General features: G+C 42.0%; 2 protein-coding genes and 1 long non-coding RNA gene across 8 annotated transcripts; 1 reads left to right on the top strand and 2 right to left on the bottom strand.

Annotated features, from left to right (window-relative positions):
• Positions 1 to 2,687: 2,687 nt before the first annotated feature.
• Positions 2,688 to 18,571, bottom strand: LAMP5 (lysosomal associated membrane protein family member 5). Its single transcript, XM_061125638.1, has 6 exons — positions 18,450 to 18,571; positions 17,623 to 17,795; positions 17,114 to 17,245; positions 16,880 to 16,985; positions 15,397 to 15,585; positions 2,688 to 3,472 (listed from the first exon to the last, which is right to left on the bottom strand). Exons 1-6 carry the CDS (start codon positions 18,511 to 18,513, stop codon positions 3,294 to 3,296), a joined length of 843 nt encoding a protein of 280 aa, XP_060981621.1. The 5' UTR covers positions 18,514 to 18,571; the 3' UTR covers positions 2,688 to 3,293.
• Positions 18,572 to 51,063: 32,492 nt separating this feature from the next.
• PLCB4 (phospholipase C beta 4) lies at positions 51,064 to 505,362 on the bottom strand. 6 transcript variants are annotated; one of them, XM_061125931.1, is made up of 41 exons: positions 505,250 to 505,362; positions 423,350 to 423,459; positions 328,910 to 328,968; positions 241,452 to 241,577; positions 231,126 to 231,224; positions 198,512 to 198,592; positions 197,180 to 197,239; positions 195,575 to 195,718; positions 173,517 to 173,596; positions 170,792 to 170,845; positions 164,841 to 164,922; positions 163,740 to 163,840; positions 163,034 to 163,091; positions 154,880 to 154,988; positions 150,863 to 151,073; positions 149,575 to 149,668; positions 145,835 to 145,914; positions 145,233 to 145,317; positions 141,923 to 142,013; positions 140,004 to 140,099; positions 131,020 to 131,120; positions 129,284 to 129,319; positions 126,500 to 126,641; positions 125,803 to 125,887; positions 125,332 to 125,456; positions 123,233 to 123,284; positions 112,718 to 112,820; positions 109,884 to 110,048; positions 107,080 to 107,284; positions 94,190 to 94,278; positions 93,289 to 93,439; positions 87,693 to 87,742; positions 87,502 to 87,567; positions 74,107 to 74,222; positions 72,768 to 72,843; positions 70,830 to 71,005; positions 67,464 to 67,565; positions 58,449 to 58,506; positions 57,926 to 58,012; positions 54,779 to 54,815; positions 51,064 to 52,566 (listed from the first exon to the last, which is right to left on the bottom strand). In XM_061125931.1, the coding sequence occupies exons 5-41, from the start codon at positions 231,207 to 231,209 to the stop codon at positions 52,478 to 52,480; spliced, it is 3,621 nt and encodes a 1,206-aa protein (XP_060981914.1). In that variant the 5' UTR covers positions 231,210 to 231,224; positions 241,452 to 241,577; positions 328,910 to 328,968; positions 423,350 to 423,459; positions 505,250 to 505,362; the 3' UTR covers positions 51,064 to 52,477. The 6 variants fall into 6 exon arrangements, with proteins under 6 accessions (XP_060981914.1, XP_060981913.1, XP_060981908.1 ...); XM_061125930.1 differs by lacking the exon at positions 241,452 to 241,577; XM_061125925.1 differs by lacking the exons at positions 241,452 to 241,577; positions 328,910 to 328,968; positions 423,350 to 423,459; positions 505,250 to 505,362 and adding an exon at positions 303,191 to 303,350.
• Positions 504,775 to 512,743, top strand: LOC133044544 (uncharacterized). Its single transcript, XR_009689982.1, has 3 exons — positions 504,775 to 504,911; positions 512,283 to 512,382; positions 512,709 to 512,743. It is a non-coding gene; the product is annotated as an uncharacterized LOC133044544 (long non-coding RNA).
• Positions 512,744 to 513,330: the final 587 nt, after the last annotated feature.

The following is a 513,330-nucleotide window of genomic DNA, read 5'->3' as shown; positions in this document are numbered from 1 at the left end:
ATTACAATTTAGAGGAATTTCTTAGGCTGGAGAACAGTCTCCCTGGCCCCTGAGGCAGATTCACTTGGAGCTATTTCCCAAGAAGGGTGGAACCTCGCAAAGCACCAGGCTCAGAATTGAAATTAAACTCCCTCTTCTCCTGAGAAACATGCGTATGTTTCATATGGCCTGGCTTTTACAGGCTGGCAGACCAGCAACCAGACATAGCGTTTTGTGCCCGGAGGCATTTGTGTTTAAAACTCCAGTGAAAAAGAAAAATGACGGTTAAAGGGGTAATTGAGCATCTGTGGTTTAGCTGTTGTTTTCTTTCCTGTTTCTGAGCCTAGGAAGCAATGCAGATAGACAAGCCTCCACCCTAGCTTGTTCCTGCCACAGGAGCCTTGGCAAAATGCAGAATGGCAATGGACGTGAGTCATACCTCTGGGCACCTTGCCTTGTCCACCCAGAGACCACCACCCCTGTCCTCATCAGGAGGGCCTCCCTTTATTTTGCTTATCTGATAATGAAGATTTTTAAAGGGCTGAGAAAAATAAGGTGAAGAAATTAGGTTGAACTTGAGACTTAATTTTAGGACTGGAGATAAAGATGCCACAATTAATAACAGTAATAGTCTTGGCTTTTTGTGCAAACTACATATCACTGGCAGAAATAAATCACTCAATTTTGAGAACTAAGAAATTTGGATTCCAGAAAGATTTAATTAGCTTAGACATAAGGATGTAACCATGTGGCAACACTTTGAGAAGTGCTAAGGTACCTTGTTCTGTTTCGAATGATCTGTGTGTACGCACGCTTTCTTGTTAAACCTCCCCCTGTAGAGACTCTCAGTTGTCAAGTTGACTATTGCATACCCAGCATTGAGCCTGCACTCAGTAGGTGCTCAAAAAACATTTGCTGTTTCATATATGATAATATACATGTTTCAGTGCTATTCTCTCAGATCATCCCACCCTCGCCTTCTCCCACAGAGTCCAAAAGTCTGTTCTGTACATCTGTGTCTCTTTTACTGTCTTGCATATAGGGTTATCATTACCATCTTTCTAAATTCTGTATATACGTGTTAGTATATTGTATTGGTGTTTTTCTTTCTGGCTTACTCAACTCTGTATAATAGGCTCCAGTTTCATCCACCTCATTAGAACTGATTCAAATGTATTCTTTTTAATGGCTGAGTAATATTCCATTGTGGATATGTACCCCAGCTTTCTTATCCATTTCTCTGCTGATGGACATCTAGGTGAATGAATGAATTAATTAATGACAATTCCAAAGCTAGTAATGAATCCTATGTTTTGTGAAAGTAAATTTTTTTTGAAAAATACAATTTTACCTTTGTAAAAGTAGATTAAAACAAATTATTTAAATATGGAGTTTTCAGAAATACCACTCAGAAAAGATTTTAAACGTTTTCTAAAGAGGTTCCAGAAAGAAAAGGTCACTCATGGATACATTTAAGTGCCTGTTTTCCCCCAAATCCTTTGATGGTTCCAGATAAAAAGGAAATTTCTTAAAAATACATGAGATGCTGAAAAGAAAAGAGCTTGTCATGTTTGGGGCATGGAGGGTGAGCTAGTCACAGATGGTGGAAAAATGGAGTGAACTGGGGTGGGCAGGTGTCCACCCCATCACAGATGAGGGAGTGGAGTGAACTGGGGCGGGGGCAGGCGTCACCCCATCACAGATGAGGGAGTGGAGTGAACTGGGGTGGGCAGGCGTCACCCCATCACAGATGAGGGAGTGGAGTGAACTGGGGGAGCAGGCGTCACCCCATCACAGATGAGGGAGTGGAGTGAACTGGGGGGGCAGGCGTCCACCAGCACCAGGGGCTTCTCCATTTCTTTGTACAACATGCAGTTTTTATAAGGAATCAGGGCTTGTTCCTCTGGTACTAGGCAGACAGTGAAAAGAGATCATGCAAGGAAAGACTGAGGCTGACAGAGCAGGAAACGAACAGGTCAGGGGACAGCAGCTGATCAATACTTATCAAGATTTGCTGGGATGATGGAATACTAAAGATGTGCTACTGTCAACAGGTGAAGACTTGGGGAGAAAACGCACAAGCTGCCTCTCGTGTGGGGGTGGTTTTTAAGGGGCTTGAGGGATCCCCCCACCCTAACACCAGAGGAAAGGATCTCCCTCTTCTTGCTCAGAACTGAAAAATCATTATTTAGGAGGTGGATGAAATCCAAACTATGTGCCTTTCTCTAAGGAATTTAGTAGGTTACATTTTATCTCAAAACTCAGCCCAAGCTACTATGTTCAGTCCAGCTTTTTAATACAAAATGAAATGCCAGACTCAAGATCAAGAAACATCAGAAACTATATTAGACCAACCATTCAAGAGGTGCCATTATTATCACCTCTCGGCCTTTTAGGTAAGATCAAGTGAAGAGGTGCCATCATTAAAACTACTTATATTTGCCAAAACAAATCCATGTCTTTCACCTGGAAAAGCCAACTCCCCCCGTCCCTGCTATTATTTTCCTGCTCTTTCTTGGCTTTTCCTCTTGCAGGAATGAAAAGCCCATCTTCATCATCCCCCTCTCTCCTGTAGATGCCACACAAGCCATTTTTGGTTTTGTCATCTTGTTTCAAGACAGCAGTCAAACACTAGACAGTAGTGTATTTTAATTCATTTTCAGAGACAAGCTCACATGGATTGATTCTTCAGGCCCCCATACCTGGACCTGACATATTACAAAGTCCAAACCACTCTGCATAGTTACATTAAACAGACTCTTGTGCTGTGAATTCGCTGGGTGCAGGGAGCAGTGAAACATTCCCGAGACAATCACGAGACATGCAGAACGCCAGCCAGAAGCATGGGTCACATTCAGGGGTCTTGCTGCAGGGAGCATGAGGCTGTATTTTGTGTGTGCTGACGATAGTATAGGATAAGCCATCTGTGTTCAAGGGAGCAAAGCATCCAATGTTCCTCTTGAACTTTAAGGGGTGTCTTTCCAAAAGAACTGTGGTTCCAATCCTTACACTTCAGAGCCAGATATTCCTCCGAGTTGTATGTGTTGCTCCTTGGAGAGTCAAAGCCAAGCCACCATGAGCATGAAAGCTGGCTGACCCTACCCTTCCCACTTCTCAGCATGGAAGGGCTACGTCATTCACCCCATGAGTCCAGAAGAACCCCCCATCCCAGGTGTGAGCGTGGATGCAGGCCAAGCAAGCCTTGCGTACCCGAGTCAGTGTGCCTGGAGCTATGTTGGTGTATCCCCCGTGCAGGCGGGAAGTGCCGCTGTTTCCCCGGCTGGATCGGCTGCGGGCTGTCTGCCCAGCGGCCTCTAGCCCATGTGCTTATATTGGGACCGGTCCCTAGGGATCTGGACCTGGTTGGCAGTCATCTTGTGGTGGATGTGGTAAATCACCAGCGTGACCACAATGACGAGGCCCAGGATGAGCCCCAAAATCAGCGGCAAGGTTTCCTCCAACTGCTCCCGCTCATCCACTGGGCATTTATGCTCTGAAATGTGAAAGAAAAAGAAAGGCAATGAGCTCCTACCAAAAGATCCTGAATCATGATTAACTCCTACCAAGATATTCTGAATTATGATTAATTATGATTAATTAAGTCCACTTAACAAAACCAAAAGGCAGATAGAGATGAAAAGACTTCTCAAGAAAAGGGAGGAGATATGTATATACACATAGCTGATTCACACTGTTGTATAACAGAAACTAATGCAACACTGTAATACAATTATATCCACCAATCCCCCTCCCCCCCACCCTCCACCCACCCACCTTGAGAAAAAGATTTCTCAAGGAAACTTCAGGGAGATCTTTTCTTCAGAAACAATATTTCCCAACCAACTCTAAGACTTAATCCCTTAATATTTCTATACAGTGTAAAACAAAAACTTATCAATTAAATAGGACAACATTCAAGTTCTTGGATTCCTAGCCTAGGTTAATAAACCATCCAGGACTTCCCTGGTGGTACAGCGGATAAGGATCCACCTTGCAATGCAAGGAACACTGGTTCAGTCTCTGCTCTGGGAAGATTCCACATCCCTCTGGCAACTAAAGCCTGTGAGCCACAACTAGCGAAGTCTGGATGCCCTAGAGTCTGCGCACTGCAACCACTGAAGCCCCTGCGCCTTGGGCCCCTGCTCCGCAGCGAGAGAAGCTGCTGCCACGAGAAGCCTGTTGCCACAATAAAGAGCAGTCCCCTTCACTGCAGCTAGAGAAAGTCCAAGTGCAGCAACAAAGACCCAGCGCAATCAAAAGTAAAACATTTTTTTAAACATCCAGGTTATTTATGTAAAATTTCAGAGATTTTGCATTAGACACAGCCACCATCATTTTTAGTTTTTATTTAATCTTAAAAATTTTTATTGACCTACACAGAATTACAGACAAATAGGCATCTTTCAGAAAGTCTGAAAATACCAAGTGCTGTCAATGGTAGAGAGCAATTGGAACTCTTATCCACCATCAGTGGGAAATGATACAACCACTTTGTAAAACTATTTAGCAGTTTCTCGTAGACTTAAGTATACACCTACCTTGTACCCCAGCATTCCATTCCTAAGAATTTACCCAAGAACTATGGAAACACACAGACACAAAAAACTTGAACATAGAAGTTTCATTCATAATAGCTGAAAACCAGAAACAACTAAATGTCTATCAAAGTGGAATGGATAAATAAATGCTGGTATATTCCTACAATGGAATGTAAACAATACTAAGGAATGAACTATGGCTACAAAATGGATGAATCTCAAAAACATGATGTTGAGTGAAACTGTCAGACACAAAGGAGTACATGTTGTATGACTCTATTTATACGAAGTTCAAGAATGGATAAAACTAAGTCTATGGTGACTGAAGTCAGAAAAGTGGGGAACAGTATGTCCTGGGGAACAGGACACCAGAGAACTTCAGGCGTGAAAAAAATACTCCAGTGTTGATTTAGGTGCAGGTTGTGTGGTTGCAAGTCTAGGTAAAAACATACTGAGTTAATATTTCAGATCTGTGCATTTTGATATATGTACATTATAGTACCATCTTTTAAAAGTGTAGAGTTTGGTAGATTTACACCCCACAACCCCACACATCAGAACTTGTGTTAGAATTATGGTGCCAAAGGTATTATCCTTAAGGGGATAAGGACTTTGGTATATTTATGGGGAATAATGTCTAATATACCATCCTTAAAGGAAGATGCAAGAGAAAAACATGACATATTTTGGCAAAAAATTATGGTTAAGATAGTTCACTTTTTAAAAAACTTTTTGCTGCCTTAGAAAAAATGACTGAACTAAACATATAACAAGAAGGAGGATATAAAGAGAGTATTAAACTATGGACAAGTCTGGGACTTCTTGTCTGGGCTGGTGGCCAATGGTTAAGACGTTGTCTTCCCTGGTCAGGGAGCAAAGACCCCACATGCCTCATGGCCAAAACAACCCAAACCACAAAACAGAAGCAACACTGTAACAGACTCAATAAAATGGCCCACATCAAAAACAAAAAGTCACTTAAAAAAACAGAAAGAGAAATTAAGGAAACAATACCATTCATCATTGCAACAAAAAGAATAAAATACTTAGGAGTATATCTACCTAAAGAAACAAAAGACCTATACATAGAAAACTATAAAACACTGATGAAAGAAATCAAAGAGGACACAAACAGATGGAGAAACATACCGTGTTCATGGTTTGGAAGAATCAATATTGTCAAAATGGCTATTCTACCCAAAGCAGTCTATAGATTCAATGCAATCCCTATCAAGCTACCAACGGTATTTTTCACAGAACTAGACCAAAGAATTTCACAATTTGTATGGAAATACAAAAAACCTCGAATAGCCAAAGTAATCTTGAGAAAGAAGAATGGAACTGGAGGAATCAACCTGCCTGACTTCAGACTCTACTACAAAGCCACAGTCATCAAGACAGTATGGTACTGGCACAAAGACAGAAATATAGATCAATGGAACAGAATAGAAAGCCCAGAGATAAATCCACGAACCTATGGACACCTTATCTTTGACAAAGGAGGCAAGGATATACAATGGAAAAAAGACAACCTCTTTAACAAGTGGTGCTGGGAAAACTGGTCAACCACTTGTAAAAGAATGAAACTAGAACACTTTCTAACACCATACACAAAAATAAACTCAAAATGGATTAAAGATCTAAATGTAAGACCAGAAACTATAAAACTCCTAGAGGAGAACATAGGCAAAACACTCTCCGACATAAATCACAGCAAGATCCTCTATGACCCACCTCCCAGAATATTGGAAATAAAAGCAAAACTAAACAAATGGGACCTAATGAAACTTAAAAGCTTTTGCACTACAAAGGAAACTATAAGTAAGGTGAAAAGACAGCCCTCAGATTGGGAGAAAATAATAGCAAATGAAGAAACAGACAAAGGATTAATCTCAAAAATATACAAGCAACTCCTGCAGCTCAATTCCAGAAAAATAAATGACCCAATCAAAAAATGGGCCAAAGAACTAAACAGACATTTCTCCAAAGAAGACATACAGATGGCTAACAAACACATGAAAAGATGCTCAACATCACTCATTATTAGAGAAATGCAAATCAAAACCACAATGAGGTACCATTACACGCCAGTCAGGATGGCTGCTATCCAAAAGTCTACAAGCAATAAATGCTGGAGAGGGTGTGGAGAAAAGGGAACCCTCTTACACTGTTGGTGGGAATGCAAACTAGTACAGCCGCTATGGAAAACAGTGTGGAGATTTCTTTAAAAACTGCAAATAGAACTGCCATATGACCCAGCAATCCCACTTCTGGGCATACACACTGAGGAAACCAGATCTGAAAGAGACACGTGCACCCCAATGTTCATCGCAGCACTGTTTATAATAGCCAGGACATGGAAGCAACCTAGATGCCCATCAGCAGATGAATGGATAAGGAAGCTGTGGTACATATACACCATGGAATATTACTCAGCCATCAAAAAGAATTCATTTGAATCAGTTCTAATGAGATGGATGAAGCTGGAGCCCCTTATACAGAGTGAAATAATCCAGAAAGATAAAGAACATTACAGCATACTAACACATATATATGGAATTTAGAAAGATGGTAACGATAACCCTATATGCAAAACAGAAAAAGAGACACAGATGTGCAGAACAGACTTTTGAACTCTGTGGGAGAATGTGAGGGTGGGATGTTTCAAAAGAACAGCATGTATACTATCTATGGTGAAACAGATCACCAGTCCAGGTGGGATGCATGAGACAAGTGCTCCAGCCTGGTGCACTGGGAGGACCCAGAGGAATCGAGTAGAGAGGGAGGTGGGAGGGGGGATCGGGATGGGGAATACGTGTAAATCCATGGCTGATTCATATCAATGTATGACAAAACCCAAAAAAAAAAAAAAAATGTTTAAAAAAAAAAAAAAAAAAACAACCTATGGACAGGTCAAAAGTGGACAAAAACCTATGGACAGGAAGATAAGGGGATGTCAAAAATTATCATGAAAAACAATGAATCCCTATCCTCCCCCACCCTCAATCATTAAGTGGTCAAATAAAGGGGAATTCCTGAGTTCTCTTTCCCTGACTCACCATTCCAAAACTCACAAAGCTCCAGAAACAAGTGCTGTGTATCATTGATTTGACAGAAAAAGCTGGACTGAACTAATGTCAGGCTGCTCTGATTCTTCCTCTCCTTTTTAGCATGAAGATTCATGTGTTTCATTGAAGGGAACAGATTCATTAATATACTTTATTACAGGGGCTGCCATGGCGCTTCTGGATCTTATATAATATACGGATGATGCATTGTATTATCTTCCTAAAGTCCATGTAAGTCAGAAAGAGAAAGACATTAACGCATATATACATGGAATCTAGAAGCATGGTACAGATGAACCTATCTGTGGGGCTGGAATGGGGATGAAGATGTACAGAACTGGCACGCGGACACGAGGGGAGGGCGGGTGATCTGGGAGCTGGGGCCTGACAGACACACACTCCCACGTGTAAAACAGACGGCCCTGGGAAGCCGCTGCGCGGCATAGGCGCTCAGCTCAGGGCTCCGTGGTGACGGAGCCGGCGGGGCGCAAGGCAGGGAGGTGAGAGGGAGGGGTACATGTGTGCACGGAGCTGACCCTCTTCCTTGTAGAGCAGAAGCCAACACAACATTGTAAAGCAACTAGATCCCAATTAAAAACAAGACAAAAACAAAATATTCCAAATTCTGAAAAACATCTGGCCCCAAGGATTTTAGATGAGAGATTGTGAACCCATAAAAGAAAGGCACGTATTCCCCTCTCAGGCTTTAGCCTGCTTTCAAACTTTGCCTTTAGTCCCCAGGAAAAGCAACATTTTACAGCACAACCTAGAACATATGTATACACACATAACTAAAACCAAAGTTTCATAAAACAATGGTTATCTTTACTTTGTGCTTCTAATAAGTTATCCTCCGTTCTATTCTCTTTCATTTAAAACAGTGCTGGCCCCACATAATGATCTTGGGCACTGAGTTTCCATGGGCTGCTCGGAGCAGAAAGGGGACACATATGTGGCTGCACTGTCCCTGCTGGGGGGAGAGCCTGTGTGGTGTGCTCAGTCCTGGGAGGAGACACCACGAGGAGACGTGCACACGGGTTCCCTTCTGATCCAGCTGTGTATCCTTAGCACATCATTGTGGTAAACAGTAGCCGTGAGTACCATTAAAAATAAATAGAATAGTGCTGGTCATGACCCACTGAAGCAGAGCCATCCTCTTTTTGGTATCAGTGTGATGAAACCATCTTCCCTTCTCAGAAAAATGCTTATAAAAGCACAAAATGAAAACATAAGATTACACAGAAAATGGACTACACTGAAATCAGCTATTAAAATATTTTAAAATAATTCAAGGGACAGTTATATATGTATTTATTAGCACACATGTAGGCTGGCTTTGATTGCAAAGCAGTGAGAAGCATAATTGTTACTTTGCAAGATCTGCACAAAATGTGGGCAGAAAATGTCTATGATTTCTACTAGCGACAAAGTCATGGGTGTAACTCATACTACTGTGGGTTGTTACCTTTATTTATAATCCAAGGAAATGTTAAATATTAATTAGAAATCAGTGAAAATAGAGATGCAAATGTTTCCCTTTGAAATTTACAGACCCCCCCCCACCCGCCCCAAACTCTATCCACAAACCCTACGAACACCAGGGTTAAGATCCTGTGCAGTAAACTGATGGGATAACCCACAGGTTATATAAGCACAGAGGATGGTTCCTTGATCCCTGCCTGGGAAAAAAGCATCCCTCGGCTTATCCCAGCTCAGCATCCAGCTTTGGGCGTCCAGAGACCCCTGATTCTCTGTCCGCCTCCACAGGTTTTGGGCTCCCTCATGCCTCTGCCTTGGCTGTGCTCATGGTTCTACAGAAAACAAAACAGAGGCCCAGGGTGGATGGTCTATGACTGGGAAAAAAAAAAAAGCAACCACCAGAGCAGTCATCAGAAAGAACTACAAGTAGTCAGATCAGACAGAAGAGGTGTCACCGGTGGCCGCCAGTGCCCTCAGGTGCCCTCAACCGCAACCTTGGTGCCACCATTGCAATCCTGATGCATCTTAGGGCGTTCTTCCAGATGTGAGATTTATTCTGTTTTGTCTGATGACCAGAGCATTTGAAAGCTGTCCTTACTCCCTGAGATGAGCAAACGTGTAAGAACTCTTCACTGTCTCCAAACGGGCAGCATGGAGATGGGCAAGCCGACTGCTCAGCTCTGCTGGTGCCGCCGGGCCCTCCGGCTGCAGAAAGCAGGCAGCGACGCTGGCTATGCGTGCCCTGCCATCTGATGGGGCAGCGAGAGGAACGGGCTTGCTCCTCTTTTCATATTTTCTCTGGGCTGGCTCGAGACTCCTGTAACTTCAGCAAAATGTATTTTGTGTACTGAGAAAGTGCTAAGATGAGTGGGCTTTGGAGATCTCCGGTTGGAGATAAGCAGAGACTCTCAGCACAACAGTAAATAAGAAAAGCACTAACTGACGGAAGCTGATCTACCAGGTACAGTGTGCATGGGAAGTGCCCATAAACTCCTTCCCACTTCCTATGAGCTCCACCGGACGGGGAGGGTGCCTACACCCCAGAACGGGGCGCAGCACACACCGACAGGGCCTTAGGCCCCTGGCAGTCACCATTCCCACCCATTCCCACGGGCTTTAACTCCAGGGCAGCTTAGACAGCCCGGAGAGCCATCAGAGGCGGACGGCCGTTGGCGGGGTAACTCACACTCTTTCCCAGAGTCTCCATCAGGGTGAGCCCCAGTGCCCACCGGGTACCTGCTCACTTACGCATCTGCACTACCTGCTAGCCTTCCCACCCCACTTTCCCACTCCCCGAGCAGTACTTTTAGAAACACCTAAATAAGCTACCTGCCCTTACATCCTTACGGAGGATTGTTTCTTGGGGAACCCCACCTAAAACGCTAGGCTTCAGGACAGTAGCAAGAACGCAGTTTTCTGTGACTGGCTGGTGACATGGCCCTGCCCTGGGTCTCTGTGTTCCAGCCCTGGACACAGCTCTCTGCAGTGTTAATAACAAGACTGTCTCTCTCTGGATGCTTCCTCAGGAGGCCCTGAGAAGGATGAGTTACCCAGGTAGTATGTTTCCTGGCTGGGAGGTGCCAGGTAAACCACAGGAGTATGCAATGCTCTGGATGGGCATCAGCACACCGTTCCCTGGTTTGCAGCAGGGCAGCCAGCCTCGGGGCACTCTGCTGGGGATGGTGTGCATTCATTTTCAATAGAATACAGATTGTTTTTCTCAGAGTTCTGGGTAAAGTGCAGATCAAGTGGTATCTCCCAATCCCACTGTCAGCAACAATGATGAAGAGCTCAGGAATTCAGGGCACCCGACCACCTTTCTGAAGGTGGCCCCTGCTTTCGCGTGTTTCCCAGCGGGAGCAGCTGAGAAACTTGAAGATGCGAAGAGTTCAGGCTCTGAGACCCAAAGACAGGCTCCGGTCACACTGCTGGCAGCCGCCGGAGCACAGCCCTGGCTGGTCCCTTCACCTCCCTCAGCCTGCTTCTCCACTTAAAAGGGGGTCTCAGCACCCCCTTCACAGGTCTCTCTGTCTGTGTCTCCCCTGGAGAATTAAGAAGGCTCCCGAAATGGCAACCCGCTCCAGTATTCTTGCCTGGGAAATGCCATGGACAGAGGAGCCTGGTGGGCTACCTCCATGGGGTCGCAAAGAGTCAGACACGACTTAGCAGTGTATATGTATATGTGTATATGTGTATACAGTGTATATGTGACTTAAACGCCCATTAAGCCTGAACATTTCACAAAGGGACACAGAGGCACCTTCGTGTTCCATTGCATTTCTTCTGTCATTACGCATGAGAGCTGCCTTTAACTCAAGCCACTGAAATAGTCTGCTCTGTTCCCTCCCGGGGAGGCACCACCCCCATCACAGAAGTCTCCGGAAACTCAAAGGGCCCCACCACCAGGAACAAGCTGGGGAAAGACAAGGGACCCCACACAGCGGGGACAGGCAAGCTGCCCTGAACTGCAGACTGAGCGTCGCCACACCAACTGTATCTTTTATAGAAAGAAGCCTGCCTATACAGATTGGCCCCTTGGTGGTTTATGTTTGCACTGCAGGCTGAGATCAATTAACTCAAAAACCCGCCTGTGCCAAACTCAAATTTTGACACATTCACTTATTTAAAAAACCATCTAAACAAACCATTTAAACAACTAAACATGTAAACATCTGAAAAATGGCCTGAAGATCTGGTCATTTAGGGCCTACCCGCTTTGGACACAAACCCCACCCAGCAGCTGTTCCCCTCTGAAGAGAGAGAAGCCCTGAGCTCTGCGGCCCCCAGAGCTCTGGGCCCCAGGACCCTTCCCCATGCTGTCAGAGGACATCACCCAGACATAAGACCCCTCACACCCTGCTTCCCAACCCCAGGATAGCGGCCCCCAGAGACCTTCTTCTGGAAGGTCCCCACACAACCGCACCCAAGTGCCGCCCAGGAAGCTTGCGCATCACTGCCTCTCACTGTCACATCATTTTCCTTGATCGGCTGGAAATCTCTCAGTCCCCCAGCACCGCCCCCCGACACCCCCCCGCCCCCCGGGTGCCTACAGTTTTCTTTGCACCAGCGTCACCGGGGCGTCCTGGGCCCCGCCTCCAGACCGCGGATAAAAGATCCCCAGAGCTGCGCAGGGTGCAGACGGCGGTTCACCCGGGATGAGGACAGCAGCCAAGTTCAAGGCCCTAAAGGGGTCTGTGTGATCAAGATGTCAGCCCCACTTGAGCGGCTCTGTGAGTGCGGCGTGCGTGTCCACCCTTGCTTTTCTCAGGACCTGTGACCCAGGCAGCTGGGAGACTAGCTCACCTGACGCCCTCATGCGGCGGACCCTGCGCGCACGTGCCAGAAGCCATATACACAGCCCTGCCGGGGTGTCAGACACGTGACCAGACACCACCACCCCACTCCAACGCGGGCAGCCCCCACTCACGCCCGCAAGGCATCGGCCAGACAGCCACGGCCTCTTTCTGTTCTGGGAAGTGGGGTCCAAGTGCCGGGTTCTGAAAGGGCACTCCGAAAGCAATCTTTCAGATTCCACTAAAACAAGTAAAATGACCTCTTACAAAACATGCTGGGGGCAGGTGCTGAGAGGCACAGACGCAAGGAGCCGGCAACAAAAGAAGCCCGGCCACACAAAAGCACACCAGTCCACTGAGTGACTCTGAACGCGGCCTGCCTCCTCCCAGGAACCTCAAGGCGTGAGCCCCAAGGCACCATATAGGAGGCAACATCCTTATTATTATCCAGAAAAGCCTTGGTGAGACAAGTCCAATTTTCCTGTGCTGAATACATCTGCATTTAGGAAGTTACACGTCTTACAAACTCTCTAAGACAGTCCGTTTAGACCCTGGAACTGGACTAAAATTGCTTTTTGTACAAAGAGTTCATTAAGTCTATGCTAAAATAATCACTGATTTTTAGGAAAGTGGCCCCAATCCTTATTTGGTACCCATTTACTCTTATTTTGTACACAACTTTAACATCCGTGAGATTTTATTTCTCCATTCATAAATGACTATAAGCAACAATTTAGAAATAATCCATAGTGGGTTGGGGTGAGATGTAAGGAAATAGTAAAAGCAGCAATTATAGCACCAGTAGTACAAAAAAGTGAAGAAGTGCCTAAAAAGAGCAGACCAGGGAAACACAAAGAGTAATTAGAGACTACTGAAAGTACCCACGTAAACTCAAGAGCGTCTACTGGACGGACTCTGGGGACCCCATGATCCAAAACTTTCAAAGTGAATTTCTGGTCACTAATTAAGTCCAGTTACTTTTAATTATATTTAATATTTTGAGTTTAAGAAAGACATTTCCATTTTATAAATACCTTCATAACCAACAGTATTTTTGAGTGTTAACATCTTGACGTTTAGTTTCAATTTTGTAGGAAACACATTTAGATGGAATAGCGCATAACAGCCCATAACAATGTGAATGTGGAATCACCTCCTCATAACAGGTGAGTACAGCACTGCTGTTCTAAATCTATTAAATTCTGATTTGCTTAGCACTGAAGCATTTGCAGCTCTCTATTAGTTGAGCCTGGGGCTTCCCAGGTGGCACTGGTGTTAAAGAACCTGCCTGCCAAAGCAGGAGACATTAGCGACGCAGGTTCAATCCCTGGGTTGGAAAGCTCCCCTGGAGGAGGGCATGGCAACCCACTCCAGTATTCTTGCCTGGGGAATCCCCATGGACAGAGGAGCCTGGCGGGCTACAGTCCGTGGGGTCGCAAAGAGTCAGCCAGGACTGAGCGACTAAGCACAGCGCATGCACACATTAACCGAGCCCACAGCTTCAGAATGTCAATTCAGCCAAAGTTCACAGGGCAGCTGCAATGTGCCAAGCACCGTATTAGGTGCTAAAAATATGAAGACGAGAAAAAAGCAGGCCTTTCCCTCAAGGAGAGTTTAACTTAGGAATTCCCAAAGGCCTTCTGAATAATCTTGTGTGTACTTTGAGTGAACTTGTGTGAACTTTGAGTGAACTTTGAGTGAACTTGTGTGTACTTGTGTGTGAATAATCTTCTGTGTACTTTGAGAGGGGTAGCTGATGAAAGCTGGATACCTTGGGAATTGTTTAATGATTTGCATGTGACCAGAGCAGGATTCCCTAATATTCTACACATTTAAATGGTGGCATTCACCTGGGGATCCCCAGCCCAAAGGTGAGCATCCATAAAGCAACCAAAATCTCATTTTTTAACCACAAAGAATAAATGAGAATATCAAACTGTCTCTAGAAACCTCCTCTAGACAATTGTTGTTGCTTAGTCACTCAGTCATGTCCAACTCCTTTGTGACCCCATGGACTATCACCCGCCAGGCTCCTCTGTCCATGGAATTTCCCAGGCAATACTGGTAAAGGTTGCCATTTCCTTCTTCAGGGCATCTTCCCAACCGTCTCCTGCATTGGCAGGTGGATTCTTTACCCTGACCGACCTGGGAAGCCCCTTCTAGACAACACAGAGAGAGAAAACAAATGACTAGAGGAATTTGCTTTCCCTATGCTTGTCCAGCGCAAATTGTTGCTAGGTTTGGACAAATTGCAGAATGTGAGCTCCCCTACCTCTGCTGGAATGCAGAAAACCAAGAGAATTGTGGATACTCCACATGCCTCTGCTAGGTCCTGCCCGATCCCCTTTCAGGGCTGTAACAGACTGAGAAGCAGCTTTTTGCACTCCTCAGAGGGAGCAGATCACGGACCCTTCCCTCCTTGGGGCCTCTCTGGTGTCCCTCCCCATAAATATGAACGCTGGACAGAGGCACATCTTCATGAGCCACGCACACACACACACACACACACCCCTATCTCATTTTAATCACACAAAACTTAGATTTTCTACTTAGTGGTAGAACCTAGGGCTGGATGTGTCTAGAGATCATGAAGATACTGAAACCCATATAAGCAAAGACCTTTCTCCAATCCACGGCTCTCTAGATAACTGCTTGGAATTTTCAGCTGCCTTTTCCTTGGGAAACTTGCATCAAAATTGTAGGCTTTTTTCCAGCTGACTGTCTTCCTATCCAGTCTCCTCTTTTGCCAAAGGAGGGGAAAAAGAAAACAATGGAAAAAATAAGGGAAATTGGGAGGAAGGAAAAAGGAACAGAGGGAGAAGGAGAGAGGAAAAGAAGGACATGAAGGAGAAAGAGCAGGAAGAGCCATTTTTTCAGTTGGCTTCCTTTAGTCTTTAAGACGCGTCGCAGAGGGAGGCAGGGCCATGCTACCCTGAGACAGTCCAAGTGAAACAGCCTAGCGCCCTGCAGGTCACCTTCTGTCTCCAGCCTGAGTCAACCTCGGCTTCTTTCCTTCCTCCGGACTCCCCACCCACCTACCTTCACTGAAGACAAAGTCAGAGACGATGTCAAAGGGCTGGATGTGGACTGCGGACAGGATCATGGTGACTGTCTTCTGTGGGTCGCTGGAGGCTAGTGAGATGGTCTGCTGAGCTTGACATTCATAGGACTTCCCGGCTGGGGTGACCAAGGCAGAGAGGTGATGCGAGTTGGCTGTGTGCTTCCCAGCTGCAGGAAGGGTCCAAAGCAATGGTCAGGCTCCTGTGGCTAGCAGAACCCTCTTCATGGTGATCCAGACAGCTGGCTCTTGCCTCTTAGCCCACTCGCTGGCATGCCCTGTTACTCTGTCTGCCTAAGGCTCTGCAAATGTGAATGCCTCTGTCCTTTCATGAGCATGGGCTCCTTAAACAGTAATCTGGAAATTCTTTTTGGAAGCAGAGAGTGATACCTAAACCTCCAATCCTTTTTACTACATAAGATCTAACAGAGATTCCAAAAATATGCAAAGAACAGTGACTTGGTTTTCTACATCTCACACTGCTCTGCAAAAAATAAAATATCTTTCTCAGCAAAGCACAGCGGCTGCTAGTGCTCTGGGCTGATACCCCTGTACAGACACCTAATTTCTGGAAGCCTGCCACCCTCTCTCTTCTCCTTCCCAGGATTAAAATTTTCCTTTTTTCAGTCTAATTAAACTGTGGGAAATATTTGAGTATAAACTTTGATAAAGAGATGAAATTTCCCTTTTTACTGGATGATAAGGGGTGAAATGGAAGAGATGACATATATATCTTTGTATATGTTCAATAAAAATCTTGTCCTAACTCAGGTGCCCAGGTGATGGATGGCTTCATTATTAGTAGATCAGACAGTCTACAAAATAAATATATAAGTTTAAATGTGGTCTTGAACAGTGCCTGAAGATGCCAACATTATTATTTGGAGCTTGGATGTTCCTTGCCAAGATATTTTTGGAGGATCTGGGTGAGCTGATGGAGTGATGGGCATGAAAAAAGTAATAAATTTAGGACACAGTTCAGAATCCACTCTGGGGTGTCTGCAGTCGACTGAAGATGTGGTGAGGCCTGAGCCATGGGCCAAAAGATCTGAAAGGTCATCAAATTCTGACCCAAAATGAAAGTCATACTGCCCCCTTGGAATTTTAGCGCATAAGAAGAAAAAACCGGGGTGCAGAAGGAAATAAAAATACAGCCTTTGTCCTTCTCCGCATTCCTCTAAAGGACAAATCTTGAGAAAACCATCCTGAGGCAGCCACGGCAGATAGGCCCTCAGGAGAAGTCTCATCCCGGTCAGGCTATGGCGAAGGCCTTCAGGCCCTGAGTTTGCTGCGCCTCTCCAAGGCCTTAAGGCCAGAGGACCCAGACGCGCTCTCTTCCTCCATCCCAGAGAGTCAGCCCGGGGCGTTTCCAAAACCCTAAGGCATTCCGCTTCCACACCTGTGATCCCAGCAGCGTCTGCTTTTCCCCAGGGTCCCTCTCCAGACCTGCTGACCTCTACTCACCACTGACCGCGTCTTTAAAGTGGGTCTTCTCTGAGGAGTCGTAGACAAACTGGACTTTGCTCAGCTTCCACGTTGCCTCGGGTCCCTTGGACGTGTTGTGACTTTCCTGCGGAGCGGAAGAGGTGCGCGTGAGCCGCCCGCGCAAAGAGGGCCCGGGAGGCAGAGGGGCGGCCCCTACCCACCCGCACCGCACCCGGAGTCTGCAAGGGCGCCGCCAGCCTCGCTAGCAGTTACCTTTACAAACAGCATTTTGAGTGCGTACGCGCGGTCCACCCAGAACACCTGCAGCTCCGACTCGTCGTGGCCACAGTGGCCCTTCACCTCGGCTCCCCGGGTCAATGAGATATCCGCTTGCTCCGTGATCAGCTGGGAACACAGACGCCCCGCACCCCTCAGCGCGCAGGCCCCCGTGGGGGCTGTAAAGGGCGGCGGGTTCAAACTCCGGGTCTGGCGCGCCTGGGCGCTCCTTCGCGCGCGCTCTCAGGTCCGGGAACATGCGGTTAGATGCTCTGCGTGCAGACCCGGCCGGCCGTTAGGGGAGCGGAGAGAGGGGGGGTTACTTTCCAAGCAGGCGGGGCGAGCAGAAGGCGTTACAAGCCGGAACCCCCATGCAGCATTCAGGAGCAGCCTGCAGGGCTTAGGGGGGAATAGGCGGGCGACCCAGGTCTTCACGGGGTCTTGAGGGAGGGTGCCCTTCGCCCCTGGAGCCCTAGGAACAAGCCGGGAGGGAAAAAGTGCCTTACATCCACGTAATTGCTGGCCCACACATCATAAGGGACAATAAATTTGGCTGCAAACTCTGCCATGAGACACGTCGTCCCATTTTCCCGCACCACAAATATATCTTTTTCAGGGTTAGTGGAAAGGCCTGAGAGATTTTCCACTTCTTGTTCTGCCGTGATTCGAGCCACTGTATCTGCGGAAAAAAACAAATCCTATCTGTTCGGGGCTCAGCGAGCCCACGCGTCTGGGGCTCAAGGTGGAGAGACATCACAGTCCGCAGGCTTCGGGGTGACAAAGTTCCTCGCCGGCTACCACGCGCTCTGCGGGCGTTTCTCTGCCCCAGCGGCAACAAAGTCGACTGCTGCTAACTTATAATAAAATTAAATTAGAAAACATTTAAAGCCTTAATGACTTGTAATCCGACTGGCCTTTTTTCTTCATTTTAGGCTTTTTGTTGTTGTTGCTAAAAAAATTTTTTTCCATTTATTTTTATTAGTTGGAGGCTAATTACTTTACAATATTGTAGTGGTTTTTGCCATACATTGACATGAATCAACCATGGATTTACATGTATTCCCCATCACAAAGGTGTCTCGCCAATGCTCTAAGCCACCAAGCAGGCCCGTGTGAGCACCGTGTCTGGGGTTACCATACTGGTGTGTGGCTCTCTAGGGAATTCCCTGCTACCGAGGGGGGAGGCCCTCCGCAACCCCCCGCTCCCCCAAAGAGAACCGACCCGCAAAACGTGAGGTCCACTTTTTGACCTTAAGCTACCTGCCCTACGGTGCCCGTTTCGTTCTCTGCAAAGAGTGCGCCCTGCTCTGACCGTCCCCAAAACGCTACTCACGGAACAGCATCAGGAGAACTCGAAGCCCATTCACGCCGAGAAGGGCTCTTCTGCGGAGATCCATGCTCCAGGGGCCGCGAATAAGGCCAGCGGGTGCTGCTGCAGAGGCCGCCCGAGAGGGAATCCCTCCAAGTGGCGGCCGGAGGGAGCCGGGCGAGCGAGGGGGCGGGGGCCGCGAGAGGGGGCAGGAGGCGGGCGAGAGCTCGGTGCGCGGGCGGCCGCGGCGCGGACGGTACCCGAGCGGGCTGGTGCGAGTCCGCTCACTGCGGAGGGGAGGATCGCGCGGCGAGGGAGCCGTCCGCGTCTGCTGAAAGAATTCGGTTGTGTTGCAGAAGTGACGGTGGCTGGGTTCGTGCAGAGGTCCAGCGAGACTTGGGAGGGCTCGGATTTTCCCTGAGTCTGTTTCCTCTGCTGCAGTTGCATCCGCAAAGATGATTCTGTCCTGAGAAACTTAATAGCACCTCAGACTTCTTCAATATCCCTACCAGTGATTAGGTGGTGAAGACATCACACCACTGGAGTCCTGGCTTCTGAAAATGCATCCGGTTCCTGAAAGAAAGAGGGAGAGCACCATTTGTTGCTGCTTTGGGGGAGGAGGAGTAGGCAGGAAGAGAGAAGAAAAATGCTATGGCAACAGCGCCTGCATTTTGGAGACATCCCCTTTCTCCCCTGCTTTCAATGAGATCAGGGTTTAAAGTTAAATTAACGCCTCCTCAAAGGAGATCGTCAGTCAGTGCAGTATATCTATTCTGGCTTATTTTCTGTGAGTTCTGTCCTCTGATTGTATGAAGACTTTAGAACGCTGGGGTCAGCCATCCTTGCTCATTATATTGTGGCTACTGTGCCAAGAGGAATGTAAGTGAACTCGAAGTTTGTGAGGGTTATTTAGGTTCTTTTAGGACAATCTCAGTTACATAAACACACACACATAGATATTACTCTCCAGCCTTTAGTGGGACAGAAAAACAAATACTACTGAATTAATTCCTATATTTACATTTTCAGTAGCTTGCTTAATTTTAAATTTTTGCTCTATAAATCAGAATCAGCTCTTTCAGCAATAGATACACTGTCTTAATTGTAGTGATGTCCAAATATTGTATTTCTTAAATGCTATTTCATTATATAAATAATAAGCAAAATAGCAATGTCTTAATAGGGAGCATGTCACAAAGTGTTTTCATGTGCATTGCCAAATTTGATCCTCCCTACAACCTTAGAAGGTAGCCAAGGGAAGATGCACCTTATTATGATTGTACATACCCCAAAATTGAGACTCAGAGAAATTAAATGACCTTCTTCAGTATCATATGGTCAGCAAAATTAAAATAGAAAAGCACATGATTTAACATCACAGGGATCATTTTCATTTTTCCTTATATAATACTTTGACTCCAAAGTATACAATATGTTGATTGCCATTAAAAAATCTTTATTCAATGACCAAATAACAAGCTAAAACCTAAGATCTCTAGCTCATAATCCTGAAAGGTACAGATTGGTGTTTACATATAATAATATTCTGACATTATGCTTGCTACAAATTGTCTACACGATTATTGTTTCAAACCTATTCTTATATCAATAATTAGATCAAGAGCAATTCAAATTATGAAGCAATGTTTAAATTTATACTATATTTTACATCTTTATCTCTGTATTTTGATATTTCATCCAAATATTTCTCAAGAACTTTACATAAGTGAATATATATATATCACTGAGGCAAAATTGTGATTGATACAAAGTCAATTATTGTCAGTTGAGAGTGGAAGTTGTAGAAGTTATATATGCCTAATGATTTATCACATTAGTAACTGTCAGTAAACACCTTTTCCTGCAGTACTGCAAAAATTAGAAAGCAATGAGACTCTCACATAATGAAGCATTTATTTATTCTCTTTCCCTCTCTCCTTCCAGTACTGAAATGAGGAAGGAGATTTTAGTCACTCAGGAGTCAGTATTTATTTTTTATCACCTTATAGAGATTTTAGTGTCCCTTATCTAAAAAATTAGGATAATAGCTCAGGGGTTGTCTATTTAGGCCAAGTGAACATTGATTATAAAAGCATTCAAAACAAAAGACAAATTAATTTAGATTATAAGCATTAACTGAGTACCACTACTTGCACCATACTTGATGCTTTGGAAACCCAAAGATAAACAAATACCATTATACATGTATAAGAGATATCTGTAAAAGTTAGAATCCTTTCTCTCGTGCACATTATTGCAGATATTTTCAGTTACAAGTTGTTAAAAGAGCAATTGAATTAATTGATGAGTATCTGCTTTAATAACACAATCTTAGGTGGGAAGTAGCACTGGTCATTAATCTTAAGTTGCTGTAGCTGATTTACAAGTCAAAACGCAGTCACTTTGGAAAATGTTTTCTTTCCATACCTGACATAAATGATCTCTTTGTTCACCAGTACTTGAATGAGTTAACAGAAAACAGGAAGCAATTTTAATCCCTTTTCTTGGAAGAATCATTTTCAAAACATAATTCATGTAAAATTCTTTTATAGTTGGGGAGTTTGGAACGAACATGTACACAGCGCTATGTTTAAAATGGATGAGCAACAAGGACTTACTGTACAGCACAGGGAACTCTGCTCAATGTTATGTGGCAGCCTGATGGGAGGGGAGTTTAGGGGAGAAGGGATACTATTATATGCATGGCTGAGTCCCTTTGCTGTGCGCCTGAAACTATCACAGCATTGTTAATTGGCTACATCCCAATATAAGATAAAAAGTTAAAAAATAAAATCCCTTTAGGTGTTTAATCTTAAACATAGCTTTACAAATGCCATTAAATTATCCATCTACCTGTAGTGAGTCCTATGTTGCAATAGGAGTTGGATCATTATACCTACAACTTTCACCAACATTAATTACTTTCTAATGATCCTCAAAATCTCTAGTTCTTTAAAACCAGCAAAGAGGTAATAAAGAAGAAAGACTTACTATTTAAGTCATATTTTAAGACAGTAACAAAGATTTTCAGAATCCAGTCCACTCCTCTTTTCTTGAATGGGAGAGGAGATGAGGCTGGCATAAACGTGCACACTCAGGTGGATGCCAGCTGTCCGCTTTCATCAGTGCTGCTGGCAGTCAGCACACGTTCCCCAGGTGCATCGACTACGGAACCTCTCCTAGATCCTCCGAGGCCTCCAGAGGAGTCTCTTCAGGGCGCCTATTTACTTATGGACTCAGTCTTTGTGAACCTCATGCATGTCATTGAGTGACTACTATTTCATAGGTGTGGAAGAAAAGACCCCTGCATGTATGGAACCTTTAGTTGTGATGGAAGAAAATAAGAAACACGAAGATACATGGTTGCCCGGCACAATGTGTGCATAGATGTTTAAGGAAAGAAAAAGTAAGACAGCCATCTCAGGGTGGTCAGTTCTACCAAAGCAGGCCTCTTGAGGAAGGCAGATCTTAAGGAAGTGGACAAATTGATCTAAGGTCAAAGATAAAGAGGGGCAAGGCAGGAAATATGGCAGGAAAATATGTTAAGCATGAGAGTCAGTGCAGAGATGTATTCCATGTTTATCATTTGCAATAAAGAAGAAATTAGGCCCCCAATCCACAATGCTTTAGAGCATTGATATATAACCCTTATTTAACTTCTTTATTTGATAAATTACCCATATGCAAAAGACTGGAGTATGCAAAACATTCTAAATAAAATTAAATATTCAAATTATTAGGTATATCTCTTTGTACTTGGTTGCACAAGCAATTGACTTGTATTTGTAGAATCAAAGAGGAAAGCTAAAGCTTTGTTGCATCTTTGGCTTATGGATGTTTCCGTCTACTCCATAGTGAGATGTGAAAGTGTACTCTGGCTCTGCAGTTCCCACCACCACCAATGCTCTCCTCACACCACACACACACACACACACACACACACACACACACACACACACACACGCAGATAAGGAAGCACACAGGGATAACAGAAGCAGGGGTAATTTAACTAAACTGGACAAGATGCACACAGCTGTTATGCCAAAATTACTAGTTACCAAAACCTTTTTGGTGTTCAACTTATCACTGAACAACTATTTCATTTAATTTGATCACTGCCTTAGAAAACCTTTGAGACCCTCTCTAGGATAACAACGCTTTGGGGATAGGAAGTGAAAAATAGTGTACATAAGAATATTTTGTGCATAAATTGGCAAAGCCTAGAATATGTGGAAAGAATCAGAAAATTAAATTTAGCCCTCGGATGCACTCAGCTTACATGATCTTGGTGAAATTTCCCTCATTCTTTCTGTCATTGGTCTCTCCTGCAGCCACTTTAAAGAAACAAAAGCTATCTCTGCAATGAGGATAACTGGTGCAGAAGACAAGGCACCAGAATAATAGCCTTTTCATTGGGAATGTTCTTAGAAAATGTCCTTTTATGAGTTCATTTAAAATAAATGCCTTCACACATGAGAGAATGAAGGCCACCAAAGTCTCTCTTTAAAAAAAAAACAACCCTGAATAAGCAGATGGTGAGGCCAGGTAACTATTCCTGAAATGTTCAGTGTTCAAGAGCAAAGAAATGATTTTTAACTTTTGAGCCAGTAATTACGTAACTGTTTTTTAAAACTGTTTATGAAGCCACCACTAGCTTCAATGTAAATCTTTAGGCCACTGAGTACAATCAGTCCTCTCTGCTTTGCTGGCAGAGGGGCCTGGGATTTCTCTGTGAAAGACAAGAATCAGCTGAGTAGTTAAAAATCCTTTCAGAAGTCTTTTCTCCAAGAAATATTGATGGCTATCCCGGTAGGCTTAAGGTTAGACAATCTGTGGCTCGTTTACAGCAGTTTGAATTCTGAGATAATGCAGTTCTTTAAAATCTAGTTTATGATGTATCACAGGGGTTTCTTATTCCCACGTAACTACTCCTTAAATTCTCTATTTGAACTTATCTGAGATTCACTTGAAGATGTGTTGGAACGAAGGAAAATTTATATTAACTGCCCTTGTGGAAGAAGGGGAGAGCTGAACTTGGAAGGAAGCTTTGCTGATTCAGAGCTGGTGCCCAGAGTACCCAGGGTGTCCTGAGGCTGTAAGTTTAGGATGTCTCTATGGCTGTTGGTTTGAAACCGTGCAAGATGTTCTGGTAGCCAGCAACGGGAAAGAGGAAAGAGTCTTCAATGTATTGGAAGGCGACTGGCAAGGGAATCTCGGCAGCAAAATGTTAGCTTTGCCTAGATTCCTCCACTAACACTTTCTGGAAGGGATGGCTTCATCTGTCTGTCTCCAACACACCTTTCCAACAGGATCCTTTCAGGGCTGCATGGCTCACTGTTATGAGCGACCTTAGTTGGAAAGGAAAACAAAAACCCGCTGCGGAATTCCATTACTAAAGCTTTTTATCCCAAAGGGGAAGAAGCCGTCGCGGATCTAGACTCAGCCTGCGGCCCGCGGCGTTACCTTTGGGTGGCCTGGAAGCACGCGGGCCCGGTTGCTCCGGGGCTTGCGCGGACTCCGGACCTGGCTCACTCTGCCCGAGCGACCGGACGGCCGCGCGGCCCGGCGCCCAGCAGCCCGCACCCGGATCCGCCGAGACCTCCCCCCGGGGGAGACGCCGGCGCCGGGGGCCCGGGCAGGAATGCACCGACGTTCGCGCAGCAGCTCCTGGTGCAGACGCGGGGGAGAAAGCTTACGAAGGTGGGGTCCACGCGCTCTCCGAAGCCGGGGAGGAAGGATCAACCCCGCGGGTGCGGGGCTTGAGCAGATGAGGGCCTCGGCTGCTGGAGCGAAGCTCCGGGCTTTTTTGTGTCCGGGGTCCAGGGAGTTGGACTAGGAAAGGGAGGAAGGGGGTGCTGGCAGAGGGTTCCCCGGCGCCCGCGCCAGCTTCTCGAGTGTCTCCTCCCGGGGAGCCTAGGCAGACCCCGAGGGGGCGGGGGGGGCGGGTCGCGGCGAACCCCTCGGCGCTCTGCGGCCGCTCGCCTCTCGTGGAAAACCGGGGGCTCGGGGGCGGGGTGGGATGCTACACAGAGGAGGGGAGGAGGCCAGGTCTCAGAGGCTTCGCGTCTCTTCTTTGCTCTTATTTTTTTTCCCCTTTCTAATCCTCCAGGATGGCATCCGCACCGGAGGGCGATGCCCCCGAGGGGCCCAGAGCTCCGGCTTCCAGGGCCAAGTCGGGAGGATGCGGCGCCCCGGGGCCAGGGGCGCTGGGCGATCCTCGCCGCGCGTCGGTCGGTCCTTGGCCCGTTCTGGGGAGTGCGCGGGGTTTTGAGATTCTGCTGAGAGGAGACAGAGGCCTCGGCGGCTGGAAAAGCTCAAGAAGCAGGCACCCAGGGGAAAGCGGCTTCTCTGAGGCGGAGTGGCGGCTTGGGACCCGAGAAGGTGACTAACGGACCGGGGTCCTTCGCTGGGATCCCTGGGCACGAAGCGAGGTTTGGGGCCTGGAGGAGAAGTGGGATGAAACATCCGTCTCCTCCTTCCCGCACCCGTTCCCGGAGCTGCTGGAGGCCCCGCCAGTGAGGTTAGGCTTAGGGTTTTGTTTTCCAGCCTGGGGTGGGGGAGGGCGGGCGGGAGCGGAGGGTATTCACCACCCTAGTTCGCAACTGGGGGGAAAAGTCCAGGGACAAACCGGGCGCCGCCTCTCCTCCGAGGCTCCTTTAGACGCGGAGCCGGGTACCTGCCGGCTGCTCCTCTCCGGTGACGAGCCCAGATGCGGACGCTGGAGGCCCCCACACCTGAAAAACACCATGGGGACCCTCCCCAGATTCCATTTAAGATAAAAATGACATTGAATCCAAAATTCAGATAACACTAAATCCCGAATAGTGCCCTAAAAATAACACTAACATTCGAATTTTTCTCCATGGCGACTCCATGGTTGCTTTGTAAGTCAAAAGCAAACGTGTGGGCGCCCCAGCCCTCCCGCTTGGGGCTCCCCAGGCCTCTGTCTGACAGGTCTTTAGGTCTGTCTCCGGGACTGTGTCCCGGCCCAGCAGCCTCGGTGGCGCCTGCACTTGCCATCTAGGCCCAGATCAACCCCCCGTCCTAAGATGTTCTTTGTATTTCTAATTCTCTCCTCTCCCCTTTTTTTCCTTTTCAGCGAAACATCAGGGTTTACAGAGCTGGTAGCCGCTGCCTCGCCCACAGTCTCTGGAGATACATCCCAAGGCAAACGGGCCTTCGGCCGCTCAAGCCTAGAGCGGCCCCTGAACCCTTGTCAGCCCGAGGCTGGGAGCCCGGGTACCGCCATGGCACGCTTAACCCCGGGTGACTTTGTGGAGGTGGACAGATGGGACACGCCTCGGGCCGGCGCCCTTCGAGCCCGCTGATGGATCGGCTCATTTCCCGACCTGATGGGCCGGAACCTGGGGTGGCCGCAGAGGCGCGCCCATCTGTGTGTGTGTGTGTGTGTGTGTGTGTGTGCGTGTGATGCATATCTTAGAGAAAGGTCTCAAATACTCTCCCTCCCACACGCGAAGCTCTCTCTCCTCCAGTTTTCTGCCTCGCGCACAGGTCGGCCGTCCTGATCCCGAGACCCGCGGGGCGGTGAGCACCGCGCTGGCAGCACCCTTGTCCGCGAGAATGCAGAGAACAGGACTCGGCCTCCAAGTGCCCGGCAACGGCCCTGGCTGGGGGGCACAGGTCAAAGCCGCAGTGTAGCCGGAGTGGAGGAGCCTCCGTTCCCGGCTGTCTAAGCTCCGCTTCTCTGGGAGCCTTGGAGGGAGACCTGAGACTGGGTCTGAGAGTCAGGCAGCAGCGTGAGGAATTCGGTGGAAAGGTGGGTGGGAAAACGAGCACTTCAGTGCTCACTTCTGGGAAGGCTGGACACTCCAGCAACGCCAAAACGCTGCGGGCCCCTGTTGTAGTCCCTTGCCCTCAATTCAGAATGGAGTGGGAAGAAGAGGAGAAACCCACGGGGAGCCGGAGCTCAGGCAAGAAGACCGCTGAACTGAAGGAGGATCCCTCCCCGGGTTCCTGTTTCTAGATCATCACTGTGGATTCCTTTTCAGCTTCCCAGAGTCTCCTGAACTTCCTCCAGGTCTCCTGAATTCCAGCTCTGCTTGCATGCATTCATCCTAGGCTGGACCTTGGAAAGGCCTAAAGGGATCAGGCCTGGGGGCTCAAGGAATCTCCAACCTTCGTGTGCAGCTGGGCAAAATACCCACCTGCTCCTCCAGTGTCTGCTGGGGGAGTAGACACGCTCTAGGGAGTCAGGAATGCCTCACAAGGGCCAGGGTGACTAGACAGTGCACTGCCTGGGACTAAAGTGAGGTCCTCAGGCCAGTAGTATTACCTCCACTCTGCAGTATCACCCTCGCTACTGCAGTATTTCAGGCCCCACCCAGACCTCCTGTATCAGAAGCTGCATTGAAAGGGGTGGTCCAGGGAACTTACACACATCTCAGGTGGAGAAGCCTAACTTAAAGAACCTCAGTTTAACCAACACCTTCCACCTTGTGTCTCCCAGCCGGATTGCCATCATCTGTCAAATGGTGTCCTGCAGAGCTCTTAAAGCACCTACTACAGACCAGTGAATTTAGAGTTTCCAGGTGGTAGAGTCCAGGCAGGAATGTGGTTTTAAGTGTCCCCAGATGATCTGAACAGCAGCCAGGAATAATATCATGGAAATACCCGTTTAACAGACTAGCTAAGGTAGGTCTGAGCTCTGTGCAAGACAGTAAGTAAATGGTTTAAGGCCCCGGGGCTCTGTGTCCTGATTCACTCTATCTCCGGCAGGTGTGGCCTTGAGATAGCTAATTAATCGTACTGTGCCTCAATTTCTTCACTTGTGAAATGGAGTTAAAAATGTCTACCACAAAGGAAGTAGTGTGGTTTTAGAATCACATGTTTAGAGTCATACTCAATGGATGCTCCCTTATAAGGCCAAGTCCCTCAATTTCATTTTAACTCAAAATGGCAGAACGCCCATTTATCTCACTCCTTTTCCCACCTGCCACAAACAGTCCACTTCTATGGCACAGTGGCTTGATTTTGCTTCAATATTCATATCTATTTTCAACATTTTCAACGTGAAAACCTGTATTTTGAATTGCTTAACAACGTAGTAAACCTAACCCTATGCAGACATTGACTTTGCTGGTTCCCGGAATTTTATTCCTATTCCTTTGGCTTTAGAAGCACCAGTGAAGTCTGCTTCTAGCTCTGTATCTGAACAGGACAATCACAGAATTCAGATACCCTGAGAGAAAGGGCCCTGCCCAGAAGTGCTGCGTCTGTAGGCTTGGGAAGCAGCAGAGTAATTATATATCTGACCTGTCCCCAGTCGTGTGGGTGCTTCTGGTCAAAGGGGACCATGCTTTGAGAGTTGCAATAACGGCCTCAGATTATTGTAGAAATCTCAACTGCAGCGCTGTCTGATAGGAATATAAGGCACATCACAACTGTAATTTTAAATATCCTGGTAGCCACATTTTATTTTTGTATATTTATTTTTATTTAAATGTTTTTGACATGGTACAAATTTAAGAGTTACAGCAAGTTAGCTTCATAATTATATATTGTAATGTAATTACTATTGTATTGATAGTTACCTCTATCGTGTCACATAATTATTTTTTGGGAGGGGGTGGGAATAGATAAGATTTTTCTTTGCATGTGATGTTTATAGTACAATATTATATTCTGTTGTTGGTGTTGTTTAGTCACTTAGTCATGTCCGACTCTGTCGTGACCCCATGGACTGTAGTCCCCCCAGATTCTTCTGTCCATGGGATTTCCCAGGGAAGAATACTGAAGTGGGTTGCCATTTCCTTCTCCAGGGGATCTTCTGGACCCAGGGAACCAACCCATGTCTCCTGTGTTGTCAGACAGATTCTTTATCACTGAGCCACCAAGGAAGCCCTTTGTTGTCTATGTTTACTGTATATTCCATTAGCTCTCCAAGATTTATTTACCTAACAATTATAAGTCTGTACCCTTAAAAAATAACTTTCCTATCCCCCAGCCTCTGGTAACACCACTTTACTCTCTGTTTTAATGAGTTTGTTACACATTTTAAAAAGTAAAAGAAGTGGGTCAAATTAATTTTAATAATATATTTTATTAAACCGAGTATATTCAACATACAAATGTTTTAACATTTGGTCAGTAACTAATCAAGATAAACTATCTAACAGTTTGTATTCAGTGCAAGTAGTGCATTTTGTATTTTTGTATTACATCTTTGAAGTGTGGTTTTCTTTGCAAGCTGAGGGTATGTGTGTCTCTCAGCCCAGGGGAGGTGATGGCTAGCAAGGGTGTAAAGGAAATGAGCGGCAGGCACTGTGAGGGGAGGTTTTCTACACAGAAGGAATAGCATCAGGGCTGAGGGTTATGAGTCTGAAAAGTTACTAGAACTGGAGGGTTTTCCCTATGGCTAAAGTCTGTTGGGTCTGAAGCTGTGATTCTCGACACTTGAGTTCTCGAGCGCGCATCAGGATCATCTAGGCAAAGGGGCAGAGGTTCCCATGCAGTCGGTCTGGGCGGCAGCAAGAAAATTTGCCTTTCTATCAGGTACCCAGGTAATCTGATGCTGCAGGTGTGGATGAAGCTGGATGGTTAGAGAGAGGATCAGCGTTTCAGCTTGTGTGCTATGGTATGCTCAGTCTTGGAGAGATGACTTCCGCTGACACAAGGCGTAGAGGTGATTAGGGGCTGGGGAGAGGGCAGTGAGGGGCTTTTAATTTCCTGAACAGAGATTCCTAAGATGTGAATGAAATAGGATATAAGATCTTATATAGCTACATGAGCGCAGGGGAAAGCAAGTGTCTTTTCTATCTACGGCTGCTCTCTCTTTCCTTAGAGGAGTCTGGGGTAGATGAAATGCAGTAGATTTGTTCTCTCAGCCTTGTCCTAGGATGAGGCCAAGAAGGGGTTAAATGTGATTTTGACAAAGGCCAAGGAGTTTTGAAAAGTGAATATTCTGAGAACCAAATGTTTATGCCAAATGAAAGTTAGGGAACTGTTTTAAAGGCTGATTTAGAATCACAGGGTCATGAGAGAATAGCACTGAATCATGTATATTGCCATGTGTGAGACAGATGACCAGTGCAAATTCAATGCATGAAGCAGGGCACCCAAAGCTGGTGCTCTGGGACAACCTCTGAGTGGGGTGGGGAGGGAGGTGGGACACATGTACACCCATGGCTGAGTCATGTCAATGTATGGCAAAAACTACCACAATATTGTAAAATATTGTAAAGCGTTCAATTGAAAAAAAAAAAAAAAAAAAGAATCACATGGTCACATACCTGCAGAGGAGAATATCTCAAATCAAATTGTCGTTCCTGTGAGGAAACTGAGGAATGTAAGGATGAAGTGCTGGGATAAATTCCCCTGCTTTTAGCGTTTATATCCCCATCCACAAAGGTGAAACCGAAGCCCTGGAACTGTTACCAAGTCCCAGCTTGAACTCTCATGAAAAGCCAGTAAATCTGAGAGATGACTTGTTGGGACAAGGAATAGCAACTTTATTTGGAAAACCAAGACTGAGAATATGGTGGACTAGTGTGCCACAGGGCTTCCCTGGGGGCTCAGATGGCAAAGAATCTGCCTGCAGTGTGGGAGACCCAGGTTCGATCCTTGGGATGGGAAGTTCCCCTGGAGAAGGGAATGGCAACCCACTCCAGTGTTCTTGCCTGGAAAATCTCGTAGACAGAGGAAGCTGGTCGGGTACAGTCCATAGGGTGGCAAAGAGTCGGACATGACTGACCAACTAACACTTTCTCTTTCACTGTCCCAGAGAACCATCATATCTGGGTTCAGACGCTAGTTTCTTTTATAGAACAAAGAGAGGGGAATTGAGGAGCTAAAGTAAAAAAGCAAGAAATTGTTGCGATATTTGCTAGTTCTGCCTGGCCTCAGGAAGGGGTGTGTTCATTCTTCTCTCCAGGATCCACTGCGCATGGCTGAGAATTCCAGTTTGTCCTACCTGGTAACCGACTTGCAACTTGGACTTGCCTAGCCAAGCGCTACAATTGCATAAACCAGTTCTTTGCAATAGATCTCTTAATATATATCTCTTACAAGTTTTGCTTCTCTGGTTGAAACTTAACTCATGCTTGGGGTTATTCATAATTTCCAAGTTGCCAAATCCAACAGCAAATTCTTAGGTCTCATCTGCTTTATCAGCAGAATTTGATGCAGTGATCTTTTCCTCATCTTGGAAGCACTTTGTTCACTGGCTTTCCTTGTGACTCTAATGGATCACTGGCTACTTTCCAGTTCCGTTTTGTGCTTCCTCTTCATCTGTCCTTATTCTTTTTTTTTTTTTTTAATTTTAAATCTAGGTAACATTGGTCTAGAACATTATATAACTTTCATGTGTACAATATTATATTTCTGCATCATATTTTTATATATTGTTGTTGATGTTTAGTTGCTAAGTCATGTCCAACTCATTGCAACCCTGTGGATTGTAGCCCACCAGGATCCTCTGTCCATGGAATTTCCCAGGCAAGAATACTGGAGTGGGTTTCCATTTCCTTCTTTGGGGGACCTTCTCAACCCAGGGATTGAACCCACGTCTCCTGCATTGGCAGGTGGATTTTTTATCACTGAGTCACCTGGGAAGCCCACACTTGCTCATCACTAAAAATCTAGTTTCAATCTAGCATCATACAGTTGCTCCCCTTTCCCCACTTTCCCCTTCTCCCTTACTGGTAACCACTGCTGCTGCTGCTAAGTCGCTTCAGTCATGTCCGATTCTGTGCAACCCCATAGACGGCAGCCCACCAGGCTCCCCCATGCCTGGGGTTCTCCAGGCAAGAACACTGGAGTGGGTTGCCATGTCCTTCTCCAATGCATGAAAGGAAAAGTGAAAATGAAGTCACTCAGTCGTGTCCGACTCTTCGAGACCCCGTGGACTACAGCCTACCAGGCTCCTCTGTCCATGGGATTTTCCAGGCGAGAGTACGGGAGTGGGTGCCATCGCCTTCTCCAGGTAACCACTGCTCTGCTCTCTATGTCTGTGTGTTTGTTTGGTTCATTTATTTTGTTTTGTTTGTTTGTTCAATAGTGTTTTGTATGTTTTCCACTTAACGCATGAAATTATATGGTGTTTGTCTTTCTTTGTCTGACTTATTTCATTTAGTCCAGTATCCTCAAGGTCCATCCATATTGTCATAAATGGCAAGATATTATCTTTTTTTAATGTCTGAGTAGTAGTATCCTAACTCATAAAAGTTGGAACGCCCAGTCCTCAAATGTCTTCTCTTCTCTTCCTGCACTCAGCTGGTTAAATCATTCAGTCTTGTTTCCTTAAATCAAATCTATATGTTGATTATCCCAAATGTTTATCTCAAACAATATCTCCACTTATAACATAAAGATATTACATAATATAAAGATATTGCCAACTTAACATGTCTGTGATTGTTAATGTTATGCGTCAACTTGGCTGGGCTATTGGCCCCGATATTTGGTCAAACATCAGGTTCGATGTCACTGTGGAGGCATTTTTAAAATGTGATCAGCATGTACATCAGCAGACTGTGAGTAAAGCAGATCACCATCCACAATGTGGGTGGTCCTCGTCCAATCAGTTGAGGCCCTTGAGAGAAAAGACTGAGGTTCCCCCAGGAAGGACGACTCTGCCCCGAGATGGCCTCCAGACCTGAGCAGCAAAATCAGCTCTCCTTTGGCTCCCCCTCCTGCCAGCCTGCTCTGCAGACTTGCCAGCATCTGTAATTACATGCACCAATTCCTTAAAATAAATCTCCCTCTATACATACTTGCTATTGGTTCTGTTTCTCATTGGGCAACCTTGAGGAGTAATACAATGTCCTAAACCAGAATTCTAATTCCTCCCCTGCCTCTGCCTCCCCAAACCCTGCTTCTTCTCAGCACTTACAGTTAGCAGCAATTTCAGTGGTTTACCCCAAAAGCTTTTGGATGCCCCACTGGCTTCTCCCCCTCCTTCATGACCCACATCTTATTCATCAGAAAAGCCTGCCGTCTCTCTCCTTGAACCAGATCCATGGTGTGACCACGTCACTGAATCTTCACGGCTCCCTCCCTGGCTTTGTTCACCTCGTCTAGCTTAATCACTTCCTAGTTAGTCCTTTGTTTCTGCCTTGGCCCTCCCTTCACGTGGGATCAAGAGTGATGGCACAGTGTGGGAAGGAACACGTCACTCCGTCCTGAAAACTCTGCGGTGGTTTCCTGTTTCCTTCAGATGAAAAAGACAGGCCGGTATGGTTCTCTGTGATGTGGCCACTGTTCCGTCTCCTACAAGCCCTCACCCCCTTCCACCCCGCTCACATTCTGGGCATGCTCCTGTCTCAAAAACTCAGTGCTTGCTGACGCCTCTGCGGGGAATGCTTATTAGTAAGGACTCAGTTTGACTCCAAAAGGTGGAAAACTCCAAATGACTGTGGCTTAAAAAGAGAACAGGTAAAAGGTCTTGAAAAGCCCTGAAGAATTTGTGAATTTTGGGTATGAAGCTGCTACTTTTCAAGAAAGAAAACATATCATAGTGACCAGAGTAAATTCCTTACTTCCAAGTTGTTTACCAGCCCTTCTTGAGACCCTATTAAGTATAAAGCCCCCTTCTGGCACTGAACATGGAAACAAAGGTGGTGGGCTATAAAAAAGGCAATGACAGATAAAAGGCCATTTCTCCCTCAAAACCCTGTCCTATAATTAGAGAGGTATGGAGGTGTGTGTGTGTGAGTGTGTATATACTCTCACATACACATATATATGTGTATATGTATGTTATATATACATATACTATTCTTCTGCCCATCTCCTTCAGCAATAGAACTTCAGCAGGGGCACGGCTTCCCAGAAGAAATACTGCATTTCCCAGGCTCCCTGGTAGCAAGGCAGGACCACTTGATTACATCTTGGATATATATATCCACCATATATATATATATATATATATATATATATTCACCATATATATATATCCTATTAAGTAAAAAGATATATATTTATATACTCTATTAAGTATATACACATGTGTGTATGTGTATATATATATATATATATATATATATGTATATATATATACCCTATTAATTATAAAGCCCACTTCTGATGCTGAACATAACAAAGGTGGTGGGCTATAAAAAAGGTGATGACAGATAAAAATGTTTGGAAAAATATGACCATATCTGTCTACAGTATGTCTAGCTACTTATTCATCATGTGAATACACACACACACACACACACACACACACACACACGAGTAATGCAGTTTCATTCTCACAACAAAGTAGATAGAGTGGTTTCCCTGTTTCTCTGATGAACAAAACTGAGAATGAACATTCCCTGGTGGTCCAGTGGTTAGGACTCAGGGCGTGGGTTCAGCCCGGCTGGAGCACTAAGGTCCTGCAAGCCGTGCAGTGTGGCCAGAGAGGACTGGAGATGAAGGACTACGTCTAGCTGACAAGCTGCCCTCCATATTTTCTGTTTGTCCCTAGATCGTCTCTTCCACCTCTCCACCTTCCCATCCCTAGGAGACTGACCTCTACATCCTACATCACTAGATACTTGCTCACTGGCTTCCAGGTAGATTTGGTCAGAGAAAGGATCTAAGAAGGGTGGGGGGTTGGGGGGTTGGAAGGAAAATACAAAACACCAGTGTATTTCTCTCAAAGAAAGGTCCAAGGGCCACGGGTCCAGGGCTGGTAGGCTGTTGCATGGTCTCAGAGACTCAAGCATCTCCAAATACCTACCAGCCTTCATTCTAGTGACTCCTCATAGTCCAATTTACAAGAAGGAGAAAAGTCACAGGAAGAAATGTCAAGGTCAAAGGAGAAACAACTGTTGTCTTTTAAGAAATTTTACTAAAGCTTCCACCAGACCCCTGAAGTTTCATTGCCCAAGATGTAATCAAGTGGTCCTGCCTTGCTACCTGGGAGCCTGGGAAATGCAGTATTTCTTCTGGGAAGCCGTGCACCTGCTGAAGTTCTATTCCTGAAGAAGATGGGCAGAAGAATATCAATAGAAAGAATGCCGGCAGTCTCTACCTCAGATTCTATTACAAAGATGCCCACTGTGCCATGGGAATACTGAGAAAAGGTAGAGTAGGGGAGACAGTGTGGTCACTCACCCAGAGCCAGACCACGATGGTGTGGCCACTCACCCAGAGCCAGACCACGATGGTGTGATCACTCACTTAGAACCACACGTCCTGGAATGTGAAGTCAAGTGGGCCTTAGGAAGCATCACAACGAACAAAGCTAGTGGAGGTGATGGAATTCCAGTTGAGCTATTTCAAATCCTAAAAGATGATGCTGTGAAAGTTCTGCACTCAATATGCCAGCAAATTTGGAAAGCTCAGTAGAGGCCACAGGACTGGAAAAAGTCAGTTATCATTCCAATCCCAAAGAAAGGCAATGCCAAAGAATGTCCAAACTACAGCACAGTTGCACTCATATCACACGCTAGCAAATTAATGCTCGTAATTCTCCAAGTGAGGCTTCAACAGTACATGAACTTTGAACTACCAGATGTTCAAACTGGATTTAGAAAAGGCAGAGGAACCAGAGATCAAACTGACAACGTCTGCTGGATCATCGAAAAAGCAAGAGAGTTCCAGAAAAATGTCTACTTCTGCTTTATTGACTATACCAAAGCCTTTGACTGTGTGGATCACAATAAATTGTGGAAAATTCTTAAAGAGTTGGGAATACTAGACCACCTGACCTACTTCCTGAGAAATCTGTATGCAGGTCAAGAAGCAGCAGTTAGAACTGGACATGGAACAACAGACTGGTTCCAAATCAGGAAAGGAGTATGTCAAGGCTGTATATTGTCACTCTGCTTATTTAACTTATATGCAAAGTACATCATGCAAAATGTCAGGCTGGATGAAGCACAAGCTGAAATCAAGATTGCCAGGAGAAATATCAATAACCTCAGATATGCAAATGACACCACCCTTATGGCAGAAAGTGAAGAAGAACTAAAGAACCTCTTAATGAAGGTGAAAGAGGAGAGTGAAAAAGTTGGCTTAAAACTCAACATTCATGGCATCCGGTCTTATCACTTCATGGAAAATAGATGGGGAAATAATGGAAACAGTGAGAGACTTTATTTTGGGGGGCTCCAAAATCACTACAGATGGTGACTGCAGTCATGAAATTAAAAGACACTTGCTCCTTGGAAGAAAAGCTATGACCAACCAAGACAGCATATTAAAAAGCAGAGACATTACTTTGCCAACAAAGGTCCATCTAGTCAAAGTTATGGTTTTTCCAGTATCATGTATGGATGTGAGAGTTGGACTATAAAGAAAGTTGAGTGCCGAAGAATTGATGTTTTTGAACTGTGGTGTTGGAGAAGACTCTTGAGAGTCCCTTGGACTGCAGGGAGATCCAACCAGTCCCTCCTAAAGGAAATCAGTCCTGAATATTCACTGGAAGGACTGATGCTGAAGCTGAAACTCCAATACTTTGGACACCTGATGCAAAGAAATGACTCATTTGAGAAGACCCTGATGCTGAGAAAGATTGAAGGCAGGAGAAGGGGATGACAGAGGATGAGATGGTTGAATGGCATCACTGACTCGATGGACATGAGTTTGAGTGAGCTCCAGGAGTTGGTGGTGGACAGGGAGGCCTGGCGTGCTACAGTCCATGGGGTCACAAAGAGTCGGACATGGCTGAGTGACTGAACTGAACTGAGGCGCTATAGGGACACTGGGAAGACCATTTCTAAAGATGGTTGTCAAAAATTCCTCCCATTGTCGAACATTTATATTCTTCTTCCAATCAAGAGGCAGATCTGTCTTCTTCCCCCCTGAGTCTGTGCTACCCTTTTGACTTGCTTTGATTAATGAATGTAATGAAAGTCATGATGTGTGTTTTGGCTTAGGCTTTAAGAATACTGGCAGCTTTGTTTGAAGTTCTCTGAGATTCAGCTGCCACAAAAGAAGTTTGAACTTGGCCACTAGTGTTGAGAGACCATGTGGAGAGGGAGAGGATGAGGCAGGCATCCTGGTTGAGGCCCTAGACTTGTGAACAAAGCATGCTGGACGTTTCAGCCCTAGTTGGTTTCCCAACCAAATGTAGCCATACAAGTGACCCCAGCCAGTACCAAATGGAGCAGAAGAACTGCCCAGCTGTTCACTAAAAATCATGGGAAAGAATACATTGTTGTTGCTTCAAGCATTGTTTTGGGATGGTTTGTTATGCAACCGTAGGTTAGTAGCAGGGAAGGTTTATAGTCTTGAGGAAAACGGTTGTTCTTTATTTTAAGGCAGAGGGAAGAATTAGAGGATTTTACATAGATGAGTTACACAATCTGATTTATACTTCAAGATGGTCACTCTGCTAATTGTGGACAAAGGACTTGGGGCCTCAAGAGTGAATGGAAATGAAACCAGGAGGCTGCGACAGTTGTCAAAATGAGAGGTGGCAGTGGCTACAACCAGGATGATATTCCTGAACCAGTCTCATTCCAGAAACAGCTTGGAGGAAGAGCCAATGCTACTTTTTGATTAGACCAAGGTGATGCGAAAAGAGAGTAGTCATGAATTATTCTCAGAATTTTAACCTGAGCTTGGGGATATGGAAATACCTTTAGTAACTGAAATGTTAAAGAACAGGTTTAAAAAGAGATATGAATTCTGTTTTTTTAATTAATTTATTTATTTTAATTGGAGGTTAATTACTTTACAATATTGCAGTGGTTTTGCCATACATTGCCATGAATCAGCCATGGGTGCACATGTGTCCCCATCCTGAACCCACCTCCCACCCCCTCCGCACCCCATCCCGTTCTTAAGCATCTAAGTTTGAAATGCCTGTTATATACCCAATAACAGCCTTAAGTGGGGATCGATAAGCACTCCTGGGCATGTGAATCTGAGAGTCTGATTACCAGGAATTCTTTTTGCTGCTTCAGTTGTGGGGGGAGGGGGGCTGTGTTGCTTTGCCCCACCCTATGTGCAGGGTCCACTTTCTCATACAAATGCAAAATATTAGTGAACCCAAACTTGAGGCTTTCACACTGAAAAGTAAATTTAGAAAAGCACGTTGTCCTTGAGACGGTCTCGTGGCTTTCCCGGCACCTGGCGTGCCCAAGCCGTGGACCTGGGATGATTAATGGACGAGACTGTTTCTGGCACACTTACGGGCTGTCTCTCCCATTATAAAACCTTTGAAATCTGGAAGACTGGCCAGATTCCATTCCAGCCTTTCACACTGTCATCTTCTGTATTCCTTTAAAATCATAAGACAAAACAACCCCTGCCCCCGACAACCTATCCCTCTAGAGATTTCTTATTACCAAAATACAGTGCTTATTATAGCATCTGTATGTATACCTGTCCTATTTTTTGTCCTATTTTTTTTTTTTTTTTTTAATATTCGAGATGAGATCCAGGGCTGATTAGCTTTCACCGGTTTTGGTTTTGGTGATCAATGTTTATCATTCAAGAATAATGTGTTGTAGGTTATTCATGACTTTCGTGGTTATCATTGTCATTTACATCTCTCAGCAATAGCTTCCATACCAGAATACGGGCAGTGAAAGACAAGAGAGAGAGCAAAACCTTAATGTTTTTTCTTGATTCACTAATCCATAAAGCAAAGGTCAAGACTCATCTTTTTGCATGATGTTGAGGACTTTTTGTCTCAAAGTGAAGTTAGGACACATATATGGGCATGGGCACACTCTGGCAGCTGGAAGTCCCATTTCTTCATTTCTTAAAATGGAAACATGTCTAATCCGAATGCCCTCCTCCAATCTTACAAACACACCAAGGTTTAAGGGTGCCCATTTTTTCTCCTGTGATCCCCTGCAGCTTTAGGACATGGCGGTAGTCATGTTTCCTGCCTCAAGGATCTGTGGCTTTTTCCTGAGGACTTTCTCTGGCCCCTGGAACTTGTTCAGCCTACAAAGGACAGGATGGAAGGGTGAGGAAATACTGCACTTAGGAACTACTCTCCAGGTTCGATGCATGAGACAGGGTGCTCGGGGCTGGTGTACTGGGATGACCCTGAGGGATGGGACGGGGAGGGAGGTGGGAGGGGGGTTCAGGATGGGGACACATGTACACCCAGGGCTGATTCATGTGAATGCATGGCAAAAACCACTACAATGTTGTAAAGTAATTATCTTCCAATTAAAATAAATTAAAAAAAAATAAAAACAAAGGTAGTAAAAACTCAAAAAAAAAAAAGGACTACTCTCACCCAGTAAGCTGAAGGATGACTAGCCCCTGTCTTCACACTGCAGGGACGGTTCTGAGGGAAGCGCTGCACTCTCCGTCACAGAGTCCCTGACTGGGTGGGGCTCCAGGTGCCCACAGCAGTAACAGGGCTGTTATTACAGCCTTACTGTCCTGGCCACCCCCGCCCCAAGCTCTCATCATGTTTCCTGGATCACGTCTCAAATAGAATACTTCACCCAAAGTCTTGTTGGAGGTTCTGCTTTTTTTTTTTAATTTGGCTGCCTCGAGTCTTAGTTGGGTCATGAGGGATCTTTTCTTGTGGTGTTCAGACTCTCTAGCTGTGGGGCCTGGGGGCTGAGTGGTTGTGGTACATCGGCTTAGTTTCTCCGTGGGATGTGGGATCTCAGTTTCCCGACCAGGGATGTAAGCCACGTCCCCTGCATTGCAAGGCAGACTTCTAACCACTGGACCACTAGGGAAGCCCCAGGTCTCCTCTTTGAAGAACACACCACTTAGTTGCCACCTTGGCCTTCTTTCGGATCAAACAGAGACACAGGGAGGGCTGGGGGGCAGGAGAGGCACCCACTGCTCCTCTCTGAGCTCACTGCCGCCGTTGCTGCTGGCCTCGGCCAGCGGGGATCGGGCTCCAGGTCCAAGGCGGTCGTCTCTTGCGGCTGCTCCTTTCTTTCTACAAAGGCTTGGGGAGCAGTCGGGCAGCCCTCTTACCTGAAGTTCTGCTACTGCACGGACCCTGGGTTCCTGAAAGCCTGTTCTTTAAGGCCTCCAAGTGCCCTTTATTTCTTCTCTTCTCCAAAGTCTAGAGAACTTTGTTTTTACCCCTCTGCTCCTCCACTCTGAGGACCTCCATCCTCTTTCCCTTGTTTACTTGGATCAAATAGGGCGAGATCAAGGGCTGGCAAGCTCTCTCTGTCAAGGAGACAGTGGTAACTATTGTACACTTGGATGGGGTATGCAGGTTCGTTTTAGACTGCTGTTGCATGTAGCACAAGAGTGGCCACAGGTCACACAAATTGATAAGTACGGCTGGTTTCCAATACCACTTTATGCAGGGACATGGAGATTTTTCATGTAATTTTTACAAGTCAAAAATTATCTTCTTTCATTTCTTCCCCCTATCCCTTAGAAATGTAAAAGCAGTCTTAGCTTTTATATCCAATTTCAGGGAGCATACTGCATTTGGCCATTGTGGTGTAGTTTTCTGGTTTATAGGTTAGACTTTCAAAGGAAAAATCCTGTTTAGGTTTTTTATGCAGCTAAACTCTTTTTTGATTGGTATTATTTGAATCAAATCTAATTAATGTTAGGAATGCACTGGATTTATTGGATTTATCAAGTTTAGTTTTGATATATTATCAACAAAAATATCCTTCTAGGGCAGGGATGATATCCTTTGCATTTTTCCCATAACACCTCATGTGGTTGCATATATAAATTAATTTATAGTAGCACCAGAACAGAAAGCCTATTATTTGTTTTCTATTGTGCTATATGCACTATGCTGTGGGACTCACTCACTCATTTTCTCATTTGAAGAAAAAAGATGCTAAAACCCACACTAATAGGTTGCCATGACAGTTAAGTGACATTATGTCTGTGACAGTGCTTTGTTAATTGTAATTATAAAATGTCAGGTGGTATTGTGATCATGGCTTTCAGGTATAAAGATGATCTTTGCTTGGGATGGTGGTTCAGTAAGGAAGAGGAATATGGAAAGTGGGAAATAAATGTATTTTATTCCTTAATCTTCCATTGTGTGGCTTTGTGACCCTGGATTCAATAATTTCTCCATCTGTATAATGGTGATAATGTTCCTGATTTGCCTGTAACATATTTTATGAGAAAGATTGTTAAATGCTATAAACATAAGATTCAACTTTACCATTTGGTCTCAGACCCCTTTACACGCTTAAATTTTTAAGAAATTCAAAGAACTTTTATTTATGTGAATTAAATGTCAATATTACAATATTAGAAATGAAAACAGGAAATTAAAAAATAATAAACTCATCATATGTTAAGATATAACTAATATATTATTTAAATATAATATTTTAATAAAAATAACTATATTTTCTAAATCAAGTGGGAAGAGAGACATTGTTTAACATTACAAATCTAATTTGCATTTGGTTTCCTAGAAGTCAAATGAGTTTTGGCATCTTTTTCTTCAATCGGTCCATTGTGATTTGCTGTTTTCATGGAAGTATATGAAGAAAGTTTGGTTTCCAGCAGACGGATTTGACGCAAGATGATCTGACAGACACTCTGAAAGGCTCTTGGGAACACACTGGTCCATAAAGAGGTCCTTGGTGTGCACTTTAAGAACTAGTTCCAGAGACAATTCCCATCATTCCAGAAGGTTCCTATAGAGGGAACTGACCTTCAAGATTAGGATTATCTCTTCTCGACTTTCATATACAAGGAATCAAAAAGTAAGCACTTTTGTATGTTCCATTGAGCATTGGATATGCCATATCTTATTGATCCTTTCTATCACTGTGTATTTGAACTGTTTCTAATGTTTTTACTACTCTTAGTGAAGGACATATTTTTTGGTGAGCACATGCACTCATTTCTCTTGGAGTGGAATCACTGAAACATAAGATGAGCAGGCAGATGTTTACCTAAACAGATTTTCAAGTCATATACAATATTTTTACTTGTTTAATTTTATTTCAGCATATATCATTTAATATACATTAATTTTTCCTATTAAAATATAATTTCCTACTAAAATATAAGACTTGAATCATTGGAAAAGACCTGGGAAAAGACTGGGATGCTGGGAAAGATTGACGGCAAAAGGAGAAGAGGGAAGCAAAGGATGAGATGGTTAGATAGTATCACTGACTCAATGGATGTGAATCTGAGCAAATTCTGGGATACAGTGAAGGACATGGACTCCTGGCATGCTGCAGTCCATGGGGTTGTAAAGAATCTGACAGGACTGACAGAACAACAACATACCTCTATATTTTTCTTTTTAAAATGTTACTTTAAAAATCCATGTAGCTTTCCAATACTATACACTTGCATTGCTGGACTACTAAATAAAAAAGCCTGTTTCTTTAATTTTACATGATTGGACAAAGTGATGTAGTAAAGTAATCCCCCATTTACCTGAATGTTTTCCATTTTTCTGGAAACTTTTGGATCTACAACTCAAACAAAGTAATTAAAAACAGCTAATGAATATTAGTAGCTAAGGCTGTTACATGAAATAATTTTATTTACTAAAGAGCCCAAAGGAAAGAAAAAGGTTTAAAAACAAGCAACAAAAATGAGAAAAGAAAGGCTGTTCTTTTGTGATCTGTCAATCATATCCAACTTTTTTGTGACCTCATGGGCTGTAACCCACTAAGCTCCTCTGTCCATGGAATTTCCCAGGCAAGAATGCTGGTGTGGGTTGCCCTTTCCTTCTCCAGGGGATCTTCCTGACCTCAGGATCAAACATGTGTCTCCTGCTTGGCAGGTGGATTCCTTACTACTGAGCCACCAGGAAAAAACAAAGGGGGAAGTAAAAGAAGAAGAGGTCTATGTCAAATGACAAAGATGAAAGTATCAGCAAACGGACCCTTGGAAGATTACAAAAAAAAAAAAAAAAAAGTGGGCCCTGACACAATGACATGCAAGAGAGAGCAAACATGGCACCCTAGTAGTTGGGATCATTCAATGGAAGAGAAAACTCACACCAGTGATTCCAGTGACTGTTATTTTCATTTTCTTTTTTTTTTATGTGTAGTCTCTGGGGTCCTGGGATGATACTTATCATCGTCATATACTTAAGACTTGGACATATCAACTATTGCCACACAACAAACCAACAGAAAACTTGGTGACTCAAAATAGCACTCATTTATTAGATTGGGTTATTAGGTTGAGAATAGACAGATTTCTGAGTAGCTCAAACAGTAAAGGGTCTGCCTACAATGTGGGAGACCTGGGTTTGATCCCTGGGTTGGGAAGATCCCTGGAGAAGGGCATGGCAACCCACTCCAGGATTCTTGCCTGAGGAATTCTATGGACAGGGGAGCCTGGTGTACTATAGTCTATGGGATCTCAAAGAGTCGCACATGACTGAGCAACTTTCACTTTCACATTAGATTGGGTAAAAACCCTAACGAAATGTTTGGCTAACCTGATGCTATTTCTGATGAGTTTGTAGGTTTGCTGGGTAGTTCTACTGCTTTGGGAGAGTCTTGGCTGGTCACCCATCAGTTGTCAGCTAGTAAGCTGGGAGAGATGACTGAACTTCCCACCACCAGCAGTACTTGTTCTCATGGCAGTGGCAGAGATCCAAAGGAAGAAACAAAAATGTGCCTTTGCTTCATCGAGTTTGCTGCTGTCCCAAAGACAAAGCAAGTTACTTGACCAAGCCTAGAAACGGTGCAGTGGGTGCTACCAAAGGACATGGATACAGGAAGGCATGAAAAATTGGGACCTTTAGAGCATTCCATCCATCTATCATACTGGCACGGCCTAAAACTGCAGTTACAGATAATTAAAAATAATAGTGTATACATTATTAGTTAAAAACTAGGTGAAAGCACAGAGGACTATAGGGGGCTCCTAATAAATACTTGATCAATGAATAGAGTTAGTTCAATGCTGAGGATGTGTCCACTACAACCGTCTATGTGGGAGTCTAGGTATAGATGAATTCATGATATAGTGTTGTTGTCTATAGAGCTCAATATGCTGCATCATGAGCACCACACTCTAGCACAAACACCAAGCTTTTTCTAAGGAAAAACAAAAGGTAGAATGCAAAAATGTGTGAGAAAATTAAATACATAAATTGCATTTTGATGAACCAGAGTAACATTTCATCATTCAAGTGATATGATGTTAAAGTTCACAACCAAGGGTCAATTTTTTTATCTCCCTTGTTAGCCTTTTAATACATTTGACTCACCTAAAGTTATTGGCTCATGTTGTGAGTAAAAGTTTTCCAAATTTTATCTTGGTGGAGACTTCAAAGACTCACAGAAAGTTCCAGGATGAAGTAGCTTGGAGACGATTTATCGCCCCGAATTTCCAAGGAAATAACGGAAGGAGAGCAAGGAAGTGGCATTAATTACTTCATTTACTAAGTAAAGTGCTACCACCTATTTTTTTCTTTTAATGTAAAAGCAATGATGCTGCTATTTTTAACATCTCCCCATTCCCTTCCTAATATATTTGCATTATTCTAACCTATGGAGCAGAACGTTTTACATGGTACATTATTAAAGAAGATGGTTCATAAAAATTCATCCCAGAGGCACTACTGAGGATTTATGATGACATTAAAGATGCAGTTATTAAAGTTGTGCTTGGGATTCTGTTAAATGCTAAGCATCGAGGGAAAGTTGTAGAGAAAAGTGGTCTTCTACTAAACTTTCACATTATGACAAAAGAGAAGCTATTGAGGGCTTGGAATGAGCCATCTCTAAGATAATCAGAGATGCCTCAAAATTAAAATTATTCAGTTTTCCCTTTTCACAATCACACTTTATGGAATCACACTGCCTGTTAGCCATTATGATAGTCCTACTGTTTTGAAAAGATACTAACATTAATAACTGTTTACTTTCTTAGAGTCACTTTTATACATGAATGTAAGCTCTTAACTATGTCTTCTTTTTAATGTGTAATTTCTTTCTGAAATAAAATCATTTGTGAACATTAAAAAAAAAAAGAATTGAGGAAAATTGTTTTTCTTGAAATTGGGAAAGAAATTTATTTTAGCTTTTCAGTCAAAGACACTGCATAAGAGGCCACACAGTTACAAAACCTTCATTCTATGCCACAGAAAAAACTTAAATGGTCATTTGATAATTGACTACTTGTTCTTTGCAAAGCAAATAAACAAAATTATTTGTTTATTCTGAAAAGAAATTAGTCTGAGCTGGTGGAAAAGTCATATGCTTAAATAACTTTTTAAGATATAAATGGATAAATTTAGAAAGGCAGATGAGTTCTTGCTTGGAGGAATGAGGGAAGCTCAAACTACAGCACAATTGCACTCATCTCCCATGCTAGTAAAGTAATGCTCAAAATTTTCCAAGCCAGGCTTCAGCAATACATGAACCATGAACTTCCAGATGTTCAAGCTGGTTTTGGAAAAGGTCGAGGAACCACAGATCAAATTGCCAACATCCGCTGGATCATCCAAAAAGCAAGAGAGTTCCAGAAAAACATCTATTTCTGCTTTATTGACTACACCAAAGCCTTCGATTGTGTGAATCACAATAAACTGTGGAAAATTCTGAAAGAGATGGGAATACCAGACCACCTGACCTGCCTCCTGAGAAATCTGTATGCAGGTCAGGAAGCAACAGTTAGAACTGGACATGGAACAACAGACTGGTTCCCAATAGGAAAAGGAGTACGTCAAGGCTGTATATTGTCAGCCTGCTTATTTAACTTATATACAGAATGCATCATGAGAAATGCTGGGCTGCAGGAAGCACAAGCTGGAATCAAGATTGCTGGGAGAAATATCAATTACCTCAGATATGCAGATGACACCACCCTTATGGCAGAAAGTGAAGAAGAACTAAAGAGCTTCTTGATGAAAGTGAAAGAGGAGAGTGAAAAAGTTGGCTTAAAGCTCAACATTCAAAAAACTAAGATCATGGCATCCAGTCCCATCACTTCATTGCAAATAGATGGGGAAACAGTGGAAACAGTGGCTGATTTTATTTTTCTGGGTTTGAAAATCACTGTAGATGGTGATTGCAGCCATGAAATTAAAAGACACTTACTCCTTGGCAGGAAAGTTATGACCTACCTAGACAGCATATTAAAAAGCAGAGACATTACTTTGTCAACAAAGGTCCGTCTAGTCAAGGCTATGGTTTTTCCAGCAGTCATGTATGGATGTGAGAGTTGGACTGTAAAGAAAGCTGAGCACAGAAGAATTGATGCTTTTGAACTGTGGTGTTGGAGAAGACTCTTGAGAGTCCCTTGGAGTGCAAGGAGATCCAACCAGTCCATCCTAAAGGAAATCAGTCCTGAGTGTTCACTGGAAGGACTGACGTTGAAGCTGAAACTCCAATATTTTGGCCACCTGATGTGAAGAACTGACTCATTTGAAAAGACCCTGATGTTGGGAAAGATTGAAGGCAGGAGGAGAAGGGGACGACAGAGGATGAGATGGTTGGATGGCATCACCGTCTCAATGGACATGAGTTTGTTTAACTCTGGGAGTTGGCAATGGACAGGGAGGCCTGGCATGCTGCAGTTCATGGGGTTGCAAAGAGTTGGACACGACTGAGTGACTGAACTGAACTGAACTCATGCCGATGACACCACCCTTATGGCAGAAAGTGAAGAGGAACTAGAGAGCCTCTTGATTAAAGTGAAAGAGGAGAGTGAAAAAGCTGGCTTAACACTCAACATTCAAATAATTAAGATCATGGTACCTGGTCCCATCACTTCATGGCAAATAGGTGAGGAAACAGTGGAAACAGTGCCAGACTTTAGTGACAGATTTAGGCTCCAAAATCACTGCAGATGGTGACTGCAGTCATGAAATTAAAAGATGCTTGCTCCTTGGAAGAAAAGCTAAGACCAACCTAGACAGCATATTAAAAAGCAGAGACACTACTTTGCCAAAAAAGGTCCATCTAGTCAAAGCTATGGTTTTTCCAGTATCATGTATGGATGTGAGAATTTGACCACAAAGAAGGCTGAGTGCCAAAGAATTGATGTTTTTGAACTGAGGTGTTAGAGAGGACTCCTGAGAGTCCCTTGGACTGTAAGTAGATCAAACAAGTCAATCCTAAAGGAAGTCAGTCCTGAATATTCACTGGAAGGACTGATGCTGAAGCTGAAACTCCAATACTTTGACCACCTGATATGAAGAACTGACTCATTGGAAAAGACCCTGATGCTGGGAAAGATTGACGATAGGACGACAGAGGATGAGATGGTTGGCTGGCATCACCGACTCGATGGACTTGAGTTTGAGCAAGCTCTGGGAGTTGGTGATGGACAGGGAAGCCTGGCAGGCTGCAGTCCATGGGGTTGCAAACAGTCGAACATGACTGAGCGACTGAACAGTAAAGAATGTTATCATGTGACATACTAGAAACAAGGTGTGCTACGTGGAACTTCCCTGGTGGTCTAGTGACTGAGACTCCATGCTTCCAATGCAGAGGTCCTGGGTCACATCCCTGGTCAGGGAACTAGATCCTGTGTGCTGCAACTAAAGTGTTCACATGTCACAAAGAAGACTGAAGATCCTGTGTGCTGCAACTAAGACCTGGCACAGCCAAATACATAAATCATTTTTTTTTGGAAAAAGTAATGCATGCTACATGTGTGAACAGAGAATAGTGATAATTCAGATTGGCTAGGGGAAGAGGCAAACTGTAACCAAAGCTAAATGCTGATATTGATAATTTCAATGATATTTTTTAGGTAATGGATAAGAATTCAGGCTTTACAAACCGAATAGTAACATGACCAGGGCTGCCACTGGGGAGATTAATCTAGATGTAGAAGGGATTTGAGGGGAAAAGAAATTCAATACGAAGTTACTAAAATTCTGAGTGTTGAAATGAGAAGAGTTGTCAGGGAGAAGGGAACTTCCAAGACAAGGTAGAACTCATGGGTTTTATCAACAGATTGCGTGTGGAAGCAAATGGGACGGTGCAGGTCCAAGATGGCCCTGGGTTTTAGCACCTGTTACAGGCTGTTAAACAAGGAGGACAGATGCAGGAAGGGTCTTGATTTTTGATCAATTACATACAACATGCACTTGGGCCATTTGTTTAACTGACAATCTCTTAGAAGTACCAGTGCTTAGGAAAAGTAAGGTCAAGGCTAAAGTTATAGATCTGAGAATTATATAAAGAGAAGTAGAAATTGAAAACATGTGACTAAGTGAAATAGCTAAAGGAAAACACATTCTTTGAACTGATGATGAGCCCAGGAAGCTCAACACTAAATTTCAAACCTAATAGCATGTGTTCCTTATTTTAGGTTTTCTATGTTTCTCTTGTGCTCTGTCATTAAAAATTAGCCCTCCCCCATTAAGACTTGGCATTTTGGTAGCTTCAATGGTATTTTTGAAACACTGTGTATTTCATGGATTTCAAGATGCACATATTTATCCAAATTTTAACATCGCTGAAATTGAGATGTGTCTTATAACCACTGAATGGTGTGTCATAGTTTAACTGGCAACATGCTTTCATTCTTTGTAGTATATAAAATAATGGTGCATATTATAATTAATGGTGTCTTAGAAAGGCAATGCCAAAGAATGCTCAAACTACTACACAATTGTACTCATCTCACAGGCTAGTAATGCTCAAAATTCTCCAAGTCAGGCTTCAACAATAAATGAACTGTGAAATTCCAGATGTTCAAGATGGATTTAGAAAAGGCAGAGGAACCAGAGATCAAATTGACATCCGTTGGATCATTGAAAAAGCAAGAGGGTTCCAGAAAAACATCTATTTCTGCTTCATTGACTATGCCAAAGCCTTTGACTGTGTGGCTCACAATAAACTGTGGAAAATTCTGAAAGAGATGGGAATACCAGACCACCTGACCTGCCTCCTGAGAAATCTGTATGCAGGTCAGGAAGCAACAGTTAGAATAGGACATGGAACGAGACTGGTTCCAAATTGGGAAAAGAGTATGTCAAGGCTGTGTATTGTCACCCTGCTTATTTAACTTATATGCAGAGTACATCATGAGACACGCTGGGCTGGATGAAGCACAAGCTGGATTCAAGACTCCCTGGAGAAATATCAGTAACCTCGTATATGCAAATGACACCACCCTTATGGCAGAAAGTGAAGAACTAAAGAGCCTTTTGATGAAAGTGAAGGAGAGTGAAAAAGTTGGCTTAAAACTCAACATTCACAAAACTATGATCATGGCATCTGGTCCTATCACTTCATGGCAAATAGATGGGGAATCAGTGGAAACAGTGGCTAACTTTATTTTTGGGTCGCTCCAAAATCACTGCAGATGGTGACTTCAGCCATGAAATTGAAAGACGCTTACTACCTGGAAGACAAGTTATGACCAACCTAGACAGCATATTCAAAAGCAGAGACATTCAGTCATTTGTCAACAAAGGTCCATCTAGTCAAGGCTATGGTTTTTCCAGAGTAATGTATGGATGTGAGAGTTGGAAAGAAAGCTGAGCGCAGAACAATTGACGCTTTTGAACTGTGGTGTTGGAGGAGACTCTTGAGAGTCCCTTGGACTGCAAGATCCAACCAGTCCATCCTAAAGGAAATCAGTCCCGAATATTCATTGGAAGGACTGACGCTGAAGCTGAAACTCCAATACTTTGGCCACCTGATGTGAAGAATTGACTCATTTGAAAAGACCCTGATGCTGGGAAAGATTGAAGGTGGGAGGGGAAGGGGATGACAGAGGATGAGATGGTTGGAGGACATCACCGACTCAGTGGACAGGAGTTTGAGTAAGCTCCGGGAGCTGGTGATGGACAGGGAGACCTGGTGTGCTGCAGTCCATGGGGTTGCAAATAGTCGGACACGACTGATCAACTGAACTGAACTGGATTTGATGAAATACTTCACTTACTGACGGGTTTCCCTATCTTGTCAATCTGGTTTATTTTCCATGACGCCTTTCATCCCTTCCCCAAAGGGGAAGAACAGTCTACTTAGGGAAGAAGTACAGTCCAATATGTGGCTTCCCTGGTGGCTCAGATGGTAAAGATTCTGCCTAAAGTGTGTGAGACCTGGGTTCAATACCTGGGTCAAGAGGATCCCCTGGAGAAAGAAATGGCAACCTACTCTAGTGTTGTTGCCTGGAAAATCCCATGGACAGAGAAGCCTGGCATGCTATTTGGGCATTCCAGTCAGTCATCATGTACAGTTGAATATCCTTTCAGGGCTGACAGGAGGGAGCAAGTTAAAAACTGAGGCAAGTGTCTTGATCCCCAGATTGGAATCAACAGTCCTGGGGGTCTGAGAAGCAGGATGTAGTATCTCCACTATAAACTTGCTTCTTGGGGCATAGATTTAGAAAATGGCAAGCCTCCTGAAGAAACCTCTGTGGTACCGGAACAACATGGCACCAGCAGCTAACAGATGGCCAAAGGAGGTATCTGCATGGATGATCTGAGCTATAGCACCTCTGGGCTCCCGCCCATCCACAAATCCAGACTTTCTGTGTATCCCAGGAGAAAACTGGAAAAAAACCGAGTCCAGGGTGAAAACTCTGTTGAGCAGAGACCTTGAGACCCTAGAATGGAAGGATCCACCATGCGAGACTGTGGTCCAGGGCGGTCAGGAGCAAGTAGGGGTAACCGGATGCTCCTCCCCACTGCCGGGAGGGCACAAGGGCTTCCATTTACACCCAGAAGCCATCTGGGAAGAGAAGCAGGGAGACTTCCTTAATGGGGAGGGAACTCTAACTGGGAGACTGACTTTCAAGTAATTGAATATATCTCTGAAATAAGTGTTTGTCTTTTTAAGTTTGAAGAGACTGAGTAACTGTAATTGGCAAGATTTTTTGTCCTTTATAATAAATGAGAACGTAGGATCTGAGTGCAGCGTGAGCTGACAATTGAAAATAAACCCATCTTTTTGTTGTACACTTGAACTGTGTGTACATGTTTAATCCTATTACAGTGGATTCTTCTGGAAGCGCATGTGTGCCTGCTAAGTCGCTTTAGTTGTGTCTGACTCTTGGCAACGCTATGGACTGTAGGTTGCCAGGCTCCTCTGTCCATGGGATTCTCCAGGCAAGAATACTGGAGTGGGCTGCTGTCCCCTCCTCCAAAGGATCTTCCCAATCCAGGGATTGAACCCCCATCTCTTAGGTACATCTCCTGCATTGGCAGTCGGTTCTTTACCACTAGTACCACCTGGGAAGTCCTCATCTGGGAGTAAGATATCTCAAATAATGAAAGTAAACCTGGTTAGAGACAAAATTGGCTCTGGATTTAAGCTGAAGACAGAAATATTTATGGCAGTGTAGGAGGATGAAAAGCCAGAGAAGAAATGATCAGAAAAACGGGAAAAGTAGGAGTACTCTTTCAGGAGCAGAGCAGAGAGGGGTGAATGATGGATTCAGTCAAATGCTACAGAATGGTGAGCTCAGCTGAGTCCTAGGAAGGAGCTATTTGATTTGGTGAGAGAGAGCCATTTGAAATCTTTCAAAACTGGCCATCCAGTTTTACCATTTTAAAAGCCATCAATTTTCATGAGATGTTAGTGTGGAAAAATATGTACTCAAACTCTACTGTCTTACAAGTAAGGAAATCTGTAACCAGAGAATTTAAAAAGAACCCAGTTCAAATGATAAATATGAGAAAAAGGAAAAACAAGTACTTTACATTGGGAGTCAACCAGTCAACCTTATTTTTATGTCAGAAGAAAAATGTGTTGGGTGCAGGCATGAACCCCCCTCTAACAATAATGAAGAGATTATTTAGGAAACAGAAAAAGTACACGGGAAGGCATCCTGAAGAGCAAACACTCTGACAGACGTTGGATGTGTTTTCCTTTTTTTATTAGAGAAGTTGGAAGTTTAATTTCAATATTGATGGTAACATAATTCTCTGTTTTATTCAGAGGAACACACAGAATCAATCTGTACAAGCATATACAACAATCCGGTTGGTGGTCGGGCCCTAAATCAGTAATCTGATTAGTTCTCCAGTACAGTTTCCATGCGCTCCTCTGGGCATTGGGCACAGCTCCATCCCAAGAGGGACTTTTCCATGCACTGTCTGCCACACAACTACAGCAGGCTTAAAGACCATGCAGGTTAACACTGTAGCAAATTGTTTTGATATTTAACAGACATAAAAAGGTTATTTCCTGATATGAAATTCTGAAAATCTGCATAAATATTTTTTGTGTAAAATTAAATTAGTTATGTATTTTTTTTGAAACTAGAACTTGAAGTATCAAGAATGCCCACATAGTTCATATACACATATATATAGACTTTTTCATTATGCTAAAAGTCTTGAGAGTCAAATTATATTCTGTGCCATACAGTTACTTAACCAGTATTTATTTGCATTAGGTTAACTGTGTACGGATTAGTCATAATTGGTGCTTGTGTATCATGCAAACATAGTTCTAGTATTCCTGTTCACTAATCTTGTCATGTGGCAATACTTACATGATTTTGCTCTCTGACAGTGTGAATTAGGAGCATAAATACTTTTTACATGGTCACATTTACAAACGGTTGCCAATAACCACTTCACAATCTTCATGGTGTAAAAGTGAGCTGTAGTAATCTAGGGTCAGCAGAAGCAATTCCTAGGAAGCAATGTCAGATGTCAGCTTCTTAAACGTGCCTGAGAGTTCTCCCTGTGAGCACAGTGGGTTTTGGCACAAGGACTCGGTTCTATTTTTCTGCTGTTCTAAGCATTTCCATGACTTACAGTAAATTAGCTTCGGATGGCATGGTGGAGACATGGCACTTACTGATGAGGTAACTCAGATGTAGAAAAATTCCCCCCCAATTATTTGTCTAGCAGATCATCACTGCTGCTAATAAATTTGTAGAGTTCCGCCCTCCCCACCCCAGTGCATGTGCTTGCTATTACATGGCTAATGCACTACTTTTGCTGCTGCTCAAACATGTCTTAACGCATCACAAAGCAGAGTTTTTAACACCATGCTCATTTACTTGTGATGATATTTTCTAGCAAACATGTTGAAGTGGTATGATCAACGGGTAAACTCTGCCTTACTGGAGTCGCAATTTTGGGGGATTTGTAACTACTTTTGGTTGGCCAAGGAAATTCAGTGTTCAGAATGTTTAAGAGAAGTAAGTCTCTGTGGTTTCAGGTGACACTTTGTCTACGTGAGAAAGAAATGCAGAAGACATCAGCTTTCTTCCCTGGAATCTGTGTTCAGAAGCTGGGGGGTGCTCTTTGACGCGGCAGTTCTGTGGTTTCAGTTTGTGTCCTGGAGTTTCACACAACTGTTGCTGGTCTGCGGTCCATCTCGGCTTCCAATTTCACCATCTGCTGCATCTCCTTCGCCTGTAACATCAGAAACAAGACCTTACATGTTGAAATCCTCTCCTGAAGACATGCAGCAAAACCCCACCTCTCTTTTCCCTTGAATTTGATGCTTGTCACTATGTCCTGGCTACTTAAAAGTGCGGTCCACAGACCAGCACCATCAGCATTGCCTGGGATCTTGTGAGAAATGCAGAATCTTGGACTCCACCCCCACCCTTCTGACCCAGAGTCTGCATTTTAGTAAGATCCCCAGGGAATTTTTATGCATGTTAAATTCTGAGAAGGAATGGTCCACACAGTACCAGGAAAACAACTGGAAAAGAAGCTACACCTGTCACTTGTAGATTATGTCATTTCTAACTGTTTGATTTAGTTTCCACAGACTGACATACCTTGACTGTGTGTAGATAATTTGATCACTTTTAGAATAAGCACTGCTTATGCACAATTTATTCCCCAAATAGCCTGAAATTTAATTAAAAGTTACTGTCTAAGAATCTCATGGATGGAGAAGTTTGGGTGGAAGTCTATCACATTGGTTTGGTTGGAGTATGCTGTGGACAGAATGTTACACACATACGTAGGGCTCCTGGAAGGCTACTGTCCAAAAAAAATCTCCTTACAGGCTTTTACTTCTCTGGAGCAATTCAGCTTTTACAGTCCACCCCAGGAAGTAAGCTACAATGGACTGAATCGAATGAGTTAAGGCTGTCAAGAAGACAACCAGCTGATTTGAGAGGTGGAAAGGCGTCAGATGGCGACAGGTTCTGGTGACAAATCACTGCCTGGCAATATAGGGAAAAATCAATTGGTTCATTTTAAGCTTTACTTTCTGACCATGTGCTTTTTTTCGAACCCAACCCATGTATCTTTTGGAGAAAAAATAAAGCATTCCTGTCCTCTCTCAGTGACAGAACACTTTGAAATAAAAGACATTTTAAAATGGAAACATGGATATATAAAGATATAACTTGGAGGAGGACTCTGATGAGCTCCGATGTTACTATTCGTGTCGACTTAGGTATTCCAACTAAATGGAAGGTCAGTGGGAGGATTGAGTCAACTCTGCAGATCATCCTATGAGCATCAGAATGTCCCAGATGAAGTCCTGCTACGAAATTAGTTTAACCCACAGACCACAGAGTGATCTCCTTCTTATTGTTATTTTTAGATTGTGGCTTTAAATTTCATTTTGGTGAGGATGGATATAAAAACACCAAAGATAATAATTTTCTGCTTACATTTAGGATGGATGGCTCCCACTCCCCAGATTTTTTTTTTTTTTTAATGCCTGAAACCTACTAATGCTCTAATAGAAAAATGAAGAAATGGAGAAAATACACAAACATGAAACTATGACACAAACAGTATCTATAAGAGATGACAGTGAAATATTATCAGTACTGGAAATTAAATGCCTTTATGTTCAGTAAATAGTAATTAAGGATTCCCTCTGCTTCTTTCCCTCTAGCACTAAGGACAACATGGAACATGTTTTAGAGAAAAGGATCATATTAACAGTACAGGAGGATTCCAAGAGCCAGGTTCTCATATGAGTAGGGTGACCATTCATGCTCGTTTATTAGGACAGTTCCAATTCATGCCTACGGTCCTGGCTATTATGAACAACGTCCCCTTTCACTTTCAAAGCTATTCTGTTTGAATGATAAATCAGATGGTCACCGCATTCATAAGGGGTGATTAGGTTCCCTGGCAGACTGGTTCTAACAGAAAGCATGACGACAAGAGTCATTGTACAATGATGCTGTAGAATGTGCTTGCATGCAGACCATAACTGTCTGTTACTAAAAACCACCAATCAGCTTTTACTGATGGTAAAATTAATGGCAGTCATATTAATGTTTGTAAAAGATCTGACTCTGTGACCCAGTTTCAGCTGTGATTGGTCCTTTGGACCACCGTATATTGCTTTTCTCAGTGACTGGGTATGTCTTCATCAGCATGATTTGAGATTCCTAGATCTGCAACTGGAAAGGATGCTAAAACGCCATCAGAAATAATTCTCTGAAGACGCTCTCAATAATTCTCTCAAACTCAAATTTCAGTTTGAATTGTACATCAGAAATCCAAGCATCAAATAGTCAAATTTTCCAATCAAACCCTTGCGATCTTAACTAGTCAAGAGCAGATGAGAATCGTCAAAGCACCGAGATTCGAGCGCAGTTGAGCAGGAAGGCAATATCTTGCTTATCAGAATTTTCAGTCCTACCTTGCGTTTGGGACACTGCGTGACAGGATTTCAAAAGCTGTTTGTACAAAAATAGTAATGTCAAAATTGAGTCATACATACAAAACAAAGAAAATAAATGAATACTGACGTGAATTTGAAAAATGAATGCAAAACCATATACAGAAAAGCAAAAGGCTAAGAATAAAACATGTATAGAACCATCAGCGACAAACTTACCCCAGGTTGATCTCAACAGAAACAAAAGAACAAAAGTGACCAATGCCTCTCAGCCCAGACTGCACCTCTCCTGCGGGGTGAGACCCTCACCTCTCTTCATTAAATGATAGGACTGATGACAAAAACCAACTTTTAAAACTTGGGTATGACAGTAATGGAGCATTCCATGTTTGAAATGGTGCATGTCAAGACAGATGAGCTCATGTATGGCTGTGAGATCTATGGGAAATAGTAGGGAAAAAAAAATCCCCATCTTTTGGAGTTTTAAATGAATAATTGGCCAACCAAGCAGGCAAAGCCATAGAAAGGAGATAGGAGGTTAGGATCCAGAGTCAGGACCCAAATAGATTAAAACTTGAGTTGTTTCTGCCAGTGCCCTCAACACTGTCTAACTAATGAAGTAGATGATTCCAGGCTTTGCTTTGGGGCAACTGGGAATATTTATAGGATAATGGTTACAGGAAACAGTAAGAAACTTTAAAGGGAGATATTACTGCAGGATGTTAAAATTAATTTATTTTTGGCTCAGAAATGAACAAAAAAAAGTCTTGGGGTTTAATGGTAGTTTGGCAGATTGTTATACAAGTTTGGGATTGTCTGGAGACAGGAAACTGTTTTCTGTCAGTGAAATTCTGAACTGAGTTGCTTTAGTCGTGTCTCACTCTTTGTGACCCCATGGACTGTAGCCCACCAGGCTCCTCTGTCATTGGGATTCCCCAGGCAAAAATACTGCAGTGGGTTGCCATGCCCTTCTCCAGGGGATCTTCCTGACCCAGGGATCGAGCCTGGGTCTCCTACATTGCAGGCGGATCCTTAACCACTCAGCCACCAAATAGGTTAGAGGGGGAGCTCTCCAAATGGTTCCAGACCTCGCCTAATATTAGAGAAGAAATAGAGCTGCGGCATCTTTTGCACTGCGCCAAGACAGTGTTGAACCATATGTAGTAACTGAATTGAGAGGTGTTCAATCTTTAAATTCCCCCTCTAAAAGTACACTAGAAAATATCTGGGATTGAATTTGTTACAGAATGGGCCATATTTGTAAAGCAAAGCTTACAACAGAAATTCAAGTCCAAATTCCACACTTGCTGGAAGCATCAATATACCTTGAATTTCTTTTCATGGAATCTCATTAAACCGTCACCAAATCTCAAGCCTTCTTTCCTAAGCTTCTGTGACTCAAAGTATCAGGTGTGGGTGGTAGGCATTACCTGTGACCCCTTGAAAGAAGTCACCATCCTCCCAATAAGATCCAGTCAATACCATTATCATTAATCCAATATCTCAGTGCAAAAACTCTGGTGTGATTTGAGTTAGACATTTATTAGGATAAAAAGCCAAAGTGATTTTTAAATTGTGTACTTTAGCTATGAAACTAAAAACACTAGGTATTCTCTAGCTCTGATATATACCACTATTGTAATGATGAGCAATTTTTAGCACGTTTATATTCTTTAGTCAAACTTGTTGCTAAGCAACACAGGGGTTTCTAAGCGGTTTCTTAATTTAGTTAACTGACACATAGCTGCATCTTACCGTCCTTGTGCCTTCTTCTCAGGCATCCTTACCCCTACCCACTGCTGAGTCACTGAAGTGGATTCTAAAGTTTTGGAAATAGTGGCTATTCCCTTACCCATTCCCCTCACCCTCCAGAAACACTTTCTGAGAAACGGCTTTGAGAGCAAAAACAGTTATGTAACTTGTACTAGAAGGCGCTGTGTCTATGGACTGGTCAAATGAGTGGGACAGTAAACACTTATTGTCCACCTTGGGGATCTGTGGGCTATTCATGAATAGAAGCATTTAGCTGGAAAAGAAATGGGAAACATAACTTAGAAGAATGCTGATGAATAAAACTTCTATCAACCAAAAAGTAAAGGATATGAAATCAGAAGTTGGATTTATTTGTTACTCAATTGCAATACAAACCGCCCCCCCCCCTGATTTTACTGTTTTGTTTTACTTTCTCAAAGGTACTTTTTAGTGTAATTTCCATTTAAGTTTTCTTCAATGGAAGCCATTTACTCTAAAAAAAAAAAAACAAAAAAAAAAAACCCTTAAATAGGATCACTTTATATATGAAAGGAAACAGGAAAGAATAATGCAGTACAAGTACTGATTTCAGCAAAACCTCTTTACTGTTTCCAGATTGAAGTAAATTATCTAGAAATAATAACTTCCAAACCGACTACACATGAAGAGGTGTATTTGAACTGAGATAGACTGAAATTTTAACTGCTACTGAGGGTCATTGTGCCATGGAAGCTAGAGGTATTTCCATCTAATTGAAATGAGACTGTGGATGGCCAGTGGGCTGTAGCCCAACTACCTGAACTCCACGTGAGGCAAATACACATTCATCTTGATGTGTATCCAGCTACTGAATAGCTGGATTTTGGAGAGCTCTTTTTTATCTGTGTATATTCTAATTTAGTGTTTAACACTAAGAGTATGGTACCCACTCACATTCAGTCGTTTGTAGAATTGGTGGTTCATGCGTTTAGGTTTGGCTTGTAAGTCCTGAGAAGGTTTCATAATTTCATTTTTAGATTGAGGTTGAAAATAGATGGTTTCTCATTTGCTTTTAAATACAATGCCATTTGTCTCTAGGGTACAAGTGATATAACTCCACATAAAAATGGAGAAGTAACTTATAATCTGTTTTCTCCTCCTCTCAGGAACGTCCTTTTTAAAATCCCCATCATCTAATCAAATTTTGATTCTTTTTTTCTCCACAGCCACATTCCTCTCCCACTTCAAAAAAAGTACTTTCTGTTCTTGTTGGATGAAAAGGGGAAAGTGCAGTAACGGCACCAGAATTTTCTAGCCACCTTTCTGTGCCACTATGCAGGCCGCTGGCTTTAGCAGAAGGGTGACTGTGGGCCATGGCATTTGCCTCCTGAAGCTGGTTGGCTGCCTACATCTTTTTATGCTTTTTAAGTGAAATACCTGCTCATTCTGTTTCTCTAGGAATTCGAGGTGCTCAAGCTGGACTTTTTTCAACTGATCCATTTCTTTGGACTGCTTCATGGCAAGCTGCAAAGCAAAACAAAACACCTCTGATCAACTTTGGGTTGTAACCTTAAAACTTAGGGATGAGGGTTGTTAGTTTGCAGTTTAAGAGAAGGATATAAAAATAATAAAAAAAGAAGAAAGAAAATAGCCTGAAAACTGGGAGAATTTAAACCCCATAATTTTTACTGGTAAGACAGTTGCTGCCAAAATCTTAGAAAAGAAAAGAGTATTTGTGCATGATTAAAATTTGGCTTCATTTTCTGTATAAAATGGTACCAAACAATTACCTGAAAGATTTTAGTGAGAGATTAGCTTTCAGGGAGAAGAGAAGAGAAGCTAGAATATTTAGCATACAGAAAAATCAAATTAAGCAAATTAGCTAGAAGTCTGAAATCTAAGCATGAGCTACTATTTAGTTTTTTCAAAGAAAAAGTGCTGAGAAAATTATGATACTTACTCGCTTTCTTTCTTCCAGAAACTTTTTTGTGTTGCTGCTGTTTAACTCCCTGACTCTCCTAAAAGCAAAGGTACGAACAAGAGTTGGTATGTCACTGGATGGAATTAATTGATATTAAGTAAGAAAAAGTCATATTTCATTTAATTATTTGGATGAGATTATACTTGCTTTTCCTAATTTTTTGAGGGATTTTGAAATATACAATATACAGAGAAAAAGACACAAAATATCCGTGTATCCATCACTCAGACTAGTCAATATGTTTTTCCACCCTGTCTCATATTTTTTTTTTTATTTTTTTTTTCCTGTCTCATATTTTTAAAGGAAATAAAAGTGCTGCAAATATAAACAAAGCCCCCTTTGTATTTTTCTGGACTCTATTTCCCCTCTTTCTCTCTCTCCAGAGGTAACCACTATTCTGAATTTTGGTGTTCCCATCAATCAAGATAGGTGGAAGAAACATCAACAGCCTCAGATATGCAGATGATACCACTCTAATGGCAAAGCGAAGAGGAACTAAAGAGCCTTTTGATGAGGGTGAAGGAGGAGTGTGAAAGAGCTGGCTTAAAACTAAATATTAAAAAAACTAAGATCATGGCATCCAGCCCCATTACTTCACGGCAAATAGAAGGGGAGATGTTGAAAGTAGTGACAGATTTCCTCTTCTTGGGTTCTAAAATCACTAAGGATGGTGACTGCAGCCATGAAAACACAAGATGACTGCTTCTTGGCAGGAAAGCGATGACAGACCTAGACGGTGTGTTGAAAAGCAGAGACAATACTCTGCTGACAAAGGTCTGTATAGTCAAGGCTATGGTCGTCCCAGTGGTCAGTTACGGTTCTGAGAGCTGGACCATAAAGAAGATAGAACGCCAAAGAACTGATGTCTTCCAACTGTGGTGCTGGAGAAGATTCCTTGGACAGCAAGGAGATCAAAGCAGTCAATCTCATGGGAAATCAACATGAATACTCATTGGAAGGACTGATGCTGAAGCCGAAGCTCCAGTATTTTGGTCACCTGATATGAATTCATTTGAAAAGTCCCTGATGCTGGGAAAGACTGAGGGCAGAAGGAGAAGAGGGCGTCAGAGGATGAGATGGCTGGATGGCATCACCGATGGAATGGAGATGAACTTGGGCAAACTTTGGGAGATGGTGATGGACAGGGAGGCCTGGTGTGCTGCAGTCCATGGGGTCACAAAGAGTAAAACAAGACTGGGTGACTGAACAGCAACAAATCTGTGTTTTAATATTTTTACTACTTATAGATTTATCTGTATGTAATATACACAAATGTGTCTTAAACTTTCATATGCATACAAATCGCCTCTATCATACATGCATATATATATACATATTTGTATCATACATACATACAATAACCTCTATCAAATATACAGGTTGTTGGACCCACTTCTAGAGGGTCTGATTCAGTGGGTCTGGGGTAGGCCTGAGATTCTGCATTTCTAAAAAGCTTCCAGGTGATGTAACTATATATATATGTATATAATTTTGTATGGTTTCCAACTTAACCTGCTAACATATTCTGTGTTTTTTTTGATAACTTGTCACTTAGATTTACGATTTAGAGATATAACTATGTTTCAAATAATTCCATTATTTTCACCAGCTGTATGGATTTTTCCATTTATGGAAAATTTTGACTACGATATTCTCATTTTGTTGTTAATAACAAGTAGGTTTTTATTTGCCAACAATGCACAATGGTCTGGCGCACAGGGTCTTGCAATGCTGGGCACACTGTCTTGGCTAAATAAATGAAGTGTAGGACATATCTTCTTGTGTATATAAGCAAAGCTTTCTCCAGGGGGTAAACCTAGGCTTGCAGGTTGGTAGGGAGTGAACAACCTCATCTTAACTCCAAAGTACTTGTCCCAATTTGCACTCCCATCCACAGTATCTGGGTGCTACCCTTTCTCCATATCTTCGTCCCCTCTTGTCAGACATTTCCTTTTCTGCTGGTTGGTTGGCTTTCTGAAATGGCATCATGCTGTTGCTGTCACTCATGTTTCCTGGATTACTGGTGCGGGAGAGTGTTTTTCAAGCCTGAATAGGCCTATAACTGCTTGAGTTTTTATAATAGTTACAGGTCTATTCAGGTTTTCTCTTTCTTTTACAGCCAGTTTGTGTATTTTAGCTTTTTAAAGCAATTGTCATTTCATCTGAGTTTTCAGATTCATTTGTAGTATTGTTTATAGTCTTGGTTTTCAAAAATATTTACTTCAGTATGTTCAGTTATTTCTCTTTTTATGTCTAATGTTACTAATTAGAGCTTTCTCCTTCTTCTTGATCAGCCTTGCTGGAAGTTCACTTATTTATTCTTTTTCCAAATAACAAGCTTTTGGTGTTACTCTCCACTGATTTTTGTTTTCTATTCCAATACTTTTGCTTCTTAAACTTTCGTTTCTTCCCATCTGAGATCTTTGGGTTCAGTTTATTTCTCTAATTTTATGCCCTCTTTGAGCATTTTGATCTTTAATTTTCATTAAAATATATATATATATATAGCTAGGCTATAATTTTCACTGTAAATACCACTTTAAGATCTATCCTCTTAGCAACTTTGAAGTATGTAATACTGTATTGTGAAAAATAGTCACCATGCTGAAGTTGGATCCCTAAAGCTTATTAATCTTATAACTGCAAGTTTGTAGCTTTTAACTAATATCTCTCCATTTCCCTACCCCTAAACCCTGCTAATCACCAATCTACCCTGTATTTATGAAGTTGGCCTTTTTTAGGGTCCAAAAATAGAGAGCATTTTTCTTTCTCTGCTTTATTTCACTTAGCATAGTGCTCTCAGAGATCCATGTTTTCCCAAATAGCAGTATTTTCTTCTTCTTATGGCTAAATAATATTTCATTGTATATACATCTCAAGCTTTCTTTAACCATTCACTTAGACACTTAGGTTGTCTGCTGTCTTGGCTGTTGTGAATAATCCTGTGATGACCGTGGGGATGCAGACAGCTCTTCCAGATAGTGTTTTCATTTCCTTTGGCTATATACCCAGAAGTGGAATCACTGGATCAAATGGTAGTTCTATTTTTAATTTTTTGAGGAACACCCTCAGTATTACTTCCCATAGTGGCACTGCCAGATTACAATCCCACCAACAGTACACAAGGGTCCCCTTTTCTCCACATCCTTGCCAACACATATTATCTACTGAATTTTTGATAACAGCCATTCTAACAGATGTTAAAGTCATGTCTTATTGTGGTTTTAATTTGCATTCCCTGGTGATTAGTGGAGTTGAGCACCTTTTCACATACATGTTGGCCATTTGCATGTCTTCTTTAGAAAAATGTCTTTTTTTGTTTGTCTTTTGAAAAATGTCTATTTCAGGTCCTCTGCCCACTTAAAAAAATTTTTGTCTCCAAACATTTAAAAAATTTATCTATTTATTTGTGGCGGAGCTGGGTCTTCATTGCTGCATGTGGGTTTTCACTGCTTGCAGCAAGCAGGGGCTACTTTAGCTGCAGCGCACGGGCTTCTTGTTGCGGTGGCTTCTCTTGCAGGGGGCACGGGCTCTAGGGCTCAGGGGCTTCTGTAGTTGAGGAGCACCAGCTTAGCTGCCGTGAAGCATGTGGAATCTACCCAGACCAGCGATCGAACCCACGTCTCCTACACCGGCAGGCAGACTCTTAACCACTGGACAACCAATGAAGTTGCTAAGCCCACTTTTAAAATCAGATTTGTTTTTGCTATTGGTTTATTTGAGTTATTTACATATTGTGAATATTAATCTGTTACCTGACATATGTTTGCAAATATTTTCTCCCATTTGGGAGGCCACCTCTTTATTTTGCTGATTATTTATTTCTCTTTCTGTGTACTTTGGCTACCTCTAACACACTGATAAAGTGCATTGTCATTCAGTTATAAATATAATGTCATTTATGTTGAAATGTCTTCTTAGACACAAGATAGAAGTGTTTTTCAGCTTCTGCATGTCTTTCTTAGCTGTCTGATTATAAATATTTAATTTTATTTCTCAGTGGTTTGATAAGGTGGATACACACAATATATGCTTAAAAAAAGTAACTATTTGGCATAGAGAATACATTTTTTAAAAGCCAGGTCTTTTGTAGATGTTTTAGAATCACCTAACCACTGGATACAGAGTTATAATAAATAAGTATGTAGAGTTGAAATAAGAAAATTAAATAAAATTTTTTCTGGTTATTAATAACTCATAATTTAAGACAATTTGACCTCAACTGGACTGAAGTCCACTTTGCAACATATTTGAAAAAAATAGGACAAAGAGCTATTTAACAATTAGTATATTTTCAGATTGAATTCTATATTTCAACTTTGGACAGTCTAAAACAGTTTAACACGTTTTTTTATCATGGCATGAATATTTTATGTTTATGAGCTAGAGTGGATGATGTCCTTTCCACTAAATTCCTTGTCTGAGAATAATGTCCAGAGGATGGTACTTCATTGGAAATGACATTCAGTTGTGGATGTGTCTGGTGGTGAAAGTAAAGTCTGATGCTATAAAGAACAATATTTCATAGGAACCTAGAATTTTAGGTCCATGAATGAAGGTAAATTGGACACGGTCAAGCAGGATATGGCAAGACTGAACATGTTAGGAATCAGTGAACTAAAATGGATGGGAATGGGTGAATTTAATTTAGATGGCCACTACATCTACTACTGTGGACAAGAATCCCTTAGGAGAAATGGAGTAGCCCTCATAGTCAATAAGAGTCTGAAATGCAGTACTTGTGCGCAATCTCAAAAATGACAGAATAATCTCAGTTCATTTCCAAGGCAAATCATTCAATGTCATAGCAATCCAAGTCTATGCCCCAACCACTAATGTGGAAAAAGCTGAAGTTGACCAATTCCAGAAAGACCTACAAGACTTTCTGGAACTAACACACACACACACACACACACACACACACACACAAACACACACACACACACACAAAGGTGTCCTTTTCATCATAGGGGACTAAAATGCAAAAGTAGGAACTCAAGAGATACCAGGAGTAACAGGCAAGTTTGGCCTTGGAATATAAAATGAAGCAGGGCAAAGGCTAACAGAGTTTGGTCAAGAGAACACACTGATCAGAGCAAATACCCTTTTTCAGCAATGCGGGAGATGACTCTACACATGGACATCATCAAATGATCAAGACCAAAATGAGATTGATTATATTCTTTGCAGCCAAACATGGAAAAGCTCTATACAGTCAGCAAAAACGACCTGGAGCTGACTGTGGCCCAGATTATGAGCTCCTTGTTGCAAAATACAGGCTTAAATGGAAGAAAGGAGGGAAAACCACTTGGCCATTCAGGAATGAGAGTGAAAGTCAAAGTCGCTCAGTCGTGTCCGACTCTTTGTGACCCCATGGACTATATAGCCCATGGAATTCTCTAGGCCAGAATACTGGAGTGGGTGGCCTTTCCCTTCTCCAGGGGATCTTCCCAACCCAGGGATCAAACCCAGGTCTCCCACATTGCAGGCAGATTCTTGACCAGCTGAGCCACAAGGGAAGCCCAAGAAGACTGATGTAGGTAGCCTATCCCTTCTCCAGTGGATGCTCCCGACCCAGGAATCGAACCAGGGTCTCATGCATTGGAGGTGGATTCTTTCCCCACTGAGCTACCAGGGAAGCCAAGATCAGTCAGTCAGTCAGTCAGTCATACATATGCGTATTTCCTCCCTTTCGGGCTTCCTTCCCATTCAGGCCACCGCGGTGCATTGAGCAGAGCTCACCTGCCATACGGCTGCTTGCTTAGCTGCTCAGTCATGTCCGACTCCTGCAATGCTTTGAGCTATAGCCTTCCAGGAGCTGAGCCTAGGTCTCCTGCATTGCAGGTGGATTCTTTACCAACTGAATATTCAGGTGTGTATAAATCAAATCCCTTATGATTGTACAGAGGATGTTGTGAACAGATTCAAGGGATTAGATCTGGTAGAGACTGTCTGAAGACCTGTGGACAGAAGTCCGTAACACTGTACAGAAGAAAATGAAATGTACAGAAGAAATGCAAGAAGGCAAAGTGGCTGTCTGAGGAGGCTTTACAAACAGCTGAGGAAAGAAGAGAAGTGAAAGGCAAAGGAGAAAGGGAAAGACAAACTCAACTGAATGCAGAGTTCCAGAAACAGCAAGGAGAGTTAAGAAGGCCTTCTTAAATGAACAATGCAAAGAAATAGAGAAAAACAACAGAATGGGAAAGACTAGAGATCTCTTCAAGAAAACTGGAGATGTCAAGGGGACATTTCATGCAAAGATTAGCACAGTATAGGACAGAAACAGAAAGGACCTGATAGAAGCATAAGAGACTAACAACAGGTGGCAACAATACACAGAGGAACTACACAAAAGAGGTCTTAATGACCCAGATAACCATGATGGTGTGATCACTCAGCTAGAGCCAGACATCCTGCAGCATGAAGTCAAGTGGGCCTTGGGAAGATCTACTACAAACAAAGCTACTGGAGGTGATGGAATTCCAGCTGAACTATTTCAAATCCTAAATATGCTGTTAAAGTGCTGCACTCAATATGCCAGCAAATTTGGAAAACTCAGCAGTGGCCACAGGACTGGAAAAGATCATTTTTCATTCCAATCCCAAAGAAGCACAGTGTCAAAGAATGTTCAAACTACCGCACAGTTGCACTTATTTCACATGCTAGCAAGGTAATGCTCAAATTCCTTCAGGCTAGGCTTCAGCAGTATGTGAACTGAGAACTTCCAGATGTACAAGCTGCATTTAGAAAAGGCAGAGGACCTGGAGATCAAATTGCCAACATTTCTTGGATCATAGAGAAAGCAAGAGAATTCCAGAAAAACATCTACTTCTGCTTATGCTAAAGCCTTTGACTGTGTGGATAACCACAAACTGTAGAAAATTCTTCAAGAGATGGAATATTGGACCACCTTACTTGCCTCCTGAGAAACCGGTATCTGGATCAAGAAGCAACAGCTAGAACCAGACATGGAAGAAATGACTGGTTCAAAATTGGGAAAGGAGTACATCAAGGCTATATATTGTCACCCTGCTTATTTAACTTCTATGCAGAGTACACCATGCTAAATGCCATGGTGAATGAATCACGAACTGGAATCAAGATTGCTGGGAGAAATATCAACACCCTCAGATATGTAGATGATAACACTCAAATGGCAGAAAATGATGAGCAACTAAAGAGACTCTTGATAAGGGTGAAAGAGAAGAGTAAAAATGCTGGCTTAAAACCCAACATTCAACAAACTAAGATCATGGTATCTGGTCCCATCACTTCATGGCAAATAGAAGGGGAAAAAAAGCAGAAGCAGTGACAGATTTTTTTGCACTCCAAATTCACTGCGGATGGTGATTTTAGCCATGAAATTAAAACATACTTTCTCCTTGGAAGGAAATCTATGACAAATCTGGATAGTGTATTAAAAAGCAGAGATATCACTTTGCTGACAAAGGTCTGTATAGTCAAATCTGTGGTTTTTCCGGTAGTGATGTACAGATGTGAGAGCTGGATCATAAAGAAGGCTGAGTGTCAAAGAACTGATGCTTTCAAATTTGGTGCTGGAGAAGACTCATGAGAGTCTTTTGGACTACAAGGAGATCAAACCAGTCAACCCTAGAGGAAATCAACCCTCCAAATTATTTGGAAGGATTAGTGCTGAAGCTTAAGCTCCAATTCTTTGGCCACATGATGCAAGAGCTGACTCATTGGAAAGACCCATTGGAAAATGGGAAAAATTGAAGCCGAAAGGAGCACCAGAGGATGAGATGGTTAGTTAGCATCACCAACTCCATGGACACGAATTTGAGCAAAATCAGGGAGATAGTGAAGGACAGAGGAAGCTGGTGTGCTGCATTCCATGGAGTTGCAAAGAGTCAGACACCAGTTAGTGACCGAACAATAACAAGTTAACTATGCCAATATGATGGTGTAAAAGAGCACTGAATAAATTGAGTAATAATCTCCTTAAAGAGAAGCAAATGACACTCCATGATTATTGGGAAATTTCTTGTCCAAAGTGTTGAAAAGGTGATTTCTTTCCCGGTTAAATTTCAGTGGAATTCCAATCCCACTGCTGGCCTGTTAATTCCAAACTGTATTTAATCCAACAAAACTTCAGCATAAAAATGCACTGGATGGTAATACGCTTTATATTCTGTCAACTTGAAACGTGGGAAATGCACTGGGTATCAAGTGCTGCTAACTCCCTCTCTCAGGGCCTATGACTAGCGATGCCCTCTTAGGTCCCCTTTACCAGCCTTGGCTAAAGCACTGAACCTTGGATCTTCTCTGGACGTCACACAAGCCTTCTCCAACTCTATGTGGCCAAGGACAGATTAACACAGAAGTACAAGAGCCACGTGCCCACGGCTCAAAGGAGCAGATCGTGGTCATTTACACGCCAGAGCTGGGATTAGGCTGCAGAGGAACTCTAGCTGAGATCCTAGCCTTGCTTAGCAACCCTGCCCTGGCCCCCTCCTGCTTCCTCCTCTCTGCCCTGCTGAAGATCCTTTCCTCAGCAAATCATATGACCCAAAGTCCTATCTTCATCTTTGTTTCTAGAAAACCCATTCTTAGACAAAGACAAACCAGAAAACCTGAGGGAGGTGATTTGAGATGATCCCTAGTGTCAAGGTCAGTACAAGGCCCACAGACTGCAAACGCATTCAGGATGGGCTAAACACCTGAGCAAATAAGATGCTTTCAGGATGACATAAGCATCATGTGGGAAGGATATTTTGCCATAATTTATACAATTTTGTTTATGCCATATTTTATACAATTTTGGAGATGAGCACACATATATTAAATGTAAATATGTTTTACTAGTGGTAGTAAGCAATCAGAAGATTTTATAGCAACAATAACATATCCTCCCAGCAGATATAACCACAGGATCCTAAGCCAGCTCTCACTAAGTTTTTCTACATCTCAAATGTGAGGGTGTGTGTACACTGGAGTCAGTATTATGTTCTTGCAGTGAGCATTCCAACTCACCTTTCCCGTTCTGCTTTATTCTTGATGGACTTATCTTGGCTGATGGCTTTGCTGTTTTCCATAGAAATCTTAGCTTGCTGTGCTCGCATCTCTTTGCTTTCCCTGTGTGTTAAAATAAAAACAAAGCCAGGAGTGATCATTGTGTAGTGTACAGACATCGGATCACTATGCTGTATTAACACAGTCCTGTAGGCCAATTATGCTTAAACAAACAAACAAACTCACAGAGAGAGAGATCAGATTTGTGGTTTCCAGAGGCAGGGTAGAGGGGAAGGGAAGTTGGATAAAAGTGGTCAAAAAGTACAGACTTTCTGTGTAGTCACTAAGTTGTATCCCGACTCTTTGTGACCCCGTGGACTGTAGCCCACTAGGATTCTCTGTCCATGGGATTTCCTAGGCAAGAATATTGGAATGGGTTGCCATCTCCTTCTCCAGGGGATCTTCCTGACCCAGAGATCTAACTCACATCTGCGTGTCAGGTAGATTCTCTACCCCTGAGCCACCTGGAACAAGCTTCCAATTATATGATAAATAAGTACCAGGGATGTAATGTACAGTGTGATTAAGATGTATGTTATACAAACATGAAAGTTGTTAAGACAGTAAAGCCTACAAGTACTCATTACGAGGAAAAATATTTTTTCTTTTATTTTGTATCTCTATGAGATGATGGAAGTTCACAAAACTTATTGTAATCATTTCATGATATATGCATGCCAAAGCACTATGCTGTGGAGCTTAAACCATACAGGGCTGTGTATCCATTATTCCTCAGTGAGACTGCAAGGAAGAAAAAGACAACCGGGGAGTGGAGAGTGAGTGTTCAGTAGGCAGAGTTTCAGTTGGGGAAGATGATAAAGTTCTGGAGCTGGACGGTAGTGACCGATGGTTACAATAGTGTGAATACACCTTATACTACACACTTACAAACAGGTGACATAGTAAATTTTGTGTTGTGGATCTTTAACTCTAATTACAAATATAAACAAAAAACAGGTTTCATACGTGACAACAGGACTGGGTTCACTTTTTATCTCATTATCGAGATCATGACGTTGTCTTGCATTGTGAGGAGGCGGGCAGGAGCCCCAGTCCACACGCACGCCCCTCCTGGGGGCAGCGGGGCATTCAGTGTGAAGCGTCAGCGGTGGGCTGCGAGGAAGAGACACGATGTGTGTCTAACGCGACCCCAAACACATGATGAGCCTACACGGCTGCCCAGAGTAGGACACTGTCGCTAAGTCATCAACAAGCCAGATGCATTCTGAATAAACAAAAGCTACAAATCCCAACTTATGTGCAACTATCTCAGGCAATCGCCTTTACAAGCCTGTATGCAAGAAGACGAATGGGAATAGTGAGGACAGCAGGAGAATAATCAAAGAATGCACAGGGACAACCACTCACACTCACAAGGATTTTCCAGCTTTGTCCCATGCTTTTCAGGGGGATCAGATTGCTTGGAAGAGAAAGCATGTTCTAACACTCACAAATGACTGTCTTGCCTTCTGACAGCCCAGGGGAATGAAGGGGACAAACGATTTCAAATAAACACAGGAAATGGGGGGGAGGATGCTTATAGGTGACTGATCACTGTGTGTGAATGGGTATGTGTACCACAAAAACTCATCTCTTTGGACTACTGATGAGTACAAACGCACACCATTTAGACTGAAAGTGAAAGTATTAACAAAGACTCTTCTCTGGAACCTATGGTGATCTCCTTGGAGCACTGCCCGGAAATGGGCAGGTTAAGTGGTGTTTGTACTTTGTGGAAAAGGATGGACAAAACTGAAATAGAGAGGTCTCCAGTCAGAGGACTTAGGGCCACAGAAGCTGGAATATGCACAGAAACTCCTGGACCAAGAAATTGGCTCTCAGAATTTTTTATAACTTGTTATTAAATTGACCATCTCTTCATTCATTCATTCAACAGCACTTATCAGTAACCAAATAATGCTGCCAAATGTTAGGAAGGCAATAATTTTTTAACCAAGAACAACAGCTATGATGGTAACAAAGAAACGACCACATGATACTTAACAAAAAGCTTCAGCGCTGCTATTACTTTGAAAAACACCCCTACCATGGATCTATTTTTTAAGGTAAATTAGTAATAAGGTTATGGTTCCTTCAAATGACTTCCTAAGTCATGCAAGAATTCATTTATTTTTTTTTTCTTTTGGACAATGGGTACTGTTTGGGATAATTTTTTCTCCTTTATTCAACTACAATAAAAGATTAGAAGAGAGTACCTTATTCTTCAAAGTATCTTTGAATAAAGGTGGACATCTAAAATCTGATATTGTAGAAATGGTCAAAGGGAAGATGATGAACCGACTTTTCTGTGTACTAAATCAAGAGCATTTCTAAGGGGAAAAAGGTACTTTTAATCCTATACAAATAAACAGAATACTTTAAAATGGATATGGTATGGTACTTGAGCCCACAAGAAACTCAGCATGACATGCATACCTCATTTAGTTGGCTCATGAGAGAGTGAGAAGCTACAGCAAAAACACTTCACGTTCTCACGGCTGTGTGTCACTCCATACTGAGGTTTGGGATCTGGGAATGTGCCTACATAACTCACTTCAGAAGTTTAAAGTTTGTTTGTTTGTTTTTTATTTGTCTGTAAAATGCTTCTGTTTTATACTTTCTGGTGTGTATCAACAGACCGCCACTGTGGCACACAATTGGCCCTATAGAAGCACAAGCTGCAACCAAGCTGTGATAAAAAGACATCACTGACATAAACACTCTTCTGCCTGGGGAAAAAGTCCAGCTCACCATCTGCAGTGTCTTAAACATGATACTCAATGTGCTGAAATGGGGAGAAGCGAAAATAAACAGATACTTTTTGCTATTTCTTGATCAGACCTGCCTTTCTAAAATTTATAGACACCCTGACAGTGGAAAGAAAGGTATCTCTGAGTCATCAGAACCAACCATTCTAGGAGTTCAACTGCTTGGTCTTTATCTCCTTCTGCATCTTTTCTTCCTAAGAGGTTCCAGAGATCATTTCTTAAAAGCCAAATCTGGCCCTATCATCATGTGAAGCCTCCAGAACCACTCAGAGGCAGCAGAGTCTGTGATAATTTTTAGTCTGTATGGTATGCTACTTGTAATGTGACTTAATTTGTTGTAGGAGTATATCTTGCCACCACTTGGAAGCATTTTGATGGTTGAGGCCATTTCTTATAGTTCCTCTTGCCACATCAACTCTATGACAGAGTATACAAAAAAGCTCAGTGTCATATGTGAAGTTGATTTTCCTTACTACTTGACACTTGTGCATGCACACACACACACACACACACACACGTTTTAAAGCCTGGGAGCTTCCTCTGGAGCTAAGCCGCCCACCTGTCATGGGACAGTTTCAGCTGCTGGGTCTGCTGCTCGTGGGCGCTGATCAGGAGCTTTCTGAGCAGCTCGCACTGCTGGCTGAGGTGCAGGTCCCGGATCTCCTGCTCCTCCGCACTGTGGGTGTTGATCATGTCTGACCACTCCTTTGTGTGCTGTGCTACAATCTCCTTGACCTGCGTGGGGAAAAGGGGGTGGTGCCTCCTGGAATTCTCACAGCAGGTAGGAACTAAAAGCACAGTATTAACCATGCATTTCAGATCCCCCTCATTGCTTTACTTGGTCAATCAGTAGACACTTATAGAACCTGTAAAAATATGTACTAATCAACAGGAACTAGGAAGTCATCACTTTTTAAAACAGGGCAATCATTTTGGCTCTAGGTATTTAACCATGACCCATTTCACTGCCTAAGTTGCCCACACGCTGGTTTGTCTGGTCCTTGGGCTCCTTTACCAATTCGATGAGAATTCTCTTCATCACCTCATGCTTTTTCAGCTTCACTTCCACAAGGTCACAGTTCTGAAAAGAGAGCTGTATGTTCTCTTATTCCCGGGTCAAGACTTATTGTGTCATCTTAGCAAACGCTGGGGTAGACAGTCTTCCCCTGCAGAGAGTATCTGTGCTCGTCGCACTGTGCGTTTACGGCTCATCAAGCGCTAGAATCTATTTCTCCAGCTCCTTGAGTCTGGCTGACCTGTGGCTTGCTTTAGCCTGTAAGACTGTAGCAAATGTGATGCAAACAGAAGCTGTGAAAGTGCTTATCCTTTCTCTATTCTTGGAACTCTGAGAAGTCTGTGCTAGCCTGCTGGAGAGTGAGAGGTCATAGAGTTAAAAACCACCAGCAGCCAGCTTCCTACCAGAGACCTCAGAGAGGCCATCAGTCCCAGCCGACTGCCGACACCCAAGTCCAGCCAAAATCAGTAGAGCTGTCCAGTGGTGTATAGTCTGAATTCTAACCCACTGAACTGTCAGTTAATACACGGTAGTTGTCTTAAGCCACTAAATTCTGGCATGGTGTTTCACTCAGCAAAAGCAGCTTGATATAGTAACCAAGGTTTCTACTTTCATATTTACACAAAGCGTTTAAAAATCATGGAGTGTTGCATAGTCATTAATTCTCAAACATTCTGGTTAAGAGGAGGAAAAAAGAGAGCAGGGAACCGCTCTCAAAAATATACAGCTGTAGACTCTTTACACCTTTTTAGATTGCATGGCAGAATAGACAAATACACAGCACCACGGAGAACTTCAGTTTGGACCGCCTGCCTGGCCCGGGTGTGGGGCAGCGTCACTCACTGGATGATGGAGCTTCATGTAGACGTAGGAGACTGGCTGGTCTGACCAAAAGCTATAGTTGGAAACTTTAACAATTCTTTTTCTTCTGTAACTTTCATCGTAAGAATTGTTTATGTTCTTGACTGCAACATGGTGCTTGGTTCTTCAAGGTGTCTGTAATCACACTTAATGTCCCCTAAACTCCTATTTTCTTGTGTTTTGTGGGGGAAATATGAGTAATTAGGCTCATCTCCTAGAATCTTAGCTCTGGAATTTTCCCCATCCCAAACTTCCACAGCAAAGTTAGAATGGAAAATTAAATTATTGACTATAAAATAAATATTGAAATAAGAGTTATTGAACTCTCCGGATGGGTGGTTTTCTGTCATATGTTCAATGCCACATCTATAGGGAAGTAATTCTATATTCTACACAATATTTCCTTTTAATCCATGTATTGTTTTCCTGATGCCTCTTAGGCAGACAACATAGACATTGTGAGTATATGTCTACAATGAAGGAAAGGTGTTCCATGAAATGCCTCTTCTCTAACCCAGTGGGCCCAGACCAGTCCCAGGCTACTGTTATTTCTGATTAAAACTGGGTGCAGCTTCAAAAAAAATTACCAAGTTGTTGCTGTAAAAATAGGCATTTTCTTACCTTAGATTTGTGATCTGATGTCAGCGTCTGAATTTTAATTTCTGTTTCTTTCTTCATTTCAAGACAATTACTTCCCCTGAAAATGGAAAACCGCAAATGCATGCCAAGCATGAGATGTCTTCCCGCTCCCAGAGGCCTTTGCTCCAAAGCCTTCCACTGAAGACAATTAGTTTATCACACCTGGGATGCCATGGCTCAACTGGGCAACCTCGGTTCTTCGAGTATTAGATTCACACCTTACAAAACATCTGTACCGTGATTACTCAATTCAACCACTACACAAAGAGCCATTTCAGACCTCACAATTATTTCATTGTAAAGGCTTTGTTGTCAGTTTCCATTTTGGTTCCTGCTGTTCTTCAAGCTATTTTTCATTTATTCAATAATATACTATTTAGGATGAGAACTGAAAAACAGGACCTCAGCCTTGAAGTGAATTTTCAATTCTTCTACTTTGGTTGTAAAGCCAGATTTTTGTCTTTGACACATGCCAGCAAGGGAGAAAAATAGCATTTCTTGGCACTACGGGGTAATTTTTGCTTCTTACTCTATTGTGAGTAGGAAATATATACCAGGCAATTGCCCAGCAGGCATTACTGCTTATTTCAGTGATTATTTTTTCCTTTTGGAATATCCATATCATTGCTGAAACCAGAACAGGCCCTGAGCATCTGTCTTCAGCATGTATGCTCTGATTTATTATAGCCTAAGTCAGAATGCTTCATCGTATTATTAATGAAGAGTGCCTCTGAGAGACACATTCCAAACATCCACCTGATCACTTCTCCATGGCTGGCACTGCGTGTGTTTTCCCTGCTCTGTTATTCAGTTAGCTTGCAACATCACAGAGACATCTCCCTAGCTGAATTCTAGATAAACTCTTTCAAAGTAAATGAAATGATAGGTTTTATTCAACAGTTTCAGCTGTTGGAATAAGCAAAAAATTCCTGAAATATTAAACATCAAAACTGGAATTTTCCCCCTTGAGTACATCAACCTTATTATTTATTACCTGGTGGTGCAAAATGATTTCTGGAATTTTCCCAACTTTGTCTTTCCTTCTCTCCCCATTCACCTTAAAGGTACTTGCATGGAAAACTCATGAAAGACACAGCTGTTATTTCATTAACCAACATCTGTAGCACTTGAACAAAGCTCCTCTTTCCACTTCAGTCACTCCCTTTAGCTTAGTAGGTCTCTTATTTTCTGAAATCATTTTTAATGATGAAAACACAGCTAAGACTAAGTTCCTCCTTGGCCTAAACAGGCAGCTAAACTGTGGGAAGAGACAGAACATGAAAAGGCAAAAATCCTGCAGAAGGAAGTCAGCAGCGCTTACCCTCTCTTCTTCATCGCCTTCTCCAGGACTTTCTCATGCGTCAGCTTCTCCTTGTCGTACTGGGCCACAATCTTGTCAACTTGAGTGCAATGCAGTTTCTGCATGGTACTGTGTTCCTGCGAAGAATTTGTGGTTGCGAGTTAGACTTGCAGCAAGGCTGGTAAACTTCAGCCCACACTGGGCTGGCATAACTTTCACCAGTACCTGTGGAGTCTCGGCTTGCAAATCAAGAAGTAACTGAGTCTGGGAGCCACAAAGACTTCCAATCTCCCACCCAACCCAAGAGTTTCTTGTATCCCCATAAGGCCTCGCCAACAAGGGGGTCTCCAGCCTCAGTCCGATGAACATGCCTCCCTCCAAAGGCATCCCTGCCCGCTGCCGGACAGCACCAATCACCCCAAAGTTCTTTCCTCTGCACAGATGGCTCTGTAGAACTCCACCCATCCGTCTTCTTTTCTTTTTCTTTTTTGTCGGCACCATGTGGGATCTTAGTGCCCTGACGCGGGATGGAAGCCACGCGTCGCTGCACTGAAAGCGCACGGTCTGGACCTCTGCACCACCAGGGAAGTCCCTCACCGTCCACCTTTGCTCTGCTGTCTGAGTCATCTGACTGGTCCAGGGCCCCTTCCTCAGCCTAGTGCCCAGAATGCAAACTCGGCCACCGCATTTCTTCTCTTCCACATGCTGACTATAACTACTCATCGTGTCGCATGGCTTCTACACACCAGGGACATTTTAGAAGTTCGTGAACACTGTCATTACACAATGAGAACTGCCACTGTGGTTTCACTGTCAGCTCATTTTGGATCCCTAACAATTAATATTTTTGCCAGCTTCCTTGTCAAGATGCACTCACAAGGAAGACAGAATGTTCAGGAGCCTTGGTCTTCAGCTTTACAGATATTTAAAATATTTCTCCATCTGCTTCCTCTAATCACTGAATTGGGCTGAAAGGCTTTGAAAATAAGTATTTGTCTATGAACATTACTTTTTCCTGATAATTTGCCCATATCAAGGGACTTAATGAAATCAGAGTCTTTAGCTGCTCAGCCCCTAAACACAGAGGAAAATATTACTATCAGTAATATTCACTCCAAGATGATGCTTAATGTGATATCCCAGTATTACTCTTGAGAAACTTAGAGAAATGAGACGATATTAAAGTCTGGAATGGGTAGACTATATTCAGCTCATACAGCCACCGTCATGGCCATGTTTGCTTTTGCTTACTTTTTAAAGTGTGTCCAAAGAAGACATACAAATGGCTAACAAACACGTGAAAAGATGCTCAACATCACTCATTATTAGAGAAATTCAAATCAAAGCCACAATGAGGTACCATCTCATGCTGGTCAGAATGGCCGCCATCTAAGTCTACAAACGATAAATGCTGGAGAGGGTGTGGAGAAAAGGGGACCCTCTTACACTGCTGGTGGGAATGCAAACTAGTACAGCCACTATGGAGAACAGTGTGGAGATTCCTTAAAAAACTGGAAATAGAACTGCCATATGGCCCAGCAATCCCACTGCTGGGCATTCACACTGAGGAAATCAGAATTAAAAGAGACACGTGTACCCCAATGTTCATCACGGCACTGTTCACAATAGCTAGGACATGGAAGCAACCTAGATGTCCATCAGCAGGCGAATGCATAAGGAAGTTGTGGTACAGATACACCATGGGACATTACTCAGCTATAAAAAAGAACACATTTGAGTCAGTCCTAATGAGGTGGATGAAGTCATTATACAGAGTGAAGTCAGAAAGAGAAACACCAATGCAGTATACTAACGCATATATATGGAACCTAGAAAGATGGTAGTGATGACCCTATATGCGAGACAGCAAAAGAGACACAGATGTAAGGACAGACTTTTGGACTTTGTGGGAGAAGGTGAGGGTGGGATGTGAGAAACAGCACTGAAACATGTATATTATCATACGTAAAACAGATGACCAGTGCAAGTTCAATTCATGAAGCAGGGCACTCAAAGCTGGTGCTCTGAGACAACCCAGAGGGATGGGGTGGGGAGGGGGCGGTTAGGATGGGGACACATGTGCACTTGTGGCTAATTCATGTTGATGCATGGCAAAAACCACCACAACACTGTAAAGTAATTAGCCTCCAATTAAAATAAATAAACTAGTTAAAAAAATTAGGTGTGCAACAAAAGTTAGTGACTTAATTTTTAAAAATTGATTCTCTTTCTAAGAAAATCACCTTGAACCTAATTCATGAATATCTTTAAAGATTTCATAAAATATAAATGGGGAAGGGATTTTGAACCTTACCAAGATTTCCTTAATTTCCCAGTGTTGCTAGTGAGTTAACACAGGAGTTGATCTATAGTTCACATATACATCAATTCTTCAGAAATGCATTGGCACAGCCAGTCCTAGCCTTCCTGCCAGGTTGATAAATGCCTTTGGGAGACGGTGTAGAGGAAGGTGGTGATGGGTTCTTGGAATAGGCTCTAGAAACAGGGACAATGGGGTGGCCCTAGATGATGTTACTTTGCTCTGGATTTGGGGTCAGAGAATTATATGTAACAATGTCTTGCTTAATTTGTGGTTGGAAGAGCTGATAAATCTAGTCCTAGTACCAATCTAGTCCTAGTACTGGGCTGGCCAAAAAGTTCATCTGGGTTCTTTGGCCAACCCAATATATGCTCTTGAGTGTTATAAACACATTTCAGTCAGGTCTTCTGCATTGGATTAAGGATGTGAACAGTCTCAGGTCTTGGGACAAGCCACTTAATCTCAGTCTGTCCATCTTTATAATTGGGATAGTGATACCTACTTTAGTGGGTTGTTAGGATTAAAAGTAAATATAATATAAATCATATTTCAAATGCTTCTTAAGCCTTATTCAAAATATGTTGCTATTCAGTTGCCAAGTTGTGTCTGATTTTTTGTGACCTCATGGACTGCAGCACACTAGGCCGTCCTGTCTAATTCAAAATATGGTGACATACAAATCTACTTATATTATTTGATCCTCATGAAAACATGCAGAGTGACCTGAGAGAACAGCCAGTGAAATTAAATCAATAAATCTTTCCTTCAAGTTTAACACACTACCCCAAGAATAGATTGACATGTTGATGTATCCTTATTTAAATGGAATTAGCTACTTCTGCACTGTTATGGGGGGAAAACACTAAAAAATACTAGCCTTCCTTAAAAGATTTAATAAACATCACACCTGTCTGCACATGTATTAATTTTCCTGGACAACTAAGTAAGGGGCTCTGTAAGTCTAGGGGCATCCTAGGTGGCTCAGTGGGTAAAGAATCTGCCTGCAATGCAAGAGATGCAGGCAGGCACAAGTTTGATCCCTGGGTTGGGAAGATCCCCTGGAGGAGGGAAGGCAACCCACTCCCATATTCTTGCCTGGAAAATCCCATGGACAGAGGAGCCTGGCGAGCTACAGTTCATGGGATCACAAAGACTTGGACATGACTGAAGTGACTAAACACACATGCATGTAAGTCTAGAATAAAACATCCTAGAGGTGCTACCAGACATGGAACAGACTGGATCCAAATCAGGAAAGGACATCAAGGTATATTATCACCCTTCTTATTTAACTTATATGCAGAGCACATCATGAGAAATGCCAGGCTGGATGAAGCGCAAGCTGGAATCAAGATTGCTGGGAGAAATATCAATAACCTCAGATATGCAGATGACATCATCCTTATGGCAGAAACTGAAGAGGAACTAAAGAGCCTCTTGATGAAAGTGAAAGAGGAGAGTGAAAAAGCTGGCTGAAAGCTCAACATTCAGAAAACTAACATCATGGCATCTGGTCCCATAACTTCATGGCAAATAAACGGAGAAACAATAGAAACAGTGACAGATTTTACTTTCTTGGGCTACAAAATCACTGCAGATGGTGACTGCAGCCATGAAAGTAAAAGACACTTGCTCCTTGGAAGGAAAGTTATGACCAACCTAGACAGCTTATTAAAAAGCAGAGACATTACTTTGCCAGCAAAGGTCCGTCTAGTCAAAGCTATGGTTTTTCCAGTAGTCATGTATGGATGTGAGAGTTAGACCATAAAGAAAGGTGAGCACTGAAGAATTGATACTTTTGAGCTGTGGGGTTGGAGAAGACTCTTAAGAGTCCCTTGGAGTGCAAGGAGATCCAACTAGTCCATCCTAAAGGAAATCAGTCCTGAATATTCATTGGAAGGACTGATGCTGAAGCTGAAACTCCAATACTCTGGCCACCTGATGTGAAGAACTGACTCATTTGAAAAGACCCTGATGCTGGGAAAGATTGAGGGCAGGAGGAGAAGGGGATGACAGAGGATGAGATGGTTGGATGGCATCACTGACTCAATGGACCTGAGTTTGAGTAGGCTCCAGGAGTTGGTGATGGACAGGGAGGCCTGGCGTGCTGCAGTTCACAGGGTTGCAAAGGACAGGACCGAGTGAACTGAACTGAGAAGTGCTACATTCCTGTGTCTTTTGCAAATATCACTGAAAAGAGGGAGGAATGCTTCTTTACATATTCTAGTGTAGTACAAGAAAAAAAAAGAGGCTCTGAGGGTTGGAAATAAGCTGGCATAGACCACTGCTTGAGGAAGCAGTGTGGTAAGCCCTAATTAACCCCATTAGATACAGGAATGCGGGTGTGTGCACATAGAGGCATTCATGATGGAGTCACGTATATAAGACATACTCTACAAGTCTCCTTTTCTTGCCAGCACAGAGCCCAATGCTGGGTACAAAGTAGATACAATAAATATTTGCTGCATGAATAAAAAAAATTAATGGCATGGGAGAGCAGCAAGAGGACTCGGATTCCAGTCCCAACTCAGTCCATAATTACCCCAGAGGCCTTGGGCAACATATATAAATCTTTCCAGGTCTCAATTTCTTTATTAGAAAACTGAACAAGATCTGTTTGCCCAATGTAATTCAGAGTTATGAGCTGCAAGTTACCTAATGTATATAGAAATAATTTTAAAAATTAGAAGCATATTGAATTAAAATGATTACAATGACTACACATGACAAAAAACTGGCCTTGAAAAGTTCTCTCTCTGTGCTCAAAACTATCCCTGTGTAGTAGCCAGGAAAGATTGAAGTTTTGGGATAATCTGGTTCCCAGACATCACTTCTTTCACAAAGGAACAAGGTCTTAATTACTGAACACCAAAGGATGGGGGGCAAGCCTCAGCTTCCTGTTGTACAAAATAGAGGAGCCAGGAAATTATCTCTAGGCTTATTTAGCTAAAAACAACAAATAACAGTAACAATAAACACCACCTATCACTGATTTTATGTTTTTGGTGTTTAACTGAGTTATGAGAACCTATGGAAGAGAGTTTTTCATTCATTCAGGTCAAGAGTACCAAAATTAAAATACACTGACTTAAAAGTACTCAGCCATTAAAAAGAATTTATTTGAATCAGTTCTAATGAGATGGATGAAACTGGAGCCCATTATACAGAGTGAAGTAAGCCAGAAAGATAAAGACCATTACAGTATACTAACACATATATATGGAATTTAGAAAGATGGTGACAATAACCCTATACACAAAACAGAAAAAGAGACACAAATGTACAGAACAGACTTTTGGACTCTGTGGGAGAAGGTGAGGGTGGGATGTTTCAAGAGAACATCATCGAAACATGTATATTATCTAGGGTGAAACAGATCACCAGCCCAGGTTGGATGCATGAGACAAGTGCTCGGGGCTGGTGCACTGGGAAGACCCAGAGGGATCGGGTGGAGAGGGAGGTGGGAGGGGGGATCCGGATGGGGAATACATGTAAATCCATGGCTGATTCACGTCAATGTATGACAAAACCCACTACAATATTGTAAAGTAATTAGCCTCCAACTAATAAAAATAAATGAAAAATTTAAAAAAAAAAGTCAGTCTTAATCAGGACATTTTGGGGAAATAAATGTGCAGCTTTTTAGTAGAATTTGTATATGTTTCTATCAAAGTTAAGAGTAGTTTCAGCTTCTCTTTTTTAAAAGTTAGTTTACTTATTTTAATTGGAGGCTAATTACTATACAATATTGTGGTGGTTTTTGCCATGCTTTGACATGAATCAGCCACGGGTGCACACGTGTCCCCTTCCTGAACCCTCCTCCCACCTCCCTCCCCATCTTATCCCTCTGGGTTTTCCCAGTGCACTGGCTTTGAGTGCATTGATTTACCAATGCATGCACTGGTGATCTATTTCACATATGGTAATGTACATGTTTCAATGTTATTCTCTCACATCATCCCACCCTCTCCCTCTCCCACAGAGCCCAAAAGTTTGTTCTTTATATCTGTGTCTCTTTTGCTGTCTTGCGTATAGAGTCATCATTACTCTCTTCCTAAATTCCATATATATATATATATATATATAAATGCATTAACATACTGTATTAGGTGCTTCTCTTTCTGGCTTACTTCACTCTGTATAATAGGCTCCAGTTTCATCCATGTCATTATAACTGACTCAAATGCATTCTTTTTTTATGGCCGAGTAATATTCCACTGTGTATATGTACCACAACTTCCTTATCCATTCATTGGCCGATGGACATCTAGGTTAAATTCAGCTTCTTTTGTGAGAAACGTCTGCTGCAATTCATTCTTTTGCCTGCTGTGACTCTAGGCTTAAATTCTCACCCCACAAGTGATGCTGAGGCATCTGAGTAAACTGTGCTTGCTCCGCACACACCTCTGAGATGACTAGCAGGCTGTCTCTGCGGGTGGTTGCTGTGTTTCTGCTCATTTCTACTACATGACAAGAGCCGTAGGTCTGTTACTGACTTCTTATCATGAATTACCTTTGATGAGTTTAACAGCAGCCTTGGTGTATTATCAGGAAAACTGCTTGCCTAACACAGACTATATTTTCCATTAGCAGCTTTACTGAAACGTCAAATTTTAGTTGGTTTCTCAGGCATTTTATTTGACTCATTTAGTGGTGATATTGCAAACTGGTGGTCCAGGAGATGCATCCCATTTTATTTTTCAGCCTACATGGTATTTCAGAAAAAGTCTGTCTTAGTGTCAATATTTAAAGAAGAGGAGGTTCACATATGACCTGATTCTACGATTCTCCTTTAGAGAATGAAGGTGGCTTACAGACTCTCAAGACACCAGAGGTGGGAACTGAGTCTGACTTGCCCTCTGGACAGGAATGAGGGCTCCCTGTTTTCCACTCAGGACCGACTTCCTTCATTTACTTCCATTGATTTGGAATTCCTCTTCCAATGTATTACTGGGAATATTTATTTAACTTTGGGTTTAAATGTTTTGCTCTCAGGCTGGACCACATCTGACAATTGAAAATCATCCCTGTATCTTAGCAAAAGCAACTCTAGCTCTGGGCCCAGATGAGCCCTGGGTTTGTTTGGGATCACGGCTCCTTCGTTCTGCTCTTTCTGTATCTCATCTAATGGACACTTGAAAAACCATTTCCTTAGTTTCCATTTCAAAGTGAAGAGGTTGTTACAGAAAGTGAGAGACAAGTAGCATTTCACTGCCAACTGCAATGAGAGGGTCAAAAACAACTGACCATCGCCATTTCCTCCAAACTAGGCACGCTAGCATCTCCACTATATTCAGGGCTAGGATGGCCATTACTGCTGCCTTCTCATCCCATGATCCCAACAGCAGATATCATCTCTCTCTCTTTTTTTTTTTAAAACTGGAGTAGAGTTGCTTTACAATGTTGTGTAGTTTCTGCTGTAGAGCAAAGTGACTCAGCTACACATTTACATACATCCCTTCACTTTTGGATTCCCTTCATTACAGAGCACTGAGCAGAGTGCCCTGAGCCATTCAGTAGGTTCTCATTAGCTATCTATTTTATATTTAGTATCAATAGTGTACCAAGAAGAACTAAAGAGCCTTTTTTTGGACTCCCAAATTACTGCAGATGGTGACGGTAGCCATGAATTAAAAGATGCTTGCTCCTTGGAAGAAAAGCTATGACCAACCTAGACAGCATATTAAAAAGCAGAGACATTACTTTGCCAACAAAGGTCTGTCTAGTCAAGGCTGTGGTTTTTCCAGTGGTCAGGTATGGATGTGAGAGTTGGACTATAAAGAAAGCTGAGCTCCAAAGAATTGATGCTTTTGAACTGTGGTGTTGGAGAAGACTCTTGAGAGCCCCTTGGACTGCAAGGATATCCAACCAGTCCATCCTAAAGGAGATCAGTCCTGGGTGTTCATTGGAAGGACTGATGCTGAAGCTGAAACTCCAAAACTTTGGCCAACTGATGCGAAGAACTGACTCATTGGAAAAGACCCTGATGCTGGGAAAGTTTGAAGGCAGGAGGAGAAGGGGATGACGGAGGATGAGATGGTTGGATGGCATCACCGACTGGATGGACCTGAGTTTGAGTAAGCTCTGGGAGTTGGTGATTGACAGGGAAGCCTGGTGTGCTGCAGTCCATGGGGTCACAAAGAGTCAGACACGACTGAGCGACTGAACTGATCAATAGTGTATAGATTGGGATTCACACTTATTTCTTTGGCTTTCTTTTATAAATGGCAGATCCTCCTTGACACACCACTATTTCTTCTGCATCCTGCAGCTAACCTTCAAGTTTGGAAATAGGCTCTCTTATGGACTGTACATTGCTTAAATGACTTGGTTAAGTAACCATATTCTCTGCTTCCTTTTACGAGAAGAGAAAGGATTTCCTCAGGCTGATATGTAAAAGCTGAGCGCGCCCTGCAGTCACTGCACATGAACCAAGTGCTGCTCTCTGCTCCTGGCGGCCATGTGCATGGTGGCCGGTGCTGGGCTTGGAAGGTGCAGCCCAGGCCACCCTCCCTCCTCATTAGGGCAGTTCATAAGCCAAGCCTGTGCGGTGGCAAACTTTATTCCATTTTAGATGGTATCATAACTATTAGAAAGCATTATATAAACATTGTTTCATGGGAAGGCTGGGCGAGTTAATTCTCACTATTGCTTGACAACAGGGCAAAATCCATTTTTTAGGGAGGCCAGCTCTGTACCTTGCAGGCCATTAGTGGGATTTCCACTGAGGAACAGTAAAATGTGTTAAATAATACTCCTAAAGAAACAGTTTTCAAAATTTAGTGTGCATAAGAGAGGAGCTTCAGGCTTCCCAGGTGGCACTAGTGGTAAAGAACCTGCCTGCCAATGCAGGCACTGGAGACATAAGAAATGTGGGTTCAATCCCTCAGTCGAGAAGATCCCCTGGAGGAAGGCATGCAATCCACTCCAGTATTCTTGAAAGAGAATCCAAAGGACAGAGGAGCCTGGTGGACCATGAGTTGGGCACAACTGAAGCGACGTAGCAGCAGTAGGAAAAGAGTTTATTAAAAATGTATTTCCTAGACTTCCCCATGGAGATGATAACAAAGTCTCTAGGGGGAACAAGAATATGCATTTTTTTATGAAGCCTCCAGCTCTTGGTCCAAGGATCATTTGTGGAAAAAGCAGTCCAAAAGATGCCAAGATATTTGTGCCCTGGAGATTTATGATTGCTCTTAGAAAACTTTTACCAACAACAAGGTCTTACTGTATAACACAGGGAAGTATTCTCAGTATCATGTGACAAACCATAATGGAAAAGAAAAAAATTTTTTAAAAGAACACACACACACACCTATATCAAAATCACTTTGCTATACAGCAGTAATTAACATAGCATTGAAAATCAACTGTACTTCAACAAACAAACAAAAATCTTTCACTAGGACCATAAAGAAGATGTGTGGAAATAAAGACTAATGCTGGAAAATTCAGAGGTAACTCAATACAGTGACGAAGAGCTTGAGCTCCAGAGTCTGAGAATTTTGATCCAAATCCTGGCTCCGTCATCTAAAGGCTAGGTGATTTAGTGAGGCTGTGTTTCTGTTAAAGTAAATTATCTCATCTGGCAAATGGCTGGAGACTGTTGCAAAAAAGGGTCACCATGTTCTCCCTCTCCACATCCAATCCCCTCTGCAATCTTTGTGGTTCCTCCTCCAAGTAGAGTCCTCATCGCTTGAACCTGGTCCAACCTCGTGACCCGCTGTAGCCACGAGAAGGAGGTAGAAGTAATGCTGTGTAGTTCTGAGCTGAGGCTGGGATCTTGGGATCCCTGCCATGTGAACAAGTCTGGATCACTGCTGAAGATGAGAGACCACAGACAGCAGAGAGGGAAGGACTCAGTAGAGGTCTTGCTAAATCATCCAGCTTCCCACATCTGCCATGTGACAGCAGACAGGAGTGAGCTTAGCTGAGACCAGAAGAACCCAGCCCAAACTGCTGACCCACAAAATTATGAGCAAAATAAATGGTTGCTTTCAAATTCACTACATGTGGGGGTCGTTTGTTACCCAGCAAAAGCTAATTGATACAAGGTAATATATTAATATAATTAAAGTACTCTTTTATATAATTGCTATAAAATACCTAAGAAAAAATGCTTAAATAAACCTCAGTATATATTAGCTAGTTTTACCATTTGATACGTGCTGACAGAAAAATCAGAGTTAGGATCAAATGGACATCAGGCACTAAGTGTGTCCTGTGGTAACAGATTCAACCCCATCCACCCACCTCCTTCATCAGTTTCTCCTTTTCCACTTTTAAGGACAAACATGTTAGCTGAGTAGACCTCAGTATATATTAGGCAAGTAAATATTTGTATATAGCCTTAATCTTAAAAGTTGGCTCAGATGAGATAGTGGGAAGTATTAGGGAACTACTATAGACTCAAAAATTACAGAAAGTTTGTAGAGAAGAAGGTTTAATTATTTGAAAATAATTATTTGCAAAGGCTTTGGGAGAGTGAAAATAGATGAAAAGCACTTCAGTTACAACTAGCATAAACCAGTTGTGTTGCTGTTGGCAAGGAACTCACTTCTCTGAATTTCATTTTATTCATGCTTGAAATGTGGATGAGATGATTTGGGTTTCAAGGACAGTGTGAGGATTTAAGAATGTATATAAAATATATAACAAAAAAGTGGCATTAAATAAACATCAGCCCTATTAGTAATAGTAGCTTTATACAAAAGATTATAGAATTCTGAGTTTGGTAATTATACTGGCAAAGCAGGCTGAATAGAAAAGAGGGTCCCCTGTGTATTTAATGTCGGAGAAGGAACTCATTCATAAGTTTATAATCATACATTTGTGACTTAAACTTCTGAAGTACATGCGGATACGGAAAACAAGTCATGAAATGCATTTGCCTGCTGAGAAATGCTTCCAAAAAGCATTCTGAAAAGCATCGGGCAAGCACTGTGCAATATGGCTCTATGATGTGACCTAAGGAATTTTGAAGGCTTCCTCCAAAAAATGCACACTAAGGCTGTTATGAAAGTTCACACAGATTTAGATGGTAGGATTTACGGAGATTTAAAATCTCCTTTTAAGTTTTGGTTCTATTATAATGTGGGGCTCCAAGAAGCTCAAGGTTGTTTTGGCAAATGAAGGAAACTTGGATTCTTTCAAATCTTGGATTTCTATTTTAAACCTTAAATGATGCTGCTAAAGTGCTGCACTCAATAGGCCAGCAAATTTGGAAAACTCAGCAGTGGCTACAGGACTGGAAAAGGTCAGTTTTCATTCAGATCCCAAAGAAAGACAATGCCAAAGAATGTTCAAACTACCACACAATTGCACTCATCTCACATGCTAGTAAAGTAATGCCCCAAATTCTCCAAGTTAGGCTTCTACAGTATGTGAACCGAGAACTTGCAGATGTTCAAGGTGGACTTGAAAAAGGCAGAGGAAACAGAGATCAAATTGATGACATCCATAGGATCATAGAGAAAGCAAGATAATTTCAGAAAAACATCTGCTTCTGTTTCATTGACTACATTAAAGCCATTGACTATGTGGATCACAACAAACTGTGGAAAATTCTTCAAGAGATGAGAATACCAGACCACTTTACCTGCCTCCTGAGAAATCTGTATGCAGGTCAAGAAGCAACAGTTAGAACTGGACATGGAACAACGGGCTGGTTCCAAGTTGGGAAAGGAGTACGTCAAGGCTGTATATTGTCACCCTGCTTATTTAACTTATAGGCAGAGTACATCATGCAAAATGCTGGGCTGGATGAAGCACAAGCTAGAATCATGATCACAGGGAGAAATATCAATAACCTCATATATGCAAATAACACCAACCTTATGGCAGAAAGTGAAGAGGAACTAAAGAGCCTCTTGATGAAAGTGAAAGAGGAGAGTGAAAAAGCTGACTTAAAACTCAACATTCAAAAAACTAACATCATGGCATCTGGTTCCATCACTTCATGGCAAATAGATGGGGAAACAATAGAAACAGTGACAGACTTTATTTTCTTAGGCTGCAAAATCACTGCAGATGGTGATTGCAGCCATGAAACTAAAAGACACTTGCTCCTTGGAAGAAAAGCTATGACAAACCTAGACAGCGTATTAAAAAGCATTACTCTGCTAACAAATGTCTGTATAGTCAAAGCTATGGTTTTGCTGGTAGTCATGTATGGATATGAGTTGAACCATAAAGAAGGCTGAGTGCTGAAGAATTGATGCTTTTGAACTGTGGTGTTGGAAAAGACCCTTGAGAGTCCTTTGGACTATAAAGAGATCAAACCAGTCAATCCTAAAGGAAATCAGTTCTGAATATTCACTGGAAGGTCTGATGCTGAAGCTGAAGCTCCAATAACTTTGGCCACCTGATGTGAAGTGCTGAATCATTAGAAAAGACCCTGATGCTGTGAAAGGTTGAAGGCAGGAGAAGGGGACGACAGAGGATGAGATGGTTGGATGGCATCTCCAAACTGATGGACATGAGTTTGAGTAAACTCCAGGAGATGGTGAAGGACAGGGAAGCCTGTGCTGCAGTGCATGGGGTCATGATTACTGTCCAAAGACCACTTCCTATAAGTAGGAACAACAATATTTCAGAAGTAGGCCACCAAGCAGAGTTTACATAATGGGGGAAGTGAGAAGAGCTCTCTCCAGGTCCGCTGGCTGAGAAGTTTGGAGCTGACCGGCATCTCTCCTGATGCACTGTGTGTGGCAAACTGTTTGCTAGAGACTCAAAGAATTTTAGTACCCAGAAGCTAAGACTATGAGTTGGTTTTCAATAGTCAGGTGATAGATATTACTCAACAATTTTGTCATATTACTCAACAAGTTTGAAAAGGGTGAAGCTTTGTTATGCTTTTGAAATAACCATTAGAAATGCAGATTAGAAATCAGTGACAAACAATACCAAATGGAGTATCTTTTAAAATTTCATTTCTAACCAGTTAAAATGAAGGTCCTGCTGCCCAGTTGGCTGGTATCAGTTTCTAAGCAGCTGTTTTGGCTGAGCTGCTTTCATCAGAGAGCTTAAGGGAAAAATACAGAAACCAGCTTCCAGCGCGGCACACTCATGCTGCCCGCACACACAAAACAGTGTACCTTTGCATGTTTCTTCTTTAAAGAATTGAGCTCTTTCTGCTGTTTCTTTAAATGCTTCAAGTAAGCCTGTGGAAAAAGCAAATAAGCTTTGTGTAATACTACCACAATGATTAAAGCCAGTGAGAAACAAAAATACAACCGCTTTACCAATAGAACAAAAGAGTGCTGACAATATGACCCAGCAATTTTACCTTCATCTGCTTTAAATCTTCTATCCTCACTTGAGGGATCAGTTCAATACCTGAAACAAAGTTACTGTTTATATTAAACAAAAAGTCACTGTGTAATTAGAATAAACAATCATATCAAATTCAGCTTTGAAATCACATCTAAAGACATTGAAGCAGCTTTACACACGTTAAGGCTGTAAACATCTTGGTTTCCTATTACAGGACAATTAACTAGACACTTACCAGAAACCTTTCTGGCCTGAGGTCAGGTCCCCTACTAGCAGAGACTGAGAAGAGGGTTTATGTGCATGTCATTTATGCGGAAGGGCTCTCAGGAGAAACCCCTGGGGGTGAGAGAAGCAATATGGGGTAGAAGAAGAAACCTGGGGGTCTTCCTGGCTGAAATCCAGCTTTAGTCTGATCCTGCAAGTTGTTAGCATAAATGGCCCTCCAGGGTTATTCTACCTGGAGGTAAGGAGACAGGGCTTGTGTAACCCCAGAGCACTCAGTTAAAGTGTCAGAAGTTTTACAAAACCCTCTAGGCATTTCCAGACAAGAGAACTCCCAAGGTCTGAGGGCAACCCCAGGGAGAAAAGTGCAGCTGTGGTTGGCAGTCCGCCAGTGTCCCTCCCAGCTGAAGGACGGGCGGCAGCCCATGAAGGAGCTCTGACCAGGCACAACAGCATCTATTACAGTCCCTGTTAGCATCCTATCAGTCTACTAACTACCAACTCTATTGCCAGCTTAACATTGTTTTCAGCCCCTTTCCTTTACTGAATTTAATTCTAGCATTTAAGTGATACGCTACTAAGTCCAGGAATGCCCTTAACATACAGAAAATAATGAAATCAAATCAGTGTAGAACAGGACGCAGTCATGAGCACCTAGAGTAACACACTAAGTCATCCTGCTGTTGGGAGTGATGCTAAGCCAGGTGTTGTCATGGCAACCACACTTGCAGGCGAAACCCAAAATGCATTCTGTTTGACTGCAGATTTTCATCTTAGGTAAAGAAGATGAATGTGCATTCTATAGATTTCCATTAGAATCCTAAAGGCTAAGTGTGAGATACTCAAGAAAGACAGGTATCAAATTCTAGGGTCTTGTTTTTCAGTTGCACTCATTTTAAGAAGACATGTACATCCAGGCTGAGGGTGGTAAGGACAGTAAAAGAGTCACGGCAGAGAGAAATCAGTCTTTAGATCTCTAACACTTTGTGATAGGGATGTCAAGGGATCATGGGACTCTTCTCTGATCTCTGAGGTCTGACATCACAATCTAATTCCTGGCTTTACTGCAGGCCGTGGACGTCTATCCTGACATTGCAAAGAACTCCCTATCTTTGGGTCTCTTTTCTGTCTTCTATAAAATGAACACACAGAATTGGGAGGCATGCAAGGTGCTCTAGAGCCCTAACAAATACTAAGAGTCTGATCTAGTCCGCTGAGACTGTGTTCTGGTCTTGGTTCAATGAAATCTTGATTGACAGGACCCTATGAAAACAGAAGGGCTTCCTAGGTGGCTCAGTGTAAAGAATCCACCTGCCAATGCAGGAGATGCGGGTTTGATCCCTGGGTTTGGAAGATCCCTTGGAGAAGGAAATGGCAACCCACTCCAGTATTCTTGCCTGGAAAATCTCATGGACAGAGGAGCCTGGCAAGCTACATTCCATGGGGTTGCAAAAGAGTTGGATATGACTTAGTGACTAAACAACAACAATAACATGAAAACAAACCTCCCTCAACCCTGGTTTTGCTTTTTTTTTTTAAGAGAAAGACACATTGTAAAAATGTTAGTTTCTATGAAAGGTTTAGGAAGTTAGGGGAAAAAACCACACTCTACAGAACAGGAACTGGTACAGGCCTGGCTCCATCTCTACACTCAGAGCAGCTTGTCTAATAGGACTTCCAGTGAGAGTGAATATGTTCCATCTGTGAACTGTCCAGGGCACCTGAGACGCTCAAGTTTTTAGTTTTAAGCCTAAAAAGCCACATGTGGCCTGTGGCTTCTGTATCAGACTGTGTAGGTCTCCAGGTTTCCCTGGTGTGAAAGTAGGGGTGAATTTGCAAATTTGGGGCCCCAAAGATTTTAAATAGTTGAAGTTTCAGTACATACGGTTTTTGTTTTTATCAATACAGCTCATTAAAAATGACTTCTTTTCTCTCAAACTGTAATTTGGAGATCAACTAGTTGAGTTTTCTCAATTGCTTAATCTTAAAATTAAAGAAGAACATCAAGCAGCACTAGTGCAGTTATTACTATTGGGCTGTGTGTCTAATAGAATCCTGTAGAGCTTCAGAGCCCGTCATGATCACAGACATTCACAGCAGATGCTGCTGGGCGCCACCTGACGCTTCCTTCCTGACATAGGACTTCTCTTCAATTCTTCTTCGTGGCTCAGACAGGACATCTTTCTTCCTTTCTCATGCAGAGGGACCGCTCCCCTTCTCTCAATTCAGCTCTCCCTCAGAGCCTGTTTCTCTGTACACCCCTCTCTGGCATTTTCCCTCTCCTCTTCACTGGCTCCCACCAACATGCAAGTGTTCTCCACAGCAACTATTTCATATCTTCAATCATCAATTTTTCTAACCTGGTTTCCACTCTCATCACCCAAGCATCCCTGATTCAACAGTAACTATGCAGTTTTAACTTCTCTGGACTGTCTACACTACTTTCTCAAACTCATTCTTCTTGCAAATCTTTCTTTTTTTGTTTGTTTGTTTCCATTCCTGCTATCTTTCTAAGCAGTCTCACATCCTCTCTCTTCCCCTCTCTCCCATCTCCCTCCTCTTGACCTACCATAGTTTTGCTGTTCCATGTTTCTGTCCAGATGCACCCCCAACAGCTTGATGATGTCCAGGACAAGACTCATCTTACCCAAAACTGTCCCTCCTCTTGAGTTATCGGCTTCACTCAATGGTACCATCTCTTTCTGTGACCTGTGCTTGAAGTCCCTGAGTTACCTTCTTCCCCCCAAAACCGACACCCAAGTCACTGACTGATTTCCATGCTTTCTCTCCCTCTGAGTACATCCAGCCTAATCCAGGCTCTCCTTGCTGTTAGCATGGCTTGTTCATTCACCAGCCATTTACTTCCAGAGAAAAGACTCTAGATCTTCACTAGGCATGGTTCCAGGGTCATACTGGATGACAGAGGTGTGGTCTTGCCTGCAGTAACTCCTTTTTCTAGTTATTATCATGTTATATAAATATCACGTGAGTAAATATAATATAAATACAATGTGGTAAGTGTTAAATTAGAGGCATATATACCCTAATTCTTCACTGGCCCTTATCACTTATTCCCTCTTTTTAAAGACTATTCCCACCAAGACTGTACTAATCCTTGTAAAAACCCTCAGGGGTCACTCTCCATCCACAGGTGGTCCTAGGCCATCTCCAGATCAGACTTGCTCTGCCCCTTTCTGACCTCGGCTGCTTCCTGTGTGGCCTTGGTCTCTGCCTGGGCTCCTCCACCTTCTCTCCCTCCTCATGTCAGACCTGGGTTTCAAGGCCCAGCTCAGTTAGGATCCTATCCTTGAGTCTCGTCTGATCCCTGGCTGGAAGGGACCCCCTTCCTCCTATTTCCAGGCAGTCAGCCCTCATGAACACCACCTGGCCACAGTGTGGAAGCCTGTCTCACTGTGAGGTTCCTGAAGCTGTGAAGGCATTTCTCGTAGAACTGACCACTGTGCCTTAGAGGAGGCTCCCAAGTCTCCTGAACAAAAGGCCAAAATGAATCAGTGTGTAGACCCTCTTACTTAGGGTGTTGGCCTAAGGGAGGAGGGGAAAGGAGAGCTTCTTCAGTGGCTCCTTCCTGTGTAATCTTATTTGGACCAGAAGTGAAACAGTTCTGAACACAGTCATGGTCCCTTCTAGAACTAGGATCACTTCTGTGTTTTGTGTTGAAAAAATCTGTACAACGTGTTGAGTTGCAAGTTAGGCTTTATTTGGGGGCAAAATGAGGACAGCAGTGTGGGAGAGAGCATTTCAGAGAGCTCTGAAAAACTGCTCCAAGTAGGCGAAGGGAGGAGCTAGGGGGTTTTGCAACAAAGGGCAGGTAGTCTGAATGACAAAAGGTAACTGTTATTTAAAGAAACCAGGTATGTCATGTCAAGAAATTCAGCACTTTCCTATGTATTAGAAGGGTCTGGGCTCTCTGAAATCACTCCTTTCACATGTACCTCAGCTATCTGGTTCCAGTGTCCTGTGATTTCACATCCCGAGTTTCCTCGGGGCTCACCACAGGGAGTGGCTGCAGTCTGATGGCTGCTGGGTGGCAGGTATTCTTTCCTTCCTGAGTTCCCTCAGGGCTCACCAGCTCCCAGTCATTGGAGGCTACAACTGCTGATGCCTGTGACATCCTTTGTTTACTGATGTGGCAGGAAATATTCCATTTCTCATCTCTAAGCTGGTCACACTGCTTTTTCAGGCCACTAACTAATGTCTTTCTGTGCTGGTGAGCATGACACAAGACCTTTAACTAAACAAAAACTCTCCCATTTTCCACTGCCTGTCTCTGTCTGAGAGGCTGATGTTAAGAAAGACAGTGCTGGATGGAAAGCCCATATCCTGCATCATGACCTTGTTCCATGTTCTCTCCAGGGAGGAACAGGCATGCGGCTGCAGAGCACAATTCGGGCTGCTTTTGTGCCATCTCATTTCCTAATTTGTTTCTTAAAGCTCAATGCACATTGAATTTCCTGCTAAATTACCATGCTGCCTCGGTTAAGGAAAGCCTGTCATTCCTTACTTTAAACTGCAACACTGTGTGTGCTTACGTACACGGACAACTTGGCTGTCTTACACCAAAGATGCTGAATTCACATATAAATGGGAGATATTTATACTGAGGAGAAGACCATTAGGAAAAAGAGAAATTCTTAAAGTAACAAACCTGAGTTTTGTAAATGATTCATGGTCAAGGAGGATATTTAAAATATTTAATTATCATATGGAATGGGGACCATCCAATCAGAATGGATGCCTGAACAACAAGAATGGAAATCAACTTTAAATAATCAATTCAGTTATTCCCCTATACATCGACTGGATATCAGCACATGGAACATGTAATTCTTTGCAATGCAACCTCTTATGCTCTTCCATTACATCTACAGGTAACCACAGAGAACTGGCCTTCAAATGCCCATCTGATAATTGAACAAATAAATAATCATGGATGCTGAATATCTACCCATGGGGCAAAATTAGCAAAAAGGGGATCTAGGAATGTCAGGAACAATCATTATTCTGCTGGTTCATGAACTTACTGCTCATGCTTACGGTGGTACCTGCGGGAGAGAGGGAACGATTTTGCTACGCTCACTCTGTGAATGCCTTTTTTTCCTCACAAAAAGAGTACCAAATTTCAACATTTCTAGGTCTACTGATGTTGTATGTGGTACTAACTATGGTGCAGGGGATCTAGCAGATGAAACACTGCCTTCCTGTTAACCACTCAGAGAAATGGAGCAATTTGTTCAACCCACAGAAAACCTGCTGCTCTTGAGTTTTATGGAGCCCTGAACACTGGCAAAACTAACAGTTCTAAATTTCTGCATCAAAGTTTGGAAAACTGCTGGAACAGATAAGGAGCCCAGACAACTCTCTCTTACCTTTCTTGGCCTCCAGGCCAGCCCCCAGGGCAGCTGTGGCGGTTGGCCTGAGCTCCGAGCTGCTCTGAGGGGTCACATTAGCTTTGGCTGTGTTGGCTTTCCCTTTCTTGTCGTTCTTTGAAGTGTCACTGGGCACATCGGCGATGTCACTCTGGAACAGAAATGCTTATCTTGACCCAAATGAATGCCACCTAGAAGTCAGATATCTTACACATTCTCCCTTCTATTGAACCCAGTCTGTACCATCAACTGCTCCTCTGTATCCTAGCCTTTACTCCCTATATAGATCTTTGCTTCAGGAGTAAACATATGGTTTCCTCAGATCTGAGCCAAAAGAGGAAGGCCAAGGAAAGCAGGTGAAGCTCCTGTGCAATAAGTAGGCTATACCTTCTTTTTTCAAGCTACTGGAGAGATTTCTGTTTCCATTCTAAACTGAGGAGTAAGGGGAACTTGAAAAACAAGGAATGAAACCCCACAATGGTACACTGGCACTGAAGGTTGGATATAAAACTAGTAAAAAGTAAACAATAGTAAATGCCAATTTTATTTATTCACTGATTTAGGTGAACTGGTATTTCAATGTCTCACAAAAGCATCCTATATTTAAATGTTCCTAAAAGCATTATGGGTGTTTCCATTTCATTTCTAATGGGGCCAGGGTCCCCAGATGTGAGTGAAACCATAGTAATTAAGTGGGTCACATTTTATTAAATATGCTACATCCTCATAGACTTTTGAAACTGCTTTGTTGAAATGAAAGTTCGGTTTCAAAAACCACTTTTGAACTTATTCTATTAATTTATGACTTGGTCTTACTCTTATAATTAGTTAGACAACTTCCCCAACTCAGCTGTCTTTAATTGGCCATTGCTACCTGTCTTAATTGACTGTTGCTACTTACAGTTTCAATGCCCATAGCTCTCATTTGATCCGCTCTCTTTTCCGTAATGGAAAGAAATTTCTTTGGATCTGATAAAGCATCCACAATATCTGCAGGGAAAAAAGTCACTGAGCTGTGAATTCTCCATTTTACTGAAACACCTAGGAAAATTCAGCTAATAAACCACTCATAATCTCCAACTCCCATAATGCCTTCTGTCATGTACCTTCTCCTAGGACATAAAACAAGGCTAGAAAAAGTTAGTTGCTGAAAGCAAAAATAAGGAAGGGCAAGAATAAAAGGCCAGATCATTTTCTTAATTTCCCTCTAATTTTTTCCCAAATAAAGAAGACAGGGAGACAAGGCAAGCTAAGTGAATGGCTTTGGGGTCTGATGCTGAACTTGTGCGACTTTGAATAATGTGATCAACGCTTCCAGACTCAGTTTCCTTGTATGAAAATTAGAACTGATAGCACTCACCCTGTTCACAGTGCAGGAGCAACACTGGAAATGTTCAGTGAATAAGTACCTGGAGCACAATAGATGCCACCAGCATAGTCTTATATGCCACAGAAGCTAATGCATCTTTATAGCCAATGTTAATTCCATGTAGATAGAAAGAAATATTTCTCCAGTGTTTTCTCTGCTATAACTTGCACTCAAAGTTTCATCTTTTATATAACTTCATTAGAAGAGTTCCAAGTATTTTCAAATAGACTTTCACATAATTTTGCATAATTTGTCAGTACTATAGAAGGAATCCTTATTTTTATAACCTTAAAACAGTACACCTACAACTTTTAAAAAGTTGTACATTAAAAAATTTCCCCCTAGCAGAATCACCTTCCTAATTACATTTGTATGATTTTTAAAATTTTTCTTACATTTTTTTCTCTTTTAAAATGGAAAATAGTATACACACAAGTTAAACATTCAAATATATAAAACAAAAAGTAAACGTCTTTTCTCCCACCCATTCCACATCCAGCAGGTAACTACTGCTCTCCATCTCTTACATCTTTCTATCTTTTAAAACCTCGAATGGGTTCATAGTAGTTTTTTTTTCTAGAAATGCTATTTTTAAAATTTTAAAGTGTTAATGCAGTTCACATCAACATGCCTGCTTCATTTCAGCTCCGTCACTGGCTGACGTGGGGGCAGGGGCTGTTTCAGCGGCCCTGCCCTCTTTTTGTCTGTGATGACCAAGTTGTAAAAGTATGTGCCGCATCAAACTTGAAACTTCATGTTATCCTTATTTCTCTTCATCTTTCTTTAAAGACTCTTTTACTCTTTAAAAAGTTTTATTTATTTTTAATTGGAGGGTAATTGCTTTACAGGTTCATAGTTTTTTATACCTTTTTTTTGTTTAACTTCACATGTCTTAAAAACATTTCCATATCAGCAATACAGATCTCCTACATTATTTTTAAGGGCTACTTAAATATTCCATCTGTTGATTGGCCATAACTTGCCTAACTAGCTTCTTCTTGATGGACCACTCCATTATTTCCAGCTCACTGACATTATAAACAATACTCCGGGGAATGTCTGTGAACATGTCATGGTATATTTTTGCCTGTGCTCATAGAGTAAGTTTCTGGAAGTCAGAATGATGCATAAAGGTATCTGTCCTTTTGGGAGTCCTTGCCAAATTGCCTTTCGTGGAATTTTTCCTCCTGTCGGGAGTGGATGAGAAGGTTTGATTCTAGTTATTACTCATAGCCCCTGAGAAATCTTTGACTTATAATGGGGAATATTAACAAATTAGCCCTTAAAGCTTGCTCAGGAAAAATCACAGAAGTTTTTGGAAGGTAATATTCAAGGAATGTATTTATCTATGTTGGTAGTACCAGTGGTAAAGAATCTGCCTGCCAATACAGGAGATACTGCAGACGTGGGTTCAATCCCTGGGTTGGGAAGATACCCTGAAGAAGGAAATGGCAATCCAATGCAATATTCTTGCCTGGAAAATTCCAAGGACAGAGGAGGCTGGCAGGCTACAGTCCAAGGAGTTGCAAAGAGTCAGACACGACTGAACACAGAGGACAGGAACTCTTTTATCATGGAAATTTTCCGACGTGTGCAAAAATAGAGAGACAAATAAAATAACTCCCCATATATTGATGATAAAGTCCCAACAATTATGAACAGTTTGCCATACTTCCTTCCTCTAAGATTCCTTTTTCTTCTTTCTCTCTTTTTTCTCTGCTGAAATATTTTAAGGCAAATTCCATACATCATAATGTTTCACTCCTAATTATTTCTGTATCTCTAAATAAGAAGGGAGATTTTTTCAGGGCCAACCTTACCAGTATGAACAAAATTTGCACTAATTCCTTACTATGATATAATACATGGCCTATCTAACAGGAAAAGACCCCAATGGTGGGAAAGATTGAAGGCAAAAGGAGAAGGGGGTGGCAGAGGGTGGGATAGTTAGATAGCACCACCGACTCAATGGACATGAATTTGAGCAAACTGCTGAAGATAGTGGAAGACTGAGAGGGCTGGTGTGTTGCAGTCCACGGCGTCTCAAAGAGTTGGACTTAGCGAATGAACAACAAAATTTCCCCTTATTTACAACTAGTTTGTTTCAGTCAAGATACAAAATCTGCACTATGTCTCTGATACCTATGTCTCTTAAATGTTTTTTTTAACCTAGAAAGGATTCTACAGTTTATTGTTCTTAATGCATAGACTTATGGAGGAGACAGGTCAGGTATCCTATAAAATGTCCCATATTCCAACACTTTCTCATATGTCACTTAGCTCTAAGGCATGACTTTTTCTTGAATACATATTCTTGTGAATACAGTTCAGGAGGTGCTACAACCTCATACAGATTGTTTGGAGGCAGAGAGAGCCTGGTTGCTTGTTGTGGTGCTAAACTCACCAAGGACTTGTTTTTGTCTGACTCACAGATGCCTCCTCTTTCCACAGTCCACACTTTTAGGGGGCAAAGCAAAGCACAGATGGTCCCCCTGAACTTGCCCACTTTCCTTTGAGAAGATCTATAGGACGTGGTCCCCCCGCATGCTCCCATGTGGGATCAACTTTGCCTTGTCTTCCCACCAGCATGTTTTAATGGATGACCCATGGGACTGGCTTGTTAGAAAATAAATGCTTGCTTATTGTTAATGATATACAATCAATATATCAATATCATTGAAGAAAGCATATGACATTTTTGAAGGGCAACTCGTAGTCCTTCCAGTAGTAATAACAATTCTTTAATCACTTAAAGCTAAATACAAAACTAATAAAACAGATTATTAAAGAATGAAATGATACATAATTCTTCCATCCTAACCAAGCTTCTTTCCTTTTTGTGAAATTTTTCCATATGAATACATATTTCACATGGTTTAGTTAACATTGTATAATCTGCTAAGAGTTGGTTCTTTGAAAAGATTAATAAAATAAACTTAAGTCAGACTCACAAAAAAAGAAAGAGTGATAATTAAAAAAAAAGAGCAATAAAATAAAAAATGAAAGAAGAGAAGTTATAACTGACACCACAGAAATACAAAAGATCACAAGAAATTACTATGGACACCTATACACACACCAATAAAATGGACAGCCTAGAAGAAATGAATAAATCTCCAGAAATGTGAAAACTCTCAAGACTGAAAGAAAAAGAAATAAAAAATGTAAACAAATCAATTACTAGCAATGAAATCAATAACAATAATAATAATAAAAAACTCCATACAAACTAAAGTCTAGGACCAGAGGGCTTCATGGGTGAATTCTACCAAACATTTAGAGAAGAGTCAACACCTATTTTTCTCAAACTAGCCAAAACATTTCAGAGGGAAGAATATTTCTGAACTCATTCTACAAGGCCAGCCTCACCCTAATACCAAAACCAGACAGAGAATCACACAAAAAAGGAGATCATAGGCCAATATCACTGATGCACATAGATACGAAAATCTTCAAGAAAATATTAGCAAATCAAACTCAACAATACATTGAAAAGATCATACACCATGATCATTGGGATTTATGCCCGCGATGCAAAGATGGCTCAATATCTGCAAAACAGCATGATGGATTACATTAACAAACTGAAGAATAAAAGTAACATGATCATTTCAACAGATGCAGAATAACTTTTCACAAAATTCAGCATCCACTTATGATTCTATTAACTAATATAGTCTTTGCACATGTGATCTGTTAAGAACTGAGATGAGATCATTCTGGGTCAGGGCTGGTCCTAAATCCCATGACTAGTATATTTATAAGAAGAGAAGAGGACATACAGAGATAAAAAGAAGAAAGGCCAGGTTTTGGTGGAGGCAGACAGCAGCAAACATGAGATGCTGTGAAGAGAAAAGGAAGGATTTTTTCAGGTCTCTAGAGGGAGCATGGCCTTGGCAGCTCCTTGGTTTCAAACTTCTAGCTTCCAGAACTGTGAGAGAATAAGTTTCTATTCTTTCAAGTCTACCAGTTTGTGGTAAATCTGTTTACCAAAGAGATTGAGAAATAAAAATTCTGCTACTTAAATTCCTGGGTATCCATCTTTCATGTGTGCTTAAGCTCACAAAGCTTTATCATTGTTAAGGAGACCCCATCAGCCTCTGGACATTCCCAGGTCAGGCCATGAGTCCACCTTGGGGAACGTGAACTTAAATTCTGTGGTATTCTTACTGTTTACTGTGGTAATGTCTTGACCTCAGCCGGGAGGACTGATTGTACATAATTCTGACCTAGAATTTTATAAAATATAGCTACAAAACATCCTGTAAATGAAGTCGCATGTCATTTTGTACTAATGGACAAGCTGACTGAGAGGCCCTGGTCCACCATCTGCTGTAGGATTATGTAGAGGTAGCCTCAATTACACAACAAAATAAGATGCTTCAGATTTATACACTAGTTGGATGAATATCATTACTTAAATCTATTTTCTATTACCAGTATTAACACTTTTAGAAACTGCTGGGAAGTTATATCTCCAGATCCTGAAACTCTGCTTTATCATTGGAGTTTTAATGGGATATCTTATTTGCAGTTACACATTCATTTAAAAAACTGACAACATGCAATAGAATAGAATTCAATAATAAATTCAGTCTAATAGTATTCTTTGGTTTCCCTGGTGGCTCAGACAATAAAGAATCTGCCTACAAAGTGGGAGACCTGGGTCGATTCTTGGGTTGGGAAGTTCCCCTGGAGGAGGGCATGGCAAGCCACTCCAGAATTCTTGCCTGGAGAATCCCATGGACAGAGGAGCCTGGCAAGCTAAGGTCCATGGGGTCGCAAAGAGTCGGACACCACTGAGCATGACTAAGCACAACAGTGTTCATGGTCAAATGGCAACAAAATTATACAAAGTGTATATAAGGCTTGTTGAAATTCAATCACAAGACACAAAAAGGAGACTGAAAAAGGGCTAAATGCTTGAGCCAGACTTAGGTTAGCCGGCTATTTGAAACAGGTGATCATTCCTGGAAGTTTTGAATAGTGAATTAGATACTTCTGTAACACATAATTTTGCCATGTGGTGGCAGGTGGCAGAAGGCTACTGCATATCTGGGACAGCTTTGCCAAAATTATCCGACCAAGGACAAAAGGGCTCAGGATTAGGGAGCCAGCGCCTGTCCCACCCACCTTTAGATTATTTTTCTATTGCATCTCAGTTTTTCCTCTGATCAGAGACATATACGTTTGAGTTTTAAATATATACTTTGTATACACACATATGTACAGGCACATAAAAATCAGTTTCCTTCTTTGACAGGCAATATATATGCATATATTATTTACATTCAAATATATACTTGATTTATATTGCCTATCAAAGAAACTGATTTTAATAATCACATTTAAAATGAGGTATAACCAGAAAGTAAGAAGTCATGCCTCAAATATATCATACTTCTATATCCTTGCATAACTCTGAAAATGTTATTCATTTTTTCCTTGCCTCAGCCTGGAAAAAAAAAATTATTTCAGGAAGCAGTTAAACAAATCTGGCATATTCTTGGCCAGAGTGCTACGTGTTCTCGGTCAAAGTGTTGCATATTCAAGTAAACCTGGAATCTTCTTTCGGTGCCAGTCTGACATTTCACGGGGCATCATCCCACACATTGGGGGGACGCTGTGCCTGGCTACCCCACTGTGTAGCTCAGTGCTCCATAGGGCAAACCGGTGTAGCAAGAGCTAATTTTAACTGTGGATTAGCAAGGACGGAGTGTGAACAGGCTTGTCTAGGGACCAGTCACACTGAACCTCTAACAGGGAAGGGGTGTATGCACACCAAGTTATAACTGTACAAACCCACAGGAGCGAGCTAAAATTTCCCAGATACTTAGCTCTGGAACCTGTCTTTTTAAAAATAAATCAGTCTGCCTTTTCTTGCTTGCTCCTTTCTTCTAGTCTTAACAGAAGTCTCATTTGTATTTTTTAAAAATACCAGCTATTTTGGGGTTGAGGGCCATTTCTATCCCTTTCATGGATCACTGCCTGGTGTGGCAAAGGGGCTTGTGTAATTTACGGAAGCTACGAGCCAGGTCACTCAGGGGCACCTGCGCTAGATGCGTCACGGTGAAGAGTTCTGACAAATCGCGGTCCACGGGAGGAGATGGCAACCCATTCTAGACTTTTTGCCATGAGAACTCCATGAACAGTACAAAATGGCAAAAAGACATGACACTGCAAGATGAGTTCCCCAGGTTAGAAGGTGTCCAATATGCTCCTGGGGAAGAGCAGAGGCTATTACTAATAGCTCCAGAAAGAATGAAGTGCCTGGGCCAAAGTGGAAATAATGCTCAGTTGTGGATGTGGCTGGTGGTAAAAGTCAAGTCTGAAGCTGTGAAGAACAATATTACATAGGAACCTGGAATGTTAGGTCCATGAATCAAGGTAAATTGGACATGGTTAAGCAAGACATGGCAAGATTGAACATTGATACCTTAAGGACTTGGTGAACGAAAATCAACTGGAATGGGTGAATTTAATTCAGATGACCATTATATCTACTACTGTGGGCAAGAATCTCTTAGAGGAAATGGAGTAGCCATCACAGTCAACAAAAGAGTCTGAAATGCAGTAGTTGGGTGCAAACTAAAAAATGACAGAATGATCTCAGTTCCTTTCCAAGGCAAACCATTCAACATCACAGTAATCCAAGTCTATGCTCCCACCACTGATGCTGAAGAAGCTGAAGTTGACTAGTTCTATAAAGACCTACATACCTTCTAGAACTAACACCCAAAAAGATGCCCTTTTCATCATAGGGGACTGGAATGCAAAATCATGAAGTCAAGAGATACCCAGAAGAACAGGCAAGTCTGGCCTTGGGGTACAAAATGAAGCAGGGCAAAGGCTAACAGAGTTTTGTCAAGAGAACATGCTGGTCACAGCAAACAACTTTTTCCAACAACACAGAGAAGACTCTACACATGGACATCACCAGATGGTCAGTACTAAAATCAGATTGATTATGTTCTTTGCAGCCAAAGATGGAGAAGCTCTATACATACAGTAAGAACAAGATCTGGAACTGACTGTGGCTCAGATCATGTGCACCTTACTGCAAAATTCAAGCTTAATTTGAAGAAAATAGGGAAAACCACTTGGCCACTCAGGTATGACCTAAATCAAATCCCATATGATTATATAGTGGAGATAATGAATGGATTCAGGGGATTAGATTTGGTAGACAGAGTGCCTGAAGAACTATGGATCAAGGCTTGTAACATTCTACAGGATGTGTTGGCCAATACCACCCCTGAGAACAAGAAATGAAAGAAGGCAAAGTGGTTGTCTGAGGAGGCTTTACAAATAGCTGAGGAAAGAAGAGAAGCAAAAGGGAAGGGAGAAAGGGGAAGAAGATATACCCATCTGAATGGAGAGTTTCAGAAGATAGCAAGGTGAGATAAGAAAGTCTTTTTAAGTGAACAATGCAAAGAAATAGAATGGGAAAGACTAGAGATCTCTTCAAGAAAATTAGAGATACCGAGGGAATATTTCAAGCAAGGATAGGCACGATAAAGGACAGAAATGGTAAGGACCTAACAGAAGCAGAAGAGATCAAGAAGAGGTGGCAAGAATACACAGAAGGACAATACAAAACAAGTCTTAATGACCTAGATAACCATGATAGTGTGATCACTCACCTAGAGCCAGACATCCTGGAGTGTGAAGTCAAGTGAGCCTTAGGAAGCATTACTATTAGTATGAACAAAGCTAGTGGAGGTGATGGAATTCCAGCTGAGCTATTTCAAATCCTAAAAGATGATGCTGTTAAAGTCCTGTACTCAATATGTCAGGAAATTTGGAAAACTCAGCAGTGGCCAAAGGACTGGAAAAGGCCAGTTTTCATTCCAATCACAAAGAAGGGTAATGCTAAAGAATGCTCAAACTACTGGACAACTGCACGCATTTCACTTGCTAGTAAGACTATGCTCAAAATCCTTCAAGCTAGGCTTCAACAGTACGTTGACTGAGAACTTCTAGATGTACAGTTTAGAAGAGGAAGAAGAACCAGAGATACAAATTGCCAACATTCACTGGATCATAGAGAAAGCAAAGCAATTCCAGAAAAATGTCTACTTCTGCTTCATTGACTATGCTAAAGCCTTTGACTGTGTGGATTACAACAAACTGTGGAAAATGCTTAAAGAGATGGGAATATCAGACCACATTACTTGTCTTCTGAGAAACCTGTATGCAGGTAAAGATGCAACAGTTAGAACCAGACATGGAATAATGGACTGGTTCAAAATTGGCAAAGGAGTATGACAAGGCTATATATTGTTACCTGCTTAATGTCTATGCGGAGCACATCATGCAAAATGCCAGGCTGGATGAATCACAAACTGGAATCAAGATTGCCAAGAGCCATATCAACAACCTCAGATATGCAGATGATACCATTCTAATGGCAGAAAGTAAAGAGGAACTAAAGAGCCTCTTGATGAGTGGGAAAGAAGTGGGGAATAAAGCTGGCTTAAAACTCAACATTCAAAAAACTAAGATCATGGCATCCAGTCCCATCACTTCATGGCAAAAAGATAGGGAAAAAGTGGAAACAGTGACAGATTTCATTTTCTTGAACCCCAAAATCATTGCAGACTGTAGCCATGAAATTAAAAGATGCTTGCTTGCTTCTTGGAAGGAAAGCTATGACAAACCTGGACAGAGTATTAAAAAGCAGACATCACTTTGCTGACAAAGGTCCATATAATCAAAGTATTGTTTTACCAGCAGACATGTATGGATATGAGTCAGACTATAAAGAAGGCTGAGTGCTGAAGAACTGATGGTTTCAAATTATGGTGCTGGAGATGATTCTTGAGAGTCCCTTGAACTGCAAGGAAATCAAACCAGTTAATCCTAAAGGAAATCAACCCTGAATATTCATTGGAAGGACAGATGCTAAAGCTGATGCTCCAATTCTTTGGCCACCTGATGCATAGAGCTGACTTGCTGGAAAAGTCCTTGATGCTGGGAAAGACGGAAGGCAACAGGAGAAGCAGGTGGCAGAGGACAAGATGGTAGATAACATCACTAATGTGCATTTGAACAAACTCTGGGAGATGGTGGAGGACAGAGGAGCCTGGCAGGCTACAACCCATAGGGTCACAAAGAGTCGTCACAATTTAGTACCTGAGAAACAACAACAATCTAGACCTTTAAATACATATACACTTCTTGATGCAACAAATCCATTTGAAAGAATTCATCTGTAGGAAATAATCACTAATATTCCCAAAGTTTTACATTTAGGGTTCTTAGATGCAATATTGTTCATAAGAAAGAAAAGTAGAATTGACTTCAATACATTAATAACATGAAAAATTATAGCATACATAAAATGGAATCTCAAGCAGACAATAAAAATATGTCAAGAAATGGGGAAAATACTCTAAAAATAATGAAAAAAATTCCCTCTTAAATATGAATGTAAATGAGACACCACAGTAAGATCCAATATTTTTAAAAAGTAAAGAGAATAATGAGATAGGAAGTAGAGACCTATAAGTTAACGGAGTTCATTCTGGGCATTGGATGAATGACCCTTTTAAAATTTTTTATGTCATCAGAATTTTTTTCCGATATGTAGCTACATTGCTTTTTACAGAGTAAAACCTGCTAAACACATTAGTAGAATAAATGAAGGCATCCATATTTTCTTTCTGTAGCTACATAAAAATCTGGAGATATTTATCGACCACTTTCTTTTTTTTCCCCCAGAAACTGCTGAAGTGCAATGGTGCAGAATTTCATTTTGAACTTTTTCCTATAGAATCAGCAAAGACTGAAAATGTTCTAGGGAACAGGGGGTCTACTGACCGCCTGGCGTGCTCGTTCAGCACATAAATGTTCAGACATGAATGTGGGAGGTTAGTTAAGCACATGAAATATAAACACACTGTGGGAATCAAGAGGCTGTTAAGAAGACTGAAAATTTGGAAAAAGTTCTCATATTCTTATTTTCAGGTAAGTTCCTTAAATAAACCCTCAGAATGTCTGTCCTTGGTTTCTTCACATATGTGAGAAATGGCCAGAGAATTCTGAATAAACAGTCTTTGAATCTGTCATCAAATCTGAGGTTAAGACATCAACTGCAGAATTCCATCAAAGATAATGTAGCACAGAAATTTCAATATCTTTAGAGAGAAATACTACAATGACACCTTAGGAAAGAATAGTTACAAGACTATTTTTAAAGATGTGAATCAATACTTATAAATATTGACACTAGCCATAAACTACATGCTAAACATGGACACACCTGCATATACTCACATCCATTCTAAACAATTTCACATTTCTGGACTCCATTTTTGTAAAGCACTTGGCACAAAGCAGGAGCTCAAAAAACTGTTCTCTTTCCCTATTTTATTCGAATAGCCCATTTCCCTAGAATGAACTAGAGTTTCATTTGAAAAGTAACACGTGTAAAGGCAAAACCTTTAAGTCTTCCATTTATTTATATAACTATTTTTAAAATGTACTAGGTATTATGCACCACTGCTTTCTAAGTGCAAATATGTGGAACAAGACTGAATCCATCTGCTGATGCCCCATGGCCATCACATGCTGCTCAACACCCACGAATGTCTCTTTTCTGTCCTGCTCACCCGGCCCACAGCACCCCATCCCAGCCTCTGCCACGTACTCATAACTGTTACTCTGTGTTATAACCTGTAATAGGCTTCCTTTTTAAAGAAAAGACAAAGGGAAGGAGGAAGGAATCTTTACTCTCAATTTTGCAATTGAAAAATCCTCATGGCTGACTTTACTTTTGGAACCCACAATTGGGTTGTTAATTCTGAATATTAGTTGTAGAAACTCTGCCCTCCAGAAGACTGCATTATTAAAAACACAAAACAAAATAACCCAAAGCTCCCCAAACCAGTATGGTACAGAAACTGAGTTGCATTTAGAGCCACACACAGCTGTGCACACACATAAGCACACATCACAAGGATGCTGTGAGGGAAACAGTATTAGTACCTTTACAGGCCAGACTATGGGGTGGGGGGTGAGGACAGGTGATAACACTATCTCAAGGTCACCTGGCTATCAGTGGAGAGTCAGGACTTGAACCCTTGTTAATTTGATATACTTTGCTGTACTATTGTTTCTTTATGATTCAACGCACTCTGACAATATAGAGGATCTTTGTTTTCCTTTAATGCTCTTGGCTCAGTTGGGGGTTATAAAAAGTTAATATGTGGGTTTACCAGAATCCTATGACTTGGGGCTTCCCTGAGAGCTCAGTTGGTAAAGAATCTGCCTGCAATGTGGGATACCTGCGTTCAATCCCTGGGTTGGGAAGATCTGCTAGAGAAGGGATCTTAAAGCACTCCAGTATTTTTGGGCTTCCCTTGTGGCTCAGCCGGTAAAGAATCCACCTGCAATGTGGCAGACCTGGGTTCAGTCTCTGGGTTGGGAAAATCCCCTGGAGAAGGGAAAGGCTACCCACTCCAGTATTCTTGCCTGGAGAATTCCATGGACTACTGTCCATGGGGTTGCAAAGAGTCAGACATGACTGAGTGACTTTCATTTTCACTTTAAGACTTTGTCCAACTTTTGATTCCTCCCATTGATGACTTTGGGCTTCCCTGATAGTTCAGTTGGTAAAGAATCCGCCTGTATTGCAGGAGACCCCTGTTCAATTCCTGGGTTGGGAAGATCTGCCGGAGAAGGGATCTTAAAGTTAAAGCACTCCAGTATTCTTGGGCTTCCCTGGGGGCTCAGCTGGTAAAGAATCTGCCTGCAATGAGGGAGACCTGGGTTCGATCCCTGGTTGGGAAGATCCCCTGGGGAAGGGAAAGGGTACCCACTCTAGTATTCTGGCCTGGAGAATTCCATGGGGTCCATGGGGTCACATAGAGAAGTCCATGGGGCCACAAAGAGTCAGACATTACTGAGCAATTTTCACTTTCACTTTCATTGATGTCTTTGGTATAACCGAAGGTGGTCTTTCATGGGCTGATGACTGGGAATTTTTTGTGAAATTGAACTCCCCTGTAGATTTTGGGGGAAAGTCCAGGAATGTTGATAATGGAGTTCAATTTAAACCTTTTAATGAAACCAACTGAAGTCTATGGCTCTATATTATTCACGCCTTTCCCCCTTTGAATGATGGTAGAAATGCATTCTTCACAGACATATATGTGAAACATATATGTGAAAGTTGAAAAAACATAAAATGACAGTATTTTTAAATAAAGATCTTTAAAGGTAATCTAGACTTGCCTTTTCATTTCTTGCTAGGAAACCTGAGGTAACTATTTATGCCTTATTTCTTTAAGCCCACAGGGTTGGCAGCATTGGTGGGAACAGACTTTTTTTTTAAACCATTGGTGAAATAGCTTATAATCTTGAAATTTAGGGGAAAAACATATACACAAAAATATTCTGTACCTAAAAGTTTGACTTACCTCCGAATCCATCAGGCACATATGTTTTTAGGACAATATTGCAGAAAATGGTTGGCAGCGATAAAGGTTTATTGCCCTCATTTCGGAGGGATACGTGTCGATAGCCTGCTTGGAGGCCGTCCAGGGGCAGAATCCTCTGGCCTATCAGCTTGTTGTTGTCATCATACACGGCAATCCTCAAGACAGCCAGGTCAGGGAGGATCACCTGCAGACACACAACGACACTTGGCACTGATCTGTGGAACACAGCTCCCAAGAATTACAACGCCAGGAATCTGGACCATACTCATACTGCTCGGAAAGGTTCCTTTATGGTGCAAATAAGCTGATGGTCGACTTACATTCCTAAAGCATACTATATAAGTTACAGTGCTCACAACATTGAGAAAGACAAGGGGAACAGATTTCCTAGAAGTCACTCCCTGAAAATTTCAGATGGAATGAATGGATAGAAAAGATGGGTAATCCAACCCTTGCCATCTTTCCCCATTCCCACCTACATAATGGGTGAGCTACAAGAGACCTGGAGAGGAAAAGTGACTTTCCCTTATGTCAAAGATGGTCACTGACAGCTGGGTCTAGATTCTGGGCTACCTGATTTCAAATCCTTTGATCTGTCTACTACTGGGCTGCTTCTGACATCGAGCTCTGTTTTTGAGAATATGGAAAGTATCTTTGAAGAAATGCCTCATGTATAAAAGAGAATTTATATATAAATTTGTATTATTTTTCTTTGCGCTCCTCAGTTTTTAACACATTTTGGGATATTAAATAAAGATGGGACAGCTAGAAACATTAACATATACCCAAGACATCGAGTCTTCCCAGGTGGCATAGTGGTAAAGAATCTGCCTATCAATGCAGGAGACTCAAGAGACGTGGGTTTGACCCTTGGGTCAGAAAGATGCCCTGGAGAAGGAAATGGCAACCTGCTCCAGTATTCTTGCCTGGAAAATTCCATGGACAGAGGAGCCCAGCAGTCTACAGACCAGGGGGTCACAAAGAGTCAGACACGACTCAGTGGCTGAGCACACACGGCACAAGACATCTCCTCTTGCCATCCCCAACCGGAATGCATGGACACAGCATCTGAGCTCACACAGCAGAAACCCTATTTAGATATAGAAGAGCAACATGACAGAAGAAAACCTGATGTTTTTAATCAAGAATTTCTATTTATTGGCGATGAGCAGCTAAGACACCTTAGCTGATTTGAGCACTATGTCTAAAGCTAGGCAATGAACTGGCTGCTTATTTATGCCTAGAGGTTATACTTTAGTTCCAGTTCATCAAGATGAAAAGGTGAAACCAACTTTAGTCACTGTGTTGTTCCTCATTTGGTGAATGGGGCTTAGGCTGTGAGATTCATGCAAAGAACAAAAACAGTAACAGCAAGAAAGAAAATAAAGTTAAAGCACTTGGTATCAATGAAAGGCAATGTAACTTCAGAAGAGCAGGAAAGAATCCCAAATTAGCATCTTGTTTCTGGGGCCAGAAATTTTGCGTGCAAAAAGCAAGTCTATTTCCCTACGCATCAAAAACAGAGCCTGAAATCAACTTTCTGAATTTCCAGAAATGTAGGTAGGGGTTATTTGTTTTTGCGCAAAACACTGGGCATAGTGACAACAGATCCAGCTGCAACACACTAAGAAACCCAGGAAGAGAAAAAGACACATCACAGCTGTGTGCAACTCACACTACACGCTGACTGTAGAAGAGAAGGTGAAAGGGTAGGGGGAGGGTGTTGCATGGATAACGGGATTCACATACTCGGAAAAGCCTACATCTCAAAATGGCTTGATTCATTGACCTATATTGATCTTCTGTAATATGTGTTCTGCAAACCGGTCAGCCAGTTCTGAGGCTGATAATTCATATTTTTGTTAAGACAAAAAGGTGATGATCTGTGTTGTAAGACACAAACGGAATAGACACTTGGAAAACCTGCGCCAAAGAAGAAGCAAGAAAGCACTCTGGTCATGATAACAGAACAAGTGAGAGAGAAACAGGCATTTCTGAGAAAGGACTGCCAGGGCATGGATTTTTCAATACATCTTCCGTGGATGAAAGAGAAACAAATGGGAGAAAATGGTTACAGATTAAAACCTGCATCATTATAGAGAATGGCTGATTTGTCTGTGTGCTCAATCGCTTCAGCCGTGGTTGACTCTGTGACCTGCCAGGCTCCTCTGTCCACGGGATGTTCTTGGCAAGAATACTGGAGCGGGTTGCTATACCCTCCTCCAGGGAATCTTCCTGACCCAGGGATTGAACCTGTGTCTCCTGCATTGCAGGCAGATTCTTTACCATTGAGTCACTGGGGAAGCCCATAGGATCAAAGTATAATATGAAGATAAAAACCGAAAAACAACAATAACATATACACAGAAGCTGTGAGTAGCAATGGAGACCACACTTTCTGGAGGCACAGGACAATACCAACTGACCCGCTGAAGGACATTTATTGGCGCAACATCCTACCCATCCTCTTGGCCAAAGGAATACTGCAGGGCGCTAGCGGCCAGGGCAGGGAGGAGCTCTCCCACGTGTGATGGTGTCTACTTGGGGGCTCCCTCTGAGAACACTGCTCGGGCACCCAGTGGGGAAGGTGGGCTCCTCCTGGGAGGAAGGAGAGCCGAGAGGACAGGGACAGACAGAAACCATCATTGCGTGACAGCTGCAGAATATCTGCACTGGAAGAAGGCGTCGGGTTAAATGACTGTCTGCAGATCGTGTAACCTCTCTAGACTAACGTGTGGCCCCTAGCTTAGCGTAGCAAGTCTGACACATGGAAAACACTCTACCTTCCGAAACACAAATGATTCTTCATTGTAAACTGGATTGAGTCCATTGTTCATCACCATGCGAGTGCGGAATTCCTTTCGGATAGTGTCCGTGGGCAGCCCATACATATCCACTTCCACATATGTGCCAATTTTCTTATCTGATAAGAACTGACCTGATATGACCTGGAGCAGAAGAGAAATGGGAGGGAAGAGAAGTTAAGCTGGTGTAATCATCAGTAACAGAATAATCTGGCAGGGAGAGAGTCTCTGTTCATCTTCAGAAATTTGATTATCGCTGGAAATAATGTATTCATTCCTTACTAAACTGAAGCGGTCAATCCAAATATGCCTTAGATCCTTTCATAGTTCCAAAATTCACTTTTATTGAATTCTTTCAGAAGTCTTACAAAGAGACACACAGAAAGAAAAGTAACACTAAAATGCTAAACTGATACTGACAATTGACAGAGAGGACAGTGTTATTTTTTTTTAAAGACCAGTATTAAAAAAACAGTATTCACTGCTTCATTTCACAGGTGTGGGCACTTCGGTTAAGATGCTGTGGAGAACTATTTTTTGTATAAGTCATGTATAATTCCCTCTTCTATCTATTAAAAGTTATGCAAAGACTTTTTTCACCTATTTCCAAATAATTATAGCTAATTATTAAGTTTTTTTCACATTATCTAATAGCTAATCATTATGAAACAGTTTTTTCAGGTATAACTGACATTAAATGAATTGTACATGTTCAGAGTATACAATGAAATCAGTTCTGACATATGAGCACATCTATAAAACTGAAACCAATATTAAGGCAACAAATATTTCCATCACTTCCCAGAGCTCCTTTGCACCCTTTTGTAATCCATCCCTTCTTCTTTCTGTCTAGAGGAAACTACTGATCTGTTTTCTGTTACTTTATATTAGTTTGCATTTTCTAGAGTTCTGTATCAATGTAATCATATAGCAGGTATCTTTTCATTAATATGCTTTATATTTTATAGCAGCTTCTGTTTACAGCAAAATTGATAAGAAAATATAGTGCTTCTGTCCCCTCATCCCCAATATCCCTCACTATGGATTACCTCACATCTCAGTAGCATATTTGTTACAATCAGTGAACCTATATTGATGCTTCATTATCACCCAAAGCCATAGTTTACATTCAGAGTTTACTCTGGTGTACATTTAATGGATTTGGAAAAAAATGTAAATATAACGACATGTATCTATTATCATAGAATCATACAGAATGGTTTCACTGCCCCAAAATGCTTTGTACTTTGCCTGTTAATCCCTCCCCATAATTCTTGGTCTTTTCTTTTTCTTTTTTTTTACCATCTTTATAGTTTTGTCTTTTTTCAGAATGTCATTTAGTTGGAATCAAACAGTATGCTACTTTTTCAGACTAGTTTTTTTCACTTAGTAATGCTCATTTTACTGGATGGATGAAGCACAAGCCGGAATCAAGATTTTGGGAGAAATATCAATAACCTCAGATATGCAGATGACACCACCCTTATGGCAGAAAGCAAAGAAGAACTAAAGAGACTCTTGATGAGAGTGAAAGAGGACAGTGAAAAAGTTGACTTAAAACTAAACTTTCAGAAAACTAAGATCATGGCATCCAGTCCCATCCCTTCATGGAAAATAGATAGGGAAACAGCGGCAGACTTTAAAAAATAATCACTGCAGATGGTGATTGCAGCCATGAAATTAAAAGACACTTACTCCTTGGAAGAAAAGTTACGACCAACCTAGACAGCATATTAAAAAGCAGAGACATTACTTTGCCAACAAAGGTCCGTCTAGTCAAAGCTATGGTTTTTCCAGCAGTCATGTATGAATGTGAGAGTTGGACTGTGAAGAAAGCTGAGTGCTGAAAAATTGATGCTTTTGAACTGTGTTGTTGGAGAAGACTCTTGAGAGTCCCTTGGACTGCAACAAGATCTAATCAGTCCATCCTAAAGGAAATCTGTCCTGAGTGTTCATTGGAAGGACTGATGTTGAAGCTGAAACTCCAATACTTTGGCCACCTGATGTGAAGAACTGACTCATTGTAAAAGACCCTGATGCTAGGAAATATTGAGGGCAGGAGGAGAAGGGGATGACAGAGGATGAGATGGTTGGATGACATCACTGACTCAATGGACAAGAGCTGGGTCAACTCTAGGAGTTGGTGATGGACAGGGAGGTCTGGTGTGCTGCAGCCCATGGGGTCACAAAGAGTCAGACACGACTGAGTGACTGAACTGAACTGAATGTTAATTTGTTTCATCCATGTCTTTTCATGACTTGATAGCTCATTTCTTATTAGAATTAAGTAATATTCCACTGTCTGGACATACCATTCATTGCTTCTTTATCCATTCACCCACTAAGTGGCACCTTGGTTGCTTTCAAAATTTTATCAAGCATGAATAAAGCTGCTGCAAATATCCCTGTGTAAGTTTTCATGTGGACGTGAGCTTCTAATTTGTTTGAGTAAATACCAAGGAGTACAACTGCTGGATCACGTGTTAAGACAATGTTGAGTTTTGGGAGAAACCACCCAACTGTTTTCCAAAGTGGTTGTATGATTTTGCATTCCCACCATCAATGGCCAAGAGTTCCCATTGCTCCACATTCTCCACTGGGTACTTTTTGATCTGGTGTCTTTGATGAAAAGTAGCTAATAATTTCACTAGTAGAAAAAAAATGCATCTCAAGAAAAAAAATGTTAAAGTTGAGAGCAATGCATAGATCTTGCAACTTGACAATAAATATTTTAATTGCAATTTTTTAAGGCTTTTCCAAGACCACCTGGATCCACTCTTTTTATATTATTCTGTGGAAAGCAGGAGACTTACCTGCACAGAGCAAGTGGCTGCAATAACCCCATCAACAGGTGTTTCAGAGAAGGGATCAAATGTTCGATCGGGCCGTCTCATGAAATCTGGTTTTAGAAGGTACCTGGTGGGACAAAAGCATAGAAGGAGTTTACTAGTTGCTTTATAAAGACTCAGAAAATCACTATTCAACACACTGAATACATCTTTATCCCCATTTCGAGCTTAGGAAATAGGCGTTTAGGTGGAGGATCCCAAGAATTGAAGAGAACAACCCTGTCCTGTGGATGACCCCAACAAGGAACAGGGAACAGGAAACGTTCTTTAGATCCAGGCTCCAGGACATCTATGATTTCCTGACACTATCATCTTCTCTGGAACTTGTTGATGCTCTTAAACGCACAAAATAAAATGCAAAGAATAACAATGAAAAACCAATTATACATCTTCCCTGGTGGCTCAGATGGTAGTATCTGCCTACAATGCGGGAGACCTGGGTTCAATCCCTGGGTTGGGAAGATCTCCTGGAGAAGGCAATGGCAACCCACTCCAGTATCCTGGAAAATCCCATGGACAGAGAAGCCTGGTAGACTACAGTCCATGGGGTCTCAAAGAGTCAGATATGACTGAGCGACTTCACTTTCACTTTCACAGTTATCAAAATATGGAAAATATCTTTATTGTTTTAATAATACATTAAATTACGGGATCTAATTGCAAGTTTGATCATTAGCATAGTTTCAAAGTACCAATAATCATATAACTATATTGAGAGATCTCTAACAATTATAATCAGATATAAAAATACCTGTGATTTATATTGGTGTCAGAGTCAGAGGTACCACTAACATTACTATGGATTGCTACGTATTTTCATAATCAAATGAAATGTTGTTTCAGTTAGAGGTCTCCAATTCTAGTGAGGATAATTAGGCAAGAAGATGGAATAAAAGGTATCTAGATTGGAAAGAAGTAAAACTATTTCTATTCGCAGACAACATGATCTAGTTTATAGAAAATCCTACAGAGTACACTAAAAAGCTATTAGAATTAATAAATGAGTTCTAGGATACAAAATCAACATATAAAAATCAATTTTATTTATATGCACCAAGCAATGAACAATCTAAAAACAAAATTAAGTAAATAATTGCATTTAGAATGGCACCTAAAAGAATAAGATACTTAGGAATACACTTAAAAAAATAAGTACATGTACTTTGAAAATCAAAAAAGACTGCTGAAGAAAATTTTAAAAGAACTAAATGAATGGAAAGATATCTTGTATTTATGGATCAGAAGACTTAATATTGCTAAGATGGCACTACTCTCAAATTGCTATACAGATTCACTACAACCTCTATCAAAATCCCATCTGGTTTCTTTATAGAAATTGACAAGCTGATCCTCAAATTCACATGGAAACTCAAAGACCAAGAATTTTCAACACAATCTTAATAAACAAGAACTAAGTTGCAGGTCTCATACTTCTTAATCCCAAAACTTTCGAAAAGCAACAGTAGCCAAAGCAACTTGGTATTAGAAAAAAAAGATTAACATATAAATCAATGAGACAGAATTGGGAGTTCAGAAATAATTTCATATCTATGCAAATGACTTTTGACAAGGATGCCAAGGCTACGCAGTGGGGGAAAGAATAGTCTTTAAACAAATGATGCTAGGTCAACTGAATAGCCACATGCAAAAGAGTAAACTTACTTCCTTCTTACACATCATAAAGAAAAATTAACTCAAAATGGATCATATACCTAATTGTAAAAAGCTACAACTATAAAACTCTTAGAAGAAAATATATGGGTAAACCTTTGTGAGTCAGAATCTGACAACGCATTCTTAGACATAACTTCAAAAGTACAAGCAGTGAGAGACAAAAAATACATACTTGACTTCATCATATTTTTGCACTCAAAGAACATTATCAAGGAAGTGAACAGACAAATCATAGAATGGGAGAAAATATTTACAAATCATTTATCTGATAAGAGACTTGTATCTAAAATAAATGAAGAACAAATAACTCAGTTAAAAAAACGGGTAAAGGATCTGAATAGACAGTTCTCCAAATAAGATAAACAAATGGCCAGCAAGCTCTTATCATTTGTCATGAGAGAAATTCAAGCCAGCATCACAATAAGATAACATTACACACAGTAGGTGGGAGGAGAAGGGGACGACAGAGGATGAGATGGTTGGATGGCATCACCGACTCGATGGACATGAGTTTGAGTAAGCTCCAGGAGTTGGTGATGGACTGGGAGGCCTGGCGTGCTATAGCCCACGGGGTCACAAAGAGTCAGACAGGACTGAGCGACTGAACTGAACCGAACTGAACACATACTAGGAGGGCAATATTAAAAACAAAGAAAATTAATGTGGACGAGAAGATGGAGAAATTGGAGCCCCCACCCAACATTGCTGGTGGGAATGTAAAATCATGTAGCCACCATGGAAAACAGTCTAGAATTCATCAGTTACACAGAGTTACCATACGACCCAGCGCGCCTTCTCTTGTGTGTATACCCAAGAAAAGTGAAAATATATGCTCACACAAAAACCTGCACATGAACGTTCACAGTAGCATTATTCATAACAACCAAAAGATGGAACAATTCAAATTTCCAGCATAAGATGAATGGACATACAAGATGAGGTATATCCACACAATGGAAAATTAATAATAAGTGATAAAATTATTTCAGTAATAAAAAGAAGTAGAGAAAATAAAGTATTGATACACAGTACAACATAGGTGAACCTTGCAAATGTTGAAGACAGCCATAAAAAGGTCACGTCTTATATGAATCCATTTACATGAAATGTGCAGAAATGGCAAAAATGTAGTGACAGTGTAGGTTAGCGGTTGCTTAAGGCTGGGATGGGGCAGGGGATGTTAGAAGGTGACAGACGAAGAGTATAGGTTTTCTTTTTTGTGTGCTTAAAGTGTCTTGAAATTGATTCTCACCACTGTCTGCCCCTTATCCCCATTGGGTATGGTCACAGAATCACACTCTGGCTGGATTCCATAACTTTCCTGAAACTTATGTCAAAGACCTCCATCTCTCCAAAAAAACATTTAAAAAAAAAATGACTATAATTGTAGATAGGAAAATTACATACAGCTTCCCTGATAGCTCAGTTGGTAAAGAGTCTGCCTGCAATGCGGAGACCTGGGTTGGGAATTCCTGGGTTGGGAAGATCCTCTGGAGAAGGGAAAGGCTACCCACTCTAATATTCTGTCCTGGAGAATTCCATGGACTGTATACTTCATGGGGTCACAAAGAGTCAGATACTACTGAGCGACTCTCACTTCACATGAGCAGAAAATAAAAGCACTTTCTCCAAAACTGTAGGTTTGTTTTTAGACGCAAAAGAATCATAATTTGGGATAAAATCTTTTATACCCCTTTAAGGATAACTTTGATAAGTTTCAACTCTAGATGATGTTAAATCTATTACTATTCTTTAAAATGCAACCAAGGGGAATCCCAAAGCACGATATTTTTCCTTAGAAAAAAGTTTACAGTCGTATTTTTCGTTTTGACAAAACTGACATTCTTTGCTATCTTCTAAGTCTGAACAAAGCATGTTAATAAATAGACCCACATTCCATTTGGATGTTATCAGCAATAAAGGACAATAATGATTTTTATTTTATTTAAATATTTTTTATTTTATATTAGAATATAGCTGATCTTTGTTGTGTTAGTCACAGGTGTACAGCAAAGTGATTTAGTTATGTATTTATATATATTCTTTTTCAGATTCTTTTCCCATATAGGTTACTACAGAGAATTAAGTGGAGTTTCCTGCGCTATACAGTAGGTTCCTACTGATTATCTATTTCATATATAGCAATGACACTGATTTTTAAATCAAGGATACAAAAAGTTTATAGAATTGTTCAAATATTAAAGATGACTTTGAACATTCAACCTGTCTCCAGAAGGATACAACCTGTAATATTAACATAAAAGCTAACTGCATAGAACATACTGTTTTCTATGTTTGTAGAGTTTTAGATTTGGGCCTTTTTTATGGCCAGCATTAATCACTGAAAAATATGATACAGCAAAAGCTCAAGATTTAGGATGGCAAGTAGATGAGTAAATACAGTTCTTCACATATTTTTCCAAGGAAGCCTACCAGCTTTGTCTGGTGAAGCATCAGACATCAGCTACAAGGGGAGGTAATGCATGATAGTTCTATATTTCACAGGGAGGCAGCACTGGGTTCCAATAAGCAGACTCAAACAGTTCCTTATCAGGGATGGGAGGGGATGCGGAGAAAAGGGAGAAGAAGTCAAGAAACAATAGAAAAGCCTTGTGGCAAGGCCCTGGTTCCCCCTCAAGGGATAAACATAACAATACTTTTGAGCAGTTTTGCAGATACTGAAACACGCACAAGGTGGGAGAAATTAACTGCAAGCTGCCGACAAGCACGCAGACCCCAGACAGGCTGGAACCAGAAGACTGATGAGGCGGATTCCCACTTTCCTCACCACCAACCAGTCAGAAGAACGCCCACACGCTGGTCAGGCCCTCTTTGAACCATTTCTACTAAATACCCACTCTGGGTTGCAACACAGTTTTTGAGGGCATTAGCCCGATGTGGCCCCCTTTGCTTGGCAAAGCAATAAAGCTTATTTCCTACTCTTTTCTACTTCACACCTGAAACTCCAATTCAGAGGCTGGATTTAGCCTCAGAAATTTGATAGATAGGATCCCTGGCTTGGGGCTGACCCTTAACCAGCTTGCCTTGAACAACTGTCCATTTTGGGCCTAAGTCAGCAGAGGCTGTCACTCACGGTTTAGGGCTTGTGTGGGTCACGGGCCCCTGGGCACTGATGGGGACGCAGAAGCTGGAGTCCTGGCTCTGAGGGTGGGGCCCGTGCCACCACGGAGCGTCCTGCTTGGCTTCATGCTCTGCGGCTACTCTCCTGATTCTTAACGATTTGTGAACGTGGAGCACTTGGGTCCCACAGACTACCTAGCTGGTCCTGCCTGGTGTTTTTAGGTGCAGGAGATGAACCCATTCCAAGCATCCAGGTCTGTGTGATGGCCACAGGGCAAGTCTAAAGTCAATGGCAAGTGAATTGATGTAAGAATTCTCTGTGGACTTCAACCAAGGAAACCAGATCTGAAAGAGACACGTGCACCCCAATGTTCATTGCAGCACTGTTTATGAGAGCCAGGACATGGAAGCAACCTAGATGCCCATCAGCAGACGAATGGAAAAGGAAGCTGTGGTACATATACACCATGGAATATTACTCAGCCATTAAAAAGAATTCATTTGAATCAGTTCTAATGAGATGGATGAAACTGGAGCCCATTATACAGAGTGAAGTAAGCCAGAAAGATAAAGAACATTACAGCATACTAATACATATATATGGAATTTAGAAAGATGGTAATGATAACCCTATATGCAAAACAGAAAAAGAGACACAGATGTACAGAACAGACTTTTGGACTCTGTAGGAGAAGGTGAGGGTGGGATGTTTCGAGAGAACAGCATCGAAACATGTATATTATCTAGGGTGAAACAGATCACCAGCCCAGGTTGGATGCATGAGACAAGTGCTCGGGGCTGGTACACTGGGAAGACCCAGAGGAATCGGGTGGAGAGGGAGGTGGGAGGGGGGATCGGGATGGGGAATACATGTAAATCCATGGATGATTCATGTCAATGTATGGCAAAAACCACTACAATATTGTAAAGTAATTAGCCTCCAACTAATAAAAATAAATGGAAAAAAAAAATTAAAAAAAAAATAAAATAATCTATCAGTGGAAAAAAAAAAAAAGAATTCTCTGTGGACTTCAAAGGCCTTGGAGGCAAGGGCCAGAGAGAAGGGCTTTCAGCCAGGTGGACAGACAGGAGTTACAGAATCAGAGGATGGTGGAACAAGAAAGTTCATCCAGCTTCATCACATGTGAGATGCTATCACATGCCCTCGTTTTATTTACCAGCAAGCAAGCAAAATGGCTGCTGATTAACTGTAAGTTGCCATGGATCTTAAGATTCATTCTAACTTGACAAAGTCATTTAAAAAGTGTGTACCTTTGAATCATAAAATATCATAGTATTTTGATAGCAACTGTCTGGTTTCCTCCACATGCCTGGAAAGACTTGAGAAATTAGTTTGCTCTATTTTGTTTTATTATAAAGTGTAGAAGTACTTCCTGCTTTTCCAACTTTAAAAAATGAGTCTGTAATAAACTACTGTTCACTTCCTGGTAAAAATCACACTTACAGGATGCAGTGGTGTGGCCTCCTAAACAAACTGCCCACAGGCCAGACAGGGATTCCCAAGTAAGTTTCTGATGTTTGGTTATTGTTGTGAGATTCAGGGGTTTCTACAAGTATTGTTTGCCACCGTAGGCCTAAAAGAAACAGAACATCTCTTTACAGAAACCCTCATACATAGCACAGGAGGATTTTTTAAAAGTCCCTGCAGGCGGGCAGGAGCAAGACAAAGGCAGTGGGGTGAGAGCCCCAGGGTGCCTCCGATGCCCCTGCGCGGTGGAAGCGCGTCCTTCATGGCTGGCTCATCTCTGCTGCCAGCTAGACTCCTCAGGAGCATAGCACATTCAGGAAAGACTGCTTCTTCTGCCCTCTGGGCAAGAGCTCTGCCTCCAGGCTGGGTGTGGAGGAAAGGGGAGGGGTAGGGGACAGGAGACTTATTGTTCATGCCTCCTGAAGTCCTGATGCCCCAGGGAGCGGTCAGATTTTTCAGTCCCTCTGGTTGGACTTAAGCTTTTGGTCACGTTACCTCAAAAACACAAGCACAGAATCCAGGCTAACACTGTTGCTCGGCCGCTCAGTTGTGTCCGACTCTTTGTGACCCCATGGACTACTGCACACCAGGCCTCCCTGGCCTTCACCATCTCCTGGAGCTTGCTCAAACCCATGTCCATTGAGTCAGTGATGCCATCCAACCATCTCATCCTCTGTCTTCCCCTTCTCCTCCTGCCCTCAATCTTTCCCAGGATCAGGGTCTTTTCTAATGAGTCAGTTCTTCACATCAGGTGGCCAAAGTATTGGAGCTTCAGCTTCAACATCAGTCCTTCTAATGAATATTCAGGATTGGTTTCCTTTAGGACGGACTGGTTTGATTTCCTTGTAGTCCAAGGGCCTCTCAAGAGTTTTTTCCAGCACCACAGTTCAGAAGCATCAATTCTTCAGCATTCAGCCTTCTTTATGGTCCAGCTCTCACATCCGTACATGACCACTGGAAAAACCAGGCTAACATAGCACCATCCTTGTTCGTGAATGGATTTTACAGTAAACAGTGCCGAAGGTGAGATGCTGTGCATGTGAACTGTGGTAAAACAAATCCCACCCGCTTCACCTGGCTTTTAACAATGCTTTGCTGAAATTCTGCAGGAAGTCTGGGGGGTTAGAGCAGGAGTCACCTGTTCTCTTGCCTGGGGCCTTACAACAAACATTGCTAGTTCCTTCAGCACAGCCACCACTGACGGACTTTGCTGAGTGTGGACAGTGGACAGGTTTGGTTCAGTAACACTGGGGCCCCTCTTCCATGGAAATGATGCCCACCCCGTATCCAGGCAGGAGGAGCCACTGGACTCCTATGGAGGGTGAAAAGCCTGTCCTGAGCCAGGTGAAGGCTCTGGGAGGGTCACAGCCGGTGTGGACCACAGGACCGCTCTGCCCACCCCACCTCGCCCTCCAGGCTCCTCACAGGACCGCTGTGAAAAGAGGCTCTTTCAACAGTCCGTGATCTCTGCCTGTCATCAGCCATATGGACTGAAGCTTCTCTTTAACCTCACTTTTCCACAGAAATTTGCAACTCGTAAAGGACATCAAATACATAAACTCAGTTCAAACTCACTGAACTGGCTTCATACTATCAGTAGGAAATTGAGATTCAGGGCCTCGTCTACCTGCCCAGGGCAACATCAGCCTGTGGAAGACCTGGGTCGGGCTAGTGCCAAGGGCTCTTATGCTCTCCACCACGGCTGCCCCCGGGGCCTCAGCCCCCACTGGGGGCCCACCCATCAATTTATGTACACAGTCTCCTGGTTCTCAATGTTTGGCAACAAATAACAAGGCAGCTTAAAAATACTCTAAACATGTATTGGATTGTTTTCTTTGGAACTATAATTTTAATTTTTTTTTTCTCCCCTGTTTTATTGAGAGATAGTAGGTTGGTACAAAAGTAATTACGGTTTTGGACCGTGAATTTTAAATCATAACGTGGCTCAAACACATCTTTATTAATCAAAGTAGGAACCATTATAATCAACACATTTTTGCCAGTGAGAAACAAGTTTGTTCATTCTTGAAGCATAAAAATCATGTTTCAGGATTTGACGAAGTCTTGGAAAGCATTTTCTGCCTCCTGCTGGTTGTGGAAGGATTTTCCCTGCCAAAAGTTGTTCAGATGCTTGAAGAAGTGGTAGTTGGTTGGTGAGAGGTCAAATGCATATGGTGGATGAGGCAAAACTTCGTAGCCCAATTCGGTCAACTTTTGAAGCATTGGTTGTGAGACATGCAGTCGGGCGTTGTCATGGAGAAGAACTGAGGCCTTTCTAATGACCAGGGCTGGCTGCTGACATTGCAGTTTTCAGTGCATCTCATCGATTTGCTGAGCATACTTCTCAGATGTAATGGTTTTGCTGCGATTCAGAAAGCTGTAGTGGATCAGACGGGGAGCAGACCACCAAACAGTGACCCTGGTCTTTTTTTGGTGCAAGTTTGGCTTTGGGAAGTGCTTCTGGGCTTCTCTCAGTCCAGCCACTGAGCTGGTTGTCGCCAGTTGTCACGTAAAATCCACTTCTCATTGCATGTCACAATCCGATTGACAGAGAGTTCGCTGTTGTTGTATACAGTAAGAGAAGACAACACTTCAAAACAACGATGTTTTCTGACTTTAAGTTAGCTCCTGAGGTACCCACTTATCGAACTCTATCACCTTTCCAATTTGCGTCAGATGTCAGATGGCCATAGAATGGTCGACAACAAGTCCTTCTGCCAACTTCTTGTGTAGTTGCAAGAGGATCTGCTTTGATGATTGCTCTGAGTTGGTTGCTGGCAACTTCTGATGGCCAGCCACGATGCTGCTCATTGCTCTCGTCTCCTTTGCAGAACTTTTGAACCATGACCACCCTCCTTGTTTGTTAGCAGCTCCCGGGCCAAATGCATTGTTGATGTTGCGAGCTGTCTTCACTGTTTTCCAACACATTTTGAACTTGAATAAAAAAGTCACTCAAATTTGCTTTTTGTCTAACATCATTTCTATAGTCTAAAATAAATATAAAATAAACAGCAAGTAATAAGTCATTAGGAAAAAAACATAAAGTGAGAAATGTGCATTAATGATGTATAACATAACCGGATTTACTTAAGAATGTATCTAGTATCAAATGGCAAAGTTCAACAATGCAAAACTTCAATTACTTTTGCACCAACCTAAATGAAATATAACACTTCATTAGTTTGAGGTATACAATTTGCATTTCCTTCAAAACACACAGCAGAGGCAAATGCCCTGTATACTGAAGGTGGGTGACTTGGGTAACAGGGTTGTCACCTGTGGGTGTAGGAAGAGGTGGGAGTAGGCATTCTGAATCCACAAGTGCTGAAAATTTTATTGTGATGGGCTGTTTTTAGTATCCAACATGGGACATTATGTATCCAACCAGGGAGGCCGAGAGCATCCTGACAGCAGTGTGGTGGGAAGAAATTCTGCTCAATTAGTCTAGAGGGCTTTGGGTAATGGTTTGAGATCATTTACCTGTAGTACCACTTGGGGACATCTGCATGGAGGGAAAAAAAAAAAAATGGCCACAGTTTTTTTTCTTGTATAGAACTTGTACAGAATGCCTATACAAGAACTACAAGAAAGTTCTTCCATAGAACTTTCCTCAATTTCATTTTTTTCAATTTAACTTTCCAGCATTTCAGTGAAATTAAGATTTCCTATTTCACTACTTGGTTCACAGATTTTAGGGAGCACTATTTAAGTACCTTGAGCAACACTCATAGCATTATTTTTTGGTAACTACTATTTACAAGACAAGAAAAAAATTAATAGAGGACACAACTGTCTTCCTAGCTGAAATAAATTTCACTTAGCATTGAGGACTTCATTCCATACTAAATCAACTTCATTCCTTTATCTGTCCTGTGTAGGATACACATATTTACTATCTTTGTCCCTCTTGCTGACGTCCAAATGAGCAGGGATCATTATCTGTCCTAGTTATAAAGGCCTCCACTATTGAATTTAAAGTGAGAGCATTAAATTCTGGTGTATAATAAACTGCTTACCTAGTGGTTAAATTTTTTTTTTTAATCTGCTTAATGAAACGTGGTTGATGAAGAATGTATATTGCAGATGTAACTTACCTGGGGATTTCATTTGTTTCTATCCCATCCCTCAAACCTCACTTAAATTCACCAACCTCTAATTTAAAATGACATGGTTTCATTACGGCTGTAGTATGGAGTGTGGAACACGGTGACAACAGTTTAAATCACATTACTTACCCGCATGATCCATTATACTCAAATTTCCCCTGATTCAATTGCATCGCTAAATCTGTCAAGAGACAAAAATAATTTAGCACTTCATCTTCCTGGACAAAGAAGATTTTGATGGGGTGATTTTAAATAATGGAAAGCAGATACTGATCCCAAGCTGATAGGTCTTTTTTATCACTACAAGGTACTTCTGGATCTGTTTACAGAGAGAGGCATACAACTCTCTTTTCCATGTTTAAATGACCTTGAGTTTAAAATAAACAAAAAATGTGCATTCAAAGAGATCATGTTGGCATTGCTCCCAAATTTGGATTCATTATATGAGTCATAGGACTGTTGAATTAGTGTTGAGAGTACAGATGTCTAAGCTGATGTATATATAGTTAGAGAAGACATGCCTTATGACCCAGAGGGAGGTTATGCTGGAGAAATCCAACAGGGTTGTATGAACGTATAACTCAATTAAAACGAATCAAAAAGAAACTAGGTAAGTATCATATAAAAAAATGTGTGACTTAAAAAGAATTATTCTAGTGTGGTCTACACTGGCAGAGCATGGTTATGACTTTTTCTTGCAGGCAAACAAAATCTTCTTTCTTTTCATCAGCAAAAAAAAAAGAGGGGTGGGGGGCCTCCTGATGAGTACTATGATTAAACCTTACAGTATAGAATAAAACGTAAGCTGGCCTAGAGAATAAACTGCCTTTGGATCATCTAATCTACATAATGGTCTCACTGACAGCAAAGAATACAACTTGACATCTTTTTAAATAAGTAAAATCAGCAGTGCCTTTTAATCCTTTTTGTTTCTGCTAGAAACACTCCAGGATCGTGACGATTCCTGGTCACAGCTTAGCACAGTGAGCAGCAGGAGGGGTGCTGAGCAGAAATCTGACTTCAGTTCCTGGTCACGAGAGTGGGAAACACAGCCAGGCCACATCCGTGCCAAAGGGATGCAAGTTACAGGGCCTTTCAGTCAGTCCAGACCACAGGGAGCAAGGTGTATTCAGATTTACAAAGTATGATGGATTGGCTTGGGGAAAAAAAAAAAAAAAAAGCCCTAAACTGGGAAACATGGGGGATACCCTTATAGAGGAAAAGAACAGAACAAAAGGGATTTTTCCCCCCAACCATTTTAAAGGACCATGCTTTGAGTGCCCTGAAGCCGGTGCACTGGGACGACCCAGAGGGATGGGGTGGGGAGAGAGGTGGGAGGGGGGTTCAGAATGGGAACACACGTACATCCATGTACATTCATGTCAATGCATGGCAAAATCCACCACAATATTGTAAAGTAATTAGCCTCCAATGAAAATAACTTAATTAATTTTTTTTTAAAAAGGACCATGCTGCGATGAATAGATTTTGTGGCATATTTCTCACCTGTTTCACGTGAGTAACTAGACACTATTTTTTTCTGTCTTTCATCTTCATATTGTGATCCTAGGCTCTTAAGCAAATTTTGAAAACTTTAAAGATTTTGTTTATGCTTTCATCAAAATTGACTGCTCTCCTTGCAGGAAAAAAAAATATTATTATATATTGGAACCTGGCCAGAGTACACTTCGGAGGAATAAGTTATACATTAGTACCTCTAAGAGTATAGGACTCCTTAAACACCATTTTAGCAGAATCTACTCCATAATACTCTACATCTTTATGGTGAGATTCTGCTGTGTTGCTGATCTGCTGCTGAATGCCAACAGTGGGAAAGCTACTTTCCCAAGGAGAAACGAGTCACAGTTACTGTACAAAGATCCTCCAATGCTTCTCATTTCATTCTGTCTCTGGACAAGAAGATAAGTTTGATCCAAAAAGAAGAAAAACTAGACATATTGTGGAAAAAGGGACAATGTTTAGCAGATTAGTCACGGCATTTTCAAAAGGAAATTCAATTGAAATCAAACTCTATTATCTTCTACCATTGTTTTATTGCTCTACTTTGCGCTTTCAATTTCTCACCATTCTATATATCCAACAACATGTTGTTTTGCCATATGTCTGCTTCCTTTGAAAAATGCCCACAGTCAACTGACAGCAACTCTTGGCACCATCCTGTCAAAATATTCTCATGGAATTTGAGGTCACTGGACATCAGTTCCTACCTGGGGTTTGATAGTTCAGCGAAACCATCTGGCAGCCAGCGTTCCAGAAAATCTGAGGCATGTAATTACTGGAATCGACTCGGCCTCCCTTGGGGTAAATGCGACTCATTTGCCGTTTGTTATAACTGTGTAATGTATTAAGGAAAATGGAAAAGAGGATCCCAGCAGTGATAAATAAATAACAAAGAGCTAAAGCAATGAAGATTGAGATCAACACTGACAAAAACATGTGACAATAGAGAACGGATTTCACATGTATAAAGGACACTAAGGAGAAAAACCATAGTTCATGGTGTGAATTATAAAAACAATTCGCATTTGGGCAGGTTTTCCCTGCTGCTGCGGTCTTTCACATACTTTATTTTACTAGCTCTACAACCACAATAATATATTAGCCATCTTTCTGTTTTAGAGATTCCTGCCAAACTCAAAGTTCACCAACCATTTATTCCACGTAATACATAAGGATACTTCACAAATTCAATGGCGTGTGTCTTCAAGTAGCCTAGACCGACCGACTCATTAAAAGAAGACATGTTATAATGAATATTGCGTTCTGTAAAGAAAAGCAAAGATGCACTTAGAAACTCTGCCATGAGACTCACAAAAGACAAGTGATAAATATAATTACACTTGGAATCATGAGGCTTTGGAGGCAGATGCTCCATCATGATATCAGTAGCTCCTACTTTCATTAATATTCTGATGATGGAGATGGCTGACTTAAGAAAAGTGTGATGAATTAAATTTGGAGTCAGTTATGTGTATAGCAACTGACATTCACAGCCACCCCTGGGATATGTATTTTCAGTGAGGACTATCTCTTCTCCAGTCCAGAAATAATTATACGAAGTTTTAAAATATCACTTGCTATGTTTTTAAGAGACCAGGTTTTGACTCAAATGGGTCTTCCAAAGTGTATCTAATGCAAGAGGTTATGTGCTTGGAGTGCTCCCAAATCCAGGCTCTCAGAGCCACCTTGTGGACGACACTGGAAATGACAACACAAGGCCCCCAAGAGCCAAGGACCTGTGTGGTCTGTGCAACAAAAATAAGGTGAAATGCAACAATCCATGTGTCCAGGAAAGGGAATGGCAGCGAGTCAGATCACAGCACGATGAAAGAAAAGCAGACAGAAAAGGCAACAGCATTTAACCTTTGGTGTTACCTTCAGCCACATGGAAACCTTGAAACTTTACAGGCTGTGCATAGTTGATCATTGTGGACAAATACGGATGGATATTAGTGGTAGCACCCACATATTTATAAGATGCCATCCACGCCTGCTCATCTTCTACGGTAACCAGGCCCTACGAGCACAACAAAGGGAATACACACATCAGTGACGTCAGGACTCTCAGATTTAGGCCACAAACTGCCTTGTGTGAGTGTGCACTCAGTTGCTCAGTCACGCCTGACTGTGATCCCATGGACTGTAGCTTGCCAGGCTCCTCTGCCTAGGGCATTCTCGCAGCCAGAATACTGGAGTGGGGATATATCCTCCTTCAGGGGATTCTCCTGACCCAGGGATCAAATCCGGGTCTCCTGGGTTTCCTGCACTGGCAGGTGGATTCTTTACCACTGAGCCACCTGGGAAGCCCCTAAAAACTTCCTTACTAGAGAAAATCTGCACACAGATCCAAAGATAAAAGATTTTTCTCTTCCTCAATTATGTTAAATAAAACATAATTTTTAAAAAGAGCTTTTAATTTATTTAAAGATTTTCTTGATGTGGGCCATTTTTAAAGTCTTTAACGAAGTTGTTACAATATTGCCTGTTTTATGTTTTGGTGTTTTGGCCACAAGGCATGTGGCATCTTAGCTCCCTAACCGGGGATCGAACCCACACTCGGTACTAGGGAAGTGTGGGGTCTTAACCACTGGACTGCCGGGGAAGTCCCAACATAGGATAATTTTAAAAGTTAATGTCAGGACTTCCCCGGCAGTCCAGTGACTCCATGCTCCTAACACGAGGATCATGGGTTCCATCCTTGGTCAGGGAACTAAGAATTCACATGCCTTGAGGAGTGGTCAAAAAAAAAAAAAAAGTTAATGTCTATTGTGGCCCCAAATAATACAAATAGAGATAATAGTAAAATATGAAGCTTATCTTACACTTTGGGGACATTTTTTTAGATTTTCAAAGGACTTTATTCCAGAAACTATATTGAAGTTCAGAGCAATGCTATGGAATATGTATAAAAGGTATTATAATTCATAATTTCACAAGTTGCGAAATAAATTAAAAAACAGAGATCCTTCCATTTTAGTGTACAGGTAAGCTTGTTAAATCAGATTCCAGGGCCTCGCCCTCAGAGTTTCTGAAAAAGGTAGTCTGCTATGAAACCTGAGAATTGGCATTTCTAACTAGCTCTCAAGTGGCTGGTCTGGGGACCATACCTACTTAACACTTTTGGAAACCAAGTTACATACATAAATGGTTTGTGGTATTTTAAAAAAAGCTTATTCTTAAACTAATGTGATAATCCACTACACAGCACCTATTAAAATTGTATTATTTTGCATACAGGCAAACAGAAACACATTATTTAAGTTTGTTTCCTTGTAAATCAGGACAAAAGTAACACAATCAACAACAGCAAAAATCACACCTTCAGAAGTGATCAATATTTAGTTGAGATCAGTACTCAAGGGTGAATAAACTGTTGACTCGTATCAGTCAATTCATTGGTTGAAAAAAATGGCCAGGCCATTTTGTTTGCCAGATAACATTTTAGACCATCAAACTGATCTCACCAATAAAACCCAATAAATAACCAAATAATGTAACTTGTTGAGATTTTTAAAAATCATGTTTTCAAATGTCCCCAGTTAAAATTTGAAAGTTCATTCCTAGACTAGGAGCATATAATCATTTAATCTGAAAATAAAAATGACCTATAGGTCAGGAAATTCATATGATAGCAAAACAGAAAGGTCTTTGTTCCAATTATATTGGTGTTCTGAAAGGCTATTAGTCAATTTCACATTGTATCCATTCTAGGAGTTTTATTTGACATTAACTTAATGTTGACTTTATCGTAAGGGAAGTAAAGTAATATTTTTAGTTTGTTATATCCTCTTCACAGCTCATGATCAAAGTGGTCCTTTTAATAAAAGTACACGGCGTGTTGCAGTTTTGAAACTGTTGGCAGCCAGAGGCAGAAATTTACTTTATCATTTGATTCCCACATCAGGGCTTCAGAAAGGGTTATCTTCTTGTCTATGGGGTCCTATCTTATTTGAAGGAAAACCCAATATTCTTACTGTCTAAAGTTTGGAATAATTCTGGTTAAGTCTGATTCCAGTCTTCTCCTAAGATATTTGTGAAATTCTCTTCTACTAGAATTTCTTAAGATATTGGGGTCAACAAAGATAAGCTGATCTTTGATCACTGATATTTGTTAGCTAAGTGGCTGTGACCAAGTTATGATCATCTTTAAGGCCTCAGCCTTCTCATGCAGTTAGTTAGCGGGTCGGACTGTAATCCTTGCTACCTATGATGACTGACAGTAATGAGGTTGTCATCCAGGGAATCAGCCTGGTACCCAGCTTATGGTACTGGCATTACTAACTATCAATAAACATACAGTAGAAGAATTATACATGCCTTTGTCCACTGTCTAGGAATGAAATCTCAAACGCTAACTAAGAAAATACCTAAATGCCTAAACACTTATTTTTAGAAAAATCGTCTTATTTGTCTGCCCTAGGTTTTGTGATTCTATCAGAATATAATCATTTCGTCACGTGGTTAACTTTTTCTTTTGAAGACTCTTACAAGTAGATGCACTGAGCATGTAAATATTATCCCTATAAATAGTCTGATATTTCATGGGCAGTGGGTGGGAGAAGACCGAATTAACAGCACTTGGTAAAACCTGTTCAATATTGAATGACCACATAGTTTCTCATAATGAAAACAAAATGCACAATGGAATTGTTCTGTTACCTTTTTGCTGTTTTCATGTTCAAGGTCATCTGAAGCCTAAATTAGAGAAAGAAAATCATTTACTTCTCTAAAGGGTGCAACTTCAAGTTTACTAGCCCCACACCTGTGGATATTCAAATATGTTAGATAGTTCTCTGTACGCCTGCTGCTCTATTTATCTGTTAAGATAGGACATTACTGGTAACATAAAGCCACAGATACAGTGAGAACTGACAGGATACCATGGTGTAACTCTTTTCCACACCAGAAAAGCTCATCTTAATGCTTATCTCCGTTTTGGCTGATAGTCTTCACTTATTTCAGTGCTTTCTTAAGGTAATTTAGTTAGTGGTCTAGTGATGGGGCTTGGGAAATAATCGATGTGACCACCTCCTCTGGTATGTAAAGAATCACTCTTGAGCAAGTCAACACTCATGTCTGGGTGCTGATCAAGGCAGGATAATGAGTTTTAGTAGGCATCTAATAATCTGAAAGTAGCTGCAATCCTCTATATCAGAAAAGGTAAGCATAACGGTAGTATTCTCCTGGCTTTGCTCAGCAGATAAATTTGCTCCCGTTTTCTTAGCACCTACTGTATACACCCACCTGCATCTTCATCCATTGTCTTTAATGATTAAGTACTACTGCTCCCATCAAAGATCATGTCAAAGGATTCAGTCATCACCCTGGATTTATCCTAAAATTAACTCTCTCTGGACTCTTGGGTTCCCTTTAACAACCAGCTCCCTTTCACAGCAAAACTGCTCAAAAGTATTGCTTCTCCTCATTCAGATGTGTCTGTTCAAGGGGTCCCTAACTGCCCCGAAACTCCTCTTTTCAAGGTCACCATGACTCCCAGGCTAGCGACCCAGTGGACACTCTGCGTCTTCTTACTCTATCACTCACTAGTATTAAAAATCAACCACTTTTCCAGGCCCCAGTGGGGGTTGGGGAATGAGACGTCAAAGGGTACGAACTTCCAGTTATAAGATGAGTAAGCCCTGAGGATGTCACGGACAGCATGGTGATGAGAGTTAACAATACTATATTCCATCCCAGGTGGTGCAAGTGGTGAATCTGCCTGCCAATACAGGAGACATAAGAGACACAGGTTCGATCCCTGGGTCAGGAAGATCCCCTGAAGGAGGAAATGGCAATCCACTCCATATTCTTGCCTGGAGAATCCATCGACAGAGGAGCCTGGTGGACTAAAGTCCATTGGGGTTGCGAGGAGTCGGATAGGACGAAGTGACTTAGCACACATGCATACTTGAAAGCTGTTAAGGGAGCAGACCGTAAATGTTTCCATAACACACACAAACACACACACACACACACATGAAGGTGATTAATAAACTGGTGCTTATTCTATGTTAGGAGGGAGATGAGACCTCCAGTGGGTAGCACTGATTTTCTAACAAGGGCTTGCTGGGATGATCAGGGTCATTCTCTCAATGATCTGAATAGCATCACCTTTGCTGTTGGGGTGCTGTTGCTGTCTTCCTGCTCACGTATCATAAGGAAATAAATAACATTTGAAGGACATGGGCCAAAGAGGTAGGGGTCAACACTAGGCATGACCGAACAGTCATTGTATTGTGCTTGCCTCGAGGTCGGATATTGATTCTGGCTTCCCAACTGAGAAGGGGAATTACAGGCTACCTTATTCTCTTGTGGCTCTCACATTTCTGAAATGGCATAACTACCAGCTGCCATCTCTTGGAAGTCATGAAAACAAAGAGCACCGAGACTCTGACCTTCTTGACACTATTGGCAATAGCTTCCTTGTGACCCAAGTCATCTGCAGAAAGTTCATTTCCATATTTGTATTCAGGGTGAGCTTCCTCCTCTTGCTCAGCTGTGGGAAAGACAAAAGGAAAATTCATGAAGCTAACTTAACACCAAGGGGTCAGGCCTCCTCTGTAATCTTGGGTAGAACAGAAGCACTTTTAGACGGGAAGGAAGCTAAATGAAAACGGGAATGTTTTAAAAAGCAACTTTTTTCAAATTAAACCCTCACTGAACTCTTATCTAGTCAAGGTCCAGGAGGATGTCTTGTTATTTCTCCTGCACCAAGCATGATTTTTTTTATTGAATATAGTTGGTTTAAAACATTGTGTTTCAGGTTACAGCAAAGTGACTCAGTCATGTGTATAAATATATACTGATTATTTTCCATTACAGGTCATTATAGATATAAAACACTGTTCTTGTGTTACACAGTAAATCATTGTTAGCACAGTTTTTACATGCTTAACCCTTACAAGCTTTTCTTATGTGAATGATTACTTCTATCCTAGTATATACAATAACCCTAAAAATTAAAAGCCTCAAACATCTCAGGAAGACCTGTGACTCATAAAAGGATATTTTGATATTCTATGACACCCAGAGAAAATAAGATACAAGAGAAGGAAAATACATTTGATAATTCTGAAAAAGAGTAAAAAGTGTCCACTTGAATTTTATGGACATGATGACTTGTGGCTGGGAGTGGTGTGATACAGAAAAGAAAGAACTTGGAAGGATTTACTGCTTCTGTAAATCATTTGCCAAATCTGGCTTAGGTTTAAAAGACTCTGAAGTTATTCCTGGGGTTCATGGTGGGGAGGGAGCAGGAAGTGGGTGCTATATCAGGCTGGTACCCCAGGAGCCTGGACTGAGCTAAGTAGAGAGGCAGAGATGCCATTATTCAATCCGTGGGTTCAGGAAATTACAAGAACTCTGGTATCCACACAAGGCTGTCAGTGGAAAAAGGATCGCCTGTTGGAAAATTAGCCACATACTGATTGGTATGAGATCTGTATTCCCATGATGCCCATCCTGCAGGGGCTCCCAGAAATTTGCCTAAAAACTAGCCAGGAACAGGAGACAGCCACAGGCCATAAGATAAGGTCAACACAAATCCAACATCACTACACTGAGCATAAGGGACCTTTACTACAAAAACAAAGCCAAAAGAAAAAAAAAACCACTGAAAATATTTCTGAGGGAGGTGAACAGAGTCATAAAAATTAAGTGTATTTTTTAAAATACTTTGTTTAGAAGGTGGAAAGGAGAATGCAAGAACAGGAGTAGATGAAAAACTTTCACTAGTTCTAAGGTGAATTTCCCCCCACGTTGTAATATATCTAATATGGCAAAGTATCCTTTAATCGATGGCATTTTATAATTCACTGGAAGCAGTTTTCTTTCTTTTAGAACAGTAGTGCCTTTCAATCGGCAGTGTCTTAGGTTCAGAAATTTGGATGACTTTATACAAGGTGCCATTCCAGGGAGGGGATGAAGGCAAGGGAAAGCAGTCAGACACCTTCCTCTTGTGGAACTGATATTCTGGTGAGGGGCTATTCTGGAGGCAGATGATTTTTTCTTAAAGTAGGTCATCTAGGCTTTGGGCAGGAAAAAAAGGATCTGAGACACTGAAAGAGGTCTCAAAATAATCTAGGCTAGTGTATTCACTTATATCTAAAATAAACAGATTCACAGATAGAGTCAGAATATGAACCTCCATTCTCAGGCTTCTTAGACTAAAGCTCTTAATGTGACACTGGATTTCCATGACCAATAGTCTGTGATGAAGATTTTGAAACCTCTGACCATCACTATTGAATTTCAATTTTATATCTAGTTTAACCTGCCCAGCCAGATATAAACTACTTGAATTTCAAGGGGGTATATTCCACAGAAGTGGTTGAGACCGAATAACTGCTTTAAAAGGGTTGTACAACTAAAGGTTAGCATCTCTTGATGGTGCTAACAACCACACGCAATGTTGGTATTCCCCACTTCTCATCTGGTGACATTTTCAGGGTTTTCTATGTATAATACAAGGGATTTGTATTAATTTTGTGTCCTGCAACTCTACTCAATTCATTGATTAGCTCTAGTAAATTTCTAGTGGTTTCTTTAGGGTTTTCTATGTATAATCCTGCTCATCTGAATCTATGTCCAGCCTAATAACTGGACACACATATTCACTGAGAGTCTTTTTTATTTTCCAAAGCCTTCAGGCAGGTCTGCCCTCTTGAACTATCCTTGGTTTCCTCTTGAAGTGTTTAAATTAGAGACTCCTCATTCATGTATAGTAGGATCAAACTATGATAAAGGGTAATTACTGGTTGACCAACTGGTTGACCAATTACTGCAGGCCAGACTAAACTGCAGTCTGGTTGACCAGACTAAACTCAAGTATGACTGAGGGGACATAAGACTCATATGTAACAGGGATAGCAGAGATCTCTACCCTTAGAGAGAAATTCAGGTACATATGAATCAACACATTTCTGTCAAAACAACTAAAACTTTACCACAGACTTTTCTGGAATAACATGGGAGTTACTAGAGGCAAATTTATTTTGTCTCTATGAATGATGAGCATCTGCATAAAAGTTGGGGAAGTAGCCTTAAGGATGATAAGTGGAATCATACTGACCCCTCATTTCAGATGAATGTGTGTGTGTTCAAGAAACTTCACGTCTCTGACTCTTGTCATTTATATTGTTTCTCCTCTTTTGAAGACAGTGTAACAATGATTTTGCATATTTCTGTTCTTTATATTTCTATACATCAGAAGGATGATGCTGTGAGGTGCAGAAGGACTTGACCCTGAATCAAGCCAATTTGAGACCGAGTCTTAGTGTCAGTGCCAACCAGCTGTGGCACCACACGTAACATATGTTATTTATCAAAGCTTCAGTTTCTTCATCTGAAGAATGAATGCAATAATAACTGTTTCATCAGGCTGCATAAAGATTAGAGGAGACACTGATGTAAAGCACTCGATCCGCAGTTGGTATGACAATCGTAGTTGCTGTTAATAATATTATTATTATTTTTCTTAATGTATTTCATTATTCTATAGCTTGTTTTACTGGATTATTATCTAGTAACACCTTATATGTTTTTGATTATCATCAAGTTAACCTAAAGTTAAGGAACAGTTTTTATATAATTTTCAGACTTTCAAGGTTTAAAAGTACTTTATTGATCTTTTAAATATTTTTATTGGAGTATAACTGATTTACAATGTTGTGTTAGTTTCAAGTGTACAGTGAAGAGATTCAGTTATACATATACATTCATCCAATCTTTTTCAGTTTCTTTTCTCATACAGGTTATTACAGAATGCTGAGTAGAGTTCTCTGTGCTACATAGTGGGTCCTTGTTAGTTACCTATTTTACATGTAGTTGTGTGTTTGACAAATAGATTCAAGGGATTAGATCTGATAGACAGAGGGCCTAAAGTACTATGGACGGAGGTTCGTGACATCGTACAGGAGGCAGTGATCAAGACCATCCCCAAGAAAAAGAGATGCAAAAAGGCAAAACGGCTGTCTGAGGAGGCCTTACAAATAGCTGAGAAAAGAAGAGAAGTGAAAGGCAAAGGAGAAAAGGAACAATATTCCCATTTGAATGCAGAGTTCCAAAGAATAGCAAGGAGAGATAACAAAGCCCTCCTCAGTGATCAATGCAAAGAAATAGAGGAAAACAATGGAATGGGAAAGACAAGTTTTGTGCTGGCAAGACGGTGGGGTAGAAGGATGTGTGCACTCAACTTCTGGGAGAACTCCAAAATAACAACTCGCTGCTGAACATCCATCGACAGGAGAATGTTGGATCCCACCAAAGAAAGATACCCCACATCCAGGGGCAAAGGAGACGCCCCATTAAGATGGGAGGAGGGGCGAAATAGTGTTTAGAAACAAATCCCATACCTGACGGAGATGCTCAGAGGGCTCAAACAAAACCTTGTGCACGCCAGGGCCCAGAGACCCCGCAGAGACTGAGCTGGACCTGTGTCTGAGTCTCTGTGGAGGTATGGGTCAGCAGTGGCCTGCCGCAGGGGCCCTGGGCACAGCCACCTGGTCACACAGCCTGTGGCATACGCCCTCTTGAAGGAGCTCACCCCACCTCCTACCCCCACCATACAGCTGCAGAGCAGACGACCCATAAACTGTAGAACAATTAAACCAAAGAAATCCTCGCACTGTTAAGGAAGTTCTAGGACCCACAACAGATTTTCCCAACCTGGGGATCTGGCAAAGGGGCTGAGAACCCCCAGTGAATTCGACTTTGGAGGCCATTGGGATTTGATTACAGAACTTCCACAGGCCTGGGGAAACAGACTCTTGGAGGGCACAAACAAAACCTTGTGTGCACCAGGACCCAGGAGAAAGGAGCAGTGACCCCACAAGAGACTGAGCCAGACTTGCCTGTGAGTGTCCAGGAGTCTCTGGTGGAGGCATAGGTCAGCAGTGGCCTGCTACAGGGTCGGGGGCACTGAATGCAGCAGTGTGTGCATGGGACCTTTAGAAGGAGGTCACCCTTATCTGCATTATCTCCACCAGAGTTTGGTCTCAGATAGAACAACAGGGAGGGAACAGAGTCCCACCCTTCAACAGAAAATCAGTTTAAAGATTTACTGAGCTTGGCCAGCCCATCAGAATAGGACCCAGTTACCCCCTCCGTCAGTCTCTCCCGTCAGGAAAATTCCATAAGCCTCTTATCCTTATCCCTCAGAGGGCAGACAGAATGAAAACCACAATCACAGAAAACTAATCAAACTGATCACATAGACCACACAGCCTTGTCTAACTCAACGAAACTATGAGCCATGCCCTGTAGGGCCACCCAAGACAGATGGGTCATGGTGGAGAGTTCTGACAAAATGTGGTCCACTGGAAAAGTGAATGGCAAACCACTTCAGTATTCTTGCCTTGAGAACCCCATGAATAGCATGAAAAGGCAAAAAGATAGGACACTGAAAGATGAACTCCCCAGGTCGGTGGGTGCCCAATATGCTACTGGAGAAAAGTAGAGAAATAACTCCAGAAAAAATGAAGACACAGAGCCAAAGCAAAAATAACACCCAGTTGTGGATGTGACTGGTGATGGAAGTAAAGTTCAATGCTTTAAAGAGCAATATTGCATAGAAACATGGAATCTTAGGTCCATGGACCAAAGTAAATTGAAAGTGGTCAAACAGGAGAATGCAAGACTGAACATCGACAATTTAGGAATCAGCGAGCTAAAATGGACCAGAATGGGCGAATTTAATTCAGATGACCATTATACCTACTACTGTGAGCAAGAATCCCTTAGAAGAAATGGAGTAGCCCTCATAATCAATAAAAGAGTCATGTAGTACTTGGGGGCAATCTCAAAAATGACAGAGTGATCTCCATTTGTTTCCAAGGCAAGCCATTCAATATCACAGTAATCCAAGCCTATGCCCCAACCAGTAATGCTGAAGAAGCTGAAGTTGAACAGTTCTATGAAGACCTACAAGACCTTTTAGAACTAACACCCCAAAAAGATGTCCTTTTCATCATAGGGGACTGGAATATAAAAGTATGACGTCAAGAGACACCTGGAGTAACAGGCAAATTTGGCCTTGGAGTACGGAATGAAGCAGGGCAGAGGCTAACAGAGTTTTGTCAAGAGAACACACTGGTGATAGCAAACACCTTCTTCCGACAACACAAGAGAAGACTCTACACGTGGACATCACTAGATGGTCAGTACCGAAATCAGACTGATTATATTCTTTATGGCCAAAGATGGAGAAGCTCTATACAGTCAGCAAAAACAAGACTGGAAGCTGACTGTGGCTCAGATTATGAACTCCTTATTGCCAAATTCAGACTTAAGTTGGAAAGTAGGAAAAAACCACTAGACCATTCAGGTATGACCTACATCAAATCCTTTACAATTACAGAACTTCCAGATGTTCAAGCTGGATTTAGAAAAGGCAGGGGAACCAGAGATCAAATTGCCAACATCCACTGGATCATAGAAAAAGCAAGAGAGTTCCAAAAAAACATCTACTGCTTTATTGACTATGCCAAAGCCTTTGACTGTGTGGATCAAAACAAACTGTGGAAAATTCTGAAAGAGATAGGAATATCAGACCACCTGACCTGCCTCCTGAGAAATCTGTATGCAGGTCAAGAAGTAGCAGTTAGATCTGGACATGGAACAACAGACTGGTTCCAGATAGGGAAAGGAGTATGTCAAGGCTGTATACTGTCACCCTGCTTATTTAACTTACATGCAGAGTACATCATGCAAAATGCTGGGCTGGATGAAGCACAAGCTGGAATCAAGATTGCCGGGAGAAATATCAATAACCTTGGATATGCAGATGACACCACCCTTATGGCAGAAAGTGAAGAGGAACTGAAGAGCCTCTGGATGAAAATGAAAGGGGAGAGTGAAAACGCTGGCTTAAAACTCAACATTCAAAAAACTAAGATCACGGCATCCAATCCCATCACTTCACAGCAAATAGATGTGGAAACAATGGAAACAGTGACAGATTTTATTTTCTTGGGCTCCTCAATCACGGCAGATGGTAACTGCAGCCATGAAATTAAAAGACATTTGCTTCTTGGAAGGAAAGTTATGACCAACCTAGACAGCATGTTAAAAAGCAGAGACAATACTTTGCTAACAAAGGTCTATCTACTCAAAGCTATGGTTTTTCCAGTAGCCATGCATGGATGTGAGAGTTGGACTATAAAGAAAGCTGAGCACAGAAGAATTGATGCTTTTGAACTGCGGTGTTGGAGAACACTCCTGAGAGTCCCTTGGACTGTAAGGAGATCAAATCAGTCAACCCTAAAGGAAATCAGTCCTGAATATTCATTGGAAAGACTGATGTTGAAGCTGAAACTCCAATACTTTGGCCACCTGATGCAAAGAACTGACTCATTTGAAAAGACCCTGATGCTAGAAAAGATTGAGGGCAGGAGGAGAAGGGGACGACAGAGGATGAGAAGGTTGGATGATATCACCGACTCGATGGACATGAGTTTGAGCAAGCTCCGGGAGTTGGTGATGGACAGGGAGGCCCGGCAGGCTGCAGTCCATGGGGTTGCAAAGCGTCAGGCACAACAGAGCAACTGAACTGAACTGAACTGAACTGAGCTGTGTGTTTATGTTGATCCTAATCTCGTAATTTATCCCTTCCCCCAACATTTCCCCTTTGGTAACCGTAAATTTGATTTTAAGATCTGTGTTTTGTTTTCGTTTTGTAAATAGGTTCATTTGTATCATATTTTATTGATCTGTTGAAAACATTCCTTTTAAGATTTTATTTTTAAATCTTGTTTAGGTTTATGATTTGCAAAAATGTTAAACAACGTAATAGGTGATGTAGCCGACTGCATTTTCCAAAGACAGCTGCAATAATATCAGTTTCGCGCTGACTCTTCTGCAATGTGATCTATTGAGTAATAGATCACCCAGAATGTAGGTGGGCCCTAAGTCAGACTGCGTTAATGAATAAAATACAGGGGAAGTGATGATATGCCATCCCCAAGTGTAGCTTTTAACTTGTTTAGCTGCTTCTGTTTTCCGCCCTTCGGAACACTAGCTCTCAGGACGCTTCATCAAGGAGGTTGGCCACCGTGCAGGAAGTCCACGCCACAGAGAAAGGCCACATGGGGGTCCCGGTGTCAACAGGTCTGAGCCGTCACAGCCAGCCAGTGTCAGCCACCAGCTGCGAGTGAGCCGTCAGGCGCTGGCCCAGGAGCCTTCAAACGACTCGACGTCATCTGCCGGCAACCACGTGAGAAACCAAGGGAAAGCCCGAGCTTGAGCCCAGGCGACCCACAGAACCAGGAGAGACAGCAGTAGAGGGTTGCACAGTAATAGATAACCATAACAGGCATTGATTAAATACCATCAGCTAACGCCAGCCTCCCTGCTATTCGTATAAAACATATGAAAGTAAGTCTAGTTCCCGTGGTTTGGGCAGGCAACATAAATCACTTATAAAGTGCCTTCCACAGTCAGGAATCTTTTTTAGGGATTGTGAGTATGATTAGTTGGTTCTCACAGCTTTTAGGTTTTTATCTAAAATGCGAAACTTTCCTAAAATCTACTCTATTTCAGATGTTTATATAAAAATAGAGTTTCTACCAGTGTTCCTAAGTTATTTGGCCCAAAAGCACTATTTAAACTCAAGGCTCTAACCAACAGACACACAGTGCATGCACAAGCTATTCTGTTAATCGCTTTTCATGTCATTTGTTAATCAATCCTCATCCTACATAACAAATAATTTTCTAACAACATTCACAATCTTTCAAATGACCTATTTAAAACCAAAGGTTATGGTTGTGGCTATATGGCCAAAGTAAAATAGAAGGTAATAACAAATATTGAAATATTTTGAGCAAACCTGCCTTTGCAAAAATTATTCTGTCTACTAGAATATAGCTAATTGTAGTGAGATGGTTATTTGAAGGAATTTGAACTTGAAAGTTTGATTCTGGCTTTGAGTTTCTAATTCACTACATGTGCACATAAACTAAGCACTTACTGAGGGTCCCTATCCATGTTCCTTCACTTTTAACTAGCCTGAACTGCTGTCCTTAGTAACAACACTGATGTTCATGTTTTGCTGAGAGGAAGGGACTACAAAAATGTTCTTTTTATTCTAAGCCCTGTCTCCAACAGCAAGTACTTCAAGGAGTCTCTGAGTTTCTGCAGAACAGCTGAAGGCACAGCAGAAAAGCAGATGATTGAGCTACTAAAATCTAGTGTGTAGGGAAATTCTAAGCCACACTATTTGGAAAAGTACTCCTAAATACCGGAAGATTAAGGATGGTGCAGGTACCTACCAGAAATTAAAATGTCACATGATATAAAAGAGTCCATGAGACAAATTCATGTCTTCCTTATTTTAAAAAAGTATCTTTGTGAAGTGTAAATTAAAAAAAAAAAAAGAACTCACCACTTTCTATTTCCTCTTCATTGTCATCCTCTAAGATGTTCACTGGGGCAGCGGATTCTCCTGCTTCCATCATGCTTTTCAAAGCTTCAAGCTGTTCTGTTATTAAAGTAAAGAAGGAGATGGAGACAAGGGTTAGGTCACTTATAAAACCGGCTCAAAGATGGACATGAAGAAGGATGAAAAGGGAAGAGAAACCTATTGCCCAGGCTCCCAAGGCTCAGCCATGGCCACTGTCTTTCTAGTCCTGGTGGCCTTGACTCCTAAAGGCATGTACAACTATGCCATTATCTACACATGCTGACCAACTAGTGGAACATGGGGGAATGCCCCATATCCTGGTCACCAGGCTGCAAAGTCACAGCTCAGTCCCTGAGAAGGATCTGAGGCTTGATATAAAACCCAGAATTTGCAGCATATGGCACAGACCATGGTTCATGGCAATTACGGTTAAGTGACATAAGGGAAACTGGAAAACTTCAGGAAAAAAATATTTGCAATTGATACAATCCAGTTATTACCCTAATGTATAAAAAACCCTCAGAAGTCAATGAGATGAAGACACATGAAATAATTTTTAAATTGGGGAAATATAGGATGGCAAATCATAAATAATAAAAAGAAACTAGTCATCAAAGACACACAATTAAAAAATTAAAGTATTATTTTTCTTTTATTAGTTGTGAACACATATAAAAGATCCCCAATAGCCAGCACTAAAAATATTGCTGGGAAACAGGTGTTCTCCATGTATTATGGTGAACATATAAACTGGTACAACTTTTCTGAAAGACAGTACAATAAGATACATCATGATAAAAAATATACACAGGCTTTGGCCAATCAACTCTAACTGTGCCAAGTGATTCCAAGGAGAAGGCTGCATAAATGTATAAAATTAACCTCCAAGCATGTTCACCATTGTTTTCATAACAATGAAAATCTATCAACTTGGGACTGGTTAAATTACACTATATTCCACATAATAAATGCTATATAGTGTTTCATACACTAGAATTTTAGAAATGTTTTATACATTAGAATTAAAATTAGTATATAGATTTATATCTTACTGGATAAAAGAATACTTAACTGGTTGAATTAAAACTGACCAACAGTATATTTAATATGATCCCAACTTTGTTAAAAATGTGTGCATGTCATAAATGTGCATGTGTGTATATGTGTCTATAGTACATGTATATATGTGTAAAATATATAATTTAGTAGTTTTTTAATTTTATTGTATTTTTCTTTGTTGTTTTCATTTTCCTAAAGCATTATTGGTATTGCAATAAAAATGAAGTGGAGTTAATAACATTTCAAAATTTTAGTTTAGAATATCCAGGGAAAAGCCACAATGCAATCATACCAATTTTTGATACTATTCCTTCACTGAACTAAGAGATTTGTTGGAAGAACATACTTGCAAAGAAAATGTTTTCAGAAAAGAGGGAGCAATGTCTAGATAAAATCACCTCTGTCTGCCTGCCTGTCTCATTCATATCCACATTCTCATATTATCTAGCAACCCTATTTATGGAGGTATCACAGGGGAAACTGCAAAGGGCAACTTTTAAAGAGGGTTTTAAAGCATATAAATTGATAAAGTGTTAGCTCCTTATATCTTGATAAATTCTAAAATGCTTTTTTCACTTTCTCCTCATCTTTCTTGGGGATTCCTCCAAATGCTGATCTGTAAATACATGAATAGTTTTTCCCACTGCAAGAATGGGTTGATGCAGAAACTAAACTTGAATGGAAATGTGGCAACTTTGTTCTGAACAATATATAGACTATATCATTAGACCCACTTCCTCCCCAATCAGCGGTTTTAATGTATGTTTCATCCGAGATTGCTGAACTGTCTAAAGATGCAACATATGTATGCCTTCCGTTATTGATGAGTGTATTTGACTTACTTTTTTCAACCTCAGGTTTCAGTCGTTTGTTTTTGATGAGTATTTTTCTTTTGAGGTCATTCGGGGATGGCAAGGGTCTGCCTGGTTCCAGCTAGAGACAAACAGAAAAGGCTGATTGATGATAGTTTCATTTCTTCATTCTCTGTTCCAGACCAAAATGAGCATAAGCCTGTGAGTTACACAGCCAACATCCAGCAGATGGCAGTCAGCACAGCTTTACACTTCCACTGTACACCCCAAACTAGCCCACGCTTTGCCTTAAGCTAAAGCTGCAGACTTGGCTCCCGAAAGGACTCTCAAGGTTTGCAGAGCTGCTCCCCTCTCCCCAGGGAGCGGGCTCCAGCCCGCAGTGGTCTCAGGGAGCGGGCTCCAGCCCGCAGTGGTCTCAGGGAGCAGGCTCCAGCCCGCAGTGGCCTCAGGGAGCAGGCTCCAGCCTGCAGTGGCCTCAGGGAACAGGATCCAGCTCCACCCCAGGCCTTGACCCCCTTTAAGTAACTGGTAGACTACACGGGGTCATGGGTCCGGCTGGTGTTGCTAAGTGTAGTGCTGGGCTGAACCACAGGTCGGTCTGCTCAGTAGAGTGATCTACCCGCAAAGCTTGGGACTGTGGCTCTGTGAGTTCAATAGAGAATCAGGAAGGAAGTGGTCCTAATGATTGAAATATGACCCCTACTATGGTTTCATTTGCTTGGCTTGATATCTTCAAAGGAGATGGCCCTTTATTTGATGACCTCTGATCACAAGCTGGAATCAAGATTGCTGGGGAAAATATCAACAGCCTTATGGCAGAAAGCAAAGAGAAACTAAAGAGCCTATTGATGAAGTTTAAAGAAGAGAGTGAAAAAGCTGGCTTAAAACTTAACATGCAAATAACTAAGATCACGGCATCCAGTCCCGTGACTTCATGGCAAATAGATGGGAAAAAAGTGGAAATGGTGGCAGTTTTTATTTTCTTGGGCTCCAAAATCACTGCAGAGGCTGACTGCAGCCATGAAATTAAAAGACGCTTGCCCCTTGGAAGGAAAGCTATGACAAACCTAGATAGCATATTGGAAAGCAAAGAGATCACTTTGCCGACAGAGGTCTGTAGAGTCAAAGCTGTGACTTTTCCAGTGGTCAGATATGGATGTGAGAGTTGGTCCAGAAAGAAAGTTGAGCAAGGAAGAATTAATACTTTCGAATTGTGGGGCTGGAGAACCCTTGAGAGTCCCTTGGACCAAAAGGAAATCAACCCAGTCGATCCTAAAGGAAATCAACCCTGAATATTCACTTGAAGGACTGATGCTGAAGCTGGAGCTCCAACACTTTGGCCAGGTGATACAAAGAGCTGACTCACTGGAAAAGACCCTAATGCTGGGAAAGACTGAGAGAAGGAGGAGAAGGGGGCAACAGAGCATGAGGTGCTTGGATGGCATCATTGATTCAATGGACATGAGCAAATTCCAGGAGATAGTGAAGGAAGAGCAGCCTGGCGTGCTGCCGTCCACGGGGTCTCCAAGAGGCAAATGTGACTTAGCAACTGAACAACAACTGATCCACAGAACTGTCTTATCCATCCCCATCCACTCCCCATCCCCCCACCGTCCATCTATACAACTGCAGACCCTTCCACATGTCCATGCATTTTCCAAACGAACTTTTACACTATTGATACATGCAAGGCGCTGTGCCCTCCTACATCCATTCTGTCTCTAAAGAAACCCTTGGCTGAAATTCTGCTTCCTTTCGGAAGCCTGCCGTAACCGGTTCACACCCAGTGATCTCTCTTACACTTGGATATTGGCAATAAATATTCAACACATAACAGTCCATCTTCTTTTCAGTTATGGTTTTACATTTGTATCCTGTGCCATGCTCCCAGGACTGAAAGTTCTGTAGTTCAGATCTTAGTCTCGTTTATACTACAGACTTCCCAAAACTTTTCATGTACGTGCACATCACTTCACAAAAAAATGCAGAGAACTTTCTGTAAAAGCAAGCGCCTTAGTCTAACATAGGAAATAAAATACACAAAGGACCAAGGTTAAAAATAAAATAAATCAGGGCTGTTTCTTAGTTTAGGTTCCTTTAGAGTCAGTCTGGGACAAAGATGAAAGCACCAGTCATCTGTTTGGGAGGCAGCTCCAGGGAATCCCAACGGAGGAGGAGAAGAGTGAGAATAGGAAGACAGCCAGCCCATCGGGGAGTGTTATGGAGCACTGTGTGTGGGAGCGGGATCCCTCTGCGGAACCCGGTGGGCAGTGGGGCCCAGGTGCTCAGAGTGGAACCTCCTGAGGAGTGGTGAAGCACGGGGTAGACGTGGTGATTCTCTGGCACCTCTGGCTTGACGTTCCCGTGTGGGCAGAGTTCCAGGGGCCAGAGCATCCCCTGAGCCAGCAGTGGCAGGGGCGACAGGTGGAGATTAGGCTGCTAAGCAGGGAAGTGGGAAGCTCTGCAGGCTGTGGGCAGGGTACCAGCAGCCATAGCTTCAGCAGGTGGTAAATATCCTTATATAGTTTTTTCAATTCCCACAGACGCACTTCTACAAAGCTCATTGTTAAACCACCTGATGTGTTCCCAGGAGGCACAGATGTCAGTCATGGTGATGTACAATCGCTGCCTACTGTTACCGTGTTTGGGTCTACCAGCTGCACGTCAATAGTGGGGCAAAACACTTCACTACTGTCGAATGTTTCATACTTTCACTCCAGGAGTTTCTTGTTACTCCCAACATCTTAAGCACAGTGAACCTTAACCACTTGGGGGATGTGGATCTTTGTAAAACTCTGATGAACTTTCTCGAATGACTGTATACAGAAAAACAAGTTGTATGTAATTAGAATGAGCTCACAGGCCCTGCAAAGCCTATCTATGGGTCACAGGTTACAAATTCTTTGCCTGATGAAGGAATTAGTAGGTTTAAAAAATGAAGCTCAAAAATGGGCATATAACATTGCCCAAGAGTTTGATTTGGACTTGGGAGCTTGAACTTCAGGCTCCTGTGACCTAATCCAGGGAACTTTCCATAGCAACAGGCTCCGATGGGTGCTGAACCCTGGGTGTACACTTGATTTACCTGGAGAGCATTTAAGACAGAGGTTTCAGAAACCATAAAGATCCCACAATCTTCTGAATTAAATTGACCCAGATGTTTACATTTTATCTCTGTCTACACATCTTTCTGAAGCACGGTGGAAGCTTTCCATACCAACGAATTTAAATAAATGTGAAGCTCTTTAACATCAGTCCTCTAGAACTACTTGACCCTTCAGAAATGAATTTCAAAACAAATCCATTCATGTTAGAAATATGGTTTGCTAAAAATACATACTGGATGTGATTCAAGTGCTTGTTTCAACAGGAGATCTCCAAATAGATCTTCACAATATTTGGACATCTTGTACTGTTGATATTTGCTGGAGGGAAAGAACCGACATTTGTAAATTCAAACATCCATTAACTGTCCAGGATAAGAATAAGAAACATCCATTTCTAGTGATTAAAAACTCCCACTCAGCAAAATGATTGTCCCTTTGATGCTAACGAGCTAATTGGTGTAGCTTAAAAAGAAGATTCCGCCGCTGAACTAAGAGCTAGTAAGCAGAATAAAAAGTGTCTTTCAAGTCCATCACACCTGACTACAAATATACTGCCAAGCCTTCTAATTCCTTGGAACTTTGAGCAAGGTGTCCTGCTCTCGGATCTTTGGTTTAGAGGACGCATTTCTAAAACATATTAAGAGGACTTTTTTCTTCTCTTTTGGAGGTGTTGGGGAATAGTGGTTTGAGTTCCTTCTTTTTTTTCCCATAAGACTATAGGTAGTTACCACTTCACAAAAGAAACTGTTCAGTTATTCAAAAAGATGCGGAGCAGGGATGGGAAATGGGGATTAGCAAACAACACGGAGAGACAGGGTAGAATGAATCACTATACCTGCAGTGATTTTCAAAGGAGAGAATTACAGGATATTCCGATGTGACAAAGGCAGTTTCCTTGATGGCTTGAATAACATCCTTTAAAGATAAAGAGTGTTAATGAGAAACGAAAGAAAAAAATTAAAGCACCTGAAATCAGTTGGAGACTAATAATTTGAGCTTTTCAGAAAGTCAGTTCTGGCAATTCAAACCTGGAGAGCCCATTCACCACTCCATGCTGAGTCCCCTGTGGTTAGATGTAAGCGCAGTTCATGGTTAACTACACTGCTTTCAAAGTTATTGTTTACTTCTCCAAAATTAGGGTGCTAGTAACTGGCATTTCACCTAAATGGCAGTGCAATTGCTTGCTCAATAATCTGCCACAATGGGCTCAGAGTTCACCATTCTCACTGAGGAGCCAGTGAGCTTTCACCTTTCAGAGATTTTTGCAAAGGACCCCTCTCCTCCTCTTGCCTTGAGGAAGAACACGTTGGTGAAACAGAAGCTTTTATTGAGTTTCCTTTGGGAACCAGACTTAGGCTACATCTCCTTCATTCTATGAAGATTCCTGTGAATTGATGTGATGTTTGCAATGTCTTTTGTTTTGTATTAGCCTGGTGAAAGTTGGGGGTCATGGGGTGAAGGTTCTCCTTGCTCAAGCAACATATGAGGCTAAACAGGGACAAGGACACTCCTCTCTGAACCAAGAGCTCGGTCACTTGAAATAACTTTTCAATGAGCTGAGCAAGTCCTCCCTGCCTGCCACTTTACACAGATGGCAGCTCTCTGCTTAGCTTCAGAAAGTTCAATTTCTCACCAACACTTCCACAACCAGAGCATCATATTTGGTTAAAAATCCTCAAATTCTTACTGGTTTATAGTTGACCATGGGACAAGTCCCATCATTCTGTTAGTTGGGGAAGTATTTTATAGTAGTTATCTAGGGAAGTCCATTTGAAAGAATAACAACATAGGCTAGACCGTCTTGGAGTATTTTATGAAGCACTCTTACGGCTTAGGTGGTCCTTTAGCTATTTTTGCTTGAAGTTTCTTCCCAGGTAAACATGTCACAAGTTGCTTCCCAAGTGCCTTGACTGTCCACTTGAGTTGACCAAGAATCCCTCCTTTTAGAGAATCTTGGCTCTGCCTATGGGTTTTCTTTTGCTCATTTCTGAAATGAGGGGGAAGAGCCTTCTTTTCAGCTTAAGCTTCCTTATTAGCTCTTTAATTCTAGGAAAAGGACATTAACCCTTCCTGTCAATTTGGTTGGCTCTGCAAACTCATGGCTTCCCACTTGAACATAACCTTGGTACTTCTCAGGAAGCATAATCTTGAATTCATTGTTATTCAAAACTCGCCAACATCTTGGCTAAGAGAAATGATATGCACGGAGTGTCATGGGTCCAGGGTCTGGGTGTCTGTTTTTAAGAAAACCTCCAATGATTTTCCACATGTTGGCAGAGTTGAGAACCACTGATCCAGAAGCTGCAATAACTCTTCTGAGTTACGGGAGCCTGACAGAGGCTGATGTGCTTGACATACTGTCCAACCGCAGAATTTCACTTTTTGATTTGTCTTTTGGCAGGACATCACTGGAGCATACTGAGGCATTTTCTAAGAAATCAATCTTCAGGTTTTACATAGAGATCACCAAAAGGCCATCATTGAAGCGCCTATTTGTAAAACTGTATACTGCATTCTGTGAGGGTCTTGAAGGGTGCGGGGTGGTGCACTTCTATCTGGGCTCAGTACTGGGGACAGGGACCTCCCAGCTGGCACAGTGGCAGAGAATCTGCCTGCCACTGCGGGAGGTGTGTGTCCCATCCCTGACCTGGGAAGGTCCTCCGGAGAAGGAAACGGCAACCCACCCCGGGGACAGAGGAACCTGGACTGCCACAGTCCATGGGGTCGCAGAGAGTCAGATGCGACTAAACATGCACACACACACTGGGAATAACGGTGCTTCCCTGGACCAACTACTCTGTGAAAGTATTAGTCGCTCAGGAGTGTCTAACTTTTTGTGATCCCGTGGACTGTAGCCTGCCAGGCTTCTCTGTCCGTAGAATTTTCCAGGCAAGAATACTGGAGTGGGTTGCTATTCCCTTCTTCAGGGGATTGTCCCAACCCAGGGATCGAACCTGTGTCTCCTGCATTGAGGCATATTCTTCACCATCTGAGCCACCGCCTTTTTAAACTACTCTGTAGTGTTTGACAAACCCTGCCAACTATCATGCCTCCCTCCTTGCACGCGTGCACCTGCGCGCGTGCTCAGTCATGTCCAACTCTTCGAGACCCCATGGACTGTAGACCGCCAGGCTTCTCTCTGTCCATGGAATTTTCCAGGCAAGAACACTAGAGCGGATTGCCATTTCCTTCTCCTGGGGATCTTCCCCACCCAGGGATTGAAACCGAGTCCCACGTGTCTCCTGCATTGGCAGGTGGATTCTTTACCACTGAGCAACCTGGGAAGCCCTCTCTCCTTGCACTGAATTCAAAAAAGTTTGGAGCCCAATTTGTGGTATGGACAGTTTATAGGATTTCTTGACAGGGATTCATAAAACTCTAATCTCACTATCTTACCTTCTTATCTGCATGGGCACTATCTATTTTATTTTCTATATCCTATTTATCTTTTTATTCCACTTTGAAAGCCCTTCAGGAAAAATGCAAACTAAGCAAGCACAAAAATAGATAAGAACATGAAAGACTGTTTTTAAAGTAAGTGAAACAAAGAAGGTTCTCCCAGAGGAACCTCATTATATGGCACTGTGACCATTTGAAAGCAGAAAAAGCAGCATGAGGGAGATATTAAGTGGAGAAAATATTTTTCTTGACTTTTTCTGAAAAACTGGAAAAGGGGAATATAAAGGTAAGATGCTTGAGAAAATGAATAATTTGTCTCTCCACACAACCTCTCTATTTCCACAATAGTTTGGAAAGGTTATAGTGATATAATTTTAAAACTTACCTTGGAACTCTCCTACACTGTGGATGGGGATGTAAATTGGTGCAGACACTATAGAAAATAGTACAGAGGTTTCTTAAAAAGCTAAAAAGTGAGTTGCCATATGATCCAGCAATCCCACTCCTGGGTAAATATCCATGGAAAGCTCTAATTGGAAAAGACACATGCACCCCAGTGTTCACAGCAGTATTATTCACAATAATCAAGATGTGAAAGCAACCTAAATGTCCATCGGCAGTGAAATGGATACGGAAAATATGGTACATATGTACACAGTAGAATACTACTCAGCCATAAAAAAGAATGAAATCGCACCATTTACAGCAAAATGGATGGACTTAGAGATTATCATACTAAGTGAAGAGTCTGAAAAAGAAAGACAAATACCACATGATACTACTTATATATATGGGATCTAAAATATGATGCAAATGAACTTATTTATAAAACAGAAACAGACTCACAGACATAGAGAACAGACTTATGGTTGGTTACCATAGGGGAAAAGGGGTGGGGGAAGGCTAAGTGGGGATTAGCAGATATGAACTACTATATATAAACTAAACAGCAAGGCCCTACTCTATGGCACAGGGAACTATACTCAGTATCTTGTAATACACTAAAATAGAAAAGAATATGGATGAAAACACACACACACACACACACACACACACACACATAACTGAATCACTGTGCTATACACCAGAAACTAAAATAACACTGTACATCAACCATACTTCAACAAAAAAGGAAACAAGCCCCAAAGTCAAAGTCAAGCAAACAAAAACACTCACCTTAAAAAGGATATCTGTGCACATTGCTTTTCCATGAGTTATTATCGGTTCTTGGTCCTCACCTTTCCCATCCCAACAGTCAAGTTCAACACATCTAGGAATACAGTGATTTTACAGTATTGAACCTTTACAATCAAACAGTGTGTATACAAATGAAAAGAAAAGATACCCAAATAAGTTACTTTCTATAGAAGTAGAAAATTGCATGAGTGAAGTAATGTGATTGTTTTGTGGAGGATGTAGCTTAAAATAGCATCAGATTGGTGTCATCAAAAACAGACTACTGTAGATTGAGAGACAGGAGATAGAACAGGCAGAGTGGTTCCGGATGAAACCTTAGCTGTGACAAAGCTGTGATAAAGAATGATTTAGGAACAACTAGGAAAATTTAGATATGGATTAGGGTTGAGAGGCTGTTAAAGAATACTGTAAAAATTTTATCATTGCGATGATGCTACTTCAGCCATAAATGAAAATATTCTAATTGTTTCAGTGACTCATATTCAAGTACTTAAAGTCTTTTAAAGTATTTCTATATGTACAAAAATAGTGAGGTAAAAAATTATGTATTGATCATTGACGATCAAGAAAAATATCACAATATAACAATATTTCTTAATTTTCACTTTCAGCATTTTCACCATATTTTAAACCTCAAATATTTTCCAATTTCTATAAAATAAAAACCATTTCAAATAATATTTATTGTCAGAGAATAAAATTTTAGAACATTTAACATTAAGGAAAGCTATATTTGGGCTTCCCTGGGGGATCAGCAGTAAAGAATGCTCCTGTAATGCAGGAGGCGTGGGTTCGATCCCTGGGTCGGGAAGATCCCCTGGAGAAGGAAATGGCAACCCACTCCACTATCTCTGCCTGAAAAATCCCATGGTCAGAGGAGCCTGGTGTGGCTACAGCCCACGGGGTAGCAAAGAGTAGGACGTGACTTAGTGACTAAACAACAACAACAAAGCTATACTTCAAGTGCATGAGACCCAAAGAAAATTCTGCATGACTTCTTAAAGTAAGCTATTTTTTGTTGTTGTTGTAATTTTGGGGGAATATTTTAAATTTACAGTAAAAAAAAATCTTTTGACCCACAGGAGGACTCTAGATCTTTCCAGAACAGATACCGTTCTTCCTTCCTCAAGGTTAAATGACCATCATAATCCATTAAAGAAAAAGATAAATGTCTTCTTCACTCTGAATGCTACCTCTAATTTTTCAGAGGAGAGTAAATTCAACTGAAGGGCATCATATACAAAGAACGATGTCTCGAGTTTCTAACCTGCAACCAGCCAGGAGGACCTGTCTGTACATTTCTACCGACGATTTCCCACCAAACTGCCTGCCAGTGAGATAGGTGTTGTGGGAAGAGCTGATGAAGTAGTGAGCCAGAGGGTGGTCCATCTCTTGGTACAGCTCCAGACGATCTAGGAAGACGGGGGCGTTTTCATCTGACATCAGGTATCTGCAAAACCCATCACTTGATATGAGGCCTGAGGGGGGGAAAGAGTATCATGGTAGATTTACGGTTTTGAAGATACACAAGTTTTATTTATGACATCTGAAGCAGCATCTGACATCCTCTAAACAGGAGGAGTAAATACTACTTCACAGTCTTTCCCAAGAAACTTCATCTTTCAGAACTTGAACAAAGTACCCAAGTTGCATAAGTAACATAATGCCTTCCACAAATAGGTGGCATCTGCTTTCATATCCATGATGGCAAAAGCATTCACTTCCCTAAGTTCAGACGTGTAGCACCAGAACCCAAAGTGGAGGAGGGAGCAGTGGCCTCTCTGCATTCAAATAATTCCATTTCCCTATCTCATCTAACAAAATGGGGTATAGGACTTGTGAGATGAGTATTCCATGGTCACTGAAATGTGACCCCAAGAGACAGTGATCATCTCAGTCATATCTTTGTGAAGAGGGGCAGGGCCAGTGTGTTAAATGCAGGAGAGACAGCAGTATTTCTACATCTTCTCTTACCCAGTCAACCATCAATAACCTCAACTTTCTTGCTTTTACTTTAGCATTTGAAAGTTACAAGGTGATTTCAAGTGTACAGAAGAGTACAGATGATACCATGATAAACAGACAAGGACCTACACCTCAGCCTTGTCTGATTTTATCTTTTCCTTTATCTACTTTACATTTTTTTTTAAAGTAATATATAATTACAGGTGCCAGTGAAGTACCCTGCATGCCCCACCTCAAGTCCATTCAATTCCATCTTTTTATTCATATTTACATTCCCAAAATGGTTTGTAACTTTACTATATATAAGCACTTATCCAAAAAATAGATATTTTTGGCTATTTATAAGTTTACATAAAACATTTTTTATATTTCTTACGATTTATCTAGTTAATACCAGTAGCTCTTGGTCATTTACTTTTCATTGAGTGATGTATAGTAGTGGTAGGCAGTGTGCAGAGTATAAGGTCCATATGTGAATATATTAATACCATAGTCCATGGTCCATTATTCTGTCGATAGATATTTAGGTCATTTCTGTTTATAACTAAAAGTACTGCAACAAAAATCTGTGTGTCTATCTCCTTGGGCATATACATTCACACTTTTCCAGGCACTGTGATAGATGCAGGACAGAAGAAACAGACAAGGCCTGCTTTCATGAAACTCATATATTGTGGGTGAGAGAAAAATAAAGTAGCAAAGAAATATAATGTTATGAAAGGGCTAGCAGGAAACTGAAAGCAGGAAATGAAAGTGATAAAGAATGACCAGGGTTGCTGTGTTCGATGTGTGGCCCACAAGAGCCCTTCTGATGAGGTCACATTCATGCAGGGGAGCAATCACATGCACACCTGGGGGTACCCCATTCACGGCAGAAAGATCAGCAAGTGCAGAGACCACGTGATGAAGGGGAAGTAGCTGGAGAGGAATCTAAAGACTACATCAGTTGGACTTCAGTCTTCATTAAGTACCAAGTGTGTCGGGAAGCCATCGGAGGATTTTGAACAGCGGAAGAACATGATCAGACATGATTTTAAAAGGTTTACTCGGGCTGCTGTGTGGTGCATAAATTGCAGGGCATCGAAAAAAGCAGACTAGTTAGAAGTTAGCTGGCATCATCCAGGAAGAGTTGATGTAGGCTCAGATAGTCTGGTAAGGGTGGAGACAATGAGAGTGATTTATTCAGGATTTATTTTCAGGATGGATCTTACACATTTTGAGGATGGATTAGAAGTGATGTGAAAGAGCAAAACAAGTCAAGGATGACTCCAAGACTTTTGGCATGAAAAGGTGGGAGAGTGATGATACCATTTTCTAGGTTGGGAAAGGAACAGTCTGTGGATGGGGGAAATGAAAGCGTATTGTAAACATACATATATCTGAAATGCCCACTCACCATCCAAATGGAGAGGTCTATTATACAGATCTGTGGTTTAAGAGAGAGATTAGGAACGGAGAGTTTAATCTGAAAGCCGCATGTGTACAGAAGACACTTAAAGCCATTGCGTTTAGATGAGCTCATCCAAGGAGTGTGGGCAAAAGGGGCAGAGATCTGAGGCCTGAGCAGGGCCACTCTGACACCAGACCCAGACCCGGAAACGAAGAGGCTGGGCTGCAGGAGAGGCATATTTTTCACTTGATTACGGACAAATTATTCACCAGGTGGCTGTTTGTATCAATTTACATACTCAGAGAGTTTACAATGCCTTTGGCAATATATTCTCACCCATACTTGCTAATAACAGACTTTAACGTTCCTGTCATTTGTGAAATGATGAAGCTATTACTTTTTAGACATGTCAGTGGTAATGTCATAGACTTTTAGGACATTATAATAATCAAAGACACATCTCTATCAGAACGTTTATCATACTGCTGAGGCACTACTGAGTCATCAGTCTTTCTCCTTCAATAGCTTTTTTGCAACCACCTTTTTTCATTTTGAATCCCCAGCATCTAGAACAGTGCTTGGCACTCAGTCAGTCCTCTATAAACTTTAAGGATTGAAAGCAGGGAAGAGAAATACTAGTGGAATGATGGTATGAACCTCACCATCTTATAAGCAGGGAAACTGAGGTCTATGCATTGTTCAAGGTCACACAGCGACAGGGTAAGCAACAAAAATCACATCACCTCCCACCACTGCAAAGTGCTAGCTTTCCTGCAAAGCCACTCCTCGTTTCACTTTGATCACATGCTCTATGGGGTTGATTATGATACTCAGAGGGAAGTAATGAAGCAGTCTGGCTGAAAATAGGTATTTGAGACTCTAACAGGAAAGCATAAATGTATGATTATAACCAAGGGGAAAACACTGTTGGGCTTAGAAAAACATCAGGGGTGTGGCCACATGGTGTGGTGGGCGTATACGCAGGTCTATGTCGGTCCAGAGAATGTATAAACCTTTTGTCTATGCTCACTGAGATACAAAAAAAAAGAGAGAGAGAGAGAGAAGAACCTCTATTCTAAACAGGAGGAGACTGAGGCCATGATACTCACGGGCAAATGGGACAGAAAGAACTTAACCTGCATCTCTCTTCACTCTCCTTTGAGACATAAGGCCAGAGGCTTTAGCCCAGGTATCTCCTGGCCCTCTCTGGCGATACTGTATTATCATCATTGCTCCCAGCTTTGACAGGTGTTTCTCATGGTTATAGAACCAATCTTTAATTTCCTCCCCATACCTGTCCTTTGCGAAATATTGAAATGAACAACACACTGTTTCCAGAGTTTCACTGAAACAGGTAAAGGGTCAGAAACCCCAACAATTTGTTAAGTTGATTCCTATCTAATTTCATGTCAATTGCATTTATCTTCCATACCAGGGGTCAAAGGATGAGTAAAAAGCCTCCTCAAATCATGTATTAAATTTAGCTAGCCTGCTGAAACTCAAGGGACAAAAGAAAGGTGTCAATTTTTATAGGAAATGCCAATTTTTTCCAGAGATGGCAAACAGAGACTAAAATTGGCATTTTTACATTTTAAGCACTATGCAACATTAAGGATCTAATATAAGAAAGTACATGGGGAAAGGGGGGGAGGGAAAAAAAAAAAGGAAAGTACATGGGGAAATATCACTATACTTTAATAATAAACTTAGCATTATATTTCAGGCAGCAAAAACAAATTTTGGTGTAAGGCAAAATTTATACTGATTTAGGGGAAAAAAAAAATCAGTCAGTTGTCAATCCTTGTCTCTAGAGAGCTCCAAAACATTTACAAATACATTTAGCTAAAAATGCAAGGATTTTAAAAGTTGCATATGCTCTTGAATTTTTTAAATAATGAAAAATTCTCTTTTATTTTTCATTTTTCTTACCTTGTTTCTTCAAATCTTCATCAGGCTCATACATCTCAATGATCTGCATTGCCCTTTTAGCATCATAAAATGGGAATAAAATTTCATTCAGTCGAGGATCTCGTTGATGCTATGATGAGAAAATAACTCCGTTTAGGTTCACCTTCCTCACCCTTGGGCTATTACACATCACTAAACTATGTAATTTTAATAGAAGATATATGTATAATACCATGTTTATAGTTACAAAGAGATTTTGCTTTTCTCCTGTCTTTCTCCCTAAAACAGACTACAAAAAGGTCCAAATTTGGCAGTAACTTGTTGGTTCCCTCCCCTGAACTGAAGATGGAGAGACAAAATATACTTTTTTTCATTCAAATTTGATGAACAGAGAAAATGGTATGGTCTTGTCATACCACAGGGAAGATATCTGGCATAAATGTTTATAACGTGAGATAAAAAATCTTTTTAAAAAAAGATAAACAAAAACAAAAATCATACCCATGTAAGTGCCAAACCAAAAACAATAACAAAGAAACCTCCAAACCCCTAAAGTTAGATAGACAAATATTATTTCATTTTCATTGTATCTTTCTAAATGAATAAAAGATTTTGGGGGCATTGTGAACTTCATTCTCTTGAGTAAATATTTATGAAAATGAATCCATTGTAATAAGGATGAAAATCTGCACAAGGATATTTACAAGCTCAAAACAACATGAAAATTTATATTTAAATATCAATGTTCAGAAATTATATTTCACTGTGAAATCTAACTTGGTTTGACCTGAGGAAATCCTCTGGGCAGAAAGTGCATCAATATTTAAAGACATTTGGGAGGCTGGTAATGTCATTCCTTTCAAATCAGCACCCATAGGCTCCTGGTATTATATTATATGAGGCACCGGGAGCAAATTTCTGCAGTTCTATCACCCTAACTTCACAGCAAAGATGAAAAAAGTCCAACTTACTAACTGACTTAGCTACAATCGAGTGAGTGAGTGAGTGAGTGAGTGAGTGAGTGTGTGTGTGTGTGTGTGTGTGTGTGTGTGTGTGTGTGTGTGTGTGTGTATCTATCCCTGTATCTACAGGTAGTGGGTCTATTAAACTTCCTTATTGTTCATGGTAGATTTAAGGACCAAACACTGAGTCTCTGGTCATCCATCAAATAAAGAAAGAGAGGAAACTGGAATGAAAAAATGGCAGACAGACATGTGAGCAAAACTCAGTCAATAGGTAGGACCCTAGCAATGACTCTTTACCCAAATATATGCACAGACTTTGAAATGAAAAGCACTACTGGAAAAGTATTGAAGAAACAATTGTTAAAAGTTCGTATGGATTTCTCTTGCCCATTTGTTGTGGAACGGTCATTTGCAGAGTGGGGCACACAGCGTGAATGCCTTTGGCCAATAGAACACGTGACATCATCCTAGAGCACTCGTGGCCTTGCCTGTTCTGGTCCCACCACCCCCCCTCCCCCGAGTGAAGAGTGTTAGCTCCTAAGGAATCAATATCCCTTTGCCAATTTATCCCAATGAAGCATGCTTCTGTTGGAATCTAAGAAATAACGGCTCCCATCCATGCAAGTGCTAGAGCAGAAACTGTTACATGAATAACAGGCCTCAAGCCCATAAGGAAGAAAAGTCCTGGGGTGCAGAGAGATGGTACAGTGGACCGTGGGGTGCCAGGCAGGTGAAGGCATGCTCCGAGCCATCTCGTTCAGGAAGTGGATGCTGGCATGCGACTCCAGAGCCCGCCCCATGGGAGCAACAAGCACCGCGCCTCCGGGGAGAATGCAGGGCTTCAATCCAAGCAAATAAAAACCAGTACGTTTTCTGGGCGCTTCCCTTCTCCTGTCTCTGTAAACACTCCCATGGAGGAAGATGGATGTGGCACAAAGGGGCCTTTTTGGACCCCACTGTGGTTCTGTTCGTGGTTGGGCACTACACTCACAGGTTTTCTTTCTTATTAGGATTAAGTCTTTCAGTTTAAAGCTAGGCTCTCTGGTAAGTGTTCAGGACTCATGGAGATCATGGGGGCAAATCCATATGAATTTAAGAGAATGAAGAGCCTCAGTTAAAGAAAGAAACAAAGTTAGGAACAGGCAGAAAGGGAATCCAAGTGTTCTCAGGCAGCTTGTGCACAGAGGGGTATGTGCTCTAGCCTGGTGGCCCCCGCAGGGCAGTTTCTGAAGAGCAGCAGGGGCGACACCCTCACTGGGAGCTTGAGAGGAATGCACATTCCGGGGCCCCACTCCAAACCTACCAAATCAGGCCTTCTGCGGTGGAACCTATGAATCTGTATTTTAACAATCTTGTCAGTTCATTCTGATGTGCTCAAATTTAAGAAGCGTGGCTCTAGTATGTAAAGGCATGCATTTAAACATATTTGCCTATCAGTTTAAAAAATAGTGTCTTAGTTCTGCAAGGATAGAAGAATGCTAAACATTTGAAAGCTGCTCCCAAGTAATCCTCACCAAAATTTATCAGAGGGCATAATATTCACTAGAAGAATATCCTTTTTTCAGAAACAACAGCGAGGAAAACCAAGTCCTTAAAATATATGTATCATAATCCCCTTATTCTACATTTGCAGCAAATAAGCACCACCACAATATGAAACTTCACTTCTCTTTACATCTGCTCCACCAGATAACCTTTTGCTTTCCTGAAAATGTCCACATTTCAGAAAGGAAGCACAGTGCAATCAGGATAACCCAAAGGCAAGGAAACAATGGTAAAACTTGTGTTAAAAGTCACAAAAATATAATCTTTATTTGAAAAAACAAAGAGGAGAAAGATCATTTCCAGGACATCTCAGAGAAATAAGACTGCAGAAGATTTCCACTTGGTCATAAGCACTGTGGGGTGAATGTATTACAGCTCTGAGGGGAGAGACCATAGGTGTGCAGCTGGGATTTGGGGAAGCAATGTACTAAGGGCATACACCCCATGATGTTCAGAGCCTTATAAAAGATAATACTGACCAGCTTCTGAAAATAGTTCACAGAACTCTGACCATGTAAATGAAGAGACAATGAATACATCTTTCTTACTACATCCACACTCTTATTGAGAAAAGACATCAACGGGCTTAAACCTGAGCAGCACTGGGAGAGAGATATGTTGACATAAATAATATTCAAAAGACATATAAGAAGATAAAGGAATAATTGGCAAGCCTTACTCATAGAACTAAATAATTCCTCTTCTGCCCAAGCATTAAAGAAGAAAGACATGGTACATGGAAAGTGATCTTGAGCCCTTTCTTACAGTCTTTCAACTGCAAAATAAAAGAAACGATGAACAAAGTCAGGTTCAGCTCTAATGTGATCCTATGATACATGAGAGGCAGGAGGCAGATTACCAGCAACCAGAAAACAAAGCTAATTCTGGATTCTTGTGGTTGTCTAAGATTTCTGTCTTCTCTTCTTACTCTGATCTATCCCCAGCTCTCCGTGCACCTCTCAATTCTGCAGGCCCTCAGATGTTATCTGTAAGAAGTCACGCCAAAGCCTTTGACTATGTGGATCACAACAAACTGTGGAAAATTCTGAAAGAGATGGGAATACCAGACCGTCTGACCTGCCTCCTGAGAAACCTGTATGCAGGTCAAGAAGCAACAGTTAGAACTGGACATGGAACAATAGACTGGTTCCAAATAGGAAAAGAGGTACATTAAGGCTGTATACTGTCACCCTGCTTATTTAACTTATATGCAGAGTACATCATGAGAAACGCTGGGCTGGAGGAAGCACAAGCTGGAATCAAGATTGCTGGGAGAAATAGCAATAACCTCAGATACTCAGGTGACACCACCCTTATGGCAGAAAGCAAAGAGGAACTAGAGAGTCTCTTGATGAAAGTGAAAAACAAGAGTGAAAAAGTTGGCTTAAAACTCAACATTCAGAAAACTAAGATCATGGCATCCAGTCCCATCACTTCATGGAAAATAGATGGGGAAACAATGGAAACAGTGAGAGACTTTATTTTGGGGGGCTCCAAAATCACTGCAGATGGTGATTGCAGCCATGAAATTAAAAGCCACTTGCTCCTTCAAAGAAAAGCTATGACCAACCTAGACAGCATATTAAAAAGCAGAGACATTACTTTGGCAACAAAGGTCTGTCTAGTCAAAGCTATGGTTTTTCCAGTAGTCATGTATGGATGTGAGAGTTGGACTATAAAGAAAGCTGAGTGCCGAAGAATTGATGCTTTTGAACTGTGGTGTTGGAGAAGACTCTTGAGAGTCCCTTGGACTGCAAGGAGATCCAACCAGTCCATCCTAAAGGAGATCAGTCCTGGGTGTTCATTGGAAGGACTGATGCTGAAACTGAAACTCCAATACTTCGGCCACCTGACGTGAAGAACTAATCAGAGAAGACCCTGATGCTGGGAAAGATTGAAGGCAGGAGGAGGGGGGGGATGACAGAGGATGAGATGGTTGGATGGCATCACCGATGCAATCGACATGAGTTTGAGCAAGCTCCAGTAGTTGGTGATGGACAAGGAAGCCTGGAGTGCTGCGGTCTGTGGGGTCGCAAAGAGTCGGACACAACTGAGAGGCTGAACTGAACTGAACTGAAATGGACAATGAAGGTAAAACTACAATCAATTCAGTTTCTCATTAGAAATGTGGAAAGAAAGGTGAAACTAACTGAAGCCAAGAGGCTTTAATTAGCCCTGACATATAGAGAACCGAGTTGGTGACAATACCCAACCAGGTGCTAGCTCATAGGGAGTGTCCCCGCCAACTCTTCTGGACTCAACTTAACTATTTTCATAATATGGGCGCACGCGCGCACACACACACACACACACACACACACACACACGTTTCCCTCAGCCCACTGGATGGGACCAAGAAACACAGCTACGCCAAAATTTTAGATCCGAGTGGTAGATTTCCGTGGCTACCTTCATTATGGAGAATAACAAGTTTATAAGTTCATGCTGCTCTCACATTGCTCCCATTGACAGTAGTGATACCAAGGAGATATCCAGTGCTTCACAGACTCTAATTGCAGACAAACCATCTGGAGAAAATGTTCAGTGCAGATTCCAACTCAGCAGGTCTGGAGTGGGACCTGGGATTCTACATCTCTAACGAGTTCCTTGTAGATACTGAGGCTACTGGTCCCCAGATCACCCTCTGGGGAGCAGTGAACATGGAGATACTGAGAATCAGATGAGAAGCAGATCTAAATTTCCTTGTGAAAAGCCCGTGAGTGGTGATGGCGTGGACAGAGAGCAGGTGGTACAGAGCCCTACACAGCGACCAGGCAGGAAACGGACCCGTCTCTCCTCTGTCCAAATTCCTGCAGATACACATTAACACACTGAACAGAAAACTGCATATAAGGACTAAAGGGACTCACAAGCTGGAAGGTAGTGGGAGGCAACATGGTTTTTGCTAATATATGATAAATGCCATTTTTTCCTGTTAAATGTTAAAATAAGTGTTAGTCACTCAGTCGTGTCTGACTCTTTGCAGCCCCATGGACTGTAGCCTGGCAGACTCCTCTGTCCGTGGAATTTTCAAGGCAAGAATACTGGAGTGGGTTGCCATTTCCTTCTCCAGGAGAACTGGTTAATGCTCATAGATGTGTGTTTATTGATTCTTTTCTTTGTCCATCATTACTCTGGTTACCTTGTTGAACTCTCTTATCCATTCAAAGAGTTTTTGATGGCTTTTGATATTCAGATTACACAATCATCTGCAAATAATGAACAGGGTCTTGTCCTTTTGTGTTTCTGGGACTCATTTATTTTTTCTTGTCCTATTGCATCCAGGGCTTCTAATACAATGTTAAATCCCAGCTTACTGAGACCATATGGCTAAGGCCTTTGAAAATGTTTAGATCTAAGCTCTTGGAGTCAGAGACCCCTAACATTCCAATGCCTGCTCCCTTCCAGAGTGAATTCTGTCTCCTTTCATTATGGGTTTCAATGGTGCTCTGCCCATGGGGTGCTTTAGATTTTGGAACAATGAGAGGGAGAGTCCTCAAAAGTCCTATGGGTGCAAGGTGCTGGCAGAACACTGTACGTTTGACAGCCTTCTTCAAGGAGACATTCTGATTTCTGTCTAGTTCTTCCAGCTGAGTTCACTAGGACAGAAAAGGAAGAGATTCAGGGCAGACACTTTGATTAAATATAAAGGCTGTATACTTTCCTGGACTTGTAGTCTTGTAGTTTCTGTGACCTAAAGAAATCCAGAATCATACCAATTCAATTAGCCCCACCCCCATATTGAAAGTGCCTCCTTACTGTTAATGAAAAGCCAAACATAAGCAAATGAATATTACTGGCCAGTGTAATATTGACAGATAAAAGCTACCAAGGAGAAAGTATTTAAGAAAGAATTTGGATGGCAAAGCCAGAAAGCATATGTGATCATCCCTTCCAAAATTAATTTTTTTGTCATGACTTATAAGAATTACAGGAGTAGATACTGGGTAGGTCTACAAAAGTCTCCCATACAAGGAAGGGCATGAGATAAGGACCCGTGAATGCAGCACATACACTGAAGACTTCAGAACCGTTTCTTCATTTGAATAGGGCAAGTGCAACGCATATTGAGTCTCTGCTACGTTTAACAGACGGCTGAGTACCAGCTTCATCCCAGAGCACGCAAGAGGCCTTTCTCTAGGAAGCAGTAAAATGATGATGTGGTAATCTTCTCCCCACTAAAGATCTTCCCTCTTTAGTAGAAAGCAAGATTTTTGCCTATCTCACCAAAACTTAAGATGACCAATGACCCAAAGTACACGTAAAGCTGAGAGAGATAAAACCTACATTTTTTAAAAGAAGCAGAATATGGGGAAAGGGTTAAGGAGGCAGAGCAAAGCAACTTAACTTCTGAGCAACAGTGACATAAGAATGTGGATAATATCTGGGTAAAGATTGTGAACGGAGTATCCGCATAACCAAAAACTAGCGGAGTGAAAAAACTTGAAATGTTTTAAAGTAAAATAAATATTGTGGTGTACTGAAAGGATTACTTTCAAGTAGGCATCTGTGTTGACATCTGGGGGACCCTGTCTCTCCTGCATCCGTGCTTCCAGGCTCTGGTTATCATAGCTTCTCAAGCGCAACCCTACAAATTGGGAGCCACTGGGCCCTGAATCGGAAAGAAACGAGAAGCCCTTCAGCAAAGATGTGCTATGTGTCTTCAAAATGGCAAATCAGTCTGCCTGCTGCTTTTTCTTGAGGCAATACCTTCTACCTGGCATGATATTGCCTATCTTAACGTTTTGTCTTTATATGGTATAATGGTTACTATCAATTGTTTTGGAACAAAAATATACTGTCCATCCCTCATTTAAAGTCTTCTTATTGTTTAACATGTTAGACAAAAAGTGCATTTCCCTTTTTCATATTAACAAGAGCTTCAATGGGTTTCACTGAAAACACTTTCTTGTACATGTAGAGGGGAAAAAAAGTTACTTTTAGATGTCATAAAAATTGGAACATTAATGTGTTCTGAAATATATTTCTCTTGGCCTTAAGCACATTTTATCAACTAGTCTTGGTTGTTGAGTGACTCACATTCTAAAATTAGTTCTGAGCTTGTTACAAAAATAAAAAGTAAAAATTTAACCTGCCATCCCATTGGCCTAATATGCACTATGTTTTCACCCAGGAACTCCAGTGTTGTGCTTGTTGTCAAAATATTCTATTCAAACCTACATATTTTTCTTACATGCAATCCATTAAAAGACAAAAATAAGGCTTTCCCAGTCCATGCAAAAGTATGAGAAAAAGTTAGCAATGGCGAATCCAACTATAGGGTGGTAAACTCAATCCATTCTCTTTCTATTTCTTACACGTAAATAGAAAAAAAAAAAAAAGATAAGTACCTTAAATATCATCTTGCAAAACACAGACACATTTAATCAAGTGAATATATTATCAAATTCACACACATACACAGACCCAGAGCTACACATCAAAGCAAGAAACCAACAAAAAAGCAGTGTGCGAAGCCAATGAGGGAGTGCATGGACGCACGAGGGCGGCAGCTGGCTTTTGCACCTAGTGAAGCCATCATGGAAAGATCAGCAGGTCAGAAGCAAAGCAAACGGGGGGTGCAGGGTGCAGGCATGCAATGAGGGTGCTGGGGGAGCAAGCCACTGCACACAGACGGATGGAGTTAATGTATGAAAAAGCTTACTTCATTTAGAAAGCTCACTAATTGGTCTACCGTTAAATAATCAGTTTTGTCTCCATTGCTGAAAAGAAATTTATTAGAAAAAGTAAGTTTTGGTATATGATGCTACAGGAGGTACGATTTACATGTTGACATTTGTTGACGATAATCCTAAACTTATTTTTCCAAACCTGAAGTAGTGGTGAACTCTTAAAATGGCCAGAGACTGTTTGTAAAGAAAAAAAGAACACAAAAACCCAACAACAGCAAAGGCAAGAAATCACTCCCCCAACTTATAGAAAATATCTGCAAGCCTTCTTTCGCATTATCCAAAGTCATTATTACAAAACAACATGTAAGTCATCCATTTGAAATAATTGGAATGAATGGACTTTTGAACAACATAATAACATTCCAAATCGAATCTAGTTAGTTCACATAACGGGTTAATACCTAAGGGAGCAGGTTAACATCGTAGGTAGTTAGTAAAGCCAATGCAGGGAGAGGAGGGGAAAGTTCCAGGTGCTGCAACCAACTTATGTAAAAGTTTCTCAAAAAATCAGAGTGAACTTTTACACCAAATAAACTAAGGGGTGAAAATGTAGCCCTGACTAGACATTCCTAGATACTGTCAACATATTATATGAGGATATTAGGACAAAAAATGTTTTTAAAGTCTAAAAGAGCAAGGATAACTTCAATGTGACACTTTCTCATAAACAGAACTTACATTTTTTTGAAAAGATCCTCTATATCTGTCCGAGGACAAATCTTTTGTGTCAGTTCATAGAACTTTTCATAAGTAAATGCAGCAGGCTCAATTTCGTCATTCTGGAAAGAATAGAAGCATGTCATAAATCAGGCACCATTCTCTCTCTTTGGAGGATCTACAGAGTCGATAGGTTCATGAAGCAGAGTGATGACTACTTGTAATTTCAGGGTTTTTATCTATGACTTGCTGACAGGAGCCAGAAGGTCCCACCTTGGCCAGCCTACTAGAATACGGGGCATGTAAAGGAGTGTTTCTAGTTACCATGCGCCCAGGGTTTGGATGTTCAAACACTGGCTACCAGCTGGGCTTGCTCTGGGAAATACTCCATAGAACAAACACAAAGAAACATTTCTTCCTTCTCTTCTGGAAGGAAAAATGCAACTACTTGCCACAAGGATGCTGACTAAATCAAACCCAATGTTTTCTTATGCTTATTTTGTGAATTTTCACAGGCAACATAAAGGGACTTCTATAAGAACTTATGTTTCATACTGAAACTTATATTTCAAATAGGATTTGTTAAGGCAGTAACAGCTTAGATCTTTCTTACAGTTAATACATTCATTGCAACTATTTTATTTTTTAAATTTATTTTATTGCAACTATTTTAAATCCAAAGGGCCGCAAACTCAAACGTTTTGCTTGGGGAGAGGTGCTTCATAAAATATTGCACAACTGTCCTGAAGAACTTAATTTATGAGCCATTTTTCATGCTGACATTGTGCATGGTTCAGCCAATGTTGATGGGCTTCTATAAAATAAGCTTTCAATAAGCTGTGTGAAAGAGCAGCCTGCTGTCATTTCCTTTTCTTAATAAAGTTGAGAGGGACATTTGGAAATTTGCTATTTGAATACTATAATGTTTAGGTTAAAATGCCCAGAAAACAAAAGGAAGGAAGGATAGAAGGAAAGAGAACAAAGGAAAAATTGACTGCTATATGTGACTGAACCTAATTCTGAATCTAACTGAATCAGTTTAATATAAATAATCTTACTTATTACATGAGGACAAAAATACACAAAGTGGTTTTAGAAACACATTATTAAATTAATGAATACCTTTCCACTGGGAAGACCTAGCTCCTTGAGTGCTTGAAAGATCACCTTTTCTGTTTTCCCCGATGCAAAGGTTCTAGTAATACTAGGGCAGAAAAGGAAAAAAAAAGTTGCTATTAATTCTGTTTTCTCTGATGGAAAGATCCAAGTAAAACTAAGTATGGTGGGAGAGAGGAGAAGAAAAAGGAAAATAAAATTACTTCTCATTTCTGGGTATTTTTCACTCCCCTAAGTGGCTCCTGCAAAGGTCCTCTGCTGACCAGAGCTGGCTGTGCCAGTCAGGTGCCATGATTCTAAGACAGACAGTCCCCCGGGCTACTTGTGAACATACACATCCAGGACCCAGACCACTGGACAACCACAGTAATAAATGTTGATCCTATCAAATTGCTTTCTTAGGAAAATGGGATGCGGCAGATGGACCAGCAGCTCTAGAACAGAAGCTCATGGTGACCTGGGGACAGGAAGGAGGCCCCTTAGGACCTGGCCCATGCCTGGGGTCATCCTTTCCTGGCCCCATACTGCAGCTGACATGCATTATCAGACATATTTCATGTGTATGGTTTTTTTGCTTTTCAGGCCAAGCACCCATGAGCTACTCTGACATGTCAGCTGCCTCAAGGATTGAGGACTTTATTATGAAAGTGACAGATGTTGGGGAGAAGGGAGGCAGGGGAACAATTATTCAGTGTTTCAGCAGCATCTTGGCACTACCCTGAGATGTGGTATTTTTGAATAATGGTGGTGCATTTGAACTAGCATGGTGTGCATCAAGGCTAGGAAAATGGATAACACCTTAAGGAGGGTATTTCCTGATGATGATAAAAGTAGGAGAGAGACTCCTTCTGACTAAAACACTGGTAACACTCAGAACGAACACAACTGAGGAGAGGACTTAGACCCTGGAAGCCACGTCTGCGCCACGCAGAGAGCCTCCACTCACTGCCTGAGTGGGAGTTCGGGCAGTTATTCACCATAATGACATAAATCAGAAGTGCAGCCATTGTGGGGAGAGAGAGCTGACTTTTGTGTGTGGTGTGGGTGGAACACCTTCCCAGGAGCCCAGGACGGTGAGCCTCCCCGCCTCAGCTTGTCCCGCGCCCCGCCGTTCGCGTGAGCGGAGGCCAGCTCCACGGGCAGGCACTGACCGGTTCCCCTCGATCAGGGGGAGAAAGCGCCCCTTCCGCTGCAGCGGCAAGCCTAAAGGAGAGACTAGGAAGAACCAGCTACAGGTCAATGAACTGTGCATTCGCCCAAAACTTTACTATTTCACATTCAGTCTAAGAATACTTCAAGAAGTGCACTTTTAAGAGTGTTTGAGACAACTGCATCCAAATATAGGGAGGCCTATGAATTCTCTTTCACAGACCCGCAGCGCATACATGTGTATGAAACCAGTTTCAGCGCAGAGGGTGCTATGCCCACATTTTCCCACTTCTCTAGAGTTCATGGAACTTCCATACATTGGATTAAGAAGTACTTTATCTGCCCTTTATAAGATAGGGGAAAGTAGCTGTTCATTTTGTCATTTTTGAAAAACAGTATGTATGTGTTAGGGCTGCCCAGGTGGTTCAGTGGTAACGAATCCATCTGTCCACGCAGGAGACTTAGGCTTGATCCTCGGCAGACAACGTGGTGCTGGGGAGATGGCGGGGCAGGGAGCGGGAGAGTCTGCAGGAAGAGAATACTGGCTGGGGCTTGGGAAAATGACATGGAGCAGAGAGCAGGACAAGGACATCTCACGGAAGTAGGAGGTTAAGAATTTGTGGGGCACAGAGAAACTGAGATGGAGAAAACAGGGTGTCCAGGGCCACGAAGGAGGAAAATCCATGTGGGAATACATCAGTGAGGGCAAAGTCAGAGCCCAGAGACATGGCTGTTGAGACGATAATAAAGGCAAGAGCTGGGAGCTCCCTGGCTGTCCAAGTTAGGACTCCAGGCTTCCACTGCAGGGGACATGAATTTGATTCCCGGTCAGGGAACTAAGATCCTACATGCTTTATGGCAAGCGTGAGTGCATAAATGAATAAATAAATAAAGACAAAAGGTTATCTGATGGCAAGAAGGGCTTGTTCTCAGGCCCATCTTTGCATGAGGGGACAAGAGAAAACAGGAGAAGGAAGGGAAAGAGACCGTTCCCCTGTAGGTGAGGGGAAGGGGAGGGGGCTGCCTTCTCTCCAGGCAGCTTGCAGAGTTATTCCTGGGCCTTAAATGGATTTGGCTCAGTAGTGAGGAGGGTTGTGGAGCAAAGGTGAATTCTCTTGAGTTTCTAGTTGCATCAGAGATGCAGTATTTAACCAGGAGAAACACACTTATCACAGGCTGAGAAAAACACTTATCACAGGCTGGGAGCATTCAGATAGCATCGGAGGGCATTTCTTTGGCAGGCAGAGTATGTGTAAAGGACTGTGATTCACGCAGCCCTTTATACACAGCCCCACAGAGCACAGTGCTTCACTGCAAACCAGTGTTCAGTGAGCATCTTGAATGAAAACACACCACCTTTCCCAAAGGAAGTGTAAGAGAAGCAAATGCCCGTAAGTGGTGCCCAGTCCTATTCGATTAAATTCCCTGCTCCAGGAGACCTTACAGATGACCAAGACAGCGAGGACTCTAGAAGCTGAGTTTCGCTCTGCCCACAAAGGCTCTACAATCCATCCAGCGATGTTAACACTAGCTTTGCAAGGAAGAGCATGAAGGGAAGCCCCACAAATCCAGACCCTCACTGTAGCAGGCCGGGCCTTCTTGAGGTGAACAGATTATGTGGACACTGGGCTGCTGGGACCACCCCTGAGGGCTCAGCCCTCTTAAGACACACTCTCCTTTGGGACTTCTAGCCATAGCTGTTGGTTCTAATTCCAGTGACTTTCAAAGCTGTGGTCTGGGTGGGAAAGTAAAGTGAGCATGAGTGTGTAGGTTTGGGAGAAAGGCAGATGGTAGAAGAGAAGGTACAAAGAAAGAAAGGGGAAGCGGCGGGTAAAGAGCTTTCTTCCCTTGTGCCTTAATTCTTCTTAGACATTAAATATCGGTTACAACTGCAGAACAGGGGCCATGCTCAACCTGATCTAACGGCCGTGAATCCAGATCTCCTCTAACGCTACACACACCACACTAATAGTTTCCACTTTAAAACTTCAGAGTGATAGTGATGGAACGACATTTTAAAGTGTTTACTCTTCGTATCCATTAAAGCATTCAGAACAATTTCCATCTTGCCCTTGGCAGCTCATCCACACCAAGATTTATCCGCTCTTCACTGGCTGGACATCAATTCTCCTTCAACTCTGTCAAACTGCTCCCAGACCACAGATGTCCTGTGTCAAACACCTGTTAATACTGGCAGCCACCACAGAGTTCACGTCAGAGAGCACCAAGGAAGATGACAAGATATCTGGGCTATTTCCACAAAAAGAGGCGGGTAATAATTTTGTTCGTGAACAGGTTGGATCAGGCTTCTAAGATTGTGTAACAAAGGCTTGATTAGCAGCATGTGGACAAAGGACACCAGAACTGCTGGTTAGGAGTGCTCTGATCACAAGTCTGTGTTTCTACTTTGCCCATTTCCTGAACCTTTTCTTGAAAGAAATATCAGGAGAGCAAGGTAAACAGACCCAACTTACATTGCTGGTCTCCACGCCGCTATTTGTTCCAAGTTTGGACTTATTACTTCAGTGTGTATGTGTGTGCTCAGTCGTGTCCGACTCTCTGTGACCCCATGAACTGTAATCATCCAGGCTCCTCTGCCCATGGGCTTCTCCAGGCAAGAATAGCGGAGCAGGGTGTCATTTCCTTTTCCAGGGGATCTTCCTGACTTACTCGCCTTTCTTGTGCCCCTGGCATTGGCAGGTAGATTCTTTACTACTGCGCCACCTGGGAAGCCCTATTGCTTCAGTACTTATTTTTAAATAAAAATGCACTAAATGTTTGGCAATAGCTGTAGGGTCCTGAGATACATTAAAATAATTACCCTGCTATTCTCAGTAGAGCAAAGGGTTTTAAATAAGATAAGGAGGAGTGTAAAGTGTCTTTGCCAACATTGATCAAGGGTGCTAGCAGGGCTTTTTGTTTTTAAGATTTTTTTTTTTGATGCGGACCATTTCTTAAAAGTTTTTATTGAATTTGTTACAATAGTGTCTCTGTTTTAGGTTTTGCTTGTTTTTTTGGCCACTAGGCATGTGGGATCTTACCGCCTCAACCAGAGATTGAACCTGCAGCCCTTGCATTCAATTCTGTGAAGTCTTAACCACTGGACTACCAGGGAAGTCCTCAGCAGGGCTTTTTAAAAAACTTCTAAAGTAAACGCAAAATTGACTCGCTAGTAAGTGATTAAATAAAAAACAGAGAATTCTACATATAGGTTTGTAAAGACCACAACAGATGCATGAAGTTGATAACTCTGGAAGCCCTCAATAAAAGGTGAAATAGAAAGATTACTGCCTGGTCTTCTTTACAACGTGCATGCCCTGTGCTTCTCACTGATACCTCAGCCTCACGTGGATACCTTAGTTCATGACTGCTGTAACCCACAGAATGAAGGAAACCGATGAGGATAGTTCTATTAAATGTGAAAGGATGCTGAGGGAGACGCCCTCGGGGAATGCAGAATGGAGGCTTCGAGGCTAGCAGAGAGGCCGGGAAAGGAGAGGCAGAAATGGCCAGTGTGATCCGTGTGTGGCTGCTCCGAGGCTCTCCCCCAAACGCCACGCAGCGGGCGACCTGTCCCCTCATCCTGACGGCTACAGCCATTCCGAGACAGGCTCCAGCTGGTGGCCCGGGTTCTGCCTGGGGTTACTTGCTGGTTGGCTTCTTTGCTAAAGTGTTGGGCAAGACCTCAACTTGAACGCGAGTCTGGAGAATTCTTGAAGAGTGGGTCTGGCCGGGAGCTCTTGGTGAGCTCAGGTTCACGACTCTGAATACACTCCTGGCTTCAGACGGGCAGCAGACGCCCCGGGGCCCAGCCCAGCTTTTGGGATTACCGTGGAGTGCCTATCACAAACACCAGCCGAAAAGACCCTGGGGAGCTGGGTGCAGAACCCCACCACTCCACTGCAAGAGCTTCCAGAGGCCCACAGGCCAGAAGCAGTCCTAAGGCTGCAGGCGGAGCAGAGCGGGCCCCCCGGGGGTGAGGCACGCTGGTGGGGGCCGTTTCCGGCTCATCGTCTCCTCACTCTGTCTCCACTTTCTCCCTGTCACTGCTACTCTGGGCAGGCTGAAGGGGAAGCGCCGTCCTGAAGCGGGTGTGCTGGCGGTGACGACACACCCAGGCTCCGTGGTGCCCGCCAGCCCCGGGCACAGAGGGCCGACGGAACCCGGAACGAGCGGCAGTGTCCAGAGGCGGCGCCCCTCCTAAGGCACATCCCCACCCCGCTACTGTAGGTGCAGGGCAGAAGAGAAACTTCTTTAATGTTAGCTAATGGTTGTTTGGGGCAAGTAGGTGAAAGATGAAAGACAGTGAAAGCGCCGGTCGCTCAGTTGCCTTCTACGCCTTCTTGACCCCAGGGACTGTAGCGCCCCAGGCTCCTCTGTCCACGGAATTTCCCAGGTGAGAATACTGGAGTCAGTTGCCATTTCCTTCTCCAGGGGATCCTCCCAATCCAGGGATTGAATCTGGGTCTGCTGCATTGCATGCAACTTCTTTATCACCTGAGACACCAGGGAAGCTACTTAAATCCCAAAAACCCACTTATCTGAAAATTTAAAAAAAAATACTCCTACATTTTCAGATGTTCTTTATCAGGATTACTGCTAACCATTCTGAGAAAAAAATGCGACTTTACATCCAAGGGTGATTTTTACGAAGTAAACACAGCATCTGATAATGTGATTCAAACTAAGATTCCAGAAATACCTGTAACTAAAGCAATTAACAAGTCCTTGCGGGGGGCTTTCTCTGTGGACTGGTATCATGAGGGCCGACCCAGGCTACGCAGAGCACGCAGGAATAACTGACTTACCTCCTAACTGGAATTTTCCCATTTGTGTTGGTCATAAATGCCAATTTCATCCAGCTGGAAAACAACAGTAACAACTGTTTTAATGTTTCTTGGGAGGAACAGCTTCCATCTGGTTAAAAACTTTAAAAGAAAGTTCACTCAAACAAACACTATTTATTCAGAAAACCAGAGACAATCGCACACCGTGAGATAAATTTACTGTTTGTCAGATTTAGCGAATAAAAATATAACTCTCAGTTAAATTCGAACTTCAGATCAATAACAAATACTTTTCTTTTAACTACAGGTATGTTCCAAATATTGCTTAGGATGTATTTATACTAAAACATTATTTGTTACTTATTGAAATTTCACAGAGAGTCCCGTATTTTATCTGTCAATCCTAGATGAATTAGGAAATTGGGTGTGTGCATTGAACATAGCAAATCATAGGCACTTGTTTGGTGACTGGTTTTGTCTTTGACTGCTGCTTTTTAATGATCTACTAAGGGGCTAAGAAAGGCAATGGCCTGGTGACAGCACCCAGGCTTGTCTGAAGTCAGTGGGGACACCCCCGGCCCTCACCCCTCCGCCACCCCAGGGAGCAGCCAAGTGCAAAGGGGGAAGCAGGCAGACGTGAGCCCTCTGTGACCTACTCCTCATGCACCTGGCGGATGGGTGGACACCATTTCCATAAAGGAATCTGGATCCTTAACTTGCCCCTGTCAGAGAAGTTCATCAACTCAAACTGATGGTGAGAAAGGCCAAGCTTTTCCCAGGTTTTCAGGACTCAGGGGGACCCGGAACACTTATCCTTTGGTGCCAGGGCTGCTCTTAGCTACTGACTCCTTTCTCACTGTTCCTGTAAATAATCTAACAATCTGCAGAACATGATGATTTGGTAAAGCTTTTGTCTTAAATCAGTGTTCCTCGAAGCACAAGTGGCTACCTTTAAGGAGCTGGTTTCAGGACCACAGGAGTGAGGCAGTGGGCATGCAAGGAGGGACGGTCACATCAAGCTGTGCTCTCAGCCGGGCTTTGTCCCGAGGCCACTGGGACCTCTGGAGTGTGATCTGTGCCAGGCTTGGTGGCAAGGGGGCAGGCTCTGATATCTTGTCTCAGCCTGTCATTGGCCGTGACCTTCCTTTCTGAAGAAGGGGTGAGGGTAGGGTCAGCCCTCCTCAACCAGGGACATGAAGGGTCAACCCTAAGGGACTCTGTGGATTTTGGTATGGGCAGGGGTCCTGGAGCCAGCCCCCTGAGATACTCTGGGAGGCTGTGATCTACTCGGCCCTGTGATTCCCCTGGTTCTCTGGAGAAGCAGGCAGACGTGAGCCCTGAGTGACCTCAGCCTTCAGCCACTGGTGGATGGGTGAACACCAGCGACGGAAAGCGGTCTGGGCGGGACACCCACGAGGGCAGCTAAGATCTGGCATCCGGACACAAGGAATCGGCTCCCTCAGGCCTAAGAGGGCATGCCAAAAGTCTGAGATCCTTTGGGATTCCATGGCATCAAAATATCTGCTGGGTTGCTCTTTATTTTTAAGAAATCATGCGAGAGCAACTGCAGAGGAAAAGAAGCAACTGCACAAAAATAGGAATATACACGACTGAATAACTCCCCTCTTCTAAGACAACAGGGGCACACTGGAATGAGGGCATCAGAATCAAAATAAGTAACTGTGAGTGAGGGGGAATGAGGGGCCAAGCACTGGTTTTGCATGGCCTCGTTTGCTCTGCAAGGAATCTTACGAGTGGTGTCACCGCCTTCATGCACAGATGAGGACAGTGAGGCACAAGGCTAAGAACTTTCCAAAAGTCATCAGGCAACGAAGTGACCAACCCGGGAATTACAGCAGAGCCCACACTCTTAGAGCACTGCCGAGGGGACCGGAGTAAGACGCAGGAGGCCCAGGGGGCAGAGCTCTCCTTCCACCGCCCACAGCCCGGGAAGTCCGCCCTGGGTGCTGGCCAGGCCCGGCTAAGAGGTCGTGCAGCCTGGTCAGCGCAGGCTCTCCACACGCTCCTCCCCACACCGCCTGCCGCCTGCCCCGGGCCCGGGTCACTGCTTCTCAAACAGGCGGACTGGGGCTTTGCTTAGGGTTTCTACTTGAGTAACCTTCACGTCACCCATAAAGAATAACTTGATAGGGTTAAAAGCTACCACCTGGTACCTCTCTGAATGTTGGATACAGTGAGCTGGGGTAAGGAAGGCCTGCCTTCCGAATTTCAAAGTACCTTTGGATCCCTGACGGCTTACTAAACAGTCCCTGGGGCCAGTGCTCCTCTCCCTCCGAGCAGTGGGTGCTTCCGTCGTCGAGGGGAGCCACACTCCCCATCCCTCAGTCTCATGCAGTAGAGGCTTGAGCTGCACCCAGCCCCCAGCTATCGCCCCAGGCACGCAAAGCGACTTATCAGCAGCCTGGGGACACAAAAGCCCAGGCCCACAACCCAGGGGACACTGAGGACGTGGAGTTCCAGTACCTTCCTGCCACCAACCATTCCCCTCAAATAGGTTTTGGGCCGTGGGCATCACACACGCCTGCCAGGTCGCAGGAAGGGTACCGGTGTGGACTGGTCAACGACTTCTCCAAAGTCAGGGACAGAGGGGAAGGCAAGGAAGGCGCTGCCTGGGACATAGGGCTACTTATTTTTTTATTTTATTTAGTTTATTTTAGCTTTCATCTCCTAGTCTGCATTTGCTTGGTAAAAGCCAAGCACAAAGGGTCATGCAAACAAAACTCACTGCTTCTTGAGGCACGTCATTGGGCTGACGTTGTTCGCCCTGAAGTTGTGTATGATGGATCTCAGGCCTTCGACCCATTGCTGAAAGAGAAAGAGAAAGAGTTCCCGGTGAGCAAATCCACAGGAGCAAAACCGGCAGGTTCTTATTAGACAGCCCATATCCATTTTGTGGAAGAATAATATAAACTCTTCTTTATCTCCTTCCTGCCACACACCCATTTGCATCAAACGCTCACATTTTACACTTTAATAAACAGCTTTCACTTATTCCATGAAGATAAACGTGGCACACACAGTGTCATTAAACACTGGGTTGTCATGAAGGAATGCTGCCCACTGACTGGCTGGTTAAGTCTTCTATTTGCAGCCTGCTGAAATATAAGTCCCGTCAGCTGCCAGCAAGCTTTACTATTTCTAAAGCAACATTATACAATACATGGTGACATGTTTAATTACTCTTGTTTTAGAGGATGAATGTATTAGGGGTTCATCCATTTTTATTGTGGGATTCTATTTCAGTGTAAGAATTTGTTACCTCTCTTACCTGTCTGTGTTTTCCAGTAAAGCCCCCAAAAGTAAAGCAGGCATTGACTGCCAGGATACCCGGAAGAAATAGCGATGTGCTTGCATAGTTTCTGTAGAAGGCCTTGGACTTCAGCATTAGTTCACAACATAACTCCAAGGATTTACAAGGACGACTGAAGAAGCCCGTGCACAGCAGTGAAGGAATTTAGGTTTCCCAAGGGCATTTGACTAGAAAAGGCTGGCCTGCGAATTAAGGCCAACTCTGCTCGTGGGCCCAATAACGGATGCCAATGACGCCATACCAGGCTTCTAAAATAGACTCACACTCTTGGCAAAATGTTTTGTAGCAAATTCATAATACTGGGGGTTCAAACAGAACTGGGGCCCACACATAGGCCAGCCTCTACCCTCTTAGGTTTAGATCTGACTGCTGTAGCTCTGTGTGAGGAGGGGAGTATTTTGAAACAGTCGTGTTGATGCACAGTCTGCCTGCCTGTCCACTACGGCAGCCACTGGCTGCATGTGGCTAAGTTAAACTGAATAAAAATTAACTAAATTAATTAACTAAATTGCAGCTGAATAAAAATAAAATTCAGCATCTTCTGCACTCATCACTCTGAAAACCCAATGTGTGTACCATATCAGACAGTGCAAATAAAGAACATTTCTGTCATCACCGAAGGTTCCACTGGATAGAACTGCATGGTATTACCAGGTTGAACACGGTCAAGGGATTAAGTCACTTGCAAGGGCCAGAGGTGATGACTGAGTTCTATATGTCTGTGTGATTTTAATTTTAATTGTGATATAATACATATAATGTGAAATTTATCATCATAACCTTTTTAAAGTGATCAGTTAGTAGTAGTAAGTAAAAGTCAAATTTTTGCACAACCAACACCTCCAGCCATCTCTAGAACACTTTTCATCTTGCAGAACTGAAATTTGGTTCAGTTAAACAGAACCACTTAAACAATCATTAAACAACCACTTCCCATTTCCTCCCCCATAATCCCTGGCAAACACCATTCTCCTTTCTGCTTTCTGACTTAAAGTACTTAAGGTACCTCATGTAAGTGGAGTCATGCAATATTTGTGCTTTGTGACTGACTTATTTCACTTAAGTTAATGTCCTCTTCAAGGCTTCTCTGTGTTGTAGCAGGTATCAGAATTTCCTTTCTTTTTAAGGCTGAATAATATTCCATTGCATGTGTAGACCACACTTAGTTTATCTGTTCTCTATCAGTGGATCCTTGTGTCATCACTAAGACTCATGCTGCTGTGAACATGGGTGTACAAATGTCACCTTAAGTTTCTGCTTTTGATTCTTTTAGATATATACCCAGAAGTGGAATTGCTGGATTGTATGGTAATGTTGCTTTTATGTTTCTGAGAAGCTGCCATATTATTTTCCACAGCAGCTACATCATTTTACAGCCTCCCTAACAATGCACAAGGGTTCCAATTTCTCCACAGCCTTACCAAATTCGCTATTTTCTGCTTTTCTTGTGTTCTGAGAGGTGCCACCCTAACGGATATGAGTCTGTAGGAGAATTTTTGTGCTTTCCTCTTTGAGCCCCAGTCAAACCTAACAGACTTCTGGAGGAGGACTTGAGAGAGCTAAGAGGAAAATTTCCTTTCACAAAGAAAAGGAAATTCTGATGACTCTAAATCGCATCGAAAGCCTCAGCAAGCATGATGATGAAGTCCGAATTCTGAGGGAGGAGGAAGAAATGAAATAGCAGCATTAAAGAAATGCCTCTATTATTTTCCTCATTAGACCTTGCTTCCTCTGTCAGGATAAATATGGGACTCTGACTCCCTGGGGATGATCAAGTATCCTGTGATTGGCCTAACAAGCAGCAGGCCCACACAGTTTCCCAAGAAAAAACAGAAAAAGCACAGATAATTTGGTTGGCATGAACTGGGAAGCACCGAAGCCATGTTTCATGTTCCAAAACACAAAACAAAGTCCATGGTTTCCTGAGGGCAAAAAAGTAGACCATTTCTGAGACTGTTCACTGGTTCTTTCAGATTATTCTGATTCAGTTGTTTCCAAAAAGAAACCACAGAGATACTGGACTTTGAGGAGGCGTCAGTGACATTCATCTATTTTTTGAAAATACAACGTGGTAACAAATTTGCTTATTTATTGTGGTGGAGCAGTCCTTGTGAGTGACCTTTGAGGTCGTTGCACCAGTGATGTGGCTTACGCTTCAGTTAGTAGAAATGGCCCTGGCCCCCACAAGCACAGGGAGGAAGCTTCAGTTTCTCCTCTTTGCGATGCTAATGTGAGGTCCACGGCCTTGTCCAAGGTCACACAGTGGCCAGTGCAGGGCAGAGGCAATCCGAACTCTGCCATCTGCCCTTCATGTGTCTGGGAAATGTGTCCTCAGGGCTCGTCCATGACGTGAAAAGATCCATCAACCTTCCCTTATGTCTCTTATCTCAATGTACACTTGGCATAATAAGGCCAAAAGACTGTGGGAAATATGCTAAGCGTTTTGCTTTTTGGTTTTGTTCTTATTAAGACATAAAACAGAGGAAATGCCAGCAGGTGTCAGTAGAACCTTAGAATTTAGAATTTAGTTGGAAAGTTAGAAATGAGATAAATGCGTATCAACTTCTTTGAATGTTTCCAGATTAACAGAAGCAAAAAAAAAAAAAAAGCCAATTCAGGTATGGTTTTCTGAATTGCTGGAAATAAGCATATATGTAAATAGTCTATGTGACACCCCACGAGGCGTATCTTAAAGCCTTGGGCTGCGTGTTTCTAGGATTATTCTCCGACCCACACTGAGCTCACACACAGGCTCCGTGGGGGCACAGGGTATGAGTCCTTCTACTCCGGGTGTCTTCCCTCGGGTCGGCGGTCCTGAGTGGGCACACGCAGGAGAACCAGCCCACAGAATCCATTCAGCTACAACGTGCAAGCTTCTGCGCCTCCTCGGAGGCTGTTAACAGCCCTTACTCTCTCATCTTCCAACTCTTCCAATTCTGTCTCAATTAACGCACAGCTTCTTTCAGGCCCTCTAAGGAACAATCCTTTGAGAGACTCTCGGGGGTCAGGGCTGGATGCTTGGGGAGGGGGAAGGTGGGCGGAACAGAAGCTGCCCCTGAATGAACCCTGGGAACTTTCACCCCCTCACCCTCTCCTCTGGGACCTTTTAAACTTATTTTCGTTATGCAGGCCCCACAGTGTCCATTTTCCAAGCAAATGTCTGGGGCCCACCCTTAAACACTAGGACTCTCATAGACAAAATAATCTCTTTCCCATTAAAAACCAAATAACAAAAAGGAAGCCAACTCAGAGACACAGAGAACAGACTGGTCACTGCGAGTGGGCAGGGGGAGGAGAGGGGAAGGCTGGGGGAGTGGGCGGCAGGGACTGCAGGCTGAGAGGTTCAAGGACCCACTGCACATCCACTCTTCTGTGCTAACCTTTAAAATTGTATAAAAGGAAAAACACAAAAAATTTAATGAAAAAATACTCTCTGTAGATGAAAAAAAACAAAAACAAAAACTCCCCAAATGTATAGAGACAAAGACATAACAGACCTAAACCAAAAGATACATGAATTTACAGAGCACATATCTTGCTTTTCCTCCTTTAAAAACATTTGGGAATTCTTTTAAGGTTATGAAAATGATACTTAAATGCTCTGTGTAGAAAAATGCAAAGCAAGAAAGCAAACAGTAAAGACTTCTCCAAATCCCATTACTGATACTGAGAGCTGACAACACTTTGCTGTCTGAGCTTCTAGGCCTTTTCCATGCACATGCTGCTGCTGCTAAGTGGCTTCAGTTGTGTCTGACTCTGTGCACCCCATAGACGGAAGCCCACCAGGCTCCCCCGTCCCTGGGATTCTCCAGGCAAGAACACTGGAGTGGGCTGCCATTTCCTTCTCCAAGGCATGAAAGTGAAAAGTGAAAGTGAAGTCGCTCAGTCGTGTCCGACTCTTCATGACCCCATGGACTGCAGCCCACCAGGCTCCTCTGTCCATGGGATTTTCCAGGCAAGAGTACTGGAGTGGGGTGCCATTGCCTTCACCATTCTACGCACATAGTCCTCCTAAAATAACTGGTCCTTCCCAGTCAGCATCACTTCAAGTAGAGTTGTTGTTCCTTCAACTCAATCTTATCTCTAGATTTTGTTCCAGAAGCATTCTTCTTGTTTTTGTTGTTCAGTGGTAAGTCATGTCTGATGCTTTGTGACTCCATAGTCTGCAGCACACCAGGCTTCCCTGTCCTTCACTATCTCCCTGAGTTTGCTCAGACACTGAGTCAGTGATGTCATCCAACCATCACATCCTCTGTTGTCTCCTTCTCCTCTTGCCCTCAATCTTTCCCAGCATCAGAGTCTTTTTAAAGTATTAGAGCTTCAGCTTCAGCACTAATCCTTCCAATGAATATTCAGAGTTGGTTTCTTTTAGGATTGACTGGTTTGATCTCCTTGCTGTCCAAAGAACTCTCAAGAGTCTTCTCCAGCACCACAGTTTGAAAGCATCCATTCATTGGTGCTCAGCCTTCATTATGGTCCAGCTCTCACATCCGTACATGACTACTGGAAAAACCATAGCTTTGACTTTAAGGACTTTGTCAGTAAAGTGATGTTTCTGCCTTTAATACACTGTCTAGATTTGTCAAAGCTTTCTTCCAAGGATCAAGCATCTTTTAATTTCATGGCTGCAATAACCATCGGCAGTGATTCCTTTTGGTTTTTAGTCAAGGTGGCAAATTGTCAGTGCAAAAACCAGCAGACCCTGTGACACTCTCTAAACGTGCTATGCAATTTTCTCCAAAGGTAAGCCGCAGGAGCATCCTCTCTAATCATCCAGTGTTTGTTTTCAAAGAGAAGGCTACAGTGGAGATGGTGGAGGCATCTTAAACTCACAAGTTAACTGAGACTTGCTTCGTATGGTGTAGTCCGGGGACCAGCAGTGTCAGACTCACCTGGGAATTGTTACAATGCAAACCTTCAGGCACCATTTATGAAATCTGCCTCTAGGACTGGGGAACAGTGCTCATATTCTTAATGTCTTGGACCCTGGAGTATTTGACCCAGGACTGAGGCAGAGCCTGGTTCAGGAATTAGAAAACCCAAGGGGTAAAAGCTTCCCTGGTGGCTCAGATGGTGAAGAATCCACCTGCAATACGGGAGACCTGGATTCAATCACTGGGTTGGGAAGATCCCCTGGAGGAGGGGATGGCAACCCATTCCAGTATTCTTGCCTGGATAACCCCATGGACAGAGGAGCCTGGAGGACTACAGTCCATGGGGTCGCAGAGTCGGATACGACTACGTACAGCACAAGCATGGGGTAAAAGCAGGAGAGTGAAGACGCTGGTGATTTAGGCAAGATTTGACCGAAGAATCAACATTTTACCTTTTGAATATGCTTATCTGGGATGCTAAAACCATTTTAAAATTAAACAGCAGATCTACCAATGTTTGTATATCATAGACCAATTTCTACGTCATGTTAAAAGAAAAAAATATAACAAATTTTCTCTCTATGTCAACTATTTTCTCCTGGTTCTAATAAGGAGAGAAATAAGTATAGGTATTGAGTGCTACCCTGGCAAGGGACCAGTGTCAGTGCTGAAAACTCCCTCACGGCCATGGGACAGAAGGCCAACAGGCAGGCAGTGACAGAGGTGACAACAAAAATCAGGCAAGAAAACTGAAAGTCACCTTAACTGCTGCCTCAAAGGTAGCAGAGACAGAACAGAATTGCATGCATAATAACGGAGCTACGCTGGCAATCCTAGACAAAGTCAGTTGATAAAACTCAGGATGAAAGGTTAAATTAAGGAGCCTATGAAAATCACACAATAGCAAACTATTGAAATAGGGGGCCAAACAGCAATGTGGGTTTTGGAAGAAAAAAAAAAATCAGCAGATGGAAAACCCCATTTAATGATTTCAAAGCCCTGTGAAAGTCAATAATACTTCGTATCAAAGTTTCAAATCCAAGGGAACATTAGGGGTGAAAAAAAGAACAACGAGAGCCTTTTTCCCCTTGACACAGTCTGTCTTCCACAAAACAAACCTTTCTATCTGCTCTTCTTTGTACGGATGGTCCTGGATAATATTTATACTTTCCTAGTCAAAATCAGTTTATGCACTCACAGATAGTCAAAACAGGCTGTCAGCCTGGCTGGTTATCTTGACCACACTAGGTCAAAAAGAACCTCTAAATAGTCACAAGGAAGGAGGGGACACTGTGCTATTCTCAGCCATCACCCAGAAGCTAAAGTGTCAAATTCCCATTCCAAATGGGTTTCTGTTCACTATCATTCCTAAGAGACCAGTTTTTTCATCACCTAAGTGTGACTCTGGGGCTTCCCGGGTGGCGCTGTGGTAAAGAAGCCGCCTGCCAATGCACGAGGCTCTAGAGATGCAGGTTCAATCCCTGGGTCGGGAGGACCCCCTAGAGGAGGAAATGGCAGCCACTTCAGTATTCCTTCCTGGAAAACCCCATGCACAGAGGAGCCTGGTGGGCTATAGTCCATGGGGTCACAAGAGCTGAACACGACTGAGCACAGACACACACATGCCTGACTCTATCCATGACAGCCTGATGTCTTGTAACAGTGTTCTACTGGACCTACAGAACCTTGTCCTAAATAACTACATCTTATTCCAGATATCGACTCCGATAAATATACAGTTGAGAGAATCAGGATATGATACCCCCAAATATGCCATTTTGGCATAAGAATTATTTTGAGCTGAATTCCTGATCTGCCTAAAAGCAGAGCCTCCCAATGAAACTGGATTGTCATAAATACTCTCCCCAGAAACAACACTAATCTTCTCTTTCAGAAGATGACAAGTTGACACCACACAAACAGAAATCACCCAGGACTGCCATACCTCCTGTCTGTCCTCCTCAGGACCCATTTATCTTCCCTAAAAACCATCTGCCCCTTGCCCCCTCTCCACCCCCTGCTAACATGCTATATGAACTCTAAAATTTCACTGCCCCTTTGGGTGTTCACTTCTTTCTGTGATGCCCCTGTGCACACAAAATACAAACTTAATTAATTTGTATGCCTTTTCTCCTGTTAATTTGTCTTGTTATCAGCTTATTTCACAGACCCAGCCTAAGTCATACCTACATGTATATACTCAGGATAAATTTATGCTCGTGTTCACTTGTGCTTGCTGAATGAACAACATACTGTAGGCAGTACACGATGCTCTGTAATGGCTCAAAAGGCACAGAGCGGCACCATTCCCACAAACTCCAGAAACCATTCAAAAGAAAAGGAGAGGGACTTCCCTGGTGGCCTAGTCGTTAAGAATCCACCATGCAATGCAAGGGACACGGGTTTGATCCCTGGTCAGGGAACTAAGATACCACATGCTGCAGAGCAACTAAGACTGAGCGCCACACCTGGAGTCCATGTGCCACCAAGGACAAGACCCCGCCTAACAGCCAGGATCCCACGGGCAGCAGCTCAGACCCAATGTCGCCAGATAAATAAACATTTTTAAAAAGAAAAGAAAATGAGATGTCTTGTTTATTTTGTATAACAACATTTTACATCCATATGGAGAACTCTGAAATAATTGAAGAATTTTAAGATTTTAAGAGAACACAAAGCATCATTTTATGCTGGTCAGAAACTACCGGTTTTGTAAGAGTGCATTTTTGGTCTCAACTTCAGATTTGCAGAATCCTGCTGGTGAGGGATGAGTGAAGAGCTGGTGAATTAAAAGGTGTTCATGAAATTGTTTCTTTGGCCTCATGCCTGTATTTAAGATCTTTGAGGTCACTTTTTCTCCTGACACATGTCAGTTGACAACACCAGCAAATTAAGCCATGCCAAAATGAACAGTACTCAACAAGCAGACAAATGCTACCTGCTGAAGGTCTGAATAAGTATCATCAATCAAGGAGCCTCTGTCTGTCTATACTCCCAGGCAACATCACCAATCAGTCCGGGCTGATCAAATGTACAGGTAATCCTACAAACCAAACAGGACTTTCAAGATAAAGGTACTAAAAAGAATTTAAATCAAAGGGTTTGAGTTTCATTATCCAATTTCCTATCATTTATGGAAAAAACCCCACACTTCCTCTGCTCTATCCCCCAAAAACGGGGGAGGGAAAGAAGAGACATGGCAGCAGGAAAACAAGGACAATAAACAGGATGTTAAGGGTAAAGCTGAATGAATGTCTGCATTATATTGTTCTGACGCATCTGGGAAAATATTGGGCTAAGCAATGCCTCTATGACATCATTTGCTGAGTGTTTTCTTCTAAAAGATACTGTGTCTCTTCAATAGGCATGAATGAATGAATGCATTTCCATTTGGGAAAAAAAAACTGAATATCACTCCTCCTGGCTGAGACTGGCATGAGAATATATCACTGCTTATGAGAGAGCTATAGTAAAGAAATTCTCCTAAACAAGGCTTTCTTGTGCTCATTTGACCAGAGAACCTTCTTTGCACGTGGACCTTTTTTGAGGAAAACACTGTGCAGGCACCGGTGTCGGGAGTGGGTGCTCTGTGACTACACCTCCCAGAAATAACGACATTAAACATTTACCTGAAAAGGACAGTAACGTCATCCTGTGTTACAGTGGGAGAGACTACTCCTCAAATTGTGAGCTGCAGCAGAGGGTGTCTAGAACACAGGATCTGGAGTGGACCCAGCGCCTGGGTTCAAGACACCAGCTCGCCACTTACAGGCTGTGTGAACTCGGGCAAGCTACTCAGGCCTCTGGGCCTATTTCTTCCTCTGCAAATGAGAACAATCCATCTCCCGGGACTGTTTCGAGAATTAAATGAGATACCACATGCCAAGCACTCTGAACAGTATCTAGTGTCCAATATAAAATCAAAACTTCACTGCTGCTGTTCATATTATAATTATTAGGGGCCAGTAAACTTTTCCTGTAAAGAGCCAGGCAATAAATACTTCAGGAATCAGGGCCCACATGTGGCTCTCTGTCACACAGGTTTTATGTGTGGTTTTAATAATCTTTCAAAGTTTAAAAGCCATTTTTAGCTCACTGGCTATACAAAAATCAGGCTGAGGGGGAATTCCCTGTGGTCCAGTGGCTAAGACTCCACATTCCCAATACAGGAGGCCCAGATTTGATCCCTGGTCAGAGACCTAGATCCTGCATGCTGCAACCAAGAGTTCACAAACTGCAACCAAACACCCTGCATGCTGCCATGAAGATTGAAGATCCTATGTGGTGCAGCTAAGACCTGGTGCAGCCAAATAAATAAAATTAACATTTAAAAAAGTCAGAGCAGAGGCCCGGATCTGGTCCATGTACTGTGCTATTATGATTATTAAATTATTTCCTTAGAGGTAACAGAGTCTCACCTCAGGCATTGCCAACCCACCTCCTCATGTGTCCCATCTTTCAATTATACCTCAAAGATAAGAAAACATACAAACACATGTAGGCCCATGTTACACACACATCATGTTCCCAATGATATATATATTTTTTCTTTTTGCTAGCAGTAAAAACTGGAGCTATGTGGTAAATGGAGAAGCAATTTACAGTTAGCGATATTTTTCTGTCCCAGGGGCCAAAAGGTGAAATTCAAACTTATGGTACAATTAGAGTAATTCATTTTGCATTCCCTTGGCAGAGTCATTTGATAACACTTGCAATTAGGGCAACCCGAGTGACTGCGGGCTGGACCCAGGGCTGAGTCTTTTCTCAGGAAACCTTTGCGTTCATGAAACCTCAGCAGAGAAAACACGTCCCCTGTGAAGATCACAGCATTTTGGAACAGAAGAGGCTGGGAGGTTTCCAGAGAAGCAAGAGAGGCAACAACCTAGAAAACCCACCTTAAAGGTCATGGGGACTTACAGTTACATCGAAGCCCAAGAAAACATTTTAAAGGCCAAGAAAATGCACATGATAAAACCATTAATGATAAAATATAGTACATTAAACTGCTTTCCTGGTGGCTCAGGCAGTAAAGATTTCCTTGTAATGCAGGAGACCTGGATTCGATCCCTGGGTCACGAAGATCTGGAGAAGGGAATGGCTACTCACTCTAGTATTCTTGCCTGGAAAATGCCATGGACAGAGGAGCCTGGTGGGCTACAGTCCATGGGGTTGCAAAGCGTCAGACACAACGGAGTGACTAACATTTTCACGTTAAACTCTACTGGCATGAGCCCAACATAGTATAAAAGAAAATTGTGTGTACATTAAAAAGACACATTGAGTGAGTATGGGGGTTGTAAGAACGGGGGAGGGGGCACTCCTTCAGTGGACATGGGGCTTTTCTTTGAGGGGTTTGCTGCTGTAGACCTAGATGCGGTCATGGTTGCTCAGTCACTCAGTAGCGTCCGACTCTTTGTGACTCCATGAACAACAGCCCGCCAGGCTCCTCTGTCCAGGCAAGAAGACTGGATGGCGTGGGCTGCCATTTCCTTCTCCAGGTGATGTACTAAATGGCACTAAAATGTTCACTTAAAACAGTTAATTTCTTGTGAATTTCACTTGCATTTACTTGTGGCAGGCCTCACTGGAGGCTTCTTTCTCACTTTGCTCCTCCTCTGACCCCAAGGAAACCTCCTTGATGAAAGTGACAAGGTGCCTGAGAACCACAGTGAAACCTCCTCTAGCTCCAGTGCTGGGTTCCTGCACATGCATTGTGGTAAGGAGTTTTACTAAGAAAAATAACACTACACCCCCATATTTGATGACTTAAACTGGGGGGGGGGATGTTTAAAAAAAAATAAAGATAGTCACCTTTGGAATGTTAAGGGGTGTAGGAACACAGAAGCAGGAGGTCAGGGCCAGCCTGCAGATGAGCTTCCAGTGAGCAGCCAGTGAGCTCCTTCACACCGTGTGACCACAGCAAGGCCAGGACACTCACATCCCTCGGAGAACATATCCTAAACTCCTGTCTCTTCCTCTCTTGGCCCAAAGTAACTAGGCCCTCAATTTCTGATGATCTTAGCAGCATGCTCTCAGTTAATCAGATTTAAAACCTCCTCCAATTTCACCCAGAAACAGAGCCTCTTGATTTCAAATGCTTCTCAGGTCTTCCTCCTTGTGTAACTGCTGAAGGCAAGAACGACTTATTTCCTTGTATCCTACCTCCGCAGAGCTGGTCCTCCGAGTCTGCTGGTGTGGAACCCACAGATTTGAGGGCCAACTGTACAATGCCATTTTATACAAGGGACTTGAGCGCCTGTGGATTTTGCTATCTTCAGGGGTCAGGGTGTGCTTCCTAGAACCATTTCCCTGTGGATACTGAGGTACAACTGTACTTCTCAAACTTGAATGTGTAAAGGAAGTACCTAGAGATCTTGTCCAAATGCAGACTCTGATTCAGCAGGTCTGAGGATAAGCCTGAGACCCTACATTTCTAAGTTCCTAGGTGATGATGACCCTGCTGCTCCAGACCACACTTTGAGAAGCAGTGCTCTGAGCCCTATGTTATTACCATATTACCTTCCCTGCCAAGACAGGAGACATAAAAGACTCAGGTTTGATCCCTGGGTTGAGAAGATCCCCTGAAGAAGGAAATAGCAATGCACTCCTCCTTGCCTGGGAAATCCCATGGACAGAGGAGCCGGGCAGGCTCCTGGCAGGTCCATGGGGTTGCAAGGAGTCAGACAGGACTGAGCAACTAAAATAATCATCTTTTTAGAATGTCAAGATCATGTTGCATCCTTCCTACAACTCAAGCCATGACCTTTTGTTACATCCAAAGAATCTTCAGAATAGACACAGGGATCCAAGCAACTTATTGGTACCCTCCTTGGCATCTAGTACACGTTTTTGTTTTGTAAAGAAATTGCATGTCTTTATAGGGGAAAGTAACTTCAAGGGTCATTCACTATAACTCCCTTCTTTGAAAAGTGAGGATAAGAAAGCCCATGTAGAAGAAATGATTTGCCCACATTTATAATTCATAAAAAAATAATTCTAGGATGAACAGCTGAATGAAGGAAGGAAAAAAGACACAAGTGGGCATCTTAACTTAAAATGTCAGTGAGGTAAACATACTAAGAAAACATTAGCATTCACTTTAGTGTAAGTACATCCATGCTGCATGCTGGCTGTTGTCTCGAGCTGAGGTTCCAAATGACCCAAAGACAAGTTTGCTGTTTGACACACACAGTACTAACAAAAATGAATATATTTGTCAACATTTTAACATCAGGAAATTTCATGTTAAAAATCCAGATGTCCAGTATCTCATGGAAAAGACACCACCACCAGCAACCATCTAGCAACCTCTGGGCCATGTTCTGATGGTTGGAAAACTGGCAAGAGGTAAGTGCCCCCAGATGGAGTATGTACACCCCACTTCACTACATTCTATTCCATCCCTACCTGCCTCCTGACACCTTTCCAATATTCACATCATCTCCCTGGCTCCTGCAGGCATCTGCGTCAACAACTTCTGGTCTAAAGGAACTAATTTTGATAATACATAGATAAAGAAACAATTTCAGAGTGCAGAGAGCACCACCATGGGTCAGACACTAAGTACTGGGTCCTGGAACAGACAGTCTGGCAAGAGGAGCACGAGAACTGCCGGAGGAAGGGAGGACAAAGGTGACAGGTGGTCATGGAAGCCCCCAGGGCAAGCCTTACCCACGCCACACTCACTGATGCATATGACCCGCCCAAGGCTCAGAATCCACACTCACTGATACGTAAGACCCACCCAAGGCTCAGAGTGTCATGGTCTCCACATTCCACTCAGCAATTAAGTAAATGAGCCCCACTTTCTTTTTTGGCAAGAAGAAAACACCTAGGTGAGATGGGGACATTTAAAGCTCACAAATACGCATCCACTTATTTGCTCCAATTCACAGCTTTGTCCTTAAGAAAACTTTCTACTGCTCCTTGTTGATTTGCTTCCCATGAATTCGGGATGGTTTAAAGAAAAAATAAAACAAGAGCATGCCAACATTCACTCTTGGAAACATGAAAAATACACACACACGCACATACATGCACCCCATCCCAAACTTGAGCCTCAAAGAACCAGGAGACAATGTGGTGAAGAACTTAAATCAACTAGTATATTGGGGCTTGGATGATGGATAGGAAATGCAGATTTACAACTGAGCTCCTTTAGCATTCAGCAGGCATTGGCTCAGGTGAGCCTAGGCAGCAAACCAGTAAATCAAATTTCCTCAAACCAGTAAATGCAAGTTCCTCAAGGCGTCTCTGCAAGAGGAGCAGGAGAAACTCCTTACAGAGCTTTTCTGCAGGGCACCAGCTCTCCTGGAGCTCCTAACTCGAGCACTAGGGCAGGGCCTAAGATCTTGGATTAAGTTCCCAGGTACTGCTGAAGCTGCTGGTCTGGAACCACACTTTGAGAACCACCAGATAGCTAATACAATTAAAACTACACTTCAAGAAATAGCTTTCCTCCCCTGCTAGGGTCACAGAAATGAATTCATTTTAATCATGCTTTTTGTATTAGTGAATTCTAACCATTTCCGGTAAGGCCACAGGAATCAGGAGGTCTATAGATTCACCTGCCTGCTGCAGTCAATTAATTTGATAAAAACTTGTTTGGGTTCAAAGTGGTAATAATTTTTGGACCATTTGTAAGCTAAGCTAATGCGGACTCAAATTTCATCCAGCATCAGAATCACCTGGGAGGCTAGTTAAAATATTACTGTAAAAATACTGAATCACAATGATGTGCCCCTCAAATCAATATAACATTGTTTATATTAATTGTTTATAACATTGTATATATTAATATAACTGTTATATTAATCAGATATACTTCGATTAACAAAAACAGATAGCTGAGCTCCATTCTGAGAATTTCAGATGTATTAGGCAGGCATAAGACCCAAGGATTTGCATTTTTAAGAAAGTCCCAGGTGAGGCTTCTGGTTTGACCCCTTTGAGTAGGTCTGTGCTTGCCTGTGGGTAGAGGAGCTAGTTGAAAGGAGGGGAGCTCTGCATGAGTGCTAAGTGGCTTTAGTGTTTTCGTGACCTTTGCAATTCGACCCTACGGACTGCAGTCCGCCAGGCTCCTCTGCCCATGGGCATTCTCCAGGCAAGAATATTGGAGTTGGTTGCCACGCCCTCCTCCAAGGGACCTTCCCAACCCAGGGATCTCTTTTGTCTTCTGCATTTGCACATGGGCTCTTTACCACTAGCACCACCTGGGAAGCCCAGGGGAGCTCTGCAGAGTGTGAGCAAAAAGCCATTATGCAGCACTGACTAAATGTGAACTTGATTTTTTTCCTTCTTAACAAAACAAAGAATGAATCCCTTCTCCAAGAACTTTTGCAGTAATTCTTCCACTCAACATGATTTCAATTCAGCAGAGTGATTTTGACATTCAATCCAATTGACTTAAATAAGATTTTATTACCTGTAATAAACTACCTGACCTTTTTTGTCTACAAGAAGAAGACATAACATTTTTGCAATTTACTTTCTATAGTATTCAATCGTGGGCTTATTTGATGACTTGGTTACAAAGCATAATTTATGGAGTTTGCCAAATATTTACAACCTACAGAAAGTATAATGAGCAGTCTGGAAGTTGTCTAAACTCAAATACAAATCTGTGCATTTTGAACTTCATAATAACAGCTTATTTTTGTAATCAAAATAAAATTCAACTGGGAATAAAATAACATATTTATTTGTGGAGATTTTCAGAGAGGGCTGCCTTTCAATTTTACGTGCAGTGTCTGTGCTTGCAGTTCACTCCGTAGCACCAGCTGGAACTAAATGAAAGACATCTGAGCTCCCTTCAACACACCAGAGACAAAATCCTCCCCAGCTAGTTGTATCCTAAGATAGAAAAAATACATCTGAGAAACTGAGTTTCTCTTCTAACTAAAGAAGTTTGTTATAATATTTGGCATTGTTTGCAGGGTTTATGGGCTTCCCTGTGGCTCAGGCAGTAAAGAATCCACCCACAACATGGGAGACCTGGGTTCGATCCCTGGGTGGGGAAGATCCCCTGGAGATGTGAATGGCTACCCACTCCAGTGTTCTCGCCTGGAGAATCACGTGGGTAGAGGAGCCTTGTGGGCCACAGTCCACAGGGTTGCAAGGAAGTGGACACAACTGAGCGACTAAGCATACAGCACAATAGAGTTTACAGTAAAATAGTGGCAGAGAGATGAGGACTCAGAAAAAAGCTCTATTACATACAGTTCAGGAAAAAAAAAGGGAAGTATCTCCTTCATGCAATTGTTTTTATTTATAGATGTTTTAAGTTCTGTGACCGAGCAGACACACCTATTACCCAAAGGCATACTGGGTTGGAGGGAAAAGTACCAGCAATTTGCTAGCAATTCCTTTTAACAGAAGACCTTTCAGGAGAGGAAATGAAAGCAGAGTTTTCTAACTGGAATGACAGGAAGGATTTAGAGGGCAGAAAACAGTGATCTCAATTCGAAACAGGTCAAGACACTGGGGTTACAGCCTCCAGGCTTGTCATGGATTCTCAGCAATGGCCCCCTTACATCCTGAAAAGTGACTAAAAATAATGCCATGGAATCCCAGACATTTTGGACTATCATTGAATCACATTTTCTTGGTTTTCTTATCTAAACATCATTCTCCTAGCTTTTCTTAGAACTAAACTGTAAAAAAATTTGACGGTTATACCTATTTATCACCTGGTTAGAGTTTATGGATTCAGTCCACATAAAGACCTCGATAAAATGAGGACAAATGTATGGACACTGAGGGGGAAAGAGGGTGTGATGAACTGGGAGACAGGATTGACACATATGCACTATGGATACTATGCATAAAACAGACAACCAGTGAGAGCCTGCTATGCAGCTCAGAGAACTCTGCTCAGGGCTCTGAGGCGCCCTGAACGGGAAGGAGACCCAAGAAAGGGGGGTCCATGTGTGCACGCAGCTGACTCACTGTGCGGAGCAGCAGGAACCCACACAGCATCGGAAAGCAGCTAGAGTCCAATAAAAACTAAGTTTAATAATGAAAAAGAAAAAATAAGTCCCCCAAAAAAGGACAAGCGAGAAGAGAAAAACAAACACCTTTCACTCTCCGTCTGCTTCCACTCCCAGAGGCTGCCACTGTTAGCTGCTTCTTCGTCATTCTGGAAATTATATTTATACACAAAGGGACTTCCCTTGGGTGCAGGTTCAGTCCCTGGCTGGGGAGCTCAGATCCCACGTGTCTCGTGGCCAAAAAACCAAAACATAACACTGAAGCAATATTGAAACAAATTCACCAGAGTTTAAAGATGGCCCACTAAGAACACTTTATATATACAAAACAACAAAATGTATGTACTGAGCACTGATTAAATGTCAGGCACTGAAGGTTCTAGATGCTGGGGATGTAGTAGGGAATGGGGAGGCAGTAAATGAATGTATGGCATGTAAGTAGCGGTAAGTGCTACGCAGAAAAATAAAGCAGGATAAGGAGTTAGCATGTCTTGAGGGGAGATGAGGCAGGCAGCTAAGGTGAGGTTCCAGCAGGGACCTGAGAAATGTGAGGGAGGGAGCGCTGCATGTAGCTGGGGAATCGTATGTTCCAGGCAAAAGGAATCATAAGCACAAAGTTCCTGAGGCTGGAAGGAAATAGGGAGAGGGAGAGGATAGCAGCCAGAGGAAGGGAGGTGAGAAGGGATTCTTTAAGGCCCCATGAGCCTTGGAGGGTTCTGAGTATCAGTGATGGGATCTGAATTATGTTTAGAAACATCCCTCTGCTATTTTATATAAAACTATATATATATAGCTATATATATAAAACTGCTATTTTGGGAACAGACTACACAGACAAGGTCAAGGCAAAGAATTAGGGGAGAAATGTTATCGGCTGGGAGGGCGCTGCAGAAACGGTGACGGTAGAAGCAGCTAGATTCTAGACACAAGAGTGTTTGTTAACAGACCAATCAGGACACACGAGGAGAGTGTCCACGGCCTCAGCAACTGGAAGGATGTGGCTGGAAGGTCTGATGTGGACTCACGTTTAGGATCCTATCAGACATTTATTCCATAGGGGAGAAAGGTCTGTAAAATTGAGCTCAGATCTTGTTAAAGAGGTAGAGGGACTAGGCAAGTTTATTTACTCTTCAAGCAGAGGGCATGGCTGAAGAAAAGACAAGAGGAGCTATAAAGATGTCTTTTATACACGTGTCATCTTTTATCTAAACAAGAAAATGCACCATCATTTTCACTGTCTCGGGTACTGTGAAAATATTTTGTGTTTATTTGAAACCTTAACTCTAGTAAAGTAAGATTTGATGTTAAATGTTATTGACTCTCAAAACACCAACTTGAAGTAAGAAAAGATGTCAGAGAACCCTTTTAGGAAGTGGAGGAACAAGGAAGTAAGATGACTTTCAGAGTCAGGCAAGGTCCCACATGGGAAAGCTGGTCCTCCATGGACAGGACATGAATTGATGAATTCCACCTGCCTGGATTCAATGTTTGGTCAAGTGAATTTTTCAGAATCATTGGACTGTAAGTATCATTGGACTGTAAGTATCATCAGGAATTAAGAACAGACTCAAGAATCTCAAATAAATAGTCCTAGGTAAGGTCTGTGCTAGAAAACCTCTTAAAACTTCTATATCACTGGTCAGACCAAGACTTGTCAGATGGCATAAAACAAGCAAAACATTCTGACCACCCAGAGAATGGCTAATCCTCACAGTCAATAAGCTATTTTTCAGCATTTTGTAAGTTTCTGCTCTCATTTTGTGTGAGTACCATGAATTATTTACATTTATTTCCATACCTGTTTATGTTTGTAATAAAAACTACGATTAGTAAAAAATGCTTGTGGAAAGAAAGAGGGTTGCTGGTTCTTCCACTGGATAGTTGGGAAGATTTCTTTAAAGATAAGAAATATCTTTATAAAGATATTTATAATTGTAATAAAGATATTTATAATTATAAATTATAATTATAATAACGATAATTGCTAAAAATTTTTTCTCAAGTTCTGTGTAAATGAGACAACTAAAAGATTAGGGAAAGAAGTTATTCGGTAGTAGGATTCTGTTCTCTAACTGCTCCAAGAATGTCTTTAAAGTGGACTCAGTTGTATTTTAAAGAAACCAAACTGCATATTTCAGACAATGCATTATGGGTGAAGGACAAGTGGGAAAAAAAAAAGGCTTCCCAGGTGGCACTAGTGGTAAAGAATCTGCTTACCAATTCAGAGATGCAAGAGACAAGGGTTCTATCCCTGAGTAAGGAAAACCCCCTGGAGTAGGAAATGGCAACCCACTCCAGTATTCTTGCCTGGAAAATTCCATGGAGAGAGGAGCCTGGTTGGCTACAGTCCATAGGACCACAAAGAGTCAGACAAGACTGAGCACACGTTGGCAAAAAATCCATCAAACACAACCAATAGACCCAAACTAAATGCAAAGATCTTGGCTCTAACATCAAAAGATTGGCCAACAACTGAACCAAATCTATATGTTTCAAGTTAGAATAGAGTACCTGTGGAGTTCTGTCCCAGGCCATACGTGTGAGGCTTTACACCAAGGCCGCAGAAATGGAGCCCAGAGCCAAGGGCACCTCTGAAGCTGACTGAGCCCCTTTGTAACTGTGGCTCCGAATCCCCCCTGATCATCACCAACCAGCTTCCTGACACCAAATTCAGCAAAACTGCCCACCCCATGATCACCCTATCATGCCCTAACCAGTCACCTAAAGCCAAGCCTCCAGCAGGAATCTGCTTTGTCTTGAGGTTATAAAAACTGGCTACTAACCCACGGAAAGTGTCGCTTCTCCCTGTCTATCAGGAGGTTAGCCCGCTGCACTCGCAGAGCCCATGTTATCTCTGCTCTGTGTTCTTAATAAACTCACTCCCTTCTGAAAGGCTCTGTGTCTGCAAACTCTTTTCCAACCCACACTCAGCCTGCCATAACAGTGTTTAAGGTCTGTAAGTGTAATTTTTTAAAATGATGATTTGCTTTAATTGACTTCTGTGATAATGTGAACATAATATCGCCAGCTAAGAGCTGTTCTATGGTCCCAAGATTCTGGGCTCCTAAGCTGTATTCATGTCAAAATGGTACGACCACAAAAAACCCCAAATCTTGTCTTGAAGTATAGACTTCTACCCTGGAACGCAGACTTATATATCACATATTTGTGACTACAGTGTTCAGACCATGGCTCTTAAATAAAACAAGACTGCAGCAGTCAAAGCATGGAAGTAAGAACATTTCGATTTACTGATCTGAGCCACCTTCCCAGGACTGTACTTGCTCAGGGATGGGGTGGGGTTGACAGTATCACACAAGAAATCAGAAGGCTGAGTTTTAGGCTGAACTCTGGCCTAGCCTGCTGTGTAGACTCAAGCGAGTTCTTTAAACTCCTTGGCTTCCTCTTCTACATCTGAAAAATGCGGTGTCTCAGTTCCACCTCTAGCTCTCAACTGCGAGGACTCTGCAATCTGAGCAGTGAACGGACACTGAGGGCTTTCGATGAGAAAGGTATAGCCACTTTCCACGTAACGAGTCCTGCAACCTACAGAGCAATCCTAGGAGCAGGCACTGGGCTGCTGTTCCACTTTGAGATGAAGCAGGTGAGGCCCAGCGAGGCCACTCGTGTGTCTCGGTCACGCAGCTGGGAAGAGGAAGAGGCAGGATGCGCGGCCAGGCAACTTGTTCCCGATCCCAGATTCTTAAGGTCACATGAGTCATAGGGCTTCTTGTAATGCGACAGATTGACAAAAGACATGACACAGGTCTACAGAGCTGTCATTTTGCAAAATTTCAAGCATCTAAATATCTGTCTGATTAACAAGTCTTTCTCTTTCTGGGTGATCAGCATGGACTTCTGGGATTGAATGTTGCTATGGCAGATAGCAACCAGAAAGACCTTTGTAGCAAATAACCTAAGCGTGCACTGGAAACAACGCTTGTTCAGATCGGCAGGGTTCAAGAAACCATCCAACTGGGTGTTGATCCGAGCACAATAATGAAAGAACCTGAAGGCAACATCTGTTCTCCCAAAGCGAGGTGATCTGGAAAAGCAGCATAAAACCAGCCAAGCCATGCAAGTACAGAAGCAAAGGCTCTCACGTCCTGTGGAACATCCATTCCTGCCTGGACCCAGAGCCACAGCTGGGAGCTTCTCAAACTTTACTGCACATATGAGTCACACTCTGTAAGTGAGGGTGAAAGAGTCTTGATGGTCTCAGTATCTGTAGAACTCAGTTCTGCACCCGGTGATTCTGTGTCCAGGGTAAAGTCTTCTTATCTCAGTTTCATCAAATAATCTTACCTGGATATTCCCTGAAGGCTCTAAAGTTCAATATTTCTAATGATGGCCTTTCTCATTCAACCCTGCACTGAGCTTCTACTTGCAGGATCAATGGGAAAATAAAATGCCCATCTCCCAATCCCCCAAACCCAGATCTCTGCCATGGAAGAGCAGAGGCCCAGGCCTCTTCACACATTTTATGCAAAGATAATGGTGCTCTGTCCACAGGTAACACTGCCCGAAGACAAACAACTTGCAGGAGAGTGAATTACATTCGAGGCTTTCTACTTTGGGCAATATCTCTTTGAGACTCACTTGCCAGGGCAATGGTAGGCTGGTTATGGTATTAAGATGGATCATAACCCAATACTTTCATAGCTTACAGGCAGGGTAGGTATCAGTCATCTAGAAACTAACAGGGTAACCACAGCCATATGCAGCAACTGAAATTCAGTTCATCTGAATTGAAAACACATATTATATTTTGACAACTTTGTATGAATAGAAGAATATAAAATATGTTAACTGATTTTATATTGATTTCGCATTAAAATGACCTATTGGGTTACAAAATGACATACCAGAATTTAAAAAGATACATGCATCCCTGTGCTCAGAGCAACACTGCTTACAATAGCCAAGACATGGAACCAATCTAAACGCCCATTGACAGAGGAATGGATAAAGATGTGGTCCATTCATACAATGGACGACTACTCAGCCATAGAGAAGAATGAAAGAAGGCCATTCGCAGCCCCGTGGATGGACTCAGAGATGATGACACTAGTGAAGTAAGCCAGGCAGGCAAAGATGAATAATACTATGTGGTATCACTTCTGTGTGGGATATAAAATAACAAAATTAATTTTACCTGTGGCTACCAGAAAAACTTAAGCTACATGTGTGGCTTGCATTATATTTCAGCTGGGTAGTGCTGCTCTGACCCTTTGCTGCTCAAACTGTGGTTCTCAGACCAGCAGCACCAGTATTCACTGGGAGCTTGTTAGAAAGGGAGAATGTGTCCTCACCGCAGACCTACTGAACCAGAATCTGCAGTTTTACCAAATCCCAGATGATCCTTGTCTACATTCTGGTAGCGAGGCTCCTACAACACACCACAGTCAGTGCTCAGGCTGCTGGTATTCATGAGCGACATGCTGAAAGGGTATCGCGCTTGTTGAATTTTCTAAGCAATGGAAACTTTCTATAAAATTTAAATTAAATTATACAATTCAAAATATATATCAAAATGACATTATACATGAAAAACTATGTGCACCACACATGTCCATACGGGAATGGAAGGAGGTTGTTTCATGGAGGATACCTTAGTTATTTCTGGATTTTCAGCCACCATGTACGTGAAACTGATGTTCACCAGATCTGCACCACTGCAGACACAAACTATCCTCCCTTCCAGATCATTTTCTGATTTGCCAAAAGCTTCAAGAGCAGCCAAAATTTTGGGATCCTACAGAGGTAGACAAATAGGAAAAAAATACATTAGATCACAGAGCATAGAAAAAGAAACTACATTTGATGTAAAAACATCCAGTAAGGCAAATTCTTCTATCTAAAAATGTCCAGGTATCTAGTGTTATTCTAAAACTCGTATAGGTAAAACCTATAACACTACACATTACTGGAACTCATCTGGTAAGAAAGGTATAAACAGTTATTGATTTAGAAGATGGGGAGGCAGGGTCTTTCTTTCAATTGCGGCTTGTAGTTATTGGAAGACATGAACTACGGCAACAGGACTCAAAGGCTCTGCCTGAGACCTGATTATGTCTGCAAAGGTCAAAGGGGGTTCTCACAGAGAACAGTCACTGGGGATTCACACAAACATGCAGGGCATTGCCACAGTCAGCAACCTCAAGTTATTAAAAAATGAGACTGAGTCTTTCAAACAGCCTGGACACAAAGAATGAATACGTGCATCTCTAGGAGCCCTGGCCTCCTCATTTGGAATGAAAACTGTGTAAGTTTGCCCTAATTAACAAATAAAATAGTGGCTTTGTCCTCTGAAAGAACTCGGGGGGAGAGGGGGGTGGGAAATGCCAAGGTAGTTAAACAGAGATTTTAAACTAACATTAAATAAAGAGGGTCACTAACAAAAGACAAAAACAAAGTGAGGAGCATAATTTTGTTTTGAACATCTAAAAACCTGCAAACCTGCAAGACTATTATGGAAAAGGGAATAAATGCTGTGCTGGAATATTCTAGGAAAAAACCATCCTTTAAATTTCTAGTGCAAACAGCTTCCCATTCAAACAAATCAATCCCTGTGAAGAAGGCTTATTCATGTGCTCTGCCATTCTTTTTTCTCTCAGAGGCAAGCTGAGCCTTCAAGGTGAGCAGGGTCTGCGTGCACAGGTGCACAAATATGGAACTACCCGAGTCATCTAAATTTCCACATCAGCCATGGACCAGAAGTGACTCACTCTTTGCTGAAAAAGAAGGTGGGGATGGGGGGGAGGGGTGCTTGTCAGATTAATTTCTGAGTTAAGGGAACAGTTTATTTCAATGCTCATACCACACAAGGGTCATCAGTTTCAAAGGTTAATAACAATTTCTAATATAATTAAACCCAATGCAATCCAAATCACCCAACCATTACAGATGAGATTTCTAAACTGTATCTGTTCTTCATCCAGCTGAGGATTTGGGGGATTTACCCCGGTGGCTTGGTGGTAAGGAATATGCCTGCAAGGCAGGAGACAAGGTTTCAATCCCGGGTCAGGAAGATCCCCTGGAGGAGGAAATGCAACCCACTCCAGTATCCTTGCCTGGGAAATCCCACAGAGGAGGAGCCTGCCAGGCTACAGTCCTTGGGGTCAGAAGCGTTGAACACGAATGAGCGACTAAACTACAACAAAGGGGTCACACAGCAGTCTGTATCTAGAAGAACAACAAACATCAACTTGGCTACCTTTGGTGTGGCTCCCAGCCGAACACTGTTGATGAGGGAACATTCTAGCACTTGGCCTTCCTGCAAAGAGAGCATACAACACGGCAGTGAGTCTAAATTCTGCCAGACCTATAGCACAGACAGCTGATTAGCAAACGTTTGTGATGATGAAGGTGATGCTGATTAGAGTAAGGCAGAAGCAGGATTAAAAACAAGTAATGATAACGATAATAATTTTCAACAATCAAAAATAGTCAAGATATTTTCAAAGTAAACTTTGGTCCATTCCTGCAACGTGAAGTAAAACCAATACACTGACACTGGGTTGTGGTGAAGGAAAGTGCAGTGTTTACTGCAAGGCTCCAGGCAAGGAGAGCGGGTGGCTCTCGCTCTAAAACCCTGAGCTCCCCAAAGCAAAGGGTTTCAGCTAAACAGCTTCAAAGGGCAGCTGAGGCAGGGATATTGCAGGGCATCCGATCAGCTAGTGCACATTTCTCTGACTGGTTGATGGCGAGATAACATTATTAATCCTGAGGCTCCAGGAGGCTATGTCCTTATGGTCATCAAGTAATTAAATGCTTCCATTGGGTGGGGGCTTTAGGATCTGTGAAATAACTCAGGAAATGTGCATCAGATATGATCTAGGAACTTCAGAGAGGAGCTTAAGCAGCGGATGTAGGGGAGGGGTCTGTTCTGGGAAGGCCCCAGAGCATCCTGCCTGGTTGCAGAGACCCCAAACATTCCATTCCATATGTACAGATATACACACATATACATGCAGAATGCAACTCTGAATAAGTACAAAATGTTACTTTTATATATTTAACATTGTGATTACTGCCATGTATATTATTAAATATATGTGTGTACATGAAATATCAGTGGGACTATACTAACTTAAACTCTGATTCTACTCTTCAGAAATTCAGCTCAAAGGTTCACAAAAAGTGAACGCTGTGCTATGTGTTAAGCCCTGGAAAGGGCCCTTAAACGAACCTCTGAGACTTCAGCTTGAATACCTCTCTTCTGGGAAATCTTTCTAGCTCCCAAGATTTAAATCAGACTTGCCTGCTTTTAAGCTCATGTAACCTGACCTTCTCTTTTGCAGCTCTCAATGTCTTGTAACTTTCTTTCTTTTGGATGCCCGACTTTGATCCTAAGCTGGAATCTATAAGGATCACATCCTTGACCATTGCTATATCCCCAACGTCTGGCACACAGAAGCACATTTTAAGTCTTGAATGAATGAATAAGTGTCGGGTCTGTGCCCACAAGGGGCTTTTGGTCACTTGTGGAGAAATGAAATGCCTTCACCCTGAAAGTAAGAAGGAGCGACTTGTTTCTGTGCCATACCTTGCCTTCACTTCTCCAGGTCAGAAAGAAGCCAAATTCATCTACTTTGAAGAGGCAGTTGGGTTCAAACACAAAGGATTCCTGTGAAAAAGAAATGTGTTGATCTGCATGACTCACACCATTTTGAATCTAATAAAAATGCAAATATCTTTTAGCATCTAAACAAGAGACAAATGCATCCTGAATCTAATGACCACATTTCTCATTATATTATGTAACATTTTCATTTTGAAAATTTCTTGCTTTCACTTTTGCATTGAAAGACTGATCAGTTTTATACAGCATCTTCCTTTAAGGCAGTTTTAAGAACAAAACATATTAATGCTCTGAAGGTACATAGAGGAGAAGTTTTTTCTAAGATCTGGGGAAAAAGAGCTCCTGGAAAGAAGGACTCCCAGGTGTCAGCCAACTGGTCTCACTCCACACAAGAGGAGATCTCTAACATAGTATCAGAAATCAGGAGAAAATTTTTTTTAATCACTTTTTTTTTTTTTTGTTTACAGAATTCAGCATTCAGAGGTTTACTCAGATAACTGCTGAGTTTTCTGCTTTTATATCCAATCTCATTGCGTGTTCCATAAACCGGGACTTAAGCAAGACTTTGAGCTACTCCAAGTATAGTCCTGGGAGCAACAGCATCAGCCTCACTTGGGAGATTGACTGAATTGGCGGAATCTAGGGCTCCAGGCCAGACAGACTGAATCAGAGTCTCTGGGGTGGGAACCAGAAATCTGTGTTCCAACAAGCCCTCCAGGTGATTCTAATACACAGTAAAAATCTAAGAACCACTGCTATGGACATCAGGATCAGATCAAGATGGAATGTTAGCCAAATGCAGGGGCCCCACAGCAGCTAAGCTGTGTTTCCCAAAGGATTCCTGGTCTTTAGCAAGAAAGCACCATTGTTCTTAAAAACTCCAGGCGAGTTCTATGTCAATGAAAGCAAAAGGGCCCCCAGGAAATGAACCCAGATGTCCTCTGCCCTCTGCCCTCTGCCTGCATCACACCAAGACTTGGCACTCACATGTCAACAAACCCACTTCTCGTGACCTAAAGAACTTGTCCTGGATGATTATAACACTGCTACAGGGGGCTGCCTGGCGAACGGGAACGGGGTATGACTTCAAACAAATAGAGAGCAATCACTGGATGAAGATTTTAAGCATAGTCCAGACTCTCAATTCAAAACTCATTTTTCTGCTGATGGGCATCTAGGTTGCTTCCATGTCCTGGCTATTATAAACAGTGCTGCGATGAACATTGGGGTGCACGTGTCTCTTTCAGATCTGGTTTCCTCAGTGTGTATGCCCAGAAGTGGGATTGCTGCCCATCAGCAGATGAATGGATAAGGAAGCTGTGGTACATATACACCATGGAATATTACTCAGCCATTAAAAAGAATTCATTTGAACCAGTCCTAATGAGATGGATGAAGCTGGAGCCCATTATACAGAGTGAAGTAAGCCAGAAAGATAAAGAACATTACAGCATACTGACACATGTATATGGAATTTAGAAAGGTGATAACGATAACCCTATATGCAGAACAGAAAAAGAGACACAGAAATACAGAACAGACTTTTGAACTTTGTGGGAGAATGTGAGGGTGGGATATTTCAAAAGAACAGCATGTATACTATCTATGGTGAAACAGATCACCAGCCCAGGAGGGATGCACGAGACAAGTGCTCCGGCCTGGTGCACTGGGAAGACCCAGAGGAATCGGGTGGAGAGGGAGGTGGGAGGGGGGATCGGGATTGGGAATACATGTAAATCCATGGCTGATTCATATCAATGTATGACAAAACCCACTGGAAAAAAATAATAATAATAAAAAAAAAAAAAAAAACAAAACTCATTTTTCTAAATTTCAAGGAAGTAACAACATTTATTGTTAATGCCAATGTCAATATCAGATTTTAGAGTCCCAGGGGCCCTGAACAAAAATTTGTGTAGTTTTCTGACACGTGAAGAATTATCATGTGCAAGCAGTCACCGTAATGAGTAAGATGAAGGAATGGCATTATGTGACCTTTGTCTATGGGATAAAAATCCAGTTCTGCCACTTAACTATTTACTTTCTCTTACAAAGACTCTAAGTCTCAGAATCCTTATCTAATAAAAGGAAATATTTATACCTACCTTTTAGGGAATGAAATGAGATGATAAATGCAAAGTACTTTTACATTTTACCATGAACGTGAGTCACACTGCTACACAGTTCAGCAAGTGGTAGCTACCATTCTTCATCCCTGGTTCAAGTTTACATTTGTGGTAGCAAATTATTAACAATGTGAATTTGTCAATATGTAATGTTTTCGACCCACAGAAATGCACTTCTGGATGGTTCAGCTTTTTAGGAAAGGTGTGACCCAGAAGTTGACACTTTAAATGGGTCTTAGAGGATGAGCAGAAGCTACCCAGGTGAGGCAGAGTGGCAGATGTGCAGGGCTGCTGACAGCAGGGGCTTCGGAGGAGTTGATGCGGTAGGTACATCTTAAGGGGGTGGCAGGAGATGAGACTGGACACATAAATAAGGCTAGATGGAGGGGTGGGGTACATCATACAAAAAGGTATTAAACGTAACCCAAAAGGTCTTGAATCGTTACTGACTGAGAAACGAGAATAACCAAACTATGAGAATGAACACATTGGAGAATACTTTCCAAGCAATATCTTAATGTCAATAAAGAATTTCAGTGTTCAAAAGTATGGCCTAAAATGGTGTTTACAGAGTAGACCTACAATGAATCAGCTACCATCATTATTTATTTATGTACACCTAATCCAATTCCAAATAGGGATTTGGAATGATCTAGGAAATATACATGATAAATAAGAATGATTTTCCAGCTTATTTTGAGGTGGAACTTACAGTTCCTTGGCCTCCTTAACGGCAAAGTTCTTTTTTCTTTCTTCCTCTCTCAGTTACTTAGTACCCTCTGACTTTACCTTTACTACCTGGGAATTTGGATTCCTAACATCTCACTCTTGGATCATCCGATGCTTTTAATGCCTAGCTCTATAGTCTTCACTCTGCTATATTAATCTAAGTTCCTACAACTTCCTATTCATTAATCCTGCCCACCCCTCGCTAACCACCAGGCTTCCCTTGCTTTTACTTCCATCCTGTCTAGTTTATTTCCATGGTCCAACATTACAATCACTTCCCTCACAGACATCTTGAACTTCTGTGTCTCATTTTCTGTTTTCATGGCCGAAAAACTAAGTCCATCCTGTCCATTTTTTAATCACTAAATTTGATGGAGAAAATCACAAAACTGGATTGTCTGGCTTTGGTTTACTTTAAAAAAGAAAATCTTGACTTTCAAGATTATAAACTTCAAATGGATAGTCCACATGATTTTCAACCTTATAATTCTTTCTTTTAAAGTTCCCCATTCTTCAAAAGGATTATCTCAGAGCTTCTCAAACTCCTTTACTCCTAGCCAATTACTGAACTTCATTGATTAAATAAAGGAAACTCATCAGATGAGAACTTTCTCCATCCTTCCCCCTAATAAAGTATGCTTTCGCCCATCAAAGGTCAATCCCTCCGCTTCTGCTCCAGATCCAGTCGTCTTCCAGATTCCATCCTCTATCACCTACACAAGGATTTCAGTCTTCTATGTATCATCGTCCGATACACATCAAGTTTTCTCTCTATGAGGTCATTCCTATCAGCACACAAATAAGTTCCAGCCATCCCCACTTACTCCTTCAATTACTCCCTCATGTCTCTGATCCATTTTAAGGGCATAGTATCTTGAAGAGTTTGTCTCCAGCCACTGTCTCTACTATTTCTCTTCCATACCATCTCTGACCAATTCCATCTGCCTTCTGTTCCTCCCACTAGCTAACACTTTTCTGCCAGGTTCACCATGACTCACTTTCACACTGCCATATGCAGGGCACACTTTGATTTGCTCTTCTACATGTTCAACATAACAACTTCTTACATGATCTGCAGAAGTCGGCTCTGGGGATTGTTATTTCTACTATATTCCAAGACCTCCTTTAATGCTAGAGCTTTAACACCATCTGCTTCTTGATGACTCCCAAATTTGTAGTAGTGGCCCCAGCCTCTCTGGGTTCTCAGTTCAGACATCTAACTCTCTTCTTGACTTCTTCACATGAATGTCTCTAAATTAACGCATCCATAACCAAATTCTTTATTCCTCACCCTCTTTCCCCAAGCCTTTCCATTACAAGACATTCTGGGCTCAATACTTGTCACTAGTGTCCTGATTTACTGAAACTACAATCATCTTGACTTTCCATTAAGAAGTCCATTTTCATAGCATCCATCTCCACCACCACCAACACTACCTTGGTCCAGAGTATCACCATCTTTTTCATAGATTAATCAACTCATTTCTACTCTTTCCTTCACAGCAGCCAGACTGATTCTCCAAACAGTGAAGCCATTTAATAGATCCCCATCATATTTGGGATAAAATCCCAACTCCTAGCGTGGGCTAAAAGGTCCTGTATAATCTGGGTCTTAGAGACCTGATCTCACATCGTTCTCTGTCTTTGTTTTCTTTCTTGTTCACTACACCCATCAGTACTCTTTTCCTTAAGAGTACTTCTTAAGCTCTTCTAGCCTCAGGGCCTTCGCATTGGCTGTTCCTCCTTCCTAGGAGTCTCTTCCTACTGTCTTTAGCTTCTCTTCATCCTACAGGCCTCACCTTAACTTTCCCCTCTTCAGAGGGGATATTTCCTTGACATCCCTAATAGGTCTGTCATTTTATTTTCTAAAATAGCATCTTGATTATTTCTTTGCTTGCAACTAACACAGTCTGCAGTTATTTCTTTGTTTATTATTCATGGCTTGGTTCCTACACCAGTTTAACCTCCATGAGGGCAGAATCCTTGAAACTTTCTTGTTCACATTTGTGCTCCAAGCAACTAGTACATCAAAGGCACGCTGAAAGTCAATTCATGCACCAAAATTTAAACAAATCTTTTTTTTTCAAAGATACTTCACAGTAGGCTAACGTATAAAATGTAAACCAGAAATCATGCAAGTTGAGGGGGTTGCACCAGGCCCCCATAAGGGTGAGTCTCTGGAGGCCTCCCATGAACAGACAAACAAACGTAAGGCCACCATCGCTTAGGCTGCCTGCCTGGAGGAAGCAGAAGCTTTTTCTACTTCATCAAGCTCATCTTAGAGGTTGGGTATGGTTTTGAGGTACCTCCTAGGAATCCCTTTCAGAACAGGAGAACTGCCTGAATGCCCCTACAAAGAGATTATTTTCAAAACAAGATAAGAACCACGGGCAAGGAGAAGAAAAATAAAGCAAAATAATACTTTGTCCTGGCAAAATAAGGACAAAGTAAAAGATAAGTTTTCAGAAATTTTTGTTAAAAGGTCCTACACAGTGAGAATAAGATGCCTCATTGGCTCTGGGCTCCCTAGCCACAAAAGCAAAAGGGGAAAATATAATTTGCCAGGTGCCCATATAGTTCATAGATAAAAATATCAGATGTCAGGATAATCAACTGCCAGAATAGAAATTCTCTAGTGAGACACTTAAGGAGCACTGGCAGATGCTAATAACAAGGTTTCCAACAAAACCCACAATGGGTTGAAAGTATCCATGGAAATGAAAGTGCAAATCTGAGGGGTATGTGACAATAGGCTGAAAGAACTGAAACCCAATTCATTTAGGTTTCTCTGCACCTTCCACCAACAGAACCACCAGACCTGCAGTGAGCAAAGGCTCCCAATCTCTATTCTTCTTCCGTAACAGCGGTTGTAAATGTCACACAGGCACCTGCTGACCAGGACGTGGGCTGCAGCCCCATGATCACACTGAGGCAATGATATCCCCAGGTCCCTTGTCAGGAAAAATCCCTCTCCAGATCCGAGTGTGCCAGGGGAGAATAAAGGAAGCTGGGCCCTTCTCCCTCACAAATCTGTTGGTTGGCAGTTGACAAATGGTAGTAGGATTCTCTGACAAGGATGCAAACTGTAATGGCACTTCTTCCTGGTGCTCAGAAGTTCTCTTCTCCCAAGACTCAACCACAGCTCATCACAGTCACACCGCAGAGCTCGAGGACCAGGTAGCTCACCCAGTCCACACCAACGTTGCCCTCTGGCCCCCGGGAGAGGCGAAGCTGGGGGTCTGGGGGCACACCAACGTTGTCCTCTGGCCCCCGGGAGAGGCGAAGCTGGGGGTCTGGGGGCACACCAACGTTGTCCTCTGGCCCCCGGGAGAGGCAGAAGCTGGGGGTCTGGGGGCAATCTCTTTGGAAAAGGAGAGAAGCATCGCTTTTGCTGGAATTGCTACAGCGAGAAGCTGGTCCTGCCTTGAGGATCCCTGACCTGAGGGCTTCCAGAGACCCTGTCCCCATTTCATCAACAGTGGAGTATATTTAATGGCTGCGTCTCAGCCTTATTTTTGTGCAATTTTCACCTACCGCATACTACCTTCAACATTATTCAGTATCAGAGTCTATGCTTCAAAGAGTCAAGTTACTTTCAAAACGATTTAGATCAAAAATATTTTTCCTTTATTTTAATTTTAAAAGTTATTTATTTGATTAAACAACATTTCATCCTATTTTTTCTCATAAAGAGTAGCAGATATCGTAGCAGGCCAAATACTCTAAAGAGGAGGGAAGTATTTGGGTGAAGTTTCTAGATAACAGGTGATAACAGGTGGTTGATTTTATTTTAACTGTGATTTGTGGTTTTATCTTACTCTGCCTCTCCCTCACTCTTACCCACCAATAATACCTGAGTTAACTGTGAATGACTAGACCTTTCTACCCTAGGGTCTGCATCATCAAATAGGGAATGACAAGTCTTACTACCAGGGAGGGACAGAGATTTGGGGCTGGTTAACAAATGTGTTAACTCCTCTCTATTTAAACTAAACTACTCTTCATTTACCTAGCTGTTCCAGGCCTCTTCAGTGCTTGCGACTGGGTAGGTAGATTAGAACACAGAGAGAGATTAGAACATCGAGAGGAGTGAAGCGAATGAGGGCTTCACATTCCACAACGAGAATCCTAATTTCTGAGAAAGAAAACCCTCAGGAGGCGCACTGCAACCCAGACCTTGTAGCTTATCGTGAAAGTGAAAGTTGCTCAGCTGTGTCCGACTCTTTGTGACCCCAGGGACTATACAGTCCATGGAATTCTCCAGGCCAGAATACTGGAGTGGGTAGCCTTTCCCTTCTTTAGGGCATCTTCCCAACCCAGGAATCAAACCGGAGTCTCCTGCATTGCAGGTGGATTCTTTACCAGCTGAGCTACCAGGGAAGCTGGCTTATCGTTCCTGGGCTCACATGCCAGCCTCCTCTTCAGCATATGCCAGAGAATCTTGCCATGGTAACATCTCATCTCTCCAAGCTTAACTGGCCCCACCTGTAGCTTGAGAAAATGGGTACCAGCCTCCCAGGGTTCTCAGAGTTGAGAAAGCCTGAGTGCCTGGGACAAGGTCAGTGCTGCAGACCTGGTAATGTTACAGCCACTGTGTAATTCAGGGCTCCTGTGCAACAAAACTCTACAACAGACTTCCTGTGATGACACCAATGAGCCAGATGACCGCAGCCCAGCCCGGAAGCCACAGGGCCACGTGGGGCGGTGAAACCTTATAGCTATGTGTCAGTACAGCTCATGTGACAGAGACACTGAATTCTTCAGTCTCATTTAAACAGCCAAGTATGACTGGTGGTTACCATATCAGACATGCAGTTTTTAGAAATGAGGGGGTGGGGAAATGTTTGGAGGAGGGGCAGTTCAAACTGGTTTCTCTGATTCTGAAGCCTGTGTCTGTTTGACTCTGCCAGCCTTGACTGAGGAGGTCCTCCTCTGCTTAAAATCAACGGGCTTTTGGACTGTCAGTAAAGGAACACTGCGTTGGTAGGCTCCACCTTGAGGAAAACATGGGGCTCCTTGTCTCCTGGTTTGATAAAAGCGGAGGAAGAGAAGAGAGCTTTGTTACGGCTGGAGAGAGGCGAGCGCAGTCGCGGTCAGGGAAAGACCGTGAGGGGTCTTCCCAAGTATAAATCACACTGTAAACTGCTACCACCAAACAGTTCTCACTCAGCACTGCGCAACGTTTGGAGCACTTTGGACACGCTGACTTATTACCCTCCCAACTTCCCATGAGGGAGGAGCGCTTAATATTCCCATTTTACAGAGGAGGCCACTGGGGCGCAGAAATAAGGTGTCTTTCCCAGGGTCGTGTAACCAGTGAGGCAGGGCTGAGACGGCGGGCCTCACCGGAGCACGCCTTCGCATCACCTCTGCCCTGAGACCCATAAGTGAGACAGCGACATTGTCTGGAGTGGGTCCAGGGAACTGCTCAGTGTCACATCAGAGGGACGCTTGGCTGCCCCACCCCCGAAGGCCAGTAACCATCTCTCGGATCGGAAGGGCTTCAGGAATGTTTCAGTTCCAGTTACCACATTTCTCAAGCATTCTCTTGTGAACTCTATCAACTGTGTGGACCATATTTATTAACTGTATAGACCTTATTTATTACCGGCTTGTTGTAAAGGGCTATCAGAAATTTTTCTTGGATCCTGGTACAAAGAAAATTTATTTTGTCTGATTCATTGCTTTCCTTGTAATCTGACATTTTATATCCTAAAACTGTTTCTCTTTCCTGCACTGCTCTGGCCACCAGGATCAAAAGCAAATTTGCAGTTCACTTCTTTCAATTTAAGGGACATTTTTGTTGCCCATAGAGTGGTTGCCTCCTAATTTTGCCCCTAATTTTATTTACTTTTCCATTCCCCCCCCCCCACCCCTGTCTTCAACTTAAATCCCTAATGCAGTTTATCTAGTGGCACTTGCAGATGAATAAGCTGGATTTAGAAGAGGCATAGGAAACGGAGATCAAATTGCCAACATCCGTTGGATCATAGAAAAAGCAAGGCGATTTCAAACACCATAATTCTTCTGTGTCATTGACTATGCTAAAGCCTTTGACTGTGTGGATCACAACAAACTGTGTAAAATTCTTAAAGACATGGGAATACCAGACCATCTTACTGTCTCCTGAGAAATCTGTATATATGACAAGATGCAACAGTTAGAATTAGACATGGCATAATGGACTGGTTCAGAATTGGGAAAGGAGTATGTCAAGGCTGTATATTGTCACCCTGCTTATTTAACTTAAATGCAGAGCACATCATTCAAAATGCTGGGCTGGATGAATCACAAGCTGGAATCAAGACTGCCAGGAGAAATATCAACAACTGCAGATACGCAGATGATACCACTCTAATGGCAGAAAGTCAAGAGGAACTAAAGAGCCTCTTGATGAGGATGAAAGAGGAGAGTGAAAAAGCTGGCTTAAAACAACATTCAAAAAACTAAGATCGTGGAATCCAGTCCTATCACTTCAAGGCAAATAGATGTGGAAAAAGTGGAAAGAGTGACAGATTTTATTTTCTTGGGCTCTAAAATCATTGTGGAGGGTGACCATAGCCACAAAATTAAAAGACACTTGCTTCTTGGAAGAAAGCTATGACATAATCTAGACAGCATATTAAAAAGCACAGAAATCAATTTTGCTGACAAAGGTCCATATATTCAAAAATATGGTTTTTGCAGTAGTTATGTGTATGGATGTGAGAGTTGGACCATAAAAAGGCTGAGTCCTGAAGAACTGATGCTTTCAAACTGTGGTGTTGGAGAAGACTCTTGAGAGTCCCTTGGACTGCAATGAGATCAAACCAGTCAATCCTAAACAAAATTAACCCTGAATATTAGTTGGAAGGACTGATGCTGAAGCTGAAGCTCCAGTACTTTAGCCATCTGATGCGAACAGCTGACTCATTGGAAGAGACCCTGATGCTAGGAAAGATTGAGGGCAGGAAGAAAAGGGGGTGACAGAGAATTAGATGGTTGGATGGCATCACTGACACAATGGACATGAGTTTGAGCAAGCTCTGGGAGATAGTGAAAGACAAGGAAGCTTGGCATGCTGCAATTCATGGGGTCCCAAAGAGTTGGACACGACTTAGTGACTGAACACTAACCATTTCTGCATCACAGCTGACTTTGGGATGTGGAAGAAACATGCATAAATAAGTCTGAAACTCATTTCATGAACACTCAAAACTACTGGGCATGTTCCATTGGTTTAACATGTTACATTGGTCCAACAGACCTGATCCAAATGTAGCTGGACACTCATAAGCTTATTTGAGCTCTGTCTCTTCATCTCCAAAAGCAGGGAAGCAACCTCAACAATAACATCTCACAGGCCACCTGTGGGCACTGCTGGACTTGATAAATAACCCTCACTCAGTACATTATTGCTCATTATCACTGTGACTCATGCTGCTAGAACTGATTATGGGGAAGCATCCAAGAAACAAACATAGTAAAGGCCACCACCCCGACCTGATAGATTTTCTGTGAGGTTAGCAAGTCACTCAGGAGGACACAGAAAACAAGCAGCAGGATCACGTCCGCGTCTGCACGGAGGCGGGGAGAGCACCTCTGTCATGTGGCCTCCAGGGTGAGCAGCGATACCCTCTGCGCTCTTCCCCTGACGCAGATCTAGGGGTCTGTGCATGAAGGTAGCCCAGAGCTGCTGAGTGAGGCTCACTGAAAGTCTGGTCAGACTGTGGTTTTTCTGTACCCCAGCCAGCTTCAGCCCAAGTCCAGTCATCAGAACATAGGTCTAGTTCTTCCTTCTGCCCGGGACTGTGGGCGAGCAGTTAGCAGAGGAGGCAGTCTCTGGGTCGGAGTCTGTCCTGTGTGTCCTCTGTGTGAGTGTGTCCTCTGACCATGCTCTTGGGCTGTAAGCGGCAATCAAGAGGTTGTTCAGCAAGTATTACGGGTGCTAGAGTGGCTGTCTATCTTGTCTACACCTATCCACAGAAACAGAAATGAAAACTTCTCCCCCTCAGTAACCAACCACAAGCATTTAGAAAGGTGATTTCAGGAATGACACAATGGCATACAGTGAACCTTTATTCTGACAACAAGTGGCAGGACTTAGGCCCCTCATGTCAATTTATTCTGCCCTCAGAAACGAAGATCGTCATCACCTTTCAAAGTGACCTGGCTTGGTGGGGAAGAGTTGTTGAAGGCTGCTGAAAACCAGCAAGACGAAGGCACAGAGTCTTTCCTGATTTTTTTATGTCCTCTTTTCAAAACGAACTGAAACTTGGCCTGATGGTGCTTGTTATTAACAAGGGCTCTGACCTGTCCTTGGCTCTGTGAGAAGCTGGTCAACTCAACTAGGATCTAAATTTGGGAAGAAGAAGGTATTGCTTAAATGAACTGCCTGGAAGAGTCAAATTCTATTTTTGTCTGCTCGTTTCACAGTCCTGAATAGTTAGGAATCTCTATTTTCTTTTACTTCCAGATAAAGATGTTGAATCTTTGGGTCTTAACTTTTTAAGGTCTGCCTGTTTGAGACACAAAACTCTGTATCTGTGTTCCTTATCCCTCTGTCTCCTGGAAGCACTCTGTTGAGGGCATCTGGAGGTCCAATCTGAACCCTCAGACTCTGAGAGGGCTCTTGTGTTGCCGCAGGGTGCTGGACAGGCTCCCTGAGGCTTGCCAGACAGCACTTGAAGAAATTCTTCCTAAGGTATTTGGCAACTGCCTTTCAGATTGCAGAGAGAAGAAAGTCAACAAGATATGCTTTTAGATGAAGTGGGTGGTCACTCAAGAAAGTCTCTTTCTTGGGCAGAAAAACTGTCATGTTAGTCAAAACAGTTGCTATAGTGATTATAAGGAGGAAAGTAAAGACCAACTTATTCGGAGCCAGGGAGGAAAAGAAATGCTTTTGTAACAAACATTTACAACAAATTTATATGTCACCATCACCCCCCAGCTACCCCTGCCCCATGTCCCACCCCAGAGATTCTCTGCTTGAGCCGACTCCAGTCAGGCCCCTCTGAACCTCCTTCCCAGCCAGGCTTTGAGTTCTAGACTTCGACGTCTGTCTTTACACTGCCCAGCATTAGCAAGAATCCTGCTGAGTTGCTTTAGCCAGAATCCCCCACCCTCAGGATCTGATCAGCCTTTATATCTGACCTGGTCCTCCAACCTCCACCACCTCCCAGGCAATGTCTGATCACCCTGGCTTGCCTGCAGCAAGAACTCTACTCAGGTGGTTTAGCCAAAATCTCTCCTTACCCTGGATGCTTCCTCTTAGCAATTTTCCACCCACTGACCACTCTACCGGCTCCTTGGCTACAAATTCCTTTTTATTTTTTATTTTCACAGTTGGGCTCAATGTCTCTTCCTCTCCTGCAAACTCCCTGTGTAGTGGTCTCCTGAATACAGTCGGTTTGATTATTTCTTTTAATTTTTATTTTTTGGCCACTCTTCACAGCATGTGGGATCTTAGTTCCCCTACCAGGGATCAAACCCACACCTGCTGCATTGGAAATTTAGAGTGTTCACCTTTGGACCACCTGGGAAGTCTATCTTATTTTTTTTAACAAATGTCATGAATAACATTTTCTTCAACATCTCCCCCTGCAAAAAAAATTCTTTTTGCTTTGCAGAAGTGCTTGAAACGTGACCATAAGCTAATAAATCCTTCTTTTCAGTAAACCACTTCTAATAAAAACACAGTTCCAGAATAATAAACTACAATGATTAAGGGATTAAACATCTAGTAACATTCAAGACATATATATCTGAAGAGACTGATCAAGAAATAATATTCTGAACTATGGCCAAGTACGAGTTGGCAGTCCATGTTGAATAGAGTCACTGAAAGGAAAGGAATCTCAAATGACGTCTATGGAATTTCCCTCTGAATGTCAACATGGCCCACTTAAATAGTCCAGCTTGTAAAAATGCTTTTTCTTGATATTAGCCACATGGGATGTTGTTCCTTTCCCATTTTTATCTTCTGACATAGCTCATGTGTAGGTTTCAAGGGTACACAGTCCCCACAGGCCCTAAGAGCCAATCCTGACTCTACCACTTTTTATCATGTCTCCAAGAGATGCAGAAATCACTGGAACAGGCACAGGAGGACCATCGCTACCAACCGAGGGAATTCTGAGCAAGACCTGGCTTCAGAAAACTGCAGTCTGAAGGTTTGCACGTGATCCTCCTGCCCTGACAGAGGGATTGCTGCAGGAGCTGGGTCATCTCGGGACAGATGCCAAGAGGCACTTGGGAGAGTAGGAGATGGATTACAGGAAACGCCTCTAGAGAGAAGCAGGAGAAGACGCAGGAGCAGGCAGGGAGGGCCTGCACACCACGAGGCACCCGCCAAAGGAGAGGTGAGGAAGAGGTCCGGGGAAGAAGGGTCTCAGATGCGGCACACTCTGAGAGCATCTCCACCAGGTGGACAGAGCTTGAAGCAAGGACCGCCCGCCAGAGGAGCCTCAGCTGGAGCAGCTCGGTGACTCCATCCACCGGCCTGAGCTGCTGCTGACAGTTGCAGGGCTGAGTGCACTGCAGCTGGAGGCCGTCCACTGCCTGCACTCCGGGATGGTTTTGTCTTCCAGGGAGATGTAAAGGGCACAGCCCCACAGCTGCCACAGAGGGGATCTCTGGCTAACCCTTCTCCAGGTCCTCCTAAAGGAGCTCAGGTTCTGGTTTCTTAGGACCCTTGAACGTCCTTAGGAACCTTTTTAGAAATATTAGGAAACAAATAACAAGCACTTTGAGTCCCAGATATGTAAGCATCAAATTGCTAGATCATCAGAGATGCTTATTAAATATCTGAGTTGAATGAGTTCCTGGCCTGGGACAAAACAGTAAATAAAAACAATGTCTCTCTCTCTCCCTGGCTTTATATTCTAGGGGGGATTTTGACAAAGAACACTAGGCAAATAAATGATTTATCAGGAATGGATAATGTGAAGATCAAAAGTCTAAAAAGTATGTGTGTGTCAGAAATCCCTTGCACTCCTATACACTAACAATGAAAAAACAGAAAGAGAAATTAAGGAAACAATACCATTCACCATTGCAACAAAAAGAATAAAATACTTAGGAGTATATCTACCTAAAGAAACAAAAGACCTATACATAGAAAACTATAAAACACTGATGAAAGAAATGAAAGAGGACACAAATGGAGAAACATACCGTGTTCATGGATTGGAAGAATCAATATTGTCAAAATGGCTATTCTACCCAAAGCAGTCTATAGATTCAATGCAATCCCTATCAAGCTACCAACAGTATTTTTCACAGAACTAGAACAAATAATTTCACAATTTGTATGGAAATACAAAAAACCTCGAATAGCCAAAGTAATCTTGAGAAAGAAGAATGGAACTGGAGGAATCAACCTGCCTGACTTCAGACTCTACTACAAAGCCACAGTCATCAAGACAGTATGGTACCGGCACAAAGACAGAAATATAGATCAATGGAACAGAATAGAAAGCCCAGAGATAAATCCACGAACCCATGGACACCTTATCTTCGACAAAGGAGGCAAGGATATACAAGGGAAAAAAGACAACCTCTTTTACAAGTGGTGCTGGGAAAACTGGTCAACCACTTGTAAAAGAATGAAACTAGAACACTTTCTAATACCATACACAAAAATAAACTCAAAATGGATTAAAGATCTAAATGTAAGACCAGAAACTATAAAACTCCTAGAGGAGAACATAGGAAAAACACTCTCTGACATAAATCACAGCAGGATCCTCTATGACCCACCTCCCAGAATATTGGAAATAAAAGCAAAAATAAACAAATGGGACCTAATGAAACTTAAAAGCTTTTGCACAACAAAGGAAACTATAAGTAAGGTGAAAAGACAGCCCTCAGATTGGGAGAAAATAATAGCAAATGAAGCAACAGACAAAGGATTAATCTCAAAAATATACAAGCAACTCCTGCAGCTCAATTCCAGAAAAATAAATGACCCAATCAAAAAATGGGCCAAAGAACTAAACAGACATTTCTCCAAAGAAGACATACAGATGGCTAACAAACACATGAAAAGATGCTCAACATCACTCATTATCAGAGAAATGCAAATCAAAACCACAATGAGGTACCATTACACGCCAGTCAGGATGGCTGCTATCCAAAAGTCTACAAGCAATAAATGCTGGAGAAGGTGTGGAGAAAAGGGAACCCTCTTACACTGTTGGTGCGAATGCAAACTAGTACAGCCGCTATGGAGAACAGTGTGGAGATTTCTTAAAAAACTGGAAATAGAACTGCCATATGACCCAGCAATCCCACTTCTGGGCATACACACTGAGGAAACCAGATCTGAAAGAGACATGTGCACCCAAATGTTCACTGCAGCACTGTTCATAATAGCCAGGACATGGAAGCAACCTAGATGTCCATCAGCAGACAAATGGATAAGGAAGCTGTGGTACATATACACCATGGAATATTACTCAGCCATTAAAAAGAATTCATTTGAATCAGTTCTGAGATGGATGAAACTGGAGCCCATTATACAGAGTGAAGTAAACCAGAAAGATAAAGATCATTACAGCATACTAACACATATATACGGAATTTAGAAAGATGGTAATGATAACCCTATATGCAAAACAGAAAAAGAGACACAGATGTACAGAACAGACTTTTGGACTCTGTGGGAGAAGGCGAGGGTGGGATGTTTCGAGAGAACAGCATGTATATTATCTATGGTGAAACAGACCACCGGCCCAGGTGGGATGCATGAGACAAGTGCTCGGGCCTGGTGCACTGGGAAGACCCAGAGGAATCGAGTAGAGAGGGAGGTGGGAGGGGGGATCGGGATGGGGAATACATGTAACTCCATGGCTGATTCATGTCAATGTATGACAAAACCCACTGCAATGCTGTGAAGCAATTAGCTTCCAACTAATAAAAATAAATGAAAAAAAAAAAGTATGTGTGTGTATGTGTGCATGCACGTGTGCACGTTTTTTAAGTAAGGTGGTCATGAAGGTCTTTTGGATGAGGTGAACTTGGGGAGGACTGGAATGAAATGAAGAAGCAAGCTGTGAGGACTGATGATGCGTGGGGAAGAACAGTCAGAGCAGACGCTGCAAAGTACAAAGGCCCTCAAGTTTCCAGGGAACACCAGTGGTACAGTGAAGCGACAGGGGCTGTGTAGGGAACCTGCGAACAGACAAGGATGACTCTGGAAATTATTCTGAATAAGGTAGGAAGCCACTGACGTTTTAAAGCAGAAGAGGGCTATACTCTAACTACATTCTAAAAAGATACATCTAACTTACTTCCTCACAATGGTGCAGTGGGGTAGGTATTATCACCCCCATTTTAAAGACAAGAAAGCTTAGTTCCAAGTGAGTTAAAGACTGGCTCCTGGTCAGATATCTTGAGCAGCAAAGTCGAATTGAAGCTATTTCTGTTTAACTACAAAGCCATGCCCTTAACTAACTATGTGTGTTTCAAACTCTTCAAGAAAGAGCTCTCTGGCAAAGATTTAACCTGAACTACCACTTAATACAAACCCTCTCTTTATCTGGGAGCAATAACCTGACAATCTGGCTCTGGTGAGTATCCAAAGTTGAGAGACTCACCTGCCCTTTTAGGTACTTGGAAAAGGACCGTCTGCAGCTAGAGAGGAGCGGCGACAGCACCAAATGGTCCTCAGGGGACTCTTTGTAGAAAGAAGATGCTGGCTTAGATGCCTGGTAAGCTATCTGGCTCAGTCCATCCGCTTCATCAAACGTTTTGATGAGGCAGGATTTCAGAGCGATTGATTATTATTTATGGTTTTAAGAATAAGTAGTTTAAAAACTACTTATAATTAGTAGGCTTACCAGGTGGTGCTGGTGGTAAAGAACCTGCCTGCCAATTCAGGAGACATAAGAGATTTGGGTTCGATCCCTGGGTCAGGAAGATCCCCTAGAGGAGGGTCACAACCCACTGCAGTGTTCCTGCCTGGAGAAATCCCATGGACAGAGGAGCCAGGCGGGCTACAGTCCGTAGGGTTGCAAAGAGTCGAACACAACTGAACTGACTTAGCACACATTATTATAATTAGTGTGCTTTTTATTAATTTATCAGAATCAATATTCAGGGTCAGTTACAAGTTTCCCTGTTGAGGATATTTTATGTCTATTTCTATTTATTGAAAGGAAATATAATAGCACTGGAAACACTGCTCATTATTCTGTAATAACCTATACAGAGAAAGAATCTGAAAAAGAATGGAAATATGTGTATGTTTAATTGACTCACTTAGCTGTACCCATGGAACTAACACAACACTGTAAGTCAAAGTTCCATATTAATTAAAATTAAAAAAAATAAATTCACACTGTAAGTCAACTATACTTCAATAAAATTTTTAACAAAAAAGTATTTGTAAACTTAAATATTAAAAAATAAAAGATTTCAGTAAAAAATGTAAAATTACCTTTCATTCATAGTATTTTTTATCTAGTTGTGTGGGGTTTTCCCTCCCAAAATTTAGACTTAATGAAAAGTTTTTAACCTTAAATGGTGATTTTCACTGGTCATAACATAGAGGTATCAGGGTTTTTAGCAGTGCTTATTTGCTCTTAGGGGAAAATATATGAAAAATACTTATATTTGTAATTCTTTAACAGAATCAAATTAAGAACTCCTGGCTGTAGTAATATAATAATTATGGTCTAAAATAGATAAAGCAAATGGATGACTAAAAGAGTTAAACAGCCTTCATTAATGAACTTCAGAAAGTTTTTTTTTTTTTTCAATAGGTAGGCAGTTTTCTCTTTTTCTTCTCCCAGTCACACATATTTCCAAATAAATGTTTCAAGAAATACCTGGAGTAATGGGAAAATTTGGTCTTGGAGTACAAAATGAAGCAGGGCAAAGGCTAACAGAGTTTTGCCAAGAAAATGCACTGGTAGTAGCAACACCCTCTTCCAACAACACAAGAGATGACTCTACACATGGACATCACCAGATGGCCAACACTGAAATCAGATTGATTATATTCTTTGCAGCCAAAGATGGAGAAGCTCTATACAGTCAGCAAAAACAAGACTTGGAGCTGACTGTGGCTCGGATCATAAACTCCTTATTGCCAATTTCAGACTTAAATTGAAGAAAGTAGGGAAGACCACTAGACCATTCAGGTATGACCTAAATCAAATCCCTTTCGATTATACAGTGGAAGTGACAAATTCAATTCAAGGGATTAGATCTGATAGACAGGGTGCCTGAAGAACTATGGATGGAGCTTTGTGACACTGTACAGAAGGTAGTGATCAAGACCATCCCCAAGAAAAAGAAATGCAAAAAGGCAAAATGGTTGTCTGAGGCGGCCTTACAAATAGCTCTGAAAAGAAGAGAAGCAAAAGGCAAAGGAAAAAAGGAAAGATGATACCCATTTGAATGCAGAGTTCCAAAGAATAGCAAGGAGAGATAAGAAAGCCTTCCTCAGTGATCAATGCAAAGAAATAGAAAAAAACAATAGAATGGGAAAGTCTAGAGATCTCTTCAAGAAAATTAGAGATACCAAGGGAACATTTCATGCAAAGATGGGCACAATAAAGGACTGAGGACTGCTGGACTGAAGAGATGACCATTTGCCAAGTCAAGGAAACCTCCCTGACTGCACAGAAAGGTCCTTGGGGGTCAGAAAGGAGGGGGCGCCACCCCATAGTAAGTGAAGCCAAGCTTCCTATCGGCCTCTGCACCAGAATCCCTCTTGGCAGAAACACACTCACGTATCTTAAGGAGGGCCTGAGGACAGGTCAGGTGTGAAAAAGAAGTGAGATAACTGTACAAAGGTAAACAAAGACAGAAGAACCGTCATACATAAACGATTTAAGTGCTCCTCTGTTGGGCTCCCCCTCATTAGGGAGGACGCCCGCCCCCCCCCCTCTCTGGGTGTGAGTTTCTGATCTGTGCATGTGTGCTCTGGTCTTTGGTTACTAAGGTTTTCAGCAGGTATTTATTTTTGGCTGCGCTGGGTCTTTGTTACTGTGCACGGTCTTTCTCTAGCTGCAGCAAGCAGGGGCTACTCCATTGCAGATGTGGGCTTCTCACTGCAGTGGCTTCTCTTCGCTGCAGCACATGGGCTCAGGCATTGCAGCACACGGGCTTAGTTCCTCGGAAGCATGTGGGATTTTCCCAGGCCAGGGATGGAACCGGTGAACCCTGGACTGGCAGGTGGATTCTTTACCACTCACTATCAGGGGATGGCACCCCACTCCAGTACTCTTGCCTGGAAAATCCCATGGACAGAGGAGCTTGGTAGGCTGCAGTCCATGGGGTTGCAGGACTGAGCCACTTCACTTTCACTTTTCACTTTCATGCATTGGAGAAGGAAATGGCAGCCCACTCCAGTGTTCTTGCCTGGAGAATCCCAGGGATGGGGGAGCCTGGTGGGCTGCCATCTATGGGGTTGCACAGAGTCAGACACGACTGAAGCGACTTAGCAGCAGCAGCACTGTCAGGGAAGTCTGATTCTGTCTTAAATAGACTGTTTCCCTGTGTGCATTCCCACAAGTTGTGCTGTGCTAATAATAATAAACTTTGTACCTGTTTTTACAGCTTTTGCCTCCTTGAAACATTCTTGATTTCAAATGGGGCAAGAGCCAGGACCACTTCGCTTCTAGCCTCTAACCCGTCGGTGGACTAGTGACTAGAATTTCTGGTTTTCATTCAGACTACACAGGATCAACTCCTGGGCAGGGAACTAAGACCCTGCTTCAACATCACTTACTGCTCTTTCTCAGAGAACATAAGCAATGAAACATGTCTTCCATAAAAACAACCAAACCAGAAGTAACAACAAAAATGTTCATCACCATTTTTAGGATGAGGGAATTCACAAGAAATTGAGCTTAAAGAAAGGCCATTTTCTTACTTGAGAAGGGACTTCAAAATGATTCACTTTAAAATATGCTGTATATTTCATTTGACTGTTCATTCGTTCATACTTGGATGAACTCTTATTAACTTAATGGCCGGGCCACACGCATGAACAGAGAGCCATCCCGAAGAGAATGCCGCCAGGATGTCCTCGGGGCCCCTTCACCATCAGCCTGGAGAACCACAAGGCTGCACCTATCAGCCCTAATTAAAGGACACCCGGGCACACACTGAGCTCCCGCTCCCCTGCGGCCGTAAACAAGGCTTGAAGGAGCAAACACGGTGCCCTTTCCTATTCACACATCAGATAGGAAAAAGCAAAAAAGCCCAAACTAGCACTGTCCACAGGAAACTAACATGACACTGTAAATCAACTATATTTCAATTTTAAAACATGCTAAAAAAAAAAATAAACAAGCACGGTCATTTTAGCCACTGAATTTTGACTAAGTCCTTTAACATAGTACAGTGATACTCTAGAAACCTAAGTAACTAGCTCCTTATATTTTATTTTGTTGTTGTTGTTCAGTTGCTAAGTCATGTCGGACTCTTTACAGCCCCATGGTCTGCAGCACACTGGGCCTCCCTGTCCCTCACCGTCTCCCACCGTTTGCCCAAGTTCATTGAGGCAGTGATTCTATCCAACCGTCTCATCCTCTGCTGCCCTCTTCTCCTTTTGCCTTCAGTCATTCCCAGCATCAGGGTCTTTTCCAGTGAGTTCGCTCTTCGAATACTTATGATTTATTTCTTCTCGTGTTGTATTGATACATTTTGTTTTCAATAGCTCCTTATACATCAAGACTCCTTAAAAATCAAGCCAGCCCAGATCTCCTCCTCTAGTTTCCTAGTGGACATGTGTCTCATCTTCCCATAAATAAGTCTTTCCTGCGCCCTTGAAGAGCATGAATCTCCAGTATTAGAGTTTTCCATGAGACTGACTCAGTCTCTGTTTCACGGGTGAGATGCTTCTATTCCTCCAGAGAATACAGTTGTCTTCTACCTCAGTGAACAAATGAAGAAATATAAACCCAAAGAAACCTCACAGAGAGGCAAAAAATATAAAAGAAAGACAAACACAACTACAGCATCTTAGAAAAGAAAGACAAGGGTAATTGATTATGCAGCAAAAGCTGATGTAATTACAGAGAAAAGAAAAAGAAGTTGAGGATGACTAAACTGAAAATTTAATAAGGCATTCATAAGGGAAAATGATGGAGTTAAAAGTAATTACCCAAAACTGAAAGTATCATCATGACCATCAAAATTAATGTGCTATTCATTCCTATGTATCCTTATTTGTCTTTTAAGCTAGGTGTCTGCAAACCATAGCCCCTGCTTTTGAAAATAAACTTTTCTTGGAACTTAGCCCATTCACTCATCTATGGACTGTTGAACATTCTATGACTGCTGCCATGCTACAAAATAGTCGTGACAAAGACCGTATGACTTTGCAAAACTTAAAATATATAATATCTGGTCCTTTTCAGAAAAAGTGCGTTCTATGCATTTCCAATGTGAAATGGCTGACTACATAAAGACTACCTACGATAACGGTGGTTGATTGCAGAGAGGGCCACACTCCTTCACCCTTCCCTGAAAACACACTCCTTGCAAGGTGACGTGGCAGCCCCTTCCAAGGTCCCCACCTGCTTTGGTCTAGAGCAGTCAGCAGACACAAGCAGGAAACAGCCTGTCCCATCTGCTTGCAGGAAGTTGACAGACTAGGTAGGGTGGAGATGAGACAGTCCTTTAAGACCATCCTAAATCAATCGGCCCCCCAGTTGGACCAGCAAACATTTGAGTGCGCCCAGTCCAGCCCAGATGGCTGACCTGCAGAATCAAAGACTATAATTAAGAAATGACCATAAAAATTAATGTGCTATTCATTCTTATGTATCCTTATTAATAAATGGCTGCTGTCTGAAACCACTGAAAGGTGTTAGAACATGCCATCCCAATATATGCCACTTCGCATATGGATTATTCTGAGCCGAAAGCAAATGAAAATCAACAGGTGCAGAAAGAAGCCTTGTCAGAGCTTCCCTCATCTAATTAAAAGCAGAAACTTCTGAGAAATAAGGACTTCCATGGAGCCTAGCTCCAGGGAGTTTTGTGGCCATGAAGAAGAACACAGAAAGTCAGCACCAAGATGAGTCTGCACAAACCTGACTAAAATACCTTGATCTTGCATTAGTTTCACCAGGTACTTACCTTCCCACAATTTTCTACTCCTAGAAGCCCACGGAGACAGATTAAAGGACTAGCCCAAGGTTGTAACTTGTAAATGTCAGGGTCAAGGCTCCAATCAGAGTCTTTTGCCTTCCAGTCCACTTACTTCCAAGAACTTTCCAAAGGATACAGACCTTTGATTAAAGACCTTCTGCTCTGGTTGCTAATGGGCTCTAAGCTCTGGGGGTTTGAGGGCACAAATGACATTATCAGCAAGGTTGCTTCAAAGCCTGGTCGAGAGGAAGGAACAGGCCTGGGTGTTCTTGCAAAAAGCCTGACTGACAATAGTTCCCACAGCTTTGTTGCAGCGGGATTAAGGGATTGAGCGCTCAGGCTCTGGAGGCACCTGTTCCATCAAATGGGGAAGAAGCCACAAGGCGATGACAGCAGGCCGACTGTGAGGGCGGCAGGAGGGACCTCAGAGACTCCCCAGGTGAAGCGCACACTCTCCAGACACGTCTGCCTTCCTAGCTCCCCTTGTCTAGCACTGAGATGTGAAGAGAACTGCCTGTGTGGAAACACCCAGTAAGAGAAAGAACTAAGACTCCAACTCACCTTCCTTAAATCAGACTTCTGGTGTTCTCAAACCTGACTCTGCATCCCGAGTGCCCTCCCTCTCCCCTTATAAATCCATTCTCCGCAAAGCTAAACTGTTACCAGAACGTAAACCAGAGCACATCAGTTCTTGTTGAAAACAGCTTCCCATAACACTCAGAAAGAAATCCAAGCTCCCCATCCCCATCCTACAACCTCTGAGTCTCACACTCAGGTGTGTGTCGAAATCTCTTGAAGGACGTGTTAAAACATATGCTGCTGGACCCATCCCCAGAGTGTCTATGAGATGGGCCTGAGAATCTGCATTTATTTCTTTTCTTAAAAAAGCATTATTTCTGGCTGTGTTGGGTGCACAGGCTCTTAGTGGCTTGGAGCACGTGGACTTTTAGTTCCCCGGCAGGGATTGAACTGGTATCCCCTGCATTGCCAGGCAGATTCTTAACCAGTGGACCACTGGGGGAGTCTCTAGAGTCTACATTTGTAGTAAGGCTCTAGGTGATGCTGATGATGCTTGTTTGGGGACGACACTTTCAGAACTGCTGTACATGATGAGGCTTCTGCCTACTTCTCAGATTTCTGTTTATACATCATGCCCCCACTCACAATGCCTACTCCCTCCAGGATGCCAACAATGGCCCTGGGAGTGGAGGACGGAGAAAGGAACAGAATGTCTCCATTTGTTCACCCTCTTGGGTAATTTATTATGTTTGTCAACTCCCTTTCTGAGCAATTTATTTTTAACTAAAACCTAGGTGATTTCTATATATGCAAACCGTTTCTTGGGTACAACAGAACATATAACGATAAATACTGTTCATTTTAGGAAGAAGAACCACATCAGCACATCCATAATTACCCATTCTCTGGCCTTCTCTTTGCCAGCATCAGAGCCCACCAGCTTCTTGGACTAGAAATCCCAATCATGTTTCACACTCCTTACTCTTCCTCACCTTCTACACCCATGGGTGAGGAAATCTTCTAATTCATTTCCACCCTGAACCTCTTCTGTGATGTCCTATGTGTCTAAATGAGTGTTCAGCCAGTCATTCAATCCCACCTCTACACTCCCAGTCACAAGTAATCAGGCATATCCACCTTTGGGTCGTATCAGACCTTACTCTTTCCCTGCTTAAAACACACACGCACAAAACGATTCACAGTGCTTTCAGGATCTAGCGCCAGTGCCTTTCTGGAGAGTAGAGCATTTCTGGGGGGACACTGCTCATCTCTGCAGCTGAAGCTCCTGCCTTCACCCTCCCTGACAGCGGCTGCACAAACCAGCCTGCATCCCACACCCGCGCCCCTGCACAAGGGCGGACCCTTCCCTCATCTCAGCTGTGCTTCGATCCACTGATGGACTCACCCAACCCAAAGTGGGCTTGCTCTCTGAGGCCTCCTCAGTCCCCCAGACCCAATGCCCAGGGGGTGCCTGGCCCCACAAGAAGCACAACCCACTGCTTCCCTGTCACAGGAAGCAGAGCGGGGCTGGGGCGGGGGAAGGACGCCGCGGGCTGCACGCCGAGGGCCTGCAACGTCAGACCGAGAAGCCGGGGTGCACCTCAGTAGATGGAAGAGTGACACGCCACGTTTTTTGTTTTGTTTTATGCGTCCAGTTCTAGCAGGGCCTGGCGTCTGAAGACAGCAGGATGTAGCCAATAACAGAGCCAGTCATCTACCAGGCACACGCAGTGATAGGTTCCTTAGGATAAAAATTCAGAAATGGAACTCCATTGAACTCATTTCCCTACTTCTCCTTCCCTTTCCCAATGTGAAGTTATACTAGATTTGGTTTTGTGATTGGCTGCAAATAATGGACACAAGTCTCTATTTCATGCACCATCGACTAACTATCAACATTTCCTCCCACTGAGACTATTAAGCCTCCGGTTTTGCCTCTGACTCCAACCAGTTCTACTTTCCAGGATATGTCTGTACCCTTGCTTTGCACTGACAAAGTTAACAGGGTTTTTTTTCATTCTCTTCTGTCAATAATAATTAACTTTCATGTCTACTGTTAGGTTGGCTCTAAGCATCAAAAGACTAATTAATGTGATTGTAATTGTTATTACCATTATCATGACTCTGTAAGCACTCATCACTGTAAATGTAAGTAATAGGCTACAATTCCACTCTCTACATTTTAAGCCAGGTATCCTGACTCCGTGGGTACAGTTCAGTTTAAACTATCCAAAACCTGAGAATGAGATAAAAAGATGGCTATGTATCAATATCCTTTACATATTTTACAGGAGCAATGTCTAGAGGGCCTCTCCAAGGATGATTTATTTCTATAGAAGAACATCCCTTTTTTTTTAAATGTGAACCATTTTCAAAGTCTTTATTGAATTTCTTATAGTACTTTCTCTGCTTTATGTATTGGTTCCTTAGCCGTGAGGCGTGTGGGATCTTAGCTTCCCAACCAGGAAGCGTACCCATATCCTTGCGTTGGAAGGCGAAGTCTTAACCACTGGTCCATCAGTTGAGTCCAGGGAATTTATTGTTCTCTAGGGCAGGGACATGGACTTTCCAGGTAGCGTTAGTGGTAAAGAACCCACCTGCCAATGCAAAGACTTAAGAGACACCAGTTCAATCCCTGGGAGGGGAAGATCCCCAGAGAAGGAAATGGCAACCCACTCCAGGATTCTTGCCTGGAGAATCCCATGGACAGAAGAGCTTGGAGGGCCACAGCCCATGGGATTGCAAAGAGTCGGACGCGACTGAAGTGGCTGGTTTAGCCTCTGCCTGACAAGGCGCCTCGTCACTCCTCCGCTGGTGCTCTCACAGCTAGCCCTATCCTCCTGCTCGTGTCGTCCCTGAAGAGCTAAGTAAATCTGCAAGCCAAAGTACATTCTGCGAGGGTGGTGCTTCTAGCTTTTTGAACATTACACGTGGACGACTCCTCGCTGCAGTAATGGACAGCCTAGGGTGTGCAGGCTGCCTGGGCCTTTGGGAGCATCCCTGAGGCCTACAGCTCGGCTTCAGGGCTGCCTTGGAAACTAGGCTACTTCAGCTTCTGTTGATCCGGCACTTCCGTATTCCTCCGAGATCGACAACTGCCTTAACTCTTTCTGTTTCCCTAGCAGCAGTTGTGATGTCTGTGTGCAAGGGAAGCTGCTGAGGGTTTCAGTAGGAGGGGCAAATAAACACCAAGCTTAGCCAGAAAAGGCACTCCATCTGGGCAGCTTGCCTCAGATGCAAGTCCCCAGGTGGGGAAAAGGGCAGCCCAGCCCACGCCGGGGTCTGGGATATGCAGAGAGTGGCAGCTGAGGGGAGTCCTCTAATGAGATATCTAAATCTCCGCTCCAGCTACCACTGAGAAGAAATGGCTGATGAAGCTGTAGATTCCAGTTAAGTGAGCTGAGAGTTCCTTCTGCGCGTTGGGAAAAGAGGATGGTATTTTAAAATCTGCCTGTAGTTTGAGTTGATTGTCTAGAAAATTGTGCTGTCCAATAAGATAGCCACCAGCCACATCTAGCTATGTAAATTTTAATTAACATTAAGATTAATAAACTCAGTTCCTCAGTCCCGCTGGCCACATCTTTTTGTTTTTTTTTTTAATGCCAAACTAAATTAATTTTGCTAAAGAGAAACTGTTGCACTCTAAGAAAAATAAGTGCAGTCTAGATTTTGTGCTTGGGTTGGGAGGGAAAGGGGCTTCCCAGGTGGCTCAGGGGTAAAAAGTTCACCTGCCAACCAGGAGACCCAGGGTCTTAAAGATCCCCTGGAGAAGGAAATGGCAACCCACTCCAGTCTTCTTGCCTGGAGAATTCCATGGACAGAGGAGCCTGGGGGGCTGCAGTCCATGGGGTCGCAAAGAGTCGGATACACTTTAGCAACTCAGTGACAGCCGCAAACAGGAGGGAAAAACCCTGAGATTACCAACCATGTATCACAATCCCCCTAACATGTGCTAAGAGCAGCCAGGATACAGACCATGTCCATGATTGCAAATTTCTGCTGGTGACCACTTCTCGAGGACAACAGACCAGTTTGCTTTCAAGGGATAAACGTCTTCAAACTTTTGGTCTGTTTAAGTACATCCATTCTCTTTCAAGATTATGCAAACGTGAGGTCTCACAAGAGTCTGGACGCAAGAGTGTGAGCTGGGCCGAGAGCCACACTGCGCAGGGTGAGAAAGGACCAGAATTTCCCATGTTCCTCCTTGGTTTGAGGGGGCGTTTTTGTTGTTTTCATTTGGAGAAGAGGAATTTCACATGGGGAAAAAGGAAAAGGGTGAATTATGAATTAGAAAAGGATTCTGAGGGAGAGATCAAAAAAGTGAAAGAAGAGAAACAGCAACAGGTCTCTTGGAAGAGTGGGGTGAAAAAGAAGGCGGTGACAGAGACACCTCTCCACCCAGCTGAAATTTATTCCTCAGGATCCCTACTGTGTCCTGCTGTGTGCTGAATTCGCCTCTGCTCCCACCAAACCTTGGATAAAGGCCTGTTTGACACAGCATCCTTGTTCCTGAGGTGTGGGCACGTATAGGCAGAGAGAAATGAGAGCAGCGGACCGTCCTGGGAGCAGAGTGGCGAGAAAGCAGTGAAGGGGGCTTCCCCGCAGGCCCAGCAGCTGAGACCCCACGCGTCCACTTGGAGGCCATGGGGTCTGTCCTGTTTGGGGAAATGGGATCCCGCACGACGCACAGTGCAGCCACAAAGTTAAAAAATGAAGTAGGTCAGACGCTATACTTAAGAGTAGTGATAATAAAAATAGAAGGCACGCACTGAGGAGATGAGTATTTCAAGGATGCTGTAAGTACCAAGGAATTCTAGGAAAGGCTGGGGAGGGTTCTCATAGCCAGGAGATGGGGTCTTCAGCCTTTTAATAAAGGGAAGGGAAGTCAGGAAGCCAGCGAAATTAGAAACACGTGGGTTGCATGTGCACTGCCGTTTCTCTCTGAGGAGAGAAACGTCTGAAGATTTTTGCATCACTTGTTGCATTACTCAGAAAACAAAACAGGTTTTGCATGTAAGTAATTTAAAAGTCAAGTAAAGTTAGATAAAAAGATCTTCTGAAGCGGCATGAGAATACAATCAGAGGCTACAACACAGGCTGCGGTTTCTGAAATTTGGGGCTACCTCAAAAGAAATCTTTCAGCAGAAATAATAAAATAATACTTAAATACAGTTGCACTGGTTACATTTCTTGTCAAAAGAATGTATATTTTTAAAACAGTGTCTAGTAAGTATTTTTATTTTTTTAATCTGACCTAGTGAATGCTCACCCACTGATTTGAACACTTCCCTGCCTTCTTTAAACTGATATGAGGAACACAATTTAATGTTTACCCGGTCCTTTGAGCCATCATGATAACATTAGCTGCCATACGGTGCTGAAGGCACTCACCCCTTCCTTCACAAAAGGTCCCTTTGCTGTGGCGTTTGTGGGATGATCACGTTGTGTTTTCTCTAATTCCTGTTCCTCCCACTTGCTGTCAGTTGTCATTTCTCACTGCTGTTCAGGCAAAAAACTGTAGGAACAAACCTTATCTATTTATATTTTGTTGCCTTGAATATTTTGATGGCCATGGCTCCAAAGAACCAACTCTTACAAGATAGGAAAATACAGTTGACCCTTGAACAACATGGGATTTTAGGGGTGCCAACCTCAGTGCAATCAAAAATCTGACTCTAACTTTACAGTCAGGCCTCCATATCCGCTGTTTCACATTCAAAGATTCAGCCCTCTGAGGACTGCAAGGTTCTATGGTAGGTATTTTGGGCTTCCCCGGTGGCACGGTGGGAAACAATCCAATGCAGGAGAAGCGAGAGATGTGGGTTTGATCCCCGGGTGGGGAAGATCCCCTGGAGAAGGCAATGGCAACCCACTGCAGTACTGTTGCCTGGGAAATCCCACGAACAGGGGAGCCTGGCAGGCTACAGCCCATGGGGCTGCAAAGAGTTGGACACGACTCAGAACTAAACAACAACAAATGGTAGGTATTTACTGAAAAAAAAATCTGTGTAAAAGTGTACCATGAAGCTGTTCTTGTTCAAACCTGTGTTGTTCGAGGATCAACTGTAATAAGAAAAACTGGCTACAGTCTGTTTGAAACACTCTGGCTTTCTGATTTGAAAATTAATAAAGGGAAACCTCAGTAAAACGGAGTGGGGAGGCCAGGAGGGGGAGCTCTCACAAGCCACCACTGGATGTAACTACATTTAACCTCTTTGAAATGACCTTCTCTGAGGAACTGAAAGCCAGGAAGTCTTTTCTAATTATCCTCTAGATTTCCAGAGCCTGGGAAACTGCCTCAGAATTATCAGTTACAGAGAAGAATCATCACTGCAGAGAACCATCAAAAGAATACAGACAGCCCCCCAAAGGAAAAGACGTCACATGGCCTCTCCCACGAGAAGTCAGTCACCCAGGCCAGCAGATGGCCCGTGAGCGGCAGCCACTTCCCTCCTGTCACTTTTCTCCAGTGGATTTTTATTCAAAACAGCCCTTCCCAACTTCCTTTTTCTCTCCACAATACTGTTGCCCTCCATTAGCTGGACTTGTCAATGGCTTTTTTTTAAAGTCTTTATTGAATTTGTTACAATATTTCTTCCACTTTATGTTTCCTGGACTTTTGGCCACATGGCAGGTGGGACTATAGTTTCCTGGCCAGGGAGGGAACCAGCATCCCTACCCTGGAAGGCAGAGTCTGAACCACTGAACCACCAGGGAAGCGCCCTTGTCAATGGCTTTTACTATCGCTTATTTGTCTCATATTGCAATTCCTCTGCTATTCCTAAATAAACACACTTTTGCTGGTAAAATAACTTTTATTTTTAAGGTCAACACCAATTTTATACGTTTCATGAAGAGATATATTTACTTTATGAAGCTAAAATGTTTTTGTCATTCTAGTAAAATAGCTCTAAAGAAAGTTGAAAGCTTAATGAGATTATATTTAATGTTTATTAAGATTTCTTTTCTTCTAGCTTTATCTCATTTTCAGAGGAACCTGGAAGAAAGCAAATGCCTTTAGAAGTGCAGGTCATCAGTATTTTCTAAATATAAGTGAGTTGTAATGATTAATAACCAAAACAAAAAAAACACCATGAGAAATAAAAATGATTGGATGATGATAAACTTATAGTTTATCAAATCACATTACAATTTATCCAAAAAAAAAGTACTTTTTCTCTAAAAGGTTTCTGCTTGCTACTGCTAAGTCACGTCCAACTCTGTGTGACCCCATAGATGGCAGCCCACCAGGCTCCACCGTCCCTGGGATTCTCCAGGCAAGAACACTGGAGTGGGTTGCCATTTGCTTCTCCAAAGCGTAAAAGTGAAAAGTGAAAGTGAAGTCGCTCAGTCATGTCCGACTCTTTGCGACCCCATGGACTGCAGCCTAACAGGCTCTTCCATCCATGGGATTTTCCAGGCAAGAGTACTGGAGTGGGTTGCCACTGCCTTCTCCGAGGTTCCTGCTTATATGACGACAAAAGAAACACTCAGCCAGTGACTACACTTATTCTCTACAACATGACCTTCTCTGAGGAACTGAAAGCCAGCAAGTATTTTAAATTATCCTCTAGATTTTCAGAGCCTGGGAAACTGCCTCAGAAAGCTGCAAATCTTTTGGGATACTCTAGCAGATTCAGGGAGAGATGTCTGTTGTCAGCTCACAATGAAGGTCAATTGCCATCACTGTGGTGGCATGGGTACTGTCTAGACCTGGTGTACCTGGGAGAAAGCTTGGAAATGCATCCAAGCTAGTCTTGGCTTTCTTTGCCAAGGTGTGAGAAGTGGGCAAAAGTAGGCAAGAGAATTTACTTTGTGGGCTTCCCTCATAGCTCAGTTGGTAAAGGATCCTCCTCAATGCAGGAGACCCCAGTTCGATTCCTGGGTCAGGAAGATCCTCTGGAGAAGGGATAGGCTACCCACTCCAGTATTCTTGGGCTTCCCTGGTGGCTCAGCTGATAAAGAATCCACCTGCAAAGCAGGAGACCTGGGTTCAGCCCCTGGGTTGGGAAGATCCCCTGGAGAAGGGAAAGGCTACCTACTCCAGTATTCTGGCCTGGAGAACTCCACGGACTATACAGTCCATGGGGTTGCAAAGAGTCGGACACAACTGAGTGACTTTCACTTCTTCACTTAGGTTTGAACTATATCAAATTGTTGATATTGATAGTTTTTAATCTAAAAGATGAAAATGTGGTATGATTTAGGCTAATATTTTGAATGTGTTGAAGTACAGATTTTCATATGGATCTCATGGATTACTATGTCCTCTCACCTTTTCAATTATCAAGAAAATGTACAAACTATGATAAAACCAGACTGGGTTGGGATCAATTACGTCTAAAATCCCCTTTGACATTAGATATTAGACATATACAGTGAATTTGGCAGTTGCAGACATTCTGCTAGTCCCTGTAGAGAAAAAGATAAGTAAAATATGGCTCTTGACCTCAAGAAATGCAGGGTACACTACGAGAGATGAAAAAATTAAAAAAAAAGGTGAGTACAGTGTAATATGTGCAAGGGTACATTAGAGGTAGCACAGAGGAATGATCAATTCTTATTGAATGGGTCAAGGAAGATATTAAAGAGTAAAGATTTCTCCTTTGGGTTCTGAAGGATGAATAGGAGTTTGCCAGTAAAACAAGGAGGGATAAGTGCATTTCAGGAAAAGGCAGCAGAATATATACAAAGCATGAAATAGAATAGAAATTGTAAGTGTATTGTTAGTGTTAAAACCAAGAATGTGTGTAGAAAACTAGTGGGGAACAAGACTGGAGAATAAGGTAGCAGTCAAATGATGGAAGGCCTTGTATTTCATTCTGATGAGTTTCCTTCTTCCTATAATACAATAGTCATGGAAGCATTTTAAATAGAGGAAAAAGAGGTTCTGATTTACATTTTCAAAAGATTACTCTATAATGATGGAAGAGGAAAAACAAAAAGAGTAGAAAAAGATTAGAAAAAATCTACCAAAGAGTTAACAGTGGTTGCCTCTAGGTGGTAGAAAATTGTTTTCTCTTTCTTCTTATAGCAGAATGCAGTTAGCTGTTCTTTCAGAGAAGCAGTAACGCTTCAGTCATATAAGTAACTGTCACCCCCAATACGCTGATTCAGTACAGAGAACATTGACCACATCTGAGTCCATCCTTTTCTTTCCTCAATTTTGCTTACACAAAGCAACTATGGTACAAACCTAGAGAGCATCATGCTACAACACTGGAAAAACCAAGTCAACAAATTACTGAGTTGTGTCAGCCCATAGACCTCATGAGAAAAGTCTGATGATCTGAAGCCCTGGGAGGCCACATATAATATATCCCATGGATTCCGAAAGGAACCAATTGTGACTCTACATGAAGTCTGAACAAGTTTTGCATCTTACTTCACTATAGCGACAATACAGTTTCATCACATTTCCCTCCCCAGCTCACTTCAAATTCAAGTAAAATCTAAGAAAAACAACATATTAACAATGCAAGGAAGGCTTCCACTCACCTACCTAAATGTTCTGAATAGATTGATGAACTCAAGCCCCTGGTTTCTAGCAAATCTGGAGCCACCGACACCTTGCAAGGGCACAAGCAATAAACAGTAGAAGCAGAAGTATGCAAAGCAAAGCTTTGGTCAAATTGGTCTGTATAAATGAGACGACTGACCAGCACAAAGTCTGAGCGCTATTACATTTATGACAAATAGAAAGTCTTATGAGGAAAGAATGCCTGAAGCACTTCATCAAGCAAAAACTATTACTCCATGAAACCCATCTGCAAAATAAGCATAATTGTGGCAATGACCTAATAAGGTTATTGTAAGGAGTTGAACAAATAATACAGGAGGAAGTGCTTAGAAAGTTTTTTGGCACACAGTAAGCACACAATAATTTATACTGTCATCATCCTTATTATAGCTGGCGCAGAGAAAGTGCTCAATAAATTATAGTATTATTATCATTATTATATCTCACAACTTTGACTCTTTCCAACTATTCCAACTTATAAATCTCCAAGAGGTTCTTACTTATGTCAAATACTATTTACTCAATACTGTAATTAAATTAAAATGAAAAAATCATAATGTTTTGAGAGAAAAGATTGATAACACTCCTTTACCTCTTCATATCTGTCAAAAACTGCTCCTTCTTGCAAAAAGGAAGGAACTTCCTTCTGCCAATTAAATTCATAAGGTTTGGCCATGATTAGAGTCAAGACCTAAAAATGAAAAAGAATATATAATGAGTGTACACAATTAAAAAAAACAAGTACAGAGCAAAGGTTAATCACTTGATATTTATGTGTTTGCAAAAGCTTTGCTTCATATACACAGACTAAGTCCATTAATTGACTTTTGTGTTTTTTCCCTTCTTCTCTTCATCTGACCCTGAATCCCCTTGTCCTGGTTGCTACACCTAAAGAAATAATATGAAGAAATAACAGAGGTGATCATTTGGGAGGCTTCCCCCTTCCTCTTCAAATCCTATAAAGTAATTTTATACATAAAATCTGAAGTCTTTGGATGAAAAACACACACACACCTAAACCTATACATAGGATAGGTAGGCTGCAAAGAGTGAGTGGTTCTATAAGCCTGCACTAGACTGTTATGCCCTCTTTCCCCATATCTTTTATCTGCTTTCTTTATAAAGGGGGATCATATTTATTTATTCTATTTTTTCCCTCTTGTCATTTGCAAGTTTTATTTTTCATTTTAAATTTTCTATTATGAAAATTCTTAAATTTTTAACACTCATAGATCTTCTATTCTGCCAATATCTGGAATTTAAAATATCCCACACCCTAAAATGTTTTTTATTTCCCTTCATTCCATATTTCCTTCCCTCTAGCACCTCCTATATAGATATAACCCTGGATTTTGATGCTAGATTATAACCTCCTTATCATTTTCTTTTCTTTTCTTTTTCTTTTGTGGAGAATGGAAACAAGGTTCAAAGACCACCTAATAGAAGCATTTAAACATTTCTGAAATCTGACATTTGTGACCTCAATACGAAAAAAATCGAGTGATGCAGGAGGTATAAAGGGTAGTGGAAGATACATACAACTAAATATATCTTCAGGTGAAAATAATCTGAAAGATTCAATGTACTATATATTCTGTCAAGAAGAAAAAAAAAACTTAGAAATAGGAGATATGGGAAGTAAGGTTGGAAGGGAGAAAGAAAGAAGAAAGTTTAAAAAAAGAGACAGAGTTTACTCTTGAGTCTTATGTCTCATACAAAAAGAAAAAATGAAAATATAAAAAAAAGATAAAGAAATTACAATGTAGCATCCAAACCTCAGATTACACTGACACAAGAGGTGCTAGAGGGAAGGAAATATGGAACAAAGGGTGACAGAAGTATTTTAGGGTGTGAAATAGAGGTAGTTAAAATTCTAGATATTAGCAGAAAAATATAAGATCAACTATTAGTGTTAAAAATTTAAGAATTTTCCTAACAGAAAATTTAAAATGCAAAGTATGACTTCCAAGTTATTAAGAGGGAAAAACAGAAAAAAGAAATGTGAGTCTCCATTAAAAAGATAAAAGATGTGGGAAAGAAAGGGGGGAAAAGAACACACAATAACCAGGAAACACAAAGTTAAATGACAGCATATTACTAATTCTCATCAATATGAATATGCTAAATTCATTTATAAAAGAAAGAGGCTTTCAAATTAGGAAGCATTATAGTCATTTACCAGAAATATTTATGAAATGAAAGCTATATAGGAACTTAAAAATGAAGGAAGGAAAGGAAGATATAACAGACAAAGTTTAGGAAGGGAACAGCTGTAATAATGTTAGACAAAATACACTTCAAGGAAAAAAAGAGAGACAATAAGAAGTCACATGAAGAGAAGGGGTGATAAAAATTATTTAAAAGTTATTAGTATTAAACATGTGACCACAGAGCATCAACATATCTATTGAAAAACTGAAAATACAAAGAAAAACTGGCAAAGTCACAAACAGATAACAATTCTCAGAAATTAATGGAAGACTATTGAGGATCTGGCTATCACATATAGAAATTTAACAACACAACTTAAATGACTCAGTCAGTCAGTCAATTCAGACGCTCAGCCAGGTCCAACTCTTTGCAACCCCAGGGACCGAAGCACGCCTGTCCATCACCAACTCCCGGAGTTTACTCAAACTCATGTCCATTGAGTCGGTGATACCAACCAAACATTTCATCCTCTGTTGTTCCCTTCTCCTCCCACCTTCAATCTTTCCCAGCATCAGAGCTTTTCAAATGAGTCAGTTCTTCACATCAGGTGGCCAAAGTATTACAGCTTCAATTCAGCTTCATCATCAGTCCTTCCAATGAATACCCAGGACTGAGGGACTGATTTCCTTTAGGATGGACTGGTTGGATCTCCTTGCTGTCCAAGGGACTCTCAAGAGTCTTCTCCAACACCACAGTTCAGAAGACCAAATCTTCGGCTCTCAGCTTTCTTTTTAGTCCAACTCTCACATCCATACATGACTATTGGAAAAACCATAGCTTTGACTAGATGGACCTTTGTTGGCAAAGTAATGTCTCTGCTTTTTAATAAGCTGTCTAGGTGGTCATAACTTTTCTTACAAGGAGCAAGCGTCTTTTAATTTCATGGCTTTAGTCACCATCTGCAGTGATTTTGGAGCCCAAAAAAATAAAGTCTGTCACTGTTTCCACTATTTCCCCATCTATTTGCCATGAAGTGATGGGACTGGATGCCATGATCTTAGTTTTCTGAATGTTGAGCTTTAAGCCAACTTTTTCACTCTCCTCTTTCACTTTCATCAAGAGGCTCTTTAGTTCTTCACTTTCTGCCATAAGGGTGGTGTCATCTGCATATCTGAGGTTATTGATATTTCTCCTGGCAATCTTGATTCCAGCTTCTGCTTCATCCAGCCCAGCATTTCTCATGATATATTCTGCATATAAGTTAAACAAGCAGGGTGACAATATACAGCCTTGACATACTCCTTTCGCGATTTGGCATCAGTCTGTTGTTCCATTTTTAGTTCTAACTGCTGCTTCTTGATCTGCTTTACAGATTTCTCAGGAGGCAGGTCAGGTGGTCTGGTATTCCCAACTCCTTCAGAATTTCCCACAGGTTGTTGTGATCCATACAGTCAAAGGCTTTGACATATTCAAAAAAGCAGAATTAGATATTTTTCTGGAACTCTCTTGCTTTTTTGATGATCTGATAGATGTTGGCAATTTGATCTCTGGTTCCTCTGCCTTTTCTAAATCCAGCTTTGAACATCTGGAATCTCATGGTTCACATACTGTTGAAGGCTGGCTTGGAGAATTTTGAGCATTAATGCATTACTTAGCTGGTATGTGAGATGAGTGCAATTGTGTGGTAGTTTGAGCATTCTTTAGCATTGTCTTTCTTAGGGATTGGAATGAAAACAGACCTTTTTCAGTCCTGTGGCCACTGCTGAGTTTTCCATATTTGTTGGCATATTGAGTGTGGCACTTTCGCAGCATCATCTTTTAGGATCTGAAATAGCTCAACTGGAATTCCATCACCCCCACTAGCTTTATTCCTGATGATGCTTCTTAAGGCCCACTTGACTTTGCATTCCAGGATGTCTGGCTCTAGGTGAGTGATCACACCATTGTGATTATCTGGGTTGTGATGATCTTTTTGTATAATTCTGTGTATTTTTGCCACTTCTTCTTAATATCTTCTCCTTCCCTTAGGTCTATACCATTTCTGTCCTTTATTGTTCCTATCTTTACATTAAATATTCCCTTGGTATCTCTAATTTTCTTGAAGAGATCTCTAGTCTTTCCCATTCTATTGTTTTCCTCTATTTTTTTTTTTTGCATTTATCACTGAGGAAGGCTTTCTTATCTCTCCTTGCTATTCTTTGGAACTCTGCATTCAAATAGGTATATCTTTCCTTTTCTCTTTCGTCTTTTGCTTCTCTTCTTTTCATAGCTGTTTGTAAAGCCTCCTCAGGCAATCGTTTTGCCTTTTAGCATTTCTTTTTCTTGGGGATGGTCTTGATCACTGCCTCCTGTACAATGTCCCAAACCTCTGTCCATAGTTCTTCAGGCACTCTATCAGATCTAATCCCTTGAATCTTGTGACTTCCTCTGTACAATTGAAAGGAATTTCATTTAGATCATACTTGAATGGTCTAGTGGTTTTTCTTACTTTCTTCAATTTAAGTCTGAATTTAGCAATAAGGAGTTCATGATCTGAGCCACAGTCAGCTTCCGGTCTTGTTTTTGTTGACTGTATAGAGATTCTCTTCTTTGGCTGCAAAGACTATAATCAATCTGATTTCGGTATTGACCATCTGGTGATGTCCATATGTAGAGTCTTCTCTGGTGTTGTTGAAAGAGGGTATTTGCTATGACCAGTGCGTTTTCTTGGCAAAACTCTGTTAGTCTTTGCCCTGTTTCATTCTGTACTCCATGGCCAAATTTGCCTGTTACTCTAGGTATTTCTTGACTTCCTACTTTTGCATTCTAGTCCCCTATAATGAAAAGGACATCTTTTTTGGGTGTGAGTTCTATAAGGTCTTGTAGCTCTTCAGAGAACTGTTCAACTTCAACTTATTCATTCAACTTCATTACTGGTTGGGACATAGACTTGGATTACTGTGATATTGAATGGTTTGCTTTGGAAACGAACAGAGATCATTCTGTCATTTTTGAGATTGCACCCAAGTACTGCATTTCAGACTCCTGTTGACTATGATGGCAATTCCATTTCTTACAAGGGATTCTTTCCTATAGTAGTAGATATAATGGTCATCTGAGTTAAATTCGCCCTTTACAGTCCATTTTAGTTTGCTGATTCCTACAATTCCAATGTTCACTCTTGATATCTCCTGTTTGACCACTTCCAATTTGCCTTGATTCATGGACCTAACATTCCAGGTTCCTATGCAATATTGCTCTTTCCTGCATCAGACTTACTTCCATCACCAGTCACATCCATAACTGGTTGTTGTTTTTGCTTTCGCTCCATCTCCTCATTCTTTCTGGAGTTATTTCTCCTCTGATCTCCAGTAGCACACTGGGCACCTGCCGACCTAGGGAGTCCATCTTTCAGTGTCATACCTGTTTGCCTTTTCATGCTGTTCCTGGGGTTCTCAAGACAAGAATACTGAAGTGGTTTGCCATTACCTTCTCCAATGGACCATGTTTTGTCAGAACTCTCCACCATGACCTGTCTGTCTTGGGTGGCCCTACAGGGCACAACTCAGTTTCATTGAGTTAGATAGGGCTGTGGTCCATGTGATCAGATTGGTTAGGTTTCTGTGATTGTGGTCTTCAATCTGTCTGCCCTCTGATGGAGAAGGATAAGAAGCTTATGGAAGCTTCCTGATGAAGCTTACATAAGGTAAATATATTTAAATAATTTAATATGTTACTTAATGCATTTAGCCTCATACCCATATATATCTTTACTTTATTCTCTCTTTGTACCCAACTACCCCACACATATAACAATATAACCATGATCAGGCCACAGAGAAAAATCTCAGTATTTTTCATGAGTTAGTATGGTACTGGCACAAAGACAGAAATATAGGTCAATGGAACAGAATAGAAAGCCCAGAGATAAATCCACAAACCTATGGACATCTTATCTTCGACAAAGGAGGCAAGGATATACAAGGGAAAAAAGACAACCTCTTTTACAAGTGGTGCTGGAAAAACTGGTCAACCACTTGTAAAAGAATGAAACTAGAACATCTTCTAATACCATACACAAAAATAAACTCAAAATGGATTAAAGATCTAAATGTAAGGCCAGAAACTATAAAACTCCTAGAGGAGAACATAGGAAAAACACTCTCTGACATGAATCACAGCAGGATCCTCTATGACCCACCACCCAGAATATTGGAAATAAAACAAAAATAAACAAATGGGACCTAATAAAACTTAAAAGCTTTTGCACAACAAAGGAAACTATACTCAAGGTGAAAAGACAGCCTTCAGAATGGGAGAAAATAATAGCAAATGAAGCAACAAAGGATTAATCTCAAAAATATACAAGCAACTCCTGCAGCTCAATTCCAGAAAAATAAATGACCCAATCAAAAAATGGGCCAAAGAACTAAACAGACATTTCTCCAAAGAAGACATACAGATGGCTAACAAACACATGAAAAGATGCTCAACATCACTCATTATCAGAGAAATGCAAATCAAAACCACAATGAGGTACCATTACACGCCAGTCAGGATGGCTGCTATCCAAAAGTCTACAAGCAATAAATGCTGGAGAGGGTGTGGAGAAAAGGGAACCCTCTTACACTGTTGGGGGGAATGCAAACTAGTACAGCCACTATGGAGAACAGTGTGGAGATTCCTTAAAAAACTGGAAATAGAACTGCCATAAGACCCAGCAATCCCACTCCTGGGCATACACACTGAGGAAACTAGATCTGAAAGAGACACGTGCACCCCAATGTTCATCGCAGCACTGTTTATAATAGCCAGGACATGGAAGCAACCTAGATGCCCATCAGCAGACGAATGGATAAGAAAGCTGTGGTACATATACACCATGGAATATTACTCAGCCATTAAAAAGAATACATTTGAATCAGTTCTAATGAGATGGATGAAAATGGAGCCCATTATACAGAGTGAAATAAGCCAGAAAGATAAACACCAATAGAGTATACTAAGCATATATATGGAATTTAAAAAGATGGTAATGATAACCCTATATGCAAGACAGAAAATGAGACACAGATGTACAGAATAGACTTTTAGACTCTGTGGGAGAAGGCGAGAGTGGGATGTCCTGAGAGAACAGCATTGAAACAAGTATACTATCAAGGGTGAAACAGATCACCAGCCCAGGTTGGATACATGAGACAAGTGCTCAGGGCTGCTGCCAGAGGGATGGGATGGAGAGGGAGGCGGGAGGGGGGATCGGGATGGGGAACAGATGTAAATCCATGGCTGATTCATGTCAATGTATGGCAAAAACCACTACAATATTGTAAAGTAATTAGCCTCCAACTAATAAAAATAAATGAAAAAAAAAAGAAATTACAGATTGCAAAGACACATTTTATAGAAACTTGCCTCCAGTCTCCTTGCTGGTAAACCTGGAATTAAAGCTCTAGTTCTGTCTAGAAAAGAAAAGAAATTACAGTGGCCATGCTTAATGACCACAATTCATTATAGCTTAATGCCAAGTGAAGTTGCTCAGAGGTGTCCGACTTTTTGCGACCCCATGGACTGTAGCCTACCAGGCTCCTCTGTCCATGGGATTTTCCAAGCAAGAATACTAGAGTGGGTTGCCATTTCCTTCTCCAGGAGATCTTCCTGACCCAGGATTGGACCCAGGTCTCCTGCATTGTAGGCAGACACTTTAGTATCTGAGCCACCAGGGAAGTCAGTGACAGAGAGTGTAAAGTCTACACACAGAGGAATTAAACATAAACCTACACACACACTTAGGAACAATTCTTGAGTTAAACCATGTAGTCAAAGCAGAAATTATTAACTTCTTAGAAACAAAAGATGGGAATTGTTCACTCACGAAGTCATGTCCAACTCTTCATGTTCCTTGTTCTCCTTCCTACCCAACCCCTTTCTCTGTCACTTGCCAGACTTGATCTAATATATGCATATTCAGAAAATAAGTCACTTTTACTGATCATTGTTTTATTTTCAAGCTATGTATTACATACCTAGGTTGTGATGTGAGTGACAGAGAGAGGGACGAGGGTTGGAAGGAGGATGAGGAAGAACCATAAACTCAACGATGTCCATGATGGCCAGTGGAGTATAAATACAAAGAGAAGGTGAACACAGTGAGAGGTGCTATGTGTAACTTTAACCAAAATATTTAAAAACGTAAAGTGGATGTTTCTCAAAGTTAAAATAAATTTGGCTCAACAAATGAGCAGAACACTTAAACACACCAGTGATTTTGGAAGAAACTGAAAAAAAAAATAGCAAAAGATTAGGCCCAGATGGCTTTACAGGTGAGTTCTACCAATATTCAAGGAAAAGGTAATCCTGGGTACCTATGTTTTTCCAGGATAGTTAAAAAAAAAAGTAGAAGTGCTACCTGACTCATTTCCCAGGTCTCTTATCAGACCCTGAGAATGATATCACAAACATTAATAAGAAACCAACCAACCCTAAAGCACATTCTCACAGATAAAAACCTCTAGCAAAATATGAGCCAGTCTATTCCAGAAAGTTATTGAAAGAAAAATTCAGGATCTTTCCACAGGATCTTTAACACATCACATTGATGTGTTAAAAAGTCTCATACAGGCACACATAAGAAGAAGATGTGAAGTTGAATGTGACAAGTCTCTAATACATACCATTAAATGAAAACCATATTTTTGTAGGAAGCCATGTAATGATATGAAATAGGACCAGTGTGACAACATTTACCTAAATACACAGCTACAGTGAACAGTGTAGTGCCATTTATGTAAAAACATACACACACACAAAACAAAATTATATACTTCTTTGGGTATATATACATATGTTATTAATAAGTTTGGAAAGAACCTTCCAAATTTATGACTCTGCTTACTTCTGGGGAGGGAACAAAGGTTGGGGCTGAAAAACCAAGGTATCTTTCATGTTATCTCTATGTTGGAATTTTATTTATTATAAGAATATGTTCCTTTGGCAAATAAAAAGGAAAACAAATTCTAAAAAGGAAAAAAAAAAAAAGTGGAAATCATACAGAGAGGTAGATACATGATTCTTTAGCCCGGAATAATTGAAAGCAGACAAAGAGCCATTTTAAGGCAGTTTCTTCACAACAGCAACCGTTGCTGTTTGAAGGAGGAGCTAGCCCATTACGTATTACTGACATGGCTGAAGACTGATAGAAGCGTGAAGGGCATGCTAACCAGCCCAGATGAAGTGAGAAGCTTCCTATGGAAGGCCAAGGCAGACAAGCCACATCACATTTGGTGGGAGAAGACAGTCCATCTGTGAGGGGGGGCGGGTCCATGTGTGTCTCTCCCACAGTGACTGTCACTGGTCTCTTCTTCTCTTTTACGTCTCTGTTCCTCCTCACTTGCCTCTCTCTGTGTCTTTCCATGCCCATTTTTCAGAGTCGACTCACACAGCCCCTTCATCCAAGGCAGCGTGGACGCAAGCTTCTAGTGTAATGGTGTGTGTTCCTGCCTTTCACATCCTGAAACAGGTCTGCAGAGAGAAACAGACCTGCAGACCCCCTCAGGCTGTCGTGGGTGTGTTGTTCAGTGACCTATAATAAGATGAGTTAACTACAGGGACCTAAGTATCAGCATTAAAGTCAGATGAAAATACAACATGGTGGCCTCCCTGGTGGGCAAGGCACCTCTCCTCTGCAAATCTTTAGGTGTTCTATGATCTCTCCACTCCTGCCAACCATTCCTTTCAATACTTCCTTTGTTTTTACTTTAAAGGGAATAGCAACAAGAAGCTTTTGATATGAAACCCTCCTACTGAAAATGAAAATGAAAAGATAGCTTTTATCAACTTACATCATCTTTCGTTGGTTTAACTCTGGTTCTCCCAGGATCTTTTCAGTAAAAGGGCACACAGCAGACATGCTCAGTGCAAATGTTTCTCTGATTTTAATACTGTCCTTACTACTTAAATATTCATGTCTACCTGGGATGCTAATTTCATTATAAAGGTCTCACTGTGTGAAGGGCATTGGTGGGGCTAATGGTAAGAGGAGGGTAATTTTGACCTTGATCTTGAAAGAGGTTAGCAGTGGAGGTAGGAGCTATTTCACTGCTTACTTTTTCAGAGCGTGCAAATTCTAAACAAAGTAAGAGGTGCTTTTGAAAAACGACACTGGAATATCCTTAATTTTCCCAATTTTAAATGAGGTTGGGGAGAGGGGGCTGCTCCTTGCACTGTCTGAAATACCTCCTTGGGCATAACTATGACCTACAGACCAGGAAACACTGACCCAACCAGTTGTGTTTAACAGCAGTTTGATCCAGATAACTGATTTTTAAAAGGGAATAAATGAAGATGTGTGTCACAGTTCAACTGACTCCACAAAAGTTAAAAGGACAAATAGCTACTTCTTTTAAAAGGCAGGGAGGGAAGAACTGACCGCTCTTTAACTATGTCCTTTGTGCAATGATCTCCAACCTCCACCCAGAGCTAACTGATATAAAACAAAACCCAAAATGCTTGTACTGCCTCCCCAAAGGACCCTCTCCTCCAATTCTCTGGTTTGCCTTGTAAGGCCTTACTGAGAAGACACTTCAAGGTTCATTGTCTCCTGGAAGAACACCACCTCACCCCCACAGAGCCCACAGGAAATGGTCCTTCATAAGGAACACGGGAAGTGAGGGAGAATTTACACAAAGGATGGGATGTGTAACTCGGTACCTTTTCCAGAGTAAACACCTTGAGCGGTACTGGAAGGAGGCCAGCGGGCCTTTAAATAGCCTCATTGTTTCTCAGTACTTACGCAACTGGGAAGGATTAGCTGTCACGCTGCTGTAGAGGAAAAACCTCCCTGGACTGCAGGGATAGGACTAGCGAGAAGGGGAGCCCCAGAAGACCTTGTTTCTGAGCAAGTGGTACAAAGCTCCATCTAAAGAAGATGATGAGAGAAGGAAAGCATCAGTGGGGAGGCCTGCCAGGGGGTTCAGGCGGGCTGTGGGAACCCAGAGGCTCAGTAGGATATGCCTACCCTTCACCCATGAAATGACCTCCCACCCCCTCATCCATTCAGCTGGGATGAACCAGGCAAGGAGAGCTGCCCCACATCTCAGATCTGCTGTCTCATCTCTTTGACTAGACCTAGAGGGTGGTCTTCAAAACTTACCAGACCACCTATCCCAGGTATACTGGCTGGATTATGGAGTCACCTCTGTTCTTTTATGGCAGTTGGGTCAAAACTTCAGCAAATCATTTTTTGTTTCTGGACCTATGTCTCATGTTCTGGTAGAGAGCAGACAGGGGATGTCCATGAAATCAGGTATATTTAAGGAAGATCCTGGGTATGTCAGGCTGAACTGTGGCCCCCAAATGACTCCTATATGCCAGCCTCTGAAACCTATAAATGTTCTTTTACGGCAAAAGAGGACTTTCCAGATGTGATTAAGTTAAGGATCTTAAGGGTGGAGGGGTTCCCATGGATCGTACATCTTCCCAGCCGGCCTGAAATGCTGTCATAAGTCCTGACAAAAGCGAAGCAGAGGGAGGTTTGACAGGGGCAGAGGGGAGGCCCTGCAACCACGGAGCCGGAGACTGGAGTGAGGCAGCCACAAGCCAAGGAGTGACGGCAGTCCCCAGGAGCTGGACAAGGAAGAGATAGATGGATTTTCCCCTTCAGCCTGCGGGGGGCGTGTCCTGCAGCACCTTGAGTTTAGACTTCTGGCCTCTAGAACTATGAAAGAATAAATTTCTGTTGCTTTCAGCCACTAGTTTGTGATAATTTTTTTAACAGCAGCCCAAGGAAACAAGTACAGTGGGCCCACTGAAACTGGGCATATTTCCTAAAAGGCTTACTTAGCAAGTTGCCAAATCAGTCTGAGGAGAAGGCACTGCTCTGCCTTGAAGAGACGAGCATTCAACATATATTTGTTCAACTGAATCAAGGGAAGTAGCATAGAACGTCATCTAGAAATGAATTCAGATAACTTCTGTTTTTCTATTCCAATGACCCTTTGAAAAGTACTTCTACAGGATATCTTTCCCCATGATCCAAATGCCCTTTAACAATTTGCACCTCAACAATAAATACAAACTTTAAATAAACCCACAGCTTCCCCCAAGTCAACCAAGACATTTTCCATTTTTGTGCTTCTATTCGTGAACAAATGAATGCATTTGTAAAAGCGTCTGCTTGCACTTGATAACATATAGCTTTCAAGTAAACAAAAATGCACTAAGGCTCAGTTACGGGTTTTCTTAAGGGAAACGTTCATCTTTTACCTTCTACCTCCAATAAAAAAGTTCCATAGAGAATTAATCCCTTCCCAATCCAGCCACATCAAGTGAAGTGAAGTCGCTCAGTCGTGTCCAACTCTGCGGCCCCATGGACTGTAGCCTACCAGGCTCCTCTGTCCATGGGATTTTCCAGGCAAGAGTACTGGAGTGGGTTGCCATTTCCTGCTCCAGGGGATCTTCCCAACCTGGGGACTGAACCCAGGTCTCCCACATTGTAGGCAGACCCTTTACTGTCTGAGCCACCAGGAAAGTCCTATCCAACAATATAAATCCCATCACACCAAATAAGCCATGGCCTTAAATGAACCCATGTTGACAACAATCAAGGCTCTTTTCCAGAACTCAAAAGGTCTCTTGAATCTGTTAAGCATATTTCAATGTCCTGCTCTTCAATCTTTAAATAAGGTAATCATTTTATTTCTAAAAATAGATGGGCAGCTACAGCAGATGATTCAGAGCCTTTAATAAATGGTCTTACTTCAAGTAAGAATTTAATTTGACACTGATATATTGCATCATTAATGACAATTTTCCTATTTGCTAAAAATATCTCTGTTTATCATCAAGCCATTAAATAACCTTTTCAAAAAGCATATAAAGGGTGCAGGACTAAGAAAATGATAATAGGCAATGCTGTTGAGGGTTGGAGGTAAGAGAATTCTTGTATAGTTTGATGAAAAACAACTTTTCATACATTTCTATAGGCTTGAAAATGTATACAAAATCTATGTACAAAAATACATTCTCCCTGTTCTGCTGTTTATGGGAGAAAAAAATTATCTTTATATGAGCAACAAATAAGCAATTGGTAAAATATACAATAGTATTTAAGTATTCTATGTCCATTAAAAATAATGCTTTCAATGAATTGTTCTTTGCTGAACAAGAGAATACTTAGAAGAGTTTCCAAAAATATTCACAAGTCTTGTCAAGCAAATACAAATGTTCTCAACATATCATTAAGCAAGCAAAAAAGCTGCTTACAAAATAGTTTGTAAGTATGATCTAAATTTTTATGTCTTATATTTTAATACATATTCCTCACACAAACAAAAAATCACACACTTCAATAGTAGAAAAAGACAAGTAAAATATACACCAAAATAAAAACAGTAGTTACATATTGCAGTGGCTGAATTTTAGGTGATTTTTATTTTCTTTAATACATTCTGTATTTTAAAATATTTAGAGTGACTATAATTTTTACATTCAAGAGGAATGTTCTTAAAAGTAAAGAGACGACTAGAAGAATCTTGTTTTTCTCACATAAGTCAATTTTCAAATAATGTCCATGTTTTCCACCATAATTTCTGGCAAGAATAAATAGCAGGAAGCAACTAATACATAAAGCTGTAAAACATCCTCCTTTTCCTTTCCAGACTGAGGATGCTAACTGCACATCACCAGTCTCACATATACCGTTATACCTGATTCTGAGGAAGGAGTTACTTAGTAATAATGACTGAAACTTGGGTATTAACTCTGGAACTTCTATGACACTTATGTTTGGAAATAAAGCAGATTATGGTGATACTGGGTTTAGTCTTTAAGGAATTCTAAACTACAAGAAACCTAAGGCCTTTACATCTATTAAATTCATCATAAAGATATAAAAACATAGAAGTAATTTCCAGGTATTTGTAAAAGACACAAATTGAATAGGAATAAGATAAAAACAGCAAATATCTGCTTTGGTCTCTATCTCCCCTGCCTCAACAATAATCATACTTACAAGACAAATGTCACTTTCTTAAAATTTAATAATCACAAAATAAATGAAAAAAATGTTAAAATGAATTGTCTTTCTCAATTAGGTGATATTGATATTTATAATTATAGCATAGGGTTCATTAAATCAGAATTTTACAAAACATGTCTAAAAGATGCTTGTTTAACTGAGATATTTAGGATCGACTTCATCTGAAGATAATTAATAGCTGTTAATATATAAATCCTTCTGTAATGACCAGGTTTTAAGGCAATTGGAATGCGATGAAGTATATAGTTTCCCAAGAGAAGAACTAATTTGTTTTAAAAGATTGGCTGTTGGTTATTTGCCTGCAGCAATTCCTTTGGAAATGTCTGTTGGGTTCATACACCAGCCCTCCAAGATCCTCCTGAACGTGTAAAGTGGCTGAAATTATGTTAAAAAGTAGTTGTTTATAACTGAGGTTCTCTGCCCTGACAGTGTCTTGCTATTCATCTCTTCTCTGTGGCTAAGTTTCTCTGAAGGACTCAGCCACAGGCCCGAGTTTAGGAGCCAACACTGATGAAGGAAAACTCCATGCAGAGTTTGCTGCAGAGGTTCAGAGCAGCAAGTGTGAGCCTTCGGAGGTGTCAGTTCCTCAATGTTTAGTAAGTCCTTGGCTTAACAACATTCTGTATGATCTTTCAGAAACATATCATGATTTTTGTGGCAGTGAATTATAGACATGTCTGCTGAAAAGATTTTGTTTGACAGGATGCAAGATAAATCAAGCTTTGTTTCCAGGTGAGAGGGAGATAAAACTTAACTGTTTTTCTCTCTGACTTCATGGAATAACACAACAGTCTTAGTAAGACTTTCTTGGTAAACATATAAAAATTCTGCAAAGTAAAGGCATCTTACTTCTTTTATGCTTATGATATAAAGAACCTCTGTTTTTACTGACTAAGGTAGTACAGCAAACAGCAGAAATTATTTTATTACTACTGAGTATTTAAGATCAACAGAGTTAACCTCAAGAGCCCTGAGAAATACAACAGTCAGTCCTGAGAAATAAGACAACTCGTCAAACCTGGGGTATATGTAAATAAGTGACTGGATTCTCCACGTCCCCACCAACCCTCTTTCAAGAGGAGAAGAATTTGTTCCTGTTTTCAAGACCAGAACTAATAGAATTTATGGTAGATGTGAGCAGTTCACCATGAATAGACACTCCCCACATCCCCTGGAGTAGCAAGCATGTGCCATGAGCCATGATGAAGTTGGGGAGTGTTCAGTCTTTCTCACTTTCACAACAAGAGTTCTGATGAGGTCTGAGGCAAGAGGAAACAAAATGACAACATGACAGATTAGGTACAGTTTTAGGTGTGAGTCATAGTTCGATTACAGAAATAATTCTCTCTCTTGAATCTTGTTTCACGGTGTTCTTAATTGACCAGCTAAGACAAAAGTCTGGGGCTTTGTCCTTGGAGAACCCAAGTGTACAGAGTGGGAACTAAGATCCCGCAGAGCTTGGGTTGACCTCTCCTTCAGCCTTAGTTTCTTCCTAACTGGAACACCCTTTGAGCGATTGATGGTAAGATTTGGATAGTCAAGGTGGGGACTCAAGTCCCCTGGGGACTCCAGCCAGGAGCATAAGGCAAAGATCAAAGGTGTTGCCCTAAGAGCTTGCCTTTGATCAGTAGTTCTCTAAGCATGGTAGCAGACATCATCTGGAATTTATTAGAAATGCAGAAATCTCAGGCCCCACCTAGATCTTTTGAATCAGAAAACCAGTTAGGAGGGCCAGGTGCAGAAATCCATGGTGTATCCAAGTGACCAGGTGGTTCTGATATTAGCTAAAGTCTGAGAACAACTGCCTTGGGTCAAGTCTTCATCAAGAGAAAAAGGGAAAAAAAAGAAAAAGGGGGAAAAGTTCTTTTGCTTTTTACCTATGGCTCAGGTCAGCTTACCAGGGAAAGAGACCAGCAAGGCATTTGGGACTTGAGCTCAAGTAAGTAATACAGACAGTTCCTTTGGCTAGAATGCATACTTCTCTCAAGAAGGCCATAGAAAATCCAGGATATGGAGTTTCTGGGTCCTGGCATGTGCTTTCCAACCAAGAGCAGAAGTAGAAAATAAAGACCTAAAATAGATGGGTAATGGCTCAACCGTTTTTTCTGAGCCTCATCCTTCAGGGTTAAGTCTGAATAAGCCAGTTAGGGTGAGAGGTGTCTTGAAGAAAGCAAATAAAGGATGACGCTACTGAACAGTCAACACAGTGTCTGTTTAATCTACAATGTAGACAATGCAGTACTTAACATGTTAGTTTAAGCATTTCCTTCTTTGGGCCCAAAGCTTTATGGTCCCTGACAACAAGAAATTGATAATACTAACATTTCTCCTAAGAACTCAGAAAGAAAAAATTGGATAAAGATTAAGCCAGCAAACTCAGCCTTTAAAAATCCATTTTTTTTTTTAAAGCCACAATTACTAAAAGCGCTGAGGAAAAAGATCATGTTTAAACATGAGCATCTAGAAGAAACGCCTTTGGCTACATGAAAAAAAAAACAAAAAAACCAACAGCATCTCAAAAGATGCTCCAAAAGTGTCATTTCCCCCCTTCCGTTCTTCTCTCTGGTTTCATCAGACTTGATTCATTGCCCCAGATACCCTGAGCCTTTTGCATGTTTTTCCTTCCCTCTCATTCTTGACTCTCTCTTCTAAATTTGGTTAGTTCTGGTTATTCTTTAGGTATCAGTAAAAGAAACTGGGTTACATGCCATTTCTGTATTTTCACTGAGGCACTCTGTCTGGCTCTTTGCAGAAACACCATGCTACACTGGTCAGAGCTGTCGTTTACCTCTGGCTTCACTATAGGAGGAAACCTGGGAAGGCCGGCCTTGTTTGCTGTTCTCTATAGGGTCCAGCATACACGGGGCACTCAGTAAACACTGCATGAATGAAAGAATGAATATTTTATTCTGGGGAGGAAGCTGAAGAACAACCAAGGCAGAGGACAATAAACTTTTCCCGTTACTCAAATGCACACATTGGTACCATTTTTGCATATACCTGCTCTCCCCTCCAGGATCTTGAAATGCTGTTTTCACTCTCTTGTTCCCTTCTCATATCCTGCTCACCCCCTGGTCCCCAGCCAGAGAACAAGTTTCCATATTCATCTGGTTCTACAGCCTGGTGGGGCCCGGCATGACTCCTGGGCTGTATATCCCAATGACCTGTCTGCTGGGCCCCATCCTTAGCTCAGACCTCTGACCACTGATTCCTCTTGAGACCTGTTTAGATTGGCCTCTGGGTCATCCAACATCAGACCACATCCTGTAGGAACTCATGGTGTGTGGCTGTGTGGTTTTCTTATCCACAGAGGTGCCCTCTTTAGAGGAGGCCCCTGGATTGTTCATAAGGTCTTCTCTCTGACACCCAGTACTCAATACTTTGCCCTTCATTTGCCCTTGGTCTGGTTCTGCCACAGTTATTAGGCAAAACATTACCAACACGAATCACATGTGTCAAGGGAGAAGCAAGCTCTCTTTAGAGCCTGGCTTTGCCTTAATCATCTGCATATTTCAAAGGAAAGATTTTTATTTTATCTTCACTTGAATAATCTATTGAATGTTGCCTCAGGCATGTGTATGGAATAAGTCTACAGACAGCAAGACAGGACTTCATAAAAAACAGGGAAATTTTTGGACTAGGAGCAGGCACATATTCAAGAGCCTGCAGAATCCTTTATTTTAAAAATGATTTTCTTATTAAAATAAACATACACAGACAATGGGCTAAAATTTAATCAAAATTCCTGATAGTTAAACATTCTCCAAGTGATTTTATTAATAGGTCTTTGCTATTATTAGACAAGAGTCATAAGATGAGGATAAAGTATAAGGCCATGTATACTGGAACTGAGTCTAGACCATAAAAGGAGAAAATCCTAGGTTGTGAGCTAAAAGGTACCAAAAATTAAACAACTTTTACATGTTCATACACATAGAGGTACCACACAACCTGAAAAAAATCCTATGGTCAAAGAGCTATAACTTAAAGAAACTTCAAATCTCAAATTCAGTTATCTCCTTACTTACATGTTCAAAACTGTTCCACCTCCATTCTTCAAAAACTTAAACTAAGGCTAGAGATGAAACTAATAAAATAGAGATAGTGAGAAAAAATTCATGAAATTTAAGGAGATTGATTTTATTTTTTTCTATTCCTGCAAATTCTTTCCAAAATCCTCAAACCTTGCCTCTTTGTTTTTTGTGGTTTTTTTGGTACAGTCTGAAAGCAGTCTGAGAAGCAACAGTACTGCTGAAAAGTACAGTCTGAAAGCAAAAAGAAGTGAAATCATTAATAACCTCAGTTCATTTTACAGAAAAAGAGTTACAGGTTTCTGTTTTGCTTTTTCCCAAGTGCAGAATCATACAATTAAACGTTATTTCCAACGAGGCAGAAACTTACTGAGTGCATCGGTTTATGTGAGAACACACATACAAATTAAGACATTCATATCGGAATATGTGCTGTCTTTGGCTTTGTTCAACAGACCAGCAGGACACTGAATGTTTCGTTTTTATCACCACCATTCGCTTAATACCAGCACCGATGTTCACACAGTTTGAAACAGGTCTTCTAAGGTGACATTAAAAAAGTGAATTTGAATGATCCAAAATAATGGCTGTATAAATAATTTGCCCACAGCCTAAAAAAGGGTCTGACTTTAATTATATATTACATTGTTTCCATAATGAATATTAAAATTAATATGACCTCTTCAGCTGACTTGGAATGGAAACAGCAGGGTGATCAGAGACGGGTGACCTGGATTCCTTCCCAGCTCTGCCCCAACTACTCATGTGACCTTGAGGAAGCCCCTTCAGTTCTTGGAGCCTTACCCTCTTTTAGAAACTAGAGACTGAAACAATCATTTTTCTGATTCCTTCTAGCCTCAATGAGTAAGATTACACATTATTTGGGCTCCATATGAATACAGATGTTACTTAAGAACCATACATGTCCTTCCTGAAATATTATTTTATTTCTTAAAATGAAAGCCACATTCAGATGGCTCCAAGTAAGTTGAAAAACAATGCATTGCTATTGTGAATTGAGGAGCAACTGACAGGGTAATGACATGGTGACATTTCTAGAACAGCTCTTCAGTATCAAAGCAGACTTTCAAGATGCCAAATGCTTGCGCAATTCTGGTAAGGTCAACGGCCTTCAAATAATTGTTCCTTTCATACCAGTGTGCTTTTGTGGGATTAAAGTGTGCCTGATTCCATTGCTTATATAGGAACTGAAAAACATCCCTCAGTTCTAACAAGGCCCAGAGGCAATGGGAAGGATATCAGAGGTCAGAGAAGTTGGATGCGAAGCGATTCCCAAGAGTTCATGTTGTATTTTATTTTAGTAAATGTTGCTAACTTCTAATTCAAGCCATATTGGCAGGCTGGGAAAAGAGAGACAAAAGAGAGCTTTTGTAACTAAATTCCCTGCCTCTTGGTCAGACAGGCCCTTGGTTCTCCCAGTTGTCAGCGCTAATAAGCAAAGTTACTGAAAACTGCTTGGGTCCCTGTGTCTGCAATCAATTATTTTGTTTCTTAAGGGTTTTAAAGTTTGACCCAGCATTTTCTGAAATGCTACACAAAACTGCAGGCGAGTTTTAAAGACAGAAGTCAGTGACCTGACCTGGAAACGAGGAGGATGACACCCTCATTAGGTGAGAGAGGCTGGACTTCCTGCCATAACAAGAGACCAAGGCGGCTGCTGTCAGCACTCAGCTCCGATGGAGCGGCTGGGGGCTCACCCCGCCAACTCACCAAGCTTCACTCAACTCTCACGGCCAGGGCACCAGCATCTTCGTAATGGCTTATGTTTTATCAAGCATGTTCACAGCCTCTTTTTAAGTGAGAAATCATTACCCAGCTGCAAGATGTGCAAAGCAGAGCTTAGAAAGTCAAGCCTCCCTCATGCAGACTTCCCAGGGGGTGCTAGTGGTAAAGTCACCCTGCCAACGCCGGAGACTTAAGAGACGCCGGTTCAGGTTCAGTCCCTAGGTGGGGAGGATCCCCTGGAGAAGGAAATGGCAGCCCACAGCAGTATTCTTGCCTGGAGAATCCGATGGACAGAGGAGCCTGGCCGACTACAGTCCATAGGGCTGCAAAAGTCAGATATGACTGAAGCATCTTAGCATAGCACATATGATGGTAGAACCAGAACTTACACCTTTTGACTTTAAACCCTCTCTCTGACCTTGGTGCTCATGATGAAAGTTCCTTAAATTCAGTAAAGACAATGGAGATATGGCCTCTGACCAAGATGAGGGAAAGCCGTCTTTTCCTGAGATTGTAGTTAAGCTGCTCTAATGAGAGGTAGTTAAACCAAAATTAAGGACCGTTTCCACAAAGGAGATGCCTAAGTCAAGATCGCTATTCAACAGTTTCCTACTTAGAACTTAGCCAAGGACAGAGATCCTTGTTAGCGCAGCTTCACAAACAGTAAATAAAAATATTACGCAAAAGCAAAATGAATGTAAGTCTCTATTTTTTAATGCTCTCGTAAAGTAATTTTAACTCTAAAAAGATCACTGTGTCTTTAATTCTCAGCTTTGCTGTTAGAGCAGTGTTCTAAATGCAATGCAGAAAACATTTTGATCAAAACATCAGGATCTAGTTACTGAGTACATGACATTTACTGGCATATGATGCTATTTTGGAATATTTGTAGTGGGCATTTTAACAAAATTAACGTGGTTGCCTATATTTAACTTGGATGAAATCATAAGTGTTGAGTAAGCCATTATATATATTTTTATTTTTATTCTGCCCTAAATGGAAACCAACCCACAAGGTAAAATGGGAGAGGAAATGGGATTCAATTATGATCATTACACGAATGATAAATTGCATCAGGTTCTGTGTACAAAATACCTACTGTCACTAAATCAATTATCATGTCCTAAAGTTTTAAAGAGAGAAAGGTTTACTATTAATGTATATTTTGACCAGCTATATTAGACCCTCCCATGGCCAATTTTCCTTAAATAATAAAAAGATGCTCACCATTACTATTTCCTACCTATTGACTCAGTATAGATGTCTTAAAATATGGAATCTACCCACTTATTCTGTCCAAAATACCTTTTTGAGTAGTTGGATCCTATTAGTCTTCAAACTCAGTGCCCTTATCTTGGTCCTGGTCTTTCTTAACTTCCCACCTTCACCCTATACTCTACTGATCCTCTTTTATTAATCAAAAGTTTCTTAAAAATTATTTTATATGGGAGTAGTTAGTTGATTAACAATGCTGTGTTAGTTGCAGTTCCACAACAAAGTGATTCAGTTATACATATACATGCATCTATTTCTTCATCACGTTCCTTTCCCAGTTAGGTTATTACATCGCACGGAGCAGAGTCCTCGTGCTATCCAGAAGGTCCTCGCTGGTTACCCATTTTAAACGTAGCAGTGTGGACGTGACCCTCTTCCCACAGGTCTGCTTTGTTTGACCCTTTGCCTCCATCCGTTTTGCTCCCAGGAGCCTCCCCCTCATGGCAGCCCTGGCCATCACCACCCCGCCTCCTCCCCGGGACTTCACCCCCGTGTCAGTGGCCTCCTCAGATGAGACCACAAGTCCACAGCTCTTCTAGATTCACTGTTACAAAATGCCTGCTGGGAAGAACCGGTCAAGCTACCAAGATTCATGGAAAAGTGAGGAACACAAGGATCTTCATGAAGGGTTTTGTTTTTGCTTTTGTTTTTTCTTAAAAAAAAAAAAAAAAAAAGTAGCCTTCTTATATGAAGAGCATCTGACCTCCTTTAAACTCCAACCTTAAAGAGCTACTGGTGAAGAGGTAATTCTTTATACTTTAATGCAGTCTCAGAGAGGACTTCAATTAAGGGATATAACCATTTGAGCAAACTCATTTGGATCCCACCATTGCTTGGAGTATTTTGTATATTTCTGTACCACAATTTTAGGAAGCATATCAACAACATAGACAGCTGGTGAAGGAAGTCATTCTATTTAAGCAACAAGTGATGAAAGAAAATTCCAGGCAATTCAGAGTTAATTTAAGCTTTTCTGTGCTGCTGCTAAGTCACTTCAGTCGTCTCCGACTCTGTGCAACCCCATGGACAGCAGCCCACCAGGCTCCTCTGTCCACAGGATTCTCCAGGCAAGAACTCTGGAGTGGGTTGCCATTTCCTTCTCCAAAGCTTTTCTGTAACTGGGTGGAAACAGCAGTCAAGAACTGGTGAGCTGAGTTCTACTGGCGGAGCTGTGACAGGCCCGGTCATGACTGAACTGCTCGTCCGACACCCATCGCATCCTCTTTCTGACTCAGAGCATGTTTTGAAAATCACCCATGTGGAAGAGGGAGCAATTTAAACATTCTGTGTTCATTCAGAGGAAAACCTCTATATCAAAGATCAGTGGTCTCAGAAATGTCGATTTTAAATCAGCCTCAGGAAAATAAGAATTACTTACAATGAAGTGAGCAGTTTCAGAGCAGACACTTCTAGTCACTCAAGGATTTAGCTGTTGCTCTGGTCCTGGGGGTTGGAACGGGACTGCTGCACTGGGTGAGATGGGATTTCACTTTCAGAAACTGAAGTCGGGTGAGTCCCGATCACCAGGCACTGTCAAGTCTCTCTCCAAATCCCTCTGACCCAAAGAAGTCTGTTCACTTCAAGTTTCCAATGAAATGGTTTCTGGTTATCCTGCACAAGACTATGGGTTAAAAATCCAACTGACAAACAGATACACACTGATTGATTGTTTCGGGAAATGTCCATCCAATTTTTCAGTGCAAATGGTCTTGAAGCTAATAAAAAGCAAAACTTTCTACTCTTTAAAAGTCATCATTTTGCCCTTGTTTTGTGGCCTTTAAAGAAATTCTTGGGTCAAGCTATCCAGGGGACCACAAAAAGCAGTTTTCAAAATAATGATTCATACTGGCTATACTTAAGATTTTTTTTTTTCCTACCCTAAACTAGAGCTGGCAAAAAATATGAAGTCAAGCTGTGGATTTCAGACTTTGGTCATTTTTGGTCATCTCTTTGCTAGTCTCTGGGAAACAAAGAGTTTCAATTTCAGGATATCAGTCAACATTTTAATTTAAGAAGTTGCAGTTATTTTGCCAAATATTCATCATTTTAATTTTATAAACTGAATACAGTATCCTCAGTCAACACACGTCAGGAGCCCTATACACTGCTTTACTGCTAAAGTGACATGCCACTTCCAAATTGTATTTCTGATATTAAATAACTGAAACTTATGGGTAAAATTTTTTATCTTGCTAACTTCTTTTACCAACCTAGAAACTAATAGAATTATGAAGACAACAAGTACCTCAGCAGCAGTTAAATGACACTGGTGCAAAGGTAAAACATGTCTTTGAAAATTCTGTGTTCTGTTCTCTATTTAAATTATGGAAATGACTGTTGTTTGACTTAAGAGAAAGAAAAACACAAGTGATCTGAAGAAATGAGATATAAGATAAACCATGAAATACAGATAAATCATGCATACCCTTATTCAAGAAAGTTCTTGTCCCTTCTGCAGTTTATATCACAAAGTAATTTTATTAAGGTTTTATGGAAAGGTCACTATTACATTTCTGTAATATTAAAATCTATCTTAGCACACAGAAATCCCCTATGAGCCTGAAATATTAGTTCAAGACTAAGTTTATTAAGGTTTTGGCATGCCTCAATATTAACTTTCTCCAAATATGACAACCATTTTCAAATCAGATAAGCAGTGGGATATAAAACAGAGGCTAATAAAAATAAAAGGAAAATGGCATCATTGCATATTAGTTCTTAGGGATTAACTTTAAATATACTCTAAAATTGGGAGGCAGTTTATCAAAACAGTTCATCCTCTACTGGCATTTTCATTTCACAAAGGATCAGAAAGAAACATGGTTAAGGTCTGTGTAGCATGCATCGAAGCAAACCAATATTTTTAAGATATTCTAATTCAACTGCCAATATTAACTTCAGCTTTACAATCCTTTCTCTCTCCTAGTACCTTCATCATGAGTTGAGTGATGATTCAACAGAGAAATGTCTGGTCTCTCTGTATCTGTGTCTGCTGAATCTGCTATCTTAAGATTTCAAATTCACACACTCCAGGAAAGGTGTAAAGTTCATCTAATATTATCAACAGCAGAAGCCCATTATTTGGCAATGTGTGAAATGACTGTTATTTTTTTAAAAATAAAATCTTCATTGATAACAAACCAGTTGGAAAGTCACAATGTTCCCTGGCGAATGAAAAGCAAGTCCTGAAGCTTACAGAGCACTCATCTGCAATCTATCACGTCCTCCCACTCATTCTTAGACTCATGGACTAGAAATTGAAGACTCTGCTTGATAGACATCCCTGAGCCCAGGAAGATGCCACAAAGCCCTCCTGAACAGATGACCAAAGAGATCCCAGGAAACGGAAGGTCTACATGGAGGTGCTGATGGCACAGGAAAATTCCCTCCTACTGGACCTCAGGGCCTCTTTCCCTTATTTAGCTTTCTGGAGATTTTACTAGCTGATTTGGGTCCTCTCTCCATGAAGCTGTGACTCATGATCTCCTAGACACGGTCTTAGATTTTGACTCCCACTGCATATTGTGGTGGTTGTTGTAAACTAGACCTCAGCAGGTCTAAATGTAACACCTCAAGATCTATTTCTAGTTCTCTGCATAGTATGTAATATATAGGGATTCCCTGGTGGCTCAGATGGTAAAGAGTCTGCGTGCAATGCGGGAGAACCCAGTTTGGACCCTGAGTCAGGAAGATTCCCTGGAGAAGGAAATGGCAACGCACGCCAGTATTCTTGCCTGGAAAATCCCATAGGCAGAGGAGCCTAGCAGGCCACAGTCCACTGGGTCACAAAGAGTCAGATATGACTGAGTGACTTCACTTTCACTTTTCATGTAGTATATTACATTCTGAAGCTGCAAAGAATTGGACATGACTGAGCATTCACGCCTGCACACGTAAATAAGTCTCTTCCACTGCAGCCATAATGACCTCCTCATATGCTAAATAAGAACACTTCTTCAGCAAAACATTTACAAGAAAGTGTGAAGGCTTATAGGTGGAGACATAGTCCATATGTGTTTATAGGTTAATTCTATTTTCACCCTTAGTTCCGTTCACTCGCTCAGTTTTGTCCGACTCTTTGCGACCCCGTGGACTACAGCACGCCAGGCTTCCCTGTCCATCACCAACTCCTGGAGTTTACTCAAACTCATGTCCAAGTTGGTGATGCCATCCAAACATCTCATCCTCTGTCATCCCCTTCTCCTCCCACCTTCAATCTTTCCCAGCATCAGCGTCTTTTCCAATGAGTGAGTTCTTGCATCAGGTGGCCAAAGTATTGGAGCTTCAGCATCAGTCCTTCCAATGAATATTCAGGGCTGATTTCCTTTAGGATGAACTGGCTGGATCTCCTTACAGTCCAAGGGACTCTCAAGAGTCTTCTCCAACACCACACCCTTCCAAAGCATCAATTCTTCGGTGCTCAGCTTTCTTTATAATCCAGCTCTCACATCCATACATGACTACTGGAAAAACCATAGCTTTGACTAGACAGACCTTTGTTGGCAAAGTAATATCTCTGCTTTTTAATATGCTGTCTAGGTTAGTCATAGTTTTTCTTCCAAGGAGCAAGCGTCTTTTAATTTCATGGCTGTAGTCACCATCTGCAGTGATTTTAGAGTCCAAGAAAATAAAGTCAGCCACTGTTTCCCCATCTATTTGCCATGAAGTGATGGGACCAGATGCCATGATCTTAGTTTTCTGAATGCTGAGTTTTAAGCCAGCTTTTTCACTCTCTACTTTCACTTTCATCAAGAGGCTCTTTAGTTCTTCGCTTTCTGCCATAAGCGTGGTGTCATTTGCCTATCTGAGGTTATTAATATTTTTCCTGGCAATCTTGATTCCAGCTTGTGCTGGAATTCTCACCCTACTTGATTATTAATAAACCCCACTGTAGGCACTTGTGTGTGTATGTGCTCATTCACTCAGTTATATCCAACTCTTTGTGACCCCATGGACTGTAGTCTACCAGGCTCCTCTGTCCATGGAATCATCTAGGCAAAGAAGACTGGAGTGGGTTGCCATTTTCTACTCCAGGGAATCTTCCCCATCCACTAGATGAATATGCTGATGGGTATTTGAAAATAGCATAGAGTTTAGGGTTTGGATTTTTCCCCCTACTTATTAATACTATGTGTTTCCTGACTGTAGAAATTACAACCAAAAAATACATAGTAAACAGGGAACATAACCCAAACTCTAAACTCTATGCTAATTTTAAATATCCATCAACACACACACCTAGCTCATGATTACAAAAGACCCACAAACTCAGTCTGGTGGCAAAATGCACTCAGTGGGAAGGACTAGTTTCAAGAGCTGTTCAACCAACCGATTACTGTGAAACCAAAAGAGAATCCCACAAACCCTATTTCAAGGAGTTTCCCTCTGAAAATGGACAGGCCTATAATCTCGCTTTGAGGGTGGCTCCCCAGGTAGAAGAGATGAGATACGTAGAATGTTCTTGTTCTCTGAACAATGCAGCTTCCTACATATTGAAGGAACTCTTCTGTTTCACAGCAGAAACTGATGCTGTTAGCAGCTGTACAGCATTCCAACCCCTGCTGACCTCTAAATGTCCCATGGATTCTGGTACTGGGAAGACTACACCATGAAAACAGGGGCAAGCAGCAGGGTTTATTTACTGATAGCCAATGCAAGCAAATATGATAACGAATTTTTTTCTTTGAACAATGCACGTAACAGCCCAAAATTAATCATATGAAACCAAATATTTGGCTATGACTAAATTACCTTGAAAATAAATGAATGTGTTCATAACAAGGCTGATTTGGCTTGATTTAAAATATGTCACTATGAACTGACTACAACGACATTTCTAAGAACTCGAAAGTTTTCTATATTGTATACATTTAATACAATATATTACTTCTGTAATTAATTAAAAATATATGGTCAATATATTCCCACCACACTTAAAAGAGAACACTCTCTGCTCTTTAATAAGCTTTCTTTCTTAAAAAATGAGTTTGTGAAAAAAGCTCTTGATTCAAGTTGGCTTTTCATGCAGCAAGTCAATACTCAGCCCTGTACATCATCCCATGGCCAGCCAGATGACCACAAGGTCATTTTAAGTTAAATAGCTACTTATTTATTTTTAACATATACTTAGCTGGGTTCTACCAAAACTATTTAAGCAGCACTATGTAGACCTGTAAAACTAACATAGACTGTGTAAAACCATGTAGACTCTAAAAACTATTCTTCTTGAAAACATAAATTAGAATAAAAGCAATACATAATTACAGGACTCACTTTTAAAAGGATTCTGTCTAGTAAAAGAGCAAGAATTACCAACAACACCTATATAGCCTTTGTCTTTGAGCTATGTATCTGTTTCTGGTGCCAGAAAGCATTTCCACATGCGTTCAAATAGTATTATATACATTTTCACAGACACTGGTTTACTAGCACAGACTCAGTCTTGAGAGTGGATTTTTCATGGAATGCAGCAGGGTAAAACCTGTTCAGTGTAGGAGGAAAGAGAGAAAAAAGATCACAGCACAGAGGCACACATCTTCCCTCTCTCATGCCTCTCTCCAAACCCATGTAATTCTCAAAGCCTTTGGTTCTTTATTCTCTACTAGCAGCAGCCCGTATCTCCCTCAGGATAAATGCCAGTCTCTGCCACGTGCCACAGGGCCCTACATGACCTAGCCTGAAACTTTCTCCCCACATCTCCTATTCCTTGTCCACACTCACTGGACTTCAGTCACATGGACCTTCTTCCCGTTCCTCAGACAGGCCATTCCATCTCAGGGCTTTTGCATACGCCAGCCCCTTAGCTCAGCCTGTTCTTCCCTAAATGTCTGCCAGTTGCTGCTCACGTCACCACACCTGAGAAGCCCTGCCTGGCTACTCATCACAGAATGGCTCACCACAGTCACTAGGATGTCTCTCCTCACCTGTCCTATTTCCCCACCCAAAACACATCAATATTTGACGTCTAACACTTTATATACTTTTTTTTCCCCATTTATTTTTATTAGTTGGAGGCTAATTACTTTACAATATTGTAGTGGTTTTTGCCACACATTGACATGAATCAGCCATGGATGTACATGTGTTCCCCATCCTATACTTTTTTATGTTTGTTTTGTGTATCCCTCCACCAAAGTAGCAGCTTTATGCATTTCTGTTTTCTGCTGTGCCTCTGTCATATAAAACTTGTGTGGTACAACTTGATGTTCAGTATACACTGTGTGGGATGAATGTATGCCTCCCTTTCTGACTTTCTGCAATGGAGGAATTGACAGAGAAATCCACACATGACCATGGTCTGACATGTTGATGACTTGAGAGAAAATGAATTAGAGCGTTAACAATACAAAGAGAAAAGACTTGGGCACCAGGTCAAATATCGTCTTCTTCTTCCCCAGGGGATTATCTATCAGTTATATCATCACGTCCCTGGTAGACTAGACACTGTCTTGGATTTGACAGTGGATAAGGCGTGCTGCGATTCATGGGGTCGCAGAGTCGGACACGACTGAGCGACTGAACTGAACTAAGCTGAAGGCACACTGAGGAACTCAAATCCTGCAGGGTAAAAGAGGCTGGTAGATAAATCAACACAAGTGCTACAGCATTCTACAGGAAATTAGAGACAGCTGAGATGACATTCATTGGAAGGACTGATGCTGAAGCTGAAACTCCAACACTTTGGCCACCTGATGCGAAGAACTCGCTCACTGGAAAAGACCCTGATGCTGGGAAAGATTATGGGCAGGAGGAGAAGGGGATGACAGAGGATGAAATGGTTGGATGGCATCACCAACTCAATGGACATGGGTTTGGGTGAATTCCAGGAGTTGGTGATGGACAGAGAGGCCTGGCGTGCTGCAGTTCATGGGGTCGCAAAGAGTCGGACATGACTGAGCGACTGAACTGAACTGAACTGAGATGACCCATACCCAGGGGAGACAAGGGCAGGGAGACTTGCTAGAGAGAGCACTGAGAATTGGATCTTAAAGGATAAGGATATTTATTAATTGAAATGGGTACAAGGGACCCCAGCACTAGGAAATGGGACAGGTAATGTTTGAGAGGTTGGAAGACTATATGGGACCAACAAGCAGGTCATCGTTTTGCTTGTGAAAACATAAACCACCATCCACGACCCTCCAGCCTCTGTCAACTCCATAGCTATCAGGAAAACCACTTCCAACCACTGAGAGGTTAAAGATGGAAACTCATGTGTCTTTGAATATGACTCTCAAAGGCCTAAAGGAATTTTGTTGAGAGTAAATCAAATAAGGCAAAACTGTCATTTGAGACACATAACCACTCAGAGGCTTTATGTCCCATCGTTCTTTGCATCCATCCTCACTGGGGGCCAGGGAAGCAGTTCCAGCAGACAGACTCTCACTGAAGAGGTGGGCTGTCCCCTCTGGGTTGCACCTTCTCCAGGCACTGTAGATAACTGACACAAAGAGCCACAGAGTCCTTCCCTGCCCGTATTGTGCCCCTCTGCCTTGTGACCCTGGAGCTTCTCCATCAAGATGGAAAGACTAGAGAGTTCCCTCGTGGCCTAGGTTAGGATTCTGGGCTGTGATCTCAGTTCAGTCCCTGGTCTGGGAACTGAGATCCCACAAGCTGTGCAGCAGAGCAAACAAAAAAGTAGAAAAACTATTTATCCACATAGATTTTGGATCTGGGTTTGGGCATGTGCGTTGCTCTGATGCAAGCCAGATACAAGAAAACACTTGGATATTAGGGTTTCCTTTCTTTTTTATCTTAAGAACCCTAAGACTACCATGTTCGAAAGATTAAGAAAGATGAGATACCACAAGGTAAGAAGCTTCCATCACCTCAATCATCTGAGGCCACAAATCCCAGATGAGGAAACCTGCCCAACCACCTCATTGAATTATGAGAAATAAAATGACTGTTTTTTAAATCTAGAAAAATTCAGGGTGGTTTGTTACCCAGCAAAAACTAACCGATACACCTGATAAAATCAGGATGAACAGGATAAAAGTTTTCTACATGACTCTAGTGATCAGTGGGCATTCTGATTATGTTACAAGGAAGATGCTATTAAAGAGGACGAAGGATATTCAGGGAAGAATAAAGGCAGTAATCAGAAATTAGAAAAGCAATCCAGGGCATGAGTATGAGAATACAACAAAATTAAAGTCAACGCTCTGTGACTATTTAACACAAGGACTTAAAACTATAACATTACTTTTCTGGATGACACTAATCAGTATGAACACAATTTGTCCACTTGATTGTGAGCAAGGTGACACAGAAAGATCTGTTCCTTACTTGGCTTTGAATCTTCCCCACCTGCTTCTCTAAACCAAGTGCCTAGCAAAGCAACTGGTGTTTTCATAGGTGATTAGAATATCTTTGAAGAAGGAGTGAATAAAAGAAGGAGGAAAGAACTGACTGGGTGATTAGCCATGTGATAACAAAGTTCCATATTCCTTTTGATGTCAGGCTTTGCTTACTACAAAACTGTTTTTATTTATGGCTCCAATTCTGTTCAGAAGAATAAGTAAGGCAAAGATTCTGTGATAAATATGAATCAGGAAGGCTCTGAGTAAGGGCATCTGGATTTCATAAAAACATTTTATAGCAGGGATTGTGCAATAGCCATTTCACAACACTTAACTATATTTTTCACTCCTGGATGTTTTACTTTCTGTTTAACTCAGGTGGCCAACATTGTTTATAAATTTACATATAGATAAATAAAGTAGTCATGTAATATTGATTGAAATTTTAGAGTGTGTTTAATGCCTTAATACCCACTTTCTCCCCAACGAAACTAAATGGAAGGCAGGCACGGCCATCTGACCATAAACAGAGTTTCTGGGAACCTAAAATTGAACTCATTCCCAATTTAATGCCACAAAATCATTCAGCGCCATATTTCAAACTAAAGATAGATATTAATATAAGAACCTACACCTGTAGAACAAAGATTGGTGAAGAGTAAAACACTGTAGAATTCAATTGTGTTTATGTATCTAGTTAGTCTCACAGTTCAGTTGAATTACTTTGAAACTCTCCTACTCTGGAGTGCTTTCATTCCATCCTTTTAATCTAACATACCATGAATTATTTTGAATGTACTAATAATGTGCCTAGTCCTCTAGACCTGGCTCACAGTAAGAACAATAGTGTTCCAAATTTCATTTTATATGCATAGTATCACTTGCATAATAACTAACATTATTTTTATATTTTAACATATATATAAATTATAGTCATATTTTAAGTATTGAATTTTATTTCCCATATTGTATTCTAAAATGTTTTCTCACATCTAATCTATATAAATACCCTTTGTCATAGCTGTCAATATTTTGTGTGTTTTGCAGATAGGTCCAAAGTCACAAAGTCACAAAGCTATTAAATGATGGAGCCAAGATTTGAACAAAGACAGACTCATCTCAGAGTTAGCACATTTTTAAGAAATTCTGCTTTCTCTCAAGAAATTAATAAAATGGTTCTTCTAAAAAGTGAAGTTCCTAAGAAAGTTAGAAGCATGATTTAAGATGGGAAATTAATTCCAGAGAAACTTTAAAAACAGCATTTATTATGTAAAATGTGGTATGGCTCTTTTTTCTTTTGTCTCATGGAGCAGATGTTTCTTTGCCCTAAGCTAACAGTCTCCTTCCTGCCTCCTTCCTTTGCTGAACCATAACACAAGTAGGCCTCCAGGCGCTGTTACTATGAACACACATTCAGTATACAGAACCACACTGCTGCTACACTGCTGTCTGCTGGGATTTACGATGGACTTAATAGCTGAATTGATTGCAGCGTGCTCCATGAGAACCTGTGTCTCCCTCCAATCCAATTACCTCCTTTTAGAGTGAACAGTCATAAAGGAAAGATGGGACCAAAGATAAGAAGGACCCATGAAAAGCAGGCCAGGTTTAGAGCAAACAATCAAACAGTCATAAACACGGGTATGAGACAACAGTCACAATCCAAGCAAGGCAGGTGTGAGCTTCCTCCTCAGGGTTCTTCCTAAAGAAAATGCTTTGCTGGTTGCTGATGGCATCACCGACTCGATGCACATGAGTTTGGGTAAACTCCGGGAGTTGGTGATGGACAGGGAGGCCTGGCGTGCTGCGATTCATGGGGTTGCAAAGAGTCGGACACGATTGAGCAACTGAACTGAACTGAACTCCAACTAACAGGTGATTAGAACCCACTGAATTCAAGACTGACTTCCACCGTCCCTCCTGCCCCTTCCATATTTCAGGTCAAAGAGGGTGAGCAGAGCATCTCGGCCCTTTCACAGGTCTTCTTCTCAACTTGGAAATCCAATGGTTTGGTCCTTTCCTAACATACAGATGCCCCTGGGAAATGGGAGGAGTCACCAAAGATCTTTGAGCCTGACAGTCCATGAGTCTCCTTCCTGGGAGTCAGAAGGTCAGTGGCCCACTCAGGACAGACTTCTCAGGACACAAACTTCAACAGCTAATCAGCCCCAGAACCTCAAGTCACAGGGCTGAGTTTTGTGTACCAAGTCTCTGGGTTCCTTCTGGCTCTTGGTAACTGAACAGGTCAGTCCGCACCTCACCTTAGTGAAGTGTCTCAGCCTTAACATCTGAAAAATACAAAACAGCCAGTCTGTTTATAGTGGAGAGCATGGGACACCCGAGACCTCCAACAATAAGGCGGGGTAAAGTCAGCTGTGACAAAGCCAAGCGACGGAACAGCGCAAGGCCATTCAATGTGACGGTTTCCAAGAGCTTTTTCATAACACAAGTAAATGCTGGTATTATCTAAAATGAAAAGCCAGAATGTAATACATGATTTCAACTATTCACAAAGACGTACAGAAACTAAATGCAAAAGACTTGAAGGAAAATATTCAAATGTTAGCCAGTGGCTTCAATTAGGTGAAGGAGTTTCTTGTGGAGTTTGTCTTTTCATAATTTTATGTACTTTCAAAAATTTTTAGATGATTTTATCTTACTTGGATTTTTAAAATAGTCCAGTCTCCAAAATGGATTATCAACATAATGACGAGCTCTTGGAAGATGCTTAGTAAGTCAATCATTAACACCTCTCAAGTATTTCTCATATCTCAAAGTTCAGGTTTATTTCTTGCTAGTCCCTCTTCTCTGTACCTTCCTTTCTATAGTTCTCTCTGCCTCAAATGAACCCACACCTCACTTTATAACCCAATCTATCTGGTGAAGTCTGGCTCAAATGTCACTTCCCCCTCAAAGTTTTCTCTAGTTCTCTCTTCCCTTGAACCACACAGCGTTTCCTATGTACCTCTCCAAGGCAATGAACCTTTCCATCTGTCGTTATCAGTATTTCAAGCTTAGGTCTAAGCCCAAAAGAAACCTTAGATGCATGGAAAATTTAATTTATCCTTGCATACTCCATATAAAACATTACGCATCAGAAGAATCAATTCTTGCAGATAAAGGAATACAGATGAAATACATAGGAAAAAGAATAAATTAGCAAGTGAAGGTTTAATTTTGCAATCTGTCCTTAGACAGTTTCCCATTCTCCAGCCAAATGCCACTCCCTAAATTTTGGTGTGCACTGTCTCATAAGGTTATTAACCATCTTGTTTAATATTGTCATCTAGCCTACAAAATATCTGTGTTACTAAAATGCAGCCACCAAGGAAGAAATACAACATGTACACGTGTGTGCTAAGTTGCTTCAGTCGTGTCTAACTCTTTGCGACCCCATGGACTGTGGCCCACCAGGCTCCTCTGTCCATGGGATTCTCCAGGCAAGCATCCTGGAGTGAGCTGCCATGCCCTCCTCCAGGGGATCTTCCAGACCCAGGGTTCAAACCCACGTCTCTTATGTCTCCTGCAGTGGCATGTGGGTTCTTTACCACTAGCACCACCTGGGAAGCCCCAGAAAATACAATACCACTTTTAATAAACTACTAGATGGGGAATTCCAAGAGGGCAGGACCCGTGACTCTCATTTTTGGGTCCTCCTGGTACATGGTTTAAGTTCTCAATACACACTTGTTAAATAAATGATGACGAATGAGTGAATGAACTCATTTCATGAGTGAGCTGAGTGGCTGTAGTCATGGCCCACGTAGACAATGTGAGTTTGCATGCCAGCTTTCATTGGAAACCTACAGCCACTACTGTATTAGATGACATATTTCTGTGAGCTGTGACATCCTGGCAGCTTCCTCAGGCTAAATGCCCAAGGTAATATCTACATAAGTCCTCACTAGGATGGTATTAAATAAACGCATGCAGAGGGCTAAGTGCACCGCCCCGCAACGGGTACGGCATGTAAGTAAGTTGAGCAAAGAGTAAGTTATGAGTAGACTTCCCTGGTGGCTCAGCAGTGCAGGAGACACAGGAGATGCTGATTCAATCCCTGGGTTGGGAAGAGCCCCTGGAGGAGGGCATGACAACCCACTCCAGCATTCTTGCCTGGAGAATCCCATGGACAGAGGAGCCTGGCGGGCTACAGTCCACAGGGTGGCAGAGTCAGACAGGACTGAAGGGACTCAGTACACAAGCACACAAGCTGTGAATGTGAAGACAGCCTTCTGGAGGGACCTTGGGGGAGTTAGTAAGCACATGCGTTTGCTCAAACTTTTCCTGAAATGCAATTTCGGAACTTTAAATCAAGAAATTTTCTATGCTCCCCTTGAGTCAAACTACTTGAAAACTTAAGACAGCTATCTCCAATGTCCCATGTGAGCCATGTACGCTCTTATGCCCAACGCTGTCCCTATAAATCATATCTGGCCTGGAAACCTTGCCAATGGAACATCAATACCAATTCTTTTAGAATTTGGCTGTCATGAAATATACTAGTCTGAGAATGGCAGACACCTTCCTTGATTTACAGAGCATCTAAGTTTATTAGGAGAAGGTCACTGACATGTATCAAGGCCTCACTGTCTGCAAGCCACCTCTCCTGCCCACCATGAATTAACTGACAGCTGTAATCGGGAGACTCCATGCAACTGGAATTCTTCTTGCTCTGACCTTAAGCAAGTTGCTGTTCTCTGTGTCCAGATCTCCAAGAAAGATGGAAATATTTGTTCTGAGTGGGCTGTGACATTTAATTGAATAAAAATGGCCTACAGTTCCCTTCTAAGGCAACAGGCATGCAGTGGTGGCTGTACGCAGTCGGACTAGAGCAGTGGGACTACTCCTGACTTGTTTTATGGAAAAAAATCACATACACAGAGTAAAATGATCAAGACTGAAAAACTTATGAAAAAGTTTTATTTTATTGATTCAAAGCAGCAATGCCTGCTTGCATGTCCCTTTAGCCGTGTACTTCGGGCTTCGTTCCTCCTGTATATAGGACAGGCATCTGGTCATCCGTCCTGGCATTAAGGGCCTTGGGATGCCTATCTCCCTTCCCTCCTCCTCTGTGGTGACTGGCAACATAAGGAAATGATTATCATAAGACTCACAAGGGAACGGCCCTCACCACAAGGAAGAACCTCCCTGACACTCATCAACCATTAACAACCCAGCAATCAGCAGGCTGATATAGTAGGGATTGAACTACCCTGGGAAATGAGAATCAGGGGTCAGGTGGTCTGAGAATGTGTGACTTCAACCTGCTTGGGCCCTAACTGTAAACAGGAGCAGGGAATCCAGGGACACAGTACTCCAACGTTCTGAGAGAAGAGAGCAAAGCTGCTCTTTTCAGAAAATCAAGTGGTTGTCCACTAACCCCAAGAGTCAAGTTCTCTTTTCCTCTGTTTTGTTTAGTCCTGTTTGGCTTATCTGTGGAAACAGCTCGTGCTGTTCAAAAACTGAGCTGAGCGATCATCCAATCTTATGTTGCTGTGTCATCCTTTCTAGGTTAAACATGTTTACTCGACATACAGGTTGAAATTTTACTCAACTGGTTATATCCTGTGACAGAGAGAATCCACTTCTTCTCAGGCAGAGATGAAAGGTAATAGTCAGATGGCAGGATTGTGCTGAGAAGCCTCTCCGTGTCATAACTAGGCATGTCCATAAAATCCTCTCCAACACATATTCCTCTCCGCAGTCGGCCCCTTGAGGTGGACTACATCATCCTCTAAAGCTACATGGTAAAGATGACCGAACTCTCAGTAGCCTGGATCCCTCAACACCTGAAAAGAGTGGCAGCCCCACCACCACTCCACAGGGCCAATACTGCCAGATAAGCCAAAATAAAACCTGAGCCATGATCTGTTTGCGGCTCTCTTTGTTACAGCAACTAGCTTACCTATGCAATTTCTCTTTTCCTTCCCTCCTTCCTCTCCCCACCTTCCTACTATGCTCTCCCCTGAAATAGCCCCACATGCAACTTAAAGGATACTGAACTGATTAAAAAATAAACTCTGAAATCAGAAAAGCTAGGTCCAAATTTATCTCCATCCATTGTACAACATTAAAAAGTGTGCCCAGCTAATCTTCCCAACCTCATTTCCCTCCTCTCGGGAAAGTCACATGAGAAAGTGCCTGTAAAGCAGTGAGCTCCTTACCTGGGCAGATTAAACACTGCATAAACAGCTTAGCTTTCTTTCAAGTCTAGTCTCATATGAATATGAATATGGCCCCATTTGATAATACGCCCCGTTTCGTCCCCCACCCCAGTAATGCTGTCTCATAAGAAATGGCGTAAAACATTGTTCCTGTGGTTGTCAACGTGGCATTTCCCACCGTATGGTAAAATTCTAAAGAGCTTCCCTTGCATTCAAAGAATCCCAAGCTGGAAAAAAGTTTTTCAAGCATGGCTGTATCATTATTTCACTTGAATGGACTAATATTAATATTGCAAAAGCTAAAAGGGAGAAGGAGGAAATGGACCAAATAATTACCACAGTTTTTTTTTAATCTTACATAAGCTAAGAATTTTACCACTTGAAAACCTGGACTGTATAGAAAAAGCAAGACCTTCAGATAATGAGGGGATATTTATGCAATACATTTATTTGCTCTCTTGAGCCATGAATAAAACCTTATCGGCCAGAAGAGAAATGCTCAAATGAAACACAGCTTCTGTTGCCCAGGAAGGTATCCCAGAAACCAACCACAGAGGAGAAGCACTAGGCGTGGTTTCCACAGGACAAGTGGTACTCTTCTCTTAACACTGTGGTATGTTTAAGGATAGAATGTCCCATTATAAAAACACATTACCCAAGGTTGATGGAAATAAATTTGTTGTTCCCAACCATACACATGAAGGCTCATGAATAAGGCAATTTCAAACATATGTTTACATGTATAGAAACAGAACAAAGTCAGAATATAATTATTTGAAGGTAAAAGACATGTCCAATCTTAGCACCTAAGGAGCATTATGTGGAGAAGATTTGTATAATTCCTTTCATCTTACTTTTGTATTTCATTCCCCTTTTAATGGCAAATTAGCAGTGTTGTTCCTAAGAGCCTGCACACATCAACAGTTTACTGAAAGACTCTGCTACAAGTAGCATGAATTCAAGAAACATTTTAGGGAAAACCAAATGGACCAAAAGTCCATAGAAAACCAAACACACCTGCTCCTCTAACACCTAACCTGTCCTTCCTACAAAAAATGAACTAGGAGAACAATAGAATGCTGCTCTAGAGCAAGAACCATGAAATTCACATTTTATTCTTTAAAATACTCTAAATGCAGCTCTTCCCTCTAACACTTCTCTACTGTCCATGAAGTCCTGCTGATTCTACTGGTTGGATCTCTCCCGAATCTGCCCGCTTCTCACCCCAGCCCAGGACAAGTGTCCAGCACACTCCTTCCTGGCTGCTACAAAGTTTTTCTGGTTACTCTTTCTGCCCACAGTCTGCCCCCTGCCCTTCCAGTTATTCTCTACACAGAAAGCCAACTAACATTTCTAAAAATGCAAGTTTTTTCAAAAAATGGGCAGAAGACCTAAATAGACATTTCTCCAAAGAAGACATACAAATGGCCAACAGGCACAGGAAAAGATGCTAAGATCCCTAATTATAAGAGAAACACAGGTCAAAACTATGATGACTCAAACCAATCAGAATGGCCATAACCCAAAACTCTACAAGGAATAAATTCTGGACAGGGTATGGAGGCAAGGGAACCATCCTGCACTGTTGGCAGGAATGTAAGTTGGAGCAGCCACAATGGAAAACAATAGGGAGATTCTTTAAGAAACTAAAAACTATTGCCATAGGACCCAGCAATCTCACTCCTGGTGTATACCTGGAAAAGACAAAAACTAATTTGCAAAGATATACGCACCCCAGTGTTCATAGCAGTGCTATTTACAATAACCAAGACATGGAAGCAACATAAGTGTCCATCAATAGATGAATGTGTAAAAAAGACATGGCAAAATGTTCAATGGAATATTAACTATAAAAAAGACTGAAATATTGCCATTTGTAGCAACACAGATGGACCTAGAGATTATCACACTAAATCAAGTAAGTCAGACAAAGACAGATTATTACATGATAGCACTAATATGTGGAATCTATTTACAAAACAGAAACAGACTCACAGACATAGAAAATAAACATAGTTACCAAAGGGGAAAGCAGAGAAGAAAAGGACAAATTACAAGTTTGGGATTAACAGATACACACTAGTATATATAAAAAAGATAAGCAACAGGAACTTAATATGTAGCACAGAGAACTATATTCAACATCTTGTACTAATTTGTAATGGAAAAGAATCTGTATATGTACACATATCTGTATGTGTGTGTGTGTGTGTATATATATAATAAAAAACTGAATCACTCTACTGTATAACTGAAACTAACGTAATATTGTAAATCAATTATATGTCAGTAAAATAATGCAAGTTTTATCATGTCACCTGATTAAAGCCTTCAATGGCTCACTGCCAACAAGATAAAAATTCCATTTAACAACACAGCTTTATGATCATTTATATAATCTGTCTCTCCAATCATTTTTTAGGGATTCCCTGATAGCTCAGCTGGTAAAGAATCCCCCTGCAATGCAGGAGACCCTGGTTCGATTCCTGTGCTGGGAAGATCCACGGGAGAAGGGATAGGCTACCCACTCCAGTATTCTTGGGCTTCCCTTGTGGCTCAGCTCATAAAGAATCTGCCTGCAATGTGGGAGACCTGGATTCGATCCCTGGGTTGGGAAGATCCCCTGGAGAAGGGAACGGCAACCCACTCCAGTGTTCTGGCCTGGACAATTCAGTCCATGGGGTCACAAAGAATTAGATATGACTGAGCAACTTTCACTTTAATTAATCTTTAATCATCCACCCCCCCCACACACACACATGCATGCATGTATGCACACACACATATACTCCCAATCCACAATGACCAATTCTGCATATGAGGTACCATCTGAACGGAATACTCTTACACTATCTGCATCCCACTTCTTTACTTGGCGATTTCTGCCCATCATCCATAACTTAATATGGATGTCAAGGATTCCAGGAGTTCTCTAATCCACCGTATTTGTGATCCCCTGCTTCTCCCATCTGGTGTCCCAGACCAGTAGACTCCGGTACATATAAGTGAAGGTTCTGGAGTCAGATGGCCTAAATTCAAATCCCAGCTACACCTTTTACAGCTGTGTGATCTTCAGTGCATTTCCTCATCTCTCAATGCCTCAGATGCCTCACTTGTAAAATGGAGACAATCATAGTGCCTACTTCAATAGAACTATTTTGAGGATTCAATGAGTTAATACAGACAGGCTGAGAAAGAGTCTGACATCTAATTAAAATTGCTCAATAAATGTTAGGCAGGAATAATAATAAAAGTAGTCATAGACTCATGCTAGGATCCATGTGTAGGTCTTTCACCCTTGATTACACGCTTTACAAAACTATGTTTATCATTATCCCTCCTGCAAAACACTTACCTATGTCAGATGTTCTCTACATCATTCTTTCATGCTCAGTAGCTTCAGTCATGTCCAACTCTTGTGACCCCATGGACCCCCCAAAACTCCCCTGTCCATGGGATTCTGCAGGGAACAATACTGCAGTGGGTTGCTATGCCCTTCTCCATTACACTGTTCTTAAATAAATACTAATATATACCAAATGAGGACTTAAAGAAATCAAAGATTTCCATTCCCTTGAAGAGTTTTCAGTTCCCCCTGAACTATATGGGATTTCCTCCTTTGGAACTTTGAAGATTTTTACACTCAAACACACATATACCTGCTGTATATCAGATACTGTACTATGTACCAAGAGGCAAAACAAAATGAGAAGATTAATTCCTGTAATCAGAAGCTCACAAGCTATTAATAAGTCAATTCCTCCCAGTGAACCAACTGCGAGGACCTTTTCAGTAGACATGAGAGCAAACTGGTCTTGTCTGGCATCAACCTAGACCATCTTTTCATTTTAAGGGCGTGCTCAATGTGAAACGAGTCACATCTACTCACTCTTGGAATGGAACACACTTCAAAACAACTTGATTAATGGCCTCTCTTATAGCTTATTAGATTTGCATAGAAGAACCTAGAAAGTACATGACTTGCCACAGTGAAATGTACAGTACTTATGCTAAAACAATTTTGTCCAGGCTTACTTGTGACTGGGGGGTCAGGCAGCTTGGTCATCTAAGTTGGAGCCCTTTGTAAATGCTTTATGATGATAACCAGAATGTAGGGCATCAGTCACACTCCGTCTTGAATTTCTGATCACCAGTCAGCAGCCTCTTTGGCAGAGCATTTTTAATGTCTACTAAAGTGCTGAGAATGTTTTAAGTACAAGGCACTAATCTAATTTCATCGAATTATTTTCAAATGATATAGTATAACCCCACTAGAACAAAGTTCTGTTATTACGGTTTTTATACATCAGGTTAAAACAAGTCCCTCCAAAATCCAGTAAGTACACACTCTAAAAGCCCCAGCTAAGGAGGATAGCCTGGACATTAAATGTGACTTCTGACTTCTCAGGCACAAGTGCTGCAGAAAACTCCACTAAATTTGTATGTGGGCAACCCTTTTTTGAAGAAGCAGGGTTACTAGTTATCTCACCAGGATGCAGGATGTATTTACTTACTCATAATTCACACTGTTCAAAATGATTAATGGAAGCAAGTACTCTAGACAAGTAGATATCACCTTCATGATAAATGCACATATTTAGATATGTATGAAATAGCTTACCTGCAACGGAAAAGCTAAAGTTTAGTGGTTAAATGCATGGACTTTGCTAACAGGCAGCCCTGGGTTCCAGTTCTTCCTGATGAGCTATATGAATCTTGGAAAGATACCTACCTTATTTCAACCTTAGCTTTCTTAACACTTAAATGCTGATAATAATACCTACCCTATAAGATGGTAGGTACCTACCCTACCCTATGAGACAATGAGTAAAACATATAGTATGTATAGGGTACAGTAAGTATAAGAAAATTTCTTGGTTTCTTAACTCTTGATCATTCAACTGAGCCTAAGAAAGCACCGTGCTTTACAAATAACATTTAAGATGTAAACTTGACGTAAGAAATTTGACATAATGAATGATCACAGAACCCTTCAGAAAAGAGATGGTGGGTAAGTCCTCAAACTGGATGAATACTCTTCCCACTAAGGCCTTTAGGAACCTGAAACTGAATGATTTAACCTTTTTCCTTTTCTTAGCTGTTAGCTGGTACTGTTTTCTCTGACTATAATTGATAAACTGATTTCTACAATGAATCATCAAAATATACTGAAAGTTGTCTACAGGAAAGGCTCTCGGTGAATAGAGTCAAAAATTATTCTACTTTTTAAAATAAAAATTTACATTACCTTCACTGGCCTTTCACTTCTAATCTGGTACCCACCAAAAAATAATTCTTTTAAAAACTATTTCATCTTTTGGAAAACTCATTGATCTGATAAGAATTGGCATCTGCTACATTCTAGGTACTTGGTCTAACTGTTAGAAGGGAAAAAAAATTTCCATTTCTTGAGATTTGTCTAATTATTGTGCTCCTGTTCAGGAATCATAATCAGACTACATAACTTGATGAACTGTCAAAGAACACCTAGTTCAGAGTCGTCCAGGAAAGGGAAGATATTTGTCTTCTTCATTTCTTTGCCATGACTAAGAGGCAAAGTAGAGCTATTTAAAAATATATAAGGAGATTTTAAAGAAAAGGATACTCTCAAAATTTTGGTATGCTCAGAATGAAAGATATGAATGATAAATATTTACAGTGGAAGACCATTCAGCAATAAGAAATAAATAGAACATCCATAATGAACAAAGAACTGGTGCTAGTGGTAAAGAACCCACTTGCTAACGCAGGAGGCATAAGAGAAACAGACTCGATCCCTGGGTATAAAAGATCCCCTGGAAGAGGGCATGGCTACGCATTCCTCTATTCTTGCCTGGAGAATCCCATGGACAAAGGAGCCTGGCAGCCTATAGTCCACAGGGTTGCAAAGAGTTGGACATGACTGAAGTGACCTAACACAGAGTACAACAGAGAAGAAACACTGTACTAATGTCAAGTTCAGTTCAGTTCAGCTCACTCACTAGGTCATGTCCAACTCTTTGCAACCCCACGGACTGTAGCACACCAGGCCTCCCTGTCCATCATCAACTCTCAGAGCTTGCTCAAACTCACGTCCACTGAGTCAGTGATGCCATCCAACCATCTCATCCTCTGTCGTCCCCTTCTCCTCCTGCCTTCAATCTTTCCCAGCATCAGGGCCTTTTCAAATGAGTCAGTTCTTCGCATCAAGTGGCCAAAGTATTGGAATTTCAGCTTAAGCAACAGTCCTTCCAATGAATATTCAGGACTGATTTCCTTTAGGATGGACTGGTTTGATTTCCTTTTGGTCCAAGGGGCTCTCAAAAGTCTTCTCCAACACCACAGTTCAAAAGCATCAATTCTACAGTGCTCAGCTTTCTTTATAGTCCAACTCTCACATCCATACATGACCACTGGAAAAACCATAGCTTTGACTAGATGGACTTTTGTCAGCAAAGTAATGTCTCTGCTTTTTAATATACTGTCTAGGTTGGTCACAGCTTTTCTCCCAAGGAGCAAGCATCTTTTAATTTCATGGCTGCAGTCACCATCTGCAGTGATTTTGGAACCCCCCAAAAATAAAGTCTGTCACTGTTTCCATTGTTTCCCCATCTATTTGCCATGAAGTGATGGGACTGGATGCTATGATCTTAACTTTCTGAATGTTGAGCTTTAAAGCCAACTTTTTAACTCTCCTCTTTCACTTTCATCAAGATGTTCTATAGTTCTTTGCTTTCTGCCATAAGGGTGGTGTCATCTGCATATCTGAGATTATTGATATTTCTCCCAGCAATCTTGATTCCAGCTTGTGCTTCATCCAGCCCAGCATTTTGCATGATGTACTCTGCATGTAAGTTAAATAAGCAGGGTGGCAATATACAGCCTTGATGTACTCCTTTCCCAACCTGGAACCAGTCTGTTGTTCCATGTCCGGTTCTAACTGTTGCTTCTTGACCTGCATTCAGATTTCTCAGGAGGCAGGGAAGATGGTCTGGTATTCCCATTTCCACAGTTTATTGTGATCCACACAGTCAAAGCCTTTAGCATAGTCAGTAAAGCAGAAGTAGATGTTTTATTCAACACAAATTGTACAGTTCCATTTCTATGCCATTCTGGCAAATGCAAAGATATTAATGATGGAGGCCTGATCAGTGGTCCAGGGATTAAGGATGTAGAAAGGGCTTGACTACAAACAGGCAGCAAGAAGAGCATTTTTTCAGAGTGATGAAACTGCTCTGTATCCCAATTATGTCAGTGGTTAAATAACTCAATGCGTTTGGCAAAACTCATACAACTCAAACCAAAGATGTGAATTGTACTATCTGTAAATTCAAACATAAATTAAAAAAAAGAAAAAGTGCAGTTCACTGTTTACTTAGGCTTAATCTTGACACTGGGCTTCCAGATGGCTCAGTGGTAAAATATCCACCTGTCAATGCAGGACACTCGGGTTCAATCCCTGGGTGGGGAAGATCTCCTGGAGAAGGAAATAGCAACCCACTCCAGTATTACTGCCTGGAAAAACCCAAGGACAGAAGAGCCTGGCAGTCTGCAGTCCATGGGATCACAAGAATAGGACACGACTGAGCACACACACACAATTTAACACTATTTAAAACTGCAGTAGACAGGGATTTTTCTCTTAAACAAAATTGGGATTTCATTGTAAGTCCAAGAGAAACCCATTTTTTCCAGCTTTACTGATGTATAATTGACAAGAATTGCATATGTTTAAAGTGTACATATACAGTGTACATATAAGGTACATATAAAGTGTACATGTTTTGATATATGTATATAATGTGAAATGATGACCACATCAAGCTAATTAACATGTATCACCTCACATAGTTAGCATATGTTTTTGGAACTTTTGTGTGAAAACACTTCAAATCTACTCTCAGTAAATTTCAAGCGTATGATATAGTATTATGAATTACAGTCACCTACTATACATTAGATCTCCAGGACTTACTCATCCTATATAACGGGAACTTTGTACTCTCTAGCATCTCCCTAATTCCCCTACCCCTCATTCCTTAGCAACCACCATTCTACTGTTTTCATGAGTCTGACTTTTTCAGATTCCACAGTGAGATCATGCGGTATTTATCCTTCTACGTCTGGCTTATTTCACTTAGCGTAATGACCTCTAGGTTTATACATGTTGTAAATGGCAGGATTTCCTTCTGTTTTAGGGCTGAGTAATGTTCCTCTGTGTGTGTGTGTGTGTGTGTGTGTGTGTGTGTGTGTGTGTGTGACGTTTTGTTTACCCATTTATCTGGTGACAGATATTTAGGTTGTTTCTGTATCTTGACTACTGTGAATAATGCTGCAATGAACACAGAAATGCAGATCTTTCCTTAAGACACTGATTTCATTTTTTAAAACTGCAGTATAAACTGTAGATTGTCTCTGTATTCCATTCCACCCTTCCTTAGTCAGGGAGACCAGAAATCTAAACATTAAATTTCTAAGACTTCTTTGCAGCTAGGTTCCAATTAGAACTAAACCAATTAGAAGCACTCTAATTAAATATCTGAAAGCCGGTGGCCATCTTCCTGCTGCTACAGGTCCTGGCAAGCAAGGTCTGAAAGATACAGGTTTTACAGGACGTTGTGACAGCAACTGGAACAGTGGCATGATTTTGAAGTCACAAGTCCAGGGATGGACACACATTTCTCATTCTTCAGTCCTACATGCTATTTTGTAAGCACCCAATCCCCTCTATTAAATCTTTCCTGCTTGAAATACCTAGAGTGGTTTGCATTTCCTGCCTTTATCTCTGTTAAAAGTCAATTTATTTATAAAATAGTCCCTTGTCATGGTCCTTAAAGATGATATTATTTAGAAAGGTCCCATTAAATTCAACAATCCATGGCCAAAGTAAAGCTACCACTGTGTTTTAGAGTTTTCGGTATCACTCAGCACTGTTTCACTGTGTTGGAATGATGATATATGTTAGGCAAATTCTCTCTCCTAGATGACATCTCCAGGTTGGTCATCTGATAGTGTCAAACCTGGCGGAAGAAAGATTCTACTTCCTGAGTAGCTCAAACAACGTCTCAGAATTGAGCTTAATCCTGACTGGTCAGATCTGGGTATTCCATCCATTCCAACCCTAAGCCATCACACCCAGCACCGACAAACGAAGGCAGAACGTAAGACCTTTGGCCTTCTGACAACTTGGCTCAGGAATGGAGACAATACAGGATCTGACCAAATGAGATTAACAAGTTCATTTCTAATATATGTGATATATTTGATATCTGATATATCTGAGATCCCTGGGAGGTAGAGTCTTTCTACTGCTAGGTGATGATACGGGCTATCAGCTGCGAGCTTATCAATGACTAACATGTGAAGTCAGAACCATGCAAACACAGGAGCAAGCACATCAGAGGGTCAGAAGGAAGTCGAGTTTAGTACAATCAGACTCATGAGACCCTGGAACCAGCTGTATCCAGCTATGTGAAATAAAAGTTATCTCTTCCTTGCCTAAAGCTCCAAAAGTCAACATATTAATTGTATTTGCTGGTTTGTTTCACTAATTTTTGTCATCCAAAGAACCTTTACTGAAACATTAACCATCAGGCAGGCCCAAATGTATATTTTTGTGTATATTTTCATGTTTCTAAACCAGAGTTTCTTTAGCTTTCAATGAGACTCTCAAATGAGTTGTAACTCACCAAAAGATCAAGAATTGCTACTCTAGAGAAAAGCAGTCCCTCAAAAACTGACTAAAAATTGCCCTTTTATGGCATATTCTTATTTTTGCAACTTGACCAATTTCTACTTCTAAATTAAAAAATTAGATATGGAGTAATCATAGAAAAGAAGAAAAGTATTTAACTTTTTTAAAGCAGGTCAGGCTTTAAAGTCTTTAGAATTGTTATTTTTAGCACCTTAAATCATATAAAACACTCTGAATAGCACACATAAGTATATGAGGATGATTTAAGTTACAAATAGAGATAATGTCATCGCTGATAAAATAATCAACAATGAAATGTCTTATTGGAGAAATATTTAATGAAACAGCCATTTTAATGTAGTTCATCTCACACTTTGGAAGCCAGTAAAATTTTTTCAGGACTCACATATTTTTGGAGAAGGCTGAAAATGTTCTGGAACCTAGGAGCTATGACTAGAGTGCCTAAAGGAAAAAAATGATTTAAAAATTATTTTTTAAAGTTGCAACATAAGAATATGCACTCAAAAAAAAAAAAAAAGAAAAAACAAACAAAAAAAAGAATATGCACTCAGCATTCTGGGCTCCATCTCCATCTATTTTATACTCAACCTGTCATGTCCTGAGTGTGAGATCTCAGCTTTCCTCTGCCCAAAGGTGAAGCAGGACTGCTGCTTTTTTATTGTCAATGTAGGAAGTTCTACCGCTGGAATCAGCAGATTCTTAACGAATTTCACTGCTTTAAAAGGAAACTCTGCAATTTAACTTCTATCTTCTCATTTATAATTTTTATTCTTTAATGTAACTCTTCAAGTTTACCATTTTATTGACACTGATACAGATATAGCAATGAATCAAAGTAATACAAAATGAAATAAAGCAAAAAACAAATCAATACTCTGCCCATCTTCTATCTTAGAGAAGAGGGCCAGATGTCAGAAAACTCAGCTTAAAAAATTTCTCCAGTAATATAGGAATCTAAATTGAGATGCCAGCTTTAAAAGAGAAAAAGGAAGAAAGAAGAGAAAGTGCTAAGTAACTTTCTTCAAGGACAAATAGGAAATAAAGGTTTAAACGCCTCAAAATACAATGAACATGCCTACTGATTGTTAAATTGAAATAAGTGCAGAGAAAACTTAAAGGAAAAACTTTTTACCTACAGATGTATGGAAGGAACTGATTACTGATAGATGTATAATTAATATTTTGAAGGAGAGGGAAAGCGGGCAGTATGGTTTTAACATCTTTGTCTAGAACAGTGCTTCTCAGGCTTTAACCTGCAAATGAATTATCAGATTTTCTTCAGAAAAAAAAAACAACAAATTCTGATTCAGTGTCAGGGACAGGACCAGAGATTCTGCAACACTCACAAATTACCAGGGCATAATGATGTTGACAGTCAGGAGATGATGCTTCTCCTAGCAAGGCTCTAGATTTCAATAGTTTTTTACGAATTCCCCTGCAATTCGAACCAGGTTGTCAATACATCGTACTGTCATCGTATTTTTAAACAGTGTTAAAAGTTCACACTTATAGAGGTGATTTCCCTTCACTATGGATTAAAAAAAAAAAAAAAAAAACACTTCTCAACTTTATTCTTCCAAGTACTATTTTTGGAACAGTGGTCTTCACTCTCAAAGTTTCAGTTTCAGCAAGTCTGAGGCAGGGCTCAAGACTGTATTTCTAACAGGTGCCCAGATGATGGAGATGCCGCTGGCCCAGAGGCCATGCTTGCTGCCCCACTATTTTAGTAAAACCATCAAGAGTCCTGCTGGCAATTCCTTTAAGAACTGAGCAAACAGATAATGTCTAGTACCATAGACTTGTGAAGTATTGGAAATTCATAAGACCTAAGATTAATCGTTCTCAAGATCCTCATTTAAGAAGCAAAAAGCTTGGGTACCAGAGAGACTGAGTATCTTACCTGGAGCCACAGAACTGGTTAGAGCAGCAAAATGAGGCTCAGAACTCCACTGTTTTGTTATTATCCACAAAGTCCTGTCCTTATACCACATTACCATTTTTTTCATCTTTTTAAAATATGCTTGAATCACTTACTGATGGATCCCTAATGGACCCAACAGTGAACACATTTTAGTTCTTCCAGTCATTCTCTTTTAAAAATAATCTCCAAGAAAGTGTTTTTAAATATGGCCCAAGGGCCTCTTCTATCAGAATCTCAACCAGGCTTGGCTTGCTTAAAGATTAAGAATCTTAAAGTTGTCCCCAAACTACTGAATTTGATTCTCTTGGATTGGTACCTGGGAACCTGCATTTCCATAATCGTATCTGCAAACACTCCACCCTGGGACTGTTTGATAAACAGGTTCATAAGATGATGGTTCAACATTAGCTCAACCTTGGACACTTCTCTTTGGAGGAGAGCCCATGCCCAGGCTGCATGCAATTACACTGGAATCTCTGGAGATGCAGCTCAGGCATCAGGGGTTGTCAAACTCCCCAGTGATTCCAATGCACAGCCAAGGATGAGAAACAGTACTCAAAGTTTTCCAGGTACTTCCATATTTCTATCCAATACAAGGATGCTAAACCTCCAGACAAACTGATACATTGTTTTAATGAATACAGGAATTTGGTCACCTGGAATACCAAAGGTATTATAGAGCAGCTGGCTTCAACAATCCCAGCCAATTCAGTGATCCCAAATGCGTCTACTCCAACAAAATAAGCTCTGATGAAAGTTCAGAATTACTGTCTGCAGGGGCCCACTGAGGTGGGGCTTCCTGTTTGCCTGGAAGAACTAGAAATTCTTGTTATTTCCATCTGGCCACTTCTGGCAGTTTACAAAGCAAGGATTTTTACAAGAAAAAATTTTAATGGTTTTTCCGGTTAGGTTACTAAATAGCAAGTGCTTGCCTGCAAATGAGCAGTGTGATTTAACAGTAATGGCAGGTTAGAGTGACCTACGCCAGTTCCCAGGGTTCTTTTAAGGAGTAAACAAGAGAAACTGCAGGAAAATAGAATTCCTGTATAGCAAAATGTCTGAAACTCATCTTTTTAGACTTCAAAGTAAAAAATGTCAATGGTGTGGATTTCTGAATTGCTGTCATAGATGTTCTACCTGGTGAGTTTCTTTAGAGTGTCTGTATTTTAAACAAGCATTCTATTAATATAATATTTCCATAATCAAAAGTTGTCCATTTAGCTCACAAAGAGCTTAAGCTTTATAAAAAGACACCAATCTAGGGACTTTAAAAACTTGCAGAACTGGACATAAAAACAGAGGTAGTGATTTAATATATAAGTGACATTTATTAACTTCAAAATAATGACGACCTAATTAATAGTTGCCTTGCGGATACTTCTGTGTTGGCGGTGATTTTGACACCTTTACCGCTCATCGCTTTCCTCTTTCCATCCCGCAGATCACCACTCAGCACTTAAACAGGGTGTCATACATTATGGCTCCCACATCAGACACAGCGTCTGTCCATCCTCGTCCTGAACCCTGAATTTCCAGTGGAAAAGGGCTCACAATGAAGCATGGATGAGGGCAGGGGAAGGCTCTCGGCTGAAGTTCAAACAAAACAATTTGGCCCCTACCAGGTACCTGTCAACAAGCCAGCTCAACAGCCCTAACTTGCGTCTGGCTCCTAACTTGTTCCTCTGGCTAATCGGCACTTCTCAAATATTAATGTCCTGTGATTATTAAGAAATCTTGTGAACTGCCAGATGCTGATTCAGTAGGTGTAGGGCAGGACCTAAAATCTGCATTTCTAAGTTCCCAGATGATACTCTTGCTGCATGCAGGCCCGTGGACCACACTTTCAAGTGAAAGGAACTATTAATAGATACTATTTTTGGTGGAAAAGTAAACAGTGATGGTGAAAAGCTATGTCCCTTGTGCCACACCTACTAAGGTGTCTGTGGTTGTGGTCAATTTTGGAGAACCCATCCAGCCCACAATTTCTTCAAGAATTATTATCAGATGCTTATCCACAGAATATCAATGGCACCCATACATGTGTTGGGACCTGACTCCTGGCCAGAGCTGATTAAACCAAGGATGGGCGCGAGCTCAATGCAGAGCCAATCAGCTTCTTCCTCTTCTGAGAGTTTGGGATTAGACTTGAGAGAGACCAGTCGTGAGTTGCTTCAGCTAAGCGATGTAAACGTCTGGAATCATCATTACCTCACATGGAAAGAGGAACAGGAACACACAAAAACAGCACTGGCGGAGCAGAGATGAGGGCACCTGAAAGTCAACTGCTGTCTGGATTCTCAAAAGCTTTTAGTTCAGATTATCATATCCTTCCCTTCTCACCATGGGATCCTTAAAAACAGCCCTGAAACCTTTCAATAAATTCCCCCTTTTCTTGCTTAAAATAGCTTGACAGGGAGCCAACAAATTCTAATGCAAAAGGAAGGTTGTTTTACATTTCATCAGAGAAGATAACTGTCTCAGAGGTCAGGATATTAGAGGAATAAATAGTTCATGTTCATATCCAGTAGTGGTGGGCAACTTCCTGGGGATACCTGTGAACAATCCCGTGATCTTCTATGAGTTATTTCAAAGGAGCCTTTATTTCCTCTTGAAATGTCACACAATGTCAACTCTTAAAGCTCTTTAATAATGAAGGTTCTGTTTACTTCAATCTATGTCCTTCCTTTCCATTTCTTTCACCCTTACTATCCTTACATGGCATCTAAACAGAAACCCTACCTATTCTTCCCTTACCCCTCCCACCCCACTCACGGGAGACAGGTGGCTGGCCCACAGGAGGCCCAGGAAGGTGGAAGCTACGACTTTTATGAATTCCTCTCTCCACTCTCTCTTTCCCCTGACTACCTGTTTAATCCTCCCATCTTGCCTTATCATATTCTTCCTTATAATCCTTGTAAATGTCTCTGATCTTGCACTTAAAAAACAGAACAAAACAAAAACTAGTGGTTCTCCTTAAATGGAACCAGCTCCTGGATTCCTATCTACTGTAAGACAGCTCCTTCCCCCACCCACCCAACCCCATTCTCCCACCTGACCTCAGAAGATATAATTCCACACCTCTCCCCCCACCTTTCCATAAGCACCAACACATCCCGTCTTTCGTGACATGTATTAAACCTGGTACAAGAGGAATTCACCTCAATAAGGCTAGTTTATGCTAAATGAGACATCAGGTAAACAGCCTAGAGAAGGTGATCCTTTAACTTTCTGCCTCCTTGAGACAGAAACAGAATCTAAATTCATTTTTGTCCTAAGATACAAGATTATAGCTCCATGTCAGTTTGCATTAATGAAGTTTCCACTTTTTCACCTTTTGGAGGGTATAGAAGTGCACAATCACCTGTTTTCATCCAAGATATATCCTTGGACATGTCTTCCACACCCACAAAGAAAGCTTCTGTTCACAATACAGCTTAAAAAATTGCTATTAATTATAACAAGGTAAACATTTCATTATCTTTTCTCTTTTGGTATCAATTAACACTAAAACTCCCCTGGAAGAATAGATCTGTTCAATCCCAATCCCAATCCAAATGCCAAATATTCATTTCCAATTTCAACTCATAAAACATTTTTCATTCATTTCTCTAAAATGATCTATTACAAAGTGATTAAAACTATGCCTACTCAGCTGGTAAAGAATCTGCCTGCAATGCGGGAGACCTGGGTTCGATACCTGGGTTGGGAAGATCCCTTGGAGAAGGGAAAGGCTACCCACTCCAGTATTCTGCCCTGGGGAATTCCATGGACTGTATAGTCCACGGGGCTGCAAAGAGTCAGACACGACTGAGTGGCTTTCACTTTCACTATGAAGAATATTCAGTGCTATGAAAAAGTACTCTAAATATAATGGCTTTCTGGGGGCAATAAAACAGAAGATATACCCATATTATGCCCCAGATTTTAAAGTGTAGGTTATGAGTATGTCTGGAAACACTAGAATTAACATAATAAAATATGTATTAATATGGTTATGCCTGGATGATAGGATGAAAGAAATGAACTAGCACATGTCTTCTTTGTAATTTTATTAATTAAATCTTCTCAGGGAATTCCCTCACGGTCCAGTAGGTAGAACTCAGTGCTCTCACTGCAGTGGCCTGGGTTCATTCCCTGCTTGTGGAACTAAGATCCCACCAGCTATGTGGTACCACCCCTGTCCCCCGAAAAAGATCCTTCTGAATGCTCATGAACATGTGTAATTAGAGAAAAAGTCAACATTACCTATATATACATGGTCCACATTCAGCAAATTAAAATGATTAAGAGGATTTATGCATCCCTTTTGTTTTGACTATCCTGATAGAAGCACAGTTCACTACAATAATGTGATTTGCTCACACGCTTCATAAATTCTGTGTTGGAAATAAAGCTCACTTGGATGAAGACTGCTGTGTTCCTTCCAAGTGTCTCAGACTGAAAGGATGAGATAAGGAATCAGCCTTTAGGGAGGGTTGGTGTGAAAGTGATGACACTTGCCTCTTAGACTAATATACTTGGAGTAGAGGAGAAGAAAAATGATGGCTTTAATACTTTTGGTGTAACTTATCCTTTTTTTTAAAAAAATCTTTAAACATGTTGCTTCCTACCTTCTAAGGCAAAGTGTTCTGCTCTAGGAAAGCCCTGACTGTTCAAACATAATTCTCAATTTCTTCAAGCATTTTCACGTGGAGAAGCACATAAAATGATCAAAACTAAGTAAATAAAACCATAATTCCATGATCATCCTTCTCTGAAAATGTATCAGACAAGAAAATGCACTTCGAATCAGACTTATGAGAGATAAGCAATGTTATCAGCTACTGACCATGACGATTACTATGAACTGTGGTACTGGAGAAGACTCTTAAGAGTCCCTTGAACTGCAACAAGATCCAACCAGTCAATCCTAAAGGAAACCAGTCCTGAATGTTCATTGGAAAGACTGGTGCTGAAGTTGAAGCTCCAGTACTCTGGCTACCTGATGCAAAGTACTGACTCATTGGAAAAGACCCTGATGCTGGGAAAGATTGAAGGCAGGAGGAGAAGGGGACGACAGAGGATGAAATGGTTGGATGGCATCACCGACTCGATGGACATGGGTTTGAGCAAGCTCCAGGAGTGGCGATGGACAGGGAGGCCTGGTGTGCTGCAGTCCATGGGGTTGCAAAGAGCTGGACACGACTGAGCAACTGAACTGAACTGAACTGAATTTTAGAAATAATACATTATTTAACTAAATTCACTGAAAATATTATCAATTCAACATGTAATCAATACTAAAGTTACTAAGGAATTTTTATACTTGGTTTTTTCATACTAAACCTTTGGAATCTGAAGCACGATTTTCCTTGTTGTTGTTGTTTAGTTACTAAGTCATGTCTGACTATTTTATGACCCCATGGACTGCAGTAGCCTGCCAGGCTCCTCTGTCCATAGGATTTTCCAGGCAAGAGGCAGGTTGCTATTTCCATCCCTAGGGAATCTTCCCAACCTAGTGATCAAACCTGCATCTCCTGCATTGGCAAGTGGATTCTTTATCATGGGGAGATTCCCAGAGAAGCCCCAGGGCTTCCATGTAGCACATCTCAATTTGGATGAGCCACATTTCAGGGGCTCAATAACTCCACATGACCAGTAGCTACTGAACTGGAAAGTGTACCTCCAGATAACATGCTCAAACCCCTATTTGTTGATTTGTTAACTGAAAAATTATCATTTGACTCCACGGTATGCCATTCTCTTTTTTCCTTCTCTTCACTGCCACTAATATTACATAATACTTCTTTTCAATTAGTCTGTAGACAGTCTAAACCTCTCTCATTACTTCACCAAACAGAGACAATCTTATCTCCCTCTCTCTGTAAAATGAGAGATTAGGGTCCTTCTGTTTCCCTTCACCTCTCTCCCTGTCCACCTCTCAAATTTTCTCTAACAAACTAGTAAATCATTGTGAATGGTTTGCTCATTAAGACCATGTTCTGTACTATAACGTTTTTACACACTAACTTTTGTAAATTGCAAAATAAATAACACTTATAATGTGAAAATTAGAAGATAGCTTCTCTCTGCAGAAACAAGTTGTGTGTGTGAAGGGAGAGCTGGTCATACAACACGCTCCCACCTGTGGTGCTCCAAGGACCAGAGTAAAGAAAACAGAGACGAGAAGGGCCTGACTAACATCCCCATCTGTCACCTGGGAACATGTGGATTTATCACACTTTCTGTTACAGAAATTTCATTTTGCTTTTAGAGCTTCCTATCAATAAAAACCCTATTCTGATTTTGACAGCTTTTCTTTTCTTTTAAAGATTTGCCAAAGAGTTACTATCTTGAGGGGTTTTTTTGGTTGTTGTTGTTCATTTTTTAAATTATTTACTTTCATTTATTTGGCTGTTCCAGGTCTTAGTTGCGGCAATCACACTCTTAGCTGCAGCATATGGGATCTAGTTCCCTGACCAGGTATCAAACCCAGATCCCTGCACTGGGACTCTGGCATCTTAGCCACTGGACCAGGGAAGTCTCTTTTGTAATATTATTGCAATTTTTTGGTTTAGTTTATCCACCTGTCCTTGGAACCCACATTTCTTTTATTTTGCTGCTTTTTTTTTTTTTTTTTCTGGAGTGACCTGGGGGTGATCAGATGTTTTCGCTCTTACTTGTCTTAAAATGCTTTTATTTTCCCTTGACAATAAATTTCCAGTTTAGTTGGGAACAGAATCAAAATAATTTCCCTCCAAACTAGGAATGCATCATTCTCTTGTCCTCTATAAATCATCTTTGTGGTCAATGCTCTATCCCACTTCCATTTCTGGAATCTTTCAGCAGCCTCTCTTTCTCCTTGGTGTTATGAAATATCATGAAAGTGTGTTTACTTACTGATCCATTCATATTCTTCTTCTTATTCATCCTACTTTGCTCTCAGAGGCAGTTGCCTGAAGATTTGGAAAATTTTGTATGTATGTGCATGTATATAAATGTATTTGTGTGTGTGTGTGTGTATTTTAATTATTTCCTCCACTTTTTTTTTTTCAATTTTCTCTTTCCAGATCCTTTATTAGAAGATGTAGCAATCATTGGATTGATCCTCTGATGTCTCAATTTTTCATTCATATTTTCTAACTCTGTTTTTTTTACTCTGTTTTTCTGGAAGGTTCTTCATCCTTTCACTATACTATTATTTTTTAAGTCAACAATTACACTTTCATTTCCAAGAATCCCTTCTGCTCTGAACCATTCCTCTCCTATAGGAGTCGGTTCTTAACTATCCCTGAGGATAAAATTTGGAATTATTTTAATGATTTATCTCTTATTATTTTCTTTGTGTGTGTGTGTGTGTGTGGCTCAGCTGGTAGATTTGTTCATATTGATTCTTTTCTTTTAGTTTTTTGTTTTTCTTCACTATCTGTTGATTCCAGTTTGCTTGATCATGTTAATGAATGATTTGGATGCTAAACAGGAATCCAGATTCAAACAGTTAGCTACATGGCTTCCTCATTTCTCCTCACCAAAATGCAAACCATTCCATTTCTGATCACTTCTTAAATAGTTTTTGGTGGTGTCTTAGTTGTGTATTCCCTAAGAACCGTAAACCATCTGGGTTAAAAACTGATTTTCTTGCTGCAGTTTTCAAAAGTATAGCAGATAAGGCTCCGATGGGCATTATTTCAGGGTCAGGCTTTATATGACAACAAAGGTCACAGTTATAACTTAGTTATAATGGCTACATTGAAACAGATTCTAGAATTAATTCAGTGTTACAGAACTTAGCAGAAGAAAAACTAATTTCACTTACATGTAAGGTCTAAACAAATCAATAAATGAATCTATTCATTTTCATACTTTTCTTACTTGTACCATTTTAGGATAGCCTATTAAGGCAAAATTTAAAATTGTATGGGTATCTCTTATCTTTTCTTATTACAATAGCTTAAAGCCCCCCATCCTAAAGAACAAGTGCTCTGTGTCCAAAAGACAATAAATATCACCTCAGAGGGGAGGGTAAAGATCCTGAGACATACAAGTCAAAATTAAAATGGTCCACATGCCCCTATCTAATCGCTTTTCTCTCAAAAACTGTAGCAGTGTCATAGTTAAGAAAGTTACAGAGTGACTGTGCTCTCTTAAAGTGTAAATTGCCTTCCACTGACTTCAATCTCAATTTTCCTCAAACCTTGCAAACTCACATACTAAGGGTCCCATCTAAACAAAATCCTCCACCACGAAATCCTCAGGACAGTTTATTTCTGAAGAAATACATTCTCAAGTGACTATACATGCATATTACAGAACAATTACATTTAAAAAATATGAATCGAGTTATTTAATTCTTCAATTCAGATGGAAAACATTGATAACACTGGTGATGCTTAGAAAGATATGCTGCCCAGGAAAGAAGACTATAAAATATTAAATATCTGTAATGAAATGTAAGAGCTACCAAAACAAGTCCAGATGCCTCAGGAGATGGTGCAACTTGTCCAACCAACCTCTTTTTCCTGAATTCGGTAGGTAATGAACATGAACCCAACTAAAAATACTGGCTTCCTGAGGCTTCCTTACAAGTAGTGGTAGCTTCGTCACCTTGTCTAGTCCAATGAGAGACTAAATGTTGAGATTTGGGGAGTGTCTTCTTTTCTAATACAGATGCAACATTGCCCACTTTTGTTTTTTGTTTTTTGCTATCTACTGGGAGTGTGTATGTAACACCTGGAGGTGGAGCACCGGATTTGCAACCATGAGACAGTGATAATCAGGGTGAAGCTTATTAACTAAGGATGATGGAGAATGAATATGGAGACAGACTGGATTCCTGAGGGAACCGTCTTAGCTCTTGAAGCGGCCCTAGACTACCTACTACTGAATTTCCTGTTATGTGGGACAAATATGAACCTATGTATTTAAATATTTTATGACACACACACTCGCTCCTGCTTAATGCACTGCCAATACCTGAACTTTAGTCGCCCCTCCAATATGCGTATACAAAGACTTCAGTCCTTGACCAAAATGGAGATGACTTTCTATTCTATAATATTTCCTTTAAATCTTAGATATAGCCCATGATCACTTACCAGAAACCTCTGAGGGTCTGATATGTTTCAAATTCAGACAGATAATATTGTGTGTGTATAAAATACATTATGCAATGGCCCATCAGATCTAGGCATCCTTCTCAAGTCCAGGGGTTGACAGACTATGGCCAGAGGTCTATGTGCAGTCTACCACCTACTTTTGTAAATAAAGTTTTATTGCAATACAGTCATGTCTTTATTCACTTATCGTCTCTGGCTGTTTTCCTGCTAGTCACAGTGGAAAAGTGTGTAGCTGCCAAAGAAACAGTATGGTCCACAAAGCCTAAAATATTTACTGTCTGAATCTTTAGAGAAAAATTGTATGGATCTCTAGCAAATGCACCAGTATTTATGCAGTGAAACCTATGGCTGTTCACCCAAAGTGGGATAATAAAGACTGTATATAACCTTCTGTTGGTTGAGGCATAAATTTGCCACAAAATTTATGCCAAATTTATGGGAAATCTAAGTTTCAAAGCTTTAATGATTTCAGAATTATGGAAAAGGGAACTGAGGATCTGTCAGGGGACAGGAGCAATCTGTCAGGATCTTTCAGCTCACTTCTCAGTCCTTTATGTCTGATAGTCCAGGAGACTTAAAAAGTCCTATTGTCTGAGGACCCTAAGAAATAAAGAGGCAGCACACTGCAGTGAAAAGAACACCAGCTGATGAGAAAGATAATTTCTTATCTTACATTCTGAGGATTTGGGGTATATACTGTTCTTCTCTGAGTCCCCATTTTCAAATCTGTGGAAAGGGACCAAAATACTACTGACTCAGTCCCGGGCCACAGAGAATGGTAAGATTATTTGTCAAAGTGCTGTGAATATGGCAAGACACAACACAATCAACTGATATACACATTATTGGGTAAATTAGATACACGTCACGGTGTGTGCTGTTCTATGTTCACTCGCTTCAGTCACGTCCGACTCTGCGCCCCATGGACTGTAGCCCGCCAGGCTCCTCTGCCCATGGGAATCTCCAGGCAAGAACACTGGAGTGGGTTGCTGTGCCCTCCTTCAGGGGATCTTCCCGACCCAGGAATTGAACCCGTATCTCCAGCATCTCCTGCACTGCAGGCAGATTCTTTACCCACTGAGCCACCTGGGAAGCCCACTTCATTGAATATGCAGGCATAAATGTGTATTTTACTAGCTATAATGTGTATTTAATTATGAGCTTTTCCTTTTATGCTGAATAGAGTGTTTAAATGTAGAAGAGTCAAAGTTTTCCCAGCCCTTCAAAATGTCAGGAGTTCCTCATAATATTTCTTCATTCTAATACGGAAGTTGACATTATATTTTTAATATTATGTTGTTCTATACATAATTTGAATCATATGAACCATACTTATCAGAGAATTTCTTTGAATAGTCCATTTTTAATAAATATACAAAAATTTCATGGGGACTTTACCATATTCATTTTCCTACTGTAATATAAATATTAGAAAAATTATGTAAATGTGATAAAATTTTAAATGGTCATTAATAACCTCTTTGATCCTATTTACAATTTTAAATTTCAAAAACCAGATTTTTCTAAACTAAGACTTTTTCAATCATAGCATCTACACAGTTTTACTTTCAAACAAAAGAGTAAGAATTGCTACTGTTGGTTAGCTCATATTTATCCAGGTGTTCAGTCTTTAACATACTTGTTTATACAATCTAGAATGAAAACATTTATACTTTAATAATAATTTCCAGAAGTTCACATGAGTTTGAGTAAACTCCGGGAGTTGGTGATGGACAGGGAGGCCTGGTGTGCTGCGATTCAAGGGGTCGCAAACAGTCGGACACGACTGAGCAACTGAACTGAACTGAACTGAACAGAATTCTCTTAATAGTTAAAAGAATAAATACCAACTAATATGCAGTTGTTTTATTACCTAGAGTAAATGTTGCATGGCCTAAATTTTGCAGAAATCCTTTTATTAGATTCAATAGCAATTACTCATCATGGAAATATATCCTGTACAAAAACCTCCTCTACCAAGAAACATGTTAGATTTCAAAAGGCTGTCAATCAGCCCCTTTGAGCTTGAGTTCACACGGGCAAGAATAGCATCTCTCAGAGCTGAGCAAACTGAATACACTTTTGTAAAGCAGCTTTGTCTGTACCAATGAGAGCCACTCAGGCGAAGGTACCTAGTAGAGAAGGACCTGTCCTCCACCCCCACCCCCAAGTCTATGCTGCTGAAGTTCCCTCCTCAGAAGAAAAGTTCAGGTGGTATAGCTTGCAACAGAGGCATGTAAATATGTAAGCCTGTGTTTCAAGGTCTGTGCACATTTTGACTCTTCAGGAACCCAGAGGAGGGTACACAAGCAGCTTATAAGGTATCCAAAGATGATCATAAAAAGCACATCTCACAGCTCATACATATGCCCACTCATTTGAGCTCATCATCAAAGAGGAGCCGAAACATAATCAGAGAAACAAAAGCAGAATTATGACCACCTAGAAGAAGTTAATTCTGGAAACACCTACGCTGGAGCAGAGGAGAGGAGCCAGAGGGCACTGGGCGCCCTTGATGCCCTCCCAGATGGGGTTTGAGTGCATATCAGCGCAGCCTAACCAGCCGGCTATCCGAAAGAACAAGGAAGGTGAACACTGGTGAAACGGTTGACCACATGGGAAGCAGAGGAAAGAGCTAGCCAGACTGAACAGAGGAAAGAGACCAATAGAGTGTGAGATCAAGAGAGACCCCGGTTAGCATAGCAGATTCCAGCCAGACTCCAAACCCTTCAGAAAATACCCGCGAATCAGAGGGAAGCCACTACGGGAACCACTGTTGGTTACTTATTTAAGCCTCCACTTCACATTGCTAGGATTACAATGTGTCTGATTTGAGGGGACAAATCAGGATTGGTCTAGGCCAGCAGTTCTCAAATGTGGCTGCATAGAGGAATAACCTGGAAAGCGTCAATAAAAAATTGACATCTGGATCCCAAAGAAAGTCTGATTCCAAGGTTCTCAGATAGGGTTTAAGCATCAGCAGTTTCCAAAGTTCCCACAGTCACTCCGTACCCCAGTAAAAGTTGAGAACAGCTTCAATATGCCTTAAATTATAGATTTTGACTGAATAGATCTAGGGTGGGACCCAAGATTAAGCAGTTCTAACCAGCTCTTAGGTAAGGTTGTCTTTGCTGATCCCTGGATGTTTTAAGGAGCAAGGGTCTATTGCACTGTCCAACATGATAGCTACCAGTCACTTGAAACGTGACTGGTGTGACTGAAGAATCAAATTTTTAATTTAATTTAAATTTAATTTAATTTAAAATTTGAAACATGATTTGATTACTGGAAAATATTTAATTATGCATGGAGCAATCTGATGAATATTTTTTCAATTGTGTCTTTTATGAGATCTAAATACATCTCATGTATTGATCTCATGTTTGATCTCAGATTAAATATCTCTAATGAAAATTCAGCAACTGAATTGAAATGTGATATAAGTATAAAATATGGACTTGATTCCAAAAATTTAGCATGAAATAAAGAAAATAAAATGTCATTGGCAATTTTTGGATATTGCTTGTATGTTGAAATTATAATGGTCTAGATTTATTTGGTTATATAAAATATATTATTAATTTTAGCTGTTTTTTTTCCTTTCTTTTATGTGTCTACTAGAAAATCTTACATTATATATATGGCTAGCTTTATATTTTTTGTACAGCAGTGGTAAAACCAAAGGCAACTGACGCTTTCCTCTTACAAGCTGTCAGAAACTGACCTAATGGGTGAGTACGTGACCTAGCTAATCAGAACCAGGGGGAAGTTACAGCAGGCCTGCTGATAAAGAAGTTATTTATTAATAAGAAAGAAAGCCTGGGAGTTCCCTGGTGGACTGGTGATTAGAATTCAGGGCTTTCACTGCTGTAGCTGAGGTTCCGTCTCTGGTTAGGGAACGGAGATTTGGCAAGCCACGTAGGGCTGGCCAAAATTTTTTAAAAAGGGCACATAAGAAAAATGTCCTTATCGCTGCCTCATTCCATGCTAATGTGCCTATTGCCCATCTCCTTCTAGCTGAATTTAAATGTAACTCAGAGAGGATAAAATGCACAGAGATTTGGCAGCCATTTTACCACCTTGAAGAATTAAGACTCTCAGTCCTGAATACCTCTTTGAGTTGCAAATCAAAATAAGATGCTCCAACTTTGAATTTCTTAGATCATCAGTTTCCTGAGGATCTTATTAAAATATAGTTTCCCTTTCAGCAAATCTAGGGTGAGACGAAATTTCAAATTTCCAACAGGCTCCATAGTGACATGTATATAGCTGATACAAGGATCATACTATGATTAGCAAGAGCTCAAACTGAAAATATTCAGACACTCTGCTACTTGCTGCTGAAAGCATTCCTAATGGACACAGGGGGCAAAGCCAATTTCTGCCCATTAACAACAACTCCACTTACACACTGGCTGGCTACATAATCACATCAGACTAACTGGGGACCCAAGATTTAGGAATTTGTAGCTTTCCCAAAAGACAATAACTATTATGGGAGAATGAGGGCAGAAAGCAAGAGTTCTGTGGTCAAATGAGTTTGGAAAATCCTGGGGTAAAAGAAATTAAGACACATTTCTCTACTATTGAGCTTTGCATGCATAGTCACTGCCATGGAGGTATATGCTTTAATTTTGAATGTATTGTTAATTATACTTGATTACAAAATATTTTTCTTTCCACAGAGAATACCATTAGAGTAACATACCATGGAAATTTGTGAATTGCTGCATTATTCAGATCATGAATTAAAAGAAACACCAAGAACTACAAGCCTTGATTCCTGAGAAAATGGAGTTTGTGTGGTACTAGATATATAAGAAGCATGGAATTTGGACTGAACTCATCTAGATTCAAGTCACTGTATCATACACGTCACAAGTCAGCTGTGTGATGGTGGACAAGTGTGTTATACTCTGTAGCCAGGCTTCTTCACCTGTGAGACAGGAGAAGATGCCTGCCTACATCATAGAACATGATAAGAATAGTATGCACTCACACTTTTCAAAATGACACTTTCTGGATGTGGGAGAGAGTTGAAACTTTATATAAACTATATGCATAGGTTATACACAGAGAAAGTGAAAAGGCTGGCTTAAAATTCAACATTCAAAAAACTAAGATCATGACATCCGGTCCCATCACTTCATGGCAAATAGATGGGGAAACAATGCAAACACTGACAGACTTATTTTCTTGGGCTCCAAAATCACTTCAGATGGTGATTGCAGCCATGAAATTAAAAGACGCTTGCTCCTTGGAGGAAAAGCTATGACCAACATAGGCAGTATATTAAAAAGCAGGGACATTACTTAGCCAACAAAGGTCCGTGTAGTCAAAGCTACGGTTTTTCCAGTAGTCATGTATGAATGTAAGAGCTGGACCATAAAGAAGTCTGAGTGCCAAAGAATTGATGCATTTGAACTGTGGTGTTGGGGAAGACTCTTGAGATTTCCTTGGACTGCAAGGAAATAAAACCAGTCAATCCTAAAGGAAATCAATCCTTATTATTCATTGAAAAGACTGATGCTGAAGCTGAAGCTCCAATACTTTGGCCACCTGATGAGAAGAGCTGACTCATTAGAAAAGACCCTGATGCTGGGAAAGACTGAAGGCAGGAGAAGGGGACAACAGAGGACAAGACAGGTGGATGGCATCACTGACTCAATGGACATGAGTTTGAGCAAACTCTGGGAAATGGTGATGGACAGGGAAGCCTGGCGTGCTGCAGTCCATGGGGTCACAAAGAGTCGGACATGGCTGAGCAACTGAACAACAACATTATAAATATATATTTACACACACACACACACATATATAAAATATATATATATTTAGAAGTACACAAATACATCATGAAGTAGAATATGTAACTCACATGCAGTCTAAAGATACCTGGGAGAAAATCTTGGCATCTTGGACATCTTGGGGATATCATTCACTTTCCTCAGCGCTTCAGTGTACCTCATAGAAAAGCTGTACATGTTTGGAAGTGTTTTAAGTCAAAGCTCTTAGAGTCTCGGAGATGTTGGGTACACTTGGCCAGAGCAGGCTAGCTACCCAGCAGGAGTCCCACATTCAAGAGGGCATTCATCCCACAGTTTGGCCACAACTTCCCAGAATTTGCATGTTCAGATATGAGAGTTTAGGATGCCCAGAGTTCATAAGGCCTCAAAGAGACAATTCTGTTTAAAAAGCCAAGACATTAAAGGATCTTTTAATGCCAAAATATTAGAGTGAAAAAAACAGTAGTAATTCTAATATGGATCATATTCTTTGACCGGTGATATTCAATGCTTAGAGATAGGGATGCGCTTGAAGAAACTATTCTCTTATAGGCAGTACTGATGATAATCTGTCCATTTTTATCTGTTTCCATTTTTTATACTTCTATATTTGAGTCCTCTCATCTAACCATTTTTGGATACAGCTTTACACAGAATCATTCATTTTCTCAAAAAACATTTGCTTCTTTCAATGTTGCTATAAAGTGAGAACACAAACATGATGTAGACATGGTCCTGTGCTGTCCAGAGGTTAAAAGACAAAAGAGAGATAGAGAATGTACATGAAAAATAGCAAGGTGAGAGAGTGTCACTAAAACCTTACAAGAAGTCCATGGGTCATCCCTGATTTAAGGAATGTGATAGGCAAGATAGTAGCTTTCTCCTGTTCAGAATCTGTGAATATGGTATGTGATAGGCAAAGGAGAATCACAGGCAAAAGTTGCAGGCGGCATTAAAATTACTAATCAGCTGATCATAACATAAAAAGATTTATCCTGGATTATCCAGGTGGACCCAACATAATCACCAAGGTCCTTCAATGAGCAAGGAGACAGAAGAGTAAGAAATAGATCATACTGTGAGAAAGACTTCACAGGCCATTGACGGTTTTAAAGACAGAAGGGGTCACAAGCCAAGGAATGCAGGCAACATCTAGAAGCTGGAAAGGCAAGAAAACAGATCCCCCCAGAGCCTTCAGAAGAACAGCCCAGCCAACATCTTGATTTAGCACAATCAGAGCCATTTTGGACTTCTGATCTCCTAAACAGAAAGATAATACTAGATCTGTGCTATACTTTGAAATGGAATCTCAATGTATTTTTTAAACTTGTTATTTGTTCGCTTATTTCTCATTTCTGGCTGCGCCAGGCCTTCGCTGCTGCACACGAGCTGTCTCTAGCTGCGGCGCGCTGGGGCTCCTCACGGTTGCGGGGCTCGGGCTTCTGGCGGCGGTGGCTCCCCTTCCTGGGGTGCATGGCTCTAGGGGGTGCAGGCTTCCGTAGGTGTCGCACATGCGCTCACTGGCTGTGGTGCAAGAACGGACTTGCCCCATGGCATGTGGGATACTCCCAGACTAGGGCTCGAGTCCACGTTCCCTGCACTGGGAGGTGGACCCTCAGCCCCTGGGCCACCAGGGAAGTCCAAATCTGTATTGTTGGGAGTGACTGACTTTATGCTAATTATCTACAGCAGCGATAAAAAAATAACATAGGGGATCACAGAAAACTTCATGAAGGAACTAGCCTGGTAGGTTGTAAGGAATTTGAGAACACAGTTGTGATTCTCAGTAACTTAAATATACAGTTCTCAAAGGGTTAAAAGGATTCACTGGGTCAGATATCAACTTTTCACCCAATGAAACAAAAAACAAAAATAAATAACATGAACTCTATACACAATTTTTACTAAATTCATCTAACAAAAAAAGACAGCCCTTCTATATTTAATTACATGCACAAGAGATGCCAAAATTAGTCATCAATAAAGTATGTCCTGTGAGAACTTCAATTACCACACTTTATTCCTAATGTTACAAACCACTCCCTTATCTCTCTTGTATCAAGAAACTATTCAAGTTAACAAGGTATATTAAAAGATTTCCAAATTTGGTGTTAGTTCCAACCAAATCAGAAAGTCTCAAAGTCAAGAGGATTTAGATGGCTTAGAATACAGAAAAATGCAAATGTCAATCACATAAAGACTGCCAGGATTCAAGTAAACATAATTCTACATGAGCTTTAATCACAGTATAAATATATATATTTATATATATAAATAACTATTTATATAGCCAAAAGTTATATATAAAAATATATATAATTTATATATAAATATAAATTATATATAAATCAAATATTTATTATATATATTTCTTATTTATTTTATATATATTACATATATAAAATATTTATTTATATATAGTATAAATTATATATATAAATAAAATAAATATATATTTATGCTATGATTAAAATATAAGCGTGCACACACACATATATATTTAAAACACTTACACATATGTTTTGTGTGTGTGTATGCATACATACATACAGATACAGACATGAAAAGAGATACAGAGGTGTGTAATACATACATGTTAATAAAGACAGCCATCCTGTTTTCATAATTCAGAGCACTGAGAGGCCACTGACATAGTTAGAAACATCATCGCCAATCCTGCAGTTTTCGGTGTTACAAGAACCCCCACCCTCATCCTACTTAACTGCAGAGACAAATACTATGCTTCTGTAAGTCCGTGCCTGGTAGAATGAAGGATTACATTATAGGTGGCTTTAATACTTTTTAAGCAATGAACAGAAATATGTTTGCATAATTTATGTTGAAAGGAAATAGAAGCCGCCTTCCACCGTGCTTCCCAGTTTCTCGCAGACCACAGTGCAGGGGTCAGGCCTGGAGATCTCATCACCGAGCGCCTGAGCACCGGTCACTTTGGCCCCTCCAGGAGGCCCTGGGGAGTGCTGGTCATAGTCACTCTGTGCCGCAGTCGGCCACAGGTCACATGCTGCCCGCAAGTCCCTTTAGAAGAAGATAGAGGGAGCAAGTTCAACAAGTAAATGTCAACGTACAAACCTACGAATCCACCATCATTAGGGAGACACTCAACTGAACAACTCGGCTCAACTAAACAACTTCCCAGAAGGTTTAGAAAGAGAAACACGTCTGCGTGTGTGGGGCCTGGGCCACAAGGTTAAGGCAGTGTTAAAGCTGAAGGATTCTCCTGTCCCACAGCATGGCAGAGGGGGTGGGGAGAGTGTGATTTGCCGTCCGCACTGGGAGGTTGTGTCGTTAGACAGCAAGGCTTATCCAGTGTCTGCAAGACCTTAGCGCTGTGGCAGGCATGCATGTGTTCTGAAAGCTCTTGCCTAAGCACTTTAAACTGTATAACCTACTTGCACAAATGACTCTTGCAAGCTCAATGCAGACCCTCTCACTTCCACAACACAGCTACACAAACTTGTCTTACAGGCCCTTCTAAAACAATCTTACCATTCCCTCAGGAGTCTAGAGAATTCATGGCCAGGTGGAGGGGGTTCTATGAACTAAGACTGGAATAAAGTTACATCTTTATTGACACTAACTTCTCATTAAAATCTAGGCTCTTCAATAATAGGATGATCTGTGATTCTGTCATCAATAGAAACCACAGATAATTTTAATATTACACTATAGTTGCCATAGTATCTTGAAATGCTGTGTACTCTCATCACCACTTAGAAAGTATAGTAGCTAATAGGCCTACTACCAGGTATTAGTTTATGTGTTAAAGATGAATACATTATTATAGCACAATTCATAATATTTCGATAGCTCTAATGCAATATAACTGATTTCTTGATAATCCTATGTATTTTACTGGAAGCGTTAACAACCTTTATTCTTCAGAAAAACCCACATGCTTCCCAGATGCCAAATGGGTCCATGAAACAAAAATATGAAGACCTCTCCCCAAGAAAGAACAACAATTTTAGTTCCAGAATGCTAGTCAATTCACCCAATCGATTTCAAACTCAGTCATATTGAATTCTGGGATCATATATGAAAGATGAGGCAATTAGAAGTATTTCCCCTTTGAACTCATTTATTTACTCATGCAGCAGATGCTAGAGTAAACCATAGCTTTAAAGTACCATGGCAGGTGATATGGGGTACAGAGAAAGCAATACTGTTCTTAAGAAGCCCAAAGGCTCACAGAAAAAAAGGACAATACAGATAACTGCACAACTTGACTCCAAGGGAGTAAGTGTTGGATTAAAGAACTAGCATTTGCAACTTAACATCACTGAAAGCTTTTAGCCAGAGGTGACTTGAATTGAGATTTTTCTTTGGAACACTAATCTGGTTGAGCAGTAAAGTGGGCTGGATAGAGGTTAAGGTTATCAAGATAACTTTGGTAATTGCAGCAAAAGATACCACAGGCCTGCAGGAGTCAAATGCCAAGAGCAAAGGTGAATGGTGATCCAGAACATAGAGTTTTGCTGTCTTGTGCAAATGGGTTCAAAAGCATCTTCTTAACAACTCTGCTTTACTGCCTCACCTTCATATCCATGTTCTGAAAAGCCAACCTTCCAGATAAGCTCACATTTAAAAATCAATTAAAAGACTATGAACTTTTCAAAAAATAAGAAGCAAAAACTGTAAATTCAGTCTTTTAAAAAAAATTTACTGGAATATATTTGCTTTACAATGTTGTGTTAATTTCTGCAAACAGTCTGAAGAGAAGTCATAAAAGACCTGGAGAAATCAACTGCTCCAGCCCCCTGTTGGCAAATGCCTCTCTGCTGCTCCTTCACAAACACGGGCTAGAGGACCGTCTGCATCACAGTTGCATAAAATCCCCAAATCCATCTGATGACCACTGAGAGTCACAAGGTCATTCAGAACCCCCACTGAAGTCATTTATTGACAGGAAGTTGTGCTAAGAGAAATTTCTTCTGCTCAGCAGCATCCCCTTTAAATAAAACCTTCCACCAATGTCCTCCTCTCTGTGTTCACCACGTCAATTTCTTTAGCCTTTTCTCTAGAATCTCTATTATAATGATCTTGACTGTTCTTTGAACCCTCTGACAGTTTTCTATACTTCTTTTCAGGGTTACCAGATAAAATAAAATAAATTTGATTTGAGATCAACAATAAATAATATTTTAGTATAAGCATGTCCAATGAATAAATGTCGCAAATATTACACAGAACACACCTACACTAAAATATGACTTATTAATGATCTGAGTCTCAAATATGAGTGGAGATCATGAATTGATATTTGCTATATCTACCTATTTTCTTTTAAATCTGTCAAAGCCACACACAATCATCTAACTCAGTAATCTCAAACTTGAGCAAGCATCAGAATCACCTGGAAAGCTGCTACCACATAGATTCCTAAGTCTCGCCCCTCAGAGTTTCTGATTCAGAAATCTCCTGCAGTTAGGAATCTGCATTTCTACCAGGTTGCCAGGTGATACTGATGCTGCTGGTCTGAGGACCAAACTTTTTGAGAACTAGAGCTTGAATTCCCTGACCCGTACTCAAATTTCCTGAATTAAGTGCAGTGCGGGGAGGGAGCATGTTGGGGTCTCTAAAAGCCCCAGCCAGACTGCACAAGCCCGGAACAGCGTGCGCTCTCCTCTCTGTGCCTTGAGCACTCAAGTATCACCCCCAACACTGGAAGGAAATCAGTGTGTGTGTGTGTGTGTGTGTGTGTGTGTGTGCACGCGCGCCAAGTCCCTTCAGTCGTGTCCAACTCTTGGCAACCCTGTGGACTGCAGCCAGCCAGGCTCCTCTGTCTATGGCATTCTCCAGGCAAGAATATTGGAGTGGGCTGCCATTTCCTTCTCCAGGGGATCTTCCCGACCCAGGGATTGAACCACATCTCTTTTTCTCCTGCGCTGGCAAGCAGGTTCTTTACCATGAGAGCCGTCTGGGAAGCCAGGAAGTCAGATAGTGCTTCAAATTAAGAATGTCCAGCCTCTGCTCATTCCTACTGGATTAAATTCCTGGAGATTAAAAGGACCTCTTTACTGCTCATATAACTGCTCCTAAGGTAAGTTTATCAAGGGACCCATGAGCCACCCCTTTCATTTGCCCCTCAGAGAACTTGTTCCTTGTCCCAAAGAGGAAACCAGTAGGTGGCTCCATCCCAGTCCCTCTGCTTAAAAGTGGATCTTCTCATAATGACTGTTCCTGTTTTACTTTCTGACCTTTGCGCCCTGCTAAGGCCAGCCTCTTAGGTGGTACAGTTGGTAAATAATCTGCCTTCCAATGCAGGAGATACCAGAGATGCAGGTTTTATCCCTGGGTCAGGAAGATCCCCTGGAGAAAGAAATGGCAACCCACTCCAGTAGAGAGAGAAGCCTCTTGAGCTACAGTCCAAAGGGGTCACAAAGAGTCAGACATGACTGAGCGTGCACACACACACACACAACCTCCCCCAGGTCCAATGTAGTACAGGAGGCTGTGGAATGAGGCAGATTGCTTGTGCCTCCAATTAACAGCTTCTGTGTGTCCTTTTCCTTTATCTGCTAACTCTGAAGACTCTTCCCATTCTGACTCTGGGGTTGGCCTTGAACCCTGTTTTGGCCAATAGAAAAAAGCAGAAGTACTATGTGCCAGTTCTAAATCAAGACTTCAAGAGGTCTTGCGAGCTTGGGCTCCTTCTCTTGGGACCTTGCTCATCACCACAAGCAAGGCCAGGCTAAGACACCAGAGCATGAAAGACCATGCGGAACAGAGCTGAGTCAGCCCAGCTGAGGTCATCCGTGACTAGCCGGTCCCCAGCTGACCACCAATGCATGCGTAAGCCCAGAGGAGCTGAACCCAAAGCAGCAAGAACGCCCAGCTGGGCCATGAGTCTGTGACCAAAAATGAATGTTTATTGCTACAAACTGAGGTTCTGGGGTGATAACTGCTCAGCATTACTTTGGCCAGAGATAACTGATGAAGCATCTGCCATCCTGGTCATGCTCAGCTCAACCCTGAGTCCAATGACTCTGTTGAGACTCCCTGGGGAAGGCGCTCTCTGCATTTCGGTTATGCCGAAGACTGAAAGCCTTCCGCTGCCACCATGGGTCCTCTGGGCACAGCCCTTGAGTGAAGTTGCCGATTCACTGCACAGTCATCCTGAATTGGACAATCATATTCGTGTTGGTCAACACTAAGCAAGGTCTTCTCATTGCCTTTTCTTCCATGCCTGGCCAATGTTTCCCATCCTGCTTTTGACTCACTGGCTCCTCTCTCAGAGTTTTTGGTGTGTATATGTGCATGCTGTCACTGTTTTGCTACGAGATGAATAAAAGAATGACTGAGACTGATTCACTAATCTCTGCTTCTCTAAGAAGAAGAGAAGAAAAGGAGATGTGTGAATGAGTAAAACAAATAGGGATGAGGAGAGAGGAAACACCCCCAACCATAAAATCATTACTGGCATAGAAAATCAGAGAAGCCTTCTCCAAAAAGGTGAGATATTCTTTTGTAGTTAAAACTAATCCCACTGGAAACTTGTTTGGAAACTTTCCATTTACTTCCTGTCTTGCTTATATTTCAAAGAAGACCAAGCCTGAATATTTCTTGCATAGATACTATTTTCCATTCCATAACATTAAGATAAGAAGGAAAGAGGAAGAAGGTATGTCAGTGACTCCATGAGCTACATGAGATTTCTGTGATTCAAAACAAATCTCTGCCACCACAGGGAACTGCAGTAACAGTTTTGACCCCACGGGTCATCAGGGTAGGCAACAGAACAAAACCTAAGCAGAGGGGGTGGTCAGACTGAATCGAGTGCTCATCACCCCTTCCCTTCTCTGCTTTCCCCCACAGACCCCTCTGAAATGAAAATGAAATTAAGGGAATAAAGAGAACTGACTGATACCTGAAGAGAAGAGAACGCATTAAGAGCAAACAAGAGCAGAAGTTAGAGGGGAATTTAACAAGCAGGCATAAATGTATAACGTGAGATCTCAGCAGGGAAAGCTACAGTCCAAAATACGGCAGGAGAGGGTTGCAGTGGGTGTGGATTGGAGCTGGTGGAGGACGGAAGGAAGAATCAAGCTTAGACACAGCATAAACGATGACTTGCAAGTGATTTGAAGGATACATGCCCTCCTATGTTCACAGTAGCACTGTTCACAATAGCCAAGACATGGAAACAAGCTAAATATCCACTGAACAGATGAATGGACAAAGGTGTGGTCCATATACACAATGGAAGAGTACTCAGTCACTGAAAAGAATCATGCCAACATGGATGGGTCTGCAGATGATCACACTAATTAAGTCAGAAATAGAAAGACAAATACCATATTATATCATCTGTGTGTAGAATTTAAAAGATGACAGAAATGCACTTATTTACAAAACAGGAATAGAATCACAGAGAACAGACCTGTGGTTGCCAAGAGGGAGTGGGTGGGGGGTGGATTAGAAGTTCGGGATCAGCAGATGCAAACTATTATATACAGAACACATAAACAACAAGGCCTTACTGTATGGCAGAGGGAATTATATTCAACATCCTGTGATAAACCACAAGGAAAAGAATATATATACATATGTATATATGTATATCTGAATCACTTTGCTGTACAGCAGAAATTAACACTGTAAATCAATTGCATTCCAATAAAACATATTATTTAAAAATTAAAAAGTAAAAGTGGTTAATAAGCACATCGAAAAGTCTGAGGCTATAGTTATTTATAGTGAACAGCAACAAAAGAAGGGAAAACTGAGCTGCAGGGGAACAGAGAAACAGTATGGTTAAGGAACTTATGGGACACAACACTCAATACTACACATCCATCAAAACCCAGCTTGGAATGAATATATAACAACTTGGGGAAACTATGGTGAAGGAAATGTACTAATATCTGACAATGCAAAAGTGAGAGAATGGCTTAAAGAAGTGGGAGTAGAAAGAACTAAATTCCAGAACTAAAAGAACTAAACTAAATTTAGAAAGAACTAAATTCTATTCCAGGACAGTGGACCAAATATCATCACCCTACATGGTGGGGGAAGGTAAGAGAGGTTTTCAAATGCTGAAGGAATAAAAAACAGTTTCAAGAATGCTAGGTGACCTAACACAGGCCATGGACAGAAGAACTATATAGATAGGTAATTATCCAAAACATCAAGATTGTCACTGATGTGGGTTAAATCTGTATCATTAAATGTTGATAAATAATATCCAAAACTGATCAATTGAGTCCTGGAGGACAAGGATATACTTTAGGTTATGGCAATAATTATAATTACAATAGCCATAATTACAATTTAAAAACAGAAATGGTTATAATGATTGCCTCCAAAGAACTTGGGGAAAGTGTACAGGAATTGTTCATTTCAGCTTGTCTTTCTTCATGTTTTAAAATATATATATACACACACACATATATATACACAAACACACACACTCACATCCATAACTCTTTTTAAAAACACAACTCAAAGGTTACACTTACCCTACTGAATAACTGTTCAATACAGATGACCCAGCTGGCAACCAAGAGGAGCAGAGGGTACTCTGTGAGATAAGTCAGAAAGTCCCTCAAATACAACCTGATTTTCTTTCTGTTCAGTCGCTCAGTCATGTCCAACTCTTTGTGACCCCATGGGCTGCAGCACACCAGGCTTCCCTGTCCATCACTAACTCCCAGAGCTTGCTTAACCTCATGTCCATTGAGTCCATGGTGCCACCCAACCATCTCACTCTCTGTCGTCCCCGTCTCCAAAGTATTGGAGTTTCAGCTTCAGCATCAGTCCTTCCAATGAATATTCAGGACTGATTTCCTTTAGGATTGTCTTTGAGCACATTTATAGCATGGAAAACTGCACTAAGAACCTCAGTAATGAGGAACTGCTGATGATTTCCACTTTCATTTTAAGCCCTGAAAAATCACAGGGAGAGGTTCTGCTGTGTGAAAATCCACGAAGCTAGCAGCTGCCCAGAAATGTGGTGCTGCCCGGAGACAGTGTCATGTGTAGAAAGAACATGAACGGTAAGGCCAGCCTGAGAAAGCAAAGACTGTTCCCCAGCTCTCCTACTCCGGGCTGGAGGACAGCTACGCTTACGTCCTCTGAAGGGTCAAGCCCACCTCCTCCACAGCACACATGTGGCAGCCATCAACCCAGCAGCCCCTTAGGGTCTTAGCACAGGACCACTCTGCTTTTAGAAACCGTCTTTGTGAACCATGACATGTATTACATGTGTTACTTGTAGGGAACTGACCGCAGAATGTCTTCATGGTTGACTGTTAAAATGGTAATATGCTAGTGGTATGTCCACAGACCCCAAGTCCCTCCTACAGTACCCGCATCCCTGCACCACCAGGCATCATCATTCTAATCTGTCTGTTTTTAGGCTCTCACCTGGACTGGCCTTATTGCTCTACAAACTCATCACTTCCTTCTGCTCCAATCCCTAGCTTCTGTTTCCAGCCCCCAACCAACCCAGTCATCTCAATCTGCCAGCTTCTATGTGATTATTTACAGAGCACTGCTCCCTTTAATGCTATTCCCTTCCTTTCCTGAGGAAAACTTGCCTTAGCTCATCACTGCCCACTGCAGTGTGACCCCCAAGAGTGTTCCAAGCAATACTAATGCCTCCACTAGTTCTTATAAAAATACTAAGGAAAGGAAAGGAAAGAATGGATTCCATGGAAAAACAATTTGGAATATGCTGCACACTCTAATTCCCATAGGCAGATTCACAATCTACATTAGAATGCTCTGGGCTCTGGGAATCCCATGGTATAAAGAAAAGTGTCTGGCTTTGTTTAATTCATCATTTCACTTCTACACAAAACATAGATTAACACAATCTGGAATTCCTCTTTTGTTGATCAAACTTTGGCCCCACCACTGGTTTGCAGTCCCAGGAGCTGTGGTCTAGTGTGAGGTTTCTCCACCGTGAATGCACAGAGGGCATTCCCCACCAATATCTCCCTCTGCCCAAACCCTTCTGCCTTCAAGATCTGGAACAAAGAGATGCTTGGCTAGCTTGTTTTATTCTTTACACACTTTAGAACTGCATGGCTTAACTTCTGTAGCATATATGCTGTAGGAAGTCATATTCTGTATCTGAATTATGTTTGGAGAGGACAGAATCTGGGAGAATGCTTTATAAATAGTAAGGGCTCAATCAGCATTTGATTAGTAAATGATGCCTGGCTAGCAACAGCTGCTGATCTGAATTAGGGGAGGCCCTTATTAACTCCAAATTGCAAGATGGGTATGCAAACCCCCTCAGGCTTAGAAATGAGGCTGCTCCTAAGAGTTTTGCAGATTCTTTACCACGGGACCTGAGAAACGGTAAGTGGCAACCCAAGTTAGAAATATAAGGAAGTGATCCTTAACCACACAGAGCTAATAAAGGCTATGATAAGACACATGTGTGTAGGCGGAGATTACGGGTCACTTAAGCATATACGCACACCCACACCCCTGCACACACATATACATCTTGATCTGGGAAGTAGTTATATCAGTGTACATACATATAAAAATACAAAAAGTCTTCAACTGTGATCTATGGATTTTCTAGTAAATGTAAAATATACTCCAATAAATAAAACACAATGGAGAAAAGTGAGAAAAAATATAATACAGAAAACAGCATGCTTTAAAGTTCTTATTTTTGTCTTTTTTATTTACTCTCTTAGAGTATGTGGGAGAGCAACCCATTATTCCACAATCTGTATTTTTGTGACACAGTAAATGCATTATTAAGGAATTATTTAGGACATGAATTTGAGCAAACTCCAGGAAATAGTGGAGGAAATAGTACTAGAATAAAAAGTGTGACACAGGAGCATAAACGGGGCAACAGTTGACAAAAGAAATCTGTATGCTGTTGTCCTTTCCTATAAAAGACAGCATCTCCCTCTTTCGCTTCTCCCAGGCCAAGTTTTAGCCAAAATCCTATAAGCTAAGTCGCCTTTGGAGGAAACGGTATTCAACCACCATTGATCCCATCTGACATTGTTAGTTTCCATAGAAACTCTTGTAGAATGCTCCCGCTTATCTGGACCAAGTGCCTCTGCCATCCATTAAAAATAAGCCCAGGAAAACCCTGCCTCGGAGGCTGACATCTCCCAGCCCTGCTCTGTTGCAGAAGGACGCAAGAGCAATTCAGTAAGCATCTGTTACCTTTATCAGAAGAGCTGTCTCCATTACCAACACACAAATGAAAGATTAAACACTGCCTTGTCCAATTAGCCTGGGTCTAAATAGGCTGTTCCCTGTAGGACTCTCATAGAAAATGTTCCCAAGGCTCATATTTGAACAACAACAATAACAACAACAAAAAATAAAAAAATTAAAAAAGTCTGGATGCTAGAAAAGGAGTCCTGTGTCCTCTGAGTTTACATCATTATGTAATCACCAGCAGCCTCGGGGGGTAATATCGCTTGTTATGCTAGAATGTCATTCCTCTTTGTTTTGGGAGGGGGAGCGGAAGTTCAGGCCTTGGGAGGAAGTACAGACCTATGGGTCATCTAAATGTCCTTATTTTTATCAGTATATGTGCTCACCAGAATGAGGCTTTCCTGTGAAAACTCCAAGACATTAAAAGACAAGCTGAATCGACAGTGTAAGAAGTCAGTAGAGTGTCCTTAGGGAAAGGAAGGAGCAGTAGCCAGAACGGGCCACGGAGGAGCCTGGGGTGAGGTGCTGGGACCATCCTGTTGTTTTTTCAGGTTGTTGTTGCTGTCCTCAGTCGCTAAGTTGTATTTGACTTTTTGCAACTCTGTGGGCTGAAGCACGCCAGGGTCCTCTGTCCCCCACTGTTTCCCAGAGTTTGCTCAAATTCAGGTCCATTAAGTCAGTGATGCTATTTAATCATATCTTCTGCTGCCCCCTTCTCCTTTTTCAGGTTATACACGTGCACTAACCCCACTAAAATCCAGGAAGCTATACACTTAATGATCTGTGCACTTTTCTCATTGTATGTTAGCTACATTTCAATATAGAAATTTTATACTCAAATGACAGACAAACCAAGGGATCTGGGCAACAGAGTTATTTGGCCTGGAAGTAGCAAGAGGCCATCACAGCCTGCTAAATTTCCTCCTGAACTAACCTGGAAAAGTAAGTTAAGAACAAGGTCCACGGACTTCTCTGGTAGTCCAGTGGTACAGAATCCACCTTCCAATGATGGGGATGTGGGTTCCATCCCCAGGCAGTGAACTCAGATCCCACAAGCTGCAGGACAAGTAAACCCATGCACCGCATCCAGAGGAGTCTACATGAAACCAAGACCCAGCACAGCCAACAACAAAGAAAGAGCAAGACCACTCATGTAAGACGCCAAAAACAGTGACTGAGGGGGCTACATCACATTTCTTAGGGAGAGTTTGTCCATGAACTGTGTTCAGCATGCCTTTCTCACCCACTGAATGATATAAACCAACTGGTATCTGTAGGAGGCATCCATGGGATCAAGTGCCCCACAACCTGCCTCTACATCTGGGAACTCTGCCAGCCAAGGCCGCCTGGTCCTGCCTAAGCCCCAGGAACAAGGTTAGGCCACTCATCGACCTGCCACAGAGTTTTGAAAACAGAATTGGGAAAGTGGCCTGTTTTTCTGGGTGCCTGAGGCTATAATGAGTATAGTTTGCTGCTGTCAGAAGTCACGTTTCCATTAAAGGGAGAAGTCTAATCTATAGAAATAGAATTGGTTTACATCATTTGGACAGGGGCTACTAAATATTTTTCTGTAAAATATAGATTAATACATTTTAACACTTATGGCCTATAGAAGCAAGGGCGAGGTCCAGACCCTTGGCTTCTTAACCATGGATAATATCTTCATCCACTCAACTTTAGTCACCCACACATACAAGCATTTCCTTGACCTTGAAAACATCAATAAGCAACAATAGCAACAATACCCCCTCTAAAAGTCATATGCCAGCATCCTTCCCTGTCCATCATCTGTTACCTTCTCAACTACTGTAACTCCAAGTCCAACAATTCTATTTCTCACAGAGTCCTACCATCCATTGACTCTACTGTTCTTTCATTATCCATCACTGTCCCGGGCCTCCCTTCCCTTCTTATCCAGTCTAAACTCCATTGTCCAAACAGTCTTACCATTTCACTGTCTCCCACTTCGCCAGCTCCCCAAGAGGAATACACCCAATTCTCTGTCTACTAAGCAACGTGGAATTGAACTAAGCTGAAGAAAAACTCACAGTCAGACTGACTGTGATGGTGATGGAGAGAAGTAGGCTAATTCGGGGGACTGTTTTGGAAGCAGTGCCAGCAGCAGATGAGTTGGATATGGATAATGAGGGGAAAGGAGGCCCTGAAGATGACGCCTAAGGTGCCAGATGGAAGAACAGGTGAGATATTTATTGATAAGTGAAAAGCTAGAGGAAAAGTATGGATTTTTTTTTTTAAATCAAGTGTTCTGCTTTAAATTTTAAAGTTTAATATGCTTAGTAAGTACTCCAGTGGAAATGTCAAGTAGGCAGTTGGATATGTGAGTCTGGAACAGTTGAATACATGAGAGCTAGGAATGAAAATATAGGTGTTATGTAAAGCTTTGGTCCCACATGAGAGCAGAAGAGAAAACACATAGAGAAGAGCCCTGGGTCACTCTAACATACAGAGGTTATGCAAAGCAAAAGAGATCCTGACTGAGGAAAAGTGGTTGATAAGATAAGAAAAACTAGGACAGTGTGGAATTGCTGTCTCTAAGAGAAGAGAGTTTCAGGAAGGAGAGAGTGGTTACTTGGGTCAAAACTGTTAAGGTGGTTGATGGGGACAGAAAGAAGACCTTCAGATTTCCCAATAAGGAAGTCTCTGAGAACTCCCCTGGTGGCTCAGACAGTCAAGAATCTGTCTACAGTGCAAGTGACCTGGGTTCAACCCCTGGATTGGGAAAATCCCCTGGAGAAGGCAATGGCTACCCACTCTAGTACTCTTGCCTGGAACATGACAGAGGAGCCTGGTGGACCACAGTCCATGGGGTCGAAAAGAGTCGGACATGACTGAGAGACTAACTGTACATCGATGCTGTAGCTGAAGCTCCAGTACTTTGGTCCCCAGATGTGAAGAGCCAACTCACTGGAAAACACCCTGATGCTGGCAATAATTGAAAGCAAAAGGAGAAGGAGGTGGCTGAGAATGAGATGGACAGATAGCATGACCAACTCAACGAATTTGAGCAAATTCCAGGAGATAGTGGAGGACAGAGGAGCCTGGTGTACTGGGGTCCATGGGGTCACAAAGAGCCAGGCAGAATTGGCAATAACAGCAATATTATTGCCACCTTTGTCATAGGTTAATTGACCATATGAATGTGGGTTTATTTTCCTAGATTCACTATTCTGTTCCAGTTGATCTGTGTGGCTGTTTTGTGTCAGTACGATACTGTTTTGATTACTGTAACTTCACAGTATACGTTCAAGTGTGGGAGCATGATACCTACAGATCTGTTTTTCTTTCACAATACTATCTTGACTATTCGGGGTCTTTTGTGCTTCCATACAAATTTTAGCATCATTTATTCTATTTCTATGAAAAATGCCTTTCATATTTTGATAGGGATTGAACTGACTCTCTATATTACTTTGAGTAGCAGGACAATTATAATGATACTGATTCTTCCAATCCATGAGTACATGGATTTCCACTTGGGTCATCTTCAATTTCCCTCCTAAATGTCCAACAGTTTTCCCTATGTCCTAAACTCTTTCACCTCCTGAGCTAAATTTATTCCTAGATATTTTATCCTTTTTGATGTAATTATAAATGGATGATCCTCTTAATTTCTCTAACAGTTTGTTATTGGGATATAGAAATGTAACAGGTTCTATATATTAATTTTACATCCTGAAACTTTACTGAATTCTTTATTAGTTCCAACAGAACTAGATTTAATAAATGGCTTTCCTTCTTGTATAGTCTGGGGCCCTTTATACTGCTGTTTGTCACTGTGTCCCAGGGTGGGTGAGTCTGTGCTTGGGTCCCCGTTAATATCCCTCCCTACTAAGGTTGTTGCCCCAGGGGAGAGGTTTCCATGAACACCATGTCTTCATCTTCCCTACTTGTTTCCCTGGGGTCCCTTCTACGTGCAGTAGCCGTTCAGTCAGTGCTCAGGTCTTCTTCAAGAGAACTGCTCTGTATGGAGGTGTACACCCAGTGTGTCTGTGGGAGGAAGTGAGCTTAGAGTCTTATTAATCGTGGACCCTTCTCCTGTTTACTTCTGTATTCTCTCTCTCTCTACCAGAAAATCATTCTTCTCTAATTCACTGCTGTCTTCCAAATGCTTTTAAAAAAAATGCTTGGTACCTGTTAGACACTTGATAAATACTTGATATATGATTGAATTAATCACAGACATAAAATACCCCAAAAAATGACCATTTTAGAAAACACGAATCAGGGGAGAACTATAAAGTTTTCCTGAGTCAGCTTTTTTATTATTTAATATTATAATATTAAAAAATATGAAATCTACAGTCCATTTCTGAATGATCAAGACAAAACTAAAATGAGATATATTTTAGTCAATTGAAATAGACTATAATTTGACTAAGATGAAAAATATAATTTGCTTCCGTTTTGGCATCATGAGCTTTTGACAACATAAATCACCAGTGCTAGCACTCCGGAGCATGAATGACGTCTGAGAATTTAAAAATCCTTTTATGGTAAAAAAATGTTACTAAGTTACATCCAGCACTGAATCCAAATAAATATATGACAAACCTATTTTTCTCTCAGCTTTATCTTTTAAACAATCAGAGAGTGAATAGGCCAAAACAGAATTTTAACAGCAGGTTCTGCCTGGCTAGATTGGACACTTCCAAATGATTTTAAGGGGCTATTTGCCTCTTGCTCTTATATTATTTTCTCCACTCTGGAACCTGTATGGTACACATAAAACATTTACCCATGTTTAAAGCACTCTTTTCATAGGAATAAGAATTGATTGATTGACATGAACATATGATCTATGAACCATAAACTTGATTTTATTCTTCCACACTGCATCAAATGTTAAAAATGACCTATTTTCTTCACCTAGCAGGAGTTACCATAGTTCAACTGTATAAATGAAGTTCCCAAAGAATTTGGGAAATCTGGGAAATTTGGGAAGCAAAGAATTTTAAAAATCTGATTCAATTAAAAAGATATACTGGCTTAGTCACACAGGCCAGGTCAAATATGATGAGATTCTAAGCAGTTTACTTGCTTGTTATTACCCACTGTTTCCAACAATGGACAATTTAGAGATGAATAAATCTAAGAAAAAGCCTAGGCTATCCCAGGTGGCTCAGTGGTAAAGAATTTGCCTGCCAATACAGGAGACACAGGTTTGACCCTTGGGTCAGGAAGATCTCCTGGAGAAGGAAATGGTAACCCACTCCAGTATTCTTTTCTGGGAAATCCCATGGACAGAGGAGTCTGGCAAGCTACAGGCAATGGAGTCGCAAAAGAGTAGGACATGACTTAGCAACTAAACAACAAAAAAAATGGTAACTTCTAGAAAGTTTTAAACTTCAACCTTTTCAAACATATGACCCATGTGATGATCAAAAAATTTTTCATGATATTGCTCTTAATGTCACATATGTATTGAAAAATATGGACAACACCCCTCCAAACACCTTGATTTATTGAGGCCTACATTATATATAATACAATGCATCCATGTAACTAGCACCATCATCAAGATACTAGAACATTTTCCATCAATTCAAAAGCTTCTTCTGGACCCTTAGCCATCCCACCCTACACCCTACCCAACGCACACCAGCCACAAGCAAGCACAGATCCGCTTTCCACCATGACAGATCAGACTGGCCAGTTCCAGAACATCCTATAAATGAAATAACACAGCAAGTACCCTTTTATGTATCACTTCTTTTACATAGTAGGATGTTTCTGAGTTCCCCCAACGTGGGGTTCCCCCAAGGTGTTAGGTATACCAGTAACTTGTTCTTTTTCTACTGCTAAGCAGTATTCCATTACATGCAGAGCTCATAAATTGCTATGCATTAATTTGGTGGATATTTGTTTGTTTTTTTCTCAGTTTTTGTTAGTAAAACTAAGGCTGTTATGAACATTGATTTACAGTCTTTGCATGGATATAACTTTTCATTATCTTTGGGAAAAAATAAAAAACCCTAAGAGTGAAAATGCTAGTGGTATATGGTGAGCATATGTTGAACTGTATGAGAATCTGCCAAACAGTTCTATGAAAGTGCACTAAAAAATAAGTTTATTTTCCAGATAAAAAACTTTAATATTGAACATTTCAGCCTTCACACACCAGTTTGCTTTCTCTGCCCCACAAGATGTTCTTCTTCGTCTCCATGTAATCTAGGGTACAGAACCATCCCATAATGGCACTGAGGGCCAGCTGCTAGAGACAGCATGTTTTTTCATATGAAATACTGATTATAGGGAGGAGTCACTTAACAGAGAGAGCCCCATGTGATTGCAAAGGACTAGTAAGCCTGGTGACAAGGAGGTAACTCTCTCTTCTGTGAGAGTTTATATGAAGCATATTCTTCCACATAAGGTGTCAACTTTGGATTTTCTCCACATCCTCCCTACCCAAGACCCCAGAGATCTTGTTTTCCTGTTACAGCCTCACGAGATCTTTCTCCACGAGATAACAGCTGAAGGTTTCCACTTTCTTTCCAAAGGCTACATCCTAAGTACCATAAGGGAAGAAAACTGAGCTATCACTCAGCATTCTCCTGACTAGGAGCTCACTTTGCCAGTGAGCTAGTTGGATCAAGCCACACAGGAAAGTAAGACACCCTGACTGAAGGAAATGATCTAGTTAAACTATTCATCTCAGTTTGGGAAGAAAGAACCACCACTCATAAATAAATGCCCTAGGAATTCCTTTCCAGGTTGTTTTTTTCTGATTATGAATACAAGCAAGTCTATTCGCTCAGTCATGTCTGACTCTCTACGACCCCATGGACTGTAGCCTGCCAGGCTTCCCTGTCCATGGGATTCTCCAGGCAAGAATACTGGAGTGGGTTGCCATATCCTTCTCCAGGGGATCTTCCCAACCGAGGGATCAAACCCAGGTCTCCTGCATTGTAGGCGGATGCTTCACCATCTGAGCTAGGGAGCGGCAAAGTATTATGAATATAAAATATAACAGGCTACATAATTTTCATAGTCAAATAATCTTTGTCTCAAAACCATTCACCTGAAAAGGTATATTTCCCCATCTCTTAAATCTGGACTGGTCTGTGACTTCCCCTGACAACCAAAGTGTGGAAGAAAGGAGGGTATGTGTTTTTATACTCATTCACACTCTCTCCTTTGTGAAGCCCAAACTGGCCTGCTTGAAATCAAGATACACGTGGAGGAGAAATGGGCCATTCAGTTAAGACCATCCTTGAGCAGCCAGCCCTCAGTATGCCCAGCAGTTGACCACAGATGCTTAAATAAGCTCAATGGAGAGCAATAGGACTTCTAAGGGAAGTTCAAACTGCCAACCCCCTCAATTGTGAGCTAAATAAATGGTTGATGGTTTACGCCAGGACATTTTGGGGGTAGTCTGTTATGCAGCAAAAGCTAATTGATACATTGATCAGGTAACAAAATAGTTTCTATCTCATTAGCAGTGCATAGAGTCCCCTCCTACAAATTCTCCTTATTCCCCATGGCTCTGACTTTTGACTCACTTTTCTGGGTCTTCATTCCTACTTGTCTATGTTCTCCTTCACCCATGTGCTGCCTGGTATGGGCTGAATTTTGTCTCCTCCAAAATTCATAGGTTGAAACCTGAACTCCCAGTACCTCACACTGTGGCCCTATTTGGAGACAGAACCTTTAATGAGGTAATTAAAATAGAAATAGGCTCCTATGATGGGCCCTCATCCAATGTGACTGCAATCCTTGTAAGGAGAGAAAATTTGGACACAAAAAAGGATCCCAGGGATGTGTGTGCACAGAGAAATGACTCTGTGCGGATACAGCAGGAAAGTGGCCATCTGCAAGCCAAGGAGAAGGCCTCAGGAGAAACCATACCTGATGCCGCCTCGAACTTGGACTCTCAACCTCCGGATCTCTGCAAAAACATGTTTCTGTTGTTCAAGTTTATGTTGTCTCTGCCGTTTTATGGCATTTTGTTATGGCACATCTAGCAGACTAAAACATGGCCTATGGGGAAAAAATGTACAAAAAATGCCCCAGCTTTTTTCCTGGATAATCACTCTGATGACTCCTGGCTTAATCTTTAAAACAAAAAAGTCTTAAGCAATCCCACTCCTGTATATATATTCCAAAAAAAAAAGAAAACACTACTTCAAAAAGACACATGCACCCGAGTGTTCACAGCAGCACTGTTTAAACAAGGCAAGATATGGAAGCAACCTAAGTATCCAGTGACAGAGGAATGGATAGAAAAGATGTGTTACATATATCCAGTGGACTACTGCTCAAGTCATAAAAAAGAAATCTTGCTATTGCAACAACACGGGCGAAACTGAAGGATATCACCCGTGGTGAAAAAAGTCCGACAAAGACAAATACTGTGTGCTATCACTTATATGTGTAATCTAAAAAGTAAAACAAATGAATTAATATATCAAAACAGATCCTAAAAGATGATGCCCTTAAAGTGCTGCACTCAATATGTCAGCAAATTTGGAAAACTCAGCAGTGGCCACAGGACTGGAAAAGTTCAGTTTTCATTCCAATCACAAAGAAGGGCAATGCCAACAAATGTTCAAACTACTGTCCAAATGCATCCATCTCACACATTAGCAACATTATGCTCAATATCCCCCAAACTAGGCTTCACCAGTATGTGAACCAAGAACTTTCAGATGTACAAGCTGGGTTACAAACAAGAACCAGAGATCAAATTGCCAACATTCACTGGATCATGGAGAACGCAAGGGAGTTCCAAGAAAACATCTACTTCTGTTTCATCGACTACATTAAAGCCTTTGACTGTGTGGATTACAATAAACTGTGGAAAATTCTTAGAGATGGGAATACCAGGTCACTTTATCTATCCCTTGAGAAACCTGTATGCAGGTCAAGAAGCAACAGAATCAGACATGGAACAACAGACTGGTTGAAAATTGGGAAAGGAGTATGAGAAAGCAGTACATGTTCATTCTGCTTATTTAACTTCTATACAGAGCACATCCAGCGAAATACCGGGCTGGACCACAAGCTGCGATTAAAACTGCAAAAGACATATAAACAACGTCAGATGATATAATTTTGACAGCAGAAAGTGAAGGGGAACTAAAGAATCCCTTGATGACGGTGAAATGGCAGAGTGAAAAGGCTGGCTCGAAAGTCAACATTCAAAAAACTCAGATCATGGCATACAGTTCCATCACTTCATGGCAAATAGAAGGGGAAAAAGTAGAAACTGTGACAGACTTTATTTTCTTGGTCTCCAAAATCCCTGTAGACTGTGACTGCAGCCATGAAATTAAATGATGCTTGCTCCTTGGAAGGAAAGCTATGACAATCCTAGACACAGTATTAAAAAGCAAAGACATCACTTTGCCAACAAAGGTCCATACAGTGAAAACTATGGTTTTTCCAGTAGTTACATATGGATGTGAGAGCTTGACCATAAAGAAGGCTGAGTGCTGAAGAACTGATGCTTTTGAATTATGGTGTTGGAGAAGACTCTTGAGAATCCCCTGGATAGTAAGGAGATCAAACCAGTCAATCCTAAAGGAAATCAACCCTGAATATTCATTGGAAGGACTGTTGCAGAAGCTGAAGCTCCAGTATTTTGGCCACCTGATGTGAAGAGCCAACTCACTGGAGAAAACCTTGATGTGGGGAAAGATGGAAGGCAAAGGAGAAGCGGGGAGCAGAGGATGAGATGGTTGGGTGGCATCAGCGACTCCGTGGACAGCAGTCTGAACAAACTCCACGAAGGGACAGAGGACAGAGGAACCCAGTATGCGACAGTCTGTGGGGTCACAAGGGCTGGATACACCTTAGCGACTTAACAATAACAACAACAAATCAAAACAGAAACAGAATCACATAGTGGAAGAAACTAGTCATAGGTGAGGAGAGGAATGGAGCAAGTAGCAAGGCAGGTGAAGGGGTACAAACTGCTATGCACAAAATAAGAAGCTACCAGGATATATTGTACAGAATAGAGAACATAACCAGTGCTTCACAGTAACTTTAAGTGGAGTATAACTGTATATCTGAAACTAATATAATATTACAAATCATATTTCAATAAAAATACTTAAACAAATTTTAAAAGAAAAAGTTTTCAACGTAACAAAACCATATTTGTTGCAAAAGAAATTTTTTAGATAATAAAGTAAAAAAAAAAAAATAAGTTCACCATTTTAAGGGATAAAACGTGAAATAAATTAAGGAAGTAAATCTTCCACTTCCATGCCATCCTGAGAGAGTGTGTCCGCTGACATCTGGTATGTCTTCTTGCTGTGCGGACTTTAGCTCCTGGACTTCCCGGTCGAATGGTAAACTCCCTGAAAGGCAGCGGGCCCAGGCAGGGGACACACGCCCTTTTACTGGTGGCGCAGATTCCTAAAGCCCTTCCTGGGCAGAATTTCTGGGTCTGTTTTAGCGCTTCACACTGCAGACAGCCACTCTCATAACTGATCTGAAAGCACACATCGACACAGAGGAGCTTCTGTTGCCCCTGTCTGATGCGATTCCAATGTTGCTAGTATTTCTACTCCAACAGGAAATGCACCAGCACAGTGGATGCCTCAGACCACAGGTGATGGTCGACACTTATCCTGGAAATCCTAGCCAAGGGCTTCTCTAAGGAGCAAACTGTCAGAACCACCCTTGGTATATTCAACACAAATAATGACGATCGTTAATTGAGCACTTATTAGGTGTCACACACTCTCTAAGAGCAAGCAGTTGGTTTTGATAGTGTTTGGCTGGTTTGTTTGCATCAGATGAGAATTGTATCCTCACAGTGATGCTATAAAGTCCTGCCAAACTCCGAAGACCAAGCTCTGCAGACCACAGTCAGTGGTGACTTCTGGCTAGTCCCTGAGTCAGGCCTGATGATATCTGTTGCCCTCGAGGACCTGCTTCTTAGAGTTCTTGGGCTCCCACCCGGCCCTTTACCCAGGGGGAACTCTACTTTCAGATGCTCCTGTTCAGGGCATGAAGGTCCCAGGACCCCAGCCTGTGTGTCTCCCCAAACTTCTCCTAACCCAGCTGGGAAGGTAAGAAAAGCCCGTTTCACCTACCTGGAAGAGAGCCTCAGGAGGCCCTGCCAGGCCCAGAAGTTACCTCCAACACTCATGGGTAGCCCTGGGTGGAGGCCTCACCCAGCCTCACTACTCTCAAAGGAATGGACCAGTTGTCAAACTTACTGGGAAAAAAATGTGACAACCCACCAACCAGTCCCGGCAACATCACCCGTCTTCCTCCTCACTCTCTCTCCTTCTGATTTCTTCCTGATTTTGATGCCTATGCCACAGTTTCGCTTTATATAAGAGAAGACTTTTTTTTAAAATGCTCATATTATTGAAGACAATGCCTAACACAACTGAACACATGCATGAACCAGAGAACAGCAAATGGGAAGCCCACGTTTTGTTCTTTTCTAGAAGGCTTCCTTGGAATTACTTTGTTTTCATTTGTTACATGAATAAAATCAATATATATTTAATTTAAAAATCTACTAAATAATATATGATACACTGCAATCTTCAGTTTAAAAAAAAAATAACCAAGATATCCTTATAATGACCCTTACAACATTCACTTCTTTTTAGGCATTCAAAGGTAAACTTAAAATTCTCTGTTCTGTAGGTCACAATCTAGGAGGGTTGGTTAGTTTCTGTGCTCAGTGTTCACAAGGTCAAGATCAAGATGCTGGCAGGGATGAATTCCTTTTCAGTGTCCCTAGGGGCGTCACTTCTAAGCTCACTCAGTTTGCTGGCAGAGTTTTGTTCTATGTTGCTGTAGGACTAAGGCCCTGACTCCTCTACATGCTCCTGGCTGGAGCTGTTGTAGGCTTCTAGAGGCTGACCCTATCTATCCCTTAGCTCATCTTTCTCCATCTTCAAAGCCAGCAATGACACGTGGAGTCTTTCTCCTTCTTCTAATCTCTCCAACCTCTGCCTCCCTTGAAATTTTAACAAGCAGCTTTCACCCAAGAGCCTGCATGGTGGCTCTGCTTTGAATAACCAACAAGGTTCTCGTCATGGTTCCAAGGGAGTGACCATAAACACGAGAAGTGTTTGGAGTCTAGCACGCTTGTGATAATCCCCGATGCAACTACATGACTGTTCACTGGGTCTCTGCTTTCTCCTGAGGAGCAGTACCACAGTTCCAGAATCACTACAGGGGAAAACGATAACAAAAGCAAAGAGAGGAGGCGCTTTAAGAGCCAAAATGTAACTTTGGGGTTGACAGCAGATTCTTATATTTGACATGTGCAAAAGCAACAGCATTAAAAAATAGGTGAATTAAAAAAAAAAAAAATAGGTGAATTCAACTTCTTTAAAATTAAAAGCTTGTGTGCCTTAAAAGACATTACCAAGAAAGTGAAAGGACAATCTATAAAATGAGAGAAAGTCTGCAAGTCACATATCTGAGAAAGATCAAGTATCCAGAACTTAAAAAAAAAAAAAAACCTTCTACAATTTAATAACAAAAAAGCAATCAACACACTTAAAAAATGGGTAAACAACTTGAACTGACATTTCTTCAAAGAAGCTATACAAATGGCCAACCACCACATGAAAAGATGCACATCATTAGTCATCATGGAATGCAAATCAAAACCACATGTGATACCATTTCACACTCATTAGATGGCTTTAAAAAACGAAAAAGAAAGTTAGTGTCGGCAATGATGTGGAGAAATGGGAATTCAAGTGCATTGATAGTGGGAGTGAAAAATAGTGCAGCTATTGTGGAGAAGAGCTTTGCAATTCCTCAAGAAGTTAAATATAGGGACTTCCCTCACGGTCCAGTGATAAGAATTCACCTTCCGATACAGGGGAAGCAGGTCTGATCCCTGGTTGGGGGAACTAAGGCCCCACATGCCGCAGGGCAGCTGAGCCCACAACTAGAGTGCCTGCGTGATGCCTTGTGAAGATCTCATGGCTGTAAAGAAGACCCAGCGCGGTTCCACCGCACCGCCAAAAGTTAAACAGAATTAGTATACGACCCAGCAATTCCATTCCTAGGTATATCCCAAAACAACGGAAAAAGACTCAAATACATGTATACACATGTTCATAGAAGCACGATTCACAATAGCCAAAAGATGAAAACAGCCCAAATGTCTACTAATGGATGAACAGATAAACAGACTGTGGTATATGCATACAATGGACATTGTATTCAACTATAAAAAGGGATGATGTACTGATCCATGCTACAACATAGATGACTCCTAAAAATATTATGCTGGGAAAGATTGAAGGCAGGAGGAGAAGGGGACGACAGAGAATGAGACGGTTGGATAGCATCACCAACTGAATGGACATGAGTTTGAGTAAGCTCCGGGAGCTGGTGATGGACAGGGAGGCCTGGCGTGCTGTGGTCCACGGGGTCGCAAAGAGTCGGACACGACTGAGCGACTGAACTGAACTGAAAGGTCACAGAACATGTGATTCCATTTACATGAAATATCCAAAATAGGCAAATTCATAGAGATGTTGACGGGGATTGGGAAAGGGAAAGTGGGGAAAGCACCTGCTTAATGAGTAGGGGGTTTCTCTGGTGGTGATGGAAATATTACAGAATTCGAGAGAAGTGGGAGTGTACAAGTTTATGCATGTGCTAAATGACACTGGAATGCTCACTTTTAAATGGGTGATTTTTGTCATATGAATTTCACTCCAATGTTTGTGAAAAAGGCAGAAGGAAGAAGAAAGACAAGGCAGCAAAGCAGGGCAGGTTTTTAGATGGGACTGAAGCTGTGGGAATGGCAGAAATAAGCCCCAGGAGAGGCAAAGATGCCAGCAGATCTGTGCAGAGAGGAGAAGCAGAGACGGCATGACTACAGGAAGAGGGATTCAATCCAGGGACGGTCATCCTAACAGGAGAGTAGCATCTGTGCTAGAATCCACAGATTCTAAAGGCAGAGAGGGTGGGGCACTGTTAGGCAGGAGAAAGTCCTTAATGGGAGGACCAAGTGGTACCTGAAGCCCCTTAAGGGGCAGGTCCTGCCTTCCTTTACTTTCGTACAGAAGAAAGAGCAGAGGGTTTCTGAGGAGCAAAAGAAGAGTTAACATCTCTAGTGCCAGGGAGCTGAGTGGGGTTTATTTATTTATTTTTTCTCCCTTTTACAGAAACAGATCAATAAAGCGAACACTTCCATTGTGGGGGGAGGGGGGCAGATCCATGTTTCAGGTCTGGAAAAGATTCAGGATGCCCAGGTCAAAACAGAAAATATGGGGAGACAAGAAATTCTCTCTTTGAAATAAGAAGTTCCCACTTTCATGACCACTCAAGGGCTCGTGGGAAACGTCACACAGAAGAAAGCAGTTTGGAGGCTCACAATTATCCATGGAAAGAAAAATGGGAAAGAAGATACCACCTACAATCATACAGGTCGCACATATCTTCCACCTCCTTGTAAAGACCTGAAACCCAATGAAATTGGTGACACTGTGCTCATTTTCCAGATGGGGAAACCAAGCCACAGGCTTCACAGTTCACCTTCTTCCTCCCACACCAAAAGGCAGCGAACCAGGTAAGAAATTATCAAAGTCACCAGGAGCACCCTCCAGTTTTCCAATACACTTCTAATTGCTTTGAGAAGTAGGTGTGACTTTTATTTCTCTATTAGCTCAGTAAGGGCTATTAAACATCTGCATGCATGCATCTCTCCAAATTCCAGACTGCTCTATTATTCCTCAAGGAGTGAAAAAGTCACCACCACGGCATCCGTTTCTTGCCACTTCTTTTTTGTAGAGGAGTGCCTTCTCTCCGCTCCCTGCCTCCCACTGTAAAAGCACGCAGCCTGCAGCCATACAGGAAGGGTCAGGAGACCATGTCAGCACTTTTGCCCACAGAGGCACCCGAGTCCTCCTCAGACTGCTCTCTTCCTGCATTTGCGACACTTGATTCCCCACCGGAAGCCACAAAAAACAGCAAGGAAGAGAGCAGCTGATCTGCAAGGTGGTCACGACCCAAGGTCACTGGTTGGTTCCCTTTCCTGGGAGGGTTTATTTCAGTCCTCAGTCCTCAGCAAGCTGCCCTTCTCACCTGAGGACAATGAAAACACGAAACCTGCTCTTTTGTTCATTTCAGAAAAGTAAGCAAAGACTTTGCAAATGCAACAACTTCTACTGGCTTTTTGATTACTGACAAATCAAAAAAATAAAAGGGTCAGGGAGCTAAACTGGCTTTATTTTTTCTTTCCCTGTTACAGAAACAAACCAAACAAAGCAAACCTTCTAACTGTAGCAGGGGAAAAATGTTTCAGACCTGGAAAAGATTCAGGCTACCCAATTCAAGACAGGGGAGTGTGGGACCATATATGGGGACTAGAAAATCTGTCTTTGGAATAAGAAGTTCCTGCTGTCAGGATCGCACAAGGGCTCTTGGAAAATGTCACACAAAAGCAATTTTACTGTTTTAAGGACTTCAATAATAGCATATTAAAAAGCTATATGTGAAAATCCTAGTCAAAGAAACTAAAAAATACTGGACTCTTTGACCTTTTTCAGTTTATTCAAATCTTTTGGAAACAAGACAGGCCAAATAACTTTGCCAAGGACAAAAATTTCTGAAATTTTATTTGGATTGAAAAACAGGATAAGACTTCAGCAACTGCTAAAGTAGAAAGCTGACATTATTTTCCCAAATGTATCACACTATAATTTCATGGTTTATGCATTTCTTCTCTAGTGTTTTATTTTAAAAATAAAGAAAAGTTGAAAGATTTTTTTTCCCGGTGAGCAACCATATTCCTACCAACTAGCCTTTTTGAATATCTAGATCTTTATCCATCAAGTCTTTTTTTTTAATGTATTTCACAGTAATTAAGTTGCAGAGTTTAATATACTTTACCTCTAAACTCTTCTGCTTTTGGCATTTTAATCTTTTCTAGTTAAAGGCTGTGACAGCAAGAGAAAGGAAGGCGAGGAAGTATGTAAAAGCTCATCACACACCTAGTTTCAAGCCTGGTATTCAGATAAATTTGAGATTCTGGCAAAGAATGGAGACCGTCCTATGAAAACCAGGGAGAACAGGATGTAGCAGAATGCTGGCCTTAGGAATAGTTAGGAAAGCTCTCTTACACAAGTCAAGGTGCTCGTCTCATATCCTTCTCCTTCCTTCTAGTCACCTTGGGAAAACAAGCCCAGATGTTCATGGAAACCAAAAACAGAGCAATAGACAGCCACCCTAGAAATGGAAGGAGGGAGAGAAAAACCCTGCCATTAGCCAAGGTTGAAAATTCTTTCATATGAAGAAGATATCCCTACGTGGTAGAGGGGTGAACTTCTGCTAAGAGGAGTAAAGAGTTAGAAAATTCTTCTTTCCCTTTGTGTTTGCTTTTCTCTCACCCCTCAGTTATCCCACAAATCAAGAAAGGGAGGAGAATGTCTGAGACTGGGGCATGCCCACCCTAGCGGGAGCCTCTACCAACAAAGACTAAGTGAAGATAATGGAAGGGGGACAGAAGGCCAGTGCTGGCCATTCACTGCCTGAACAGAAGGCTTTAGGTGTCCTTAAGGGCTCCCCAGTCTAGCTCACCAGGCAAGGGAAGCAGAGAGCGAGCCTGTGTGGAAATGGGCCCAGGAATGAACGGTGAGCTCACACTACAGACTCCCAGGGCACGGCCCAGGGCATGATGCAGACAGCAGTGCTGCTGGGAAGGGTTCTGGGGCAGTTCTTCCAACACTCTCTCCACAGCAGGAGACTTCAGCACCCTCCCACTGAGAAGTGGGCATTTAATGTCTCCTCCCCTTGAAAGCGGACTGGCTCGTGACTCCGCAGTGACAAAGTCATGTGATGGAAATGATTCGGCATTATTTCCAAGGAGCCTTCCCGAGCGGAGGTGCCTCTCACTTGTCGGGGGCAATAATCACAGGGCCCAGGGAAGCGCCGGCTGCACCACAGGCACCAGGCCATGAGGAAGCCCGCAGACATCCTGAGCCTGGGGGGGACCCAGCCAGCCTCCAGCGGCGCCAGCCTCCTGCTCTTGCAGCTCCAGATACCGTCTGAATGCAGCTGCCTGAGAGGCCCTCCAAGCCAGAGGGCACAGCGAGGCCCTTCCAGAACCCCTGACTCAAAGGAAATGTGAGGGGAGGCTTCTGTTGTTTCAAGTCACTACATTTTGGAGGGATTCCAAAAACAGAGCCCAGCGTGTGAACTGGACTGTGATGATATCCCACTTCATACACTGCACAATCCAGGTATTCAAATCTGGCCTCAGTCTAGACACTAACTACCTTTCTTACTGTGCAGTTAGTATCCCTTCCTTGTCAGATTACATGCCAGTACTCAAACTTATCTAGACCCTTCTCTGCCAACACACATGATATACATATACATCATGTTTTCCATTTCCTAAGATGCCTTTCTCTCCTCTTTAAAATTTCTACACAGTCTCCCTTTCATTCAAGACCCAGGGTCTTTCAAAAAGTAACTCTGCACTCCTGAAGGTTATCAGTGATATCTTAGCTGTCAAACCCAATCATTTTCATCATAATTCATGCCTACAGGGCATTAAGTACCAAATGGAAGCAACAATAGCTCATCAAAGACAGATCAGCTCACCTTCTTTGGACAACAATGCCACCTCATTTCTTTATTGAATGGGGTTTCCAAGCTGGGAGATTCAGACTGCTGACAAAAAGTCTTGTCTCAAAGGAAGGAAGCCTCTTATCAGAGATTTTCTGTAACAGTCTGATGTTGCACTGTCCAATACAGTGCCATTGGCCAAAGTGGTTTTGAGCACTTGAAATATGACTAGTTTGAATTGACACTTGTTTTAAGTATCTAATTTACACCCAATGAAAATTCTAAAAAATAAAAAGGCAAAATATAATTAATAGTATTGAATGTTGAAATGATAATAATTAGGATATGCTAGGCTAAAACATTATTAAAATTAATTTCAAGTGTGATCTTGGACTTTCCAGCCTCCAGTTCAGCCTGTTATCACAACCTTTTCTTCTTTTTTTTTTTTTTTAAGTTTAAATGAGGCTAAAGAGAAATTCATTGCTGTTCACATTCTGTTTCTACTAGGCCCCATTTTTGTTCTATACTGAGTTGAAAGCGTCCAAGGAAAGAAACATCCGTCACTTCATGGCAAATAGCGGGGAAACAATGGAAACAGTGAAAGGCTTTGTTTTTTGGAGCTCCAGAATCACTGCAGATGGTGACTGCAGCCATGAAATTAAAAGATGCTTGCTACTTGGAAGAAAAGCTATGACCAACCTAGAGAGCATATTAAAAAGCAGAGACATTACTTAGCAAAAAAAGGTCAGTCTAGTCAAAGCTATGGTTTTTCCAGTAGTCATGTATGGATGTGAGAGTTGGACCATAAAGAAAGCTGAGTGCCAAAGAATTGATGCTTTTGAACTGTGGTGTTGGAGAAGACTCTTAAGAGTCCCTTGGACAGCAAGGAGATCCAACCAGTCAGTTCTAAAGGAAATCAGTCCTGAATATTCATTGGGGGGACTGATGCCAAAGCTGAAGCTCCAATACTTTGACCACCTGATGCGAAGAACTGACTCATTGCAAAAGACCCTGATGCTGGGAAAGATTGAAGGCAGGAGGAGAAGGGAACGACAGAGGATGAGATGGTTGGGTGGCATCACCGACTGGATGGACATGAGTTTGAGCAAGCTCCGGGAGTTGGTGATGGACAGGGAGGCCTGACGTGCTGCAGTCCATGGGGTCACAAAGAATTGGATATGACTAAACACCTGAACTGACTAAAAGGAAACACCATCATTTCAATTCAGTTCAGAAACACCATATATTTTCACAAAAGGTTTAAGAAAATACTTTTAAAGGCAAAAGCTAAAATATAAAATTTAAAAGGATGGTTAAAATAGATGAGAATGAGAAATCATGGCATTAACATGTATGCTTGGAAATGTTTCTAGCAAGAATAAATGCAACAATACAGTCACAGAATATCCCTGCCTCTTTTATCAGGGCACTGAAATTGTTATCCATGAAGATACTCATCTAAGGAAAGCTTTGAAATTATGGATTTTTATTTTCCTCTAACTCTAATACATGTAGCAGCTCAATTTACTGAAAACTACCGAGGTATCTCTCAACACTGCAGTCACTTTAGGATTCTGCTGTTTGAAGCAGTAGCTCATGACCAACTCGAAGAAGGAAAACGAATGTAACTGACACCAGGAAACGGCCTAAGGGATAAAGAAGAGGTGCGCCAACACGTGACCAGGTAGAGGAGACACTGCAGTGTCTGTCCCGTTATCACAGCTGCCTTCTGCCTGTGTGCCCACCTCCCAGCTTTTGTGCTTTGTTCTAAAGATGGCAACTGACTTCCAGGGCTGCTTTGCCTGCAGATACAGAGTCGAGTGCTCCCCGGTTTGCAGCCCCTCTCCCACCAGCCACAGTCGATGTCTGAGGCAGAGATGGGAAGGCCAGCTCCCTCGCCTCAAGCAGAAGGAGCAGATTCCTGGAGCAGTTCTGCCCCAGAGCTCCGCCAGGTATCAGGCTGAGGCAGAGACACTGCCCACACCTTCCCCTGTCTGGCTCCCTTCCCCACTCCCTCATCCTCCCGGGAATGCTGCCCTAATAAAACACTCGTGCAGAAATCCCATCTCAGGTCTGCTTAGGGACGCCCAAGCCAAGACTTTCGTGATGTGTAAATAGGCTCCAAGAAAATTCGTAACGGATTCTTGTTTTTGTACCTCGGATAAGAGTTTCTGTAATACTTTAGTATTTAAATAGCTGCACTCACCACTGTTTAACAAGCAAGAAGTCTCTTTGTTATCATAGAGCAATGCAGCAGCCCTAGAATAAAGGTCTCAGATCTAGAAAAAAGATGCTAATAACTTGGCACAACATATTTTTCTCCAGGTGTGAACAAGGTGAGGGTACTACATAAGGCTCCAAAGTAGAAGTAAAAATAAAGTCAGCTTAAAGTTTGGTGAGCTTCATACATGACACTGATATTATAAATTCTGTACATAACCAATATTTAATAAAAACAATTTCAAGTCACTCCAAAAGGAAGAAAGCAATGACCAACACTAGGTAATTTTTGCCTCTCAAATAGTTTATCTTTGAAATGGAAATAAAACAGGTCAGTAGGTATCAAGGGATGTTTTCTTTCATGAAACTTGAACACACAGCTTTTGGTTTGACCAAACTAATAAATTCCTCTTTAAGAAGACTCACTCTGAAGCTAGAAATTTAAGAGTGAGGATAATTCATCTCATTTGGTCTATTTAAATTCTTTCTATTTTAACACTGATGAAAAGCTAAGCTGAATGTAACTTAAATAAGAAAAATATAAAATATACCTTTTGCCATTACAGGAATTAAAATATATTCTGAATGCCTACTGTGGATGTAATAGTCCTAAAAAAGAGTAACCCACTTAGAACATATGTACATCCCACTGTTGGAATCGTGACAAAATTACATCAGTGTTCAAGATGGAACAAGAACAGTTCAGATGCCAGGGTCCAGATAGTTCCAATTTTATATATGGAAGACATTATAAAAGTATCAGATCTCACTTCAGGATAAAAATCCATTATTTAAGATAGCCAACAATTGAATGCTGCTAGAGTGAAATGCTTTTATTTTTAGAAGAGGATGGCAGGAAACACACAAGAACATTCTCCCTGGGAAACAGGCAAGCCTAACACAAAGATGACAATCAAAAACCTGGTGACAAGTGAGACACCAGGTTCAATCGGGTCCTGTTGAGTGTGGGGATGGAAGAGGAGCCCACGTTCTATGTTAGCTGTTCTGGGGCCCAATGCCGTCTAAGTGTCAGTCACTCAGTTATGTCCAACTCTTTGTGACCCCATGGACCATAGCCGGCCAGACTTCTCTGTGCGTGGGAATCTCCAGGCAAGAACACTGGAGTGGGTTGCCATGCCCTTCTCCAGGGGATCTTCCCAACCCAGGGATTGAACCCGGGTCTCCTGCATTGCAGGCAGATTCTTTACCACCTGAGCCACAACGGAAGCCTCAATGCCAACTAAAGTCTTTGTAAGATCAAATGGGTGGCATTTATACCACTTAACATAAAAGAAATCATAAAATACAGAGCAAAAAACTTCTAAGCTCTAGGTTATTGTTTTTATTATTATTCTTAAATCAAGTCTTTCTTTTCACAAAATACCTAATTCTTCATAGGGACCATTTATAACAGATGATGAACAATACTTATTTTTTAAGGATAATATAATGATTATACAGAGAAAGTAGATAGTCCAAAAAAAAAAAATCAAAAAGAAACCAAAAAGGAGATATCCTGTCCATAATGATTTAAAGTCTCTAGTGAATTATTTAGATTCCCAACTTGAGTTTGCCTGCTGAGACATGGTTTATGAATCATCCATGGGGAACAGTAAAATATACTGCACTTGCCTAAAAATAAGTAGGAACATTCAATAATAAATCTACTTTCTTGATCTTCTTCTGTCATCGGTAAGTACTGATCTGGTAGTATGGAGAACTTATCAGGTAGTATGAGTCTTCCCTCCTCTCACAGAAAGGCTGGAAGAAAATCAGCCATGGGCCTGCCAGGAGATAATGAAATGTCTGACGTGGCATGAAACATGGAGAAGAAAATAATACTGATTTTAAATGCTTGAGACCTGGAACTCACTTATAGACGTGATGTGATGTGAAAGTTGTTCAGTTCTGTCTGACTCTTTGACACCCCATGGACTGTAGCCTACCAGGCTTCTCTGTCTGTAGAGCCTGAAATCCACTGTCGTCCCTGGGATTCTCCAGGCCAGAATACTGGAGTGGGTAGTCTTTCCCTCCTCCAGGGGATCTTCCCTACCCAGGGATCAAACCCAAATCTCCCACATTGCAGGCAGATTCTTTACCAGCTGAACCACAAGGGAAGCCCAAGAGTACTGGACTGGGTAGCCTATCCCTTCTCCAGCAGATCTTCCCAACCTGAATCGAACTGAGGTCTCCCAAATTGCAGGCAGGTTCTTTACCAGCTGAGCTACAACGGAAACCCAAAGACCATGTGCTATCAGTGAAAGTTGCTCAGTGTCTGACTCTTTGCAACCCAATGCACTATATAGTCTGTGGAATTCTCTAGGCCAGAATACTGGAATGGATAGCTGTTTTCTCCAGGGGATCTTCCCAACCCAGGGATGGAACCCAGATCTTCCACAATGCAGGTGGATTCTTTACCATTAAATATAAATCTGCTGGTTATTTTTTTCATGTGATCACTATAAAATTACTTCTTGTCCCTTGAAGTAAGAAATGACATATAGTTCAAATTCTTTATTTACAACACCAAGAAGAAAATAGCAATTGGCCAAAGGAGTTGTAAAACAGCATTCACTAGGACTCTGGCTCTTGAATAAAGCATGGGAAAGTCATCATTTATAAATAAAAAGAACTGTGCATATATATTTCTGATTTCCATTTTAGCATTTTGTTAAAGATTTGTAAAATGGAACTTCAGAGAAACATTGGAAGGAGTTAATTACATCATCTTTATAGGTAGCTCCCATAAAACAGAGGGTAGATTCAGGCTGACAATGACTTTCCCCATCTGTGAGAATCTTTTTAAACAAAATGTGCATAAGATTAAAAACAAGTCACACACATTTCTCCTCAGAAAGAACTACATAAAACAGTAACTTTAATAATAATATCTGAAGGAAATGGCAACCCACTCCAGTATTCTTGCCTGGGAAATCCCATGGACAGAGGAGCCTGGCAGGCTACAGTCCATGATGTCACAAAGAGTCAGACACGACTTAGTGACTAGCACAATGACGCTTAATAAATGTGCACAATAGTCGGTGCTGCAAGTAGAAAATCTAGCAGAAAATGAAGCATCCAAACCTGGTAGAATGAATAAACTTGAATCTAGAAAACACCAGGTGATGAGTGGTCCACAACATAAAAGAAAACGTCTACAAACCAGTTTTGAGAGGCATTTCAGATGGGACAACAATGTGACTGAAGGGATTCATTTTACAGACTGAAAGTTCTAGAACTCCACAAAACTATCAACTCTTACCCACCATGTGCAGAGTACATACCAGATGGCTGGGGGCTGGCTAAGAGCGATGTCTGCTTAGTCCAATTACAGCACTGTCCTCTGTGAAGGAATGACACAGAACAGAGAAAAATGAATGTAAAGGACTTCTGGAATTCTCATGGAAATCTCTGTGCTTCAAAATCAAAACTCCTAGTATTCTTTAAAACACATCAGAAAGAGACTTTAATAAATTAGTCACAGTTTCTAAACAGATGACAAAAACACATAATCATCAAATCAGAAATGTTACTGCTACGCTTAGCCTATGGGGTTTATATACCCTCTCTACTAAGCCGCTGATCTCCAATTCAACCTCTTGACCTACCAAAATAATTAAGCAGCAGTTGAACAAGGATATTCAAAATGTTCTAGAAGTAGATACAATGATCTTTTCCTGATTGATAGTAAAACTGATACTAACTTTAAGGAACTTTTCAAAGAAGAGCAGTGCTGAACAGGGAAGATTTATAATGAATTTGCATCTGTGTACAAACAGTCAATATTTTTTACGTGTATTTTTGATTTGTCGTCATTAAGAAGTTGTTATGTAGATTTTGGACTTGACACTGAGTTTAGACTTCAAGATCTTTCCAAGATGTTGTGTGGGGTGGGAGAGTGACACAGGTCTGGTGGTGTCAAAAGTACACAGAAGTAAGAGGCAGAAAAACTGGCAATCCAGACATGGAAAATGATGTCTGTAAAATCTGAACTGGGATTTTGCAAAGATCATCATCTATTTATGGAGATCTCTACTGTTAGCTCCCAGGTAGAAAGTTTCATCAAAAAGTTCATTCAGGCTTTTCTGTAACATCGAATGGAAAAACCCAATCAAACTTTCTGGCCAACCCAATACAGCCACAAATGAAAACTATGTCATTAAAAAAAAGAAAAGATTAGAACCAAGATGTATATACCCAGCAGCAGCGTAGTGCCTAGCACACACTAGGTACTTCCCACATTGTCAGTGAACAGATGAATAACTGAATGGTCTGCCTAGAGCTGGGAAGCTAAAACCGTTTACCTCCTGGGACTGTGAAACAAGCTCAGTTCCAAAACAGCTCACTGATTAATAACTCTGCCATACCATGCTCTTCATTCTGAGAGACCACTTGGTGCCCAAGTCTTTAAGTCTCTGTAACCAGAAACTTAAATACTGGACACATTTTGCTTTCCTTTTCTAATTCCTTAAGTGACTACTCAGCATAAAACTGATGCATTAAAAAAAAAAAAAAAAACTGATGCATTATTCCATAAACCTTTCTACTTCTGTCCATGGCTAGGATATTACAACATTTGGGAAACCCAATGTTGAAATACTTAACTACACAGAGGTGAAGCAGTATAAACAGTTTGTCATGAACTATTTAGCTACCGGGATATGATGGGCAAACCTCTGTAACTGACTTGGTGCTATGCTCATATGTGAATCAAGGCCTTAAGCTACCAACTTTTGAATCCAATTATTATTACTCTAGGTGCTGAAGGATGTAAACGGGGTCTTTGGTAAAGAAGAGACCAAATGGATAAGTGAGCACGTGTGTCTATGTGCTGGCCTCTACAAATCTCTGTGTTTATGTGTTTCTGTGTGTGCATTTGGTCTTTCAAAAGAGGAAAGACAATTTTCAATAACGTAGAAGAAAACCTAATAAATAGTTATAAAAAGTCCCCAAATCCCAGATCCTATTAATGCTGGTGTAAACAAAAGCTGTTTTTCAAAGAATGTAAGCCCACTGAAGAGGAAAAGATAATAACAAATATTTTTTAAAATGTAAAAGAGGTAATAACAAAAAAGATATAACAAAATATATTTGCTGAAAAGCACTATTCAACAAATAGTGCTGGGACAACTAGAAATCCACATGCAAAGCAATTTTTTGCACCATATGCAAAAAATTAGTACAAACTGTTTACATCATAGATGTAAACATAAGAGCTAAAACTATAAACCTCTTAGGAGTAAATATAACATAGAAACAAATCTGTGTGACCATGGATTTAGGCAATGGTTTCATAGAAACAATACTAAAGGCACAAACAACAAAGAAAAAAATAGGTAAGTTGGACATCATCAAATTAAAAACTTCTGTGCTTCAGAGGTCACCATCAAGAAGGTGAAAAGACAACCCACAAAGTGGAAAAAGATTTTTGCAAATTGCATATCTAATAGGAGACTTATACCCAGAATATTTTAAGAAGAACTATTATAATTTAATGATAAAACAATAACCCAATTTAAAAACGAGTAAATAATTTAAATAGACATTTCTCCAAAAACGATATACAAGTACATAAAGAAATGTTCAACCATCATATAAAATTAAGTCAAAACCACAATGAGATACTTATTCACACCTACTAGGATAACTTCAGTCAGGAAACAGTTTACGAAAAGTGTTGATGAGAATCTGGAGAAATCAGAACCCTCCTACATTGCTTCTGGGATATAAAATGCTGCAACCACTTTGGAAAACAGTCTGGCATTTCTCAAATTGTTAAACATAGAGTTACTCTGTGTGTGTGTGTGTGTGTGTGTGTGTGTGTGTGTGTTAGTCACTCAATCATGACGGACTCTTTGGGGTCCCATGGACTGTAGCCCATCAGGCTCCTCTGTCTATGGGATTCTCCAGGCAAGAATACTAGAGTGAGTAGCCATTCCCTTCTCCAGGGATCTTCCCCATATGGCCCAGTAATTCTGAAGAGAAATGAAAATGTATGTCCATACAAAAAAATTTGATGTATTTTTTCATGGTAGCATTATTCAAGATAGCCAACAGGTTGAAACAATCTCAATATCCATGAGCTGAGAAATGGATTTTTAAAATGTGGTCTATCTATACAATAAATTTCATTCAGCAATCAAAAGAATGCAACACAAATACACATAAGAACATGAATGAACCTTAAAAAAATAGTATACTAAATGAAAGAAGCCAGTCACAAAGGCCACATACTGTATGACTGCATATATATGAAATGTACATAACAGGCAAATCCACAGATACAGACACTTGCTCCTTGGAAGAAAGGTTATGATCAACCTAGCCAGCATGTTAAAAAGCAAAGACATTACTTTGCCAACAAAGGTCCATCTACTCAAAGCTATGGTTTTTCCAGAAGTCATGTATGGATGTGAGAGTTGGAACTATTAAGAAAGCTGAGTGTTGAAGAATTGATGCTTCTGAACTGTGGTGTTGGAGAAGACTCTTGAGAGTCCCTTGGACTGCAAGGAGATCCAACCAGTCCATCCTAAAGGAAATCAGTCCTGAATATTCATTGGAAGGACTGATGTTGAAACTGAAACTCCAATACTTTGGCCACCTGATGAGAAGAACTGACTCATTGGAAAAGACCCTGATGCTGGGAAAGAATGAAGGCAGGAGGAGAAGGGGACACCAGGGAATGAGATGGCATCACCAATCTGATGGACATGAGTTTGAGTAAGCTCCAGGAGTTGCTGGTAGACAGGGAAGCCTGACGTGCTGCAGTCCATGGGGTCGCAGAGTCGGACACCACTGAGCGACTGAACTGAACTGAACTGAATAGATGGAGAGAGCAGGTTAGTGCTTGTACAGAATTGGAAGGGTAGGGAAGGTGGGGACCACTCGCTCAAGGGGGTGGGCTTTCTCTTTGGGGTGATGAAAATGTTCTGAGATTAGACTGTAAAATGGTTGCATAACTTTGTGTATATACTAAAAACCACTGAATCATGCATTTTGAGTTGGTGAATTTTATGCTTTATAAATGATATTTCATTGAAGTTTAAAAAAGGTTCACTTCCAGTAAGTTTGCCAGTGAATAGAAGTTGGCTTCTTTCAAAACTAACAAAATACTTACACTCTCCAAGGAAACAGTACTGGTGAATATCTATATTTTTAAGAGACTATTATAATTCTCCATGGGATTTATGATGATGGGAAATACAATTATATTTTTCTTTTGCCAAAGAAGAGCATATGCCTACAAAGTACCACTAATGGCAGATGCCACAGTGCTTGAGATACAGTCTTATTTCAAAGCAGTGGGGAGCTTAGCCAAGTGTGGTATTTTTATTGCTCAGTGGAGGAGAAAAAGAAAACCTACCAATATAAGAGACTCACACTGAGAGGTCTGTTTTTATGAATCTATGTATTGAACACAAAAAGACTAGCATTCAGTGCTCTCCTTGATACAGTCAATATTGAAATTTTGTTTTCAAGTGAAGAGTAACTGGGCAAGACCGAATCAAAACAGATTCTTTCACTCCGATCTGCTCTTGGACATGGGAAAGTACTGTTTCACAAACAGAATGTGAGAGCACTGTCATATCAGTGAGTTTGTGCAGTGTAACCAACCACCTCAAACCTGTGTGTTAATGTAAATATTTACTTTGGTTCACACCAAGATCCCAGCTGGTGAGGAGGGGAAGAGCGTGGGTCCCCTTGCACGAGCCTCTGCCATGTCACATGTGCTACCATAGCAGCGGGCAAAGCAAAGTACGTGGTCAGGCCCAGACTCCAAGGGTGGAGTCTGATGGGAGCTTGATGCTTTAACGGCGTGGACACCGGAGGGGACGACTCGGTGACTGTATTTACAAAGCACCACAGCTGAACACACTCCCACTCATGGCCCACAGAGAGAGTTTATAATTTATCACAGTTTTTACTCAGGGTACAGCTTACGTGTAAAATATAGGTATTTCTTCACTACACATGGAGAGAGAATGTACACATTAATGCAGCTTCTATATATGAAAAACTATGTCAGTCTCTACTGAACTTAATTCTATCACAACAAATACGCTACTGGCTATTTCCTATAGTAATGTTATCATGTTACTAGTTATTTATCAGTTGTCGTTTCTTTTTAAGTGAAAACGTTTAAGTGGAAAAGATGAGTAATAAGTTCAAGTGAAAGAGAGATTTCACCAAATCCACAGAAGTGGCTCGGGAATAACCTAAGTTTAGAGCCCTGAGACTTTACCATACATACAGATTGCCACAGTTATTTGGTAAAGAAGCAGATTCTGTTTGAGACAGGATTCTCACGGAGACCATCGACTCCGCATCTCTACCAAGCTCCCAGGAGGAGCTGATGCTGCTGGCTGCACCGCACACCCCGAGCAGCAAGCGAGAAGGGCGGAAGGAAATGGAGAGGAGACCGAGGCCAAGCCTCTACCAGCGGCGTGGTCTGCGAGCCCGCTCCGCGTCAGTGAGAGGGGGGTCCGCCAGCGCCCATCTCAGAAGTCTGGGCGGGGGTGAAGGGAGCCGGCCGGGGCGAGGCACGCGGGGCGGGGCCGGAGCACACAGCTCCTGCTCCGACGCCTCTCACTGTCGACCCTCCAGAAGAGGCCTCGGTGAACTGCAGCTTAAAGCACGGGATCGGCCGGGCCCAGAGGACACTGTGAGCACAGCCACGCAAAGTGATCTGAAGAAGGATATGTAGCTCATCTGTATGTGTGTGTGTGTACTCAGCCATCACTGTGCTTACACCTGAAACTGACACTATGTTGTAACCCAACTCCACTGCAATTTGAAAAAAAAGCAATCAGATCTTTAAAACTTGCTTCACCAAAGTAAGATCACTTGTGATAGTTCCAGAGAGTGCAAACACGTTGCTGGCTCCTCCGAGCCACTCCACAAGCACGTATCGTGCACCCCGCGGCTTGACACGAGGACACGACAGTGACCGCGCGCGCAGAACCACTGTCGTCCTGGCGCGCGCGCTCCATGCTGCGCACAGACCGGCTCCTCTGCGCTGCGCTGGAGGAGCGGCTGCCGAGGGCTGCATCTGGCATGCTCATCTTTTAACATCCGAGCTGACGGCTAACACTTCCGTGTTGGGAGATTTCCCATGAATCTTCGGAACCCCAGCTGCACTTGGAAATCTGGAAGATGCGGCAATACAGACCCAGAATATAGACTCCCGCCAGCACTGAGAGGTGGCTGGCCCGCCTGAGAAGAGCTGGGTCCTCCCGGTCCCCCAGCACCTCCCTCTGGATCACCCCCAGCAGGTGGCCCTCACCCATGGGCTCCAGCTCCCCTCTCGCCCCTGGGTTAGTGACCCCCCCCCGCCCCAACCAAATGAAAGCTCAGTCAGCACCGCTGATGACAGGGATGGAGGGGATGCATCTACCGTCCTTGACTGCACATTCTCCTTCACCATCACGCAATAAACGTCTAGCAAGGGTGCAGCTTCATCATTCCTCTGCCCTTCCCAAAGTCTAAAAGCACCACCTTGGGAAACCCAGGAGAGTTACAGCTCCTGGATCTGGCATTTATTGTGGCTCACTGGCTCCAAAATGTTTAACTGGGGGCTCTTCATTAGGAAATTATTATGAGTTATTTTTAAAGTGTTATATTTTTCTCTAAATAATGGCAATGGCTTTGCAACTACACATCTACCTTCTTTTGCCTGGTTTCCCTTGTGTGTTGGTTTTCTGTGACTGCGTCACAAAACTGTTACGAACTTTATGGCTTAAAACAACAATTTAGTAGCTTGTGGTCCTGTAGGTCAGAAGTCTGGGTCCAGCTGTAGGGATCTCTGTTGAACACCTTACAAGACTACAATCAAGGTCTCTGCTAGGCTGCCTTCCTTCCTGGAGCTTTCCTTTCCAAGCTCGGGCAGATTGCTCGCCAACCTCATGTCCTTACAGTCACAAGACTGAAGCCACTTTCTGCCGGCTGTCAGCAGGGGCCACGCCCAGCTCCCAGATGCCACCACACTCCTGGCCACATGGCCCCACCATCTTCCAGTTCAGCAACGGAGAATCTCCCTCATATGGAATTCCTCTCTCTCCTTGAACCTACCTTGAGTCCCTTCTAGATTCTCAGCTGACTAGGACAGACTCACCGAAGAAAACCTCATTCTTAGTCAACCATGCCACCCAACATAACCACATTTCAGAAATGACATCAAGGGCACAGTTGCCAGGGTGGGGGTCCGGGGGCCATCTGAGAATTCTGCCTGCTGTACCTAGTATTTGCCTACTACATGCATTTGTCATCTGCATGCATTTCCCTCCCACACCCCCCCTCCCGGGCCCCAGGCTGGAAGCTGACATCATATCACAAGGAGAGCTAACCAGCCAGCAGAGAGGATGCCCTGAAGTTAAAACGAGAGAGCAGACTTGGAACAGGTCTCCCACTCATCACTAGAACAGCTAATACTCCAACCCTAAGAATGCATGTTCTCTGCCAACTTTCAGACGTATATGAGACATTTCTCTCCTTGAGTTTAAACTGAACCTTGTGAAATCATATGTGTAGACAATTGATATTCTGAAGGAGGAAAAGGAGGTGCAGAAGAAGATCAAAAAAAGAAAAAGAGAAGAAAACAAACACATAACTAGTACCTAGAAGAACCAAAAATAAAATTTAAGTGCCCAAATAACACCATGGGCTAAACATTTTTTAATTAAATTGTTATATTTTTCTACACAGTCTCAACCACTTTAACTGCTTTTCACACAACAGATTTCACTGTTTAGAAGTTACATTGAGACAACATATACATAACCATACTAATAGTAAAAGGAAAAGGATAAAGAAAATTAAAAAGCATGCTGAATATAATCACTAGCACATGGCATATTCATTAAGATTTTTTTAACTGGAAAAAAATGACAATCTTTAGGTTATTTTCCTTCAAAAACATGTTTGGTTAGAAAGTAAAACCACTTGACAGGTCCAGAAGAAGCAAAGCAAATAATAATAGTAATAACCAATTAATGAGCACAACAGGCTGTATATGGTCACACCGATTATTTAACTTCTGTGCAGACAGAGTACATCATGCGAAATGCCAGGCTGGATGAGTCACAAGCTAGAAGCAAGATTGCCAGGAGAAATATCAACAACCTTAGATATGCAGATAATACCACTCTAATGGCAGAAAGCCAACAGGAACTAAAGAGCCTCTGGATGAGGGTGAAAGAGGAAAGTGAAAACGCTGGCTATAAATTCAACATTCAAAAAACTAAGATCAAGTCCAATCACTTCATGGCAAATAGATGAGGAAAAAGTAGAAACAGTGACAGTCTTTATTTTCTTGGGACTCCAAAATCACTGAGGACAATGACTGCAGCCATGAAACTAAAAAATGCTTGCTCCTTGGAAGGAAAGCTATGACAAACCTAGACAGAGTATTTAAAAAGCAGAGACATCATTTTGCCAACAAAAATCGGTATAGTCAAAGCTATGGTTTTTCCAGTAGTCATGTATGGATGTGAGAGCTGGACCATAATGAAGGCCAAGTGCTAAAGAATTGATGCTTTTGAACTATGGTGTTAGAGAAGACTCCTGAGAGTCCCTTGGACTGCAAGAAGATCAAGCCAATCAATTCCAAAGAAAATCAACACTGAATATTCGTTGGAAGGACTGATGCTGAAGCTGAAGCTCCAATACTTTGGCCACCTACACAAAGAGCTGATGCATTGGAAAAGATCCTGAAGACTGAAGGCAAAAGAGAAGGGGGCAGTAGAGGATAAAATAGTTAGATAGCATCACCAACTTAATGGACACTAATTTGAGCAAACTCTGGGACATAGTAGAGGACAGAGGAGTCTGTCATACTGCAGTCCATGCAGCTGCTAACAGTCGGACACAACTTGGCAACTGAACAACAAAACATGAGAAATTACTAAGTTCAAATGCTGCTCTCAGTGTTTTGTATATGTTAACTCATTAAATCTCACCAATTCTATGTATCAGAAACTATTTACAAATGAGGAGACTGAAACACAGAGTGGTTACATTACTGATCCAGAGTCATGGAGAGAGCAAACAAAGGCATGCAAATTCAAACTCTGGATCCTTGTTCTTAAAACTATTAACTGTCCAAACAAGCTTATGAAGTCTTCTTTTTTTTAAGTTCTACCACTTTATTGCTACCAGCCCATCTCCCTGCACCCTCGTGCACACATGCTCAGTCATGTAACCCCATGGACTGCAGCCCACCAGGCTCCTCTGTCCATGGACTTTTCCAGGCAAGAACACTGGAATGGATTGCCATTTCCTTCTCCATGAAGTCTTCTTAAAAAAGAAAATAATCCAAGCATTCCTTAAGCCCCTATATCTTTATTTGGAAGAGGAGAGATGAAAGCTGTAATGGATTACTTCTCTTTGTTACTCCTTCCAAAATTATCTTACATTTTGAAACCGAAAGATTACGAAAAGATGGCAACAAAGCAAAAGCTAACACTAGAAGCAAAGAGGAAAAACCACTGACTCTCCTACTAGAGAGAAGAAAGTGAGTCTTTAGGTCATGAGAAAAGAAAAAACTGTAGTTGTATAACCTCAGAACTTTCTCATCAATTCCATCCAGTCACAGCAGGGGCTCCCTGGCGGCCCAGACAGTAAAGAGTCTGCCTGCAATCCAGGAGACCTGGGTTTGATCCCTGGGTCAGGAAGATCCCTAGAGAAGGGAATGGCAACCCACTCCAGTATTCTTGCCTGGAGAGTTTCATTGATAGAAGAGCTTGATGGGCTACAGTCCACTGAGTCTCAAAGAGTCAGACATGCCTGAGTGACTCACACACACACACACACACACACACACACACACAAAATGGAACTCCATGCGCTCAGGAACTGCAACAATAGGCCCTGGGGGCAGAGATGGAGGTGGAGGTGGGGTTGGGTTGGAGGCCACAATGCTACATCCTGATATCTGCATTAAAGGAACACTTGCTTTCCGAGGTAAATGGGGGATGAGGGCAAGGATGGATTGGAAGTTTGGGATTAACAGATGTAAATTATTATATATAGAATGAATAAATAGCAAGGCCCTTCTGTATAGCACAGGGAACTATATTCAATATCCTATAATGGAAAAGAAAATGAAAAATAATCTATAACTGAATCACTTCTCTATATAGCAGAAACACAACATTGTAAATCAAATATACTTCAAAATAAAAAATAAAAATAAGTTTAAAAAAAAGAACATTTTCTATCAACAGTTCATTCCCACAACTAGGTTGGATGAGCCCACGTCAGGTTGCATTTACTTAGTGATCATTCCTGGCACCTGCAATGCACTTGGTCAAGGACTGGGACCACCCCATTCCCTCTGTGTGAGGAGGTGAGTGATTAGAATGTCCTTTAATCCATTCTCTTTATGTTCCCCCATGGTTCCATCTCAGTCCCAATGCCCTAGTGGGCACAGAGCAGAAATTACAGAAATATGAATATATTTTGTCCGAGAATCCTCCCTTTAATCTGCTGCTTTGTGGACTTGCTTCTTTGTGGGGTCTTAGCTTTTCCCAAGTTTTATTTGTTAGAATTTCTCATGAAATTGACTTAGAATTCCTATGCACTGCAGCCTCCTGCAGCCACTCAAATAGTTTCAAGATCAGACATAATTCTTAAGGTCTTTGGCTGCCTGTGGTTGTCAGTGATCCCTCAGAATATTTAAGCAGGGTCTTTGTTTTAGAAAGCTGGATATGTGCCAACCCAGGTAATTATTCTCTGCCTACCTTATTTCCCCAGGCAATTTTAATTGAAAATGGTATTATCCTTTCCCTCGGTTCTAATCTGCTCTGAGGTGTCCCTGTGTCCTGCTTCTTCTTTGCATCATAAGCTAACCGAGCTGGTTTCTTTTTGAAGCTTAAGTTTAAAAAAAATGCTTCTGAGCCTCCCAAGAGGGAAAATAGCAGATAAATATGAGCCATTTAATTAGTCTCAAATGAGTGTACTGAGACCACTGGCAGCAGCTGCAAGAAACACTCCCCTTGCTGCCTAACCTCATGAAAAGTTTCTTTTGTGTATAGAAATACAAAGGTTTTCTTACTGAAAACTGACCAAAAAAAGAAAAAGTGCGAGGAGGGGAGTGGGAGAGACAATAAGACGATTTTACTCCCCTGAAATAATTTTCAAAGGCACTACTCCCTCATTCATTTCCAAATAACCTGATTTTACAGTCAGCAGAACAAAAGGCAGCATTTAACATGCTGTGGTTTAGTCAGTAAGTCATGTCTGACTCTGTGACCCCATGGACCGTAGCTCGCCACCCCCAGGCTCCTCTGTCCATGGGATTTCCCAGGCAAGAATACTGCAGTGGGTGGCCATTTCCTTCTCGAAGGGACCTTCCCAACCCAGGGACTGAACCTGATTCCTACATTGGCAGGCAGATTCTTTACCATTGAGCCGCCAGGGAAGCCCCATCATTTAACACAGGATGCCAGAAATTCAATGCACATGAAATAGAAATGTGCTGCTTGATTACGTATTTAAACCAATAATGTCCAAGAGAAATACGATAAAAGCCACAACTGTGAGTTACATATGTAATTTTTTTAATTTAATTTTACTTTTTTAAACTTTTCATTTTGTATTGGGGTAGGGCTTCCCTGGTAGCTCAGATGGTAAAGCGTCTGCCTGCAATGCGGGAGACCCGGGTTCGATCCCTAGGTCGGGAAGATCCCCTGGAGAAGGAAACCCACTCCAGTACTCTTGCCTGGAAAATCCCATGGACAGAGGAGACTGGTGGGCTACAGTCCATGAGATTGAAAAGAGCCAGACACGACTGAGCTACTTCACTAAGTCATAGCTGATTAACAACACTGATATTTTCAGGTGAACAACAGAGAGGACTCAGTCATACACATACATCATATACGCAATTTTAAACTTTTTAGGAGCCCCATTAACAAGGTAAAAAGAAACAGAATACTACTCAGCAACAAAAGGGAAAGAATTCTTAATAACGCAATCTGGGGAGACCTCAAGGGAATTTAGTGAAGCAAAAAGGCTAACCTCAATATGTTATTTACTATACAGCTCGACTTGTATGGCATCCTTGAAATGACGTACACAGACGGACACCAGATTAATGATTTCCAGCAGTCAGGGAGGAGAGGCGGCAGCCTATGACCGCAGTGCATGGAGATGTAGGCTATGCAGTGCGTTTATGCTATGTCTTGCGCATGATCCTTGCGATGGAATTCTTATGTATTTTGACCGTGACGGTGATCGCTGGACCTCTACACAGGTGATTAAATTGCACAGAAAGAAACACACATATATGAGTACATGTACGTCTGGTAAAATCTAAGTAATGTCAGTGGGCTGTATCCATGTCAATTTTGTCGTTGTGATGCTATACCTAAGCTGTGTAAGACAGTACCAATCAGTGAAGGGTACAGAGGATCTCTCTCTGTTATATTTTACAACTGCACGCAAATCTACAATAATCTGAGAACTATAAGCTTAAAGCAGTGAATTTAACTTCATATCAATGTATGACAAAACCCACTGAAATGTTGTGAAGTAATTAGCCTCCAACTAATAAAAAATAAAAATAATAATAATAAAAAAAAACTTTAATAATAATTAACCCAGTATTTGCAGAATTTTCTTATATAATTGAAATATATGTAACTGACATAAAATTATTGAGATAGTTTACAATTCCTCTTTTTTTTTTTCCTTGCATTCTAAGTCTTTGGAATCCTATGTATAGTTTATACTTAGAGAACATTTCAACTCCCATGTGTGGCACTTATTAGAGGCATATTCATTTCTCGATTCCCTACAGTGGGTCAAACTAACATAAAATATCTTTGTTGTCTGGAAGTCTCTTCTAGAGGTTTATAATGAAACCCTTACAGCCTGGACAGTCACTGGGAAATATAATCTGGCTAGAGAGAAAATTTCATCATTGGTACTAACTTGCATTTGTTTTGGATCATAGATCCAAGATAGAAATGAATAATAATCCATATTCAAGAAACTTCTATTATTTTCTAAGAAATAACACCTAAGAAGAATTTCAAGAGCAGTAACACATAAGCTGGGCTCAAAGATTGAGATTTTAAATCTTAAATCTTAAAATCTTTTGGCCAACTACAGATTGGCCAAAAAGTTCCTTTGATTTTTAAGTAAAAATAAAAGACACATCTTTTCTTTTTCATGTAAGAATTTTATTGAACAATGTATTCACTGCTTTGTTCCACTTCAGTTCAGTTCAGGCACTCAGCTCTGTTCGACTCTTTGCGATCCCATGGACTGCAGCACACCAGGCCTCCCTGTCCATCACCAACTCCCGGAGTTTACTCAAACTCATGTCCATTGAGTTGGTGATGCCATCCAACCATCTCATCCTCTGCCATCCCCTTCTCCTCCTGCCTTCAATCTTTCCCAGCATCAGGGTCCTTTCCAACGACTCAGTTCTTCGCTTCAGGTAGTCAAAGTATTGGAGTTTCAGCTTCAGCATCAGTCCTTCCAATGAACACTCAGGACTCATCTCTGTTAGGATGGACTGGTTGGATCTCCTTGCAGTCCAAGGGACTCTCAAAAGTCTTCTCCAACACCACAGTTCAAAAGCATCAATTCTTTGGTGCTCAGCATTCTTTATAGTCCAACTCTCACATCCATACATGAGCACTGGAAAAACCATAGCCTTGACTTGATGGACCTTTGTTGGCAAAGTAATGTCTCTGCTCTTTAATATGCTGTCTAGGTTGGCCATAACTTTCCTTCCAAGGAGTAAGCTTCTTTTAATTTCATGGCTGCAGTCACCATCTGCAGTGATTTTGGAGCCCAAGAAAATAAAGTCAGCCACTGTTTCCACTGTTTCCCCATCTATTTGCCATGAAGCGATGGGACCACATGCCATCATCTTCATTTTTCTGAATGTTGAGCTTTAAGTCAACTTTTTCACTCTCCTCTTTCACTTTCATCAAGCAGCTCTTTAGTTCTTCACTTTCTGCCATAAGGGTGGTGCTATCTTCATATTTGAGGTTATTGATATTTCTCCCAGCAATCTTGATTCCAGCCTGTGCTTCATCCAGCCCAGCGTTTCTCATGATGTACTCTGCATAGAAGTTAAATAAGCAGGGTGACAATATACAGTCTTGACATAATCCTTTTCCTATTTGGAACCAGTCTGTTGTTCCATGTCCAGTTCTAACTGTTGCTTCCTGGCCTGCATACAGATATCTCAAGAGGCAGGTTAGGTGGTCTGGCATTCCGATCTATTGACGAATTTTCCACAGTTTATTGTGATCCACACAGTCAAAGGCTTTGGCACAGTCAATAAAGCAGAAATAGATGCTTTTCTGGAACTCTCTTGCTTTTTTGATGATCTAGCAGATGTTGACAATCTGATCTCTGGTTCTTCAGCCTTTTCTAAAATCAGCTGGAACATCTGGAAGTTCACGGTTCACATTGTTGAAGCCTGGCTTGGAGAATTTTGAGCATTACTTTGCTAGCATGTGAGATGAGTGCAATTGTGTGATAGTTTGAGCATTCTTTGGCATTGCCTTTCTTTGGGATTGGAATGAAAACTGACCTTTTCCAGTCCCGTGGCCACTGCTGAGTTTTCCAAATTTGCTGGCATATTGAGTGGAGCACTTTCACAGCATCATCTTTTAGGATTTGAAATAGCTCAACTGGAATTCCATCACCTCTTCTAGCTTTGTTTGTAATGATGTTTCCTGAGGCCCACTTGACTTCATATTCCAGGATTCATGGCTCTAGGTGAGTGATCACACCATTGTGGTTATCTGGGTCATGAAGATCTTTTTTGTATAGCTCTTCTGTGTATTCTTGCCACGTCTTCTTAATACCTTCTGTTAGGTCCATACCATTTCTGTCGTTTATTGAGCCCATCTTTGCAAGAAATATTCCCTTGGTGTATCTAATTTTCTTGAAGAGATCTTTAGTCTTTCCCTTTCCATTGGTTTCCTCTATTTCTTTGCACTGATCACTGAGGAAGGCATTCTTTTCTCTCCTTTTTATTATTTAGAACTCTGCATTCAAATGCAGAGTCTTTCCTTTTCTCCTTTGCTTTTCGCTTCCCTTCTTTTCACAGCTATTCGTAAGGCCTCCTCAGACAGCCATTTTGCCTTTTTGCATTTATTTTTCTTGGGGATGGTCTTGATCCCTGTTTCCTGTACAATGTCACAAACCTCCATCCGTAGTTCGTCAGGCACTCTGTCTATCAGATCTAGTCCCTTGAATCTATTTCCCACTTCCACTGTATAATCGTAATGGATTTGATTTTGGTCATACCTGAATGGTCTCGTGGTTTTCCCTACTTTTTTCAATTTAAGTCTGAATTTGGCAATAAGGAGTTCATGATCTAAGCTACAGTCAGCTCCCGGACTTGTTTTTGCTGACTGAAGGAAAGGGCAACCCACTCCAGTATTTTTGCCTGGAAAATTCCATGGACGGAGGAGCCTGGTGGGCTACAGTCCACAGGGTCGCAAAGAGTCGGACACGACTGAGCGACTTCACTTTCACTTTCACTTTCATCTTTGGCTGCAAAGAATATAATCAATCTGATTTTGGTATTGACCATCTGATGATGTCCATGTGTAGAGGCTTCTCTTGTGTTGTTGGAAGAAGGTGTTTGCTATGACCAGTGCATTCTCTTGGCAAAACTCTATGCGCCTTTGCCCTGCTTCATTCCGTACTCCAAGACCTAATTTGCCTATCACTCCAGGTTTTTCTTGCCTTCTTACTTTTTGCATTCCAGTCCCCTATAATAAAAAGGACATCTTTTTTGTTCCACTACTTTATGCCATGTTTCAGGCAGCTTCACAATTCCATATTCCAAAAGCATTTTATCTTTCTGAGCAAAGAACTGTTCCATGTGCCTTTCAGAGTCTTCAAGGGAATTGAAACTTCTGCCATTGAGAGAACTGTGTAAAGACTGAAATAAATGGAAATCAAAAGGTGCAATGTCTGGTGAATACTACAGATGAATCAGAACTTCCCAACCAAGATGTAAGAGTTATTGTCTGGTCATCAAAGAAACATGCAGTCTTGCTTTATCTTGAGGGATGATTATGTGTTTTCTGTTGACTAATGCTAGGCACTTTTCATCGAGTGCTGCCTTCAGTTGGTCTCACTGGGAGCAGTACTTGTTGGAATTAATCATTTGGTCTTCTGAAAGGAGTTCATATTAGAGGACTCCCTTTCAATTCCACCATATACACAACATCATCTTCTTTGGATAAAGAGTGGCATTTGGTGTGACTGGTGGTGCTTCACTCCTCTTGCCCCAGGATGTCCTCCATTCCACATTATTGTGCAGTAACCCCTTTTCACCACCCACCCATCATGATTTGTTTTAAAAGTGAAACATTTTCGTTACATTTCAGTAGAAGAGTGCATGCAGAAATCCAGTCAAGAAGTGTTTTTTCCACTTATGTAGATCGTAAACATCAAAGCAGTTAATGTAGCCAGCTGGTGCAAACAGTTTTCATCACTTGATTTGGATATTTTGAGTATGTTGGCTATGTCCTATATGGTATAACACTGATTATTCTCAATTAAAGTCAATTTGACCACTATCAACTTCAGTTGGTCAACACGACCATGGAGCATCAACCAGTGAGAAATCTCCAGCACAAAGCCACAAACCACTTTTGACACGTTTGATCAGTCACAGCACCTTCTCCTGCTATGAGAAAATACATGGCACAAATATCTTTTGCTTATCAGTTGTACATTTACCTTTCTTAAAATAAAAAAGCATAATATGCCCAAAATGCTTTTTTTCTTCCATCTTCAATATTAAAATGGCTGTAAGAAAATTCATCAATTTTTAAATTTTTTTTGTTTTGTTTTTTAATGCATGCTGATACAACAGCTGTCACAACACAGCCTAACAAAATTGTTTCAAATGAAGTTAAAGACAACTAAGAGATATCTTACAGGGAAAAAAAATGAACGAATTTTTTTGGCTTACCAATTTTTTTTTTAATTAGTTGGAGGCTAATTACTTTACATAATTGTAGTGGTTTTTGTCATACATTAACATGAATCAGCCATGGATTTACATGTGTTCCCCATCCCGATCCCCCCTCCCACCTCCCTCTCCACCCCATCCCTCTGGGGCTTCCCAGTGCACCAGGCCCGAGCATTTGTCTCATGCATCCAACCTGGGCTGGCGATCTGTTTCACTCTTGATAGTATACTTGTTTTGATGCTGTTCTCTCAGATCATCCCACCCTCACCTTCTCCCATAGAGTCCAAAAGTCTGTTCTGTACATCTGTGTCTCTTTTTCTGTCTTGCATATAGGGTTATTGTTACCATCTTTCTAAATTCCATATATATGCATTAGTATACTGTATTGGTGTTTATCTTTCTGGCTTACTTCACTCTGTATAATGGACTCCAGTTTCATCCATCTTATTAGAGCTGATTCTAATGTATTCTTTTTAACGGCTGAGTAATATTCCATGGTGTATATGTACCACAGCTTTCTTATCCATTCGTCTGCTGATGGGCATCTAGGTTGCTTCCATGTCCTGGCTATTATAAACAGTGCTGCGATGAACACTGGGGTACATGTGTCAATATTTCTGAATCTTTGCAACTTATTCTGTTGGGTTTCTCTCTCTCTCTTTGCTTTCCTATTTCCCTGTGCTGATTAGAAGTGAAATTATTAAAATAAAAAAGCCTTGTGCGTCTGCCCTTCATAGACATGAAACTCTGAGACTCAATTTTTCTCTTCAGGCAGTGATCGAAGAGAAAGAAACAAGTGATAAGTGTCTGATGGCAGCTTTGAAAAATACATTAAATTAGGCCAAATCTCTTGGGACTCTGAAAAATAGAAGAGAGAGCAGGTTTGGTTCTCAGTCTCAGTCCAGGCCTGACAAGAGGCCCAGGGCTCAGTCTCAAAAGACCAGTACAGTCTCCACCCTCCAGAGAAAGTGGAAACAAGATGAGAGAATCCTGTTCCCAGATGGAGCCTTGGGGTACAATAAGAGCGGGTTTGGGGATGAGAGAGACCTATCTTTGAGGATACAAGTCAATTAACCTCTCTTGGCCCCAGTTTCCTTGTTTGTAAAGAAGCAAAATCATCTACCTCACTCACTGTTATGAAGTTAAATGAAATAATACACGAAAAGTGCTTATCACATTCATGCAGTCCAAGTGGGTGTTCAGTTACTGTCCTCTCCCCCATCTCTATTTCCGCACTCAGACAGCAATGCACACTGAGAAAATAATGTGTGCAAATTACACTAAGAATAGTAACAACAGAAACCCAAGAGCCGCTGTTCCCAAACAACAGGACAATCCTGGAGTGAAACATTTCATTTTAATCTGCTGTGCGTCACTTCTAACCTGCTGGTAGGAAGCTCGTCTCAAGATCACTCTAGATTCATAGCATTCTTGAGACAGTTGTATATAAGCAGGTGCACATAAGGCAAAAAATACAAAACAGTCTAGGAAAATGGAAACCGTGCTGGTTTGATCAGAGAATCATGACCTCAGAAAGCTTTATGTAGTCACATCCTTCACAAACATAAAATGCATCTTCCAGTCAGCAAGTGAGAATAGAAAAAAATAAAGAGAGACAGCACAGTTTGCAAGAACCACTCAATGCCTGAAGTGCTCTTGTTGTGATTTATATAACTCTGAGACACATATTTATGTCTGTCAGATCATTTTTTGGCCATAGACCACTTGTTTCATGAGAAATTACATCATCAGCTGGCCCACTGGGGCCCACCTCACTGGGATACAGTGACAACTTGGGTTTTTATTCATGGAGCGGAACTCTCCAAACTTTTCAAGACCCAGAACATGGCCGCTGATGACAGGGCCTTGACAAAGGTACCATGTTGAATAGACGAGCTGCAAATGCACAATCTAGAATAATCTGCATGGGCAGTAGCCTGCTCTGATTCTATTCCCTGTTCATTTGCATTTGATTTCATCAATGAACTAAAGAAGCTGATTTATCTACAGCTCCAACATGTTCTCCATCTTTACCAGCACACTAGGCTAATAGGCTGGGAGGGTCTCTCTGAAACAGCTTTTGGGAGACTGTGGGACAATTTTCTGCCACTGCTATTTCTGACCTCAAGAATCAACAAGTACTACCCGAAGCAAGACAAAGTCTTACAAGGAAACCCCACCCAGCAACTGAAGTAAAATGAAATTAGGAACTAAGACACAGATGTGTTCACCCTTCTAAGACATTGAGATATCATCAGTGCCTGGACTCAGAAGCATAGCTAGTTTTAATAATCAAGAGGAATAATTCCCTGTTTTTTTTATTCACATTTAGTAAAATTCACTCTTTCCAGTATACAGTTCTATGCATTTTGACAAATGCACATAATCACGTTATTGTTGTTCGGTCGCTAAGTTGTGTCCGACTCTGCAACCCCATGGACTGCAGCACAGCAGGTCCTCTACTGTCTCCTAGAATTTGCTCAAGTCCATTGAGTGGGTGATGTTATCTAACCATCTCATCCTCTGCCGCCCTCTTCTCTCTTTGCCTTCAAAATCACGTTACCACCATACAAATCAAGACACAAAACAGTTTTCATTACCCCCAACTCTCTCTCACACTGCTCTTCTGCAACCTCCTTTCAATCCTACCCACCCTCTGGGTATAAGAAATCATAGATGACAGCCTTTTGAGTTTCACTCTGACTTCCTTCACTTAGAGTGATGCACTTTGAGATCCATCCATATTGATGTGTTCATCAATAGTTTGCTCCTTTTTATTACTGAGTAATACTTCAGTGTGCAGATATATCACAGTTTGTTTTTTCATTCCCCAACTGGAAGGACATCTGGATTGTTTCCATTCTCTGATGATTATAAGCAAAGCTACTACAAATATTAGTGTACAAATTTTGTTGTGAAAATAAGGTTTCGTTTCACTTAGTTAAATACCCCAGGAATAGGACTGCTGAGTCACATGTAAATATATGTTTAACAGTATAAGAAACTGTCAATCTATCTTCCAAAATGGCTGTTCTATTTTACATTTTCACCAACAATGAATATGAGAATTTCAATTGCTTTCTGCAACCTCACTCACTTAGTACTATGTATTTTTTTTTCTAATTTTAGCCATTCTAATAAGTGTGGAGATATCTTATTGTGATTTTAAAATAATCAATCTTTAAGAGCATTTCAGAGTTCCATATATTGTACCTTTATGTCGGTAACGTATTATTATCTTCCTTTTGGAGTTAAGGCAACAAGTCCAGACAATTAAGTAAATTCACACATTTACAACATGCAGAAAAAGATCTTCTGGTTATAGAAGAAATGCTCCTTCTACACATTTGCAAGTATGCATTTAAAACCTACAGATAATAATACATCAATAATAATCATAATAACAGAGTCCCATTTAACAATAGGAAATTACTATCCGATGCATCATAACCTTCATTAGCTTAAAAATTTATAAACATTGATAATTCAATCATATATATATATTTGTATATATACTACAAACACAGATACATTTTACTATCAAAAAAAGTTTGTCAAGCATATTGGTAGCTTTCATTTGATCACAAAGGGAGGAGTATTTAATATTTTAGGAAAATGAATTATACCAACATTACATATTTACATAAAGATCTAGTTACAAACGTTAGCTATTCCAACAAATATCTCCATTTTTCAAAAATGTCTTGACTTTTTATTCTGTTACCATTTGTACTCTAAGAAAATTAATATATAGCTTTTGGATTTTTAGCATGTCTTATTTTTTATCACTTTGTTGTAACATTTACATGTCGTCTTCTGCTAAGGATCATTTTACATGTTCTTTATTTATTCCCACAAATAGAACAAGAAATTAAATGTCTTCTATGAAAAATAGTTGTTTCACTCACTCAAAAAATTTTTATTGGATTTCTACCAGGTGGAGGAGAAGACAAGGTGACATTTCTATTGTTTTGCTAGATGGGGGCTTCCACTGGGGTGTCATTAATCTGAAGAGAAGCGGGGGAGTGAGCCCTCCGAAGGTCTGGAGGGAGAGGACTCCAGGAGGAGGGACCCGCAGATGCAGAAAGCCCTGAGCAGAGTATGTGGTTTACAAGGCTGAGGAGAGTAACCCAGCGGGAACACGGCAGAGGGAGCAGCGGGCCACTAAAAGGAGGTGACATCAGCAAGAAGAGGCCAGATTATTCACAGACATTGACCAAGCCTGATTCTCAATGAAGTAAGAGGCCAGTGGAGACCTTTTAAGCAGCAGACTTACATAGCCTGACCTGAGTTTTAAAGGAAACCGCTATTTGGAGAACTGACCGTAGCAAGACAAGTGTGAAGCAGAGAAACTAATTAGCAGGCTGCCACAGGAGTCCAAATGAGTGAGGACAGTCCAGTGCTGTTACAGTTGACACTGGGAAAACTGGTCAATTTGGTGCATATTTTGAATGTAGAGGAAATGAACTTGCTAATGGATTGCATGTGTAATATAAGAAAAGGAAATGACTTCAAAATTGAAAACTAGCATCAGAAAAGTTAAAGAAACAAAATCATTTGGTCTGAAAACCAATGAGTGATTTCATTCTGACAACGATTTTTAGGAATCTGAAACACAGTAAGACTGTAATGACAAGCTGGCATCCAACTTTGGAGCATCGAGAGTGAAGAGAGGAGACTGAAAGGGCCTCTCTCAACAAGCCGCTTTCAGAACACTTGCTGCCATCAGTCACTGAGGGAGAGTCGTTAAGAATGCTGAATGAAGATCAAAATCAGGATACCATTCTTTCCCTCCTGCCCGTAATGACTTTTATGTAATATATTCTGTATCAGTTATTATAGTTGAGTTTGACAGGAATTATCCAGATGAATGGATTAAACAACAGATAAACAAAATGACTGAAATGTAAATAGATGAAGGTTAATGCAATGGAGAGCATGAATCAACATGCAGGAAGAGATAAGATGCAATACAGCAAATTATAATTTTAAAAGTTTCATATACTGCATCAGTCGTCTAGAAAAATAAAAATCTGAAAACCTGGGGTTTAGCATACAAATTTTTTTCATCTCCCTCAGAAAGCTAAGGATGCTGTCAAGATGAAAACCACTTCTTATAAAGATAACCTAATGTTTCAAGACTGAGAATAATAATTTTAAAGAAATTCAAGATGGTCTGAAAAGACTAGAGCAATAGAAATTGTAAATATCAGGGTACAACCTTCTCCTAGACTTCAGTGAGTCTACCATCTGAGGTTCAAGGGTGAGAGAAGCAGTCAATGCCATGCTAATTAACAGGATTCTCAGTATCCCACAGAGACTGGGACAATGGAAAGGCCAATTTGGAATCAAAGCTTCCCACGCGGCAGCTCGGAGCTAAACAATCTGTCGGCCAAGCAGGATACTCATGTTCGATCCCTGGGTTGGGAAGATCCTCTGGAGAAGGAAATGGCGACCCACTCCAGTATTCTTGCCTGGAAAAGCCCACAGACAGAGGAGCCTGGCAGAGGAGTCTGTCGGGTCTCAAAAGAGTCAAACATGATTGAGCAACTAAACAACAACTCAAACTACTGTCCTTTAGGTTTGTTCCCATTACCTTATACAATGTTTCTACACCTTAAGTGTTTAATAGATGCTTACTGAATGAATGAATGAGTAAAACTTTCTACCACAGTTACCCAAGGAAAACCTTAGGATGAGGAGGTAAACACACTTCCATTTTTTTAAATTTCTTTTTTAACTGGAGTATAATTGCTTTACAATGCTGTGTTAGTTTCTGTTAAACAGCAACATGAATCAGCATCAAGTATGCACATACCCTCTCCTCCTGGAGCCTCCCTCCCACACTCGCCTCCGTCCCACCCATCCAGGTCATCACAGAGCTCCGAGCTGGGCTCCCTGCACCACACAGAAGCTTCCCAATAGCAAGCTGTCTGTTTCACACACAGTGGTGTGCATATGTCAACGCTACTCCCTCAGCTCATCTCACTCCCTCCTTCTCACCCTGTGTCCACAAGCCCAGAAGTTCCATTTTCACAATCCTTCTTTCCCCAGGGTAGACCAATGTATTTCCCTAGTTATGATTCTGAACATTTGTGAACATGACCTGGAAACTACAGCATAAAAAGAAACAAAACAAAACAAAAAGCGCAGAGACTATTTTGGTATTTCTTAAGAAAGTTAACGTACTTCAACATTCAATAATGCTTATTAATTGAGTCCCATTGGTAATACATATTCTTCCCCCACAGCACTTAGGAGGATAGACCAATCACATGAAGCACTTCTGACATCTTAATGTTCTCTCAGGGAATTAATTATAGGCTCCATGATGCCTCTCTCAACGTGGAGGATTTACCAAAGGTTGAATGAGAGTTAAAAAGCTCTCTACCATTTCCATAGATGGCCTTCAAGAAAGAGAAATAAAGCGTTAAATCAAAATCCGGGAACACAGTGACACGCTAGTGAAGGAATTTGTAAGCTGTTCTTCAATTCCAATTTATCGACATGCCATCCCTCCCACTCCTCATGATTAGAGTGCAATGTTAATCATTCCCATCTCTGAAGCTGAGATAATCTAAGGACAAATGAGTGACCAAAAATATCCCATTAATATGACTGCTCAGCCACATCACAATATTTCTTCTGAGTTGAAAACCATAACTCTATTTAATAGCACAAAGCCCTACATTTTTTGCATCTTACGAAAGATCATTCAGTGCACTGAAGCAGCTGGCTAAATCATCATGCCCTTATTTAATTTACCATTCTCCTCTCACATTAGTTCTGCTGCAGAAATAGGACTCCAGCTCCTTTTCAATAACTCCCTGACAACTTCAAACCAGAAAGGATAAATTTACTTTGTTGATTTCTGATTCCATGAAGAAAGAAAACCCGTAACTGGGAGGCCATTTAATTGATGCAATTGAGGCCATCACATTTCTATTACACATTTCTTCTCTTCCTTCTCTTTTTATAGCAAGATAAATGTTGACCAAAGTGTCAGTCAGTCAGTCAGTTCAGTCGCTCAGTCGTGTCCAGCTCTTTGTGACCCCGTGAACCGCAGCACGCCAGGCCTCCCTGTCTATCACCAACTCCCGGAGTTTACCCAAACCCATGTCCATCGAGTCAGTGATGCCATCCAATCATCTCATCCTCTGTCATCCCCTTCTCCTCCTGCCCCCAATCCCTCCCAGCATCAGGATCTTTTCAAATAAGTCAGCTCTTCGCATCAGGTGGCCAAAGTATTGGAGTTGCAGCTTCAGCATCAGTCCTTCCAATGAACAGCCAGGACTGATCTCTTTTAGGTTGGATCTCCTTGCAGTCCAAGGGACTCTCAAAAGTCTTCTCCAACACCACAGCTCAAAAGCACAAATTCTTCGGCGTTCAGCATTCTTCACAGTCCAACTCTCACATCCATACGTGACCACTGGAAAAACCATAGCCTTGACTAGACAGACCTTTGTTGACAAAGTACTGTCTCTGCTTTTCAATATGCTGTCTAGGTTGGTCATACCAAAGTGTACTATGTGACTTTTTCTTTGTTTCAATATCCTTTATTGTGTTTGTCTCAAGAGGAAGAGAATATGTTTCAGACACACCCTCAGATAAAACACTGCCTTTTTAATAAGAGTTCTCAAAGGCTGTCTGAGAACAACATTAAGATGTGAATATAACTTGTCAGGAAGCATTAAAAAGAGGCTTCCTGTGTGCTGTTTTGGATCTGTCAGGAACCCTCTGGCCCTTATTAATTCCTGAATATTCAGGAACTAAGAGGAGAGGCACACCTTTCCTGGGGCTGAGGAATCCAGGCATTTCTCATTACGATGATAAGTACCCTCTTCCTTTTTATGAACCATATGGTAAAAAGTGATTGTTTGCAACTCTCTCTTTAATAGGGATCTTCTTATGTTTTGTATATCTGAAATTTTAACCTTTATCTTTGCTTGAGAATAACTACTTTGTAAGACAGTATATATGCCCACACCATGTTGATTAAAGCACCTTTGCTCCATCGGAGCTTTGGTCCCCGTGTCTTTCTTTCTTTTTTTTTTCTCTCTCTCTCTGTATCTCTCTATTTCTGGCTGATTCCCTGGAGCACGGAAGCTGGCTGCATAACCCAGGGAATATTAGCGTCTTTCCTTCTTTCACTCTCTCTTCGTTGACTCTGGACCACCAGGTTCTGGTCCATTAAAGGACCAATTATAAATGATGTAAAAACGTTAAGACTGTACCTGGACAGACCTAGTATGCCCAGGAAGACAGTTTGCCTGCACAATTAGGGTTCCTTTTGCTGAGAACAGACAACAAAGCTTCAGGTCAGAAAGCTCCCCTGAGTCAGGACAAGGTTTGGCTTTGCTTCTCTTTGGGGACAAGGGAAGGTGATAATAAAAACCTCTCCAGGAAACTCCTATACAAGTGCCAGTGCAGACTAGACCAGCGCTGCCCAACAGAAATAAAATGCCAGCCACAAGTGTAATTTAAAATTTTCTAGTTGCATGTTAGAAAAGTAAAAACAGACAAAATTAATTTTGAAAATGTATTTTAACTGAATGTATCCAAAAATATTGTCATTTTCAGGTGTATTCCATATATAAAAATTATTAATGAGATATTTTCTTTTTTTTTTTTTTTTCATAATAAGTCTTTGAAATTTGGAGAGCATTTTTAACTTGCAAGCAACTTTGACTGCCAAATGTCAGGTGTCCAATAACCCCTCGGGCCGACTGGTTCCCACACTGAAGAGCACACACCCAGGGTGGGTCCCACAGAGACTCTGGGGGCTGGCGCGGCGGGCGGCCAGCGAGCCGTGGGGTGGCACCAGCACAGTCTCTGCTGCGAGGTGATCAGGAGAAAGGGAGCTAGAGGGGCTTATGCAGCCCTTGGACTGGAACCACCGAGGAACTCCGTAAGTTTGTTTTTAATAACCACAACTCTCCTCTAATGACCACACTCACCTCTTATTTCAATATGCCGAAAGCTCTGTAAGCACTTAGTCACATTTATGAAAAATGTTAATTCACCAGTAGTCCTAGTACTCTGAGCATCTTGCTCTCTTGACATCTGGTAGTCTCTACAATCCCTGTGTTTGGTTGCTCTACCCAATTGAGGAAATTCAAGTTTAAACTCCAGAACTCCAGGGTTTGTTCTGAAATCCAGTCATGAGCTCTATCTCAAGATATCTTTCTAAAACAACTCTTCCACTTACTGAAAACCTATGGACCAAATATTCTACACATTTCATGATTATCTCCAAACCACCAATGGGAGGCATTATTCCCATGATTACAGGAAAGTAAACCGGTGCTCGAAGAGGATCATAACCTGCCCAAGGTCACAGGAGTAGTTCTGTCCAGCCCTTGTCTCTGTGAATTTCCATAGCCCCTCTTAGCCTTGGTTTAATCATTATAGCCAATGTCCTTTTGTTCCTAAATTGTTCACCCAAATGTAAGCATCTTTGCCTAGGCTGAATTCTGAACACCAATTCTTATTTTATTCCTCTGGAAACAGAAACCAGCAAGAAAATAAGAACCATCTGTCACTACTTGAGCTTGCAAGAAGCAGAGGAAAGATTTTTCTTCATCCAAAGTCCAAGATAAAGAAATTCACTGAGTACCACCCACATTATACAGTCCTCCCACCCTCCCACCTAGGGGTCCATTTACATACCCAACAGTCATTTGAATTGCAATCTAGAGGTCACCCCTGATAATAAAGCCCTCTTCTTTCATTCTGGATCACTCTGGTTCCCAAAGTCATTAGTGCAAACTTGTTTCAATTGCTTTTCATTCTGTCTGCACATAGGTTTCTCTGTAGGGACCGCTGCTATTCCAAGCTTCTACTCCCCTTGCAGAGACTGTTGCTAAGGAGAAGAGAAGAGTCTTTGCAATTACTGCCTGAAATGTTTCTGTAATCTCTACCAGTTATTTCCTTAACATCAAGGACCAAAACTGTATCCAGCTCAAAACTGTAACCTTGCTTTTTGTACCGTTGAGCAAGACTTCCATTTGAAGTCGTGAACGTTTGATGTCCTCTGCAAGGACTTCAGATTCAGTTACTTCAGGAGCCTCTAAACTTTGAGTAACTCCTCTCAGATAAAGAGAAGCAGTTTAGATGTTTTCCAATCAAAGTCACAAAGCCAAGAACTTCCTCCTTCACCACAGTACTCCATTTCATCTGATTCTGGGAAGACAGCCACACAAGTCATCATGCTAGTATGAAAATGACTTTCTGAATGAGAAACTTTATCTCTAAAAGTCTCCTTTTTCCCAAAGTGGTCCGTCCCTCCTCCAGGCATAGCTTTACCCTCACAGTCAAAAAAGGTGGGATCCTAAAGCAGGTTGCTCCAGACCTGGTTCCCCAAAGGGTCAGCTGCATCAGCACTGTCTGGATGCTTACTAGAAATGCGGAATCTGCACTTTAACATGATCACAGATGATTCACACCTGCATCAAAGCGTGAGATGCCCCGACTGAGACACAGCTGAAGAGAATCTGACTAATGAGTTCACTGGATTCCCCAGTAGCTAAAGGTAAAGAGGGAAAGAGTCCGACTACAACGCAGGAGACCTGGGTTCGATTCCTGGGTTGGGAAGATCCCCTGGAGAAGAGAATGGCAACCCACTGTAGTATTCTTGCCTGGAGAATCCCATGGATGAATGGTCTGGTGAGCTACAGTCCACGGGGTCACAAAGAGTTGAACACAACTAAGCGACTTCACTTTCAACAATTTCATTAAGAAATGGACAGCTGATGCAAACTGGAATTTTTCACTTAATTCTCATTATGGTAGGAGTTGTTGGAATTTGTTTTTAAGCCTGTTTTTCTAACCTAAACCTGAGCTGGGTATAAAACAGTTTCCGGAGAAAAGCTAACTTTCTGAATACAAGCGCGGAATCAGGCCATCTCGTCACTGGCCAAGAGGAAAGCTGACACTCTGTGACACCATATGTGCACAGACACGCTAACTGCTGACAGATTTTTGTAGGTGAGCTTCAGGACCGTGTATGAAGTAACTGAACAGCAAGCAGAGGGGGTCTCCTGCTGAACGAGCCCTTCCACGGTCACTACCAATGCCATCAGGATGGCCTGGAAAGGAGTCTTTTTTTTTTTTTTTTTAAATATAACTCTATCAATCCTGAAATGAAGTAAGGAAATGAGAAAACTATGTTGATGTTAAAGCTATACAAAATTGTGTTTTACAGAGATAAAATTTCCTCAATTTACCCCTCAGAGGTTTTGTGCAGAGGAGCAGTTATAAAGCAAAGATCTAAATAGCAATGCCCACAGAGCCAACCCTCTGTATCTGTGAGTTCTGCAGCGATGGGATTAAACAAGAGCAGATAACAGTCCAGCTGCACACCCTTTCATGGGACACTTCTGAGGCCTGTTCTACAGGTTATGCAGAGGTCCCCAAGGGCACTGCACCCCAGATGCCCATGGGGCACCCTCTGTGGTGACACACCCGTTACTGTTTTTCTTCGTTTCCTTGTCTCATGTCTCCCCACTCCTGCCAGTTTTCCTGGGATCTTCTCCCTAGTAACTCAAGCCCACTCAAATCTTCTGTCCTGGGATCTGCTTTGGAGGAAACCTAAAGTAAGACACCACCCACCCCCTCCTCCTAGCACAGTGAGCAGCACATGGGAGGCACTTAATATTTGTTGAATGAATAAATGAACTGCACAGTTAACCTTCACCCTGACAATGCTGCTGATCAGAAAGCATGTTGTGTCTCATGTGGAAATCTGGTTTACACACAGATGATCAGTCCTTGTTTCAGGTGGAACACAGACCCTGAGAAGAGCCTGGGATCCACAGAGCTTCCTTCTGAGCAAAAAGGCTACTTAGGACAGCTACTGTGGACATCCCACTGGAAATACGTGTGTGTGTGTGTATGTGTCTGTACACATATACATTCATTTTCCTTTTCTTTTCCATTATGCTTTGTCACAAGATATTGAATTTAGTTATAATATTGAATTTAAATATAACTGTGCTATATATATATGGTAGGACCTTACTGTTTATCCATTCTACATATAAAATTATAGTTTGCCTCTGCTAATCCCAAGCTCCCAATCCTTCCCCTCCCCTTATCCTCTTGGAAGCCCTGAAGTCAGAACTGGGGCCAGCTCTCAGGATCAGGACCAGCCTATATAATCTGCAGGGCCCACAATCAAAGGAGAACATGGGTCCCCCTGTTGTTGAGGTTTTCAAGACAGTGACAACACAACATTAAATCAAACACAGAGGCCTTCCAAGGTTGGGTCCCCGAATAACTGCACAAGTCACATGGCCATGAGCTGCCCCTGCCAAGACCTCAACAAGAAGAAACTGCCAAGGACCCCCTAAGACACCTCCCTGGGCACTGGTGACTCTTGGGGGAAAGAGAAACAGCAGTGTTCTCTTTTATTTTAGTTTAAGTCACCACAAGATTATACAACCTGTAACAGCAGAGAAGCCTGTGGACAGCTCTTCAGAGCAGCATTGCTCATACCACCTCCAGGCTTCCTGAACACCCACAGAAATCAATCACGGTGCAAAGCTCCCAGGGGCTGGCTCAGTGGTTCCAACGGCTGACAACTCGTGGGTTACAATGACTCTGTTGAGTCCCACAGTTTAAACAGACAATTACATAACTGAAAGAAATACAGAGCCTGTTTTTAGATGCTGCAGTTTGCAAAAGGGCTCAGGATCTATTTCATGAAAACCCATTCAGGTTTGTGACTCAAGGGTCTGGTGAGGGCAAAGCTAAAAGGTCAGAAGGGTTTGGCAGAAAAGTGAATGAGGAACAAAAACAGCCCACAAGTCATGCCCAAGCTTCAGAAACATGTGTGTTTGAGGCAATGTATAGACCAAGGTGATGTCAAGAGACAGCCATGACTACAGCAGACTCAGAAAAACAAGTCAACAGTGAGAAAAGTAGTGTTAATGATGCCTGTGCCTGTGAGATCAGGGGAGAAGCAGCAGTCTGCCAATGGCTATGTAGACCCCGAAAGAGGGACCCAGGATACGCATCCCAACTCAACTAACCACCGTCTTTGAGTGACCAAGAAATAGAGGAAAACAATACAATGGAAAGAGACTGGAGACATATTCAAGAAAATTAGAGATACCAAGGGAACATTTGATGCAAAGACGGGCACAATAAAGGGCAGAAATGGTATGGACCTATGGACCTATCAGAAGCAGAAAATATTAACATGAGGTGGTAAGAATACACAGAAGAATTATATTAAAAAGATCTTCATGACCCAGATAACCATGATGGTGTGATCACTCACCTAGAGCCAGACATCCTAGAGTGTAAAGTCAAGTGGGCCTTAGGGAGCATCACTAGGAACAAAGCTAGTGAAGGTGATGGAATTCCAGCTGAGCTATTTCCGATCCTGAAAGATGATGCTGTTAGAGTGCTATAGTCAATATGCCAGCAAATACGGAAAACTCAGCAGTGGCCACAGGACTGGAAAAGTTCAGTTTTCATTCTAATCCCAAAGAAAGGCAATGCCAAAGAATGTTCAAACTACTGCACAATTGCTCTCATTTCACATGCTAGCAAAGTAATGCTCAAAATTCTCCAAGCCAGGCTTCAATAGTACAGGGACCAAGAACTTCCAGATGTTCAAGCTGGATTTAGAAAAGACAGAGGAACCAGAGATCAAATTGGCAACATCCATTAGATCATAGAAAAAGCAAAAGAATTCCAGAAATATGTACTTCTGCTTTACTGACTATGCCAAAGCCTTTGACTGTGTGGATCACAACAAACTGTGGAAAATTCTTGAAAAGATGGAAATACCAGACCACCTCACCTGCCTTCTGAGAAATCTGTACACAGGTCAAGAAGCAACAGTTAGTACTGGACATGGAAGAACAGACTGGTTCCAAACTGGGAAAGGAGTACGTCAAGGCTGTTTATTGTTACCCTCTTTATTTAACTTATACGCAGAGTACATCATGCGAAATGCCGAGCTGCATGAAGCACATGGTGGAATCAAGATTGCCGGGAGAAACATCAGTAACCTCGGATATGCAGATGACACCATCCTCATGGCAGAAAGCAAAGAGGAACTAAAAAGCCTTTTGATGAAAGTGAAAGAGGAGAGTGAAAACACTCAGCATTCAAAAAACAAAGATCATGGCCACCAGTCCCATCACTTCCTGGCTTACAGATGGGAAACAGTGGAAACAGTGACAGATTTTATTTTCTTGGGCTCCAAATTATTGCAGATGGTGACGCAGCCATGAAATTAAAAGACGCTTGCTCCTTGGAAGAAAAGCTATGACCAACCTAGACAACATATTTAAAAGTGGAGACATTGCTTTGCCGACAAAGGTCTGTGTAGCCAAAGCTATGGTGTTTCCAGTAGTTATGTATAGATGTGAGAGTTGGACCATAAAGAAAGCTGAGTGCCGAAGAATTGATGCTTTTGAGCTGGTGATGTTGGAGAAGACTCTTGAGAGTCACTTGGACTGCAAGGAGATCCAATCAGTCAATCCGAAAGGAAATCGGTTCTGAATATTCATTGGAAAGACTGATGCTGAAACTGAAGCTCCAATACTTTGGCCACCTGATGCAAAGAACTGACGCATTTGAAAAGACTCTGATGCTGGGAAAGATTGAAAGCGGGAGGAGAAGGGGACAGCAGAGATGGTTGGATGGCATCACTGACTCAATGAACATGAGTCTGAGCAAACTCTGGGAGTTGATGATGGACAGGGAAGCCTGGCATGCTGCAGTCCATGGGGTTGTAAAGGGTCGGACATGACTGAGTGACTGAACTGAACTGCGTGTTTATAATCCAATTTACCACAAACCCTACTTTCTAATACGCCAGGTGATTTGTTTTACTACACAGAATCCTTTCTAAGGTTTCTGTTTCTTTTCAATCCCACTAATAAAATGCAAAAGCAATAACTGTCTCCATTTGAAATGTTAGCATTTAGCAGAATTTCATGAAAAATGACACTGCTGAATTAAGGGAATTATGATACTATACCTGATCTCAACTTGGGGACTTCAAGAACCACTCCAAATCACTTTGAGGTGTATCCAGGAAAGGTTAGCAGTCAGGCATCCCTGGACTGAAATGCTGGTTCTGTTCCTCATAGGTTAGTGTGCCTTTGGGCATTCACTAACCTTCATGGACTTTCACGTTAAAAGGAAAGAATGTCCAACTCCTAGGGTGTGTCAGGGAGAACCCAGATAGTGGTCAGTGTTCTCAAACACAAGACGCTCACACCACATTCTTGATATCCCCCAGGAAGCTGCAGCCTCTGTGCTTGCGCCCATGTCCTTGAGGCTACTTTTGATTTCTTTTATACCCAGGATCTAGTCTGTCACAAGTCCTGATGGCTTGTCTTTCAAAGCATCCCAGGTCTGGTCGGCCCTCACTAACCCCAGATCACCCTAGTCTGCTCCGGGTACTCTCCCCTCCCACCTGGATTTCTCCCAATTGCCCTCGCACGCGCCTGCTCCTGCCTCAGTCCCTTTTCACCTTCTTCTCAGCACAGCGCCAGAGGAGTCCAGTAAAGTGAACAATCCACTCCGAACACCAGAGTCCTTACGTGGCTCTAAAGCGGTGGCTCTCCATTTCATGTGACCTGGCAGCTCTGTGGACATCTTATAACATCTGGAGACATTTTTAGTTGTCTTACGAGGGGTGGAGGGTGCTCCTGGCCTCAGTCAGGGATGCTGTGAAATACCTTACAATGTGCAGGCCAGCACCCCTGCACAATCAAGACTCACCCAGTCCAAAATGTCAGCAGACACCCTCACTTCAAGAACTAACAGGCCCTAAAGCCCTTGACCTTGACGTGGAGCTCACCTGGCCCTCTCCTCCACCTTCGGTGCTGTGGAAGGGCATCCTTGTGGAATGGTCCTCACACACAGTGAGCCTTTCCCACACAGAGTCCTTCTTCTTCCTGCAGAACTCATTACTTCACCGCCTTCAGGCCTCAGTCAGTCACCCTTTTTTACACAGAAATCCCCTCCCTGCCCCAGGTCCTCCAGCCCCTTCTCTGCATGGCCCTCACCATCATCTGGCACACCTGTCTGACTGGTTTCTTCTCTTCTTCCACCTCCATGAAGGTGTGGACTTCTGTTCGATTTCTTCCTATTATGTACCTGGCACATGTGAGCATGCCAAGTCGCTTCAGTCATGTCTGACTCTGTGCGACCCTGTGGCTATCACCCACCAGGCTCCTCTGTCCGTGGGGTTCTTCAGGCAGAAATGCTAAAGCGGGTGGCCATGCCCTCCACCAGGGGCTCTTCCTGACCCAGGGATCTGACTTGCGTCTGCTGTGTCTCCTGCACTGGCAAGCGGGTCTGTCACCACTGGCTCCGAGAATGGCCACCCACTCCGTATTCCTGCCAGGAGAACTCCACAGATAGAGAAGTTTGGTGGGCTATGGTCCATGGGGTCGGAAAGAGTCAGACGTGACTGAGCGACTGATACTTTCACTTTCCACCTGGGAAGCCCTCCAAAAAGATGAAACTCCAGACAAGAATACTGGAGTGCGTAGCCATTCCCTTCTCCAGGAGATCTTCCCAACCCAGGGATTAAACCCTGGTCTCCTGAATTGCAGGCAGATTCTTTACTATCTGAGGTACCAGGTAGGCACATAGCAGGCACTCAATAAATATTTGCTGAGCTAAAGGAATCATTACTACTCTGTAGATACACCTGAGCTGTGGCTGGGAGAAAGTTTCAGTTTGAAGGAGTGTGAAAAAGTATGTCCTCTAATTTATCACCAAGGCCATATTCATAACCCGTTTTCTTTCAAAACAGAGAAAGCTATGAGAGTAATTCCCAGATGAACCCCATAAAACTATCAAGAAAAATGCAGGGAGGACGGTGAATGGAGCCTACTCACCCACCCTTAAAACCTCTTTAATCACAATTAACACATGCAAACTGGGTGAACTACTGGCTGTTTATCTCTGATAGCTATAGTTTTCCAAACTAAAAATCAATGTGTGTTGCTGGCAAAATACAACTATATTTATGGAAGATATAAAGAAACAACATATTTAAAAATCATGGCGGTTCTAGAAACTCCAGACTAAACATGTTTGTTTTCATTCCCAGAGTCCCTCCAAGCAGTAACATTCCACGGTTTTATGAAACACTTACAGAGCTCATACATATGACATGTCGAGTCTGATAGAACAATAAAGAACACCCCGTCCTCGCCTTCAGAGGGTGTATGACCTGGCGCGGAAATTGTGCTGTTGAAATGAATGAAGCACATGGGGAAAATAGAGGGCACAGTACTTTCAGGGTTAAGAGAGGAACACAGAGGGATAACTGAGGTCCTCGGGGGCGCTGGGCAGGCCTGGAGCGGCCGGTGACCTGGTGTCTCTGCAGAGCTGGCCTAGGAAGGGCCCGGCTGTGCTTAGAGATGGCAAGTCTCCCCGTTAGGCTGGAACAAAGGTCACCTGTAAGGAAGGAGCAGGAAGCAAGTAAAAGGGTGGGGAGACCAGAACACTGTGGGCCAGGTGCCTAAGGCAGTAGAGTCTGGATTAATAGGAAAGGACAGGCAAGGGGCAGACACCCAAGCCCAGGGCCACCATGATGGTTTAATAGCCAGGGTTTCCGCGGACCTTCCCAGGAGGCAGCAAGGCTAGAAGGAAAGGAGCTGATCTAAAGTAGCAGGCTGGGAAGAGAAGCAGAAGACTAGTAAATAATTCTCTTGGGATGCAGAGGGAACCTGGCAAAGGGGAGAGCCAGGTCTGCACAAGGGCCCCTGGAAGATCCCATGGAAGCAGGAGGCGGCTGTGGAACCGCCTGAGTTTCCCCTCCCCAGAGGACACAAAAGTGACCAGACAGGAAGGTGTGAAAGGGCGTTCAGTGGATGCCATGACCTCAAGGAACATTCAAAGTCATCATACAGCTACAATGTCAAGTGTTTTCATTTGGTTTACCACTAGGTTTCAGAGACGTGGAATCAAAGGCATGAAATTATTTTCCATGTAAGAGTGGCCCTTTCCTGAAAAGAGCTTCACCCCAATCAAAAACCTGTAAAAATCATATGGAATTTCTGGATTGTGTTGGCAGAGGCTAACCTGTCATTATCAAAACAATCAGAGTGGGTTATACCAATCATTATTTTTAAAAAACTTTTTTCAGGGTCATCTCAATAGTAGATACGTAAAATATGAAGTATGAAACCAATGCAATACACATGGCACTAGAATTGGTTAAGTTTGAATTTTTAAAAAGAGGTACCTATGGTCACAGGACAGAAAGCGTTAATCCATCACCCTCCTGTGAGCATTCATGGACCCGGCAGATATTTACTGCACTCCTGCTCTGCCTCAGGTCATATTCTACGTGCCTGGGACCATCAATAAACAAGCAAAACCCATCATCACTCTAGAGAGGGGAAAGAAAAAAAACATTATGTCCAATAAAAAATTAAATTATATGGTAAGTTGAAAGGTGGAAGGCGCTATGGTAAAAGAAAACCAGAGAGAACAGGGTAGCTATTAATAAGAAAGGTTGCAAAGAGTTGGACATGATGAGCAACTAACACACACACACAAGAAAGGAAGGTTGATTTTTTTTTTTTTTTGAGATTCTATATATAAGCAATATTGTATGATATTTTTCCTTCTCTGGTTTATTTTCAGTTAGGATGATAATCTCTAGGCCCATCCATGTTGCTGAAAATGGCACTGTTTTGTTCTTTTTATTAAGGCTGAGTAGCATTCCAGTGTGCGTGTGTGTGTACCACCTTTTCACCCACCTGTCAATGGACACTTAGGCTGTTTCCACATCTTGGCTGTTGTAAACAGTGCTGCAGTGAGAATGTATGCTCTTGAGACGTCTGTAATCAGTCAATGAGACAAAACCTAGGGCCACAACAGAGTTCACAGTCCCCTCGCCCCTAAACAGGAGAAGGTTTGTATAGTTAAGCAAAGACCTGAAGGCGGTCAGGGATTAGCCAGGTAAGTGACCAGGGGAGGGGCAGCATTTCTGAGGGGGGCACCCCGTGCAAGCCGAGACCCTCGGGGAGAGCGCAGCAGTGGTCACAGCACCGCCGGAGGCGGGTGTGGCTGGGCCAGGGGGGGGCGACCGGGTGACGGGTGACGGGTCGGCTTGGGCCGCCAGGGAGGCCGCCGTGAGGACCCGGGCCTGCACCCGTGTTCAGGAGGACCCCTGCAGGACCCCGGGTGGGGAGGGCTGACACTGAGGCTCCTCAGGCCACCCTGGCTGCTGAACGGAGAACAGACTATGCCGGGGCAGGGAGCCTGGAAGAAAGAGTCCAGAGATCCGGGGGAGGAGACTGGGGCTCAGGGTGGCAGCCCCAGGACCAGAGGAAAGAAGGCGAGAGCATTTTGAAGGCAGATCACACGGGATTTACCAACATACCACGTGTGGGTGTGAGAAAGAAGAAGACAAAATACCATGGCCTTGCGACATTTCAACACAAACACCCCAAAATGTCTAGGAGGCGTTCCCTGGTGGTCCAGTGGTTAAGAATCCACCTAACAATGCAAGGCACACAGGTTCAATCCCTCGTCCAGGAAGATTCCACAGGCCACGGGGCAACTGAGCCTGTGAGCTGCAACTACTGAGCCCCGAGTCGAAAACTCGTGCTCTGTAACAAGAGAAGCCACCGCGATGAGGAGCCGGCGCCCCGCCACCGGAGAGCAGCCCCGCTCACCACAGCCAGAGAGAGGCCTCACGCAGCAGCGAACACCCGGGGTAGCCAAAAAATAACACATAACGAAAACGATAAGAAATATCTAGGAAAGGTTATTATTCAGACAAATACTTGGTTTCAACTTACCACCTGCAATTTGATGGGGATTCCATTCCAGGAAGTCTGGTCACAAAGAAGCAAGTTTCACTGATGCGTGGTTCATTTCCAGCAGCAGGGCAAGCATTGCAGAAACGAATGCACGTGACTGACTGTCAAGATTCCACTTTTGCTAATAAAAGTAGGGCTAGAGGTATGTATAATATGTACACAACAATACAGAAAAGTATCTTACAGCCCATCAATCAGTCCACAGTGGCAATGGTTTCTGTCTTTAAAAGTCAACTAATTACATAAAAACATTGTATCCTAATTATAGAAAGCAGGAGGATTGTTTTGTTTGGGGGGTTTGATTTGCAGGGTTTTTTTTTTTTGGTTGTTTGTTCAAGTCTGTTTTTCTAAGGAGGATGTTTGGATCAGGACTCTCAAACAGTTTCTTTAGATAGTAATTTAAATTTCAAAACACAACCTAAAATCCATGGTCAAAGTGATGCTATTGATCTGAATCATTTTTAGGACTAAATATACTATGGATGGTTTCCCAAAGATAGCACACTCGATGACTCATGACATGATATCCAACCTGCTGGGAGTGTTTCACCTAGAACTTAAAAGCAAGAGCTTTCTAAGATGAAGAAAATAAGCACACACACACACACACACACACACACACACAAACACCTTGAGCTCCCTCTGAGCCAAATAAAGCAACCTCCTCAAATGAAATAGGAAAAAATAAGCTGAGATAAAGCCAAGAAAGACGATAAAGTGTGTTGATCCCTTTCCCATTTTCCCCCCATTGCCGCAATATGGAGTTATCATCTTAGATGAAGGATTTCCTTCAAACATTGCTGGGAGTTTAAGAGTCACTGCATGAAACAAGATGCCTTCTACCTTCAATTTCATTCCTTCTTGAAAGTTTCCATATTCTACTACATTCCAGTCACTTGAGTTTTTTGTTTTTTTTTTTAATTTTGCCTCTTTAAATGAAACTCAGGAAAACAGAATCAGAATTTGCAAAAATGACAGAGCAGGGAGGGCAGTTCCTGTTGAAGCAGCTTCCTCAGTTTATTAAAATATTTGCTAGAGAGTCAGAATTATACAGGGGCTTCCCTATGGCTCAGTGGTAAAGAATCTGCATACAGTGTAGGAGATGCGGGTTCAATCCCTGGGTTGGGAAGATCCCCTAGAGAAGGAACTGGCAACCCACTCCAGTATTCTTGCCTGGAAAAACCATTGAGAGGGAGGCGGGGGGTGGGGGGGTGGGGATCGGGATAGGGAATACATGTAAATCCATGGCTGATTCATGTCAATGTATGACAAAAACCACTAGAATATTGTAAAGTAATTAGCCTCCAACTAATAAAAATAAATGGAAAAAAAAAAACATGGACAGAGGAGTCTGGTGAGCTACAGTCCATGAGGTCACAAAGGGTCGGACATGACTTAGTGACTAAACAACAACAATGACTTCATAGATGAATCTACTAGATTTTAGAGAAAAAGACCAAGGGTATAAACATATTAGAATGAACCATATGAAAGTACTAATATTTATCATTTTGACTAAAAAAAAAACATAATTTCATGTGGTTCAGCCTAAGACTGACCAGTAATACATCAGACTATCCAATTTTAAGTTGTTTCTTAATAACACACATAACCAAGGAAGTGAGAGCTCATATTCCCTAACTCAGTCTGCATACAACTTTAAATATCTGTATATAATATTTCCAAAACCTTCAAGAAACACTTAACACATCACCCATCACCCTCTAATTGCAATGACAACCAGAGAGCACGTGGAACTCTGTTCAGTGCTGTGTGGTAGCCTGGAAAGGAAGGCGGTTTGGGGGAGAATGGATACATGGATATGTATGGCTGATTCACTTCACTCTTCACCTGAAATTATCTCAACATTGTTTGTTAATCAGCTATACTCCAATACAAAACAAAAATCTTTAAAAAAAATGTAAATTAGACCATTCTTATCTAACTGTAGACCAGCATTCTTATCTAAATACACATCTCCAGCTTGCTGGTCCCTTTGAGTATGCCCCAAAGCTTAATATTAAAAATACAGAAGATCTCTCTTCTCTCTTACCTGTGGTCACAAACAAGAATTACCAGCTCCTCTGAGGTATTGTAGGCCCTGCAACCGGCTCTGCCTGGTTTTGGAATTGCCACTTCTATCCTATCCTGGAAGAGCCCCACCAGCCCATTCATTCTTTTATCCTCCACAGCACTAACTGTAGGAGGAAGAGAAACGTGCGCAAGGGCTCAGCAATCCAGTCTGGAGTCACCCTCGTATACTCAGGGGCACCTGGGCAGGACACAAACAGCACCACATTCCTATGGGATGGGGGAGCCCTAGCTCTCCTGGGCTGTGCGAGGCACCTGGATCAGAGAGTAGAGGAAACTCAGCAGACCACTTGTGTGTGGACAACATCCTCCAGGATTATGAGAGGACCTGAACCACGTTCTCACCAGAGAACCTGAACCATACTATCACAGACTCTTGCTGGTGTTACAAAGACACATCAGGTCATGAAGTTTTCACTTAGTGAAGGTTTCAGGTTCCACTGAGAATATTCATCCTTGTAAACAGGATTTTCAGAGAATTCTCCGCCATGACTAGTCCATCTTGGGTGGCCCTACATGGCATGGCTCATAGTTTCTAACTCATTGAGTTAGACAAGGCTGTGGTCCATGTGATCAGTTTAGTTAGTTTTCTGTGATTGAGGTATTCATTCTGTCTGCCCTCTGATAGATGGGGATAAGAGGCTTGTGGAAATTTCCTAATGGGAAGGAGGAAAACAATAGAATGGGAAAGACTAGAGATCTCATCAAGAAAACCAGAGCTACCAAGGGGACATTTAATGTAAAGATGGGCACAATAAAGGACAGAAATGGTATGGACCTAACAGAAGCAGAAGATATTAAGAAAAGGTGGTAAGAATACACAGAAGAACTATACAAAAAATGACCCAGATCACCACGATGGTGTGATTACTCACCTGGAGGCAGACATCTTGGAGTGCAGAGTCAAGTGGGCCTTAGGAAGCATCACTATGAACAAAGATAGTGAAGGTGATGGAATTCCAATTGAGCTATTTCAAATCCTAAAGGATGATGCTGTTGAAGTGCTGCACTCAATACCAGCAAATATGGAAAACTCAGCAGTGGCCACAGGACTGGAAAAGGTCTGTTTTCATTCCAATCCCAAAGCATATTTAAACTACCACACAATTGCACTCATTTCACATGCTAGCAAAGAAATGCTCAAAATTCTCCAAGCCAGGTTTCAATAGTACTGCACCAAGAACTTCCAGACGTTCAAGCTGGATTTAGAAAAGGCAGAGGAACCAGAGATCAAATTGTCAATATCCATTGGATCATCGAAAAAGTGAGAGAATTCCAGAAAAACATCTACTTCTGCCTCATTGACCACACTAAAGTCTTTGACTGTGTGGATCACAACAAACTGGAAAATTCTTTAAAGAGATGGGAATACCAGACCACCTGACCTGCCTCCTGAGAAATCTGTAGGCAGATCAAGAAGCAACAGTTAGAACTGGACATGGAACAGGGGAAAATTGGGAAAGGAGAATGTCATGGCTGTATATTGTCACCCTGTTTATTTAACTTCTATGCAGAGTACATCAAGCAAAATTCTAGGCTGGATGAAGCACAAACTGGAATCAAGATTGCCGGAACCTCAGATATGCAGATGATACCTCCCTAGTGGCAGAAAGCAAAGAGGAACTAAAGAGCCTCGTGATGAAGGTAAAAGAGGAGACTGAAAAAGCTGGCTTAAAATTCAACATTCAAAAAACAAAGATCATGGCATCCAGTCCCATCACTTCCTCACAAATAGATGGGGAAACAATGAAAAGAGTGACAGACTTTATTTTCTTGGGCTCCAAAATCACTGCAGATGGTGACTGCAACCATGAAATTAAAAGACACTTGCTCCTTGGAAGAAAAGCTATGACAAACCTGGACAACGTATTAAAAAGCAGAGACATTACTTCGCCAACAAAGGTCTGTGCAGTCAAAGCTATGGTTTTTCCAGTGGTCATGTATGGATGTGAGAGCTGGGCCATAAAGAAGACTGAGCACTGAAGAACTGATGCTTTTGAACTGTGGTGTTGGAGAAGACTCTTGAGGGTCCCTTGGACTGCAAGGAGATCCAACCAATCCATCCTAAAGGAAATCAGTCCTGAATATTCATTGGAAAGACTGATGCTGAAGCTCCAATACTTTGGTCACCTGATGCGAAGAGCTGATTCATTAGACCCTGATGCTGGGAAAGACTGAAGGCAGGAGGAGAAGGGGATGACAGAGGATGAGATGGTTGGATAGCATCACTGACTCAATGGACGTGAGTTTGAGCAAGCTCTGGGAGCTGGTGATGGACAGGGAGGCCTGGGGTGCTGCAGTCCATGGGGTCGCAAAGAGTCAGACATGACTGAGGGACTGAACAACAACACAGGATTTTAAATGTGCAACTAGACAGTGGTTGTTTTCGACTTTTCCTTCACGGGTCCTGAGACTGTGCCCCAGATGATGCCTCAGAGGACAGACAGAACTCCCGAGGACCAGCTGAGCAGTAGAGCAGCACGGCTGTTGGGCCGCACCCTGCAAGCCTGCAAGCCTGCTAAGTGCCCAGCCGAAGGACCAAAGAAAGCTCAGAGACATCAGTGGTTTATGGATGGGGGAGCGTACATGTTCAAAGCAAAAACAGTCAGAGAGATAGCCCACCAGGGATGGCAGATGGCAGGCAAGACCCGGCAGGAGTCCTCAGGACCAGGGTAAGAGGGAGGTTTCCCGTTATAGGAGGAACTGAAGCTAGGTTGGCTCACCAATACCAGGGAGACCAGCGGAGGGGCCCACCCCACTTCTCTTTTAATAAAGGGGAGTGAGACATTCCAACCTAAAGATAGAACAATCACTAGCTGGGGCCTGGGGCAATAGCAGGCCTTTCCTCATTAGGCTGTGAGACTAACAAGGATGGCCCTCAGATGAGGTGCAGGTGAAGGGTGTCAGTGAAGCAAGGACTGGCTGAGTGGGCATGGACCGGGCAGAGGACGGCCACCCTGTGTGGCATCACCATATAACGGGCACCACCAGCTGGGGAGGGCAGGGCTTCCAGTGCCAGGTGAGCAACTGGTGCCAGACTGCAAACAAAGCCCTTGGTCCAGAGCTCCGCTGTCCCAGGCAGCTGGGACAGTGAGTCACCGTGCAGTGAGAGCTCATTCCCCCAGCTGTGACAGGCGAGACCCATGCCTCTTACTCCCGAGCTCTGCCGGAAGTTTCCTGTCACTGCTTCTTAGAGCCAAGCCTTCAAACAGCCCAGAACGCGCTCAGTAAATCCCAGACGCGCCTCCTCTGAGAACCACGGGTTTGGAGACTCGGTCTTGGGGCAGGCCTACGATGACGGAGCAAATTCCCAACAACCTTCACTTTTAGACAAAAAAGGAAGAACAGGCCTCCCTCAGGTACCCTGGCTGGGCCTGGCAGGTTGTTTGCAGCCCCGGCAACCGTGAGGAGCTCCTCTAACTGTGGGAGTCCCAGATTCTGGTGACGCATCCCACAAGGATGGGAAGGATGCCTTCACCCGCCACTCACGGCAAGTGGATGAAACACGAGCCGGCAGCCAGCTCCGAGTGCTGAGTCCAAAGCTGAGCGACTTTTACAGACAAAGAAGAAGCAGCTCTTCAACAAGTCACTCTTCATTGCTGTAAAACTACCTCAGTTAACAGTCACTTCATTCACACAGGCCAGACTGTGGGTGAAGGCTGCGACAGAAGGACAAGAAAAGAGAAGATGACCTCCCCCACCCCGACACTTGGGGCTGTTCTTAAGTCGATTACTTACCCTGCCTTTCCTCAAAATCATTTCAGACAGTGAGTCCAAGATCTGAAAGTAATTCCCAAGTCACACTATCTCACTAATATTGATCATCACCTTTCTTTAACCAAAAAAAAAAAAACTGATGGAAATGTACCCTTTTGGGATTACGTGTTAGAGTTATTCTAGGAGACTCTATAGAACAATTACTATTTGTCACATTTTGTTGTCCTAGTGAGACTGTTATGGACTAAATGTCTATGTTCCCCAAAATGCATATGTTGACACCCTAATTCCCAAGCTGATGGTATTTGGGGGAGAGACCTTTAGGAGGTGAATAGGGTTTGATCAGGTCATGAGGGTGGAGCCCTCGTGATGGGATTAGTGTCCTTATAAAGACACAAGATCTCTCTGCAAACCCCTGGGGAAGGCCATGTAAGGATGCAGGCAGAAGGCAGTCTATAAATTAGGCAGATGATCCTCATAAGACACCAAATCTACTCTCAGCCTCTAGAATGGTGAGAAATAAATGCATACAGTTTAAGCTACCCAGTCAACGATATGTTGTTAGAGAAACCCCAAATGACTAAAACATATACCCAAAGATGTAGGGAAAAAACCTATAATCAAATAGTCCTCAAAGAAACACATTTGATTGACATTATTAAGACTCACTCTGAGATACACATTGAACGGTGGCCGATGTGGCAAAAGAAAATGATGACTGTCACTCTGAGTCTGCTGTGGCAGATGGCCCAGGACACGGCAGTCTGTTCACAGAACCTAAGTGGGTCAGTACCCGGCTCCCCTGAACAGACTTATATCATGAACACAATGTGAGTGACAGCGCATGGGGCCAACGACGTTTGATGGACCTTGATGAAGGACAACTATTAGGACACCTCTGACAGGCGACATCTTGATCAGCTATTCAAAGTTTGGTCAAGGTCATAACTTCTAAAGAACTTGGCCCAGCAAAACAATCAAGCATAGCATATGGGCCCTGAAGCTTCACTGCATCACTCACACTAGACTTCTCACCTCCACAAGTCTCACCATAGCTTTTGGCAAGTCCATATCTGGATAACAAGTTCAAGAACATTTGTTCAATTATGGCTCACGAGCTTACAGAATATTGTCAGAGCCAAGCTTCCCAGAGTCTGAGAGCGACGACGGATCCAGATGGACTCACATGACAAAATCCCTCTAAATGAGTTAAATTCTTAGATCTATAGCCATTTCTGCAGAGAGGTGAACACTAAAGTGATCTGAACATAGTGTTCATGGCACCGCTGACTGCAGTCCACAACTCAGGGCAGCAGGAGTGCCCATCTTTGTGTCAAAGATATCAGTTATATTAGAAGTCATGCTTTTTCCCCCACAGGGAAAGGAATTTCCAGTTGGAGCACTACTCACGCGAAATCAAGAGCAGGCAAGAGGCAGCCCAAAAGGACTGGCTTCAGTGTGCAGTGATTCTACACCATCACTGCCCAGCAGATCCCCCAGCTTGCAAAAATCAAATAGCACCAGGCTTACAAAAATTCTCCATCAAGTGGCTGATTCTACTTGTGAGATTTATATGACTGAAAAATGAGTATTAGTGCTCATGAGAAGAATACTTTCAACAACTCAGATTATTTTCTGTAATAATCCACAGATTTTTATGGTGATGGATTTTTGGCCCCCAATATCATTACGACAACACACACTTCTGTTCAGAACCTCCAATTTCACTTACACCTTGACGCAAAATGAGGAAACTCAGCCCAGAAACTCCAGGGCATATGCTGATTTACGGCTAGTGCTCAGGAATGTTTCTAAACAAGGCACTGAGAGTGAGTCTGCACTCAGGTTTTATACTAAAGACTCAGTTCCTTTGTTTCACCCACAATTCCTGCGTGTGCTTTTCCATTTTCCTTCCTCATCCCCACCAGAGAAGAGACCGTGTTGGGTAGTGATGCATTTTATCTTGTTTCATCTACGTGCATCAAGTAACTTCAGAAGTTTCAAGCTGAAGGGAACCTGAGCTCATCTATGCCGATGCTTAACTTGGAGGAAGAGGACACTAACGGACAGAGAACTGAAAACAAATAAGCTTCAAATAAAACGCTCCTTCATAACCACTTTCTCTCCTTTGTTTCAGCAAGCATGTCCTCAAAGAGACTGAAATGTCCCTGTCCCTGGACTGCCAACTCCTGGCACATCTAATTCAATATTAAGAGAAAAGAAATCCTCATTTCCTCCCTCAGTGAAAAACCCAGACAAATCTGCTATATTAGTTTTCTACTGCCCCCATAACAAAACCCACAAACCCAGTAGCTTAAAAGAACACGAACTCATTATCTTCAAGTTCTGTGGGTCAGAAGCACAACACAGGTCTCACCAGCGCCAATCAAGGGCTGTGCTCCTTTCTGGAGAGTCTGGGGGCAAAGCTCTCTGCTTCCTTCCCAGCTTGCAGGGCCCGCTACATGCCTCAGTCATGGCTCCCTTCCTCCGTCTTCAGAGCCAGTGATGGGAGTCTCAAGTCCTCTCATACTCGGGATTTCTTATACCCCTCCTTCTAACATCTAGGCACACGTGCACTTTCTCTCTCTCTCCCTCCCTCTCTCTGTCTGACAATAATTAAGATTCTCTACTCTTAAGAACTCATGATTACCTTGCACCCACTCAGACTAATCGGGATAATCTAGCCACTTCACGGTCCCTTCTCTTAATCACATCTGCCACCTCCTTTAGGCCATGGAGAGCAATATTTACAAGTTCAAGAAATTAGCAGTGGACATCTTCAGGGAGCCACCATTCCGCCCAAGGAACCTGTCTATCCTCTGACCTTGCATCACTAAGTGGTCCCACGGAATGTCTGGTGAGCAGGTCCGACATCTAGGAGACGTGCCTGGGTTCGTCTCTTCTGTTTACACTCCATGTCCTGAGAATAACTAGATGCCATCACTCCAGATTCTACCTGTGTTAGTACTGCTCCCTGCTTCCTACCTACTCAGCTACAGCCAAGGCTGATGTGCCCCCGGAGTTCTCCACCTCTTCTCTGCCTGGAGCCAGCCTCAACTGTTTCCAGTTCTTCACACTGTCCTTCTGAGCCCATGTGCTTCAGGAACAGTGTCTCCAGCCCCAGGTCAGGGTGATGGAACTAGATGTGTCTCAGCAAGTCATGGTGAACCCCATGCCCTCTGCCAGTCACTTTCAACATGAGGGGAATACAGTGTCCTTAATGAGTTCACTGAATTAACCAACACAGGAGTCACCTGAGATTTCTTGTTAGGTCACCTAAGTCAAAGTGAGTTGATGCTAAAAAAAAATCACTTAATTTTTTTGATGCTAAAATATCACTTGATTACTTGATGCTAATAACATCCTGAATGGTACATTGCTAATTAAAATACCTGTAAAAAAATTTTAACATTTTTTATTGTGGTAATAGTCACATAATATAAAACAAACTATTTTAACCATATTTAACTGCACTGCTCAATGGCACTAAGTATAGTCATATGGTTTTGCAACTCTAACCATCATCTATCTCCCGAATTTTTTACCTTCCTAAATGGAAACTCTGTCCCCATTAAACACTAACTACCCATCCCTACCCCCACCCCACCCCACCCCCAACCCCAGGATCTACCAATGTACTTTCTGACTCTATGAATTTGACTATCCAAGTACCTTGTATAAATGGAATCAAACAGAATAAAATGACTGTAAAATTTTGTTCACTATTCTACCTGCTCCTGGCCTCCCATGACCTCTGAGCTCCATGCTTCACCCTATATATCAGAATACTTTTCCAGAGCCACCAGTCTTATCCACTGTTCAAAATGCTCTAGTGATATCCCATCAGCCATAACTGGTTCTTCAAAATCAGTGCTCATATCCCTCTGAAGAATCTAGAAAAACCACGTAACCAAAAGTCAGTTTTAAGTTGATATCTTAATTTTTGTCGTCATCATCATACATTCAAAAACACTGTTAAAGATATAAATTTCGGGTATGTTATAAATGTTGATATTTAAAGTAAAACAACTATCATATTGCTCAAATAAATCCACAAGAATCTAAATAGCATAGTGATTTGGTATCCATGTCCATCCGTTTAAAAACAAATAAGCTCTTCTTTATCAGGTATGTTTCATCATGCCCTTATATTTCCATCCCACTCCCCCTGCAAAAGTGTATCTCAGTGAATATATTTTGATGATTCAAAGTGCTTTATTAACTTACCTACCATATATATCCCTACACACACCAAAAATAGGCATGTATTTTAGAATTTTAGAATCTACTTTGAATTTAGACCCCGAGGGTAAAATAATTTCTTCTGAGTTATACAAAAACATTCACCTGTAAACAACTGAAAAAATATCCAACAAATAAAATTTTGGTCAGTAGTTATTAAATATAAAAAATAAAATTTTACTTAAAATGTATTTCTTGATAAGATGGACAGAGCTTTTAAAATTTAACCAAGGCATCTATAAATGAATATTCCTTAATGTTAAAGTAATAACAGGCTAGCATCAATTTTACTACAATTTTTCATATTTCTGTATATAAGTGCAGATAAATCCTTTTGGCCTAAATGAGTATGTGACAGTTTTGTGGTAGGCACACCCCTCCAATCATGGAAGTCCTTTTGCGTTTTAAGCTATCAAAGACAGTGATCCATTATCAATATTATTTTTAATTACCTATCAACTGATGATCCATATATGCCTTCAATTTCATTACAAGCAAAGGGTCCTTTTGTTTAAGCCTTAGAACATTTCTGCATCACAGGAAGATGTACAGGACAAGATTCTGGAATGCCTTCCTTCTGTAAAAAGGGAGAAGGGAGAGCAGACCCATTTCCAGGCAAATCAACTTTAGGAACGAGTGGAAATAAAAGTTGAAAAACTGGACAACCACTCCCTTAAGAAGCTGTGAGCCCTTGTATATCCCCCATTAGAGTGTCTTCATTGATGCCCAAAGCTATGTTCAAAGACATTTTGAAAATGCTGACCTGTGGGATAAAATCAAAATGACTTCCTCGGCGGCTTCCAAGACTCTGTACTTCCATGCAGGGGGACCAGGTTTGACCCCTGGTCAGGAAACTGGATCCCACACGCTGCAACTAAGATCTGGTGCATTCAAATAATTTTTGTTTAAATGACGTCGCCTAAAACACAGTGCCTGACATGATTTGATGCAGGTTTGTGTCTCATTTCCCACTTTTGTCCCTCTAGACATGCGTCATGATCAGTCACTCAGTCATGTCTGACTCTACGACATCACGGACGGTGGCCCACCAGGCTCCTCTGGCCACGGAATTTTTCAGACAAGAATACGGGGGTGGGTTGCCAGGTGCTTCTCCAAGGGATCAACCCAATGGAGGGACCAAACTCGCATCTCTTGTCTCCTGCAGGAGCAGGCAGACTCTTCACCACCGCGCCGCCAGGGAAGCCCCGTTTTCCCTCCCCCACTCCATTCCCTGCACCAGCCTGAGCCGAATCGCGTATCCTGGTTGTGAGTCTGCTCTCAAGAGGAACATGTGTCAAAAAGACTTCCTTCCTCTACTCCACTGTGACCCTCGGCCTGCTGCTATTTCAGACACGAGGGATGAGTCACTGAAATTTATACCAGCACCTTGCCCCTGGCTCGGTCTGGCCGCAGGGACTCTGCTCGCTGTATGACGTAACTTAACAGTAGCAGTTTAAATAGTCCCCGTACCTTCAGGGTAGAATTCTGTACAGTAAACCACCCAACCATGTATCCCCACATTCTAGAACCACCATTCAACGATTCCGGCATTTCATATATATATAAATTCAACTACATATACACACACAAATATAATTTCATCATAGAGTCAGCAGCTCCAGCGTTTCACATACACAGATGAGGTCCCTCTCATTCCTCCGCGCTCCCGCCCCTCCCTTGCTGACGCTTGCCCAGATGTCCCCGTCCCTGTCCCAGGCACAGAACTAGTCATTCTGCTCCCTGACAGCGTGTAGCTTTTGCTTGCATTGGGTATTTCTCACACTCCGCTCGGGGCCGTGACGGTCTGGTGTCCACGCAGGACGCTCACAGCGCTCCGTCCTCACGCGGTCCCTCGGTCCTGACCGCCCCTCCCTGAAAATCTCTCTTCTCTCAAGGCCAGCCCATTCTTCTCACTCCAAACATGCCCGTCCTTCCTCAGTTTCCTGCACGTGCTCCCCACCTCTGCCCACTGCTTATCTCAGAGCTTCTTGCACTCTTCGTAATGCATAGCAGAGGTCTCAGAGACTAGACCAAAGTAAGCTAACACCAGAATCATGTGACAGGTACCTTTTCCCAAGCTGGAAGGGGAAAAGGCAGTAACAATGTCCTCACGTTAGGGTTTTGAACTTCTTTTTTTTCCTAAAAGTATGCCACTTCACTGTGACTAATGATCAGTGGTGACAAAAGTAAACAAACGTTAAAGGAAACAGAAAATCAATCACATAGTAGTAATTTAACAGGCTCGTGCATAGGTTCATGGGTTAGAATTTTATATATGTATAAAATAACATCTAGTATTTTATTAGCAAAGTTGGTGCTGTGCTTCTTTGTGAAATTAATATAATGCAACATACCCACACTTCTACATGTCTATGTATACAGTTGTAAATTATACATATTAGAAATTAATATAAAATTAAGTTACTTTCCATCTGGCATCACAACATGTGAAAATAGCCCAATGGAACGCTCAGGCACTGCTGGTGTGAATGTCAAACTGCCCGATCATTCTGAAAACCAGTTTGGCAATTTCTCATGCAACTAAATACGCACATGAGCCAGCCATCCCAGCCTTAGACATTTACTCAAGAAGAATAAAATCATGTCCACACAAAGACTTGTACACAAAAGCAGCTTTTTAACAGCCCAAAACTGGAAAGATATACATGTTCATCAATAGGTGAATAAACGGTGATACATCACCCAAATGAATAAAACTCGGAAATTTAAACACTATTTATTCAACATAACAACCTGGAAGAATCTCAAAAACACTATGCTAAAAGAAAACAGATGAAAGAATGCATGATTCCTTTTCTAGGAAATCCTAGAAAAAGCAGACAAACTCTAGAGAGATGGAAAGCAGACCAGTGCTTGCCTAGGGCTAAGGAGTCTGAAAGGGTGGAGAGTGAAAAAAGGTCCAAACAAGCCTTTCTGGGTAACAGAAAAGTTCCACATCGTGACAATGGCAATGTTGACACCAGCAGGCACTGATCAGCACTCACTGAAAGGAGTGGTGGATGCCGATAATGGGTATATGCCATTGCACATAAATTATAATGCAATAAAGCTGATGTTTTTCAATTGGCCCAATGGACTTCCACCAAATTTGGAGACGGTTAAGAATGCTCTGACTTGCCATGAAGGCAGGCTTGTGTGGTAGGTGTAAAATTTACTTTGAATGACTCTGTAGTGGGGAGAGGGGAAGGGGTGGAATTTTTTTGTTTCACATGGAGTAAGCTGGTCACTAACACTTGCTGAAATTGCCATCATTTTATAGATGGGAAGTGGGCCTATCTGAGATGGGAACAAGTTGGTGAGTTTTTAGGAATGAGATTTGTGTTTAGTTTGGTACAACTTAAGCTTTAAGCCCTGTGGGCAGACTCTGCAACTAGGAACTATTTCTTCCTGGTGCCAAACCCCAGACTACCATTTATGAGTTGAAATAAGGTGACTTTGAACAACTTACTGGAGCTGAAAACGTTCAAAGGATAGTTTATTGGAAGTGACACCTCTGGAGACTGGGGCTAGTTGAATTCAAAAACTGAGAGAATTAGACCTAGAAGAGCAAACCCTCTCCCCAGCCCCGCGTGCGAAAATCAAATACACCAGTGGTTCTTAACCTTAACTGAATCAGAATCTCCTGGAGAGCTTGTTAGAGCATAGATTTCCAGAGCCCACCTTCAGAGCTGCTGATCCAGTAGGTCAGGTGTGGGATCCAGTAGTTGGCATTTCTGGCAAGATCCCAGGTGATGCTACTGATCTGGGGACCACCCTTGGAGAACCAGCCGTATACCCTGGTTTTATGGATCCTTACATATTCAACAGTTCTCAAACAGCCTTATCCATGAATGAAGTAGAAAGAAGTCTAATTTATTTTACTAGCTACACTATTTACACAAACAATAGTAAGAAAGGTCAAAAGAAAAAACTCCATAGTTCTTGGAATAGATGGACAACTTGCCTGCTTCAGGTACCTTTCTGTGTGGATGAGTTTTTCTCAGCTCTTAGGTTACTAAGTAGCTTCTGTACTTCTGACATTAATTTTGCCACTCTCTTATCAGTAAAAGTGGATATTATACTATGTTCTTGGTAATAAATGACAGTGTCACAAGTTCAAAATGTACATCATTTTCTCTTGTCAGATGAAAAAGACAGAGATAAGAGAATTGTAAGGATAGGATTATAGGGTGAAGAGAAGTTACATGAAAAGATTTAGAAATGGGGAAGAAAGATACAAATCACAATAGACTCAAAAATTCCCCAGGGGAAAAGAAGCAGTGTGTGAGAGATTAATAATCACGGGGCCAAAGAGGGAAGAAATGGCTTGATGAGCTGGAAGTTTACTCTGAGATAAGAAGAAAATAACAATGGAAAAAGGACTTGAAATATAAAATAGTGCTGGGTAAAACAAAAACAGAAAAAAAGCCAAGACAGAAGACCTGTTTTTTTTCAGTTATTAAATATGACATTTAAAAAACAAGATATGCCAAAAGACAGTGATTTCTGACGAGAGGAAGGGAAAAGGCCAGTTTTTAAAATATTGCCACCTTATTCGTTGGATAAATGTCCAACTCCAGGTTACTGGAAATCAACTGTGGTTACTCAGTACTTTAGAGCCCACAGCTCAAAGTGGTCGGATATGTCACTGGGGGGTGCAGGCAGATTGGGGTGTGGTGGACAGAACAGTGTCCACCCCGCCCCCCCGGAAGATGTCCACTCCTCATCCCTGGAGCCTGTGACAATGCTATCTTACGTGGCCAAAGGGACACTGCAGACATGAATAAATTAAAGATCTGGGGTATCAAAGAAGGAGACACGCCAAGAGAACTAAAAACCAGAGTGATGTAGCCATAAGCCTCAGCACACAGTGACCTCCAGGAATCAGACAAGACAACCAACAGACTCTCTCCTGGAGTCTTCAGAAAAGCACAGCCTGCACACCTATTTTAAACTCCTGACCTCCAGAACTATGAGATGATAAACCTGCAGTGTTTTAAGCCACAAAGTCTGCGGCAATTTGTTACAGCAGCAACAGGAAACTCATCCGGGGATCCTGGGGATGCTGGGCAGAAATGGAGAGCACCGGCCTCCTCTAACGCAGAGAACACAAGTCCAGGTTTTTCGAGATCGTCCGGCTTGTTAGGAGATGCAGACAATCTGCGTGCATCAAGTTAGCAAGTAGTAATACTGTGCAGGACACGGGTCGACCACAGCACTGACTGTGGCTCCTTCTTTCCTTTACTGAACACGTCCATCCATGTGATGCAGTCAGACTGAAAGCAGGATGGAAAAACAGACAGAACAGACTTTTCTGGCTCAATGCTCCCTCCACTCCAGGCTACCAACCACATCAAAGCTTGCAGGGACAAAGAGCTCAGCTCACAAAACTCTCACATCACTGACCAGAAGGCGCTGAAACCAACGTGAGGACCATTTTCTGCCCCCAAATCACTCAGAAGCCGAACTTCACAGTGTTAGATTTTTCTTACATTCTAGACAACCACTGAGGCCAACATGCTTTATGGAATCATTCTGGAAAATGAAATTATTTTAGGCAAACTTTTTGTTCTCTGTGGATGAAAGGAATTACTGAAGTGTTAAATGTTAAGACTAACAACGCCAGATACATAAGAATAACTTTTAGAAGTGAAGGGGAAAGGAACATAAAACTTCAAATTATCTTGCCGAAAAGTAATCCTTCTGTAAATTCTACTCTTTGGGCAAGTTGCTAGAAGAGGGGAAATGAAGCTAGCCATGTTTACAGAGACAAGTGGCCTCTTCATAATCAGGCCATCGGCCAACAATATTTACTGACTGAAGGCTCTTCAAAGCACCAAGCAAGAAAAAACTAGGATCTGTAAAAGTATAAGATAGGGTTCTAACACACAGGAATTCTCACGGAGGAATTCTGTGAGATCCCTGGGAAGATGAGGCTAATATGTGAAATAATCAGAGTACAATAAGTTCCCTACATATGAACAAGTTCTGTTGCAAGTCCAACAAAGTCAGCCTAGGCACCTAACAATCAGCTATATGGTACTGTACTGTAATATGTTTACAATACTTTTCACACAAATAAAACATAAAAGACACAAAAAATGAAGAAAATAGTTTTGATCTTGTAATACAGTACTACTGTACCTTGAAAAGCATAGTACAAGTTGGCACGCAAGGGTGGCATGGAGTGAACAGGCAAGCTACGGCCAGGAGGAGGGCAAGAAGCTGGAGACGGCAGAGCTGGAGGCTGGGCAGTAACAGGGGATGGAGGGCAAGCTGCGACCTCACTCGTGTCCGATACAGACGAAACTGCCCGCATCTCTGCAAGTTCTCCACCTGAAGGCTTGTATGCAGGAGACTTACTACAAATAATGATCTTCTCTGCACTGAAGCTGATAAGTCAATGCAATACGGACGTACTGCATGTAAGGGAGACACAGGTGGAGACCTGACTTCTTGCAGGCGGGAAAGCTTCAGCATGGTTGGCTTTTATGCTGACCCTTCAAGGACAGACAGGATGTAGGGCAAGGGTAAGCTATACTGCTCGACAGAAACTGGCTTGATGACGTCTCTCCTCTGCTAGAATCTTACATTTTTAATTGAAACCGAAAATACAATAAAACCTGAATAAATGGTGGTCCTTTATTATAAGATGAAGTTGTACAACAAATGCAAATACTGTGTAAGATACAGAAGATCATTGTTATTTCTTTCTATTCTGCTGGGCCTTGACTGTCAGGAAGCATTTAATAGGAGGCTTCCTGTGTGCTGTTTTGGATCTGTCAGGAATCCTTCGGTCCTTATTAATTCCTGAATATTCAGGAATTAAGAGGAGAGGCATGCTTTTGCTGAGGAATCCAGGCATTTCCTTTGTTAGTTTTTCATTATGGTGATAAGTACCCTCTTATCTCTTTAACAGGGAACGCCTTGTGTTTTGTAAGTCTGGAATTTTAATCTTTATCTTTGCTGAGAATAACTTACCTTGTAAGACTATATATATGCCTACACCATGTTGATTAAAACACCTTTGCTCCATCAGAGCTTTGGTCCCCGTGTCTGTCTGTCTTTCTTCTCTCTCTCTCTCTCTGTCTCTCTCTCTCTATTTCTGGCTGATTCCCTGGAGTGCGCCAGCCGGCTGCGTAACCCAAGGAATATTAGCCTCTTTCCTTCTTTCACTCTCTCATCGTCGACTCTGGACCACCAGATTCTGGTTCAATAAAGGACCAACACTTGATATTTTAAGATGAAGAAACAGTGACCATTTCCCACTATACTCTATGTTACATGATTGTACCAGAAAATGCAGCATATGTCTCCAATGCCCCCAATTACATAAGATAAAATATTGAAATAAGTAGAAGTCTGATGGAGAAGGCAATGGCAACCCACTCCAGTACTCTTGCCTGGAAAATCCCATGGATGGAGGGGCCTGGTAGGCTGCAGTCCAAGGGGTTGCTAAAGGTGGACACAACTGAGTGACTTCACTTTCACTTTTCACTTCCATGCATTGGAGAAGGAAATGGCAACCCACTCCAGTGTTCTTGCCTGGAGAATCCCAGGGACGGGGAAGCCTGGTGGGCTGCCGACTATGGGACAGAGTCGGATGCGACTGAAGTGACTTAGCAGCAGCAGCAGCAGAAGTCTGATACTGTTGTAACCAAGTAGAAAGTTACTGAGATTTATAACCCGAATTCATGTTTTTCTTAAAACATGGTTCTCCAAGTTATTTTATCAGAACTGACCTCAGCACATGTTTGCAAATATTACTCTGTCCTTTCATCGCAGAGAAAAGCATCTTTAAATAGCTTGGAAATGCCAAGTATAGATGTTTTTTGGCTTATAGGTAGTTAACTGTATATTAGCCCTAACAAGATAGAGCCGGTGTTTGGTTTAGAATTTTAAAGAGATAGCTGTTGAATTATTTGATCAACTTGGTTCTAAGGATCACACACTGCTTTTGAACACTGCGGGGCTATTATTTTCCTGCATTCTTTTATGAGAGAGAAAACAAACTTTCTATTAAATGATGTAACTTTAAAAATCACATTTCCACATAGTATTCTGGAGACAGACTGTAAAAGAGGCTTCTGAACACCTACCATCGTACATCTCTAAGCCTGGGATATAACTCTGGATTTTTCTCATTGAACATAGCTCAACAAACCATTGCTTATAATTCAGGATTTCCTGGAAAAGCAAAATCCGTCTATATGTAAGTAACAGTTGGAGGAGCTGGGTGGGTTTTCAGAAGATGAGCCTCGTGTTCTATTAAACCGTGTAAAATGACTGGTGAACATGAGCAAATCAAAAATAGGAGTTTCCCGACACTTCCAAAGAATCCACACTGAGCATTTTACAGCCCCCAAATAACGCTATATACTTGCTCTTTTATTTGTTTGTGTATTCGGCCTCGCTGGGCCTCGGTGTGCGCGAGCTCTTCTCTGCCCGTGGAGAGTGGGAGGTCCCCTCCAGCTGCGGAGCTGGGGCGTCTCACAGAGGCGCTGCGTCGGTTCCAGCCCTCGGGCTCCAGAGCACGGGCTCAGCGGCGTGCGGCGCTGGGTTTAACCGCCCGGGGCACGTGGGGTGTTCCCGGGGCAGGGAGGGACTGAGCCTGGGTCTCTCGAGTCTCCTGCAGTGGCAGGCAGGTTGTTCACTGCTCAGCCACCAGGGAAGCCCAAAGTTGACCATCCTCTTTCCGCTCTGCTGCTTTCTTGCTGGATATTTAAAAACTGCTTCTTTGTGACCAAAGACATTGCTGGACGTTTTTGCTTTTTGGCTCCAGGTCGTTCTGAGAGCCTGGAGTTTCAAGCTAGCTGCTGCCTGGTTAGCTGCATATCCTTGTCAGGACAGTTCTGAATCGAGTACTTGAGGGCAAAGCTGACACAAACTACTGCATGCAGACATGGACTGTCTCAGGAATTACATCACAGGACAGAGTTTTAGGTTCCTGAAGAAGCAGTGTGAGAACCAGCGCACATTTCAGGCTCAGTCAGGGGTGAATTTTGTTGTTTTGCTATGTGCTGTGCTTAGCTGCTGTCTGTTGTGTCAGACTATTTGCTTAGTTGCTAAGTCGTGCCCAGCTCTTTTCGACCCTATGGACTGTAGCCCTCCAGGCTCTTCTGTCCATAGGATTTCCCAGGCAAGAATACTGCAGTGGGCTGTCATTTCCTTCACCAGGGGATCTTCCCAACCCAGGAATCGAATCCGCATCTCCTGCATAACAAGTGGATTCTTTACCACTGAGCCACCAAGGAAGCCCTGTGGAGTGAATATATCCTCCAATAAAATCTTTACAGCAAACAGCTGGCCTGAAAACAGTGTTTTGTTTTTGTTTTTTTCCTCTATATCCAGAGAAATCAGGTGCACCAGTCCCAAGAACCTCGTAGAACACAGTTACTTCCAGGTGCCTGCGTCTCGACTGACACAAGAATCAACCAACTCATTGGCAAGTAATTTGTGCCAAAGAAAATCTGTGCCAGATATTCTAAGTTACTGTTGTTAAAACTTTGATTTGTCAGGAATAAGAACACCATGAGTTACTCCAAACAAAACACAGGGTGAAGTAAGTCCGAAAGAGAAAAACAAATATTGCATATTAAAGCACATGGGTGGAATCTACAAAAAAGGTACAGATGGACTATGTGCAGGACACGAATAGGGATGAGAACGCAGAGGACGGACATGTGCACACAGGGGGCGGGGTGAACTAGGGGGCTGGCATTGGCATAAACACCATCCTGTGTAAATGAGATAGACGGCTAGTGGGTACAGCACAGAGTTCAGCTCGTGCTCTGTGCTGACATGGATGCGGGAGATGCCAGGGGTCCCAGCAGGGCATATGTATACATACAATGGATTCCCTTCATTGCACAGAAAAACCAGTACAACACTGTAAGCAACTACATCCCAATTAAAAAATATTAACTTATTAGAAAGTGTGGTACAATGTAATGCTAAGTATGAAAATAACCTGCATGAAATAACCTTCATCAAAATTTAGTTTCAAGAATTAAATTAACCACAAACCACCTATTGGTAATCAATGAGTTCTCCTTTGAGAAGATTCACAAAAGAACATATGAGACGAGAAAGGACATGAGGAAACTTTCTCGATGATGGTAATGTTTCAGATCTTGCCAAGGATCTACACTTGCACGTCCATTTGTCCAAGCTCAACTCACATACAATTAAGCATGTGTATATTTCATGGTATGCAAAGTTCATATGAAACACTATCGACAAACACTGAACTCTAGTTAAAAATAAGAATGCTGAAATGTGCAAACTGATGCCTGAGGTTTATTTTGAAATGCATCAAAAATAAGATGGTGAGAGATGGACAAAGGGATAGGTAGATACAGACAGATGTGGTGAAGTAAAATGGTAACAGTACAGTCTTGGTGGTGAATATGCAACTGTTCTCTGTAAAACTTTCAAGTGTAAAATTCTCATTAAAAAGAGTTGGAGAAGAAAATATAATTGGGAATAAAATTACTGAGACATTTAGAGCATCACAGCACTGCCCTACTAACCACTTCTTTCCCTTCAAGAGTTCGTAGGATATCTAGGACCCTGATAGAATATTGATGTTGAAAACTCAAACAAAGCACAAGTCTAACAAGCTGAGACATGTAAGGTTTTTTTTTTTAAATCAACGCCCAAGACTGGCTGATTACATTGGGAAAATGTGTGTTATATGAAGGAAAGAAGTAGCCCCCCACAGATGATTTCTATATTTAAATTCACACGGAGCTGTAGTGGGGCACCTGCAAGCCAGACTGGAGAGAGGATGCTGTTAGAAGATGCAGGAGCAAGATGCAACTCAAACCCGACACACGTGAAAAAAGGCTCCTGAGGGGCAGATGGAGAGAGGGGATGAGAGATTCATCCCGAGAGGCCAGGGGCAGGGCTGCCAACAGGAATGAGTCCTGTAAAAGGACCGCTGGGGAGGTTCGTGAGAGGTTACAAAGCCTCACATTTCCTCCCCAGAAACCATCACCTATCACGTCACCTGTGAAGGGCCACTGTCTACAGCCAGTCGATTCACCTTGATCAAATCTCTGCCATTTACTTCACAAACTCACTGCTTGGCACAAACTAGAAAACATTCATTAATTTAAAAATAACACTCTGGGAGGTGTTTGGCAGAGTGGTCCTGGAACCTGCAACATCGGCAGCCCTGAGGCTTGTTAGAAATGCAGGATCCCAGGCCGCAGCCCACACCTGCTGTGTTAGAATTTGCTGCTTAACCAAACCACAGGTGATCTCGTGGGATCTTTCGAGGAGTCTGTAGCTGAGCCTTAGGAACCAAAGCCTTTCCAAGTAGCAGCTTTAGCCTCAGACAGAGAGGACAGCTACAGGAAACCAGGTGAGCAACGGGAAGCCTTAACCTCCTGTCTCCTGGCAGCACGTTTCCCTGACAGTCGCTTCCTCCCTGCAATGCAATGACCTTGCCCCCACCTAGGAACGGAAGCTGCCTGGACCCCTGCCACCTGCGGAGTCTACCACGATAATGCAACCTGCTGTGAGCACTTTGGAAAGTTTCATATTCTCCAGCGGATCTAGAAATACCCCACACATCTCTGGAGAGGGGATCACTTTGCATGTATTGAAAACTGCTTTTGTCTGTAAAAAGAGTAGAAAATGTTTTCAACGGGTACAATCAGAGGAATTCTCTGGCTATTGCCCCCCATTCAGCTGTAAGACATCTGGGAGTTATTTATCGATCTTAAAAACAGCCAGAGAATGTTGTTTATTTATTCACATTATCATGTGTACACTTGTCTAGAATAAGTGTATTTTAAAGACCATGTTTTGTTTATTTCAGTCATCGTAACAAACTGTTTTAAGCTCAAATATCGGTGGCTAGTCATGGTCGATACGAAACTAAAGGTTTAACATTTTTCTCTTATAATAGCATCTCTTGAAAGACACTAAGCTGATGAAATGAAGTACACGAAGGTTTTTCTAAAGCAGCCTTCAGTCAACTGCTCTGTGCTCACTGCGACTTTCATACTTCAGCATCACTTCTTTGTCTACAAATATGTGTAGCTATGTGAAGAGTGGTTTTTAAAAATATGGTTACCAAATACAAAAGAACAACTTTTAAGTTACTGATCTCCACTTTTATTTCAGGAATTTTACATATTGTCCAATCAACTTTCCAAAACAATAAGTAAGTACATTTCCAAGACAATAAGTAAAAAGTATATTTTCATTCTCTCTTCTTATTTAGGAAGAGACTTTTAAAAATAATCATTGTGCCTATCTTAAGATAGTTTTTTTAAAAGTGGCAATCAAGGACTTCCCTGGCGTCCAGTGGTTATGACGCTGCCCTTTCACTGCAGGGGGCCCAGGTTTGATCTCTGGTCAGGGAATTAAGATCCTGCACACCACAGCGACACCAAAAAAGAAAAGTTAATGTTATATCAAAGCCACAAATAAAAACTAGTATCACTTGCTTATAAAAAGAAAGTAATGATAAAAGTAAAATTTTTAAGAGGAGGCAATCAAAACATGACACTGAAATATGTCCCGTACTTTTATTACTAATTATGAAAAGCAAACATGAATCCATTTTTGTAATAATTTGTGCATAATGGAAAAATGTTTAACACTTTCTCTGATGTACTGCATCATGCTAAGGTAGCCACAGAAAACATTTTCAACAGACTGGCTAATTTTTTTTTTTTGCTAGATTTTATTTTTTCCAATATGTTTACATTCAAAGCAAAACTGGGCAGAAGATACAGAGATTTCTCATATACCCCTATATAGGTGGTTAGTTTTTTAAATATGTATGCTAAAAGATAGACACACAAAAATCCCACCAGTCAACTGAATCATACCAATAAATCCCTCATTGAAAAATGTGAGTTCCAGTCAGGTTTAGAAAATTTTTTTAAAAAGACATCAAAATAAATCTGTATCTAATTAAAGCCAGAATTACCATAAAACAATAGTGTCTGATACACTTTGTTGCCTTAATTTTGTCTTAGGCTTCTCCCTTATTAGAAAATCTAAAGAAAAAAATCAGTAATAAAATAATCTTCCTGAAAGTCTGAATGGTCTAAGAAATTTAAAAACGGAGAAGTATTTTTCAAGTGTTTGTTTTTTTTTTTTTTCCTGCCACTGCATAAACCTATACCTGCTTACCTTCAGGAAGCACAAAAATAAAACTGTGCCAGCCCTACCTCAAGCTATAAAAAAAAAAGAAGCTTATCAAAATGACTCCCCGTTGTAAGCCTTAACTTCTACTCATAAAGCCGTTTTTCAGTATGTTCTCTTACCTGAAAAGCGGTGAGCAGGCTGTAAACTTCACCTGATCAGGAAGAGGATCTTGAGAGCACGCCTGGTGCGGGCTGAGAACTGCAAGGATAAGCTCACTCTTTCCAGAAGGGAGACTCGGCATGAGCAAGCCCCACACAGCCAGCACATGTAAGGACCCTCCCTGCAGCGTCCCAGCCCTCGGCCACAAAGTGAGCGGCTGGACAAACCGTGCCCATAGCCACAACAGAACATCCAGACACAGTGCCCGAGAAAGACTCTTTTCACTATTGCAAGCAGAACGACAAATATAGCAAATGCTTTTGGCCGGCATCTTGCCAAGTATCTGCCCGTGAATGACTAAGTGCCCCGCTCAAGAGAGGTGCCACTCGACCAGAGGCTAGGGCTTCTCAGCAGGAACAGGAAAATTTGACTCCTACACCAGAACGCATCCTTCCAACTCAAGCTATAAACCTCAAGGAAAGCCCAACTGCCTGTGCACTCAGGAGCTGGGATAATGTGTGAGCTGCTAAGAGTCTTTGTTTCAACTCCCCCATCTGGCCTCCACCTTTGCGATTTTCCTCTGTAACACCTTCAGGATTCAAGAAAGAAAGCAGACTTTTTAAACTCTTAAGTTACCAGTAGTGGCGATCGAAAGAAAAACAGATAAGAACTAATAGCTCCAGTGGGATCCGGAGATTATACTCCTTGCACAGATAGTAAAATGTGGATACTTTGGTCCTAGAAATATATCTCGAGAGGATTTTAATTCTCCATCAAATTAAGATACTCACACACACACACAAGTCCTGTGATTTATCTGCCCACAAGCACTAGCATGGCAATTTTTTTAAAAGGTCAGCTTTTCCCAAAATGTGCTAAAGTGTAAAATGCTTCACAAACCAAGGTTTCAGGGTGAAATTTTAGGGTAGTCAATCTATATTAATGTCAATAGAATCCTATACAGCAGAATTTCTGTTTTTAATACACTCATATTCAGCATGTCTACTTTAAAAAATGGTTTATGCACTGCATCCCAATTATTTAACCATGGGACCCTTTATTTGTGGGGCATCCAGAGGGAATTATATTTTTTCAGACAGACTTGGGAAGTGCTAATAACTTTAGATTCACTTGCCCATTTTTATGCAACACACCTGACACTGATGACTTTTCAAAGCACTTAGAAAAGCCGTTAGATTACAAAGCTTCCCATCGACCTCCAATCTGTACTAATCTCTATGAAATTCCAGTGCGATCAATTTCTGGATTCCTCAATATAAATAAACAGTATATAATATAAATAATATAATATAATTATATTTTAATTATAATTTTAATTAGATTATAAGTATATAGTATTTATTATAATAATAAAATTATAATTATAATTTTATAAAATAAACAATATAAATAAAATAAACATATTTTACAAACAGAAATATGAGAAATGGGGTATACATGTATTTCATGGGCATCTCCTTCATTCCACCCATTACGCTGGGAAACAAGGGACACCCTCAAGCAGCTGGACCTTCTGCTGGGGCCCCTGCAGCTGCTCTGGTGAGCGTGTGGTTATACCAGGTCACCCATCTGCCCTCCAGAGCTCAACATCAGACCTCGGAGATGAACATTCAGCCAACATATCCTACAGAGAGGGCACCCCAGCCAAGATACCAACACCAAGGCAGGAGTAACCACCACCCAAACCCAGTACCTACTGCACCCATATGTGCACATTTCAACCACTTTACATGCAGACTCAAGGGGAGGAAACTGAGTCAGATCTCTCCAGCAAACCACGCGTAGAACCCAACTCCCCCGTCCAGCACCCCCTCTCCTCTGAAATCCCAGAGCCCTGCACACACAACAATGCCAGGACATCCTTCCGTTCTCATTTAGGTGGAAAAGCAGGTTTTCAGGATAGATGGGCGGTTCACAGCTGCTCCACTGAAACAATTAAGTCACAATGACCCCCCACTCATTCGCCCTGACTACTCCAGAACTACTGCACACGAGTCATTTTTCCAGCTCATGTCCCTTTAAAGATCACCATCTTTCTAAAATGAGGTTTATTCTCCTTATCCTTCTAATAAGATATGTAACCTTTAATTTAAAAGCTATGTCTTTCATTCATGAATCCAGATTCTACTGAATTATAAGCATAACATTCTAGGTTGAGAAAATTATTTTAATTAAGAAATGATCCAGGAAGCATGAGATGGTATTTCAACACCTGTAAAATAGCAATACAACTGCTTATTTAAAAAATCATGTCACAAGGCTATATTAGAAAAATACAAACTCTAGCCCCTCAGCAAATATTGTGATTAAGAAAAAGCTACATATCATGATATTTAAGTGCATATTCTTTCAGCCACTACTTACTAAGGACTTGCTCTGTAGCAAAAACAGGAAGTTAAACAGTATCACTGTTTCCTACAAAGAACATGTATCTGTGTCTTGTTCTAACAAATAGATACAGACTGGGATGTCTTAAAAATTAATCATGAAAGCCACACAAGTTTATTTTAAAAGTTCACACCATAGAAGGCATGAAATCAACAGCCAAAGCTCTTAACAGTAAAATCTCCCTCCATCTTCCATATTAATTACATACAACCACTGCTGTTTCAGTTTACATTTACTTGTAATCACTTTGTTTTAAATGACTCATATTCTAAGTACAGTTTCCTTCTAATGAATGAGTTTATTCCATTTATGTTGTGGTTTCTAATAACCACGTGGTTCATCTTAATTCTATTATTCCATTTTGTTAGGCTTCCTGGTTTGACATTTTCTTTTGTTCTGGCTTTTGCAACATAATTATTTAAATATGAAATGGAAGTCAAACAATTACAATATGCAGACTATAATGAAAATGTTATAAATCTTCTCACCACACACACAAATAGTAATGCTGTGGGGTAGAGGAAGGAGGAATAAATTCAGAGTTCGGGATTAACAGTGACATATTACTATACATAAACAAGGACCTATTGTATAGCACAGGAAAGAACACTCAATATTTTGTAATAACCCATAAAGGAAACATCTGTAGACTTCCCTTGTGGCTCAGACGGTAAAGAATCTGCCTGCCAATGCAGGAAACGCATCCCTGAGTCAGGAAGATCCCCTGGAGAAGGAAATGGCAACCCACTGTAGTATTCTTGCCTGTGAAATCCCATGGACAGAGGAGCCTGGCGGAGTACAGTCCATGGGGTCGCGAAACAGTCGGACATGACTTAGTGACTAGAACAAAATCGTGAGTGTGTGTGTGTGTGTGCGCGTGTATTTAACTCACTTGCTGCACACGCGAAACTAACACAACTCCATAAATCAACTACATTTCAACTTTAAAAAGGTAATGCTATGGAGGTGACGACTGCGCTAAGCACCCTTACATAGGGATCATTTCACGATATATATTGTACATCCTATTCATACACATTAAATTTACACAATGTTACATTTGAATGTCAATTACATTTCAATAAAGCTGGAAAAAACAAAAAGTGCAGTAACTATTAAAAAAAGAACATATTATAAATCTCAATAATACAAGAATAATAAGTAATATAATCAAGAAGACTGGAGGAAAAGATGGGAGGAATGCTAATATGCTATTTATTTAAATCTTCTTGTCTAGGAGCCAACAGGCCCAGTCTAAAGTTAATAAATTAATGAACATAGCATGAGACAAGAGCTCAGGGCTGGTGCACTGGGAAGACCCAGAGGGATGGGATGGGGAGGGAGGTGGGAGGGGAGTTCAGGATGGGGAACACATGTAAATCCATGGCTGATTCATGTCGATGTATGGCAAAAACCACTACAATATTGTAAAGTAATTAGCCTCCAACTAATAAAAATAAATGAAAATAATTTTAATAAATCATTTTTAATATTATTATTCACATTTATAGTAATTTATTACCACAAACAAGTAAAAAACACAACATAAACCTAAATTATAGAAGGAAAAGGAAGAAGAAACATGGAAGTTATTAAATAATCAAGAAACAATGGAAACATCAAACCAGGAACAAGGGCTGCAGCGCAGAGACCCACCTGTGCCTCCGACCTCTCTCTCCCATCCAAGGCTTTGCTCTGGCAGACTCGCTGCCTCCAGGGGTTTTAAGAGAGACATGCTTTGATTTTCCCTGGATTTGCTCCAAATACCACCAAATTTGGTAGATACTCTTCAGTCTTTTGGATTATAGCCATTTCCAACTTTTAGTAATGTTTTCCCCCACATTTAGCATTTTTTTAATATCCACAGTCTCAGGGAAGTGAATAGACACTTCTACTTAAAGTCCTTTCAAGAGAACCCCCACTTCCCATCTTATGCTATTTATTATTTTTTACGTGCTTCAATCCTCTCTCTCCACTGTGTCCCTCTAACTGCCTTTTCCCCTTCAAACCTCTTGGTGCTCATATCACTGATGTGCTGAGATGACTTGCACCTCCTACAGAAAAAAACTGGGTGCCTCTCTTCCTATCTCCAGTCACAGTGGGAATATTCACACCACAGGAACCAGTGGACAATACGAACCAAACTTCGTGCCCCTCTCCCTTCTCAGAGCCACTTTTTAAATGCCAGCACCCCACTGGGAAGGTCTGTGAATTTACAAAACAGCTTTTAAGAAGGGTAAAGCAAGGATATAAAAATTTTTACTGAGAACAAGAAATGGCTTTTTTAAAAAAATCAGTTGGTTCTTGTTTAATTGCTAAGTCATGTCTGACTCTTTGGAGACCCCATGGACTGAAAACCTCCAGGCTCCTCTGTCCATGGGATTTTCCAGGCAAGAATACTGAAGCAGGTTGCCATTTCCTTCTCCAGAGGATCTTCCCGATCCAAGGATGGAACTTGTGCGTCCTGCATTAGCCGGTGGATTCTTAACCTCTGAGCAACCAGAAAAGTGAAAGTGAAGGTCACGCCATGTCTGACTCTCTGCGACTCTATATGGAATTCTCCAGGCTAGAATACTGGAGTGGGTAGCCTTTCCCTCCTCCAGGGGATCTTCCCAACCCAGAGATCAAACCCAGGTCTCCTGCATTGCAGGCAGATTTTTTACCGTCTGAGCCCCCAGGGAAGCCCCAGTTATTAGTACGGGCAATGTATACAGTTGACACTGCCATATGAGCAACCCCAGCAAGACACACCAGTGTTATCACCATATTAACACTAACACTACAGAACCAGTGAATGTGAATAAAGGTTCTGTTTCCAAAGTAAATGCCATCTTTTCCAATGCCCTTCAATATACTTCTACAGCATGTTTCCTCCCAGCAGCTCTAAACAATATATTAAGTCTACTTATGATTATCTAGAAATTTAAGAAAGGATTAGTATATTCATTTACTGTGACACGATAAGCAAATGTTCAGTTCAGACAGATCGGCCTCCTTCTGTTCTTTCTCTCCTGCAAATCCTCAAAACACACAAAAATTGTATTTTTTGCTTCCCTTTTATCCCCAAAGTCTACGGATCAAAACCAAAAGAGTAGTGCCCTTGGTCCTTCCAACCAAGTTTAAAGCCCACAAACCAGTAAATCTATTGAAATCAGCTCACTGCTTACTCTAGGGAACAGAGAACAAATTAGCAGGGAACATTATTTTAAAGCATGGTAATGACATTCTAACACACACTGCAAGTGTTTCAGCCCACACACATCATCCACCTACGGAAACAAAAAACCAACAAATAAAAATTGACAAAAACAAAAAAAGGAATACACTGAGAAATAAACAACAAAAACTATCACATGAACTTCCATACTCAGCAATGCTCCTCTAACTCTTCATGCTACCCATGTTCAACATCTTTTATTACATCACTGATTATCAGTACTAAGGCAGTTTGTCAATATGATCAGAATTACTGAATCATATCTTATTAATAACCATTAATCTTTAAAGTTAGGACAGAATTCACAGAACAATAAAAATGCCTCCTAGGTTCTTTTGTTTATTCTAAATACTTATTCTACTCCAAGAAAAAAAAACAGACAGCTCATGGTTTAAGCAATATCAGATACCATTCAAAAGAGATTCCCTTAATTTTGTCTCACCATTTAGAATCAGTAAAGTAAAACACATTTCAGAAAACATTATTTGTGAGCTGGCAGTGTTCTGTGCTATAATTCAAACTTTCTTATCGTCACCAGTCAGACACTGGTGATCCAGTACGTAGTTAAGCCGGACAGCATGCAGCTGGGACGTGACATACCCGGGCTGGCATCAGAGTCCTTTAATTTCGGGTGAGTTACTTAACCTCTGTATGGTTCAGATTTCTCACATTTAATAGAGGATCAAAATCACCACGGCACAGGGTAAGTGAAATTTTTAAAATAAGAAAATCTATATAGAACACTATATCATCTGGCATATAGCAAGTACTCAATGAACTGGGATAATAATCAATGACTGTCACCAGATAGTAGTGCTTTCACATGACATGCCAGCCTCTCAGACAGCTGCGTGGGAACCATCACAGTCATCTCCACAGAGCTTCTCAAGCTTTCACGTGCACACAAATCACCAACGGAATTTTGCTGAAAAATGCAGACTGTGCTAGAGGTTGGCTGTGGGGCCTGAGGTTCTGCATTTTAACAAGTTCACAAGTGACGCTGATGTTGCTGGTCCCAGGAGCATGCTTTGAATATGAAGGACCTGGACCACCCAGACACCCCCATTCCACACACACACACACACACACACACACACACACGCTGAAAATCCAAACTCTGAGTCCACAATCCAACCTCACCTTCCCTGTAAAAACAACACTCTTCCTTTACAATTGGTAAATGCTATGAACCACTTGAGATAATTGCTAAATACAGAATACAGTCGTAAGAAAGGCAAGGAATGGCTTCGCCAGGGAAAAGAATTTGAATTTTTGAATCAGACAGGCCTGGGTTCAAACCTCAGCCGCATTATATGTTCTAGCTATTAACATGTCTTTAGACTAATCACAGACTTCCTAATAAACTTCAGATTCCTTATGTGTAAAATGGGGATAACAGCATCTCTTGGAGAAATAGCACAACCAAAATAACAGCTGTCTCAAAACAGTTAACACTGACGCGTACGCCCCGTGGCCTGGCACACAGTAGGTGCTGAGAACACGCGGGGCGCCTTCCACCCCAGGCTGCGCTGGTTCGGCCCCTCACCGACACAGCTCTGCCTTCCCTTCCGCCTCCCTCCCTCGGGTTCACACCCTCTCGAGCACACTACCCGAAGACCTGCCTCCACTGAAACGCCTTCTCATGCTATTTCAAGCTGCCAGCGCTAGTAATTTCCCAAGAGAAAGAACCTTATTTCCTAGTATGTTCTATTAATCCTCGAGACCCACAGTCTAGAAGAAAACTATGTTTTCCACATGGCTTCTCTCTGTTCTAAATCCGGACAGGCTCCTTCTTCCTGAACAGACAGAAAGGAAAGGGACAGAAGTCATAATCTCTTTCTCTGTGTCTAAAAAGAGCTTGGAAATACCTCTTTCAAGCAGAGAAACTCACTCCAAGATAACTCTCTGTATTCTTTTTCAGTTCCAAAAACTGAAATTGATTATATTTCTTCAGAAAGCTCTAAAACACACACACACACACACACACCAGTTCTGCAAGGGTTTCCTCTCACCAAGCAAAAATGATTTATGATGCCAAAGTATCAGCTGCCCAATATAACTCGGTTCCCTAATTGATCTGACACGTTACTTAAATCCTGAGTGCCTGCCATGCACCCAGTACTGTCAGATGCCGGGTGCCCACTGGTGAGTAAACAGATGTGGTCCATGCCCTTGAGACTCTAACTACCCTGACCTTCACTGATCTTATTTCTGAAACCAGGACACACTTCCAGAGCTAGTTCTGGTTTCTAAAACCTAGCCACAGACTGCATCTAAATAAGAATGAAATAATGCCATTTGTAGCAGCATGGATGCAACTAGAGAGTACCACACTAAGAAAGTCAGAAAGAGACAAATAAATACCACACAATATTACTTATACGTAGAATTTAAAATAGGACACAAATGAACCTATCTATGAAAAATAAACAGATGCACAGAGATAGAGACCAGGCTAGTGGCTGCCAAGGAGGACGGCCTGGGGAGGGACGGAGTGGGAGGCCGGGGTTAGCAGATGGACGCATTTATATATAGAATGGGTGAACAGCAAGGGCCTACTGGACGGCACAGAACTCTGTCCAGTTTCCTAAGAGAAACCATTTTATACATACATATATATGTGTATGTATAAAATCACTTTGCTGTATTAACACAGCAGAAATTAACACAACTGTAAATCAATTATATCTAAATAAACGAACCCCAGCTGAACTCTTAGAATCCAGCCCTGGCCACAGTTTGCTGATCGGGTAAAGCATATCACATCATCTTACCTGAACCTGCAGATGAACAGGTCTCTATTTTGCTACCGAACAGCGGCCCACCTAGCCCCCCACACTGTCCCAACTGGAGTGGAGTGCTTGCCGCTTGGAGATACAACCCCACAGCAGCTTCAGTGCGACAGATGTTCCCCTTTCTTCCCCCAGCTGCCCACCTCTGTTCTCAAACCGAGCAGCTCACTGGGCCTAACATCTCTCAGAAGTTTTCTAAAGTTCACTGGGACACTGAACAGGAAATAGTTTACCAGCCACATAAGTTATATTCCACATGATGCTGCCTATTTGCAGCTACATTCATATTTAATATTTGTAATATTTAAAAACGGAAATAGGGATTCTGCGTAAAATGCAGCCGGTTTCATTCATCATCTTCCACTAAAACTTCTGTCAAGTAGCATTCTCTCACCCTGTGTAAAAAGGGCACTGCTTATAGATTCATCTTGATTAAGAATTCATATAATGTAAAAAAATCCAAAAAATGAAATCAGAATAAGTAGAAATTATGTGATCAGGTAATCAGTAAAAGCTTCAGATGCAGATTAATTTATTGTTCACATTGATGAGTCTTAATGATGTCTATGAACTGCTTTTAAGAGGCCTGTGAATTAAAAGGAAGATCTCTCTTCATTACTTAAAAACACATGGAGTTTCATCATTAAGGTTAAACTGGGAGATGAAGAGCCCCTTCTGCTTTTCTTATCATAATCAAAATATAACAACTCTAAATTAATGATGGAGAGCAATATATATAGATAGATAGATAGATATAGATAAGATAAATCTGTCTGAAAGAGGACTAAGACTCTCATGTTTCAAACCACTAGGCATGTGTCAAGGTTGAAGACATTTATAATGTAAGGCCCTTTTCTAAGTAGTTTGGTTTAAAATTCAGGGGTAATTATAGTTTCTTCTATAGATAATAACTTTGGTTAAGTTATTAACCACACAGTCCTTTCCACAAAGCAACCTAGAAGGATCTTCTAGGGACCAGAAGAATTACTGAGGGGCTTTAGGGCTAATAATTTAGACAATAGCTTTCCCTGGGCAGGCTGAACTGAAAGAGGCTTGAGTTCATCTTGGTATCTTCTGCTTCACTTTCCCTAATTCTGAAGATAGCACCACATCTTCATGTTTTAGACAAGTGATTCCCATGGAATCAAGAAAGTAGGCTACCCATCTCTCTCTCTACCACACACACGCAGACACACACACCCCCCTCGGGATGACATTAAAGAGAGCCCTACTTTGTCCTCAGATTCACTCTCATCTTGGCTCGCTCTCTCCCCTCTCTCTCAGGACAGTGAAGGCCCGACTCCAGTTTCAGCGGGCACTGGCATCTACTTAGGACTGAAGGACACTATTTGGTTTTCATTTTTTAACTTTTATCTCAACAATTTTTTCATTTTTTAACTTTTATCTCAACAATTTGTGGCACAAGATAATTTTCCAAGGTAATGATCTAAGGTTGCCTTTTAGAATACATTTATGTTTGTGGTTAAATAAAAGTGAAAAATATGAAATAACAATAGAAGAATAGAAGCATGGCGGAAAGAATGAAGGTGGAATCTGAAAAACCGACACTTGGAAACATGCAGGGCACCGACTAAAATGGTCTGGATTTGAATATCAGCTCTGCACCTCCCTCGCTGTGTACTTCAGGCAAGTTACTTAAGATCTCTGTGCCTTGGTTTCTTCATTTACAAAAATAGTAATAATGACAGTATTTCAAGGGGCTATTGTGAGGATAGAGTGGTCATTACAGGTAAAACACTAAAATAGTACACAGCATACAGCAAGAAATCCACATAAATTAGTTGTTACTAGTATTTTATAAATATATCTGGGTAAATACGTATTTATTCAAACTCGATCCTCTGACCTGTGAATTATAAGATAAAGAGATTTCTTATGGGTTCTTATATAGGTGAAAAGAAAAGCTCCTTCTGTTTTTCTTTAATTAAAAATGCAGTCAATTAAGGAGTGTTTTAAACCCATGTGATCCTCTAGAAGCCAGAAAATTAAGTGCAGTGTCCTGAATTCCATTATACTTTCTTCTCCTCTCTGCTTAACAAATCCCAATATTTCAATTACTAAGAATTGAAAAAAAAAAAGCCTGCTGTTCCTTTTCCACATGACACCAACCAAAATGTAGTCACAACCAGGCTCATGGTTCCTCCAACCAACATTTTAACATTCTGATTGTGCAACATCTCCAGAATTGCTGTTCTCTTGAATACTGCTGCAGCAAAGGGCTTTTTGTTTAAGTTACAGCCACTCTACATGCAATGAATGACTTGTAAAAAATCTGCTTGAATGTTGCTATGATCTGAATGTCTGTGTTCCGTCGGTATCCATGAATCACCAAAGGTGCTGATATTAGAAGGAAGGGTGGTTGGGAGGTGCTTAGGTCATGAAGTGGGAGCACAGGCTCACTGCTCTTATAAAAGAGGTTCCAGAGGGTTCACCAGCCCTTATACCACACGATGATACAAGGACAGGTCTGCACCCAGGAGAGGGCCCGCCCTTGAGCAAGCTGGCATTCTGATCTCAGACCTCCAGGCTCAGAACTATGAGAAATAAATGTCCGTTGTTTATAAGTCTCCTAGTCCCCAGGATATTGTTACAGCAGCCCAAAGGAACTAAGACAAATACATTAATAAAAGCAAATGGGCATCACATATTTGTCTTTTTCTTCATATGATTTTCTCTGACCTTGGCTTCCAGGGGAATTTCTCCCTTTGTTCAAGCAGTTTAGTGCGACTCCCTTAAGTGAATCACAAAATGCAGTGTGAAATCACTCCCATTTAACACCCTGTGTCTTCCTCACCCCACACCGGTTCAACAAGCATTTTGGACTAAAATGGGGAAGAACAGAGCACAGTGCTCAGTGATACCGGATTAGCAACCCACACAGTTCAACCGAGCTCCGAGCTCACTCTGTGTCTAATACAGCTTCTTAAACAATAAACTTGAGCTGTCCCATCTAATCTCACAACTCATCATCTCCACTAAAACCCAAGTAGTCTCAAAAACAGAAAAAAAACAGAAGAGAAACAATGTGGTAACTAGTATGAAGGAAAATAGTTAACAATGAAATTAATGCTGATTGCAGATGTAACCTTCAAGATGCGCAGAGCCCAGTAATCCCTCAAAGAACAGAGAATACAATCTGATTGCTTCTGAATGTCAAATGTACCTGCAAGAAATAGCTATGTAAATTGTCAGGGCAGGCTCTGTACTAAAAATCCAAACTTAATTTTAAAAGTCTAAGTCACTGTTCCCATCCCTCTCAATTCTGTCAAAGTAAGACCTTTATTTTCTCATTTTTAAGTGACTCCCATCTTCAGCGGTAACTCTTCAGCTGGCTGGAGCTTGGGTGCAAACCTCGGTCTGCATCACCCTGACTTGTCACTGAAACTTTCTGGGCCCCAGTAGCACCATCTGTGAATGGATGGTCACAGCACCTACCTTGCAGGTTTGTGAAGAACTGCACCCAGCACAGGGTTAGTCCCACGTCAGCATTAGTTATTGTGAGCAATGGTGGTGTGTTTTAGATGATTTCTTAAATCCACTGAGATAGGATCGCCACGTGCCCATTTTATGGATGAGGACACATTCAGAGGGTTGCACATCACAGAATGTATCAGTCAAGAAACAGTATGAGGGGCTTCCACAGTGGCTCGGTGGTAAAGAACCCGCCTGCCAAGGCAGGAGACACGGGTTTGATCCCCGGTCTGGGAAGATCCCACAAGCCAAAGAACAACAAAGCCCGTGTGCCACAAGTACTGAGCCGACTCTCCAGAGCTCAAGAGCTGCAGCTCCTGAAGCCCTCCCAGCCTAGAGCCCATGCTTCACGAGAGCGGCCACTGCAACGAGAAGCCCACGCTCCACGACGGGTGCCCCTGCTCGCCACAACCAGAGAAAAGCCTGCACAGCAACTAAGACCCAGCACAGCCAAAATAATAAGAAGAAATTTATAAAAAATTTAAAGAAATAGCATCAGATCTTCACCTCTGTAATACCTGAAACAAAACTGAAGATTAAACACAAAAGGACCCTTGGCAGAGCCCATGTACTCCAAAGCCTTACCCGTCAACTGGTGACTGAGCTCTGGGAATTCCATCACATTGAGGCAGGTACAGACGACTGACTTAGTCCCATTACCATAGCTACCAAGAAGTTCAATGAATAGAAATTTTGACTGGAGGTGCTGGGTGGAAAGAGGGAAGGAGAAAAGTACAGGAAGGATGAAGCATCCACAGGCTAAACTTCTCCTCCCTGGGAAACCAGTAGATTGACTGCTGAAATGGCCCCATTTCTCTCCTTCTTCAGCTCTCCAGGCCCCTTTGCAATGTGACCTGGAAGCTCCTTACAACAAGAGATGGAGCTTGGATCTCCAGCTCAATCCGGGCCGATTTTGTGACTTGCTTTGGCAGAAGTCAGGCTGTGTTAATTTGGAGCCTTGGCCTCAAGGGGCCTCATGCACTTCCCTTCTTTCTCTGAACTAGCTGAGCTCCATGAGAAGCTTGGGACAGCTGCAGATGAAGAGACCGTGTGGAGGAAATCCCAGGGCACCAACTGACCAGCCAGCCCCAGCTACAACCTAACAAGGGACCACGTCCAGCCGAGATCAGCAGAGCCATATCACAACCAACCCCTTAACACAGATGTGCCCCTAGTGACCCCAGCCAAAGCCACAAGAACCACCCAGCCAATGCATTAATATGAGAAATAATAAAGGTATACTGTTTTAAAGTATTAAACTTTGAGGTGGGTTTTACCCAGCAATAGGCAACTGATACAGACACAGTCTGTTTTACTCCCTACTCCAGGCATGAAAGTTTCCCCTATAATGACACCTCCAGATAAACACTTAGCAAACTAGCTCCATAAGACAGTAAGACACTTCCTTGAGGTGTTAGTAAGTTTTACATGGGGTGTAAGTTTTACGTGGGGTGTAGGGGTGGAGGAGGTGATCAAACAGATGTGGAAATGTTGTAACCCCTAGGCACACAACAGTTGATCAATATTTACTGAATGACATGAAGAAAGTGTGCTTCTCAAATACTACTTCCTCCAGTAAAGGGCGCCAGAGCCAAGCACACTGCACATATATAGGCCAAAAAGACGCTGAGGTTTATGCAGATGACATAAACCAACAAAAGTCACCTTTTAATGTGAACATGTCATGACATGTCTAAATTTTTAGTTGAGACGTATGTATTACAATTCTAAATGTGGCACAAATTGTCCATCATCACTCAATACCCATTATTCTCTTCTTCCTCAGTAAGACAGCCTCAAACATGCTCAACTAAACATCACATTTCCAGGCTCTCTTGCAGCTAGGTTAGTACTGGCAAGTGAAATACAAAAGCAAGTGTTTTATGGAATTCAGGAAGGTTGCAGAAACTGACCAAGCTGCCTACACTAAAAGGGCTCCTTTCTGCTGCACATTTGGACTGCAGATATGATGGCCAAAACTAATCTGGCCCCAGAGTGACCTTGAAAGTGGAAGCCACATGATTGGGAGGATGAGACAGAACGACAGGAACCTGGACTCTTAATGATACCATGAAATCATGGAGTGCCTAACTCTGATTTTTTTCCCGCAAATTTTCACAGTTATTTTACATTTTATGTCACAGTTACTTTATATTTTTGCTATATATAGCCCAAACTATCCTGATATGTCTAAGAAATTGGAATCCACAGAACCTTAAGAAATTTCTGACCTTACAGCTTCCTAGACTTCTCATCAGTACCATACACTCAATTTTGAAAAAGTACTTTTCTACAGAAAAAGAGGTATTACTTCTATTCAGATATAAAGAAACATAACTTAATCTGCCATTCTCCAAGAACAATGATGTTCTTTGATGTTCTTCTCCACTTTTCTAAACACCCACCTTGTAGGGCCTTAGATTATTGTAAAAATCATTTCTTGATGAAAAACAGCCAAATACTAGGAAGTAAAACCACGCAGTGAATTCGACCTGTGTACTGATACTTACCTCCCTCCCCAATCCCTGCATTACCCAGTGGGTGAAAACGTACCTGGCTTCCCATTGTGACTTTCCCATGTGGCTCCTCTTTAAACATCCAATTACAAAGAAATTTACTTGTTTAGGCTTTTTCTTCAGGGAGATCCAGAAATCAAATCACTTTGCCAACAAGGCCAGGAAAACAAATCATTTGTGTTGTGGCTGAGCCATAAGGCACGCATCTTAAACACAAGCAGACTCTGCCCAGCTTCGCTCTCACAGAGCCATTTGGGAGAAGATTTTTATGGCAGCAGCTGAAATGTTTCTACCAAAACAACACCTACACTTTGCTAGAGTTATTTTCAGAGGAGAAGGTTTCCCCTACTGCTGCATAAATTGTAAAAATGTGTAGTTAAAAGCATAGGTGCGCGTGAGTCCAGGGCTGCATCCCTGGCAGGGGCACTTAGCTGCCACTTTATGGCGGGGTGACCTCGGGCAGATCGCTTAACCTCCCTGACCTCGGGTCCTCACCATCACGCAGGAATCTCAGCACCCAGAGAGTTGTCCTGAGGAGTGATGAGATAACGCGTGCTTAGTCCCATTGCTACATCTTAGGTGTTCAAAAAGCAAGTGCTGGGTCAATTCTTATCAAATATGATGTGGAATTCCTGAATATTTCAAAAAATAAGGATATAACAATCTACAGGCAAGTCATATTTAAAGACACCACATTCAGTTCAGCTCAGTCACTGAGTCATGTCCAACTCTGTGACCCCATGGACTGCAGCACTCCAGGCCTCCCTGTCCATCACCAACTCCCAGAGCTTGCTCAAACTCACCGTCCATTGAGTCAGTGATGCCATCCAATCATCCCATCCTCTGTCGTCCCCTTCTCTTCCTGCCTTCAATCTTTCCCAGCATCAGGGTCTTTTTGCAATGAGTCAGTTCTTCACATCAGGTGACCAAAGTGTTGGAGCTTCAGTTTCAACATCAGTCCTTCCAAAGAATATTCAGGACTGATCTCCTTTAGGACTGACTGGTTGGATCTCCTTGCAGTCCAAAGGCATCACATTACCATTAAAATAAGAATATAAATGTGTTTAATAATGTCTGTGTAGAAGCCATGGAAACTTACTGACCCACAGACCACTTACGCAGCTTTACCTGAACTCTCCAGTATGAGATCATGGACAGCAAGTTAAGAAAAACTCACCAAATACCTAACTAGATATCATAAAGTCCACTCATCAGACTGCTACATTTAATCCACCGACAATGATTCCCAAGATTGTTATGCCCTCACTAGGCATCAAGCAGCACCCTTTTCAAGGATTAACTATCTCACACTGCACATGTGGAGACATGCCATGGACAGTGTGATGCCATGAGCAGACCCTACCTGGAGTCTGAGGATCTGACATCCCTGCTACTCCAAGGTCTCTGGCAGAATGCAGAAAACTGCCCTCCACTGGAGAAAACGGCTCCACCTAAGGTCAATCACACCCCCTGGAAGCTTCTTCAATGATCAACATCAGCGAATAAAGGTTCAACCCACTTTAGAGCTCCCTGTGGGGTGACCAGGGCTGCTGTTAAGACTGCATCACAACTCAAGCTTCTCCCTCTGCCCAATCCCACATCCTTCCTTTCCCCTTCATAGGTGTTGATCTTAAGAGACAGCATAGGTACTGTAACTACTTTCATCTTTCATATGAAAACAGTGAGTCTCAGAGAGGTTAAGAAAGCTGCCCAGCCACACAGGGAATGAGTGATCTGGCTGGAACTGGAGCCCAAGCATTCTGCTCCCGGCATCCAGGCTCTAGACTTATTCTGCTCTACCACTCAGCTGACTTCTCTGGTGGGTCAGATGGTAAAGAATCCGCCTGCAATGCAGGACACCTGGGTTCAACCCTTGGGTCAGAAAGATCCCCTGGAGAAGAGAATGGCAACCCACCCCAGTATTCTTGCAGAAAATTTCCATGGAAAGAGGAGCCTGGCAGGCTTAGTACATGGGGTCACAAAGAGTTAGGCATGACTGAGTGACCAACACTCCCACATCACTCAGTTAACGTTTACAGATTAATGTCCATAAAATAAAATAAAGTCTGGCTGTTGTCCTCAGAGCAGATTGCAAAAGGCAAATCAGAATGAGAGAAATAGTTGCATGAGAAGGCAACTCTCCAGTTATCGGTCAAAGACAACCAGAAAACAGAAACCACTTCAGAGCTTTCAAGCTAAGAGCCTGGTTACAGAGCACTGGAATGGCTGAGCGGCCACAGAAGGAACAGTCCAGAGACCAGCAGTCATGAGTAGGAGAGCTGACAGAAGAAAGAGGTGTCACAGAGCCCAGAGCCTGGGGCCAGCCCACAGAACTGGACCAGGCCAGACCGCTAGGTCTGGGGGCAGAAGCCACAGGAGAGACACTGCTATCCCGGAGGGAGCAGAGAAGCAGAAAGAGGCTCAGCAAGACACCTCATGTCTCTCCTTGGCCACCAGAGAGCAAGGGGGCCTGGGAAACGCAGCTGCTTGTTAAAGGGAGCAGAGCAGGAGATGCTCAAGAACGGATCTGAGAACAGGACCACCTGAACAGCCCCCAAACACAGGTATTCAGCTGACAGTGAGGAAGTATGGAGACACAATCTGAAAATAAAGTACAAGAATTTTAAAAGTGGGGATTCTCTGGAGGTCCAGGGTTTAGGAGTCCAAGCTTTCACTGCCAAGGGCTTGGGTTCCATCCCTGGTGGGAGAATTAAGATCCCATAAGCCATGTGCTACAGTCAAAAACACGTTTTTTTTTAAGTATTATCTGTCAAAGCTTAGTTTGTCTGTTAGTGGTTCAACATACTCTAGCAGTTCCTAAGCAAACAAAATAACGACAGAAAATGCCTTTGACTACAAGGCTCTTTGGGATTCCCAGGTGGCTCAGTGGGTAAAGAATCCACCTGCGATGCAGGAGACATGGTTCGATCCCTGGGTCTGGAAGATCCCCTGGAGGCGGGCTTGGCAACCCACTCTGCTATTCTCCTCTGCAGAATCCCATGGACACAGGACCCTGGTGGGCTACCGCCCACAGGGTCGCAAAGAGTCAGATATGACTGAAGCAACCGAGAACGCACACACAACGCTCTTTACAGGGCAGTTGCGATATCACACACTGTTCAATGACTGACATCTTAACAGGGGAAGAGTTTCCACTGCAGTGAGTCCCCTGCATACAGAGAACATTCAAAGATGCAAACACGCCCCATATGTAGGCCAACTGTTGTACTGTATTACTACACTCTACAAGGTACCGTACTGTAACACTTAACATGCTTTCTTGAGTTTGTTTCTTATGTTTATTTGTGTGAAAAGTATAAGAAACCTATTACAGTACTATATAATCGATTGTGTTAAGCAGGTACCTAGGCTATGTTGGACTTACTAACAAACTTGACTTACAAACGCACTCTCAGAAAGAAATTCATTCTCACCTAGGAGACTTGCTGCATTTTCTAAGTAAATCAGGAGAATATACGTCACATTTGTGGAAGTAGTTCCATCATAAAAATATCAAGTCTATTTGATAATGATTAACTGGGGAGCATTTCCTGAACAAAATATGATTTATAGAGAACAAATTATTCCCCACCCATGTCAGCTAAATTAGTTGTTACCGTAGCTCCTGTTCTGGAAAGCTAAATCTGCCTTCACAATTCTATCTGCTGTTTGACAAAGTAAGAGCTAGAACACAAACTCTCTCCTCTCTTCTCAGAAGTCCTCTGCTGACTTTTCAGAAGCTGCAGAAGTCCTTAGGGGAACGGAGGGGGCGGAGGAAAGAAAACCAAAATGAACCACCAAGGATCTCCGTCAGCACCCGCGCCAGCAGCACAGACGCTGAAACAGCAACCGCGTGGAGATCAGCCTGGCCCTGTGCAAGGACCACACGCCGGCCCGTGAAGCGTGCCACACTGGGCTTTCCCTAATGTTCACGGGAGGGGAGAGGAGGGCTCCATCAGTGAAATCACTTCCCCGGTGAGAGCCCTCCCTGCTTCAGAACACACCCCCACTTTTCTTCCCCCTCCAAAAAAAATCTCCAGTCCCAGTGCTCAGTGACAACTCAATGTTCAACCATTTACTTTGCCCTTGCAAAGACCTCGAACTGTAATTTTTAAAATTACTTTTATTGCACTCCCTCCAGAAAGAATGTGATTTGTTCATATACAAAGACTGTAAACACAATTTCAGTCCCTTCCACCTCCTCTCCTTCCCTCTCAAACACAGTTCCTTTGAGGTTACTAAAACCCAACAGCTGGAGACAACATCCAGGGTCCAGGTTGAGTCTGGCTTCTGCCTAGCTGTGCAGTTTTAGTCTGGTCAATTAACCTCTCTGGGTCTCTGTGTTTTCATTCCCAATCTAATGCAACTGGAGCGAGCTGATGGCCACAACCCTTTCAGTCCTGAAACAGTTCCACAGAAAGATAACAGAAGTCCTGCGGGGAACCAGACGAGCGCTCTCTCACTCGACCTGGCCCAGACAGCTATATCTGTGAGACTGCTTATCAGAACTCGAAGTACAGTCTGCGGCCTGGCACTGTACAAAGTCTGAGCTCAGTCCTCACTCTCAGTGGACTGTGATCTCTCTTAGCAGTGCTCAAGTTAGGTCCCAGGGTTCTGACTGCAGAGAGCCAGGTCTTCTCCCTCCGTGCAGCTACCCGCTCTGGTCTTCTGGCCCAGGCAGTGTGACTTCTTGACCAACAGGATATTAACAGACATGACACAAGCAAACAGTGAAAAGTACATGCGCTGTTGGGCTTGCTCCCTCTCTTGCTGCTCTGCCATGGCCAGGAGAAAATGCTGGGTGTACTGAGCTGCAGAATGAAGGCCATGTACAGCAGAGACAAGGCATCCCAGTCTTCCTAACTAAGCTGTCCTAGATCATCCAACAGCCAGCTGAACTCCCAGACATATGAGCACATCCAGCTAAGATCAGAAGACCTGACTGCCCAACCCACAGCTGACCAGAGACATGTGAGCAAGATTAACTGAAATCAGCCAAGTCCAGATCAAGATCAGCTAAACCTCCCAAACTTGCAAGTTAAATACATTTTTATTATTGTATTCCACGGACATGTTGTAGGTGCTTGTTTGCAGCATTATTGTGGCAAAAGATAAGCAGCTCTCAACCAGACTACAGTGATATTTCCAAAGTGAAGTTTCCTTAGTGATAAAACACGCACTGCAATCTTAAAGGTCACAACAGACATGAATGCATTTAAGGTTCTAACAAGTCCCACATATCAGTAAAAAAAAATCTATTTAACTTTGTCTATGTTTCTCCTAACCCATTTTACTAGAGACCCCACCAAATTCTCCCCAAGCCTTTCATCCCAAGCCTGGGTTGAGTCTCTATCCAACTTTCTTAGGGTTAAGCTATATATTTTATTGTCTCTTCCAAGACACTTAGTGGACCCTTCAAAAACAAAACAAAAATCTTACACAAGTATTCTGAAATTTTGAAAGTTTATGTTGTTTATAACCAAGTCTAATTAGAAATAAAGGGAACACTCTACAAATATCTGAAACCCACACATTTGTTGTTGTTTAGTCGCTCAGTGGTGTCCAACTCTGTGCGACCCCGTGGACTGCAGCCCATCAGGCTCCTCCCTCCATGGGGTTTCCCAGGCAGTAACACTGAGGTGGGTTGTCACTTCCTCCTCCAGGGGATCTTTCTAACCCAGGGATCAGACCTGCATCCCCTGCATTGCAGGTGGATTCTCTACCACTGAGCCACCTGGAAAGTATCTGAAACCCATACACAGCCTCAGTCTAATTTCAACTTTCTCACTGATTAAAACCTGAAGAAGCCTAAGGCTGACCTTGCCTTCCCTCCTCAACACTCTTGAGAGGGTCCCCACCACAGTCCTCTCTTCACGGCTCAGAAACTTGGTTCAGGGCCCTGATACTTTCTCCATCGCCTCTCCCACCATTCTTCCTCCCCTCCATCTCCTCAAGAGCTTAGGATTACTCTCTGGTCTACACACTACCCATGCTGAGCTACTTCCAATTCCAACAAATGGCCATGAGCTAACCTCTCCAGAGTTTGGTCCTATTTGATGTGACCTTGCATTATGTAGTTTTGAAATAATATGAAATTAAAACACTAATATGGTGTCACATTAATTTGAATCAATGTTAAATCTGCCCCAAATGGTAAAATTCTTCAAGAAATAATAGTTTCGGAGGAGGCTGAGCCAAGGGAACGCCAAACTGTTTATAGAGTGGCCACAGGGTGGCGCCATATTAGCTGATAAAAGGAAATAGCCGCCATCTTTTGTCAGAATTATTCTTGAATTACAAGAGTTATGAATTTGCAAGGACTTCAGAAACACAACTTTCCTTCTGGAAACTCTTCCTCACCTCGTAACCATACTCAAGACCAAACACATGGCATTCATCCAGCTAAATTTCAATTCATCCTTCCTGCATCACTTGAGACAGTACTTCTTCCCTGAAACTTTCCCTGAAACCCCTAAAAACAGGTGGTAAGATCTTCCCATGGTTGAATTTACCTGATTGTTAACATTTTTCCACTATAAATGCTTATCACTTGATCTACTCTCCTTCATGGGAGAGATCCTAGTTTGCCTGGTTCATAGCATATGCTCAACAGACGTAAGTTGAGTTCATGTGTGGCTAGATGAATGGATGGATGGATATATGGGTGGATGTATGTATGCATGTATGGATGGATAAATGAATGGATGGACAGATGAGTTGATGGGTAGATGGATGGCTGAATTGATGGGTTGATGGATGGAGAAATCAACAAGCAGGATGGGCCACAGAATAAAACATGAGTGATTTTTGCTCTATTTTCTCTTCTTGTCCCCTCCCCTGTTCAACCTCAATGAAAGGTAATTACAAACACTAGGTAAACAGCAGAGGAAGAAAACAAGAACAAAAAGAACCTTGATGATCTTATCAGTTGAATAAGAGAGATCACTATGAATTTAGAATTAAAATCCAGATTATTAAAGTTAGGGCACTTGTCAAAAATACAAAAGACAGTCAGGGGAAAAAACAAAACAAAACTTAGGATGCAGTGGTGTCTTTCTTTTCCTAATCAAAGAAACTCTGATGGAAATATATCTTTTATTTTTTGGATATAAACGTTTTAACTCACTTGGTGAAAGTTAAGGACTCACTCCAAGAATTGTGCTACATAAAGATGTGACCTTTTCAATGGGAAAAAAAAAAAAAAAGATATAGACAGGATTTTCTTTGGAGCTCCATGGAGTCAGATTTCCTGCTTCTCATCACAAAACTCTCCAGAGAAACATTTTTGTTTCTCATTCACTTTCACCTTGGACACCAAGTTCACTTTCTTGGTTACCACATGAGTTGTCCTTTTCAATTAGGACAGAAATGAGTGCAAACACAAATAAGACATTTTAAAACCAAAAAAGGCTCGTCTCTGACGTTTCTTCTCACGTGCCTTTTGACCCCAGACCAAACACCCAATATACCTCTGGAACTTTTAGGCAGAGCTAGGAACACTGATTTAAACATCTGGCCAGCTGACAGGCAGTAGCCTCAGGGAATGTCACATTTGAACTTTCTTCTGACCCTTTATAGACAGTGAATTGAAAACAAGGACTTACAGTGTTTTCACCAGCCAGAAAAACCCAAAACAATTTTCTGTGAATCATTTTAACCCTCAAGGTAAGCAAAGGCATAATCTGCTGCTGCTATTTTCCAAGTTCCTTTGTGCCATATTTCCCTACGGTCTGAACTCTCTTAAAAAGCCCTACCTAAAAATACAAATGAGAACCTGGCCCGTTAGTCCTATCATCAACAAACCACATCAATGTTGGTGTCAGGGAACACCATGGTTGGTTTCTCTCAAATCTCAACCTTCAAGATATGGTAACAGCCCAGCTTCCTGGAGCTGTTCAGTCCTTCAGAAGCTTGTTAAACTTTCAAGAATTCATTTCTGCCTCCTACAGCCTATTTTCCTGCATGCATTCCTTTCAAAGACATCTGCATCTCCTGGGAACAGATGAAAGTGATACCAAATAAAACAAAAGCAAACTTTGGAGGGATTTCTCAAGTCAATGCTCCCAAATAAAGAGCAGTTTCTGCACATGGTTCTTCCTTTCTAACAACCCTCCCACCCCTCCCAGTCTCTCAAGGTTGTTTATTTTATTTATATAAAGCACCCACCAGGTAACCAAATCAAGATCTCTTTTGTGGAAGGAAACCCAGGCAGCTGTTTCCCAGAGACCATGAACCATCACCACTGTGACTCCCAGAGGCACAACTGAATTCACCCTGTGTTCCTTGCCAATGCTGTTCCTTACTTGGCCATGAACAGATGGAGTCAGCCCCAGCAATTTCTGCACCCTGTATAGTATAATCTCCTAAAACATCAGCTGAGAGTTTAGGGGCCAAATATTAAAATAGCATCCAATTAATAATCACAGTAATAACGAAAGAACTGGCAAACCACTATGTGAATTCTGAAGCCCAAGTGGAAGGTCAGCTAAATGAAGCGAAATTATTCCTCCACACCCCATCCACGCATCACCATTTAAAGGTTCCATTTTGCAATGGAAATTTCTGGAACTAGATAAAAGTGAGATAGCATTTTTATATTTTAGGGTCCATCCACTTATTCAACATTTACTAAGCGCTGATATGAAGGTAAAAATTACTGACAGTGGAACTCAAACATGTCACAATTCCTCTGGAAAAAAGCAGCTTCTATCAGAATTTTGTTCATTTGCCTGACAAGTGATTACTGAGTCCCTTCACTGTGCAGGCACTGAGGATGTCAGGAAGAAATCCCTGCTCCCTTGAACAGCGCTCTGGAGAGGCAGACTGACAGCGAACCGTAAGCAAACAGCCTGGGTGTTGGAAGGTACCAAGGAGCAGAGCGAAAGGCCCGCAGGAGGGCAGCAGCCGGGACCGGAAGGGCAGGGGCGACCACGTTAAACAGGAGGCCCACCTGGCAAAGGCCTGGAGGAGGCAACGGACAAGTCCTACAGACACCGAGAAGAAAAGCGCTCCGAGCCAGGGGCAAACACGCGGAGGCCGCGGGGTCAGCATGCCCACGAGTGTGGGGAGCGGCAGCCGCAAGGGGGCGTCGTGGCGTGAGCGCGGGGAAGCGGCCCCAGGGGAGGCACCGGGCGGCCCAAGGCTCCGCATGCGGACAGGCCCGGAGCTGAGCCGCGGACCCATCAGAAAGGCTCACCTGGGCTGCGGCGTGGAGCACGTCGGCTGAGGATGTAGGCGAGCCAGGCCGGACGGCCAGTGCCGACCCCAGGCTGAGAGGGGGCCGGGGGCAGAGCAGAAGAGGAGGCGACACACACTGGAAACTGGGGGTGTTTCCTACCCCAGGTAACTCACAGGTCAACTAGATGTCCGGATTTGAAGGTTTCACTATATAAGTTCTTTATTTACTTTCCTATTTAAATATCTAGTACAACTCCACATTTATACTCGATGGGTTTATTCAGTCCACAGGGTTCTGCTGATGTGCTAATTTATATCCCCAGCCTTTATCTTTCAACTACCCCAGCTGTCTGCCCCTGCTGTCAGACACCTCATTCCTCTGGTGCATGCCACCTGAACTACCATCCCCAACCTTGGTCCTGAGGACTGTGGAACCAAGTTTCCATCCACCCAGGCTCAGTACCCCTTTGTTTCCTCCTTGTCTTCTCCACTGGGAATCCAGACATGGAACTACCAGTTCTTCCTTTGAACTCCATTCTTCCGTAAAAGTACAGTATTGTATTTTTCAAATTTTACTGAAGCATACTTGATTTACAATGTTTCAGGTATACTGCAAAGTGGTTCCGTTATACAGACGTGTGTGTGTGTGTGTGTGTGTGTGTGTGTGTGTGTGTGTGTGTGTGTGTGGCTTCTTTAGATTCTTTTCCACTGTAGGTCATCACAAGATGTTGACTGCAGTTCCCTGTGCTGGGCAGTAGGTCCTAGTTGTTTATCTGTTTTATACACAGCAGTGTGTATTTGCTAATCCCAAACTTCTAATTTATCCCTCAACCCTCCCTTCCCCTTTGGTAACCACATATTTTCTATGCCTGAATCTGTTTCTGTTTTGTAAATTTGATTTGTACTATTATTTTAGATTTCACATAGGAGTGATATCACATGATACTTGTCTTTCTCATTCTGACTTCCTTCACTTAGTATGATAATCTCTAGGTCCATCAATACTGCTGCAAAAGACATGTCATTGTTTCATGGCTGAGAAATATTCCATTTTGTATATACATATATAATGCATGTACATTATGCATATTAACCATTTGTATGTCCCACATCTTCTTTATCCATTCATCAGTTGATGGGCATTTAGCTGGCTTCCATGTCTTGGCTCTTGTGAACAGTGCTGCTGTGAGCATTAGGGTGCATGTGTCTTCTTGAATTAGAGTTTCCTCTTTTCTGGATATACGCCCAGCAGTGGGACTGCAGGATGATATGGTAGCTCCATGTTTAGATTTTTAAGGAAACTCCATACTGTTCTCCATAGTGGCTGAGCCAGTTTACATTTCTACCAGGAGTGTGGGAGGTGAGCCCTGTTTTGTTCGCTTCCCTTCTCCGTTTCTCCGGCCCCTCCGTACCACCCCACTGCTCTGATGCCAACACTACAGCCTCGCAGGCAGTCTCGCTGGCTTCAGATTCTCCCTCATCAAAACCCCTTGACAACTATCATCAAAATAATGTTCTGAACGCACAGATTTTTTGATGTGACTTCCCCTGCTCACAAGCATTCAGCATCTGTCACTTGGCCTCCTAGGATTCCCTGGTGGCTCAGATGGTAAAGAGTCTGCCGGCAATGCAGGAGACCCGGTTTCAATCACTGGGTCGGGAAGATCCCCTGGAGAAGGAAATGGCAACCCACTCCAGTATCTGACCTGGAGAGTCCCATGCACAGAGGAGCCTCGCAGGCTATAATCCATGGGATTGCCAAGGGTCGGACACAACTGAGCGACCAGCACTCACTCAACCTGGCCTTCAAGGGTCCCACCCAAAGGCTGGTCCCTCCTGTGTTCTCTACCTTCTCGTCGCTACCCCCAGGCGCTCACTGCCCTGGCAGAGTGAAAGGGCCTTCCTGCTCCTTCTCTTCCTCTTTACTTTCACATGTAACTTTCCCAGACTATAGTGCCCTCCCTTCTGTGCAAACTGCCCTAAATCTACTCAACCATGGAGACCAGCTTGCCATGCTCACCTATTAAAGACATTCACAACTACCCCAGCCCCTAATCAGGTCCTATTCAGCCCTCTTTATTGATCCCTTCATTATTAGGATCGCATGGCACAGACACGTACCGTATTTCCATGGTAGGTGTAAACCTCAAGGTCATGGACCAACTTCTATTTGTTTTTACACCCTCCACTAAGATACAAATATTCAATATGTACTTACTGAATTAAGTTATTTCAGTGAAATAAATTAACTGAAACAATATTACCCTCCATCTTAATCTCTGAAAGTGTGGAACTGAAAGACCCTAGAATTCATAGTATACAGAATCTTTGAGTAAAACAGAATCTCAGTTATTCCTTATTCTTTCTATTTCTCTTCTGCCATTGTGATTCTTCCACATTCACTTTGTTTTTAGATGGTGCGACAGAACTGGACAAAAAGTCACAGCTGTGGTTATCTCAAGATTATGCCCACGGGCACATCTCATCCCAAACTGTAATCTAACTGATCTTTGACTTTCAGTCAAACAAGATGCTGGCCTCGTGGGAGAGTCAGCAGGAATGGTATGAGCTGTCCCGGCCCCACAGGCACAAAGTTTGCCCTGAGATCTCTGTGTATGGAACTGGGGCCAGAGGGGGCTGGAAGCAAAAAAGAAAAAAGAAGTTGGCTTTTAATTAGGCACTTGTTGTCTATTTTTAGGCAGGAATTCCTGCTACATTTCAGAAACACAGCCTCTACCAGTATCTTCTTTTCTGTTTTTGTTGTTCCTCTCTTCCTGGTGGTGCTGGGTCTTCGCTGGGCACAGGCTTTCTGGTTGCAGACAGCAGCCGCTGCTCTTCACTGCAGTGCACGGGCCTCTGTTGTGAGCATGGGCTCTAGGCACACGAGGCCCAGGAGTTTGGCACCCAGGCTTAGTTGCCCCGCGTGTGAAATCTTCCCAGACCAGGGATTGAACCCGTTTCCCCTGCATTGGCAGGCACATTCTTAACCACTGGACCACCAGGGAAGTCCACCACTATGTTCTTAATGACAGGACTTCAGTGACTCCTAAACACCTCGGTGAGGCGGGGGCTTCCTGAGAAAGGACGTCCCTGAAGTACCCAGACCAGGTCGCTCTTAACTTCTCTCATCAAGACAAAGATCCTCTCCATTTACTCCTTACCTTGTCAAGGCAACTGCTTCTAACTTTCAAATCACTCAAACCACAAATAACGGACGGCACCACATCGGAGTCCCACAGCCACATGGGCCTTTCCTCTAAAGCCCACAGTGCGAGGCAGATGGTGATCAAGCAGCCCCACAGGCCCCAGATGACAAACTCTGATCAGTGTGATGAAGGAAACACAGATGGAACAGGGATGAGATGCAGTCCAAAAGATTCCACGCTCCCCTGTGGAAGTGACACTTGGCTGAGGTCCGAAGGTGAGTCAGAAGCTAGATGACAGGTGGGGAGAGAGGAGAGGCGTCCTGTCCGTGGACACGAAGGACACAGGGTTAGGAGGGAGAGCGGTACACGGGAGTAACAAAAAAAGGAGAGCATGACTCGAGATCAGAAGGCAGACCAAGCAGAGCTTTTGTGGGACGTGGAAAGGGAAGAACTCTCTCGCCTCAGCAGAATGGGCAGGATCTGCGAGCTCCTTCAGATCCCACCGATGCTCTCAGCTGTCACTGCCTGCTCCTCCCACACTTCTCATGACGTAATCCCCCCATCCTGGTCCCTCAAGCAGAACCCTCAGCAACACAAAACTTGGGCGTCTCAATCCACCGGTGAGTGGACAGCCAGCAGCCAACGAGTGTCTCTTCGAAGCATCTGAACTTGGGAGCATTTGATGCTGACACAGAGGCTGCAGACACAGAAGTGAACTGCAGTGAGTGAAGGTCGCCCAGTCGTGTCCGACTCTCTGCAACCCCATGAACTATACAGTCCATGGATTTCTCCAGGCCAGAATACTGCAGTGGGTAGCCTTTCCCTTCTCCAGGGGATCTTTCCCAACCCAGGGATCGAACCCAGGTCTCCTGCACTGCAGGCAGATTCTTTACCAGCTGAGCCACAAGGGAAGACCCAAAAGCCACAAGGGAAGACACAAGGCAGATACAGAGGCTCCATCTAATTGGTGATAAACACTGAACTAAACTGTTTGCGTGAAGACTGGGACCTGAGGGACATATTGGTCATATTGAGTCACGTACAAAAAGAAAAAAAAAGTGTTTGTAAATTGTTCGTCACTCTTCCCAAGTCTATTTCCCTCTCCAGGCAGCTGGCCCTTTGACCAACAAAATGCAGTAGGGATGGTCATCCAGGATTTCTGAGCCCTGGCCTTCAAGTGCCTGGTAACTTTTGCTTTTGCATACTTGTAATGCCCATTCTTGTAATCAAGCCCCCAGGCTAAGAGAAGTCCAAGCCACAGGGACAAGACCTATATGAAAGAGCACTCAGGGGTCCACAGCCAGCACCAACCACATGCCATGTGGGAGTGGTCAGCCCGGGCCCCTGACTCATCTGAACCCGCAGAGAACCACAGCCCCAGCAACACCATTTGGAGCGGAAGAACCACCCCCGCTGAGCCCAGTTAGCCTGCAGATTTCTTTGGGATATTAAATGGTGGTGGTTGTTTTAAGCCAGTAAGTTTTGAGGTAATTTGTTACAAAGCAAAAGATAATTAAAGCACAAATAGAACAAGGAACTAAACAGGATAAGGAAAGAATAAAGCAGAGACGCAGCCCCTGCAGAACAGGGGAGTTTAAGCTTAATTCTGGGTTTCTCCCCTCTAGTTCCGTGATACTTGATCAGGCTTTGTTCCTGTGTCTATAATTCATGAACTTCAATTTCCTGACAATAAAATGACCTTGACTATGAGCAGATTAAAAGCTTTCTGTTCACAAAGGCTTTTGCTCTAATACCAATGTATTACACCATTTTGTTCATGCCTCTGCAGAAGAATTCTTGTTTACCAGTGTCCCAATGTAGTAAGCAGCACTTCGAAATTCACTGTGCCTGAAAGTCTGATATTGATAAAACAGTTGTCTCCAAGTCCCTACCTTAGGACATCAAGCTTACCGATCCTAAAGTTTTAGGGACTAGAATAATTAGAAGGAAGAAGGCTCAACTGTCTCTTACAGTAAGGGTGTCAGATATGTTCTCCCAAACAGGTGATCATGAAATATGGATGCTAACATAACCCTTAGCAACTGAAAAGACAATCTACCATATTTCCTTACTTTACATAATTCTGAAGTGATACAAAGTAATTATATGGTGATAAATCTGGTGTAAGTGCACACAAATCTGGGCAAAGTAACACACTGATAGACGGTACCAATGGGTTGCTCCCCTTCCTTTGAGATGCTCATGAATTAGAAATCTGCATTACTCAGTATTTAGAACACGTGCTCCATGAGGTCTAGCAATATTTTAATGTCCAAAGGTTCTTAAAGACAGTATTTCTGTTTTGTCTTCATTCCTAATGTTTAAAGTGTGTGTGCCTTCTGTATTATTTTAACTGAGAATCATCAGGGATCAGATTGCTATTCTACCCCTTGGCCTCAATTGCAGGCACTCCTTCAAAGGCCACCAGCATTTTGGCCAAATAATCATATGCCTCACTGATTCTCCAGCCTCCCAGGAAATTCCATACCTTCTTTCAACCATCCCCCCTTTCTCTCCCTGGGAAACTATTATCCTTCAAGACCCAACTCAGTGTCACTTGTTCCATGAAGAAATATCTGACATTCACAAGCTTAACTACACCCTCATTTAGATATACATAATACCCTGTATACACTTATAATACTTAAAATATTTATCATAATTATTTGTTTGAAGTCTATTTTCCCAACTATGTTGTGATTTCCTTGAAAGCAGTGATCAAATACTATTCATTACTGACTCCATGGTGCTTAGCTAAATGCCTGACTCACAGGGGGCCCTCTGTAAATAAGTACAAAATCAGTGCTTTCTGTTGCTACAGCACTTTATTCTAAGCAGCTTGAAATGCCTTTCACATCAGCTTTTTAAAAAATCTTCCAAAAACTGGATTATAACCCATTAGAGGGATGAGGGAGGAGGAATTGACTTACTTATCTAAAATTAAAATACATGAGAAATCACTGAAATTTCCAGATAGGTGGATCCACGTCTCTCTTCTGTTTCTATGAATTATCTATTATTCCACGTTACAGGGTCAAATACATTATAATTAACTGCATACATGATTATAATAAGGCAGAACTTCTAATTTTCAAGTCACAACTGAAACAGAGCTACCCACAGAGTAGACCAAAAAAAAAAAAAAAGTTCACCAATTACAACCTAAGGCAGCCCTCCAAAACTGTCTTCTTTCATAAGCACCCCTTCTTTTGTTAACCTGTCCCACATGCTGAGTGTCCTTAGGGCTCAGTACAATTTACACTTCATTATCTTATATCTTCAGACCATCTCTAGCTGTTTCATCTCATTCAATTCTGTCTGGAGAGCAAACTCTTCAAACCAGTGTCTCAGCCAAGGCCAGCAGGACACAGACAGCACACACTCATGAGACTCTGAGGACGCTGAATCAGGGATTATTTACCAGGCGTGGTGGGGCTGGGGGACCGATCAGGGAGTGCGGAGGCCAGAGGGCCAGGCGGACGGAGCCACCGGGACCCAAGAAAAGAGCTGCGGCTGCGGGAGGGGCGGCCCAGCACCCTGGGGCTTCCAAGGGGGCGACGGAGAAAACCCCGCGCCTGATGGCAGGAAGAGACCTGGGGACAGAGACTGACTTCACGGTTCTCCCCCTTCTCCTCTACAGCCTCCCCATTCCCGAGTCCATCCGGACACCAGAGGGCAAGGATGTCCAGCAACACGGCATCTAACGCTCGGTCTGCAGACGGGAGCACGTGGAGGGGTGCTGGCATCGGGGGGAACGCAGGCTGCCCGGTGCCGCCGGCGACGCGGGGGCGCCTACTGCCCAGCCGCGTCCGCCGCCTCCACGCCCCCGGGCGCACAGATGGAAGAAGAGAGAAGAGCAGAGACCCGGCCCCTGTCAGGGCCGCGCTGCGTGTAGACCTCCGCTCACAGCCCAGTCCCCCCGGGGCCTGCAGACGTGGCCCCTCCACAGGCACCCCGCTCCCCCTCCTCCCGCGCTCAGCTCCCACGCGACCAGGCCTGCCCCTAGGGCCGGAGGCTCTGCCCGTGGGCCTTCCATCCCGTTCCTCCAAGACCTTCAGGAAAGACAGAGACACAGACCGCCCCGCCTGTCACCCCTGCAGGGGGCCACTGGGAACTTATGCTACACCCTTTCCAAAGAGTGCTCCGCGGCAGGAGACCCCGCTGCCCCGGTGGGCCCCGCCTGCCCATGCCCACTATCGCCCGTCTCCTCCCCATCTCATGTGCCCCAACTGGTGCCTGCCGGGACCACCCGACGGGCGGGTGCACCCCATCCTCACCTCAGAGGAGCTTTGGGAGAACACAGTGCACACAGCCCACGCCTCTGAAAACGGATTCGTCATGAAGAACATGTGAGAGTGTGCACATGTGTGTGTGTGCGCGAGCGCTTGCGCGTGTGTGTGTGTGCGCGCGCGCGCGTCTGGTACCAGCCCTGCCAGCAATTACTCCACACCCAAGGAAAAATGTACTGTACTTCAAGTCAAACAATGCAACGTCTAAGTCTCTTGGCACCGAACTTGCTCTATGAACGTCAGCAAGTAACCTCCCCAGGCCGTGATTTCTTCATCTGTCCAATGAACTCAAATAAGAAGACAATTAAGTTTCTTATCCAGCTTTGAAGTCTGCTAAAAACTTTCAGCAGTAAAAGGAAAATAAGTCATGCAACTCAGCAGGGGACTGACACAAAATTCTACTCTTTTAGTTTGTTTTTTTAAACATAGATAATTCAGAAAAAGCAAAAAGCACTTTTGTATCACCATAAATAAAATAGCTTAATTTTATAATTTATTTTATTGAGGTGTAGTTGATTTACAATGTTGTGTTAATTTCTGACATACAGCTAAGTGATTCAGTTATACATATATAAGAATTTTAGTTATACATATATAACAACTTTGAGAAATTAAGAGTTGAACCTATCAACCAAATGGCTATTAGATAATAAGTCAAATTTTCTAACTTTGACAACATACATATAGTCAATTCTTCTAAAACTCATAAATCTTATATAAACATCTATGGACTATCATCTTACTCCATTACAGGAAATATCAATTTTAAAAAAAAAAAATCAAGACTGGAAATTTGTTATAAAGTAACACCTCAAAGAAATGGAGGACTGTTTTGAAGTTCTGGTGCTGCCGAAACTCCATCTGTGTCACTGAGCAAATCATTTCACTTCCTCAATCCCCACACCCAGCAGCAGCTCCGAGAGAGGCAAACTTAGGGCATCCCACAAACAGGGATCAAGTGATGAATTAAAGAATGGCCCTGACCTTCAGTTTTGTTAAACAGGAAAAAAAAAAAAAAAAAGGAATGGTAGGGTCGCACTGTCTATATCAACAGACCTCTTTCAACAACCTCTTCCTTCCTTAACATCTTGAAATGAAACAGAATATAATGATCTAAAATTTTGCAGTTCAAAATGATTCTATTCCATCCTACTTACCTACTTACCTACTCAATAGCAGAAGCCACCAGATCTCAAACTTCCATAAACCGATTATTAAGAGGGAAAAAATGCAGTGCTAGGCATGCAGTGCCATGAATGAATGTTTCTAGCTCTCATATTTAAAATAATGTAAAAAATCATCCCAACCATGGGCAAGACTTCTGACAGGTGCACAAGACCTCATCTTACTAATATTTGGAAACATGACAAGCAAACAAAAAGCTTGGAAGGAGGGCGGAAGGGATCAGAGAAGGGCACAGAGGGAAGAAGATGGGAAGAATGTGTTCAAATGTTCTTTTGCTTCTCTTTCTTACCTAGCATGTTCATAACAAGTGCACCATCTGTAATGAAATGCAACACCTGAGAGAAGAACAAGCCTCTTAGAAGGACTGTTTGGATCATGAAGGGGTCTTCCTAGTTTTTCTCTTAAGCACGAAGAACTCTGAATATTGTGGGTGTTGGAAACAGAAGAGGGAGGATGCAAACCCAGAGGAAAGCTCTAATTTTGTATCCTTGGGGGCAGACTATCTCAAAGATAGTTTCCTTCCAGTTTCCTCCAACATGAAGGAGGAAATCATGCTGTCTATGATATTTCATCTGAGTTTCAAGGTCAAGAGGGAGGAGGAAGGAAGAAGACTTCATCCAGTGGCACCTACTAAAAAGTTAGATATTAACTTATTTTATAGCAATTATAAGTTTAAGCCAAGTTATAAATACTAATTTAGATCTGAGCATGTGTTTAAAACCACTTGTATAAGGATATTAGAACATCTACACTCTCAATGGATATAATTCATATACTAGAATTTCAAAGAAAAATCAAGGAAAGGTTTTTACTATGTTAACTATTGTTACAAAATGAAAACTTCCCAAAGTTAGCCTCTGGGTGGTGGGATTCTAGGTGATGGCTCTTTCCTTTATGCTTCTCAGTATCTTCCATAACCTGAATGAATAAAAGAGTGAATACTTTTCAAGGTATCTTCTTCAGGTATATCCTTCGTGAAAATAAAAATACTGCATGTATAACACCCAGTTGCAATGGTGTAAGAAAGGATCCCACAACATTAGTTCACACACAGATACACATACACACACGCGCACACACACGTGCCTACCCTTGCTCTCTGTACTTCCAGTGGCATTACAGAATCATAGCATTATGAAATGAACAATGTCTTCTATGAACATTCACAGAAAAATATCCCCTTGTACACATTTCTTAAAGTAGGGCATAATTTCCATTATCGACTGCAATGTAACTAACCACAGCAAAACTTAGTGACTTAAGACAACAATAATTGACTGTTTCTTACAATTCACTGGATTGGCTGGGCTCAGCTGAGCAGTTTTATTCAACCTGGTATAGGTGAGGTCACTCCACAGGCAACGTTTAGTCAGAAGTTGGATCGGGGCTGGAACATTTAAAATGGCCTCATCCTTCAGGGTTTCTCTCCACATAGCCAAACATTTAAGAATCCAGTGCAAGCTTTTCTACAGCACCAAGGAACATTCCAAGAGGACAAAGCCTAACATCCCAATGCTCACCAAGCCACTGCTTACACCCTGCTAATGTCCTGTTGACCGAAGCGAACTGCGTGGTCAAGTCTAGAGTCAGTGAGGAGGGGAATGTACGGGGCCTGCATGATGAGAAGCAGAGCTCACCAGAGCCACCAACATCGGCTGGAATAGGGTTCCCTTGCAGACCATGTCCTTTAGCCAAGACCATCTGAACATCAAGAGATTTATTAAAAACCTACAATTGTCAACCTGAAATAATCCATATCAAATTAAAACTGAAGCTACCACATATCTCCATGCCTTCCTTAAGCCAGTTCTTAGTACGGAAATAGAAATAATTCAACCTCATTTCATAATGAAAAAGGCATTTCAGAGAAAAATCCTATTTTTTTTCTCTAAAGGACAGAAATGCCAATGATGAAAGATACTTTCACTAAAGATTAAGTATTAACACTGTTCTTCTGATGACTCTGAAGATCTCATGATTAAAATACATTCACTAGGTGAAAAGCAAATGATCCAAATCTACTGACAATGCCCTTCTTTCCTCTTAGAGGAATGAAATCTCCTTTGAAGAACTAGTTATAATCTTAGCAAATTGTGCTTTTAGTTTTCATGCACAGAAGGCTAAGAAAAATCACACATCAACTGCCATATGTAAAAATTATAATGTTCTTTAAAACTAGCAGAAGGGGACTTCAAGATTGTTAATACATACAACTACATTATTTTGCTACTCTTGAACACATAGGTTTTGGAAGTGAATTCGCCAGAGGGAAAAGGCATCCCCATCATGATGACCTAGTAGAGAAGTTAAGCACAACCGCCAAAATGAGGGATGCCCAGGAAAATACTGGGTGTCACCTTAAATGGGTTTAGCTTGTGGGTGGGGGCCCTGCTTTCCAAATGACCTACCTTCAGATGTGACCACCAAGGAGGGTGTTTTTGGTTCTAATCTCAGAGATGAAGGATTCCCAGACCAGGGTGAGTGAAGCCTGAAGTGCTCCTCAGTGAATCTGGTGACTCTGAAAAAACAGTGAATTTGAAAGATTATTTGGACCATTTGATAGTAAGAGAGGTCAGAAGATGAAAACCTATTTAATAAGACTTACAAATAAAAGTGATTTGCAGGCCATTTACAAATAATTCTCATCATTTTTTTTTAGTGAATTTGGTACAAGAACGGCATCCAGAATTGTGTCAAGCTCAATAAATATTTGTCAAATGAATAAAATTTGTCAAATGAATAAAAGGGAAAAGCTAACCAACAGGAAAATCTAGCCTAATGGTTCTCCGTATGTTCTTGATAAAACTGGTGGAAGAGCAGAGCTGTGGGCGAGGCGGGAAGCGGACGACCCGAGCTTTTACATGAATGAGTTACTTCTGCTACGTAAAAAAAATCTACCGCGACTGATCTGTCCCACATCTTTGTTTTATAAGGAAGAAAACAGAAATCCAGAGTAGTAAAATAACTAAATCAAGATCAGCCACAGAGAGGCAGCCTCACAACTAGACCTCAGGTCCAGAAAGAAATACTGGTGTAAACGGTCAGTCACCAGGACTGCAAAGCACCTACTCACTAAATTTCACGTGTAACTGCAAAAATAATACAGGCAGTATGGGAAGTCCTTGGAGGTCCAGTGGTTAGGACCCCACACTTCCACTGCAGGGGCAGGGGTGCGATGCCTGGTCAAGGAGTTAAGACCCTGCACACTACTCAGAGAGGCCAAAACAAAAAAACCACCAAACAAAAAAATACAGGGAGCACTTCAGTGGTTCTCGGTGGACACGTGCAGAGAGGCAAAAAGCCTGAGCCCCTAATGCACACGATTCCAGTTAAGGTCAAACAAGGCTCTGCTCTGCCTTCTTGATCCGGCTCTCATACCATAAACAGTCTATTCACTGCCCTCGTTTCACAATTTTGTGCTTTTCGCTGGTGACTTCTCTGTCGAAAGCGGCCCCTGAGCATTGCGCTGACGTGCTGTCTAGCGTTCCTAAGCTTAAGAACACTGATGCGCTAGACAAGCTTCACTCAAGCATGAGTTATAGTGCTGTGAGCCGTGAGCTCAGTGTCACTGAATCAACAACACATATTAGGTAAGATGTTTTCTTTAGCAATGTTATATTAACATACTGATCAGCGGGTCGCAGTGTGACCGGAGGCGCCCGGGACCCTATCCCCGTACGTCCAGGGGTAGCGACGGCTCAGGACTCACTAGTGATGAGATCAGCTGTGGCCTGCGCCTCCACAGCTGCCCTTACTGAGCGCCTTGGGCAACTGCCGCGAGCAATGCTGAACCAGACCCCAGTGCAGTCAATACCGCAGATAAAAGCTCCTCCCGTACCTCTCCAAGCACCTCGGATCCTCTCATAACAAATGATAGGAGCTTTATGAATTAAATGGAAATTTTAACATTTTTCACTTATTTGGAAATTGAGTATTATGGAGATTATCACATCATTTGATAGCCAGAGAATCGGCAAAAGAACATCCTAGAAGTCCAAGGATCGGTAACCTGAGTTCCATGGATCACCAATACATAGTCCAAAGGTACAATCCTGGGTTCCATAAATTTGGATGGGAAAAATAATTACATGATTATTTTCACCAGCCTCTAACTGAAGTATGACGTTTCCTCTAACCACAAATATAAATCACAAACCACACTGGTATTAACAGCACCTGTGACTTGGTTTTCAATGTAAATTCCAGGTATTTTTACTGCAGATATTGCAAAATGTCACTGTGCTCATCAATAATTTGAACTTACAGTAGCTATGAAGCCACTTAATGCGTTAATAAGATGTACATATATCATCATACCACAAATTTATTTACTATTTTTATATCTTCCTTTCAATGAAACAGTTTCTTTTGTAGTTCTGTGTATTTTATTTGAGGCATTTAAAAACTTGAAGGGGTTCCTAGAGGTTTCACCAAAGTGCCAAAGGGGTGCCTAAGAACCCCCAGACCACTTCTCTTATCTCACAGATAAAGAAACATGACCTAGAGAAGGAAAGTGGCTTTTAAGGTCCCACTGTTGGTTAGAAGCAAACCCAGGCCTGAAGCCTCACAATACCCACCGTGGAGCTCTCTGCGCTAGGATGAGCTGCTTAGCTATTCAATCAGAAGCATAAAAACTGGGGCACCTTATCCCCCAAAGCTTGGCCAATGGATAAGTGAGTCCTGAGGTTAAATAACACCAATATTAAGAAACAGGGAAGCACGCGTCCTGAAGAGCAAATGGTGAGGGTTTCACAGTGCATCCATGAGTCCCCTGCGGCCTCTCCGAGACTCAGAGCCCACTTTTGGGGAATCACAGGTGCCTCGTCCCCCACTGTGGGGAGTAACTGTGCTGAAGAGCCAGTGTCTCAGGTGGGGCTGAGTGTCCGTCTGTATACTGATGCAGGACCACATCTCCATTCATCACCTCCATCATCCCACACGCACCCTCGACGCCAGCCACAACAGACTGCTGCACACCAAGCGTGCGGAGCTCTCTCCTGCGTTCTAACACAGTTCTTTCTGCCTACGATGGCCCCTGCATTCTCTCCCAGGCAAACCCCTTCTCACCCTCTGATACCCAGTTACATCTCATCTTCTGTTTTCACTAGGTACTCACGCTTGTCTCAATATCAGACTATGAGCCTTGTGAAGATGGATGGAGGGAGAAAACTGGGACAGCTAACTGGCAGGTGAAGCATCTACGGTCCACAAATAATAGAGATCAGGGTACCAAAGATAACCAGGTGAATACTGATATAACCAGGTGAATAATATGCACCACACACTGTTCTAAGCAATTTACAGAGATCACCTCATCTGAGCTTCCAAACAGCTGGTAGGTAAAATGATGACCCTAATTTCACAGATGAGGAAACTGAGGCACAGTGAGATTAAATACTCTGCCCAAGGTCACAAAGACAGGAAGGGATAAAGCCAGGACTGAAACAGAGGCACTCTGATCCGGGAGCTATGGATGCCAGAAACTGCCAGCTGCACTCAGCCCTTCATTCAACAGATGCAGAAGTTCCAGGTCACCAAGGTAAGATTAGAATTCAGAGGTCAACTACCGGGAGACTGTCTGATTCCAGCTTTGTTTAGATTTTGTGTGTGTGGGCGGGGGGGGGGAGGATGTGGACCATTTTTAGTTTTTATTAAATTTGTTACAATATTGCCTCTATTGTATGTTTTTTGGTTTTGTGGCAGTGAGGTATGTGGGATCTTAGTTCCTTGACCAAAATCACCAGGGATCGAACCCACAACCCCTGCATTGTAAGGTGAAGTCTTAACCACTGCATCACCAAGGAAGTCCCTGTTTAGATCTTAATTTGGAAGAAGAGAGGTCAGAATAGGGGGGAGGCCTGATGGGCAGAAAGGAAGGAAGATCCATAGATCATTTAGTTGATTGCTTGATACATCAAATGATTGGTCAACAGATGGATAGAAAGATTAAGATAGACAGAAAGAACTGCTCATTCCTAGCTATCTCCAGTGCACAGCTTATAGTAGATAATCAGCTATTGCTCTTTGAGCCATGAAAAAATGTCAAGACATGCTATTAACACTGCCTGAGTGTTCTCTAATTTAACGTAATTTTACAGGATGCTGCTCTGTGCCGGCCCAGAGGCCCACAGTGAAGCAAAGACAAGAGGCTTAGAGTGGGTGAGCTGCCTTGCCAGGAAACCCTCAGAGAGGAGCTTGACTTTATTTGCTCAGTCTCAATTAGTCCTCCTATATTTCGATGGGCATAATGAATATAATGTTCTGTGTTAACACAGAGAAACTAGTTCGCTTTGCTCGGGCTTTATGTTAATTTTTTGCTGACATGACCACAACCTGAATTTATCTCACTAAGTAAAAGATTTCTTTCCAAATAGCTGTCACTGTGTAAAGTCATCACAGAAGATGTCAAATCTCCAACAGGTAAGATCAGATAAGTTTGCTCCCGACCTAGGGAACTGTGCCATCGTGTGCAAACATCATTCATGGGCTTCCTGGGAAAACAATCCAAACAGAAAATATCTGCTGTGAGACTCTTTCAGTGACTTTAAGGGGAAATACTTGCAGTGACAATACCATCTACTTTCTGTAGCTGAAACTACTTTCTACTTTGAAAGTTATTTATGTGCTAGAAATGGGCTAGACAACACGTCAATTCAAGTAATTTATCTTTTAAGTTCAAAGAAAGGAGGAAGCGAGCAGATGTTCTGACGTATGCATGCGTCTTCCTCCCACCAAATCCACTGGACTGCCACACAGGTGCTTCACGATTAATTGTCGATTTGAGGTAGGGTCTAGGTAGCTGCAGTCTTCAAAAAGATGCAGTTTCCCTCTGCAATCCCAAGTCTTGGACTTGCTCTCTGGGGTTTTGAGGTAGCTGCCTAAATAAGGTTGGCCTGTAAGTGCTCTAATGCGGTACAACATTAATAAGGCCCAAGGATCAGTGCAAGCTCACAGCTCACTAGACACTGGAATCCCCAACGAAGAAGAAGCAGGGCTCGGAATGACTCACACTTCTGGCTGCACTTGGTCATTTTGAGCAGCAATTCTGGTACCAGAAACTTAATCTGTTTCCAAGCTTGTTGCTAAATACATAATTTTATATTGAAAATACAATACACAGAGAATGTCCAAATGAGCCAGAAACAATAAACTAGATACAACCAAGAGCCCCAGAGGCTAAACATGGGAGCAGAAGCAAGAAACAAGCATCTACATATAGAAAACAACTATCTCAACCGACAAGAAGTCTACTCGCCTGTAGAACTGTTTTTCTTTCTTTGGGATCTACCACTATGTATGGTAATTAACAGAGTATCTTGTTCAGACTGTCAGGAGGCTAACAGAGAGCTTTGGAGGTATATTTTATGTTTAACATGTCACAGCAACAAGGTTCAAGTGTGGTGTGAACAGGTTTAATTTTCTCCTTGAACATCAGGCCAGATGGGGCGAGAAACTGGCTGCACACAGCTCAGAATCCACCTCAAACCCCCGAACCTCAGCGTTGCCTCCAGCAACGGAGCAGCATTAGGTGTACACAGGGTGTCTCCTCGGTGTCCTTTAATTTGGGTTTCCTCTAAGGCACACCCTACATCGAGGATTTGACAAGAATTATTTACTGGGGGGGCTTCTGTGGTGGCTCCGTGAGCAAGAATCTGCCTGCAATGAGGGAGATGTGGGCTCGATCCCCTGGAGAAGGAAATGGCAACCCAGTCCAGTATTCTTGCCTGGAGAATTACATAGACAGAGGAGCCTGGCAGGCTACAAAAGTCGGACATAAAGTCGGACATGACTTAGCCACTAAACAATAACAATTTCCTGGGGAAGTAGTCCCAGGAAGCAAGAGTAGGAGAGTGGGGAACTGAGCCAAGGAAGGAGGCCAGTGCAGGATGGAACATCAACAAGTTAGCAAGGCGGGCACCTGGGGTCCAACACCACCAAGGAACGCTAGGAGACGGTGTGGACACACCTCTGCAGTTTTTCCACCCGAGAGGCAAGGGAGTGAGGGCAGTGCAGATAGACCCCTACATGCAGTGGGGAGGGGAGCGGGCACTGAGTTTACAGCCCATACATGAGCAGAGCACATGGCCAGAGAAAGCTCTCACTCAGGTGGGAAGACAGATGCAGGAGCTGGAAAGTGGACAAAAAAAGGTGAGTGCTAAAACAGAAAAAGAGACACAGATGTACAGAACAGACTTTTGAACTCTGTGGGAGAAGGTGAGGGTGGGATGTTTCAAAAGAACAGCATGTATACTATCTATGGTGAAACAGATCACCAGCCCAGGTGGGATGCATGAGACAAGTGCTTGGGCCTGGTGCACTGGGAAGACCCAGAGGAATCGGGTGGAGAGGGAGGTGGGAGGGGGGATCAGGATGGGGAATACGTGTAAATCTATGGCTGATTCATATCAATGTATGACAAAACCCACTGAAATGTTGTGAAGTAATTAGCCTCCAACTAATAAAAAAAAATTAAAAAAAAAAAAAAAAGGTGAGTGCTAAAGCAGGACTCGAAGAGTATCTGCTCATCTGTATCCACAGCACACATTCCCAACAGCCAGCCAAGAGTCCGTCGATGGATGAACAGACAGATAAGACACAGTCTACACATAAAATGGAATAATATTCAGGCTTAAAAAAGAGGGAAATCCTGTCAAATGCTTCAACATAGGTGAACCTTGAGAATATTATGCTAAGTAAAATAAGCCAGTCACAAAAGAACAAATATAATATGATTCCATTTATATGAGGCACCTAGAGTAGTCCATTTCATAGGCAGAAAACAGAACGGTAGTGGCCAGGTGACTGACAGGAAAGAGACATTAGCAACTAGTTTAATGGGTACAGTTTTAGTTTTGCAAAACCAAAAAGTTCTGGAGGCAAATGATGGGGATGTTCGCACAACAGTGGGAATATAGTTAATGCCACTGAACTGTACATTTAAAATGGTTAACCGTACATTTAAAATGGTTAAAGGGTGACTCTTTTACCACAAATGTTTTTTAAAGGTAAACCTAAAGTGTTTACTCTAAAGATTCCCTCAAAGACCTACCCTCAAAGATCTTCAAAGAGACCAGATGAAGCAAAAGTTACCTAAGGACAACCATCAACAGAGATTTGGGGAAGGGGATGTCTAGTTAAAAAATGAATTTATTCACATTTTTTCTAATTATAGAATTAATATATGATCCCTGATGTGCTTCCCTGGAGGCTCAGATGATAAAGAAACCACCTGCGATGCGGGAGACCTGGGTTTGATCCCTGGGTTGGGAAGATCCCCTGGAGGAGGGCATGGCAACCCACTCCAGTATTCTTGCCTGGAGAACCCCATGGACAGAGGAGCCTGGCAGGCTACAGTCCACGGGTCACAGAGAGTCGGACACGACTGGGCAGCTAAGCACAGGCACACATGATCTCGAGGAAAACTTGGAAGATAAAAGAAGAAGACAATGTGCGTCACCTATAATCTCTTTGCAGGGCTGACTCTGGGGATGGCAGCATGGAAAAAGAAGCATAGGAGGAACATGTCAGGAGGCGGGACAGCGCCCAGCCACAGTGCGCCAGCAGAGCTGGGCTGCGGGCCTGCTGGGCCTCACTGTCCCCGCAGGCTAACAGCACACTCGGAGCCAACGTCGTTAAACACCTTGCTACTCGAGGTGTGAGGAATGGGTCAGAAGCATCTGCATTCCCTGGGAGCTTGCTAGAAATGCAGTCTCAGGCTCCAGCCTGCACTTGCTGAATCAAAAAATGCATTTTAGCATTCGGCTTAAAATACAGGTGACTTCAAGCACAGAGTTTGAGAAGCGCTGCTCCAACAGTCCTTCTACGCCAGTCTACAATTTCAGTCTAACTCTGAAATGGGTTATTTAAAGCTACTAACCTTCCAGTACCTTGGTGTTACAGTTTCTACTTTGTCTTGGGGAAAATAATCCCCCTGACAGATACTACATGATATCACTCATATGGAGAATCTGATTTTTTTTAAACTATATAAATGAGCTTATTTACAAAACAGAAACAAACTCATAGATTTTGAAAACAAATTTATGGTTACCATAGGGGAAATGTAGGGGAGAGGGGTCAGTTAGGAGCTTGGGATTAATACACACACGTACTACTATATATAAAATAGATAACCAAAAGGACCTACTGTATAGCTCATGGAACTCTACTCAATAATTCTTTAATAACCTATATGGGAAAAGAATCTGAAAAAGAATGAATATACATATATATAACTTAATCACTATGCTATACACCTGAAACTAACAAAAATATACACCAATAAAATTAATACAAAAAGAGAGAGAGAGAGAAGCGAAAAGAGCCCCTCTGCCAGCCTTACAATGAGGGAACGCGGCATTCGGCAGAGAGCAGATGCCCTGCCGGTGAGTGACGATACAGTCAGCACGACTGTCACGCAGACGGTCACCTGGAGAAAGCCAGCGGAGAGTGACATCATTCAGAAATGTTCACCTGCGGTAACAAAGTTTATTTTATTACACTGGGATCAAAAAACAAAAACGAAAGAACTCTAGTCCCAAGGCATATTGAAAAAAATAAAATTTTCTCTCAAGACTGAATGCTTCTTCTGTAATGCAGTTCCATATTCTTAGACTTTCTTCAGACCGTAACAAAAAGCAAATGAAATGACATGCTGAAACTTGCACTGACCCTCCTGCATTTCCAAAGCTGCCGTGTGCTGTGCTTAATGTCTTTTTCCTTTGTTTCATACACCAACTTTGTAAGCAGCAAGCAGCACTTTGTTGACTGGTGCAATGATGCAACTACAAGTGCCCTAAGCCTCTCACTTCAAATAAGAATCTGATTTCAGAAACAAAAAATTCACCATTAAAGCAGCATGTTATTACAATACTAAGCTTTTTAAATTGGGGGAATACTATTTATTTTTGCTTAGATTTGAAACTTTGAAAATGAAGAGGAAAGAATGAAAAGGAAAGGAAAACAAATTGAATTATGAAAGAGCAGTATAATATTTTTAATTACATTGGGAACATAACCAAACTCCTAACAAAAGACTACTCTTTGACCCATTAAGTCTGCTATTAGGAATTTATCCTGAGTCCTAAGAGTGTACAAAAAAGCCTATCTTTGGGAAATAATATTCCTTATAGCCTTGCTCACAGAAGCAATTTTTTTTAAATGCAAAACTTGTTTTATAATACTGGGTAACTAGTTACAAAACCTCATTCATTCATATCAGTAGAGTATGCCATTCAGAATAATACTTCTGTACAGTATGTTTGAAGTGAGAAGGGGAACGTGTCAGTCGCTCAGTCGTGTCTGACTCTTTGCGACCTCATGGACTGCAGCCCTCCAGGCACCTCTGTCCATGGGATTCTCCAGCATAATGGGCAGCCATACCCCTCTCCAGGGGAGCTTCTCTACCGAGGGTCGAACCAAGATCTCCTCATCTCCACTGGCTGCCCTCACTCTTTACTGTCTCAGCCACCAGGCAAGTCCACAAGCATGTTTGCTGACGCGGTATATATTCACGCTACATTTCTTTACGTTTAAAAACACAAGTTACAGAAATGCATGGGCAGTATGACCTCGACCATGTTTACTCTGACCCTCACACACACATATCCTAGACCTTCTCTATCCCTCTTCCTGTCCTTAATCTTATTCAAGTACCCAGCATAACCAGATACAAGGTGACCTGTGGGTTACAGCCTGTCTCCCCAGCCAGAACCAAGTGAACTTCAGGAGAGGAGGGGATCGTTCTCTTCACCTCTGCGTCCACCTCCTGTGTCGGGCACAGGGTACAGAAGCAACAAATAGACCTAAGAAATAAATATAAGTACTTGTGCATATTTACAGAGAGAGAGACACGAGACACTGAAAAGTATTCCCAAAATTATTAACAGTGGTTATGGCTGGGTAGTAAAAATACACATACTTCAATGTTCTTCTTTACACCGATGAATACTTTCTCACTTTTATACGAAGAATTTCTTCAAAAAAAGAGACACAACCCCTTTTCATACATTCTTGCATTCTTGCGGGCATCTGTATCAATGATTGTATGTGTGTGTATTTTGACACTTGTTATTTAATAAGAATATCCTTCATTCCCCAAATTGCCAAATTAGACAATAGAAAAACTGAAACAGTTTTACCCTCCACTTCAGATGAACTAAATGAAATATGGGACAAGTGGTTTAAAAATTAAAAAAACACAATAAATTGATTTTTACTTCTTACCACACACACTTTCATTAAAGCACGTACCAAGCATATAAAATCAGATCGTATAACCCTTAAACATTTGTTCCTTATTTCATGATAAGAAGTTCTTTAGTTTTATGAATTACATATTGTGTTTTGCACTTAAGGTGGAAAATAACAATTTCACAGGTATCACAATAGGTGTCCTATTGTTTTATTTTATAATTTTAAACCTAGCAATTACTCCAGAAGGCAGCAAAAGTGGATCACAATGTTCTCAATGATCTGAAAGCAGAATTGCCATCAAGAGACACACCTGGTAAATGGATCAAATCAAGAGTATCAGAGGCATTCAGAGAGCATCCCTTGATATAAATTAATGGGACGGCCTTAACACTAGAAAGTCTCTATTTGGAAAGGTTTAAAAGGTAACATATTTCCTGGGCAACCTTCAATCTTTCTATTTTACACTCTTTTAAGTAATACAAAACTTTGTAACTAATACACTTTTAAGAATTCACTGTAGGGTGTATAAAAAATTGTCAATTACAAAGACGATATTTTGTCAACTAACACTGCAAAACAAGTCCATGTAAAAAGATGATGCATGCAAGTACAGGTCGCCACATGAGCAGAAGCTTACACTAACTCTGTGGCTACTTCTCCCTGGGGAACCGCTGAGGGAGTTTGTGAACTGGTCATAACACCAAAAACCCCTTTAACTCTCCAGCACTTGAGGTCCCACCTCAGCAAGGGAGAGAAGAAGGGCTAACAGCACACTTGACTATTTTCTTATTCACTATCTGTAAAGTGTCAGATGAGTATTATGTAAAAGAAGCATTTTCCTGGTTTATTTGCCTTCATTTATATCACAATGATATTTAACTACGAAAAAAAGTCAACTTCTGTAATTTTTTTTTCACTCTACACCAAAGGTTGGCAAAGTATAGCCCACGGACCAATCTGGCCAACCATCCATCTGCTTTTATAGAGCTATGATTGTTTTTACACTTTTAAATGGTTGGGAAAAAAAAATTTTAAGGATAATATTTTTACATGACAATAATGTGAAATTCAGCTTCTGGCGTTCATGCATACAGTTTTACTAGGACACAGTCACACACATACAACTGAGGTACTGTCTGCAACTCTTTTCTGCTACAACACTGAAGTGAAAGTGAAAGTCGCTCCGTCATGTCTGACTCTTTGTGACCCCATGAACTATACAGACTATGGAATTCTCCAGGCCAGAATACTGGAGTGGGTAGCCATTCCATCCTCCAGGGGATCCCAACCCAGAAGAGTTGCAATAAAAGTGTGGAGCCCACAGTCAAAAGCACCTTCTGGCCTTTTTCAGTAGAAGGTACTGACCTCTGTTCCGATCTATATGACAGCAACACATAACAAGATTGTAGACTCCTCTCAGATTGCTTCGTGTATACTATTTGAAAGAAACGGGTAATTTACATAGTATAAGCTGTACATCATCTGTTTATAATCATCTACCTACCTACCTACCTTTGTGAAAACTTAAGATGAAAACTCTGGAAGAAAACTCACCAGACTGCCAATGACAATCACCTCTAGGGTAGACTGTGAGACTGGAGAGAGAGAGTGGGATTGAATAAAGTTGTTAGTTTTCACTCACCTATATTGTTTCACTCCAGAAAGGAGGTACCACTTTTGTGTTAAAAAGGTAAAAGAAAGAAACAAAATTCAAGGGAAACGTTTCACATAACAAATATTGACCTTTCAGAACAGCATGCAATTAAACACTCAAAATGTCAAAAGAGAAAAAAAAAAGATTTTCAAGAGTTTCTTAACAGGATGGTCATTTAGAATTTATACACTCAAAGCAAAGGGCATCTTAACTATGAAAAAGGGTATCTTAACTAATCATAACGGTCTAGTTATGCCATACTAATTTTTAAAACTAGAGTTAACTATTTTTAAATTGCACAGATGGCAAAAAGGCAAACATTGTTAAGAAACAAATTATAAATAGGTAACACAGAACATACACTATGAGAGGCTAGCCTTATTGAGTCACTTGTGATGAAAAAGTACATTTCAATATTTCTAGCTTCCATCTTTCTCACTCCAAACTATTGGCTGAAACCAATTTATTGCATGCTTAATAAAGAAATACTGATTTACAACTCGATTAAAAACTTTTCCCAAAACATATCATAAGGAACATAAAAATCATATGGCTCAAGTGCACTATATTTCCACTGCTTCTTGTTTTCAAATGAACACAAAATCTTCCAGTGCATCCAGACAGGGCATGACGCAGTAGTGGCTCATTGAACCACCCCATTTATAATCCAATTCCTTCACATTTATAAACACTGGCTTTTAAACTGCAAGCCCAACAACCCCTTTAACTACACTTAGATGCACAATAATTGACAGTTCATTACAACAAGTGGTCTCAAGAGTGAAGTATTAGAGCTAATGGTCTGTAAATGCTTTAGTCTCCAAACCTGGGCCAACACTAAAGCAAGCAAAACTGGGCCTTTCCTTCAATGCATCTGGTTTTTAAATTGCTTTATGATATAACATTGCTCAAAATTAATCTCCCTACTTCTAATGCCTGAAATATTATACATTTAAATCAAGAGTACTCACCTAACTGATCACATGCTTTTTTTAAAGAAATACACTACCACATAACAATCTGTATATATCTATATCTTGAAGAGGAACAGAAATGACATTAAAGCAATGGAACAAAAATACCTAAATATCCAGTAATAGAGTATTCCTCAGATGTTATATTTCTTTGTGATTTAAAACTATACAACCATTACAGCAATGTTTAATACAAAATTATGCTCAAAGTGATCTCAATACAAAAGGTAGGAGTAAACAGGATAAAATGACAAACATGATCTTAATTTTATAAAAATATACAATAGATGCTATATGGATTATATAACAATAAGTTATACTGATTGTTCTTTTGCAGGTAGTAGAACAATCAGTTACCAGTATCAGTCAAATCAGTAGCTCAGTCGTGTCCAACTCTTTGCGACCCCATGGACTGCAGCAAGCCAGGCCTCCCTGTCCATCACCAACACCCAGAGTTTACCCAAACTCATGTCCATTGAGTTGATGATGCCATCCAACCATCTCATCCTCTGTCACCCCCTTCTCCTCCTGCCTTTAATCTTTCCCAGCATCAAGGTCTTTTTCAATGAGTCAGTTCTTTGCATCAGGTGGCCTAAGTATTGGAGTTTCAACTTCAGCATCAGTCCTTCCAATGAACATCCAGGACTGATCTCATTTAGGACTGACTGGTTGGATCTCCTTACAGTCCAAGGGACTCTCAAGACTGTTTTCCAACACCACAGATGCTCAGCTTTCTTTATAGTCCAACTCTCACATCCATACATGACCACTGAAAAAACCATAGCTTTGACTAGACGGACCTTAGCTGGCAAAGTAATGTCTCTGCTTTTTAATATGTTGTCTAGGTTTGTCATAGCTTTTCTTTCCAGGAGCAAGAGTCTTTTAACTTCATGGCTGCAGTCACCATCTGCAGTCATTTTGGAGCCCCCAAAAATAAAGTCAGCCACTGTTTCCATTGTTTCCCCATCTATTTGCCAGATAGTGATGGAACCATGATATCAGTTTTTTGAATATTGAGTTTTAAGCCAACTTTTTCACCCTCCTCTTTCACTTTCATCAAGAGGCTCTTTAGTTCTTCTTTGCTTTCTGCCATAAGGGTGGTACCATCTGCATATCTGAGGTTACTGATATTTCTCCCGGCAATCTTGATTTCACCTTGTTCTTCATCCAGCCCAGCATTTTGCATGATGTACTCTGCATATAAGTTAAATAAGCAGGGTGACAGTATACAGCCTTAACGCACTCCTTTCCCAATTTGGAACCAGTCTGTTGTTCCATGTCCAGTTCTTACTGTAGATTATTGACCTACATACAGATTTCTCAGGAGGAAAGTAAGGTGTTCTGGTATTTCCATCTCTTGAAGAATTCTGCACACTTTGCTGTGATCCACACAGTCAAAGGCTTTGGCATGGTCAGTAAAGCAAAAATATACGTTTTTCTGGAACTCTTGCTTTTTTGTTGATCCGACAGATGTTGGCAATTTGATCTCTGCTTCCTCTGCCTTTTCTAAATCCAGCTTGAACATGTGAAAGTTTACGGTTCATGTATTATTGAAGCCTGGAGAATTTTGAGCATTACCTTGAAAGCATGTGGGATGAGTGCAATTGTGCAGGAGTCTGAGCAACTTAGGCATTGCCTTTCTTTGAGATTGGAATGAAAACTGACCTTTTCCAGTCCTGTGGCCACTGCTGAGTTTTCCAAATTTGCTGGCATATTGAGTGCAGCACTTTCACAGCATCATCTTTTAGGATTTGAAATAGCTCAGCTGGAATTCCATCACCTCCACCAGCTTTGTTCTTAGTGATGCTTCCTAAGGCCCACTTGACTTCACATTCCAGGATGTCTGCCTCTAAGTGAATGATCACACCATCGTGATTATCTGGGTCATGAAGATCTTTTTTGTATAGCTTTCCTGTGTATTCCTGCCACCTATTCTTAATATCTTCTGCTTCTGTTAGGTTCATAGCATTTTTGTCCTTTATTGTACCCATCTTTGCATGAAATGTTCCCTTGGTATCTCTAATTTTCTTGAAGAGATCTCTAGTCTTTCCCATTCTATTGTTTTCCTCTATTTCTTTGCACTGATCACTGAGGAAGAGTTTCTTATCTCTCCTTGCTGTTCTTTGGAACTCTGCATTCAAATGGGTATATCTTCCCTTTTCTCCCTTGCCTTTCACATCTCTTCTTTTCACAGCTATTTGTAAGGCCTCCTCAGACAACCATTTGCCTTTTTGCATTTCTTTTCCTTGGGGATGTTCTGGATCTCTGCCTCCTGTACAATGTCATGAACCTCTGTCCATAGTTCTTTAGGCACTCTATCAGATCTAATCCCTTGAATCTATTTGTCACTTCCTCTGTATAACCATAAGGGATTTGATTTAAGTCATATCTGAATGGTCTAGTGGTTTTCCCTACTTCCTTCAATTTAAGTCTGAATTTGGCATGATCTGAGCCACAGTCAGCTCCCGGTCTTGTTTTTGCTGACTGTATAGAGCTTCTCCATATTTGGCTGCAAAGAATATAATCATTCTGATTTTGGTATTGAGCATCTGGTGATGTCCATGTGTAGATTCTTCTTTTGTGTTGTTAGAAGAGGGTGTTTGCGATGACCAGTGCATTCTCTTGGCAAAACTCTGTTAGTCTTTGCCCTGCTTCATTTTCTACTCCAAGGTCAAACTTGCCTGTTACTCCTGGTATCTTTTGACTTCCTACTTTTGCATTTTAGTCCCCTATAATGAAAAGGACATCTTTTTTGGGTGTTAGTTCTAGAAGGTCCTGTAGGTCTTCATAGAACCATTCAACTTCAGCTTCTTCAGCATTACTAGTTAGGGCATAGAATTGGATTACTGTGATATTGAATGGTCTGCCTTGGAAACGAACAGAGATCACTCTGTCTTTTTTTTTTTTTTCCCCTCCTTTATTTATTTATTTATTTTTTTCAGTGGGTTTTGTCATACATTGATATGAATCAGCCATAGATTTACATGTATTCCCCATCCCGATCCCCCCTCCTACCTCCCTCTCCATCCGATTCCTCTGGGTCTTCCCAGTGCACCAGGCCCAAGCACTTGTCTCATGCATCCCACCTGGGCTGGTGATCTGTTTCACCATAGATAATATACATGCTGTTCTTTCAAAACATCCCACCCTCACCTTCTCCCACAGAGTTCAAAAGTCTGTTCTGTACTTCTGTGTCTCTTTTTCTGTCTTGCATATAGGGTTATGGTTACCATCTTTCTAAGTTCCATATATATGTGTTAGTATGCTGTAATGTTCTTTATCTTTCTGGCTTACTTCACTCTGTATAAGGGGCTCCAGTTTCATCCATCTCATTAGAACTGATTCAAATGAATTCTTTTTAATGGCTGAGTAATATTCCATGGTGTATATGTACCACAGCTTCCTTATCCATTCATCTGCTGATGGGCATCTAGGTTGCTTCCATGTCCTGGCTATTATAAATAGTGCTGCGATGAACATTGGGGTGCACGTGTCTCTTTCAGATCTGGTTTCCTCAGTGTGTATGCCCAGAAGTGGGATTGCTGGGTCATATGGCAGTTCTATTTCCAGTTTTTTAAGAAATCTCCACACTGTTTTCCATAGTGGCTGTACTAGTTTGCATTCCCACCAACAGTGTAAGAGGGTTCCCTTTTCTCCACACCCTCTCCAGCATTTATTGCTTGTAGACTTTTGGATAGCAGCCATCCTGACTGGCATGTAATGGTACCTCATTGTGGTTTTGATTTGCATTTCTCTGATAATGAGTGATGTTGAGCATCTTTTCATGTGTTTGTTAGCCATCTGTATGTCTTCTTTGGAGAAATGTCTGTTTAGTTCTTTGGCCCATTTTTTGATTGGGTCATTTATTTTTCTGGAATTGAGCTTCAAGAGTTGCTTGTATATTTTTGAGATTAGTCCTTTGTCTGTTTCTTCATTTGCTATTATTTTCTCCCAATCTGAGGGCTGTCTTTTCACCTTAATCTATAGATTCAATGCAATCCCTATCAAGCTACCAACAGTATTTTTCACAGAACTAGAACAAATAATTTCACAATTTGTATGGAAATACAAAAAACCTCGAATAGCCAAAGTAATCTTGAGAAAGAAGGATGGAACTGGAGGAATCAACCTGCCTGACTTCAGACTATACTACAAAGCCACAGTCATCAAGACAGTATGGTACTGGCACAAAGACAGAAATATAGATCAATGGAACAGAATAGAAAGCCCAGAGATAAATCCATGAACCTATGGACACCTTATCTTTGACAAAGGAAGTAAAGATATACAATGGAAAAAAGACAACCTCTTTAACAAGTGGTGCTGGGAAAACTGGTCAACCACTTGTAAAAGAATGAAACTAGAACACTTTCTAACACCATACACAAAAATAAACTCAAAATGGATTAAAGATCTAAATGTAAGACCAGAAACTATAAAACTCCTAGAGGAGAACATAGGCAAAACACTCTCTGACATAAATCACAGCAAGATCCTCTATGACCCACCTCCCAGAATATTGGAAATAAAAGCAAAACTAAACAAATGGGACCTAATGAAAATTAAAAGCTTTTGCACTACAAAGGAAACACTCTGTCATTTTTGAGACTGCATCCAAGTACTGCATTTCAGACTCTTTTGTTGACCATGATGGCTACTCCCTTTCTTCTAAGGGGTTCCTGCCCACAGTAGTAGATATAATGATCATCTGAGTTAAATTCACCCATTCTGGTCCATTTTAGTTCACTGATTCCTAAAATGCCAACATTCACTCTTGCCATCTCCTGTTTGACCATTTCCAATTTATCTTGACTCATGGACCTAACATTCTAGGTTCCTATGCACCATTGCTCTTTACAGCGTCAGACCTTGCTTCCATCACCAGTCACATCCACAACCGGGCCTCTTCTTCATTACCTCCACCATAGTTTGGTCTCAGGTCAAACAACAGGGAGGGAACAGAGCCCTGCCCACCAACAGAAAACTGCAGTAAACATTTATTGAGCATGGCCCACCCATCATAGTGACCCTTCATTTTTAAGTTTTCTTGAATTTTCAAATTTATCAATTTGAATTTTTCACAATTAGAAAAAGAATTTAATAAAAATAATGTTCTGTTGTCTCCATTCCTGTTGGTATATGTCAAAAATTACCACGAGAGATTAACCTAGTTAGTTTGGGAATTGGGGAGATTCAAGAACATATTTCATATTTAATTTTATTTTCAAGGACAAACACTGGCCCCAAAAAGAAACATTTAAATAAGCAACCTTTCTATACAAAAGTCCTAGGAAAATCAAAGTGGACAGCAATGCTGTCAGTAATAATAAAATTGAAAATAGTAATATGTTGTAACTATTCTTCTTAATTTTTAGATCTAATGGACATAAATTCTGTGTCAGGAATACACCTTAAATAGGATCAACTTAAGATAAATAACTGGAAAAATGGCAAGACTGATGTGCTTGACACTCACTGGTCACTGCGGCCTCTTTTGGACACAACTCATTCAAAACTCTGCACTAAAGTCCTCTTTCTACTGAAGACATCTTTGCCTTTCACAGAAAACGCAACGACTTTCCCCAAAGAATTTCAGAACGTTCTAGCATCAGAGTCTGTAACTGTGTTAAAAACCCTGGACTTGTTCTGGGAAGTAAATAAACAAGGTACTTTCTACACTTCCACCAGAGAGCCGCTACCCAGGCCTTGGGAACAGGCATCAGGACCCGCAGGACTGAAGAATCAGCAGAAACCATTCTCGGAAATGAGGAGAAACTAGGCCAAAAACTAGGAAGCAGGTGGAGGGGCAGGCAGGAGCAGCCCAGAGCACTGTGGCGAAGCCAGAGCCCAAGGGAAGACGATCGCTGAGGGCGGTGATAATCGAACAAACACCAACAAACAAGGAAGCATGGTTCAGGCGGACTGGGAGAGGTCCAGCCAGGGAACGAGAAGCTCGGGAAGCTTAGAGCATCCAGAGAACGGATGCTGGGGCGGGGCAGGTACCAAACGGTGAGGAGGGGGCTGGCCACAAGGCCTTAGGAAACAGGAGGCAGGGCGTTCGATGACGAGGGGATGGATCACCGCAAAGGGAACAGCTTCCAGAACGTTCAGGAAGGCCTAAGGAGCCAGGAAGCGGTGGGGTGAGGGCTGGGCGAGGCTCCGGGAGGCGGCGGTGCTGGGAGAAGCTGGGAGAAGCAGGGACCCCACCCTCGGGCTGGGGGCGGCGGCGGTGCTGGGAGAAGCAGGGACCCCACCCTCGGGCTGGGGGCGGCGTCGGTGCTGGGAGAAGCAGGGACCCCACCCTCGGGCTGGGGGCGGCGCTTTCTGCCGGGGCCTGGGGGAGGCAGCCAGTGCCGGGCCGGCGGGGGCGTCAGCTCTCAGGAGTCCGGCTCCCCGTCTCCTGAGGACTGTGTTCCCAGGCGATGGGGGCCACAGACGTCGGCAGAGGGCTGCGGGATCCGCCCCAGGAGATGGGTGAGCGAGGTGAACTTGGGACGAGGGGGGCAGAACCGGGAAGGGAGCAAATGACACTGCAGGTGAGAAGGAAGTGCCTCCGAAGGTGGAGCCCAGGGCAGGGCCGAGAGAGGCCTGAGAACTGGAATCTGAGCGCCCGGCACTCGCCGGCCGTGAGGAGACGGCAGACGGCAGGAGAATGCCGAGAGGGGAAGGAAGAGCTGGGGAAGGAGCGTGTTAAGGGAGCTCAGACGACGTGAGATTGAGACAAATATTCGAAGAGATCATTCAAGGCCTTCCTTTTTGGTCTGCAGTAACTGCATTACCGCCAGTAACAGCAGGTCGGCTCAGTGGCTACCTCAGGGACATCAGCTTGCACAGAACACAGCGCGCCCGGCGAGGGCAGCGCCCGCAGCTCTGCGGCCGGGGCCGAAGCCTCAGCTCAGAGGCTCTCAGAAGCAGGCAGCCTGCCACGGCAGACCGCCGAGGGAGGGAGCCGCCGCGTCCCCTGTCTGCCCCCACGTCTGCAAACACACGCCGGGCCTCTGCGAGGGACCTCATCCCATCTCCCAGACAGGCTGTCCGCTGCAGAAAGGTTGAGGGAAAGAATTCTTACATTGCCTAAGGCAGCAGCGTGGTCTGTGTTTTAAAAGTTGTTTCAACAGCAAAGAAATCTCCTTTGGAAATATTGCAAGAAGAGCTATAAAACTTACTACACTGAGTCGACAGTAGCAGATGGACGCCAGTGAATCTTTATCTCCAACTCATTATGCAGACATTAACCTTGACAAATTAATAAAGGTTAACTAATAAACTTGTGGGCTTACATAAGTTAAATAGTTACAAATCAGAGAGAATGTATAGAGATAGATGTTGATAAAAATATTTAAATAAGCTCTTTTTCTTCCTTAAAACTATAGAGTGAAATAGTTATTGAGTGCTAAGGATTTTTTTTTTCTCTCCCTCTCCTTTTCATTCTATCAGGGAGACTAAGATAGGTTCCAAGCTATTAAACTATCTGTGATGTACAAGTCATCACCATAATTGGGGGCACAGTTTCTTTTGACCTTTACAAAACTTTCATTTCCCAAATGTGACAGATAAAGAGTGCTTTTATAGCACCAATAATGATTTTTCCCTATGGGAACTTACCAATTATAGCTGAAGAGGAAGGAAAGACCATACTGGATACACATTTAGAATCTCAGTGCACCCAAAATATAGCTGAAATACTTAAAAATCATGCTTAGAGGACAATTCAGGTGAGTTAAGAATCCAACCTAGAGAAATACATGTTGAAACAGTGTGAGGGCAAAGGCACTTCCTGAGCATAAAGCTAAGTGCCCTGAAATGTGTGGTAAAAAGTGAAAAGTGTGTGGTGTGTCAGTGAAAAGTGGCTGGATGCTCCACAACTGTATCTGCCACTGTATGTCTGAACCTAAGTTGTTAAATATTAGTAAAAGTTAGAGTGGGGAAATGTAACCCATGAAACACAGTTGTTTCATCAACACATTAACACCCTACAAGGGAGTCAATAATATCAAGTTCTTATCAACTCACAGGACATCAGACATCTTGAGAACCTTGTTCTGTCTCAGGTTCCCAGCACCTAGTATGTTGTTTTGCAGGTGACAAAACTGAAATCATTTGAGTACCATAATAGTGTTTCAGTAAGGGACCCATACTGACTGCAAGGAGATCCAACCAGTCCATCCTAAAGGAAATCAGTCCTGAATATTCATTGGAAGGACTGATGCTGAAGCTGAAACTCCAACACTTTGGCCACCTGATGTGAAAAACCGACTCACTGGAAAAGACCCTGATGCTGGGAAAGATCGAAGGCAGGAGGAGAAGGGGAGAGCAGAGGATAAGATGGTTGGATGGCATCACTGACTAGATGGACATACTTTGAATAAGTTCCGGGAGTTGGTGATGGACAGGGAAGCCTGGCGTGCTAAAGTCCACGGGGTCACAAAGAGTCGGACATGATTGAGCAACTGAAATGAACTGAACAATAAATCACTCTTTATGGGAACTTGATTTTACTCTTAATTTGACTCAGGTTTTCATTGCTTACACACCCCAAAGTTAAATTCATTCTTTCACTCACTTGTGAATCCACTCAGCAAATATTTACTGATTTCTTCCTGTGTGTCAGGCACCATCTCACATGGTAGCCACCAGCCACACGTGGCCAGGAGCACCAGAAATGTGCCAGTCCAAACTGAGATGTGCTTAACTTACTTTAATATTGTAGGAAAATACAGAACATTGGCAGAAACAAGCAAAGCTGAGAAAACCCATTTTCTCCCATGTTTAAGTCTAAATTGTGGGATACACCATTTAAATTGGGGGCAAAGTTGAGATCACTGTAGGTAGAAAAATCTTATTTCAACACCACACATAAAGTTGAGATGTGCTTATGTGTAAATTACATACCAAATTTTCAAGTCTTAACCCCAAAAAGAACAAAAAAATGTGTAATATCTCACTGATAATTTTTATATTGATTACATGTGGAAATATATTTAGACATACTGGGTTTAAAAAGCATTATGAATACTAAATTGACCTTTTTCCTTTTGCTTTTTTAATAAGCTACTAGAAATTTTGCTATCTGATGAGATTCGAGACTTGTAGACAAAGTCCTGTTTCCAAGGACTTCTAGTGGAAGAAGCCCATGGTAAACAAAAAATAACTAACAAGCACTATTATGTAATTTCAGATAATAAAAAAATTATGACGAAAACAGGGCAGAGTAAGAGGAAAGAAAGCGATCAAAAAGGGGTATTTTAGACAGGGTGGCCATGGAGGTCTCTGCGGAGTGACATCTGAGCAGGAAGCATGCATGGGAAGAAGAGGCAGTCCCACCAAGGTCCAGGGAGCGTCCTTAGTGAGGGGACATGGGGCTGAGCGGGTCTGAACACCAGCACAGAGGCCCGGGAGGCTGGCACAGCAGGGACGATGGAGAGGGGGCAGACGGGAGCCGGGGTGGGCACAGGCTTCCAGGGGAAGGTTAGACCCGCTGAACCTGTGTATTCCTCTAAGTCACAGTCCTTTGGAATTCCTCACAGACCTGGACAAGCTGTTATGTTAAGTTCATTCAATAAGTACAGGAACCAAGAATGGCCAAGATTCTGATCTACCAAATACCCGGAGTTACTGTGAAACTCTCGTGAGGGATGAGACTAGGGTGAGGTGAGTGAGGCAGAGCCTAAGGGAGAATGTCCCCATAAGCCCTGTGACCTGGGCGCCTGGCGGGCTTATCCTCTTCTAAGAAATGGGACTTTAGGTAGGATAAATGAAACAAAACTTATGCAGCAGAACTGAGGGCCAAAACACATCCAGACACATAAACTCCTAGACTATATAGCAATACTGTATGTATGCACATATAGACACAGATATATTATATATATACCTACATGTACACTAGGTATACGAACTATGTGGATACATGCATGTATTGCATAACATGTCTTGTGTGTATATACACACACATCCCATACATACATACATACATATGTACATGAGTTGGGTGTATAAAAATATAAATGGAAAAGCACCCTAAGGAGAGGCTTACTCTGGGAAGTGAGAGAAACAGAGTGGAGTAAGGCAAATTGGGTGTTGATATATTTATAACTTTTAATTCTCTTTTCTAAGATTTGAAGCCCTGTACAAACACACATACACACAAGTGGGGTATGACATCAGAAACGCTAATTTTATAATTCTGAGTGAAGAATGATATAAAATTGTACAACTCTGATCATAAATATGTGTGGTTCAGGTGGGAAATTAGAAATGCACAAAAATGATATAGGTTATCATTATTTTTATCATGTCATCTTTATTTTTAAATCAAAGCCATTTTTAAATATAAAAAATAGACCTCATTTCAAAGAACCATTTAAATTTGGCTTTGAAAACCACAATATTTTATTTACAACAAATAGATGTACAAAAAAGTACAAAAATAGCTCAAAAATGTTTGTTTACATAAATAAAAATATTAGTATCATTCTGGCATCCTTTTGGGACAGGTCTTTATATTTATAGAAAATCACATAACCCAGAAGTAAAATCAATAATGGCTTTCAGTGTAATTTGTATTTAAACCTGACTTTGAGCAACCAATAAGATTGGTCACTTCTTTGGGATCTGAACCCACACATCTGAAATGTGAAACAAAAAGTTAAAGCTTCTCATTTACAGAAAGTCCTTCACCTTTCTTCCAATGAAATAACCTCCACATGGGATGCCATCTGCAGAAGAAATGCCTCCTCAAGCGTGAGAATAAGGGAGAAGCCGATGGGGCCAGTACAATGTGAAGCTCATGGTCGATCGAGCTGGCTTCACAGACAACAGCAAGCAAAGGCTTGTGTCACAGGCCCTTTTCTCGGGGAACCAGCCCTTAAACATGAAGTCAGCCAAGGCCATCAGAAGGAAGGCTCTCATAGCAGCGTGCACAGACAGGAGGAACTGTCATCACTCAGGTCTCTCAGGAGACTGGTAATTCTCCCCAAGTGCCACAAAGTGAGTCGAGAAAGCGGGTTTTCACTGGGAAAGCAGGCAGCTGAAACACCGCAAGGATTCCAGGTGACCTCAGGGGAAGCCCTGGCCACCCGGGGTTGTGAAAGTCTCCACTGGCCGCGGCTCTAAGCTGCCTCTCCCCGTGAAGCACGGAGAGAAGCTGGCACTTCCTCCCTGACTCAGCCTGCCTGAGAGGCATCCCTCATTCATTCCTTGCTGGCAGTCTGAAGCAAGCTTGGGTTTTAGTATCTACCCCCTCCTCATAATGCAGAGAGCTCAGGCCAGTGACCATCACCCTGACACGGTCAGGCCGACAGGCACCCTCACCCCCGCCCAGCCCTGCTGTTTCTTTCCCTTTCTAACTTCCCCTTCAGATGCTACACAAGCCATCACTGCTTCTCTCAAAACTCTGCAGTCCAGTTACCCTCCCTTCCCTTCTGTGCCCCCAGCATCTGCACTACCCGTGTTAACACCTCATCAAGCACAGTCGTAGGTCAAGCCTAAACCAGCAGATATCTGTGCCTCCAACAGGAGTAAGCCCCTCCAGCTAAGACATCACCACTTGAGGGGCTTCCCTGGAGGTCCAGTGGTTAAGACTCCATGCTTCCAAAGCAGAGGGTGCAGGTTCGATCCCTTGTCGTGGAACTAAGATTCCACATGCTGTGGGGTGTGGCCAGGAAAAACAAAGACATCCCATCTTCAGCAAAACTCATGTTCTGAGCTTGACTCAAGACCCTCCCCCCCCCACCCCGGTTGTTACCTGCCACAGGCCACATGATGCACCACTAATACGTCCACCTGACCGTACCTGTTAACTGGGACCGCCAACAACTAGAACTCTCCATTCTCACCACACTGACAGTGACCCAGGGACACACGGCTGTTCAGAGTCAACCAAAGTTAAATTATGTGGGGTATTCTAACCATCTGGTGGAGAAGGCAATGGCACCCCACTCCAGTACTCTTGCCTGGAAAATCCCATGGACAGAGGAGCCTGGTGGGCTGCAGTCCATGGGGTGGCTAAGAGTCAGGCACGACTGAGCGACTTCACTTTCACTTTTCACTTTCATGCATTGGAGAAGGCAATGGCAACACACTCCAGTGTTCTTGCCTGGAGAATCCCAGGGACAGAGGAGCCTGGTGGGCTGCCGTCTATGGGGTCGCACGGAGTCGGACACGACTGAAGCGACTTAGCAGCAGCAGCAGCAACAGTCTGGTATGTTAGACTAGCAATTGCACAACCTGGGTTATTATAAAATATATAAAACTTAGTATTTTAACAACTTTGGTTTTTAGAAAATCAATTATCCACAAAGGTAAGCAAAGTGTGTGTAGTAATATGTGAGTTTCCCCAGTACACCAAATATCTGACTTTGCCGACCAAGATAAAGCTGCTTATAAGGATGTCCCATCTAGGACATACGTGAAAAGATAAAATCATACACATGGACAACGACAAGCAGCCTTAGAAAAGAGACACCCCTGCCTGCCCTCTGAACCACCGGAACACCAAATCCCCTTTCCTGACTGCCAGTGAGGTCCTCAAAGAACATCCTCTGGGGCACTGCTAGGGTTCCCGTCACTATCTCAGGAAGCATTCTGGGAGGCACCCATGAGCTGAAGCAGCAGAGAATTCCAACTCATAAACATTTCAGGCATTTTAATTTTTATTACAATTTAAACTGTGCAAGCACAACCCTCAGAAAAAGGAAAACTTGACGACCAAACCTTTTTTTCCCCTGATGAGTCCACTATTTTTTTCCTTCCAAGGACAAGCCATCGGATGGCAGCTTACATGCTCACACATATGATGTTCAAGGCATGGGACCATGATTCTCTGCCCCCTACACTGTGCATTCCAAACCCCATCATGTCCCATTTCAGTTGCTTTAGGCGGCTGGCATGTGGTTTTCAGCAGCCAGTTCCTTCAACAAGACCTGTCTTGGTGGGAAGGAAAAAACCTTTACTTAGCATAAGGAGAAGCTGATTTTTTTTTTTTTTATAAAGAGGAGGAAATTGTTATAATTATAGTGAGAGCTTTTGCATGCAAATTCAGTTTTCCTTAGGGGAAATTTACATACTCTACAAGGAATCCCCATGCCAAAAGTACACACAATGCTTTTCAGCTCCAGTCTTTAAAAGTGATACACATGCCCAGGAATTACATAGTCTGTGAATGTGTGCCAGGCCTGGCCTAGATATGCTGTTTATAAAAGAAAGGACTATACAGTGTAGTTTATAATATTTAAAAGGTGCAACATGTATGCCAGAAGAAGTGATGGTCATCAATCAGGCTGAGATAACCAATCAAGAGTAGGAAGTGTTACGACAGGGCTCCAAGTACTTTTTCATAAAGATATATACAATTAGAAGATAGATTTCTCCTCTGAAGCTTAACACTTCCAACTAGAAAATTAAAAATGGTGACAGTTGTTGTTAAATACTAAGATTCAAGGATATATTTTTGTGATAAAGGAAGTAAAAATGAATGAAGGGAACAAATGAAGATCCATTTGTATAATAATTTGGGCCAGATCTGAGACAAATATATGTGTGTCTATGTCTGTAGAAAAATATTTTAGATAATTAATCACGGAGGAAAGGAAACAGTAATGCTAGTAAAGGTACTAATGAACTTGAAGAAACATTAAATACACATTTCTATTTTATAGTGGGATAAAGACTTGGGGAAGGCAATAAGCCAAATCAAAGTAGTCATTTCTATAGGGAAGAAAAGTCAGTCTGGGAGAGTCACTTGGAGGCATTCATTCTTCTCCAAGAGGTTATTTTTACAACACAATAAATAAAAGCTATTCTTAAATGAACTGCCCACCAGCAGAAGAAAATGAGCTATTTGTGTTAAAAAGCAGCCTATTTTCGTCAGGCCTTTCCAAAGCAAACAAGTTAGTGCTGGCTTTGGGAACTGTGAATCCACAGGCTTCAACCGCAGTGGTCCAAAATTAAAGGTCTGCCAGAGCAGGTGGGAGGAAGGCAAAACCCAAAGGAATATAAACACTGTATACCTCAGAACCTCTCAAGAGGATCACCAAGGGCTGAAATGATAGGTCACCTGGGTTAAGCCCCCGTTTTCTACACAGGATCTTTATACATTGGAACATTTTGAAAAAAAATCACAAGGAATTCCCTTGATCGGGAAAAAAATTTTAATGCAAAACCCTCTTACTATGTTAAGTGGGAAAAGCAGGTTACCAAAGCAGGAGACCCCAACTCCACGAAACAGAGGACAGAAGGCAGTTCTCCGCGCCTCCTGGGGGGGCGGGGGGGGCGCACCCGCGCTGTGCTGGCACGGACAGGGCCAACGCGGGGCAGCCCACCCAGGCCTCCCAAGGGCGCCCTGCCACCCCTCCCGGGGCAGTTCTGAGGGTGCTCCCGGAAGGGCAGTGCGGCCAAGCCCAGGCTAGCACCACTGGGCCCGCATTTTCCAAACACACATGACCGTGGAAACCGCCCCCCACCCCCAGAGCATCTATTAATATTCTTTCCAGCTCCCCTTGGAAACAGTCTGTTAAACACAAACGGTCTGATTCCTTAATGAATACAGGTAGATCTAGCGAGAACAACACTAAAATATCAAGTGTGGTGACCTGGGGGTTGTGAGCTTTCAGGTTATACTTCCTCAAATTGTCTACAACATACACACAATCCTTTCCAAAAAAAAAGAAAAGCAGTGTTTTAGGGTCATGAGAGGGCTACACTGCTTCACTCTATTTTAAACCAATCACTGATAAAAAGTACATTTGGTACTTCAAATGTCAATATACTAACATGGAGAACAGGAGAAAGATCTGGCAATCTGTAGATTGCCACATATAGACCAGCTATAAAAGAACTGTGGTCAGCTTAAATACTGTTTTCAGGTTTCTGGTGTCCTGTGCAACTAAATGAAACAGGGAGTCCAGGCCTGCGTGGAGATGCAGGCAGAGGTCTGTGCCTCCAATTTCCTGTTTATTCTCTTAGATCCCAAGCATCGCACCACAGCCACTGGCAGAAATTTTAAAACATGTAGTGATAATCTAAACACTGCTTTCTTTATTCTCCCTGACAAAGCACAGGGTAACCAGAAGAGAAATCACAGCTTGAGAAACATTTCTATGTATCTAGACAATAGTGCCTACATTAATATTGACGGAAAGGCATTTAAATCCCATTAAATTAATGCTCACTGGTGTAAATAATCTTTTCAATCAAAAATATAACTTCTTTTGCCTATCTTCAACTGTAATGTTTTCTGCAAACATGTTTTTAAATACCACAGTCCCAAGCAAAATAGTTGAAAGAGTGTACATTAGCCTTGACAGTGGATTCACTTTCTATACTGGGTTTCAAAATGTTCACAGCAAAAATTAGTTGAGTGTGCACATGCTCAGATGTGTCCGACTCTTTGTGGCCCCATGGACTGCAGCCCAGCAGGCTCCTCTGTCCATGGGATTATTTAGGCGAGAATACCAGAATGGGTTGCATGCCCTCCCCCAGGGAATCTTCCTGACCCAGGGATCAAACCCACATCTCCTGCATTGCAGGCGGGTTCTTTACCACTGTGACATCAAGGAAGCCCCAAAATTAGCTGAGCACTGTAGAGTAAAAATATCCATTATGTAAAATAGAAAAGCTGCGAAGCTTCTCTGTTGAAATTCGCCCATAAACCTGAACAATGGATGCACGGAACAGAAAATCGAGAAGCAAGAGGTGAGCCCACCTCTCCACCACTCCCAGGCCTGCAGTTGCTAGACTGAAGGTCACACCAAGAGACAGGGCTACATGAAGCCAGAGGATGCTTTCCAGATGACTACGGTTTTAGAGCCGTAACTGAGAATTCCCTAGGTTAATTAAGACACTAACCGCATCTCAGCCCTGGCAAGAACAAAGAGATAATATTTATGTGAGAGTGAACTCAGTCCATCTGTGCCTAGCACACAAATCTTTGCCTTCACTTTAACTTGCTCTGCCTGTTTTCCAAAATAACTCTTGGCTGAGGCCAAAAGAGTCCTCCTGTTATTTTATCTGAACCCAGCTTTCACAATTTTTTTAATTAATTTATTTTTTTATTGAAGGATAATTGCTTTACAGAATTTTGTTGTTTTCCGTCAAACCTCAGCATGAATCAGCTGCAAGGAGATCCAACCAGTCCATCCTAAAGCAGATCAGTCCTGGGTGTTCATTGGAAGGACTGATGCTGAAGCTGAAACTCCAATACTTGGCCACCTCATGCAGAGTTGACTCATTGGAAAAGACCCTGATGCTGGGAGGGATTGGGGGCAGGAGGAGAAGGGGATGACAGAGGATGAGATGGCTGGATGGCATCACCGACTCGATAGGCATGGGTTTGGGTAGACTCCAGGAGTTGGTGATGGACAGGGAGGCCTGGCGTGCTGTGATTCATGGGGTTGCAGAGTCGGACATGACTGAGCGACTGAACTGAACTGAACTGAACTGAATGTTCCATTGTGTATATGTACCACAACTTCTTTATCCATTCATCTGTCAATGGGCATCTAGGTTGATTTCATGTTCTAGCTACTGTGCCGCAATGAACAGTGGGTTACATGTGTCTTTTCCCATTTTGGATTCCTCAGGGTATATGCCTAGGAGTGGGATTGCTGGGTCATATGGTGGTTTTATTCCTAGTTTTTTAAGGAATCGCCATACCATCTTCCATAGTGGCTGTATCAATTTACATTCCCACCCCTTTCTTCCACACCCTCTCCAGCATTTATTATTTGTAGACTTTTTGATGATGGCCATTCTGACTGGTGTGAAGCTGCCTGTATATTTTGGAAGTTAATCCTTTGTCCGTTGTTTCATTTGCTATTATTTTCTCCCATTGCCTTTTCACCTTGCTTATAGTTTCCTTTACCAAAAGTGTTGTCACTATTTTATTGAATCAATGCCTAGAGAAGAGACTCTGGTACAACTACTGTCACTGTCTTATAGCATCATTTTATGAACTTTTACTGTATTCAGCCCCAGAGACATGAAGTCACACTTCTCCTGAAGGGGATCACAGCGTATTGTTTTAAGTATCAGGGAAACTATCATCTAGGACAAATGTACACCTTCTCACATCTATTCACACTGAGGCTATCATTAAAGGCAGCTAACATTTTTCTGGTGTCATATTTCTGGAGACTTAACGAAGTTTACCAGCAACTGGTTTCTATTCCCTGTACAGCATCCATCTCCCACAGCCAACTGATTTGAGCACTGCTTCTGATCCTCTTGGGTTTTCCACCTTTATCCTCCTTTCTTTCTTTCCCTTCTCTCTCCTTCTCTTTGTTCGCTTTCTCAGCAGACTTTCCCCACAAGGATATTCCCTGCCAACATGCGATCCAAGTTCAGGCAGCCGCATCTGCAGCCACCAGCTTTATAATTAATTTAAACAATCTGACAGGACGTGGAAAACCTGTCTTTCAGTAATTTTAGTTTCTTTCTCTTTCTTTTTTGGCTGCAATTGCCAATTTTAATGGTAGGGTATATATCTGACAAACCTGACTAAGAAATAAGAAGACACTGTTCCTTCTGAATTCTTAAAATAACAATTTTTAGTATCACCATCATCCACTCTATGCTTCATAACTCACACATCAATAAGGAAATTCAAGCTGATGCTTCCGGTTGGTCAGACTTGCATCTCACCACCCTGTTTGGCCAACTCTCTGTCTCCTCTTCGCAGCCCTCTGATCATTCCTCCCTCCTCCTGACATTGCTGGTTAGCCTCCAAGATACCCCATGCCCTTGGTGTTCCCCCTACTTCACTAGCTCTCTCATCCTCCTGATCTCAATATTGCTTCTTCCTGATCTCCCTACCCTTTAAGGGTGAGAGCCTTAGCTTTCCATGTGCATTCACCTCTGTACTGACCTCACTCAGACACACAACCCTGACACTCACACACTTTCAGTCCTGAGTCCTCACTGAATTCCAGACCCTTATATCCAGCCATCTACCAGCAATCTTCTCTTGAATGTCCGATGGGAATCTCAAATTTAACACATCCAAAGCCACCTTCTGATCTTCCCCATTCTAGTAAAAAGTAACTCCATCCTTCCCAGGGCCCACGCCCCAAACCTCAGAATCACCCTTATCACCTACCTCTCTTTCTCACACCTACAGGAAATCCACGAGCAGATCCTATTGATTCTCCATTCAACAGAGATCAAGACTCTGACCCCTTTCAGCCACTTCTATCCTTCCCATGCATGCGTGCTAAGTCGCTTCAGTTGTATCCGAACCTTTGCAACCCTACGGACTGTAGCCCACCAAGCTCCTCTGTCCATGGAGGTTCTCCAGGCAGGAATACTGGAGTGGGCTGCCACACCCAGGGGATCTTCCCAACCCAGGGATCGAACCCACGTCTCTTAAGTCTTCTGCATTGGCAGGCGGGTTCTTTACCACTAGTGCCACCTGGGAAGCCCTCTACCCTTCCCACCCTCATCTAAATTAATATCATCCAGGTCTTCCCTGATTATCACAATAACCTGCTATCTCATTTTCCTCCTTCTGGACTTGTCCCCTTATAGTCTATTTTAAATTCAGCAGCTGAAACATTTATGACAGTTTTATGGAGTAATTTTATATCTGATGAACACTTTTTGGAAATATATAATATATATAAATATATATACAGAAAGAAATGTAGAAACATAGAGAAACGCATTTGAGATTTTATTTTGCATATTTTTCACTTTGTTTTCCTGGCTATATATTTTTATTGTATTTTATAAACATTTCAGTCACAAAGGAAAAAAACAGTCCTTCACCACAGTATGAAAAAAACTATATTACAGTACATTATAGCACCTATTTCCCCACATCATCACCAAGTGTAGAGATACTTAGTTTATATTTTGCTTTTATCATTTCAGTTACTATTACATACCCCTGGTGGTTTAATTAGCACCTTTGATTGCACACATTTTTCACACATGTGCCTGCAGGCTTCATATTCATTATTTTATGAATTACCCTTTTATATTTTTCCCATGATTCTATAAAGAAGTTCTATCTTTTTGATAAAGTTGTAAGAATTTCTACATTAGGGATATCAGCCCTTTGTTGATCATAAACTATGCAAATATCTTCCCAGAATACTGTTTGCCCAACAGGTTTAGATGGTTTTCCACTACCCTAAAATAAAACAAATAAAGACTTAAAATGTTGTATGTAGTTTCATTTTTTTTATCTGTTCCTTCATGTTTTTACTTAGAGATGCCTTTCCCACCACAAGACTGCAAAAATATTCATCTATATATTTTGCTCATATATTTAGAGCTCACCTTGTTCCATTGATAATTTTTGTCCCCTGGAATTATTTCTGCATGAGTTGTTTGGTAAGGATTCTGCTTTATTCTTCCAGATGACTAGACAGATGTCCCAACACCTTTTACTGAATAATTCATCTTTTTCCTTCCAGTCTGAAATACCAACCTTATCACATACTAAATTACCATATATACTTATCTAAAAATAGACTCTCTATAGTTTATTCATTGAGGTATTCTTTTGCCAAGACCACTGTTCAATCATCACTGACATACTATTCTTTAATATTTGAGATGGCAAGTAACCCTAATAAATACTTCGTATAATTTTGAAGGCATTTTATAAGTCCATTTTCCCAGAAGAACTTCCAGATTACTTTAGCAAGTTCCCCAGTATTGATAGAGACTGTGCATTTAACTTAACAAAAGTACATTATTGTATTGAATCTTACTTTTTAAGAACAAAGTCTCTCTCTCCATCTATTTGAAATTTATTTTATGTCTTATAATTAAGTTTTATAGCTTTCTTCACTTAAGTTCCTACACATTTCTAGTTACTTCTAACTTTGTACAGCTGCACTTTATTGTAAGTAGAATCGCTTTTTATCAACATTTTCTAACATTCATGTTGATGGTTAGCCATCAATCTATTTTTACCAACCAGCAACCTTAATCAACAACCATAGTGCTTCTAATAGGTCTTCAAGTGAGTCTAAACATACTCTGCTAATTCCATTCATATATACTTTCAGTTCACTCCTTAAAAAAAAATTCAAGTACTTGTTACATGTATATTAAGATATCAGTACAACTGAATGTAAATATTCTATGAAAATATGAACACCTCCAAGGGACATGAAATGTACTACAGATTTCAAAATGCATATACATGCATGTATTATTGTTTAAGATAGAAATTGGGAGGTCTTTAAATGGGATACAGTTAAAATGTACTATGGGAGATGACAGAAGGACAAATTGCAGAAAGATGGAGAATTTAAGGAAAACTTCATGAAAGGCTAGCATTTATTTTAAGCACAGAATGTCAGGATATGAAAAGATTAGAGGGATAATATCCTAGAAAAGAGAAAAAAGTATATATGATCAAAGACAAAACAAGACAAAGTCCTAAGTTTGGCTGGCATATAGGGTATGCTAAAAAGGGATTAGAGGGCCTTGCTTCTTGTCTGATAGAGAATGGGGAGCTCCTGAATGAGTACAGTTGTGCTTTGAGAAGATGCAAATATGAAGTGATCTGGGGACAGAAGCACCGCGAGCGTATGCTAGTTTCAAACTAAAGCACCCTCTGACACCCCTCCCACGGAGAGACAGGGGCCTATGTCCCCCCCCCAAACCTGGACTTTGTGACTGCTCGACAGATATAACCCAGTGATAACACTGGGTCAGTTCCCAGGCCCAAACCTTAAGAAACTGGCAACGTTCACAACCTATCTCTTGAGACACTTACTCTGGCAACTCCACCACCATGCTGTGAGGAAGCCCAGCAGTCTGCGGAGAGGGCACGCGGAGATGAACTGAAGCTCCTGGTCTTCAGCACCAACTTAGCAGGTCTGTGAGCAAATTATCTCAGAAGTGCATCCTCTGGCATCTAGTCAAAACACCCCAGCTGATGCCACAAAGAACAGCAACAAGCCCTCTCTGATGAACCCTGCCCTAACTTCGGGTTCAAGACTGCTGCTTTGTTTTCTTTTCTTTTATCTCATAAGGTATTTTTCTTTTAAACTTTTTATTTTGCATTGGGGTATAGTCAGTTAACAATGTTGTGACCATTTCAGGTGAGCAGGGAAGGGACTCAGCCATACACATACACACACCCATTCTCCCCCAGACTCCTCCCATCCTGCCTGCCACATGGACTGCTGTTGTTTTAAGCATTTCATTTGCAGATGGTTTGTTGCATAGCAATAGTAACAGGACACAGACCAATTGAGAGGCTCTCATAATAGTTCAGATCAATTGGATCAAGAAACAACTTGAGGGGACTTCCCGGGTGGCACAGTGGTTAAGAATCTGCCTGCCAACGCAGGGAGCACAGGTTCAGTCCCTAGTCTGGGAAAGATTCCCTATGCCACAGAGCAACAACTGCATAATCCACATGTGCCCCGACTACCAAGCTTGTGCTCCGCAACAAGAGAAGACACCACAGTCAGCAGGCAGTGCCTGGAGGAAGAGTAGCCCCCAGCCACCACAAACGGAGAGAGCCCGAGCAAAGCAAGGAAGACTGCACAGCCAAAAAGAAACAATTTAAATAAAACTTTATATATATATATATAAACTGAACACACACACAACTGGACAAACACACACACACACACACACATATATAAAACAACTCGAAAAGCAGTCTGAGAATGCGGGAATAGAGCGAGACAAGAGTGATATTCTGAAGATCCAATCAACAGAAGGACTGCAGCCTAAAATTACAATTAAAATTTAGTCCCTTGACTATTTCTCTGAGTAAGAATTAAGTAGGTAGACATCATTATCTACTAATATTTCAGAATTGCACATTGTGGTAGATCAGAATATTTTAAAACCAAAAACTAATCCCTCTCTCCACCACCCCAACGAGTCCCACTGAACAGTGCACTTTCCTGCCACACAGAAAGTGAGCTTGGCCATGGAACCTGCTTTTCCAACTGCATGCGAGCTAAAATGACAGTGGATCAGGTTGAAGGAGCAGCCTTAAGAGGCACAGCAAGTTTCTGCTAGGTCATCAGACTTCTGCCCTCGCAGAAGAATACTCCCCATTCAAGTGTCAGGAGAGAGACACATTCAGAACAACTCTAACCCAATCCACAGTCTGGAGTTCAGCCCAGTGGAGCCCAGCCCAGGCAGGTCAAATCACAGCCACGTTACAGATGCACAAGCAAGAAACACTTATCATACATGAGTGACATAATATAAATAAGTAATTAAGATAAATAATTGTGAGTTGTCTTGTGCCACTGTTTTATCCCATAGAAATCACTGTGTCTGACAAATACACTTACTCATCTTTGGGAATTGCCCACTGCCACCATCTCACCAGGCTTCCTAGGTATCTCAGTGGTAAAGAATCTGCCTGTTAATGCAGGAGATATAGGAGATATGGGTTCAAACCCTGGGCTGGGAGGATTCTCTAGAGGAGGAAATGGCAACCCACTCCAGTAATTCTTGCCTGGAGAATCCCATGGACAGAGGAGACTGGCAGGCTACAGTCAATGGGGTCACAAAGAGTTGGACACAACTGAACACACACACACACACACACACACACACACACCAACCATCTCATCATGAATGTACAAGATCATAATTCTAATTACTGATGCTTAAAGATATGCCTTTTATTTAGAGAACTATAGGCAGATATACACTGATATTTTAAATGCTTCCATTTGGTTGAATTAGGTGGAACAGCTTTCTCTAGATGGAACCAAAAGAGAGTTTTTAAATGAAGCATGTAATTTTTTTTCTGATGCTTTGATTTCTTACTACAAGTACCCACTCCCAGGATGAGAAGGGGATTTTCTGGTACAAATAATAACAGTGACAAAATGGAGACGCTCTCAAGACCACCTTTATAGGTTAGTATGAATAGCAGTTCTCAAAGTGTGGGACCCAGAAGGTCAAGAGTATTTTCATAACCATACTAAAACATGATTCGCCTTTTTCATTCTCATTGTCTCACAAGCTGGAATATTCCAGGGGCCTCAGCATGTTTAGTCTCTCAATAGACTGACTGCAGAAGCAGGAGAATCCAGGTATCTTCTATTAAGCCAGAAATTAGACTTGCAAAAAAAAAAAAAAAAAATTTTAAACAGTACATTCTTCTCACCAAGCTTGTTTTGAAAAATATAGTAATTTTTTTTCATTTTAAAAAACTTTACACTGGTCAGAATGTCCATCATCAAAAAGTCTACAAACAATAAATGCTGGAGAGGGTGTGGAGAAAAGGGAACCCTCTTACACTCTTGGTGGGAATGCAAACTAGTACAGCCGCTATGGAAAACAGTGTGGAGATTCCTTAAAAAACTGGAAATAGAACTGCCATATGACCCAGCAATCCCACTTCTGGGCATCCACACTGAGGAAACCAGAACTGAAAGAGACACATGTAGCGCAATATTCATCGCAGCACTGTTTACAATAACTAGGACATGGAAGCAACCTAGATGTCCATTGGCAGACAAATGGATAAGAAAGCTGTGGTACATGTACATAATGTAATACTTGAACGCACTTGAATCAGTTCTAATGAGGTGGATGAAACTGGAGCCTATTATACAGAGTGAAGTAAGTCAGAAAGAAAAACACCAATACAGTATATTAACGCATATATATGGAATTTAGAAAGATGCTAAAGATGACCCTATGTGGAAGACAGCAAAAGAGACACAGATATAAAGAACAGACTTTTGGACTCTGTGGGAGAAGGCGAGGGTGGGATGATCTGAGAAAATAGCATTGAAACATGTATATTATCATATGTGAAGTATATCGCCAGTCCAGGTTCGATGCATGAGACAGGGTGCTCAGGGCTGGTGCACTGGGATGACCCTGAGGGATGGGATGGGGAGGGAGGTGGGAGGGGGGTTCAGGATGGGGACACATGTACACCCAGGGCTGATTCATGTGAATGCATGGCAAAAACCACTACAATATTGTAATTAGCCTCCAATTCAAATAAATAATTTAGAAAAAAAAATCTTTATGTTAGCACATAATGCATTGGTTATAATTACTTGAAATCAATAAAAAAAAATAAGTGTGCCAAGATGGGGACATTTCCTAATATAGCAAATATTTATAAATCACATAAACTAAAGCTCTTCAGGACCCTGAATAATTTTTAAGAGTATAAAGGTGCCTGAGATCAACAAGCTAGACTCCGGCCCAGAGTACACACCAGTGTGTTTTAAAAAGCACAGTGTACAGCAGATGTTAAGAAGATCAGGGGACTCCCTGGGCGGTCCGGTGGTTGGGCCCACCTCGCAGTGCAGGGGTGGGTTCAGTCCCTGGTCGGGGAGTTGGGCGCCCACAGGGCTCGGAGCAACTAAACCCCCGTGGTTCAGCTAGCAAGCCCATGAACCTCAACTCGAGAGTCCATGTGCCACAACTGAAGACCCCACATGACCCAATGAAGGTCCCGTGTGCTGCAAAAAACAGACACAACCAAATAAATACATAAACAAATATTTTAAAAAGAAGAGTAGGGATGAGTTTGTAGGGTTTCACCTTCATAATTTAGATAGAAAGGACAGCCATGTGGCTCCTCTGTGCAAACTTTTAACTTTGTTCATAATAATCCCACTAAATAGTGTCTTTAAATGGTAGAGATTATGGCAGGGGTTACACAGTGTTGACGCTAAATATCTCTTATTTTTGCTCAAGCTGCTACACAGAGCTTATAAGATGCTTTGGCATTATTATTGGAGAGAAAATGAACAGAAATGAACTGTTAACAGAAGTAGTTATTTGTGTTTATTAAGTATTTTCCCCCAAAGTACTCAAAACTTATCAAATATATGAGTATATATAAAACCTCTATTAATAACCTCATAGGTACACGGTTGCTTTTACCACGTTTTAGAAGAGGAAAATGTTATTAGTTAATAGTAAACTATAAAGTGGAAACGTTAAATTCCTAATACCTCATCTCTGTCGACAATCATTTACATGTCATGGCAAATGCAGAATAGATAATATCCTGCACCACCACATTTGAGACTTTTGAATGAGCATCATATAGTTTTTTCCTCTGTTTTAATATAAGATGATTTTAGAGTATCCTTCCCACCTTGCTGTCTACCTATATGGCATATGTGAAACCATTAAGCCTGGAAAATGTTTTCTAATAAGACTAACAAAAGTTTTCTATATGTTTCTATATACGAAGTGAAAATTAGTTACTGAACTTGCATACTAAGGCAACATAAACTTCATGGTGATCCAAGATTACACAATCATTCAAAATGTTAAATCTACATTTTACAAAACTAGCAAATTGCTCTTCCATGAGTCATTAAGCTTTCACGTACCTTAGGTCTATCTGTAAACAATTTGAGGTAATATAGGGAAATATGCACCCCAGTTTCTTCAACACTTTCATCATAATTCTGTATAACTCATGGTACTATTCAATGAAGAAGATTCCAGATAAAAAGCAACTAAAAAAACAAAAAATGTCAGTTACCATTTGTGAAGAAGAAATAATGACTTGATATGAATGAGGGTGTAAAGAGTAATGTCAGCTTCTGTAACAAACAGATCCAACAATATATAAAGCCTCAACACAACAAAATTTATTTCTCTCTCGTGCACGTCCATATAATTTATGTTCTTTTTTCATTGCATAGTTATTACTGGGAAAGGCTGCAAATCCTGACCATCAGAGATTTTCTCTGCAGGGACATGTGGGTGTTCCTGGCTAGTCAAGAGCCCCCCTTCATGCACTGAGACCCGGGCCCCTTCAATCCTGTCTCCCCACCAGCCGCTATGGCTTCGGGACTATCTACATCCAGCCTGAAGAAGAGGGAGCCAGCATAGCACTTAGAAGCCTTGTCCCAAATCTGACACAGTGATGGTGCAGATGGTTACCCAGCTGCTATGTGTGCCGGAGTGGGGAAGCAGCACACAGGAAGAACAGACAACGTGCTTAAAACATAAGGTAGAACAATATGCCACAGTCTACTTGTTCTAGAAAACAAATAAAGGAGGCCAATCCACCAGGCTGGTAGGAATCAGATATGGTGTAATTGCTCACAGTGTAAGAAACAGAATTATAAACACCAATCTCAAAAAAAAAGTCACTCTATTACTAAAGCAAAGAGGGATATTTATAACTCTGAGATATATATTATTTCGTTAAAAGATAATGAAAGGATTTCTTTCCATTACAGAATACTAGGATATCTTACTTGTGTTATGACTAATTTAAGGGAACACTGATGTCTGGTTCTCTTTATTTTGTTACTATTACTCCACACCGAGGAGGATGTCAGTAGGAACAGACAATGCTAGTCTAGGCTCCTTACGTACTTAGGCTGATTTCCTTAACATTTTTCTTTGTTCTCAACAGCTGACTCAACAGACCTGCTACCAAAGACCCTGGGCAATGCAGCTGGCTTCTGTTCACGGCCACTGATGCTACCTCTTGCACCAGTGATGGGTGGAATTCTAAACCATCTTCTGCCTCTCTGAGTCATCGCTCCAGAGGCAGAGCGCCAGGCTTGGCAGACCATAAATCCTGTCCTTCTAGCTGGCAGAAGTCAGGGAAAGCAAAAGTAGGCATTTCTTCTCGGAAAATTAAGAGGAACAGGGCAGGCTCACCCACCCAGTTTCATACATTGATGGATTCCCCCAAATTCAGGAAAAATATCCAGATGCTAGGCAGCCCAAATTGTGACAAATGTCTATCACAGATGATAAAATGATAACTTTAATAAACACAGACTCCTGCCGCCTGTCATGAGATGTGGGCTGTTATCAGAGAGAGGAAACCTGGAAGATTATGGGGAAAATGATTTTCTACTCATGCCCTTGGGTTCATGTCCATAAAATCTCCCAAGACTCTACCAAGCAAACCAGGTTTCTCCATCCAATGCCAGGACCTCAGGACAAAGCTACTAAAAGTGGAAGGGAATAGCCCTAGTGATGACAGTCATTCCCAGGACTGTCTAAAAGGACTTTCTGCGTTGATGAAAATGTTCTATGTGCTATCGAGTATGTGGCCACTGTGCACTAACATGGTTGCTAGTATGAATGATAAACTCAATTTTTAATTTTCTTAATTTCAATTTAGATTTCCATAACCATATGTGACTACTGACTATCACAATGGCCTGGGCAAGTCTACACTTCCTGGTGGTGCTGGATCAATCCAGCAAATGAGAACAGAGACTGGTCAAAGTCTTTTAGAAGGAAGTTGCTCCACTCCCCTCAGCAACCCAATCTCGTATCTTAAAAATATATATATGTGGGTATTTCTTTCCTGTTACTATTTAAAACATTCTGGCTCTGTCTTGGCTGAATTGCGGGTTCACTTCTAAGCTGACGGAGATACTTTCACAAAGCTCTAGTGCAGTAATTCTACACTTCTCTGATTATGAGGACCTGTATTTTTATTTTACTGAAGTTGTTTACAACATCATGTTAATTTATGCTGTACAGCCAAGTGTTCAGTTACAAATTTATATTCTTTTCATATTCTTTTCTGTTATGGTTTATCACGGGATACTGAACATAGTTCTCTGTCTGTAGAGGAGGACCTTGTTGCTTATCCATTCTATATATAATAGTCTGCACCTGCTGACCCCAAACTCCTGGTCCATCCCTTCTCCATCCTCCCTCCCCCAGGGCAACGACAATTCTGTTCTCTCTGCCTGTGAGTCTGCTTCTGTTTTGCAGATGACTTCATCTGTGTCATACTTTAGATTCCACATCAAGTGAAGTCGCTCAGTCATGTCCGACTCTTTACAACCCCATGGGCTGTAGCCTACCAGGCTCCTCCGTCCATGGGATTTTCCAGGCAAGAGTACTGGAGTGGGTTGCCATTTCCTTCTCCAGAGGATCTTTCTGACCCAGGGATCGAACCCGGGTCCCCCGCACTGTAGGCAGACACTTTACCATCTGAGCCACCAGGGAAGTCCTGATTCCACATAAACATGATATCAAATGGTATTTGTCTTTCTCTTTCTCTCCTCCTTCACTTAGTGATAACCTCTAGACCCATCCAGGTTGCTGGAAGTGGCATCATTTCACTCTTTTTATGGCTGAGTAATATTCCACAGTATATGTATACCACATCTTCTTTATTCATTAATCTGCCAATGGTCATTTAGGTTATTTCCATGCCTTGGCTACTGTAAATATTAATAGTGCTGCTATGAACACAGGGGTGTATGTATCTTTTGGAACTATAGTTTTGTCTGGGTATATACCGAGGAGTAACATTGTTGGATCACATGGCAACTCTATTTTTAGTTTATTGAGGAACCTCCATACTGTTTTCCCAATTTACATTCCCACCCACAGTGAGGAGGTTCCATTTTCTCCAAACCCTCTCCAGTGTTTATTATTTGTAGATTTGTGATATGGCCATTTCAATCTGTGTGCGGTGGTGAGGGCCCATTTTTAAAGTCAAAACAAGTTGTTAACCGTTTATAATAGTTGCACTTTACCTTGTTAAGAAAATTGATTATAGTAAAGAGTTTCTCTTAATTCAGTAGCACTTATATGTATGCATGTTTCCTCATAACAGCAGCAACTATATAGGGTTTGCAAACAGTCATACACATAAATATGGCAGACATTATTTATTTAACATATAAACAATCCTTGATACTCTATGGATTCCAGGACCTCCTAAAATCTCCACCCTCTCCTGGGCTCGGTGACCCACACGGCTTAGGAGCCCTCGTCTAAAGTCCATGTTACCGAGTATCCGCCAGCCGTGTGACAGTATGCTGTACAGATGCAAATCTTTGTTCACATGAGGGGCTTTACAGTGGTATCAGAAAAATGAGAAAATGCAACTTTCATAATGCCTAGAAGTCAAGTTTTTCACTGTATATCTGGTAGCAGATGGATAAGATAAATCATTTATGCTGCATGCATGTGTGCTAAGTCACTTCAGTCGTGTCCAACACTTTGCGACCCTATGGACCATGGCCCACCAGGCTCCTCTGTCCATGGGATTCTCCAGGCAAGAACACTAGAGTGGGTTGCCATTTCTTTTTCCAATGCATGAAAGTGAAGTCGCTCAGTCATGTCTGACTCTTCGTGACCCCAAGGACTGCAGCCCACCAGGCTCCTCCATCCATGGGATTTTCCAGGCAAGAGTACTGGAGTGGGTTGCCATTGCCTTCTCCAATTTATGCTGCAGCAAAGCCCAATTATCATTCTAGCTGAAAAGAAGATCAAGGTCTAACAATGTGGTTTTCCTAAAAGTGTATTTTTATAACTCAACATTTACATTATGTTCATGAACTCTTTGCTTGTGATTAACTCATGTTTCTCTGTGTCCTCTTTGATGCCAAAATCTAAACAAATAATTTCAGGAAAAAGTAAAATAAAGCAAACATTTACTTAAAAATTTTGCAGTCACTTCACTGTAAGTAATCTGCACACAGCAGATTATTGAAATCCATTTGAGAAGCAAATTAGCTGCAATTTCTCTGTTTAATATCTCTATTTACAAATATACCCAAGTCCAAATGCTGACTGTACACTGGTGTTTCAATTTATCTTAAGTAGAACAAATACTTCATCTCAGTTTCACCTCCTCAATTTCCAAGTCAGAGATAAGAAAGCAAGTTTTTTCTCCACCCCAGATTTCTAATGATCTTGTTGTTGTTTTTTAATCACTAAATCGTGTTCGACTCTTTTGTGACCCCATGAACTATCTCCCGCCAGGCTCCTCTGTCCATGGGATTTCCCAGCCAAGAATACTGGAGTAGTGGGTTGCCCTTCCTTCCTCCAGGGAACCTTCCTGACCCAGGGAATGAACCCATGTCTCCAGGATTGGCAGGTGGATTCTTTACCACTGAGCCAACAGTGAAGCCCTTCCAATGGCCGAGTCCATGTCATAATTCTCCCTTTTTCACTATTTAGAAGTAGGTGATGTTTTACAAGAGACACACAGGTAACTAACTTTGAGAGCTCTGACAGAGAGGAGAGCTGAGCCATCCCCAGCCTGGAGAGAGCCATGAGCTGGACGAGGTCACTGAAAGCTAGGGGTGAGCGACCACTGTCGTGATGCTGACAGGGGGATGAAGACAGACCACATCAGCTTCACAAATCTGTGATAATGCACATGGGGAAGAATGTTTCCACACGATGACTTCTCTGCCCAGAAATGATCTAAGACCTAAAATCCTACAATCCGAGAGGAGACTAGAGGAACACATTGAAGGATAGAGGTCCAAGGTCAAGTTTGACTGTGATGGTCTTAGAACATCCCTAAATCTCAGAGGCAATCCTGTGGTTTGGGGTGATGGCCTCATCAGACCCAGCATAGCACTTGTGTCTAGAGCTTTCCCAGCATCTATAGAAACTTCCGGGCATGGCACTCTCATAAAAATCAAAGTCCCCAAGCATACATTCAGGAAACAAGAGAGCCAGCAGATTCTGGCTGATATTACAGAGTAGAAGTTAGCAGGAAAACAAAGCCACTGCTAGGCTAGGAGCTCAGTTCATGACATTTAGAAACTTCCTGGAGACTCTGTATAAATTACCAAAAGGCTCCATAAACCTAGAGTGGCCACAACCTTGATATGGCTGAGAAAGTATCAAGCAAATCACAGTCTCTGCTGTGAAAAACAAATCTCATAGAAAAAAATGAAAGATGTGACAACTTTGCCACAGACCATTATATACTTCCAAACTCTTTGGACTTCTCAGAATGATGTCACCCGCTGAAGAAAAGGGAACACACGCCCTCAGTGTAAACTGAAATTGTACATTTCATGTATTAAAGACCTAAATATAACCCCCCGAAACTATAAAACTCTTAGAAGAAAACATAGGCAGAATACTGTATGACATAATCATAGCAAGATCCTTTATGACCAACCTCTTAAAATAATGGAAATAAAAACAAAAATTAATAAGTGGGACCTAATTAAACTTAAAAGCTTTGGCACAGAAAAAGAAACTATCAGTTCAATTCAGCTGCTTGGTCATAACCAACTCTTTGTGACCCCATGGACTGCAGCACGCCAGGCTTCCCTATCCATCATCAACTCCCGGAGCTTGCTCAAACTCATGTCAGTTGAGTTGGTGATGCCATTCAATGATCTCATCCTCTACTGTACCCTTCTCCTCCTGCCTTCAATCTTTCCCAGAAATCAGGGTCTTTTCCAATGAGTCAGTTCTTTGCATCAGGTGGCCAAAACATTGGAGCTTCAGCTTCAGCATTAGTCCTTCACTGAATATTCAGGACTGATTTCCTTTAGGATGGACTGACTGGATCTCCTTGTGTCTGCACCCTGGGATTCAGAAGATGGAGGAGTAGAAGGACATGCACTAATCTTCTCCTGTGAGAACTCCAAAACTGCAACTAACCACTGAACAACTATCAATTGGAGAATGGTGGATCCCACCAAAAAAGTCCAAGGGCAAAGGAGACACCCCAACAAGACAGTAGGAGGGACAAAATCATGTTTAGAAGCAAAAAGAAGCTATAAACAGGGTGAAGAGACAAACTTCAGAGTGGGGGGAAATAATGGCAAATGAAACAACTAAAAAAGGATTAACTCCCATAATATACAAGCAGCTCAGAAAATACAATACCAGAAAAAAAAAAAAAAAAAATCAAAAAGTGGACAAAACACCCTAAAAAGACATTTCTCCAAAGAAGACATATAGATGAATAATAAACACATGAAGAGATGCTCAACATCACCCATTATTAGACAAATGAAATCAAAACTATGATGAGATATCACCTCATGCCAGACAGAATGGCCATAATCAAAACATTCACAAATAACAAGTGCTGGAGAGGATGTGGAGAAAAGGGAACCCTCCTACACTGCTGGTGGGAATGTAAATTGATACAGCCTCTATGGAAGACAGTATGAAGATTCCTTAAAAAACTAGGAATTAAGCCACCATATGATCCAGGGAAAACGACTAGCCCATTCAGGAATGACGTAAATCAAATCCCTTATGATTATACAGAGGAAGTGACAAATAGATTCAAGGGATTAGATCTGATAGAGTGCCTGAAGAACCATGGATGGAGGTTTCTGACATTGTACAGGAGGCAGGGATCAAGACCAACCACCCCCAAAGAAAAGAAATGCAAAAAGGCAAAATGGTTGTCTGAGGAGGCCTCACTAATAGCTGTGAAAAGAAGAGAAGCAAAAGGCAAAGGAGAAAAGGAAAGATATATACATTTGAATGCAGAGTTCAAAGAATAGCAAAGAGAGATAAGAAAGCATTCCTCAGCAATCAGTGTAAAAACAAGGAGGAAAACAACAGAATGGAAAAGACTAGAGATCTCTTCAAGAAAATTAGAGATACCAAAGGAACATTTCAAGCAAAGATGGGCACAATAAAGGACAGAAACAGTATGGACCTAACAGAAGCAGAAGATATTAAGAAGAGGTGGCAAGAATACACAGAAGAACTATACAAAAACGATCTTCACAATCCAGACAATCATAATGCGGTGATCACTCGCCTAGAGCCAGATATCCTGGAATGTGAAGTCAAGTGGGCCTTAGGAAGCATTACTAAGAACAAAGCTAGTGGAGGTGATGGAATTCCAGTTGAGCTATTTCAAATCCTCAAAGATGATGCTGTGAAAGTGCTACACTCCATATGCCAACAAATTTGGAAAACTCAGCAGTGGCCATAAGACTGGAAAAAGTCAGTTTTTATTCTAATCAGAAAGAAAGGCAATGTCAAAGAATGTTCAAACTATCGCACAATTGCACTCATCTCATACGCTAGCAAAGTAATGCTCAAAATTCTCCAAGCCAGGCTTCAACAGTATGTGAATTGTGAGCTTCCAGATGTTCACGCTGGACTTAGAAAAGGTAGAGGAACCAGAGATCAAATTGCCAACATCTGTTGGATCACTGAAATAGCGAGACAGTTCCAGAAAAACATCTATTTCTGCTTTATTGACTACGCCAATGCTATTGACTGTGTGGATCAAAACAAACTCTGAAAAATTCTGAAAGAGATGAGAATACCAGATCACCTGACCTGCCTCTTCAGAAACCTGTATGCAGGTCAGGAAGCAACAGTTAGAACTGGACATGGAACAACAGACTGGTTCCAAATAGGAAAAGGAGTATGTCAAGGCTTTATATTGTCACCCTGCTTACTTAACTTCTATGCAGAGTACATCATGAGAAATGCTGGGTTGGATGAAGCACAAGCTGGAATCAAGATTGCCAGGAGATTCCAGGAGAATTTGCCAGGAGATTGCCAATAACCTCAGCTATGCAGATGACACCACCCTTATGGCAGAAAGCGAAGAAGAACTAAAGAGCCTCTTGATGAAAGTGAAAGAGGACAGTGAAAACTTGGCTTAAATCTCAACATTCAGAAAACTAAGATCATGGCATCTGGCCCCATAACTTCATGGCAAATAGATGGAGAAACAGTGGAAACAGTGAGAGACTTTTATTTGAGGGGGCTCCAAAATCACTGCACATGGCAACTGCAGTCATGAAATCAAAAGACGCTTGCTCCTTGGAAGAAAAGTTATGACTAACCAAGACAGCATATTAAAAAGCAGAGACATTACTTTGCCAACAAAGGTCCATCTAGTCAAAGCTATGGTTTTTCCAGCAGTCATGTATGGATGTGAGAGTTGAACTGTAAAGAAAGTTGAGTGCTGAAGAATTGATGCTTTTGAACTGTGGTGTTGGAGAAGACTCTTGAGAGTCCCTTGGATTGCAAGGAGATCCAGGCAGTCCATCCTAAAGGAAATCAGTCCTGAATATTCATTGGAAGAACTGGTGCTGAAATACTCCAATACTTTGACCACCTGATGCAAAGAATTGACTCATTTGAAAAGACCCTGATGCTAGGAAAGAATGAAAGAGGGAGAAGATGGGGATGACAGAGGATGAGATGGTTGGATGGCATCACCAACTCGATGGATACAAGTTTGAGTAAATTCCTGGAGTTGGTAACGGCCAGCGAAACCTGGCGTGCTGCGGTCCATGGGATTGCAAAGAGTTGGACACAACTGAGTGACTGAACTGAACTGAACTGATGACCCAGCAATACCACTTCTATGCATATAATCTGAAGAAACCAAAACTGAAAAGGAAACATGTACACCAATTATGTTCACTGCAGCACTATTTACAACAGCCAAGACATGGAAGCAACCTAGATTACCATAGACAGATGAATGGATAAAGAAGCTGTGGTACATAAATTCAATAGAAAACTATTCAACCATAAAAAGGAATGCATTTGAGTTAGTTCTGATGAGGTGGATGAACCTAGAGCCTATTACACAGAGTGACGTAAGTCAAAAAGAGAAAAGCAATATCATATATTAATGCATATATATGGAATCTAGAAGGGTGCTCATGACTCTGTTCACAGAGCAGCAGTAGAGATGCAGACACAGAGAACAGACTTATGGACAGGGGTGCGGGAGGGTGAGACGAATGCAGAGAGCAGCGCGGACACAGATACACCACGGCGTTTTGCTGGGTGACTCAGGGGACACAAACTGGGGCTCTGTAGTAACCTAGAGAGTGGGAATCGGCGGGAGGCGGGAGGGAGATTCTAGAGGGAGGAGACATGTACACCTATGGTTAATCCCTGCTGATGTATGACAGAAATCAAACCAATATTGTAAAGCGATCATCCAGGCTCCTCTGTCCATGGGATTCTCCAGGCAAGAGTACCGGAGTGGGTTGCCATTTCCTTCCCCAGGGGACCTTCCCAACCCAGGGACTGAACCTGGGTCTCCTGCATTAAGGGAAGACTCTTCACCAACTGAGCCACCAGGGGGAGGCCAATTAAAAATAAGTATCATTTAAAAATTTGAAATTGTCTATTTCTATTAAAAATGCATCTACTGAGAGACATTCCCTTTCTTACATATCACACACATTGACTACTGCAGATAACAGCTATTTGCTCAATAATCACTCTTTAAAAAGCCTGGAAAACACAATATTGAATTTAAAAAGCTGAATCTGAGGTTTTAATTCAACTCACAGTGACATTCATTAGCTGCATAAAAATTGCTTGTCAATTAAATAGTCGTTGCTATAATTTTTTCAAAATAACAAACTTTTTTAAAGTCATAATAAGTTAATTTTAAAAAGTACATACACCTACCTATATGGAATTCAGGATTCCATATCACAGAGAAACCATCTTTTCCCGTGGGGAGAAAAGAAGACTATCCACTAAGAAAGGAGAAAAGGTGAACTTTTAAGACCAGCTGTAATTTCCTCATGTTATGGCTTCATTTAAAATATTAAACAATTGTAATCCTATTACCTTAGACTTAAAATAGTTCTTAATTTCTATCTAAATGAAATATGTTAAAAATTTTGATTCCAAAACTTGCTTTCTAAGAAGCAAATGAGAAAAATAAATGAGAATTTTTCAAAATTAGAATTAAAATATTTACTTCATATCTATCCTATGTCATACACTCAAATATTTTAATTTCATGAAGTAAATGTACAAATGAAGAAGTAAAAGTCTAAAACTCCATTCCTGTTTCTATTTTCCCAGTGAGAAAATGAGGTAAAGAGATTATAACAGTCTGTGCAGGTAACATAATGTAACAGAATTATAAATTGCTATCTCCTTCTTTATTTTGATTGTCCAAACCAATAAGCCATTTAAAGGTCTCTATTTTTCTTAGTTAAGACTTTAGGTTCAAGAAAAATATATAAAGCAAAGTAAATCAAAATAGCATTCCTCAATTTAAAATGTGACACAAAAGAATTTTTATGAAACTGAAACTGTCTCACAGACAAAAAGACCAGAGTTGTGGTTGGCCAGGGGCAGGGGAGTGGGTAGGGAAGGATAGGGAGTTTGGGGGCGGCAGATGCAACTATCATACACAGAATGGGTAAGCAACAAGGGGCTGTTGTATAGCACAGGGAAATATACTCAGTATCCTGAGAGAAGCCATGATGGGGAAGAATATGAAAAAGAATATATAAATATATGTATATGTACATATTACTGAATCACTTTTCTGTACAGTACAAATTAACACAACACTGTAAACTGACTATTCTTCAATAAAATAAATTTTTAAAAATAGGATCAGATTTACATTTATTATTTTCAATAAATAGTTGACATAAATATCTATTAGTCACTAATAAATGCTAAATTTTCTATTCAAAATTACTTTTTGGGGGTACAGATTAAATTATTCTAATATTTTGACTTGATAACACTCAAGCTCAAATAAGGAAGGAAATGGTTTAATTTAATACAAGTTAATCATCCACTACCAACAACAATTTCCACCCAATCTAAGTAAAACATCTAATGGGATAATGCTCACAAGACTGTAATTCTGACCCTGATATATGTGAAAAGTACTTTAACGTCCATCAGGGCTGATGTGCAGATTCAGAAACAATGACCACAATTTCTGAGCCAAAAGAGCTACAAGGATTTGAAATATTTACGCCAAGGAATAAATTCAAAGTGATCACGGCCCAGAGGACTCACACTCACACACACACACACACACACACACACACACACACACACACACACACAAATACGCATGTCCACAGGAGACTCCTAGATTAGCTTGTGCTTATTTAAGTTGCCACCTTCTTTTCAGACAACCAAAATTCTTTCTAAACTATAGATAAGAAATTCCCTCAACATCTTACCTAAAGGAGCATGAATCTTGCAGCCACACCAAAAACCCAAAGCTGAGAATGACTTTCCTTGGCTACAGTTGACCTTTTTGGCTACACTGAACTCCAGAACCTCTTCACTTTAAAGCAAAACCAATTCCCCACATGGCATCCCTAGACAGAGCATCTGAGGTCTCTTCTCTCCTGCTCCCTTCACTTAGACGTCCGCCAGCATTACTCTCTCGCTGCCAATATGGTACTAAATGTCAGAGCTGCCCACTCTATTTTCTGAAATTACAGATGCAGGTAAATCCTGAAAAAAAAAGAAAGCCAAGTCAGACTGATGACTGATCTAGAAACATGGGTCAACATGCACATACTGAGCCAAACCCTTATCTCTGACTTAGTAACCACTTACATGGGGCTCCTCACAGATCTTTAGTTCATAACTGCCTGTCCTGAAAAAATATGCTATCTAGGGCTGTCTCCAACAGTCCAATTAGTATTTTAGATGGAGAGGTAACAGATGCAACAAGAGTGGCCGTGAGTTTGCTGTAGTTTAATAATAAACACTTAATAATGAACTATGGATGGAGGTTCGTGACATTGTACAGGAGACCGGGATTAAGCCCATCCCCATGGAAAAGAAATGCAAGAAAGCAAAAGGGCTGTCTGAGGAGGCCTTACAAATAGCTGTGAAAAGAAGAGAAGTAAAAAGCAAAGGAGAAAAGGAAAGATATTCCCATCTGAATGCAGAGTTCCAAAGAATAGCAAGGAGAGATTTTTAAAAAAGCCTTCCTCAGTGATCAATGCAAAAACATAGAGGAAAACAACAGAATGGGAAAGACTAGAGATCTCTTCAAAAAAATTAGAGATACCAAGGGAACATTTCATGCAAAGATGGGCTCAATAAAGGAGAGAAATGGTATCGACCTAACAGAAGCAGAAGATATTAAGAAGAGGTGGCAAGAATACATAGAAGAACTGTACAAAGAAGATCTTCACAACCATGATCACTCACCTAGAGCCAGACATCCTGGAATGTGAAGTCAAGTGGGCCTTAGAAAGCATCACTATGAACAAAGCTAGTGGAGGTGATGGAATTCCAGTTGAGCTATTTCAAATCCTCAAAGATGATGCTGTGAAAGTGCTGCACTCAATATGCCAGCAAATTTGAAAAACTCAGCAGTGGCCACAGGACTGGAAAAGGTCAGTTTTCATTCCAATCCCAAAGAAAGGCAATTCCAAAGAATGCTCAAACTATCACATAATTGAACTCACCTCATATGCTAGTAAAGTAATACTCAAAAATCTCCAAGCCAGGCTGCAGCAATATGTGAACCATGAACTTCCAGATGTTCAAGCTGGTTTTAGAAAAGGCAGAGGCACCAGAGGTCAAATTGCCAACATCTGCAGGATCATCGGAAAAGCAAGAGAGTTCCAGAAAAACATCTATTTCTGCTTTATTGACTACGCCAAAGCCTTTGACTGTGTGGATCACAATAAACTGTGGAAAATTCTGAAAGAGATGGGAATACCAGACCATCTGACCTGTCTCTTGAGAAACCTGTATGCAGGTCAGGAATCAACAGTTAGAACTGGACATGGAACAACAGACTGGTTCCAAATAGGAAAAGGAGTACATCAAGGCTGTACATTGTCACTCTGCTTATTTAACTTCTATGCAGAGTACATCATGAAAAACGCTGGGCTGGAAGAAGCACAACCTAGAATCAAGATTGCCGGAAGAAATATAATAACCTCAGATATGCAGACGACACCATACTTATGGCAGAAAGTGAAGAGGAACTAAAAAGCCTCTTGATGAAAGTGGAGGAGAGTGAAAAAGTTGGCTTAAAGCTCAACGTTCAGAAAACTAAGATCATGGCCTCTGGTCCTGTCACTCCATGGCAAATAGATGGGGAAACAGTGGAAACAGTGTCAGACTTTATTTTTGGGGGGCTCCAAAATCAATGCAGATGGTGATTGCAGCCATGAAATTAAAAGACGCTTACTCCTTGGAAGGAAAGTTGTGACAAACTTAGATAGCATATTAAAAAGCAGAGACATTACTTTGCCAACAAAGGTCTGTCTGGTCAAGGCTATGGTTTTTCCAGTGGTCATGTATGGATGTGAGAGTTGGACTGTGAAGAAAGCTTGAGTGCCGAAGAATTTATGCTTTTGAATGGTGGTGTTGGAGAAGACTCTTGAGAGTCCCTTGGACTGCAAGGAGATCCAAGCAGTCCATCCTAAAGGAGATCAGTCCTGGGTGTTCATTGGAAGGACTGATGCTGAAGCTGAAACTCCAATACTTTGGCACCTAATGCAAAGAACTGACTCATTGGAAAAGACCCTGATGCTGGGAAAGATTGGGGGCAGGAGGAGAAGGGAACGACGGAGGATGAGATGGTTGGATGGCATCACTGGCTCAATGGACATGAGTTTGGGTAAACTCCGTGAGTTGGTGATGGACAGGGAGGCCTGGTGTGCTCCGATTCATGGGGTCCCAAAGAGTCAGACATGACTGAGCGACTGAACTGAACTGAATAATGAACACATGAAGGTTCACTGTAGTATTTGTGCTACTTTTGAACTTTAAATTTTCCATGACAAAATGTTGAAAAAATGATCACCTGATGTCTGAAAATATGAGAAAGAGAATACACAGACTATAAATATCACAACCTTCCTATTTTCCAAATACCCTTCACCAAACATGGAAAATCTAGGGAAATAAGCAAAAACTTTTTTAAATTAAATATCACACTAAGAAAAATGAACAGCCTGCATTTATGGCTTTATGAATAAAGTGAAATTCCTTTCAATATTTCAAAAGCCAAACTAGAGGAATATATTAAACCGCAATAAAACTTTTTATTCTTTATTTCAAGTATCTGATTTGAAATAAGTGATATCAGCATAGAAACACCAATTATCTCATATTTGTCAGAAATTGTTGGTAGTTAAATATACCTTCGATTAATATAAGTGGGAAAATGGGAGATTATAACTAATATCAATGTGATCTGTGTCATGGACAAAAATCTTTCCAAACAAGAGTTCTGTTGTTGTTGTTCAGTTGCTTAAGTAGTGCCTGACTCTTTGTGACCCCATGACCTGCGGCACACCAGTCTTCCCTGTCCTTCACTATTTCCCGGAGTTTGCTCAAACTCATGTCCATCGAGCCAATGATGCCATCCAACCATCTCATCCTTTGTTACCCACTTGTCCTCCTGCCCTCAATCTTTCCCAGCATCAGGGTCTTTTTCAAAGAGTTGACTCTTCATATCAGGTGGCCAAAGTGGAGCTTCAATATCAGTCCTTCCAGAGAATATTCACGGTTGATTTCCTTTAGGATTGACTGGCTTATCTCCTTTCTCTCCAAGGGACTCTCAAAGAGTTTTCTCCTTCACAGTAATTCAAAAGCATCAATTTTTCAGTGCTCAGCTTTCCTTACGGTCCAACTCTCACGTCCATACATGACTACTGGAGATCTGAGAGGGTACCGTTTTTCAAAAAGGGTCCTATATTGGTGTAAACACTGGGACCACAGATATAAACCATAAGATGTCCCACTTACGCTACCTGAGTGATCTGTCAGTGGAAATCAACAAAAAATCTGAGAACTCCATAGATTAAAACAACTAATTTGGCCAGAATTTAGAAGAGACTAGAAGGGGAGAAAAGGAGAAAAGAAAAGTACAGTCCACAGGGTCACAACAGTCGGACACAACTTAGTGAGTGAACAGCAGCAGCAGCAGAAGGGGTCATACACGGCCAGAGTCCAGTTCCACGGTAAGCGAGGAAGGTCACACACCAAGGAAAATCATCCTCACAGCCTTGGAATTTGGCTGACTGACCCTGCCAGACACCACTACTGGAAATCTGGTTCTGGACATAAGTTAACAAGCAGGACATAAGTCATGGCTTGGGTCAAGTCATGTGTCAAGATGTGCCAAGCTTGCTCCAAAGATGAACCAGGGCAAGAACAACTTTGGTTTCCTCTGACCCGAATACACGAGACCCAGCACCGAAAATCCCAACATGGGATTTGATGATCTGAAAAAAAAGAAGAAAAAAAAAGTAGTTGACAGTTTTCTTTTTTCAAGTTTTCCTGGCCTAAAACAACCTATTTCCTTTCCAATAAAGAAACAATGCCAAATTCTGAAAAGGAAATTTGTCTGATTTAATGGATAAGCACAGAAGAGCAGGAAAAGGAAGTACTATGGGAAAACCAGGGCAACTTGGCCTGAGGAGGCAGGCCTCCAAATTTACTGGTGAAAGTGCTGAGGGTCAGAGAAGGGAGTGTGGGGGTAATAACTACAAACACGCTGCATGATAGAGGCCAACTAAACCAAACTGAGCTTCTTTCTATCTGAAAGTCACAGTTCTAGGAACTTATTACACGAGCTAAGAGAAACTTCTATTAGCTTACATCCATACTCACATGTTTTTCATTCAAGCAGAATAAAATGCTTTATTGCAGTTAAATATATACCTCATTCATTTGAGGTCTAGTTTTATTGAATTGGGGACAGTATAGTATAAGGTCTTATACATTTAATACTTGTCAAATGAATTAAAAGTACAAATGAGGTGGTAACTAACACCATTTCAAGAAATCTAAAACAAAGGTCATTAGAAATGACAAAAATAAAATCTCCAGATAAGCAGATCATGGCTATTTGTTTAACCAACATTCATAACCCTGACAAGTTGGGCTAAAAATGGCCTGTTCCCCAGATGCCCTTAGGGTAACTAAGGAGTAGCCATGTGACACAGTTCAACCAATGAAATGCAAGAAAGAAGGCGCTGAGAAAGTCTTCTATCAAGGTACCAATACATCCCCTTCCTCTTTTCTGGGACTAGCTTCCAGAAGACGCAGAGCCATCTAATCACATGGCAACAAAACCCAGACAATAAAGAGACAAAGACAGAAAGAGCCTGGTTCTCAGTGGCACTGGAAGATGCTGCCCCTCCCAAAATGTTTGGATTCCTAAGCTGGCACTTCATGTTAAGCATGACTTCTGTGAGCTTAAGCTGCTTTCTTCTATGATGCATAGGCAGAAATAGTCTAACAAACGCCAGGTAGAATTTATCTTTCCCTTGTGTTCTCAGAAGCTGCTTCTATTTCCAGTGACTGTGATGCTCCATATAACTGTCCAATAACAGGGTTACATAATCATCGCAGACCTCCTCCACAGTTTCCACTTGTCAAGAGAATCCCTCACACTAAAAAGCCAACAAGCTTAAGAGCAGGGAGCCATCAGGAAAAGAGAGCAACACTATTCCAATGATCAAGAAATGGAGGATCTTCTGACTTAACACGGCCTTCAAAACCTGTATGTCTCAGCAAAGAATGAAAAGGAATACTTAAGAGATCTGGTTAAATGAAACACCAGAAATGTAACACCTCTGAAAAACAGAAAATAAGAACAGGAGGGCACCTCTAGAGGGCTTGTGGGCTTGTCCTGGTTCAGAAGCCCTTACTCCATGCTTCTACAGAGCCTCAGCAATGCCCCTCCTGTGGAACTTAAAATTATATAGTCATTTCTCTCTTAACTGTTGACGTCTCTTGATGTAACATAAACTCCTAGAAGTCAGGAAAGCTGGCATGTCACAAGTATTGACAGCTGTTGAACAAAGGAATGAACAAAGCGATGTGCAGATTCCTTTTCCAAGAGACCTTATGAAAAGCATGCAATCCTCAAAAAATAAAATAAAATCTGAGATTATGATCTTCCTAGACATATAACGAGTTGTATGAACTGTTCAAGTGACTCAACATGACATATGCAAATATCTACAGAAAGAAAGAAAACTACACTTAAGCAGCTATTTTAAGCCAGGCGATGTGTCAGGGACTTCACACTACTAGTATTTCATTCATCTTCACAACCCACCTGCCCCGTTAGTCACTAGGCCTCCCCTTTCAGAGCAGGACGAGTTCTAAGGCAGCGCCCCTAGGGTGACAGACCCACTAAAAGGCAGACACGCTCCTCAAACCCAGGAACGTCAGCTCTCCTTTTTCTGCTTTACCATGCCGCTTTGTCACATTGGTCTTTACTAAAATGTTGTTTATGAAGTTTACACATTAGCTGATGTAACACTCACGAGAACCTTCAGCTGATGACTTCAAAATGCACGTAGGGTGAGGGTCCACAGTAACCTCAAGCACAATTAGTCTGCCCATGTCACAAACCAGATATGGTTTGCCAAGACACAGACAGTGACCTCTAGCTCACCTGACAGCTATAAGGAATTACAAAGGATCTGCAAGCCTCCAGCATGTTCGTTTGTTTGTTTTAAGCCACTTTGTACTTACATGACCTAGAAATGATGAAACGTAAACCTATGAACCTACAGCTTCAGTTTTTCTTAAAAACCAATACTTCCCCTCTCCCCTCCACCCACGTACAGTACACACAGCTTGCATGTATGTGCTAAGAATGTGTGGTGCCAAAACCTTGGAGACATTGGCAGGTGGCCTTACAATAAAACCAAGGGCTTCTATGCACACAAGAGGGCAGATCTACTGAAGCAGTTTAAAACAAACTCATTTGAAACAAAGCGGGGAAAATCCACTATAGAAAAGAAAAAAAAAAAAAAAAAAGATGCATTTAGCAATAGACTCATAACACTCTTCATTGAATAAATAATACCTCTTCAAAGCTGATGAAAATTTAGTGGAAATATTTATCCAGTAAACATCTTAATGAAATAAACTGTTATGACTCCAAAGAAACCTAATTTAACAACTTCATAAATTCTCATGGAGAAGCAAGAGACTCACCACCCCCGAAACATTTGGTAATTATTTTGATACAATATGTGCACAGTCTGTGATTAGGTGCATCCATGGAAAAATTAACTGCAATTTATTAGCATAATGACAAGCTTCTTTGCTCTGTCATTTCGGGTTAACCTTTCTAGCAATTTTTAAACAATACAATATTTTGCAAGTCACTATTTTCATCAGGACAGCAATATAATACCCATTTTTGAAAAACCTGAAAATTGTGTTAGAAATCAAACTTGCTTTTGGATAGTTTCCCCTTTCTATTAGTTGTCTATTATTCCCAAGTGTTCCATACACAGATCTCTAGGAGAAAAATCATGATTTAGTAATAGTATAAGAACACGGGGCCTTTTTCTAAATAAAGGGTGAATTATGTTTAAGAAGATAAACACGCTTTTTTTCCAAAGCTAATTATATCAATACTTTCCCATGATACAGAAAAAGTGCATCCTCAATTACATACCACTTTTGCACACATAGTTTTTCATCTACAAAGTTATTTTCCAAAGTGCTCAATCTTCACTAAAAGCTAATCATTTTCAAAGATGGACTTTATAATAAAAGGAACAGGGTAAAGATACTTTTACAAGGACAGTGCCTGTTAATACTTAAGGTAGATTTCTATACACAACTTCTGTTACATGTCTTGCCTAGAACTCTAAGCTTTCTAGCAAATTAGGACTCCTTCACAAATGCTTACCGTACTTAAGCACACCCAAAGAAATAGGCCAAAAGCATTCATATTCCCCCTTGCATTTGACCCCATCAGCAGACAGACACTGCCCCATTTAAGAAAAAAACATTGAGATTCACATTAAATTAACTGCCATAAGAAGTTACAGAGCTTGAACTGAAAACAAGCTTAAGTGTTAAAATATCTCATTTCTTAGGGACCAGCTAACTTTCCTCATTTCATTTTTTGCATCTTAAAGTAACTCATAATAACTGACTAAGGCTCAAAAATTTACACAAAACTCTACAAATAAAGCTTGAGAAGTTATATTTAGCAGCTTTCTGATGATATTGGACACAGTCTTAGTACAGCTTCTTAGCCATGAAAGGGAATCCTTTAGTCTTTAACAGAAAAATGAGTGAGCCGATTAAACATAGATCAAAGGAAGTTCTGCCACGAAAAGCCCAATTTTTATAACTCATGAGAAAAATTGTATCAATAAACAAGAAGCAGTCTGGTGTTTCTCATTCTGGCCCACAATGTCTATCTGTTAATGATTAGATTAAGAGCAAGCACTTTTTTTTTTTTTTTTGTAGTGGTTTTTGTCATACATTGACATGAATCAGCCATGGATTTACATGTATTCCCCATCCCAATCCCCCCTCCCACTTCCAAGGGCAAGCACTTTTGATGCCTCTTTCCTTTTTAGAGCCCCCTCTGCTACACAGCAGGTGCCCGTCCGTTACCTGCTTTACACACCAGAGTACACATGTCAATCCCAGTCTCCCAATTCACCCTACTCCCTTACCCCCTTACCGTCATACGTTTATTCTCTATGTCTGTGTCTCTATTTCTGTCTTGCAAACAGGTTCATCTGTATCATTTTTCTAGACTCCACATATATGATATTTCTTTTTCTCTGACTTACTTCAGTCTGTATGATAGTATTTAGGTCCATCCACATCTCTGTACTGTGGTGGTGGTTTAGTTGCTAAGTCATGTCCGAATATTGAGGTTGCTTCCATGACCTGCCTATTGTAAACAGTGCTGCAATGAACATTAGCGTGTGGACATTTTTTTATGCTTTTCAGTTATTCCCCAATATTTTTAGTATGGCCGTGTTTTATATTTACAAGCTCCAAAGTTATTTTTTAAATTTTAGCTACTACTGCAATATAATCTTTTTAGTCGCATTAATCACTACTGTGAAATAAATCATGCATGTTATATATTTGAAAAATACACTGATAACTAAATTTATACTTTTAAAATAAATTCTTATCATACCGTCACCTATAGATTCTAAAACAAAGTCATATTAAATGTTTTAAGATTATTTTCTACTTCAAAATAAGCTAACCAATGAACTGATACATTTTTATATTCACCTGCATGTTTCAAAAATTTAGAAAATTATCTGTTTCTTGTTCCAAGCATTTCTCTTCATCTGTGCTATTTATTCTTTGCCAAATTTTTTCTCAATATTTATTTATTTATTTTATTTTGCTGCGCTGAATCTTAGTTGCTCCCCATGGAATCTTCATTGTGGCATGCGGGATTTAGTTCCCCGACTAAGGATCAAACCCAGGACCCCTGCATTGGGAGTGCAGAGCCTTAACTGCTGGACCACCAGGGACATCCCTCTTTGCAAACTCTTAAAACACATTTGAGGAGACCCCATCACTTGTCAACAATTTCTCTGACAGCTTTATCAGGACCATAAAAATATATATATATGTTATATATCTAAACCATATACATATATAGTGTGTGTGCGTATATATACACATATATACACATACATTATTTTTTATATATGGATAAATAAATAAATAAATAAATAAATATGACCTACATGGTTTAGATATTTCCAGAGAAGCCTCTCAACCCAGTTTCAATTTCAGTTATCTTAGTCAACCTGAACAATTAGTTTGACTGAGCTAACAATAGTTTTGAATTTTTTTCTTCCACTTAAGGGCCTAATTGTTAAATCAGTAAAGATTATCACAGCTTAGAAACCTCATTCCTCTTATACTGGTCACCCTCACCTTCCCCAAAGACCAATACTCTGAAATCATGAGTTGACTTATTAAGCATTTATTTTGTACCTAGTGTTTCTCACTACTGTGAAGGGAGAAGATTATAGACTGTGGTAGTTCACAAGTCCTAAACATAGCTGAACACTTCTTTGTGCATCTTGCCAGATAAGCCAATGATTTCTAAATTCTTTTCAACAGAAAAGGCATGGAAAGTCTATTGTTTAAAATTTTCAGCTAAAGTCTCAATGCTAAAGGCAACAGGTGATGAGTTTCCATGATGACAGGACTTGCTACATGAACAAACCTTTCCAGAAATCACCCGCCCGCCCCACCCACCCCGAGTTTATGTGTGAGAACTTGCATTGCAGGAGACACTTCTTCAAAGAGAATTCTCAGGAGCAGAAGGTGGGTCCCTTTTCTTCCCTCTCTACCAGCTCAGATCAAATGCCCAAAACCACCTTCACATCTTGGGACTCTCTGCAGTGAGGAAGGCTAATGCTCTGTTCCCTGGCTGGGAGCCTGGCTCGGTGCACAAGTTCACAGCCAGTTCAGCGGCGCACGTGTGAGGATGGAGCCCTCGAGCCCAGCAGGTGCCGCCTGCAATGGCAGAGCAAGGCCACGGCGCCTCAGCCAAAGCGGAGCGGAGTCTGATGGTGCCAGCCTGAGAGCCTTCCCATGGATCACGGGAATCACAGAGGGTAACACAGTTTGAGTGAGCCTGAGAGGGCTCGACCCAAGCGGGCTGCCTGGGCAAGCACCCAGGGAAACTCCAGTGACACCAGTTGGGGACAGGACCAGGGCACACGTGGTCCCCCAGGCGCTGCCCCGTCCACACCCAAAGCGGCATGGCATCGGTGGGCCCTGCAGAAAATCACCTGAGAACTTGGCCGTGGAAACAACAGTCTGGTTCATTGCAACAGCCTTCGCCCTTTCTCTGCCCTTGCCAGCTCTGAAGGAGCCAGAGACAGTGGGAAGAAGAAACTGCAGAGAGGACAAAGGACCTTCCCTCCTTGCTGATGACCACCACTAAGCTAGGGGTCAGGCCAGAGGGAGGAAAATGGGAGAAACTATAAACTGGACCAGAAAATGGAAGTTTTATTTACACTGCACTACATTTTCTAACATTTCAAAATTAGTTTTTCCAAAACCTCAAAAAGAAGAATAAAGCTACTTTTCGTTTGTGTCTTACTATAAGCAGGAAATTTTTAACAAACCAGTTTTACTAATAAGTATCCCAACTACTATACATTATTTTTTGCAAAGTTAAATCAGAAAGAAAAGACTATAAAGAATTTCAAAACATAAATATACCTCTTAAGACTTTAACTCAAGAATATAACCACGTTAACAAAGGCTTTAAACGCAGATGGACTAAACATTCCATTCAAATGTCAAAGACTGTCAGAATGGATAAAATAATAACAAAGCTAGAATCAACTATACATCAACTACCTGCTCTATGGAAAGAAACACACTTCAAATATTAACAGAAACAAAGGGAAAGCTAAGATCCCACATGCCTGGGGACCAAAACACCAAAACATAAAACAGAAAAGGTATTATAACAGATTCAATAAAGACTTTTAAAGATAGTCCCCAAAAAGTCTTTAGGAAAAAAAGAAAGAAAGAAACACACAAATAGGTTATACCATACACACAAACAGTAAACATAAAACCGCTGTAGTGCTTATACTAATATAAGACAAACAGACTCCAACTCAAGGGGGTATTCAGTTCAGTTCAGTTCAGTTCAGTTCAGTTCAGTCGCTCAGCTGTGTCCAATTCACCCCAACGACTGCAGCACGCCAGGCCTCCCTGTCCATTGCCAACTCCCAGAGTTTACTCAAACTCATGTCCATTGAGTCAGTGGTTCCATCCAGCCATCTCATCCTCTGTCATCCCCTTCTCCTCCTGCCTTCAATCTTTCCCAGCATCAGGGTCTTTTCAAATGAGTCAGTTCTTCCAATGAATATTCAGGACTGATTTCCTTTAGGATGGACTGGTTGGATCTCCTTGCTGTCCAAGGGACTCTCAAGAGTCTTCTCCAACACCACAGTTCAAAAGCATCAATTCTCCAGCACTCAGCTTTCTTTATAGTCCAACTCTCACATCCATACATGACTACTCATAAAACCATAGCTTTGACTAGATGGACCTTTGTTGGCAAAGTAAATGTCTCTGCTTTTTAATATGCTGTCTAGGTTGCTCATAACTTTTCTTCCAAGGAGCAAGCATCTTTTAATTTCATGGCTGCAGTCACCATCTCCAGTGATTTTGGAGCCCAAGAAGATAAAGTCTGCCACTGTTTCCGCTGTTTCCCCATCTATTTGCCATGAAGTGTTGGGACCAGATGCCATGATCTTAGTTTTCTGAATGTTGAGTTTTAAGCCAACTTTTTCACTCTCCTCTTTCACTTTCATCTAGAGGGTATTACTAGAGACAAAGACTAACAGTTCATGATGATAACAGGGCAAATGTGAAAGAATGGCACAAGAGACATGGAAACTGAAGACCAATGGCTTATTCAAGGTCACCTAATCAGCTTAGAAAATGACAAGTCATTGATCCCAGTTCCTTTTTCTGAGCCTTTTTCACATAACTAGTGCCTGAATCTGAGCTCATTCAACACAAAAGCAACCAGCCTACTTGTTCAAAGCCATTAACTCATCAGCCACCCAGATATAGCTTCAGGGGGCGGGGGGTGCCTCAAAGAAGAAGAGAGAGAGGGTGGGAGCCGGGGTAGGGTCTAGCTCCAGATTCAAGCACTACAACTTGCTAGTTGTGCAGCCCTGAACAATCTAAAATTGGCCTCAGTTTCCTCATCTGCAGAACGGTATAGCATCACCTCTCTCACAGGATTAAAGAGAAAACGACAGTGAGGAAGAGGAGGTCAGCAACTTGCCCAGCTAGTCAGTGACAAAGCCAGGACCCCACAGTACACACTCACAACCATTCTGTTGCGCTATCTCCCAGATGAGTTACGCCCCACCAGGAGTGCCTAGTGGAATTCTGATCTTTACTAAGTACTTGAAAAATGTTGGTTTCCTTCCCAATATGCTAATGCAATCTACACATGAGAGCAAGTCTAGGAAGGTATTTTTTGTGTGGGATCCTCAACTATAAAATACATTCTTTTCAATCTAGACAAAATGAGCTTCAGATGATCACTTTTTCTTCTGTCATGTTAGCTTTGCTTGACTCGGTAAGTCTTATGGCTAAGTGAGTAAAGCAGACAGGGTAGAAATTTCGATGATAATTCACATCACATCTCACACTATAAGATGAGTCATGAGATGGGCACAATTTATCAGATTCCTCCAAAAATAATTTAAACATATCATTTTATTCAAAGAAGAAAGAGACATTCCTGCAGATATTGTGGTTATAATAACCAGAGAGTCACAGCCTCAAGACTGTAGGCCCAGCCTTCAGTTTGGTGAAAGATTCTTCAAAAAAGGAACTCTTTCTTGTTTTCCCATGGTAAGTCTGTGTACTGTATAAGGCCAATTCCTATATTAAATGGTCAAGTACCGTGACAATTTTCTGGATTATTTTTTATTACATAATTGAGGATGTCACAGAAACAGGCACTTACAGTCACACTGGGCTTCATGTTTTCCAAGTCTGGGCAAGTCTCCTAAACTCTTTATAGTCAAGGTTATAGTCAAGGTTAATATATTTTCAACCCAGGAAAGTGGGTGTCAGCAAGGTAAACAGATGCCCACAGGGCCGCCTTACAAACCACATGAAATTTAAGAGTAAGACAAAACTTGATAATTAATGTTAAAAAATTCATTGCTTAGCTACCAATTTTAGCAATAGCAGAATGCACACAAATCCAAAATAGGACACACATACAAAACCATGAAATAAGAAAGAGAAGTAGAAAAACAGTCTGTGGTCAAGGTCCCCATCTTACACACTCATTTTAGGAGACACTTAAGAGCCTATTCTGTGTTAGCTACTCCACAAATCTGATTTTTAAATTGAGAATAATTTATGATCACTTGAAAATATCAAAGGGCTCAAACTTAGTTTATTCAAATAAATTCAAGTGAATTCATGTGGTCACTGAAATTTCATGCACATAAATGAAGGAGTGAATACATAATATTACCTTGAACCCATTCTATGCTACAGTTATGTGAGGTCTGGGCAGAGTATTTTAAACAAACTATATCTAAATTACCTAATTTAAGCATGATTTAAGAAAATAGAACTATATCCTGTTTTAAAAGCACCAAATCCAGCAGAGTAACTCACGGCACCAAATGAATGCTCACACAGTTTATCCTCCACAGAAGAATATTAGAAAAGAAAAGCATCAGGGGCCTCACGAGCAATTAAAATATTTCCTAGATTACTTAAAATTTAAGTTAGAAGTTAAAAGTTAAGAAAGAAGCAAAGCACTTCTCTTTTGTTTAAAAAAACTTACCGCAGGACTGAGATTGATAGCAGAGAAATTCAATTAGTACACATTACTTATCAAATTATAAATCAGATAGTAATTGAAGTTCCTACCTATGGAAGATTTAGCATGAAATATTTCAACGTCTTAAAGAAGGATGAAATTCACACAGGAAAAATACATGGTTAGGTGGATAGACAGACAGACAGACAGATAGACTAAAGGAAACGTATGATTTATCTAAGCCCTTCCTATAAACAAACTGACTTATGAAAGACCAAGGAAAGCAAAGACCCTGTAAACTCAGCCAAGTCAAGACAAAAATCACTTTTTGAATTTAGGAATACATGTTCCAATACCAAAATTACTATTTTGAAATGATAAAAAGAACAGATGTGTTTTTTATCCCTATTTTAATTCGACAGTTCTGTTTTCCTACAGATTATCAAGTTCATTTCTTTAGATAATTTATTTAACAGAATATGTGCTAGATATTGTGCTAGGTGAATAAGGAAACAGAAAGAGGCAGCCTCAGCCTAAGGAAGCCGTGTGTGGGGCGGCAGCGGGGGGTGTGTGTAAGGCTGGGGCACTGGAAATTAAACAAGTAAACAGCACCGTGTCAGAGTGCTATGGAGACAGCATCCATAAAGAAAGAAACAGTGCGATAATTCGAATCCTTTATACGATTTTGGTCTGTCATACTTTTATTTGTTTTGGTTTCTGAATCAGTAGGACTGCTTGCAGCTTCATGTAAAACAAATCTGGCTATATTCGTTTGGTAGGGCTGCCATAACAACAAAATACCAGACTAGGTGGCTTAAACAACAGAAATTTATTTTTTAACAGTTCTGAAGGCTGGAAGTCCAAGATTGAGGGTTGTTTTCTCGGAACGTTCCTTGGTGTGCAGACAGCCACCTCCTTGCTGCGTCCTCACAGGGCCTTGCCTCTGCAGGCAGGCACTCACCCCTGCCTTCTCTCCTGTGTCCTGAAGACTCTTCTTATAAGGACACAGTCAGACTGGATTAGGTCTAACAGCTTCATTTTAACCTTATTTATCTCTTTAAAGGCCTTATCTCCAAATACAGTCACATTCTAAGGTACCAAGGGGTGAGGCTTCAACCTATGAATTCCGGAGGGACACAGCGTAGCCAGTAACAGCCATCAGAGTGACTTAACCAAAGAGTCACTTACTTTTCTCAGTTAACAAGAAATTCATAAAGAAGTTGATGAGGGCTGGAAAAGCCACTCAAGGGATCCAGAAGCTGGGCACCTCCATTTCCTGTCCTGCCAGCCTCAGTGTACGGCTCTCATGGTCAAAACTACAAGACGGAGGCCACAGGTGCCCGGGAAGGCAAAGAAAGAGCCAGGAGGAAGCCTCTCCCTCACTGGTCTGAACCAGGCCAGCCATTCCGGCTGCAGGGGAAGCCCAGGAGGGCAGTACGTTTAAGTCGGCACTTTGCTACCCTGAACCAAAGCAATCGGCTCCATCAAGAAGAAGGGAGTGACAGCTATGTCCCATGCACCCCACTGATGCACAGGACACCTCACTGAGCACACAGGTATCACACAGACCTGGGCTGACCTAAGGCTGTCTGGATGCCGATCAACGTGTGACTGTGAATAAATGCTTTTATCACCCAGTTTTCGGAGCATGGAGCGGTGGGAATGGTACCCACCCTGTGAAATCGCTGAGAAAATGAAATACGGTTGCAGGAATCAGTCCAGAGCATACCACCTGAGCCCAAAGGACATTGAGTGTGAGGCCTGGTCTTTACGTGTCTTGGGAAATCACAAAATTCTAAAACATCACAGAGCCTTCCAGTCAAGACTCACAAACACCAAAGAACTATGTCCTTACTGTGTGACTTTCACGTCTCCTGGTCCACAGCATGGCCAGAGAGCCTGCAACCTCCGACTCTCATGTGTGCGTGTGTGCATGTGTGTGGCTTCCTTTCTGATGTTCTTACACCTTCCATGTGAGTAGGAAGCACTGACTTACTAGCACTTGTGTTCCCTGCATGCTTGCAGGAATTTCTCTTGAGATATTCTAGACCAGAAACCTATTTAGCAGTGAGGTTACCTTCCAGGGAATTTATGCCTTCCCCTCTCCGACAAAGCTGGGAGAGCTGTATACGGAGGGGACGAAGAAGGAAGATGAAGTCATGTGTGCGTGTGTATGACGACACAACTTAACTCCTATAACACAAGGTGTTTAGAAAACCTTTAATGCAGATGAAAAAGGACCACTACAATCCTATAAAAATGTCAGTAACTACTAGTAAAAACAGCATAAAAGTTAAAAATGGTTTCTACTGGGATTGGGGTGGGGGAACAGGAGTGTAGACTGGACAAGGCAGTATAGTTTTACTAAAGCCTTTTACTACTAGAATATTTCAGACTTGCATGAAAACACTAGATAAAAGTCAGGTATACATTAAAACATCAAAATATATATATCAGTCAGTTCAGTTCACTCGCTCAGTCATGTCCGACTCTTTGCGACCCGATGGACTGCAGCATGTCAGGCCTCCCTGTCCATCACCAACTCCCGGGGCTTGTTCAAACTCAGGTCCATCAAGTTGGTGATGCCATCCAACCATCTCATCCTCTGTCATCCCCATCTTCTCCTGCCTTCAATCTTTCCCAGCATCAAGGTCTTTTCAAATGAGTCAGTTCTTCACATCAGGTGGCCAAAGTATTGGAGTTTCAGCTTCAGCACCAGTTCTTCCAATGAATATTCAGGACTGATTTCCTTTAGGATGGACTGGTTGGATCTTCTTGCTGTCCAAGGGACTCTCAAGAGTCTTCTCCAACACCACAGTTCTAAAGCATCAATTCTTCGGTGCTCAGCTTTCTTTATAGTCCAACTCTCACATTCATACATGACTACTCAAAAAACCACAGCTTTAACTAGATGGAACTTTGTTGGCAAACTAATGTCTCTGTTTTTCAATATGCTGTCTAGGTTGGTCATACCTTTTCTTCCAAGGAGCAAGCATCTTTTAATTTCATGGCTGTAGTCACCATCTGCAATGATTTTGGAGCCCAAAATAATAAAAGTCTGTCACTGTTTCCACTGTTTCCCCATCTATTTTCCATGAATTGATGGGACCAGATGCCAGGATCTTAGTTTTCTGAATGTTGAGATTTAAGCCAACTTTTTCACTCTCCCTTTCACTTTCATCAAGAGGCTCTTTAGTTCTCCTTCACTTTCTGCCATAAGGGTAGCATCATCTGCGTATCTGAGGTTTTGATATTTCTCCTGGCAATTTTGATTTCAGCTTGTGCTTCATCTAGCCCGGCATTTCACAAGATAAACTCTGCATATAAGTTAAATAAGCAGGGTGACAATATACAGCCTTGACGTACTCCTTTCCCGATTTGGAACCAGTCTGTTGTTCCATGTCCAGTTTAACTGGTGCTTCTTGACCTGCATAAAGATTTGTCAGGAGGCAGGTAAGGTGGTCTGCCATTCCCATCTCTTTCAGAATTTTCTAGTTTGTTGTGATCCACACTGTCAAAGGCTTTGGCATAGTCAATAAAGCAGAAATAGATGTTTTTCTGGAACTCTCTTGCTTTTTTGATCATCCAACGGATGTTGGCAATTTAATCTCTGGTTCCTCTGCCTTTTCTAAATCCAGCTTGAATATCTGGAAGTTCGTGGTTCATGTACTGTTGAAGTCTCGGTTGGAGAATTTTGAGCATTACTTTGCTAGCATGTGAGATGAGTGCAATTGTGTGGTAGTTTGAACACTTTTTGGCACTGCCCTTCTTTGGAATTGGAATGAAATCTGACCTTTTCCAGTCCTGTGGCCACTGCTGAGTTTTCCAAATTTGCTGGCATAGTGAGTACAGCACTTTCACAGCATCATCTTTCAGGATTTGAAATAGCTCAAGTGGAATTCCATCACCTCCTCAGATTTGTTTGTAGTGATGCTTCCTAAGGCCCACTTGACTTTGCATTCCAGGACATCTGGCTCTAGGTGAGTGATCACACCATTGTGATTATCTGGGTCATGAAGATCTTTTATGTATAGTTATTCTGTGTATTCTTGTCATATCTTCTTAATATCTTCTGCTTCTCTTAGGTCCGTACCATTTCTGTCCTTTATTGTGTCCATCTCTGCATGAAATGTTCCCTTGGTATCACTAATTGGTACAAATATATTTCAATTTTAAGCTTTTTAAGTAAACTGGGAGAGGTTTGGTTTGGGAAAAAGTAGAACATTTTCAGAGGTTTTAAAAATACATTTACTGCTCTGAATTGAGGAGTGGGTTCCTTCTGCTTGTCAGTCTTGATGTAAAACCTGTTGGTCTGTTGCATTTACAAATTCAAGCTGAGAAAATAAAAACTGACATGTGACAGAACGGCCCAGCAGAGTTTGGTGCCAGCAGAGTCGCAAACCTTCAGGATGGGTGTTAATACCCAAATCACCTGAGCTTTAAATTTCTTCCTCTCCCTCTGGTAGCTGCACAAGAAATTTCTGGTGTGTTTCTTGTGACAGATGAGAGAGGAACTTTTCCCAGTTACTTTGAAATTCTTTCAAAGGGAATGAAAAATGGACAGAATGAGGCCAGACTTAAGGTTCTCAGAGGGCCTCACAGGTTCAGAGAGGCTCTAAATAAAAGGAAATACTGTCTGTACTTCTAAACAACTACCATGAAAATTTCTCCCAGCAGCTGCAATCGCTAAACTACCATCCTTCTAAGTGTTGTTCTCCACGTAAATTTGAATAATCATATATCTAATGATTAACACTGGAGAAGGAAATGGCAACCCACTCCAGTACTCTTGCCTGGAGAATCCCATGGACGGAGGGGCCTGGTGGGCTGCGGTCTATGGGGTTGCACAGAGTCGGACACGACTGGGCAACTAACACACAGACCATGATCAACATGTTTAGCGGCACTTCTCAACACAAAGAAGACAAATTCGCTAAATCACAAAAAGATGTCAATTGTGAAGAAGAAACCCCACAAATACTACTGACACCACGGGCTTGGGGAGTGGGGGAAGACTCTCCTCCTCAAGGAAGGGGAAGAGTGCTCAAGTCACACTTTTGGTCAGATTCCAGCTGAAGCCGGGGGCCTCCCTGGTGGTGGCGTGCTGAAGACTCCGCCCTTCCAGTGCAGGGGGTGCCGGTGTGACCCCTGATCGGGGAACTCACATCCCATATGCCACACAGTGCCGCCAAATTTTTTTTTAAATACAGAAAAAAACAAAAAAAACCCAGCGTCCTGAATAAAAAGTTCCCTCCTGATTTGGGAACTACAAAAGATACTCTCCTAAAAACAACATTCAGCAGGATATTTTCCTTCAATTAGGTAATGCTCTCTTGCTTCCTCTCGTTGGCACTAATACATTCACAGGTCATTTGGATAATAAAGTGCTACAATAAATACAAAGCATTTAAGATTACCAAGAGTCCCGCTTTATAAAAATAATTTGATTAAATAAATGTTTTTTTCCTCAAAATTTCCAGTGAAGTTTGAAAAATGGAAAGTTCTCTGATTCAGGGTCTAACACACTATAAGCATAACTTGAACAACCTATAAAATGAACATAAAATGAACAAACTATAGGAGTTTATACCCACCAGGAATAAGTGATAAACTATCTTCAGGGAATTGTCTCCTCTGGTTCTAGTAGACCAAGAAATTAATATATCCAAATGTGTTAGCAGAAATCATAGACGTAGACTTTTCAAGTTACTGATCATCTTTCCAAATGAACTGTTCTGCTACTTCTCAGCCATCAGTGTAAACAATAATGGAACGTGCTTACCCTCTGTAATAAGTCTGCAGACAACTTCAATTTATTAAATGTGGCACCTCTTCTGATTATTCATCAGATGGCTTTCCTAACCTTGTCCAATCTGCAGGCTTCGCAATAATAGCATCTTGTTATTCATGCACTGAAGAGTCTCTGAGTTGGTCTCTAATACACAAGATTCTTCCCATCAAGAAAGTCTTGCTGTGGCTAAAATTTGCAAGCCATTCAACAGGAGGACTGAGGATGGGGCCCTGGACCTAGAGCTGAAATCAAGGAAGGCTTTGCAGAGAAGACAGCAACCTTGCAAGGTCTGTAAAGGCCTGCAGAATTCACCAGTTGAAGGAAGGGGTTTAAGTGCAAAGTGAGCACAAACACTGCAGCCAAAGACTTCATGTTCTTGGGATCTTAATCTAGCTCAGTACTATTGACCCAAATAAAAGTGGTAAACTTCACTGCAGAGGTTTAGCCATGGATGGCTTGTGTTTGGCAAATTAGGGAAATAAAGTTAAGTCCTGAAAGCAATAGGGTACTGGTAAAGCATTTTAGAAGTAATCCTATAATAAGATTTACTGTGTGCAAATGACTTTAGCTCAGTACAGAGAGTGGAGTAAAGGGGCAAAAATGTAAACTTATAAAGTAGCTGTTTATTTGTCTCTCTTCCAGTGAACTGCGAACCCTGGTGGGCGGGAGCTGCAGCTCATTCACTGTTACAGTGCGTGTGTGCATGCCAAGTTGCTTCAGTGGCGTCCGACTCTCTGCGACCCTATGGACTGTAGACTACCGGTCTCCTCTGTTCATGGGGAGTCTTTAGGCAGGAACACTGGAGTGGGTTGCCATGCCCTCCTCCAGGCACTGTAACAGTCCATGATACTCATTTAATAGCTAATAGAAAACATGAAAGATTGAATGAATAAGAGAGAGGGCAATAGGGAACCTGATTAAAAGGTTCTTGGAACAACTAGGCATGAACACTGAGGACATAAACTTAGGCAGCGTCAACAGGAATGGAGGAGTGGGCAGAAATGGTCATCTCAAATGACTGGCGCCTGCTGGTCTCACAAAGATCCAGAACTTGAGATGAGGCATAAGTCTGGAGTGAAGCTGAGGACTTCTGTTTGGGGCACACTGATGTAAAAGCAGCCACAAGACGTCAATGTCAAGATCTCCAGCAGACAATGGGATATATCTGGAGCTCAGACAAGAAGTCAGTGTTATGGGAGTCTTTAGTGAATAACTGGTTGTAAAAAAAACAAGGTAAAAGTGGATGAGTTATCGTGTACAGAAAGAGTCTGTACAACGATAAGAGTTGAGAGGAATGCAGAGAGCTCCAGAGAAGACCATTTTAAGGGCAGGGGTGGTGGGAGAGATGATCAAAAAGACCCACCTCTAATACATGGCCAAACAAGGCCTGGAAATCGGGACTTGAGGAGTCTAGAGGGTAAAGCAAAGAGAAACTCATCTAATGCAGCTTCTCCAGAGGGCAGGGATATGTCTTCTGCAGAGTCACCCAGCAGGGAATTTGCGCACCAGCAGCTGCTGAAAGCTACTGACTGGGTTTCTCACACCATAACACATGGAGGGAAGCAGAAGTGAACGCTGATATTCCTTCTAGCACTCAGATTTTATGATTCTAATCAATTCATTGTTTGTTCATTGAGGACAAATACACAAACTAACACAGCCCAGAGCTGTCTTCACCTTTTCAAACAACAGTTCCAAGAAAATGAGGAAACAAATGAGGCTGAAGTCTCAGAGTCTTACGGCCATGCTGAACAAATGGGAAAATACAGCTTGTTCGTTTCTCCTCAGTGATGCTAATGATTCAGTTAAATTGACTTCTTTGAAGGAAAATTACTGTTAATAACCTTAATTTCCTTCTCGTCTTTTTCCCCAGGTACCTGACATTTTTAGATAAAATATTTTCATAAAATATTAAAAGCAAAGGAATTACATCTTAGGTATCCAACTCCATGTTATTTGTGGACTTCGTGAAACCCTTCTGTGGCTCCTGCCTACAGCCTACACTTTTCAGATAAACGCATAAAGTTTCCCATTGTGCTCATTTCCCAAGAAACAGAAGCCATTCCAAATGAACTTTAAAAAGAAAAAAATGCTATTTTTAACTGTTACTCTAAGGCAGGTACATACACTATTGGCGTATCTGCCATGTGACGCTTTAGAACGCTCCCGACTTCTATTTAAATCTAGTCATTGTGGCTGGTTCTCTTTGCTTTGGCCACAAAGCCAGACCACGGGCCTTGCAACCCGGCCTCGCCTCTAGACGAGCAGATGTGCAGAAGGTGTAGTCTGCCTGCCCAGGCCCGCTTGCCTTCCTCGTCACCCGTCTCTCCCCTCCTGCCCTCTGGGGTTCGTCTGCACCAGCCAGCCGGCTGATGGAAGGCTCCAGCCAGAGGTCTGAGGGCAGGAGGAGAGTGATGCAGGCATATTTATTCCCCTGCCTTCTCCCTGCAGGGACATGACGGGCCCTCTGAACAGGACGCAGCTCCTGGAGAACAGTCCTTCTTGCCCTTCACTTGGAGTAGGCAAGCTCCCCCAGTGCCAGTCCCTCTGCAGCCCTCACTTTGGCTGTGGCTATGTTCCCTACACTGCCCACACCTTCAAAAGCCATGGTCCTTCCATACCCTTATGAAGCCTTCCTCAAAGGACCCGTCTGTTCCATCTGTTCCCCAGCAGGCCCCGAACGACACAGGTTAAAGAGGGGCCACAACCCCTCCACTGTGACTTCCACAGGTGCTATTAAAGGAAATCGCCTGTGAATTTAAAACGCTGTAACATTTCCAGAAGGAAAACCTAGTACAGACTTTCCTGAACACCCAAGGTTTTAATGCCAAGGAAATATAATTGAATCCTATCATGTTTCTACAATCCATTGCATGCTATAAAAATAAGCATGCAGAAAGCATGCAATCAGAATCCCAATGTCATTGCCAAACTCGACCAGAATTTTTCTTAAAAATGGGTATCTGGAGAAACAGACGAAAAAAGAAACAACAATTTCATTTCCTGCTATTTATCTACATCAAGATTTACTTACCCTGATAATATGATTCCAATCTTTTAAGGAATCTCATCAAATTCTAAATATCAACAAATAATTCACTTCATAGCATTGAAAACAACTATAATTACTGAAGTTATAACTTCTCAAAAAAATTGAGAATCGGTGACCTAGATTTTCCGTATTTTTCCCAATCTCTCTCTAAATAAAACTGCAGTGAAGCTTTTAACTTATATGGTCCTCTGTCTATATATTATTTCCAAATACCATGGAAATTAAGTTCAGGTATCTATTAAATAATAAAACTCAATAAAATAGATTTGTCTCTGAATCTTGTAATTCTAGAATTAGAAAGAAGGTAAAAAATACTCTTAAATAACTGAGTATTTGAAAGTCTAAAGATGCAAATACACCTGGATAGAATTTTTAGCAATGAAATTTATTTGATTTTCCCAAGTCAATATCAATCTTTATTGGCTGTGCAGTATCTCACTTTTTTGACTGTACATTCAAGGGTGTTTATGATACGTTCTGGGTCTGAAGAATCTAAAGTTTTACAGCTAACCAAATTGATCAGAACATAGATTTTCAATTAAGATCAAGCTTTCTCTTTACTCACAAGTTTTTAAACTGGCTTTTTGTTGCTGTTGTTTAGACGCTAAACAGGCAAGAATACTGTAGTGAATTGCCATTTCCTTCTCCAGGGGATATTCCTGACCCAGGGATTGAACCCATGTCTCCTGTACTGTAGGCAGATTCTTTACCGCTGAGCCACCAGTTGTTGTTGAAGTCCCTAAATCGTATCCAACTCTTTTGTGACCTCATGGACTGTAGCACACCTGGCTTCTCTGTCCAAGGATTTCCCAGGCAAGAATGCTGGAATAGACTACCACTTCCTTCTCGAGGGGACCTTCTTGGTCCAGGGATTGAACCTGCATCTCCTGCATTGGCAGAGATACTTTACCAGTGAGCCACCAGAGAAGACCTTAAATTGACCTATGAATTGGTTTTTGATTATTCTATTTTCAAGAAATTTAAGGACATGGACTACTTCCAAAGTCCTTTGATGGTATACTGTGTATAACTGAGGTCTGCCTGAACTACTAAAGCAATGAAATGATATGGGGCATGCTTCAGTTAGAGACCATGTTCATAATGTGAGGGGACACGAGACAGAAATTTCACGGGGACCTTCATTAAAGGCAATGTGACAGCACACTCTCAAAATGTAAAACACGCATACCCTTTGACCAAGTACTTACTGACTAAACAACAACAACCTACAAGAAATTCTAGCACATATGCATGAAGACACAAGTACAAAGATCTTCAATTTTTCAGTTTGCAACAGTGAGAACAGGAGAATGGTTAAATAAAACATGGTACTTCCATAGTTCATTGATGGTACTACCAAAGTTTATGTAATGTTAGAAAGAAAAAAATAAAACTAGTATATTGATATGAAAAGATCACAATGAACACTTAAGTGGCAAGTAAGCAGGTTGTAGAAAAACCTACACATCATAATCCAGTTTATGTAGTAAGAAAAAAAGCATGCGTATATACTTATAGATATACACATGCACAGAAAAAGGAGAGGAGAGAGATGCCCTAAGCTGCTGCCAACGGTTATATCTGGGTATGTGTAGAGGTGGGAGAGGGTATTTTATATTTTGTTTCTGCATTTCCTTTCTGCAGTATCACTTCAATTGGAACATGTTAGTGTATTACAGCCATCATTTTAAAAATGAATGAAAACCAAAAATTAACAGAAATTATAAAGGGGGTTTTGGTGATTTATGCAGCGATAGTGCATTAGCAGATGTCCTGGTTCAAAGAACTTCCTTCTCATCTGATCCAATGGAATTCCTCCTTTGAGATCCAAAAGGAAGATGAGAGCTGTTAAGTAGATTGCATGCTGAAATTCTGTGACCTGCAGAAACAGGTCTTCATTCTGTGCCTCCAGGACAAACGCACCACCACCCAACAGCAGGCAGATAGTTTGTGACTGGTTAGAGTTCAGATCAGTGATTCAGGCAAGAGACCTCCATGTCCCCAGAGATGAAGTCACCCACTTCTCCACTAGTGGTTCTTATTTTCAAAGAGTCCCATGAAGTAGGAGAGAAAGCCATGTCCTACCTCCCACAACCCTTAAGACTTGCTAACATCTTAGAAAAATGAGCGAGGGGAAAAACAGGAAGAAATTCAGAATCCAAAATGAACATCCACTAGAAATAAATGGCTATAACCACCTTTGTAAGAAATTCAACCACAGGGAAAAAGCACAAATAAAGAAGGAACCATGCTCACTTAATAAAGACTCTAGTTCACAGGGTTGACAAAAGGCTGGAAGTGGGAGCTCAGACAGCCATTTTGCCTTTTTGCATTTCTTTTTCTTGGGGATGGTCTTGATCACTGCCTCCTGTACAATGTCACAAACCTCCGTCCACAGTTCTTCAGGCCCTCTGTCTATCAGATCTAATCCCTTGAATCTATTTGTCACTTCCCCTGTATAATCATAAGGGATTCGATTTAGTTCGTACCTGAATGGTCTAGTGGTTTTCCCTGGGTGGTTTAATTTCTAGTTTTGTTTGGCCACCCCACAAGCTGACATGTTTATTTTTACTTTAGTTATTTCTAAAGGTTTTGTAATTATATTTCAAGTTTAAAAGACATCTGGATTTCATGCTTCCCCTAAAAACAGAGAGGTGCTGGCAACCATGAGCCCCATACCCGCCTGGCAGAAATCTGAAGACCTGTCCCCCAGGAAAGGCCAGGGCAGAGCTCCCGACACACGTGCCCCCCACCACCACCACCGTCTGAGTGCGTAAGCTTACCCCGGGCAGCCTCACGATGCGCGCCTGGCCCTCAGAGGAACCAGAGTGGGTCACATCTGCTTGAAACTGTGAGGAACCTCACCCAGGAAAAGCTGGTCCTTCAGGAAACTAAATTAACTTCTAAGCTACCCTGGAGCAGCATTTGGTAACATCCCTCTCAGATTTCCTGCCCATGTATCAACTTCCTATTTTAATTCCATGGTCACAGCAGGATTGCCAGAAGCTTCTCTGTCATGCCTCAACCTGGTCCCTTAAAATAGTGTTCACAAAATTTGTTATTGTAGCCAACCTTTCAGCCACATGTACCTGCATGGCGGGTAACAGCAGAGCAGTTAGCAGTGTGAGTTCTGGGGTTAGTCTGCCTGGGTTTGACTTCTCATCTCTAACTTCAACTTCCTGAAGTGACTAACTCTCAGCTTCACTTTCCCCACATGTAAAACAGATACCTTCAGGAGCTGCCATAAAAAGCTGTGGGGAGGGTTAAATTAAGTGGCATATTTGGGGACTTCCCTGGTGATCCAGCGATCAACACTTCGCCTTCTAATGCAGGGCATGCAGGCTTGATCCCTGTAAGATCCCACCTGCCTGGCAGCCAAAAGGCCAAGAAAACAAAACAGAAACAATACTGTAACGAATTCAGTAATGAATTTTATTTTTTTTCAAGTGGCACATTTTTAGTGTTCAACCACCATCTGTGGTTTTTTTACTGTTGCCATCAGTGTTCCTGCCTCTGAAGCCCATGGAAGCAGGAGTCACACACCTCCCCCTAAGCCCCACAGACCTCCAGATTATCCTGGCGGATGCCTGGCTCCCTGCAAGCCTCACTGGCTTCAAACGGTCTTTTTTCAAAGCCTGGCTGGGAGACGCAGATGCCCTGGGGGTAGCGTCCTGCTCACAGAGTTCTATTTCAAAGCCCCCAGGTCACAGAACTTCAAGGAGGTTAGGGCTGAGTTACTGTGAGGCCCCTCTGTCCAACTGCAGTCACGGGGTTAGGTAAACCCAGAGGAAGAGCTGGCATTCACAGTGGCCCTAAAAGGTGACCGGAACTTCCGCACTAGCAGACGGGGCAGGACGAGTGTCCCTTATCAAAAGTTTTATATGAACTGGCACAGCCTGCTTTGCGTGGATAAGTCACTGGCACCTGCCCCAGTGGAAGAGGAGAACGGGGGAGTAAGGAGGAATACTAGCAATGTTAACAGGAAAAGCACGGACAGCAGCTGCAGCAAAAGCAGCAGTAACAGAACACCCAGCATCATCCAAGCTGCAGCGCCGCGTACTTCTGCCCCACAAGCGACTCTCATCCACAGACGTGGCGACGGAGGCTCAGAATGAGCGCTAAGGGCCACACAGTTCACACACGCCATACACAGTCTGGGTCTGAGCGCGGGCCCACCTGATTCCAACACTTTAAACTCGCAGAAACGTCCCACTGTTGAAAGTAAATGAAGTACAAAGGAAAACAATTACATGTAAGTATATTCATCAAAGCGTTTCCCAGGTGGTGCTAGTGCTAAAGAACTTGCCTGCCAATGCAGGAGACATAAAAGATACGGGTTCGATCCCTGGGTGGGGAAGATTCCCTGGAGGAGGGCATGGCATCACCCTCCAATATTCCTGTCTGGAGAATCCCATGGACAGAGGAGCCTGGAGGGCTACAGTCCATGGGGTCTCAAGAAGTTGGACACGACTGAAGTGACTTAGCACACACATACTTATCAAAAAAGGCTTATCACATAGTATGTGCTTCCTTTTCAATCCAATAAATGCCAAGACTCATCTATGGCTCCAATACCTGCCTTAACTGTCAACTGGAAGAGAGTGAAAATAAAGATGTATTTGCCAGTTCTATGGACCTACGGAATGCCATTACAGGGTGTCCTATAGCGAAGAACTCCAGCCCTGGGAAAGACAGCAAGATGTCAAGTGTGAATCCACCAGCCTGTGATCTGTTCTCTCCAGATGAACTGCTTACAGTTAAGTTTCCTGAGTGACTGTCTTCCTCCAGTTTTGAGCAAATGGCTACTTCATTCACATCAGGGAGCCAACAATCTCCTCTGCTTGTTCAGGAGGAGGAGAACCTTTAAGAAGGGCATTGTATCTTAAAGCAGTGATCTGCATGCCCCCAGGGTGGCCCGGTGGCTGGAGGTGGAATTTCAAAGGATCCAGGCCCTGAAGGAGACTCAAGGGGATAAGATAACACTATCTTACAGTCACATGGTACACAACCTTCTCAGGTTTTCCAGGCAGTAGGCAAAGGGGCGTGTGGAGAAAATCATCTTCTGATTGATGTCCCTTTCATCTACTTTGATTCCATAAAGAAAAGGAAAGAAAAAGAAGACGGCAGTTCACACAGAGAAAATAAAACCTCTACTGGCCCTTCATCCTCTGGAATATAAGACTCTCCCAGCTGATAAATAAAAAGTCTCATGATTGCTTTCATCTACTCTGTGAACTTGACTTACACCTTCAGCATCAGAAAAGTACCCAAAGGGATGAGGTACTAACCAGACTTTTGGAAAGCGGGACTTAGGGCGGGGCGGGGGTGGGGGGGTGGGTGCAGAGTGGGGCATCGTTGTTCAACTGATCAAAATGGGGTGACTTTTACAAACAGGCTTCAAACTCCTCACTCATCTACTCAGTGATGCATTTTCACCCAGCTCACCTTCTCCTTGGCATGAAGTAAACCCATTTATATATCTGAGGAGCTACAGAATCCCAGCCTATAAATGTGCCAAAATCTGTATCATTCTAAGTGTCAACTCAAATTGGCACTTGCCAAGAGCATTGCCAACGACTGAACACCAAAAGCATTTGCCATCTGCCTCTATGGAGATTGAACCCCGTGCTGCTACAGCTGCTGACATTCTATAGCCTCTGAGGGAGTTCAGGGTGGAGTGAGGCACTCTGTGCTCCAGGGAATCTGTGGACAGGTCTTCAGGATGGTCTTAGGAACAGATTTTATGATCTCAATGAATCTCCTCATTTCTAGAGAATCACTAAATCCCTTCATGGTGACATCAGATCCTCATGACTAGCAAAAAAATTTTTATAAAATGGTACTGAACTCCCTCTTCACCAAAACCTTATATAATGACCTTCCCTCACTGCCACTTTGGAGCAGGCTCTCAGAGCATCTGAGGTGCTGCCTCCCGGCCTACAGTCTTCATTTTGCCCCAAATACAACTTAACTCGCACCTCTCAAGTTGTTCAATTTTTAGTTGACATAAGATGTGTTGACTTAAAAACAATCACAACCTAAAAGTTGAGAGTTCTTTTATACAGTGGGAATTTTTAGGACTTCAAGCCAGGGAGACAGGAGCATCTCAAGTGTTTTTGTCAACTCCTTGGAAGAAAGGCCATGACCAACCTAGACAGCATATTAAAAAGCAGAGACATTACTTTGCCAGCTAATGTCCATGTAGTTGAAGCTATGGTTTTTCCAATAGTCATGTATGGATGTGAGAGTTGGACTATAAAGAAAGCTGAGCGCTGAAGAATTGATGCTTTTGAACTGTGGTGTTGGAGAAGACTCTTGAGAGTCCCTTGGACTGCAAGGAGATCCAACCAGTCCATCCTAAAGGAAACCAGTCCAAATATTCATTGGAAGGACTGATGTTGAAGCTGAAACTCCAATACTTTGGCCACCTGATGCAAAAAACTGACTCATCAGAAAAGACCCTGAGCCTGGGAAAGATTGAAGGCAGGAGAAGATGGGGACAACAGAGGATGAGATGGTTGGATGGCATCACCGACTGGAGGACATGAGTTTGAGTAAGCTCCAGCAGTTGGTGATGGACAGGAAAGCCTGGCGTGCTGCAGTCCATGGGGTTGCAAAGAGTCGGACAAGACTGAACAACTGAACTGAAAGAAAATCAGATATCTCAAGTTAAGGAATTTAGTGCTTACCTACTTCTTAAGTAAGTCTGGGCTTACTGAAGTCGTTCCTTTCATATGCGTCTTGGGGCCAATATCCTGTGTTTTTCACATCCCGAATTCCTCAGGGCTCCCCTGTTGGGAGTAGCTGCAGCCTAATGGCTACAGATCACAGGGATTCTTCTTCCTGAATGCCCTGGCTAGCTGGAGTCACTGAGGACTGTGGCATCCTTGTTTATTGATATGGCAGGAAATATTCCAGTCCTCAGGCACAACTCGATAAGTAATATAACACCTTGAGGAAGTAGTTCTACTTTCAAGGAGAAGGCTTGATCAAAAGAGAAACTATGAAACAGAAAAATAAATATTAAGGAATGAAAGGTAGGCCTACACAGGGTGACTATAGTTCCTGATTACAGAGAAATAGAAAAATGCACCACAGACAGTACTGAGAATTGGACAGTATCCTCACAAAGAGTAAGGCCACGGAAACTCAGAGATGAAGAGCTGTATTGATTTTCTCATAAGTAGGTAAGTCTTTCTGACAGACACTGAAAAGGCCCACAAGTTCACAGTATAAGGTGAAAAGCAACTATTTTAGAAACTTCAGTCTGGATATGAAATACAGCTGTGATCATTAAGGCATCTCCACTAGTCCTTGACCTCATTCTGCATATCAAACACATAAGTTCTTGCCTTTACAGGACTCACTGTGATAGACAGCTTATTAAAAACCTGGGCCCTTCATGCTAATAAACATGTTGTTTCATCCGTACTTTACAAGAAGTCAGAAACAAAGAAAATTGAGTCATGATCTGCTCAATAAGCTTAAATTTCAAAGAATATCTTTACCTTCCCCAAAATACTTGAGCTTACTGTTAAAGGCATTGTGGAGAATATGCAAAATACATAACCTTTCTTTCCTGTGACTATTACATAAGAACTGTGATCACAAAGATAAAATTTCTTCACAACATAAGGTTTTTAAAGCAAAAAACAACCTTGGCACCTAATTACTAACGTATTTTTTTTAAGTCCACAAATATAATTGATAGAATGAATGAATTTGATAATTTAAGCTTGCCGGCTACACCTGAAAGTTTGGGGAAGAAAATACAGATGCTAAATCCAGAAACAGGCTTATTGATCACATCTTTTCACAAATTGGCATGCCATGTGATGGGTTCAAGGAAAACATCAGCGCTAAAGTTCAATTTTACTTCAATTTTAACTTGCAAGGTGGGTTAGAGCTGAATATAAGGCAAGCCTCAGTTATAGTATCAATTCTTAATAAATCAGTCCCCAAAGTGGATTTTGGTAGTATCCTAGGAAAATACCATATTCATTTGGATTGCCAAATATAACTGTCCCATGTTGCTAAAATCAGCAGTAAGCACTAATCTAAAGATGTTGGATTTGCTCTTAAGAAAGACAAAATAGGAGGGCCAAAACACTGGCTAAATCTCCACTGGGGGGATGAAACATTTCAAAGAAGTGATACAGATTTAAAAATCCATTTCTGCAAAATCATTCTGGTAACCCTGAACACTTTTTAAACTTTCCTGTTTCACCATCTCATAAGGCAAAAACACAGCTTCTTAAGATTCCAAGGCACAGAAGTAGTTTAACATCAATCACATTGTTCAGGCACACCAATATAAAACTTGCAAAAGAGTATTTTAGAACAAAGCTCTCTGTGTGGGTGTGCATTTGCAAAATAAAGGTAGCATTATCCTGACACATATCCGTGTATACCCAGTGATCAAATAGAGTCTTGGAAATTTTGTTTTGACAGTTACTTGTAGAATAGCATTTTCACTGATTAACTCAGAGCTAGGTAGTGATATCATCAAAGCTAAATCAAAACTAAGTTGGAATGGTTGAGCAATAATGCAATTAGAGGAAGATGTAATCTGTAATCGAATATGAGGTACCTTCCCATATGTTACAATACGTTGCATGCAAAGGGTTACCACTTAGAGCAGCAAGTCTCATGTCCATAAAAATGCCAATTCAAAAACAAATGTTATTCTCTTTAAAAAGTGAATTTTTATGAAAACAGGTGTTCTCCCAAGGTGGCAGCATTTATTAAACTTCAAAAGGAAGATGACATAATATATTAAAACACTAGCTGAAAAATATGCAAGACTGTCCTATCAAAACACAACATTTTAGATTACATAACACGGATAAGGCAGATTAAATCACATGGCCCTGCCCAGATAAATTTTTGTTCTTCTACCTGATTTCAATAACTTAGGCCACTGAAGTTTAAAGCAAACAAAATACTCGGTTCTTGTTTCAAGCATATATTTTAAATATATATGAGTCTCGAAAAGAGTCTCAAGAAAACTAGATGGATAAAGCTAAGATTTTACACACACACACAGATAAAATATGACTTTTTATGAAGAATACAGTTCCTCAGACACTTTGTTAACTGTCCCGGTAAAGTCACCAGTTGCTTTTACTGGTCAGTTTATGAATCTGATTTCTCTTTAAAGGGGAAACTTATCTCCGTATTAGAATGTTATACAGCTAAAGTCTGAATGACATTATTGCCAACGAAATAATTAAACATAATTAAACAGGATTATTAGATTATCTCTATACATGCATAACTTAATTTACAGGCCACCATGTATCACATTTTCAGTAAAAATCCATAGACCTTTCATGGTTGTTTTGGCCAAAATTAAATTTCAAATATGTGCTTTAGAACAATAAGTAGAATCACCTCAAAAGTTTTAGAGAAAAAGTCAGACATCTCTCAAATACCTGCACATTTATGAAACTATAATGTGCATTTGCATTTTTCTCCAGAAAAAAAAAAAAATGGTAGTTTTATGATTCTAGATAAAGTTGCACTCAAACACCCTGGGAAACTGAAGGACTCCGCGTTTTCATACTTCCGTAAGAGAACTGCCTACAAAGTCCACAGGGAGAAGAACAGTACTACGTAGGGTCTAATTAGTTAAGAGAAAGGCAACTTTAAAATTCTGAAGACACTTTTAGTCTCCATCTTTTGTATTATCCGGGGAAGCTGGAAGACTGCCCCCAAGGAGTGCCGCCCTATCAGTGCTGTTTTGAGTGGAAATGGTCAATCATACCTATTATTTCCCCAGAAGAGGTAAGGCGAGCCACACGCATACACATTTACATGCGTTGCACCGTGCCAACTATTTCCAACCTAAATAATCATATACACGTCGAGCCGAGCTATTTCCAGCCAGAAGCAGCAAATGTCTGGACAGACTCTAAGGAAACCCAGCGGGCGACGACTGCAGAGGGAGGGGCAGCCGCGGGGACCCCCAGCTCTCGCGCGCGCCGGGCACCGCACCGGCTCCGGGGCAGGGCATCTGGGTGCGCGCGCGCGCGTCCGGGACGCACCCGCCGGGAACAAACAAGCCCCGCGGGCCCAGACGGGAGGGAGCATCCTCGGGCGGGACTCGGAAAGCCTTCTCCTACCTGTCACTTTGCCCGGAGCTGCTGCCGGAGATGCGGCCGCGGCCGCCGCCTGGAGACCCAGTGGGCGCGCGCGCGGGGGTGCGCGCGTGTGTGTGTGAGCTCCTGTGTGCGGTGCGGCTCACTAGCTGCTCCCCGCGTCACCAGCCCCTCCACACTGGCCCGCGCCGGCCGCCGAGCCCGCCCCCCGCCCGCCCCGCCCCCGCCCCTGCCTCTCCTGCCTCCCCGGCGCGGTCCTCACCTCCGTGAGGGGCCGGGGTCTCAGCGGGCGCCCCCGGCCAAGCCGCCGGGCTGTGCCGGCCTGCTGCGCCCGTCCGCCGGCTCGGCGCGCCCCGGCCCCGGGCCCCGCCGCCCCTAGCGGCCGGCCGCTCTCTCCTGGCTCAGCCCCCGAGTCTTCCTCTACGTCCTCGCCTCCCGGCTCCGGATCCCGAGCCGTCGCCTCGCAGCCCCAACCTGCCCGGGCTACGGAGCATGCCCAGTGCGGCGCGCCCGGCCGGCTGGGGGTGGGCAGGGGCCGGGCCGGCCGCGATCCCGCGGGGCAGGGAGGGGGCCGGCGGGCGCGGGGCGCCCTCGCGCTGGGGGCCTGGGGCTGGCGGCGTGGAGGGCTTCGCCCGGAAACGGTGGGTGGGGCGTCCGGGAAGCCGCCCCGCGGCGGGCTCTGCGGGGTCTCCCCGGTCGCCCCCGGTGCTCCCGGCGCCGCCAGGCCAGCCCGGTGCTGGGTCGGGGGGCGCCCAGGGTGGCGCCTCCCGAGCAGCACCTGTGAGGAGTCGGGGGCATCCCGGAGGGAGACGGGCCGTGGGCCCGGGCCGGGGGTAGGGGGTTAGAAGAGCGGAGAGGGATCAGATCTGGCGACAGCTGACGACCCACAGCCGTTGGCGGGGGTGGGGGTGGGGGGGTGTTTGTTTATATTTTGTTTAAGAAACACGTCAGGCGTTTACAGTGCTTCAGGCACTATCCTAAACGCTTTTTATTCCTAGAATCCTTGAAACAATCTTCCAAAGCAAATATTCCTCTCTCCTTCCCACCCCGCCCCCTGCCCCGGAGGCTTAAACTGAGCCACCGAAAGATTAAGTGGTTCCAAAAAGTCTTCCCCCAAGTGCAACCCAGGGACGCAACCACCCCCGCCCCCGCCCCAGACGTCGGTGCCCGGGATGCTGCGGCGTAAGCTCGCCTCGGGCCCCAGGTGACTCCGAGTCACCCCCACTAAGGGGTCACACGGCGCTCCTCCCAGCGTCACCCTTTGTGTGGACCCTCAAGCGCGCGGCTCCAGGACTCCCCCCCGGGAGGACTCTCCTCCCCGAGGCCACGCCGCCTCCTTCTCCGGCCGGCGGCCACCAAAACCCGGAGACGTGGCACCTGCGCACTGGGGACCGGGCCGCGCTCGCGGCCGCACTGGGCATGCTCAGCCCGGGAGCGGGTCCCGCCGGCCGGGAGCAGAGAGCGAGCCTGGCAGCCCCTGCGGGCTGAGCAGAGAGCAGGCTGTGGGCGCGAACCATAGCCAGGCCCCGAGGACGAGAGGCGACTGCGTACCCGAAAGGCTTGTTCCCCTGGCACAGCCTGACCTCTTGCAGGCCAGCTGAGAGGAGGGTAATCACAAGTTTACCAGCTGGGCATCTTTCAGCGGGAGGGGGCTGAGGGCCCGCTGACGACTCCTGCTAAAACCCCTAACTGCAGTTTGAGCTGGGCCCTAAGAAAAGCTAGAAGCCGCCGAGCCTGGCTGCATGTTGGGGAAGCCCAGAAAAATAGCCTAGACCGAGTTTCCCTGGGAGACAGGGGAAAGCTGCGGGACTCTTCCCTGTTGGAGGTCTTCACGATGTGGTGATCCTGAGTGACGCCGCGGCGCTGACGGCTCTCCCCAGGCCCCCGAGTCACCTGGAGAACTTGTCAAAGTGCAATTCTGATTCAGCAGGTGGGGGGTGGGGCCGCAGATTCTGTGTGTCTAACGGCTCCCACAAGGTGATGATGTTGCTGGCCCTCAGATCAGACTTGGAGGTTGGGTCAGTATTTTAGGCATGTTCTCTACCTTATATTTAACTAAGATTTAGAAAAGCTAGGCAGTTTGCCCCAGCCAACTGCTCACACAGCCGATAAGTAGCGTAGTTAATTTCAAACCCAGTTCTGGAGGACTTCCTGTTTGAGTTCTGTCTTCTCCGCATATCACCAGTAGACAGATGAGCTAGATGTCATCTGTGTGTCCTGATTGTGTTAACAGTGGGACTTAATTTAGTACATAGTACTCCCAAATATAGTATATCAGTTACCCTTGCTGTGTGAAAACTACACAAAAACTTGGTGGCCGAAAGTAACAGCCATTCCACAGAATCAGCAGAGCAGTTGTCTGCTGTTTTCTCTGGTTCTACTCAAGCAGATGGAGACATGTGGCGTTTGTAGCATTGTCTCGCTGGCTAAGATGACAGGGTGTTTTCTCCATATGGTGAGATCCTGGTTCCCAAAGCAAGCCCCAGTTTAAAACAACATTTCATACCTGTTTCCTAACGTCCTGTTCACTAAGAAAGTCACATGGTCATGTCCAGAATCAAAGAATGGAAAAATGGTGTACTTCAGTTTTTGATAGGAGGAGAGAAAAATTGAAAGGTTTTATTTTATGGTTTTTAGTTTTTGTTCCCCAACCTACTACATACACCAACTTCCATAAAAGTAACCCCACTGCCCTAGGGTTCACAATTAAAATCTTTAATTTTACATATTAGTAAACCAACTCACAGCAGCATTTGTTGTTATTGCTAGGTCTTCAATCTAATATTATTTACTAAGGTATCTCAGTTTAGAAGGTTTAAATAGTTACATGTTATTTTGAAGTACAAAGTTCAGTTCGATTCTTTTGGAGCCTGGTGGGCTACAGTTCATGGGGTCGAAAAGAGTCAGACACAACTGCGGGACTAGCATTTTCACTTTCACTCTTCTTTAATAACATTTCAGATAGTCATTCACTCAATGAACATTTTTGAAACCTTTTATATACAAGGCACTCTTTGCCCAGTATATTGAGATAAAAGAGACAAAATCATTTTCCTTATGAGGCTTAGATATTATCAGAGGAAATGCACAATAAATAGTATATACCATCAAGTAGTACTGAGAACTATGACAGAAAAGCAAAAGGATTTTGAGGTAGGACAGGGGACTGCTATTTTTAGCCAGAGATCAGAGATGGCCTCTCTGAGGGTGCATCATTTTTGTGGAGGCTGGAACAAAGAGAGGTGCATATCTGGGGAACAGTGTTTCCAGCAGAGGGATAAGAAGGGCCCTGGGACCCAATGTAGCTAGCATGCTCAAGAAACAGGAAAGAGGCCAGGCTGGCAGAGTGAGGCGCCGAGTGGGGGGAACTGGAGTCACAGAGGCAGTGGGGGCAGACCAGGCGAGGGCACAGAGAGTGCTTTGGACTTCAGTCTGTGTGCTGGAAGGCCAGGGCAAGCTGTGCAGAGTGTGGCCGTGATCTGGCCGGCCGTTCAGAGAGCTTGTGTTGAGAAAGCGCGTAGGGTTGAGAGTGCAGAAAGGGAGCCCACTAGCAGGACAGAGCCGCGGTTCTCCGTGGGCAGATTTTATCATTTGCAGGTGGTTGCTTTTTCTTGGCCACGCCACTTGGTCTATGGGATCTTGATTCCCAGACCAGGAAAGGAACCCACACCCCCTGCAGTGCATGAACCATGTCTAACCACTGGACCATCAGGGATGTGCCTGTTTTCAGTTTTAAAACTCAGACTGTATTAAATCTGCAACCTCAAACTCAATTTAAATCCCATCTAATCCCCAAGGAAGGCTCTAGCTCCGTCCTCTACTCCTTGAAGCGGAAGGCCAGCGGCACAGGATCTGGTCCTTAAACACTGTCTCACCTGCCCCCTGCCCTTGCCGAAAGGTCTAGTTCCTCCAGCATGTTGGGCAGCAAAGAGGAAGGAAAGGGACAAGTGTCTGTATCCTGTGGCCACCGTGGTCCCCCCTCGGCTCACTGTGACCAGTGACACTGGGCAGTTGTCCCTATGCTAGCTTTCTGTCGTGGAGAACACCGTGAGGCTCTTGGAGGATCCTTCTGGACCTCCTTCCAGGCCCCTTCCTCCAGCTCTGCTCCTTTTATCCCAAAGCCCCTGGTTCTCTCCATGGTGGTTCAGCCCAGTACATCTTCTTGTTGGGGTTCACACGCCAGGAAGGCCACCCTATGGTGGGGCACCCACGAGAAAGCCAGGCACCCAGCAGCCTTCCACAGTGTCTACCGAAAACACAGAGAAACTTGAGAAAGTTACCCGTCCCAGCCAGGCTAAAAGTTGGCAGGAAGGAGGCAGATAAGATGGAGCTGTTTCTGCCGCAAGGGGATCCCTAGACCTGGTACTTTCTCAAGTATGTGGATCCCTGAACATGCCTTGCCTTTGTACTTTGGAGAATTAACATTCACCACAAGGGCCAAAGAGAAACATCAGTGCAACCAGCTTCTTATTTCTAGTTTTATGAAGTCTTACCTGTTATTGTTGCTTTGAGAGGAGGACCAGGAACAGGAGGACTCTTAATAGCCACACCTGTATTTGCCAAAGATCACGTTGCACTCTTTTTAGAGAAAGGACAGTTCATCTCCTGTCCTGATTTAAAGTGATATATTAATCATAGCTTCCACCGAGCTCTTGACTTGCTGTCCTTTGTAAATGAAAAGATCACCACTGGCCCCATTTGTCCAGTTTGCCTTAATCAGGAACATAATCTTTGAAAAGTGAGCAGCACAGAACAACCTGACTGGGCTATCTCTGTCTCAAGGTACCTTCTCCCTAACCTTGAGCGTCTGGCTCCACTAAAACCTGTGAGGGACACTGAGAACCAAACAGCGTGGAGGTGAAGAAAATGGCCCAAGAGTCAGTGTATGAGGAATACAGTGGCAGTTGGGGTTGGGGGAACCCACTAAACTTTCTGTTAAATCAGTTGTTGATTGGAGTGTGAAGGGAAGATGGAAAAATAGAGAAGAGCATTTAAGTTCATTCCAAACAACCTGACTTAAGAGAATTTTCCAAGTGTGAGCTAGGCTTAGAATTCGACAAGAATGTCGAGGTTCCAACCTACTGTGTGATGATAACGGTGGTTATGATGGTGCTACTACTGATGATCACTGTTTTTATGAAAGTATAACATATGCAATAAAGCATGAAAAGAGCTTGAGGAATTTTCACTAATATACTTACTTATATGACCACCACTTGGATCAAAATGTTAAAATATTTTCAGCATTCCCAAGTTTCATGCTCCCTCCTGGTCAAAATCATGCATGCACACACACATCACCACCACCACCATCACTACCACAGATAATCACTATTCTAACACCACTGAATTGTCTTCTCTGTTTTTGAACTTCATGTAAATGGAACCATGCAGAATATGCTTGGTACCTGGCTTCTTATTGTGTCTGTGAGATTCATCCACGTTGCAGCTTATACCTATAGTTTATTGCTTTAAATTGTTGTAGATCATTGTATGAGACCCAGGTCTCCCACATTGTAGGCAGATGCTTTACCGTCTGAGCCACCAGGGAAGTCTTGTATGAGTGTATCAAAATGTATTCATCCAATCTATTGTGATGGTAAAGTTTTTCAGGGATTTTTTTTAATTGCTTTTGTGTATGTGTGGGTATGTGCACTGTCGTGTCCAATTCTGTGACTCCATGGCCTGTAGCCTGCCAGGCTCTGTCCATGAAATTTTCTAGGCAAAAATACTGGAGCAGGTTGCCATTTCCTTCTTTAGGGTATCTTCCCCACCCAGGGATCAAACCTGCATCTCTTGCATCTCCTATATTGGCAAGCAGGTTCTTTACCAGCGGAGCCCCCAGGGAAGCTTCTGAAGTGCACTTAAAGGTCCTTGAAAGCCAATCCTACACTCTTGTCCTACTTCTTCGTGTACACTTTATTACTGGTGCAATAGTATACTGAGTACTCAATACTTAATGGATTGTTTTGTGAAAATAAAGATTATTCTGTGTCATGATAAAGTGAATTCATCACTGTTTTACTCAAAAGCACAAATAAAATTATGGCATGTTTCTGGATAAAAAATAAAGGATTTTTCCCCAGTAAGTCAAAGGACAATGAAATTATTTTTTCCGATGCTAAATCATTTGTAATGATTTCCTTGAAGTGTAAGTAGATGCTGTTACTTTTAAATTAGAAAGCCTCAGACATGGATGTCAGCATTTAACCTATAAGATATGATTTATAAATGAGTGCACTGTTTTTACTTTCCTGATGTTTATGGTAAGATTACATAAAATGAAATGAGAGCATATGGAAAATATACACACCACTTAATGAGGCTGCTAAACTGCTGGCCTAATTGCATAGTTTTGTTTCTCTCCATTTTTTCAATGTGAACAAATCAGTTTAAAAAAAAAAAAGCAATGATTCATTCCTACCATCTCTGTTATGCAGTAATAAGATTAAAAAATGCATTAACTTACAATATAAATATCAATTGCACATTCAACAAGACTCAATGTTCTTTTCTTTCCTTCACTGACTCCATGTGGTTGGAATCACAACAAAAGCACAAAAGCAAAATTCAGCTAAATTGATTGTTCCTCTATGTCTCAGGAAAACCAACATTTTCTCCTACACAAAAAAATTAATTTCTTTGATCTTCCTCTTTCAGTCATTTTTGCCATTGTGGTTCATGGTAGCCAAGATAAAAATAATGGATTTTTGCAAGTTTCCACCCAGAAGTGATTTAGAGAATCAAGTGATCCAATCACTTCAACTAATGGATGAGTATTTTAAACCTCAGACATGTTGTTGTGACTTGTTCAGGTCTGTGGCATACTGGGATCCCAGCTTACACATCCTGTCTGCAACATGTCATTGCCCTGGCTGAGTCGTTGGGTTGGGTCTCACGTTTCGGGCCAGGACAGTGTAAACTGTCCATGATGGGAGGGTGCTGCAAAGAGAAGGGTGAATGACTGAGGCCATCATTGCCATCTACCAACCCACATTATTCACCTTCCCATTCTCTGATGGTAGGGACCGTTACTTATCTAATTTCTCATCCTCAGGGCTCAACATGGTGCTAGGAACACAGTGAGGTGATAATACATGTTTGCTGAGCTGAAAATGAATGGCCCTGCAATCCGCTGAGGGCTGGAACCAGAACCAGTGAGTTATTTTTTACTTATTTGCAGCCTCACATTACACCTCAAGTGGTCATTAAGTAATATTGATTGACTCTGTTGTATAAATATCTCTTAAATCATTCTTTCCATTCAAGGCTCAGTTTCTCCAATCCCCCCAGGAGGAATTAAGCTTCTTATGTTTCCCCAAAGCATCTTGCATTTCTATTCTTATAGCACTTGCCTCACTGTTTAGACTTATCTGTGTGTCTGTTTCACCTTAAAGGAGTGTGAGACTCTGGAGGGCAAAAATTAGGGTTCCAGCTCTTTGTTTTCTTGCAAAAGAAGTAACAGTGTATATTTTTAAAATAGGTAATACAAGCATAAGATACAAAATTCAACATGTGTAAAAAGGATATAAGTGAAAAATAAGGACTGCTTCCTACTTCCAAGTACCAGGAGGAAATCATATTCCTGTGCCCGTGAGTCTTTACCATACCAACTTATATACATGAATTATTCCTACTTCTTGCACATTGCTTTTTAAACTTAATCTATTTTGGAAATTATATCCACATTTGTCAACTTCCTTAGTGGCTCGGTGGTAAAGAACCTGCCTGCCAATGCAAGAGATACAAGTTTGATCCTTGGGTCAGGAAGATCCCCTGGAGAAAGAAATGGCAGCCCACTCCAGTATTCTTGCATGGGAAATTCTGTGGACAGAGGAGCCTGGCAGGCTACAGTGCGTGGGGTCACCTATTTCATTCTTGCCCCACCCATTTCCCTTTGGACAACCACCAATTTCTTCTCTTTATCTATTGGTCTGTCCCTGTTTTGTTATGTTTCTTCTTTTGTATTACTGTTTAAATCTACATGAAAATGAAATCATATGGCATTTATCTTTCTCTGTCTGACTTATTTCACTTACCATAATACCCTTGAGGTCCATCTGTGTTGTCAGAAATAGCAAGATCTCATTCTTTTTTATGGTTAA

The sequence above is a fragment of the Dama dama genome, chromosome 23 (assembly GCF_033118175.1).
Source record: "Dama dama isolate Ldn47 chromosome 23, ASM3311817v1, whole genome shotgun sequence".
Taxonomy (NCBI): Eukaryota; Metazoa; Chordata; class Mammalia; order Artiodactyla; family Cervidae; genus Dama; species Dama dama.
Note: the sequence above shows the minus strand (reverse complement) of the source record. Positions and strands in the feature narration are given on the sequence as shown.

Coding starts and splice junctions, on each gene's coding strand:
- LAMP5 (XM_061125638.1), bottom strand. CDS start 18,513: ATGGATCTCCGCAGAAGAGCCCTTCTCGGCGTGAATGGGCTTCGAGTT. Junction 17,246..17,622: donor GGGCCAGCAATTACGTGGAT/GTAAGGCACTTT, acceptor CTGTGTTCCCAG/CTGATCACGGAGCAAGCGGA. Junction 16,986..17,113: donor TCAAAATGCTGTTTGTAAAG/GTAACTGCTAGC, acceptor TCCGCTCCGCAG/GAAAGTCACAACACGTCCAA.
- PLCB4 (XM_061125925.1), bottom strand. CDS start 303,319: ATGACTGAGCGACTGAACAGAAAGAAAATCAGGTTGTATTTGAGGGAC. Junction 163,092..163,739: donor GAGGATCTTTTCAAAAAAAT/GTAAGTTCTGTT, acceptor ATTTCTTTTCAG/CAATGGAGACAAAACTGATT. Junction 140,100..141,922: donor GAAACCTGAGGTTGAAAAAA/GTAAGTCAAATA, acceptor CTTTAATAACAG/AACAGCTTGAAGCTTTGAAA.